The sequence below is a fragment of the Phocoena sinus genome, chromosome 4 (genome assembly GCF_008692025.1).
Source record: "Phocoena sinus isolate mPhoSin1 chromosome 4, mPhoSin1.pri, whole genome shotgun sequence".
Classification (NCBI taxonomy): domain Eukaryota; kingdom Metazoa; phylum Chordata; class Mammalia; order Artiodactyla; family Phocoenidae; genus Phocoena; species Phocoena sinus.
Genome location: NC_045766.1, coordinates 144,170,099 through 144,727,994, shown reverse-complemented (window position 1 = coordinate 144,727,994; position 557,896 = coordinate 144,170,099). Strand labels below are relative to the sequence as shown.

The window sequence follows — 557,896 nt, the reverse complement described above, 5'->3', positions numbered from 1 at the left end:
AAAGCACATAAAAGGATGCTCAGCGTCATCAGTAACACGGAAATGCAGGTTCTGGTCAAAATACTGCAAGTTTAGAGCCACCACACTGACAAAAATTTAAAAGGCTAACAGCAAATATCAAGTGTTGGAAAGGACGTGGATCACCAGAGTTTTCGACCATTGCTAGTGGGAGGATAACTTGCAACCATTTTGGAAAACACTCGTCTCATAAAATTGAATATTTGTGTACCCCACTAGCCAACGACCTGACCCCTAAGTGTGCACCGGAAAGAATCCTTCCGCGCGTGGTCAGGAGACGGGGAGCAGGCCGTGTTCACCATAGCCAACCGTCCATTTCCTGGGGAAGATGAGCTGCACGGGGGTTGATCCACATATGGAACGCACGTGGCGAAGTGGTCATACCGCCGTTCAGTGATCAGTGACAGCGGCACCCAACATGGGCGAATCTTGGAAGTTAAACGCCGGCTGAAAAGCATGCCATTCTATAGAGCCTAAAAACGAGAAAACTAAGCACCTGAGGACTTAGACATGCAAACACGTGCAACGTGTGTGTATATAGTGCTGTGTATACGTATATAGCTTATGCATACACGTGTGTGTATGTATACACACATACATGTGTACACTTGATACATTTACTGGCAAGGGATTGGTATGCGCAAAGCCTCCAGCAAGCAGGAAGACGACAGGGAATAGGTCAGGGGACGAGCACGTGGATGGGGGCTCCTGGAAGTAGGCTTGGTCTTGGGTCGCGTGGTGGATGAGAGGTCAGATACGATGCTTTGTAACTTACGTATGTGCTACATACAACCTTTTGGTCAGTCAAAGAGCATATTAAGAATATTCTAAGACATGGAAGCAACCTAAATGTCCATCGACAGATGGATGGATAAAGAAGATGTGGTATATTTATACAATGGAATATTAGCCCTAGAAAAGAATGAAATAACGCCATTTGCAGCAACATGGGTGAACCTAGAGATTATCATACTAAGTGAAGTAAGTCAGACGGAGAAAGGCAAATATATAGTATCACTTATGTGTGGAATCTAAGAAAAAGATACAAATGAATTTATTTACAAAATGGAAATAGACCCACAGACGTAGAAAACAAATTTATGGTTACCAGAGGGGAAGGGGTGGGAGGGATAAACTAGGAGTTTGGGATTAACATATACACACTATTATATATAAAAGAGATAACTGACAAGGACCTACGGTATAGCACAGGGAATTCTACTCAATACCTTGTAATAACCTATAAGGGAAAAGAATCTGAAAAAGAATCTATGTAGAAAGAGACATATATATGTGTATATAACTGAATCACTGTGCCGTACACATGAAACTAACACAACATTGTAAACCAACTCTACTTCAATTTTTTTAAAAAAATTTAAGAGTATTTTAAACTGTAAATTTTAAAAGAAGAACAGAGTGATAAAACACTTTGGAAAACAACTTGGAATTTTCATGCAAAGAGATGTAATTCCCCTAAGATTCCTCAGCCCCTCTCCTGAGCACACTCTCTAAAGAAGCTTGCACCTGTTTCCCAGGAGACATGTGGCAGCAGGCTCTGTAATATCAAAACTGTGGCAGACGTGACACGCTCTCCACGAAGGCTGGGGTTGGGTGAGAATCCCCTAGGACGGCGTGTGGGAGGATGTGGTTCTCCATGGTGAGAGCGGGGCGGTAACACCGCACGTTATTGTGAGGATTAAACGTGACAAACTACTTTGTAAATGCTCAGGGACCAGAAACGTTAGGGATCAGTATGGCCAAACACCTCAAATTCTTTGTGGAACAAACACATAATTCAAACAAAATTAGCACCTGCACCCACTTCTTTTGCATGGTAGTGGGTTATTTGGGGTTTCTGTTGTTGTTGCTGTTGTTGTTTAGAAATCAGATGCAAAAACAGTATGGCTCCTGGTACATACTATTCTAAAGTAATGGACCAGTACCAGTAAAAGGAGCTTTTCTTTTTTTTGCTTTCTTGCTGAGTTATCTCTTAATTATTATGTCAGCTGAAAGGCAGTTGAGAACTGAAGCCGGGCAAGGGGGTGAGGAGGTAGGGGGCCGTGGGAGGGACCCACGCTCCCTCCTCCCTTCCTCTGGGGCCCTTCTAGGGATGGCCGGAGGCGGAGCCTGTGCCTGAGGAAGGTTTGGTTAATGACAGCTTAGATGGCTCGTGTGGTTATTCAAAGCCTTCTCTCCGGGGGATTTCAACTACCATAGAGCCAGTTCTTGTAGTTTACAGTTTTAAACTTGAATGCTAGGGGCTGCAGCCAACTGTCACACACCTGGCCACCACCCAGACTCCCCTTCAAGCTCCCAAAGTAACGTCTGCCCTGACATGTAGCACCATAGGTTGACTCTGCCTGTTGTTTACTTGGCATGCGTGAAATCATACAGCAAGGGCCTTGCTTCTTCTACTGGATGCCACAGTTGGGAGAGCCATCACGCTGTATCTGAGCACAGGAGTCTGGAGCATTACCATTCCACGATATATTTATTCATTCAACTGTTGATGGAGTTTTGGGTTGTTTCCTATTTTTTGCTCTATGCATAATGCCCCAATGAAGAATCTCATACCTGCCTTTCAGTACACACGTGTACACGTTTCTGTTGGGTGTGTACCGGATCGTAGGGGACGCACATGTCTCACTTTAGTAGGTGACACCAGTTTTCCAAAGTGTCGAACCACTTTCCGCTCCCACCAGCAGCCGTGAGAGCTCCACCTACCCCTCGTCCTCAGCAACACTTGGTGCTGGCGGTCCTCTTCATACCAGCCATTCTGGGGCGGGTGTGTGATTCTCACCAGTGGCAGGTGGGGCTGAGCGTCTTTGCGTGTGCTGGTTATCCCTGTGCACGTCCTTTTGGTGCAGAAGCTACTCAAGTGTTTTCTTATTTACTTACAGAAACTCTTTGTATGTTCTGGACACAAACTCCTTGGTCACTCGTGTGCATTGTAGATATTTTCTCACGCTCCGCAGTGTGCCTTTCCACAAGCTTAATGGTGTCCTTTAATAAGCAGGAGTTCTTAATTTCAACGTGATCCAATTTATCAACGTTTTCCTATGGTTCGTGCTTTCTGTGCCCTGTTTAGAAAACTGTGACTACTCCCTGCTTATGAAGACATGCCCCTGTTATCTGCTCTAAGGTTTATTGTTCTGATTTTCAAATTTAGAGCAATAATCCAGCTGGAATTGGTTTTTTCTGTACAGTGTGAGGTAGGGGTCTGGATTCATTTTTTTTGTTGTTGTTTGTATTTGGTATCCAGTTGACCCAGAACCATTGATGGGGAAGATCGCCCTTTGCCCTGCTGTTCTCTAGTGCTACCTTTGTCATAAATCCAGCACCCACAGGAACATGTGTCGTGTTTATAGGGAACTCAATATTTTGTTAGGTTAACATGGCTGTCCTTACACCAACACTTACTGTCTTAATCGCTGGAGTTGATCACAGTCTTGTTATCTGGTTGTGTTCTTTCAGTTGTGTTCTTCCTCAGAATTTTCTGGCTATACTTGTTACTTTATACTTCCCTATATCTTTTTGAATTGGCTTTTCAGTTTCCCCCCAAATCCTGCCAAAATTATTAGAATTGCGGTGAAGCTATAGATCACTTTGGTGAGAATGAATGTTCTCACAACATCGATGCCCCATTAATGTTTATCCCTACCTCTATTTAAGGATTCTTCTATTTCCCTCATTAACTTACAGTCTTCTGTGTAGATATTTCACACATATTTTGTTAGGTCTGTTCCTAGGTATTTGGTGCTTTGGATGATTTTTATTTTTTTAAGATGTTGGGGGTAGACGTTTATTAATTTATTTTATTTATTTTTGGCTGCGTTGGGTCTTCGTTTCTGTGCAAGGGCTTTCTCTAGCTGTGGCAAGTGGGGGTCACTCTTCATCGCGGTGCGCGGGCCTCTCACTATCGCGGCCTCTCTTGTTGCAGAGCACAGGCTCCGGACGCGCAGGCTCAGTAGTTGTGGCTCACGGGCCTAGTGGCTCCGCGGCATGTGGGATCCTCCCAGACCAGGGCTCGAACCTGTGTCCCCTGCATTGCATTAGCAGGCAGACTCTCAACCACTGCGCCACCAGGGAAGCCCTGGATGATATTTTTAAATGTTCTTTACTTTTATTTTGTAGCCACTGGTTTCTGGTTAAAAAGAATACAGTTGATTTTTGTATATTGACCTTCTCTCCAGCCATCTTACCAGATTCACTTAATAATTTTAAGAGCTATCCGTAGGTTCTGTTGGATATTCTTTTTTTTTTTTTTTTTTGCGTTACGCGGACCTCTCACTGTTGTGGCCTCTGCCGTTGCGGAGCACAGGCTCAGTGGCCATGGCTCACAGGCCCAGCAGCTCCGCGGCACGTGGGATCTTCCTGGACCGGAGCACGAACCCGCGTCCCCCGCATCGGCAGGCGGACTCCTAACCACTGCGCCACCAGGGAAGCCCTCTGTTGGATATTCTACACACACAGTCGTGTGTGTAGACAGTCGTCCACGAACACTGACTTTTTAATTTCTTCCCTCTTTGCTTGCTGCTTTGCTCACTCCACTTTAGGTGTGTCAGTAGCAAACATCCTTACCTTATTCCTGACCTCAGAGTGAAAACATTCTGTATTTCACCTGTGAGTGTGATGCTCGTTGTAGGGACATTGTTTATATAGATGCCTTCTATCAGATTAAGGAAATTCCCCTGTATTCCTACTTTGCTAAGGGTTTCTCTTCATGAATGCACGTTGAGTTTTATCAAATGTTTTCTTCTGCGCCTGCTGAGATGATAGCATGATTTTTCTGATTCATTCTATTAACATGAGGAACTAAATTGATTGAAGCGCAAATGTTAAACCAATCTTGCATTTCTGGAATAAGCCCGATTTGGTCACAATGTGTTTGTTATCTCTTTTACATATTAGTAGATTTGATTCTCTGATGTATTGGTTAGGACTTTTGTATCTATGCTTTTGAGGGAAATAGGCTATAATTTTTCTTTCTTATAATGTCCTGAATAGGCTTTAGTATCAAAGTTTATACTAGACTTCATAAAATGCGTTAAGAAGTGTTCCCTCTTTTGCTCTTCTCTGGAAGAGTTTAATGTAAGATGGATGCTAATCCTTTCTTAACCTTTGTTGAATTCAGAAGCCTTCTAAGCCTGGAGCTTACTTTGTGAGATAGTTTATAATGATGGATTCCACTTCTTTTCTGGCCGTAGGACCATCAAGATATTCTATTTCTTCTCATTTGTGCAAGAGTCAGATTCTGGTCTTGGCAAACCCAATCTCCGCTGCCCTGGAGAGGATGGCTGAGCGGGAGGGACAGCTGAGCTGGTCGCCTTCCCGGCGTGATGTTGCCTTTGGAAGATTTGCTGCTCTCACACGCGAAAAGAATTGAAAAGTGACTGAAATCTGTATGTCAGCCGATCAGAGGGTGCCGAAGGGTGGAGGGGTTACATTCCTACACGCAGGGCAACCTACTGCAGACCTTCCTCTTGGCTGTCTCCCCTGGGAAGCCCGGCTCCCCCTAAACTCCAGAATTCACCCCTGCCCAGCCGCCTTGGCTTCTGTGGTTTTCTCTTCAGGGAGTCTCTGTCTTGCCCCTTCGTTGTGAGTCATTAAGCCCATCTCGTCTCTTCATTTCCCTGCTTGTTCCCATTTCGCAGTGGAATCCAGCCAGCAGGTGGGGATGGAAGAGGGCAGCTCTGAGTATTTTGTCCTGATGATTGATTGTGATTGGATGAGTTACGTGAGTTTTCCTCCAAGTGTGGCCTCCAGACTGGCCACCTTGCGGTCACCTGGGCTGCTCTGCCCCTCACACCCTGCATCCGGGCCTGGGAGCCCGATTCAGTGGGAGCCGTTGGGCGGGGCGGGGGGTAGAGTGTCACCGAGAGGCTGTTGTTTGCTGGTCGGCCCACGACCGGTTGACAACAGGTGGGGAGCTGGGGGACGCAGCTTATGATGGCAGGACACCCCAGGGTGAGGACACCCCAGGGTGATGGCGCCCGAGCCGCTGCCTGAGGCCTGGTGCCACCTGCTCCCTGTGCCTCACTTCCAGGGTTCCTGTGACACCCCAGCATCCCTCCAGGAGGCCCTCTGCCCTACCCCTCACCCCCAGTCTCAGGGCAAGCACCATTGTTCAAGGACGATGCCCAGGGAAGCTCGGCCCTCGGGCCTCCTGCCAGCCCTGCCAAGCCCTGCCTGCCCGGTAGCTGTGTCCTAGCCCCGGACTGTGCCTGGAGGAGAGGACGCCCTCGGATGAAGGCAGCCTGGCCGGTGGAGGACGGGCCACCCCTGCCGGTGGACAGGTCACCCCTCCGGCGGGCTGCTTGCCTCTCTGGGCCGCACCGTCCTCAGTGGGGTTGTCCTAAACCATCATCAAGGTAAGTAGGCGATATCATAACAGAGTCTGTAAAAACAAAATGTAAGCTAAACATAATAACTATTAGGTAACGCGTACATTTAAATGTAAGTCACTGTTTCTGCCTTCGCGGGGCTGTATGCAGAGACCCTCCACCACCACCAGGTGGACGTGGCTCTCAGCACTTTAAACCACCTAGAGTCCTAATGGGAAAATGTCGCTACCTGTCCAACGCCCGCCACCACGGGGACTTGTGATGGCGTGACCAGCCAGTAACGCCGGCCTGTGAGCAGTGCAGGGCCCCTGCAGCCCCACGTGGTCCCGGGCCAGGCCTTCAGAGCGGGGAGGCCGGGAGGTGAAGAAACCAGGGCCTGGAGAGGGTCCAGGGTGGCCAAGCTGGTACAACCCCAGAGCAGGTCCCAGACGCCTCCGGCTGGTCCACGGCCTGGTGGAAACACAGGCACACATTCCAGAAAGATGAGAGCATCGTCGGCTGTGCAGACTCGTTAGAACTGCATACATGGATAAGCCCACCTATTTTTGCTTTCTAGAATTCCACTTCTATTTTTGGTGGAATAGAAAAGCTTTGACTGTTTCCCAAAGTGGAAAAACACATTTTTTTTTCCTTGACTGTCTTACGGATCACAGTTGCTGTTAAGTAAGTGCCTTCAGTCTGGATGGGCTTGGCGGCCCCCCAATCCCCTGAGCAGGAGCCGGCTGTGTGCACCCCGCCTTTACTTTATTTAGCTCCGTTTTTAATGCTTCGATTTTTGTTTTGTTTTTTTTTTTTTTTTTTTGCGGTACGCGGGCCTCTCACTGCTGTGGCCTCTTCCGTTGCAGAGCACAGGCTCCGGAACGCGCAGGCTCAGCGGCCATGGTTCACGGGCCCCAGCCGCTCCGCGGCACGTTGGGATCTTCCCGGACCGGGGCACGAACCTGTGTCCCCTGCATCGGCAGGCGGACTCCCAACCACTGCGCCACCAGGGAAGCCCTATGCTTCGATTTTTAGCACGAACCCCAGGAGGTGGATTTGGATGAGGGCATTAGCCGTGCCCACCATTCTGTAACTGAGGACTGCAGAGAAGCCCCTTCACAGGGATTCCAGGCCTCAGGTCCCAGGCCTGCCCCCCACCTCCCCCGGGAAGAGAAGGGAGGAAGAGGAGGGGGAAGGGGGCAGTGAGAGAGCGGCAGTCTGCCCTCTCCTTGCCCTGCCCCAGTGATGCGCTCTCGCTAAGAACCGGCTATTTCAGGAAACCCGCAGCCCCCGTCGTGCTGGTGTGAAGAGAGCGTGCCCAGCTTGGCGCACTGCTTTCACCGTCAGCCTCCATCACGACCGGCTAATGTCAGGAGGATTTTCAGCTTCATTATCAGACATTTCCAGGAAAGTAACAGAAACTTCTTAACACATTCATTAAAACAGCAATCACTCCACTTTCCCCACCCCCACCCCTGCCCGAAAAAGAGCCTGTAGTGGGTCTACCAGAAAAAACGAGCCCCTCTGTCCCTCCCAGCGATGCCTGGCAGGGCTCCTGCCCCGGCACCAGCGCTAAGCCCCTGAACGGAGACACGGTTCGCACGGGCAAGGATCAGCCTCACAGCAGGATGAACTTTGACGGAGCCCCAGTCACATCAGAGCAACTGTCCCCGGGAAAGTCCCTTTCAAGTCAAGCCATCCTCTCCTCTCTGACCCTGAGCGGGTCTGTTTCTGGACTCTGTCCTATTCCGCAGATCTGAGTGTTGCCACCGCCACCAGCTGCCATGATTCCTGTAGCTTTGCCCCAGATGGAGCTGCATCCACCGCCCCCCAGACCCCATCAGGACTGCTGGGGCCACTCGAGTCCTCGGCATCTCCACTTGCACTGGTGGGATTCACCAGCTCATCAGTTTCTACAAAGAAGCCTGCTGGGGTTTGGTGAGGATGGTGTAGACCGGTCATTCCGGGGAGCGTGGACCTCAGTGCTGAGTCTTCCATCTGTGGTCATGGTCAGTACCCTGTTCATTTAGCTGCTCTCTCTGGGCACTGTTTTGGAGTTTTCAGGGTAAAGGTCCCACACATCTATTTGTTAAATTCATTACTAAGCTCTTTACGGTTTTTTGCTGCTTCTGTAAAAGGTATAGAAAATCCAATTGTCCTGTTCTCTCTTGCCAGCATATAGAAATGCAACTGATTTACTGTGCTACTTTGTATCCTTCAGCCTTGCTGTGTTCACTAATTCCAATCTTTTTAATAGGTTCTTTAGGATTTTCTACATCTACATCTAAGTAATGTGGCCTAGAAGTAGACACATTTACTCTATTTCTTTTTCTTGCCTTGTTGCGCTGGACAGAGCCGAGATGCCGTGATGCTGGCAGCGCTCGCTGGGCCCACAACTGAGCTACTGAGGGACACAGGCGTCTCAGGTCCCAGGAAACCACAAGAGGAGGAAACCCTGGCAGGACGGCTTATATCTGTGTGATGCCTGATAGCCGGGCCGACTATGTAATTTGCAGCGCCCAGTGAAAGATGGAAATGTGGGGCCCTTGTTCAAGAAGCAGGGAGAGAGCTTTCCTTTCTTTCAAAGTCTGTGTCTGTGTCTCTTTGTCTGTGCCTGTCGCTCTCCCTCTCCTCCCTCTCTCTCTGTTTCTCCTCTGTCTCTCTCTATCTCTGTCTGTCTCTCTGTCTCTGTCTCGCTCTGTCGCTCTCCTGGTCATGGTGTTCATTATTTGCTACTGAATGTCAGGCCCCCTCAGGCGTGGGAAGAGTTGCAGGACAAGCACAGACCATCACAGGCACCGGGGGCCTCGCCCGACAGCTCGGTACTCTGGACACATGTGCCCATCTGCACCCCTTCCCACACCAGTGCCCAGGTCCCCAACACAGCAAAGGTGGCAGTGGCACTGGGTGGGGGCGGGCAGGTGGCGGGAGGGATGCCTTCAGGTGAACCCCGGCTCCAGCCCTGCACATGCTTCATTTTCAAAACACAAATTCAACAATACAATTATTAAAAGTCAAGATGGCAGCGACAAATCTGCAAACAGGGTCCTCCTGGTGGGACACCCCAAGCATGGCCCCCCAGCATAAGTTCCCCATGGCATGGAGCACCGAGCACGGAGGCCCTGAGCTGGGTGCTGTGTGACACATCAGGCACTGAGGGCCCTTTGAGATTCACCCACTTGATGGTGGGTTCTGGGCATCACGTAAAAGGGTGCTTTTTAAATTTCTAGTGTGTTTCCCTCTTCAGTGGCAGGAATCTAGGGCTGTGAAATTCATTTTGGGGAATATTCATCGAGGGACACCATATGAGGGACACCATATAAGTCACTTCACTGGCAACAGAGATGAATACAATATCTACCCACTCCCCGCACACGGATGACACAGGCCACCGTGGCCATGTGTGTGCTCAGGGTCATAGACCCCGCCTGCTCTCCAGGGCCTGGCCTCTCACACTGATGAGCACTTGCTATGGGCCAGCCGTTCTGCCCGTGAGACAGAGCCCCAGGGAGCCCGTGTAACATGTCCTGATCACACACCTGGCGGGGAGGGGACAGCCCTGTGGTTGGAACACAGCTGTCTGAGCTAGCCCCATCTCCTCCGCCCACCCCACCCCACCCTCTCCCTAATCAGCCTCGATGGACTGGCTGCCCCTCTGCCCCCTTCTGCCCTCCCAGTGCCCCCTGCTCCCCACACTGCTCCCCTGCCTCCTGCCCTCCCTCTGCCTTCTCACACAGAGAGCAGTGCACCATACCGCTCTTCTGCACTTTGCTCTGGTCCCATCGCCTTGTCCTAGAGTCACGCAGACCAGTGACCGTCCATGGTCCTTTTGACCCTCTCTTGTGTGTGTACATTCAGGTTTTCTCCAGGGTTTTGCAATTACAAACAGGGCTGTGGTAGGACACCCTTGTGCACAGGTATTTTCGTTTTGCTGGAGGCATCTTCAGGGCAGCTCCCTAGAAGTGGAATAGGCGAGTCTGAACGTAAGTGGGTGTGTATAGTTCGGTGTCGCCAAATTTCCCTGGAAGGGCCTGCAAGTTGCACTCCCACCGGCAATGTATGAGAGGCTGCGTCCCGCGGCTGCGCTCACAGAATGTTCTCACACCCGTAAGGTTTGCCCGTCTGACACCTGAGAATCGGCATCTCCCTGCTGCTCTAATTCGTATTCGTTAATTGTGGCTGAGGGAGCAGCTTTCAGATGATGAAGGTCCATTGTAATGAATTGTCTCTTTACGTCTTAACCTATCTTTTCTATCTGGTTTTTGGTCCTTTGTCCCTCGATCTGTAAGAGATCTTTATATATTAAGGTTATTGGTCCTTCATGAGTACTTTATGGTGCAAATATTTTCTCCTAGTTTTTTAGTTGTGTTTTGATTTTGTTCATGGTGGGCTTTCTTGCTCTGCAAAAATATTATATTTTTATTCTCATACTTATCAACCTTTTCTTTGTGTCTTGGTTAGAAAGCCCTTCCCTACATCCAAGCGAGAGAGAACTTCACCACCACATCGTCGTGTGGTATTCGTGCGTCTTCCTGTTTCACACCAGGTCCCCCTCCACCAGAAGTCCATTCCTGGGTCTGGTGTGAAGAGTGGGTCCTGATTATTTTGTGGGGGAGGGTATATTTGCTATATGAGGCATGATGGGGAAAACCATTGTGTCCTTTTAATTGCTGGGTTTCTCTATCCTTATTGCTTTTCCTTTGTTTCCCCAAAGGTGTAGGGTTGGCTGCGCTTGCGTAAGTGAAACGTGCACGTGCGTTGTGCTACCTGTGTGCTGAGGGACTCCCCTGTCCCCATCTCCATGTGCTGGAGACCCCCTCGTGGGCCGATCACCCCTTCCTCATAAGCCTCTCCAGACCAAACTCCTCATTTCTCCCCATCCTTCCCTACCTCCCCCAGCCCCTGCCCTTCTCCTGTCCTGCCTGGACCGACGGTAGCTTTGTTCGACCACCCAAGCCAAATACCTGAGAAGAGTCCCCAGATCGACACTTTCCCTCAGCACCCACATTCCGTCAGTAGCCGAGTCATATTCATTCCACCTTCGTAAAACTGCTAAGACCCCTCCCCTTCTCAAGCCCCCATCCCAGTGCTATTGCCTTAGTTCACACTCTCAGCATCCTTCACTGTTCCCTAGAATCTTCACACGGGCTTGTCTTCCCTCCTCCTGCCCTGTCCCCTCCTCACTCCCACCTGCCACCCCCAACATTTTTTTTTCTAAGTACTAAGTGTTTTACCTTTTCCCCCTCTAATATGATTGGTTCTTTTCTCCCTGTGTATTGTCTCCCTAGGAGTCTGCATACAGAAATGCTATTTTAAATTAATTTATATATATATATATATACACACACATATATACATGTATGTATATATATATGTGTGTATGTATATATATATATATATATATATGTGTGTGTATTTAAGGCTCTATTTGATACTCACTTTACATCAGATGTGGTCCTGGAGCTGGAGTGTGACAAGTGACCCTTAGGTTGTCTCTAAATACCTCTTGTTACACGCTTGTCCTTGTCTTCTCTTACATGGAAGAAAATTGGACCATACAACTTCCAAAGAAGTTTCCCGAGAAAGGCTGTTCTTTCTTCTGGGAAGCTTGGCTGTATTCCTTTCTTTCTTCATTTTTTTTCCATTACCTTTTAACCTCCCTCACCTGTCTCTTCCACCACTAGCGCCCGCCCCGGGGGTGGATTTACTTTACTCTCTCCCAAAGCCTATCCCACGCTCCACACCATTTATTAAAATCTACTTTGACCCAGGGATGTGAGAGGTCTCCTTTGCCATATACTAACTCATTGATGTACATGGGCCTTTTTCCGATTTCTCCTCCATCCTAGGTCCGGCTGTCTACTCACACACCTGACAGGGGTGCTGTGTGGTAGGGAAAGCTGATCCCAACCTGGAGTCTTTTTATTTGGGGCTTTTCTGGTTCTCTTTGGAGGATCTTTCAGAGATAATCTCTTGTGAAAAAGATTCATTTAGGTGAAGCTTAGCAGTCTTCGATTTCGCTCGATTTCTCTTTCTTCTGTTAAAACCAGCGAAGGTCCTTGCGCTCTATCCCTCTGCCTATCCACCTGTGTAACCCAGCGGCCAGTCTGTTCGGTGGTCTGCACGGAACATGCTTCCCCCGACGAGAACTAGGGGTATTTCTGGCCGTGGGGCTGGCAGTGGATTTTTGTTTGTTTTTGCTCTCTCTCGACACCTTTGGAATTGTTTGACTCTTCACAATGCGCATGCATCCCTCCTATAAAAAACAACCAAGTCACTATTCTCAAAAAGAATTTTAAAAGGTCACCCAGATGACCTTGGGTGGAGGAGTGGGAAGAAGGAAGAGGCTGTCTGCAAACGAGCGCTTGGTGCACTGATATCTCCTAAAATTGTCTCTCATTTGCATCTCTGACAAGCAGATGTTTCATGGGAAACCATTTTTCTTTCAGGATTTCTGGAGCAGCTGCCGTCCCCGCTCTGCCGAGAATGCCTGCAGTCCCGCGTTTCCTTTCATTCTGCTACAGCTCAGTCCTGGCCTTCCACGAATAGAGGAAGCCAGAAGGTGCAGGAAGAGAGATAAACGTCGACAAACGGAGCCGTCTCTGCCCCACAGGTCAGCTTTGGGGTTTTGTCTTCATGTCTACAGTAAAGAAATGGGTTTTTGTTTTGTTATTCTCATGGCTCATTTGAGATTCAAGGAGCCCAGAGGTGGAAGCGGGTGACTCAAGTCTGGGTTGGAGAGGGGTTTCCGTAGCAGACCTCTCAGTACGTGGGAGCGTGGCACCAGCCTTACTGTTTGCAGGGCGGGCTTCCCGTGCTGGGTGTGCCACCCCCAGCTCAGGGCACTCGGCGGAAAGGAGTGAATGTGACTGTTCTTGTCCCAGCAGCTCTAGCGCAGTAAAACCAGCAGAGCCTTCGGCTCACAGCATCTGGCTAAGGCAGGCTGGGCGCTGCCACCGCCACGAGGTGCAGGCACTGGGCCCGTGGCACAGGACGCCGGACACGCCTCGCCTGCGCAGCGGGGCAGCAGCTGCTCCTGCCCTTGCAGCTTGTGCCCGGAAGTCGCCCTTGCACTGCCCTCTGTCCCTGGGATTCTTCTTCAATGTCGTCTCAGCTCTGCAGCCTCCTCCTTTTCCAGAGCCACAGCACTGCCACCCTGGGCTGTCTCCACACTGTGCCTCCCTGCATCTCCAGGGGGCTCAGGGCGCCCACAGAGATGAGAAGAACGCTCTGGGAAGTCCCAACAGGTGCACTTTCCTGCCCAACCTGATGGCAGACTTGGGCTCACATGTCTCGCCCTGGCCATGACCCACTGGCAGGGTGGAGGAGGAAGAGAGCAGCGTGGCCCTTCCGTTCCTGCGCCGCTGCTCTGGCCTCCCTGGCAACCCCTCCCTTTAGAGCTGGCCCTCCTCCCCGCCCCCACCCCACCCAAGGCCGCTGGCACCACGTGCAGGCTCTGGTGGCCACATCCCCTGGGCTCACCCGGAGCGGTGGTCTGCTCCTGGGAGGGGAGGACCCCTGCACAGCACACAAGGCGGGGGGGGGGGGGGTGGTGGTGGAATGAAAGGGGCTTCCAGCCCCTCCCTGAGGACCACCCTGAGCTCAAACAGTCCAGGGCCCCCACCCTGGGCTCCACATCAGCATAGCTCTCAAGGGCTCTGTTTCTGAGGATGCCGTAGGTTTTGGTCACAAAGGTTTGCAGAGACGGCTCAGGTCAACCTGTCCTTGGGCCCCTCCCCTCCCCTCACCGCAGCCCGGGGCATCGCAGGGTCTCCCGTCTCTCGGGGATGGCTGTCCTTCTTTGTCTGACCCTTGTCTGACCCCAACCTTGAGAACCATTGTTTCATGTATTTTGTCTCTCCTGGGTTTTTCAGTTGCTCCAAGCAAGAGGGCAAATTTGGTCCCTATTCCTCCATCATGGCTGGAAGTGAATTCCCTTGTTTGAATGGTCATACCTTCCCATTCTTCATTATGGAGAGATCTCAAACCCAGGAGCTCGCGAGAGCTGGGTCCGTGGGTGTCCGTGGCTCCCCCTGTGTCCACGTGGATCATGCTGGGATGTCCTTCTCTGAGTTAAAGCAGGGGTGGCCTGGCCTGGCCTGCTCCCCACGGAGCCCAACCTCTCCTGGACCATGTGAGCCGGCCTGGCCCCGCCCGCTGCCTTTCGGGCTCTGCGCCCGTGGAGCCTCAGTGCTCTGAAGATTCTGAAGATTTAACGCTCTGATGGCTTTTGCTTTTTTTTTTTAAAGATTTTTTTTGACGTGGACCGTTTTTAAAGTCTTTATTGAATTTGTTACAATATTGCTTCTGTTTTATGCTTTGATTTTTTTGTCCCCAAGGCATGTGGGATCTTAGCTCCCCGACCAGGGATCGAACCCACACCCCCTTCATTGGAAGGTGAAGTCTTAACCACTGGACCGCCAGGGAAGTCCCTCTGATGGCTTTTGGTTTAGATGGCTTGTTGCTAACAGCTTCCCCCCAGGCCAGGAGGACCCTCCCCTCTGCCCTCCCAAACCACCAGGCAGGGATGCATTGCCATCCTACCCAGGAGCTGTTCCTCCCCCGCCCCACTCACCCCCGGCTCCCTGCCTGGCACCGCCTTGGGCCTCCAGGGTGGTCCTGGTCACGATTTGCTGTGCTGAAACTTCTCACCTTGCTTTCTCGCCCAGTAATACACTCCCGAGCTCATGGGGGGCGGGGATGGGGGTGGCTGGAGGCTCGGTCCTTTCCTCAAGGAGAGACAGACACAAACACAGAGCCCACACACCGGCTATCACTGGCGAGGGTGCTGCGCAGATGCTTGAAGCAGGGAAGCAAAGCAAGGAGCTGGGGGAGGGCTTCTAACGCTTCAGGGAGGGCTTCAGGGTCAGGACTGTGAAGCTGATGCGGAGGGTGGGGGGATGGAGGGTGTGGGGACGACTGACGACCCGCTCGCTCAGGTAGCTCCGGCTGCAGTAGACACACTCGGGCTCGGACGGTGAGCGCTCCACGCAGCCATTCGGGATCCCAGGCTGCTGGGGTCTGCAGTGCCAGGACTCCCCCAGGTGCCCCCACTGTCCGATGGGGACGGATGGGCCAGGCCTGGAGTGGGCATCCCCCTGCTGCCCACTTCCCGTGGGGCCAGCGGGTGCAAGGGCGTGGCTCTCAGCGCAGGGCTCACCATCTGTGCCACGAGGCGAGGGGGCGGGGCAGGGGGACGCCAAGAAGAGGCCAGATTCTGGGTGTTTCGGGGGTAGAAACAACATGTGCCGACAGCTTGGACGCTGGGCGAGCAAGAAACAGGCGTGGAGAGTGGGTCCCAGGCTCCCGCGTGAGTGAGGGGCCAGTGGGACAGCTGCTCCCTGACGTGGGCTTGGGGAGCGGGGCAGACGCTTATCGTGGACTTGTTGGCTTGGAGGTGCCTGTTAGCATCTAGATGCAGAGGTCTCGATGGCAGGTGGGTGCTGTGATGGTTAATTTTATGTGTCAACTTGACTGGGTCATGGGGTGCCCAGGTCTTTGGTCCGACGTTATTCTGGGTGTTTCTGGATGAGATTAACATTTAAATCTGTGAACTGAGACTGTCCTCCTCGTCCCATCAGACTGACCTCCCCCGAGTTAGAAAGAATTCTCCTGCCGGACGTCCTCTGACACAGGATATCGACCCTTCTCCACCCTTGACGTGAACTAAAGCATCCGCTCTAGTGAGTCCCAGCCAGCCGACTCACCCCACAGGTCTTGGGACTTGTCAGCCTCCCTGCTCACGTGGGCCAATCCCTGTAATACCTCTCTCTCTGTGTACACAGCCTGTTGTTTCTGAGGAGCCCTGACCAACACAGGTGCGCCTCACCCCCAACAAGGTGGGTCCCCGGGAGGCACCGCAGGCAAGTGAAGAGAAGAGAGCTCAGCCGAGGCCGGCAGACCAGGGACAGGAGCGCGGCCAGCTGGGCAAGCTGTGCTGGGAGATGCTGGCCTCGCGGCGGCCACCCAGCAGCGCTGTTCCCATCCTGGTCACAGCCTGGCCATTGTTTCCCGTCCTTCCGAAGACAGCACGACAGTTGCCCAGGACCTCATGCCATTTCTTCCGTCTCGGCCCGAAGCAGGTCTGTGGGATGGAAGGACTCGCCTGTTCGTCATCCGGCGGGTGTGTGGACTCGCTCCAGCCAGCTCCGTGTGAGAGTTTAGCTCATCGTCTTAAGATGATAAACTGAGCAAAGTCTTACGACCCAGTAACTCCTAGAACCTCCCGTGTCCACCCCGGTCGATGAGCTGAGGCTGCATTAAAGTTCCTGGACGCCCGCCCGTTTGGTTACTAGGCTTTTGTCTGTTACCATCCAGGCTGCGGAGCCAAGTTGGCGTCTGAAGGATGTTTATCTGTTTAATGGACAGTCTCTGGAGGGCTCCAATCTTCCTTCTAGGTTTCCCCTCCCTGGGGCACTTTCTTTGCCAGTTGTTTTCCTGCCATGAGGTCCTTGGGGTCCCCAGGCACCTGCAGCTCAGAACATCTTGTCTTTTGTTTTGGTTTGGGTTTTTTTTTGCACAGGTGGAAAATGCTTTATACTTCCCCCGAGCTGATGAAATTCCACGTATGGAGGAAATTATTTTGGAATATGAACAAAAAATACCAAAAAACAGGACCGCCACCCAGCAGGACGGCTGCAAACTACATCCCTATGTTATTAAGAAGGGTGTCAGAACAGCCAAGTCGGATCATCTGACTGGGTTCACAGAGAAAGTGGGGGATTTCAGAGTTCGTGCAGAAGGACAGCCGTAATGTTGTTAAGCTTTGTAACGAGGAATTCAGGACACTCGTGATCCAGGACATCAGTACCAGCGGTTCATGATGACCGTGCAGTGCAGGAGGTGACAGATGGCCACAGAGTGGTCACAGGCTATCAGTGTCAGGCGAAAGATGTCCAACACTGCAAAGAATGTGAGAAAACAAATCTGTGTGACGCATTCTTCATAGCTAATAACTTTGCTCCGTGTCTGGATAAAGCATCCTCTCTTAAACGGCCCACAGCCGGGGTCCAGGGTCTCGCCCTTGGAGGAATGGAATTAATTTGAGATTGCATGTAATGAAACAGTTAGATATCTATATAAAGTTAAGGCTAAGCTCCGCAGCAACATTTCTAATACAATCCCCACTTAAGGGTCGGTGGCTTTACCTACCGAGAGGGAGGTGCAGCCCAGGGAGACACGAGAAGGCTCTGGTCCCATCACCACAGCACCAGCATGCACGCCTGCCTTGTGGGCAGGAGGGGTGGGGTCTCCCTGAAGTCTACCAGCTTCTGAGGATCCCTCATGTATTCCATGGGCAGGGAATTCACCTTGCACCGCGAACCAGAAAAGTGTCCAAGACTTAAAGAGCTGAACGTAAAAATCAAACACAGACGTAAACACAGAGTACCTTACACCCTTATGGTAACTGCTGAGGGTAAAGGCATAAATCAGGGTGGGAAGAAAAACTGACGGATTGAAACAAACAACAACAAAAACCCAAACAAAGTTAAAAGGCACATGACAAACTGGGAGAAATATTTGTGGCAGGTAGAACAAGCAAAGGGTTAATGTCTTGCTATTTAAAGGATGTCTATATATCAATTGTAAAAAGACAACCTAAGAAAAAACAGATGATAAGGCAACAGGCAATTAACAAGAAGAATAGCAATTGGTCAATCATGTGAAAATAGCTCAACGCCATAGATAAAACTGTAAATACACCGTGTTTCAGTGATCAGATTAGCAGGCGTTAAAAAGGATGTCATTCCTGGTGTGGAGGGAACATGGTGGACATTGGAGCTTTTGTCCCTTGTTTCTGTGGGATACATTGATAAAATCCACCAAAAAATCTCTATGACTTCTTAGAATTAATCCTGAGGATATAATGAGAGACGTGCCCCCAAATATATGCCCAACAGTGTTTTCACAGCATTCTTACTATAGCTAAAATCAGAACGAATAAGTGGATCGATCTACAAATTTTATTTATTCAAAACAATGTCGTTCTCTACACCGTTATGATGACCCAGTAGATCTACATTATTGGTCTTGAAAACCGCTAGTGATATAGTTATTCCATGAAGAATTGTATAGGGTAGACCACATATGGCACCCCCGGACTTCTACAGGACAGCGTGCATAGTTTTGTGTGTTCGTGCAGATACAGCTATGTCAGCCGTTTTTCTGTGTGACGGAGCTGTGTCTTTTTCTACTTTTTGTTTATTAATTGTATGTTTTTATGCAATTAATAGGTAGAGCTTGTATAGCAAAAGTGACAATGTTTCCCGTATTCCATGTCCTAGGTCTCAGTTCTCTGGAAGCGTGGTTTAGACAGCCAGCCTCTGCAGTCTGCTGTCCCACCACCTGCTCCGAGTGGAGCCTCCCGGAGGGACAGGCCTGGCAAGCTCCCTGGGCTGGAGGACCTGCAGCTGAGTAAAGGCTCCGCTCCGAGCACGTCCAACTGGAATCTGAGCACCTGCTGTGTGCTCAGACACCTCTGGGACGGAATGTTCTGGAGCGGCCGCAGCAGGTCAGAGCGGGAGCTCTGGCAGACACCCACCGTCCAGATCCCAGGATGGAGAGGGACCGAGGCGAATGTGACAGAGCCTCCGCGTAGCAGAGTTAATCCATCACTGCCAGGAAACCACCACAATGACAGGGTGTTCGGAACAAAAACTCGGTGTCCGGGAAGAACGTTTCTAAACCAGTTCCCGTTACGGAACAGAAGCTAACATCAGGAGGTGAACAGAAACCAGGGATGCTGAGCGATATTTCAGGATGAAGGTGTGAGACGAAACGTAACCACTCACTGGGTGCACTGGGGTAGGCTGACCGCAGAAACAAACAGACCCCAAACTGTTCAAAGGCACAAACACAGAGAAGTGTATTTATTGCCTGAGTATAAAGTGGAAAGAGGCTCTAGCTGATGGGGCGGGCAGGGCGCAGGGTGGATGTCTGAGTAGAGGGACAGAGGATCCCTCCTCCACGCGGGCGCTCAGGGACCAGCTACTAGAGGCTCCTCTGTCTCCCCAGGGCCACCGGGCTGCCGCAGGGAAGCGGGGCGGGAGCGGCCTCTGCAGGTGCTGCGTCCCTGCTGCTCGGCTGTCAGCTGGAACTCAGTCAGAGCCCACCGGCCACAAGGAGGCTGGGTGATGTCCCCAGACGGTGGACCAGGAGAAGGGCGGCTGGGTCTGTGAAGCAGCGCCTGCATGCATTGTTGACAGATGACTATTTATACACTTGAGAAGTTTCAGTGCTTTCTAGAATAAAAATGATTAAGACGAGTTTGGATTTGGCAATGACACAGGTACAGATTCATACAGACGCAGTGGGTCGCTTTAACTCTGCCACTGACAGCAAGAAACCAGGGAATTTCTAGACACACATTTGGCACTTACGAACTATTTTTTTTCCTTTAAATCAGCAAATACAGGTAGTATTGTTATTTCATGAGCATACAGAGAAACATAATTATTTTAGACTCAAAAATTACTGAAAGTATTATCTATGTGGTTCTTTTCAACCAAAATTAATGTAAATACCATAAAAACGTTGACCTGAAGATGGCTAACATTGCATTTCTTTGAACGGCTTGTAGTTTTTTTAAGCAAATTTTCCTGTTTTTCTTCCAACGTGCTCTCCTGGTATTTTTACTATTATTATTTTTATTTTGATCCCTGCACAGCTTTGCTCTAATCACACTTATTTTTCTAAATTCTTTTGTAATTGAACACTGCATTTTCAGTTTGTACAAAAACTATGTGAAAGTTACCTCAACCAGCGAGTCTAACTGTTCACCAGATGGGCCGATGTCTGGCGTTCTCTGCAGAGAGCGTCCGAATCCTGCCCAGATGGTCGTGATATTTCCTGACAACAGGCTGCATGGGGGCAAGGTGGGCGGATCGTCTGTCTCATAGTTGCCAACATCGAGAATTGAAGAGGATTTCAAAGCAAGGAGGAGAAACCAGCACTCTTATCTAAGTTGCTCTCAATTTGAAGGACATTCGGTGGGAAAACCTGATCAGAAGAAGATACATTTAGTTCGTAAGCGTAATAATTACCTTATTATTAATCGGTGACAATTTCCACTCAACATGCTTTTAATATGGAGAACCCAAAATAAAATTTAAAACTGCAGCCATCGAATATGGAATTTTCCTTGCAAGTTATTTCTTACCAAAGGAATATATCATCTAGTGATGGGAACTTATTTTAGGGGTTTGCTTTCTTTCCACAGTGGAATGCTTGGGGTCCACAACCAGCTTGAGAAAGCCATCTCATGGTTTTAGTGTAGCAGACAGCCAGTTCTTCAGTCTTAGGGATTTTTAGATGTTGAGATGTATTCTGCAGAAAAAGCTTGAAAGTTAACCATCCAACCTCATGTTGGCCTAAGAAACGTAATCTTTAGTGAAAAGATAAAACAACTCTGAAATCCTATTTTATCGAGCTCCTCTGATTGTAAAACTATATAATCACAAAATGGAAGTGTCTTTTTTGCTATTGCTTCTGGCTATCCAGCCTTTACCGCCATCGGGTTTGGATACGAAATAAAAAAGATCAGCCTGAAAGGGATGACACACGCAGACGATATTTCTTACTCTCATCACATTTTGGGTAAAATAAACACCTAATATTTTGAGAACAATTTTGGAGGTATTCATGTTATTTTAAAATTTTAAGTAATTAGCTTCTGCGTTTGCTGCTAGTATATTCTCCTATCTCTAAGCAATAAGTACCAAGCGCCACCGCGAGCGGAGCCCTGAGTGACGCAGCGGTTCCTTGCGCGCCCCGCCCCTCCATCACCCATCGCCTTGCTAGTGCTTACCACTCGCTGTTAAACACACCTGCGCCTCTATCGTTTGCTCTATCAATTGTAAATAATGTCTTTTAGCCCCTGGCTGTAAAGATGGGAAATCAGCACACTTTTCCTATTTCCCAGTTCCTTGCTCCTTTTCACTCCACACCATTGTTAGCGTTACAGTTTCTCTGTAAGAGAAACTTACAGTTTCTCTGTAAGTGGTCAGAAATTTATGACCTTACATTCTTACAAACTTGTCCTAGCCATATTTGGCAACGTTTTAAAGTTCTTTTCCTAGTTGGCTGCAGTTTACGTTCTAGCTTGTAGGAATAACATCTCCTGAGCTTTTGCACTGAAAAGTGGTTAGTTGGCTTTCACTTATGACAATTTAGCTGGATATAAAACTGCGTTCACACTGGCTTTCCCTGAGGATCTCAGGGGTGTCACTCTGGTATGATTTGGTGTCAGTTACTGTTGTGAAGAAGTCTGAGGGCAGACTGATTTTTTTTTCTCTTTATAACTAACTCCATATTCTTACTGGGCTGCTGAGCAAAGATTTGTTTTTTAATTATTTTAAGTCTAGTAAATTCCCAGGTATCTTAGTATTGACAGTGCCGTGGGGTGTTCATTTTTCTTGAGATCTAATGTGACTTCCTTAATCCATAAATGTAAGTCTTCTTTTACTATGAAGAGTATTCTTGAATTCTATGCCTCAACATTTGTTCTGTCCTACTGGTGTAATTTTCCTCCTCCGGGGCTCCAATAGTGCACACGTTGAATCTCTTTTGACTGTCTTCACGTTGAGCATTTTCTCTTTAATTGCTTTTTTGAAGAATACATTATGTTATGGAAGAGTTCAAACATGTTACACAGAATTATATAGTACACTTCTGTGTAGCCAACACTGCAATACTCGTTAACCTTCTCCCATTCCTGATAATCTATTCTTCCACTTATGTCTCACCCTCACTCAGTTATTAGTACTATTTTAGCCTCTTACATATGTTTATGTACATTGAAACGCACAAATCTTAGCTGTACAAATTTTAATAGACATTTTTAGAGCAGTTTTAGTTTCATAGCAAAATTGAGTGAAAAATACAGACAGTTCACATACTCCCTGCCCCCGCACATGCACAGCCTCCACCATCATCAATATCTCCCACCGGATGGTACATTTGTTATTACTGATGACCCTACATTGACACGCCATTATCACCCAAAGTCCGTAGTTTACATTAGGGTTCACTCTTGGTGTTGTACATTCTGTTGGTTTTGACAGATGCATAAAGACATGTAGCCACCACTACAATATCATACAGAGTAGTTTCTCTGCCCAAAAAATACTCTGTGCTCCACCTATACATCCCTCCCCCACCCCAGTCCCTGGCAACCACTGATCTTTTTACTGTCTTCATAGCTTTACCCTTTCTAGCTGTCCTATGGTTGGAATTACACAGTATGTAGGCTTCTCAGATTGGCTTCTTTTACTCAGTAATATGCAGTTAGGGTTCCCTCGTGTCTTTTCATGGTTTGACAGCTCATTTCTTTTTAGTGCTGAATAGTATCCCATTGTCTGGATGGACCACAGTTTATTTATCCATTAACTTACTGAAGGACATCTTGGTTGCTTCTAAGTTTGGGCGATTATGAATAAAGCTGCTATAAACATCCACATGCAGGTTTTTTAGGGACATAAGTTGTTAATTTCTTTGTGTAAATATCAAGGAGCGTGATTGCTGGATTGTACGGTAAGAGGATATTTAGTTTTATAAGAAACCACCAAACTGTCTTCCAAAGTGGCTGCTCCATTCTGCATCCCCACCAGCAGCGATGAGGGTTCCTGTCGCTGCACAGCCTCGCCAGCATTTGGTGCTGTCAGTGTTCTGGATTTTGGCCATTCTGATAGGTGTGGAGTGATATTTCGTTGTTGTTTTCATTTGCATTTCCCTTATGACATAAGATGTGGGACATCTTTAAATCTGTTTATTTACCATCTGTATATCTTATATGGTGAAGTGTCAGTTAAGGTCTGTGGCTTATTTTTAAATCAGGTTGTTCATTTTCTTATTTTTAAATCTTAAGTGTTCTTTGTATACTGTGGATAACAGTCCTTTATCAGATATGTGTTTTGCAAGTATTCTCTCCCAGTCTTTGGGTTGTCTTTCTATTCTGGACAGTGTCTTTTGCAGAGCAGAAAATTTTAATTTTAATGAAGTCCACCAATTCTTTCTTTTGTGGATCATGTCTTTGGTGTTTATCTAAAAAGTCATTGTCAAACCCTAGGCCATCCAGGTTTTCTCCTATGTTATCTTCTAGGAGTTTTATAGTTTTGCATTTTATATTTAGGTCTGTCCTCCATTGTAAGTTAATTTTTGTGAAGGATGTAAGGTCTGTGTCTAGACTCATTTTTGTGTGTGTGATATCCATTTGTTCCAGCGTCATTTGTTGAAAAGACTATCTTTGCCCCATTTCATTGCATTTGCTTCTTTATGAAAGGGGAGTTGACTGTACTTATGTGGGTCTATTTCTGGGCTCTCTATTCTGCTCCACTGATCTATTTGTCTATTCTTTCGCTGTAGCTTAGGAAGTCTTGAAGTTGGATAGTGTCAGTCCTCTGAATTTGTCCTTCTACTTCAATATTGTATTGGCTGTTCTGGGTCTTTTTTCCTCTCTTATGGAAACTTTAGAAGCAGTTTGTTGATAGTATCAAAATAACTTGCCGGGATTTTTATTGGGATTGCCCTGAGTCTATAGATCAAGTTGGGAAGAACTGATATCTTGACAATGTTGACTCTTCCTATCCATGAACATGGACTATATTGGCATTTCTTTAATTCTTTGATTTCTTTCATCAGAACTTTGTCGTTTTCTTCATCTAGGTCTTTGTATATATTCTGTTAGATTTATACCTAAATATTTTGTTTTGGGGGGTGTTAATGTAAATGGTGTTTTTAATTTCAAACTTCACTTGTTCATTGCTGGTATATAGGAAAGCAGTTGACATTTGTACATTAATCCTGTAAGCTGCAACCTTCCTATAATCACTTATTAGTTCCAGGGTGCTTTTTTTGGTCAATTCTTTTTAATTTTCTACCTAGACACTCAGGTCATCTGGTAATAGCTTTATTTCTTCTTTCCCAATCCCTATACCTTTTATTTCCTTTTCTTATCTTACACATTAGGTGAGACTTCTGGTCTGATGTTGAAAGGAGGTGAGACGTCCACCCTTGCCTTGTACCTGATCCTAGTAGGAAAGCTTCAAGTTTCCCACCATGAAGTATGATGTTGGCTGTAGGATTTTTGTAGTTGTTCTTTATCCTGTTGAGGAAGTCATCCTCTACTGACAGTTTACTGAGTGTTTATCATGAATAGATATTGGATTTTGTCAAATATTTTTTCTGCATCTATTGACATGATCCTGTGATTTTTCTTCCTGTTGGTGTGATAGATTACATTAATTGATTTTAGAATACTGAACCAGCCCACTTTGGATCACTACCTAGCACTTTCATGGACTCGCTTTCATGTATCATTCAGAGTTTATAGTTGTCATCTGTGAAAGGACAGTCTGATTAGGAGCTACCTGGCCATGACTGGAAGCAGAACAAGTTATATCTCATTCTTTTGTTCACAAGGAGAGAAATATTTTAAAATATTAAGGCAAGGGGCTTCCCTGGTGGCACAGTGGTTAAGAATCTTCCTGCCGATGCAGGGGACACGGGTTCGATTCCTGGTCTGGGAAGATCCCACATGCCGCAGAGCAACTAAGCCCGTGCACCACAACTACTGAGCCTGTGCTCTAGAGCCCGTGAGCCACAACTACTGAGCCCATGTGCTGCAACCACTGAAGCCCACGCTTCTAGAGCCTGTGCTCTGCAACAAGAGAAGCCACCACAATGAGAAGCCTGTGCACCGCAACGAAGAGTAGCCCCCGCTCGCTGCAGCTAGAGGAAGCCCGCGCGCAGCAACGAAGACCCAACGCAACCAAAAATGAAATTAATTAATTAATTTTTAAAAATATATTAAGGCAAAAACAGCAGGGGAATAATCAGACATATCCTGAAATCCCTGAGAAGAACCATATTCCCTGATCAAATTTTTATAAGTCTACATTAAAATTTCTTCAGATGCAAACAAGCAGCGCACATTTTATTTTTAATGTTGAAAACAGTTCACTGATTTATATCTAGACTGGCAACTAGATCATCTTCTTGCAAACAACAGGAAAGACCTTCCTGTAGCTGTAGTGCGGGCGTGAGCAATTTCCCTCGGGCTCTGTCACATCCACTCAGGGCTTGGCCTTCCCTGGGAGGCCGCGGCTGTGAGGGGGATGAGCATTCGGTGGTGACCTGGCTTTGTGGTCGCTGGTGGGTTGCATGGAGTTAGTTATGTTATTTCCCACTTTCCTTTGGCTGAGTGTTAAATTCACTGAAAAAAGAGAAAAGAGTCCGAAGTCGACCGTCTTCCCTTGCAATGTCGCGTGCTTTACCCCAGAGCCATGGCCGGCCCCACCACGGCAGCACCCCACTGTCTCTCCTCCGTCCTCTGCTGAGTCTCACCGCCTCTCTAAGCCAAGGAGACGGTGCCTCCTTCAGACAACCACAGCCTTACTTTGTGTCTGGGGATGCAGAGAAGGATTTTGGACCCGGCTTTGGGTTGCGAGGCGGGGTCCCTGACATCTAAACCAGGAGAGAAGCATTTAAATAGGCGATTTTACATTAACTGCTACGTCAGCTTCACACGCGTTACACAGCTGTGTGGTCACACCAACAAAGGGCCTCCCGGCTACTCACAGAGTGGTGAAACGTGAAAGGCCACGAGCCCCTAACGGTTTAGGGCCACACGGCACCGAGGCACCTTCCCACCCTCCGGCCACCCATTAAGTTGCTCAGATGGTACTTCTGGGGCTGGCAGGAGCGGAGCCTGGAGGAGGAGGTGGCACAGAAGAAGCACAGCCCTGTGGTTGTGAACGAGGGGTCCTGGCCAACCCGGATCCCGCAGTGCATTAAACTCAACGCACGCGCAGCGGGGGTGGGCGCTGGCGGGGCCAGTGGGGAGAAGTGGGTGGGGCTGCGTACGAGTGGGAGGGGGACATCTGGAGGCGGTGCTGGGCAGTGGCTGCTCGGCAGGAATCCTTGCTCTCAGAAGCAGCACTTCGGTGGGGAGTGTCACAAGGTCTGCATCTTACCTTGAAACGGTTTACCAAAAAGTAAAAACGGGTGTGTGTATGTAGAGAGAGAAAGAGAGAGCAGAATACGCAAAAATGTTTAAAATCGGTGAACCTACAGGCGCAGAGTATACAGTTGTTTATTGTATGTACTATTTTTCAACTTCTCTGTGAGTGTGAAATTTTTTGAAGTAAAAAATTGAATAAAAAGAGAGACAGTTCAACTAAATTAAACCATATTTTTACTTAAGTAATTCTAATATTTGCTAATTAAAAAAGAAAGGAAGTTTCCCGTCCCTGACTTAGGAGTCCCCGTGACCCACCCATGAGCTTCTCCACGCACGGCCAAGTGTAACCTGCTCTCGGTGGGAAGGCCCTTCTCTCACTTGGTGACGTCAGAACTGCCCTGCCTCTCGGACCCGGGACACCAAGGCAGGACAGTCCAGTGGCTTTGAGCTTCGTATTTTCCCACAGGTCACCTGCTGACTCTGGGATCAGGGACAAGTGATCCTCCTTCTTGACCTCTCATTTTTTCATCTGGTTTTTGAAAGTGGGAACGTTATTACTTGCTTTGCCTATGTCACAGGTATTTTGTAGAACCACCAAAATTATATAATATATACAATGATTTTATACACAGTGCTAAACAAATGTATGGTCAAATTTTACGATTATCAGTATCGTATGTAGTTAGCATATGTTTATTATTCTGAAGTGTCGAGCGTTAAAAAAAACGATGATTTGTTTTTCAAAGGAAATAGTCAATAATAAACACCTACTTTGTGTGTTAATGCCTAAAAATAGACGTGGTTGGCGTTTTCACTTTTATTCAGTGTTATTACGGTTTGAAAGTGTTTCTGTTCATATCATAGTGGTCTGGAGCAATACACAAATGGAGTAACCCCCCAGCCCTCCTGGGCCCTCACCATCACTCATCCCTAGGTGACAAGATGTTCCCAAGACAGTCCCTGGGGGCTGCTCGGGACGGGGGGCCAGAATCCTGGCAGGGCCCAGGGCCTGGCGGAATTCTCCTCATTTCTCTCTCCTGAAGTGGATTTGGGGAGAAAGGCAAGAGAAGGGTGTGGGGTGGAGCTGCAGGGTCATCACCCCAGGAGACCCGTCCAAATGGGTGGGGGGCCACCCAGAAGGAGAGAGACCAAGCAGCTACCCCAGAACCTCCGGGCACAAACAGCTCTGAACATTGGTGAGGTGCCGAGCTCACCAAGGCCAAGTGATTCTTCACTTACTTAAGTTTGTTAGTTTTTCTTTTTCTTCCCAGAATCGCCCAGAGACCAGGGGTTACTCTCAGAGGGCAGGCAAAGGAAACATTTCAACTCTTACGTCTCCGCTGCTTTTGATTTATCTGTGGGCGACATAACAAAAGCCTTGAAGATGCTTTTAAAGTGGCAAGGAAGGAATTCATCACTGTATGTAAATTCGAAAATGAATGAAAGTAATTCAGTTAAACTGTAAACTGTGAATTTACACAGAAGATTTCAGGCTGAAAATAAACATTTGTAGAGCCTTAAACTAACAGCCACTGTGGTGAGGGCTGATTTCCACCTTAATCACCGCTTTCACATCCATAAATAGAGAGACTTTTGTGCTGGGCGCAGAGCATGAAGCCCAGCTCCCACTCTCAGTGGCTTCGCCATAAAAACAGAAATCAAGGAGCTCTCCAGACTCCACCGCTGGTCACTTGCGCCAACTTCGTCAGCCGACCTGAGCACCTGTATGTGGGCCTTGCACATGGTGGTTTTTCACCCTTGTTACATTTAGTGGCAGAAACTTTTTCCCAAATAAAGTCTAACCCCATCATGTAAATCAGATAAAAGGGAGCTTCTTGGGCCAGCCCCCCCCCACCTGCAGGGCCCCTGGGTCACCTGTTCCCTCTGGGCACCCCCTGGTGAAGGCCGTGGGCCCCCGGTTCTCCTATTAAACAACAGTGTAGCTCAAATACTGGTCCTAAACCTCTGTTTTCTGATGAAACTTGATTTCCACTTCATTTAGTTCTCCCCATTTACTTTTTGAAATCACAAACATAAGAGCCAAAATGGCACTTTAAAACAAATGATAAACGTAATCGTAAATACTCAAACCATGAAATCAACGCACACAAGCGGGAAAGCCATCCTCCGCCTCGTCCTGCGCCCCCGGCTGCCCTTCCCAGGGAGACACACGTGGCTGGCTCTGCTCCCTTCCTCGGGGGGCGGCCACCTAACCCGAAACAAGAGCTTTACACTCTGGGTTCTTTAAAAGAAAAATAACAGTAATTCCACTTTAGCGTAGATAATACATGTACAGGGTTCAAAATAGAGGAGCATGGGTGTCCCCTCCCCACCCCCAGCCCACGTCCAGCCGGCAAAGTCAGGATCGGGGGCATCACACCCTGGTCCCTCTGCCCACGGCCTTGCCCGTGCTCTGCCTGAACCAGGAACAGGGACATCCGGGCGACCCCCTTGGACAGAAAGAGTGTCCCCCGGCTCCATGTCTGTGTACCACGCTCCGTGTGAACCACGCAGGACAGGCCCCAGCCGGTGGGTGGAGGGTGCTTTCTTTGGGTCTGAGCGATGGCGCACACACGTGCAGTGCATCTGCAAGAAAACTCCTAAGCGTGGACACGTGAGGTCCACGGGTCTGTGTGCAGAACGATGCTCGTGTGACAGGCCCCCTGTCAAGGCCACGGCACAGCGCCAGCAAACTGGGGCCCTGGCCAGTCCAGTCGGTGAAACAGGGCCCTAGGTAAGGCTAAGGGCACTTTTCTCATGGGTTTAGAAGGCTTGCTTTCTCTTTATGTGGGCCAATTCTCTGACGTTTTCTTTCTCACTTTTTGTATTGTTAGTCTTTTTCTTCTTGATTCCTAGGAGCTCTTTATATATTAGAGCCCTTTGTCTGTGGGATGAGACGAGGTACACAACCCACTGTGTCTTTCGACTTTGGTTACAACAGCTTAGGATGTGCAGAAATTTTTTTTTTTTATAGACAAATTTATCAGCTGTTCACAGTTTCTGGTTTTTGTGTCACAATTTAAAAAGCCTTTTCCCTTCTGAATTTTTAAAGAATTCTCCAATTTAAAAAAAAACACTTTTAAGATTTTATTTTTTAACTATTAAATATTTGAGCCAATTGGAATTTATCCTGCTGCACTGGGTAATGTATAAATGCAACTAACTTTTTCTCTAGGTAGCTACCAGATGTTCCCACCAACCTACTAATTTCCCTGAGGATGTGAGTTTCGGTCTCAGTGCAGACCACACCCCCGTGTGCATAGGGGTCTACTTCCTCTATTCAATTACACCCACAGGTGCTACCATACACACTGAGGCTTTATAACTTCTGTTTGTTTGTTTGTTTTTTGGCCACACCACACAGCATGAGGGATCCTAGTTCCCTAACCAGGGATTGAACCCCTGCAGTGAAAGTGCCAAGTCCTAACCACTGGGCTGCCAGGGAAGTCCCTATAACTCGTCCTAAATACTCTTCTTTGTAGAAAGTGTCCCAGCTGCTCCTGCACGTTGGTTTCTCCCAATGCTGCAGAAATGCAGCTTCTTTCCTCCTCCCTACCTTGCTCGGTGCAGGCCGTCTCCTGCACACTGGTCCTCTTTCCAGCCGCCTTCCCCTTCCAGTCTGATGCTTCAGCCTCCAGACGTGCTGTGAGGCCCCCTCGGTCTCCTCTAGCTCCTCAGTTTTCTCTCCCTCCTGCTCATCACAGGACTCTGGGAGCCCTCACTTCACCTGTCGGAAGGTCTGGGCAATCCCCTGTTCCTTGGTTTCCAGAAAACGGAGTTTGCCCATTTATTTCTCCTCTGTGTTGCTTTTGGGTGATTTCTAGGAAAAGGGACATGCCGGCTTTACCAGTCCTGTGGGACCTGGGTCTCTAGGTCTGGGTCACCCACGGACGTCCTCTCGCTCCTTGGCATGCTGCACTGCCTTCCTCCTCCCCTCCCCCTCTCCCCCACCTCTCTTCTCTCCCTCCCTGTCTCTCCCTCTTCCCTCCCCCTCCCCTCCTCCTCTCCCCCCTCCCCCTCCTCTCCTCCTCTCCCCCTTCCCCCTCCCCCTCCTCTCTCCCCTCCCCTCCTCTCTCCCCTCCCCCTCCTCTCCCCCCTCCCCTCCTTCTCTCCCCCTCCCCCTCCCCTCCCCCTCCCTCCTGTCCCCCTCCCCCCTCCCCCTCCCCCTCCTCTCCCCCTCCCCCTCCCCCTCCTCTCCCCCTCCCCCCTCCCCTCCCCCTCCTCTCCCCCTCCCCCTCCTCTCCCCCTCCCCCTCCTCTCCCCCTCCCCCCCTCTTCTCTCTCCCTCCCCCCTCTTCTCTCTCCCTCCCCTCTCCATCAGCTACAGCACTACTTTTACATTTTCAAGGTTTACACTACATACACTCCCTTTTATGCCAAGGAGCACAAACCTCTGCTTTGCATTTCAGGTTTTGGCAGCATCCTCAGTGTTCTGAGCTTGGTGCAAACATCTGCGGCACCGAGGAGACACGAAGCAGCCCCGTCCTGGGCCACAAACGTGCTGGTGCTTGATAGCAAGTGTAGCACCAAGGCCAGGAGGGAGGGCGGGCGGAAGGAGGTGCAGATGGTCCCTTCCTATCTTTCCCCCTGAGTGGCTCTGTGTGTGACCCTGCGGCCCCAGTGTCCCGCACACACGGAGGCCTCTGCAGCGGAGCGTGGGCTGGGGTGGGGTCTGACGCTGACCCCAGGGAATGAGAGCAGAGTACGCATCACATTTATTTCACACCCTGTTTAGAGCCTCACCCAGCCCGACCACCTCCCTGGACCAAAAGTGATACTTAACCTCCAGCTTTGCTCATCAGCATAGAAAAGGGACTTACAACTTAATAATGAAATAAAGTACCATCAGGCCAAATGTCCATTCAAAGTTTTTCTTTCATTTTAATTTTATTTTTTCTTCAGTTAAAGCGTCTGCCTTCTGCAAGTGGGTTTCTGGCGTCCTGTTTCCCGTGTCAGAGAGATGCCTTGCTCCACGCTTCCCGCCGGCCGTGGCCAGGAGCAGCACACTCCCTTCGTGCCATGGTTGGGTCTGCAGAGAAGGAATGGGGTCCCGTGGACAAGCGGTGCCACCAGGGCGATGGGACAGGTGGGAGGCCTCCCCCTACACGTCCTCGGCTGCCCTCGCCCCTGCCCCGTCGGCTTCCGGCACAGCCAGACGTCCGTTCTCTCGTGCACATTGTGTTTATCTGGGAGTTTCCAATTGCCTTCCTTCTTCTTGATGATGGAAATATGTGTCTTCACCCCAGCTCATCTGCTCCTTAATGATTCTGTGGCCGAAAGGACCCCACCTGCATTGGAGACCTCGCTCCAAGGGGCTCTGACCCTGCCTGACTAGGACGGTGCCATCTGGACCTGGGCCAGTTGTCAGACACTCTCTCTGTGTTCTTGGGTGGGGGGAAGCAGGGGAGCACTTTCCCTCAGTCACATGTCTTCCTCTTCCTTCCAAGCCTCGTTTCAGGTCAGATGGGAAATGAATGTTTGGAGCTCTTGCAGGCCCCAAGGTGGCTCTGCTTCTCCATCAGCCTTGATGGACTGTTTGGCTGGGTATAGAATTCCAGGTTCCAAGCCGTCATTTACCAGAAGTCCCAAGGCCCTACATGGAAATCTAACACCCGCAACGCCGATCGCACGTGATTCTGTTCCCCTGCAAGGAGCTCCATCTTCCTCTTGCTGAGCTCTTAGAGCCTTCTCTCTGCGCCAACATCCCCAAATCTCAGCAGGCACATCAGGGGCCGATGTTCTGCCCTTCCTCCTGTTCAGGACACTGTGGCCTTTAAGTCTGATTGACTTTCCGGAAACTTTTCTTCTATTAATTCTTTTAGTATTTCCTCTCACGGTTCTCTGCTTTCTCATTCTGGAAATCCTAACAGGTGGTTTTAGGAGCACCCAGATTAAACCTCCATACTTACTCTGTCCTGAACTCACCCACATCTTTGTCTACATTTCTCTACCTTGTAGAAAATTTTCTAAATTTTCATTCTTCCTCTTTCTCCTCCAGCCCTCCACTGAATTTTTATTTTGAAAATCACATTTCAAATTCTAAGAACTCTGGCTTATTCTCCAGTTGTTTCTTTTTTCGTTTTCTTCAAAGAATCCTGTTCTTGGTATGGGTGTGGTGTCACCATGGACCCTTTCCAATAGTAACTATGGTTTCCAAAGGTTCTTCCAGCTCTGAAACATTAAGTATCTATGAGAACCTGGGCCCCATTCCCAACTGCGGTGCCTGAGGGGCAATTTGGAACAGCTGAGAAGAAGGAGCTTGTTTTAACCCTGACTCTGCCAGTAAGTAACCTCAAGCACTCTCCGTGCCCAGCTCTGGGTGTCAGTTTATCCTGTAAACCTCAAGGGGCTATAATAGGTTGATTTTTAAAAACTCAGTTCCAAAGATAATGTACTGAGGCCCCTCGTGTGCCCATCTCTGTGCTGGGTGCTGGGGACACAAAAAGATGACACCTCACAGAGGAGAGGGCCCGGGGGCTGTTGTCGGGGCAGTCGCTAGAGAAGCTGAGCTCCCTGATCAGTCCATGTCTCCTCCCTGAGTCGCTTCTCCCCCGTGTTCCTGGCTCAGCTCTGGGCCGCTCGACCATTCCTGTAACTCAGGCCCAAATCCTTGGGGTCCTTCTCGGCCCCCTCTTCCCCTCACACTGCATCTAATCTCAGCAAACCTTCCCACTTCTACCTTCAAAGCACCTCCAGGACCCACGTCTGTCTCACCACCTGCTCCACGGCCACCTGGATGGGGTCGTCTCCCAGCTGGACCCCTGTGATGCCCCCCTGCCCCATGCCTCTCCCAGGGCCTGTGCTCCTCACAGCAGGAGACACGGGGCCCCATGCATTCCCCTCGGCCCACCCTCTGCAGCTGTTGGACCGCTGTCCCCTCTGTCCCCCGGGCCAGCCCTGTGATGCTGTCCTGGCCAGGCACACCTACTCACCTCCCTTGGGGTTCCGCCCGGGCCACAGCCCCCTCACGTCTCTCCTGGCTCCATCCCCGGCCAGCCTGCTTCATGTACACAATTGGCTATGTTGTCCCCTGTCCCTGACTGCGGGCCCCATGGTTTCCCTGATGTATCCCCAGCACCTAGATCTTCACCCCGCCCAGCTGAACTTCTACGGACAGTCATCAAATGGCCCAAAGGCAATGAAGGGTGCAGCCTGAGAAGCAGGGTCTGCTGGGCTGGACCACAAGGCGTGTTCACGGAGAAAATGCAAAAGCTCACCTTTTATAGATGGTGTTGGAGGGAGAGAGGCCCAGGGGGCACCAACGAGTGAGTGAACGGACAAAGGGATGGGGTGCTCTTCATCCCCCAGGAATCAGGTCACAAGTTATTAAAGAATCTCCTGAGTTGCCTGGTGTGGACGCGCCCAGCAGACCCGGTGGCTGGGAGGAGATCCAGCCTCGATGATACCCCAGTCGAGGTCACGGGCCCACCCAGGCCTGGCTCAGAGGTACCTCTTGGGTGTTCTGTCCAGTTACCAAGGCCAACCCCAGTGACCCTCCGGGTCCCTTCTGAGCCAGGGTTGGCACCCGCTTTACCTTCTGCAGCTCCAGCAGCTGCTTCGGGTCCAAGTTGATCAGACAAATTCTTTTCTCCACAGGGAGACCCTGGCTCACACATGCGTCTGGACTGGGCAGTCAGCTGAAGGCCACCTTCCCAAATAATGCAGGGGCCTTGGGCCCAGAGCAGCCACAGCCTGGGCCTCCCTGCCAAGGATGAGGATTCCTGGTGGGCTTGGAGTGTACATCAAACACTTTAAAATTGGGATAAATTTCAGAGGTTGCATGAAGTTGGGCCTGCAGACATTAGAGCCCCAACCGCTGGGAGGCAAGGTAAGTCGCTGTTCGCAGGGTCCGGGCAGCTGTGGGGCAGACCCAAAGGGCAGCAGCTCTGCACTCACAGTGGACAGCAGGAGAGACCCCGGAAACTGTTGGAAAGGAGCATAGGACCTCCCTGTGCCTAGCTGGAAGGGTCCCCAGGATGGGTTTTTATGTGGAAGGAGAGGGCCGCTACCTTTGGTGTAAGAAAAGGGCAATTCTGAAAGTTTTTTCTGCTTGCATCTTCAAAAAGAAACAATGGAAAGTAAACCAAAAGCCATCAGGTAAACGTTTGCCTGGTGGGTGAGGAAGGGGAGGGATGAAAGTGAAGCTTCTAGAATGTGCTTGGTCATAGAGTTTTGACTGGGGAACCATATGATTGTGTTTTATAACTTTTTAAAGAAAATCAATCCTTAAAAAGTATTTTAAAACTAGAAACAAATTTGTGGTTAGTAAATGACTTCAACATATATTATTTCAAGAGATTTTAAAATACAGCATTTTGACTGTGCATCCCCAGTGGGACATATTCTAAGAGCTCAGAGAATCACACAGAAGCCCTAATGTACATCTGGTACTCATAAGGTTAGTCTTAGCAGTGCTGTTATTTTGAAACTATTCAGCTAGACTGTAGGAGTGAATAAATGAGGAATTAAGTTACTGCTGGTAACAACCAAAATTTTTACGTAAGAGAAGAAGAGAGATTCTCAGAGATCCCCGTGTAAAGTCAATGGAGCAAAGTAAAAGCTCGTTAGTAATAAATCTGAATAAATAGTAGGCAGAGCTCCTGCTTTCTCTCCTCTTAAAAATATGTATATTTCCTAAATCTGTCCACTGGAAAAGCTTGGAAACAATGGCGCTGTACCAGCACTGAGCACACCTAGCACCAAACTGTGGTTTCTAAGGACCATTTCTCACTCTGAGAAGCCAGGACTTCTTGGAGAAATGGCCACTTCAGGTTTGGGACAGAAAATGCACAGGATAAGCCTGGTAGAGCGCAGGGGAAGGACTCCGGTAGGCTTGAAGGGGAGCACAGGGCCACAGTGGGACATTCATCCCACGACAGGCCGGTGGGCTGCTGCTTAGACCAAGCACATCCCACAGTGCTCCTGGGGGTGAAGGGGATGCATCGTGGACCCTTCAGGAGCGAGGCTGGAAACGAGGATACATAGAAATGCTGTTTTCAAAATTAGTGCAGACGTTTAAAAATTAGCTTTCTAAATTATGAAAATGTTGTGGAAAATGTGGGAAACTCAGGGAAGTAGGAAGAAGAAGATGGACCCTCCCAAACCCAAACCTGGTCTCACCTCCAAAAGCACCAGCTGGCTTTTGAAGCACCATGAGACTGAGATGGGCTGCTGACCCCGGAGCCGAGGGACAGACACACACACACCACCCCCCCAACCAGCGCTGGATCGACCACATTCTGTCAGTGAGGAGAAGCACGTCCGAGGCCCTCAAAACCTTCCCGTCCCGAGGCATCGGGCCCCGCTGCTCCCGCCTCCACAGCAGTCAGCCAAGGAATCGAGAATCTGAGGACCCTCGTCAGTGTGTTCAGAGCCCACGGGGCTGCGTCCTGCCTCACAGAGCACTCAGGGTCCTTAGCTCGTCGCATACTTGATGTATCAGCACTTATGAGACTGTGCCAGGCGTGGGCACCTGGGGACGAGTGAGTGACATCCTGGGGGGGGATGGTGGTCCCTGAACGAGAAGCTGGAGTCACAGAGAGGCCGTTGCCTCTGCAGGCCGGGCGGGCGGTGTCCGTGCTGCGCTCCAGGGGCTGGGCCGGGTCAGCTGCTCTCTGTGAGCCCCGCGTGACACACGTTTCACTTAATATTGGAAAAGCCTTTGCCTCCCGTTAAAAAAATCCCTGCAAAATGGAAAGAATGAAGTTGTTTTAGAGAAAAATGCTCAGCGACTCGGGGAATCGATTCAGGTTGTGAAGGAGATGCACAGGCTCCAGCTTCACGGAGGACCATCCCCCTCCCTACCCCGAGGAGGCACCCAGCCCGGCCCGAGGAAAAACGCCAGCCATCTCCAACCGCCTCTTTGTCTGGGAGACAAGAGTACCTGCATGCAGGCCTGGTCGTGTCCAGCTGTCCAGGCAGGCGTGAGGGGCGATATCGGTCGTGGGGGCAGAGCATTTCCACCATCTCATCCTCACGGGGCTATTCCTGTCTCAGAGGGGCTGGGCACCGGGCATGTGCATGGCTCGCTCAGGACAGTCGTTGGTGCGGAACCAAGACTCAAACCAAGGTCTTCACATCCAGGCCCGTGTCTCCCCGACAGGCTCTGCTCTGAAGGGCAAAGGCTGAAGTGCAGACCTCGAGGCTGGGGTGAAAGGAGACCACCTGGGCCCCTTAGACGGAGGTGTGTGGGCAGCTGAGGACAGGGGTTTGGGCGTGACTCCCTAATACCCCGATCCCAGCCTAAGGGCCATCATTACAGTGGGATGCCTGGCACAGCTATGGAAGGTACTGAGGCCAAGGCCCCCTCCAGGGCTATAATTCTGCCCTCAGGCACTCTGTACACCTGGTCATCCCGGGGAAGACCCAAGGGCTGCCAGGAGTTCGCGGGCTGTGTGCTCAGCCGGCTCAAGGGAAAGGCAGCTTCCTGGGTCTGCAACCCATCGTCCTGGGGTGGGGCGTCATCACTCACAGAGAGGCCCCCCCCATGGGGCTATCTGTCCCCTGGCCTGAGAACCCAGCTCCCACACCAGCTTGGAGAACAGTTTGCTTTCTGACCCGCCAGAGCCCAGTTCCTCCCGGCTGGTGGCGTAGACTTGGGGCACACGGGGGGAACTCGGGCAGAAGCCTCCCCAGAAACAGAACACAGGACAGCTAGCTTTCTCCAGTGTAGAAATGAGACCCTCCCTTTCAGACGGGAAGGTTCCAGGATTGGCGTGGGGTTAAGGGACATAGCTCTCATCTTAAAGTTGGCCCATCTTAAACAACCCAAATAACATCAAGTGTCACATTCCTGAAGCTAAAAATAAAAGTGCAACCCAACATTTCCTAAGACACAAATGTCCTGGCCAAGAACTTTCGTGGCTGCAAATCCCACTGCAAAGCAAGGCTCAGACAGGAAAATAAATCACTGCACTCCCAAACAGACATGCGCGAATGGCTCTCCGCCACCGGTGACCCCTGGTAAACTCTGCCTCTCCCCTTCACAAACGTTTCTGCCGGCAAACAGAGACCTCTCCGGCTCGGGCCTCAGGCGGCCCAGGTCCAGCCTGGTCTGGTCCTGAGTCCCCCCGTCGTCCACAGGGGCCTCGGCAGCCACCCTGAGCCCTAGAACACAGATGTCCCTACACACGGGGTGATGGCGTCTGCCAGCCTCATGGTGGAAGCATGAAAATAGCCGGGGCTCCCAGCTCACGGCGGGGATGCGAGCACAGCCTCCACCCCGACACCGGCTCTTATTGAAACCACCCGAAGGAGCAGACCGGGTCCCTGGAGGGAGCAGGCAGTGCCTGCCCATGGGAGAAATTACTCGGCATTTCCAGAATATACACAGAGCCCAGAGTGACGGAGGGAGCGTGCCCACCCCATAGCTTTCACACGCGGGGATGCAGAGGGGTTCGGTGGAGGCCCCCAGGTTCACCATCTGGTTAGGGGTTCCCAGGGGGAAGTCACCCCACAGAAGGGCCAGTGTCGACCCTGACCACCGCCTTCAGACACAGAATCTTCTGGGAAGCTCCCACCCTGCCCCTGGGATCGGGTTGACTGGGAGCTGGGTCCCCCCGTGCGGCGGGGCCATCTGACAACCAGGCTGAAGGATCTGATACCCCAACTCCCGAGCCAGGCACGGACTCCGCTCGAGCCAGGCCAGCCCCTCCAGAAAGGGAGGAGGGCAAGGGACACTCTGCCACCCCTTCCCCCCGTGGAAGAGCCTGAGGGGGCAGGACCCGATCCTTTGGCCCAGGGGGACTGAGCTCCGAAAGCCCACCTGTGCGCCCAACTCGTCTCAGAGGGACCTGGTGCCTATGGGCATGAGTGGGAATCGCTCTGGGAAGAGGACAGGGTCTTGAGAGAAATGTGGGCTTGTTGACTCTGAAAGCAAAGGGCAGCTCGCCCCCGCCCCCAGAAAAACAAGCCCAGGAATCCGAAGGGAAGTTCAGAAATCCTCCCAGGACTGAAAAGACAGAGGTAGAGGCGAACGTGGCCAGAGCAGCTGAGAGACAGAGCCAGGACGGGGACACACACCCGACGTGTGCAAAGGGGACAGAGGAAAAGCAGACACAGAGAAAGACCTTGCCTCTGAGTCAGACAGAGACAAATCTTCAGATACGAAGGGCTTGTGAGACAGAAAACTGATTATTGAAAAACGAGAGAGAGAGAGAGAGAAGGACAAGGATGAATCCCAATATGAACTTCTTGTGGGAGGCGGGAGTGGGAGGGCCGGCTAAGACACCCCCGCCCGCCAGCGAGACGGAGCGAGGTGCCCCGGGAGAGGAGCCTCCCCAAACCCGCCAGCAGCTCCTTAGTAGGACTGGGGTGAACCCCATCTCCCCAGCCTGACATTACATTCCAGCTGTGTTCGTTAAATCTTGCTCTAGAGAAATTTCAGATTCTTAGAAAATCAGGTCCCACTAGCTTTACAGTTTGGGCCTTGGGTCATGCTAAAATTCCTCACCGCTGCTCAACCCTCAGACCTTTATCCTAGTTTTCTAATGCTTCAGTGGTTTCAGCAGTGCATATAGACATTTAGGTATAAAGTTCACTTGGGTGACCATGAGTTGTTCTAACCTTCTGAGGGGTGTACATGAAACTGCGAGAACATTTCTCCATAGGTCAGGACCCTTTGCAGCCCCCAGGTGAGAGCTCCACGGAGGGGGCTCTCCTGAAATGCATGTGGGAGGAGGGGGCACCGCCAGGATGCAGGATCCACGGGCCAGAGTGAGTCAGCACTGGAGGGGGACAGTTGGCCCCGGGCAGGGACCGAGAGCCTGCAGCCAGGCCACCCCCGGGACTGCAGGCCAGGCACACTCAGGGGCACTGGGAGCCCCCAACGCACAAAGAGGGGTGGGCACGGGGACCCTGTGGGCGAAGGAAAGTGTCACGAGCAGGCCAGACCTGGGGCCGCCACCAGGAGGTGGGAGGCGCCCCACGAGGGGACGGGCAGTGGGGGCTCTCCCCCAGGTAAGGCCGGGGGGCCGGAGCCATCGCCAGCCTCTTGGTGGGTGCGGCCACTTCTGTGGGCCCTGGACCTGGACACGTAGCAGGACAGGCTGGCGGGGTGCTGGTGAGGCCAGGCCTGAGGTGATGTCCACTCTTCCCCCTCTCAGACCCCTTGGGCCACTGCAGGGGTCCCTGCGCCCCGAGTTCAGGCTTCTGTGTACACGTTCCCACCCAACGACGGCGGGGTGGCCTGTGTGAGTCTAGGGTCGTCTCCTGGCCTCACTAACAGCTGACCCCGACCGTGCCAAGCCACTGTCCTGAGACAGGACCCAGCTCTCTGAGCCTGGATGCAAATTCCCCAAGAACAGGGCACTTTAACCCTTTCTTTCAGACTTTAGGGTTTTTAATTCCCCCCCCACGGGACTTCCAGAGGGGGGTTCAGAGACACGTGAGAGGCATGTGGGCGGGGTCTCAGGCATCATCTCTCACCACAGCACCGCCCCCTCCCAGAGAGACCTTGCAGAGCCCGCGCAGGACGGAGGATGAGGGTGCAAGGCGGCCTCGGAGGAGTGGGCAAGGAGGGGGCCTCAGGGCCATCCCGACTGGAGGCAGGGGCCTGGCTGACCCCGGGCTTAATGGGGTGACGGCCAGCAGCTGGGGGGTTCAGCGCCTCTCCTGAAGCTCCTTCTCAGTGGTAGGACATAGGCGGGCGGGCCCTGGCCTCTCTGGAGGGGGCGCTGTGGAGGGGACACAGAGCCAAGGCCTCTGGGACAGGAAACCCTTCCTGCTCCCACCCCCACTGCCCTGTGCTACGAGGCCGGGCGGTCCTGGGACTTCCTCTCTTCTGCCGTCTCTTTGCTCCTTGTCTGCAACTGGCCAGAGCCCAGGGGTGGGGGAGAAGCTGGGGCCTCGCTGCCCCGACAGTCTGGGTGACACCGGGCACTCATGTCACCCCTGTACCTGACCCCTGGGGACACCAGCCGTTCCCTCCTCTGGCTGTTTCATTTGCAATAACCCTGCACGTTTAGGGCCCAAGCCCAGAAGAACCCTTCCCAGGGGTGCCCAGGCCAGCGCTCCCCAGGACAGGTGCAGCCTCTGTCACCAAGTCCCCCGGGCCCACTGGACACAAGGTGACTGGCACTAGAGGGGCTGCAGCTCCCGCCCCGGGGGCTCTGCAGGGGGAGCGCTGATGCAGACGTGCGGCCTCCCTGGTGTCTCCACCGCGTCCAGGCTGCCGGCGTCTGGGCACAGATCTGCCCCTTTGGGGTTGGCGTCTTCTCGCGACCGCGATGGGCAAATGTGCCGCGTCCGGAACGGGCGGCGGGAAACCGCAGTAGTTGCCCTTCATCGGTGGCCGCCGGACGCCGGGCGGCCGAGGGGGCAGACGGGCTGAGGCCTGTGCGGAGATTTAATCTCTCCGGACTCCCGTCTCAGGAGCCTGGCCTTGGAGCCTCTCTCTTCTGCTATAAATACTTATGTGAGTCAGAAGAGAGACCGCGTCCAGCCGGGCAGCCGGCCTCTCCCAGCGGTGGCTCCACGCGGCCCGATGAGGGTCCAGGCTCCCCCCACCCCCTGCCCCCGCTGGCCCGGCCGCGACCTACTTCCCAGGTCAGCACAGCACGAAGTTTGATGGAGCGTGATTAACAAAGGGAGGCTTTCTGCTTCTCGGCAGCTGCGCCCCCTGGCCGGCAGCCGTGTGTGAACCGGCGCTGCGAGCACCGTCTGGCGGGGGAGGGGCCAGGCGTCCGCCTTCCTCCAGACGCAAGTTCTTCAAGGAAAACCGACGGAGTCCTAATGTCTCTCAGAATAACATGGAAGTGCGGGACGCCCATTTCAGGGCAGGCCTGGGGCCAAGACCCCAACGGGGGCCTGGTGAGCTGGCCCTGGCCCCCACCCCCGCCCACCAGGGCGCTTCCTTCCTCCCAGCTCCAGAAAACACGGAGCACCCAGGTGTCCAGGAACAAGGATTGGGTCCAGTGAGACCCTCATGACCGACCTCTGACCCCTGACATCCGAGGCAGCTGATAAATGAGAAGTGGGTGGAGCCTGGTTTTCAGGTCCCACAACCTTCAGGGTGTCAGGGCAGCACGGACCCCAGATTCCCTATGAGCTTCTTGGAGCCTGGAGGACGCTGGAGGAGCCCCACCTGTGGGCCCGTGTCGAGCAGGTTAAGAGAAACAGCGGTTTTCCCGTCTACCCCTCTCCCGGGGTCCCCTCAGGGGACGCTCAGCCCCACCCCAGCCCCTGCAGGTGCACCAACCTAGGTGGGACCCCGACTCCTAGACGGGGTTTTAAATAAAGTGGGGATGTGTTTACAACATCATAAGTACACGCTGTGGGCTTGCCATGGGAGAAGCAGCAGACCAAAATAACGTAAAGATAAAAAAAGGCTACTGAGGGCACTCGTGACTTCTCCCGTTGAGATTTTCGTGGATTTCCCATATTTTCTACATCGAGCAGCACTATTTACAACCTGAAAAGGAGCACAGCGTCTCCCACGGTGCCCCGTCACCTCGGCCAGGTCCTCACCTCCAGATGCGGCCACACCTGCCCCTCAGGCAGCCTAGGGCGCCCCCAGCCCCCCCAGAGCCTGTGGGGGCGGAAGCTGCCCCCAGATCCCTGGACAGGGCCCCCCGCTGATCCCAGGAAGCTGCTCAGAAATGCAGCCCCCGACGCGGCTCAGACAGGACTCATGCAAATGCTCACTCACGCATGAGAACTGTTAGCAATTCAAGTCTCAAGACTCCAGAAACCGTTAACTATTTTTTACATCGCCATTGGAGCATAATTGCTCTACAATGGTGTGTTAGTTCCCGCTCCACAACAAAGTGAACCAGCTACACACATACACAAGTCCCCATATCTCCTCCCTCTTGCGTCCCCCGCCCTCCCACCCTCCCCATCCCACCCCTCCAGGTGGCCACAAAGCACCGAGTCGACCTCCCTGTGCTACGCGGCTGCCCCCCACTAGCCATCCACTCCACGTTTGGTAGTGTATATATGTCCATGCCACTCTCTCACTTTGTCACAGCTTACCCTTGCCCCTCCGCATATCCTCAAGTCCATTCTCTAGTAGGTCTGTGTCTTTATTCCCGTCTTACCCCTAGGTTCTTCATGACATTTTTTTTTTAATTCCATATATATGTGTCAGCTTACGGTATTTATCTTTCTCTTTCTGACTTACTTCCCTCTGTATGACAGACTCTAGGTCCATCCACCTCACTACAAATAACTCAATTTCGTTTCTTTTTATGGCTGAGTAATATTCCACTGTATATATGTGCCACATCTTCTTTATCCATTCATCCGATGATGGACACTTAGGTTGTTTCCATCTCCTGGATATTGTAAATAGAGCTGCAATGAACACTTTGGTACATGACTCTTTTTGAATTATGGTTTTCTCGGGGTATATGCCCAGTAGTGGGATTGCTGGGTCGTATGGTAGTTCTATTTTTAGTTTTTTAAGGAACCTCCATACTCTTCTCCATAGTGGCTGTACCAATTCACATTCCCACCAGCAGTGCAAGAGTGTTCCCTTTTCTCCACACCCTCTCCAGCATTTATTGTTTCTAGATTTTTTGATGATGGCCATTCTGACCAGTGTGAGATGATAGCTCACTGTAGTTTTGATTTGCATTTCTCTAATGATTAATGATGTTGAGCATCCTTTCATGTGTTTGTTGGCAATCTGTATATCTTCTTTGGAGAAATGTCTATTTAGGTCTTCTGCCCATTTTTGGATTGGGTAGTTTGTTTTTTTGTTATTGAGCTGCATGAGCTGCTTGTAAATTTTGGAGATTAATCCTTTGTCAGTTGCTTCATTTGCAAATATTTTCTCCCATTCTGAGGGTTGTCTTTGAGTCTTGTTTATGGTTTCCTTTGCTGTGCAAAAGCTTTGAAGTTTCATTAGGTCCCATTTGTTTATTTTTGTTTTTATTTCCATTTCTCTAGGAGGTGGGTCAAAAAGGATCTTGCTGTGATTTATGTCATAGAGTGTTCTGCCTCTGTTTTCCTCTAAGAGTTTGATAGTTTCTGGCCTTACATTTAGGTCTTTAATCCATTTTGAGCTTATTTTTGTGTATGGTGTTAGGGAGTGTTCTAATCTCAAACTTTTACATGTACCTGTCCAGTTTTCCCAGCACCACTTATTGAAGAGGCTGTCCTTTCTCCACTGTACATTCCTGCCTCCTTTATCAAACATAAGGTGACCATATGTGTGTGGGTTTATCTCTGGGCTTTCTACCCTGTTCCATTGATCTATATTTCTGTTTTTGTGCCAGTACCATACTGCCTTGATTACTGTAGCTTTGTAGTATAGTCTGAAGTCAGGGACCCTGATTCCTCCAGCTCCTTTTTCTTTCTCAAGATTGCTTTGGCTATTCAGGGTCTTTTGTGTTTCCATACAAATTGTGAAATTTTTTGTTCTCGTTCTGTGAAAAATGCCAGTGGTAGTTTGATAGGGATTGCATTGAATCTGTAGATTGCTTTGGGTAGTAGAGTCATTTTCACAATGTTGATTCTTCCTATCCAAGAACATGGTATATCTCTCCATCTACTTGTATCATCTTTAATTTCTTTCATCAGTGTCTTATAATTTTCTGCATACAGGTCTTTTGTCTCCTTAGATAGGTTTATTCCTAGGTATTTTACTCTTTTTTGTTGCCATGGTAAATGGGAGTGTTTCCTTAATTTCTCTTTCAGATTTTTCATCATTCGTGTATAGGAATGCCAGAGATTTCTGTGCATTAATTTTGTATCCTGCTACTTTACCAAATTCATTGATTAGCTCTAGTAGTTTTCTGGTAGCATCTTTAGGATTCTCTATGTATAGTATCATGTCATCTGCAAACAGTGACAGCTTTACTCTTCTTTTCCGATTTGGATTCCTTTTATTTCCTTTTCTTCTCTGATTGCTATGGCTAAAACTTCCAAAGCTATGTTGAATAAGAGTGGTGAGAGTGGGCAACCTTGTCTTGTTCCTGATCTTAGTGGAAATGCTTTCAGTTTTTCACCATTGAGGACGATGTTGGCTGTGGATTTGTCATATATGGCCTTTATTATGTTGAGGAAAGTTCCCTCTATGCCTACTTTCTGGAGAGTTTTTATCATAAATGGGTGTTGAATTTTGTCGAAAACTTTCTCTGCATCTATTGAGATGACCATATGGTTTTTCTCCTTCAATTTGTTAATATGGTGTATCACGTTGATTGATTTGCACATATTGAAGAATCCTTGCATCCCTGGGATACACCCCACTTGATCATGGTGTATGATCCTCTTAATGTGCTGTTGGATTCTGTTTGCTAGTATTTTGTTGAGGATTTTTGCATCTATGTTCATCAGTGATATTGGCCTGTAGTTTTCCTTCTACAAGACATCCTTGTCTGGTTTTGGTATCAAGGTGATGGTGGCCTCGTAGAATGAGTTTGGGAGTGTTCTTCCCTCCGCTATATTTTGGAAGAGTTTGAGAAGGATAGGTGTTAGCTCTTCTCTAAATGTTTGATAGAATTCGCCTGTGAAGCCATCTGGTTCCGGGCATTTGTTTGTTGGAAGATTTTAAATCACAGTTTCAATTTCAGTGCTTGTGATTGGTCTGTTCATATTTTCTATTTCTTCCTGGTTCAGTCTTGGCAGGTTGTGCATTTCTAAGAATTTGTCCATTTCTTCCAGGTTGTCCATTTTATTGGCATAGAGTTGCTTGTAGTAATCTCTCATGATCTTTTGTATTTCTGCAGTGTCAGTTGTTACTTCTCCTTTTTCATTTCTAATTCTATTGATTTGAGTCTTCTCCCTTTTTTTCGTGATGAGTCTGGCTAATGGTTTATCAATTTTGTTTATCTTCTCAAAGAACCAGCTTTTAGTTTTATTGATCTTTGCTATTGTTTCCTTCATTTCTTTTTCATTTATTTCTGATCTGATCTTTATGATTTCTTTCTTTCTGCTAACTCTTATAGGAAGTGGGTGGACGTTAGGGGGAAGCAGAGATGCCTTCAGTGTTTTGGGACACCCTGTGTAATTCCAAAGTAGCTTTGCTAGTTTCTGAACCTAAAGTTTTATCACGCACACTCTGGTTTACTCAAGTACTAAACTGGAAAGTGTATTTTATTTGTACACTGATTGCAATTTTACCCCCTTTCGCTCTTTGCTCATTTAAACTGTTTCAAATGGGGCCACAGCTGCCAAACCCACAGAAACCCACCATTGGTGAGTTTTTGCCAGTTTACAAGGAAGACCAGACAAAGAGGCAGAACTGCTTTCAGACAGGAAGCCCTGTGGGTGAAGTCAGGCTGGGGCTCTGGCAGCCCCACGGGAACAGGGAACTCCAGCCAAGATGGGATCTGGAGGTGGCCACACAGGGGAGCTGCTCGTTAAACTCAGGCTTGTGGGGTGGGGGGGCACCCTCAGAAAGCTGGTGATCCAGGACCGCCTGCCGCTAAAGGGCCGGGAGGGACCTGCTGTCCCAGGATGCGCTGAATGCCACCTTTGTCCCGCAGCCCCTCTCATTAGAACCATTTTCTGAGCTGTCACACGCCACACTTCCTGCCTGTCTGGGCCTCATTACACTTGTGGGGACAGGGGGAGGCTGACGGAGAGCTCCCGTCCCTGGCACACCCTCCATTCAGGGAAGAGGGGGCTGGGACAGGAAACTCATGGCTGGTGACACTTGACAACACCTGTTCTTGGGGGTGAGAACTGTGTCCCCCAGCGGGGACCAGACGCAGGCTGGCATCAGCCAGGCTGGGGGCAGGCAGGGTGTCGTGATCTTGTGCCGGTCGGTCGTGGACCCTGTTTGTGATATTAAGTCCTGATGCCTCCAGCAACCCTCGGCAGTGCCCCCGAGCTGTCCCTGGGTGATGCCAGGGCCGCTTTCTCCAGACTCTGCACTGGCCAGGGGACCAAGCTCTCTGAGGTCGAAGGTCAGAGACAAGGTCCCTCTTGGTGGGCTCTGATGGAAGGCGGGGGTGGGACGTCCAGGGGCCACAGGGCCTCCCCGAAGCAGGCAGCGTCCCGAGGGCTACAGGGGGGCAGAACGTCCTGTCCCAGGTGGCGGTGGGGCAGCCAGCCGTGGCCCCCCGTGGAAGCCCCTGCAGCCCTCCCCTCCCCTCTCCAGGATGCTCCCCACCCAACAAGGCCCCCCAGTCCACGGGGGTCTGCAGCCACTGCTCCAGGACATTCGGTGTCCAGGGGTGAACTCCACCTTGCTTAGGAGGTTCACCCGCAGAGAGGGCTGGAACGGGGCGTCCCGGGGAGAGGGTCCGGACCCAGACAGCGTGCGGAGACTGAAGGAGGCTCGACCTAGATCGTGGGAAGGAAAGCACCGGCCTTCCCCTCCCCCTCAGGGAACCCCACACTGCGGACCAAGGCAGAGACTCTGCACCAGGATGACACAATGTATTGGCCTGTCCTCAGGGACACGTTTCTTAAACGATAAGGACTCCAGGAAAGTTTGTAGACTAGGAGCTCTCATCCATGAGTAACTCTTAACCCGGGGCTTGGACAAAGCCCCACCCCTCCTCCAATATGCCCTGCTGACAGGGGCGACCCTCGGGTTGAAGAGGTGCCCAGCAAACTCGTGGCCCTTGTTGCTGCGCCATCCCGCTGATGGTACCCAGTGGACTCTGGTCTCGTTGACCAATGTGTTGGGATTGACCCGGGCCCACTGGGAGGCCGAGGGCCGGGGTACCGGGCAGACGCCAGGGACGAGGGTCCTGCTCTGGGCGGGGCCAGCCCAGCCCTCTTGCCTCCCCACAGCCTCACATGAGCCCCGAGTGGCCCGACTGCCTTTCTGCTTATCGTCGCACCCTGGGTTCAGCCTTTACGTGTGCACCCTGCTCACTGGTCAGGCTGGGGGTGCCCAGGGCCCCTTCCAGAAAGACCAGGAGGGGCAGCGTAGCCCTTGAGGGCTTCACCACCCAATTCCTCACCACTGGACCTAGGCTAGAGGAGCGTTCACACCCCCCTCAGACCCGACCTGCAGAAAAGATTTAAACCCAGTCGCTTTGAGGCCTTGCTGACGCAGCCCACCTCTCCTCTAGGGCACAGTGCCTGGTTATCACGCCGGCTCCATCTTTGACAAACGCCCTGCCCGTCCTCCCGGCTATTGCGTTCTGAGAATAACCTCGATGGGAGTTTGCAAGGCTGCACCTCTGGGCTCCCCCGTCACCTGTCACAGAAGCCCTTCCTGCTGGCCCTGCGGTGGGGACAGAGGATTCCACAACAAGGTGACGGAAGCTGGGGCCCTGCAGCTCCTAGACCCTACCCCTCCGCATGCACCGTGGGGTCCCCACTGTGCATCTAGGGTCCTCTCTGCTCGGCGGAGGCCCCCACGGCCCCCATGTACTCACTGCTAAATGCAACACTGGCACTGCAGCTGGTCCTTTGTCTGGCAGGTGTTTTACATATTCTGGAGTGTCTGACCCACAAGACCTTTGTTTTGGTCCTCCTGACAGGGCACTGTCTGGACTGGTTGGTGGGGCAGGGGGACCAGCTGCCTCTGCCCTGGCTCTGATGGGACCTTTAGGCTCTGGGGCTGCATAGTCAGGTCGCTCCAGAGTCTTTAAGATAAAAATACGCTTTGCTGAAATTATGGCAAAGGCCACCGTGCTCTGCACATTTGCTAAAAGCCCTCCTGCCAGTACGTGGACCCCGGCAGCAAGACAGCTGCTCGAAGCGTCTTCCCTCTCATGGCACTGAAACGAGCAAGGTCATGCAGTGTCTTGCCAGCCAGGCCAGAGTCCGGCCCACGTTGCTCCAGGTGCCACAGAAGACCAACGGCCATCCCACTGCCTCCTCCCCTCATCCCCCAAAGGGGCTGGAGGCTGGGTGGGCACAGCTGGACGATGTCAGTGGCATGGCACCACTCCCAGCAGGGGATGACCTCTGGTCTTGGCTTGGGCCTTCAGTCTGCCCACTGCCTGAGCTGTCCTCTCAGTTCTGACTGTTTGTCCCTGCGTCCCTGCCCCATTCTCCATTTGTTCTCCACTTGTGGCCACCCAGAATCAAGGTGACAGCTGAGTCCGATAATGTCCTCCGGCCAGTGGGGTAGAAGTAGAAGCGGTAGATAGGCCTCTCAAGTAACGTCCAAGCAGAGAGCAGTCATACTTCCTTCTCGTTTACTTTCTCCACTTGGCTGGAATACAGACACGATGGCCAGCACTTGGGCAGCCATCTTGGACTATGAGTTAACAGCCAAGTGTTGGGGATGACTGTGCAGCAGGGTAAACTGGGAATGGAGCCCCAGTCCCAGCCCTGGGCTACCTACATTTACGTGAGAAGATGGAAATTCTAACTAGTTAAGCTGGCTTCTACTTCTTCTCTTGTCTTCCCTGTGAAGCTTTCCTAGGACTTATACAGTGTTGACTAGAATGGTGACAGTGGTCACCTCTGCCTTGTTCCTGACCTTAAAGGGAACACTTTCAAGAGTTCACCACTAAGATATGATATATGACATAGACTTTTAGAAAAAGTTCCTTTTCACATGCTCTGAAATAATTTTTTTAGGTTAGAATCCTTTCTTTCTTAAATGTTGGTAAAACTTGCCGGTTAAAACTGTCTAGGCCTGCTTTGCTTTGAAAGATTTTATCCACTGGCTCAATTTTACTAATGTTTACAGGACTATTCAGGTCAGTTATCTCTTCTTGGCTTGCTTTCATTAAGTTAGATTTTCCCAGAGTTCTATCCACTTCACCCAAGAGGATAGAGTTATTCATAACAACCCCCACGTAATGGTGGAGCGTCTGTGGTTATGCCTTCTGTTCTCATCCCTAACACGAGTCATTTGTGCCTCCTCCTTCGTGGTCAGTATGGCCAGGGGTTTGTCCGTCTCACCAGCCATCTGCAAAGAACTGACTTTTGGCATTGTTGACGCCTCACCACGTTTGTCTTAACCTTGATATTTGTCTCCCTTTCCCTATGTTTCTTGTTCTCTCCTTTCTTGCTCTGCTGCCCCTTCCCCTTAAAAGTCCAGAAGCTGTGTGCTCTGCATCCGGCATCTCATCAGTCGTGTAACTGGCCTGCCTGAGCTCCCACAGCCTGAAGTTAGCCCACACTGCTCTTCGTGCTCTTGTCTATTTTACCTAGGTGGGTAGACAACGTGTGGTGTCTTAGATCATCTACTTATTACATTTAACTGTGCATACTTGCCACTTCCTTTGCTCTTAATCATGTACTCTTCACGTCTTCCGTGGTTGTGTGTCTGCCGAATTAGAGATAATTTCTTCAGCTCAATCTTCCATTTCACTAGCTCTTTCTTTAACCTCATTTAACTGCAATTAAATCAATCCCTTGACTACTGAATCTTTATTTTTAATTTTATTTATTTCTTAATCCACTGAGTTTTATCTCCATTTATTATACTTTTCATTTCTAGAAATTCTATTTGGTCATTTTCAGTTTAGCTTGCTACATTTTTGTTGGTCACGTGCCCTTTCTTCATACGTTAAGCCCCCTTTTATTGACCCAGGCACGCCTAACTCACCGGGTGTTCTGCCCTGACAGCCCCACAGTCGGAGCATCTGTGACCTGTTTTGCTGCCTCTGGTTTCTTGGCTCACCTGTGGTGGCTTCTGGCCCGTGTGCTTTGTGATTTTTTACTATGATTTCCTGTGTCTTGGACTTTTACCTGTGGGAGCTCCTTGAGGTCAGGTTGAGGTTGGGTTCTCCCAGAGGCCCTGCCAGACTGAAACCACTTCAGCTGAAATTCCGGGCCTTGGGGTCCTCAGGTGGTGTGAATTTGGTATGCCAACCTCCTGAGGGTCCGCGAGCAGTCACACATCCCAACGGAGAGGTTTCCTCCTCCTCTCAATGCCAAAATGAGGGGATGGCAGTCCCCTGGGTGGTGGGGTTGAGGAGTTATCCGGGTTCACCCTTGTGAGGCCCACGAGGGTGGGCCCCCGTGTGGGTAGGGCTTCCCCACTGGACTGCACTGGTCTGGCCGGCCCTGAACCTCCCCGACCTGGGCCTCCCCTGGGCTCCCACACGCACTCCAGCTCCAGCCTCTGTGTATTTGCTCCTTACCTGCCAGCTCCCTCGAGTGTCTGAGGACTACTGCTCATGGTTTATTCAGCACTTTTGCTTCCAGTGGGGGTGACAGGCAGGGAACCAAGTCCCTGGATCTGCCAGAACTAGAAGTCCTCTGTGTGTGTGTGAGATCCTGGTGCTGAGGGCTCCCCTGCCAGGGCCTGGGGTGTGGGTGCAGGAAGGCAGGGGACAGCCCTGGCTGCCTGCAGGTGACCTCTGCACCGATGCCCGGGGTGGAGCATCAAGGTTGCTCTGGGAGAAACACTGTTACCCCCGTTACTACTGCATGGGTCACATGGCGCGTGCGTGGCACAAAGCCGGCTTTGCTCTAAAAGGGGCACGAACTGCAACTCTACGTTTGCTGTGTGGAAAGGGTCTTGCCATTGGGACGCTTCACAGCACTGGGGTGGCCTGGATCTGGGTCCCTGCACGCCCGCTGCTAGGATCCCACATGGCCAGGACAGATGCTCACCCGGTCCTGGCCACTCTGTTCCCAAGACAGCCCAGTGAGCAATGAACTGGCCTCGTGTCATCAGCAAGGACACCGAGACCAAGGGGCCGGCCATACTGGGCCGAGGTGGGGCGAGGCCATTGTTAGCTGAGCAGTCAGTGGGTGAGCAGGGGGTCTAGTGATCCAGGGAGGGGCCTCCCTACCTGACAGGGGTGTGAAAAGTGCAGGCACGGAATGCAGAGGAGTGCAGCCAGCACAGCAGGACACGCCGCTGGCTGCTTACAGGGCACTTCCACGGGCATCGTTGGCTCACCCTTCATCACCTTCTGCAATGACGACACACATCCTGCTCCCGTTGCAGTCTCCCCACAGCCCCACTCTCCCAGGGCCGTGTACCCCGGGTAGGCAGTCCCAGAGGAGAGCCTCTTTCCTCCTGTGCTCCCAGGGGAGATGCTCCTTGGTCGGTCTGGACCCAAAGAGGTGGCATGAGTTGGGCTGCCTGCCAGGTCCAGTCCGCATTCTCAGTGTCCTGTGTGTCCCAGGTCACCATGTCCAGGGTGGTGCAGGCTGTTGGCCATGGCTTTGTAATTTTCAGACACTCTTCTGCTGCCCCCAGTGGAGCTGGCTGGGTTCAGGTGGGAGCAGGAGATCCCTGGGCTGGCTGGCCTGGGGAGGGGTGTGGGGAGTGGGGGTTCTGGGGCTCCCCTGGTACCGACCTCCCAATGTCCCCTTGGCTCTTCTCCTGTGTCGGCGGGAAATCCATCCCATCCCTGTCCCAGCGCTACCACTTGACCTTGGTGCTCCAGGGGCATCAGCCAGGCTCCTTGGGACCTGGGCCAAGGGTCCTCACCTTCCCCTCAGCCCGCTCCCCAGCCAAGCCTGGCCATGGCTGAGGGGTTCCCAGACACTTCTGCCCAGAGCCTCCCTCTCCTGCCTTTGGCCTGGCCCAGGGCCCAGGGTCCAGGCCCAGGGCCCATCACCCAGCCAGGGCTCAGCTCTGCCCCTCCTGGGTGTCACCTCCCCTCCCAGGGCTGGGAGTGGCAGCAGCCCCTCACAGTGGGCTGTGTGAGGACAAAGGATCTCTGCATACTTGGCGGGGTCAGCACGGAGCAGCGCCACCCAGCAGGGGTGGTGGGAACATCCATGCCCCTCCTGTGAGCCCCTCAGTCACCCCAGTCTCTCCTTAGGTGGTTCTCTTGGGCTACACCTGCCGCCTCCACTCCAGGGATGGGCAGGGTCTTGGCTGGCCGATCAGTGCACGCCACCGCTGGCCCCACCATCATGATTGGCTCAGGGTGAACATGTGACTCAATCCTGGCCAATGAGCGTCTTCCCTGGGACTTTAGCTGGAACTAGGAGGAAAGAGGCACTGTTGGCTGTGCCCACCTGGAAGACACAACCCAGGGGCTGGCCAAGGCCATGGACAGTGGGACCAACAGGGAGTCACCAGGGCCAAGGGGAGAAGCAGATGACCCCTCCCCAAGCTGAAGGCACAGTTATCCCTGGGGAGAGTAGCCCCCCGCATGGGTCTAGCTGGTTAGAGCAGGGCCAGCCCCAGGCGTGAGCATCTGGGGATCCCGTGCTCCTGCCTTGACAGGTCTGAGTGGTGGTGTGGAGACAACGCCTCTGGATTTGGGGCACACACCAAACATCGGCCAGCGCAGGTGCGAACAGCATTCTGTAGACTCAGAGCATTTGGCAACCCGCAACTGTTCTCTGGCAGGAGCAGGTACCAACTTTTTTCAAACCACATAACTAATGCATGTTTATTATGGAAAAGTGAGAAAACAGATAGGTAAAAACAAAATGATCTACGCCACCCACCATTCCAAAGTAACAGCAGTTGGAATGGTAGCTGCTCTCCCCTTTCCTAGACATTCTCCAGTGCAGAAATTACACCTGTCAGCGTCTGCATATAAAGTGGGCGCCACTCTACACACTGTTTCATAATCCCACCTTCTGCACCTCGTGTATCACGAGTATTTTTCTATGACGACAAATAGATAATGCAGTCCTCTTTTTTGGTGGTTACGTGGTATCTCACTGTGGAAATCAATGATACTTGCAGTAAGCTGTCCATTGTTACTGGCCATTTAAGTGTGCTGCTTTTCCTTGTCTTTGCTTTAAACATCTCGTGCATACCTGGGGCTCTTTGCACACTTATCCAATTAGTTTCTTTGAGTAAACGACAGAGTGGAATCGCGCCGTGTGTGTTTAACGATCGCGTGAATGTGGCCCAAAATACGTCTTGAAGGGTGTGGGGACGACCGGTCCCAGGCTCTGATGCTCTGGTTCTGCTTTATCACCCTCTGGAGGCTGCACGTCTCCCATTAGAATCTGTAATTCTAGATTCCTAATCATTTTCACATAGTTACTGGCTGTTTGTGTTTCCCTTTTGGTGGCCCTTTTTTCCCACTTTTAATTGGGAGAATATCTTGGTTTGATTCCCTCAGGACTAGATCCTGAGTCCGGGAGTTGCCTCTAAGCAGCTTATCTGGGAGATGGTCCCACCTCGGGAGGGGGAAGGGAGCAGGAGAGAGAAGGCAGTCAGTGAAGGGGTCCTATAAGCCACTGGGCCGGCGCCCCCTCTCAAGGGTGAGAAAGCTGAGTGATTGACCCTCGGCCCCGTCAGGCATTGTCGAGGCTGCTGGTGGAGTGGGTGCGGGGGCTAAATTCCCCAGGACTCCAGGCCAGCACCGTGCAGACCCTGAGAAGAGGTACGGGGGGGATGCGGGCGGCAAGTGGGCGGGGCCAGGCACCTGCCAGGTCAGCCAGGCACCTGCCTTGCTCTTGGCCTCTGCGTATTTCAAAGCGCTGACGACATCATCACACACTGTGCCATAAAGGCTGAAATTCCTGTCTCTTCCAAAGCCATTTGCCTTTCCATTTTGTTCCTGGGATATTTTCAGTCATGAAGAAAAGTTCAATCCTTAATTTAATTCTGAATCCTTAGAGTTTCTGCCTTTATGATATGCTTAGAGAGTACTTCTTCACTCTGCGAGAATACAAACATTGTGCTCATTTATTCCTCGTATTTTAATCACTTTGTTTTAAAAATAAGGGTTTTATCCATCTGGAACTGGATTGCTTTGAGTCTTCACTGGTATTTTGGTGAGAAGTCGGGAAGGGATGCCTGGAGGGCTGTGAGGCAGGGGGCATTTTGGACCCCGAACAGCCCAATTTTGAGTTTGTATCTGTACCAGAAAATGGCATAAATCTAGATAAAGATGAGCGAAATAAGCGAAGTCCCTTTTGCAAATAATCGTAGCAAACATTCACACCGCAGCTCGATTCCTGACGCGGTCCCTCCCCTACTGGCCACCCGCGTGGACAGGGGCAGGGGGAGGCCTCCAGGTTCAGGGGAGGGTCGGGGCCCAGCTCTGCCACCCACCCAGCCGGCCGCGGTGAGGAAGGACACGGGTACGGCTGGCGCTGCCCACGCGGTTCCGGCCCTTCTGAGGCAAGACGGGGGCGATGCCTGCAGAGGGGCCCGAAGCCGTCCCCGCCCGGAGCTGCTCTGCAAACAGCGCTGGGCTCACTCCTTCCACTCGGGCTTGGAGACTTTCTCTCTAAGAGGCAGAAAGTCAGTCTGTGAGGCTCTGTGGGCCCTGCGGCCTCTTGAAGCTTCTCAACTACACGGTTGCAGCCCAGACCGCACATAAACGATATGCAAATGAACACGCGCTGTGTGTAAACTGAGAACCCCGACATTTGAATCCCACTCAATCTACACGGGATCCTGCCCTGAGTCGGCATCTGTGGGGCCTCCCGTCCTTTCTCATGTGGGGCCTCATCCCTGCCTTTCCTCTGCTCCTTTCCAGGGACAGAGACCCCCTGAACCGGGGACCCGGGACCATCTGGAAAGGCAGAACAGCAGGAGGGCTGCCGGGCTCCAGCTGCGCAGAGAGACCCCTGGGGGCCTGTCCCGTCTCCCCCTCCCCTCTCCTGTCACCTTCCACCTTCAGGTGGAGGCTTCAGTGTCTGCAGGCTGACCTCGGGGCGGACGCCATGCACAGCCGCGTCCCCTCAGGGGCTCAAACACCTGTGTGGATTCTAGTCACTCTCCGCGTGCTGTTTCCGGAGCCCAGCCTCCCCTCTCTCCAGAGCTCAGATGGCAAAATACCAGCTCTGCCCCGTGGCAGTCACACCTGCGTACGAGAAACACGGCAAGTGTTCGCCCCGCCGGACGCAGCAGAAGCCACGGTGAAGTGGGCTTAGCTGCATGCGCTTTCCCCTGGGGCTCATCCCAGTTGCGGGGGGTCAACAGATAGGTCTCAGGGGGCCCCAAGGGCATCTGGCCTTTCTGTGCACAGGTGAGAACAGATCTTCCCACAGGAGAGGGTGGAAGCAGAGGCCTGAGTCCAGGGGGTTCTGCACAGACATGGGGGCACCAGCACAGGCCGGAAGACCCCATGACCCATTACTCCAGTTTGTCTATCTTTGCTTTCATTGCCTGTGCCTTTGGTGTCAGACCCAAGAAATCATTGCCAAGTTCAACATCGTGGAGCTTTCGCCCTAGGTTTTCTTCTAAGAGTTCGATTGCTTTAGGTCTTACGTTTAGGTCTTTGATGCATTTTGAGTCTATTCTTTATATGGTGTTAGGGAGGGTCCGACTTCATTCCCTCACACGTGGAGGTCCAGTTTTTTCAGCGCCATTTGTTGAAAAGACTGTCTTCCCCACTGAACGGTCTTAGTGCCCTTGTCAAAACCATTTGGCCACACGTGGGAGGGTTTATCTCTGGGCTCCCAGTCTGGTCAATTGGTCTACGTGTCTGGCCTTGGCCGGCACCCCACTGTTTTGGCCCCAGCGGCTTTGTAGTACGTTTTGAGATCAGTAACAGTGAGTCCTCCGTGAGCCTTCTAAGTCTGCCCCCAAAAATCTGCACCCACGTGGCACACGGCGAGGCTGTGCTGACCCAGCATGTGGGCCTGGTCCACAGGATGCCCGGCCGTTCGGGCCAGCCCCCGAGTCTGATCTCTCACCACGGGAGCCGAGCTGCACCACAGCGGCCGCCCACGTGACCCGTCACATACTGCCGTCCACCCATCCCTCCTCCCGGGACACGGCTGTGTGTCCAGTGTCCAGCCAGCCCCTCGCTGCTCCCTTTGCATACACGCGTGCCCGCGAGCCACCTGTCTGTGCGGGCTGGGCATCTGGGCGGATGTCATAGCCCGCCAGCGTCTCCTCTTGTCATCTGTCCCAACTGCGTGAGCCGCTCCAGCCAGTGCTTTGGCTCCTGGACACTCCCTCTCCGGGAGTGTTTTCCATGGCTCTTCACTCACTTGTCCGTCAGGCATTTGTCGCTTACCAGGCACCTTCCGGGTGCCAGGATGGAGCAGGGAGCCCAACTGCCAGAGACAGGGGACGAGCAGCAGACAGGCCACTGAGGGAAAGTATTTGGAGAAAGCTGGAGCGGCTGGGAGGACAGGTGATGCTGGTGGGGGGGGGCGGTGTATGGTATACATGGGGCAGGGAGAACCCCCCCTTAAGTTACATTCGGGCAGACAGCTGGAGGAAGACCGGGCCGCCGGGCCGTGACCAGGTGCTGCAGGGGTGCGGTGGGGTGGACGTGTGAGGTCAGAGTGGTGGCCAGAGCCATGGGGCTGGGTTTTCTGGGGACATGGGAGCCCCAGGAACGGGCCCTCCAGCTGTTGTATCCAGGATGAGGGTGGGGGCCAGGGCAGAGCAGGGAGCGGCTTGGCCTTGGACGGGTGCCGGGGGCAGGGTCCCGACTTGTTTCTGAAGGTAGAGCCAAGGTCTGATTGATCTGTTGTTAGGTTGTTTCCAAGGCCCTGCCAGCGCCGCTGTGGACAGCATCCTGGTCCATCTCTGGAGTGGCACCCAGAGGGGGGCTACTGGCGTGTGACGTGCAGCTCGCTGCCTCCTTGTCTCCCCAAGGCCCGTCCCCTTGCTGTGGCCTGCTGTGCTGGCCAGGCGGGGCCAAGCGTCCAGTGTGCTCTCGAGGCAGACCTTGGTTCTGGCCATCCTGTGCTACCTCCCTAACCTCCATCCCCTGATACTCACAGGGAGGTTTCCGGGCAGCACTGCCCACATCCGGCCACGCCAACCCGCTGCCCCAGACCCACACAGTCCTGGGAGACCGGGAATTACACTTGAGAAGCCCTGCTCCACACCGCTGCCCTCCTGACGCTGAGAATCACCATCGTGGTGGACCGGGACCCTGGAGACTGACCCAGGTGAGGACCCCCCCGGAGGAACAGGTGCAGCCCTGAGGACTCTTGTTAAGCCGCTCCCCTTACCTACCACCCAGGAGCCCACGGGCGAGGTCCCAGCCTCTCCTGACGGCCAGAGTCCTTTGCCAGGTCCCAAGGGAGACCCCTCCGTCCCGGTGCAGCTCCAGAGCCCCAGGGACGGTGGTCAGCAGAATAGTGGTTCCAGGGGCACCACGTCCGAAACCCTGGAGCCAATGACCCTGTCAGCCTACGTGGCGAGGGTTGCCATCCGCTGAACTTGGAAGGCGGATTCTCCTGGCTGAGGGGGGCGCCCAGCGCAACCGCCGGGGTCCTTGACACGGAGGAGGCAGCAAGGAGAGAGGCACAGAGTGGGGGGGCGAAGAGGACTGGCCCCCAGGCGGCCTGGAGGTGGAGGAGGGGCCGCACGTCAGGGAACGCTCAGCCTCTCGGAGCGGGAAAAGGCAGGACGTGGCTCTGCCCTGGAGCCGCCCACACCGTCTGGATGCCCGGCGTGGTTTGCTCATTACGGCGGCAACAGGCAACCAGAGGGTCAGGTCTGTGCTCCCCTGTGGGGAGGCCGGGGATCCCTTCTCTCCCGGGACCCCGCCCTCTGCCGGGGCCACTGTCCGCATCTCCCCGTGTCCTCCCCGTCCTGCCCGGAGCCAAGGCCCAGGGCGAAAGCAGGCTGCCCCAGCACCGGGCCTGGACTCCCTAGGTTTTCGGTCAGTGACCCACAGACGGGTCCGCAGGAACGACCTGCTCTGAAGACAGGGACTGGTGGGGACAGGGGCATCTTAAGCCGTGGGCATCCCTCCCCCAGGAACCGGCAGGCTTCAGGAAAGGCTACACCCATGCAGGACCCACTGAAAACCCTCGGTGGCCTCACGAACTACACCGCCATGTCCCTCCCACAGGGAGCCCAGCCCCAGACGTGACGGCGGACGTCCAAGACCCTCCCTCCGTGCCCCGCCAGCTCCACAGCCCCACGCAGGCGTCACAGGCCCAGTGTCCATCGCCCGGCTGGCCCGGTGGTCACCACCGGCTGTGCAGACGTGAGGCTGGAAGCTGGGGTCCCTGCCCGGAGGCCCCACAGGGAGCGCCTGCCGCTGACGCCCTGGGCTCGTCCCGTAGAGCAGGACACAGGCCCGCCCAGGGGAGTGGCCGAACTGCTCACCGCTGGGGCTAAGACTCCGGTTTGCTAAGTGTTCTCGCCCAGAGCACGTGCGTGGCCTGTTTGTTCCGACATCGTCCTGGGACCTCAGACCGCTGGTCATACGGGCACCTCAGGGCGCAGGCGGCCACTGGCCGCTACTCCACACCGGCGCCTGGAAGCCTCCGTCTTCCTCTGTGGGGTGGGGGCCTTGTGGGAACGAGTTACCACTGCAGCCCGTCTGTCCACGGCACAGTGGCTGGAACGGGCGGCCCGGGGGCGGCGTGGGAACCGAGCCCCTGGGTGTCCTGCCCACAAAAAACAGCGCGGTGACCACGGCCTCTCCAGAGCCCCAGCCGCGACAGAGCTGGCGTGTGGGAGCCGGAGCCGGGTCACTTCCCAGCGCCGCCCGCCAGGATGCCAGGGGCCCAGGGGCCCGAAGAATGTCTGGGAATGTTGGACGGCAGGCGGGGGTGAGAGTGTGCAGCCAGCGGGGTGCGGCCGGCCTCAAGGGAAGCAGTGCGGCAGATAAGGCTGCTCTCCCTTCCGGGCCGGCTGCTGACTTTGGCTCCAGCGGTACCCACAGGGGGACCCGGCGCCAGGGGACAGGAGGGGCCAGCAGGGGACGGGAGGGGACGGGCTGGGGGGCTTGAACTTTCCACATCCAGATCCGGCTTCCAGGGAGGACATGGGGCCGGCGGGGCCGGAGCAACTCCACGTCCCTCTGCCCCCCGCACCCTGTCACTGGTGCTTATCTGGCAAGAAAGGGTTTCTGAAGGGTGTCGGGCTGAGCAGTGGCAGAAGGACAGGGCCCGGGGGCTCGTCTGGACCCGGGGACCCTCGGCGGGTTTGGGCTGAGCGTGAGGTCGACCGCCTCAGCTTTTCCTTTTGTTTCATCTTTTTCTTGCCGAGCCGCACCTGCGCCAGGGGTGAAGGTCGAGCGACGCTAACAGAAAGCCCAGTCGGCCGGCCGGCCCAGCCAGGCTGCAGCCACAGCCCTCCCAGGCCATCACCATCACCCCGGTGGCCCTCGGTCCCTGCCTGTCCCCCCGGCGGTCAGCCTGATGCGGGGCCACGCGAGGGGCCCTCAGCCCAGCACCCCGGCTGTTTTCCTTCTTTTCTGTGCACTTCCTCCCCACCATGGGAAGAGCCGCCCGTGTTAACTTTCCCACGGCTGTCTTTATACCATCTCCCCATCTCTCCCCACGCCTGGCCCGAGGCTCTGGGACCATCGCAGCTCGCCACAGCACCACATTCCCTCGGTCGCATTCCCTCTACCTCTCCCTGGGCCCCTCGGCCTTCCCCTGGCTGGATCCCTGTCCCTAATCCAGGTCATTCTCGTGGCTCACACGTGGGCTGTAGGGAACATCCTTCGAGGTTTCACCTGGATCACAGGTGCGCTGACCGCGGAGGGTGGTCCCGTCCCACCACGCAAAGGAAGGTCCCCACCCAGCCATGCAGAGGCCACCACATGCAGTCCCCACTGACCTGCGCCCCTGCAGGTGGTCAGGACGGAGCAACTCAGGCCCCGTGTGAACAGCTGGGCCACGAAAACAGCGGACCAGGCAGTGCTGAGAAGGGGTCGGAAGCAGGCCCCAGGCCACAGCCTGGACAGCCCAGCCGGATGGTGGAGGAGGGCCCGTGTCCAGTCGATCTGGGTCCCCCAGCATTTCCCCTGCCTTTCCCCGGTGGGCACACGCCGGGCGGGACAGAGGAGCTGGGGGAGGTGGGAGGCGGCCGGTACCCACAGAGGGCAGGAAGGCCCAAGGCCGCCCAGGTTGGAGCAACCGTGACCTTGTCTGCAGAATCTGGGATTTCTGCGGGTTCGTTGCTTTCACTCACTTACAGGGGGTGGGATGAGGGTGCAAACAGTGTTTGACCGAGACCTGGCCTGGGGTGTCCACCTCGCAGCACCCGCCCTGAAGCCCTGCCCAGGCCAGTGGCCCAGAAGGGGGGGGGTCACATGCTGGGAGGAGGGGCCCACACCCCACTCCCCAGGCTGCCACCAGAGGACGCTCAAGACAGCAAACCGTAGGAGCGGAAGGCAGGGGTGCCAGGAGCGGGGCCTTGCAGCAGCACCGTTCTGGGCTAGGGATCCCGCCACCCCCGCCCCCAGCCTCTGTCTGGGGAAGAGCCTCCGCTCTCCCACCTCGAGGGGCACACGGCGCTCCTGCCTCCCTCCGCGGGGACCCTGCTGCACGGGGCCGACGAGCCCTCCACCCGCCCCAACCTGCGCCCGCCCGGCCCCCAGCCCCCGGCACTGCCACGTGTAACACCCAGGCCTGCTACCACTTCTGCATCTGTCCAGATGCTCTGGTTGCAAACCCAGGTCTGTCCTCTGGCGTGTCTCGCGCTCAGACAAGCAGATACACCCACGGCTGATGCGACGGACACATGTAAGGGGACCGTGATTTGGGCCCAGCTAAGCCAGGAGCCCAGATGAGTCTCCAGGCCACTGTCCCTCCCACACCTGTTTCTCTCTGCAGGGGCTCTCCCTCCAGGGTGGCCCAGAGATGACCCCCATGGCTAGCAAGCTCCAGGAGCAGAGGGGGCCCTTTCCCCAGGGATTCTGCTGGCTCAGCGCAGGCCACGCGACATCCCCGACCCAGTCTCTGGCCAGGGTGATGGGTCAAGCCTGCCTCACCCACGTCCGGAGCCGGAAGAGCGGGCAGCTCCACCCAGACCACGTGGTCCGAGAATGGGGCTTCCCGCTGGATGTTAGGCAGATAAAAGGCGTAAAGCCGACTACAGGTGTTCACCTCTGTGTTATTCTCAGAGAGAAAATCCGGAAATAACCGAGCGTCTGACCACGGGGCTGGGTTAAACCAACTCAGGTCTCCACACTTGGCGGGATGTGGAACAGCTTGTACGTGGTGAGGCTTGTAGTCTCCCGGACAGACACAGCGTGACGTGGAGAAACAGGCTGCCGGGAGACGTAAATAGTGGGGTCCCACACATATCTGAAAGGCCACACGAGGAAGTAAATACCAACGTGGATTTTACCAGAGTGGGTGGGATGCCAGCAAGTTTTACTGCCCTCCTTTTGACAATCTGCCTTTTCTCAAGTTTCTCAAAGGAACACACATTAATTTTGTAATAAAAGGAAAAGCTATTAATAGCATGTCAGAAGGTGTCCCAGCCCCTGCCCCGGCCCTAGCAGGGGCTATGGGAACGGGCTTCCTTCCTGGCGAGAAGCCCGGGTCCACTCTCGGCGGTAACTTGTGAGCTGTGCCGTGTACCCACTAACAGGTCGCCCTCCAAGAGGAAGCGGGGAGGTCTCCAACCAGCCCAGGGGTCCGCACAAAGGCCCTCCTCCCCAGCCATAGGCCCAGGGCCTCATGCAGGCGCCCCCCCCCCCACCAGCCGGGCCATCGGTCCCACTTGAGGTGAGGGCAGGTCCCCAATGATGCCCTGCCCCCGTCACCCACCAGCTGCTGAGCTGTGTCAGCAGGACCCACCACCCTGACGCTGACGCCCCCAACGGTGAGATGTCTGGCTGTGTCAGCAGAAACACACGCACCCCCTCCACCCGGGGCCCACAACTCAAGGGGCACGCCACCCCGAAACCTAGCCGGCCGTGGGCTCCCACTCAAAGCCCCTCCCCAAGACCACCTCCCAGTCTCCCTGCTGTACCCCCGCCAGCATTAAGCGATCCTTTTAGAAAACTAAAAACAGGAGTCCAAGTGTGGATCTCACGGGATGCTTGTCTGTTTCTAATGAACAATTCCCTTTGAAGCAGACCCACTGCTTACACTTAAGCTTTGAATTCCTCTGGTCAAGCATCCGTCAAGCAAATGGGCAGAATTAGTTAATTTGACAGAGAACTCGTGCTACCTGCTTGTTCTGCTTCTATCTGGACGGAGAGATTCGTGGAGGAGGGGCCTCCCCACGGAGCCGCGGGGCTGGAACGGGCTGGGGTTGAGGAGGGCTGTTGGGTGAATGAGGCCACGTCTGCGGGTGGGCGATCCGCTGAACATCTGGCCTGCCGGCCTCGAGGAGGCTGGGGCTTTGCTCAGTCTGAAAGACAGGCTGTCTCTGGCCGGCCGGCAAAGAGGAGAAGGGTGGAGGCTTGCAGCTTTGAGCACCCCAGACGAGCGCAGCATCCCTGTGCTGCAGGGGGACAGCACCCAGGGCTGGGACCCCTCGCAGGGGGGTTGCGATCTGCTCCCACGGCTTCGCAGGTGGCGGCTCCCAGCCTCCCTCTTCCTTCCCATAGAGTGGGCACAAGAGCAGTCAAATTATCGCGCTGGATCTGCCCACCCCAGCTAGAACCTTCCGGGGGCCTCTGGTCACATCCAGAGTCTGGCCCAAACCTCCCAGGGGCCCAGGGACCCAACAGCCCTCCCCTCCCCCTCCCCCTTGCACACGCAGCCCCTCAGCCTGGCCTTTAGTGGTCCCACTGCTCCCACGGGGACATCCTCCCCCCCGGACCCCAGTGGTTCTCGCCGACCAGGGCTCCACTCCTGTAGCTCCGGCCGCCATCTCTCCACCCTCCGCAGTGAGGGGGCTCAGGGGACCAGGGGCGGTGTGGCCCAGCCGAGCGGCGGGGGTGCGGGGGGGCCCGTCCTCAGAGGACAATGTGGGACGTTGGGTGGACTCTGCTTCCCCTCGGCCACCAGAGCCCAGTCACTGCTTCCCCACCTGCAGACTGAAAATTTTCAATTCCCATTTTAAGACAAGACGAGAAAAACTTTAACACAAAGCTTTTTCCTGCCGTTTGGTCTCCAGTGTGCATTGTGTGTCTGTGCTAGCCAGACCTCCCCAAGCTGAAATACCTGCTCAACACGAAGACTGAGTTTTCTCCTTCTGACACCACCATGTAACTCCTTAGGAGACAGCGTTCCTGTAAGGGGTCACAGTGACCCGCCACTCACCTTGTACGTACAGACATCTTTGGTGAACTTTACGTAAAATGCCAATATATCATTTCCCTTAAAGGTAGTGATTAGAATAGACTGCTCAGATGACCTGGGGAGATACTGGGCCGCACTTCATGGAAGTTCTTAGCTTAAATACTTATGATCTTATTAATGTTACTAGCTGTATTACTTGTGTTCTGTTTTACAAGATTTTTGTTTCTGGCATTACCAAATGTGTGACTGAGCCTCAGATAAAAATTAACGATGACTAGGTGGCCTGAAACAATTGACCAAACATATAGTTCTATAAGGTCAGTGAGTGTAATAGTGTAACTCTAGGCGTGGGAAGAAGCAGCAAGAGGGAAACGTTTCCTGGACCATAACAGACCCGTAGGACCAGAGACCCAGAGGCGCTGGGCTACGGTTAACAGGGCCTAGTCCAGTAACAGCGCATTGAGAGGCCGATCAAGGAAGTCCTCGCCTGACCTGGGAACGAGCGTTCCTAGCGCCGTGGGATAAATTGGTCCGGAAATGCCTCCCACACTTTGGTTGAAATTAAGACCGAAAGGGAGGGAATTATAAAATAAAGAACGTTGCCCACCCTCCAGTTCTACAAGAATCAAGCCCTCAGCCACTGCAGTCGCTGACCTACAAGGAATTCGGGGTGGAGATCAGGAATGAGGCCCTCTGGGCTCTGGGAAAACTGGCAGAACCGGCCCTCAGATGATACCTTCAGGAGACAATTTTTATGATGCTGGATTCTTGCCTCTTCCCGTACTTAGAAAAGCACCCAAACCATTAACTGAGATGTCTGTTCCTGGTGACCAGCGGCAGCCTTCTACCGACATGCGTGCTTGGTTGCACGTACCCCTTCCCCCAAATCACACATATGCTGACCCCCCATCTCCTCGGAACAGATCTCAGAGCCACTGAAAGAAAGACTGTTTCGCAGTTGCAGTCCTCAATTTCTCTCGAATACAATTCTCCACTTCTTCCTTAGATTGAATATTGATTAAGGTTTTTCTGGACAGGATGAGGCCGCTGAAAGCACCCCGTCCACGAAGGCGGCGTCAGGACAAACTGACCTTCCAGAGCTTGGTACCCTGTGCCCCCCGGGCCCCAGGCCTCTCCCATCCACGTGGTCCCTCAGGGAGGCTGCTTCCTGTTGAGTCACGCCCCCGGCCAACTTCAGCCCATCCAGCCCATGCATGAGCCCGGGCGGGGGGGATGGTGTTGGGAGGCCCTGGGCTCCAGGTACGTGCTTGGTTGCTACATCAATGTCCGTGTCAGGGCTGGGGCTGGGACAAAGTGTCCTTCCTGGGAGAGCCCGTGACACGCCCACCCTCGTGATCCCAGGTGTACCACGGGACCCTCCCCCGGCATCCCTGGCACCCGCCACCAGGTCCTCCCCGACAGCTGTGGGCACAGAGAGGGGCTGGCCAGGGGGCGCCGGAGCCCAAGGGAGGAGGGAGGGTGTTGCCGAGGACTGCGGCCCCCGCGACAGGAAGCGGGTGCCCACCAGCCCGCAGGGGACCAGACAACACCCGGAGTACCATCTTCGGGCCTGACAGGCTTCAGACGGCCAGAAAACTGCGTGGCCTCCGAGTTCCTGTGCCAGCACTGTTGTCTGGGTTTAAATAGTCTCTTGGTGAACGGGACCACCACCCTGCAGAGAGCTTCGGCCGGATGTCAGAGCTCGCTCTGCTCACACACCTTGACCCAGAAACTCCATTTTTGGGATCCGCTCTAAGGAAATGCCACACCAAGACCCTTCTGCACACAAGGGAAGGGGCCTAACGCCTACTCATCTGAGATTCAAGACACTGCTCCCCAGATTCTGCAGACCCAGTGGGGGAGCCATCCCAGCCTTTCTGCGGGGTTTCCCACACCGCTGGGGCCGCTTCCCAGGTGCCAAGCACCAGGGCCTGGGCAGGGCCAAGGTCTCTGACAGGTGCTGGGGACTCCGGAGCTGGAGGGGCAGTGGGCAGCGGTGGGTTGCACCTCGGCCTTACAGCCCCGGACATACCTGGCTTCTCTGAGTCCAGCACTGGCCTGGCAGTGCCAAGAGGCTGGAGGTGGGGCACCCCTCTGCTGGGGTGGGCACAGCAGACTAGGACACCCTATACCATTAAGTCAAACGTGTTAGCTGCCAGTGACATTAGCTGTGATTCCTACTTTGCTCTTCCTACATCTCTGCATTTTCTAGATTTCCTACAATAAACATATTACTTTCTTTTTTTATATATATAAATTTATTTATTTATTTATTTATTTTTGGCTGCGTTGGGTCTTCATTGCTGCGCACGGGCTTTCTCTAGTTGTGGCGAGCGGGGGCCACTCTTCATCGCGGTGCGCGGGCCTCTCACTATCGCGGCCTCTCTTGTTGCAGAGCACGGGCTGTAGGCGCACAGGCTTCAGTAGTTGTGGCTCGCAGATCCCAGAGCACAGCCTCAGTAGTTGTGGCGCACGGGCTCAGTAGTTGTGGCTCGCGGGCTCTAGAGCTCAGGCTCAGTAGTTGTGGCGCGTGGGCTCAGTTGCTCCATGGCATGTGGGAGCTTCCCGGGCCAGGGCTCGAACCCGTGTCCCTTGCACTGGCAGGCGGATTCCCAACCACTGCGCCACCAGGGAAGTTCCTTACTTTCTTCTTTTTAATTTTTTATTGGAGAATAGTTGATTTACAATGTTGTGTTACTTTCTTCTGTACAGCAAAGTGATTCAGTTATACATATACATATATCCACTCTTTTTAAGTTTCTTTTCCATATAGGTCATTACAGAGTACTAAGTAGAGTTCCCTGTGCTCTACAGTTGGTCCAAAGTATTACTTTCCGATAAAAGGAAAAAAGATGGAAAACTTCCACTTCCAGCCAAGACGGAATGAGAGGGATTGGATTACTTTCCTACCGGAAACCACCAAAACACGGACAAAACGTATGACACCAGGGTTTTCAAGGCACTGGACATCAGGCCACAGAGAGCCGCGAAGCCAGAGAGATGGAAACAGAGGAGGTGAGCCCGATGGGAACCCTGGCCAGCTGCCTGCACAGAGCTTCCAGGCCACAGTGCAGGGGTGACCCAGCAGAGCCTGGTGGCCTCCTGAATGGAGGATCTTAAGAATTCAGGGAGACCAAGGCAGTGACAGTTTGCAGCCAGGTGCCAGAGAGGAGAGAGCTGCATCCAGAGAGCCCAGGGAGAGGCAGAGTCCCGTGAGTACACAGCAGAGCACAGATTTGCAAAGTGAGTTTGTGCTCAGAAACCTTCCCACAAAGAAAAGTCCGGGCCTAGATGGTGGCCCGGAGGATTCTCTCCAATAGTTAAGGCAGAATTCACAGCAATTCTACACAAACCCTTTCAAAAAATTGAAAAGAATTATTCCCAAGTCATTCTATGAAGCCAGCAGTATCCTGACACAAAAATCAGACAAGAAGTTACCAGAAAAAAAATGCAGAAAATATCTCTCACACACATAGATGAAAAAGTCTAAACAAGTCTACTCAATTGAATCCAACAATATATAAAAAATGTAATACACCACAGTTTAGCCCAAGAATTCAGGGTTGGTTTAACATTCAAAATTTAATCAATTCAATTCACCGAACCAACAAACTAAAAGAAAAACAAATTATGATTATCTCAGTAGACACAGAAAAAACACTTGACAAAATCCAACATCCATTCTGATAAAAACTCTCAGCAAACCAGAAATAGCCGGGAACTTCCTCTACTTGATAAACAGCATTTACAAAAAAATCTACAGCTGACATCATACTTAACGGGTGAGACTGGATGCTTCCCCCGCCAGATCAGAACCAGGGGGGAGGTCTGCTCTCACACTCCGTCCCAGCCAGGGCAAGAGAAAAGAAACAGAAGGCTGAGGTCACGCCTGGAAAGGAAGAAGTGAAACTGTCTTTTTTTGGCAGATGACGAGCTCATCTATGCAGAAAACCTAATGGAATCTACAAAAAAGTGACTGGAGCTGAGGGAGTCCAGCAGGTCACAGGATCAAGGTCAACATGTATTTCTATAGTGAGCAATCAACAGCTGAAACGAAAAGAACGACCCCATTTATAGCCAAGTGGATATAAAATGCTTAAGGATAAATCTGACGAGAGACGTGAAAGACACGTACGCGTACAACAAGACGTTGCCGAGAAAAAACTGCAGAGGACCTAAAGAAATGCGAAGTTATTCTGCGTCATAGTTGGAAGATCTGAAGTTCTTAAGATATCAACCCCCAGATGGATCTATAGATTCAACAGACTCCTAACCAACATCCCAGAAGACTCTTTTTTTTTCATTAGAATTTGACAAACATACTCTAAAATCCATAAGGAAATGCAAAGAACCTATAATAGCCAGAAAGAGAAGAATGAGGTTGGAGGACTTCCACCACCTGACCTCAAGACTTTATAAAGATAGCAGCCAAGATAAGACGTTTATATAAGCCCAGACATAGATCCACACACATACGAACGAGTGATTTTTGACAAAAAATGCAAAGGCAGTTCAGTCGAGAAAGGAGAATCTTTTTAACAAATGGTCTAGGAACAATTGGCTGGCCATATGGATAGAAAATGAATGTTTATCTATGCCCTGCACCATATACAGAAATTAACTCAAAATGGATCATAGATCCAAATGTAAAACCTAAAACTATAAAACTTCTAGAAGAACACATAGGAGAAAATCTTTGTGACTTTGGCTTAAGCAAAGATTTCTTAGCTCCAACACCAAAAGCATGATCCGTAAAAGAACAAATTGATAAACTAGATTTCATCAAAATTTTAAATTTCTGCTCTTCAAAAGTCACTATTAAGAGAATGAAATGAGACAAAATGTTTGCAAACCATAGGTCTGATAAAGCTTGAATCCAGAGTACTCATTAATAAGAAAACTAATAACCCTTTTTAAAACCGGGCAAAGGATTTGAACAAATGATGATCAAAGAAGATATACAAAGAGTAAATTAATACCAAAAAACGCTCAATATCATTAGCCATCAGGGAAATTAAAACTGCAATAATGCCACAATCCACCTACTAGAAGGGCTACAAATAAAAGGCCCAGCAGCGTCAAGCACTGATGAGGTTACGGATCCATCCGCACGCTGCTGGCGGGAATGTAAAACTGCTTTTGAAAACAGTTGCACGGCTTCTTAAAAAGTTAAACATATTCCTCCCAAGTGATCCAGCCATTTTACTCCCCAAGAGTAATGAGAAGCATACGTCCCCACAAAGACTTGCACATAAGTGTCCATAGCAGTTTTATTTGTGATAGCCCCAAACAAGAAGCAACGCTCACGTCCATCAACAAGGGAAGGGATATGCAAACTGTAACGTTTCCAAGCAATGGGATTCTGTTCAGCTTTAAGTAGGAATGAAAGTCTGGTTCACAGAGCAACATAGATGAGTCTCAGAATATTGATGCGAGTGACAGAATGATTCCACTTACGTAAGACTGTAGGAAATACAAACTGATCTACAGTGACAGGAAGCAGGTCAGCGGTTGCCAGGAGACAAAGGCAGCGCAGAGCGTGGGAGGGACCCCAGAGGGCGTGAGGAGCCTGGGGGAGGTGGGTGGCTGGACTGTGGTGATGGTTCATAGGGGCACACGTAGGTCAAAACTTGTCAATCGGGCTTTAAGGCTGTGTAGTTTAATATATGTCGACTCTATAGGGATGTTTTTAAAATTCAGAGTAATGGCATTGGCAAAATGGCAGAATGAGGACATCCAGAAACCTCTGATCCATAAAAGCGACGGGAACATTGGCAAAAATGATCAGAATCAACTTTCTCAGACCTCTGGAAATTCACCAAAGACTTGCAATGAGGAATGTTTATTCAAGAAAAACAGCTGAATCTTGGAAAGAACAGTGAGCTCTGTGGCATTTTAACTTGCCCTACTCCCATCTACCCTCCCCTCCGCATCTCCCCAGTAGCCTTGAAAACCAACAGGCTGGCAGCTGACAGAGGGCGCAGAATGGAGGTGGTGCCCCCTGATGTCCTATCCCCAGAGAAGCGTCACTATCTGGAGACCAGGCTCGCAAGGCTGTCTTCATCTGACTTGACCTGGAGCTCACCCAGCAGGAACAGCCATTTCCCCGAGGGCATTTGTTTTGTTAAAAAAAAAAAGCAGAAGCAAGTGGTAAGGATTCTGGGCTTTCAGTGCCGTGGCCTGGGTTCAATCCCTGGTCAGGGAACTGAGATCCCAAAAGCCCTGCAGCACGGCCAAAAAAGAAAAAAAACACAATCAAAGGCAATCATTTAACATTGCAGCTGCTCAAAGCAGTGCATAACAGCTGGGGCCAAAAAAAAAAAGACAGACAAGCTTAAAAGGAGACGCTGGGGCACGTGATGTCTGTGGGGAGATCTGGGAAACTCCCGCATATTCCTAGGAGCCTGGAAGGCCACGCACACGCCCAGGGCTGTGCACCTGCTCGGTAAGGAGCTGAGGAGGCCCCGCACTCTCACCTCTGGCCAACCTTCAGGGAGGAAGTGAAGGCTAAAGCAGAGTTGCCAACTGCCGGGCTGAGGGTTGGAGGCACCCAGCACACACTCAGAGCCCCTCGGCAAAGACTGAGATGCACTGGCTCAGGGGTTTAAGGGGGTCTCTGTCCAGTCCTTAGCTGATCACAAAGGTAGCTGAGAAGACACTTGAGTAGCTACACAAGACAAAGAGTACAGACTCTACACAATTAACTCAGAAAATCACTAGCAACAACAACCAAACTACAAATTCCAACAACAAACCTTGGGGAGGGAAAAGACTCTGATTTTCAGAGTTATCCCGTTATGTTATTTTAAATGTCCAGTTTTTAATTTTATTTATTTATTTATTTTTGGCTGCATTGGGTCTTCGTTGCTACACACAGGCTTTCTCTAGTTGCGGCGAGCAGGAGCTACTCTTGGCTGCGGTGCGCGGGCTTCTCACTGTGGCGGCTTCTCTTGTTGTGGAGCACGGGGTCTAGGCATGTGGGCTTCAGTAGTCGTAGCCAGCTCGCCAGCTCTAGAACACGGGCTTCATTCGTTGTGGCACTTGGGCTCAGTAGTTGTGGCTCAAGGGCTCTAGAGCACAGGCTCAGTAGTTGTGGCGCACGGGCTTAGTTGCTCCGTGGCATGTGGGATCTTCCTGGACCAGGATTCCAACCCATGTCCCCTGCATTGGCAGGCAGATTCTCAACCACTGCACCACCAGGGAAGTCCCAAATGTCCAGTTTTTCAAAAAAATAGAGACATGCAAAGAAACAGGGAAGTATGTCCCATACCCAGGGGAAAAAGCAGTCAATGGAACGTGTTCCCTGGAGCAGCCCAGACACTAAATTTACCAAGACTTCAAATCAGCTGTTTTAAATATGTTTAAAGAACTGAAGGAAGCCAAGTTAAAAAAACTAAAAGGAAGCATGAGAACAATGTATACAACGTACAATAACACTCCCCCTATTCCTCACCAAATAAGGAATATCAACAAAGAGACACAAAAGAACCAAATAGGAATTCTGGAGTTGAAAATACGGTAATTGAACAAATTCACTGAGGGCTCACTAGCAGATTTGAGCAGCAGAAGAAAGAATCAGAAAACCTGAAGATAGGTCAACCCACCTAGTCTGAGGAAAAGAACAACAGAGGGAAAAGAGAGAAAAGTGAACAGAGACACAGAGACCTGTAGGACACTACTAGGCACCCAAAATGCACATAATAGGGTCCCAGAAATAGAGGAGAGAAAAGAGCAGAGAGAATATTTGGAAAAACAATGGTCTAAAACTTCTCAAATTTGATGAAAAACATTAACTTACACATTGTAGAAGCCCAACGAACTCTAACTAGGATAAACTGAAAGAAATCCACACCTGGACACATCATAATTAAACTGTAAAAGTCAGACAAAGAGAGGTTTTTTTTTTTTTCTTTTTTTGGCCATCCCGTGGCATGCGGGATCTTAGTTCTCCGACCAGGAATCGAACCCATGCTCCCTGCAGTAGAAGCACAGAGTCTTACCCACTGGACTGCCTGGGAAGTCAAAGAGAGATCTTAAAAGGAGCAATAGAGAAGCAATATGGCACATACGAGGGATCCTGGGTAAGACGGAAAGCTGATTTCTCATCAGAAACCATGGAGACCATATTCAAAGGGCTGAAAGGTAAAGACAATCAACCGAGAATTCTACGGACAGTAAAACTCCCCTGCAAGATGCAAGAGAAATTAAGACACATAAACAAAATAAATAACAAAACAAAGTGATATAAATGTTAAACATTTATAAATATAGATATATTTTTAACAAAATGAACAACAGTAAATAAAATCTGAGAGAATCCATCCCTAGTAAGCCTGCCCTCCAAGAAACACTAAAGAGAGGGCTTTGGGCGGAGAAGAAAGGGCACTAGACGGTAACTTGAACTGAAATGAAAAAGTAAAGAACATTGGGAAAGGTAAATATAAAAGACAATACAAATGTAGTTTTCCATTTGTAACCTCAAACAGCTAAACACAGAGTTTCCATGTGACCCAGAAATTCCACCTCTAGGTACATACCTGAGAGAATGGAAACATACAATAGTATTCATAATAGTCAAAAGGTGGAAACAACCCAAACGTCCATCAATGATGAAGGGGCAAATACAATGTGGTCCATCCAGACAATGGAATATTACTCAGCCATGAGAAGGAACACCCCAACATGCTACAGCTTGCGGGAGCTTTGACACTTATGCTCAGGGAAGGAAACCAGACTCAGAAGTTCCCACACTGTGTGACTCCATGTGTAGGAAACGTCCAGACCAGGGAAACCCACAGAGACAAATAGCTGAGCGGTGGCGGTGAGGCTGGCAGGAGAGGGGAGCGCGGAGGGATCGCTAGTGGGCACAGCGGTTTGTGTTTGGGGTCGTGGAAAAGTTCTGGAACTAGAGAGAGGTGACAGTGTCCTGCATAAAACAGTGTGCACGTACTAAATGGCGCTGAATGACACTTTTAAAGGATGAATGGCAGGGTATGTGAATTACATCTCAATTTTTTTTAATTCTGTAAGAGATGATTCTTCTAAAAGATGGTCACTATGGTTAAAGGGGGCCGCACGCTAGTCCATTTCCACTGTGCTCCTGGGCCTGGGTGGCGCTGTTGCCCGCCTTCGGGGGAGTACACACCCAGGGGCGCGAACGGGCCCACGGAGCCGCTCTCCCGCCGCGGGGTCTAAGGAGAAGCCTGGCCCTGTCCTGACGTGGATGCCTCTCGCACCGAGAGCGCCCTGGCATCTTGCTGAAGCAGCGGCAGCTCCTTCTGGCTTTGGCCGGCCCCAGCCCCTCCCCCTGCCTGTCACTCCGAGGCCAAATCTGGTCGCGTCTGCCCTCGATTTCTAACTCGAAGGGTGCTGTGGTTTACTGTGTGGTGAGAGGAGCGTGTTTCTGTGGCAGATTCTAGGAGCCAACCCTCGGGGCTGGGGAGGCGGCTGGCGCACCCTGGCCCTCGGCTACTGTGCCTGTGCCCGGGCAGCCTGAGCTCGGTCCCAGGGCCTGGCATCAGGGCTTGAGGAGGGACAGAGGCAGGAGGAGGGAGCCCAGCCAGGCTCCCACCACGGGGCAGAGGCGGCCTTGAACTGCCTTGCATCCAGGCTCCCAGCTGCTGCTCACGGGAAACTGGGCAAGAAGACACTGCAGATTCCCGCATTTAAAAATCATCTTTATGACTTGTAAATACTAGGGCCGCACGGCCCCCTGGGGCACCCACCCATCCAGAAGGCGTGTGGCTGGGGAGAACCAAGAGGGTTTGGGTTCTGTGACCCTTACTCTCCTCTCCCGGGAGGCGCTCGGGCAGGCTGGGGTCTGTCCGTAACCCTGCCCGGGCACACAGACATCGGGACGGACAGACACAACTCCTGCTCTCGTTCCAACATCTCCCAGGTCCCCAAGTGCAGCACCTTCCGTGCCGGGCTTGCTGAGACCCGCCAGGACTCGCTGATCTGCCTGTCAGGCTCGAAGCCAGAGACCAAGGTCTGGGTGCAGAGCAGCGGCTGTGGGTCCTGACCCCCAGCTCAGCACAGGCCAGGACTGCCAGCTCCTGCACGGGCCGCTGCTGGCTTCCGAGGCGTCTGCAGGAGGCCAGCCCTCTAGGCCCCCACCTCTAGGAGCCCCCCTCTGCTGCCAGCTGGATCTGGGGCCTCCCCCTCTGCAGAAGCTGTGGGGTGGGGGTGGGAGCTCAGGAGACCTGGGTTCCAGGCCCGGCTCGGCCACGTGCCAGCTGCATCCGGCAAGTCTTGTCCCCTCTGCCGGGCCACGTGGACAGGATGACCTTAGAGGCACGTCTGGCTCCCAGTGTCCCGGCCCTGACCCACTCGCTCTGGGCTTCCCGCTGCCATCTCCGGTGCCAGCCGCCCGGCAGAGCTACCGAATCAGGCACCACGAGGTCCCCAAGCCCCGGAGCTTGTGCCAGCTTCCCCTCCTTAAGAGGCTGACTCAGAAAGATGGCTTCTAGAAAGAAGAGCCTGGAGCTGGGATGGTGAGTCCAGGTGCGGAGCCCGCAGGGCTGGCCGCTCATGCACGAGCCCAGGACAAGGGGACGGCACCCACGGGTTGAACTCGGGCTCCGAGCTGTGGTCACGGGGTCTCTGGTCACAGAAATGTCTGCAGCTCCAGGTTCCAGCTCACTCGGGGTTGGGCTGTCACAGGACCAACCAGCAGGGGTGAGCCCCCACCGCTCCACGGGATGTCACAGAAACGGGGTCTGACAGGAAGAGGCCTCTCAGCTCCGGCTTCTCCCACTTGGAAGAACGCACTTAAGGGTCGTCTGTCTGTGTTGTGTGAAGACCAGCGTGTCCCTTCCCATCCTGCGAACGGTCCCACTGCGTGGACGTGCCTCCACCTGCGTATCCACTCACCTGCCGAACACACCCGAGTTCCGTCCAGGTTTTGGTCCTTGCAAGCAGAGGTGAGCACAAGCTCTCAGTTCACCTGGGCAGATACAGGGCCCCCTCCGGCTGGAAGGGCTGCAGGGGGGCGCAGAGGGAGGGGTAGGGGGCAGCCGTGCCAGGAGCTTCTGAACGGCCCTGAACAAAGACACCCGGCAGCTTTGAAGGGAGTGTCACCAGGACACTCCCCTTCAGCCTGCAAAGACAGCCCACCTTGGAAACCAGGCCCCTAACACACCTGCTGAACTGAGACCCAGAGGGACAGGGAGGGAGGGGACACAGCCCCCAGCACGTGGCGACAACAGTGGCGGCTCCTTGGGCCTTTCTGGTGCAACGTGGTCACCCTGCTTGTTCTCAGTCCCTGGAAGTCGGGAGATGAAGCACTGAGCCCCTCCTCTGCAGAAGGGGGCCTGGCCCCGAGTCCCCCTCCCTGACCTTCCTCCCTTTACTCCTCCTGGGATGGCCTGACCAGAGCTCCCAAGAATGGGGTGCAGGTGGAACGTCCCATCACCCAACAGAGTGCTCAGGGGAGCCTGGAAGTGTCCCTGCAGACCAGGGAGACAGGGGAGCCCTGGGAAGGGCATGGGACTTGCTCCGGGCAGAGGAGCTCCCGTTCCTGGCCTGCTGTTCCGTGATGTAAGTACAGGCAAGTACAACCAATGAAGTCAAAATCTTCATCACTAAGAAGCCTTTCCAGCAGGAGAAACCTCAGGACAGAGGCTCAGGATGTGTGAGCACAGGACGTCCCTGTGGTCACGGCAATGGACAAACTTGCTGCCTTAAAACAAAAGAAATTGGTTTCTCTCACAGTTTTGAGGCCAGAAGCCCAAAGTCGGGGTGCGGGAGGGGCCACACCATCTTCCAAGGCTCCAGGGTAGGCTCCTTCCTGCCTCCTTCAGCTCCTGGCGCCTGCCAGCACTCCAGGGCTTGTGGCCGCATCCCTCCAACCTTCAAGAGCATCATCTCCGCATCTCTGTCCATCCCGACGTCACACGGCCTCCTCCTCCATGTGTCACCAGATCCCTGCCTCTCTCACATAAGGACGCTTGTGATGGCATTTAGGGACTGCCCAGATAATCCAGGAGAGCCCCTTTATTTTAAAAGCCTTAATTCAATCACGTTTTGCCATATAAGGTAATATTCACAGATTCCAGAAATGAGAGAGTGCATATATCTCTGGGGGGGGTGCATTTTTTTAGCCTAATACACAGGCTTTTCTATTTTCTAAATGGATTACTTCTGTCCTACAGGAAAGACAGATGCTTAAAACGTCTGTGATGAGACATCTCACTGATTTGTGTATGTTATGTTTTCCGGGTAATTCTCGTGGGCAGCTGAAGGAAGCAACGGTCTGGCCTGCGGTGATGACCTGTGTGTTGTCGCTCACTCGCTGTACCGCTAGAACTCCTGGTCTTGTGTCTGACCTTGACGGGGTCACCACGGCTGTTTCACCGCTGGATGGGATGTGGGCTAATGGTTCATGGTGGATTTTCATACTACCTTGAAGGGTGTCTCTCAATGCCTGATTTTCTTTTTTGTTGTTGTTGTTGCGGTACGCGGGCCTCTCACTGCTGCGGCCTCTCCCGCTGCGGAGCACAGGCTCCGGACGCGCATGGTTCACGGGCCCAGCCGCTCCGCGGCACGTGGGATCTTCCAGGACCGGGGCACGAACCCGTGTCCCCTGCATCGGCAGACGGACTCTCAACCACTGCGCCACCAGGGAAGCCCCTCAATGCCTAATTTTCTAAGATTTTTTTTTTAAACAGGATTATATTATCAGAATAGGAAGTCTCTTCATTTGGGGAAGATCTCCAGAATGAGCCCTTCACTGGCATGAATGTGGAACTGACACCCACTGAGGGTTTCCTGGCGTCAACTGTAAACTCGCCATCGGCTCGACTGTGGATGCTCTACGCCAGTGGGGCCCAAATACCGTCTTATGTCTGGAGGACCACAAATGCGGAGGCCGGTCACCTCGTGAGGGGCAGCACCTGCCGAGGTGGATGGGGTGGGCCCTGGGGCATGAGCGTCAGCCTGGAGGAGGACCACGTGGCCACAGAGCCCACGCGGGGACAGCTGGAGGGGGCACGGAGGTAGGGGCCGGGCCAAAACGGGCGGTCCAGCAGGTCGGCCACAAGCCACCTTGACGTGACCGTCCAGGTGGACTGTACCGACGCCGTATCTGAGCTCTGGGCTCTGCCTTTCCACAAAGAACTCGGAGGCGGATGGGCACACGTCCCCAGAGCCAGGGCCCACGACTGCTGTAGCCACGCTGCACTCGGCCGCCCTCTTACCCCACTGCCCACAGGACTGGTGCCGGATGAGCAGGCAGACGGAGGGCCCCCTGTTCCCCCCGCAGCATTGAAGAAAGCAGTTAGGGCTGCTGGGGGAGGTTAGATTCCTTGGAAAACATCACAGCAGAGATCTGCTTGCTCTTGCAGAGTTTGCAAATATCACAGAATAATTGGAAATTACCCTTGCCTGGAAAAAATTTCACACAATCAACCCTCTAGCCAAGAACTTTTGGAGAAAGAGGAAGGAGGGAAAGTCCAGGTCGTGTACATCCGAAGATCCTCAGGCCCGTGACGGAGCTCTGGTTTCATCTCGGTACAGCTTTGAAAACACCGGTGCCTCTGGGCCACGGTCCCCCAAGGTGGGAGCCATGCCTGGCCACCTTCCCAGCTGCTACGTGTGTCCTGGAGTCGAAGTGGGACGGGCCACGTTGCGTCACCAGCAGGCCCCAGATCTCACATCAGCTCCCCTCTCGCACGCTCCCTGCCTGTGCACATCAGCTGCGGAGTCTCTCTAGGGCCAGAGCCGCACAGAGCAGGACCCTGGTGGGCCACACAAGGCCTGAGTGCCTCTGCGCAGAGGTGACACGCTTTCCCTCGCCGGCCAAAGCAGGCTGGTGGCCACTCCAGAGCAGACAGGAAATGCAGCCCTGGAAGGAGGGATCGCCGGGTGTCTGCGACAGCCCTAATCACTCCCTGCTGAGACCTCTGGGACCCCCTGCTGCCCCCAGAGCAGCGAGCACAGCAGGGGGTCTGGACCCTGCCCACCAGGACCAGACAGAGTACAGGGGGCCAGGGCTGGGGATGGCGTGGTCCTGGGATCAGAGCAGCTCAGTTTGAAAGAGCTGGACCACCAGCTGGAGAACTGTCCAGAGAGTCAGGGGGCCATGGCGGACCCAGGAGAGAGGTGGGGTTCGAGGCTGGGTGGCACCTGGCGGGCGGAGGTGGGGTCTCAGGGAATGCACACATCCTCCCCCCGCCAGTGGTCGCTTCCCACGCGAAGGATGCTTCTGACCGCTGAGCGGCAGGGGCCTGGTTGACTCAGGGGGAACCCACGTGGCCTGGGCCAACCCAGAACTGGAACCCGGCCCCCAGGGCTGCGCTCCCAACCCAATCCTCCCTCCTTCATGAAAGTCCTCTGTGACGACCTTCTCTGGGTGTCACATGTGGGGAGTACACGCAACCAGCATGCAGCTCTGCAGGTACCTGCCATTCACAGGGCCCGCTGCCGGCTGCAAAGTGTAACCGTGAATGAAAGAGAGAGAGAGCGTTGCCGAAACTCCAACGAGTCAGTGGGAAATTAACTTAACATGCAATTGAGCTGCAGCTTTGCAGAACACAGCTCAGAACTCATTGGACTGTTGCTTCTTCTTGGTTACGTTTCTTCAGCCACCCATAAAACTCCTCACGGCACCTCCCGGCCAGCACAGCGCCAGGCTCAGACCCCCCACCTCCAGGCTCCTGATGGGCACAAGGGCCACAGGCCAGGAGACAGGGCGTCGCCATTCGTCCCGGGGTCCCCCTCTGCCGACCACTGTCCAGGCCTCACCCCGCCCCCCGCACGGTGGGGCGTCTTGAAAGCGAGGTCAGCGTGGACCGGAGCAACGGGTCTGCCCTCTCTGCCCGTCCTTTACCTCTCACTGTCCCCAGCTTCAATTGCAAATGGAGACAAGCCCCCCATCGGGGGGGGGGGCAAGAACAGTGGCGCCTGTCAGAGGGCTTCGCCCGGGGCTGAGGTCAGCATCGCCTCTCATCGGCTGCCTCGGCACGGCCGAGCCTTGAAGCTGGCACTGGCCAGCAACCCAGAGACCCTCCCGGTCCACCAGCCTGCAGGGTCCCCCACGGTTAGTCCCCAGGATGCGAAGACAGAATCAGAACGCCACGCACAGTGAGGGTCGAGGAGACGGGGTCTCTGCCGTGCAGCTGGGGACACGCACGAGTTCCCATCACCCGCCTGGATCACGCAGGAGAAAGTGGCTGGATGCTGCAGCGTCCTCACACCCACATTCCAACACATAAGGTGACTGGTTAAAACCCGACAGCCCTGCACTTGTAACAATTTAAAGGAAAAGAGCACCTGGGGTCCTTGAAGTCAAGGGAACAACGCGGGCGTCCTCAGGGACAAAGCAACCAGCCTGATGAGAACCCAGGCAAAGCGAGGAGGTAACTAACCCGGGACCTGTGCGCCAGGGAGTCGTCTCTTCCTGGGCGGGAGGGGGCCCTGCCCAGAGGCCCCCACGTCTGCAGGAGAGAGCCAGGTGAGGCGGGAGGATGGACTGAGAAGCTCCTTCTCAGATGTTAAACAATAAGAAGAAAGTGAGGAAGAGTTAAGGTTTCGTTTTTTAAAAAATCTCTGCCCTATATTTTCTGTTGTTGGCTGTTCTGAAGCAGCATTCTCAAAATATGTTCCTAAGACACTGACCCTGTGAGAATTTCCATGAAAATTAAAACACCAATTAGTTTGAGAATCCTGCTGCCCGCCCCCCCATCCCCAGAGGGTCAGGGTTCATATTAGCCCGTTAAAGGCACTGATAAGTCCTGCTGTAGGGCCTGTTGTCAACCTTGCCTAACTCTGCATCCCCCAAACAATTTTGGCCAAAGAGCCCCGTTTTTCATGTAGTAGCTGATACCGACCCAGAACTCCTAAAACTGACCTTGGGTAAAGTTCCATTAGAGTAACAGCATAGAGGGTGAGTCAGGCAGGACCCGGCCTCCTGATGACGGCTCCCTCCTAAGCGGAAGGACTTTGAAACTGGGTGATGCCTCTCGGCTCCTCTAGGCTCCAGGATGGACGGCACCCTTTCTCCCAGTGGAGAGCAGTGAACACCGAGCCTGGAGACAGAAGCGGGAGGGACAGTCAGAGGTGGGGAGTCACCCAAACAGCACGAAGTGCAGCCGCAGAAGGGCAGGGCCGGCGGTGGACGGACAGGCGGAGGTGACAGGATGCATGGCCCTGCCCCAGGCTGAGGGGGCCTGGTGACACCACAGCACGGGGACCACGGGGACAGGCCAGCCTCCGCTGGGCTCCGTCCTGGCTGGTGAGCTCAGCCCGCCCCCCTGTGTGTGAACCCTCCCTTGCCTGGGCCGGGCTCACTGAGCTACCCGACAGTGGACATGGCTCTCCTGACAGAGGAGAGGGCTGCGGGCACCAACAGGGGTGGGGCGTGTGGACCCAGCCCAGGACAGGCCCACAGGCAGGATTCCCCCTGACCACAGCCCAGCCCCTCCTCAGATCAGATGCTCCGCCTCTGCGACCCTCAAACACCCCTGGAGCCCAGAGACGCCAGCGGCCAGATGGGTGGGTGAGCAGCCAGTGCCCCTATTATGGGTTGAGCTGTGTCTCCGAAAGCATATGTTGAAGCCCTGACCCCCAGGGCCTCAGAATGGGACTGTATTTGGAAACAGGGCCTTAAAGAGCTAATTAGGTTAAAGTGAGGTCACTAGGGTGGCACCCACTCCGATAGGGACTGGTGTCCTTGGAAGAAGTGGAGATGAGGACACAGACACACACAGAGGGACGACCACCTGGGGACACGGGGAGGAGACGGCCGTCTGCACACCCAGGAGAGAGGCCTCGGGAGGGACAGCCCTGTGACCCCTGGGCCTCAGACCTCCAGCCTCCAGGACTGGGAGAAAATAATTTCAGTTGTTTAAGCTGCCTGAGCTGACTAATACACACAGCCTTGAACCCTAACCGGCAAGAGACAAAGAGAGCCAAGGGACCTGATTTTCATCATAATAAACACGAAGGACCCCCTGAGGTGCTGTTTCTTGCACCATGTAGCCATTTGGGGTTTTTGCAGGGTGGGGAGGGGTGGGGGGCCCGCGGACTCTGGCCCCGCTATGCGCCCCCCCCCACCGCACCCTCAGCTGCTCCCCCAGCCACGTCCTAGTCGCTCCCTCATTCCGTCTTGGGCAAAGCAAACGCTTTCTCCGAGATGCACCTGACTCGGTACAAAACGGCTCACCAGCCACTCGCCCCATTCCAGGGGTGTCCCTACCCGGCAGGAGGAGAGGAGGTGGCTGTCACCTCACCAGGCCCCTCACCGTGGTGTCAGTGACAGCGTGGAGACCACAAGGCCCTCGGGAACATCGTAGCTGGGGTGGGAGTGGGGGAGGGCGCTGGGGAGGCTTCAGGGCTGTGTGGTCCAGCCCCAGCAGATCAGGGAAACTGAGGCCGAGGGGGGACATCGCCTTTGGGGGGAGCTCGCCCCTCCTGAACCCCATCCGCCCCTACAGCCCCCACCCCAGGGAAGCTGGGCAGCACTCAGCGGGGCAGCAGTGGGGCTGGCAGCCCCACATCCCAGAGCCTCAGGACCACGTCAGGCCCAGCCCTGGGTCAGCAAGTCCCTGCACCACCACCAGCCTACTGGCCTGTGCAGAGCAGCTCCGCCTGGGGGACAGGGGAAGGTGTGCATGAGGGTGGTCAGGTGTCTCCCACAGCTGCCACCACTGCCCAAAGGGACACCTTTCACGCACTGGCCACGCACGGGGCACTGTAGTAGGGGAGAGCCAGGTGCTAGCCCGGCCAGGTCTCTGGAGCTCACAGCCCTGGCTTCGGGAAAGCAGGGCCGTCGACCTCAGAGCGGCTGTGTGGGAACTGCCCAGGGGCCTGGCCTCCGTTCAAGGTGTTGGGACACAGGTGGCGGACCCATCGGGCAGACACGGACTCTGCCAGGCCAGCCGACCCTCGGGCACACGTGGGGCTGAGAGCTGGGTTCAGCTTCTGCGGCTGGGCAGCCCCACTGCCGGCCCAAGAACAAGGCAGGGTAGCCCCCCGGGGGAAAGGGGCTGTCTGCAGACCCCCAGGGGAGGGGGTCCGGGGCAGCTGCCTCTTCTGGAATCCTCCACGACAGACCAGAGTGAAGATGCACTGACGCTAAGCCAGCTAAGGGAGCCCCACAACCGTCCTTTCTGGAAACGTCCAGATTCACAGGCAAAGTCCTGCCCACGAGATGTGTGCAGGGGAAGAATGGGGTGACCCTAGAACGTGGGCCCGGGAGCAGGGGGAGCTGCCCCAAGAGCATTGGAGCGTGGGGTGGGGGACACCGCAGAGAGGTCCTGCTTGGAGTCCAGACAGCGTTACCCGCTGCCCAGGACTCACGTGGGTGGTCAGGGCTGGGCACCGCCCGGGGGGCCAGGAGGCAGACGTAGCCCCATTTGCGGGGGCTGCAGGGGAGCAGGGCCTAGCTCGGCACCCGGAGCTGTGCTTCCTTCTGACGCGCCGGCAGCACCCAGAGCGCCCGGATGCTGGGGGCTTCCAGCAGCCAGGAGAGGCCAGGGTCCTGCTGCCCACCCAGAGACGGGGCTTCTGCTGCCTTGGCCTGCCCCCCTCCCCAGCTCCTAGGGCTTGGCTGGCCTCAGCCCCTCCCCTGCAGGCTCCAGGGACCCCGGGAGGGATGTGCCCAAGGCTGGCAGAGGCCGGCAGACCCACTGCTGCAATTCCCTGGTGTCCCCGCCCCGGGGCAGGGAATGAGGGGCTCTGGTGTGTCCTGGGGAATCTCTCCACGCCCTCCAGACACAGCTGCTGAGCCAGGGGCCGCAGAACCAGGCCCGCAGGGGTTTTGCCTGTTTGTGGCCACACTGCTCACCCAGGGCTCACGGCACGTCCCTTGAGCAGATGATTCTGGGCGGGGAGACAGGTGCACAGGGAGGATGCCCCAGCTTCCCGCTCGGAGGCGAGGCGAGATGCACAGTGCACCTCGTCCTCGGCTGCCGGCAAAGCTGCAAACCCAGGCTAAGAATCAAAGGGGCCAGCGCTGAGCCTGTGACGATGCCCTCACCGCAGCGAGCTCCTGAGCTCCCTCCCGGGTCTCAGAGGGGCCGACGGAGAGAACTCACCGCCAGCCCCTCTGCACTGGAGGCTGTGAACCTCCGCCTCCGACAGCCCAGCGGCTCCTGGCCTCGCCCCACAGCCCTGAAGCCCACAGTCCAGCCTCTCCGGGAGCACCACTGGGTGGGGGGCCTTCCCTCCCCTGCATCCCAGCCAAGGGGTCTCACACCCACACGCATGTGAGAATCACCCGGGAAGAGTGGCTGGGATCTGGATTTCTGTCCCCACCCCAGCCCTGAGGAATCTAGACCTCAGGGCTGGGGCAGCCCACACGCAGCTGGGAGCCGCAGCCTTGGACAGACTCCAGGGGCCTGAAATCCCCTCCTTCCCCGTGAGTGCGGACTCCGACGCCCGGCGATTACCCGCCCCCAGGCACGGCGGCCCCTCGCTCACGCCCTCCCCTGCCAGGAGACCCTCTCAGAGACCTGGCCCTGGGAGCTCAGTGTGTGCAGAGCACCTCCGGCTTTGCAGGTCCTCCCGGCCCCTCGCTCACCCCTCCCCATCTCTGTGTGGTGGGCGGAGCCGACGGTGCCACCTGAGTCTCCACGCAGGCGCCCTCCCCTGGCTGCTTCAACCTGCCGAGGGCTGCAGCCTCAGCAGATGGCCTGGAGCTGGATGGGGGGCGGTCTGTCAGACCAGTGGCTCACATGCAAAATGCGAAAAGATCCAATTCCAATTAGCAGAGAGCGCTGCGTGGGCACGGGCCTCCTCTTGGCTCCAGCAGGACTGAGGTTTAGAAGGAAAACTGTGGTTTTCTGAAGAATGTCCTACATGAGTCCTACAGGGCTGAGGCCAGGACCCCCTGCCGCCTGCAGGACATCGTCTTCCTCCGAGAGCCCACCCGCCCTCCTCCCTGCAGGGCGGGGTCCAGGGAGGAGGCCACAGACCCACCTCTGAGGGCAAGGCCCCTCAGCCCGCATCAGGGCCTGGAGAGATGATGGAGACGGAGGCACCTCTAATGAGCTGGTCTGGGGAGCAGGTAGGTACCTGAGGCAGAGGCCGTGGCCTCTGGGCAGGGGGAGCTCCGTCCCCACCAGAGCCTCCAGGCCCCCGTGCATCAGCAGCCCCGGCCCCGCCCAGAAGGCCCCAGATCACAGAAGCAGCGCCTCGTGAAGCCCTCTCTTCCCAACTGTCCTCATGGATCCCTGCTCTTCCTTCCTCTGCTCCCAGGGGATGGGCTGGCAGAGCCCCCATCCCTGCTGCTCTGGGCCTGGCTGTGGGGTTGCGCCTCTGGCGCCCAGACAGCAGCCCCAAGTCTGCAGGCTGCCGTGTGCAGGGCCTTTGCACATGCAGAGCTGCCTCCCATGTGCCAGCTGGCAAGCCCAGGCCCTGGCCGCCGTCCCGGGTGTGGCCACCAGCAGGTTCTTGTTTTCCTTCCTCTCCTGGGAGATGGGCTATTCTTGCTGCTTCCAGAAAGTGTGTTTGTTATCTGGTTCCTGGAAACACCATCTGATTGAACAGGCTCTGTCCGGGCCTGCCAGTCAGAGGCTGTGGTGCCCATGGCCCACCGTGAGGCTGAGGGAGGGGCCGCCACGCTCTGCCCTCCAGGCTGGGACCAGGCTGTAAATGGGGAGATGGTAGAACTTGGGGGATCCCCCTCAGAGCAAATAACGGCGTGGCTTCTCGGGCATCAGGTGGCTGCAGAATCTTCCTTCACCCCTCAAGCAAATGGATGCCTGGGCCCAGGAGTTCAAGTTCAAGCACAGGCACAGGCATGCACACGTGCAAGGCGCACACATGTGAGCCCCCACACACGTGAGCACACCATGCACCCGTGTTTGGACACACACACATACAAATAAACACATGCACGTGTGCACACAGACACACACATGGAGGCCCCCGTCTCAGCACCAGGGTGCAGTTGTAGGAATATTGGCTTAACACCACATAAATAATTGAGCAGAAATGTAAATCATTAATAAAGTCTCATAAACAAAAGTCAAGTGAGAATTCTGTTTACAACATGCAGGAATGCAGAATTACTGACAAAACACCTCCTCCGTCACCCAGCCTGCCGTGACTGACAGCTGCCCCCAGTCATCGCCCTTCCTCTCCCCAGATGCCCTGAGCCTTCACACCCCAAAGCCCACAGCCTTGGCGACACGTGCCGAGACCAGGCCCCTGCGCTCGGGCAGACAGGGACACTTAGGGAGGGACCGGGTCTCCCCTGGGCCAGTCACTGGTCGGCCAAGGCTCCCGCCAGACGGTGCCTCAGGACTCCCAAGACTCTTCATCTAAGGCTGGGAAACCGCGTCCCAGCCCCGGGGTCCTCCGGAGGCATGGCGGTGGGCAGGGTCCAGTGCTCCGGCCTCACCTCTTCAAAGGACAAGACCAACAGGGGCTGCACGCTTCACTCCACTGCACCTCGGGTCCTGTCGCCCACTGGCGCCCTGTGGAGGCTGATGATTGGGTTTTGTAACCTAAGTAGTAGCTGTCAGGGGTGGGTATCTGACACACTCACAGGGGCTGGGGACACGTGTGGGGGACAGGACAGGTGTGAGGGAGGGGACACGTGTGAGGGACAAGACAGGTGTGGGGGATGGAACAGGTGTGAGGGATGGGACAGATGTGGGGATCGGAGAGGTGTGGGGATGGGACAGCTGTGAGGGATGAAACAGGCGTGAGGGATGGGACAGGTGTGAGGGATGGGACAGGTATGAGGGATGGGACAGGTGTGAGGAATGAAACAGGTGTGAGGGATGAACAGGTGTGAGAGACAGGACAGGTGGGGGACAGGACAGGTCGGGGACGGGACAGGTGGGACGGGACAGGCGTGAGGGATGGGACAGGTGTGAGGAATGAAACAGGTGTGAGGGATGAACAGGTGTGAGAGACAGGACAGGTGGGGGATGGGACAGGTGGGACGGGACAGGCGTGAGGGACGGGACAGGTGTGGGGACAGACAGGTGGGGACGGGACAAGTCTGGGGACGGGACAGAGCCCAGAGGGGTGTGCAGAGCCTGCCTGTATTCTGGACCCTCCGGGCAGGGCCGGGATCCAGGAAAACTCCCTTGGGTCCCAGGAGAGGCGCTGGAAAGGGCAGTGGAGGGGGTGGACCATGATGCTTGAGGCCTGGATGAAATCCCAGGGGACGTCAGCAAGCACAGGGGCCTAGGGTCACGTGTGAGGATGACGCCCTGAACAGGCTGGGCCCCTCAGTGGGCTTGTGGCAGGAAGGAGATGGGAGGGGGTTAGCCAGGGGCCAGAGGGCTTGGGGCCGGCAGGAGCAGGGTCCTGTGCGAACTGTCGGACGGGGCCTGGCAGGGCTGGGGCGTGCGGAGCCTGCAGGGCAGCAGACTCGGGGGCGGGGCAGGTCGGCCTCCGCTGCCTGGGGTGGAGAGTGGGCTGTGGTGGGACGGGGTGGGGGATCTGACCACCCCAGCAGAACCCCAGTGTATGAGTTACCTGTCACTGCCTCACAAATTACCCCAAACGTAGCGGCTTCACTTGGCCAGCTCGCCAGGTCTCCGCGGTTTCTGGCTGCACCGCCCCAAGGTTGGAAGCTGGAGGGTCCGTTTCCAGGAGAGACGTTGGCTGCGGCCTCACGGTGTGCCTGCCCAGGGCTGCCCATCTCCTCCCATCGTGTGGGGGCCGCGTGGCCTACCAGACCCCGGGCGTGGACAGGGCTGCGTGGCTGTCAGTCCCGAGGACTTCCGTGCTGCAGGGCCTCAGGCTCCACTCGGTGCACGAGGGGCCCCAGCCTCCCTGAGCCTCGAGGCCCTCACCCGTCACACAGGACAGCAGTGGCACCTACGTCGTGGGGTTGGCAGGGTTCCAGGAGACAATGTGTGGACGACACTCAGCCTAGAGCTGGCCGCCACTGAGGGTGGAGAATGCCCTGATGCCACTTGTATTAACACCCATCGGCCGCGGTTCCAGGGACTGGCTGTGGAAAACGCCCGACGGTAGTTCATCCCCTTTCAGCCACGGCGAGCGGGGGCGCCGCAGCGGCCTTTGGACTTGGGGCCCGCAGGGTCTTTAACGGCAGCCAAAGTGCTTGCGAGGGCTCGGAGTGTGACCGCCCGCCGGCTGAGGTCACATTTTTCAGGATGCGCACAGGGCAAACAAAACCAAAATATTCTTACAAAGCTAAGTCCTGTTTTACAGCTGCCTTTAATATGTGACGGTCTTGTTTTAGTTTCGTCCAAACAACTTTCCCTTCGCCCCGAGCAGCTGCGTGTCTTTCTGCTCGCAGCCCTGGAGCCAGGCGGAAGCAAAGGACAGAACTGTGAGAGGAGCCACAGCAGGGACGCGGGGTCCCTCGGCCAAGGTGTCACACCATGGCGCTCCAGAGCTCCAGAGAGACCCCTGCTTTCTCTTCGGTTCTGGGGATCGGGGGGGAGGAGAGTGGTGCCTGGTTTCCTTCGGGGCTGGAGGCCCTCTGTTTGGGGGCTGCTGTGTTGCCATGGACACCTGACGTCTGTGGTCGGCTGTCCTGGACAGGATGGGGAAGGGGGGCCGGGGACTCACCCTGGAGTGGCTATGGCGGGACCTCTTGGGCACCAGCCCTGGGCTCAGGCCCCCGGCCCAGCAGGCCCTGGAAAAGGTGCAAGTGGCCCTTCCCGGCCCTCAGGCCCCGCTGTGGCTCCTCAGGCCTCCAGACACCCGGACATCGGGGCTCTGGCTCTCTTCCCAAAGCGCTGGGGGATCACTTGGCCATGGGAAACGACTGACCCCTTTGGGGCCGCCAGGGCCCGTGACCCCTGCTCCATCCTGGGAGCCGGGCTCCCTGCCCCTTGGTCGAATATTTGTTCTTCATAGAAAGGGCGGGACAAGCCAAGAACCCGCACCCCACTGTCTGCCCCCCTGACCCCAGCATCTGGCAGAGCAGCGCAGAGAGCTCCCGGCCAACGCAGCGGCCCCAGGGGGAGCCGGCGGGGAGCCACTTTCCTGACAGCCGCCCGAGGGGGACCCCCAGGTCATGCAGACGCCTCCGCAAGCAACTTCCAGGGGACACTTAAGGCTTATTGATTCTATTGTTTTCTCTGTTCGCAAACCAGCCACTTCTTTTCTCTTTTTTCACGTACTCCTGCTGCTTTCTTGGGCTTCAGGCTTTGCCTTATTTTTCTTCTCCACAGTCTGGAACCGAATGCTTAGTTCATGTATTTTTTATTCTCTCTTGTGTATAATGAAAACACAGTGGAAAGTTCTCCACCGAGTGCATTTCTGGCCGCCTTCTAGAAGCTGCACTGGGGAGCGTCTTCTGTGCTAGGCTTTTCCAGACCTCCCATCGGGCCGCATGGCTTCCTCTGGGGCCCGAGTCACTCTGGAGAGCATGTGCTTCTTTTCCAGGTTGTTACACTCACCTCACTGTGACTTAGAGGTTAATTTCAGCTACACTGCGTGTGTCGGAGAACTCGTCACGTGTCCAGCAGAGTTTACTGAGTGTTCCACGTCCCAGGCAGCTCCAGAGAGGAAACGAAAAGGAACAGCTGGTACCATGTCGGTGTGAAAACCACCACGGGAGATTCTTCTTTAGTTGTTATTCCTTGGAAGCACATCTGATTTGCTGTTTCTTTCCTGCAGAAAATTCTTATTTCTCAGTATTTCTGGCCGACTTGCTGATGGCAGCCTGCCCTGACCTCAGCACAGACAGGGTGACTTGTTTCTACTCCTCGGTCTCCCGGGGGTAGGGGTGGGGGTGGGGGGGACAGGAAGGAGGCGTATCACTCACAAGGCGCCGGTTCTGCTGCTGTGACAAACACTCTCAAAAGTCAGCGGCTCCACGATCACGGTTCATCTCTCGCTGGCACAGCAAGTCCACCTGAGTCAGCGGGGCTCTGCTCCGTGTCATCCTCACGCAGGACCAGGCTGGGGGACAGGCCACCGTCCGCAGCACTGCTGGTCACCACGCAGCCCGGAGCATGGGGTGCACGGGGCCCTGACTCTGGAAGCTGCCCCCAAAGTGGTGCATGTTACATACACTCACTGTTGTGTCCAGATCAGGCTGGGGGCTGTGCCCGACCCCAGAGAATCAGAGGGCGCAGGCCCACAGCAAGCCGGGGAAGGACCAGGCTCTGTGCTCGGCCTTGGGACTGGCCATGGTGGTCTCCACCACAGAGACAAGGACAGGAAGGGGGCGGGCGCCTTACCTGCACCCCGGTCACTAGGAGCTGCTTCTGGATGGTCCGCAGAGGCAGGGTTTGAGGCCCCATCGTGCTGGGAGGAGGTGGTGATTGATTAGTAATGTCTGTCCCGGTGGGGGCGGGCCACGGGTGCCGGGTGTCTGCTTTGCACTGGACGTGGACACATTCCTTGCGAAGCAGGTTTTGTCACATGGTGACAAGGAGACACCAGCAGGCTCCAGAGGCCAGGCAGGAGGTGAGGGCCCGTCTGGTCAGGGACCTCAGGGGACCCCAGAGCAGGTGGAGGTCCCGGCCCAGCTATCTGCTCCTTCTGGGATGTTGGGACCAGGACACCAGCCGGACAACAGGACATCCGAGGGGCAGGCCAGGGTGCAGTCCTGCTGGAACCCATGTGTCCTGTGCAGGATCCCACCCCAGGAGGAGTTCAGGGTGTGGGCTGGATGGGATGAGGACCAGAACAAAGCCTCGCCTGGGATTCCAGGGGCTCCTGCAGCAGAAGGGGCCTGGGGAGCGGCCTCCTCCCTCTGGGGGGCGTGGGAGCAGGGTGGGGTCCAGCCTTGGGGTTGGAAACACCCCCTCCCCCCTCCAGCAGGAGGACGCTCACGGACACCGTGGACCTCCCTGCGGAGCTGCAGGAAAGTCTCCAGGAAAAGCTGCAGGCCCCGCATTTGTGAGCAGAGTGGACACAGCACGGCCAGGGACCCTGAGCCAGGCTGCGACCCCAGGAATGCAAAGCCGTGCAGCACATGGAAAACTAATCGCACCACCTGCCCCCGCGGCAGGAAAAGTAATAACAAAACACATGACTCTGAACAGGAGCCGAGAAGGAATTCAAGAAAACTCGGCTTCTCCCCTCAGCAGAAGCGCTCAAGGGTCAGGAACCATAGGTGCCCTTCCTATTCTGCGAGGGCCGTGCTGGAGAGCAAACACCTGCCTTGCACCTGCAGACTTTGCTCCTAAAAGCACACTCGCGTGCACACACATGTATGCATGCACACACGCAGGCAGGAGCACACGTGTACACACAGGCACGCACGCACGCACACTCACACGCACACACTCACCCCACGGTCGGCAGGTCAGCATCACAGGGCCTGACGCCCCACCCCGTCGGAGCTGGTGGTCTCTGGGTGCAGGAGTCGGGGTGGGGGCTGCCAGCCTAGCCCCACGGGAGCTGCCCTTTCCAGGGTGCTGCCTTTCTTCCCTGTTCTCCTTCGTTTAATCCCAGTCGTAATAATTACCCCCATCATTCTTGTTCGGGATTCGGGCTGCACGCCCCAGGGCTCCGGGACTCCCACTGGGCTAGTATAAGGGGATGAGGTTGTCCTGTCCTGAGCGTGGGGCCCCCAGGCACCAGGAGGGTGGGGACATGGCGCTGGACGTGGCAGGGTATCCAGACCGCATCACTCAGCCAAGTCTCACATCCACTTGTGGGCTTATTTTTTCCCGTATACACAGACCGAGGACCCAGGGCCTGAGTGACAGCTGGGACGCCCAGCCCCTGACCCCAGCCGTCCTGTCCAGTGTGAGTGTGGCCCCCAGTCTTTACGGACAAACTCAATCACCTGCTGTAGATGCAACACAGCTGCCTGCTTCTAAACACGTTCTCCACCAGCACAGGAACAACTGTCAAGCACTGTTGAAGAGGATTCAATTTTATATTGCAGACTTGACCCTTACAATGTAGCTTAAGTTCACATATTATGAAACAAAATTAAATATTTCAGAAGCAGCCCCTAAAAGTCAAAGGAAGCAGGTGAAGCTGGCTGTTCCCAGCTGACAGCAGGCAGAGCGAGCAGGTGTCCCAAGTGACCTCAGAACCCAGTGAAGCGACTCCAGCAAACCACGGAGGAAACAGGACATTCACGGGACCCGGAAGGTGGGACCCCCAAGGGATGACGGTTAATGACACTCAGACATGCGGCCCCAGAGCAGGGAGAGCTGAGGGGTGGGCAGGAATGGGCTGGGTCGAGTCTCTAAGCTTCTCTGGGACCAGGGGCAGGTGGGCCCCGAAGGGACCTCTGACCTGGCTCTGGGAAAGGGGCCCCAGAGCCCACCCAGGGGACAGGAGGAGGCCGGCCACGAGAGGGGAGGAGGACAGGTCCACCCGGGGGGCAGCGGGCAGTCTCCACGGAAGAGGTAGCCTCGCAGGGGCTCGAGAGGCCCAGCCCAGCAGGCAGACGTTCCTGTGGCCGGGCAGGAAAGCCCAATGGCACCGTCGCAGTGACCAGTGCCCAGAGGGTCCGTGAGTGAGCAGAGGCCTGGGGCACGGGCTGGGGTTGGGACAGGGCCTTCGGGAAGACAGCCGGGCTGCCGAGTGGGGCTGGGCAAGGACAGGGCAGTGCCCGGCTCTTCCCCAGGACGTGGCCCCGGCCAGCAACAGCAGAGGTGTCTGCAGGCCCCCACCAGAATGTCCCACACCCGCCCCGTGTCCAAACCTGAACTCGCCTCTCAGCGCAAAACTGAGCGGGGAGTTTGGGGCACGTGCAGTTACGGCCCCGCCCTCCCCGCCAACGTCACCCACCAGTCGGGACCTCGTCCAAGCAGGGCTGGGGGCCGTGGGGCCCAGCTGCCCACCTGGCCTGCAGCGTCCTCCGGCTGCCTCTACGCGACGTCTAAACTCAGGAGCCCCGTAGCAGCCCCCGAGAGCCTCCACCACCTCCCAAGGGCCCCCCGTCACCCCCCTGCTCTCTTCCGGAAAATGGGGACCCCGCCTACTCCCAGGGCTGGGTCTGCCCACCACAGGGGGCCCTTGCCCGGCCCCGGCGCTGGGGGTCTCCCCACTCCCGCCCGGTGTCCCGCACCCTCGCCGCACCAGGACCCATCAGCTCTGCAGGGCCGGGGCTCAGAGCACACCCTCCACCGCCTTCTCATCCCCGAGCTTCTCGCCCTTGGACATCTGACCTTCACCTGGTCCAGGGGTCAGGCTCCTAGCGGGGAGCCCTCCTGCCCCCCCAGCTGACAGCCGCCGCCCTGCTGACCACTTTCCCCAGCCGCTTCCACGCACTCAGCACAGGTACAAAGACAGCACCTGCTGCCCCTGCTGGGCCTGCGGGCGGCTCGCAGACACCCTGGCAACAAGGGCCTGGCGAGGGGACACAGGCTGCTCCCTGACGTCCAGACAGAGGCACCAGCCACCTGCCCCACGCACCCCGACAGGAAGACGTGCCCAACGGCATGGAGGACTCCGACGGGGACGGCCCTGCCTCCCCGAGGCCTCCGGGCGGGTGTGAGGCGTGCAGGGGCTGGCCTGGCCCCCAATCCACCATGTGCCCCCAGAGCAGCCTGGGCCACAGCCCTGGGACGGCCCCCTCCGGAGACCTGCTTCTTGGTGGGATGCCACCTCCGCTCTGAGGACCCCTCCCGGGCCTGGAGGGGACACCATGGGCACCCTGCCTTGTCCAGCCTGAGCTGTGGAGCGGGCACTTCCACACAAGTGCTCCCGTGCAGTCCCGTGCCAGGCCATCACCACCCCTGGGGTGGGCAACTTCCCTCCCGGACGCCGGTGACAAATCCCCCAGAGAGGCTGCAGGGTTTGGCACTGAGGCCAAAGGCAGGGGGCACGTGGTCAGGGACTGGCGGCCTCCCCAAGGGCCAGAGGGCAGGAGGCCTGCTCTCCACAGCAGAGGCCGTCCCTGCCTGCCCAGCCTCCCTGGAACCTGGGGAGGGGACGTAACCCAGCCCTGGCCAATGAGCTGGGACTGGACATCCCTGGGTGGGCCTCTGAGGAGGACTTAAAATGGGAGCAGGGCAGGTTTCCCCGTCCCTCTTGCTGTCTGCCCTCCGCCCCTCCCCCTTCCCTGGCTGGAAAGTGATGTGATGGGTGGGGCGTTGGCAATTGTTTTAGCACAAAGATGAGGAGAGACAGTGCAGCCTGGGCTGCTGATGGCACCCTGAAGATCTGGACTGCCTGCTCCCAGATCCTCGCCGTGCAAGGGACAACTCTCCCGCATTTTAAACAATCGGCCACGATGACCTGGGTTTCCTGTCACGAGCGAGCAGCCTGTGGTAGGGACTGGCAGATGACCACGGCACCCCTCTCCTCCTCCTGGGCCGCAGCCAGACAGCATCCCCAGCCTGCTCTGCAGTCATCCGGGGGCCAGTGCAAACCACAACCTGACACCTCCAGGACCCCATCCATGCAGATGCAGAGCCAGGAAGGGCCCGTCTGCCCTTGGGGTGTGAGTTCAGCTGGCATGGAGCCGACGCCCCCGTCGCTCACACCTGCCACCGTCCCCGCCTCCTCCTCCGGTGGGCCCCAGGCAAGCCCGGACTGGGCTTACGGGACAGTGTTCCTGCCCTACCTGACACAGCTCCCCGTGTGGAGGGGTCTCCTCTCCCTCTGGTGGGGTGACTCGGGCCGGCCACAGATTAGGCCGGAATGAGACGGAGCTGGAGGTGGGCCCTGCCAGGGGACGGGGACGAGGGCACATCAGGGAGGCAGAGGGAGGGCTGGCCCGCTCGTCCCCGCAGGAGCCCTGCAGCCAGAGGGCCGACCTGCGCCTGGTTCTCTAATTAAACATCGCTAGTGATTAGACTCTGCTCCCAACCCAGGAGAGACGCTGACTTGGGAATAACTACCGCTGTGCTAAAAACCAGATGCCTAGGCAGGAGGAGGACGCTGGCGGGGGGTGGCGTCCTGGGGCCCGTTCCTCCCGGGGCACCCGAGCCCTGTGCTGTGGCTCGCCTGGTGCTGACCTGAATTGAGGGCGAGGTCAAGGTGTAAGTGGGGGTCACGGGGCAGCCAGAAGCTCTGGGTTCCTGAGAGCCCAGCACCGGCTGTGGGGAGGCTCCCCATCTCCAGGCCTCAGTTTCCCTCTGGAGAGAAGGTCCCAGGACCTCCTCTTCAGGGGGCGGGACCAGGGGGACAGGAGGGACAAGGCTCCAGGCCCAGCAGGAGGCCCTACAACCCAGCAGCCTCTGTGGCACCAGAAGAAACATTTGGATTCAGAAACATCAATACAAGTAATCACAGACTTTCTCCCCAGAATCTTAAAATTAACGATTTCTCAACCTTAAGGAAGACTCAAGAAGCACAAGCCAACGTCAGGAATACGCCTGTCAATCACCCTTCAACCTACGTGCTTGTGAACAGCTTTAGAAGAGGCATCACAGGCCGCGGAAGCCGCTGCCGTGCAGCCCCGCCTGTCCCCGCTCTCCCGACCCTGGGAACCCTGAAGGGCCTCTCAGCACCACGACCTCGGCCAGGATGCGTCACCAGTGTTATCGCTGCACGAGGAAACACGCCAGGAGCAGCACGTCTGGAGTCTGGGCAAACCTGGCTGCGAGCGCCACAGGAACTGACTCCCCAGGAGCCGCGTCTGGGCCTTGCCCCCCTCCCTGCCCCACCCAGCGGATGCCCACTCAAGACAAATCTGGTGACACCAACACCAAGCACAAACAGGGTCGGGCCCGCCGACGACTCGGTGGCGGGTGGGCGGCCACGGGGAACCCCACGCGGGACCCTCTGGACAAAGCCAGGAGCAGACGCGCAGGGTCCTCCGTCGATAACCCCGACGTCCGAGGCGTGGTCCCCACGCAAGCCACCCTCCAGTCCCCGGGGCTCCTAGGCCTTCCACCTCCCACCCGCTGGGCCCTTCCTCCCTGGCCCGCCCTGAACCCCGCCCAGCATGGCGGCAGAGGAGTGACTTGCTGGGGGCCCCAGCGCGACCCCTGACCCTCTACCCAGAACACCACCACCCACACCCTCCCTCTCCCAGGGCCCTGCTGCCCCCAGCCTCAAGTCCCCTCTCCCAGCTGCTCCCATCCTGCCCCCCAGCCCTCCAGGCAAGCAGCTGGCACCCCCCTGCTGCGTGTGTACCAATGTCACCTCTTCCCTGGGGGACCCCGCCCCACCCGCTCCCCAGAGGGTGGTGCTCGACCCTCCCGCGCAGCCCCTGGCTTCCTGAGCCTGGCACCTGCTGCTCCGGCCGCCGGATGACACCCCCTGGTCCGGACACTCTGCCTCCCCCGCGGCCCCTCAGGGGGCTCCTCCTCCAGCCCCCCCACTCCCTCCCACGGGCCCGGCCCAGAGCCCCTCCAAGGCCCTGCGGGCGGGAACCACAGCCCAGGCCCACAAGCCCTGCGAGCCTTCTCCTACTGTGTGCGTTTAAAATGCACACAAAAACCATGGAACCGTTTGTCATTTAATTTTATTACCAGACAGTCCAAGTTCATTCTGCAAAGATTAAAACCACAGACAGGGCTGTGAACATGGAAGTCCCTCCAGCTCCGAGACCACAGCCAGCAAGGCTCCCAGGCTGGCGAGGTCTCTCCCACCGCCTGCCTGCTTTCACCCACCCACCTGCGCCTGCCTGATGTCGGGGAGGGCGGCGTCCCCACACGCTTGCAACTTCTCAGGCCACTTTCCGGGGCGAGGCCCGAGTCAGCCGCGGTGGACGGCGGCGCCAGTCTGGCACCGCGCCCCCGTCCTCCCTCCCCCCATCCCCCCCAGCACAGCGGAAGGGAAGCTCCTGGCGTCTGGGCAGAGGTCGGGGGCCCTGACCGAGGGCATCTGGAGAAGCGGGCAGAGCCACGCCCATCCATGGTCAGCCTGGAGCCACTGGAGCACCAGGAAGCTAGAAGGTTTTTCTCTTAAAATAATACACAACGCGCAGTCACTGTTGACAAACTCAGACAAAACAGAAAAGCGTGAAGAATGCCCGCCGAGTGGCCGCACCACCTCCTGGGTGGCCGGCACCGAGCTCCATGGACATCCTGGATTCTTCCAGCACCTTTTTTATTGCAAAAATAAATGGGTAGTCACAACACTACCACGTCAACTGCCTGTCTCACTTCGGTAGACCCGCCTGTGCCGAGGACAGCAGCCCTGTCGCTTAGGGTCTGGTGGAGCAGGGCGACAATGGCAGAGTTGGCCCCCCTGGGCACCTCCTCGTGGGCGTCCCCGGAGCTCAGGCATGCCCCGCGCTGCGTCAGGACTGCCCACTGCCCTCCAGCCGCATCTGCTGGGCCAGCTGCCGCCCGATGGCCTGCAGGGGGCTGGCTCTGTAGGCCGGGCTGGCCAGCAGCTCCCGAAACCGCGTCCTTTCCTCCTCACTGAAAGAATGGAGAGCAGAGGTCAACAAACCCCATGCCCGCAGTGGGGGGCCTGGGGATGAGCCGTCAGCACCCCCAGGACCAGCCTCGGCTCGGCCAGCCCGCAGGGACACGGCAAAGGGTGGTCCAGGACCAGGATGAGGGGTTGGGGAGTGAGGAAGGCTGTGCGCTGTGAAGTTCTGCTTGGAGCGTCTGGGGGTTGGGGCGGGCCGAGGGGGGTCTGAGGCCCGACAGGGGCTTTGGGCAGGACGGGAGTGGCTGCCCGGGGGCCTCCTCCTGGTCACAAAGGCCCCTCATCCCCGACTGTGACGGGGAGCTGCTATCAAAGGCAGCAGGTGGCAGGCGCCCTGCACACACGAGGCCTCACATAAGCGGTGCCTCCAGCAGGCACCGGGCACAGGGGCTCCGGGGCCCCACGGCGGCCATGGTGATGGGGGTGCTGCAGTGGGCCCGCCCCTCCACAGCAGAGTCCCACTGCGGGGCTGCCACTCTGCGCCTGTCCCTACAGCCAGCCGGCCCCCGTCTGGAGCTGCACGGGCCCACAGCCCAGCATGGCCACGGGGGCCTGGCCAGAATCGCAGGGCAGCAGCTCCAGCACAAGCCCACACGAGCCCGTCGCGGCACCACGGTGGGGACGGCCCTGGCCTTGGGCGGGCAAGATGGCGTGGAGGGCCCAGCCGTGCTCTGCCCCCACGGGTATGTGACCGAGGGCAAGGCCAAACCACACTGGGCCCCAGCTTTCTTTGCTGCTAACAGGGAGACTTTGGACTCCAACTGGATGACTGACCTGCCCGGCCACATGTCCACACACGCAAGATGCCTAGGATCTGGGCCCCCGAGAGCAGCCCCCCAAGAGCCAGCAGCTGCTCCCCTCACTGCCCTGGGGGAAGGGGCTTCCTGGCCCCTGGAGTCAGGCTGGGCCCAGAGCTGGCCCTGGCTGAGCTCTCCCCAGCACCCGAGGGACCGGGGTTAGGGGATGCGGCCCGACGCCTGACAGTCCCGGGGGTGGGCCGTGCGGAGGCGGGGCCATACTCACAGGAGCTGGAACCTCTGTGCCACGCTCATCCGGCTCAGCTGGGCTGCCCGGGGCCTGATGGCCGCTCTGCTGGGGACACAGAGAAGACAGTCAGGAGAGCACACGCCCACCTGGAACCTCCGCCGGAGCACCTGACTCAGGCCACGGTCCACGGTGCACACAGGGCTCTCCTCCCATGCGAGCCTGGGGGCATGTGCGGCCTCACGGTGCCACACGGCAGGAGGGCCCCGGCAGGGGCGGGAGGGCCCAGGAAACCAGAAAATCCTGGGTCGACACCTAAATTTAGCCTCCAGACCAGGAGCCCTCATCGTGTATTCAAGTTTCTTCCGTAAGTTATGAATGAAAGGCATTTCTTGTCTCAGCTCCCCGGGTCCCGGCCGCTCTGGGGGCGCTCCGTCCCACTCCAGCCAGCCTCGTCCCAGGAACACTGCGGCCCTGTTTCGTCCGACCACTGACACCCTCTGTGTCCACCACGGAAGCAGTCCCCCGCCCGACCACCCAGAGCTCCCGGGAGGCCCCACCCTTGCCGAACCGGTGGGCCCGGGCTCCCTTCCCCCAGCCAGCACCCCCAGGAGGCAGCCACGCGCTGGGGCATCAGGAGGCCTTGGGCCTCCACCCCCGTCTAGCACAAGGTAAAAAGGCTCCCCACAGCCAAGGGCACCAAGGTGTGAACACACACCCAGGAGTCCCCTCGGGGCCCAGGGTCCAGGTGGCGGCCAAGCACAGTGCACTGGGGGCACGGCTTGGGGGGCAAGGAAGGGCAGGACCCCTCGCCCGAGCCTCAGGGCACGTCCAGGGCCTGTCCAGGCCATTCACAGGGGGAGGCAGGACCCTCCCCAGTGGTGTTTTCCACTGTGGACAGACGCAGGCGGGGTGGATTCCCCGAGGCCGCAGGCTTGAAAGGAACTGACCCCCAGCACTCACCCCAGCGGCCCAGGCAAGGGCTTTCACACCCGACGCCGGCCCCGGTCCTGCCCGCCGGCTCTGAAGTCCCCCTGGGAGGGCCCCAGCTCACTCACGGCAGCCAGGCCTGGCTCTGGCCGCACGGCCGAGTTGGGTGGACAGGGGTAGAGACCTTCCTGCCAGGACCAACTGCAGCTCGGAGCACACTGCCCACCACCCAAGTGTCCACAGAGGTGCCTGGGCTGGAAGAGGACCCCAGCCCTGGCTGCCCTGGGAGGAACCTCAGGGAAGCTGCTCCACCTCGAAGCCTGTTTCCCCAACTGTAAGACAGGCCCGTGCGTTCCTGACAGGCTCTCTTCGGCCGGCACTGAGCGCCCAGGTGCGCCCAGGTGGCTCCCAGCTTTGAGGCTCTTGTGCCACTCCCTGCCCCTCCCCCTCTGACGTGAATGAGCCCATGTTATCACACCCAGCCCAAGGGGACGGGGGCCTAAAACCAAGCACCAGCGGACGAACCCCGGAGGTCCCAGGGGCCGAGTGAGCCCTGCTGACGTCAGGTCCAGGCTCCACGCGTGAGGCCCTCCACCTTCGTCCGCTACGACCTTCGGGACGCGGAGGACCGACGTCTTGGGGAGTCTAATCTTCCCTGATGAGCGCGGCCCATTGGCAGCGGCACTGCCCACTCACTGGCTCTGGCCTCGGGCCCCGCGGGCTCTCCAGGGGGCCTTGGTGCCCCGTCAGTGCTGGGCAGCGCCCACCCGGAGTGTGGGGAACACCTGGACCCCCTGGGCCCACTCAGAGCCTCGGGCTCTCCCCCCACCACCCTGCAGGGCCACCCAGGTTTGGGACAGGCTGGGAGCAGCCCAGGGCCTCAGTCAGGGTGTCCCACATGGCAACTGGGGACGGAGGCCTTGCACTCGGGATCTGGGTTCCCAGGCACAAGGCTGCCCCCCAACACATTCCACCCAACTCGGATGCCTGGGGGCACATCCTGAAGTCACCTGTCAGCTGGGCCATTCGTGTAACCTGCTGCTTGTAACAGGCACCCCTGGCGTGAGCTGCCCTGAAGGGCACCGCCTTCTCTCAGCTCCAGGAAACCCTGCCCTTGTGAAGACACAGAAGAGGCCAGACACTTTGTGCAGCAAACATCCCAGGGCTGGGTCAGCTCTAGGAGCCGGGAGACTGAGGGTTCATGACACGGGGACCCCAGCCTTGTGAATGCGGCTGGGGGCTCCCAGCCAGGCGTCACTTGGCCAGGAATGGAGTGAAGGGACCACAGGCAAACCATGCCGGCCTGCTCGCCCATGCCCCCAGGGGTGGAGACTGGTGGGGGCCCCTGCACATCCTGGGCAAGACCTCTGTGCTGCCCCCACAGCGAGGGAAGACTGGAACACTCCCGGGCCCTCCCATGGTCTCCTCCCCTGGATGATTTTAATCTGCCTTCCTTCTCCGTGATAAACTGTAACTGCGTGTAATGGCCTTTGTGAGAATCATCAAACCTAAGAGTGATCTTGGGGACCCCAGACTTGTGGTCGGCATGAGAAGTGAGGATGGACTCACAGACTGTTCCCCGAATTTCATAGGAACACACCTGGGTCAGGACACACACGCATGTCCCTGCTGTCAGCCGACAGGGCCGAGAAGCAAGCACACCGCAGCCGCGGTCGGCACACCAGCGCCCAGACCTTGGTTCCTTACACCACTTCCAACGGAAGGGACCCGGGCTCCCTGGAGAAACGCCGACTCTCGGACAGGAGCAGGAAATGCCCGGGATGAGCCTCGAGCACCTCGTGCCAGAGAGGGAGGAAAGTGCTCGGAAACGAAACACAACAGCCTCCACGGATGGGTGTGTCGGGGGAACGGCAGAGCCAACCGAAGGAGCTGCCAAGGACCAGAGCTGGAGCCGGTTCAGCAACAGAACAAAGTCGTATTGGATCATGGCCCGAAGCATAAAATAAATACCCACGGGTCCAAACGGACGTAGATGAGTGATTGATAAGGAAACGGGGGAAGAGGGAATCTGCTCTGCGGGAGAATCCACGTGGTTCTGCAGACACTCCGTCCTCGGGGAGGGGAGGGGAGCGTCCCCCGTCCTTGGGTGCGGGGTGTGCACGGCGACCTCCTTCCAGAGGACAGGGGGAAGGGGAGAGCAGCTGCACAGCGGAGAGACCTGACAGACACACCTGCGCCAGGTGACCGAGGTCAGCGTCCACGGTGCAGGTCACGTGACAGCACGCACCCTGGAGGGGACGTGATGAGAAAGGCCCTTCCCCTCTGTGGTCTTCACTGAGGGACGTCCTGAAAAATGTCTGACTGGTCCTCAAAACTGTCAAGGTCATTAAAGACAAGAAGGTTGGGACTTCCCATGTGGCACAGTGGTTAAGAATCCGCCTGCCAATGCAGGGGACACGGGTTCGAGCCCTGCTGTGGGAAGATCCCACAGGCCGCGGAGCAACTAAGCCAGTGCACCACAACTACTGAGCCCACGTGCTGCAACTACTGAAGCCCATATGCCTAGAGCCCGTGCTCCACAACAAGAGAAGCCACCGCAATAAGAAGCCCGTGCACCGCAACTAGAGAAAGCCCGCACAGCAAGACCCAACACAGCCATAAATAAATAAATAAATAAATAAATAAATAAATTTATTTATTTATTTATTTATTTAAAAAAAAAAAAAGACAAGAAGGTCTGAGAGACTGTCACAGCCCAGAGGCACTCTGAGGGGACACAACGACTACACGTCACGTGGGGTCCTGGATGCAGTCCTGGGACAGCAGAAGGACACCAAGGAAAACTGAGGAAGTATGAATAAACTGTGAGCTTTTAGTCAATTATTATTTTAAGCTTATTATTTATATATCAGTGTTGGTTCCTTAATTGTGACAAACGCACACGCTGATGTAAGACGTCACAGAGAGGAAGCCGCGTGCAAGTCGCACTGGGACTGTCGGTATTATCTCCGTCATTTTTCTATTTACATTCAAACACTGTCCTAAAATAATGTTTACTTAAACGAACAGCTCCCCAGTGCCAAGAGGCACTAGACGGGGAAACGGTGACCCCGGTCGACCAGAGGCTGGGGCTGGGAGAGCAGCTGGGCCCCCGCAGCCCCACGCGGTCCTCCTCGGGCTGCTGGCCACGGTGTTTACACAGCTCTCTCCCCTCGGGGAGCCCCAAGCACATTTTTCAGATGGGAAAACTAAAAGCAGGGAGAGAGAGGATGTTTGACCGGGTCACATTTTTGTTCAAGAACCAGGAATGGAATGTGCATTTTGGGTTCTGGTTCTGTCGCCAAATCTCAGCTCTGGTGGCCACTCCTTGTCTGGACCTGATGTTCTGGGCGCTTCCATCCTGGAACCGGCCTGGACCGACCATCTGGCTCTGCAGCCAAGGGGCCCTGGGCGTGTCCCCTGCCAACCCCGGATCCTTTCTCCTCAGAGGGGAGTTCAGTAGGAGAAAGAATTATTTCAGAAAGGCAAAATGAGAGACAACACAGTAAACGATGGCGGGCCAGCAACTGTGACAGAACAGAAAGGCCCTCCAACTGCTGCCCGTTTGTCCTAAAGCTGAGGTCGTGGTCACACCTGCGCTGGCACCTCCCAGCCAGGCCAGGCGGCCTCACCCTTGCTCGGAAACGGCAGCCCGGGCACAGCTGCGGGACGTGCTCTCCTAAAGCACACAGGACTCAAGGAGGCAGGAAGGGCCCCAGGAGGACGGCAGGTCCTGGGAGGGAGGCAGCAAAGGCAGCAGCTGCGGCTGCCGGGAGACAAGCAGGAGAGCACGGAGCCCAGCGGCGGCCCGGCTGAGCGGCTCTGGCCACGCGGCAGGAGAGCGACAGTGCTGTCCACGTGCCGCCGGGCTCCCGGCCCCGAGGAGGCCCCAGGGCCCCTGGCTCACGGCTGGGCCTGGGACAAGGGTGTCCAAGTCAAGACGGGCCTCTCCGGGGTCAGTGCCCAGCCCAGCCACCCACCTGCTCATCCTCCCGCCCTGGACAAGGCGGCGGCCCCGTGGCCAGGACACTCACCGCTGGCCACCCATCTGCAGCTCCAGCAGCTCGGGCAGGGCGTCCCGCAGGGGCTGCAAGTCCCCTACCACCACCGTGGCCCTGCGCCTCTGCTCCGCCTTGCGCTCCTGCTCCGCCAGCCTTGTGGCTTCCATCTCTGAGGAAGGGGGATAAGGGGTCAGCGAGAGGGGACCCAGGAGGACAAGCGCCCGGCCGCCGCCCTCAGCGACAGAGGGTCCTGACTCCCAGCCCACAGAGCCCCAGCTCGGCCCGGACCCCGGGGGCGGGCTGGCTGCCAGCGGTCTGCTGCCCTTAATCCCGGAGGTGGCTGTCGAATTACAGGCTGATGAGGAGACGGGCTCAGGCAGGGAGCGGCCCCTGGGAAGGCCGGCCGGCTGCGGGAGCGGGGCGGGCGGAGGGAGGGGCCGCACAGGCAGAGCAGCCGGCCCCTCCCGCTCTGCTTCCCTTGTGCCTCCTAGGGACACGCCCAGGAGGGAAAAAGAGGTCCCCACGGGAGACGTCAGCAGGCAGGAGGGTCCCCAACAAGGCAACAGGGTGCGAGTGGCCAGGTCCAAAGCGAGAGGAAACATGCACCACAGGGTCTCGAGGGGGCTCCTGCACTGGTTGGGGGGGGCCTGGGAAGAGGGGTATGGGCACTGGGACAGACCCTGGGGAGGGGGTGGCGCGGCCCGGGGGTCCAGGGTGCCGAGCAGAGGGCAGGGCATGGATGAGCCACCGGGGTGAGGCTGTGCCGGCCGGCAGGGCCTGGACAGGGGCGTGGCCTCGGGATCTTTCATTTTAAAATATATGTATTTCAAAATTGCTAATAAAACACATACTCAGATGCATGATTTCCACAGTGTGGCTCGTGGAAAACACCAGCTCACTAGCTTGTGTGCAGACCTTGCTCCAGGGAAACTGCCTGAATCTGTGACAATTGATTTGATTGTTCTGCATTAGATTCCTTAAAAAAAAAAAAAAAAAACCTTGGAAATGAAGCTCTGATGTGATAGATCTGGGACAATCAGACTGGAGCCTGAGAGGCTCTCCTGCCTCCCAACTGCACGAGGTTTATTGGGCTATAAATAACCAGGCTGCAGACTCTGAATCACATCTAAAAAGGGAACTGAGAGCACCTTCCTGACAAGCAGCCGACAGACTCACAGCCCAGCCGACAGAGGCCTGGAGATGCCAGCAGAGAAGCGTCAGCCAGTGGCCCAGGTGGCCCGACGCGGGGCGTCTCCCTCCCGAGGGGCTGGAAATCTGCAACCGGTCCTTCGGGCGCTGTGGCCACCCGGCCACCCCTCGGGGCAGGTGCAGGAGACGATGGCGGCGGGCACGGCACCCAGAAGGGCGGTGATGACACCAGGCACGGGGCAGGCCAGGAGGACGGGGACCTGGACGGGGGCCCCACGAGTGAGGACAGACTCAGGACAGCCCACCGATTATTAGTACAAAGAACATGCATGCACTCGGCTTGGCCCCGGTCCACCCAAGCCCCAGGAGGTGTATGAGAAGTGAGGGATGTGTAGCGACCCTTAACAGGCATTTCCAAAAGAGAACACTTTCTGGAAACAAGGTGCGTGGGAGGCCTGGCAGGAGCGGCTCGTCCCCAAGCTCGGAGTCCACCCTCGAAGGCCCGCGCCGCCCAGAGAAGCTTGGAAAGGCCCACCCGGACAAGCCAAGTCAGGGACACACCCACCCCAGTTGCACCCAGACTGGGAGAGTCCAGGGGACCCTCAACTCACCCCAAAGAGCTGAGCTCTTGGGACGAAGACCGCCCATCCTCCCGGGTCCTCCTGCCCTGGGCCCCAGGCCACCCCTCCATGCCAGGGATGTTAGGATGTATAGGGTGACAATTCAGTACTCTCCATGCTGACAGGATAAACAATCTACTCAGTACCTACCTCATCAAGCCGGGTGACTCTTCCCAGAGCCCTGGCTCCCAGGAGGGCCGAGGCAGTAGCGGGGGGTCGGGGGGGTTCAGGCAGGGGAAGGGACAGGGTGGCTCCCTCCCTGGCTGGCCGGCCCGGCGCCCAAGCTGGGGGACCAGGCAAAGCAGGCCCAGCTCACAGGAGGACGGAGGCGAATGCCAGCAAGTCAGAGCCAGAGCCTTTTAGGTTCAAAGCGCGCGGGGTCCACCTAGGACGCATCCAAAGCACGTGCAAGGACAGCACAACACAGGGACACGTGCCGGGTGGCCACTGCAGTCGCTGCTTCAAAGGGAGAGACTACAGTCACCACAGAAGTGCCCGAAGAGTCTGACAGAATTCACTGTCCGCTCAGGGTAAAGGTTACAGTGAAACCAAGAACAGATGGAGCTTCCTTAATTTGAGAGAGATCATCTACCAGAAAGTCCACATCTTGTGTACATCAGGCAGACTCTCTGATGAAGCAGGCCACAGAAGGGATGGCAGACACGCTCGCCAACCTGGCCAGGCGGCTCCGAGCCCAGGGAGGGCATGAGCGTGGCTCCCACACCAGCCTCAGGTCTGACGCAGCTCCAACTCCAACAGGGCCTGTAACTGAACCTGGGATCTAATTCCAAACCTTATTTTTTAAAAACACTAAATGTGTAAGAATAGCCAAAACATTTTTGAAAAAGAACAAGAAACAAGAGAGCTGGCCTACTGGATATTAGAGCAAATTATGAAACGAGGGAAATTCCGACAAGGAGGCGTCAGGGAGGTGGGAACTCGAAGAGCAGGCTTTGCGACCAGCCATCCTGGGTAAAGGGGGGGGGGGGCGGTCCCTCCCTCCCGCTATTCCTAAAAATTACCTATGCAAGAACTGAATACTACAAATGAGACAATTTCACTGGCGTGTGGGATGCTGAACGTGGGAAATTTTTACGGGCTGAAACCTGTGTTTCTACGTGCTGCCCAGGAGGGCAGGCCAGATCCCTGAAGGCCCATCCATCCTGGTCATTTTCTCCTTGCTTCCTTGCCCACATTTGCTAACCTGTAAGAAACTGAAGGGAAGTTCCTTATAAACAGGGCCCAAAACAGAGCTCGCATGAGGACCACCAGCTTAATGCACCGTCACAGCCTGGGGTTACTGACCCTGAGCAAAGCTGGCTCACAGGACACTGACCACGGCCCAGTCCTCAGCCCGTGGAGACTGGGACCAATTCTCACCCCTCTAGCAACACTGCAAAGGTTCCGGCCACTGCAGTAGGATGAGAAGACGACATAAAACAGAGTTTGAAAAGAAAGTGGTAAAACTGTCTCTATTTTAGTAGCATGAGCATTTACGCAGAAAATTCTAAGGAATCTCCAGGATAACTACCAGAACCAACACAATTTTAGCAAGGCCAGAGGATACAAGATTAATAATCATTCGTAAGTAATTAATAATATAATAAATAGCAGAAAACCGGAAAATGAAGCTTTTGTGAATTTCATTTATAACAGCCTCAAAAACTGTAAAACAGCAATAAGCTTATCCAAAAACCCCACAAACCTAAGACCTCTGTTCTGAGAACCACAAACACTGACGACAGAAACTAAGGAAAACGTAAATAAAAGGGGAGATACCACGTTCATGGATGAAGACCCAATGCTGTTAAAATGGCCATTCTCCTGAACTGACCTATAGACTCAGAGCAATCCCTGTCATTGCTGTCATAGGTTGTGTTGGTGGTGGTGACGTTCAAGACATTGACAAGCCTGTGATAAAATTCATATGGAAATGCTATGAACTTGGACCACCCAAAGCAGTCTTGAAACAGAGGACCTGGGACACAGGACTTCCCTTATCTGACGCCAAGACCTGCTTCACAGCTGCACAATTGAGACAGCCTGGTACTGAGAGGCTATTTGACTTTTCACAAAGACGCGAAACTGATGAGGAAAGAAAAGTCTTTACAACAAATTGTGCTGGAACTGGAAAAAAAAAAAAAAAAGAAGAAGAACCTGAACCAGGACTTCACACCACAGACAAACATTAATTCAAGATGGATTACAAACCTAAACGAAAAAGCCAAAACCGCAAAGTTTTTAGAAGAGTAGGATTTATCCGCCTGACTTGGGACTGGGCCATTTTCTTAAACAAGACGCACCCTGGCCCCCTAAGGAGAAAAGACAAATCAGCCTCCTCAAAATTAAACTTCTGTTCATAAAAAAAAAAAAAACTGTTAAGAAATTAAATAGGCAAGTCCCAGTCTGGGAGAAAATTATTTGCAAAACACACCTGACAAGACTGGTCTCCAGGACGGAGGAACTCCTTGAGCTCAACAATAAAGACCCCAGCAAGAGCCTCATGAAACAGACCCTGGGCCTCAGAGGGCGCCCCAATGGGCAGCAGCACGTGAAAATGCCCGTTCACCATGACAACGGGCACCTCGCGCTCAGCAGCTAGGACTGCAGGGACAGACGTGCCGGCACAGCCGTGGAGCAACCACGACTCTCCCACGTTGCTGGGGGGGCGTAAACGTGCAACCACAGTAGGGAAACGTCTGGCAGCTGCTTATAAAACTAAACATACACCTGCCCTATGACCCAGCGTTCCATTCCAAGTATTTACCCAAGAGAAATGAAAACATATGTCCACAAAAAGACTTGTAGAGAATGTGCATAGCAGCCTTATTCACAGCAGCTAAAAAGAGAAAACAGACCAGGTGTCCATCCATAGGAAAGTGGACACCAAACGGTACGTCCACATACAGAAACACTTCTCAGCAACAGCAGGGTGCAGACTACGGCTACACGAAGCACGGACGAGCCCAGTGCCAAGCTGAGCAGAAGAACCCAGACACAAGAAGAGCACATCCTACATGACTCCTTTTATACGATGTCTAGAGCAGTAAAACCTAAACTCTGACCTGAAAAAGACCAGATGGTGGCTACCTCGGGGGGAGTCGGGACTGGGAAGGGGCACGGGGCATTTCTGGGTGATGGTGATGGTCTGCACCTTGAAAGGGATTCTGGTTGTACAGGTGTAGGCATTTGTCATAAATCACTGAACAGCACACTTAAGATTTGCATTTCACTGCATGTAAATTTTACCTCAAAATAAAAACTGAAAAGAACCATAAGCAAATATTGAACTCCAGTGGAATTATTTGGGAGAAAGTGTGCTGAGGTCCGTAATTTACTCTGGAACACGTAGCTAAAACATGGGTTGGTGTTTGGATAGACAGATGTACAGACATGTGACAAAGAAGTGAGGTGCTCATTGTAAAACGTGGATGGTGGGCATGAGGACGCCCACTGTAAAATTCTTCCTACTTTTCCGTACAAAACTTTTCGTAATGAAATACTAAGGAAAATCAACTTCGGAGATGTAGCTAAAGCTATATTCAGAGGCTGACATACAGCCTTTCATTCCTAAACAGAACATACAAAAATAAATACGTCACTAAAACAAACCTAAAGAAACCAAGAATGGGGCACTAAAAAAATAGAAACTAACAATTTGGAAAACAGAAGAGTAGAAGTGACAACTAAATACAAGAACTCTTGGCATGGAAGAGACAAAATTAACCAGAAATTAGAGAAGGGGATACAAATAAAGAATGATAAACAGGATATTAAATAATGAGAAGCCAACAACTCTGCTAATAAATGTTGAAATCTGATTAGATCAGATGTTTTTATAGGAAAATGAGTGACCAAGATTAACTCAAGTAGTTAGAAAAAGACCAACCGTCATGGAAGAAAACTTAAACGTCTTCAAAAATTTGTAGCCCATGGGTTTCCCTGGTGGCACAGTGGTTGAGAGTCCACCTGCCAATACAGAGGACATGGGTTCGTGTCCTGGTCCGGGAAGATCCCACGTGCCGCGGAGCGGCTGGGCCCGTGAGCCATGGCCGCTGAGCCTGCGTGTCCGGAGCCTGTGCTCCGCAAAGGGAGAGGCCACAACAGTGAGAGGCCTGCGTACAGCAAAAAAAAAAAAAAAAAATGTAGCCCAGGAACGTTCAGGGCCCCAGTGCTCCCAGCCTATTAACTTTTCCAAATTCATTTTACAAAGAATATTTTGCACAACTCCATGCTAGGGACTGTGAAAAAGAAGATGGATGAATGAATCATTTCCTTAAGAAACATCCAAAATGTGAAAGAAAACCTAAAATTAACAATTGTGGAATAAATTGATAAATTTCTCTAAAAAAATTAAAAGCATACAGTTTCTTTAAAACCTTCAAGGAAAAAATAATGCAGAGGGCTTCCCTGGTGGCGCAGTGGTTGAGAGTCCACCTGCCGACGCAAGGGACACGGGTTCATGTCCTGGTCCGGGAAGATCCCACGTGCCGCGGAGCAGCTGGGCCCGTGAGCCATGGCCGCTGAGCCTGCGCGTCCGGAGCCTGTGCTCCGCAACGCGAGGGGCCACAGCAGTAGAGGCCCGCGTACCGCAAAAAAAAAAAAAAATGCAGATCATGTTCTAACTGTGTGAGAACATAAAGAAAAAACCATTTTAAAAGTCAGCAAAACACTAAAAAGACAACTGTAAGAAAAAAATTTCAAAACAATCTTCACAAGAAAATCTTCAGAAAAAATCAGCATCAAGAAATATAAGTATCTTTCCCAAGCAAAATTAATAAGAAGAAATCCACCCCACAGACAGGTGCTCGGAAAGGAGGGAGTCACCAACCCCCGCAGAGCGGAGGCCCGGGGTCCCCGACCCCACCAGGTGGGTGAAGAGCCGCCTCTGCTGGGGACCCTGTACTGTCACACGCCCGGAAGAGGGCCTGGAGGGACACACGCAGAACCAGAAAGTGGGAAATTTCGTAGGTATCATAAAACACCCGACCCGCACGCACTCCCTTTGCAATGCTTTCCACGGGAGAAGCAGCTTCCTGCGACGTTCCCGGGGTGGAGGAGGGAGGTCGGGGTTGAGGCAAGGCCTTGCGGACACCTGCACAGGTGACAGGGCCAGCCCCTCCCCCCGCAGGGCCGCCTACTTGTCACATCCTCCAGGGCCCCAGACCACCCAAAGCGGGCTCCGAGCCAGCCCGGGACAAGTCCCCACCAGGGACAGGGCCCCACCAGGGGTAAGGCCCCGCCAGGGACAGGGCCCCGCCAGGGACAGGGGGAGCTTACTCTGCAGCCACCTCTCGCGCCTCAGCTTCAGCTTCTCCTTCTTGGGCAAAACAGCCTTGGCCTTGGCACCTGCGGACAGAGAACACAGGGTGAGCAGGACAAAGCCAGGAGCCCAAGGTGTGCACACAGGTGTAGCTATTCAGGGTGCCCGGCCATCGCACCTGGCCCTGGCTGTGGGACACCAGGCCCCCCAGGCAGGGCCGCAGCACACCAGGCAGAGTGACTCCAGGCTGCCCCGCTCGCTGGGCCTTAGCTGGTTTCCCCAGAGGTAACGCGGCTTAAGCCCAGGCCACGTTCCACCCGGGGCGCATTCTGTACGGGATCTGACTGTCCCGCAGATTCCCGAGCTGGTGCAACACACCCACGGCGTCTAAGGAGAAACAGCGCAGAGACGAGCTCCGTCAGGGCGGCGCTCCTGGTCAGCTGGACTTGTCAGTTCAGGATCCCCTGTAAACGCCCGTAACCCGTGACCACGCTGCGGCCGTGCCTGGAGCTGGCCTGCTTTCCTCCCCACTCACCCCGACCTCTCAGCCCAGCAGGAAGGGGAGGCGCAGGGCCGTCAGTCACCCTGTGCTAGGTCGGCGGGCTGCTCGGGATGCGGGCGGGTGTGCAGGAGGGTGACGGGAGGGAGGGGCTGCATGGCAGGCGCCCTGCAGGCGTCAGCGGCCGTGGGACTGTGGGTGAGGGAGGGGATGTCCCCGGGCCGGCGCGGGGCCCAACCACCAGTGGGGTGAGGGCGGCATGTCTGGGGCAGGAGCCTTAGCAAGGGCAGCAGCGGCAGGAGGCAGCAGAGGCGCCTCACACGGGAGCCTCGCACCCGCCCTCAGAGATCCAGGGAGAAGTCTTCTCTGCCTTGCTCCTGATTCTGAAATAATTTCAAAAGAAAGAAGAGTCTACGACCCGCAGAGACTGACAGAACCGTAAGCGCATGTGGCATCTGAACGAGCGGCAGGCTGGCACGCGGGTCGGGACCCTCCCCGCGCCACCCAGGACCCCTGCCCAGCAGCCCAGGAAATGGGACCCGGCACGCTGACCCTGTGAGGCCCAGGGGACTGGGGAAGCTTCAGTCTCGCGGAGGCTGCAAGCCCGAGAACCGGGGAGCCTCCGGCCCAGGGCGGCCAACAGACGCTGCCCCCAGGGGCATGGGAGGGAACAAGCGGGAACGGGCACTGCGGGGCCAGGGCGACTCAGGTCTGCTCACCTCAGCATCCCACCAGGGACCCCGAGGGCATCTGGAGGCTCCAAAAGCCCAACAAGCCCAACCCCCAAGGGCTGGCAAAGCCCTTCAATGGGACAGTGAGGGGCCAGGTGGACCACCCTTAAGAAGAAGGCGGTATCTGGGCAGGGCCACCACGTCCCCAGGGCTGCGGTCAGGGCTGAGTGAGGGCAGCACGGCTGCCCGGGGCGGTGCTCTATCCTGTCTCTGGACATCTCCAGGGCTGTAGGAGGACATGTATGTCCAGCCAAAGGAAGAGGGCCTGGCTCCATCGCGGCTTTAACGGAAGTTTTCGAACTCACAGGAGAGAGGGCCCTGTGAAGAACCCTTGAGTGTCCCTGACCGCATCCACCCGACCCTGGTACTTCAAGCCAACCCTAGATGGGCCAGCGCCCATCGTCCGGACTCTGGGACAGCAGGCACACGTAAGTCCCCCAGGTGTGTGAGCCAGCCCTGTGAAAGGGGCCCGCCTGCGGACATGCTGCCAAGCGCCAAGGGCAGTACCCGACGCACAGTGAGGCCAAACAACTGCGACGTCAGAGCTGGAGCAGAGAAGCGCTGTGCAGGGCCAAGCAAGGAGACGGGTGGCTTGTGCTCAGAACACCCCAAACTGCCTGAAAGGCTTCAGCAAAGCATTCTGAAAGGCCCCGTGACAGAGGCGGGGGGCAGGTACGTGAGCAGCTCGTGCACAGCTCTCTGACTGGTTGATGGTGAGGTGACAGGCTGGTTAACACATGGCACCAGAAGGTCTGGGGGCTTCGTGTTCAGGGTCATCAAGCAGTTAACTTCTTCCACGTAGTGGTGGTTTCTAGCACCTGAAAAACTCAGGAAATATGCTCAAGGTACTATTACCTGGGCACTTCAGAAAGGAGCTACGGTAGAGAATGTGCGAGAGAGGTCTGCCCACGCCCCCAAGGCCCCAGTGGGTCCCGCTCGATTACAGACACACCCCGTGAGAACGGGCCATCCAGGCTGGACGGGGGACACTCAGGGGGACGCTGGCCAGCACCAAGGAGGCAGCGGCACCACCTCGAGCCTGTCCCGTCCGCTCCCTCCTGAAGCCTGCGTATCACTTCTCTCCATCCCAGCACCAAGCCCCCTCGGACTCAGCCCGGGACAGGCCAAAGACCACAGTGTCCCCCCTCAGAGGAAGGTTCTGGAATGGCAGGAGTGGAGAGGACAGAGCAGGTGCTCAGGCCACCCCACCTGGTGACGGGGGAGGAGCACCTGCCGGTGACCAGGCCTGGCCTCACCGACCTGAGAACACAGCTCCAGAAATCGCCACCCCCACGCAGGCGGCTCGGGGGGGGGGGGGCCCTGTCCCTCCTAGTGGCCAGGAGGGCCTCCTGGCCAGTGTGTGGAGCACAGGACAGAGGTACTCCATGCACCTCGTGGGAGACAACCAGGGCTAACAGCAGGCCAACGTCCCCCCAGCGGGGCCCCAGCTTCACTGAGCTGCCCACATGAGGGGGCCCGTCTAGACAAAGAGCAGCCTGCGGCCCCTTCCCAGGTGGCATCAGCCCCCCCCAGGTCAGGGAGCATCTGCGCACCGGGATGGGTCACAGACACACAGTTCATGTGGGGACACCGGAACAGCTTTCACTTGTAATGTCGCTTCTCTCTTTTCTACAACGTGCACATCCTGCCTTTTCAACTATGAAATGTTGTTTTTTACAAAAGTAATTTTAGCAGGAGGCTGGTCCCTAACTTCCAAGTTTCCGCCAGCGGCGCGCTGCGCTGCAAGGAGGGGCCCCGTGGCCATTCAGTGTGGACGACTCGGCATCCACCCAGGCACTGGCTCAGCTGCCGTGGAGCCAGGAGCTCAGACAGGAGCCCAGAGCTATCGCGGAGCACAGGCCAGTAGAGCGCCTGCCCTGCCAGCGTCGCACGCAAGCGCTCCCAGGGTCTGGACCCTGGCCCAGACCAAGATCTGGGGCCTTGGCCCACCTGAGGCCTCCTGCACCCATGACCCGGACGCCAGCAGCACAGCACAGCACGGCACAGCTGGGGCAGGGGTACACAACACACCTATCGTGTCACAGCTCCGAGGGTCAGTGTGAGCCACGGCAGGGTACAGGCCCCACCTATCATGCTGTCGCTGGCCAGTGCCCAGGGTAGACTCAGGCGGGCCAGTGTTCACTCGTGTCTGCCCTCAGAAGAATGAAGGGGGACCACCAGGGTGGGCCAGGCAGCTACTCTGCGGGACTGAGGGCCCAAGGTCCCACCTGTCAGTGGGAGGAGGACCACACCCCACTCTATAGCCGGGCCACTGGGGTGCCACAGAGGGGGGAAGGTAACACCGGGAGCAGAGGCCCAGGCAGAGGCTCCGAGAGGGAAGCACCAAGAGAGGTCCTGGAGCTGGGCAGGGAGACCCCTTGTCCGTAGGGATGCTCCAGCCACTGGCAGGGGACACAGGGGGCTTCTGGGCCACTCCCATCGCCCACCCTGAGCCCAATATCCCGGCGGGCATGGGCACTTAGCAAACGTTCACCATACTTCGTGGACTTCGCTTTTGCCCACAAAGACACCTCCTAAGGCCGCCTGGCCTCCCCCCACGCAAGAATTCAGCCACCCCAGACTTCCTGGGGGCGCAGTGGTCGGGAGCCCGCCTGCCGATGCGGGGGACGCGGGTGCGTGCCCCGGTCCGGGAGGATCCCACGTGCCGCGGAGCGGCTGCCCCCGTGGGCCATGGCCGCTGAGCCTGCGCGTCCAGGGCCTGTGCTCCGCAGCGGGAGGGGCCGCGGCGGTGAGGGGCCCACGCATCCCAAAAAAAAAAAAAGAATTCAGCCACCCCTGCACTGGCACTGGTGGGACGGGCATGGGGCTCTCACTGCTCAGCCCAGCACAGGCAAGTGGGGCAGCGGGCGGAGGGCGAGTGTTATGATGTGATTTCTTTTGTGTTATAATTCCTACTCATCCCGCGTGACGCACATGTGAGCTGTGAAGACACGTTAGATGGTTCAAAATGGAGCCACAGTGGCCAATGTGAACCTCCGCGTCAGCTGTTCTGAAACGTCCGCTGCAGGACCGCGGGTGTCTTAGTGATGAACCGAGAGCATTACCTTAGATGAGAAGTTTGATGGGGCACGTACATCACTGAAACAGAAGAAACAACTGATAAAGCCCAGACCCCCTTCCTGGGACAAACGCTGTTCCTTGAAGAGACCCCTGAGCCCAGAGACTGGAACGGACTCCACGCTGCCGAGAGCTGTTCCAGAGACGCTGCCCGAGGCCCTCCTGCTCAGCCGCGGGGACCTGCTGCCGGCTAAGATGCCGCCTCCTGCCCGAAGACTCCGGCAGTGGTCCGGCACCTCTCCGCTCTGACTACCTGTGTCCTGTGCTGTGTGCCATAAGCCGAGTGACCGTCCACCTCTACCCCCGCGACTCTGACCTGCCCTTCCTGCTGGGCCCTGCAACAAAACAGCACAATAACTGGGGTGCAGGGCATGCTGCGGGACACTGGGGTCCCTGTGCACCCAGCTCCTCGGCACCTTGGGCCCATCCACACACGCCTCCTCACAAAGCCACGCTGCGGCCAAATCCCCTGCACTTCCCACCAGCCGAGAGCCCGTCCAGAGCTGGGAAGAAGGCGCTGGGGAACACCCCGTCCTGCAAGCAGGAGGAGCGGCCCGAGGGCCCCAACCCTTCGCTCTCCAAACCCAGCAGGCAGGCTCCTCCGTGCCCTTCCCTGCTTCCGTCTGTCCAAAAGAACGGGCTCAACGCAGGCAGAGCAAGGTGAGAAGAGCCCAGCAGTGGGGCCCTTCCCGTCCCCCAGCTGCCAGCAGGCCCAGAGCAGGAGCCCATGCCTTCCATCCTCTGGTCGAGCACACAGAGCTCAGGCCCCGCTAGTCAAGGTGGCCCCGGAGACAGTGGGCACTCCTCCCAGGGCCTCCCCCCACGGCCAGGAGGCAAGCGCCCGGGCACCACGCGGGGTGCTCAGAGCCTGCGGCCACAGAGGACGGCGGACACCACGCACCACGGCCAAGACCAGGAAGGCATCCTCCAGCTCCGAGACCCGCAAATGCTGCTGCCCACCGGAGCAGCAGCTCCCTCTAGGCCTTGACCCTTCCTGTTCCTGTTACACTCGGCCCGGATGGACATGAGTAAAGCTTAGTAAAGCTCTAAGTGGATTATTCTGTCACAGCCCTGGGGTCACAGCCCTGACCTGGAAGGCCGGGCAAGTCCCTCAATGGGGAGCTGCATCAGAAGTCCGTAAAGACAGCCTCTGGGAAGCGCTCGGTCCGCCTGCACCCCAAGGTCAGCCCTCCCAAGCCTCCTCTCCTCCTCCAGGCAGGACCCGCTCCAGGTCTGGGCTCAGCCTGGAGACGCAGGGACGCAGCTCTGCTGCCCTCTGCTGAGCACCTGCCTCGGAGGAAACCGAGTTCCGGAGGAAACCGCAGCGGTTGGCCAACAGGAGGAAGCTCAGGCCGCAGGGAAAGGGAAGGTCAGGGCAGAGCTCTCTGCCTGGGTGGGGGAAGGGGGCGTCTCAGCAGCACAGCCCACAGGACACGAAGGCGGATGACCCCAAGGCCAAGTCCCTCCACTGGGGCCTCGAGGCCTGCTTGTCCACTCACCACGGTCACCTCCCCAACCTCTTCCACCCAGAGCCCCCACAGACGCGCTGCCACCGCCACGTCCTCCCTCCTGTCCTTCTGCTCCCGTGTCCCTAACCAAGCCCGTCCTCCACCCACTCACGTCCCCGTTTGAGTCCAGGGGCCAGGACTGCCCAGCCCAGGGTACAGGCGAAAGACTGGCAACAGCGCAGGTGCTTTACCTGAGTACGGAGTGGGCTTGTTTCCCGCAGCACCACAGCACAGAGAACACAGAACTGGAGGGCGGTGCTCTGTGCGGGGCAGGATGCGGGAGCCCGGGGGCCACCCCACCCTCCACCCGCCCTCCAGTCCAGATGCGGAGGAGCTGAGGCTGCTCCCTTGCAGGTGTAGATCCGTGGGCCGCGGGCCCGACCCTCAGGGCGAAGCTGAGTTCTGCTGCTGGTGGGGGGCGGGGAGGCCCATCACTGCAGAGCCCAGTGGTCCCCCCTCAGGAAACTCAGAGCCCCTGCCTGGAATCAGAAGGAAAACCGGGGGGCAGACCTGGTCCCAAAGGCTCCCGGAGGAAGCTAAAGAGATGCCAACAGCAAGCCCCACCCCCCCGCCCCCCACCCCCCACCCCCGGGGTCAACCAGGCCCCACCGCGTCCAGGCCGCAGGGGAGGGTGTGAGCGCCGGTCTGCACTGGGAGGGGAGTCCAGCAGACATGCGTCCACGCCGGGGCGGGGAGCGGGGGGGACCCACAACCAGGCTCCTCGGGGACCACATGGACCACACAGGCACAGTGGCCAGGGATGCGGGGAGCAGTGCTATTTGCGCCTCAGCCCAGGGCAAGGACGTGCTCATCCAGGCAGACAGGCGCCCTCACCGTCACGGCCCAGCAGGTCACTGAGCAGAGCTGAGTCACCGGATGCCACTTTCCACATGACCTGCCTCTGCCCCGGGCCACCGGTCCCAGCTCAAACCCGGGGGAGCCACAAGGCCCATAGCCCAAGAGATCCAGGGCACTGGCCAATCAGGAGGCAGGTCTGAGGAACCCCAAAACGCAAGAGCAGCTGGAGAGGGAGGCGTGGGTGTGGTGAAAGACACCTGCCACCGGGAACCAGGGCACCTCAGCCAGCAGAGGGCCTCGCTCAACGGGACACGTGGCCGATTACTCCTCCAGCACCACCGGGTACTTACGGAAGCCAGGCCCAGGTGCCGTTCCCCACTTTCCACGTTTACTGATTCATCTGAACCCCAAAGCAGGCGGCACTGAGGACGCAAGGACCAGTATCACCCCGTTACAGGTGAGCAGCCAGGGGCCAGAGAGCCAAGTGCCCCGCCCAAGCCCCCAGCTGCAGCTCCGGAGCACACGCCCCACAACCACCATGGCCCACCCACTTCCTCCAGTCCCCGGGGACTCCACCAGCCGCAAGGCTGCAGAGCTCACAGCAGCCAGCGCTCTGTGGCCCAGAGCCCGGGCCCTCTCCTCCTGTAAATTTTCTTTAATTTTCTGTATATTATGACACTCTGACATCCTTAATAAAAACAAAACAAAACACCTTTCTGGCTGGAGAGAGACTGCTTTCTGCGGGCTTTGATGAGCCTTTTCCCGAGCTGCTCTCTCTCCTGGCCACAGCCCATAGACCACCTCAGAAAAGGAAATAAACCCTTCCTTCCTCCTCTCCCTGTCCCCCCTCCACACCACCCAGATTTTAAGTGTCCCCTCTGATGGGAAGTGACATCTGCTCTTTCTGGTTGGCCATGCTCTCCGGGCAGCCAATGCTGTGGGAGGGCCTGGAATTTTGTAAAACCCCTCAGATTTAGTACGAAGGCTCGGGGTAACTGAGGTCTGCCTGCCGCACACTGAGACAGTCCCACAGATCAGGACCGCAAGGGCTGATCAGGAGATCTGGACGACAGCCCATCACAGCTCAGGACCGAGAGGAGATGGGGGCTTGTATGCTCCCGCAGCCGCGAGGCAGGACCCACTAGGCCCTGGGCCAGTGTCCTGAACCTGGCAGCATCGGAGACCCCTGGAGGGGGTGTGAAAACAAGGTTCCGCAGGTCTGGGATGGGACCTCAGGGATGCTGGTGCTGGCCAGAAAAGCCATCAAAACTGCCCGGTACACAAACCGTAAGAGGACCAATGAACACACAGAAAGTTGTTTGATCACGTGGGTCACCAAAGGGACCTGAGAGGCCATGGCTCCGGCCCCCCCATGCACACCTGCCCACCCAAACGAAGGCAAGTCCCTGCGGCACCCGCCAATGGAAAGCACTCAGGCAGGTCACGCAGCCAGAGCGGCAATGTGCTCTGCGGAATCATCCCAAGAAACAGCAGGAGAGCCTGAGGGCCGGGAATATGGCTCCCACACACACACCACTTTGGATGTCAGCATTACTTTGGGCTGGAGGCAAACAGAATCAGCAGGTGCAGGAAGAAGCCATCCAGAACTTCCCTACCTGACTAAAAACAGAAAATTCTGAAATGAGGACCACCATGCATCCCCTCTTCCGAGGAATTCTCATGGCCATGAGGACACCAGAGCCGGCACCACGTGGACCTGCGTGAACCTTCCTCTATGTATTCACCACCCCCCCGAAGTTTGCCCTCGGAAGCCCACAGCATCACTGCTCTTCGCTAAGATGCTACAGAGGCCCAAGTTCTCACCACCACTTGGAGTTACTCATCACTGAGGTTCCTCCCATGTGATGTGACCTGCACACAGTAGTAGTTTGTTTTTCTCTTGTTAATCTCTCTTTGTTAGTCTAACTTGCAGGGTCCTAGCCAAGAACCTAGGAGGGCAGAGGGGAGAAGGCTTCCCTCCCTACAGCTTCAACATACAAGGAATGGCAAGGAGATTCCGATAATCTCCCCAGTGAAATAAAAAAAAAAATCCAAAGCAGTGATGCAAACAACATGACCTCATGGGAGATGCCTGATGTAAGCCGTACGTGTGAGATAACTACAGCTTACAACCGCAACAGCTGTTTATAAACTGTAGATGGAAACCCTAGAAACCCTGCCCCGGAGGCCAGGGTGCTCCCCACAGGGCTACAGACGCTTCTATTCTCAATGGCTCATCTGTAAATGTGCAGCTCACGTATGCGGCATGAAGCTTCTCTCCAGGAAGTGGTGGCGGTGTGGCCACCCAGGGCAGGAGAGCCGCTCCTCTCCTCCAGGAGCAGCCCAGACGGGACGCTGGAGCTAGGAACACCACAAAGCCCCAAGTGGGGGAGGTGCAGGAGGAAAAGAGACCTCCCCCACGTGATAAGCACGTGAAGGAAAAGGGGAGCGGGGGCTGCAACGCACCCTTGTTCCCACCTGGTTCTGACTGAGGCAAGCACGAAGATGGGAGATTCTTTTACTTCGTTAATCTGAAATAAGGAATTACCACTGATCTGTTCAGGTGTGATAATGGCCTTGTAGGCGTGTTTATGTCTTTTTCTCTAAGAGCTCTTAAAAATACTTACTAAAGAATTCTTGAGGGAAATGCTGTTTGCTTCAAAATAACCCAGTACTGTGTGTGCTGAAAACAGAGGATGGGCACGTGGACTGTCTTATACCATCTTCGGCTTAGTACATCCTTAAAATTTTCCACTAATAAAACAAATCTCTTCGAAGTGCACAGGCACACCTGCAGCCTGCTCTGACCCGTGCCCGCGAGCACGTGGAAGCGGGCCTGGCGCCCACCCCTGAGGTCCGTCCTGCCCGCTCCCACCTCTCCTGACGGAGGCGCTGCTCCTCGCGTCCACGTCCAGCTTCTGCACCAAGGCGCTGGGGTCTATCGTGGTCCCGGCAAACACACTGGCATTCATGAAGGCCCACTCCTGAAATGGAAACAGAGGAGACCTAAGACCTGCTTCAGAGTGGCTTCAGAGACCCCTCGGCAAGGGACGGACCCCGGCTTTTCCAGAGCGGGAGCTGGAGAGGAGCCCGAGGCCACCCCAGCTCAGACCCCAGAGCTCTCAAGGCACATCCTTTCTGCAGCCTCAGTTCACCACCCAGGCCTGGATCCTGGTTGCGGGACCTTTTGAAACCAGATGCAGGATCAGTAATGATTATGAATTACACCCTCAACACTCAGGAGCCCTTGTGAGAGGAACCAGGTTTCCCCCCAAACCTCCCACCTTCCTACTGTCCCTCCCGTTTCACAGCCACTGTTCCATCTCAGCAGTCTCACTGTTTCCCAGCCCCATTCATCCCACATCAAGATTTCAAAATCCTCCAGGTCACCCTGCCCATCACACTGTGCTAACCCAGACCCCGTCTCCCAGGCCTGGCCAGCTCATTCGGGTCCAAGCTCCAGGACAGCGGCCTTGGAAGGGGCGTCAATAACACGGGGGCTTAGGCACAACCTCTGAGCAGACGCTGGCCGGGCAGCAAGCCGCCCTGGCCCAGGGGCAGCTTCCAGGAAGCGGCGCCATGGCAGGCTGGAGGTGGTGTGAGCTGAAGGCTGCACTGGCTCAGGAGTGGCCAGACAGAATGGCAAAGCCACTAGTCCCTGTGAAGGCGGGTCAAAACGTTAGCTCCCTGAACTATGAGAGCAGCCTCCCAGCCACACACACGTATCCAGTGGTAAAGGGCAGAGATCTCTGTGGCCACCGGGGCTTAAGCACAGTCGGACCAGTAAGAGGCTTGTGCTGACCCAGGCTGCCAGGCTGAAAGATAAAGACAAGAAGAAACAGGAGCAGGGAGATGGGAGGCCGCGCACTGGCAGAGAGCGGACCCTGAGTCACACGGCAGCCCGGAGCCAGGCCAGTGAGCAAGTAACTACCAGGTACACAGCACCAAGCCCCCGCAGCGCCACCACGCGCTGCCTAAGACATCCGGTTTTCAACAACAGAGCGGGGCCTGTGCACAGAAACTGGGGAGCAAGACCTAGGCAACAGAAGCTACTTCTGAGGGACCCCCGTGTTGGACTTGGCAACAACCTCAGAGCGGCCACTGTAAGTATGCTCAGGACTAAAAGAGACCCTGTCTAAAGAACTACAGCAAAGTATGACGACAACATCTCATCAAACAGAGAACATCAGTAAAGAGACAGAAAGCATTCAAAAACAGAAGTCTTAAATATGCTACAAGGATATACTGCACAACACAGGAAATATAGCCAATGTTTTATAGTAACTATAAATGGAATATAACCTGTAAAAATTGTGAATCACTATGTTGTACACCTGTAACTTATATAACATTGTACATCAACTATACCTCAATTTTTTAAAAACAGAAAAAAATAAATAAAATTACAGCAATCAATTCAGTGTGGCATTGGCATAAGGACATACAAACAGATCAACAGAACATATTACAGTCCATAAATAGACCCACACATATATGGTCAATTGATTTTTGACAAAAGTTCCAAGATAATTTAATGGAGAACGCCAATAAATTATGTGGAAACAAAATGATATTTATATGGGGAAAAAATGATTCTCAACTCCTACTGCATACCATAACAAAATATATATGTTTTTATAATATACTTTTTAATAATATATATATAAGTAAATAAAATTCTGGAGTAAAAAAGTACATTAATCAAAACGAAGAATTTCACTACAGAGATTCAAAAGTAAATCTAAGCTGGGAGAGGAAAACAATCAGTGAATATGAAGAAAGACCAACAGAAATTGTACCGTATGAAGAAAAGACGGAGAAAGAACAGAGCTTCACAGAAAAAAATGAATAGAAATAACCTTACACAACAGCCTTGCAGAAGAACAAATACAGCCTCAGAGCACCATTCAGCGTGCCAACCTATGTACATGTAACAGAAGCACCAGAAGAAGAGAGACAGAACAGGGCAGAAAAAGTATTCGAAGAAATTATGTCTGAACACTTGCCAAAGCTGATGGAAAACCCTAACCTATACATCCAAACTCAATGAACTTCAAGTAGGATAAACAAACTCCAAACAGAACAAGCATAGAGATCTACACCAAGACACATCATAGTCAAAACGTTTAAAGGCAAAGAGAAAATCTTGAAAGCAGCAAAAAATGACTCATCACATACAAGGGAACCCCAATAAGATTAACAGCTGACTTCTCATGAGAAGCAATGGAGGCCAGAAGGCAGTGGGATAACATAAAAGTGGTGAAAGACTATAGTCAACCAAGAATTTTATATCCAGCGAAACTATCCTTCAAAGATGAAGGTAAAATAAAGACAGTCCCAGATAAACTAAAGCTGAGAGAATCTCTTGCTAGTAGACCTGCCTTATAAGAAATACTAATAAAGTTTTTTAGGCTGAAAGCAAATGATACCAGCTTGCATACATAACAATAACAGCACAACAAGGGGATAAGAGGGAATAGAGTTAAACAGTAGTGAAGATTCCGTCTTTCACTTGAATTAAGATGTAAATACTGATGTACATCGTGAGCCCTATGTCAACCAGCAAAGGACATCCACTGACAAAAAGTCTCTCCATGACCAAACTCTGCTCAGACTCCCCTGAGCTTTTCAACTAAACCTTGACTTTTCACAACACCAAAAGCACAAGCAACAAGAGAAAACAAGATAAACTGGACCTCATCAAAATTAAAAACTTTGTGCTTCCAAGGACAATATCAAGAAAGTAAAAAGACAACCCACAGAAGTGAAAAAAACATTTGCAAACCATATATATCTGATAAGGGTTTACTATCTAGAATATATAAAGAACTCTGACAATTCAACAAAAAGACAATCATCATAATTTTTAAATGGGCAAAGGACTTGAATAGACATTTCTCCAAAGATATACAGTCAACAAGCCCATGAAAAAAATCCTCAACATTATTCATTAGCCCTTTGGGAAATGCAAATCAAAACAATGAAATATCACCTCACATCCAGCAGGATGGCTATAATCAAAAAGACAGACGATAACAAGTGTTGGTGAGGATGTGGAGAAACTGGAACCCTCATTTATTGCTGGTGGGACTCTAAGATGGTGCAGCCATTGTGGAAAGTAATCTGGCAATTCCTCAAAAAGTTCAACATAGAGTTCCATACATCCTAGCAATTCCACTACATGCATCCACAGAAAACTCTGTACACAGCAGTATTATCATGACAGCCAAAAATTTGAAACAACCTAACTATCCAACTTATGAATGGATAAATAAAATGTGACATGGTCTGGTATACCCACACAATGGAATATTTTTCAGCCATGAAAAGAATAAAGACAACAAAGAAAGGGATGCTACAAAAATAGTACTATAAGGATGAACTGCAAAAGCATGCCCAGTGAAAGAACCCTGACACAAAAGGCCACATATCGTATAACTCCATTTGTATGAAACATCCAGAAGAGGCATATATATACAGAAAGCAGAACGACTGATAATAAGTATGGGGTTTCCTTTTAGGGTGATGAAAATATTCTGAAATCTGTAGTGATGGTTGTGCAAATCTGTGAATATACTAAAAAAAAAAAAATCCCATTAAATTGTACACTTTAAATGGGTGAGTTTTATGACATGAATTCTACCCCAATAAAGTTTTTATGAAAACCAGGGCACTGATGCCAGATCCTGGGTTCAAACAGCTCCTCCATCAGCAGCTGAATGTCCTTGGTAATTTATTTAAACTCTCAGCTTTTTCCTCATTTCAGCAAAATGAGGGTTGGGGCTGTTATGAAGAAGTAAAGTGCCTGGCACACAGCAAGTGCTTAACAAACATGGCTGCTCTCTTTAGCATTACTGATCCAAAGCCACAGTCCCCACAAACCAGCAAGATTTTGTCCACTGTCCGGGTGCTAGCCCCTTGGTTACAAACACCAGTAAATGCTTCCAGGAAGCTCCCGGGTCAGCACCTGGATAAACAAAACATGGTCTAACCAAACAGTGGAACACTGTTCCACCACAAAAAGGAATGAAGCACTGATATACATCATACAACCTGCATGAGCGCTGAAAACGCTATGCTAAGTGCAAGAAGCCAAACGCAAACGCCACAGCCTACACGCAAAGGCCACGACTCCATCCATAGGAAATGTACCGAACAGAGGCAGAAAGATCAGTGGTTGCTTAGGGCTAGGTAAGATAGGGGGACGGGGGGGACTGCTACAGGTTACAGGGTCTCTTCAGTTTGCTCTTCGTTTTTTTCGTTAATCCTGGGAATTCCCTTTCCTTTCCTCGGAGCACAGCTACGATGCACAGGAATTTCTGCCATTTTCGCGCAGCATTTCTACACGTGGGGATGGGAGGTTTCTGGTCCTCCCTCGCAGAACTCCAAACGCGGAGCAAGTCAACGCCTCCCAGGCCGTCGCGCACTTGAGCAGCCGAGCCTCGAGGCCCACGGAGGCCACGACACTTCGCGGACCAGGAAGGCCCGCTGGCCGCGCGGTAAACTCCGCCGAGTCCCAGGGCGGTCCTGGGGGCGACAGAGGGGCGCCCACAAAGCACGCGGGGCTGGAGCCGGCCCGGGACCCCCGAGGCCGCAAAGTGTGGAGCCCCGACCCCGGCCCGCGGCCCCCTTCCCCCACCCGCAGCCCTTCCCCACTCCCACGGCCCGCAGTGTCCCCAGCTTACCTTCCCCCCGACTCCGCGAGCCGAGGCCTGCAGAGAGGCCGCCTCCCGGGCGGGGGGCGTGGGGCCGGGCGCGGCCTCCCCCGTGGGCCTCACGGCAGCCTTGTGCACCCGGGACCGCAGGCCCCTCACTTTCCCCATGTCCGCGGCAGAGACCCACAACCGGCCGGAAGCCGAAGAGCACACGCGGCACAGGCTGCCGGAAGCTGGTCCTTCGCTCTGGCGGCCCGGTGGAAACAAGAACCGCTGCGGCTGGAGTCCGCCACCCTGCCCGCGCCGGCCGCGAAGCGCCAGAGAGGAGTATGGCGGGGCCGCAGAGGGCCGGGGCTGCGGTGTGGGGGCGGGGTCGCGCTCCTCGTCCCGCCTTTGGCTCCGCCCCGCCTTCCGGGGCAGGTGTGGCTAATTGCTGGAATCACGCAGCCTCCCTGTGATCTGGCGAACGATGGTTACAGCGCTGGAGGAGATCAAGTTTGTTGAAATACACGAGTGCGTTTGCTTGTGCCTGTCAAAAACGCCCTGCGGGGAGGAAGAGAATCGGAGGACTGGGGAACCCCTAAAGGAAACCCCATACTTATTAAAACACCTCAGAGGCATCAGGCCAGGATTTATAGGGGCGACTTCACAGAACGGATCTGGGCTGGGGCCAGAGAGAAATGTCCCTGGAAGAAACCCCAGCAGCCAGCTCTCAGACTCGGCACCCCGACTCTGTCAGTGGCCCTGCTATCACCACTGCCTGCCCAGGGCCAGGTTGGGTGTCTGACCAGCGCCTGCCAGACCAGCTTCCTTTGGCTAGAACCTGTTTCCTGGCTGTGACCCAGACTAGTGGAACTTCTGGGGAGGCTTTCTGGAGCATGGAGAAGGCCAAGCCCACTACCCACTCGTGTCCCCACTCATCTGGTGGCACCTACAACTTCCTGAAGGGGTGTCACGAGTCATTCTCTGGTTCCGCCAGACCTAAGGAGAACACAGAGGTAATGACTGCCGGGTACACGTGCTGCCAGGGTGCATGCAGCCAAAGGCCTGCAGGGCGGCCTCCATTTCAGGGTTTGCTTTTTGCATTTTCTGTACAGCCCATGCTTTCTCGATAGAAGGAAAGGAACGTCCAACTGCTGCAAGATCGATGTTATGAGTTTTTTAAATCCTGCGGCCCGTTCCCTCTCTTTCCCTTCATCCCTCTGCGTGACCAGGCCACACCCTGCTACCCTGACACTTTCATGTACAGCCCCGACCTCCCTCTGGGTCTCCACCTGAAATTGAGGGAATCTTAAAGTGGAATTCTTGGTTCCCATCCCAACCTGCCCCCACTACCCGGGCAGTATAGTCCCCTTCAGAAGAAATGGCACGGGCACTCACACAGCCGCCCAAGCCCCAAACCGAGGCGTCACCTTGGCTAGCGTCCCCTCTCCCTGTCACATCCAACCCAAGAGCCCCTTTATCACTCCCTCCAAATTCCAGCCCCACCTGGGCTCCTGCCCTGACCTCCTCACTGGAGGCCCTTACCTCCCCAGAGGGGCCACGGCCATGATCGCCCTGGAAAGGCTACCCCTGGCTTTGGCCTCCAGGGGAGGACCCCTCCCTCAGCCGCTCTGTCCTTCCCAGCGCTCAGCCGTGTCTCCTCTGTCCCATGTGCCGTCCACCTCCCTGCGGGACCTCGCGGCCTTGGTGGTCTCTGGACAGGCCACGCCCCCCGTGCTGGAGGCGCGAGTTAATTCTTCTGTCGCGGGAGGGCGCCCGCGGCCCGCGTGGGTTTCTCTGGAGGAGCTGGGGCGCCGCGGGCGCAGGCGCGGGCGTGCTGGGGATGCCAGCGCGGGCCCTTCCCCGGACCCCGAGCGCTTTCATCCTCCGCAGGGGGCGGACCTCCTTGCGGGTCTGGTGGTCCCAGGAAGTCGTGGAAGGATGGCTTCCGGGAGAGCCTCGGGGTAAACACCCGGCCGCCCGTACCAGTCCACCCGGCCCTTCGGGGCCCTCCGCAAGGACTTCCGGATGACGCCCCCGCTCTCTGCTCTCGGGTTTCCCAAACCCCACCAGGCTGCGCGTTAGAGCGCACGGCACCTGCGAACAGCGGGGCTGCAGACCGCCGGTTCTGACCCGCTGCTCCTCCCAGCGCCCGCGGCTCCTTGCGGCGTGGGCGCCGCCCTGGCCAGTGACCGGGCTGGGACGTGGAGCCCCAGGGCCCACTGCATCCCAGCCCTGACTAACCCTGGGCCAATGCCCTGACCCCACGCATCTCCATGTGCCCACTGTCAGGACCTCCTTCCTGGGGTGGTCCTGGGGCTGCACCAGCCTCCCGCGTACAGCGCCCAGCCCGGTGAACCTGGCCCCGGATAAACCTTCCTTAGCTCTCCTCAGGCCCAGGAAGGCGTCCTATCGGCCCCCTCCCTGGCCACACTCCTCTCCCCTCAGCCCCTGCCAGGCCTGAGTCTAGGTCTCGGGAGCCCCCGGGGCCTCTCCCCGGAGAGGAGGCCCGGTTCACGCGCCCCCAGCGAGCTGGCCAGGCTTGGAGATGACTTGGGCAAGGTAGGAGCCTCAGTTACCCCATCTCTACACTGGGTTGCCGCAGGGGTTCTTTGAGGGCTGTCAGGTAAAGCACCAGGAAGCCCCTGCGGGCAGCCGGTGCTCAGATTCCAGTGGCAGCAAGTCGGTAGGGAAGCAAACCCGGCAGTCTGGCGGCTCAGGGGCGGGCCGTCGGGGTGTCAGCGTCAGCACCAGGCAGGGTGCCCCGCGGCAGGCGGAGGTTCGGCGCGCGGGCCTTGGGGCGTGTGAGCCGGGCAGGGGCAAAGAAAAGTCCTCAATGTGAGGACCTTCCTGACCCGCCCTGCTGCCCCGGGACGATGGGGGTGGAGGGGGGTCCCCACCCTCTGCGCTTCTGCGGGCGCGCCCCGAGGACCCCTAAGGAAGCGGCTCCGGGAAGGAGGCTCCAGACTCCAGGGCGTGCGGCTGGGACCTGCCCCAGCCTCGCGGTCGAGTGGACTCCGTCCACCGGCTACGGATTGGGAGAATGAGGCCGGCGTTGGGGTTAAAAATGATCGGTTTGGGTCTCTGCGGGGCCGTTTGTCGTCTGAGCATCCCCCAAACAGGAGGAATTTCTGGGAATCGGGCACGCGTGCCTCCCGCTTGGCTCTGGGACAGCGCGGCCCGGGCCCAACCTGTGCGCCTCTGCGCGCGGCGACCACGGGGTTAGCGGGTCCCGCCCGTCTGCGCCTAGCAATGCGACAGGAAGGTCTGGTGCAAACTATTTGGGGTTGTGCAGTTGCCGTACTGGGAAACTCTTGGGGTAAAATAATGCGTCCTCAGTGTGGTCGCGGGGGAGGGGGGGCGATCGGGAGGAAGTGGTGAGGGAGGGGCGAGAGGATGAGGCTGGGCAGGAGGTTACCCGGGTCGCGATTTCCACTTGACTCCGCGGGCTAAGAGACGCGGTGGCCCTGGCCCGTGGCACTCCGGGGAGCCCCGCAGCCTGGCGCCCTCCTTCCAGCTCTGTTCCTTTTCCTCCTTTTAGCCCTCCCCCATCTAGAGAGAGAGCCAGCTGATGGGGGTGGGTCCGTAGGTTTTTGGTTTGTGGTCTCATTAACTTGATTTACAGTAACACCCTTTTCTGATTACAAAATTAATACGTGGCTATCATAGACAATTTGGAAAATATAGAAATCTAGTTCTGAAGTTAAAATCCCTTTAATCCCGTTGCCCAGAGATGTCCCCGCAGTGCACAGTGTCCACACCCCTCGAGCCTCTCTTTTTTCCCTCCCTGGGCGGTGCAGCCTTTGTAACTAGGAAGTTTGATCGTTGCTAAAATGCGGAAAGGATTAGGTCTCCCTGACACCCACGCAGCACACAGTCCAGGGTCAGCCAGCTTGCAGCTCAGCTCTGACAGCTCGGCCCCACCTCCTACCCATGTGACCTTCAGTGGGTCGCTCCCTGCTGGACGGTGCCACGCCCAGATTAGGGCAATGTTCCTCCCCAGCTCCACCTCGGCTTCACCCCAAGCTTAGCCAGCCTCTGGGTGCCCTGCTCTCCACTCCTGACCCCCTGCCCTGCCCCCGCTTCGGCAGCCTTGCTGGGCTGGCCTGGCACTTGGCCCTGACCCCTGCCCCACCTCCGTGTTCCCAGGTTCTGCTGAGAGCTTCCTGTACTTCATCTCAGCATCCTGAGAGGCAGACCCCCACCCTCACTTTACAGGTAGAAGAAGGCGCCTTCCAGGAACCGGCCTAAGGCCTTGCAGCCACCTGCCTGGCTTGTGCTTGGCCTGTACCCCAGCTCTCCCGAGCTCAGCCACTGCCCGCCTGCCCTCCTCCTTTGTGTGCCAGCAGCAAGGCTGACCCATGGGGCCCCGCGCCGGAGACGAGCTGCTAGTTCTTGGAGAAAGACAACACGACCTAAGCGGGAGAAGGAAGACAGAAGACCGTCCCCCCAACCACAGGGGCTTCCCCGGTGAAGGAGGGCGAGACCTTTCTGGAGAGGCCCCTCTGGGCGGAGAGGCCCCTCCGGGCAGAGAGGCTGCCTCTGGGCTGGGACCCAGAACCAGACAGGAGGGAGGAAGAAGGGGGAGGAGAGCAGGTGTGCAGAGGGGGGCCCCTGGCCCCAGCCGGGATGCCTGCAAGAGTGCCGGGGGCCCAGGTGGGTCAGGCACTGCAACGCCTGCCTTCGGGGGTTCAGTGGGGACTGGGGAGCCAGTGAGGTGCTTCAGCGGAGGAGGAGTCTTGAAATGACAGGAAAGGCCAAGAGAGAAAGTTTCCAAGACAGAAATGACCTTTGGGGTCTGCTTCAGCGCTGGGTGGTCTTGGGCTCTGTTCCAGCCTCTGACGTCCTCCTCTCCTTCCTCCCCAGTGCCTAGTGCCTTCCCGTGCAGGCCAGTGTGGCGTGGGACGCAGGGTCCCATCTGGGCTTGTCCCCCCACTGATGACCTGCCACCAGAGTGTGTTAAACAGACACCGGGGCCCACCCCGAGCTCCGATCCAGCGGGCTGGACGTGGACCAGTGGATCTGCGCTCCCAAGAAGCGCCCAAGTGCGCTCCCTCCTCCCGCTCCCATCGCCACTGTCCTCACTCCCAGAGAGCCCCAACCCACAGGCTGGCCCTCCATCTGTGTTTAAATGCAGTTGCTCATCGAAGGCAGGATGGGCTGTGGCTGTCACAGCACAGGTCGCACAGCAGCCAAGCTGAAGACAGGTGCTATCTGCTCTTCTCAAGAAAGCTTGCCTCTCCCCGTCCCCAGCAGAGCCGTCGCACTTCCTCTGTGCCAGGCGCTGTTCTGTGTCCGTGTGACACACCTGGTGACAGAGCGCCGTGGTCGTCATTCTCATTGGTGGACGAGGGGGCTGGCTGCAAGTCTGAGGCCACACACCCAGGCCTTTGCCCTTCACCTCTGCACGACTGATGTGCCACCTTGCGTGTAAAGTGCCACCCTGGGGCCAGAGGAAGGGACAGCTCCTTACCAGTTAGGGACACAGCAGGGATGAGGGGTCCAGGGGCCAACAGCCTTTAGGTGGGACCCTTCAGGGTGGGAAATGTGTGGGTGGGCAAGGAGGGCTTCAGGGCCAAGCGTGCGGGTAGGACAACACAGGCGAACTCAGGGATGAGGCAGGTAATTAGGTTTCGCTAAAGCTTGCGGTCCCCGGTGCGGGAGGATCACAAAAGCACGTGGGCTTTTGTGGACCTTCCCAGGGATCCTGTCAGCGGGGCGGGTGAGAAGGAGTTTCTCAGACATTGCTCTGAAATCTCACCCTGCCTAAAACCCACCGTCTCCTGGGGTGGGCGGGGCCCTTGCTCCCACCCCCCACCCCCCAGGAAGGGCTCAGATGCCATGCTTTCCTCTGCATCCTTCTTACTTCATGCTCTCAACTTGCGGAAGCCAGGCTGGAATTGGCACCGCATTGCTGGGAGGGAACGGGGAGAGAATCCAATTCCTATTACGTGGAAAGAGACCAATGCAGAAAAGATAGATTGTTCCCCCAGGTTGAAAAGTTAGAAGGTAGAAGCAGAAAACTTAAAGGGAAGAATTTCTCTGTAAATCCACATATAGACCCTCCCCTACAAAAAAAAAAAAATGTCTGTAATTTTATCAAAAGCTCCATGAGCGCTGGGACCACATCTCATTTTTCTTTGTATGATTTACATCTTTGCACATACTGGGCACCTGCTGTGTGCCAGGCCCATTGCGGGATCCTTTCACGTGTCCTCATTTATCCTCCCAACTGGGCAGGGGAGCAGATTGTGGGAAACTAAGGCCCAGAGGAAAAACAAGACCAAGGGTCCTGAGTTGCCACCATTACTAGTGGGCCCAGCTGTTAGACCCCAAGTGCAAGTGCTGTCTCTAGCCTCAGACTCCACTCCCCCAGCCAGGCCCCTGGGGCATGAGGAGCTTAGACAGAGCCTCTGGGAACTGGGCCACTCAATCCGCGGTTGGAAGGTGCCAACTTGCTTTGACAAAGGCAGCCCAGACTTCCTGTGGATGTGCGTCCTCAAGTGGCGTTGGTGCAAAACACAAATTGAACAGGAAATAGCAATATGACAAGTACCAGGAAGGAGAGGAATGACCCTGGGGACTGGGTTAGGATTAGATGTCCACCCCCCCCCCCCACCCCACCACGGGTGCCCCACAGATCAGCCTGGCCTTTGTGGTGAAGGGAGGGGTCTGGGAAGGCGTTAGATCTTCCTGTTCCGGTAGAGGGAGGTGTGAGCTCCTCACACCCCCGCCGCGCCATCACGTCTCGGTAGGGCTGTTATCACAGTTTCCTTTTTAGCCTGGGCTCAGTGCTCTCCTTATTCTCACTGTGTAAACGTGTGAGCCAGGTGGACACTGTAACTGCCGCTTCTTCTTGGTACAGCTTTCTGGTTTTCCTCCAGAGTCGGTCATCGCTTAACATTCTTGCTGGCTCCGGCTCCTTTAAGCTTAGAGCCCGGTCTTCCTCCCTCTGACAGGGGCTCTGCTCAGTGTGACCGTCCACACACAGGCGTATCAGTCCATCTCTGTGCTCTGATGAGAGTCGGGCAACCCCTGCCCAGGCCCCAGCCCCCACCCCAGCCTCCCTGGTGTGCTCAGACACCTTCCTTCCAGGTATGTCAGGGAAATAGGAATGCCACCTCTTCAGCTTCCTCCCACAAACAGAGAAGGCCCCCAGGAGGAGGGCTAAGGAGTAACGGCCCTCTGCTTGACAGTGAGAAGTGGGGCTGGGTGTGCTGTGGCCAGTGTTCAGGACAGCAGGTAGCTAGAAACCGCCCCCAACCTCTCAAATCTCTTCTCTCCTTTCCGTGCTCACTTGGCTACCCCCCTGCACGTATGCGGCCTGGATTAGAGCAAGGCCCTCCACTGCCCTGGCTGGGTGGCTTTCTGCCTGTTGGTGTAGGTTTGTGGGGGGCCAGATGAGCGAGAGCTACTTGAGCCCTTGACACTGGCGAGCACTACTTCCTGCTCTGGTCCCCCAGCCCCCCTGGAGTGTGCTTGCCACCCCCTCTGCAGCTGCCTCTGCCAGCACCTCCCCCTTCCCCCCCCCCCCCCCCCCCCGTCTCCCCACCCCACCCCTTCTCCCATCCCTGCCTCCCCACCCCGCTGCCACCTCTACCCCTATCCCACCCCCGCCCACACCCCCACACCCCCACCCCGTCTCTCATCCCTGCCTCCCCACCCCGCCGCCACCTCCACCCCCTACCCCACCCCCACCCCCTACCCCACTCCCACCCCCACCCCGTCTCCCATCCCTGACTCCCCACACCGCCGCCACCCCCCCCACCTCCCACCCCCGCCTCCCCACAAAAGAGCAACAGCTGAATCAACATTGCAGGAGGAAGCTACTGGCAGGAAGAAATTAAAAAGAGAATTTCTCTTTTTAAGATGGGGGAAGGGTCTGGAGAAGACAAGGGCTGGGTTGGAGGGGGAATTTGCAGGTCAGGTGGGAGGGCGGTTGGCAGAGGGAGGTGAGATGGTGGAGGCGTGCCAGCCAGGAGCTGGGGGCTGGGAAGGAGCTGCTGGCAGCCTTGCTGCTCCCGTGAACGCCCGCACTTCACGTGGGGCGAGTTCTCAAGGGACTGCGTTCTGCCTTTTGGGTGCTGGGTGCTGGGTTGGTCTTTCTCCGGCTCTCGTGCCTCATCTGTCCCACAGACACAGCATTGTGGGCCTCATGTCTGACTGCAGCCTCCCCCCAGTGTCGGCAACAAAACTGCACCCACCGGGGAACCTCTATATGGTGAGCTTGGAACCCCTTCGCATGTTCTCCATCATTAAATATTTCTTAATCCTCACACTGCTGCAAAGAAGCCCCCTTCTTGTGCTCTCGGGGCTGTGTGTTGTGGGGACATGGCTGGGCGGGAAGGGGGCTGGGGGTGCCCAGGTCAATGTCCACGATGGCAAGGGGATGGCATCTCTTCCTCTTTTCTACACTCACCTGGCTGCCTCCTGCCCACCCCAGCCCCCAGGCCTGGCACACTTGGGTATCCCTCCTCATCCTGCTTTATATCACCATGACATGCTTGCCTCCTGAGCCAGGCCATGATGTTCCGGAGGGCATGGCCGTGCACCCTCTGGGCGTCCAGCTCAGTGTCCCGCCCAGGCCCTGGAGTCCTCAATGAACACCTGGTGAAATAAAATCAATTTTCTGGAAGGTGGAGGTGAAAGTGACTGGAAGTGGAATTTCTCGGCTGACTTAGGGGAGAAGATTATTCCCAGAATGCTGCTCCAAAAGCTGACTCATCCCTGGCTTGTTTTCTTCGAGATGCAAAGCCCTGTCCCTCTCGGTCACTCGCCACAAAGGCCTGTGATGTCCTCTGTTTCACGTTTTCATTCCCAGAAGTCCCTGTCTGCCTTCCTGCCGCCGGCGTTTCAACTACTTTGTGAATTCCCAAGAATGGACGCGCCAGGGTTTGCCGAGGCCATTTCCCTGGTACTAGTTGAGATTTAATGACATTTCATACAAATACTGCCCCATAAAGACACAGACACTTCAGAAGCCCTGGTGGGCATCGTTCCTGGTGGGTGCTGCTGAGCCGAATGGGGTGCACACTGTACACCTAAATGCAGGATGCCACCCCCCATTTCCCCCCACTCTTTAATTCGCCTTGTAGATCTTGTCCCCAGATGGCTGGGAGAAGGATTCTCACGGCAGTTCTGATGCTAATCTCCCCACAGGCTGGAGTCTCTGTCTTGCTGGCCTTCTCAGCACAATGCCTGAGAATCATTCATGTTGTTGGGTCTCTAATGTTTGCATTTAATGCTATGAATTTCCCTCTACACCTTGCTTTAGCTACATCCTACAAATACGGTATGTTGTGTTTCATTTCATTCCGTCCAAAATCTTTTCTGATTTCCCTTGAGGCTCTGTTTGATCCATGGATCATTTAGAAGTACGTTGTTTCTTAGGAGATTTCTTCTTTCTGTTGCTTATTTTCTGGTTTAATTCCATTTAATCATTCCATTATGGCTACGGAACGTATCATGCATGATTTCAATTCTCTTAAATGTGTCCGGGTTTATGTTATGGCCCAGGACTCAGTCTTCCTTGGTGACCGTGTCGTGGGCACCTCCCGCTGCTGCTGGGTGGAATGTCTTTCGGGTCCAGTTGGTCGGGTGCTTTTTAGGTCTTCTGTGTACTTGCTGATCTTGTGTCTAATTTTTTAAAAATTGATGACTGGGAAAGGAGTGTTGAAGGCTCCAGCTGTCATTGTCTGTTTCTCCTATTAGTTCTTTCAGATTTTGCTTCATGTATTTCGATGTTCTGTCCTTAGATGTATGCACATTTACAATTGTTGTATCATCTTGTTGAATAGACCCTTTCATCATTAAGTCAAGCCCCACCATACACCTGGTAATTTGCATTGTTGTGAAGTCTACTTTGCTTGATATTAACACAGTCATTCTATTTTTCTTTTTATTAGTGCTTGTATGGTGTATCTTTCCCATCCGTCTTCTTTTTACCTACCTATATTATCATATTTAAAGCGTGTTTTGTATAGGCAGCATATAGTTGGGTCATATTTTTAGAAATTCCACCTGCTAGTATCTGTCCTACAGTTGGTGTATTTAGATCATTTACACAATGTAATTATTGAAATTGTTGGATTTAGGTCTGTTGTTCAAATTTTTGTTTTGTTTGCTCCCTTTGGTTTTCACTTTTCTATTTCCATTTTCTGCTTTCTTTTGGATTGTATCAGTGTTTTTAGTATTACATTTTAATTTACCAGTTGGTTTTTAAACTATATCTTTTTTTTTTTTTATTATTGCGGTACGCAGGCCTCTCACTGTTGTGGCCTCTCCCGTTGCGGAGCACGGGCTCCGGACGCGCAGGCTCAGTGGCCATGGCTCACGGGCCCAGCTGCTCCGCGGCATGTGGGATCTTCCCGGATCAGGGCACGAACCCGCATCCCCTGCATCGGCAGACGGACTCTCAACCACTGCGCCACCAGGGAAGCCCTAAACTATATCTTTTTATATAGTTTTCTCAATGGTTGCTGGAGGAATTGCAATATATATACTAAACACCTTGTTGTCTACTTAAAATGAACATTTTACCATTTCAAGTGAAATGAAGTGGAACTTTAAAACTGTGTATGTCCCTTCACTGTTCTCCTTTCATGTTGGAGCTGCCACGTATTTTACATCTACATTCATTGAAAACCCCACCAGACAATGTTGTCATTTTTACCATCAACATATTGCAAAGACCTTAAGAGGGAAAATAGCGTAGTTACCCGCTAGTTTCCTTTTCTGTTGTTTCTTCTTCATTTCTAAGTTTCCCAGTTTTCCTCTGCTATCATTTCCCTCCTGAAATCTTAAGATACCTTTTAGAGTTGTCTGCTGGGGACTAATTTTCTTACTGTCCCTTCATCTGCGAGTGCTTTTTTCTTTTTTGACCACACTGCAAGGCCTGCGGGATCTTAGTTCCCCAGCCAGGGGTTGAACCCTCGCCTGCTGCAGTGGAAGCTCAGTCTTACCCACTGGACTGTAAGGGGAGTCCTGAGAATGTTTTCATTTCCCCTTCGTTGGTGGAAATCATTTTGTGGGAACAGAATTGAGAGCTGGCATATCTTTCCTTTGAGCACTTTATACAGGTTGTTCCACTGTCTTCTGACCTCCTGGATTCTGACGGGAAATGTGATATTTTTTCAAATGGTTCTTCCTCTATATGTGACGTGTCATTTTTCTCTGGAGGCTTTCAGGACATGTTTCTTTATCTTTGGTTTTCAGCAGTCTAAGTGTGGTGTGTATAGGCTTGATTCTCTTCAAGTTTATCCTATTTGAGATTCACTGAGATTCTTTAATCTGTAAATTTATATTTTTCATCAAATTTGGGAAGTTTTCAGCCATTATTCTTTCAAATACTTTTTCTGGGTCAACCCGTTACGCCTCTCATCCTGGGGCTCCAACGGCAACAAATGTTAGATCTCTTGACGTTATTCCACGGGTCCCCAGGCTCTGTTCATTTTATGTCAATCTTTTTTTTCTCTTTGTCTTTAATATTGGATAATTTCTATTGGTCCTCAAGTTCACTCACTCTTTCTTCTGTCTTCACCACTCTCCTATTAAGCCCACTCAGTGAATTTTTTATTTCTGTAATCATATTTTTAATTTTAATACCCATTTGGTTCTTTTCTATAGCTTTTATATCTCTGCTGAAAATTTTTACCTTTGCATTTGTTTCAAGGGTGGTTTCCTTACTTGGTGGAGCACATTTTAAGTAATTGACTTAGATGCTTTATGTGACAATGTCAACATTTGGACCATCTCAGAGTTGGCATCTATTCATTGTTTTTTTCTCTTACAAATGCTTGAGATTTTCTTTGTTGTTGTTGCTGTTTGAGTAACTTTTCAATTGTGTCTTGGACATTTTAGATATTATTTAATGAGACTCTGGATCCTATCAAAATCTTCTCCAGTGTTCTCCAATGTTCTCAACATTTCTCTCTCTCTCTCTCTTTTTTTTTTTCTGGCCATCAGCCCGGTTGGGTCAGACCACAAGTTCAGACCTGCCTCCTGCGGGCTGTGGTTCCAATGTGAGTTTAGTTTTCAAAGTCTCTGCTGTGCTACTTGGATCCATCTTGCACTTGCATCCCCCTGGTCCAGTTTTCAGCCTTGGCAGTGGTCTACACCACGACTCAATTCTCAAAGCCTTTGACATGGTATTTGGGTCATTTCCACATATGTCCAGCTCAGGGGTGAGTCTGGAACTTCATATAAAGCTTTATAGGGGACTTTCCTGGTGGCGCAGTGGTTAAGAATCCACCTTCCAATGCAGGGGATGCAGGTTCGATCCCTGGTCAGGGAACTAGATACCATATGCATGCCCCAACTAACGTTTTGCATGCCACAACTAGCGAGCCCGAGAGACGCAACTAAGGAGCGGGCCTGCCACAACTAAGACCTGGCGCAACCAAAATAAATAAATAAAATTTTTAAAAATAGGCTGTATAGGGTCTCTTTCTTAATCTCCTTCTTATTAATTTCTCTGATGCTCTCTGGCTTCCCGAGTCGTCCTTTCCGGGTCCTCTGGCCATAAAGCAGGAATTTTAACCTCCTGCACTGTCACATGCTTCCTGTGCCTAGATCCATCTCTGGGTCAAAGTGACGATTACGATACCTTCTGCCGCTATAGCTGCTGCTACCACCATCTTGGGAGTGCGGCTTTGGGACAGAAATTTGTCTCTGGGGCGAGACCAGGCAGAAGAAAATGAAATAGGGTATTTCTCTCAACTCTCTCTTTCAGGGCGTTGCTCCTCTCAGCCCACTGACCAGAAAGGAGGGGTTCTCTTGGCTGTGCTCACTGTGCTGTCCTGGGGTGCAGGCTACCTTGAATCTAATGCACAGGATGTAGGGGGACAGGACATTTGCTACCATATCAGCCTTTCATCAGGTTCCGATTTCTCACCCCAGTCTACCTAGAAGGTTGCTTTATTTTATTCTGTGTGATATTTCTGGCTCTGGTCAGTGTAAAGGTGGAGTGCAGTGTGCTTACTGTGTCTTAGCTGGGACCGGAAGATGTTGGTGCCTCTTTTTCTTATTCTTAATTTCAATTCATTTCTTACAGCTTCATTAAGAGAATTTGAATGCCAATATCCACTCATATTAAGTATACAATTTAGTGATAATGATTTTTAGCTGAATTTACAGATTTGTGCAATCATCACCACAATCTATTTTTAGAGCATTTCTGTTACCCCCAAAAGATCCTCATGCTCGCTTGCAGTCACTCCCCGTTAGTTCCTTCTTTTTTTTTTTTTTTTGAATTTTCTTTTTTATACAGCAGGTTCTTATTAGTTACCCATTTTATGCATATTAGTGTATATATGTCAATCCCAGTCTCGCAACCCATTAGTTCCTTTTCAAAAAAGAAAATAGATTATCTCAAGACTGCAGAAAAGGGTGGAGATCAGCATCCCTACACCCTTGTACCCACCATCCAACTTCATCAAATCTTAATATTTTTCTTTACTTTGCCAAGAATTTTTTCTTCTTTCTTCCTCATAAAACTACCCACCCCACCCCTAATTATTTGGAAGCAAATCTGAAACATCCTGTCATGTCCTGTGCAAATATCTTAACATGAGACTCTAAAAGGTGACGATTCTGTAACATAATCACAAAACCTTTAACACGTCCAGAAGTTTAACAGTAATCTGTTAATGTCCTGTGGTCTGTGCACTGTGACTGGTTGCTGTCCTCGCCCATCTCTTATCTCGGGCCCCACACCTCCTCTCCTCTCTTGCCACCTGCTCTTCATCCTGGGGGCTTCTCTCCAGCCTGGATTTTGCTCACTGCATCCCTGCCAGACCATTAACCCAGCCCTCTGTCCCCGTTGCTCCTATGTACTGGGAGGTGAAGTGTTGACGTGATTCGGGTTCAAGAGTAGAAGTTGTGATTTTTATGTTATTTACTTTATGATTAACTTACTTTCTGTTGCTGTTTTCTCCAAGGCCTAGGACAGCAAGCAACTTGTGTCTGTGAGTGGAGTGTGTCCTTGTGGTGTCACAGCCAGCGACAGTCACCAGGGGGCGTGATTCAGGGACATTCTCAATCTCTCCTTCCTTTTTTGCTGTATTTTCTGGAATAGTTCCATAAAGAGGAAGTTCCCCTGATAGAGAACATATCATTAGAGTTTGCTCTATTTTTAAAACTCATCGAGACTATATTTGAAGAAGGTGACCCCTTCGCAGGTGCTGTGACCCCGGAACTCTGGATTCTCCGGAACTTCTGAAATCCTCCCTGATACCTTATTGTGTGTTCTTAGTTCACAATCTTTCTTGTTTGTTCTGTTTCCCTTGCCTTAAAAAAAGGATTTGTCATATTTTCTTCTTTTTCAGATGTATACTTCCTAGTTCTATTCTTTTTTTTTTTTCGGTACGCGGGCCTCTCACCGTTGTGGCCTCTCCCGCCGCAGAGCACAGGCTCCGGACGCGCAGGCTCAGCGGCCATGGCTCACGGACCCAGCCGCTCCGTGGCATGTGGGATCTTCCCGGACCGGGGCATGAACCCGTGTCCCCTGCATCGGCAGGTGGACTCTCAACCACTGCACCACCAGGGAAGCCCTAGTTCTATTCTTTCGGAGAGTTCTAATTGTTGTCACATATAAAATTAAACATTTCCTAGCAAAGTGTCCATTGATGAGTATCAGAAGCTGCGGCGTGCCCCCCCCGCTCATCTGTTCTGCTCCTCTAGGGTTTTTGTTTCCAATTGTTAATATTTTTACCTCTATTTTAAAATCAACAATTACTTAGGCTTAACAATTTTTCCTTATTTCTTTGGTCACCTTTCCCTCAGGGACCCTTGGATTCCTCTTGGGTTCCTTCATCCGTCTGTCTTTATTTTGGGAGTGCCTCTTCCAAATAGATTTTAGGGTAGTTACGTGTCTGAGCCCTGGTTCATCTGAAGGCTCTGCTTTCTGCTTCTTTGTGGATGTAACCAGTGTCTCCTCTTCTGCTTCCCTTCCTCCCCACCCTAACCCTCCCCTTCCCTCGTTCTCTCTCTCTATGTCTGTCTCTGTCTCTCTCTGAATCTGTCCTGTTTTCTTTCTATCATTAATGTTCTGTGATAGCATCACAATTCAACCAGTTTCGGGACCTTTGTTCTTCCTCCCAAGCCACGCGGCAGCCTCTTCGTCTGGGTCCGGTCCTCTCTCTCGGACCTCCTCTTCTGTTGTCCGGGTGTCTCCCCTCTCTGTTTACTGTTCTCTCCTGGAATTGCTGCGGGCAGGGCCGGGCAGATGGACTTGCCTCTTCCCTGCCCCATCGTCCTCCCGAGCAGACGCCCTCATCCTGCTCTCCAGCTGATTTGCTCTCCAGCTTCTTATTCTGCCCTTTGGACCGTGTGATGCTTTTTAATTTCCGTGACCCAAGTTTGCGTCCCCAGTGCCTGTCTGCTTCTTCTTTGGTGGGGGCATGCTCCCCTCCCGTGTGCACAGTCTGCAGGCCGGGTCCCTTCCTGGGGTGAAAATTCCTGGGCACTGTCCTCCAGGGTTTTCTGTCACACCCTGCGGGGCACGGCCACCCCCTCGGCCCGTGGGGGCATCGCATGGTGCCGCCAGAGGCCCTGCTCCCACCCCATCCTCCCCGCACGCTGTTCCACTTCCAGCTGTGAGCGTGTGTGATGGGTGGTGTGTTCCCATTGTGTGTCGCTCCTCTGACAGCCCTCTGTCAGGGGCCCTGTAGGCAGACGGGCTGAGGTTGGAAGGGGCACATGTGGTGCAATCAGCCACACGTAACTACTTCCTCCAGTTCCTAACTTAGAACAGGAAGCATCGCGCCTTCACCAGTGGAGTCTCAGGCGGGCCGGCGTCTTCCCACACCTGCTGCAGCACCGGCCTGGTGAAGAGCGGAGCCCAAGCCCCTGCCAGCCCAGCCAGGACCAGCCCTGCTGAGACCTCCAGAGCGTCGAGCAGGTGAGTGGACAGAGGCCCCTCTGTGTCCAGGCTGGTTTCTCTGAAGGGGAGCAGCTCAGCCCTGAGGCTCTCCCCCGGCCATGGCTGCTGCCCTTCCCAAGGCAGGCAGCTCCAAGGGGCCCAGCCTGCAGAGGCCCTGGTGGCCCTGGTCCGTGTCACACGCCCTGGGATCGTCCACTCTAGGCCCCCTGAGCTGAGATCCGGCAAGGGGAAGTGCTGAGCCCACCGTGGGCAGAGCTAGTGGCGGGGTGATGGGAGGGATGTAACCAAGGAGATGGGACTGGCATGCTGGGAGGATGCACTCAGACCCCAGCCTCGGCTCCCCTGGTAAGGGTCCCTCAACAAGCCCCAGGCACTTGCTGAGCCCCTGATGCGGGGGCTGCGAGGCCGGGCAGAGCCAGGAGGAGGCTGGGGGACAGGCAAAACCCCTGTCTGGTGGGTACGGGGCCGGCACGGCCAGGCTGTGCAGGAGGGTCCCTGGGCCTCCCCAGCTGCGCCTTCCGCTTCCTCCTTGAGCGGGTCCCGTTCTGTCTTCACAGCTCTGTGGTTGCCCGGGTGGTTCTGTCCTCCAGCAGTGTGTGTGTGTGTGTGTGTGTGTGTGTGTGTGTGTCTGTGTGTGTATGTATGTGTGTCTGTGTATGTGAGTGTATGTGTGTGTGTCTGTGTGTGTGTGTATGTATGTGTCTGTATGTGAGTGTGTGTGTCTGTGTGTGTATTATGTATGTGTATATGTGTGTGTCTGTGTCTGTGTGTGTATGTGTCTGTGTGTGTGTCTGTGTGTGTGTCTGTGTCTGTGTGTGTCTGTGTGTGTGTGCCTCTGTGTGTGTATGTGTGTGTCTGTGTCTGTGTGTGTGTATGTGTGTGTGTCTGTGTGTATGTCTGTCTGTGTGTCTGTGTGTCTGTGTGTGTGTGTCTGTGTGTCTCTGTGTGTGTATGTGTCTGTGTGTGTGTCTGTGTTCTGTGTGTGTCCGTGTGTGTCTCTGTGTGTGTGTATGTGTGTACGGTACATTGTCTCGGGGGTGGGTCTGCTGCTTCTCTGGGACTCCCGAAGGTTCACCAGCTCTGGCCTAACGATGTGAACACGCTGGGTGACAGTTAAACTTTAGGGGGTGAGGCATTTGGTGGGTGACCTAAACCTCCCACAACCAGGCCCCTGGAGGCCTGTCCCCTTAGGAGTGGGGGGACTGGGGCCCGAGGACCTGGACAAGCGCCGGGAGAGGGGACTCACGGCTGCCCCAGGGCTTTGTCCCGACGGGAGTGAATGGAGACATTTCTCGAGGGGCTCGGCCCCGCAGCCAGACACCGCTCCACTGGCCTCGGGTTTCTCAGCTGAAATCTGCGTGGATTGGTCTGCCTGCAGCTGTCAGCTTGCACTGTGCTGGAGGGAAGGCCCGGGCCGGTCACCGTCACTTCCTGGAGATTTCACGAGGGAAGACACCCTAGACAGCCGGGGCCCTGAAGAAGCTCAGCAGAGGGGTCACCACTGTCCAGGGGATGGGAGAGGCCTGTCTGCACCCCGGCAAGGTGGGCAGGAGATAGGCCTGCTGCTGGGCCTCCCATCTGCGAAATGGGCCCGTATTTACACTCCAGCTGACTCTATATCAAATTGTAATTCAAAACTCACTTCCCTGGAGGGGGCGAAGGTGTGGGTCTGCGTCCACAGGGTCCCGCGGGTTCAGCCTCAGGCCGAGCTCCGCCGGTTACAGGGCTGTGGAGAGGCGTCCGCCCCACGAATGGGGCAGCACAGAGCCCGCAGTGGCCTCTCCTGACTCAGGCCCCGCCAGCTCTAGGAAGAGTCCTGGGTGGCAGGGTCCGGCGGCCTGCACACCTGGCACCGCGAGCGGCCCACGGTCCCGCCTGAGCCCACGTTGTGGGACAGCTGCCGGCAGCTAATAACTGTGCCCCCAGCTGAGAAGCCCCGTCCGGCACTCCCCGCCTGCACTAGGCAGTCTCCTGGTGACACCACGGTGACACCACCAGGCGGGCAGGGCTGGGATGCTAGTGTGGTCACTGTCCGTTTCCCTTTGCACAGACTGGACCTAAAATGGGGTGTCGGTTCTGTCGTCACCCAGACCTGCCCGAGCGGAGAGCTGATGCCCGATGGGGGCGCTGAGGCCCCCAGGGAGCACGCAGCTGGCAGGGGAAGGTGCCGAGTCCCATGGGCCCCGGGATGCCGAGACCCACCTGTCCCAGCCGTGCTGCCACGTGCCACCTGCCTGGCCGCTGGGGCCCCGTCCCCCGTCCCCCGTCCCCCGTCAGGCTGGTGGAGTCCACATTCAGCTGTAGCAGCGGGCGGGGTCCCCAGGCTGCTCAGAAAGAGCGCCTGCCTTCCCCCTCCCGGGCAGGGTAGGCCAGGTAGAGGGGAGTCCTCGGTGGGCCTGGGGGTTTCCAGTCTCTCCCACTAATGACGAGTGGGTGTCTTGGGGACATGGCAGGTGTAGTTGAGTCCCCGAGCTGCCAGCCTGTGACCCGGGCAGGCCTTCCTGCCTGGTCCAAGGCCCCCCCCCCCCACCAAAAGCCAGGGGCGTCCGGGCGGCTCACCCTCCCAGCAGTCGAGCAGCAGGGCCGGGGGTGCCTGGGAGCCAGCAGACCCTGTGGCTTCCGCGTGAGCCCTGGCACGGTCCCTGCTCAGCACGGCACCCCACGCAGCCCAGGTCTGAAACCGTGTCACGCAGGCCCAGGGGTGGGGTACCACCACCACAGGGCTCTGATGGGGGTGGAGAGAAACAGGAGCCCGGTACCCTCACTGCCTCTGAAACACACGGAGCAGGAAAGCACGGCTCTGCCCACCCACCTCGAAGTGGTGTTGAAAAACCCTGAGCCTGGGGTGCTCTTGTTGGGGTCTGTAGTAGTGCGGGCTCCCCAGAGAGACAGAACCAATAGGATGTGTGTGCGTGTGCGTGTGCGTGTGTGTGTGTGTACAGAGGCAGAGATTTATTTCGGGGCTTGTACGATTGTGCAGGCTGGCAAACCCCAAATCTGCAGGGCGGGCTGGAGACCCAGAGGAGAGGTGACGTTGCAGCTCGAGCCCAAGGCCGTCTGGAGGCAGAGGTCTCCCCTCCTTGGGGGACATCAGTCTTTCCTTTAAGGCCTTCGACTGGTTGGATGAGGCCCGCCCACATCATGGAGGGCCACGTGCTTTCCTCAGAGCCCACTTACGTAATGTTAGGCTCATCTAGAAACACCTTTGCAGCAAACAGCCACACCCAGACGAGGGTTTGAGCAAAGCTCTGGGTACCACGGCCAGCGGAGTTGGCACGTGAAATTCACCGTCACAGCACCCTTGGCTCTCTGTGACGAGGGAGGAAACTGAGGTCCGGAAGGGGGGGTCACCTGTCCACACTCACTCGGCAGCTGGGCGCAGACTTGGGCGTGTCAGCCCCGGGGTCAGGCTGACGTGGGCCCCCGTCCTGGCGTCTGTCCTGGCTGTGTGGCTGAGGGGCTGACCCTCTCAGAGCCCTCCCTAGGAACAGGGAGCAGGTTTGGTCCACCCCCAGGGCAGCTGCGGGCGAATCGTGGCTGTGAGTGCAGAGTGTAGCCAGGCCAGCAGGGTGGCTGCCGTGGGCAGTGCCCTGCCCTGGTCCTCTGGGATCTGGGGTCCTGAGTGGCTGTCCAGGCAGGGACCGCCACCCACTAGCTGAGGCTCCCTTGAGGACTGACCATGTCTGCCGTGTTTCCCAGCGCTGTGGCCCAGCCTTGCACAGCCACTGCCCAGGCGTCGTCACAGAGCAAGCCACGGCCCCTTTCCCATTGGCAGGTGTGGGGTCAGGCCCCTCGGATGCTCAGACCTGGCCAGTCTGAGGTGCAGAGGCCTCCGCACCCATGTGGCTTGATTCCGCTGTTCTGGAAGCTTCTGGAGGGAAGGTCATCTGGGTGGGTCGCACCCTGGGCTGCAGCCAGAAGTAGTTGGAAGGGTTCCCTGCTGGCTGAGGAGCTAAGGTCAGGGGCTGAGGTCAGCCTCCTTGACGGACGAGACCTCGGCGAGCCAGGGCTCCTGCCTGACGGGCCTCCGTGGGCACGGGGCATGCGTTCTCTCACAGTACTCCAGGGGCTGGGGGCGCACAGAAAGGCAGCGCCTCGGGAGCCGTGCTTCTACCAATTTATTTTTTTTGTGAACATATTTTTATTTGTATATGGTTACAAAAGACAAAACAAACGCTTTAGAATTTGTTGCAAGTGGAAGCATCCAACGGTGGTCTGGAGGCCCTTGCTGAACGCCTAGTGATGCAAACCCACCAGTTCATTGTTAAATAGTACGGGTGTGGCCATGCGCTGGTGTCTGCAGCAGTGGGGCTTTCGGGTGTGATGGGAATCTGCGGGAGGTGTGGAGGTGCCCTAAGGTCTTGGCAGAGGTCAGAATCCTAGAATCCGGGAGAGCAGTGCCCAGGGGCCAGACAGGCAGCTCTTGTTCAGTGAATGAATGAGTGAGCGAACGAGCTACGAGCAGACGTCCCAGCAGGGGGTCACTGTCCTCTGAAGTGTCCACAGTGGGAACAGAGAGGCTGCCACTTTAGGAATCTGGAGACATCTCCAAGCAATTCCTCAACCACCACGATATTCAGATTTTCTTAAATGTATGAATTTAAAAGAAAATCATTATATATGTTTATTGTAGAAGGTTTGGAAAATACAAACCAGAGTAATGAAGAAAACTGAAAATCCTTATAACGCCACCACACAGAAGAAACATGGCCTGTTTTGGTTATTTGCATGTATTGTTTTCCCGCTCAGCGACTTCTGATTGTAAAAATTGAGCTGCGAGCAGCCGTTCACACATTTTCATGCCATGTAGGTTCCACGGGGTGGGCCTCATGGATGTTAGAAACAGTGTCCAGTTTGACAGCTAGACCAGGAATCTCGATATTTTGCTTACAATGCCCAATTATCAGCCAGAGCGGCCTTTCCAAATGTTTGGTAACAGCTGCATTTCTTCTTTCCTGAATTATCTGTTCACAAGATCCTTTTCTATGGGGTATTTGCCTTTTTGTTATTATTTCTAAAATCTCCTCGGACACAAAGATTACCATTCACCTTCTGCAAGAGACAGATACTAAATATTTTCATCTATTCAATTTTTTATGTACAGATTTTTTTTTGAGCGTGTCTTCTTTTCATTTATTTAATTTAGTTAAGTGTAGTTGGTTTACCGTGTTTCAGGTGTACAGCTGAATGATTCCGTTTCATATGTATATAATCTTTTTCAGTTTCTTTTCCATTACAGGTTATTACAGATATCGAATCGAGCTCCCTGTGCTCTACAGCAGGTCCTTGTTTATCGGTTTTATACAGAATATTGTGTGCCTGTTAATCCCAAACTCCTAAGTTATCCCTCCGCCCTTTCCGCTTTTAAACCATAAATTTGTTTTCTATGTCTGTGAGTCTGTTTCTGTTTTGTAAATTAGTTCATTTGTATCAATTTTTAGATTCCACATATAAGTGATATCCTATGCTATTTGTCTTTCTCTGTCTGACTTACTTCACTTCGTGTAATAATCTCTAGGTCCATCCATGTTGCTGCAAACGGCGTTATTTCATTCTTTTCTTATGGCTGAGTAACGTTCCATCGCATATATGTACCACGTCTTCCTTATGCATTCCTCTGTTGATGGACACTTAGGTTGCTTCCATGTCCAGGCTATCGTGAATACTGCTGCTAAGAGCACTGGGGTGCATGTAGCTTTTCGAATTAGAGTTTTCATCTTAGAGTCTCTCTTCTTCTTTTTTCTGATATTTATTTATTTGGCTGTGCTGGGTCTTAGTTGCGGCACGCATGCAGGATCTAGTTCCCTGACCAGGGATCGAGCCCAGGCCCCCTCTATTGGGAGCGCAGAGTCTTAACCACTGGACCACCAGGGTGTCTGAGTCTATCCTCTTGGTATTTTCTCCCTTAGTTTTTACTCTGAGTGTCCTTACTCTGAGATACACATTCTTCTATTGCTTTTATCATTTCTATTTGCTAAACCTGGGTTCACGGGTCCCGTGGTGTGAGGGGGCACTGCCACGGCGCGTGCCTTCCCGGGAACGTGCTCTGCCTGGTGCCTTTGAGGCCGGAGGCCGCTGCTCACTTCCCTCCCCCCGGCCACCGGCCCGAGGGCCAGGGTCACACAGACTCTGTCCCCGAAGCTCTGGATGCATTTTACAGGCCAGTGCACAGCTCACTGCTGCCTTGCCTTTTCCTTTCCTAAGCTCCCTGGCGACTGCCATACATGCTGTCTTCCAGATGACCCATTTTATTGCTTTTTCCAAGGAAACGATTTTCGATGTATTTTAGCTTTTTTGTTTGTTTTCGGATTCATCGACTTTTTCTGTTGTCTATTTCCCACCTCCCTTCCCTTATTTCCTGAGCTTTGTGGCTCTTTCTCTCACGTCTGAACTTTCCATCCTGCACGTTTATCATCATTCCCTTCCATCAGGCAGAAAAGCATTTAGGGCGTCGGGCTTCTTTCTCCATCGGGGACCCGTTGAACAGAGAAAGTTGCGCTGTCTCTTTTCTGAAGTGTCTGTACATGTAAATTTGATTTGCTCTTGGACTTAAGGGATATTGAGCAGAGTGTTTTAAAGGTTCTAGTTAATAATGTGTGTGTTGGGGGGGCATCTCATTTTATTCCATTTGGTCGGAAACTGTGGCCCTAAAAATTTCTGCCATCAGCCTTCACGGGTGGTGAACGGAGCAGTGACGAACACGTGCAGTGGATTCTCCTGGGGCCGAGAATGTGTGGGTTCAGAGAATATGTGGGTGGCCTCCTCCTCAGTCCCCTCTGCCTTGTCTTCTGATCTGTCTGGAAACTCCATGACTTGGGGCGGGGGTTGGGGGGAGGGGTTCCAGCCCCCACTGGAATCTGCTTCTGTCCAGTTCTTTTTTGTCTTTACATAAAGTAGAAACGACCACGTCCTAACTTTGTCTTTTGGTTTAAAAAGGTTGATGCCTATTTTAGATCCATTGTTAACACTGGCCTTTTTCTACATGAAACAGCCTTGCACCCTCAGCTCCTGGGATGAATACCGCATCCCTGCCTTCCCCTCCTGTAACTTTTCCTGACAGCATCCCTGTTCCTTGTCACTTTCTGGCCGTGCCTCTTGGAAACCAGCACCCTGACCTTGAACGGTCAAGGGCAGGCTCTGACGCAAAGTCCTGACGCTCGGTGAGTCCTGGGGCCCCGCAGGGCCTTGTCTGAGGGTCTGAACTTCGGCAAAGCTTTCGTCTTTGACAGCAAGCCTCATCTGACAGCAGCGTACCCTGCCTCGGACATGGGGCCTCCCTCTGCCTCTTCAACTTTTCTTTCTTTTTCGATGTTTCCTCTTTCTCTTCTGTCTTTTACCAAATAGGGACTATGGGCTTTTGTGGAGTGCGTGGGATTTGGAAGGAATATATCCTATTTTTCTTCTGGTGTTCCCTGACGGACCCCGACGCTCAGAGCTTTATTCATCGTGAAGGGTTATCCTCAGGGCGCCCGGGGTCCGCGGGGATGCGCCACTTCCTGCAGGGTCAGGCTCAAGGGTAGCTCTGACGCAACGTCCTCACAGGCCCGTGGGGCCTTGGGTTTCTCAAGCCACCTCGACTTGGGGTTTTGCACCTTGAGTCCTGGGGTGGGGCTGCCCTTAGATCTGGGGAGAGTGCAGCCTCGGGGCCGTCGGGGTGGCAGGGAGGGGTGCCGCAGGTCTGGGCTCGGGTGGCCCAGCTGGAGCCCGCGCCCTCCTCCCTGCTCTCGGACCAGCTGTCCCAGCCGAGTCGGGGCCTCACATTCACGAGGGCGGCCCGAGCCTGCCCTCCCCCAGAGCGGGACCAGGCCCGCAAGCCCTTCCGGGCACGCAGAGGGAGCCGAGGCAGAGTATGCCGCTGGGGCAGCCGGGGACCCGGGCACGGGCACGGCCCTGCGCCGTCCAGGGGTCCGGGCCCCAGGACGACACCCAGAGGAGGCCTTGGTCTGTGAGGCCCCGCCAAGATGGTTGCGGCATCGGGGCCTCTGATGGCCAGTCCTGGCCGCCGGGCATGTCCACTGGCACCCCTGCCCTGGGCCGAGAGGAGGGCTGGCTGCAGGCTCCGCACTCCGAGCTCCCAGAGCCACTGCGTCTGCGGGCGTCCTGCCCCCGAGGGGCCGTGGGCACTGAGGCTGGGGCGGAGCCGGGCGCGGCGGGAGTCCCAGTGCTTAAGGGGGAAGAGAGAGCGGCGACACCCCTCCCATGGCCTGTGGGTCTTCTTGCCATAACCAAGGTGCTCTCCCCACCGCGTGGGAGGATGGATGCTCCAGCTGTGAGCGGCACCGGGTCCGCATCCTGCCGCTGCCGGGGCCCCGGTCTCCGCAGGCGAGGGCCGGGGTTTGCCTGTGGTTGCTGTGACTGTTTGGGGTCCGTGGCCACAGGAAAGGGCATCGAGCTGCTTTTGGAGGGCCTTCCCCACCCCTGGCGGGACTGGCTCCCCCCACCCCCCCCCCGCCGGCTACGTGCACAGCTGGGGCGCCTGGGGCGGGGGCTCAGCCTCTGCCTCCGAAGTGGGGTGCTATTTTGAGGCCGACTGGGCCCGGCGGCGCCCGGGTCAGCCGGGGGGGCAGTGAGCACGTGCGGGCCTCGCGGGGCGTCCGGCTGCGGAATATGTTAGGGACCCAGAGGGCTCTGGGGCAACACGGGGCTTTCACAAGTGGGTGGGCGTGGAGTAAACCGAAAGCACCTTCCCAGCTCCCGCTCTGTGACCCCGGAAGCCAGAGCAGGGCGTAAGTTCTGCTTTTGACCGGAACAGGAAAGAAAAGGGAAGAGGTCTGTTCTGTTATGACACTTCTAGCTCCTGGTTACAAGCTTGGTGGGGACCGGGGTGCGGGGTCACCCCGAAAGACCGGAGAGTGGGGCTGGGCGGGACCTCTAAGCACTGGGTCCCCCCATGGGACCCCCTGGGACCCTCCTCCACCCCAGAGCCGCTGGTACACACGCAGGGGTTATGGGAGAGCAGAGGCGAGGGCAGGACCCACCTCCAGGTGCACCCAGAGCCCACAGGCCACGGCAGAGGCCACCACGGCAGGGGCCACATGGTCTTCGCCACAAGTGGACCTTGGGTGGGAGCCTCTGCCGGCCCCGCACCAAGCAGTGTGCCGGGGAGAGGAGCTGGTGTTTGCAGGTATTCAGGGTGAGCCTGTTGATCCTGGTTGCGGATAACCCCCCCCCCCCCCCCCCCCCCCCCCCCCCCCCCCCCCCCCCCCGCTTCCTGCCTGCTGCCTCTGGTTTGCTGGCAGCTCAGCACCCTCTCCGCTCTCTTGGCGTCAGATTAAAAGGCAGCAGCCCTACAGGTTCTCACACGTGGGGGCCCGCGGCCCATGACGCGCTGCCACACCTCCCGGGAGCTGGCCTGGAGGACGTTTGCTGCTTTGGGCCCAGCCTGGGTCCCTTGGGGCACTTCCGGGGGAGGGTGCTGCTTCCACCTCCAAGACCCAGAGCCCCAGCGCCAGGCCTCCAGCCCGCCCCCACGCTCTTGCCTCTGGGAGCATCAGGGCCAGCCGGTGGTGGCCCAACACCCTGTCCACGCCTTACCCCAGGCCCAGCAGGTGCGGACGAAGAAGAGCTCAATAATGGTCACCTAGAGCTCGTGGCCTCGGGCACATTAGGTGACGGCTCTGCGGGCCCTTCTGTTGTCAAACAGCCCAAGTTCGAATGCCTGGTGCACAGTGAGGCCAAACAAACCGAAAGAGCGGAGTTTGGAGCAGAGAAAGGTTTATTGCAGGGCCGAGCAAGGAGACGGCTAGCTCAGGCCCAGAAAACCCCGAGCTCCCCAAAGGGTTTCGGCAAAGCGTTTTTAAAGGCCAGGTGAGGGAGGGGGCGTCGCAGGGTATGCGATCAGCTTGTGCGCAGTTCTTTGACTGGCGGATGGTGAGGTAACAAGGCAGGGTCCCAGAGGTTCACGTTATCAATCCTTAGGCTCCAGTAGGTCTGGGGGGCTACACGTCCATGGTCATCGTGCAATTGACTTCTTCCATTTGGTAGGGGTTTTAGCATCTGTAAAACAGCCTAGGATCTGTGCGTCAGATACCGTTTGTTCGTTATCTAGGTACGTCAAGGAGGAACCAAAGGTTCTGTGACTGCCGTATGGCTGATTCACTGTTTAAATTCTTACCAGTTCTCCTGGCCCAGCTGCTACTTTTGTCACGAGTGTTCTCATCCTTTCGATCGTTAATTCTCCAGCCAGGCTTTTGTGAGTCAGGGGAGGCCTGGGAGACTAAGCTTTTCTACAGACAAGAGGCAGGCAGAAGATGTGGGGGGAGGGGTCTGTCCCAGGCAGGCCCCAGATGTCCTGCCCGATTACACATCCTCGCCCAGCGGGCAGCTGGCACAGTCCTGGCGCCGGTGGGTGCTCAGAGTTGGCTTCTCTTCCAAGTCCTGGTTCACCCTCCTCCCGGGAGGCCCGGGCCGGCCGAGTCTCTGCTCCAAGCTCAGCTCAATTCACTGAAGGCCACGCGGGGCCCTGACCCGGAGGGCGCGGCACCTTGGGCGCGCGTGTGTGTGCACACGCGTGGTGAGTGTGTACGTGTGCGTGTGTCACTGTCAGGAGGCCCACTCCCTGCTGGTCCTTGGGGGCTGGGGGCTTAGCTGCACAGACCACACGCAGCCCCACTCAGCCCTCCTCTCCCGCTGGCCCGCACAGCCCCGTTGAGGGGGGTCGGGGAGACCGGCCCGTGCTGGCTACGCCCCAGCGCTGAGCACCCCTCGGCAGCAGGGGCGGCCCGCCCAGCGTCGCATCTCTAGGCCCAGGGTCTGGGGTCCCAGGCCCCGTCAGCGCCCCCTCTCCTCCACAGGACATGCTGCGCCGGCGCCCCCAGCTGCTGCTCCTGGGGAGCCTGCTCGCCCTCCGATCCGGTGAGTCCCGCGGGGGTAGCTCCTCATGGGAGGGATGGGACCCGCCCTGGCACCCTCCTGCCCCCAAGTCCCCTGGTGGAGGCTCAGGAAGGGCCCTGCTCTGCCGCCCTCCTCCATTCCCCCGCCCACCGTGGGGCCCACCCTCCTGGAGGCCGCTTCCCCTGGGGCCCTGGTCTCCTCCCTCCCTCCTGGTCCTGCCGCTGCCCCTTCTTCTCCACCACCCCATTCACACCCCCGGTCCCCGGAGGGCCTGCTGTCTCTGTGGGGGCCGGCCAGCGCCTGCCACAGGCCACGCCCCCCAGCCTGTCTCCTCTCCCCTAGTCCTGTCCCAGGAGTGCACCAAGTACAAGGTCAGCACCTGCCGGGACTGCGTCGAGTCAGGGCCTGGCTGCGCCTGGTGCCAGAAGCTGGTAAGAGCCTCACTGAGCGCGGTCAGCCGCCCCGAGGGTTCTCGCGCCTGGCCTGCCCTCCCCCCTTCCCTCCTCCCGGGCCGGACCTTCTTCTCTGCCTCTGGAACTGCTGCCTCCAGGAGTGTCAGCACTGCTTTCCAGTGGAGCAGAAGCAGGGACACGGTGCCGTCAGAGACAGACAGGCAGACTCAGCGTGTCCCCAGGCAGCCCGGCGGAGGCAGACCGGAGAGCGAAACGTCTGCGTCTGCACAGGTGCCGCCCCCTGGCCAGAGACAAGGCAGAGGTGCTTGCAGCTGCTGCCGTCCGCTCCCAGAGCACGCAGCACTGGGGGAGTCCCCTGCTGGAAACCTAACCCTCTGCTGTCCTTAGTTACTTCACATTTAACTTGTGAGACCCTCTGGGAGGAAAGGCAAAGGCCCAAGACGGCCAGGACGTGGGGTAGCTCCACCTCCTCCTGGGGAGGACCCCTTCCCTAGGAACCCCCAGATGCTGACCACGCCCTCCTCATGGGGGTCCCTGAGGTTCTGACACCACAGGTCTGTTTGGAAACACACACATGCACACATATTTTTTTTTTCTCAGTTGTTTGAGGGTAGGTTGCAGACACAAACCTCTTTGTCCCTTAATATTTCCAGGGACTTTGCCGAGAACAAGGTACTCACGTACAAAACCACAATGCATTTATCAAAGATTGGAAATTTAACACGGTACTTTACTCTGACCAAATTTACACACTTTGTGCAAATTTTTCCAATTGTTCCAATAATGTCTTTGATATCATCCCCCCTCCCCCCCTACTCCGCACCCACCCCACTGGTCAATATTATAATCCGGGACCACACATTGTATTCAGATGTCTCTTTATCTCCTGGAATCCGGAACATTCGTCAGCTTTCTTTGTCTTTCACATCCTTGCCATTTCTGAGGAGCTCACGACAGCAGTTTTGCAGAATGCCCCTCCTGTGGGTTTGCCTGGCCTTCCCTCTGATTCAGCCCAGGGTGTGCGTTTCGGCAGGAGCCCCATGCAGGGCTCCTGTTGTCACTTCGTCCTGATGCTAGGGGTGCAGCCTGGACCACTCAGCTGAGGTGGCGGCTGCCAGGCTCTCCACCATGACATCACTATTTCCCTTTTGCAATAGTAAGTAATTTGTGGGGAGATACTCCGAGGCCAGGAAATACTCTGCTTCCCATCAGGCTTACACCCACTAACTTGAGCATCTGTTGGTGTTGGCTGCCTGAATCAGTTCTCACTGGGATGGTTGCAAAATGGTGACATTCCTGTTCATTACTCCTTCTAATGGCTTCTAACGCAGGGAGGAACTTTTCCTTCCCCCAACCTCCCTCTCTCTGTCTCTCTCATCGGTGTAAACCCGTAGATGTTTATTTTATTCGGTAGCTTATAAGCTATCACTTTCATTTGGCCATTTTGAAGCTCGAAGTGTTCCCCGTTTGGACTTTGGGAGCCCCCAGGCTGGCCCTGTGTCCTGTTAGCACGCCCCAGGATCACTTCCTGAGCTCTCTTATTCTCTGGGATCGGCAGAGCTCCAGGCCCGTCTGCACTTTCCTCGCCCCCACTAGGGACTCAGACATTTCTCTGAGGGTTCCTGGTTCCCCTTCATGAGAAGCCAGCCTCCCAGCATCCGCAATACACTTCCCCATTTTCTTAATCCTACGATTCACAGAAAGTGGTTACAGAGTTGCTACCCGCAGCACTGCAGGGGGGAAATCGGGTGTGGTCTGTGTTGTCTCCTCTTGTTGGGGTGCGGTCATAGTGCCGGCTTAAAAAGTCCGTCCTCAGGGTGAATTCCTCCCTTCCCTTTCCTGACTTTATCATATGCATTTGAAATGCAGTCGGGTTCAATTGTTTCCCAGTGGATTCCATTTCAGGGGTTTCTTCCCTCTCCATTCCTGTTAATTTTCTTTCTCGAGTACTTAAGGCATTAATAGGGTTCCAAAAGCGAGGACAATTCAGAGGCAGCTCAGGAAGCACCGCCCCTCTGCGGGCCCCGCCCCGGCGCTGGGCACGCCCCCTGCACCTGCCTGGTCTCCTGCCGGCGGTTGCTCTTCCGAGCCTCCTTTTGTCGGAGGAAGCCGAGAGCGGGACCCTCCGAATGTGGCCGCTTCTCTCTCCCTGCCGTGTCCACATCCAGGGGCCCTTCGTGGGGGCACAGTGGTCACGAGGGAAGACCCAGGACCCCCACGCTCCCCTCCGGCCTGTTTCCTTCTGAGCTGCCTGGCCCAGAGCCCTGGCCCGTATTCCGGATCCGCGTGGTGCCTGGGGGCTAACACGTGGGCCACGAGGGGGCGCTCGCGTCCCCTTGGGAGGGAACCACTCCCTCCTTCGTCCGGTGCTGCTGACGCCGCCCAAGGGCCTGAAAACCCTGGGCCAGGTGCCCCGTGGGCCGCGGAGAGTCCCCGTGGCTCCACCTGGGGCTGGAGCCGTTGGTTCCTGAGTCGCCTCTGCCCGCTTGCGGGCTCTCCGGGGATGCGAAGCCTCGTGAACAGGCCCTCTGGAGGCCGCCCAGCCCCTGCCTCGTCCCGCTGCCACCGGGACTCCTGACCTGAATCCGGTGCAGATGAGGGGGTCAGCTTCGCACATCACCCACAGTGTGGGCTCCCATCTTTTCTCTGCCCCTGACCCCTGACCCCTGGCTCCCCCAGAACTTCACGGGGCAAGGGGAGCCTGACTCCACTCGCTGTGACACGCGGGAGCAGCTGCTGTCAAAGGGCTGCGCGACGGATGACATCATCGACCCCAGGAGCCACGCCACGACCCAGGAGGACCAGGTGGGGGGCCAGAAGCAGCTGTCCCCACAGAAAGTGACGCTCTACCTGAGACCAGGTAGGCTTGGCCTCGGCTGGGGGTGAGCCAGCCCCTGATGGCCGCGTATCCCATGTGTCCAGGTCAGACAGCCAGGTGGCCTGGGCGAGGCCCTGGGACTGCTGGGAACCAGTCTGAGCTCTTCTCTCTGCCCCGGGGAGGGTGCCCCCAAGAACCCCGTCTGCGGCTGGTGCCTAGTCTCTCTTTTTTTTTTTTTTTTTTTTGTGGTACGCGGGCCTCTCACTGTTGTGACCTCTCCCGTTGCGGAGCCCAGGCTCCGGACACGCAGGCTCAGCGGCCATGGCTCACGGGCCCAGCAGCTCTGCGGCATGTGGGATCTTCCCGGACCGGGGCACGAACCTGCGTCCCCTGCATCGGCAGGCGGACTCTCAACCACTGCGCCACCAGGGAACCCCCCAGTCTCTCTTTTAACCCTGAGTTCTGTGTCCTTTTTACAAGGGAGAACAAACCATCTGGAAAGCACTCATTTGTCACACTCTCAGAAGGCCAGGTACTCTTGGCAAAGTAAAGGCTCTGACAAGTCCTGCAGCCAAGGAACCCCAGTAACCATTTAAATCAGTGCTGCCCACCTGACTTGACCACTGACCCAGGTTCAGGACATAGCTCCCTGTTAGCACTCCGAGAAACGCCCTTCAGGAAGGCGGCGTGGTGGAGCAGCGGGGGATGTGGCGGGCGGGCCTGGGCAGGGCTGGGGCGGCCACACGTGGGAGCTGGTGCTGGAAGATGGGCCAGGCAGAGGGGACTCGGTTCGGAGCTCGAGTCCTCACGTCTTTGTCCAGCACCAGCTGTGTGCTAGGCACCGTCCTGGGAGCTGGGGACACAGGCTATTCGTACTGACAGATAGACAAGTAATTACAGGTACACGTGGTGATTAAGATGGCGAAGCGCAGAAGCCAGGGGGATGTGGTTGAGGAAGGGGGGTATCCCCAGGGTGGCCAGGGAGCCCGTGCTGGGACGGGACGGATTTGCTTGCTGGCTGGTGGTAGAGAAGGCCTTGCCGGGGAGATCGAGGGAGATCCAGGTGGACCTGAATTGCAACAATGCCAGATAAACAACGAACACTTTTCAGTATCTCTGTGCCCAAATAGTCTTCTATTTGGGAATGTGCTCTTTATCTGAAATTCGAATCTGAGTAGGCGCCCTGCATTTTACCTGCAGGCCTCACAGAGTGAGGGTCATGAGGGTCCCGAGGCCTGCAGGGGGCACCAGTGCCCCTGAGCCCCGCTAGATGAGGTGGCGTTCACTCTCCCGCGATTTCCAAATCCCACAGGTCAGGCGGCTGTGTTCAACGTGACCTTCCAGCGGGCCAAGGGCTACCCCATCGACCTCTACTACCTGATGGACCTCTCATACTCCATGCTGGACGACCTCATCAACGTCAAGAAGCTGGGGGGCGACCTGCTCCGGGCCCTCAACGAGATCACCGAGTCCGGCCGCATCGGTGAGCTGCCCGCTCCCTCCTCCCCTGAGCCCCAGCCAGCCTGCTGCCTGCACACCCCCCAGGCCCCCACCCTGGGCACCTCTGTGCCCCCACGTCCCGAGGGCAGGGCACCAGGGCTCCAGACCTAGTGTCCCTGGTGCAACCCCCCAAGGGCCACCTTGCTTCCTCCCCGCCCCCAGCGCCCCCCGCCCCGCTGCCCTCTGGCGTGAGGTGGGGAAGCCGGGGCTCACAGCCTGCCCGACCCCTAGGCTTCGGGTCTTTCGTGGACAAGACGGTGCTCCCCTTTGTCAACACGCACCCCGAGAAGCTGCGGAACCCGTGCCCCAACAAGGAGAAGGAGTGCCAGGCCCCGTTCGCCTTTCGGCATGTGCTGAAACTCACCGACAACTCCAACCAGTTCCAGACAGAGGTCGGGAAGCAGCTGATCTCGGGAAACCTGGACGCCCCCGAGGGTGGGCTGGACGCCATGATGCAAGTCGCCGCGTGCCCGGTGAGGCCCCTGCCTGCCCTGATTTCTCCAGACCTGGGGGCCTCCGTCACGACACCCACAGATTCCACTATTAGCAGCTTGTGACCCTGTGCAAACCTTCTGAAGCCTAAATACAAGGAAGTGATCCTGTTAAGGCAGACCCCTGAGCCACCTAACCCTGGCGGTTCCTGCAGTAGAATCACTCCTACTTCCAGTGCCCCTCAAGGAACAGAGGGTGTCCTGGCCAGGCTCCCCGACAGTCATGTGGCTTAAGTGTCGGTGCCGGCCGTCCCCTGCCCCCTGCTGACCCCTCGCCACGTGGTCCTGTCCTGCCGCTGTATCGCGATGTGTTGCAACACATCGACCCGTGTCTAGCCGCGCAGTCCTGCCACCTCCACAGACCGGACCCCAGTCCTCCAGCCTCTCTGCTCCCTGGGAGGACCGCCCCGCATCGCAGACACACGTTTTCATTTCTGTGTGATGTCACGGTTCACGACGCGCGTGTGCCCTGGCTCTGTCACCCCCTCATCACGGTGTCCGTGGGCTCCTCCCTCTGTGTTTGCAGTGAGATAAACATTTCTAAGTACTTTTTCTTCTTTGGGAGTGTCCCCTTAGGAGGTGGTCCCAGGTCCGAGCTGACTGGGCCACAGAGTATGCAAATGTAAACATGCATTCCTGTCCCTTCGGTGTCCCACGCATATTCACCTGGGCATCTGGGAGCTGGTCGTCCCACAGACACTTCTCGGGCCGCCCTGGGCGCTGGGCCCTGTCTCTGGTCCTCCCGCCCCCCAAGAAAACCCAGGAGTGGGGGGCACACAGCCCCGAGGCCAGCACGGCAAGCTCTGCCTTGGCGCCCCCAGTCTGGGGAAACTGAGGCAGGTCACCCTGCCCTCTCCTTGTCAGGAGGAGATCGGCTGGCGCAACGTCACCAGACTGCTGGTGTTTGCCACGGATGACGGCTTCCACTTTGCGGGAGACGGGAAGCTGGGCGCCATCCTCACTCCCAACGACGGCCGCTGCCACCTGGAGGACAACATGTATAAAAGCAGCAACGAATTCGTGAGTGCGGCAGTGTCTTGGGGGGCGGGGTAGGCTCACTGCCAGCCCGGGGTCCAGAGGGGTGGGGAGGGGCCCTCGCTCTGGGGGAAGCACTTGAATGGCACCAAGAGGTCAGAATTCTCTGGTCCAGGGCTGCTGTGAGACGATGCTCGGCACCCTGGAATCGTAAAGCCCAGGCACTGCAGAGGACTTTAGAGATGTGACCCTTGGGGTCCTCCACCTGCAGCCTGCAGACTCGAGGTGGGTGTGGGTGGCAGCTCTCAGGGGCCCACCGACTGGGACAGGACAGATGTGACATCTGAGGCTCTGCCCGAAATTGCGCACGTCGTGAGGTTGTGAGAATAGGTGCCACTGTGCTGGGGGCAGCGTCTGAGATGCCGCCTCCAGGAGAAGTCAGAGGCGTCTCGCCAGCGCCCCACAGTGCGGACACCGCAAAACGCTGCTCACCACTCCTCCGCTTTGAGTGTCTGGGAGCGGCTACTTGCCACTGGATTTCTTTTCTAGTGCATTGATCACGAAGCACTTCTCAGCTTTTACTATTTTCTTGAGTATATTTCAATATCGTCAGTTTCCCTCCTGATCCCATCACCTTATGCGTTTGCGAGCATTTGCGAACATCATTGGGAACGGGCCCCATCACAGCAGGAGGCAGGCGGAGCCTCTGCGCCCTGGGCCGTCACTTCTGCCGACAGGAGCGGACAGGCAGCTCGGATGGCTTGTCCCCAGCCTTGGGAGCCATCTGACCGGGGGTCCCCTCTCTAGGACTACCCATCGGTGGGCCAGCTGGCGCACAAACTGGCAGAAAGCAACATCCAGCCCATCTTTGCTGTGACCAAGAGAATGGTGGCAACGTACGAGGTAAGTGGGCTTGAGCAATCCGGCAGGAAGAGGCGTCGCAACTGAATGGTGACCAAATCCAGGGTGACCGCAGCCTGAGTTCTGCTTCCGTACTGGGTGCGTGGGCTGTGGCCACGCGGCGGCCCCGCGTTTCGGGGAGTGAGCGCTGCCGCTGAGGAGCTGAGACCTCTTGAGGCCGCAGGACACTGACAAGTCCTTGCGCTTCAGTAATCGTGGTTTTGCCTCAACGAAACCCTTTGGGTCTGCAGACCCCATTCTTCGTGTCAGGGAAAGTTCCTTGTTTTGCGTCCGCATACGTTTGCACGTCAGCACTGTTCACACAGTGTAAGGTGTACGCAGGAGGGCTCTGGAACCCCCAGCGCACGGCTCAGTGTTGCGAGGAAAACACCCCCATAACCAGCAGGCGCCCGGGCCCCCCAGCAGCTGTGACAGCACTTCCTTCCCGGCTCAGGAGACCTGGGTCTGTCCTGACTTTTCTGAATTGCTGTTCTTACTAAATTTTTCTGTGGCATGGAATTCTCGTGGGGAAGTTTCTTTGTCGTAGAGCGTTTCTCATCCCTCCTCCTTCTCCCAGTCACTGTTGGGCTGTTTTAGTTGCCCTGCTCTCATCTGCCGGGCTCAGCGTGGTGGCCTCTGGCTGCGATGGGCTGGGAGCGCCTCCCGGCCCCTGTCCTTCCCTAAGTCCCGGTCCCCTTCCTGCTGAGGCCTGTGGCCTGCTGTGCCTGTGTGGGGCGTTTGCCAGTGGGGCCAGCCGCGCCTGCCATCAGCGTTCCCAGGGGATCCCGAGGGAGGAGGGGCGGGTGTCCGGAAGACCCGCCGGGGGCTGGCAGTGGGCGTTGGCCAAGCCACAAGGACAGCAAGGCTGGTGGCCGGGTGCCGCTGAGAGACCACCCGCCCACATGAGCTGCCCGAGCGCTGGCAAGTCAGGGCCTCGCAGCTGCCGTGTCCCTGACCGTGTTACGGGACGTGACAGTCTCCTCCTCGCCAGGTGGTAGCAGGTCCCAGTGATTTGCTATTAGGTGCAGGGGTCGTGTCCCAGAAGGCAGTGTGGTGATGGGGTAGAAGCTGGAGACGGGAGACTCGGACCCCAGGCCCTGCTCCCCAACAGCAAGGACAAGGCCCTGGGCAGGTCACAGGCCTTTCTGAGCCTTAGCTTCCTGACCCCATTCCCGGGACTCCTAGCGCGTAGGGGTCAAGGAGGCCCAAGTCTGTATGGGCAGCTTACGCTGGACCCGCCTCAGTACGTGTTTCTGCACCGAATGGAGAGCAGGTGGCCGGGGGGGTCTCCGAGCTCTGGCGGGGTCCCGAGGCTGAGGAGGAGAGGAGAGAGCGGCAGAGGCCGGAGGTGGGGTGGCGAGGCTGTGTGTCCTTATGAGCTTTGTGGAGGAGCCTGGACTCCATTCTGGGGCGTCACAGCAGGGCTTTGTGGCAGGGACATGACCCACCCTTGGTTCTGCAAGATAAAGTGATGGTACAATTTCCCGTGAAAGATGGGCTAAGCTAAGGGTGGCGGGGGACACAGATGTTCCCTGGAGGCTGCCCCAGGCTTGTCTGCACGACCCTCGGGCTCCGGCCTGCCCCACCCCAGAGGTGCCGCTGGACCAGCGCCCCGCCTGCCAGACCCAATTGCCACAATGTTGTTTAACACACAGCCATTGTGAAAGTTAGATTATGTCAGCTCCCACGCTCAGAAACACATCGCTTCCTGGTTTTGTGCCACATTTCACGATTATCTGTGCCCTTGGGTTGTTTGTGCCTATCACATCTGCGTGATGGAGTGGCATCTTCTTTTTTTTAATAGACATTTATTTATTTATTTAATTTGGCTGTGTCAGATCTTGAGGCACGTGGGATCTTTCGTTGCAGCGTGGGCTCTCTAGTTGTGGCGCGCGGGCTTAGTTGCCCCGTGGCGTGTGGGATCTTAGTTCCCCGACAGGGAGTGAACCCGTGTGCCTCGCATGGAAGGCAGATTCTTAACCACTGGACCGCCAGGGAAGTCCCTGGGGTGGCCATCTTACCGTGGCAAGGCACACTTTCCCGGATCTGCCTTCAGTGCTGGGAAATCAACAAGGGTGGAGTATTTCTACTGAGGAAATCGGCAAACGCTGCCATTCAGGGTGTGCTTCCTGAGAGCCAGCGGTTAAAACGTTATGCCTGCACAACACTGGACCACGTGCTGTGTTACCTAAATACAGTAAGAAGTCGGGGGCAGGGTTGTCTGAGCCAGCTCACAAGCAGAAGGAAACCCTCTGGGGTGTTATTACAAAACTGGGTGGATGCTGAGGTGTCCTGGTACCAGGGTTTCTGGCCACACCCCACCTGTCTTCTTCCCTGACAGAAGCTCACGGAGATCATCCCCAAGGTCTGCAGTCGGGGAAGCTGTCAGACGACTCAGCAACGTAGTCCAGCTTATTAAGAACGCCTACAATGTAAGTGTCCCCCGGGTGGTCAGCCAAGACGCCGTTGCTGCAGGCCAGTAGGAGGATGGCCTGGAGAGGAGAGCCCCTGCGTTCTGTGGGCCATCCTCGGGCACTTCCCCAGGGCAGCTGGCCTCCTCGTTGATGGTGTGGTAGGTGCCACCCCAGGCCCTCCGTGCCTCCCCTGGGACACAGGCATCAGGCCCTCTTCCAGCCAAAGGGTCTGCTGGCCTCGCGAGCGCAGCTCGCTGGGAGCACCCAGTAAGCACTGATGACACTGCATTGAGTCAGAGCCCCACTGAGGCAGCTCCGTTTGCTGCTCGTACCCTCCTGGAGCCCTAGCCACCCCCCACCCCGAGCAGGCCCTCCCAAACTCCAGATGCTGCCCACGGGGCGGCTCTGTCTGCGCACCGACGATGCCACCTTCATAGTGAGCGGGCTCATTCATCTCTCTGTCTCTCTCTCTCTCTGTTTCTCTGTCTCTCTTCCTGTCTGACGGTCTGTCTCGCTCTCTCTCATTCACTTAGACAGTTTTTCCAGCTCCCACCCTGTGCCACGCACTGGGGTTTTCAGTGGTGGGTGGACGGTCAAGCTCCCATTCTTGCAGGGCTGTGACCTGTCTCCACGTCTGTCCCTTCCACTGGCCTGTCTCGGCGGGCGTGTATGGGTAACCCTGCCACCAGCGGACATGGGGTGCAGGACCCGGCACCCCGTGGAGCTCTCAGCGGACACACGGGTGGAGGGAGGGGGATGAGAGGCGTGCCGGCTGTCGGCTGGGTAAGGGGCGGGAAGGGCCGGGGACGGCGGGGTGAGCCTGATCGCGGTGCTCTTCGCCCACAGAAACGTCCTCCAGAGTCTTTCTGGATCACAACACACTCCCTGACACCTGAAAAGTCACCTACGACTCCTTCTGCAGTAACGGTGGTATCGAAGGTGGGACCAAGCCCAGAGGGGACTGCGACGGCGTCCAGATCAACGCTGCCGGTGAGGCTCCCCTCCCGGCCTCTGGAAGGGGCTCCCCAGGGGACAGTCGAGGGAGGGTGCACCCCGGCACACGGCTTCACAGGGACCAGCAAGAGGCGGGGTCAGTCCACCGCGGGTCCGGTTCCTTCCTTTGAAAATCCACACCACACTGTTCGCGGCCCGGTGTACACCGACCGCCGCGAGGGCGGCAGCGCCCCCTGGGGGCAGATGCCGGGTACAGCGCCACCCGCCTAAGAAAGGCGTTCCTTCTACACGGGGCATCTGCTTCTGCTTTTGATGTTCTTGATTTTCGTGTTTTTGTTCTTCTGACAAACACATTAAAGCAGGGGCCACACAAATGATTATAAACAGGCACTGAGTTATGTCCCTGATATTTTTAATTTGTCGTGACCAAGACAATCTAACTTTTCCTGTCTCCAGCTATGAATTAATATTCAGCAAATATTTGCTTTTATTTCTAAACGACATCGGAATTCTTTCAACTATGTGACTTACTAACGTGTGTGACTTTTTAGTGAAATGTATCCCCCTCATACGGGTGATCCAGACAGGAATTTATTCAATCTTGTGACTGATTGCTTACTTCCCTGATGTCTCTGCTCTGTCTTCACGTACGGGTTGGAGATTCATTCACCTTGATTTGCAGTGAGGCTTGCCGTGGCCTTGCTGGTGCCCCCTGAAGCTCAGTGCTGGCTGAGCAGCAGTGCTGTGTGAGTGGCAGGGAACTTGCCCCTGCCCGCTCGGTTCCCCTTGGCATTCGGGGTCAGATAACAACCCCACATGCAGAACCTAGGACTTCCTGTGCGATTTTGGTACCTTAGCCTCCAGGCTTCAGGACAGAATACATGGAGAAAATATACATCATTTACAGAGTCACTCTAAAATTCTTTTAAAGGGATGTGAGATTAAAAGTATTCTAGGGCTTCCCTGGTGGCGCAGCGGTTGAGAGTCCGCCTGCCGATGCAGGGGGACACGGGTTCGTGCCCCGGTCCGGGAAGATCAAACTGCCGCGGAGCGGCTGGGCCCGTGAGCCATGGCCGCTGAGCCTGCGCGTCCGGAGCCTGTGCTCCGCAACGGGAGAGGCCACAGCAGTGAGAGGCCCACGTACCGCAAAAAAAAAAAAAAAAAAAAAAAAAGTATTCTAAAGACATCCCTGCCCAAGTCCAGGCCACCAGAGGATGGTGGGTGTGTGGGAGCTGCGGGAGGGCTGGGGGACATGTTCCAGCGTCTCTGACTCTGAGCTTCCAACTCTCATCCTCTCTTCCCTCATCTCCCCTCCCAAGTGCTGGAGCCACCTGGAGTGTCCATGTCCTTCCCTCCCCCCCACCAGCATGCACTCCCCCGGGGCCCAGCAGAGGCGGTCCCCTCCGTGCTTGGGAGTCCAGGACGCTGACCCTCACCCTGCTAGGCCGTGCCCTTGTCCACGTTGCCCAGGGAGAGGTGGGAGCAGGGTTGTGTGCCCGGGGTCCAATGTTCACCTGAGCACATGCTTTCCCACTACAGATCACCTTCAGGTGAAGGTCACAGCCACAGAGTGCATCAGGAGCAGTCATTCGTCATCCGGGCGCTAGGCTTCACGGACACGGTGACTGTGCGGGTCCTCCCCCAGTGCAAGTGCCGGTGCCGGGACGCGAGCCGGGGCCACAGCCTCTGCGGCGGCAGGGGCTCCATGGAGTGCGGAGTCTGCAGGTGAGGCCGCGGCCCCACCTCCCGCGCAGGTGCACCGCGGCAGAACACGGCGCGGGATGGTCCCTGACCCCACATCCCCCGTGCAGGTGCGACGCCGGCTACATGGGGAAGAACTGCGAGTGCCAGACGCAGGGCCGGAGCAGCCAGGAGCTGGAGGGAAGCTGCCGGAAGGACAACGGCTCCATCATCTGCTCGGAGGCTGGGGGACTGCATCTGCGGGCAGTGCGTGTGCCACACGAGCGATGTGCCAACAAGAAGATCTACGGCCAGTTCTGCGAGTGTGGACAACGTCAACTGCGAGCGCTACGACGGCCAAGTCTGCGGGGGGGCGGAGAGTGAGCGCGGGGGACAGAACCAACCTGCGGAGCCTCAGCCGCCCCTGCGGCGGGTGGGGGGGGGGGGCGGATCGGGGCTCGGGCTGGGGCCACGGGCGGGGCTGAGTCTGCGGGGGCCCCTGTCTTCCAGAGCGAGGGCTCTGCTTCTGCGGCACCTGCAGGTGCCACGACGGCCACGAGGGCTCGGCGTTGCCAGTGCCTCAAGTCTACGAAGGGCTGCCTCAACCTGGATGGCGTCGAGTGCAGCGGTCGCGGCCGGTGCCGCTGCAACGTGTGCCAGTGCGACCCTGGCTACCAGCCGCCCCTGTGCCTCGAGTGCCCGGGCTGCCCCGCGCCCTGCGCCCGCTACGCGTGAGTATCCCGCCGCCCCGCCCAGCCTCGCGTCTCCGTGGCCCGGGAGAAACAGCCGTCAGGCCGGAACCCGGGGCGCGGGGCGCTGAGGACCGGCCCCGCAGCTCCGGGCGGCCCGCGCCCCCGCCCCTCCTGCCCGCGGTCACGCCGCGCCTCGCCCGCAGCAACTGGCGCCGAGTGTCTGAAGTTCGACCAGGGCCCCTTCGCCAAGAACTGCAGCGCAGCGTGTGGGGGAGACGAAGCTGCTGCCCAAGCCACTGCCCGGCCGCACGTGCAAGGAGCGCGACTCCGAGGGCTGCTGGATGACCTACACCCTGTTGCAGCGCGAGGGGCGGGACAGATACGACGTGCACGTGAACGACACGCGCGGTGAGCCCGGGCGGGTGGGGTCAGGACCGGGTCCCCGCACCGCTCAGCCCGCCCGCCGTGCGCCCTGCTCCGGGGCGGCCGGCTGTCCCGCAGAGTCGCTGCCCGGAGCGCTGGCGCTGAGCACGGCCTGGAGCGCAAGCCCCGAGAGCCGGCCCGGGGGACCATGGGGGCCGCCGGACCCCACATCCGGCCCTGGCCCTGGAGCGGCCCGCGGAGCCTGAGCCGGCTTCCCCCAGGTGCCGCCGCCCGGCTCGCCAGGGACCCAGAGTCTGACTCTGTCTTCACAGGTTCCCGGGACACGGCTGGTGGGGACCACATGAACCGGTTCCCAGGGGTAAAGACGCCGGCGGGGCGTGTCTCAGAGGTCAGAAGGTCTCTCTGAGGAGGACGCTTGCAGCTGAGACCAGGGGATGAGAGGGTCAGAGGTGCTGGGCTGGGCTCTTACTGGGCCCCCGTGAGGCCTGGGGGCGGGGGCGGGGGCGGGGGTGGAGGGGTTGGGCTTATGTCTCTTCCCAGACACACCGGAGGGCCAGCCGGTTTTCAGAGGAGTGTGCTTGTGCTCTCACAGGCCGGGCGCAGACCTGGGAAGGGCTACTGCCCAGTCCGGGCACTGAGCAGGGCTGGGTTGGGGTCCTGGGGGCGGCGTGGACAGAGCCTGCCCTTGGATGGAACTCTGGGTGGGATCAGGAGGGAGGGCAACAAGTGGGGACGGAGAGTAGGTCCAGTGTCGAGGAGGTAGGTTGAGTGGACAATGGCAAAGCGTGTGTGGGACGCGGGGACTTAGAGTAACACGCCCACGAGGGGATGGGCTTGAGGGTTACAGCGGCAGCACAGGGAGCCGTGTGGACACACCAGCTCTCCGTGCCCCCGCCCCCTTACTGCTCAGAGAGGCTGCGGGGGTGGGGCACAGGCCACGAGGCCGGCCTCTGGGGTGAGTGCAGCAGACGTGGGACAGCAGCCCACCCCGGGGACCTTGCAGGACTGAGACCTGCTCCCAGCTCCCCTCCCCACGACAGGACGCCCAGGAAGGCAGATAGGGCCCAAAGCCCTTTGTCTGTTACCAGGGCGGCAGAGCCGAGCCTGCTGGTGCAGACAGCTGTCCCCGGGTGTTTTAACAGGCACGTGTGGGTCAGGTCTGGCTTTGCGCATGCTGGCTAAGTTGTTCCACTTCTGTGAGGGAGGGAGGTTCCCTGGAGAGGCCAGGATGGTGCGGGGGGAGTGCCTGCGAACCCCAGTGCCCGCGAGCCGGGCAGACGGGCTCACGCTGAACATCGTGCCTTGGTCAGGTGCCGCAGCGGGCGCGTGCTGCAGTCCAGAGCCTCCCCTCCCCCAAGCTCAGGGGGAGGCTGGGTGCAGCCCCTCAGGCACTGGGACCCCACCCTCCTCATTCCCAAGGCTGCTGCCATTGGTTCCCCTGGGAAATGCCTTTACGAGGAGAGTGCCCACCCCCTAAACTGTGATCCAGCGTGGGTTAGGCTAGGTTCCAGTGATTGGGTCATTGGCTGTCCAGGTGGGAGGCCAGGGTCTGGCCCTGGTTACTTACTGGCCACCTCGGCCCCCTTTCCTTCTCCATGAACAAAGGGCCTCTCAATTTCATTTGGAACCACATGGCCTGGCCTTGTGCCCAACTCTGCACCCTCCCTGGCTGGGGGCCGGGGCCGGGGCCAGGGCCAGTTTGCTCACTACCTGTCGCTGAGAGCCAGCAGCGGAGCCCCGACACCGCGCAGGGGATGGGGCGGGCCTGACGCCCCGGTGTGTGTACCTCCCTGCCTTAGAGTGCGTGAAGGGCCCCAACATCGCCGCCATCGTGGGGAGCACCGTGGCGGGAGTCGTGCTCGTTGGCACCCTCCTGCTGGCCATCTGGAAGGTCCTGACGCACCTGAGTGACCTCAGGGAGTACAAGCGCTTCGAGAAGGAGAAGCTAAGTCCCAGTGGAATAACGTGAGTGGCCCCGGGGCCCCCACAAAGGCGCGCCTCCCACCCTCTGCGCCGAGGGCACGCCCACGGGAGCGCGAGCCTGCCTCCCCCCACCCTCGCAGCTCGTCCCCGGAGCCCGGCGCCTTCCTCCCCTGCGCTGACAAGTCACGCTTGCTTTTCTCACCAGGACAACCCCCTTTTCAAGAGCGCCACCACGACAGTCATGAACCCTAAGTTTGCTGAGAGTTAGGGCTGCTTGGTGAAGACGGGGCCTCCCGCACTGCCCAGGTGGGAGTACCCCACGCCACGTCCCCTCCAGCAGGCCGCCCGTGACCCCGTCGCCCGGTGGACTTGGCTGACGACACTTGACAACTTCACCACTCACTGAAAGGCCCACCGTTTTTCCTGCCCCCAGAATGACAGATGCGGCCAGATAACTCTAGGGACTCATCAGAAGGGCCAGCCTCCCCCTTCTGACATGAGTGACTTTTGATAGCAACTCGAAGAAGGAATTGCTCGCGTCCCGTAAGGTTAGACCATGTGCCGTCCTTTGTAAAAATTAGCACAGCAGTCTGATGAAAGGTGGTACAGATTTATTTATATGTGAACTTCTCAGAGTGTAAAATTACATCCCATTGATCATGCTGCCCCCAATCACGTGTACAGAAAAAATGAATAACCCTTCCGCCGGGGCTTCCCTGGGAGCCGGGCTCTGTGCCCCGCCTCCACTGCTCTTCACACACTCCGAGGGTCCGTGTAGACTTTGGGCCATGGCTCAGGGTTCTCTTTTTCCCCTTCCTCACCTGTTGGCCATGCAAACCCCTCTCCGTCCCTGTCCCGGCCCCACCTCCTAGGCAGCTTTCAGAAGACAGGGGACGGCCCCAGCAAAGGGGGTCCCCCTGCAGAGCTTGAACGGGGCCGAGGAGAGATGGGAAAGTGGGTGTCTGTCACGCTCTCGGCTGTCTACACCCGCTCTTGGGCGATGAGTGGAAGAGAGTTTAAATAAGTGTGTTTCTCACGGGCTGTTTCCCGGGGTGACCTGGAGGTCAAGGTGATCCGGTGTGATGGTAGTAGGTGGCAGGTCCCAGCGTGATCACCTAGCCGTGTGCGTGTCTGCCAACCTCTGCAGGCTCCGTGTGGGTCTGGGTGCGGGTGTGGCCCGTGAGGGCCCGTCAGGGTGGGGCGGTCCTGGGTCCCCAAGGCTCTATTCCGGTATGTTAACATTCTCTGCAGCCCTGCCAATGCCGACTCTTCCCTCATGTTACACAGACCTGAGAGACGCACATAGATGTGAGCACGGGCTGCATGTTTGTGAATATTCATTCACGTGCATAGACATAGTTTCAGATGGTATTTCCCCTTATTTTTTTCCGTAAAATGTATAATTTTTTATTAAAACCCCAGCATAACTCTTTGTTAAAAACACATCAGTTCAGGGCCTTCCCTGGCGGCTCAGTGGTTAAGAGCCTGCACTTGCGCTTACAGAGCACCGCCTATTGCCCGTCTCTTGTGCGGAGAACAGTGGGCAGAAGCAGAGACCCTCACTGCCCTCCTGGAGGTACACAGAGGGTAGCCTCACAGCCAGTGTAAAATGATAGACGATGCCCACCGAGACGGAAAAGCACGTGGTCCAGGACTGAGAGCGAGGTTTAAAAAAATAAAAGTGACCGTCCCACCCTGGACACTCCCGCAGCTGATAACTCTCACTGCCGCTTGGTCCCCTGCAGGGGGGAAGCTCTGCCTTCCTTGCTCGAGCCCACTCACTGCTGCTTGGATGTCAGCACCCTGTCCTGTCTCGTCCTGTGTCGCCTCATCCCACCTAAGGCCTCTTACGCCTCTCCATCCACGCGCCAAGCGAGGAGTGTGACTAAGGCCCACGGGCGCTCCTGCCTGTCGCCCATCACTCTAGCGCCCCTGGCATCCCTCCTTCCTGCCCTGTCCATAAACAAGCGGGTTTAAAACAGAATAACCAAAGGTTAACCTTCTACCACCTTAGTGGTGCTGCATCCCCCCACACCTAGGCGAAGAATCAGGCTCTATTTTTCCAAAATGTTAAAACCCAATTGAACAAAATGGAATCACTCGCAGACAACGTTGGGCTGCAGGTCATCCAGTCTCCCCACCTGGTAAATGTGGATGGCTGTGCACGTTCCTAGCCTTGACCCTTCCCTCCATGACCCCCAGAAGGCGAGCCCCTCCTCACACGTGGTCTGCAAGCCGCAGGTCCCCACTCCGGTCCCAAGCCCTTGCAGACGCGCCCCGCACCCCGCCCCCGCCATGTCGCACAGGCACATCCAATGGAGTCTCATACTCTCCCCCAAACGGCTCTTTCCTCTGGGGTCCCCTGCGTGCAGTCCCCGTGCCCTTCCTGAGCATCCGCGTCCACAGACACTTAATGACCATATTCCCTCTGTTACAACTGGGGTGCAATTCCCTCCCGATGCCCCTTGGTCCCCGAAACTCCAGCTGGACGAGTGCCCGTCTTCCTCCAGCAGCACAAGCCCGTGGACCGGAAAAAACGTCCTGAGCCGCACCCTCCAGCTTCGGCGGTGTCCTCATTCACCTTCTGTTTTTTGTTTTGTTTTTTTTTTTTTTTTTGCGGTACGCGGGCCTCTCACTGTTGTGGCCTCTCCCGTCGCGGAGCACAGGCTCTGGACGCGCAGGCTCAGTGGTCATGGCTCACGGGCCCAGCCGCTCCGCGGCATGTGGGATCTTCCCGGACCGGGGCACGAACCCGCGTCCCCTGCGTCGGCAGGCGGACTCTCAACCACTGCGCCACCAGGGAGGCCCTGGAATATCCCATTTTTTGTGGGTGGGGAGGGACACGCCTGTGGCTTGCAGGATCTTAGTTCCCCAACCAGGGATGAGCCCGTGGAAGCGTGGAGTCCTAACCACTGGACCGGCAGGGAATTCCCAAGGGATGTCATGGTTTTAACCCTCAAAGTCCCTTAGCCCGGGAAACCCTGAAGTCTGGGCACATCTGGACGGTGGGCCATCTCTGGTATGTGTGTTTTTCCCACACAACCAAGCAATTAACTCAGTTCTCTGAGAACACTGGCCAGACTCCCACAGATTTAACTCCATTCTGACACCATCTGCCTGGAGATCTCACAGATTAAGGGCTCAGTCCCACAAGACCACCCCCCCGTCCCTTGACCATCCCAGGCGGTCATCTGTGCTTCTGACGGAGCAGCTATAGATCAGAGATTCGGTTCATTTGCAAGAGGGGTTCACAGAACTGGAAAACAGTTTACTCACTAGATTACCAGTTTATTTTTGTAATAAATGAACAGCTAGATGAAGAGGTGCACAGGGCAGGGGATGGGGAAGGGGCACAGGGCCCCCAAGCCCTCTGAGCCCACTCTCCCCCTCCACTGGAAGCTCCCTGAACACGGTGCTTCTGAGTATCTATGGAAGTTCCATTATACAGGCGTAGGCATAGTTGATCAAAGCACTCCAGCCCCTCTCCCCTCCCTGAAGGCAGGGGATGCAGAGGAGACTGAAAGTTCCCGAGGCAACCAGACCCCATCCACAGCTGCTTTCCAAAGGTCACCACAGGAACAAACTCAGATATGCTTGAAAGGGGATTGTTAATGAATAACAAAGACACTCCTGTATCACTGATTACTTGGGAAATTCCAAGGGTTTTAGGAGCTCTGTGCCTTGAACAGATGAAGACGAAATATATATTTCTTATTAATCACAGTATCACACCACCCTCTGGGCCCCCAGCAGACCTGCGAATGGGCACATCTGGAGGGCATCTGGCTTTGAGTCCGCTACTTTTATTTTAAGTTCTAACTGCTGCGGGTCTTTTACTGTATGGGACCTGGGGCTCTCCACCTGGGCAGTTGAGGAGCTAGAATAGTGGGTGCCTTATCATTGCCCTTGCAGAGAAGCACTTCCCAGCTCAGGGTCTCAGCAGCCCGTGCCTGGGGAGCTGTAAACAACACCTCGCCCACCACGTTCTCACTGCCTTGCTGGTGTGTGCGTGCGTGCGTGCGTCTGTCTGTCTGTCTGGGAGCACTGGCATTGCCACTTTTAAATGGACTTCAGGTGATGGCAGCTGAGGTTGAGACCCCGCTGGCCCAGAACCATGCTTCTGAAAGGCTGGTTCAGACAGCAGGCTCAGCTTCACCAGGCTGGGCCTGGCCCCCGACCTGCTGAATGAGAGGCTCTGGGACAGGCTTGAGTTCCACAGTTGAGTTTTGCCAAGTCCTGCAGGTGATTCTGATCCACTCTGTAGTTTGTGTATAGTTAGGTGAAGCAAGCAGATGGAGGCCTAACTCTGGACATAAGGGTGCCTCTGTGCATGGGGGCTGCAGGTACCGTGGGTACAGGGGGTGGTGCCCCCTCAGGAGAAGGCTCAGAGGGCTCTCCCCTCCCGCCCCCCTCCCCCTCCCCCGCCCATCCACCCTGCCTCTCACTGGCTGCATGACCTTGAAAGAATTACGTTTTAAGTGCAGGTGAAGGGGTCACAAGAGCCCCCTTCCCCGTCCCTGAGAGGAAGTGCGTTGAGGGTCCCGACTGCCCGTGTGGGAGGGGGCAGGTGGCAGAGTTTTCTGTGTCTCAGTCCAGGTCAAATCCCTGGGCTCCAAGAGGTCCAACCTGGCAGGGACCAGGGAGCCCTTCCCAACTGCAGCCCCCTTGGAGCCATCCTCATACCCTGGGTGCATGCACCTCTTAACCCAACCACAGAAAATGGGCTCTGGCCTGTCGGCACAGTCCTCTGCTTCTGTCCATCCCTCCCGCTGCCCCCCCGGCCTGAGAGCACCCACAGACCTTTCCAGATCCCTCCGAGGCACCTCCACACTCTGAGGCCCTCAGGTGCACCCTTTGTCCTCGGCTGAGCTGCAAATGAGCTCTCCGCAGTGTTAATGACCACGGTGGTTAAAATGTGACCGGCCCAGGTAGACGCCTCGATCTTTTTACACAGCCTTTCTGGAAGTAATTCTCTAACTTACTAAAGAATGTACTAACGATGACAAAATCAGATGGCACACTCAACCACCAAATAAAAACAACGCAGGTGAAAGGCCCAAACTGCGTGATTCCCATATGCACAGTCCAGGGGCGGGGGCCCTGGAATTCCAGAACCAGCCGGGCTCAGGCCTCAGCCCACCGTGGCCGGTCTACCCCCGACAGCCCTGTCCATGGTGCTGCCGTTGGACACTCCTCCTGAGTTAACACCACGAACTCTATCAAATCTCATCCCTTAACCACTGTTCTGGAAAGACCATACATTCTTTTTTAATTTCAGATTGCAAACAGAATACTCACATGTTTCTCTGGAAAGTCACTGTATTTCGTATTTCTCATCCTGTGTGGTTTTGGGTCTTTCCTATCAGCTTGAAGCTCTTTGACAATCGAATGTGTCAAGTTAAATAATGCTGTCCCGTCCTCCCCCTTTTCAAACAGGGACTTGAGCTCTAGTTACTGAGTTGTTTTTATTTATTTATTTATTTATTTTTGCGGTACGCGGGCCTCTCACTGTTGGGGCCTCTCCCGTTGCGGAGCACAGGCTCCGGACGCGCAGGCTCGGCGGCCATGGCTCACGGGACCAGCCGCTCCGCGGCATGTGGGATCTTCCCGGACCGGGGCACGAACCCGTGTCCCCTGCGTTGGCAGGTGGACTCTCAACCACTGCACCACCAGGGAAGCCCCTGAGTATTTTTTGAACTTCCTCATTGTCGAATTGTCCCACAGCTCAGTTGTATTTTAAACTGCCATTGCTGATGGCACTGTTTGAGATGCAGTAGCGTTCACTGTGTCTTGGTTAATGTTTACAAATGTCCAATGTCCTTCAAATGCCAGTACATGGCTGTTGTGTGGTTGTTACGATGAAAAAATGTTGCTTTCTGGGGCCATAGTTCTAAGCCCAGGCTGGTGTTTTTGTTTTTAATTCCAAAACTTTCTTTTTTAAGAAAACTTTTTTAACTGGAGTCTAGTTGATTTACAGTGTTGTGCCAATCTCTGCTGTACAGACAAGTGACTCAGTTATACACATATAGACATTCTTTTTTTATATTATTTTTCATTATGGTTTATCACAGGATATTCAATATAGTTCCCTGTGCTCTACAGTAGGACCTTGTTGTTTATCCCGGGCTGGTGTTTACTCCAGTTCCAGTGGCAAATTAGTCTTTAAACATCTTTTTCTATAACAGAAGATCCAAACCAAAGGGAGATAAGAAGTATTTGAACTGGAGGATGTAGGGCAGACACAGCTTACTGCAGTCAAGGGCCCTTTGCTGCCTCACATGAACAGGAAGGAACTTTGTCCCTCTACAAAGAGCCAGAGGCAAGTTGAAGGCATGCTTGTTAAAACATTGGACATCCACACTGGTGTGACGTCACAGAAGTGCAGTCACTGTGTGCAGGAGCCCCAGGCTCAGGGACGCTTAACACTGGGCCCCAACCTGCGGCCCTCGGGTCCTTTCTGTGCGTGACCCCGTGACCTTGTGATGGTCAGCAGTGCTGTGAGCTGAGCTGTGCCGCTGAAGCGCACGGAAGCGGAGGTCATGGAGGTAGGAACTGGCGGGGTTGGGATGCCAGCCTCACAGTCCTGATGCGCTGTTTTCCTGGCCCTACGATCTTCCGCAGGCACCCTGCTGGACCCAGTTTTCCACATCTGGCAGCGGGGCAGGATGAGGTCACGTTGCCTTTGGTCCCTGCACATCGCAGAGGCACAAATACACTGCAACCAACTGTGTCCTCCTGGCCGAGAAAAGTCTTTCCACACTGACCCTGGGGGTTGAGGACCAGTTACATTCCAACCAGTTGGGGCCGTCTCAGGGAGAGCAAGTACGGAAGATTTTAAATGCCACACCGCTGAATCCCAGCACACTGAGAGGGAGGGATGCTCTGGTCAGTCTGCACCACACCTACCTCGCCGGGGTCAGCTAGATTCCGTACTGGACTGCAAAGCCCACTGCCCGGATTTCACCGCAGCCCTCAAGAGTTGAGGTAGGTGTGGGACAGCAGTGGAACACGACCCAGTAAGTGACGTTGGGGCCCTGGATTAGGTCAAAGATGGCAGACACCTCCCCCGTGACGGACGGCCCACCCCTGATCCCAGCACTGCTGCTACCGGGAAGGTGGTCTTACCAGGCTGGTCCAGGAAGCCACAAGCCACTGACCCCAGGAAGCTTAGGAGAAGTATCCCTGGCTTCCCTATACAATACCCAAAGCCCCGCTGTACTTTGGCTATGGAAACACAATCTTAAAAAGAAAGCAACTGGACTCCCGCAGTATATGTTTTTATCATTCCATGACGCTGTCCGGGGCCGGGGTCCAGCAGACCTCCCAGGAGTCGGCCTCCGCCCGCCCGCTCCCTCCCTCCCCGCGGCCCGAGCCCCGACTCGGGGGAGGTGACCTCCGGGTCGGAGGTCTTCCGGGCGGGGGTCAGGGCCCCAGCGTGCTGGCTCTGCGAGGCCCGCGGGACCAAGCCAGAAAGCAAGGGCTCCCGTCCACTCGCTGAGCGCTCCTCCACCCCTTTAGGGTCAAGGTCGCGTAGCACCCCTCCCAACCGCGCAAGCGCACTGAGCCTCAGCGGCCCCCCCCCCCCCGCCCCCACCGCGGCCCGCCCCCTTCCCGCCGTGCAGGCGCACTGACCGCGCGCCGGGAGGCGGGACCGCGAGCGGCGCGGGGCGGGCCCCCGTTCCGCACTGGCCCGTCCGCCGCCCCGCCCGCCTCCGGCGCGCGGCCCTTCCGGGCGGAGGCGCCTGGCCGGGGTCCGAGGTGCTGCGCGTCCGGCAGACGAGGACGACGACCGACTGGCGGGGTCGCAGGCGCCATGGCGTCCGGCAGGGTCCGCGGGCCGACTCCGCGCTGGGGACTGGCCGTCGGCGGCGCCGCGCTGTTCCTGCTGCTTCTCCCGGCGGCCGCCGCGCAGGGTGAGGGCAGCCGGCGGGCTCGGGGGCGGGGGGGGGGCGGGGGTGCGGGGCGGGGTCGCGGCGGAGGGGGAGGCCTGGGGGGAGCGCGGTGTCGGGGTCATGGGGCGCGGAGGGCCGGGGGTCGCAGCCGCTCTGGGTCGCTGCTCCGGGCCCGCGCCGTCTGCGGCCGGGGGCCACCCGAGTGTCGGTTCGCAGCCTGGGGCGGCGGGGCTCGGGGACGGCGGCGGGCCGGCCCTTTGTCCTGGCTCAGCATGCGGGGTGGTCCGGGACCGCGGCGTCGGCCTGGCCGAGCGCAGCGGCGCCACGACCCTCGGAAAGAGCCGTCTCGGGTGTGGACTCGGGGTCGAAAGCAGAGCTGGGGAGCTCGCTTGTCCCACAGCGGGTCGGCGGCCGGGGTCCAGGGGCCGGGCCCTTGTGCGGGCGCGGCTGGTGTGTTGGGGGCCCTGCTCACTTCGAGGAGGCCTGTATGTGGCCCCTACCCCCGCCACCGTGCGGAGTAGGCCCCTCCGAGGAGCTCCAGGGAGAGCGGCCGGTGCTTGGGCTGAGCCCGCCCTGCCGCTGGTTCCTGGGCTCTGCAGGCCCGCGCTGCGTGGGCAGGTGGGCGGCCTTGCTAGGCGATCCCCCCTGTCCTCAGTAACTAACTACCTGTGCCAGGTGCCGGGCCCACGGTGGTGACCGGCAAGTGGAGGCGACGAGTTCCTGGGGGGCCTGACCAGGAAACGGCAGTTAAGAGTCAGGGGGTGGTGGTGAGGGGAGTGCGTGACCTAAGGGCCCAGCAGTTCCAGAAGCGCTGGTGCTGGAGGGTGGCTTCCTGTAGGTGGTCTGCAGGCTGCTGGGGATCTTGGGAGCGTTTGATCTGGCTGCTGTGTGGCATCCCCGCGTGGTCGCTAGTGTGGGGAATCGAGCCTCGGGCCGGTGGCCTAACCGACCTGGGTCAGCCTGAGGGGCCGGGGGTTTTCTCAGCGCCAGTTGGCTGCGGCTTCCTTACCTTCTGTTTAGCACAGCAAAGCACCTTTCCTCTCTGTGACCTCATGGGGTGTCGGTTCCAGGGCAGGACTACTTGAGTTTTTTCTCATCGCCTTCTAGGCGTACTTGTGTGTACGTTTGTGATACTATTCGTTAATGCAGAGTCGAGGGACACAGAATAGGGAACTTGCGGCCCAGATGGATTGTTCAGCACAAATGTGGTGTGACTGCTTTTCTACCAAACTGGGTGGCTGAGAGCCAAGAGTCCTCAGTCGCCCGAGAACCTCTCCTTGGTGGCCCCCGGGTGTGCATTGTTAAAGTGGGTGTGTCAGGAAGCGCCCCAGGTGTGTTTGACTGCCAGCTTTTCACCCTGCCCTAGCCCTGGACTTAAGGGCAGAGACTCCTGTGGGTTGAGTGGGCCTGTCCTGTGACAGTTTGGGAGTGAAACTGGACTCTAATCCTAGTATTTCAGGAGAAAAGTGGCTCTTCTTCTAGCCACACTGAGACCGGGCTTGCTGTGAGACTTTACCACTTGTCATGCTGTAGGAATGTGACTACACTATTTAAGAGGCTTTGTTTTCCTCGCAAGGATGCTGTGTGTATTAGGAAAAATCACTCTAGAGAAACAGAACCAACAGGATATACGTAGCTATAGAGAAAGAGTTATTATGAGGGACTGGATCACGTGACCGAGGGGCCGAGGAGCCCCATGAGCTGCCGTCTGCTTTCCGGGAGAGCTGGCGTGTAGCGCAGGCCACACCTCAAGGCCAGGCAGTGGGGAGCCCGGGGGATACGGCCCAGTCTACGCCTGAAGGCCCAAGGGCAGGGGGAGGTGGGCGTCTCCGCTCTCACACAAAGAGCAGACACCTCCTTCCTTGCCTTTCTGTTCTGTTCGGGCCCTCAATTGGTTAGGTCATGGCCACCCACCTTGGAGAGGGCCGGGTGCTTTCATCCGTCCACCAACTCACGCTCGTCTCTTCTGGAAACACCCTCACGGACACTACCAGAAACAGTGTTTTGGGAATTCCCTGGCAGTCTAGTGGTTAGGACTCTGCGCTTCCATCCCTGGTTGGGGAACTAAGATCCTGCAAGCTGCACGGCAAGGCCACAAAAAAAGAAAAAAAATCTTAAAAAAAGAAAGAAAGAAACAAAGTGTTTTAGCAGCTCTCTGGGCATCCCTTAGCCCAGTCAATCTGACAGATGAAATTAACCATCACGGCGTGTGACTTCAGAGCATCATACCGGTCCAGACACAGCCATGTCTAGCGTCTGCCTTTACTGTGCGCTTGGGTGGGGGGGAGACGTTAGGAACCGACAAGGTGTTGAAGATCTTCAGAGGGAAGTTCATTGAATTAAAGAAGTTTCATGGGCTTTGGACCCCGCTCTAATTGGGTGTGGGGTCAGGCTCCACCCCAGAGTTTCACCTTTACATCTAGAGGGAAGGCAGCCCCTAAAGGAACCTCAGTCTTGTCCTAAACAGAGGGGTCCGGAGGAGCTGGTGGTGGCCGGGGTAGCTGGGGGTGGGGGCTCCTTACAGCGGTCTTGCTGCAGAGAACGGGGGCTTCCAGGCAGGTTGCGGGGCATGGGGTGTGTGCACGGGTCCGAGCCCTTGCCCTCTGCCCTCCTCACTCCCCCTTTTCTGCTGAGGCGGTGGGACAGCCAGGACTTTTTGTCTAGGTGAGCTTTCTGCCTCGTTTCTCACGTGAAATTGACAGTGCGGGCACTCTGTGCCCTGTCACCGTGCGGCATGGCCATAGTGCCCGGTTCTGGGGCTTTTCCACTGCTGAGGGCACTGCTGAGTGCAGGCCGCCCTCTGGCCTGTTGCGTTCCGCGGTAAATATACTGACTCACTTCCTTGTTTCTTTAAAACGTCCCTCTTTACACACACTAGCGTGTCCTTTTGTGCTTAAGCAGTACTCAGATGTATCGTGGGTTAGTGTGTCCTGAGAACCTTTTTTTTCTTTAACTTAGTTTCCCAAGAGCATGAGACAAGGTTCTCTAGTCATTGGTAAGGCGAGTCCAAGCTGAAGAGTCCCGGCCACGGGCCTTCCGAAGTCAGGACAGTGACATTCAGCGTTAGCCCTCGGACACTCAGGCCAGATGTGTACATGCCTCTGGCTTTCAGCACGAAGTTTTCTGTTTCTGGGATGAGATGAGATGCAGTGAGTGACTGCTGACGCCCCGTCCCTGAAGCAGCTGCAAATGGTTAATGGATTTCCCTGTCTTACTACGAAAAGCACCCTGGGGTTTTCAAGGGCGAGGAGGGAACTACCTTGTCTCGGCTCTGACCTGACTTTGGGAGGGCTGTTGAACCTTGGCGTTCCCGGCCTCTCTGTTGACTCATCTGGCGCGTGACCCAGAGAGCCCAGGGTGGACGGGTTTATGGTGTGTATCTTGGAGCCGATGTCGGTTAGGTTAGTTCACGCAAGGCCAGTTATCACACAGACCTTTAAATTGGAGAGGCGTGAGAAAAAGTTCCCATGCTTTAGCACCTGCTGCCTGGGGCCTCTCTCACAGTGCTTCGGAAGGACTGGGTGTGGTAGGCGCCTTGCGGTCCCCGCCATACCTCCCTGCCCAGCGCTTTAGCAGAAAAAGTTGAAGGAATGACTGGTACAGTGAACTCCTGAGTCCCTTTCTGTTCTTCCAGCCTTTGCCATATTTGCTTTGCTGCTCCTTGTCTGTGTCTGCTTGCTTCTGTTTCTTTTGGCCGTGCCTGGCGGCCTGTGGGATCTTCCTTCCCTGACCAGGAATTGAACCCGGGCCACTGCAGTGAAAGCGCTGAGTCTTAACCAGTGGACCACCAGGGAAGTCACTGCCTGTTACTCTTGTCACCAAACCGTTTGAGAGCAAGTTGTGATGTGGCCATTTACCCTAAATTCACCAGGGTGCATCTCCTAAGAAGGGCGTAGCCGGAACGTGACGGTCAGGGCTGCACAGTGACCATGGGTACGATCCTGGACCCTTGATTTAACACACGACTGTACACACAGATCACCAGTTACCTCAGTAGCGTCCTCGGTCCTCTGACCCCGGCTGGCGTGTTGCTTTTAGGTGTCATGTCTCTCATCCTCTGTTCCCCTGGAATAGCTCCTCAGCCTGTCCTTGTGCTCAGAGGCCCTTTGTGGTCCGGGCTGGTTTCCTCTGATTTGATTCGGGTGCATCTGGGGAGGATTCGGCCACTGGGTGCCTGTCCTTCCCGCGCCCTCAGAGGCACCTGCTGTCACTTGGTGCCGCTGTCCTGTCACAGGTTGTCTTGGTGATATCTCCGATCACTTTTCAGGTGCCATTTTCTATTCACAGGTATAATTAAACCGGGGCGGGGGGTGCTCTGACACCGTACGTAACATCTTGTCCCTCCGCAGACGGCACAGTGGTCTTGGTGTCCCTGTTTCCTGTGACGGAGACTCCTGGCTAGTTGTCCTTCCCTGTGTTTATTCTGTGTCCGTGTGAAATCATGGGCGTTCAGGAGGTGAGGGTCCATTACTGTCGTTCACTCTGATGTTAAGTTGTGCCACTTTGGCAAGGAGGACCCTCTCCACGCTGGCTTCTGGGTCCTTGTGCCACTTTCTGGCTTTGCAAGCTGTCCGAGGCCGGTGTTGTCCTTTCTCTGCCCGTTTCCTTTTAGCGGGGACAGTGGCTGGAGACCAGAGACCTGGCAACATGTGTGCCGTCCTCTCTCAGCCCCTTGGTGGACAGAACTGCGAGTCCGGCTTGTGAGTGAAACCGTCCTCAGGGCTGTTCCCTCCTGCCGGTCCACAGGGCCCCGGGGCCCCTCTCGGCAGTACTCTGAGAAGTGGAGGTATTTCAGGGGCCGCCAACTGGCTTCACCTTCCTGGGGCTGAGGGAGTAAAGCAGTTTAAGATCGGCTTGAACACGAACCAAGCAGCACGCCACTAGAGGCTCTGAGGAGGGCACTGCTCCATAATGACTGCCGTAGAATGGTGTGTTGTGACAGAAGGAGCTTTCACTTCAGATAAAAGAGGATTTTGGTTTTTAAAAATGGAGCGTAGAAGGCTGTTGAACAGAAGAGCTCTCCAGCTATTTCACAGCAGCAGCAAACACGAAGACAATTGTAAGCTAAAGCTAAAGCTCTTTCGCCCTGCATTTTATTAGTAGCAGTTACTGTGTGAGTCCTGCTTAGCAAACACGAAGACAGTTGTGACTTAAAGCTAAAGCTTTTTTCCCCTGCATTTTATTAGGAAAACCTTGGAAAGTTGGGGGGAGTTGGGAGACCTGGGCAGTGAGCGGCCCTCCGCCCACCACCAGGTCTGTCGCGTTTTGAAGTTACAGCCGCGCATGCCCCCACCTCCTCCCCGTGCACCTCATCACTAAGAGCTCAGCGTTCGTCTCCTTCTTTTGAGATCAAGTTTACATACAGTGAAGTGCAGGAATCCTACGTGTGCCATCCAGTGAGTTACACCTGTGAGACCCTGACCTCCTGCAAGCCTCAGAACAGGCCTCTCCAGGAGCTTGGGGCCCCACCCGGCCCCCGAAGATGAGTCTCACCCATCCCCGAGCCCTGCGCTGCGGGCCTTTGCGGGAGGCTTCCCCCAACACACGTGATTTGTAGAGTCATCATGTGTGACGTAGACTTCTTTTTAGGGCTGAAGAATGTCCCACTGTAGGACTGGACCAGTTTCCCTGTCCATCCTCCAACGACCTCTGTCCCCTTGCCCCTTGGGTACAGCGTGTTAGGAGGAGGTGGTCCCGGGGAGGGTTGGGTCCTCCATCCAGGTAGGAGGAGCAGGCCACGCAGAGGCCCTGGCCAGGGAGCCACCTGGCAGCTCTCAGGACCAGTGGGGAGGCCGAGGGGCATGCGGGGCACCTGGACATCTGGGCCATTCTCAGCTCTCAGCTGTTCCTATACATAAAGTTGCCATCAGCCCCCTGTGCATGTCTCCCTGTGCAGGTGTCCCTGTGCACGTGTGTTCTGGTTTGTCTTGGGTACGAGACTGAGAGTGGAATTGCCGAGTCTCGGAGGAGCACGTGTTTGTTTTTGAGCCGCTGAGCCCGCCCGCCCCGTCCTCACACCATTAGCATCGTCAGTCTTTGTAATGCAGCCGTTCTGGTGGGTGTGAAGTGGGCCCTGACTGCGATTCTCACGTGCCTTTCCTGGTGGCTGATGGGATGTGCTCAGGCCTCTTCCAAGTGTGTGCGTGTCTTAAGGGGCGGTGTGGGGTGAAGAGCAGCTGCTTGATGGTGGATTGGAATCCTTTATTTGTACACCAGCTCTTCACTTCTGCTTAGCTTGGGTTCCAGAGCTGTCAGCTGCTCGGGGTTTGAGCCCTTCCCGTAGCACCTGTGCGGTGAAGAGTGCCCGGGGGTGCAGGGGGTGCTCCGCAGGGTTGGGACCGCCGAGGGGGCCACGGCCTGGCTTGAGTCTGGCCTGGCATCGCTGTGGCCTCTGGTTCCAGGGCGTCTGCTGACTAGACAGTCAGTGGTGTGCGACCATGCAGGTGAGACGCCGGGGGCTGGCCTTGCTGGGCGGCACCGTCTTCTCTCCCAGGAGACCCCTGGGGTCAGGACCACACGTGTGCTGCTTGTGTGTCCTGCCAGGGCCCTGCTTGTAGAGGCCCAGTCTGCGTGCCTTGAAGGCTTGGCGCGGGAGGGGCCGTGTGTTCCGGGCTCTGAGCGTCACTCGCCCCCCCACCCCCCCCCCCGCGTTGACCCCACAGCATTCTCAGTGATGTTTGTTCTTTCCCCTGCAGGTTGTTCTCAGAACACAAACAGAACCTGTGAAGAGTGCCTGAAGAATGTCTCTGTAAGTAGCACAGGGTCAGCATGTGATCCAGGAGCAGACCCGCTGCCTCTGAGTCCAGGGCCGCTTGTGTGTGTTCCGGGTTCTGTGGTCTGGGGTTTGTGGAGGTATTTTTCATGACGGCTCTTAACAGCCTTTCTCAGGCATATTAAACCGTCTCGTGGGAGCTGCACGTGCCACTTGAGTGTTGCTCACATGCTACTGCCACTCCTGACATAAAGCACGTAAGTTTCACACAGCCCGGAACTTGTGTGAGCCCCTGGGGCCCGCAGGCGTGAGCAGAGTTGCCCGGCAGCAGGGTGGGGGCCGGGGAAGCGGGAGCACGTTTAGCCCCTCGTCTGCGACTGTTGACCTGTGCCCAGGGCTTTCCCACGGGGCTCACTCCACCTTGGAGGCCTCTTGTCTTACAGACGGACCCCGAGCCCTCCCGGCCCCCGCCGGGCTCTCGCAGTGCTGAGGGGGCCTCGAGCTGGAGTGTCCGTGCTCGCCCTCCTTGTGTGGGGTTGGGGGGTGCCCAGACCACAGCGGGGTGCACACCTCCTCTGAAGGCCTGACCCCCTCTGAACCCAGACAGGTGAGGTTAGAAGTGCAGATGAAAGCCAGGGCAGACCCCGCTGCGTGCGAATCCTTTATGCACACGGGCTTCTGGAAGGATCTGCTGGCACCCCTGCGTTGTTCACCACGTGCGTGTACCTCATTAATCTAAAAAACAAGAGTGACAAACAGCCACGACACCACCACAAAGAGAACTTATCCTCCTAGTGAGCTCGTATGGCTTTCGGTAAAACCGTCATGTAAAAATGGAAAATTAGGTGTTTAAAACTGGAGCTGTTTGAAAATGGTGGATTTCCCAGAAATTGTTAAGCCAGGAAAGAACCACTGAAATGGAAGGTATTCTGAAACGGCCAAAATGAAGAGGGCCTCCCTGCTCTTTGTCATTTTGAACACAAGACACCAAAGTGGACACTGTGTCAGTGGCCCTGGGACCCCAGGTTTCACTAAAACATTTTTCTGTAACAGATTTTCACCCTAACTTGGGACCAAAACATACCATGTCTTTCCATCCTGTTAAAACTTCAAAGAAAAAAAACTTAGTAAAATCTTTACCTTCAAGCTTGAAAATATCCTGAACGTCCTGACCTGGGCGGGTTGTTAGGTTGACCCAAACCTCACATCTGTGCCAGTGCCTGCCCGGCTCTGGGCCCCTCGGCTGGTGTGCTGGCCAGGTCTCTGCCGTGCATTCCAGGGGCTCGGGCACACCTGCCAGGTTTTCTCCAGCTCTGCGGTTCTGGACAGATGCCCTTGTGCTTTAGTTGAATCATCTTTAAGACAGCCAGCAATAAGACAGACCGCTTGGTTCAGTCCTAGGGATCAAATTAGCATCTTTACAGGTTGATAACTGTGGGCGGACACCACGCCAACCATGCCTGGCTCAGTCCCTCCTGCAGGCGGCTGACGCCTGGATGCTCTGGGTGTTAGAAGGTGGTGCCTCGGAAGGGAGGGCAGCATCCGGGCGAGGGGAGCAGGCCATGCAGAGGCCCCGGGCGGGGACCAGCAAGGAGGCCGCGAGGCCGGCAGGGCGCCTGGTGGAAGGGGTTTGAGTGAGGAGGGCCTTGGTGGGTTGGCGGCGTTGAGCCAGTGTTGGGAAGGGGGCCGAGGGGGGACAGCAGTGTGGCTGGCGGGGCTGGCGCAGGTCGGACCCTGGCCCGTCTGCCCTTCAGCATTTACGCGTCTGATGCCCTGTCATCGCCTCTTGCAGTGTCTTTGGTGCAACACTGACAAGGCGTGCTTGGACTACCCGGTGACCAAAATCCTGCCGCCCAGCTCTCTCTGCAAGCTGAGCTCTGCGCGCTGGGGCGTGTGCTGGGGTAAGTCGCTGTTCTCATTGGCTTCTTGCAAAACCAGTGCCATTTTGAAAATTCTGGTTGTGCTCAGGTAATGTAAGCTGCCAGGAGTGGGGAGGTGGGGGAGGCCGGTGAGAGCGGTGGCGTCTGGGAAAGTGGCCGGCCCGGGTCTGGAGGCTGCCCTGAAGGCTACGGCCTTGGCTCTGCTCTGCAGGCATCTCGCCACGCCCCGGGGCCATGCGGGTGGCGTGTCAGCACCTGTCTCAGTGTCGTACCCTAACCCGTACCCTAACCCTAATGCGTTGTCGTACCCTAACCTGCACCCTAAACCGTACCCGTTCCCTAACCCTAACCCTAACCCGAAGCCTTACCCTAGCCCGTACCCTAACCCTAACCCGTACCCTAACCCTAATGCGTTGTCGTACCCTAACCTGCACCCTAAACCGTACCCGTTCCCTAACCCTAACCCTTACCCGAAGCCTTACCCTAACCCGTACCCTAACCCTAACCCGTACCCTAACACGTACGCTCACCCTAAACCGTTGTCGTACCCTAACCTGTACCCTAAACCGTACCCATTCCCTAACCCTAACTCTAACCCTAACCCTAACCCTTACCGGAAGCCTTACCCTAACCTGTACCCTAACACGTACGCTGACCCTAAACTGTTGTCGTACCCTAACCTGTACCCTAAACCGTGCCCGTTCCCTAACCCTAACTCTAACCCTAACCCTTACCGGAAGCCTTACCCTAACCCTAACCCGTACCCTAACACGTGCCCTAACCCTAATCCGTTGTCGTACCCTAACCTGCACCCTAAACCGTCCCCGTCCCCTAACCCTAACCCTAACCCTTACCCGAAGCCTTACCCTAACCCGTACCCTAACCCTAACCCGTACCCTAACACGTACGCTCACCCTAAACCGTTGTCGTACCCTAACCTGTACCCTAAACCGTCCCCGTTCCCTAACCCTAACTCTAACCCTAACCCTTACCGGAAGCCTTACCCTAACCCTAACCCGTACCCTAACACGTGTCCTAACCCTAATCCGTTGTCGTACCCTAACCTGCACCCTAAACCGTGCCCGTTCCCTAACCCTAACCCTAACCCTTACCCGAAGCCTTACCCTAGCCCGTACCCTAACCCTAACCCGTACCCTAACACGTACGCTGACCCTAAACTGTTGTCGTACCCTAACCTGTACCCTAAACCGTGCCCGTTCCCTAACCCTAACTCTAACCCTAACCCTAACCCTTACCGGAAGCCTTACCCTAGCCCGTACCCTAACCCTAACCTGTACCCTAACACGTACGCTGACCCTAAACTGTTGTCGTACCCTAACCTGTACCCTAAACCTTGCCCGTTCCCTAACCCTAACTCTAACCCTAACCCTAACCCTGCCCCTGCTCTTTCTCCAAGGGAAGTGATCCCTAGGTGAGACCCAGGTTGTTTCCTAGGTGGCCTTTTAAGTTGGTTTGTGGTGTGTGTTGCCACATGGAGCTCATTTTTATGACCTGGGCTTATTAATCCTTCCTTTATGGCTTCAGGTTTGGGGCCATTGGGAGGCCGCCTGGCTACAGGTCATAGGAGCCAGTGTTCTGGCAGAGAATTGTGAGGATCTGTTTTATCTGTCTTTTTTCTAATTGATTTCCATCTCAGAATCTGTCAGCCTCCGTCTGAAATGACTCACTTCTGATTTCACCAGCTGAAACCCAGGGAACCCAGAAGTTTGTGTCTGTGGGAGTGTGTGTGTGTGGGTGCGTGTACATGTGCAGGCACACCCGTCACGTCCTCCCAGCTGGGCATTCCCTCTGCTGCCCTCACTCCAGAAAGGCTCCTTGGGCCACACGGCCATCTGCTTCCATGTTGGCGGCCGCCTCCTCCGTGGAACCTTCCCTCCCTGTCTGTTCCGCAGAGATGGCTCCCGCACCAGGGAACCAACCATCAGCATCTGGGACCTTAACTGTTAAAATGCTTTTAAACTGAAGCGTGACTCTAACACAGTGCACACGTGGCCCTCGCTCCCTCTCTCCGGGCCCTGGACTCCAGAGGACACGCACACGTACACACGTGCAAGTACAGACACATGCGTGCACACACGCATGTACACTTGTGCATATACAAATGCCCGTGTACTCAGTGAATTTTCACGTGAGTCTGCAGGTTATCGCCACTCAGCAAGACACACGGACCACGTCCAGCGCTCGCCTATCCCTTAGGACACCGTGGGCGACCGCTCCGGGGCACTGGTGGACACTGGGCTGTGTGCGGGCTGCCGTGTGCTGCCGCGTGGGCTGGACACAGACACCCACCCGCCCTGGGTGGGCGCTCAGGCGCACACCGCTGACTGGCACCCCTTCCACGTCTAGCCTTAGGTGGTGGGCCACACGGTTCTCAAGCGTGGCTGCCCCAGTTGATGCCGCTCCAGGCAGCATCGGGGCACACGGGCTCACGGGGGGTGAGCAGGGGCGCTTGGGGGGCAGACTTTGTAGTCACAGGAGGGTGCGGTACCCACAGTTCCTGAGAGAAGGTGCGTTGTCCTTGTCGGGTTTATTCCTCGGGCCTGCAGGGAGCTGGGGCCTCATCCACGGGAGCCGAGCGGGTGGGGCCTTGCGGTCCACCCCGTCGGGGCAGCACCTCACACTAACTCAGCCCTGAGCCACAGGTGCTTTTATTCTTACAAGTAACTGTAGAATCATCTCAACCAGTTCTAGGCAAAATTGGGGTTGTGATTGTAACGACCTTAAATATATACGTTCAGGGGACTTCCATGGTGGTTCAGTGGTTAAGACTCTGCACTTCTGCTGCAGGGGACCTGGGTTCAATCCCTGGTCGGGGAACTAAGATCCCACATGCTGCACAGCTCAGCCAAAAAACAAACAAAAACACACACACGTTCAGTTGGAGAACAGCAAGATCTTTACCGTTTGAACCCTCATCTGGGAACAGGTGTCTCTCTCTGTTCAGGTCTAGTACGTCCTAGAGTAGATTTCTCGGAAATAAGCCCATAGTTTAGTTTCCCATCATGGTGGAATTTCTGTTTCTGTTTTATGACTGGGTTTAGCTGCTAATCAGAAAAGCTCTTGTGGGGGTAGGTGTATTTTAGAGCCAGCTGTCTTATTGGTCTCACGGGTTTTTGTTTTTTCTTGGTTTCTTTTAAATTTTATTTTATTTATTTATTTTGGTGGCACTGGGTCTTAGTTGTGGCAGGCAGACTCCTTAGTTGTGGCTCACTGGCCTCTTAGTTGTGGCACGTGGGCTCCTTAGTTGTGGCTCGCAGGCTCCAGAGTTGTGGCATGCAGACTCTTAGCTGCAGCATGTGAGATCTAGTTCCCTGACCAGGAATCAAAACCACATCCCCTGCATTGGGAGGTGGATTCTTAACCACTGTGCCACCAGGAAAGTCCCTCGTCGGTTTTTAAAGTTGATTTTTCTCGGGACTTCCCTGGTGGCACAGTGGTTGAGAATCCACTTGCCAACATAGGGGACACGGGTTCAATCCCTGGTCCAGCAAGATCCTACATGCAGCGGAGCAACTAATCCTGTGCACCACAACTACTGAGCCTGTGCACCACAACTGCTGAAGCCCATGCGCCTAGATCCCGTGCTCCACAATAAAGAGAAGCCACCACAATGAGAAGCCTGCGCACCACAATGAAGAGTAGCCCCTGCTCGCCGCAACTAGAGAAAGTCCACGTGTAGCGACGAAGACCCAACGCAGCCAAAAATAAATAAAATAAATAAATTTATTTTAAAAAGTAAATAAAAATAAAGTTGATTGTTCTCGAGTTCTCTAGTCAAAAAGTTACGCCACCTGCTTGTGGCAGTCTCCTGTTACTACTGTATCTTGCAATTCTGGCACTTCCAGAACAGGTCAGAGGAGGAAAAACCACATGGTTCAAAGCTCAGAAGGCAGAGCGGGTGCTGTCACGCTGGCATCCTGAGGGGGGCTGGGGGCACCGGGGCACTGGTGTCTCCCTCCCCGACCTGAGGAAGAGCTCTCACCTTCCAGACCCCAGCCCACCCCACCTCCCCCCAACCAAGAGACCAGTGGCACCCGAGCTTATGAGCTCTGAGCTCTGTGCGGCAGGAGGCCGTCCTGTGATGGTCGCACCGCTGTCCGGGGCGGGGCGGGGCGGGGCGGTGCTAACTGGAAGGTGTCAGCCTGCCCTGTGATAAGCTCTGGCTTGAATGGAGTGGAAAAGTACCGAGTGACTGGTTTTAATTTGTAAATCCTCAAGAGAAGTTGGAAAGAATTGCAACTTGTTCTGAGTGCGTTTGGTCTGGACAGGAAATCACAGTCACCGTTTTCCAGCCCCTGGGCGTTGGCCTGGGCCGCAGCTCCAGCTGGTGCTCTGCCCGAGCGGGCAGACGTGTGTCCTGTTGGCAGCAGATGGGAGGCTCTGGTCTTTGACTTAGATAATCACGGAAGCCGCGTTGGGCTTAGCATCCGATTGCGTGAGCTTGAGTTTCAGGTGTTGTAGCAGCTGAGTGCACTGCGGAGCTTCTCTTTCTTCCTGGTTTTGTTAACTTTTCTCAGGTTGGAAACAGCCTTCCAGCATCAGGTGATGAGAAAAGCTACCTGTTGCTTCAGGTTGATGGAAATGGTGACTAAGTCACAGAAGCAGGCTGGAGGAAGGCGGGGCGTCGTCGTCAGTCCGTCCCCCCCCCCCCCTCCCCCGCCGAGGAGGGGGCGTGGCCGTGAGCGGGGCCCTGACTGCGCCTTTGCGTTGGCAGTGAACTTCGAGGCCCTGACCATCGCCCTGTCGGTGCTTGGGGGCGCCCTGCTGCTGGGCGTCGCCTGCTGCTGCTGCCTCTGCTGCTGCGGGAGGAGGCGGAGCCGGCGGCCGGACAAGAGCGACGAGAGGGCTGCTCGGGAGCGAGAGGAGCGCCGGGTCCGCCAGGAGGAGCGGTGAGGCCCCGCGACCCGGGGGCGGTTACTCGGTCCCAGCTTTCTCCACGTGGAAAAGTCAGGACCGTGTCGGGCGTCCGAGGGGGCTTCTCGGTGGTGGCGTGGAGGGCGGGAAGCCGCGTGGCAGGAACCTGGCCGGTGGCCACCAGCTGGGACTTCGGGGCTGGGCCCGGCGAGGCCTCTGAAGGCCCGTCCGGTTCTGAGCCCGCAGGGGCTCAGCAGGAGGAAGGCTTCTGCCTGGGGTCTCCTGTCTGTCCGAGGCCACACCGGGCCTTTTGTGTGACTAGTGCTCTGGTGACCGTGCGTCCCAGGTTCCGGAGCCCTTTGGCGTGTGCGCGGGGGGGCTGGGGGCTTGTCAGCCCGCAGCTGCCGGGACGAGGCTCCTGCGAGCTCCTAACCGTCCTCAGAACCAAGCGTAAGATCTTTGCTGATTGGTTCGTTTTCATACGGAAAAAAATGTCTTCAGTCACAGTACGGGGTATTGGAATTACTTTCCTTGAAATGAAGGGGTCCGTGCTCAGCTCCCTGCCTGTCCCGGTGGGAGCGTGGCTGTGGCCACATCAGAGCCGCCACCACCCGGCTCTGGCTCCCGGAGGCCACGATGGAGTGAAAGGCACAGCCGTTGGAATTACACTGTGGGGACTTCCCTGGCGGCCCAGTGGTTAGAGCTCTGCGCTTCCACTGCAGGGGCCCCAGCTTTGATCCCTGGTCGGGGAGCTAAGATCCCACAAGCCGTGCAGACACACACACACACACACACACACACACACACACACACACGAAATGTACACTGTAATTTGCTGCTGAAAGGGATTTCTGTGTTTTCTAGGAGAGCAGAGATGAAGTCGAGACATGATGAGATCAGGAGGAAATACGGTGAGAATCGCCTGGCTCTGCATTTCTGTCGGCAGGAGCTGGCCTGGCCGTCTTGGCCGCGCCCAGCGCCCGGCGGGCTCTGCTATAGGGTGTGGGCTGCACGGGGAGCAGTGCCTGTAAGACGAGGCCCGCGGGTGCTCTGCCTCTGCCAGCCTTCCTGGCACCTGCTTGCTGGTGAAGTGCTGTTGCCCTTTGCCGCCTTGTGGACTCGTTTGCCCTGCGGTGGGGTGAGTCCCTTACCTGCGGGGCTTTGCCCGCCTTCTCCCTCGTGCTGGAGTTGCTCCCGGCCCGCCTCCTGACCGAGTCAGCAGTAGCCACACTGAGGCCTTGGACCGCTTGTTTCCTGGGAGCTGTGTCCTGGTTCTGTTCTGGGCTTTTGTTCGGTGAGGTTTTCAGTGGGGGGACTATTTTTTCGGTGTTCGAGAGCACTGAGCCTGCTCCTGTGTTTAGCTGGCTCTGTACTGATTTTCAAACCACCGATATCATTGGTGTCTTCTGCTCCCTGGCACTTGGTTTCCAACGAAGTTTGGAAATCATGGAAAGCTTTCTGGCATCTGATTTTAACATGAATGTAAATAAAAGACGAGATGGTTGTGTGCTTGTGTGCATGTACACACACACACACACACACACACAACATAGCACAGGTAGTGATGGGATCCTGGACCTTTGCTCTGTTCGGCCTGCACGAGGCCTTTTCTGGAACAGTCACGGATTCCCTGTGTTCCTGTCTTGGAGCTGGTCAGTTGCCCTTTAATTGCACTGATAGAATTCTCCTGTGCCCTTTGTGTAAAGCCCTTTGAGTGGCCTGGACTTTGGAAGGAAGCCTCAGCTGTGGGGAACCTTCGAGCTACTGGTGGGAGGGGGAGGGAGGTGCTTGGCCCTATGAACGCCAAATGCACCGCAGACGAAACCGTCTCTTGACGTTAGAAGGCCTTTGGTTTCTTTGTCACAAAGCAGTTTCTGTGTGTTTTCCCTCTAAACTAGAAGTAGAGCCGGAGCTGGGCCTTGACAAGACTGCTAGTATTCGGTATCTGGCACGTGATAGCTTTTTACCCAAAACCAGCTGTGCTCCGCCCCACCCCCAGGCTGAGCGCTTCCCCCCGCAGGCTGAGCTCGCCCTGTTCCTCTGACAGAAGGGCGCTCTCCCCTCCGCCCTTAGCTTTCCCCCCTTGTCCCCCACCCCCCAGAGCCCTGTGGTAAGTAGATGTGTTGCAGGGGCTCCGGATAGCTGCGTGTGCAGTCCAGGTGTTTAAAGAGGGGAGAGGGTGTGTTTCCACGATACAGAGAGAAAACTCCGAGTCTTTGGGTACTTAGCTCCTTCACAGGTAAACTGACGGTCACCTTCTTTGTGTGGCCTTAATTCTGAAAATTAATCAGCATTTATAAGAATATCTAAAGTAAGGTGGTTTTGTTTTGTTTTCTTCTGTATAATTTAGCCAACCACTGAGGGAAGAAACGGTGGCTTTAAATTTCTTATTTCCCTTTGAGAGAATTAGCAAACAAGTCTATTTCTTAGGATCTGTGTTTCTTAGAAATATTGTTTCCAATAAATTCCACTTCGGTTTTGAAGTCGCCTGTGGTGTGACTTTCACGAAAAGGTTAAGGGTAGTGTTTGAAGCTGCTCATCAGCATACCCATCTTCCTTTTGACCTCAGCAAATCTTCACATAAGACACCATGTGTTGCTTTCTGACCCTCGTTTCCTGTTGGCTGAGTGCATTTCTAATCAGGCCCGTTTTGCTTTCAGGTTTGTTTAGAGAAGAAAACCCATATGCTAGATTCGAGAACAACTGAGATGCACTTCGTGGCACGGCAAGCGGTCTCCACGCCTTTCCTCGGGCTGTGAGTCAGCAGGGACCCGCTGCCCCGTCCGCCTCTGACCCTGGGGAGGGAAGCTGCCCTCCAGGCCCAGGCCTGGGAGCTTCTGTTCTCTCTTCTCCGATTTCTGTATTTAGTCACTTGAGACATTAAGACTGTCAGGGCTTTTCTGTTGTTCATTCGGGGAGGGAACTGCACGTCCCTGGCCTCTGCTCCGTCTGCGAGCCAGTGCAGACCATCTCCCTGCTTCCGGGCCCGCGCAGCTCCATGCGCAGGAAGTGGGGCGTCTGCAGTCCGTCTTGGAGCCACCCCCCAGCCCCTGTCATTTCCCCAGAAAAGCACAGACGACTTGCCGTTGACATCAGGGTACAGGACGCAGCTGGACGAGGGTTTGCTTTCTGACCTTGACTATACTGAATAGCACTGAGCGGTAGTTTAACTCACCTTGTGTCTTTTTTTCTTTTTTTAAGAATTCTTGGATTTTATTCTCCCACCAAAAAGCTTTACTGTCAAAGTTCAGGCCACTTATGGGATGATTTTTTAGTGTGTCTCTTTACTGGAACATCAAGATATTTTTCCAGTAAAAGTTCGAATTATAAAACCTCTCTGAAGGGCAGTAGTCGGTCAGGTGCTGGTGTGTGGCTAGCGTGTCTAAGAGGCTCCGCCTGCCTTTCCCGCCCCGCTGACCACAGGCCTCAGGCCCCAGGGGCGGAGTCTCCTGAATCAGACCTGCCCTGCCATCTGCAATGGTCACCTAGGGCTCTTGGGTGACCACAGGTCTGCCCCCGGCGGGCAGGGGCCTGCACTGGCCAGGCTCCGCGGGGCCGCTGATGGAATCTGCACACACGACAGACGCTGGTGGCTGTCCTGCTTGGCCGACAACCTGAGCTCCGGCCTCTGCTCCTTTGTCTCGGCCGTGTTCTGGGAACTTCCTTCCGTGGCCACACGTGGTGGTTCCTTTTCTTCCAGATCAAGACGCGTGACTGCAGTAAATGGTCTGAGTGCTTCCTGGCAGGGACAGCAGACCGTGGAGTCACCGTGAACAGCCTTTCTTAAATCTGAAAATAGTCCTAGTTGCCAAATTGCTTTGAATGTGAAAACCATTGAGCTTTGGGGAGGCGGGTGAGCGAGCACGTGAGGTGAGTCCGTGCGGACCCAGCGATCAAAGGACGTGTCATCAAACGGCTGCACGTGCCTTGTTAGCTACACAGATCTGTTTGATTTAACAGTTCTACCTTTAAGTTTCACAAACAACCTTTAACAAACTCTTTAGTCTTATTTCTCTGGTTTCTTGGGCATTTGATAGCAATGAAAGTATTATGAAACATTCCTAAGTATTTTATAACAGTTTGCAAATTTTTACTTTCTACTGTTTGTTCATAAAAGAAACTTTGTGATAGACTTCAGTGAACTTTGTATTAACACGGTAGTTCGTGTGGGTGTAAAGTCACTCTCTTGACCTGAGGCTGCCGAGCTGAAAGCAGAGCCGGGTTGTGAGTGCGAGTCCGCGAGTCGTTAGAGCGAGGCGTTACCGTGGGCGCCGTGCTCCCACACAGCACGGAGCCCGCCCCGGGAGCGTCAGTGCAGTCATGAGCTTCTGAAATGGCACTAAGAGCAGCCAAAATCCGTAACCTCACGGAGACCGTAAGCCTGAGTGCCTTAATCTTTAACCAGTTTCCAATCAGCAGATTAATACACGCTTTTGTTGACGATGCTTTGCGTTCCTTGTGTTTCATTTCTGGGCGGTGTGGACGTGACTGCTTGGGGAGTGAGGACAGCGGGACTGTCTGGGTAAAGATGGGCTTCTGCACCCACCGGTGTGAATGAGCAGCCCCCCTCCGAACACCCCTGCAGTGCTGGGATCAGGTGCAGAGAGCTCCAGGGGAAGCAGCTGTACCTTTGAGCTCGGAGTCCCTGGCTCTCCTGTTTGAAGCAAGCGACCAGCAGCAGACATCTCCCACCCTAAGGCCCAGGGGTTTTTTGAGCCCGAGCCACCTGTCTCCTTGCGGGGCCCTTCTCTGCGCCAAACTGCAGTGTTCTGGTTGGCTTGGCCTCACTGTGCGTTGGGCACGGGAGCTTGCCTCCAGTGACAGGGCTGCTGACGGTGACTGGAAGGGGGCGGCGGGCACTTCTGGCCCCTCTGGCTGCCCCCGGGAGGAGGTGCAACGATCCACGCCCGGGACCGAGCGGCTCAAAGCCCACCCCAGGACCCGGCTTCTAGGGGAGGGAAACCGTGGTGGGAGCGAGGCTGGGTGGCTGCTTGGGGGAGCCGGCCCATACCCAAGGGACGGAGAGGTTGTGCCAGCCCGGGAGGAGCCTGCCCGCTCGGTGACGCTGACCCCGTGGTCCTGGGCTCCAGCATGGTGGCCGTGGGTCCGGCCTCAGAGCCGGGCCAGCTCCCTCCCCTCCCCGTGCTCAGGTTACCCCAGGCCCTGGTGACCCCGACTCCACGTTCCCGCCCCTCTCCCCTCCCCGAGGGGGGCACCAGGGTCATGTGTCCTGAGCTGGGGCCGCTTCCCCCCCCCACCCTGGCCCACGCCGGTCCTAGTTGAGCGTCTGGGCTGCACCAGGCCCACCTGGGATGTCGGAGTGTGCTGCGGGTGACCGCACCAGAAGGTCGCCCGGCCGAGGTCAGCATGGAGGCACTCTGCTCTCCCAGCCCGCGCAGGCACCCGCCGGCTGGCGACCTCGGCCGGCGGGGTCGGGAGAAGAAAGCAAAGCCCGGGTGCCAGGAGCTGCGACCCCAGGGCCCTGGCTGTGACCCCCAGCCGTTCTTTAGGACCCGTGCTCCGTAACAGCCACAGAGGGGGTTCAGTGGGCCGTGGGGTATCTGCTCAGATCACCATGACAAGCCCCGCAGACTCGGGTCTTAAACAACAGACATGAATCGATCGTCTCACAGTCTGGAGGCTGGGAGTCCGAGGCCCAGGGGTCGCAGGGCTGTCCCTCCCGAGGCCTCTCTCCTGGGCATGTGGACAGCCGTCCCCTCCCCGTGTCCCCGCGCGCTCGTCCCGTGTGTGTCTGTGTCCTCGTTTCTCATAAGGACCCGGTCAGGTTGGATGAGGACCCACCCAGCGACCTCGTGTTAACTTCAGTAACTCATTAAAGGTCCTCTCTCCACATTCTGCACATTCTGAGGTGCCGGGATTAGGGCCCTGGCTTGTGAACTTGGGGGGACACAGTCCAGCTGCTCACAGGCAGGAAGCCTTGCGATCGAGCCTCGGGGGTCCCTGACCTGCAGCACTCCCTCTGGAGATGTGGCGCCTCTGGGCCACCTCCCGCAGCAGGGGGTAGGGCTCCGCGGGCTTCCACGGGGCCTTTCTGCGGTGTGGCCTCCGCTCCGGCCCCGAGCACAAGTGGGGAGACTCCATAGGGCGCTAAGCGTGCTTGTCCCCGCTACGCGTTCTGGGCCTCTGGTTCCCACGGGCCCACGGTGAGCTAGACTCGGGGTGAGACCCATTCTCATCCGGCCTCCACCAGCCCACTCTGGCCAGTGGACTTCAGTGGCTGACCGGGCCTCTTCAGAGCTGGTGTGTAGCAACCCCTGAGGGTCAGGGGCTTTCCTTTGAAAATGGTCATCGGTCCCTCTGAGGAAGCCCTGAGAGCCACTTGGTCTCACCTGTGGCTGAACTGCAGGGTCCTTCCTCACCAGTCCTGGAAGCTGCTGGGAAGAGCCAGGCATCCCCGTTACGGTGACGGGTTGGGGCTTGACCAAAAGACCTAGAATTATCCTGCCTGCTAGTTTAGCAGCTGTGTGTCGGTTTCATTCCCAGGGTCCCCACCATCGGTTCAAAAAATTCTGATGCCTCTCCTTCCATGATTATTTGCTCTGCGTCTGTCTCTAGTGTTAAGCACTGACATCCGGTACCACCATGCCAGGTCCCCTCATCCCCAGGGAGATCGGGTGACCCCGCTCCATGGCAGCCTCCCTGGTCTGCAGAGGACAGCCACGGGGGGCACTTTGCCCTTGCGTTTCTCCATGACCCTGTGCAGGGAGTGTCCTGAGCTCAGCTGGAGGGGAGGTGCGCAGGCTCACGTAATAGGCCCACCGACACCCCCGTTTCTGGGAGCCCAGGCCTTTCCTCCGCAGCAGCGGGCCTGCACCTCGGCTGTTCACTGCGCTCGCCAGTGCCAGGCCCCACTCCCAGCCACACTCATCTCATGGGTCTCATTTCACAGGTGGTTTTTTTCCCCAACATCTCCAAGCGATCCTAATGCACAGCCGAGGCTGAGAACCGCTGCCCTCGAGGCTTGCTCATGATGTGGCCCAAGTTTTAGTAGACGGGCATCACCTGGGAGCTCAGTAGGCCTGCAGAACATCCGTCCCTACCCAGGACCTGCTGCGTCAGAACCCGCGTTTTCCCCCAGATTCCCTGACGATTTGTCTACAGTGTCCCGTCTGAGCAGCAGCGCTGTCCACCAGGGGTTCTCAAGCTTGAGCTGCGTCGGAACCCCCTGGAAGGCTCATAAAACCCAGATGGCGGGGCCCCACCCCAGGATTTCCGAGCCAGCGGGTCTGGGAGGGAGGGGCCCCAGAGTGTGCACTTGTAACATGTTTCCAGCAGATGTGGATGGTGCTGGTCTAGGGACGTCAGGAAGGTTGCTCTAGAGTGCCAGGGACATTCGTTATTCTAAGCGGTCGGATGCCGGTGGTGCCCACGTTTCCATTAGCCAGACTGGTGACACCATCCCCGCCTCCTGGGGCGGCTCTCACAGAGGTACCTTCAGCCCAGTCAGGCTTGTGCATCATCTCCCTGGTCTGGCAGGTGTGAGCTCTGTTTCTACGATGTTCCCAGACCCTGCCAATATAGCTGGTGAGGACCCACAACCTTCAGGTAGATGTGTGGACCTCTGACCCTTCTTTGGGGCCCAGAGGAGGTCAGCGGAGGGGCCCCGCCTGCCTAGGGGAGGGGCCGGTGGGGTCATGTGACTGGGGCTGCCTGAGGGCCAGGCAGGGAGGGACGAGGGATAAAATGAAGGATCCCCGACGCTCTCTGGATCACAGGACCCCTTTTCCCGGTTTCTGTGACCAGAGGGATGGGTTTTCTCCTGAGGTGTGGGGTGCCTGGTCTATGGCCACAGTGCAGCTCCAGCATCGGGGTCTCTTCAGGACAGGATCCGGTGAGTAAAAAACACAAGACCAGCCAACCGACCAACCAACCAAAACCTGGGTTCACTCTCATGCTTTGGCTCGCAGGGTCTCCTTTCCTCTGGCCAGAGAGAGAGGCTTTCTCTTGGAGGTTTTGACACCTGCACTGGTATGTAATCCCACACTGGGGTCGACCTCGGTCGAAGCTGGCCGATGAAAGAGGAGGAACACTTGGAAAGTCACCCCATCAGGTCTTTAAGTTTGGGGTCTGCTCTCTAAGCTGCCTGCTATGACTGACCTTTCAGAGTCCTCGGAGGGTTGTGTCCTGTCCACACCAGAAGTCTCTCCTTGGCTTCTGAAGGCTGGTTTGCTGATGATAGAGACCCGAGCTTCCTGTGTGTAGAGGCATCATGTCTTTGTCCTCATCGTCTTCAGCTCGCATCGTTTCTGCACCCGGTGTGCTGTGATTCTGATCCTTGTTCCTGCGCATGGAATGTGTCTTTTTTCCCCTCTCTCTGCCTTCAAGGTGTTTTCCTTATCTTTGGTTTTCATCGCTTGAATACGATGTGTCTTGTTGTGCCTTTTGTATATTTATTATATATATTATTAAATGTATATCTTTAAATCCTTCTGAATTTGGATCTGTGCTGTGGTGTCTTTATTTCTAGAGAATTTGTACTCGTTATTGTTTCCAACATTTCTCCCGCCCACTCTCTCCTCTCCTCCTGTGACTCCAATTACACATGCGTTGGACCAGTGGAAGTTATTCCAGGGCTTCCATTTGCTCTGCTCTGTTGGCGGGTTGGGGTCCACCTTGCCTCTTTGTTTAGTCTGGGTCATTTCCACGGTCTTATCTTGAAGCTCATGATTCTCTCCTCATCTGTGCTGAGTCTACTCGTGAGCCTGTTGAAGGCATTCTTCATCTCTGTTACCCCGTTTTTACTTCCAACATTTCCACTGGCCTCTTCCTCAGAGTCTCCGTCTCTGTGCTCAAAGTCTCCCCGCCCATTGATCTTCTATATGCAGATCTTCTATATGCTTACTTAGTGTTTGCCATTGTGACACCTTTCAGAAAGAAGAGGGAACCTCACCTCAAATTTGATCCAGTTGTCAAGACTGGTGACAACACACACACACACACACACACACACACGCACACACCCCAAGAGGGTATGGAAATGTTCATCCCTCACATAAGGAGGCTTTCTAGGGAGAGCAGTGCAGGCCTCCCAAGCTGGCCTGAAAATGGCTTGAGAGCCAGGAAAGGAGATGCACTTGGGGCTTCTATTGTGCGAGGGCGGGGCCATGGTGAGGGTTTCTGCATGGGCAGGTGCTTGGGTGGTTTGAATTTCCCACCGGTACCAAAGGAGGCAGCGCCCGGTCTTTATCCACGTGCTAAGATGTGGGGAAGAAAGAGAAGAGGCAGGGATGAGGCTTTAAAGTTGTCAGCTGTTATCAAAAAAACAGAGTGAGACCCTATTTGCATTTTTCTACCTGCCTCTTGGTGGCATGGACCCATTACTAATGTAATATATCTCTCATTGTCCATTTAATGCTTTGCAGTTTGAAATGTATTTCATCTGATATGAAAACTGTTATAAGCTATAGCATTTTTGCCTTTTATTTTTACTCTTTCTCTACAGTAGAAGAAAACATAGTTGTATCTTTTTGACCCACGTAGGGAGCCACTGTCCTTAAATAGAACAATTTAATCCATACATATCTAGTATGATTGCTGGTCTTTACTTATTCTTTTTTTTTTTTAAAGGCAAAGTCTTTTTTTTTTTAACTTATTTATTTTTATTGATTTTTTTTTGGTTGCGTTGGGTCTTCGTTGCTGCGCATGGGCTTTCTCTAGTTGCGGCGAGCGGGGCTGCTCTTCGTTGTGGTGCGCGGGCTTCTCATTGTGGTGGCTTCTCTTGTTGCGGAGCAAGGGCTCTAGGCTCGCAGGCTTCAGTAGTTGTGGCACGTGGGCTCAGTAGTTGTGGCTCACAGGCTCTAGAGCACAGGCTCAGTAGTTGTGGCGCACGGGCTTAGTTGCTCCGCGGCATGTGGGATCTTCCCAGACCAGGGCTCGAACCCGTGTCCCCTGCATTGGCAGGCAGATTCTTAGCCACTGCGCCACCAGGGAAGCCCTACTTACTCTTACTATCTTATTTTTTGTATGCTCTATTCTACTTTCTTGCTGTAGAGCTGGTATAATTTCCTTTGCTTGAATCCTTGCTCTGCTGCTTTTAGTAACCAGGTAAACTTGGATGTGAAACTTGTGCCTCAGCTTCCATATCTGTGAAATGGTACAATAATGGTACCTACCTCATTCCATTAATGTGTATGAAGGTATGAGAGTGCAGGTCACATAAGTGCTACATAAATGTCTTCTGTTATTTCTATTGTTTCCTTTTATCTGTTTTTATGACGTTGTCAGATTGGTTGAGTTTTGTTGTTGCATTGTTCTTGCAGTGGTTTGAAAGCTATTTCTCCTATCCTTGGGACAATCCTCTCCCTCTGCTTCTGTTTTCTTCTGACCTACCTTCCATTTCATAATCTTCTCTTCCACTGTGTCTAATCTGTTGTTAAACCCATCTACTGAATTCATAGTTTCAGTGATTGTATTTGTTTTCAAATTTCCATTTCTTTATAGATTTCACTTATCTGCTGAAAATTTCCATCTCATAGTCTATTTCCTTGAACATGTTAGAGTTATTTAAAAATCTAATAATGCCAATATACTGTTCTCCTGTGGATTTATTACTAATATACACATATTTCTTCCGTTGGTTTTGGATCATTTGTTTTCTGGTTTTCTTTGTGAAGTTTTATTCTGTTCTGGATATTGTCTGTGAAGATGTTTTAGTTAACCTGAGGCCCAGGTGATGCTGCTGTCCTCCAGAGGTTTCCTTTGGCTTCAGGCTGGCAACGGGAAGGAGAGCAGATCAGCTTGGTGCGATTTGGGAGTGAGCCGTTGGGATGCTGGGTTTCAGTCTGTGAGGACTGATCTACACCTCAGCCTCACTCCTTTGTTGTAGGTTTCAGTGTTCCAGCTGAAGGTCCAGGTTATTATCAAAGCCCCCCGACCAGTTTATCTTGCAGTAGGTCCTGCCCAATCATTGTCTCCCCCATCCTATGAGACTCAAAAGCTGTGCTCAGTGTCTCAACTTCTTGTGTGCTGCACATATTAGGGACTGCATTGTGTGTCTCCCTCCCTCCCTCTCCCTCTCCCCCTCCCCTGCACACACAGAGGAAAGCCATGCGAGGACACGGGGAGATGGCGGCCATCTACAAGCCAAGGAGAGAGGCCTCAGGAGATACCCATACTGCCCACACCTTGATCTTAGACTTCCAGCCTCCAGAACTGTGCGAGAATGTTTAAGCTGCCCAGTCTGTGGTATTTTGTTACGGCTGCTGAGCTGACTAAAACATCACACTAATCGCTAAATATCTCAAAAGGAAAACCACGTCCCTTCTTTCTGGGATCTTCGCTCCTTGAGAAAGTCTTCTCTGTTTTGGCAGTTATCGGGTGTCTTCAAATAGGTTTTCAAAATATTTTATACAGATTTTCTTGTTGTTCAAAACCATAATAGTTTTATAATTTGCTTTAAAAAAAAACACATAACGTGTGAGCATCTTTTACTGTTGTCAACTACTCTTTCTTTTTACACATTTAATAGTGGCTTAGCCTTTCGCTATATGAATCAACCATAGTTTAATTCCTTCTTGTAACATATTTAGATACTGTATTTCATCAATTCTAATTGGGGTGTCTTGCATCCATAACCTGTCATAGTTTAATGTGTGTGTTAAATAAAACAGTGTTTGGGCTTCCCTGGTGGCGCAGTGGTTGAGTCCGCCTGCCGATGCAGGGGACACGGGTTCGTGCCCCGGTCCGGGAGGATCCCACGTGCCGCGGAGCGGCTGGGCCAGTGAGCCTGCACGTCCGGAGCCTGTGCTCCACAACGGGAGAGGCCACAACAGTGAGAGGCCCACGTACCGCAAAAACAAAAACAAATAAAACAATGTTTTATAACTGCTGACATCTTAGAGTCGATGATGGATGATGGGTCCAAGCTCTGCCTACCTGAAGTTACACCACAAACAATAATCTTGGGGTGGTGGTGGTGGTTCCCATTGTCCACCTCTGTCCTGGAAGGGGCCAGTTCCTGGAGACTCCCCTCTCCAGGAAGCACAGCTCGAGCTGGCCACTGTGCCTGGGGATCCCCTGGTAGAGGCACCACAGTCCAGGGTGAAAGGGACCAAACCCTTGGACCCGGCTGAGATGGAGGTCGGCTCTGACCAGAACTTTCAATGGACAGACTTCGTCAGCCTGTGACATGGCAGGTCCATTCTGGGGGGCCCCATTCCCCTCTCCTAAATGGTGCCTCTAGCCCAGGAAGTGAATTCTGAAGCGTCAAAATTGGTTTGTGAAATTAAGGCCCGTGAAAACTTGGCTCTACGGCCTTTCTGTGTTAACAGGAAACGAGCTGAACCCAGTGGGCTAGGTCGCTGTCTTCCCCAGATGCTCAGCTGCCACTGGCTGGGCTCGGAAGGCCCCAAGGGGGGCTGGACAAGGGGAGACAAAGGAGCCGCAGAGAGTCGGCCTGGCTAAGCACAGAGTGAGAAGTGGACGGAGTGGGAGACTTTCCACCTCCCTGACCCCCTCCTGGAAAAGCCCCGTTTAGGCCTCGGTCCCCTGGGAGCTCTGGGTGGAAGCAGCTGGAGCTTGTGCGGCCTCGCTGAATGAACACGTGCCGTGTGTCCTTAGTGGACGGAGCTGCCCGGTGGGTCAGCTTGGTAGGCCTTCTTCCTTCGACCCCACTTCCTCAGGACACTTGGCTCCTCTGTGAAGGTGAACCGAGCCTTTCCTAGACCTGGGGTCGTCCCCGGGGCAGCCCTCTCTCACGCACGTCCACCGGGGCCACTGGAGGTAGTTCACCCGGCTGGCTTTATTTTCCTTGTTTCCCTGTGAGACGCACTCATCACAGAGGAAGCCAGTGGATACACCCGGTCTCAGCTGGTGGAGATGCGGTAGGTGAGGGGCCAGTTCGGGGGACGGGCGGGCCGTTCTCAGGCGCCAAGATAATGTTCCAGGCCTGCCCCCGACCCCGCACCTGTAGGGCTGATGGCCTGGCTCTCCGTGCACCCTTGGGGTCCCAGCGCGCCCCACCCACACAGCTCCCCCCGTGCCCCACGACCCTAGGTGCCCTGTGTTCCCGCGGCTTCCAGCGCGCCCCCCGAAGTACGGACGCCGGACTGCGCGGGTCCAGCCGGCTGACGCATTTGAAACTGCCAGGAACCTCGGCCGGCCGGGCACGCGCCCAACGCCCGGGAGCGCGCCTCGTGCACGCGCGCCCCACCGCGTGACCCGCGCCGGCCAACCTGCGCGCGGGGATTTGGGGGCAAAGCGCGGCCCCGCGAGCAGCTGCGGCGGGAGAGCGGCGGGCGGAGAGCGTGAGTCGCCCGCTCGGCGCTGTGTACTGCCCCGCCGCCCGCCGCGTGCAGCCATGTCCGAGGAGAAGCCCAAGGTAAGGGCCGGCAGGCGCGGGCCGGGCCCCGGACTCGGCCCCCCCGCCCGCGCCGCCCCCGTGCCCCGGACCCCGCCGCCCTCCGCCGCCGGCCTCCGGGGCCCAGGCCCAGCGGCGCCGGCAGGCCTCCCCGCCTTCCTTCCCCACTCCCCTCTCCACCCCCAGCCCCTCCTCCCCGCACCGCCCGGCTCCCCCAGTCTCCCCTCCCCCGCACGTCCCGCCCTCCGCCCAGGCCCCGCCCCCGGGGCCGCCCCGCCCTTGAGCTCCGCCCCTGCCCGGGCCCCGCCCCCGGCTCCCTCCGCCCAGACTCCTCCTCCGCGGTCCGAGCTCCACCCCTCCGGTGGGCCGAGTCCCGAAGAGCGGGCGCCTCTAGCCCGGACCCTCCTGGCTGCGACCCTCTCCCTCCGCTGACATCGCACCTCCCGTCCCCAGTCCCTCTCTGGGACCGCCTCTCCCCAGGACCTCTTCCCTCGCCGGGACCCACCCCCACTACGCCTCTTACGCGGGGACCCACGGTCCGGGCCCGCCTGGGCCCTACTGTCCCGCGTGCGCGGGGCCCCCTCCTCAGTCCTCACTGCGGAGCGCCGAGAGGGCGCAGGCTGGGCAGGGGTTCTGAGAGGCCGGACTTGTCTGGACGCATTGCCGCCCCCAGGGTGTGCGCCCACCTCCCGTCGCTGTCACCCTGTGTGCGCCACGCCCTGCGCACCGGGCTCTCCGGTGCGCGCTCCGCACTCTGGTGCCCTGGACGGCAGTCCTCGCAAAGGCCCGCGGTTGTGCTAACTAGTCTTAAAAACAGGTTTCTGGAGCTCTTCGTCTGCGCTCTTGGGGTCTGTCTTTTTGAAGTGGACCATCTGCTGCACATTGAGTGCCTTGCGTGCAGGCTCCCGCCGACCCCGCTGATGCTGGAGGTTGAGCTGAAGTTGGGGCCCCTGGTCACGGAGCCCCTCCCTGGTCGGGATCACACGGTGGGGCTCCGGTGGAAGCTGCCTTCTCCTGTGAGAAAAAGCCACCCTCCAGGAGCGTACTCCCTCCAGGTGCAGTTGGAATTAACTTTGCTTTTCACACTTGGGGAGGCCAAATGTAAATGCCCTTTCTTTATGATTTCTAGGTGGCCTCCTCTTACTGTAGTTTATAGGCAACAAAATACACACAGTACCATCCCTTCAGTGTGTTTAAACTTAACTCTCCCACGTGGTCAACGTCCAAGGCCCAATTCAGCAGAATCAACTTGTTTTAACTACTCTCAAGGCAACTGGGCGGTTGTGCCTCGTGCCCCACCAGTGCCCACTGTGCCTGCCGGGCACTGCTCCCTACCTGGAGCCACTCCTTCCTCTGGGCCTGGAGAGGAGAGGGTAGGAGGTACACTCCCAGGCCATCTTGGCAGAAAGAAAACCTTGTGGATCAGTTGGGAAAGACAGTTTGCCTCCCCTTGAGAGCACAGGCAGGGGACTGACAGTGTGAACTGTGGTTCTGGTGTTTAGGCTCTCCTCCCCGCCCCTCCTCTCTTCTAAGTTCCTTTGTTTGTTAGGGATTCTCCAGGGGTCTGGGCCAGGCCGTGTGCTCTTGGTGTCTTTCTCTGCCTGGTCTGCCCTCTTTCTGTTTGTTTTGTGTTCTGGCCCCAGTGTCCCTTTGTTTTGAACACACCCATATTGTTTCATCAAAAAAGCAAATGCATCCTCTATCCACGTGCAAAAGAATGAAGTTGGACCTTTTTTAACGCCGTATGCAAAAATTAAGTCAAGATTGTTCGAGGACTTAAACGTAAGACCTAAAACAATAAAACTTTTAGGAGAAAACATGGGACAGAAGCTCCATGACATTGGACTTGGTGATGATTTCTCGGATATGACACCAAAGGCACAGGTAACATGAAAAAAATAAACTAGACTCATGAAAATTAAAAAATTTTGTACATCAAAGGACACTGAACAGAGTAAAAAGCCAACCCACAGAAGGGTAGAAGATATTTTCAAATCACTATCAACCAAAAAGAGAACTGCAGAAGGCTGCAGATAAGAAAAGAGTTTATTTGGGGTGTTAAGAATTGCAGCTTGGGAGACACAGATTTGGATAAAACCGAAAGAGCTTTCCGAGGAAGAGAAAGAATCAGGGGCTTTATAATAAAGGCGAAAGCCACGAGGCTGAGCTCTGACGCAAGAAAGGAAATATTTGTCCTTAAGGGATGGCTGTCACGAGTTGTTTTAGGGTCTGGGTCCCACAGGTGTCTTGAGTTTCTGGCAGGTGTCCCGGATGCCTTCATCAGGACAGGACGTGGTCACAGGGTCAGATTCCGTCCGGGCTGAGAGGAGCGTAAGGTCCGTCCTCAGTGGCCTCCTGGCTCTGTTCGAGAGGCTCTCTGAGCAACACTGACTCCATTTTGATTTTCCTTCCACATCGTATGTCTGATAAAGGATCAGTATCCAGAATATATAGAGAACTCCTAAAGCTCAACAACAAGAAACAATGCAGAAATGAGCAAAAAAAAACTTGGATAGACATTCCTCCGAAGAAGACATACCAATGGCCAAGAAGCCCATGCAAAGATGCTCAACATCACTGATTATCGGACAAATGCATGTCAGAACTACAGTGAGATATCACCTCACCCATTAGGATTGCTGCTTTCAGAAAACAAAAGAGAAAACAACAAGTGTTGGCGAGGGGAAGTTGGAATTGGCGGTGGGAACGTAGAATGGTGCAGCTGCTGTGGAAGAGAGTATGGGAATTCCTCAAAAAGTTAAAAGTAGAATTACCATATGATCCGGCAACTCTGCTTCTGGATATAGACCCCCAAATGATTGAACACAGGGCCTCAAAGAGATATTTGTGCACCCGTGTTCATAGCAGCATTACTGACAATAGCTAAAATTGTGGAAGAACCCAAGTGTCGGTTGGCCCATGGATGAATGGATAAGCACAACTTGGGCTGTGCATACAACGCATATTATTCAGGCCTGAGAAGGAAGGAAGTCCTTTTAGGATTTCCTAAACACATGCTGCAACAGGGATGAACCTTGAAGACATTATGCCGAGTCACGCAAGCCAGTCACAAAAGGCCAAATACTGTGGGATTCCACTCACAGGAGGTCCCTGGGGGAGTCAGATTCATAGGGGCAGAAGAGCGGTGGGGACCAGGGGCTGGAGGGGGAGGAGTTAGTGTTCAGTGGGGACAGAGTTTCGGTTTTACAAGATGAAAAGAGTTGTAGAGGTGGATGGTGGCAATGGCTGTATTTTATACTACTGAACTGTACGCTTGGAAATGGTTAAGGTGGTAAATTTTACGTGCATTTTAACGCGATGAATAAGTGGAAAAGAAATCTTATCTGTAAATGCAAGGTGGTATCCCGGATTGGATCCTGGAACAGAAAAGGGTGTTAGTGGAAAACCTGGTGAAATACAAAAGGGCTCGCGGTTCTGTTGTCAGCGGTGTGCCAGGGTCGGTTTCTTGGGTGTGATGGGCACTGCGGTACGTGAGATGTTAACAGGGGCGGGGCTGGTGTAGGAGTGCACTGTGCCTCGGTACTGCAACTTTTCTGGAAATGTAAGATTATTCCAAAATAAAACCTTTATTTGAAAAAATGGAAAAGCAGCTGCACCCTCGGTCTCTGGGGAGGGATCATGGGGCCCAGCTCCATCAGAAGAGGCTCCTTGCCGCAGTCTCGCCTCCTGGGGCCACTTCTCGGGCCAGCCCGAGCTCACCTGCCGGGGTCTCCAGGGGCCAGAGTGCTGAGTGGCCTCCTTTCCTCTCCCCCTCCGTGAGGCAGGGAGGCGGCAGGGAAACGGCGGCAGGGAGTGGGTTCCTGGGGGAGGAAGGGGAAGAAGCAGGGAAGGAGCAGAGAGCCCGCGGCAGCCGGACCTGCCGGAGCCTCGGGAGGAGGGCGAGAGCATGTGACTGGACAGCGTACAGACCCGCTTTGGTCTCCATCCGGACTCGCCTGCAGATCGACTCAGGGGTCAGCTTCATCCTTTTGTTAGAAAGTAAACAACTCCCGTCTCCCCCGGCGCTACTCTCAGGCTGAGCCTCTGCTCTGAACACGAGCTTCCTGCGTCAACTTCCAGTAGTTTCCAGGGGCCAGAGACCCCCGCTACGGGATCATGTCAGGATAGAATACGGCGGTGACCCCGTCCAGGTGGGACTGGTGGCACAGAACGGACTTGAGGGTGGCCCTCCCTGGGTGGCGAGCAGGGAAGCTGTGGGCCGTCTGCATCCCAAGCCACTCGCACCCCACTTCCCCGGCTGGAAACATCTGTCGTTGGGTCTCATTCATCCGCGTGCGTAAGTATAAATCACCTGTGCGTACGTGTGGTTCCTAGTCTCATGAGAGCGATCTTAGAGCAAAGATGGATTTTCTCTCCACTGTTTTCTGGATCTATTGAGCAGGTTTTCCCCCTTGAATCGGCAGTCTGTGGAAACACTAGATTGGCAGGGCATTTCCTGACCCAGCAAGTAGAAGTGAAAAGTAAGTTCTGTGTAGAAATCAGGCAGTCCCACGAGTGACTGAATTGCTGGGGAATTTTAAGAAGTAGCTTGGTTTTCTCATGACTTCGCAAAAGGCCAGCAGCCACGCAAACACTTTGCCTTTAAAGTGATGTTTGTGGGGCAGTGGGCTGGAGGCCGAGATTCACGTCTCTTTGCAGGAGGGAGTGAAGACGGAGAACGGCCACATCAACCTGAAGGTGGCCGGGCAGGACGGCTCCGTCGTCCAGTTCAAGATCAAGAGGCACACGCCGCTCAGCAAGTTGATGAAGGCCTACTGTGAGCGCCAGGTGTGTGGGGGGGGTCCCGGAGCACGTGCGCCTGTGTGTGTCTCTGTGTGCGCACGCCTCCCCCGGAGGCGCTCCCCTCCGCCTGGCCCCTCCAGGCTGGCCGGTCACTCCCTCTTCAGCCACCCGGTCGTCCCCGGTCAGGGGTGGATGCCTGGTGATGTCCTCGTGGCGCTGCCGGGATCGGAGTGGTGGCTTCGCCTGGGATTCCATCCCTCCACCTTTGCGTCTGTGGAGCCGCTGCCCTCGACACAGTTCAGGTTCCAGACGATGCTTGATTCTCGCCCTTGGTTTACTACATTTCAAAATCAGGAGCCCGTGCTCGTATGTCCTCCCACGGTGACCAGAGAGACTGACCGCGCGGAGTGTGGAGTGTGTGCGACGTGTGCGTGACTGTGCCCTTGGGCCCCTCGGGCCCCTTGTGCTCTCTGAGGCTCCTGCCCGGTCTCTCCCCCTGAGCCCGTCCTTTCAGGTGAGGCAGCTTTTCTCAGGATACTTCGGAAATACCGGACCTTTGTTAGTTTCCGTTCTTGGCTTTGATAAATCCTTGCCTTGGGCTTTCTGTTGTTATTATTACAAAACCCTAAAAAAGCTCCACGCCTAACTCTCCTTCTCCCCACTTTTCAGAGCTTGCTCCTCGGAGGAGATCACTTTCAACTCCAACTTTTTTTTTCACTTTTCTTTGGTAAATATGCTTGCGCTTCTATTTCTTCACGTTCTTTGATTTGGAGATTTTTTTCGCCTGTGAAAGGTGGGTCTTCAGCTCTGGCCCGCCATCCGCACATCCACCGCCCGCGCTTGCACACAGCTCCTTCCCTGGACTCCAGCCCATCGCTCTGGAATCTCCTGCTTCTGTCCTGACTGGGGCAGCGCCAGCCCTGAGCCACACAGCGGCCTGTGCAGATTTCTGGCTCTTGTCTGCGTCCTGTTTCTCCTGGTCTGGTGGTGGTTGTGTGTGTCATTTTCTGGGGGCCCCTTGTTAATTTATGCCCTGAATTTCCCGTCGTGCTGCGCCGTCCGCCACGTTCCTGGGCCTTTTGCTTTTCCATCGTCCCTCCCAGGGCCCCTCCCTCCCTGCCCCACCTGGACTGCTGCTCAGCCATCATCCCAGCGCCTCCTCCTGTGTATTTTCTGGATTAATCTTCTGCCCCTGTTTTGATGGAGCATATCTTCCAGTATCTTGCGCAGAAAGGGTATGAAAAACACTGCACGTCGGAAAGTGATTTGCTTTATAAACCTTCACGCTTGAATGTTTGAGTGCACGTAGATTGCAGTTCATTTTCTTTTCTTGGAGCTATTGCATCATTTTCGTCTAGTTTCCAACGCTGGTGTGGAAAGTTCAATGGCGTTCTCACTCTCCTCTGTTTGCGGCTTGGTTTATCTCTGATAGCTTTTGGGACCTTGTTTGCGTGCTTTGAGGCAGTGTTACCATTTACTCTTCTGGGCACATCCTGGGCCTTTTCGGTCTAGAAACTCATTTTAGTTCAGGAACTAGACCTTCTGTTAGTTCTTTGGTAATTTGTGTCCCTCTTCACTGGAATTCCCATCCGGCTTGCAGTTACCTGCTCCAGGTGTGTTCGGTTGGATTATTTCCTCCCATCATGCACTGGGTTTTGTTGCTATTGGTCTCTGTTCTGGGAGGTTTTCTCAACTTCATGTTCCCACTTTTTATGGACAGTCTTGTTTCTGTCATGATTTCTGATTTTTAAAAGTTCTTGTTCTGGGCTTCCCTGGTGGCGCAGTGGTTGAGAGTCCGCCTGCCGACGCAGGGGACGCGGGTTCGTGCCCCGGTCCGGGAGGATCCCACATGCCGCGGAGCGGCTGGGCCCGCGAGCCATGGCCGCCGAGCCTGCGCGTCCGGAGCCTGTGCTCCGCAACAGGAGAGGCCACAGCAGTGAGAGGCCCGCGTACAGCAAAAGAAAAAAAATCTTGTTCTTTCCCGTTTTCTGAGGCTCCTTTTTCCCCAGGGGAACTTTCTGTTGTTTTCTATCTCCCTAAGAGCTTCAGGTGTGTGTATGCATCTGTGTGCACGTGCGTGTGCGTGTGCGACTGTGTCTCTCTGCACATCTCTGCGTGCGTGTGTGTGCGCGCCCGTCCCGGCGTGCTCTGATCCTTCCTCCCCGTGCCCTCCTCGTCCCTTTCTTTCTTCTTTGCTTTGACTCCTCACACATTGGTCTTTCCTTAACTGTCCTCTCTCCCTGGGTGACGGCTCGTATTTAAGCACGAAGCACTAAAAAGCTGGTGGAAAGCTGCGCTGTGGACGGGGTGTGTGGTGTGTGGACGGGGCCTGCATGTTGTCGCGGGGCGGCCTGCCCAGGTGGGTGTTCTTTGGGGGTCCCAGTGTTGCAATCTGTGAGTCTTTAAGTCTCCCCGGAGTGGCCCCCAGGCTCCCGCCTGTGCCCTGGGAGCGCGGCGGCCGGGAGGAGCAGCTCGGCGGGGTGCCGGGTGTGCTGGGCATCACTCGCCTGCCTCCGCCGGCTACCTGTCACTGCCCCGTTTGTGCCTGTGTCCCCAGCCCAGGGCTCTGAGTCCACCTCTCCAGAACGGGGACCTTCTGACTGTGGGAGGGACAGTGCCCGACCTTGGGGTTGGGGGCCCTGCTTTGGGAGTCGGATATGGACTTTCCAGCAGTCACCCCAGATCAGCTGCATCGCTGCCACTTACACCTGTGTGCCCGGCCCCTGCCCCTCTCGGGGCTCTTGTTGTCCGCCCCCCTGCCCCCCAGCGCACCGCATCCTGACCTTGGGGTCTAGGGTCCACAGCCCTGTAGCTTCCAGCCCGGAGGTGACACCCTTTGTCTGCTGGCCTGGCCCCTCTCCTGTTTTCTTTGTCCTTGTTTATGCCTTTTTTTGTTTATGTCACATCAGTAGGTATCAGGAGGGAGCAGAGATGGGTGTTTTAATCCTGTCTGTCCCGATGAACTGGCTGTGCCCCCAACCACGTCCAGCTGTTCCCTCAGGAGGCAGAAGGGCCGCTTCCCAGCTTCAGGCAGACAGCTCATCACATGTCTCAGGGTCGCCTGACCTATTTCTGTGAATTGTTTAAAGGGGAGGAAGTGATGGTGCCAACGGTGTGGAAATTCTGCTCAGCGCCTGGAGGGAAGCGAGAGGGATGGGTGAGCGCGGAGCCCCAGGAGCTAGAAGGTGCTAGAACTGCTTTGTCTGAAAGGTCGTAGCCCCACTGGTGAGGCTTCGCAGTCAACTGTGTCGTAAATCTGTATATGCAGAAATCTGGTGTTTCCACATAAATGTGGGATTCTTTTTTTTTTTTTTTTTTTTTTTTGCGGTACCCGGGCCTCTCACTGTCGTGGCCTCTCCCGTTGTGGAGCACAGGCTCCGGACGCGCAGGCTCAGCGGCCATGGCTCACGGGCCCAGCCGCTCCGCGGCATGTGGGATCTTCCTGGACCAGGGCACGAACCCGTGTCCCCTGCATCGGCAGGCGGACTCTCAACCACTGCGCCACCAGGGAAGCCCCAAATGTGTGATTCTTTTTGAATTAATGTGTTAGCTGAAAATGTTTAATGATGATTGCTTTTTCTTTTCAGGGCTTGTCAATGAGACAGATTCGATTCAGGTTTGATGGACAACCAATTAATGAAACAGACACCCCAGCACAGGTAGGAAAGCCGACCCTGTCCATACTTGAGGGCTTCTTCCGATCTGCATTTCATAACTTCCATTTGGAATACTTGCATTTGAGAGGCACTGATTGCTTCTCACATAGAAAGAATTACATTTTCTTTCTTTTTTTTTTTTGACGCACCAGGTGGCTTGCGGGATCCTAGTTCCCCAAACCTGGGCCCTCGGCAGTGGAAATGCAGAGTCCTAACCACTGGACCACCAGGGAATACCCACCTTACCTTTTATTTTCTTTATTTATCAAAAAAAATTGTTTTTTTGGCTGTGCTCTGCGGCATGTGGGGTCTCAGTTCCCCGAGCAGTGATCGAACCTGTGTCCCCTGCAGTGGAAGCGTGGAGTCCTAACCACTGGACCTCCAGGGAAGTCCCTACATTTTCTTAATGGCTTTAATTATTAGATCATTTGACTTTGTAATTTTGAGGTTCAGTTTTCGAATGAGGAAGATGTCCTTTGTCAGCCTCTTCTGTGTTGGGAGAGGGACCAGGAGGGTTGGGTGCCCGGCGGAGGTGGTCCAGAGATAGGGACGAGGCCTGGGCCTGCCCATGCCCGCCGCCGTCTGCAGGCTCCAGGCGAGCCGGGCACGTGCGGTCACCACCCACTTGTAGCCTGGATACTGGGTCTGCAACGTTAGCCAGTTTGTACTTTTCAGTAAAACTTTATAGAGACTTGTTTATTTGTAACAGGACTTAGTGTTTCTATCAGGTCAAGTCCCTAATGTTGACCGTTCCTTTGTTAGGGGAAGCTTGGGGAATAAGCAGGCTTGTTGGAAATCCACAGCTCAGCCTCTGTCCCCGGGTGCCCACCGACGGCAGGCTCGGGGCTCAGGCACCTCAGGGTGGTGTCCCTGGCGTGGGCGGGGGCAGCTCCAAGACCCTGGTGCTCAGCGGGGTGGGACCCCTTCCTGTGCCGTGAGGATACTCACTGCCCCCTCTGTGCCTGCAGCTGGAGATGGAGGACGAAGACACCATCGACGTGTTCCAGCAGCAGACGGGGGGGTCCGGGGCGGCCAGCTGCCTCTGGGGTGCAGCCCCTAGAGCCACCGTCCCCTCGTGTCACTGCGCTTGTGTTCGCTATTGAACAGTGAAGGTGTGACCATGCCCGCACCCGGGAGGCTCAGACACCGAGGACATTCCCCAGAAGGACTTTGCTCTCTGATGTACTTCAGTGCGGCCGCGGGGATGTCCACGGCTTCCCCCAGCCCATCACCCCGGTACCTCTGTTTGGGTAAAATGTATGGCGAGGGGTTTTGTTTTTGTTTTTACTTTCATTTTTGTTTTTCCTCCCTCCTATGACATTTCCCCCAAACTTGTGGCCTGAGTGCCCACTTTCCATCTAGGTGGGGCTCTTACCCCAGGTACCGGCCCCTACCCATTCCAGTCATGTAGAGAACTCGCGTCACTGCTCTGGGGGTGTTTCTGTGGGGTGAGTTTTGGGGACACAGTCGGGACGGGAGACAAACTTTCACTTATTGTTTCTTGCTGGCACAGGGTTTTTTTAATGCTAAATATTACAAGTGTAAGCTTTGTCAGAATATAGTAAAGTTGAAGGGAAAATACTGGACTGTTTCTTAAAAGGTAAGAAGTTCTTCAGTAACGTGGCCCCGCGTGGGGCCTGGGGCCCAGGACCCATCGCCACTCATGGCCAGTGATGCTGTTCAGGGGCAGTGAAAGTTGGCTTTTCCCCTTTTCCTTAACAGAGAAAAAAGTAATTCCCACACGTCTCACCTGGTAATAGTGCCGGGGCCTCAGATTTCTTCCAGTGTTTGCTTCTGATGAATGACAGTCTGGACGTAAAAAAAGGAAGATAGAGTATTGCTGATTTTGCAATTAACGTTTTTGTGTAAAAGAGCTGCTTCAAAGTGTGGTTACGAGTGAAAGACGGCTCCGGGGTCTCCCCATGGACTGTGCTCTGCTCCCCAAGTTGGTATGGAGTTTACGTGTTACATGTGATTTCAGTTCTGTGAAGCATTTGGGGTCTGTCCTGGTTAAACTCCGAGAGTTGTCCTGTTGCCCTCGTGTGTGGCCCCACTGCCGCCGGATGGCCCGGCATTGCTTGTCGGGTCACCTGGGCCGCGCGACCACTGTCATCTCTTGTCTGGCTGGCATCTCGCTGAAGATGTCTGGCCCGGCATTGCTTGTCGGGTCACCTGGGCCGCGCGACCACCGTCATCTCTCGTCTGGCTGGCATCTCGCTGAAGATGTCTCTGCCTTTCCTTTGTATTTTGCTCTTCGGGCACGGGTGGGATGTCTGCTGGCTCTGTTGTGTTTACTCCCGTTTGTACATTATTTGTTGTCCTTTACTACTGTCAACAGTAAATACAGTTTGGTATTCTGTCTCTCGGCTTGTATCCAGCACTGCGTATGGAGCTTGGGCGTTGTGTCACGTTCAGTATTTGCAGCGACCCTCCAGCGAGGCCACTCAGACTTCGATCTAAAGGCCGGTTCACCGCTGCCCCCCTTCCTGCGCCCGCGCAGGCTTCCCAGGCAGGTGGCGCCTCCTGCCGAGGACACCCCCTCACCCACAGAACTCCCCTCCGTCCTCTCCTGGGTGTCCCGGGTGGAGGGTCGCCGTTACATCTGGGCTTCTCGATGTTTTTGGTGTTTGAGTATAAGACTTTTCCTTGGTGCAGTTGACAACCTACTCACTCATCTGTTGGAAACGGAAGCGAGTTGGCACTAATTTGAGAACTTCCCTGCGTGCCACGCTGTGACAGCACCAGGGTGCATCAGGCGAGGTAAGCACAAGTTGAAAGGTCAAGGGCAGCCGGGCAGGGGGGCACTTGATTCACTTACAGCGGCGGCGGGAGGTGAAGGCGCAGCACAGCGACTGGGTCGTGTGCCAGGTGCCGCGGCGGGTGGCGAAGCCCGACAGGGCAGCCCCTGCACTTGGGCCGAGAGGGACACGCCGGGGTGCCTTAGGTTAGGAGCAGCGCTGTTTCCTCGGGGGCCTTAGAACGGTGCTGCTGACCGAAGAGCAGGCAGCGTCCTGGCGGCTGTCTTTTATCTTAGAAATGTGTGCGCATTGTGCATTCGGAATAATCTGTTGATATCGATGTTTTTAAAATAATGTGACCTGAACCCAACTCCCAGAATCTGTGGGTTAAACTGATGCTTCAGCTGGAGACAGGCCCTATTGATGCTGTTGTTGGTGCCCTGGGTCCCAGCCGGCACTTTCTCAGTTCCGGTACCGCAAGTCCCATGTCCCAGGACCCCTCAGTTCCAGGCGCACGGGCGATGCCAGCCTGGCTGTGCTGCACAGCACAGGTGGGGAAGCATGTGTTAATATTGGCTCTGCCACGAGACACAGGTTCCATGGAAAGGAACTGCAAAAAGGAGATCCTTCTTGTACCTCAGAACTTCAGTTCCCAAAGAAACTCGCTGGCCTGTCCAGTGGACCAAAGCCTCTAAGTATTGATCTCACACACCTGCTACTCAGAGCCCGGGGATACCAGGACCGACTGACCGAGCAGAGAGTTGCCAGATTGAGTGAATAAAATACAGGGTGCCCAGTTACACTTGAATCTCAGAGAAGACAGGTGGAGGGGGCCTGCTTCCCTGAAGGCGAGGCCGTCCCACCAGCCACAGTGAGGTGAGAGCCTTCTGTTACGTTGAGCACCTCATGTTTTGGGTTTTTGTCACTTGAAACTAATCCTGGTACAAGCTGTGAATACACACACTGCTCTACAACAGGAAAATGATGTGACAAAGACAGCAGTGACACAGACGTGGACGCAGCTAAGAAAATACCCAGCATCTGACAGGTGCTGTTGTCTGAGCGTCATAATGTTGATGACAATGCTTTTCATCACCCACACTTCCTTTAGGTGACCAAGTGGAGTTTTCCTTTAGCCTCCATGGGAACCACACCCTCTGACCCCTGACCGGCTTGGGGGGATGGGGTGTGGTTTGATTGCAGAGAGGGCAACTACTTGAACGGGTGAAACGCATGAGTATTTGTGCAAATCCATTACTCTTTGGAACTGTCTAAAAGTACTGTGTTGTTCTTATAAATCACCATGGTCATTTGAAAAGACAGTGTCAGACTGAATTTTTGTGACACCTCTACCGCAAAATATGCACCATTGTGAGGTCTGTGCGAATTGTTTAATTTTATTCAGCTCGACAGATACCTCCTGCCACGTCCAGGTACTGAGGCTGCATCCAGGAGCACACGAGAAGAGAACACCCTGCCCTCATGGGACATGTTTCTGGTTACAGGAGACAGATGAGTTGTGTACTGTGCTAAAAAATTATACAGGACATTACATAGAAATTCTATAGAGGAGTACGTTGGATATGTGTTCTGAAGATAAAAACTTTTCTTTTTTAAAAGGTGCACATATCCTTGCCACAAAGCACTAAATGTGCTGACTTCCTCTGAAGTAAGAATGGGGTTCTAAGAGGCATAAATAAATAGACCAACAGATAGATCAGTGGGCCAGTCAGTAGAACCACCATGAATGTTACGAAAAAAAGACTCGCCAGTCTAGTTATCCGATGCATATTACTCGGTGGAGACGCCAGAGCAGCAGCGGGGGCGGGGGGAGGGCGGTGTATGGCCCCTTGCTGGCCTCCTGAAGCAGTGGCCTGGGGGACTGCCAAGGGGGCCGTGGGGAAGTCTGGACCCGCTGCCTCTGGGAGCTGCTGGTCAGCAGGCTGGCGGTTGGGAGGGGAGCCCGTCCACACCTGGGGTGGGGGAGGGGTCTGGCCGCTGCTCTGCTCCCACCTCGAGCTCCCAAAACTCCTCTCTTGGCCGAGTGGAATCCAGAACCACACCGACACGGCATAAAACCGCCACAATCGCCAATCTCACTTTTTCAAACCTAAAGCGGTGTGAGGGTAGCCACCGGGGCACCAAGTGTGTTCCGCGTGGATTCTCGCTCTGACTGCAGCTGGGCCTGAAAGTCGGCTCCTCTGAACTGCACGGGTGACAGCGAGGGAGCCCCGACACCGTCCACGGTGTACCTTCAGCAAATAGTCTGAACGACATCTGCTCATCCGGCCCGCGAGTGGCCAGCCCTGCCCACCGCCCCCCTCGTCCGCCCTCCCCGCCGTCTCCATCCTCTGTCCACGATCCTCCATCCCCGTCCCCGCCGTCGGGGCCGCCCTGAGGCCACGAGGACGGAACAGGCGGTTCACACACACCCTGCGGGCGCTCGCTGCTCCGGGATCTTCTGCAGAGTTCCCTACCGGAATCCGGATCCCTGGAAGCGGCGTTGATCCCACAAAGCGGCTTAGGGCCCCGCCCCGCGCCCGCCCCGCCCACCGCGCCCCGCCCCGCGCACGCGCCTCGCGTCCCGGAAGGGCTCCTGTGCCCCCGCGGCGACCCGGAAGCGGCCTTGGCGTCGGGCGGGAGGGAGGAGCGCTGCGGAGGCGAGGCCGACGGCGCAGCTGTTTCCCGGAAGATGGCGGGGACGGCGCTCAAGAGGCTGATGGCCGAGTACAAACGTGAGTTTAGGGCCGCGCGCCGCCCCTCGGCCCCCCGCCGGGCCCCGCGCCCCCGCCCGCACGCTTCTGGCTGCCGCCCCGACGTCTGGGTGCGGGGCGTGGACTCGGTCCGCCGCCGAGCCCGGCCCGCTTGTGCGCCGTCGGGGCGCGTTTCGTGCGGTCGCCGGCGGCCGCCCGCGACCCCGGGCGGGGAGAAGCCGGCGCGGCGCTGGTCTGGGGACCCTGGGCTCCGGCTCTGCCAGTAACCGGAGGGCTCCCCGACCCAGCCTCGCGGACGCCGGCGGGCCGGGCGGAGGGACAGCTCACCGGCCTAGTGAGAAGTTGCGGGAAGCGTCCTAGGAGGGTAATCGCGTACTCATGAGGCGGAGGCGAAAGGCCAGATGTGGGTTTTCTCTTTAACGAGGGAACAGGGTTTTTGGACAATGCCACCTGCCATTCCTCCCGGGTAGCGTTGCAAGAGCCTCCTCCGTGCTTTCTTAGCCCGCAGAATTTTCCGATGGTTTGGGGAAAGCAAAGGGAGAAGCGAGAAGCGTGTTCTCCCTTTTACAGCGGAGGCTCCCTTGGAGGAGTCGCTGTGAGAAGCCGGGGATGGATGCCGTTGTGTTTGCTGGGCGCAAGGTGGGAGGGAGCCTGCTGGGGGTTCACACCTGCCTCTGCTTGTTAGTTGTGGACCTTGACCTCGGACGTCGCCCTCTGCCTTTCCCCGTCTGTGAAGGTGGTGCTTAGCCAGGTACCTGACAGCTGGCTGTCCGCGGCGTGAGCTGTTCCTGTTGTCATTACACTGAGGACACTTTCCGAAGAAACTTGAACGTAAACTAAAATAACGAATGTCGTAAAGCTAACTGGTAAACACGCACGCAGCTGAGTTTCCTAAACCATCTTGGCGGCCCTGCGCAGGGGGAGTCAGTGTTTGGCTAGAGCAAACCACAGAGTTGCAAATGCAGGCTCGTTAAAATAAATGGTTAGATAACACTAGATAACCATCTAGTGTTCTGTAAAGTAAGAATGTATGTTTAGAGGAGACTTTGGGGGGGCAGAGTGGGGGAACAGATGGTTCCCCCTGAACAGAGGGTTGGAGATGGGGGCCGTTGCCTCTGTCTCTTCATGGGAAACCTGGCTGGGGGTCAGATGTCTGGGAACACGTGCCATTTCCTGCCATCCTGGTCTGTGTCGCTGCATCTGTTTTCGTTTATTTGGCCCTGTTTCTAGACTGCCAGCAGGTACTGTTTTCTCATTTCTGTAGAGAAGGACTCTGTTAAACCCCTGCATGGGGAATTTAGGTGGCTGCTTCAGCCCAGTCTTTGCACTGTTGAGCTTGTATTTCCTAATATTTTCCCTTTTCTGTGCTTACAAAAAGTCCCATCCAGTATCTCAACCATGTTGTCAATTTGTAGTAATAAAACGTAAATAGCAGTTGACTTCCAAAGCTGTATCGCAGAAGTGTATCGTGTGTGTTTTTATGTGTAAATATACGACATTTTGGAGTGCGTCGCAGACAGAGCTCTACAGGTGTCTCCCTAAGACTCCCGTCCCCCGGTTACTCAGTCAGACACTGACCTGGGCACTGTGTGAAGGGACTCTGGAGATGTTGTTTACAGGTAACTAACGAGCTGACATTAAGATGGGGAGAGTGTCCTGGGTTATGGAGGTGGAACCCCATTGTCACGTGAGGCCCCCAGATGGGAGAGGAGACGGGAGAGGGGAGGCAGGAGACCCAGAGCAGGAGGAGGACCCCCTGCCGTGGCTGGGCCAGGAGCTGAGGACCACCGTGGCTTCTAGAATCTGCGAATGGCCCCGGCTGACAGCGGTGAGGGCCCTGGAGCCTCGGTCCTGCTGCCGCAGGGAGCAGGGTTCTGCCAGCCCTCTGAATGAACTTGGGGTGGCAGCCTTGTGAGGCTCTCGGCAGAGGACCAAGTGGCCTGTGCGGGGCCCAGGCGCTGACACACAGAAACCGCGAGATCATCAGTGGGTGTTGTTTTCAGCCACTGAGTTCGTGGTCATCGTCACGTCAGCCGTAGAAGATGACTCCAGTGTGTTGCTGGGGACGGGGGTTGTTGATGCGGTATCTTAGGACCGTGATAAAATCCCACTTAGTGATTCTTGTCTTTTGTGTCTGAGCATCTGGTTTGCCCTCCTACCACATTTTAAGGTGGCACATCCAGTAGAAAGGTAGGCTTCACAGAAGCAGCTTCTGTACGGAATGGGTTTAGGTAGATTTGGGTGGGGTTCAGGCCCCTGTCTTGTATTTGGAATAGTCACAGAGCTGCAGGAACTCAGAAGTGGTAGGACCTTGGATACGATTCCATTCAGGCCGCTGATTTAAAAAGTTTATAGGAAATTGATACCAGACAAAATGATTTGCTCAGGTTCTCATAACCAGAAAAAAAGAAAGATGGGAAAAGGAACAAGGTGTCGTAAACCGATATCTTTTCTCCATGTTTCATCTTCGTGCATCGTCTAGCCTTTCCTAGGAGTACCAGAGATGGACTTAGGTATTAGTTTGCCAGGGCTCCCGTAACAGAGTAGCACGAGCTAGGGGCTTAACACAACAGAAGTGTATCCTCTCACAGCTCTGGAGGCCGGAAGTCCCGAATCAAGGTGTCGGCAGGGCCAAGCTCCCTGCAGAGGCTCTAGGAAGGATCCTTCCTTGCCTGTGCCAGCTTCTGGGCGTTGCTGGCAGCCCACGGTGCTCCTTGGCTAGTGGTAGCAGAACTCCCGTCTCTGCCCCTGTCTTCCCGTGGTCGTCTTCCCTCTTATAAAAACACCAGTCACTGGTTTAGCCTCATCCTAATCCAGCGTGATCTCGTTTTAACTTGATTCCATCTGCACAGCCCCCGTTTCCAAATAAGGTTACTTTCACGGGTTCTGGGGGACACTGTTCAACCCGGTACGGTGTCTAGTAGGAACCCCGAACTTACACGTGTGGCGCCGAGCCGCTGTGCTCCTGCACTGTTGTTGTCCCACAGCCTTACCTGTCTCAGTGGCGGCCTTATCCTCCCGGCTGTTTGGGCTCAAAACCTTAGATTGGTCTTTTGAGGACTCACTTTCTTCTGTATCCAGGTGAAACCTGTTGACCTGCCTTCAGACTTCATTCATTTGTCCGGAGTGCAGTGCTGGCTCAGGCCGCTCCCCTCCGGCCTGCGTAACTGCAGCCCGGTCCTGACGGCGGTCTGCTTCTCTCTTGCCCCGCTGGGCTCTGTCCTCAGCACAGCAAAGTCAGATCGGTCGCTCTGTCCAGAAGCCCTTGCAGGGACTTCTCATGCTGTGTGCTCCGGCCCTTCTCTCGCCTCTGACCTCACTGACGCCTGCGCCCCGGTGCGTCTCCCCAGCCCCACCTGGTGCTGCAGCAGTGCACTCCTCTTGGGGTGTGGGCCCTTCCTTGCCCTGCCCCCCTGGAGACGCCAGCCTGCCCTTCCCATTACTGTCATCCTTCCCAGTCATTAACCCGTTTTAGTTTTTTAAAGCGTCCTTTATTGTGAAGTATGTTACGTACGTAAAGGATATAAAAGGTGTACTTTCAGGTGAAATAGTGAAATGAACACCTGTACCTGTGACACCAGCTTAAGAAGTAGGACGTTAACAGGAACTGAGCAGTCTGCTTTGTGCTGCTTCCCACCCCCACCAGGAGTTACCACCACCGAATTTTGTGTGACTTGTTCTTTTCATTTTCTTTATCGTTCTGTCACTTAATATCCTCCTACACAACGTTTTATTTACTTTTGCCTGTGTTTGTACTTAGTGGAAATAGGATTGCACAGTATGTATTCTGCAGATTGAATCTTTGCTCCGCACTCCTTCTGCGATTCATTTACGTTGAAACATATAGCGGTGTTTATTTTCACTGCTGCATAGTATTTCGTTTTATGAATAAGCCACAATTTGTGCTTTACTGCTGGGCACGTAGGTTATTTCCAGCCTTTGCTTATCGTACAGATTGGTTGCTGTGGACATTTCTGGTGCCCGTGCAGTGTGGCGCAGCCCTGGAGCGCTCACGGGTCGGCCTTATGGGTGACGCTTCCCTGTGTGCATGTTCCGCGTGCGTCGCTGTGGGTATTCACCGACACCTTGGTGTTGTGCGGGGTCTGTTTCCTCCCACCCGGTGGGTGTGATGTGGTTCCTTGTGCTTTTAGTTTGTAGATCATGACTAATGAATGAAGGTGAGCATCCTGTCATGTTTTCCCTTTGTGAGATGTCCGTATCTTTTCCCAGATTTCCGTAGTGTGGTTTCTCTTTCTTACTGATTTGTAGGAGTCCTTTATAAATTCCCCATCCCTTTTTATATTCCTAATCCTTTGTTGGTTTTTTTTTTTTTTTTTTTTTTTTATGCGTTACGCGGGCCTCTCACCGCTGTGGCCTCTCCCGTTGCGGAGGACAGGCTCCGGACGCGCAGGCTCAGCGGCCATGGCTCACGGGCCCAGCCGCTCCGCGGCACGTGGGATCCTCCCAGACCGGGGCACGAACCCGCGTCCCCTGCACCGGCAGGCGGACCCCCAACCACTGCGCCACCAGGGAAGCCCCCTTTGTTGGTTTTATGTTACAAGTATTTTATCCCAGTTTGTGCTTTGTCTTTTCAACTTTGTGGTGTCTTTTTTTCTAGCCACCTTTTTAAAAACAGTTTTACTGAGGTATAATTGACATACAGTAAGCCGATGTGTCTAAGCGTACATTTGATGAGTTTGGACGTGCGTGCACACACCTGTGAAGCCATCGCCACAGTCAGCATGCTGAGTGACCACCGCCCCCCAGTCTCCTGCCTCTTTGTAATCTGGCTTGGCCTTCTCTCTCCTGCGCCCCCAGGTCCCAGGCAGTGACTGGTCCGCCTTTGGTCACTCCTGTAGTTGTTTTGGCCTTTCTTTGGCAGAGGTCCTTCGCTCGGCCTAATCATGTTGCAGTTCATCCAGGGTGGTGCTTGGGTCAGTAGGCCCTTCGGGACCACAGCTTGCTGCTGCATTCACCTGTTGGTGGACCTCTGGATTGTTTCCAGTTCTTGGCTGTTACAAAGAAACGTGCTGTGAACGTTTGGGTTAGGGTTAGTGTTGAACCTTTCTTTCCGTGGACATGAGCGTTTGTTTCTTTTGAGTAAATTCCTGGGTCATATGTGAGCTGTGTGTTTAATTTTTAAGAAGTAGCCAGACTCTTTTCCCAAGTGGTTGTACCATTTTACATCCCCACCAGCAGTGTGTCAAGAGTTCCACTTCCTTGCTGACACTTGGTATAGTCAGTTTTAAAGTTTTTAGTCATTTCTGTTGGGTGTGTAGTGACATGTCATTGTGGTTTTAGTTTATGTTTTTATATGCTATCCATATATCTTTTCTGATAATGTGTCTTGAATCTTTTCCTCAGTTTTTTTGTTATTTTGGTTTTTTTTTTTTTTTTGCAGTACGCGGGCCTCTCACTGTTGCGGCCTCTCCCGTTGCGGAGCACAGGCTCCGGACGCGCAGGCTCAGTGGCCATGGCTCACGGGCCCAGCCGCTCCGCCGCATGTGGGATCTTCCCGGACCGGGGCACGAACCCGTGTCCCCTGCATCGGCAGGCGGACTCTCAACCACTGTGCCACCAGGGGAGCCCTTTTCCTCAGTTTTTAATCGAGTTTATTCTTTCCTTATTAAGCTGTAAGAGTTCTTTATGTAATGAGGTAGGGATGTTTTGTTGGATATTTTGTAAATATTTTCACTTAGACTGTAGCTTGCCTTTTAGAAAACTGTGGTAAGAAGCACATACTGTTGTCCCGTTGCCATCGGAAGTGTACCGTGCAGTGTTATGAGCTGTGTGCATGTGGCTGTGTGGCAGGGCTCTGCAGCTCCTTCACTAGGCTGGACGGAAAGGCTCTGTCCCTTGAACGACAGCTCCTGTGGTTTGCCTTGTAATTTTCATAACGTTGCCTTTAAAAGAGCAAAGGTTTGAAAATTTTCAGTGACATCCAATTGATTGACTTTTAAAACATTTCTTGCTTTCTGTGTTGCCTAACATAAGATCACTAAGGTTTTTTCTCCTATGATTTCTTTATACTCTCAGCTCTTACGTTTCAGTCTGTGATCCACGTCAAGTAAAGTTTTGTATGTGGTATGAGATAAAGGTCAAGGTTTATTTGCAGATGATTTGCAGATGGCCGTCCAGTTGTTTGGGCACTGTATCGGTTTGCTTGGGCTGCTGTAACAAAGTACCACAGGCTAAGGAGCTTAAACCACAGAAATTATTTCCTTGCAGTCAGAGATCCAGTTGCAGCAGGGCTGGTCCCTCCTGAAGCCTCTCTCCTGGGCGTGTAGACAGCCACCCGCTCTGTGTGTCCTCACAGCGTCTGTCCCTCTGTCCATGTCTGTGCCCTAATCTCCTTCTTATAAGGACATCTGTTAGACTGGATTAGGGCCCACCCCGATGACCTCATTTAATTACTTCTTTTTGAAAGACCCTAGTTGTACACTCTTCTGCACTTTTTGTCATTTATTATGTCCTGGAGTTCATTCTGTACTAGGACACAGAGGTGTTCAACATTCCCTTTTACAGCCGCAAAGTGTCCCATCAGTAGACGTATCATAATTTGACTGGTCCCCTATTGATAGACATTTGGGTTGTTTCCAGTTTGTTTTTTGCTATTACAGAAAGTCCTGAAATGAATAACTTTACGCATGTGTCTTTTCTTGCCGAGGGATGGATTCTGAGAAGTAGGGCTACTGGTCAAAGTTTATATTTATGTTTTATTTTGCATGATGTCTATTTTTAAAGCCACTATTTATTTAAAGCAGTGTTTTTATTAACCAATTAACATTCTCAAGGAATCAGTGGCAAAGAATGGTCATTGGAAATTTCTCTGATATTGTTAAGATTTTGTTTCTCTTTTTGAAGTTGTTTTTATCATTAAACGTGAAACTATATGGTTGTGGGTGTGTGTTTTAAAAACAAAAAACAAAATAAGGAAACAATGTAATCCAGAAACAGTCCCTCCGTCTGGAGAACTCGGTTGCTGTAATTCTTTGCTGACCGGTAGATGCCGCTGTTGACCAAGGATGCAGGTGGGCAGGCTGCTGGAGGTGGCAGTTGTGACCCTGAAAGGAGGGTGCCGTGGAGGGGAGTTCCCAGGGGATCTCTGCAAAGGAGAAATAAGGCCAGCTCTTCTTGGTGTAAGCTCCTCCTCGAGGCTCCAGGTGCCCCGCTCCCTTTCCCACCGACATTCTGTCCTCCGCCCCTCTTTAGCACTTTGCAATTCATCCGCCCTAATCTGGCGCAGGGCTTTCTCTTACAGAAGATGAGAAGTGCTGGGGATGCCGTGTACACCATGGGACTGTAGTAAATAACTCTGTGTTGTGTGTTTGACAGTTGTTAAGAGAGTAGGTCTTAAGAGTTCTCAGCACGAGATCTGTGGTGGTGGACGTCAGCTAGACGCATTGTGCTGGTCATTTCACAACAGATGCAATTCTGGAATCGCTTTGTTGTGCACCGGAAATTAATATAATGTTCCGTGTCAGTTATACCTCAGCTAAAAAAAAGAGCCCACCTTCAGTACCACCTGCCCAGCAGGCCTTTCCTGACCACCTGGCCACATCTTGCTGTCACTTCACTGTGTGCTTCACTGCGTCATCAGTATCTGAAACACTCTGTGTTTATGTGTCTCCGTGTTCACTGCCTGTCTTCCGCCACTAGAACTGAAGCTCACTGGAGGCAGGACTTCGTCTGTCTCATTCACCACGACACCTCCACTGCCTGGAATAGCTTTGCAGAGAGGAAGCGTAATTGATATTTGTTAGTTGATATGTGATTAGTGGTTGGCTGCTTCTGGTCATATTGGCCAAGTGTGGGTGCTCAAGCCATTGCCCTGTGGCTTGTCTAGCTCCTCAGAGCTTCAGATATCACCATGAAGCAAGCGTAAAGAGAAAAATACCACCTGGAATTGAATGATTCTGTGATTAGAATTGTAACTATAACATTATATAGGGGCTTCCCCGGTGGCGCAGTGGTTAAGAATCCGCCTGCCAATGCAGGGGACATGGGTTCGAGCCCTGGTCCAGAAGATCCCACTTGCTGCGGGGCAACTAAGCCCGAGCGCCACAGCTACTGAGCCCGCGTGCCTAGAGCCCGTGCTCTGCAACGGGCGAGGCCACCGCAATGAGAAGCCCACGCACTACAACAAAGAGTAGCCCCGCTCGCTGCCCAGCACAGCCAAAAATAAATAAACAAATACAAACAAAACAAAACAAAAAAACATTATATAGCAAAACAGAGACACATGACCAACTTTTAAACCACCAGTCAGAACAATATTTTCATGACAATGGAGAAATACTTAGATTGTCCTTTGTCTTACAAGATTTAGATTCATCGAGACTCTTCAGCAGTGAAGAGTCTTAAGACTCTTCAACTCTTAAGACCTACTCTCTTAACAGCAGAGGCTAGCAGTGGCGAATTCTCCTCCTTACTCTTGCTTAAGCTACTATCCTTGGTCAGAGCCCATTCTCTGTCCGTTTTGGGAGAGTTGCCACATGTTACAATATAAAACTCCTTAATCACATCCAGTGACATTTCACCTGCTATTTCCCCATGTTTTTCCAGAAGTTGACACATACGGGGATTGTTGTAATTTGTTTTAAGTTGCTCTGCATATTGGTTGCTACCTAGATTCTGAAGCTAGTCTTCTAAGTCACGACATCATGACATCAGTAAAAAAAAAAAAAAAAATTCTTTGACATGTCTCTTGGTGCACATGTGCACATATATCTGTGAGTTTGCACTCTGGGGAGGAATTTCTAGGTCATAGGAGGTGAGAGCAACCTCCTATGACCTATGAGAGTACCAGTTCACAGTCCTTCCGGCATTCTATTTCTGTGGCTCCTTTTCTTCGTGGACACTTCATAGGGTCAGCCCTCTCAGCTGTGGCCACTGGGTGCTTCTGGTTGGGGTAGTACTCTGTGGGCTTGGTTTGCGTTTCCCCCCAATTAACGAGGTTGAACACCTTGTCTTAGGTTTATTGGCCACTTAGATGTCGTGTGTGTGTGTGTGTGTGTGTGTGTGTGTGTGTGTGTGTGTGTGTGAAGTGCCTGTTCAGGGCTTGCTTGTGCTTGATTTTCTTTTGGGTTGTTTATATATTTGTATTGATTTGTAAGGCATTCTTTCGAAGTTCAGATAGTAGCTCTTTGTTGGCTATATCTGTTACAGATGTCTTCTTCCTCTCCGGGGCTAAACTTTTCATTCTCTTAGAGGTGGATTTTATTTTGTTTTTTGTGTTTGTTTTTTTAGGATAATGAAGCTATTTTGGTATTATTTAAAATAAGAACAAGCTTTAAACCGTATGAAGTGGGCAGTAGGGGAGAAGCACGCCTTCCTGACAAGGGTCCTCCGAGAAGGGTCTCCTCGGGGGCAAAGGCAGCAAGGGTGGGTGGGCAGGAGGGAGTGCAGGCCTGGACGTCCGTGGTGCTTCCTCGGGGTGGGCTCTGCAGGTAGGAGAGGTGGCTCTGGGGCTTGGCAGCCCCTGGCTGGAGTGGAGGGAGCTGGCCTGGCGGTCAGTGCCAGTGACTCAGGCAGGGGTAGAGCAGGGGGTCAGCTGGGTTAAAAGAACTGTGCGTTCGAGTGTCAGGAGGAGGTGGTGGCCGGGCCTTGGCTCTCAGGACTCAAGGGGGACGTCAGGCTGCAGGAGGCCCAGGTCCAGGAGTGCCGATCCGCTCCCGTCTCTCCAGCAAGGCTCTGCGACTGTGCCCTGGGCGGGGGGTGGCCTTGCCTTGTCTTTTTTGAATGTTAAAAACAAAAATATCTTTTGAGGTCAGACTTTCTGTTTGTTTCTTTTTTTTTTTTTTTTTTTTTTTTTGGCTGTGCTGCTTGGCTTGCGGATTTCGGACAAGGGATGGAACCCCTGCCTGCCTCCCTCCCTCCCTCCCTCCCCTGAGGCTGCCAGGGAATTCCCAGAAGTTCTTGATTTTAGTGCTGTTAATTTTATCAGTCTTTTCCTTTATGGTTTGTGCTTTTTGTTTATTAACTTTACAGTTAGTTCTGTTTAAGAAGTCTTTACACTAAGAGCATGAAGAGATTCTTCTGCATTATTCTCTAGGAGACTTATTGTTTTATATTTCATAAAAAATATTAATTTGGGGTGGTCAGTTTTATTGAGATAAAATTTACACACTATAAAATGTGTCAATTTCAAATATACCATTTTTTTTCAATTAGTTTATTTTTGGCTGCGTTGGGTCTTTGTTGCTGCGCCCGGGCTTTCTCTAGTTGCGGCGAGCAGGGGCTACTCTTCCTTGCAGTGCGTGGGCTTCTTATTGCGGTGGCTTCTCTTATTGCGGAGCACGGGCTGTAGGCGCGCGGGCTTCAGTAGTTGTGGCACATGGGCTCAGTAGTTGTGGCTCGCGGGCTCTAGAGCACAGGCTCAGTAGTTGTGGTGCACGGGCTTAGTTGCTCCACGGCATGGGCTCTTCCCGGACCAGGGCTCAAGCCTGTGTCCCCCGCGTCGGCAGGTGGATTCTTAACCACTGCGCCACCAGGGAAGTCCCAAGAATACCATTCTTTGAGCTTTGACACGTGTATGTTGTGTATAGTCGTCAACACAATCGTGGCAGACTGTTTCCATTGCCCTGGAAAGTTCCCTTGTAACTGGCCCCTGGGGTCTGGCAATGTTGGATTTACTTTCTATTACTATAACTTGCTTCTTTTAGAATTTGGTGTAAATAGACGCAGTGTGTAGCCTCTGTGTCAGGTTCTTTCTCCCAGCCCAGTGCTTTGAGAGTCACCCTTGTTGTCACGTGTGCTGGTGGTTTGCTCCTGTCTGTTGCTGCCTAGTGTTCCTGGTGTGGATGGATCACCCCTCGTTCAGTTACCGGTGGATGGATATTTGGGTTGCTTGCCCTGTGAGGCTATTGTGAGTAAAGTTGCTGGGAACACTCACATACGAGTCTGTGGGGACGTAAGTTTTAAGTTTATTTGTTTGTATTCCATTCCTATTTTCTGGTACCATCCTGTTTCAGGACCCCTGATTTATGTGTCCAGCCTGGACTACTGTTTAGGGCTCTAGTCTCACGTCCAGTTTCCTCTTTGACCGTCTGCACTTAGATGACTTACCAGCATCTTTAACTTGATGTTTTCAGAACTAGACCGTTTTCTTCCCTCTGAAACATGTTTTCTCTGGTGGCGTTTTCCAACTCAGTAGCACGCGTTCTCCCTGTGGTTCAAGTTAGATGCGCAGCTGCATCCCTGACTCTCCTGGTCCTTAGCCGCCTACAGAGTTCAGCACGCGCTGTCTGTTATGTCTGGTTGCAGCCGTGCAGCTGGTATCAAGGCTTCAGGATTTCTTTGGGCTTCGTGCTCGCTGGCTCCGCTGTAGGAGCAGTGTGTCAGGATCTACCTTAGCAGCAGGTGTTGAACACTGGGTCTGGTGCAGCTGGGGGTCAGATCCCAGAGAGGAATGCAAGCGATCTCAGGACCCTTAATGCAGTAGTACCATTCTGATGATAAACCTATTACTTATATCATTTTTATTAACTGAACGTATACACTTTGTGTTAAGAGAAATAATATACATTTCTGTTGGGGAAGGGGAAGGAGGTGGAGGTACTTGGCCTTGTCCACAGTCTTTAATCCCTGAGAATCAAGAATAAGAAAAGATTACAGATTTACAGCACCAAAGCAAGCAAATGAAAGTACAGTGTAAACCTCTTCTATAAACAGCGTAGTCAATCAAGTATTTCCTGCACACCCACTTCGTGCCAGATGCTCTGCTAGGTGCCGTGAAGGGGCTCACTGACCACTAAGACAGGGCTCCTGTGTGTGCACAAAGCAGTCAAGAAAAGAAGTTTTCATTTCTCTCGGGTAGGCAGTCAGTAGTCGAGGTGCGGGGTCTCAGGGGGAGTACATGTTTAAGCTGTTTGCCAGGGGCAGCCAGAGCATTTTGCATTCCCGCTGGTGAAGCGTGAGAGACCCAGCTGCCGAACTTACCAGCGCTGGTATTAGCAAGTCTTTTAAATTTTGGCTCTTCTGTTCCAAGTGAAGATACTCTCACCGATAGGACTGTGTAGCAGTGTCTGTTAGTGGTCTTAATTTCGTCTCCCTCTGACTCACCGTGTTGAGCATCTTCTCGTGTGCTCGTTTGCCTCCATGCCCTCTTCGGTGATGGGTCTGTCGCATTCTCTTGCCCTGTTTAGAAAACTTCGCTTGTCCTGCATTTCTCCTTTACGCTCCTTCAACTGCCACGCTCACAGCACTTCTGACGACAGACGCGTGGGGGTTTTCCCACGCTCGGCACTTCTGTGACCCCAGCTGGGCGTCCTACGATTGCACTCAGTTCTGACACTACCTACCTGGAGTTAGTGTGTCAGATCCCACAGCCTGAGGGCCCAGTCCCGCGAGACTGCTCCCCCTCCCCCGCCCGCTGCAAATCCAGGGTATCGCCCGTGCTTCTGACTGATCGGCTATAAACTGGAGGTTTCCAAGACCCCCTCCTCGGGGTTGGTTAACCCGCCAGAGCAGCTCACAGAACCCAGAGAAGCATTTTACTTGCGTGGTTTCCAGTGTATTGTAGAAGGGTAGAACTCGGGAACGGCCGGCTGGAGGAGAAGCCGAGGGCAGGGGTGGCGAGGAGCCCAGGTTCCCGCTCTCTGGGTGCCTCTCCCTGCCAGCCCCTCCGCGTGCTCACCGACCCCGAAGCTCCCTGACCTTATGCTAGTGGGATTGTGTGGAGGCCTCCTCACGTGGGCCTGACTCACCAGTAACTCCATCTCCAGCCCCTCTCACCCTGGAGAATGGGAGGTGGGCCTGCAGCCTCCTAACCATGGCTCGGGCAGTCCTGGGGCCGGCGGCCACCTAGGGTGGGGGACGCCCCTGTGCTCTTGTCGCTTGGGGATTCACGAGGGACTTAGGAGCTTTGCTGGGAGCTGGCGCAGAGCCCATGTGTGTACTTTCTACTAGTTCTCACGTTCCTTCTCCCCTTTTCCTTACATACTTTGATTTTTGTGTGTGGTTTGAGATAGGGAAAAGGGTTTTTTTCTCTTTTCACCTCTGTTCTTTTCTTTCACCGACCTTCCTAGCAGATGGAGGACCTCTCTTTGCACGGCGTGCGCTGGGCGTGCTCACTTCTGTTCCGTCGTCTGTTGAGCTTTGTGCCAGTGTCTGCTGCCTCCTTACTGCAGCTTTGTGATGAGTTCTGCTAGCCCACGGCTGGTTCTCAGTTACCCTTTTACAGAACGCCTCGGCTCTTCTGCTTGTTCACATGTTCGCGTGTGTTCACCTAGTCCGTCAGACGAGAAAACCTGGTGGGGTTTTGGCTGAGGTTGCGCTCGATCCGTAGGTTCAGTTTGAGGAGGATTGATAACTTGATAATGTTGAATTTTTAGTCTATGAACGTGATATAATCTCCATTTATTAAGGTCTCTTAAAATTTTTTGTTAATGATTTCTATTCTGTTACAGAGGTTGCACAGCTTTGAGAAGCGAATTTCTGCATGTTTCCCATTGTAATTAGTGTCTTTTGAGACTTTTCTAAATCGCTGATCTATAGAAGCACAGTTCAGTTGTATGTGTTGACCTTGTGTTCAGCAACTTTGGCAAACTCACTTTTTATTATAACGTATCTTCTGACTCCTTTGGACTTTATGTAGGTAAGCGGAGCATCTGTGAATAATGATTATTTTTTCCTTTCCGGTGTTTACGCTTTATGTTTACTTGGCAGGGAATTGTTAGTTTTGTGTCTCTTCAGAGAACTAGCTTTTGCTTTTGTTGATCTTCTGTGTGTTTCTCACTGTTTTAGTCATGTCCCGGCCCTGCACTCGGCCCAGAGGGGGTGCCCTTGCCACCTGACCCCTTGCTCCCGTGGCCGTCCTTCTTGCCGAATCCTCCTCCATCTCCCGGTGTTCTCCTTGCCAGATTGGCCAGATTTGCCCGCGGGTGTGGTTTCATTCTGTAGCCTCCCGTGTATCATACAAAGCGAGGAGGCCAGGAGTGCAAAGGACAGCTTCCGGGTTGGCAGAGCCTTAGAACAACTATTAGCCTTAAATGCTGAGGAACGCTGCTGCCGATGGTTTCTTCTGTTCCTGCTCTCGGTCTGCTGCTCTGGGGGACCTCGCACGTGAGGTGGCTCGTGGATTTTGTAGCATGGTGTCGGAGGTCGACAGCCAGCCTATACGGTGCTGATGGACTTGATAATACCAGGCTTCTGAAACCTCGGCGCGGCCCCACAGCTCTGCTTTGTGGCCTTCAGAAAGCTTTGTGCCCCCTCTCAGAATGACAGGACATCCCTTCAGTGAGGAAACAACACACCGTGTTTGATGTGTGAGCTTTAATCAAAATAACCCGCAGGAGTATTTTGGAAAGAGAGTTAACAACACCTTTTGTTTGTTTCTTCATTGTAAGTTGAAAGTGTTGACAGTTCTAAAATTCTGCTTTTTGCTGGTGTAAAGAACTGTTGACACAGTCTTGACCAGAAATGTAACTGCAGCAAGTTGTTCACGGGGGACAAGCAGAATTTTAATTTTCATCTGCTAATATGTATGCCATATACTTTATAGCCTTGTATACGTTTTAATGTTTTTTGTTAAAATGCAACATAATATTCATTCTTTTTCATAATGGTTTTACTTTTTAACCTTATAGAATTAACACTGAATCCTCCGGAAGGAATTGTGGCAGGTAAGGCAGTGTGAAGTTCGCCTCTTATCATTTACTCCTGATCGCCAAAGTTTCCTTCAAAGTAAAGTTGTGAAATTTCTTCTTTTCCTGCAGGCCCCATGAATGAAGAGAATTTTTTTGAATGGGAGGCATTGATCATGTAAGTTAATCATATGTGTTGTTTGGTTTTAAGCCTTTGTTGGAAATTAGAGCCATGAATCACATCCTGCACTGAGTGATCAGAAGCGTCAATGGGGAAAAAAGGCCAAGCGCGCCTCTTTCATTGAGCTTTTCTGTGTCTGCCGATCTGAAAGCAGAAAACACGTACGTTCTTCCAAAAGAAATGAAAGTGCTTCCTTAGAACCAGTAAAAGGTTTAGTTGTAAGTGTTTATATTTGTAGAGTTTCAAAATAATGAAGTTTGTGTGTTGGGTTAGCCTCAAACGGAATGGGCTTTGGCTTCGAGGAGTCCCTGTGAGCCTGGGGCTCTGACGGTGCGGAGGGGTCCTCAGGGTGCGGGTGACGCCGCAGGCCTACTGGTGCAGCCTGGGCCCTGCCCACCTGTGTGCCTGGATTCTTCCCCTCCCCCTCCCGCTCCCCCTCCCCTCCCAGTTCTCCAGCTCCTCTGCTGCTGCTCCTTCTCTGTGTACCTGGTCTGGCCTTGCCTTGTCCCTGACTTAGAGATCTGGCTTAGGTCTGAGGTGAGCAGTGTGGTTCCTGACCTCATTCTAGCGAGATCCTGACGGGGTTTCACATTCCACTTACAGTGGTGTTGCTTGGAAAGAGCCAAGTGGACCCCTGATTCCAGAGTATTCTTTGGCCCTATGACCCAGGCCCCTTTTTTTCTCATCTTTCTACCTTAGATGTACAATTCTTGGCCATTCTTAGACTACTTTTAACAAAATGTGGTTAGGTAGACTTTAGGAAGTTGAAATTTATAATCCATTTCAGTAGTCTCGTTAGTAAAATGAGAAATTAGCTAGACAGTTTTCAGGTGGGGTTCCTTGGGCTGAGGCGTGCTCTAGTGGGGTGGGCCTGGAAGATGTGCGAGGGGTATGTAGTGTCAGCCTCGTCAGACTTTCTGCATTTGCCCTGTGCCTGTATCCCATTTAGTCTGAAAACGAATTGCTGCTCAGTGTTGTCTGTGGAGCTCAGGTTAATACATGAAAATTCGTGTGAAAATGAGGTTTTTTCATTAATAAACACTATCCAGAGAAAGTACAGCGCACCTAACGTTTCCTGAGCATTTGTTATACCCTAATTCCCTGGGCCTGTGATACTCATTTCTTTTCTGTGTTTAAATGTTTCTGGCATGATGATGACTTCACAGTCTGTGTTTGTATCTAATATGGTGGTGTGTCTTTCACCCCCTAAAGCACTTGCAGATTGCGTGGTGGGCCTCCTGGTCAGCGGTGTCCTTCGTTCGATGTAACAGGGCATTGCGCACTCGGGTCAGCTATAGCTTTTTATCTTTAGGGAAACAGTACGCCCCAGGGCAGCTGTCCTGGCTGGGGTGCACGGATGATTGGAAGGCCTTTGTGAGTACACAGGTCAGCGGGCCCCTGATGGTTTTTCCGTCCTTGGAAGGTGTGGCTGGTGCGCACCCACAGGAGACTACTGAGAAGCCCTTCCAGGGACACTTGAGCCTTCCAGTACGGTTTTTTTTTTAAGGGTTTATTGTTAAGAATCTGTTAGGATAAATATTACTAATTATAGATAAATAACGTAAAGTTAAGCCAGTATTTTGAAAACTTACCTTAAAAAGTAATTAGAAGTATTTTTAGGTAGAACATTTTTATGTTTGAAGAAGGCTTTTGCATTAGTATGGAATTCCCCTGCCTCAGGATGTGGTGAGTTTGTGGGTTTGGTCCTGTTCCAGATCCTTTCCCAAACGAGGCCGTTTACAAAGGTACTTACGACATCTATTAAGGAATTAACTGTCCTCCTCTTGATTTGCCTCGCTCCACTCTTCTGGCAGGCAGCTGGCTGAGTTTCACTCCTTAGCGATAGGTTTTCTCTTCTCTCATTTTATCCTTCGATTGTTTCCAGAGTTTCTTCCGTACCCCAGTGCTTCTGAAAGCCACGCTCGCCTCCGTTTCTGGGAGTCTGCTGCTGTTGCAGTAGTGCTTACCCGCGGAGCCTCAGCTATGCAATGCAGAGAACATCTTTTCAGACGTCCAGGCAACAAATGCTGAGTGCCTGTTATATTGGGGCCCTCGTCTAGGATACAGGCATGTCCTAGGTGACCCCAAATCTCCACCCTGAAAGAACAAGATTAAGGGACTAGGATGGGGAACACAACAAATTAACCAACAGGAATAAAATCAACACGGCCCGTTCTCTGATTAAAAGGAGACAGAACTCTAGTGACTCCCGGCCGAGCTTAGGGCAGGGTTTGACCTGTGACCCAGTGGGAGAGGGCTGGGGCTTCCGGTCAGTGACACTGACGGCTGCGGGCCCCTGAGCTGTGTGTGGCTGGCCTGGCTTTATGGTCTTGGGCAGTCACTCTGCCTCTCTGACCTTCGCTCATTTGGATCAGTACAGAGCCTCGACACCCTTTTAGACCAGTGGCTTCACTTCCACCTCTTCCAGCTCCAGGGTCTCTGGCCAGTGCAACCTCGTTGGCCCTTGGCTGCGGCGTGGCAGCTGTGGAGGGTCCACGCGAGCTTCTGCAGGACAGGAGGAGCCCTGCCGTGCAGGACGGCGGTTTATCCTCCGTGGCTGGAAGAGGCGTGAAGCCCTCGGCGTCTTGCTGCCCCGTTTCTGTCCTGCCCCAGGTTTCTTCAAGCAGCCGCATGGTGACCTCCCTGCCTGGTCTGTGGCCGAGCCGCTGTCCCGTCTCCAGATCAGGGTCCCGAGGCTGCGGTGAGATGAGAAGGCCCTTCCCTCCCCCAACGGTTGGGGGCCCTTGGCTGACGCCATCCCCGCATCTCTGCTGGCGCACTTGGGTCCCAGCTGGTTCACACCTGCGGCGGGGAGGATTCCCCCGGCTGCGGCTCCTCCTAGGCTGTGCTTGGCTCACGCTGGGTGCCCAGGCCACGGTCACGGCCCCGCCCTCTACACCAGGCTTTCTTCTTTACAGAAGCCTGGCTCCTGTCAGGATTGTGCCTGCTCAGATAAACCTGAGATATTACAATAGATGTTCATAATTTGCACTGTATGTTCTCTGACCCAGCGGTTCCCACCCTGGGAATGTCTTCATCAGACATTCTGTTAGGAAAACCTCTGCGTAAGGAAGTGTATTACAGCATTCACTGCAGTCATAAAAGAAAGTGGAAACATCGTTGTTCAGTGTAAGTTACGGACATCCAATCAGCAGGATGCCGGCAGCACTGCCATGGTTCACGCAGTTCACGCAGACGCTGAGCGACGGGTCTAGACCAGTGTTGTCACGAGGTGTGGCCTCGCCCCCAGGGACTTCGGGCAGTGTCTGGAGACATTGTGGCTGTCACACCGGGTAGCAGGGGGAGATCTCTACTGGCCCCGGGTGGGAGAGCGCTGAGCGCCCCGCCGTGCCCAGGACGCCCGAGGTGGCAGTGGTGCTGAGGCCCAGAGACCCTGGTGTGGCCGGGTGCATTCAATAGCTTTATTGAGATAGAAGTTAACACGCAGTTAACTTCTTGTTAATACTTGTGCACCTGTATTAAGTGCACAAGTCAATGATTTTTAGTAAACTAAACTTATAGAGTTTTGCGGTCATCACACTTCACTTTTAGAGCATTTCCAAACACGTACTCACACCCCTGTGCACTGAGTCCCCGCTCCCCCTCCGCCGCGGGCACCTCTCATCTGCTCTCCGACTCTGTTGATTTGCCTGTTCTGGACTTCTGGTGCAGGTGGGCTCACACGATGCGGCATCTTCGGTGTCTGGCTCCTTTCGCTGGGCAGCCCGGGGGAGTGGCCCCTTCCCGTCGCCACTGAGCTGTGTCCACCGTGAATGGACCCGCTCGCCCATCGACGGGCATTTGGCGGCTTCCCTCTTCGGCTGTTGTGACGGTGCGGCTGCGAGCACGGGGCCTAAGTCTGTGCGCATCCTCGGCTGGACGCGCGGGAGTGGGCCTCCTGGCGTGTAGTGTCACCGTTTTACACTCCCACCCGCAGTGCTGAGTTCTCGGCTCTCCACTTCCTCACCCTCTTGGTGGTGTCTGATGCCAGCTGTCCTGCTGGGTGTGAGGTGGGTCTCATTGTGGGTTTGCGCTGCGTTGCCCTAATAACCGATGCTGTTGAGCATCTTTTCATGGCCTTATGAGCCATTCACCTATCTTTTTTGGTGAACTTCAGAACTTTTGCCCATTTTTTAATTGGGTTGTCTTCTTATTTGGTCCTAAGAGTTCTTTATATATTTTGGATACAAAGTCCTTTATCAGATGTATCAGTATGATTTTCAGATATTTTCTCCCAGTCTGTAGCTTTCCTTTTCCTTTTCTTTTTTATGTTTTAGGCCGAGCTGTGCGGAATGTGGGATCTTAGTTCCCTGACCAGGGATCAGACCCATGCCCTCTGCATTGGGAGCGTGGAGTCTTAACCACTGGACCGCTAGGGAAGTCCCTCCTTTTCATTTTCTTAACGGGGTCTTCTGAAACGCAAAGGTTTTCATTTCCAATGAAATGCAGTTCAGCAGTTTTTCCTTGTATAGATTATGCTTTTGGTGTCATATAACCCAAGGTTGAAAAGATTTTCTCCTGTGTTTTCTTCTAGAAGTTTTGTATTTATAGCTCTTAAATTTAGGTTTTTGGCCCATTTTGGATAATTTTGGAGTATAGCATTAGGTAAGAGCCAGGTTCATTTTTTGGCATGTGGCTGTCCAGTTGTCTTGCACCATTTGTTGAAAAGAAAATCCTTCCTACATTGAATCGCCTTGGACCTTTGTCAGAATCAGTTCCCTAAGTGTGAGGGTTCATTTTGGACTCTGAATCCTGTTCCGTTGACCTGTGCTTGACCCTCCATGAGCACCACACACTCCGTCATTGCAGCTCGATAGTAAGCTTTGAAATTGGGAGGTGTTTTGTTCTCCTCTTTCAAGATGCCTTACCTATTCTGGGTCCCTTGGTCTCCATTGGAATCCGGGGATCAGCTTGTCATTTTCTGTGAAGAAACCAGCCGGGATTTGACAGGGATTGTGTTGAGCCTCTAGGTCAGCTTGAGGCATGTTGACAGCCTGATAACCTTGCGTGCTCCAGTCCATGCGCACGGAGTGTCTCCACTTATTCAATCCATGCGCATGGAGTCTCTCCACTTACTCAATCCATGCGCATGGAGTGTCTCCACTCATTCAGGCCTTTAAAAATCCCTCAGCGATGCCACGGTACATTTTTAGTAAAAAACGATCCAGTTTTTGCAGATGAAGGTATGTGAGTGGATGCAGTTGGAGGGGAAGCCTGGGAGGGTGACCAGACTCCGTAGTGGCTGCCTCAGAGCTGGTTCAGGAAGGCGGCAAGGAGGCATTTGCTTTTTACTTTATTTACTTATGTATTTGAGTATTTTCTAACATACATATTTTTTCTAGTTAGAGTCAAAGTTTATGTTGCAGAAGTCCATGTCAGAATTCGCTATGAAGTTCTTGTAATTGATGAACTTATTTAGTGAACTTTAAATATAGTTCAAATATATTTGAGTTAAAGTTTTCAGAAATTTCTGTTGCAAGCAAAAATTAGGGGATGACCGTAGGCTCATTTCAGACGGATTTAATCATGAAAATAATTACATGGAAGGAAGCCTGTATTTGTTACCACCGTGCTTTCCTGAGATGGAAGGCCCTGTCCTTTTCCTCCCTCACGGTTTAACCAGCGCTGGTTCTCTACATCAGGATCGCTAGGGTGCTTTGCACACAACAAAAGAGGAAAGCGGCTCTTGGGTCCATCCCCAGAGACTCGGTGCTGAGTCAGGGCTGGTGCCAGATGGGTGTAGACACATAGTCCGGCTGAGACCACCAGGCTCCCAAGGAGACAGGCAGCGAGGGCACTGTCTCCAGGACGACAGCTCCCTGCAGCCCTTCCTGGCTTTCCTGCAGGTGTGAAGGTCCTGTGAGTGGGAACTTCCGGTCAGTTTCTGTGCAGCCTCGCTGCTGGCGGGGTGACCCTCACGCAGCAGGCGCTCCTTCAGTGACTTGGGGGCTTAGAGGCACAGCAGGGCACCCCGGAGCTGGAGTCGTGGCTTCTAGAGCCCCTGGCCTGGGGGCTGTGCTTGCAGCCCACCTCCACTGGGGAGGTGGGGGCTTTGGCAAGAAGCTGCAGCCGAGCTGCGGAGCCAGGGGTGCAGGAAGGACGTGGCGCCCCTGCTCTGACGCCAGGCCCCCTCACGCCACCGCCGGGTGCTCCGTGTGGGTTCTGCAGCAAGAGAGAGAGGGCAGTGGCACCCTCACCTGGACTGGAGGGTGTTTGTGAAGCAGTGTGCCCTTCTTTTTTATACTTCAGGTGGTCATGGCTTTGGAGAATAATTGTCCCTTGGTAATCCAGTTCAAGTGTGCGCTAGTGGATGGGTTTACGGTCTCCATTATTTCAAGCCTCGTATGTATGTTTGAGAATTTTGTCTGTGTGCTATGACAAACTTGAAAAAGAACAGCGCAAAAACAGCTTCTTCCACACCTGCCACAGCTGGAGTGACGTGCAGGCTGCGGTCCTGGAACATGCCTGGCGGGCAGATGGCTCACTGACGCCCAGACACACCCAGCTTCCACGGTGCAGCACTCTGGCCTCCCTGCCGCCTTCAGTATGCAGGCCGTGGGCTTCTTTTGTCATCTCTGTACAGTTTTAGAGATGCAAGGCAAAGCGCGGTGCTTCACTCGAGGTTAATGCTGAGAGACTAACCAAGCGTGTCTCCAGTTTTTATTGGCTCTGCAGGTGACCGACCGCCGTGATGGCTTGTGGCTGCCGGTGTTGAGCCAGCGCTGTCCTTTGGGAGGAGCGAGCGTTGCTGGGCCCTGGTTGGGCTTAGACCGTGGGTGCAACTCTCCCACTGCTGGTTCCCTGGCCTCTCGTTCCCCTAAAGCCGGGAAGTCAGAGTGCAGTATTGCCTTTACAGAGGAGAGCAAGGGCGTTCTGCTTTACTCTTAATACTAGTCTCAGAAAATAAATAAAACACTTACCTCAGAGCTCTGAAATAATTTAGGCCGTTACTTTAATCAATTAAGATAGAAAGTAACTTGCAGGCTTTGAAGAGTTTGTATTTGCCTCAGATAAATTTGATTTTGAGGTGAGGCCTTCTTTGGTGAAAGCGGAGTGAGGCTGTCCTGAGTATGACTGGAAAGCTTGTCCAAAAATAACACGAATTATATCTCCCGTCTTGCTCCAGGAATCTACTCGATAGCATTTTCCATGAAGTCAGCGGGCAGGCCCCCGTGCACGTGGGCGCACCTGTGTGCTGGGCCAAGGCACTGGGCATTCTGGAAGAGAAAGAGGCCCCTGTTTCAAACCAGTCGCAAACCAGAGCGTTTGAAAATGGCTTTGATATTTCAGATGTGGGAGCACTTTAGGAAATGTTTGATCTTGCTTCTGAAGCTGTGGACGACCTAGTGGGGTTTTTTGTTTTGTTTTTTTTTTAAAGAAAGCTCTATTATGAGAAACAAAGACCTGAGCAAATATCAAAGTCTTGAGAAAATACCACTTGGCTCAGTCCAAAAACACTTAACTACCCAGACATTCTTTTCTGTTCTAACTTGGAGGTGCCAAGAATACCGAGGCACTGCGAGCATTCCTGGTGCGGCCGCAGCCCCGATTTGCAGGCTCCTGGGTTAGCAGGCTGAGCCACCCGGTCCGGGACCTGGCCTGAGTCAGGTGACCCTCGCTGAGGTGACAGCGCTGCTTCCTGGCACCTTCCCTCGGGAGGCCGTGTGAGGGCCAGCGCAGTGGTGTTTATCCTCTACTGTGAGTTGTAGGCTGGAAGAGGGACGGGGGGGCGCAGGCTCTCCCGTGCCGTCGGCGCTGACCCCCTCCAGAGGGGAGGGCTTGGAGGGCGGTTGTCGGGGAGCCCCGGCCCCCGAGCTCGCCTCTCCGTGTGGCCGTCCTGTCCCTGCTTCCTGCCGGGGCTCTGGGCGCCACTGTCCGGGGACGCTCATCCCTCCACGAGAGTAGTAGCTTTCCACTCTTGGTTTCCCCAGAAGTAGCGAGGACACAGTTTTCAGAATCCAGATGTGTCTTCAGTTGAAAAAAATGTGGCTCGGCCGAACACTTGCTGCCTTGTTCTTGTTTTGGCCATTTTACCAGCCCCTCCCCACCCCATGATGCAGTCCTGGCCTCCACTGCACTGGTGCCGTCGAAACCCCTAGGCGTTGTCACCAGGTGGAAGTGAAGCCGCCTGCACAGTTTCTTTGAGAATTTTTTGTCTACTTGAGCTGCTGCTGTAGCGCGGGGTCTCGGCCCCTGTGCTGGTCATCGGGGCCCGTGTGTTACGCGCTTGGGGCCTTGCCCTCTCCGTGCCCAGGAGGAGGACGGGATTCCTCTTCGTTGTTGCACTGACCGGCCCGCAGAGTGCTCGTCTGGTGTCGCTGTGTGTAGCTGTCATTCGGCAGCTCTGCCTCCTGATAAAAGTGTACAGAGGAGAGATGGTCTTAGATTTTAAACTGCTGTCGTGCATGTTTTATAAAGGACGTTTGTAAGGGGAGGAGGCGTTCCTCTCTCTGTTAACGTGCGAGCTGCTCTCCCTCTCCCTCTCCCTCTCCGGCTGGCCTTCACGTCTTGTCTGTTGGTCAAGATAGTGTTGATTTATACATATAGAGCTTTAAAAGTTGACAGGACTTTGGCCCGTTTCTGCCATTTTCCACACCAGGAGGACGCGAACTCAGGCAGGCAGGCACGTGCCTGGTGACGGTGAGGACTCAGGTGACCGCGTGGTCCCAGGAGGTGGCGCGAGCCCAGGCCTGCAGGTCAGGGCCTGCGGCGGCCGCGCGTGCGTGCGAGCGCCATCAGTGCTCCGTACGTGCTCTGTATGTTTCTCGAAGGTTACGAAACCACTTCTCAGGCACATTTAAAAGTTAAAAGTGACAGCTCTTCACCCCTCGTTCATTAGTGCAATAGAGTCCTGCTCTAACATGTACCAGGGTTTCTATCTTTATCCTAAAATGTAATTGTACCACATAGAAAGGCAGAATCCCTGCTGCCCCGCTCTCAGCCTTATTGATGTGCAAATGCCTGTGAGCCGGTCTTCGTGATTTAAACCTGACTGGAACGGAACGATGACACGTTACTTTCCAACCGTAAAAAAAATACCAGTTCAGGGCTTCCCCGGTGGCGCAGTGGTTGAGCGTCCGCCTGCCGATGCAGGGGACACGCGTTCGTGCCCCAGTTCCGGGAAGATCCCACATGCCGCGGAGCGGCTGGGCCCGTGAGCCATGGCCGCTGAGCCTGCGCGTCCGGAGCCTGTGCTCCGCAGCGAGAGGGGCACAACAGTGACAGGCCCGCGTGCCCCAAAAAAAAAAAAAAAAAAAATACCAGTTCATTGTTATCATAATATTTAGATAATCTTTTCATGCACGTGTGTAAAGCCGTAGATATTTCCTTAGCTCGTCTCTAAAGCGTGGTAGACATTGAGAAGAATCTGCCTTGAAGTTCTGTCTCTGTATTTTGTATCTTTTAGGGGCCCAGAAGACACCTGTTTTGAGTTTGGGGTTTTTCCTGCCATCCTGAGTTTCCCACTTGATTACCCATTAAGTCCTCCAAAGATGAGATTTACCTGTGAGATGTTTCATCCCAACAGTAAGTGCTTTTGAAGTACTTTCGATGGTTCCAGGAGAGGCCTAGAGATTGTGTGCATGTGGGCATGCATGGTATACTGCTGTTTTGCTCTGTGTTTGGAATTTTCCATAATACAAAGTTTAAAAATTCATTATGGTCAGAAGAGTTGATTGAGGAAGTCAACAAGTTCAAGGTGATTAACCATAAAATACAACTATGAAGAGGATTGTGGGTAATTAAAAAATAAATGATAAGGGCTTCCCTGGTGGCGCAGTGGTTAGGAATCCGCCTGCCAATGCAGGGGACACGGGTTGGAGCCCTGGTCCAGGAAGATCCCACATGCCGCGGAGCAGCTAAGCCCGTGTGCCACAACTACTGAGCCCACGTGCCACAACTACTGAAGCTCGAGCGCCTAGAGCCCGTGCTCGGCAACAAGAGAAGCCACCGCAATGAGAATCCCGCACACCGCAACGAAGAGTAGCCCCCGCTCGCAGCAACTGGAGAAAGCCCGCATGCAGCAACAAAGACCCAACGCAGCCAAAAATAAATAAATAAATAATAAGATTATATTGAAGATAAATACATTCTTTAGAACGATACCTGTGATGTGGTTTAAAGACAAATGAGGCCAATAAACTGATTGAATTATGTGTGTACTAAGAATAGCCTGATAATATTATTTTATTTATTTATTTTTTTGCGGTACGCGGGCCTCTCACTGCCGTGGCCTCTCCCGTTGTGGAGCACAGGCTCCGGACGCACAGGCTCAGCGGCTATGGCTCACGGGCCCAGCCGCTCCACGGCATGTGGAATCTTCCCGGACCGGGGCACGAACCCGTGTCCCCTGCATCGGCAGGCGGACTCTCAACCACTGCGCCACCAGGGAAGCCCCTGATAATATTATTTTTGATGTTCAGGTAATCAATGCAAATAGTTTTTAAATTTGGCCTTAGTGTAGGTGGGTATGTGTTACTTTTATTTTGTAAAAATTATTTTTGAGAAGAGCTATTCAGTAGGTCTGCTGATGTCATAAAAATTGGTCGGTCCATAAATACTTAAAAAAATAATCCAGCAGATTCACTGAGAGTTGCTGGGATGGGGTAGTGAGCAGACCGTCAGAGGTTGGGGGCTGGATGGTCAGGAGCTCCCAGTCTGAGGGCAGCGATGGACGCTGATGAAGGAATCATACAGAGAGATGTGAAACCGCATGGGAGGCCAGGGAGGGCCCTGCAGGGGTGGTGGTTGAACCCACCACCTGCAGGAGGAGCTGTAGGAGTTACCCAGGGGTCTGTTTGGGGCAGGGAGGGGGTCTAGCAGGTGCAGAGGCCCAGTGTGAGGAGGGAGGGGGAGGGGGAGGGGCCAAACCAGTTCAGGCCTTTTGGTCAACATTAAGGATTTTGATGTTTATCCGAGGAGCATTGGAGACCCGCTGAGGGGCTGGGAGTGAGCACGAGGGGCGGCATGACCAGCATGGCCTTTGAAGGGTGACTGTGGTGCAGGCTGGAGGTGGAGCGGAGCGCGTGCTGGGCCGCTGCCGTGGCCTGGAGGGGAGACCGCCAGCCTGGCACCAGCGGGAGTTGTTGGCGCTGAAGCGCTGTGACTGGGCGGGGACTCGGGAGGGTTAGGAAATGACGCTGCTGTGGTGTGGTGGCGGGGGGGTGGCAGGGACACAGCTGCTTTTTGATGTTTCTGGGGTCAGCGGTGTCATCGCATGGTGCTGTCACCTTGAGGAAGTGACACTGAAGTTGAAAACTCTGCAACACCTCCTCTCCGTCCGTGGCAGAGAGAACTGTTCAAAGCATTCTGGGCGCCCTGGTCCCATGTGGGTGGACTTCAGATGGCCATCCTGGTGCCTGAGACAGATCGCACGTGGTTTCCTAACCCTTCAGTGAGAGTTTGCGGTACAGTTTCAAAGCATAGAAACCACTAGAACAAGGGATGCATGGGGAAAACGAGGGACCAGGTGTAAAAGAAAGGCTGTTTATAACGACTCACATTTCTAAATGGTCACGAAATGCTGAGTTCATGAGTGAGGGTGAATTAAATAAATTTATTTAAAATTGTCTGGTGTTCTTATTATTATAACTTATAGCCTTACAGTTTTACAGGTGATTCCTGGATATCTGAGCATATACTAAACCATCTGAGAATTTCCCCAAGTATGTGTAAAAGAAGGATAACAGGTGCTTTTGACCTTCTTGACAGGATCAACCCCAGACTTTGAATTGAAAATTTATTTTTCTTGAATCAGATCTTGAGGGTCTCGTTAGTGATGCTGTTGATGGGAGATGCATTTAGATTCAGGCACAGCTGATGTCCAGAGAAGACAGGTGGTCGTTTCTCTGTTATAGTCAGTTAGCAAGAGAATTCCAGGCATCTGTCTTTCTCTGGGTATTTAAGTAATTCCTGTAGCGTTTTTCCCAGCTATGGCAACGTATATTTTACACAGTCCATTTCAGGGATTTAATGGCAGAACGAGGGGTATGTAAGAAACTTTTTATGAAAAGTGTTGTGGAGGGTCTAATTACATGAGGTATTTTGGTGGGATATCTGGCTGCCAGGTAGCCTTTCATTTATCCCCTTTGGATACAGTGCTTTTTAAATCCGTATGAAGGTGGAGTCACGCCATGAGACTAGAGCTGCTCAGACTGGCCCAGCACCCTGTCGGTGCGTGAGCGGCGCCCTGGGAGCCCGACCGGGCCCGCGGGGAGCGCGTGCACGTGAGCGTGGCCGTGGATGTGGCGCCGGGGCCGCGTGCAGGCAGCTCCGTCCCGCTGTCTGCGCCGCTTGCTGCCCTTTCTCTGTGGGCCTGACCGAGCGCCCTATCGCGGGCCCGTTCCCTCGGCTCACCGGCTGTGCTCTGACCCCGCAGTCTACCCTGACGGCAGAGTCTGCATCTCCATCCTGCACGCTCCCGGCGACGACCCCATGGGCTACGAGAGCAGCGCCGAGCGGTGGAGCCCCGTGCAGAGCGTGGAGAAGATCCTCCTGTCGGTGGTGAGCATGCTGGCAGGTAACGCCCGCCGCGCCGGCTCCTGGCACACTGCAGGTTCACGTCCGGAGGGGGAGACCCGACACTCGGTGCTGCCTCTCTTTCCTCGTCAGCCCTTGTCTGTAACTCCCTGTCCACCGTGAGGAGTCCATATATACTGTTTTCCTTTCTGCTTTTTCACGTAATGTCATTCATGCACACTTTGCCAAGCGTAAGCTGCTTTTCATGGTTCCAGATGTGAAGATGGTCTTGGGTGTGCCCACCGTTGGCCGTGAGTAGCCGTGGGCATTTCATTCACTCGGTGGGCACTGTGTCCTGGGGTGTAAAGCTCAGGTGACACCGACCCCAACCCTAAGGCCCCGCGTTCTAAGGGAACCTTCACAGCCACCAGCTGTTGCAGGCCGCTGTGATAAATCCTGAGATCAGGGTGCAGGGGACACTTCCCGAGGTGAGTTTAGAACACGTGGGAGTTAACAAGGTTGTGGGGGGGCACGGACCCTCTGGCGGCGTCACCAGGACTATAGGTACGGCTGGAGCCCGGCTGGGGGTGGGGCGCCCCGTGGACCTGCACTGGCCCGGAGCTGATGCCCGCTTGTGGGGCGGTTATCGCCCTTGCAGCCCATGTGCTTGAAACAGGCGGGGTGGGTCCCAGGCCAAGAGGATGGAGGAGGTTGGGGGGACCTTGGAGACTCCGGCTCTAGGGCCTCAGCATCCTGGGGGGGGCGCTCCTGCCCTCACTGTGGGGTGGAGGGGTGCGGACTTCGGGGACGGGACTCCAGACGGAGCAGGATTTGGGGGAGAGAAGAGTTCGGGGTGTTGTGTGAGTCGCCACCTTGACGGGGGCTCTTGGGGACTGGCTGTGGAGGTGAGGGTGTGTGCCCTCTCCGGGTAGACAGGGCTCGTGGCAGGAGGGAGCTGAGAGAGGAACGGCCCGGCAGCCCCGGGGGAAGAGAGCGCCCATGAAACGGAGGAGCATCGAACCGAGAGAGCTGGTGGCCAAACAGGAGGCCCGAGGGGGAGGCCCCTAGTGGCCGCTTGATCTGCTCGGCTCATGCCTCTTGAGTGAAGCCGAGTTGGCTGGTGTGGCCCTTGGGAGGCTCGGGTGGAGGAGCCCTGAGGGTGGGTCTGTCCGCCGCTGCTCCGCCCCGTCCCTCAGGGGAAGGCTCTCATGTCCACAGAACTGATGTCCTTGCCCGGAGTTCCACGTCCCTCGGCGCTTCTGGTTCATCTCTGGTTACCTCTCTGGGAAGATCAGTGATGTTCTTACAGGAGGTGGGAGGTCTTGCCAGGGCTTTCCTTCTTGAGCCCCTTCACGTGGAGGTTCACCTTCTCTTTCAGAGCCCAACGATGAAAGCGGGGCCAACGTGGATGCCTCCAAAATGTGGCGGGATGACCGGGAACAGTTTTACAAGATCGCCAAGCAGATCGTGCAGAAGTCGCTGGGGCTCTGAGCCTTGCCCACGTGTGTGCACAGCTGTGTGCCCGCGCGTGCGTGCAGTTTTTGGAGTTTCCACCGAGCAGTTTTTGGAGTTTCTCCTCCAAGACACTTAGTGACAGTGACGCTGTGCTGGTACCAAAAAAGGCAAGCTTGCAGAACCACAGCATCTATTTCTTTTCTACCTTTCCCACCCCAAACAGCCTTCTCTTCTGCAGTGATGGTTTCTGTAAGACGATGACAGCTGGGTGCAGTTGAGGGACCCACCCCTCGTTCTTGCCGAGGTGGCCCAGGGAGATGATGAGCCGTCACCACTACCTCTCCAGCTGACGTGCCTGCGGACCCAGCACTTAGTGCGGAGCGGGGAGGGGCGTACGCGCCGGCCCCCCAGGGACTAGCACCAGTGACGCTCCTTCCGAAGACGTGGGGCCTTGCAGACCAGGAGGAGGGCAGCGGCCGGATGTCTCTGGGGGCCCCTCCTGGTTCCCTTGTCCCCCGTGAGGAGGACATGACTTTGTTTCAGTACTTTGTTTTACAAGCAGATTTTTTTCTTGCAGTCTAGGCACATTTTTCATTTGTTGTATGTTACAAATAATCACATTTAGAAATACTTTCAGGAAATAAATACTTTTTTAAAATGTGGACTAATGAAAAATGGGGCACATAGAAAAGAAGTTTCCTCCTGGCCATGAAGACCGGCGTTTTCCCTGCTGGTATTGATCACAGTTTACGCTCGTGTCTCAGTTCCCAGTGCATTTACCAGAGCAGGGGCACGTGAGACCGAGATTGTAGTCAGAGTGTCTTCTGGGTGTGTTGGAGTTTTTCTTTTCCAATCTGAAAACTGGAAAGTGCTAAGCGTTTGTACGTGGTGGCTGCAGCGGGAACTTTAACTATTGGGACAAAACCGTTCTTTGCAACTTGGGAAGGGACGCTCCCGGTAGCGCAGGGCGCAGAGGTGTGCTTCCTCCCAGACCTGACCGGCGCTCGTGGGAGCGTGGCACATGGGGTCCCCGGGGTCCCCGAGTCGGTAGGGGGTGCTCAGCTGCGGCTCGTGGTTTTGAGGTGGTCTGGATTCCTCCGGCGTGGGTAGCTCAGCTGCGGGTAGCTCAGCCGTGCGGCCAGGGCTCCGTTTCAAGCAATAACAGATCTGTTGCAAGCAGTTAAATATTTGGCCTGTTTCAAACAGGTTAAATTTAAATAGGAGTTTCTATTTTTGAAATAAGGGAAAGTCTACAAGACATACAATACATTTTACTTTATGTTATCCTTTCCCTTTCATAATGTGCCCGCGGGCAGGAGTCTGTTTTACTGAAACCTCGCTAATTTCTTGGTGTTAAGTGGTACTGGCTAAAGGGCTTCTGTGGAAACCAGACTCTTTCCTTCTCAGAAGGGAATCATTTAAAAGTTGAAATGCAGTACGAGGACTTGTATTCGGAAGGGGATGGGGAAAGGAGAGGTATTGTACCTACATAGTATCTGTGGGCGTGTTGGATGAGACGTAGCCCTCTCCATAGAGAGGAAAAGGTGGAGTGTGGGCCTGTGACCACGTCAGCAGGTGGCCACGGGGGCTCAGGAAATCTGGAGAAGGAAGGGGGCAGTCTCTTTGCAAAAGAAAGTATTTTTATTCATTTGTATTTATTAAATGAAACAAAAGAGGAGTCCCATGGTGTCCTTATTCTGTGACGGAGTTTATTAATTCCTATGGTAAAATAAAGCTATATCTTCCCCCTGTCCCAAGCAGTGTTTTCTCTGTCGTGTTTTAATATAATCGTATGGGAACCCCGTGGCCGGTGGGCAGCGGGGGTGCCCCCTACAGGTGGCACGGCCGCCAGGACTCCCACTACCACCTCCTTCCCAAGACACGTGAGCTTTGGGAAGTTTCGCTCTTTCCTGTTCCTTCCGCCCGCTGGCCTCCCCTGGAATTCCCGTGTGTCCCTGTTGGGGTCGGCAGACGTTTTCACCAGCCTCGACTGACCCGCGGGCTTTCCTTGAGCTGTGAGTGTTGGCAGCAGACGGCCGTCGGGCGAGGAGAGACCAGCAGGCGCGGAGGTGGCGCTTCTGTCCTGCTCTCGAGTCTCCAGTCTCATCATGGCTGCTGACGTGAGTCTGCTTATGTCCCTCGGCCTCCTCTCGCCCAACGCCCTCTGTGCCGTGTCCGGGCCAGGGGCTCGGCCCGCCCTCCAGCAGCCTTCATTCTGCCTTTTGCCCAGGGGTTTCCAGCGTACTTCTTACTATTGAAGATCTCCGACGTGATCGTGAGTTGGGGTCCCCAGTACCACCCCCAGGTTCAGTGGTTCCCTGGGAGACCTCACGGCTGAGATCTATTACAGCCAAAGGCCCAGGGACTCGAGCGCCACAGGGAACGTGGCGTGGGGAGGGGTCGGGGGCACCAGGCACAGGCCTCCCGAGCACCCCCCAGCGGAGCCACACGGCGTGCGCTTGACTCCCCGGCAGGGAGCTCCTGGGGGACCAGCGCCCAGGGCTTTTATCGGGGGCTGGTCACGTGGGCACCCTCTGCCTGGCACCAAGACTCCAGTCCCCCGAGGGAGAGAAGGTGTGCAGCGCACGCCATACCAGGGTGCAGATCGTTTAGGCCAGTGAGGCGCTCCTGTCCCACCACGTGGGACCCCCTCCCCGAGCGCATGTCCCCAGCTGCCTGAGGACGGCCGTCCCAGGCCAGCTGTGCTCTCTCCTGCACAGGTATCCTGAACTTTTCCCCTCTGGGGATTTTAATTAGATTTAATTGAAAAGGTTGGTTTGCTCTGTTAGGTTTCTTTGTGGTTCATTTTTCATGTGTTGTGTTTAATGCCCCTTCTCCATGGCATTGGTCTTCTGCAGAGGTTTGGTTATTTGAGGCGAATGTCCACCCTTGTTTTCCTGTTTGCCAGTCTGGTTCTGGGCACAAAGAGGGGAGTTCCGGGGTTTTATCGTCTGGGTGTGGGAGCCCCACTGCGGTGTCCTGGGCGTGTCCTGGGGGGAGGGGCGCATCCCTGCCGGCTCTGTGGCCCCGGAGGACTGGAAACACGGAGCCCGCAGGGTCCACTCTGCCCTTCCCTCCCATGCGTGGGCTGTGGCTGCTTTCCGTGTGGTTTTTGTACAGGTCAGGTTGCTGATTTTTCAGAGGTCGTGCTGGTGTGATGCATTCGTCCTGTGCATCGTCAGGGCTCCTGGGTGGAGTACAGAACCCACCCTGGTTACACGGGGGCGGCTCAGGATCCCCTGCTGCCACTCCCCCCGCGCCCCCCGAGGCCTGACCGCAGGCCATGTGGCCAGAAGGCTATGCCCCGGCCCTGGAAGTCAGCTCAGAGCACAGCAGGACGCTGGACTGGCCTCTGTAGAGGGCACAGAGCCACGGTCCAGTCCCTGCAGAGGCAGAAGTCTGCCTTCCCCACCCCTGACCGAGTCCCCGGGCCCCGCTCCCGCTGCCCGGGCCCCGCGGCATCTGGCCTGTGTCCTGGGTGCGGCCTCACCCCTGGCCCACCACCTCCCTGTTCGAGCGAAGCCCAGCTCCTGAGGATGCCAGCCCGGCCGGGTCACAGAGGCCGCCCCTCCAGCCTCCCCTCAGCGCCATCTGCCTGGGCCCCCAGCCCTGTCACCCTGAGCCTCTCTCCACAGTGCCTGCCCTGCTGGGGGCCGCCGCGTGTGCACTGGGCGCAGACTCCCCGCAGCTGTCTACGCCGCCGCCAGCCTCGGGGGAGCAGTGCTGTCCCCCGCCTGCCTGCTCCCCGCCTTCCGTCCTAGGGTGGGGCCCCGGAGCCCACTGCTGCCTGCCTCCTGGCGGCCCTCATGAGCCCGGTGAGCTGGCAGGCCCTGCCGCCCCGGAGTCCTCATCTGAACGGCCGCGGCTCCCGTGGGGGCGCGGCTCCCGTGGGGGCATGTTCCGCCGTGTCCCCACGGACGCAGCGTTGCTGGGGCAAGTCAACCTGCAGCCCTTAGGACACGGCACGTGGCGTGTCCTCAGCCTCACCTCTGCTGACTACACTTGGGACAATGTGTAAAACGCACGGAGCATGGAAGGGAGAGGTACCCGGGGAGTGTCTGCTGTGACACCGAGGGGCACTCGCGGAGCCAGCAGGGGTGCAGCCGCGCCGTGGAAGTCCTCCCTCGAGTCCCAGGGCGTCTTGGTGGTGTCATCTCCTTTCAGGGGCCCAGACAAGGGTGGACGTGTTCATGGGCCCCAGGCCTGGGCATCCAGCCCTGCAAGGAGCTGAGCTCGGCCCCTGGAGGGGCGCAGGCTGCGGGGGACGGGCCGGTGGGGATGGTGGTGGGGGGTGGTGAGACCGCATCACCTCCGTCCCTCCACGCAGGTCACCGCGTTGTGGCTGTGGGCTGCCCTGTCTGAGCGGCTCCCACTGGGCCCTGGCAGCAGCACCGGGAGGGCGCCCGGGCCTGCTGAGTGGGGGCCATGGACTGGGCCTGTCCGCACCCCACGCGGCTCGGCGGAGTGTGTGTGAGCGACTGGATGTCCCTGTGACTTGTGCTCGCTCCGGGGAACGTCGCGACATGTCCCTTTAGCAGGCGTGAGCGTGTGCGCGCGTGTGGACTTACCTTCCCGGCAGAGGACCTGACGCTGGAACCGACTCGGTGGAGATGAGAGACCGAGGATATTGTCTTTTGCCGGTGGCTTTTGGAAATCCTGGGTGATGTACTAAACGAGTTGGAACCACAGGAAACACTTGCAGCTTCAGGGCAGAGCAGACTCGGGGGCTCTCACCGGGTTCTCCCTCCTGGACTAGTTCCCGCCCGTGAAGCAGCTCCCTGGGGCGACGGGTGGCAGGGAGGTCCCACCCGCAGACCTGGGCACCACCTCGCCCAGCCGGCCCTGCCTGCTTAAGGCTGGTGCCCCCACCCAACGTGTGCCCGCACTGGAGCCTCGGTATCCAGGGAGGATGAGACCACCCGAGGTCCGGCCGTGCGGGGCGGGATGGAGCTTGGCCTTCACGTCCCGCCCCTGCACCCCCTGGGCACCGCAGGGAGCCCGGCAGTCTTACAGGGACCCTGAGGCCTGGGTGAGAGGTGGAGGGCATCCTAGCCCTGCTGCGCCGGAGCTGAGGTCACCGGGTTGTGACCGGCCACCAGCCAGGGGCCAGCCCCTGCCAACCAGAGCCCAGCAGCGGGGGAGGGTGGGAGTGAATCCTCCATCTGTCCACTCTCCTCCGGGCCACGGGGACATGCTGGAGCTTCCCTCGGCCAAACCTGGCCCAAGGACCCCGAGGGCAGAGCCTGAGCCAGGGTAGCAGAGGGAGGAGGGGTGGGCCGGGCTCCGGGGCTCAGAGCACCCTGCAGGTGGGGCCTGCAGGGGGGCCTTGGGGCCGGCTTTCTTCTGGGCTGGGGCCCGTGGGTGGTCGAGAGAGTGGTCACAATGCATACTTGGGCCAGGGCCCCTGGGGGTCTTTGGAACACCTCTGGAGAGAACGGAGCCTGCCCTTCAGCGCAGATCTCTGTGTCTCCTCTTAACCGCCATCGGCCGGGGCCACCCCGTCGCATCAGCACTCCTCGCTGTGGACGTGCAATCAGGGTGGACGAGCACCGTGAGGTGCCGGCTGGGTGTTCATCACGCTGCTGCCCAGGGCCGAGGGGACCACGGAGTGGGGCTGCCAGGCGCCGCAGGGAAAGAAAAGCTCCCCCCAGATCACTCGTCTTTCAAAGCAGAAGCTGAGTCCTGCGGCCCCTGTGCTATGAAACCAGACAGCTCCCGGTCACCGGAGGACGGGTTGGCCCGGAGAGCCTGCCCCCCGACCCCCTCCCCATGCTGAGATGCAGCCCCCCCTCCGGGTAGTTTTCGGGGCACTGCTCAGACTTCACTTGCTCTGATGATGCCTGCCCCGCCCCTGCCGCCCACCTGCACCCATGAGCACCCTTTTCCTGTTAATCCGTAAAGTGAGTTGCGTTTCCGGATTTTTCTATAATTGCACCATCCTGTGTTTGTGGGGTAATCCGGTGTGTTCTTCCTGAAATCGTCTGTTCCACTTGATTGGCAGCGCTTGGCTGACGGGTTTCTGGCTACACTCACGAGGGAGTGGGTTGGCTTCTCTCTGTGTCTTGGTTTTGGCATCAGAGTCAGACTGGCCTCAGGGATGGTTTGGGGAGTCTCTGTTCTTTTTTCTTACTGGATTACCTGTTTCTTGAAAGTTTGGTAGAACTTACCTGTTAAACTATCTGGACTTACTGGTTTCTTTGGGGAATTTTTTTTTTTAACATTAAAGCCATATATAGCAATATATTTAAAGTGGATTTCTTACAGATAGCATGTATTGGGGGGGTGTTCCTATGCTTTTATTATTTCTATCCGATGTGACAGTCTCTCTTTTAATTAGCATATTTTTGTTTAGTAAAGTCATCGAGGTGCTTGGATCTGGTCTACAGCTTCATTTGCTTTGTCTGCTCCTCTGGTTGGGGTATTTGTTCCTGTTCTCCTGCCCTCTTTTAGGTTATTTGAATCTCTTTTAGTATTCTATTTAGTTTGTTAGCTTTAGCATATATTTATTTGTATTAATCTCCTAACGATTGCTCTAGGGATTACAGTAGACATACCTGGTTTTGCACAGTCTATGTTAATAATTTACCACTTTAAGTGACACCCAGAACCCATACAGCCGTGCAGGACCCCCCCATTTGTCATCCGTGTCACGTGTGCACACGTTGGGGGGAGGAGTCACCCAGACGATGTTCTGGTTTTTGCTTTCAGGATTTAGTTATTTTAAAGACTTTCAAGGAGATAAATAACGTATTATCCTTGTTGAGATGTTCACTATTTCTGTTTTCTGCACCTGCCTCTGGGGCCTCGTCCCCCTGGTGACATTTTCTGCCTCGAGAACATCCTCCTCGTTTCCTTCTTCCCAGCCTGTTGGTTTTGCCTCTGTTCCTGGAGATGCTGCACCCCATGTAGGATTCGGACTAGACTCGCCGTCCCCGCTGCCTCTTGGCCTCCATATCCGGCGAGGAACCGTCGTGGCCGAACTTGCCGTCCCTTGAGCACTCCGTCCCTCTGACGGCTTCCAGGCTCCGGCCTCCGTCTCCGGTTCTCTTAATGGGATGAGCGTGGCCCTGGGCCCCTTGGAGTTTGTCCCGTTTGGGTGTCATGGAGCTCTGCGAGTGTGTAGATTTGTGTGTCTGCAGATTTGAGCAGTTGTCAGTCATCCTTGCTCGAGGCACTCGGCTGCACCATCTTCTCGCTCACCCTGGACGCCTGGAGGTTACTTTTAAAGTGTGCTTCACGTTATTTTTTGGCTTTGACTGACCGTCCTCTGTATGAACCCACACTCTGTTTTGGGGTCTCGCACAGACCTTGGTGTCAGGCCCATCCAAAGACCCAAAGCAGCAAGAACCAGAACCCCTGACGCGGCAAGGCCACCGTGCAGGTGTGCCTGGCCCGGGGACTGTGGCGGGTGTGGTCAGCGACTAGTGCACGGAGGACGGGGCAGCCCGCCCAGGAGGTACGGGCCATGGGAGCAGAGAAGGGTTTCCCGCCACAGTGATGGAGTGGTGAGTGAGGGGGCGGTTCATGGGGCAGCTGTGGGGCAGTGGGGCTACCTTGGCTGCCAGAGGTTCTGCGTTGATGGCGGGAGGAGCCAACCGTGGCCGGTGCTCTGTCTGGCTGTGTGCAGCCTGCCAAGCTCCCCTGCAGGGTCAGCTGGGGGAGCCACACCATTCCGGAGGGATGGCTGAGCCGGCAGGTGGCCCGGAGCAGGGCTCTGACCAGGGGTGGGGGTCGGGGAGGCTGAAGTCTCAGGGGAGGAGCCAGGCGGGGGGGGGGGGGGGGGGGGGGGGGGCCCTGCATCCCACGGTTTCTAGATTGATCTAGAAAGTTCAGTTGTGCTGCTGAATGGAAGAGGGTGGGTGGGACGAAGGGGCCAGGACGGAGGAGCTGGGGTGGGGACCCCACTATGGTGACGGCACCCAGGGGCCCACTGGTGACCCAGGTCTTGGCGTCCAGGCTTATCGAGGGAGGGGCCGCAGGGCTGGGCAAGCAGACAGTGCCCGGAGCACACACTCACATCTAAGTGCCTGGACACCCAGCAAGGGGCCCTCAGTGCCCTCCCAGAGCAGGGCAGAGGCCTGGCCCCAGCGCCGCCCCCCGCCCCTGGCGCTCCCTGCCGCTGGCATCCCGTCCATCAGATAGTGCCCTGTACCTGGCAGCGCTCCACGTTCGTGGACTGGCTTCAAGTATTTTCATGTAACCCTCGAGAGAATGATTAAAAAATAATTAACCTAATTTAGCCTGATTGTCATAAAGAAATTAGCCGCATGAATCACCTGCGATTTGCCGGCCCGCGCATGCCGGGCTCCAGGTGCTCGCGCTCGCCGTGGGGAGGGGCCCGAGCCTCATCTGGAGGACCGGGACCCGCCAAAGCCCCTGCCCACCGGCTGTGTCCCTGCTGACCGTAGGTGGCAGACGAGGTCCCTGGTGCATCGGCACATGCCAGGCCCCTGCCCGGAGCCCCGTGGGCTTGCCCCTCCCTGGAGCGTCCTCTGACGCAGGAGCCTGCGGGGTCTCCAGATGTGGCCTGGGTGGCCACTCGTGCTGCGGCCAGGTGGCTGCGGGGCTCCAGGACGGCCGGGGCGGTGGGCCTGCCCCTCGCTGTCCATCCCTGTCCGGGGGGTCTGCAGGGGCTCTCAGCTAAGGGCTCCTCCCCTGCACGGGCCCCTCCAGGAAGGGAGGGGCTCAGAGCCAGCAGGGGGCGGGGACGGGGTGGGGGGTGGGGGGACGGGGGGGTGGGGCCCGCGCATGGGAAGGACGAAGGGGAGACAATAAACCGTGAAGTAAGACACGTCCGTCCCCATCCCGACCAGGAAGTGTTGACGGCAAAGTACGAAAACAGTTCAGTTGTGGCCGCTTGGGTCTGGGGCTTCTGTTGATGAGCTGGTGACGTCGGATGTGTAATCAACACAAACACGGTTTTTTCCCTCGTTGTTGTGCATTTATCCCATAAAATGTATTCTTTCCCTCATTTCAACAGAATCACTAATCACGTCATACTCAAGATTTTCACTAAATTAATATCTATTAACAGTGTTGCTCTAAAATATTCTTAAAAGCTGTGATTATATTCAGCGTGTACAAAACTTGAATACATTTCCATCAAATAAGTAAAGTTAAATAGGAAGATAAAAGGCAAAGTACTTTTCAGTATTTAAAAAGTTCTCTTCTGAGGTATTCAAGGGTACCTATTAAAAGTGAAAGTGCAAATTATAACGGATGATTTGCAAAATACAAATATAATTAATGATTATAACATGGAAATCAAAATTATTAAAATTAAGCTTTTGAAAATCTAATTCTTTTGAAAATGCAGCTAAATCTTACGGAAGGTGCTTTAAAGGAGCGACTTGCCATCTGAATATGAAGTAGAAGGAGGAGCCAGGGGTCCTTCCGGGCCTGCTTGGAGAGGCGCTGCGTCACGAGGAACGTCCCTGGGTCTCAGCAGCGAGGGCTGCAAATCCGTGAAGCCCCGAGCACGCCCGTCAGAACGAGAGGGAGCGCCGGGCAGCCAGACCCGCACTGATCTGTGGCCAGGACTGGACAGGTGAACTCACCTGGTCCTCTCACGCCCGGAGCTTCCTCCCGTCCCTCCGGGGCCCAGGCCCAGCTCTGCAGCCACACTAGCCACAGGCCAGCCCTTCCCGGGATGAGGGCCTGAGCCCGGGGCCTGGGTGTGCCGGCTGCACCGGGCGGTGCTGGGTCCCTCGCGGGTGTCCCCTCCCCGTCTTCGGTGAGTGTGACCTGCAGGTGGCTGACACGTGGGCCGGGACCACCCCCGCCGCCTCCCCTTCTGGGCTGCGGTCACCTCGCTCACAGCCCGCTGGCCAGAAGCAGTCACCCACAGGGCTCGGGACAAGGATGGGGCCTCCCGGGCCTGGAAGGATTGGGGGTGGCCGGTCTTAGGTCAGGACTCTCCTCTCACCCCCTCCCTCCCCCGGAGCCTCTCCCTGCACTTGACCGTGGGCTCACCTGGGGCTTGCGATGTCTGCTGGGGAGGAGCGGGCCAGCCAGGATTTCCTCCGCTCTATGCGTATTTTTGAACTGTTTCCGTTTACAGTTGGCAAATGCACGTGAGTAAGCGTGACTGTCCTGACTCCTGTCCCAGCGTGCCGTGCCCGCCGCTCCTCCAGGACAGGGTCCCTGGCTCTGCTGCGTTGAGGGCCACCTTCCTAGGCTCCCTGCGTTCGGGACTGTGGTCACCCAGAGAGTGTAGCCCTTTGCGGGGTGTCCTGCCTCTTCTCAGGAGCCCGGGGTCCTGCCTTCCAACGTGAGGGCTCAGCCAGGCTGGGCAGCCGACGCCCAGGTTCCCAGGTCCAGCCGAGCCTGGGTTCCCAGGTCTGGGCGCCTTCCTGGTCCCTTCCTTTCCCCCACTCCCCACACCACCCGTGGGCTCCTGCTGTCACTCGGCCCTGAATGCACTGGGGGGCGTTTTCCGTACCCCCACCACCGTCTGCCCCAGCATCCCACCCTTCCGTCTAGTCTCTTGTCTGTCTCTATGGAGACACATGGGGAAGGCATGGCACTGCCACGTGAAACGCACGGGCGGCCGCTTGAACAACAGACGTTCACTTCTCGTGGGTTGGTGCCTGGAGGCCGAGGCCAGGTGCCTGCACGGTCGGGTCCGGTGAGAAGCCTCTTCCTGGTCTGCAGCCTCCTTGCCGTGTCCTCTCAGGGCAGGAGCGGAAGCTCTGGTCTCCCCCTCTTCTCTCAAGGACATGAATCCCGCTGGGGGCCCCACCCTCATGACCTCGGTTGACCTAGCTACATCCCAAAGCTCCCACCTCCAAACACCATCACACTGGGGCTTCAGTGTGTGAATCTGGGGAACATGACGGCCTCCCGCCCCGTGCAGAGAGCGGGGCCTGGCTTGGATTCCCTGCCCCGTAAGTGTTCACGGAACGAGCGGTCCCCTTTCCCAGCACGCTGCAGTGGAGGCTCCCGCTCCCTGGCGTCTGGGCCCTGCAGTGCCCACTGGCCTGGGACCTCCTTGATGGCGTGAATGCCCCAGCTTCGGGAGCCTCCTGCACCAGCGGGCCCCAGGGAGGGGCATTCTCTGCGGCTCCTCCCCTGTCTCCCTCGGCCCGGCTTCAAGTCCAGAGCCTTTGTCCTCAAGGCGGAGCCCCGCCTGCTGCTGCAGGGCCTCCCGCGTCCCATTCCCCGAGGAGCCGCCCTGCTGGCTGTGAGGTAGTGATTGAAACTGACCCCAGGAGGACTGTCCTGAGGTCAGACCGTGGAGTCCCCATGGAGGGCCTCGCAGAGCTGCCCAGGGGTGGCCGAGAACTTGGCTCAGGGGCAGCCAGACCTGGGTTTGGGCCTGGATCCTTCTCGCTGGAGCTGGAGCCTGGCGCTCAGGGGCCCGACGTAAACAGGACCCGTGACCGTTGTTACTGTCATTTGTCACTGTCGTCACCCACTATGGCCTCCCCGGGGTCCTCGAGGGCAGGGGGCCTTGAGTAACAGGCACTTTCTACTAAGCTGCCTTCCAGGATGCCTCCACCGCCACCTCTGTCCAGAGCACCGGCATGGGGAGCCCCACCCTCACCCTCGTGTATATATGTATACACACACACACACACACACACACACACACACACACACACACACACACACACACACACACACAGGCAGGCTCACCGTGTGTCCAGACCAGTCACCAGCCCCTCATTAGCGATGACCCTCCAGGAGTCAGTCGTGCTCGGAACCTGTCCAGCTCCCTCCCTCATCTACAGCTGCCCTGCGCACCTGGTCTGCCGAGATCCTATCAAAGCTGGGCCTGCGCCCAGCGCTCATCACCTGCGGCTGGAGGAGACGCACAGGCCTCGGACTCTCGTGGGGCCCTGTCCTCACTGGTTAGACGGCCACACGCGCGTGCACAGGCACGTGCATACATACGTGCCCACACGCAAACGTGCACAGAGATGGCTGGGAACGGGGCACCCCGGTGAGGCTGCACGGAGTGGCCCGGACGTGGCCTCGTGGGCGGCGTGTCCAGCATGGCTGTCCTTCCGCAGGTGGTGGGGCCCTCGAGGTCCCAGGAGCCACCCACCCGCGTGGAGTGGCGTCTTGAAAGGCCCCTCCTGCTCGTGGGGGACGGGTGGGGCAGGGGGCACGGAAGCCGGGTCAGCTGGAGGCTGTGCTAGGGGGTTGGGGGCGGAGAAGATGGAGACTGGAGGCACTCGAGGCTGGTTTTTGGAGAATCCACGGGATTTGCCAATGGATCCGCGGAGGAGCAGAGGCAAGGGAGTAAGGCTGCTGGCTGGAGCAGCCAGGGACAGCTGGGGCAGTGTGACGTGTGAGGTGCTTGCTTGGGCCCTGGGCCCCTTCTCTCCTATTTTGGCAATGCCCCCCGCGCCAGTGCCCTTTGGGAATCGCCTTTCTCCATGGCTGCCGTCGGTGGGACGGGGAGCCTGCAATCCACGCCTCAGCCACTAGGGCCGTGCCTCGGGGGCTGGAGCCCTGAGCTGAGGGTCCCAGGACAGACACACCCCAAGCACGTGCCCCTCGGGACAGACGTCCTGTGGCCCTGTGACCCCGGAGCCCTCCATCCACTTCCGCCCCCAGGGGCAGATTTTGTTCTTTGCAACCTGAGGAACCCGTCTCCGGGGCCTCTGCAAGTTCACCACGAGAGCGTGTGACACACGTGTCCTGCCTGAGCTCAGGGGACCACGGCAGGTCAGAGGCACAAATCCCAGGGAGTGAAACCGCTCAGAGTGTTAGAAAGGGCCGGAGCTTCCACGGGGATGTTCCTGTCGGCGGTGCTCACCTGTAATTGGTCTGCGCGTTCTGGTGGATTCTGTGGGGGCACTGCCCTCGCTCCACTTGCGGGTCGTGGCCCTGGCTCGACCGTCTGGCACACGCGCGCCTGGCGTTTAATTCTGCCTATTATACGCCGATACCCGCCACTGGGAGCGAGAGGTTAACCCTGCCTAAAACCACTCAGAGTGCAAGAAAGCAGCGGGGCGTTTTGTTGATTTGTGAGTAAGAGCATCTGGGCAGAGGCTCGTCACCTGGGTGCACAGAGAGCAGAGCACAGAGGGGACACGGCTCAGCCTCTGTGTTCACAGCCCAGCGTCTGTGTCCATCACCAGAAACGCAAGAGCTTCCAGCAGGGCCCCTCCTGCCGTCCAGAGCCAGTGAGAGCCGTCTGGCGCCCCAGACCAGGGTCTGAGTCCTAGGGGGAGTGCAGGGGGGCAGCAGGGCTGCAGCCAGGCCTCGTGGGGCTTGGGGGAGCCGCAGGAGTCCGCCGTCTCCTCAGTGACGTGTCAGTGGGGCAGGACATCATTCACTCATTCATTTGGTACAAACAGTGTGTTCTCAGCCTGGTGGTGCAGGGGGGATGGACTGCGAGATCATTGCACAGATGTTGGAAAGGTCTGGCCAAGTGCTTCACAGCTTTGGGCAGGGGCTGAGTGGCCCACGTTATCTCTAGACACAGGCTCCAACGACCCAGCGCCAGGCCTCTGGACTCTTTCACTCGAGGCTCAGGTGGACTCTGGTTGGTGGAAGCGCCCTGTAAGCACGGACACTGCAGGATGCGGCCCCCAACGTGGTGCTGCCTCAGGCAGCCTTGCTTCACGTGGGGTCCCTGGCAGGTGACTGGGGGCAGGGCCAGCACGGTGCAGGCTGCCCTGGCCGGGTGGGAACTCCTGGGACCAGCCTGAGAGGAGTCAGGGGTCGGCTGGGTCAGCAGCGAACATCCTCTGTCTGGAGACGCCTGGTCAGGCTCGGCCGCGCGGGGAGAACGAGAGCCACCCACCCTGAAGGGGACCGCGATCACCCCGCTCCCCCAGACCCGGTCGACATCTGAGCCTGAGCGCTGCGCCTGCCTTTCCTGTTCCTGATGTCCCCGGTTAGGGGCTGCAGGCAGTGATCTGGGACACGGCATCGGGTGACAGCTATCGGTGGTGATGGCACCCGGCCCAGAGCCCCGGCCAAGCAGCACCGGGCGCCCTCGGCCTCGGGGCAGCCCCGTGGGGAAGCTGCACCGTTGCCATCCTGGGGAGTCCCTGGGAAGAGGCAGCCTGAACACTGGTTCCGTCCGGCCCTGGAGTGCCATCCCCCCGCCAAGGCCTTAAGAGGTTCTTCCCGTCTGGGACCCTCCTGGGGCCACGGGGCCGGGCAGAGCCCAGCAGCATCACTGACCCGCTGATCAACGAGGCCTTTGGTCTCTGGTAGTGGGGCAGCTGTGGACGGGAAAGGATCTCAGACAGCTCGTGACCTAAGTGACAATGGAAGTGTGGGCGGGTGACGGACGGACGGAATCACGCTGTGGTCCCCAGCGGGCTGTTTTTAAGAGAAAATTCATATAACATAAAAATTACCAGTTTTAAAGTGACCGTTCAGCGGCATTTAGCACGTTCACATTACCGTACAGACATCACCTCTGTCTGGTCCCCAAAGGTGAACCCCGCACCCATCAGCCGGCACTCCCCTCCCCTCTCCCAGCTGGCACCCCAGAATCCGCTCCCTGCTGCTGCAGAGCTGCTCTCTGAGCGCTTCACAGCGACAGAGTCGCACACGTGCTCCTGGGGCCTGGCTGCTTCTGCCGAGCCTGGGGTTTTGAGGTCCGGCCGCCTGGCGGCCTGGAGGGGAAATCTGTGCCTGGCGGGGCCTCCCGCTGGGGCTGTGGGGGGACGGTGCGGGGAACCGGGGCCCCGCCTCGTTTCTGACCTTCCCTCCCGGCGCCCTGGCGCCTTCTGCAGCGCAGCCCGTCCTGGCCCACGCCTCCCCGCACCTGAGGGTCTGGGTTGTCGGCCTTTCTGCCGCAGATACAAAACCCCACAGCAGCCGAGTCACCCGGAGGCCTGGGCCCCCAGCCCGGGTGGGACCTGAGAATTTGCATTTCGAAGGAGTACCCAGGTGATGCCCACCTGCAGGAGAGGTGCTGCCCCTCCTCGGACGCAGGTCTGACTCAGGTCTGGCCGGCCCGGCAGAGCGGGGGCCTGCACGTGGCACGCCGAGAGCAGGCTCGTCTAACTGACACCCAGGGGACAGCATGGAGCCCGGGGAGCTGGTTACTCAGCGAAGGGCCCCGCACTGCCCACGCTCACAGTTTAACCAGAGTCCCATTGTTTTGCTGGGAAAGGCTTTTGTGGTTCATCCTATCACAGTTCTCTGCGACGGAGGCCGGTGTGCCAATCGAAACGAGCGTTTCAAAAGTTCCGTGACCATCAGGCTCACAGCGCTCAATCATTTCTTTTGGATTTTTCTGGATTTTCCCTTAAACTAATCTTAGTACAAAATGCATAACTCTGCGTAAACAATATAATTATATATATTTTGGCTGCGTTGGGTCTTCGTTGCTGCACGCGGGCTTTCTCTAGTTGCGGTGAGCGGGGGCTGCTCTCCGTTGTGGTGCGTGGGCTTCTCACTGCGGCAGCTTCTCTTGTTGCAAAACACGGGCTCTATAGGCAAGCAGGCTCAGTAGTTGTGCCACGTGGGCTTCGTTGCTCCGCGGCATGTGGGATCTTCCCGGACCAGGGCTCGAACCCGTGTCCCCTGCATTGGCAGGCGGATTCTTAAGCAGTGTGCCACCAGGGAAGTCCTAATTATATCTTTTGATAAAATATTTAAAACCACAGTAGGCATTTTTGGGGGAAATGCACCTCTTGCTTAGATGGCCATTTGGGTTTTTCTGTGGTTCATGTATCATTGATCGATAGGATCAAACAAGCCTCAGTGGACATTAACACTGAATTGATGACCACGTCATAGGCCACTCAGAAGTCCGGGGCTCACGCGAGTACTTTGACGACTGGCTGAGTGTCTCATGTGAGTTGGGGTTGACATTGCATTGCTGTTAGTTTGATCCACATCCAATCAGTAGATGATGGGGCTGGATGGAGAAGTGAAGGTGGCAGTCAGGTGACAGGAGGAAAGGCTGTGTCTGAACAGAAGAGGGTACCTGCCTGAGTACCTGCTCTATGACATGTCACCCAAACTTAGCTACTCGAGACAGGCACAAGTTTCCTCTCTGTCTCTGAGGGTTGGGCATCCCGCGGCCACCGGGCTGGGCGGTTCTGGCTCAGACATCCCGCGAGGCTGCCGTCAGGGTGTTGGCTGGGCTCCATCGTCTGGAGGCTCCCGTGGGCTGGAGGGTCCACGGCTGCCTCGCAGGGTTAGCCTTGTCGTGCTGGTCGTCAGCTGGGGGCCTGCGTGCCCAGCCTCGTGGCCTCTCCAGAGGGGTGGCCTGGACCATTTTACGTGGCGGCTGGGCTCTGAGAGGGGGTGGGGGAGAGACAGAGAGATGAGGGTGGGAGAGAGTGGGCAGAGAGAGAGAGACCGCCACGTGGGCCGCCCCCGAAGCTCCCGGCCCGCACCCCCAGGGCCGCCCCCACCACCCTGGGGCTATATCTCTCATCTGGGATCTTCAATTCCTCCTCTGAGGGACCCTGCGTGGCACACCCCGCACCCCTCCCCTCTGCCCCGCCAACAGCTGGCAGCTGGCCCTGGGGCCCATGCCACTCGGGGCGTCGGGCTGGGCTCTGGGACGGGGCACAGTTTGGGTGCAGGTGGTCTTCCTTGCTTCACAGGGACCGGTGGGGAGGGGAGACTGGCCAGGTCTCCCGGGTCCCAGACCGGCCCCTGCGGAGGGACGTGGGGCAGTGGCCAGAGGCGGTTCACCCGCCTGGTTCCAGTGCCCGGGGTCGGTGGGGGGAGAGCAGTGAGCTGCCCTCGCCGGGCCTGCAGCTGCCTGCGCGGTGCAAGGTCTCCTGGTGTCGCCCGGCGGGGCTTGGCGCTCACCGCCCTCGGTGCCGCAGGCGGCGTGGGGAGCGCGCCGATGAGCCCCTCCTCCGGCAGCTCCTCCACGCACCTGCCGCCCCCCCCCCACCCCCCCGGCCTCGAGGCCCCTCCGGCTGACGGCCACGACGCCTCCACCCCCACCCGGTGCTGCTGACAGCCTTCTCTGTCCCTGTGCTTCTGTGGGAGTAGCCTGTGAACGTGTCCCCGGCGGCACTCGCTGGGTCAGAGGGCTGGCCGCTCTCAATGCCGAGCTCCCACCGGGAGCACGAGGCCCAGGCCTCCGCCGCAAGGACGGTGCCACTGGCCTGGCCCACCTTCCCGGCTGGGGCAGGTTGGGCCCTAATCCAGCAGCGGGCACCCTTGAGTGGAGCTGTGAGAGGACAGACCAGGGAGAAGCCAGTGATCAGGGGCAGAGGCGCAGCCAGGAGCCTGGACCCCGTGGAGGTCAGCCGCTGGCAGACCTGAGACGCGTCTCGGCCCCTCGGGCCAGGGAGCCCACGCTGGCGCCCCGCCTCCTGCCCCCGGGCACCTGCCGCTCCAGGGCCCACGCAGCCCTTCCGCTCGGGAGGTGCCGCTCCACAGACATCGGGGAGAGAGCGGGGAACATGAGGGGGCGGGTGAGGAGGGGCCTAGGGCGGGCACGAGGCTCTCCAGGGCGGGGAAGGAGCCTGCGCCCCGGGTCAGGGCACTGGGCTTTCAGAACTGCTGTCCCGAGCCTCCCTTAGCAGGTGGAGTGAATGGCCCGGGGGTGGGGGGAGGGGGGAGGGGGAGGGGCTCGGAGGGAGGGGCGCTCTCAGGAATGAGGCTGCAGCGACCAGGGACGTGGCCTCACCTGCAGGGCAAGGGGGCAGGTGTGTGGGCCTGGTCAGGGAGGAGTGAGGCAGCTCAGCTGAGGAAGAACGGGGGTTGTGCAGGGAGCCCGGGGAGGGCACACAGCCTCTGACCCCACGGTCCCCCACGCAGCAAGGAGGCCGAGGCCGGGGCGCCGTTTGTGGGAATAACGGACAGACCGCGTGCACCCTGGCATATGCCCGCCACCGCCAGGCGGGCTGGGTCCCGGCCCCCCCACCTCACTGACCGGGCAGAGTGACACCCACGCCTGCCTGTGCAAGAAGACATCGCGAGAGAAGATCTCAATGCAGGACTGAGAGTCCACAAATGCCCCAAAGTCCGGTTCTATTTAAGCCAGAAAACTATGCGTTCACCGTCACTCCCCCGGAACCCGTTTAAAACTGAGCACACGGTGCCCCAGGGCAGCATTCGCACAGCCTGTGTCTTCGGAAGACACGGTTTTAAAAATGTCTTAAGGTAACAAGGATAGGACACCAACATGGAGGCCAAAATACTCTGATCTGGGGCCAGTCTGGGGCCAGCTGGCCATCAGGCAAGTGGCCTGTGGATGGTCACCCTGGACCCCGAGCTTTCTTCTCTCTGGTAGGTCCTTCTGGAGGCCCCCCAAGCCTGGCTTCCCTCCCCAGATCCCAAGGTCCCCGTGGCAGGGAGGGCGGGGCCCCTGCTCTTCAGGTGCCCGGGACACCCAGCCCCAGGGAGGCTCTGACCTCTGCCTGCCAAGGGCAGCTGGGGTTCCGAGAGGGTGCAGGCCAGGGCACAGACCTAGCCCTGTCCCGGCAGATGCCCCCCAGGGTGGGAGGCAGACCACGCCCATCTCCATCCTGCTTTGGGGCACCTGGGCCAGCACCGATAGGGAGCCGGTGAGTCCCGTTGGTCTCCCCAAAGCCTGGCCTGTTGCATCCCTGCGTTTCCACGGACTGGGCAGAGGGAGGGCGGCTGGCGGGGTCCCCGGTGCAAGGTGCAGGGTGGAGGTACACGCCTCCCCTTCCGGACTCGGGTTGACTCACATCAAGCAGTGGGGCCTTTGTTCCTGCCGCTCTGAGCGGGAGGCAATTACACCTCTGCCTGCTCCGCCCCCATCCCCCGCCTTTGAAGTGGGTGCTGCCCCGCCAGCCTCGCACCCCTGTAATTGCAGCTTCCCTCCAGGCCCTGCTGCTGGTTTTATTGTTTTTTTCACCAGGTTGTTGGGGGAAATGACAGTGCAGCTCCGAGTAGAAGGTAAAACCTATGCTTTTATCGGGCTTAGATTAACGTGGGTTAATCTGGAAAGAATTTTAAGAACAGGCTTTGTGCCTGGAGGTGGGAACGGGGCCCCCGGCCAGCTGGAAATGACGGCCTGGTGGGCCAGGGGGAGGAAGCAGCCTGCTGGCCTTGGCACCGAGGCTGAGAGGTGCGGCCTGGCCTCCACAGGGCGGATGTGCTACGTCCCTTGTCCTGCCTTCGGGGCACAGCAGTCACAGAACTAGCACAAAGCAGAATGCCCTTCGCCTCAGCTCCCTTCTTATAACCAGCTAAGAAAACTAACTTGGGTGATTACACGAATGCAGCTTTTGGTATTTATTTACTTGCTTTAAAATTTATTTTATTTATTGATTTATTTTTGACCGCGTTGGGTCTTCGTTGCTGCACGCGGGTTTTCTCTACTTGCGGCAAGTGGGGGCTGCTCCTTGTTGCGGTGCACGGGCTTCTCATTGCAGTGGCTTCTCTTGTTTCGGAGCACGGGCTCTAGGTGCACGGGCTTCAGTAGTTGTGGCACATAGGCTCAGTAGTTGTGGCGCACGGGCTTAGTTGCTCCGTGGCATGTGGGATCTTCCTGGACCAGGGCTCGAACCCGTGTCCCCTGCATTGGCAGGCGGATTCTTTTTTTTTTTTTTTTTTTTTTTTTTTTTTTTTTTTTTTTTTATGCGTTACGCGGGCCTCTCACTGTTGTGGCCTCTCCCGTTGCGGAGGACAGGCTCCGGACGCACAGGCTCAGCGGCCATGGCTCACGGGCCCAGCCGCTCCGCGGCATGTGGGATCTTCCCAGACCGGGGCACGAACCCGTGTCCCCTGCATCGGCAGGCGGACTCTCAACCACTGCGCCACCAGGGAAGCCGGCTTTTGGTATTTAAAGTAATCCAAAAGCCTGTTAGTGGGGGAAAGGCAGGGTCATACTTCCTTCTACCCAACTCCACTCCCCCATCTCACATTTGGTCCCAACGTAATGGGCGGAGCCTTTAGAGATGACCACTCCAGCAGTAAGCATGCTTCTAGAAACAATCACGTGGGGTTGGGAGGGGGGTTGTGGTGTTGGAAATTCAGCATAGCTTCCTCCTCCAGGCAGGCTCCTGGTGACAGCGAGCTGCCTTCCCTCTTTCTGGGATGGGCTTCCCTGGGCCACATTTGCGGCAAACCTGGCTGAGCCCAGGACCTTCAAAGGAAAACTGCCAGGGCCTCCTTGAACCCTAAACGTGATGTAATGCTGAGCTCTTGGACAGGCTTCGTCTAGGTGGAGTCTATAACAAAGAGTCCCTTAGAAGCTTCTGGGGTGTCATCATAGGGCAGGATAGTGTAGAAAACAGTAAGTGCGTGCCTAAGGTGTGTGGTAACCTACTCAAGGAATAGAGGTGCCCCCACTGAGGATAGATCCAACCTTCTGGATCCACGTAAATGGATCATGTTGAACTTCCCTACCACCGTGGTTTCTAGACTTAAGTCTTAACGTAGGAGACCCTGTCCCCCTAAAGTGACAGTACATGGAACTCCAGTCTGTAAGCAGAGTAGAAGCAGAGCTCTGCTTGCAGAGGGGTCAGTGTCGAGGAGCCTCGCCTTCTCAGCGCGTCTTCCTCCTTCCCCTGCCCCTCCGCTCTCCCCTCTGCACCCTAGGGTGTGTCCTGAAGATAACTTATGAAGCACTGCCTTAGCTGTAGTCGTCAGGGTTCGCCAGAGAAACTGAAGCAATAGGAGAGAGAGAGAGACTGGTTTTGAGGAGGTGGCTCCGTAATCGCGGGGATTAGCGGGTCCCAAACGTCCAGACCTGAAGGGCAGGCTGGCAGGCTGGAGACCCAGGGAAGAGCTGATCTTGCAGCTCCAGTCTGAATACAGATTCCGGGCAGAATTCCTTCCTCCTTGAAAGAACACCAACCAGTCTTTTTCCTGAAGCTTTTAACTCGTTGGAGGAGGCCTGCTCACCTTATGGCAGGTAATCTGCTTTATTCAAAATCTACTGATTTACATGTTAATCTCATCTAGAAAACACCTTCACAGCAACAGCCGGACATGTTTGACCAAATATCTGAGTACCGTGGCCCAGCCGAGTTGACACATAAAATCAACCATCACGCCAGCAAATTTCAGAGCGTCATTCATTTCCCAAATGGTGCACCTGCTCCCAGGACATTTCCTGTGGGTTCTGAGCGGGCAGTCCCAGCCCCCCGGGAGCCTGGGGGCCTTCCTGACAGTGTGGGACTCGGCTGTCAGCCCTTTCCTTCCTGGGTGTGAGTCATGGGCGCCAGTGGGCAGTACCTCCCGTCAGTCAGCGGTAAATGGGTGTTTACGAGGAAAAGCAAAGGGTAGGGACAAACTGGGCCTCAGGCCTCATCTGATGTGAAGTTCATTAGTGAACTCTGAGCTCCTCGCGCTGGGGCTTTGTTTGATTTCAGGACGGGCTCAAATGTCTCCTTCCTGTGACTCTGTCCCCAAGTCCCCAAAGGGAGAGCCCTCCTGTAGGTTCTCCCTGTACTTTTGTTGTCAGGAAGGAGTCTGTGTGGTGAGGTCTAGTGTGTGAAAGCAGAGACCAGCGACAGGGGCGTTGAAAGCTCTGCGTGCTGGTGGAGCAGAAGGGCCCAGGCTGACACTGCCAGGAGAGCTTCAGGGACCCTGGGGGAGCTTTGAGGGACACCTGGGCTTCGCGTGTCTCTACTGATAGGAGGACCTCAAGGGCCAAAGACACCCAGGAGAACGAAAGCAGGGATTTGGGAATGAGAGGCACCTGGAGGAGGGGGAGGGAAGGGCATTTGTCTTGTTGAGAAGGAGAAATGTATTAGAGTTATTGAAATTTATGTGATATATTTTTTAATCACACTGATTCTATTTTTAGACATTTAGATTGTTCTACCTTTTCTCCACTGTAAGAAATGACCCCGTACCAGTGAAAATGTTCGAGTCAAAGGGAGCATTTTGTGCATAGATTTGAGATTTTAAAAATAATTGAAAACAATACTGGGATGTCACAGATGCCATTAATATTTAATGCCCCCCCCCCCAAAAAAAGGAGAAACAGCCAGACAGGTTCCTGGGACATCTGTGTGTGTGTGTGCGTGTGTGTGTGTGTGTGTTTCTCCATCAACCTCATCTGGCTCATGTCAAAGTAAAATCACTTGAGCCCTTCAAGAGGTTTACATCAAGAGCTCTTAAGGGCTGAGGTTTGACCCCACTTGCATATTGTCAGGTCGGCCTGACACAGTATCGGGGATTCTGGCAGAAGACGTGAGACTCCTGGGCCAGAGACAGAGGCAGTGTGTCCCTCCCATGATGGCAGCAGGCAGGTGCCAGCATCCGTACCAGTTCCACAGGGTGACGTGAAGGCCCAGGCACCATGTGCACACGCAGTGGGTTGCCTTGTAGGAACCCGAGCTTAGGGAGCATGAACGTTGTCTAAAGTGCAGTGTATTCGTTTGCTGGGGCTGCTGTAACAAAGCACCGCAAGCCCAGGGGCTTAGAAATTTACTGTTTCACTGTTTCGGAGGCCAGAGGCCTGACATCAGGGTGTCGCCACTGTCGCTTCCTTCTGAGGGTCATGAAGAGAATCTGTTCCAGGCTGTCCCTTAGCTTCCGGGGCTTTGCTGGCCACGCTTAGTGTCCCTTGGCTTGTAGGAGCATCGCCCCGATCTCTTCATCTTCACGTGGCATCTCTCTGTGTGTACGTCTGTGTCCAAATGTCCCCTTTATATAAGGGCACAGTCATATTGGATTAGGGAGCCCCTGTTCTAGAATGACTCCAGCTTAACCAATGACATCTGCAAGGACACCTCACATTCCAAGGTGCGGGGGTTGGGATTTCAACCCGTGAATTTTAGGGAGACACAACTCAGCCCATAACAGGCAGCAAGCATGAACCTTTGTCTCTGGAGGGGACACTGTCTCTAATCTACCGAACAGTAAGCATGTTGGCTAATTGCTCCCAAGACAGACACTGTCTCTGAATTTCAGGCCATTCCATCTACAAATACCCTTGAAAAGGTATTTCAGAACTAAGGATCCTTGGTGCCCATGAGGCTCACAAGATAAGCAGAAATAAGATAAGCCAGAGGAGCTTCCCTGGTGGCGCAGTGGTTGAGAGTCCGCCTGCCGATGCAGGGGACACGGGTTCGTGCCCCGGTCCGGGAAGATCCCACATGCCGCGGAGCGGCTGGGCCCGTGAGCCATGGCCGCTGAGCCTGCGTGTCTGGAGCCTGTGCTCTGCAACAGGAGAGGCCACAACAGTGAGAGGCCCGCGTACCGCAAAAAAAAAAAAAAAAAAAAAAAAAGTAAGCCAGAGACCCAGGGAGAAGTGTCTCCTGACAGTTTGTTATCAAGCATTCAATTCTAATTCCTAATTCCAGAATCTATGTACCGTTCAAGGCATATGTTTTAAAATGCCATGTGATGCAACTCTCCTTATTTAACCAGCAGGAGTGTCATCACGGAGAATCAGGGAGCAGCCGTTAGAATGACAAGACTGGTGTGTATTTATTGGGAAGTTGTTCACAGTACAATAAGTGAACAACGGAAGCAGCAGTGGCTCTGTGTCTCGTGCTCCCAGTACTTCAGGGGCTATTCTAAGCGCTTACTGTATGTACCACCTCATGTAACCCTCCCAACAAACTGGCGAGGCGGGGGCTGTCATTATGCCCATCTCACCCAGGAATTAACAGAGGCACAGAGAAGTTAAGTTATCTGCCTAGGATCTGCACAGCTAATAATTAACAGAGCCAGCATTCAAAGCCAGGAATTCTGGCTTAAGGGTCTGGGTTTGAACCACCGTTCTACGTTGCCTCTGTCTAGGCAGAGATGTGTGATGTAATATCACATTGTAAAGCGGCATCAGCTATATATTTACATAGAGGCTTATGGAAAGTTCTAGACTAAAATTTTAAAGGTGATGTCTAGAATTAGAGACACCCTTTCCCCTTGTTTGCTTAATTATATTTTTATACAATGAAAATGAGTGATGTTTTATGGGTAAGGTAGTTGTTATAGAGTGAAACTTTTAAGGGCAAAGAAAAGACGGCATTGACCCCCCTATAAACACCTTTAATCCCAAGGCAGAACGAGGATCTCTACTACACGGCTCATTCCAGTTCTTCTGTGAAGTTCCTCTTCCACAGCTGAAGGATGAGAAGAGGATTCAGGTTACTCCATCGTTTCGCACGCTTTCCAAGCCCAGAGATCTTTTCTCTGTCTCGATGCTTCTGGAGCTGCAGCAGAATTCCTTGTGCGCACTGGCCCGTACGACAGTCAGCTCTCAGGCCGCTTCGCTGATCTCTCGTCAAATAAGTCATCGATATTAACTCATGAAGAAGTATAAAGAGTAAACAACGGAACATAAAAGAAATTGTAAGTTTGTTTGAAACATACATCATTGAAAGAGTCCCAATCTGGAACTTAACTATGGTCATCATTGGATTAATGGTATTTTTCTTAGGTATGATAATCTATTGTAGAAACATTGGAGTGTGTCCTTATTTTAGGAAACACATGCAGAAATATCTGGGGTGAAGGTCATGTTAACAATTTATGTCCAAATGGTTCAACAGAAAAAAGAGTTTCTATAGGCACATACAGGCATAAGAGAGAAGCAAATATGACAAAGTGTTAACAATGGCTGCATTAAAGCACATTTTGTGTCAAATTTTCTGTAGACTTGAAAAGTTTTTTAAAATGTTGCAAGAAGAAGAAGCCTCAAACATTTTCACAAATGAGGCCCAGTTTATCACCAGAAAACAAATTCTTACCATAGTCAAAGGATTCTAGACCATGGGAAAGCACCCCCGTTAGTTTTATAAAGCTGGGAGAACCTTAGTATCACCCCACGATCAAGACAGTAAGTTCACCCATTGACTACATGTTTTCGAATGCCAGGATACAAGGCTGAGCCCTACAAGGTGTGGCCTGGGCGCCGGGGCTTCAGACATTATTCAAAGGGTCACCTGAACAAGGGAACTCCTGCAGGGAGGCTTCCCCACAGGAGTTAATCAGGCCAGGGAGGCGGAGGGTGCTGGGGAGCCGCCCCACCTGGGACAGCCCAGGGCAGGAAGAGGCACAGCCTGGACGTGGCGTGTGTGTGGACAGGTGAGACTGCAGCTGGGGGGCAGGCAGGGCCGGCCCCCAGGCCACACCCTGCATGTTGTCTTTATTCTGGGAGCCACCGAAGGGAGACCAGCCAGGCCAGGTCTGGAGTCTGCAGAGGTGGCTACTGGCAGGTGCGGGAGGCCCAGAGGGCGTGGGAGATGGCTGAGCAGAGGCAGTGTGGGACGGGGGTGGCTGGACCAGGAGTGCGGGGGGCAGGAGGCAGGAGTATTTGTGGGTAAACTCAATGGGACTTCCTGAGGGAGGTGCCAAGGATGAGTCCTGGGTTTCTGGCCTGCACCCAGGACGGGGTCTGCTCTGAGTGGGCAGCATTGGGACAGTGCCTTTGAGATGCCGGCGGGTGGGGATGTCAGGCGAGTGGCTGCAGATACGGCCCGATGCTCAGCACAGAGGTACAGGCTGTGTCCCCTGAGTCCGGCGGTAAGACTGAGCTCCAGAGGCCTGTCTGGGAAGAGAGCGAGGAGAAGAGAAGGATGTGAGTATGAAAGCAAGCATTCCAAGTGCAACGCTGGGTGGAGTCGGCAGCGTATTAGAAGAAGGATGCACCACGACCCCGTGTGCTTACCCCAGGAATGTAAGGATGGTTCAACATTAGGAAGAGATCTTGTGATTAATTCCACTGACAAATTCAATAGAAAATATGTGAAATCATATCAATCGAGGTGCAGAAGCATGTGAGAAACGGCAGCAGCCCTTCCTCCTCTAAGGAAAAGAGGAAACGAGGAAAGAGGAAACTCAGGAATGAGAAAAGCTCGTCATTGTCACCGTTTCCAACATTGTGTTTTTTTTGTTTTGTTTTGTTTTTTTTGTGGTACGCGGGCCTCTCACTGCTGTGGCCTCTCCCGTTGCGGAGCACGGGCTCCGGACGCGCAGGCTCAGCGGCCATGGCTCACGGGCCCAGCCGCTCCGCGGCATGTGGGATCCTCCCGGACCGGGGCACGAACCCGCGTGCCCTGCATCGGCAGGCGGACTCTCAACCACTGCGCCACCGGGGAAGCCCTCCAACATTGTTTTGAAGGCTCTAGTTCACGCCATAAAATAAGAAGACAGGCTGGCACACATATTAAAACAGAAGGGCCAACATTATTTTTATTTGTAGACGATGTTTGTCTAGAAAAACGAGAGATTCTAAAATCACTTAGTAAATTTAAAGTTGTTAGATACAAGATAACTGTACAAAAATGAACCAGTTTTCTTTTCTTTTTTTTAATTAATTTTTTTGGCTGTGTCCCACGCAGCTTGTGGGATCTTAGTTCCCCGACCAGGGATCAAACCTGGGCCCTCGGCAGTGAAAGCACGGAGTCCTAACCACTGGACGGCCAGGGAATTCCCCCAATTTTCTTTATACTAGCAATAACCAACGACAAGTGGATTATGTTAATGATGATGATAAAATCACAAATAAATTTATAGGATATTTACAGGAATGACTTTATAGAAAAAGTACAGGATCTCTATAGTCAAAACTATAATTTTTTTGATGAATTTAATTCAAGGTTGGAATAAACAGAGAGATACACATATCCCTGAGTGGGAAGACTTCATATCATAAAAATATCCAGTATTCTGAGATTAATCTATAAACTTATTGCCATTCCAATAGGTATTCCTGTAATGCTTTTTGCTCGTTTGTTCAAATTTCATTTGAAAGGCAGAGATGAGAACCAATCGTTTTTAAGGTCATATGGGACAATACGTGAGAATTGCTAATACATTCTTGAAAAGTGAAAACTAGTGCATATATCCTTTATCTGTCTGTATGAACACTTATTATAAATGCTGTTGTCAAAATAATATGCTGGGAAAGAAAAGAGACAGAGGTTAGTAGAACAGAGATTAGTGGAATGGATCCAAGTATACGTAGAAGCGGAATCCACCATAAATGTGACATTTCAAGGTGGTGGGAAAGGAGAGGTGTTTAATGAAATGTGCGTGTATAGCAGCTTTCTGGAAATAGAGTCCAACTCACTGCATCCCAAATATTCAAGACCACACTCCAGAAGGAATAGAGAGTTACACAAATACAACAGCAGAAAATTCGAAAGTCCTTCAAGACCCACAAGTCTTAAGGAAACTGTTGCTGATTAAATAAAAAATTTAAGAAGTACCTGGCAAAAGACAAAAGCATCGAAAAGTATCAAAAAAAGTGCATTTAAACCAAAGCGTCAAAAAAGAAGTGACATGCCAGGGCTTCCCAGGTGGCGCAGTGGTTGAGAGTCCGCCTGCCAATGCAGGGGACACGGGTTCGTGCCCCGGTCCGGGAAGATCCCACATGCCGCGGAGCGGCTGGGCCCGTGAGCCATGGCCGCTGAGCCTGCACGTCTGGAGCCTGTGCTCCGTAACGGGAGAGGCCACAGCAGTGAGAGGCCCGAGTACCGCAAAAAAAAAAAAAAGAAGTGACAGGGAGAAAATATTTGCAGTTAACCCCTTAGCAGACAAAGGGTTACTAGCCCTAGTAATCTAAAGAAGCTTCTTGTGATAAGAAAAGCAAGCTCTATCCTCTTACTCAATAACCTGATGAGACCTCCCTTATTAGATCACTCTCAAAATGGAATTCTAGCCTGCATTTCCTGGAGACAGTGGGTGTCATGTGCTCCTCGCCAGGGGAGTCAGCGATTGACGGGAGCACGGCTGGGTGCCAGGTGGGAGCCCAGCCCTGGGAGGGGGCCTGGCCCAGGAGCAGTTAGCCTGGGGTCGGCTATCCTCACTGTCCAAGCTCGCTGGGTCCTCCCAAGTCCATCGAGACTCACTGTCACGTGCCAAGTGTTCTCTTCTGTTCCCCAGAGACATTTCCAAACGTCCTTAGGACAATGGTCATTAAATACCAAATTATGGCAGATTTCAGAGGAGTGTTTGTGCCTTTAAATGACTAAAAACCACGGAGGTTCCACAGTCTGCATAAGTGACAGGTTAGTTTAATAGAAAGACCAGGGGATTAGGTGATATGTTTTTGTAACCCAAAGTTACCATTTCAAATTTCTCTTTTACCTGTCACTTCTCCCCGTTTTCCTGGAGGAAGCAGCACCTCTGGTTGGCATACAAGCCTCTCTTCCGGGCTGAACAGCTCCAGAGAAGTGGACACACAGTGGAGAGGGGCAGTCAGCACCAGTTAGGCAGCATGTGTTTGGGGACCTTCTCGGGAGGTTTCCTATGCTTTCATTCGGAGGCAGTTAGCGGACCCAGGATGGGCTGGCGTTCCGGCTTGCTCTTCCTGGGACTTCCCAAGAGGGAAATCCCATCTATGAAAAGTTCGCACAGCTTCTGAACAGCCACACAGGTAGGGGCAGGGTCGTGCTCTGTTCTTCTCACACGCATTTGTCTTAGTGGGTTCTGGGGACGCATCTCTGTGACTTTAGTGCCTGTGACGTGGGGAAAAGTGATTTCCTTGGCACATGAGCCTGGGGAAAACTGGGATAGAAAGCTGTAAGCAGCTTTCTTTGTTGCCAAAGGCTCAGAGGCTTCCACTCCTGGGCGCTTGTGTGTCCCCGGGGAGGGACGTGGAATCCCCCTACCCTGGCTGAGTCCCTCAGAGCCGTGTGACTGGGACGCGTTTGCAGAAATGCTGCTTCATGTAAACTAAACCCAGCACGTAGCTCACAGGACGTCCCTGCCGTGCAGGGCTTAAGAGGCACGTTCTACAGATGTGGAAACAATTCAGAGCATTCATGTGACTTGTCCAAGGTCACACGGGAACCAGTCTAGAGAAGGGAATTCTGAGCTTTTCTCTGCTTTCAGGCACATATTTCTGTAGCTTTAAAAACGAATAAATTTTCACTAGAGACCCTTGTTGACCGTCAGGAGTCTGACTAGTATTACTGGGTCAAATGTAATAGAAGGAAAGCTTTTTTGGAAGGGTTCCAGGTAACATAATTTTGATTTTTCAAATCTGGTTGTTAAAAAACAATACATGATTTTACTTTTATCACCCAGTTAAAGGTCAGCAAGAGACTTGGAGGTCAGAGGTTATCGGTCATGTGGCGAGGTCAGCAGGAGTCACAGGGACGCTGCCTGGGTTGGTGGCCCTGCCCGAGGGGCCACCTGCCCATCCTGTGGGAAGTCACCTGTCCTTCTGACCTGCCCTGCCCCACCCAGGGCCACCGTGACCCCGAAGTTCTCATCAATTGCGAAAGAAAAGAGAAGAGCTCAATTTGTTCAATTTAAATTCCTGTCCCTTCTCCAAAGACCAGGCCTTCCCTCTCTGGGGGGACTACGTCCTTCCTCTCATCGAATGGTGTCCGTATCTGTACCGTGTGTGAGCATCTCACAGCCCCTGGGGTCCCGCGGGGTCAGAGTCTCCTTCCCTACCCTGTGGGTCCGGCCGGACCCAGGTGGGCAGGGGCCCTGGGGCAGGGGTGAGGGAGGCCCCCCCAGGGATCCCTGGCGCTCTGAGGGGGCAGGTGTAAGTGGGGGGGTCACAGAGTTTCTTCATGTGACCCCAGAAAAAGAGACCCTCTGACTAGGATGCAAAACACCTGCGTGTGGACAGACAGACCGAGAGACAGACAGCAAGAATCTCTGGAGTCACAGCGGCTGTTTTACGGGAAGAGCCTTTCACATAGGCTTTCTGTGCCTACAGCCCCTTTCTCTCTGTTCCTGTCTCTGTCTCTCCCTCCCTCTCCCTTCCCCTCCCCCCAAGCCCTAACCCCAGGGTCTGTGTCCTCCACAAGCCCCTTCTGTGTCTGACCGGCCTCTGCCCACACCTTGGAGCTGGGGCTTCCCGGGGACAGCTTGGGGTTCACAACCATAACGCTGCCTCTGAAACGAGGAAAGGGTGCCCTTTGGGGGCCTGTGAGTTCTCTCCCTGTCCCCTCTCCCTGGTCTGTCCTTGCACACTCAGCGGAGGGGTTTTAAAAAAGAATAATCACACTTAGTAACTACCCGGCCTGGAGCAGCGTTGCCCGCGGACCGCGGTTTGGGGAGGCCAGAGCCCAGTGGCCGGTCGCCAAGGAAACGAACCACCCGCCTCGCGGCCACGCCTCTCCCCGGACGCTCCTGTCTCCTCATTAGCTGTTGCCCTGAAGGACTGACTTCCCTCCCGAGGGAAATTCCTGAAACCCAAAGGTTGACAAACCCACACGCCCTGGGGAGGGCTGGGCGCCAGATAAAAGCCCTGGGCGGCCGCGTGGGGACCACGGCCAGCTCAGGACCGCCCACCGGCTCTGCTCCCTCCTCCCGGCGGGTGGCCGGAGCTCCCGTCCTCTGCCCGCGGTGGGCGCGGGGTCTGCACCCGGGGAACACCAGCGGGAGTTTTCTGGTTTGCTCTCAGCTCTCCCGATGATCTATTTCTGTCTTTCCTTTGGGAAAAATGCGCTTTGCCAATGACTAATCTCGGCCCCGCTGAGATGTTATCAGCTGTCACCTGCAGGGCAGGACCACAGCCCAGGTGTAAATGAGATAGAGTGAGGCTGCAGCCCGACCTGCCAGCACCACCTGAGTTCCGTCCCCGCCGGGCGCCGCTGTCCCTGCGCAGGCCCCGGGGATGTGGCCACCGCAGTGACCGCCGGGGCGAGGCCGCCCTGGAAGGGCCGAGCCAGGCGTGCGAGGAGCGGGTGCCTCCCGGTGCGGGCGTGTGTGGAGCCCCTGGATGGAACTTGGGAGCCGGGGCCCCTCATGTCTGTCCTGCTGACTCTGTGCGTCGTGCTCCTGGCCCTGGCGACCCCGGGCCGAGGCGCCGGGCGATGGGAGCCCTGCACGGGTAAGTGGGGGCACGGGGCGGAGCGCGCGCGGGGGCCGGGAGGGGCGCCGGGCGTGCGGTGCCACTTTCTCAGGCCGAGTCCAGGTCACGGTGCCGAGTGGCCACGGGAGCAGCGGCAGCTGGACCAGGAGGAGGGACAGAAGGTTAAAGGGGGCAGCAGGGCGCTCAGGAGAGGAATGCCAACAGGGTGGGGACTCCTTGCAAAGGGTTACCCTCCCCCATCCCAGGCCCTTCACAGTACTTACCTGCTGGGCCTCCAGGAAGGCCTTACACCTGCCGGAGGAATGAGGCCCCAGCGGCCGGCGGGTCACTCGCCCGCCGTGGACAGAGAAGCCAGGGCTGCACTTGGCACAGTGCAGACCCGCCGCTGGGGCTGGGCAGTCCTGTCCCGCGAGAAGAGGGGCACGTGGGGCCGGCCCCAGGCACGTGGACCCCCTCCAGCGGAGAGCGGAGTGGGAGGGGAGATCCCGCCCCTTCTCCTTAGAAAGGCCGAGGTGACCTGCCAGTGACCACGACACCATGCCTCTACCAAGAGACTTTATCCCACCTAACGCTGACACAGAGTAACGGGGAAATGAGACCCGGAAGCTAGAAGCTGAGCGCCGGGATGGGAGTGAGCGAGGGGCGTGCGGGCCTCGCCGAGGGTGGTGGCGCTGAGATGGGTTTGTGCGTGGCCCCCGGTTTATTTGCAAATATCTCATTCTGGGCTCCGGGAATCCTCCCAGGTCCCCGCGTGTTATGGCTCTTTGCTCTGATGGCACTCGGTTCCCAATGATGTGATCAGGAGATGGCCCATGATGACCCAAGTTTGGAACGCTGACCTGTGTTCACACCGGAAGGGGGGGGTCCATAAAAATCCCCAGCCCCCCCAGGGAACAGCCAGGGCGTGCGGGTGGAGGGGAGCAACCCCCGGGTGTGTGCTGGGAAGGAATACCAGGGCCCCCGAGGCCCCTGCACCTGCTGCGGTCACAGCCTTGGGATGCGTGATGTGCAAGCCACACAGAAGCCAAGGCCACCGGTAGCCCTGAAACACCGCCGCCCCCCACCCGGCTTTGAGCATGGAGGACAGACCCGCACACGGGGTCTGGGGCGCAGCACCCGACCTGCGTCGTCCTGAGCACTCAGCATCTCCCAGGTGGGGTGAGTCACAGACGTGTATCTTCATGTTCCCTTCAGCACCGGGAACAGAATCACCTTGCATAGTAATAATAAAGGTTATTTATAAAGCCCGCCCCCTCTCCCCTGAAAGGATGTTGCAAATAGTTAAAAGATGACCCAGTTATAAATACCGACAACCAGGGGGAAAAGATAAAAGCCAAGTAAATAATATTGAACTAAATTTGGAAGCTCCCAAGACCCTTGATAGCGGCTAGTCAGGACTCAAATAGTTAGAGGTCACTTTGATCGCATTTGGTTTTGAAAAGCACAGGAGGTTACACCGTAGGGTTTGTGCGGGTTTGGATTTCACTTTCCCTTAGCCCCTGCTCCTGGGTCTGCGGTGCTGTGTGTGAAGTGCCTGGACCTTGGCTGTGACGACCTCGGGTTTTGAAGTCCTGTCCCCCTTCCCCAAGCCCATCTGAGTCTGTGACTATGAGACAGCAGCCCCCTACAGAAGGTGGTGGGGACAGTTTTGCCGCTGAGGAAGTTGAGGTTACATCTCTGCCCCGGGTCTGGTGCAGACCCTCTGATAAGGGCTGGGGCCTGGGGCTGGCCCTTCTGCAAAGGGGCATCTGAGGATGGGTCAAGTCTCAGAGAGCCTCAGCTGACCCTGGCAGGCTGTCAGCACGAAGAGGCTGCGGGGGGCAGGTGGGAGGCGCAGGCTGGGAAACCAGCCGCAGCTGCTGGGCCAGCCTCAGGGCGGGAGGGTGAGGAGGGTCTGCAGCAGAGAGGCTGGGGCTCCGGGGCGCAGCGGCTGTGTGGAGCGGGTTCCCCTGGGGTGACTGTGGCAGGCAGGATCCTGGGGCCTCGCTGACCCCAGAGCCAGCCTGGGTCTTCTGATACTCGGACCCCCCCGCTGCTCCAGCCAGCCGGGCCAGCTGCCCTGGGACAGAGGCTGAGCCAGGAGTGGAAGACCTTCAGCTCCCACACAAAGTCCACGACTCTGGGGGGCGTGATGTGCGTGGTGCCAGGAAAGTGGCTGGGGGTTTCCTGCCAGGGGACAGCTTGGTGGCCTGAATTCTAGACCTGGGCTCTTGGTCAGGGAGTGACGAGCCGCTGTGGCCAGAGAGCCTGCCGTCCACCCCCGACTCAGCCTGTCCCGACCCAGCATTGTCTCCACGTGGGCGGGAGGCCAAGGCGGAGGGGTTCTGTGGAAGCCGTAGCGGGGGCAGCTGGACCCCAAGGCTGGGTCACTGGCGGGGTGCAGGGGGTGGGCGCTTGGAGTGGGGTGACCTGCCGTGGGGTGTCAGAACAGTGTCCTCTGTCACCCCGGGAAAGTCAGAGGCGGCTCCTCACCCGGGGCTCAGGGCCGTGCTGAGGCGTGGGAACCTAGCGAACATAGCACCCTCGGCACCTCCTTCCTTCCTTCACCTGCTCGACGCCCCTGCAAGGAAGGCACTGCGCCTGCACTGTTACACTGCAGCCCGGTCGGTGCGTGGGCAAGGCTCTCGGCAGGTGTGGGGGATCCTGGGGCGGGTGGGTGGTCAGACCTGGGGTCTGGGGTGGGGTGCATCCCTGGAGCGAGAGGAAGTGCCCAGGAAATGAGGGGCACAGATTTGCATTACAAAAGCTAGTTGGGGTGTGAAGGCTGCAGGCAGGTGGTCCAATGAGGGGCATGGGGTTGGGCGGGGGAGGAAGCCCTTCTCCTCCCTTGCTGGCGGCTCCCAGGAATTCTTCAGCCCTGTCCTTTGGGCTCTGTTAATGGAAACGCTGCAGGAAGGGCAGTGCTGCCCAGGGAGCTGGGGAATCCTGGCCACCTGGCGAGGTCCGCACGCCAGTTCCTGGGAGTCCTGTGTGGGCACGACGCCCCCTTCTGGGCTCAAGCAGCCGCCAGCAGGGCCGTGAGCAAAGCAGAGGAGCAGTTTGCAGTTAGGAAGCTGCTGCTAGATTCCCAGTCAGCTGTCCTTTGTCCACATGCGTGTGGCTTCCCACCCCGCCCTCGGGTGCTGGGGGCCCCCGAGGCTGCGTCCCAGCCGCCCCAGCCCCAGGCCGACGCCCCATTCAACACCAGCTTCATCTGAGCTCTACACCCCAGGTGGCCCCTGGAGCCACTCTGCGTGGGCCACAGGAAGGAGAGGCCGCCAAGTGGCGGGTCACGTGGGGACCGAGGCTGAAAGGCCCACGTGGCCTGCTTGACAGTTTTGCAGGGCTGGGGTGTGGCTGGCAACTGGAGACACACTGTCAGCCTGACGCCCATTTCCTTTTAAAGAATTCTCAACCGTTAAACCAGGGCGTTGTTTGTCTGCACATTAATTAGGAAACCAAGAATATTCTTCTTTTTGTTTGTTTTTTTTGCGGTACGCGGGCCTCTCACTGTTGCGGCCTCTCCCATTGCGGAGCACAGGCTCCGGACGTGCAGGCTCAGCGGCCATGGCTCACGGGCCCAGTCGCTCAGCAGCATGTGGGATCTTCCCGGACTGGGGCACGAACCCACGCCCCCTGCATCGGCAGGTGGACTCTCAACCACTGCGCCACCAGGGAAGCCCAAGAATATTCATTTTTATAATGCAAACTCATACACTATATGCTGATTCTTTGGTTTTGATTTTTAAGAGTAAATCATAGATTTCCAGGAGGTCTTTTTCCAGGATAAAATCTAGGAAGCCACCAACGCACACTTCGGGGTCTGGGCTCTGTTTCCAGCCGGACTCCCCCATCTCTCCCTCCCCCCTCCCCCGCAATCCTCCTCTTCCCCCCCCACCCCAGGTGGATTCTGAGCTCTGGGCTTACAGGGACCTCTACGTCTGTGTGGGGTGGGGATGGGAGGGCACCCACACTTGTCTCCCCATCTTGAGAGTCTGGGGAGCGACGGGGACGTGGCCCCTGGCTGTCACCCTCGGCGTCCCAACCACACATCTCTGCCTTTAGGAGGGTCCGGGCCGGGGGCTGGGGGCTCCCCGAGCCTCTCGGAGACCCCTCATCACCCAGCAGCCATGCTCACGCTAACGCCCCCACGTGACCCCACCCCCAGCCCCGAGCAGAAAGCCTGAAAGCCGGTTCCTTCCCGCGGGTCTGGGTCCTCGGAGGGGCTGGAGCGCCCTGTGTTAGTGGCTCATTTTCATATCACCCCCAGGTCGGGGCATGGCGCTTTGGGGACTTTGTGGGAGTCTCCGGCGAATCCACTCTAGTGAGCATCTCTGGCACTGCCAGGGGGTACTTACCCGCCGCTGGGAGGTGCGAGAGGAAAAGGAGGATGTCCACCCCGCCTCCACGGTGACCCCACGGTCGGATTGCAGCCCGGAGAGCGCCCCCTCCGCCCCCGGTAGGGCCTCGGGTGATGGAAGGGGGAAGGGAGGTGACCCCGAAGGCGGGAGCTGCCCACCTCTGGGCGGGGCGGTGTTGGGGCCACAGCACGGGCCTCGCTGTCGCCCCTGCCGGCCTGGCGGGACCTAGGGGAGCGCGTGGACCGGGTGGGGTGTCTTCCTACGCCGAGGGGAAGGCGGGGTGTGCGCGCGCGCGCGTGGATATGTGAGTGTGCACGGGTGCGTGAACACGTGTATTAGTGTGAGTGCGTGTGCGCGCCCGCTCGCCGCTGGGAAGAAGCCGGAGGACATCTACCCAGGTGGTGAAATTCGGTTGTCTTTCTGGCCCCGCGCGTTTCCGCGGTTGCTGCAGCGGGTAACCGAGGGAGACGGGAAACTCTTCCAGGCCGCGGGCGCGGCGGCTCGGCAGCTCCACGTGGCGCAGGCGGGCGGTACGGTGGCTCCGGGCTGGGGCTCTCGGGGTCATCGGTGGCCGGGCTCGGGTGCCGCCGCATGGGGACGGAGCTCAAGTGGGCGCTCCGGGGACCCCTGCGCTGGTGAACAGCTCTCCCCGGGATGCCTCGCTCTGCGTGTCGCGCGTCTGGGGGCGGGTCGAGCGCTGAGCTTGGGGCGCCCCAGGGAAGGGTCACCCGTCGTTGGCGACTGGCCGCCGCCGCCGTCCGCGTACGCTCTGTCCCCGACGCAGCTGGCTCCATCCAGGGTCGGGGGCTGCAATTCAGTGGCCGTGAACTTGGGCAGGACGCGCCGCACCTTCGTCTCCATAACTAACCCCGACGCAGCAGCTCCCAGTGAGGGGCGTGCCTGCTTTTGGCCACACCCGGAACTGTCACCAGCTGCGCCACGGGCATCCTCCGGCCCCGCAAAAATATGCACAAACGTTCTGTCCCCATCCGCCCGAGGCCCGCCGCTCCTCTTGTTAATGCCTTAATAAAAAAGCCCACACCTCACTATACCATTAAAATTGTTTATTTTATTTTATTTTTGGTAATTGGTAATGCTAATGGGCTCCCCCTGAAATCTGGAGTATTGTATTTTCTGCAGTTAAACTCGTGTTTCTGAGAAGGGCTTGTGGGTTTCACTAGCTGGCAGAGGAGTCAAGGCGTACAGGAAGCCGGGGCCCCACAGTTCACTGGTCTCTGGGATGGGGTTGCTGGTGGGGTTGGCCAGAGGGAGGCTGCTAAAGGCATAGAAGAGGCCCTGGTGGGCAGAGCCCCAGTGAATTTTCTGGCCCCTGTAATAGCTGGGGGAATTGATTTCTCACACCTTTTCCTCCATACGAGGGTTCCCAGGACGCAGGGGCAGGGTCCCCTAGAGAGTGGTGGGGAGGGGCGGGGCCCCAGGGGAGGCTGGGTTCAGGACTCCCACCTCCCTCCACAACCCCAGAATGTAGGAGGAGGGCCGTAGGGTGCTAGTCTGTCTGTACCCATTTCCACCACCCAGTTCTAGTTGCAGGAGGGCCCTAGTTCCACCGACAGATTCCCTGAGGACCCCCTTTTGGGGAATAGTGGCACTGGAGAAGCCACCCAGGGAGTCTGGACCCAGCTCTCCAGGGGAGACCACCGGAGGGTCAGGTGATTGCTCAGACCTGCTCTAAGGGGCATTCACTGTTGGCCCCCCTCGTTTTGGGGAACGTCTTGCTGGATTTCATGGCCTCCTGGGAGGGAGGGAGGTGTCACGTCAATAGCAGGGTAGGGTTAAGAGCTAGAGGTGGCACTGGGGGGAGGGTGGAGGTGGAGGGAAGGCTGGTTAGGAATGAGGGTTGGCCATGTGAAGCTTGGGGCTCCGGGAAACATGGGGGCCCCATCCAGACCGGCCCCAAGGGTCGCCCTCAGGCCCCAGAGTGTGGGCCTTGGAAGTCACCTACCTGCTGGCCGCTTCCCCACCCAGCCGGGAGCCGGGGCTGGGGAGGGGGCGTCGTCACTAGTCTATGTGGCACAGACAAGGCAGGTTGGGACATTTGAAGATTGAATGAAGCTCACAGTTCGAGGGGGGCTGGAGGGACAGGCGCAGCTGGTGGTCAGCAAGAATGCTCCACTCCAGCTGCGTCCCAGGAGGCCAGGAGCCAGCGGGGCCCCGCCTTCTGCGCGTCCTCAGGCTGACCAGGGAGAGCCAGGCCGGGGGCAGGGGGCCGCTGGCCAGGTGGCGTTGGCCACCACAATCTCGGACACACAGCACAGCCACCCAGAGCTGCCCAGAGATACAGACGCAGGAGTCGAGGGCCTTGGGGCCGACTGGGTGGGCCTCCCAGCTCAACACCCTTGGAGATGCTCCCGGGGCATGGCTTGGCTCCAAGGCTGCTGAGGCCGGAGTTATTTACATCAGCCCGGAGGGCCTGAAGCGATGAAACATACAGCCAGCTGCGGGGGACTGCGAGTTTATCCACTTAGCTCGAGACCCTGTGAGGGGAGGGGAGGCCACACAGCAGCAGGAGGGGCAGAGACGGAGCAGAGCAAGGCCCCCAAAGACTAGGGGGAGAGCGGTGTCCATGGCTTTCAGGAGAAACCTGGGGACCCGCAGTAATAGGGGAGGGCTGTCTCAGGTTCATCTGGGCCTGATCTGGAGGCTACGGATGGGCTAAGCCCTGCTTGTTGGGGTCCTAGGTCAGCTCACATTCATGTAAAGGTGTAGACCACAGCTTGTGCTGGGTTAAATCCTGAGGGTGGCTGGTGGCTGGCAATGGCAGAGGTGGGGGTGGCCCACAGCACCTGGCAGGCCCTGGGGGGACGTGCCAGTCAGCTGCGGGACGTGCCCGAGGCAGGGGTGCAGCACGCGGACGGCAGAGCAGGTACGTGGAGGAGGAGGGTCTGCGGCAGGACGAGGGGCAGGGGGTGGGCTGGCAGCATGAGGGGGCTGAGCAGGGGGGGCCTCACAGCACACGGGCTCGCAGCACGCAGGTGTGTAACAGACGGGCTCGCAGCAAACAGGTGTGCGGCAGACGGGCACACGGCAGGCCTGCTGGCAGGGGGAGCAGGTGCGGCGGGGTCTGGCAGCTAGACTGCCGGCGGCACGAGGCCATGCAGGGGCCGGTGCAGGCTGGTTGGCAGCAGGGGCTGGGCACGCAGCTCACCGGGGAGCAGACGAGGGTCAGGCAGGGGGCTGGGGCGCAGCCGCTGGGGGCGCGGCAGGGGGGCTCGCAGCAGCTCTCTGGGCCGTCGTCCACCTGCCAGCAGGAGCCGGTGCAGGAGTCACAGGGACCAGGCAGGCAGAGCCGCTGCCGTAGCTCAGGGCGCTGGAGCAGACGGACAGGGTGGATGCGGCCATGGTGGGGTAGGGGGGCTGAAGGAGGGTGTGAGTGTGTGTGTGTGTGTGTGAGTGTGTGTGTGATGTGCTCGGCTGTCGGCTTCACCCCCTCCTGGGTGTGTGTGCTGTCCTGGGGAGGCTCCACACCCTCCCTTCCTGGTTGCTGTTGAGAGCAGGTCCACAGAAAGAGCGGCAGCTTTGTTGTTCCAGGAGTCATTGCTCAGCTCACAAAACTCTTGAGATTGGCTTGGGATGCCTTTACTCGTTCTTGTCCTAGAAAGAAACCCCAGGGTGGAGTGTAAGTCACCTTGCCATTTTAGGCGGTGTTGCAAGTCGGGGCCGGTGTCTGTGGGCACTGGGTCCTGGCCCCTGGTCAGGGTGAGCGCTGCTGGGGTCGCCCAGCTGGCTGAATGAGGTCATGTGCCTCTGTGGTTGGAAGGTTAGGGAGAGGTGTATTTGGCTTCTAAATAAAGATAACGTGAGTCATGCTTTGTAGGCAGCAGTAACAGCACAGCAGATGGGTCGGCTCACACGACAGAAACGTATCTCATAGTCTGGATGTCCGACGTCTGAGGTCAAGGTGCCGGAAGGGCTGTTTTCTTCCAAGGCTGTCGGGGGAGAGTCTGCCCCAGGCTGTCTCCTAGCTTCTGGGGCTTTTCCCGTAATTCTTGGAGCTTCTTGGCTTGTAGAAGCACCACCCTGATCTCTACCTTCACCTTCACAGGGCTTTTTCCGTGTGTGCCTGTCTGCGTCCAAATTTCCCCCTTTCGTAGGGACACCAATCAGGTTGGATTAGGGGCCACCCCCAAGACCTCATTTTATCTTGATTGTATCTGCAAAGACCCTATTTCCAAATAAGGTCAGATTCACAGGTGCTGGGGGCTGAGGCCGCGGCATCCCATTGCGACACAATTCAGCCCCTCGTGAGTGCTGTCCCTGCTCTGAGGCTGACACTTGGCCAGAGTCTGGGATGGAAGGAAAAGCTGAGCAGGTGTCGACTTTCTTCTTTCTCAGGGACAGTAGTGAAGGGCGGGGTGCAGGCAGCAGGTGGCCTGACAGGTTTGGAGCACACCCAAAATTTCTGTCAGTCCAGGCGTGGTTTGAGCTCATGGGTTGATTCTTTTTTTAGTTTATTTTATGGAATAATCATAAAAGGAGTACAGAGAATTCACGTATGCCCGTCTCCCAGGTTTCTCTAGTGATAGCGTCGCACAGAACTGTAGATCAATTACCAAGTCTTAGAAACCAGCATTGGGACATTACTGTTCCCTAAGGACAGACTTTTCGGATTCACCAGCTTCCCAGGAGTGTCCTCTCTCTGTTCCAGGACCCCACGGTGCATTCATCAGATCTCCTTAGTTGGCTCTAGTCTGGGACAATTGTTCACAGTTTCCTTGTCCTTGGTGACTGTGACACTTTTGAAGAGCAGTGATCAGGTGTGTTGTGGGCTGTCCCTCAAGTTGGGTTTGTCTGACATTTTCTTATGATTGGACTCGGACTGTTAGGTTTAGGGGAAGAATCCACGGAACTAATGTGTCCAGTGAAGCAGGGGTTACTTGGTGGTGTTATGTCTAATCACTGGAGATGTGACTGTTTCTCCCTTTGTAATTAATAAACGTCTGGGGCAGATTCTTTGAGACTTTGCGGTTATCCTCCTTCTGCTGAAACATTTGCCCTGTGGTTTCTGCACCCCTCTGGGGATCATGCCTACAGCATGACTACGGTGTGCTAATGGGATTTTCTACTTCTACGGCCCATCTCCAATTATTAATTAAAATTCTTCTCTAAGGAAGAGTTGTTCCCCCCCCAATATGTTTATTTGTCCAGTTATGGACTAAAGAATGTTAATTTTATTGAGTTCTACTACAATATTATCATCATTTTCTTGTTCAAATTGCTTCAGGTTTGGGACAAGGACCCATCTTTGACATTTTGACCACTGGAGCTCTTTCATTTGTCTCTTGGACCCTTCCAGCATCCCTGGAGTCAAGCACTTCTCCAAGGAGCCCAGGTCCCTTGTAGTGGATGGTGGCGTTTAGAAACCAAGGCCTGGAGCTAGGTGTGCCCACTGCCGCTGGGTGTCACTTCCCCCATGCCCCCTGGTGGAGAGAGCAAGGCGGTGCATGTATGTCAACACACACTCCTGAACTTAGGGGGAACGCCTTCCGTCTTCCACCGTGAAGGATCACGTTAACTGTAGCTTTCTGTAGATTAGCTTTCTCAGGCTAAAAGTTCTCTTCTGTTGCTGAGAGGTTTTATCACGAACGGATGTTGGGTTTCATGAAATGCTTTTTGTGCATCTGTTGAGATGATCATATTGTTTTCTTTGTAAGTCTGTTAACGTCGTGAATTACATTAACTGATTTTTAAAAACTTTTTATTTTGAAATAGTTATAGATTCACGGGAAATTGGGAAACTAGTATAGAGAGGTGCTGTGTACCCACATTGATTGATATTTGAATACTGAAGCAGTCTTGAGTTGCTAGATAAACCCCGCTTGGCTGTGATGTATCGTCTTTCTGGCGTGTTGCTGGATTTGATTAGCTAATAGCTTGTTCAGGATTTTCATATCCGTATGCATGAGGGTACTGGTCTGTAGTTCTCTTTCACTGTAACATCCTTGGCTTTGATAACGCGGTTTTCATCATGGGAGTTGGCAAGCTCCTTTTCCATTTTCTACAAGAGATGGTGTAGAGTTGGCATTTTGTCTTCTTCAAATACTTAGTAGGAATTTCTAAGAAACTGGAGTTTTCTTAATAGATATAGGAAATTCCAGTTATTTGCTTCTTCTTTAATGAGTTTCGGTAGTTTTGTTACGGAACCAAACTTGGGTCCACTCGCCCATGCACAGTAAAGCCAATCTACTGATGCCGAACTGTGGTGAAGGAAAGTGCAGTGTTTACTGCAAGCGCCAAGGAAGGAGTTTGGGTGGCTACCCGAAAGGCTTTCAGGAAAGGTTTCTAAAGACAGGGTGAGGGAAGGAGCTGTGGTGTGTGATTATCTCGTGATTGGTTGGTGGTGAGGTAATCAGGAATCAGTATCTTCAACCTGCTGGTTCCAACCAGTCTGGGGTCCACCTGCTGGTGGTCAGCATGCAGTTAACTTCCTCCACCTGGTGGGGTTTCAGTATCTGCGAAACAACTCAGTGGTGTGACTCGGGATATTACCTACAGCCCTCGAGGAGGAACTAAAGTTCTTTGACTTTGTTTAATGACTAAACTATTATTACTCTGTCTTGCTTGACTGAATTTTCTACGTTTTCTCACTTCTCCGATTCAATTTATTCTTTGGAACTCAGGGAAGGCCTAGGAGGCTAAAGTTTTTCTACCAACGAGAGGCAGGTGGAGGACATGGGGGTGCTCTGTCCCGGGAAGGCCCCACAGGGTCCTGCTTGGTTACAGTTTGTGCCTATCAAGGAGTTGGTCCATTTCATCTGAGGTTTTGAATATATAGGCCTAATGTTGTTTGTAGAGTCTCCTCATTATCCTTTTAATTTTTTTTTTAAAAATTGACTTTATTGAAGTATAGTTGATTTACAATGTTGTGTTAATCTCTGCTGTACAGCAAAGTGATTCAGTTATACATATATATACATGTTTTTAAAATTCTTTTCCATGATGGTTTATCACAGGATATTGAATCTAGTTCCCTGTGCTGTACAGTAGGACCTTGTCGTTTATCCATCCTGTATATAACAGTTTGCATCTGCTAATCCCGAACTCCCACTCCATCCCTACCCTGCCCACCCCCCTCCCCCTTGGCAGCCACAAGTCTGTTCTCTATGTCCCCGGGTCTATTTCTGCTTCCTTTTAATTTTTGAAAAATGTTTAGTGATATCTCATTTTTTGTTCTTGACACTGATACATTGTTCCTTCTTGTTTTTCCCTGTCAGTCTGGCTAGAAGTTTATCAATTTTATTGATCTTCTTGAAGAACCAGCTTTGGTTTCAATGAATTTTTCTTTTGTTTCCATCACATTGATTTCTGCCCTTCTACTCCCTTCTCCTCACTGGGGGTTCCACTTGCTCTTCTTGTGCAAGTTTCTTCAGTGGAAGCCTCGACGGTCGGTTTGGTACCTTTTTTCTTTTCTCGTGGAAGCACTTAGGACCACACGCCTTCCTCTTCTTCAGCTGCACCCACACGTCCTTTCCGTGCGGACCATCCTGGTCTATAATCTGAGGCTTTGAACGAGCTGATCTCCCGTTTCACTCTGATTCCATAACTGCTGATTCATACACAAGTTTTAAGGACAGTAGAATCGGGGGGACTCACGCGCAACAGCATTTGGGGGCAGCTGAGCCTCTGGGTGCTGAGTGTTTGGACTTCCACTTTCTGCAGCCCGAGGCCACTGCAACCGGATTCATCGCTATTCACGTTTTCACTCACCTGGAGGACGTGCGATAAGGGAACACGGAAAGCTGGCTGGATCAAAGAATGATCGTGCCCAGCGGGAGTGAGCATTGTTTCTATTGCAAAGGTCTCTGAAGTCGGGGCTGCCCCTTCATCCTCGCCTCGCCCACCTCGGCTCCTGGTAGGAGAAGACGGGGAGGAGGCTCTTCAGATCAGTGGAGATGCCTCTGTGGGCGGGACCCTGCGGGCAAATGAGCATCCCGTTCAAACCCCCTCGTCCCCGTGCCAGCCCTGCCGCCTGCGTGGCACGCGCTGTCTTCGCCTCCTGAATGTCCACGTGCCTGGTGAGGCCATGCGGCTGCTGGACCCAATGGAGAACATGTGAGGAAGGATCAGGTTTGGAGCTGGCAAGCTCGGGCCGGGAGATGGACTGGCTCTGCTCTGCGTGCGGACTTCTCTGCGTCAGCTGACTAAGGCATCCCGGACGCCCTGTTGCCTGTTTATGTGAAGTGAATTCACGTCAGCTGTTTACCAGCCGCGTGGATCTTACTCAGGAGACCTACTTGGCAGCCCTGGCAGCTGCCCTCTTGCAGGCAGACACAGATGCTCTCGCAAATTCAGGGGGGAAGTTACAAACTGACCCACAAAGTGGCCCGGTGCAGGGCTGACCGCACCATGAGGGGTGAGCAGTCCCTCTCCCAGTCCCTGTGAGGCAATCCCATTCAGGGAGCAGCTCCTGTCTGCCTGGCAATATCTCCAACCCCTCCCACAGCCCCCCAAGAAAGGGGGGACCAGCCTCCGAGAGGTCAACACAGAGGCTGCCATGGGAAACAGCGGGTTCCGGGGGAGCTGGGTGCAAAGGCAGCGGCCGTCGCTCTACACCCTGCTTGGCCCACTGGACAACGTCAGGCGTTCCCAGGGGCTAACACAGACTCTGGAGGCTGATTGAGGGAGGGGACGTGTGTGGATTTGAAAGCGTGCATATGTGTGCAGCCTGAGCCCGCCCAGGGGGCTCTGTTACGTCTAGGGCTCATTGCCGGTGTCCTGCTCTTTCGATGCCTCCCCTGTAGCTTCCATGGCCTGGTCCCTATGTGGCCTTTGGCTTTCTAGGCTCTGGATATCCCAGGGACATCTCACGCTCCAGCCTAGAGAGCCCAGGTCCCGTTCGAAGCCCAGCAGCCCTGCCTCACTCCACATTCCTTGACGTCCTTTAAAACAAGTGAAGAAAAGCAGATTTAAACACACAACAGGGACGGGCCAATTGCCCCTTTGTGCTCCATCTTTTTTTTTTTAATTGGAGTCTAGTTGATTTACAATGTGTTCATTTCTGCTGTACAGCAAAGCGAGTCGGTTATATACATATACATATTCTTCTTCATATTCTTCTCCATTACAGTTTATCCCAGGATATAGGATATAGTTCCCTGTGCTCTACAGTAGGACCTCGGTGTTTATCCATTCTATATATACTAGTTTGCATCTGCTGACCCCAAACTGCCAATCCCTCCCTCCCCCACCCCCTCCCCCTTGGCAACCACAAGTCTGTTCTCTGTGTCTGAGTCTGTTTCTGTTTTGTAGATCAGTTCATTTGTGTCATATTTTAGATTCCACATAGAAGTGATATCACATGGTATTTGTCTTTCTCTGTGTGACTGACTTCACTTAGCATGATGACCTCTAGGTCCATCCATGTCGCTGCAAATGGCATTATTTCATCCTTTTTTACGGCCGAGTAGTACTCCATTGTGTATATTTTTTCGTACCACAGCTTTTTTATCCATTCACCTGCCGATGGACATTTAGGTTGTTTCTGTGCTCCATCTTTATATTTTTTCCTGTTTCCTTTTTTAACCAGTGTAATAGGAGAAAAGTGATACCTTGTCACTGTTTAATTTACACTGACTGTATTGACTTAGCTTTCATCATATTTGAGTTGTTTCTTTCTTAGGTTGCCTGCCTTTGGGGTAAGGATTGTTCTTATGTTTTCCTTGCTGGTGTCCTGGGTGCCTTGTTCCTTCTGTGTGTTCACCCCTTGCCAGTTTTAAGGACGGCAAACCCCCTTCCTGCTCTGTCCTGTGACAACAGCATGGCCTGTGGTGTCCTTTATTGAGCGGAAATCCTTGTTTTGATGTGAGCAGACGGACCAGCTTCTTTCTGATGGTTTGTGTGCGGTGTTGAGAAATCCTCCTTAACCCCAGGTCGCAAAGAGAGCCCCCGACTTCCCCCTCTGACATGGAAGTCCCACTTTCCACCCCACCTGGAGTTGATGGCCTGTGTCCTGTTCAGGGAGGAATTGGGCCTGGCTTCTCTCCCCACCGAAGCCCAGCTTTCCCACCACCACCCACTGATCGGTCCACTCTCCACGGATCTGCGTGGAGCCCGGACTGCGTGTCATCCCCGCTTGCATGGGTCTCTGAGCCCTTGGACCTCCCTATCACTGGTCCATCTGCCTCTTCTTGGGCCCAAACTGGACTCTTCTGTCACTATGGCAGTGTCATCGGTCCCACTGTCCCGCAGGGCACACCTAATAGTAGCCTCACCTAAATTCTTGGAAATGAATTGTCCTGGTCCCTGGGGACCCACTGAACTCAACGAAATCCAGAGGAAAGAGGATCTTATTGGCCGTCTCGTTTCCCTCCCTCCCCACCCCCAGTGGAGGGGCCCATCTCAGAGACTGTCTGAAGCTGGCCGGGTGTCCACCTGGCTGCAGGCCTGTGGCTCATACCTGTGCATCCAGCATAAGGCAGTTGCCCCTCCACCAAATAACCCCGGTCTTCACGGCCCCAGCATGGGGTGCCTCCCCAGGGGACTTTTCCAGGGCACGAGGAGCCTGGCTTCTGGCCAGAGCTGCTTTGAGAGATCTCGTAGGCCAACCACAGGCCTCACAAGGACGCTGCCCACTCCCCCCAGACTTGGGGCACAGCCAGGGCACTTCCGTCCTTGGGGGAGCTGGCCTCACCGGCCACGGCCATGGCCACGGCCCACTCACATGCACATCTGCACCCCCGGCCTCCTTTCAGGCCTCCCGTGAAGACACTTTCCCCACTCTGGCCCACGCCCCAGTGCTTTCCCACTCGTGGCCCTTCCTCCCGCTCCCTCCCTGGCCCCAGGGCTCATCAGACTGCAGGTGGCTTTTGTCCTGGGCTCCCTGGCACACCCATTGGTGCCCTTCCGGGGGGTGGGGGGGTCTTGGTGACACTGTCGCAGTACAGGGTTAAAGTCTTCACTCTCTTCCCGCTTTGCCTGTTGCTGTGATCGGCTCCTACGACACCTGGTGGCTCAGCTCTTTCTCCAGCTTAGCTGAGCCCCTGACACGGACAGTCGCCACCCTCCCATTTTACAGATGAGGAAACTGAGGCTTGGAGAGGTGCAGCGAGTCAGTTGTGGGCCAGATCTTACGATGCTGAGGTCTAGGTCAGGGCCCTACTGGTAGCCAGCTTTGAGTTCATCTCTCTGTGGCCGCCACAGTCTCTCTGCTAAATTATAGGCACCACAGGGCAACGACGATTTATTCTGGAAACTGGCATTTCAAGAAGGCTTTGTGGAACAGACGAAGACCATGCAAATGAGGCCAAGCCCGGCTGTTTATCCCACCGGCTCTGACAGGGGCCCACCAGTGTCACCTGGGCTTGGCAGGGGCTCAGGCAGGCACAGCTTAGAGTGGAGAGTGGAAGGCCCGGGTGCGGCCTGATGGAGGCTGTCGGCGAGGGAAGCTGGGGCTGGACCAGCAGCTGCGCCCCATGTGCCTGGTTGGGGAGCAGATCCGGTTTTCTCCGTGGGGCCCTGAACTGGACGTGGGGACAAAAGTTAGGGAAGCTGCTGGTCACCGGCCACATTCTGGGCATTCCGGGCAGCAGCTGCCAAGGTTATAGGTCAGGTGTCTGTGGCTCGGCCATTGTCTGTCTGTCTGTCCAGCCCGTCAGCATGAGTCCAGCAGGTGCCAGTGTACATGTCCCATCGGTTAACTTGCTGGAGTCTATCGCTTAGGCATCTGGACGTCCCGAGGCGGCACTGACCTTTGTGAACTCGGTCACTCACTCGTTCCTGCAACCAGCGGGGCTTTCCTGGGAAGGCACGAACGCACTGTCTCTGTCAACCTGGAGAACCCTCGGCAGGTGTGTGGGCGTGTGGACCAGGCTCAGGTGGAGAGAGCCCGTGTGGATGAGTACCTGCCAGGCCACAGGCCGCTCGGGCCTGCATGGGTTCTGGGGGACGCGGGGGGACGAGGAGGAGGCTGTTTCAGTTAAACAGTGGAGGGAGAGACCCGCACTGAGATTAGCCGAGTTTGGGTCCCCCCAGTTGCCGGTGCCTGGGGCTCGGCCGGGCTGAGGCATGTCCTGGAAGCCGAGCGGCCTGCCTGGTGGAGGGCCCACATTTCCTGAAGGGCCGGACGCTGGTGGGGCCACGGCTAAAACCGCGACGGCGGGCCACTGCCAGACAGGGCCCACGTACCCCGTGTCTCTCAGTTTGTGGGTGACTTTAGGACACACAGTGTTTACTTAGAGCCCGTGCTCCCCAGGGACTCCAGCCAGGCACGACCACATAGGATGTGGAATCTGACCCCCGGCCTGGGTCCGTCCCCCAGGACACGGGCACCCCTCCACCCCTCTGAGATGCCAGACTCCTCCCTGGCGTCTCTCTGGGACCCCGTCCCCGACACACACAGCGGCCTCGGGGTGACCGCCGCCCTTGATGTTGGAGTACATCAGAGCGCCAAGCTGCGAGCGCCTTTGTTTACACACAGGTGCTTTCCCAGGAACGATGCTCTTTCCTCCCAGGCCGCTTCTCGCTTTCAGTGGCGTAAATGACAACAGTGCCCTGCCCTCCCGTCACAGAGCAGCTGCCGACCCTCCCTCACCACATCCCCCAGAGGGCCTCACACGCCCGTCCTCCCAGACACTGCTCAGGCCGCCACATCCCTCAGTCTCGCTGTCCGCCCCCCCCCCCCTCCCAGGGCTGGCATGAGCCTCGGGCCGGAGTCCAGGTCTGCACGCGGCCGGGCCGCCCACCGCCGTCCAGCCTGCCCTTGGTCCCCGCACCCTCGGGCGTGTCCACACCCCGTGGGTGCTTCCGGGCACTTGAGGATGCCCCTTGCAGGAGGATGTCAGCGTCCCTGGCTGTGCCCCACTTGATGGCCCCAGACTCTGTACCATGTTGGGCGCTGGGGCGGGGCAGCGAGTGTGGTCTGGGTTCAGGAGCCCCGTTCCTTGTTTGCACAGCGCGTCCTCTTTCCCGTGTTGGTAAGAATCCCCGGTGTCCTGGATATGAGTCCCCTGTCCTCTCGCCCTTTCCCCCGCAGTGTGTTGCTCTGGCCCCTCTCGTTACTGACCTCTCCTTCCAGGTTTCATGCTCTCACTTTGAATTGCTTTCTCCTCCTCTCTTCTTTGAGCTCGGTGTCTTTCCTCTGAACTGGTTCGGAGAGACCTCTTGTTTCCTAAATTCCCTGGACTTAATGGAGAAAACGAGCTCCTGTCTTCCACTTCATCTGCCCCCGTCTGTGACGCCCCCTGCTCCCCCCGCGTTCTCCCCTCAGTGCTGCGCTGGTCGCCCTCTGGCCGCTGTGAGTCCCTGGACGGGGGAAGGGGGAGCCCCGGCAAGGGTGGGGGCCAGGCCCGAGTGCGGGGGGAGTGCAGAGGGGGCGTCCTCTGCTCTCATGGCCGCAGCCCCGCTGACTTGCTGACCGATCCCCGTGGTGCACTGACCACTGGCTCCAGGGCCAGCACCCCTGTGTCAGGCTCAGACCCCTTAGCAGGACCGCCAGACCCCGAGGGAGACGGCTCTGGGGAACGGCTGTTTCATTCGCACGTGCCTGTCATTTGTCCCAGGCCACGGCCTGACACATGCTGGCCGAGTCTGGAAGGGTCCAAGGGGCAGCCATGGGCTCTGCTCTGAGCCAGCACTTCCCTCCACTGCGGGGCCGGGTGGGCCGTCTGGAACCCCACCTCTAGTCACAGGTGCTCCCTGCGCTCCCCGCTCTCCTCTCCTATCATCTGGGCTCAGGTGAGTTTTGTTTCTGATGACCTTGAACTGTGGAGCAGGAGCCTGTCTGCTCCTCTACAACGTGTGGGGAATGCAGTGCCCAGGCCAGGGCGGCGTCCAGGTCCTGTCCGGGGCCCTGCCCTCCGATGGCACCACTGGGACCGTGTCACAGACGGCTGAGCTGGGGGCTCGGGGATGCCGTGCCTGCCTTGTCTCAGACCCTGGAGGCTTCCCGTGCGCGAGCCTGTCTCCCAGGGACCACGGGCTCCCCGGGGCCGGGTGGGGGCTTCCTTGTGCCCCAGCACACCCAGCACAGCGCCTGGTGGTTGACTTGAAAATGGCAGCAAAACCCAGGGGGACGGGGTGGAAGGGTGGGAAGGAGAGGTCACGGTAGACCCGGGTGGCCGTGAACCCTCGGTGCCTCCGCTTTCTCACTGGATAGACGGGCGTCGACTGAAAAAAATGCACAACCTAAAAGTTAAGAGTTGTGGTTTATTCAGCGGACAAAACTGAGGACTTAACCAGGACACAGCATCTCAGATGGCTCTGAGGGACGGCTCCGAGGTCAGGGCGGAGCCAGGATACAGAGGAGTTTTGTAAGAAAACCAGGTAGTCAGACCATCAAAAGAATGCTGTTAATTAAAGAAAACCCGACATCTCAAGTTAAGGAATTCAGTGCGTTTCTGTGTATGGGAAGATGCAAGAGTCCGGGCTCACTGAAATCATTTCTTTGTTTTTCTTTTTCGGTACGCGGGCCTCTCACTGCTGCGGCCTCTCCCGTTGCGGAGCACAGGCTCCGGACGCGCAGGCTCAGCGGCCGTGGCTCACGGGCCCAGCCGCTCCGCGGCACGTGGGATCTTCCCGGACCGGGGCACGAACCCGTGTCCCCTGCATCGGCAGGCGGACTCTCAACCACTGCGCCACCAGGGAAGCCCGACTTACTACTTTTTACCTTTTTTTTTTTTTTTTTTTTTTTTTTTTGCGATAGGCAGGCCTCTCAGTGTTGTGGCCTCTCCTGTTGCGGAGCACAGGCTCCGGACGTGCAGGCTCAGCGGCCATGGCTCACGGGCCCAGCCGCTCCGCGGCATGTGGGATCTTCCCGGACCGGGGCACGAACCCGTGTCCCCTGCATCGGCAGGCGGGCTCTCGACCACTGCGCCACCAGGGAAGCCCTGAAATCATTCCTTTGATGTGCACCTCAGCTACCTGGGGCCAGCATCCCGTGTTTTCCCGTCCTGAGTCTCCTCAGGGTGCATGTCGGGGGCGGCTGTAATGTGATGGCTTGATGGCTGAAACATCCTTTGTTTTCTGATGTGTCAGGAGACATTCTCAGTCCACACGGGATAATCGTGGCGCCCTGCTCACAGGGCTCTTTCGAGGACCCTGTAGGACACTGAGACCAGAGCCCGGACACCCACACCTGGGCGCCCCCGTAAACGCCCTGGCATAACCCGCGTGTGATTCCTTGACACAGACCTGCGGCCCCTGGACATCCTGGCAGAGGCGGTCCCTCCTGATGGCACTGCGGTCGGGGTCACGGTGACACAGGTCCAAGGTGCGCGAGGACTTCAGCTCTCAGCTGCTGCCCCACACGACCTGAGCTTTCCTGCGTCAAGGATTTTCTTCAGATGCGACCTCTTCCCGGAAGAATTTTCCATCGTCGTAACCTTGAAAGTTCCCAGTCTCCCCGCTAAGGTCAGTGACACTTCCCACTCTTCCTGTAGAATGACCCCCCCTTCCCGTACCTTTGCACGTTCTCAATGCCAGAGCGTGTGAAGGGCACGACTGATCCGGTCAAGAGGTCAAGAGTGGCCGGCCGTGATAGGTAGTGAGGTCCCCATCACTGTGAGTATGCAGGCAGAGCCTGTGTGACCATTTGTTAGGAGTCTGTACAGCAATTATAATTTTCTGGTGTGCTAAGCTGTCAAAGGCTAGGGATAAGGCTCGGAGTTTTTAGTTTGACATCCTTTAGCAGGAAATGTAAACAAAATAACAAAAACATACTCTTTGGGGGTCTGTTTACCTGTGACTTGCAGTCCCATCCTCCGCAGATCCAGCTAACATTCCCACCGTCCCCGGCTAGGGTGGAAGCGCCCCTGGAGGTTTCCCCAGGGTCCAGCACAAGGCACTTCCTGGGCGTGTGACCAATCCTTCCCATTCCGAGTCAGCATCCCCGATTCTCTCACAGCCAAGGTTCTCCCAGCTGGTTTTCTGTCGACTGTGATTCCATCCTGATACCCCCGGGGGCTCGTCGTTCTGTACAATCTGCTCTCAAACCCACAGCTGCTGGGCTTTCAGCTGCAGCCATTGCATGTTCAGTTCTGTGATTTCCATTTTCCTCCTGTTTTTAATGTGAATTCCAGTTCTCAGGTGAAAGTCTGGCTTGTCAGCTGCTTTCTTGAACAAGCCTCCAACCTGTGGGTCCCCCGGGGGACTGGCTCGCCGTCAACTCCATCTCTTTATTTACTGTCATGCTCAGTAACTTTCTAACAGGCTCTTTGAGATATGACTCACACGTTTGAGGTGCGCGATTCGGTGGCGTACGGTGCAGTCAGCGGCTCGGTGCAGCCCTCACCACAGCACGTCGTAACTCATGCTCATCGCCTCGGAGAGAAGCCCCGAGCCCTCTGGCTCCCCGTCCCCCACGACCCCGCTCCCTACCCCCAGCACTAAGCGGCAGCTCATTGACTTTCTGGATCTGCGGGTTTGCCTGCTGTGGACATTTCATATAAACGGAATCATATACTGTAATATATGATCTTTGTAACTAGCTTACGTAGTACGTGTTCAAGGTTCACCCGTGATGTAGCGTGTATCAGCGCTTCATTCCTTTTCATGGCCACGTCATATTTTACTGTGTGTATATAGCACATTTTGATCACCCCATTCATCGTTGATGGACATTTGGCTTGTTTCTGCCTTTTGCTTATTATGAATAATGCTGCTATAAACATTCACGTACACATTTTTGTAGGGGCATGTGTTTTCATTTCTCTTGGGTATATACTTAGGAGTGGAATTGCTGAGTCTTAGGGTAACTTTATGATTAACGTTTTAGAAACTGCCAGACTGTTTCCCCGAGGTAGCTGCACCATCCGATATTCCCGCCAGCACTGGATGAGGGTTGCAACTTCTCCACAGCCTCACCAACACTTGTTATTATCTGACTTCTCGATTCTAGCGACCCATGTGGGCCTGAAGCAGTATTTCATTGTGGCTTTGATTTGCATTTCCCTGATGAATAATGATGCTGTGTATTTTTTCATTTCATGTGTGTATTGGCCACTTATGTCTCTTCTTTGGAGAAATGTTTAATCAAGTCCTCTGCCTAGTTTTTAATTGGATTATTTGCCTTTTTAATTGTTGTGTTATGAGTTCCTTATGTATTCTAGATATAAGTGCCCTATCATATATAGGATTTTCAAATATTTTCTCCCATTATATGGGTTGTCTTTTCACTTTCTTGATGGTGTCCTTTGAAGCACAAAACTTTGTAATTTTGATGAAGTCATATTTACCTATGTTTTCTTTTCTTGCTTATACTTTTAGTGCCATATCTTAGAATCCAATGCCAAATCTGAGGTCATAAAGATTTATCCCAAAGTTTTCTTCCAAGAGCTTTATAGAATTAGCTCTTATATTTAGGTCTTTGATCCATTAATTAAAGTGGAAGGTTAGGTTTGATTTGAGATCTTTCTTCTTTCTTAATATAGGTACTTACAGCTATAAATTTCCCTCTAAGAAGTGCTTTAGCTGCATCCCATAAGTTTTGGTATTTTGATCTTTGCTTTCACTCATCTTAAAGTATTTTATTATTTCCTTTTTGCTTTCTTCTTTGACCCTTTGGTTATTTAGGTGTGTATTGTTTAGTTTCCACATATTCATGAACGTCCCACTTTCTTCAATTATTAATTTCTAATTTCACTCCATTATGGTCAGAAAACATACTTTGTGTTATTTCTGTCCTTTTTAACTTATTGAGGTTTGTTGTCTGTCCTAGCATATGTTCTCCCCTAGAGAATGTTCCATGTGTGTTTCTGTAGAATGTATATTCTGCTGCTGTTGGGTAGGGCGTTCTACAGATGTCTGTTAGGACTTGTTGGCTTATTGTGCTGTTCAAGTCTGATGTTTCCATTTTGATCTTCTCTCTAGTTGTTCTATACATTGTTGAAATTGGTATTTTACAGTTTTAAACTAATATTGTTGAACTGTCTATTTTTCCCTTCATTTCTGTCAGTTTTAACTTTATGTATTTTGAAGCTCTGTTATTATTTGCATGTATGTTTATAATTGTTATATATTCCTGATGGATTGACTTTTTATTATTATAAAATGCCTGTCTGTAGTTAACAATTTTTGTTTAAAGTCTATTTTATCTGATATTAGTAAAATATTAATATTTCCTTGTGGTTTCGGTTTGTATATCTTTTTCTATCCTTTTACTGTCAATCTATTTCTGTCTTTGAATCTAAAGTATGTCTCATGCAGAGAGCATATAGTTGAATCGTGTTTGTTTATGCAGTCTAACAATCTCTGACTTTTGATTGCATTATTTGCTTTTATGTTATTACTGACATATAGTTGATCCTCATTATTCACAGACTTTGTATGTGCAAATTCACCTACTTTCTAAAATTGATTTGTAACCCCCAAATCAATACTTTTGGCACTTCCAAAGTCATTCATGGACATGCATAGAGCTGCAAAACATTTGATGTCATGGGAACAACATGCATGTTCCCAGCTGAGGATGACAAGGCAATGCTCTGCCTTCTTGCTTCAGCTCATACTGTAAACAAGTGCCCTTTTGCTGTCATTTAGAGCTACGTTCTTCACATTTTTGTGCTTTTCACTGGTGACCTTGCTGCTTGAAATGGCTCCCAAACATAGTGCTGAAGTGCTGTCTAGTGTTCCTAAGTGCAAGAAGGCTGTGATGTGCATTAGGAAGAAAATACGTGCATCAGATAAGTGCCATTCAGGCATGAATTATGCTGCTGTTGGAAGTGAGTTCAGTGCTAATGAATCAACAATAAATATTAAACATACATTGTGAAATAATACCATATCTATTATCTATCTAACCCTGGCTAATATCTGGTATTTGACCCTCATTTCTGACACAGATCTCCTAATCCCTTGGAATTTCCTGGGATAGGAGTTGTCTTTTATTCTAATAAGGCAACCCTTGGTGGGCTCCTGGATGGGAGAGGGTCACCAGAAAGACCAAGCCTTGATTAGTAGCTTGGTACTTTCAGCCCCACCTCCTATTCTCCAGAAAGGGGAGAGGGGCTAGAAATTGAGTTAATCAATGCCTACAAGATGAAGCCTCCATAAAAATCCCCAAAGTACAGGGCTTGGAGAACGCCTGGGTTGTTGAACACGTCCACATGCCAGGAGGGTGATACACCCCAACTCCATGGAAACAGAAGCTCCTGCACTCAGAACCCTTCCAGAACTCACCCTATGTATCTTCATGTGGCTGTTGGTCTGCATCCTTTAAAATATCCTTTGTAAAAAATCAGCAATAATAAGTAAACTGTTTTTCTGGGTTCTGCTCTAGCAACTTATTCAAGGAGTCATGGGAACCTCCAATCTGTAGCCAAGTCAGACAGACGTTGTGGGTCACCCGGGCGCCTGCTACTTGTAATTGGCATCTGAAGCCGGGGGCGGTATTGTACAACTGAAACCTAACCTGTGGGGTCTGTGTTGACTCTGGTTAGGGTCAGAACTGAGCTGACTTGTAGGGCACTCATATGGTGTCAGAGAACTTGTCGGGGTGGGCGAAGACCCACACATCTGGTGTCAGAAGCAGTCTTCATGAGAGTAAAGGAAAACTCAGTGCATTTTTCCAAGACACACATAACACAAGGTTATGTATTGATTAGTTGATGAAAATGAGGCTAGAGGCTCACAGGAACCTACATCTTTATTTCCCCTAGAAGCAATGGTTGAGTACTTGCTAATCCAGTGTTCGCAGTGACTTTCTATAACAATAATGAGCATCAACTGTGGTTGGATTGATGTCTGCTATTTCACTTTTTTGTTTCCTATTTCTCATGTCTTTCTTGTAATTGTGTTTCTTTAGTCCTTTTCTACTGCTTTCTTTTGCTTTTAGTAAATACTTTCCAATGTAGCAATTTTATTTCTTTAATGATTTTTTTCATCATATATTTTTAAGTTTCCCTTTGCTCTAGGGTCTATCATGTACTTATGTTAACTTATCAGAATCAACTTCCAATTTATACCAACTCAATTCCAGTTATATATAAAAACACTGCTCATTTTTATATGTAACTCTATTCCTTCCTGTCTTTTTTGTCCTTCCTGTTATAATATTTCATCTTAAAATTCCAAGAATATATTGTTATAATTATTACTTAGTATACTTTTAAGAAGCTTAGAGAAGAAAGGAACGCAAAGCTTTTGTTATCCTAGCCTTTTTATCATTTCTGGTTCTCTTCACTTTTTCCTGTGATCTGAGTTCTCATCTGCTGTAATTTCCTTAACCCAGTACAGTTTTGCTCCCATGTACCTCCTTTGGGCTGATGTTGTCAAATATATTGCATTTCTAGACTATAGGCCCCAAAATACATTGTATACATATTGTTTTATACAATATGCTTTATATATATATTGTTTTATAAATTGTGTTAACTCAAGTAAGAGAAGAAACAAGAAAAAAATATGCATTTGTATTGTCTTTTCTAATTACATAATTAACTTTACTGGCATCTTTTTTTTCCCCGTGGGTTGGAATTTCTGTCTGGGGTTACTTGCTTTTAGCCTAAAGAACTCCATTTAGTATGTCTAATAAGATGAGTCTGCTAATATCAGATCCTCTCAGTTTTTATTTATCTGAGAATATATTTTTCCTCCATTTTGAAAAATAGCTTTCTTTGCATATAGGATTCTTGATTGACAGTTTTTACTTTGAGCATTTTGAGTACATGGTCCCACTGCCTCTGGTCTCCACGGTTTCTGATGGAAAGTCAGCCGTTAATCTTACTGGGCTTCCCTTGTGAGTGACTCAGCATTTTTCTCCTGCTGCTTTTGAGATTTCCTCCTTGTCTTTGACTTTTAGCATATTTAGTATGACATGTCTGTTTGTGAATCTTTTGTGTTGAAAAGATTTTGTGTTCATCAAGCTTCCTGGATGTGTAGATTAGAGTTTTTCACTTTGACAGTTTTAAGCTATTATTTCGTTGAGGTAGTATCTCTCCATTGCAGTCTGACTGCCACGTGGTCCTCCAGCAGAGTCCCCAGCCCCACCCATCAGCCTCACCCTGAAGCCCACTGACCCCCAAGTCCCTGATGGAGCCCTGGCTACTCCTGCAGAGGCCTGCTGCCGAGCACATCACCAAGGGCCCCGCCCTTGCCCCTCAGAGACTTGGCAGACTACAGTGGCTGAAGAGTGAGGACACGAGGGACCATGGCCAGATGTCACTAGGTCCCAGGTGTAGACCGAGCACTGGGGCACGGGCTGCTACACACGGTGCAGGTGTCTGTGGACAAGGCTCCATGGGCAACAAGGCTCTGCTACTGAACGTTTATTATGACAGAGACTCCAGGAACTGACAACAGAGGGTCAGGTCACAGCCACCACATCCTTCTGCCTGTGAGGGGGAGTGCTTGAGGGAGGAGATCCTGTCCTAATTTGCACCCAGGGGCTGTAGGAACCCCTGATGTTGTCTGGAGCCCCCTGATATTGTAGGATAGTGGAAGGTGTGAGCATTAAGACTCTATCAGGGGAGGTTCTATAGACGTTCAAGCCGCAATGAAGCGAAAGGCATTTGCCCCCACGGTCATTCTCTCTGCGCTAGCCTGCGTCTGCATCCCTGCCCCTCTCTGTGAGCCAGTCTCTGCCCCAGGGGGACACCTGTCCTCACACCTGCCCCAGGGCTCACTCCTAGTGGACACAGGCCCCCTCACCTCCCCCCACCATCAGCAGCGTCTGCTCACCAAGTGCATCCCACCCTGTGGCCAGGCCAGTGGGGCGTGGCCAGACCTGTCCACACCTGAAAACACTTCCCTCGCCTCAAATCCCAGATTCTGGGATTGTTCCTGCTTGTCCCTTCCTTTGGAACAGGAGTTTTGTTTACAAGAGCAGCCCCTGCCCCCAGTGGAGCACAGGGCTGTCACTAACGAGAGTCACCTGACTGCTACTGTCCCTGCAAAAACATCAAAAAGATTCCTACCGTCTATCCTCTGGAGACAGACACAGGTCAGGACAGCCCCACCCCCACTCAGGAGCCTCACCAGCCAAAGGCATCTACAGACAGTGACCAGTGCTGCCAAAACAGAGCAGGACACTAAACAAGGAAGGAAAGACCTCACCAAGCTGCTGCCGTGCCAACCCACAACACAGGACGGCTATAGAGCTGGGCAGCCCTGAGCACCTCACACACACACACACACACACACACACACACACACACTCTCACCCTCCTCCAGCCACCGCCCCCACCACGGCCACGTCCACCCTGTCCGTCTGCTCCAGCGCCCTGAGCTACGGCAGCCGCTCTGCCTGCCTGGTCCCTGTGACTCCTGCACCGGCTCCTCCTGGCAGGTGGACGACTGCCGAGAGCTGCTGCGAGCCCCCCCGCCGCGCCCCCAGCGGCTGCACCCCGGCCCCCTGCCTGACCCTCGTCTGCGCCCCGGTGAGCTGCGTGCCCAGCCCCTGCTGCCAACCAGCCTGCACCGGCCCCTGCATGGCCTCGTGCCACCGGCAGTCTAGCTGCCAGCCCCCCGCCGCACCTGCTCCCCCTGCCAGCAGGCCTGCCGTGTGCCCGTCTGCCGCACACCTGTTTGCTGCGAGCCTGTCTGTTACACACCTGCGTGCTGCGAGCCCGTGTGCTGTGAGGCCCCCCCTGCTCAGCCCCCTCGTGCTGCCAGCCCACCCCCTGCCCCTCGTCCTGCCGCAGACCCTCCTCCTCCGCATCCCTGCTCTGCCGTCCCGCGTGCTCCCGCCCTGCCTGCTGCATCCCTGCCTCAGTCTGCTGCTGACTGGGCACATTGCCAGCTACTCCTAGGGCCAACCCTGAATTCCATCTGAAATCTCTGCAGCCTTGAGCCCAGTCTGGGATCTTCTTCTGCCCCAGAACCACCCACTTCCACAGCCTGGGCTGAGTTCTCACTGCCCAGCTGGCTCCCTGGACTGGCTCCTGGCTTCCTCTAGACCCTAAGTCTCAGCAGCGTCCTCCTCTCCATCCTTGTCAGATCGTGGATTTTCTTCTGCTCTATGTGAGGGGCCAGTCTGTTAACAAATAAAGTCATTGTCAGGCCCTCTCCAAGACCCTGAGTGCATATCTGTGCAAACCCTAGGGAAGAGCTTTGATGTGGAGTGTGGCCTTGAGCTGCGTCCAGGGCAGTAGGACCATTGGGCAGGGCCAGACAGGCCCTCCCGCGCTCTGCCTGGGCGTCCTGTGCTAGCAGTTCCCCTGCAGCCTCCAGCCCAGAGATTCCTGCTCACCTGGAGACCCCTGCAGCCTCCACCAGTGAAGGACGGCAGCGGGCAGGTAACCAGGCCCTGGGTCTCACACACTGGGGACTTGGAGCTTTACTAGAGACAAGGGACACTCCGTTTAATAAAGCATCTGCCTTGAAGGCATAAAGCCCACTCCAGAAACAGCTTCAGACAGGCTGGGGCCAGCTGCTCTCCAGTGCCCCGGGCACGAGGGTGAGTGCTTCTGTCTGTGTGAAGAGGCCAGGAGGGAGAGAGCCATGTGCGGTGACGACGGAGCCTGTGTTAGTCAGGGTTCTCCAGAGAAACAACCAATGAGACGTGTGTGTACGTATGCAGAGACGTTTATTTTGAGGAGCTGTCTCACGTGATTGTGGAGACTGGCAAGTCCAAAGTCTGCAGGGCGGGCTTCCCAGAGAAGAGCTGGTGTTGCAGCTCGAGTGTAGAGATGGTCTGCTGGTGGAGTCTCTTCCTCCTCTGGGGACCTCAGTCTTTTCTTAAGGCCTTCAACTGATTGGGTGAGGCCCACCCATGTTTTGGAGGGCAATCTGCTTTCCTCAGAGTCCACTGATTTCAATGTTGCTCTCACCTAAGAAATAAGTTTGTCATGAAATCCAGACATGTTTATCCAAACAACTGGGCACCACGACCTGGTCAAGTTGACACATGAAACTCACCATCACAGGGACCAACAGCCAAGGGGGAGGAGGGATATTTGGAAGTGGCAGGTGTTCACTGGGTGATCCCCTCAGGAATTCAAATATTAAGGCAGGTTGCCCTCTTGGGAAATACAGGGAGGAGGGAGTCACCCTGGCCCTGCAGGGACGGTGCTGGGCAGGCAATCACCTGGAGGACACGGGTGTTCCCCAGCGAGAAGGGCCTTGGCTGGGGACCTCAAATGTAAACTATTATAATAGCTACATTTAAAAGTGAAAAAAGAAACAGGTGAAATTAATTTAACATATTTTATTTAACCCAATATATCCAAAAAGTTACCATTTCAATACGTGTTACTAAAAGCTGCTTTTAAAATGCTTATAGATTCACTATTTGTTCAATATTTTTCTAAAGTGATTTTTGGAAGGAAAAGAGAGGTCTAGGCATTTTGTTCAATCTTAGTTAAAATTTAAAAGCCCACTTAACATTCCTGTTTAATGATTTAACATATTTTTTTTAAATAAATTTATTTATTTATTTTTGGCTGCTCTGAGTCTTTGTTGCTGCGCCCGGGCTTTCTCTAGTTGCAGCGAGCGGGGGCTACTCTTCTTTGCAGTGCGCGGGCTTCTCATTGCGGTGGCTTCTCTTGTTGCGGAGCAAGGGCTCTAGGTGCGTGGGCTTCAGTAGTTGTGGCTCGCGGGCTCTGGAGCGCAGGCTCAGTAGTTGTGGTGCACGGATTAGTTGATCCGCGGCATGTGGGATCTTCCTGGACCAGGGCTTGAACCCGTGTCCCCTGCATTGGCAGGTGGATTCTTAACCACTGTGCCACCGGGGAAGTCCTGATTTAACATATTTATTGAGCACCTTCTATGTACCAAGCACTGTTTCAGGCACCGGGGATAGAAGGCTGAACACAGCAGGAAAAATTCTTCTCTAACGGAGTTTACATTCTAGGTGGGGGAGGTGACAATCAATAATAAATAATGCAAAAATTTTTTAAAAGTTGGGAAAATGGGTAGGGATTGTTGAGGGGATCCTGCAGTGTTTTAGTATTAAATATTTAGTGTTTATCAGTGTTTTCAAAATACTTCCAGAGATTAATACCTTTATCTTTGTACCTTGTTGCTTTTAGTAAGTTAATGTAGCCATATTCTTATGGTATCAGTTATATTGAAAGAAGAGAATCAGTTGTGCACGTCCAGCAAGTTGAAGATCAAATTGAGAGTAATCCTGTCTCCATTTGTATACAGTCATCATTGGTTGACTCATCACTGCTGCTCCAAGTAGGAGCCAGTCCAGACTCTTGATTTTCCCATTGTTCCTTCTGTAGCCCATCCGCCGGCCTTTGTAGCATATTCCAAATGATCAAGGCATTTGTATTCAGGGATTATGACCAACTGTTCTGAAAAGTAAATTTGAAAAAAAAATGACTTAAATGAGTTTTATTTTGATTAAATGGTAAATTTTGATTAAATGAGTTTTGAGGTAAATTTTGATTGAGTTGTTTAGGACCTTGAAAAATTGTATAATAATTCATTCCTACCTGTATAGAGCAAAGTGGGAATAGAAAAATAATCTACTTTGCATTCCTTGTGCTTCCACATGTCGGGTTTTCAGCAAGTTTTACAATTTTTTTTTTTTTTTTTTGCGGTATGCGGGCCTCTCACTGTTGTGGCCTCTCCCATTGCGGAGCACAGGCTCCGGACTCGCAGGCTCAGCGGCCATGGTTCACGGGCCCAGCCACTCCGTGGCATGCGGGATCCTCCCGGACCGGGGCACGAACCGGTATCCCCTGCATCGGCAGGCGGACTCTCAACCACTGCGCCACCAGGGAAGCCCTCAGCAAGTTTTAGATCCATTTGTTTGTGGACATTTTTGTTTTACTTAGGAACATGACTTGTGGTGAGATGCTCTGTTATTCTTTCATAAAAATGGGCCCTTCTGTGTATCAATACTAAGAATTGTTCTAGGCACCAGAGATACAACAGTGAACAAAACAATTTCTTCTCTTAAAAAAACAAAAAACCGGGCTTCCCTGGTGGCGCAGTGGTTGGGAGTCCGCCTGCCGATGCAGGGGACGCGGGTTCGTGCCCCGGTCCGGGAGGATCCCACGTGCCGCTGAGCGGCTGGGCCCGTGAGCCGTGGCTGCTGAGCCTGCGCGTCCGGAGTCTGTGCTCCGCGACGGGAGAGACCACAGCAGTGAGAGGCCCGCGTACCAAAAAAAAAAAAAAAAAAAAAACAAAAAACCCCCAAAAACCGAACATGTGGTACTGGCTACTTTTCAAGGGCTCAGCAGCCAGGTGGCTCTCACACAGACAGAGCATCTGATATTAATAAAGTGTTAGGACCTCACCAGGGTCACTGCTTACGAAGGATCAGACTCTGCACACACAACCCATCTCACTGGCTATTTCGACTTGTTTCCCCTTCTTTGCACCGACGCCAGCCCAACCCCCCAGGTGCTCCTGTCTGCTTCATCACTTGGTCGTTTGTCTTATTTCTTTAAGTGTTCTTTTCAAGAGGGAAATGTGAGTGGAGTACTTTCTAAGCTCTTGCTTATATGAAAATACACCGCTGTTCTCTTTACTTGAGAAAGATGTAACAATTTGAAAAAAGATCAAATCAGCCTTAATCCCGGATGGTCCCCCAGAAGCTCTGTGTCTTTCACTGTTTGGTGGGAGAGGGGTCCGGAGTCAGCCCTGGGGGGGGGTTCATTTCCAGGCTATGTGCTGTTTCTTCCTGCACGGCGAAGGGTCTGCTATTAATTCTCTTCATTTAAAAACTGCCAACACATGTCTAGGGTGGGTGGGCTCTAAAGACCTGAGGTTCTTGAAATTCATGAAGCCCTTCCAGTCCAAACACACACACACCTTTGCGCACTCAGCTCAGAGCGGTTCATGCTGTTTTGTCTCTACTGTTTTATCCTAGCTGTGCCTCCTCCCTCCCCAGCAAATGGACTGTCATGTTTGGTGTCGGCGAAACACACGGTCCGTTTATTACATTTTCTCTCATCGTATTTGGGGTTTTATCTTTTATCTCTGTGATTTGGAGGATCCCCGCCTGGCCTAGAACAGGTGCTCAGACGGTGCTGTCTAACCCCACAGCTGTGGCCGTCGTGACCATCCCTGCTCCAGGCGTCCACCTCTTCACCAGAGTCAGCCCATGCTGACTTTCTGTTCCAGGCTCCCCAGGACCACATCTTCTTGATCCACGAGGGAAACTGACTGTTGCCTGGGCTTTAAGTTTGGGTGTTACCTGGGGTCCGCACGTCTCCACTGCTCACACGTGGGGTCTCCAGGAGACCCTCTCCCTCTCTCTGAGTCTTTCAGGGCATCACCTCTGAGGGAGGCAACCTCGGGCCAAGAAGGGCAATTTGCTCAGCCGAGGAGTGTGGGGTGCACAGCCTGTGCAGAAAGGCACTTGAGTTTGGGTGAAATGTTGATGAAAACGGCTCCCGACTTACCCTGCAGTCCTGCGTCCCTTTCACGGCCCCAGACTCACTCAGACACCTGTGAGCGCTGCTCCTTGAGAAAGTTTCATTGCAGAGTCCATGTCCGACCGTGCCCCATTAACGCTCCTCTTGGGCACGCTAGGCTGGGCTGCCAGGGCTCTGGGCATCCTTCACCTCCTGCTGGCAGAGCCTGGTTCTCACACCAGGCCCTGCTGGAACGTGACCCTAGACCCACGCTATGGTCCAATCTTCTGAACCACTTGCATTTTATAAGACGTGCCAATGTCACTTTACACTTAAGTTTCTTTTTTTTTTGGCTGCGTTGGGTCTTCGTTGCTGCGTGCGGGCTTTCTCTAGTTGCGGCGAGCAGGGGCTACTCTTCGTTGCTGCACGTGGGCTTCTCACTGCGGTGGCTTCTCTTGTTGCGGAGCACGGGCTCTAGGCGCGCGAGCTCACTAGTGGCGGCACGCAGGGTACACTTAAATTTTAAAATGCTTAAAAGTTAAACTGATATTAAAAGGACCCCAAACACAGGAGAGGTGGAACAGAATTCATCAATTTGGAGAGGTGTTCACCTCTAAACCACACTCAGCATAACCCTGCCTCAACATTTTCCATAACTTTCTGGAGCCAAACAAAGGAGCGAAGGGAAAACATCCTGCAACTCAGGATATTTACACGCACAAGTTTAACGAGGGAAAACTATTGTAGAAACTACACCAGCACTAACGAGGGGCTCCTGCAGCCAGTTCTCAACCCCAAGGAGGAAGGGCAAGTGTGGGAGCCCCCCTGCCGCACCTGCTCCCCCCGCCAGCAGGCCTGCTGTGTGCCCATCTGCTGCAAGCCTGTGTTGCACACCTGTCTGTTGCAAACCTGTCTGCTGCAAGCCCGTCTGTTACACACCTGCGTGCTGCGAGCCCGTGTGCTGTGAGGCCCCCCCTGCTCAGCCCCCACGTGCTGCCAGCCCACCCCCTGCCCCTCGTCCTGCCGCAGACCCTCCTCCTCTGTGTCCCTGCTCTGCCGCCCTGCCTGCTGCGTCCCCGCCTCGGGCACGTCCCGCTGCTGACTGGGCACGTCCCCGCCGGGCCAGCCGGGCTCAGGTCCCCCCATGACTCGGTCCTCCCAGCCTCCCTCACTCCTGACCTGGGTTGGGCGGCTGCCCCCACTCGGGACAGGGTCCCCTTCGTCCCCACTGTCCTGGCCTGACTGACTTCTGATCCTGCCCCGGGAACCCCGACCTCGCTGCTCCCCTGGCTTCTGCCTCCCAGGAGGTGCCTCCACCTGCCTCTGGGTCACCCGTCCCCCTCCCAGTTCCTCTGTCTGTGTCACTTGGCTTCGACTTCTGTCCTGTCAGCACCTCCTCAGGCACCCGGATTAATAAACTTACTTCATCACATGATCCAATTCCTGTCTCTCACCTTCACTGGGGGGAAACACAGGGTTCTGACCAGACACTGGTCTCCTCCAGCCAGGAGTATTCCTAGAGGTGAGGGACTGAACCCCAAAGGTCAGTGGCCTGACCCCTCTGGGTGGGGCCCCTGCCCTCTCCAAGAGGCAGGTCAGAGCCTGCTCAGGCTCCGGGGTCCTGGGACGTGAACGTGGGGGAGTAAAGACGTCTGTCCACCCGGAGGCCCTGGCTGTGACGTCACCGTCCTTTCCAGCCACCCGCCTCACGGGCCCAGCCACCACTGTGAGCATTTTGTCCTACTGTGTCATTTCCACCCATCCCATGCACTTCCTGAGACTTGGCTCACGGGAAGGCGCCCTTCACATGGAAGATAAGTGCAGGGGCCACACGTGTCCCCTCAGCGCCCAGAGTGGCCAGAGGCCGTGTGACCCAAGCTGTGCAAATTGATTTTGCTAAATTAGGTGTTAAATTAAACATGAGGACCATGGAGTTTTTCCACTTCTTTAGTGTAACAGTTGCGTGGAATTCACTGATAGTTTTACATGGGCAGAGACTTGCTAAAAAACTGTATTCTATATTTAATGTATCTGCTTAGCATTCAGGTTTAATCACTTTCATTTCTTTACACTTTCCATCGTGTTAGGCTAGAAATGAACAGACTCTAAACTGCAGTACGTACAGGCAAGTACATATGGTCTTTCCCTGGCCCGAGCGGGAAAATGATGCGCAGCTGGGGTTGCTGGCATTTGGAGATCGCGACAATGGCGGGTGGCGCGAGGTTTGTTAAATTGTGGTAAAATACACGTAACATGAAATTTCCCATTTTAACCCTTTTTAAGCGCACAGCTCAGCGGCATTAAGGGCAGTCAGGCTGTTGTGCAGACATCAGCACCGTCCTTTCCAGAACCTTTTCATCTTCCCCAAACGGAAACTCTACATGCATTAAACAGCAGCTCCCCATGACTGCCCCCCAGCCCCGGCCCCACCGCCCACCTTCGGCCCCTGTGCATCGGCTCCCCCAGGGACCTCACATCAGTGGATCGCACACTACCCGTCCTTTTGTGACTGGCTTACGTCACTGAGCATCAGGTCCTCAAGGTTCATCCACGCTGATGTCAGAACTTCCTTTTTAAGGCTGAGCAATACCCCATTGCATGAATGGACCGCATCTTAGTTATCCATCTCTCCATCGATGGACACTGGCTGCCTCGACATTTTAGCTATTGAGAGCGATGCTCGCGTGAACATGGGTGTGCAAATACCTCTCCAGGAGGCTGCTGCCAGTCCTTTTGGGCACACACCCAGAAGTGGAATTGCTAGGTCAGATGGTAATTCCACACTCATTTTTTGGGGAACCTCCATACTGTTTCCTATAACAGCTGCACCATTTTATTGCTGCCTTCCCCCCCAGCAGTGCACAAGGGCTCCAATTTCTCCACATCCTCAGCAATTTTCTGTTTTACTGACAGTAGCTGTCCTCATGGGTGTGAGTGGTGCATTTGGTTTCATCACAGACCCTGGTTACTGTCTCAGGCGCTGCGGCCCAGAGACCCGCCCTCACCTGCCCCCCTTCACCTGCCGCCCTCACCTGCCCCCCCTACCTGCCCTCGTTCACCTGCCGCCCTCACCTGCCCCCTTCACCTGCCCCCCCCACCTGCCCCCCTTCACCTGCCCCCTCACCTGCCCCCTTCACCTGCCCCCCCACCTGCCCCCTTCACCCGCCCCCTTCACCTGCCCCCTCACCTGCCCTTCACCTGCCACCCTCACCTGCCCCCTTCACCTGCCACCCTCACCTGCCCCCTTCACCTGCCCCCTTCACCTGCCGCCCTCACCTGCCCCCCTTCACCTGCCCCCCCTCACCTACCCCCTCCCTGCCCCGCCCCCGCTGGCCCCTCTCTTGCAGAAGAACGAGTACCTGTTCACGGTGATGGCGGAGGAGCGGGACTCGCTGCTGCTCGGCCTGCGCTACTCGCCCACCCAGCTGCACTTCCTCTTCCTCAGGGAGGACGGGGCGCGCGCCTGGCAGACCCGCGTGTCCTTCCGCGGCCCGGCTCTGACGGACGGCCAGTGGCACACGCTGGTCTTGGCCGTGTCCGAAGGCTCCTTCTCCCTCACCAGGGACTGCGGCCTCCCCGTGGACATGTAGGTAGCGCGGCGCCGGAGGGGTGGCAGGGGGCCGGGTGCTGCCGGCAGGGCTCGCAGGGCGCACGCTGGCCCGCGGGGCTCCGCCGAAGGCCGCTGGGGTCAGGCTGGAGGAGGCGCGCCAGGCTCATTGGCTGGTGGACGTGGAACGGCCCTGCCCCCCAGAGAGGCGGCGATGGGCGGGAGCGCCCGGGCTGAGAGGGGCCGCAGCCTGCCCGCTGGGGCTGGGGGATGGGACTCGACCCATCGACGGGGCTGCGGAGTCGGTAGCATCGAGGCAAGGCCCAGAGGAAGGTCAGAGTGAACTCGGGCACCAGGAGCCCAAAAGGAGCTGCCGCCCGATGAGGCCCAGGTCTTGCTTTGTGACTTTCAACCCATCACTTAACCTCTCTGACTCAGTTTCCTTTTCTGGGACGAGGGAGTAAATATTCACCAGAACATCACCTTAGTAGCTTTGACGCAACCCCGGGCACTCGAGAGCCCGAGTCCATCTCTTGTCGTGGCCGTGGCCTGGTCCCCATGGCCTGGCTCCCGGGTAAGCTGGGCCGGGACGACCCCCACCGGACCTCAGCGTCCCTCCTCGCTGGCTGGGGCTCGCCACCCTTTCTTTCTTAATCACAAATGGTCCATTTACACTGGATCTATCCTTATGACAAATATTCCTTTCAAAGGTAGAATCTCACTCTGCTTTGTCATTATGAAACTTGCTGGAATAAAAGATTCTCCTTAAAACTTACACACTGTTTAAACATGCCTTTATCACAACTCCGCCCCACCATGCCCCGAATACACTGGGGCCTTTACAGGGAGCCGGCGGTGGGGCAGTTCTGGGATGGGGGCCATGTGCAGGAGGACAAGGCTGGCGGTGCGGGCGCTGGAGCTCATTGCGGCGCCGCGGAGGGCTCACACCCGGACCCAGGAAGCCTGGGAGCTGTGCTCGGAGCGCAGACATTCTGGGACCTTGCAACGGCCAGCGGCAGCCAGACGGCAGACCCTGGACGGAGCAGGTGCTTTGACTAGAGGACGTGGCATCATGGTCCGGGAGGTGCTGGACAGTGGAGAGGAAGCACACACCTGGTTCTTCCCCCAGAGGCTCCAGCCACGCAGTCCCCTCCAGGAGGTCCCACGTCTTCCCCATCCCGAGTTGGGCCTCCACTTGCATCTCAAGACCCAACTCCAGCCACATCTTCCCACAGATCCTGGCTCACCGAGGTGAACCCCGTCTGGCCCCAATATCATCTGTCCCACGGCCCTGGGCTCAGAGGAGGGGGACGGGCTGGGGACCCCGTGCCGGGAGGAGCCACTGGAGACGCCTGTGACATGGAGAGGGGCCACTGAACACCTCCGCAGCACACGCTTTTGTAGAAGATCCTTGTCCTGGGGCAAAGAGCATCCCCCCAAATTCACATCCGCTAGAACCGGAGAATGGGACGTCGTTTGGAAACAGCATCTCTGCAGGCATAACCGAGCTAAGCTGAGGAGTAGGTTGGCCCTGACACAGTGACCTTACAAGGAGGCATGGAGGAGAAGGCCGCGTGATTCAGCCACAATCCAGGAAACTCCAGGAGCTCCCAGCAACCGGAAGAGGTGGCAGGACCTTCCCCTGGAGTCTTCAGAGGGGGCACACCCAGCCGACACCCTGATCTCAGACCTCTGGCCTCCAGCACTGTGAAAGGACACACTTCTGTGGTTTAAGGCACCCAGCCTGTGATACTCCTTATGGCCGACCCCAGACATTGATACAGCCTCAGGCGGTGCTGCCTCCATCCTTTTCTATGTAAATAGGCCATGACCCTGCTCTCCCATGGCCCTAAAACCATCCTCCAATGTTTTCAGAATGGCTGATATGCCCTTCCCGGCCACCCTATCGGTGCAAGGAGCCCGGTTCTTCATCGGCAGCCGGAGGAGGACCAAAGGCCAGTTCACGGTAAGTATGGAGGAGCTGCCTGCCTGGACCTCCCAACACCAGTGCTCCTGGGGGGCTGTCACCACTGGTCTGGCACCCCAGTTTGACACTGTTGTACGTGCAGTTGGGAATGGGGAGCATAAAGGTTCAGTTGAGTCCCATGCATGCCGGGCACACTCCCACCACAGGGCCTTTGCACCTGCTGTGCCCTCCTCCTAGAACATTTGTCCCACTCCTGCCATGGCACACTCCCTATGACTTTGGGGCCCTGCCCTGTGCCCTCATACCATGGAGGCCTTCCCCTCCACTCTGAGGAGATGACACCCACACCCAGCCCTCTCATCCCCTTCCCCAGATTGTCTTTGTAGCCCTGACCACCTTCAGACCAGCGGTGTGTTTGCTCATTGCCTGTCTTTCCCTTAGAGTGCAGGGGAGCGGGGGGAACCTTGCTCCATGAGGGTAAGGGCTTTTGTTTCTTGCCGTGTCCAGTGTAAAGAACCATGCTCTGAATATTTACCAATGGCATGCTTGGATGGATGGATGGATGGATGAATGGATGGATGGATGGATGGATAGACTAACGGACAGATAGATGAATGGTGGATGGACAGAGGGATGGACAGATAGGTGGGCAGATAGATGAACAGATGTATAGATGGATGGATGAATGAATGGGTATTTGGGTGGGTGGATGGATGGATGGATGGATGGACAAAGGGATGGATGGATGGACAGAGATGGACAAGTGGATGGATGGATGGATGGACAGATAGGTAGACAGAGAGACGAACAGATGGACATATAGATGGATGAGCATTGTACCCGGTCACTGTAGGGCAGTCCACAGGAAAGGTCCCTTCTGTGGTGTAATCACCTTCGAATGGTGCACAGCTCTCCACCACCGCTCCCAATGCCCCCCTTACCCAACGGGCTGACTCCTCTCTCCTGGCTTTAGAGCTTAGACCCGCGCCCGCATTGCCACCCCTCCCTCGGGGGCTGGGTGGGCTGAGCCCAGTGGGCGGGGCCCGCTCCAGCAGTGCAGGTCTCAGTGCGCTGTCCCTCTCTCTGCAGGGCCTGGTGAGGCAGCTGGTCCTGCTGCCCGGCTCAGACGCTACCCTGAGGCTCTGTCCCTGCAGGACTCCTGAGCTCGCCCTGCTGTCCATCCCCCCTGTCCTGCGGGGACTCACGGGGAAGCCGGAAGATAGTGAGGTGCTAAAGTATCCCTATGGTTAGTAGGCCGCAGCTACCCACTCCCCACGCCGACAGTAGACCCTGGGCGCCTTGTCACTTCCAACCTCCCCGGGCACAAGACAGCAGGGCGCTTGGCACATGGATGAAGGGAACGCCGGGGCCTGACGCAGACACCCCGCAGGGAAGGCAGATGGTGCCGCCAGACCCGTCTCCCTCCCAAGGGCGCCCCCCATGGCTGTTTAACCCCCGCCTGGACCGTGCCCTCGATTAACTGCTCGTCCTGCCTGGGACCGGGGGCTGAGCCTACAATCCTGCGTCCCTAACTCCCACCTGCTGCCTGCTTTGCCCCCAGAGCAGCGTTGGGGCCCTTTCCCCCCTTCCTTTCCAACAGACATCAAGTGTCAGCACCCCAGCCCCGCGGGGACCCCGACCTTCGTGAGGTTCATTGCTGTTTTCTGGGATCCCCCAGCCTAGAGCATCCCCAGCTTTGCCGTCTTTAGTTTGTGTTTGCACCTCCCCAAGGTAAAGTTAGTGTTGACGGTTTATTTAAGCCACATCCCCTGCCACGGAGAGTCTGAAACCCCTCCTCCCTACTAGGGAGGCGGGGAGACAGCCTGACCCTCTCTCGAGCCTCACGAGTCAGGGGAGCCCCTGAGCAAGTGGGCCCTTAGACCCAATCCTGGACCCGTGTCCCCAAATTCCCAGAGGCACACGGCCTCTGGGTTGTTTGCCAGGCCTCGGGCAGGAGTCGGGCCCCAGGCCTCTGCCAGGAGTCGGGCCCCAGGCCTCTACCAGGCAGATCAAGAGGTCGAGGACGCGCTCAGTGTCACAGACTGGCCGCCGGGGCCTCAGCGCGGACGTTGCTGTAAAGGGGCCAAGTGGCACCATCGGGGTGAGGGCTGGACCTGGGATGAAGCCGTGAGCCCTGGGGTCAGGGGTCAGGGGTCAGGGGCCTCAGAACTACGCAGAACACAAGTTGGGTGGACGCGTGCCAGCGAGTCTCAGATGGAAGCGGAGAGCCGTGCGGCGTGATGGCTCAGGGCTCTCAGCAGAGCTGAGGCCACGGGGAAGAACTAGGTGGGCGGGAGGCCGTCCTGCGTGCGGACGCCCCGGGCAGGCCATGGGCTCTCGGGTCTCCCTCCCTCCCCGAGACCCTGAGTGGTTCCTGGCAGCTCAGGGGGTGGAGCTGAAGGCGAAAGCAGGGGTCACCTGACACTCCCGCCCCTGCCCTCCTCCGGGGAGCACGTACCCACCGGACACCCGTCTTCCTGCCTCCCCGCAGAAACCGACATGAAGGTGACGCTGGGATCCCGGCCGCCGTGTACCAAAGCGGAGAATGCCCAGTTCTGGTTTGACGCCGGCCGCAAGGGGCTATACCTGTGCGTGGGCAGCGAGTGGGTCTCCGTGTTAGCAGGTGAGGTGGATGGGGCTCTGGGGACCTCGGGGTCTTCTCAGAGCCAGCGATACTTAGGGACAGGGACGACCTCCTCCCCGCCACGGAGTGGTGAGCCTGTGTGCCTCACCTGGAAATGCATGCCCTCCTGGGCCCTACTGGTAGGCTGGCAGGTTCTCAGCTCTCGAGCCGTCTAGGGGAGACCGTGAGCCTCCCTGAGGGGGCCAGCCCCGCTCCAGGAGCCCCACCTGCTCTCCTTACCCTCTCCGCCCACTCGGGTCAAGATTGGACGCGATGGTGCCGGGAGCCTGGGAGTGGTTCTGTTGGCGGGGAGGTGAGGAGAGGTTCCGTGATGCTCCCCAAGGGGTCCTCGGGAAATGGGAACTGACTCCGGGGGAAAGTCCCCGAGCCGTGGCCTCTACTCTCTAGTTCCCATCAGGGCACAGCCTTTCGTGGAAGCCGCAAGCCGTGGGAAACATCTAGTAGGGACCTGACATGTCAGTTCCACCCGACTAGTATCCCTGGGGGCTCTGCAGACCCTAAAACCTGTGCGGGGATGAGAGGCTCCTTTGCCGGGCCTCCTGGTGAGGGCAGCACGGCACTCAAGGCCACAGTGCTCCGGGTCATGGCCCAGGTCCCTGGGGTCACACCGCTGGACGTCCATCCAGGCTTCTGTTCTGGGAAGCATTAACTGGGTCTCTGTGTCTCTATCACAAGCCAAAGAAAGGCTGGAGTACGTGGAGGAGCATCAGAGCCTGTTCACGAACTCAGAGACACTGGGTATCGAGGTCTTCGTCATCCCTGGGGCCGGGCTCTTCGTGGCCACTGCCAACCGGAAAACCACGTCCGCCATCTACAAATGGGCCGACGGGAAGTTCTCCTCGTACCAGGACATTCCCACGCACCAAGCACAGTCCTGGAGACATTTCACCATTGGAAAAAAGGCAAGTCTGCATTCGGAGTCTTTCTTGATCCTTTTTACCTTGGGAAACCCCACAGAGCCCAAAGGTTGGGGCTCCTTATGTAGATTTTATGGGGAAAGGCACTTCTACTGGTTTCAAAGCCTCATGCGGTTCTAAATGCCTTTTAAAGTCAGACACGGCTGCACCTCTGTGTCCAGAACGTGACTGAGAAAGTCTGTTTGGCTTCCGCAAAATAGAGATCAGCCCATTTCTGAGATGCTCCCCAGCTCTGTGCAGACCCACCACTGCCTCCTTAAACCTTGGAGATAATCTGACCTAAACCAGTCTGCAGGGCGGACATCACGTCAGAATGAAAATAGGCCTCCATTCCCAGCCTTCCTTTACTTGCTCCATACACACCAGGGACACGTGATGTCCTAACGGAGGGGACAGGTGAGGATGGTGAGCTTGGCCCAGAGGCCTTGGGTGGGAAAGCCTCGTGGGCAGCCTCCCCTTCCTTCCACCAGGGCTGCTTGAGCAGTGGCCCATGGGTCGTGGCTAAGAGGGTCATCCCCTTGTGAGAGTTTACCCTTTACCTACCCGAGCCCGCCCCCAAGTCACTTGCTCAGTAACACGTGTGCCAGGTGCAGCCCTGCCCTCACCTGGGCCCCCCCGACGGGGGACAAAACTGAGCGAAACAGACAGACCTCTGTTCCCCGTCGCTGCCGACCCTCAGGGTCCTGCGCTCCCAGCCAGCCTGGTGAAGGAGTGACTAGCCCTCTGGTTTTATGGTTGATGACATTTTAAAGGTTCCTATTTTTTCATTATAAAAAACAACCTGATATCAAAGAAAAATCGGGAACTTTAGAAAACTAAGGAAAAGGCCTGCCCCGTCCCCTAAGCAGTGGCAGAGAGTACCCGGGGCTGCTTCAGCCACCACGAGCGTGCCCCACCCCCGGGCTTCCGGCTCCTGCCTCAATCACACGACCCACCACCTGGCCTCCAGCTCATGTCACACGTAGGGCGTTGCCGTGTTGTCCTCGACTGCGTGCGTGCCAAACGTGTGCTTCCTGAGACAGCAGGGCGTTAAGATTTTTCCTCTTCACCCGGTGCTGAAGAGCATTTCCGAGAGTAAAGCGTTTCCTGGGTTTGGGAGACAGGAACGGAGCTCGTGGGCTGGTAAATGCGGACGCCGCTGCGGGTCTTAATGTGATGAAGACCTGGAGAGTCAGTCGTGGGCTCTTGGGCCCGTCCCAGGCCGTCAGTCCCAGCTCAGCCCCTGTCCCGAGGCCGATGTTCAGAAGCCTCGAGTGCCGGACCCCTCGCGTGGATCACCAGAACGCTGTCCCGGTCCTCTCCCCAGATCTTCCTGGCTGTGGCTAACTTTGAACCGAATGAAAAGGGTCAGGAGTTCTCTGTCATTTACAAATGGAGCCAGAGAAGGCGGAGGTTCGCACCGTACCAGAGGGTCCTCACCCACGGCGCCCGAGACTGGGAGGCCTTCGAGGTGTCCGGGGAGCACTTCCTGGCCGTGGCCAACCACCGGGAAGGTAGGGGCTATGGCCTGGACTCCAGGGCCAGGGCAGGGTCACCTGCAGGGTTCAGTGTATCTCATTAAAAATGTGTAATAAACCACACGTGGCCCGTGTCCTCGGGCTTGGCAGTCTGACAGTGGCGTCTGAGGGAGGACACACCTGAGCACCCCCTCATCTGTCCTGGTAAGGGCGTCCCTGCCCTTATCTACTCTGGGCACAAACTCTGTGGGATGCAGTGGGTGCAGTGGGGGACAGTCCTGGGAGGGTCTGGGAAACCTGGCTTCTGGGCCAGGTGACTGCCCTGCGTGGCCACAGTGAGCCCTTCCCTGCCTTGTAGCTCTTGGGGGACAGGGCCCCGGGGGGCGGTCGGCCCTGCAGGGCACCTCTGGCCTCGGCAGGCTCTGCGGCTCAGCCATCACCTGAGTCTACACCTGCCGGGGAACTCTGGCGGCGGGCGGGGGGCCGGGGAGGAGACCCCACCACCGCTCATGGGCAGAGAGGACCCCAGGAGCCCGCCACCCAATACCCCCCATGGGAGTGAGTGTCCCGGGAGAGGCTGGCCCAGCCCTGGGGGTGGGTGAGGAGCTCCAGGGAGCACGTTCTGGGCAGGCCTGACCGGCGGTGGGGAGCGCAAAGGGGATGGTGGACAGCGTGAGGGGTGAGGCTGGGGAGGGCGGGGGTCCCGCCTCCAGCGTGCTGCAAGGCCTCAGGGGGGTCTGGAGCCGTCCGAAGCCGGGGCCCCCGAGGGTTCTCATCGGGGCACAGAGGCAGGAAGGTCACGTGAAGGGCGTTGCCACTGCTGGGGGCCTGGGGAGGGTGCAGGAGAGCAGGGCCTGGCTGGACTGGACGGGCTGCAGGGCCTGGGGCAGGGTCCGGGCGGGCAGGGTCTTGCCCAGGCCGCCGCGAGGCCACGGCGGCCCGTCTCCCTTCCTCCATGGCGCTCGGCTTCCAGGCAGCGACCACAACATCTACAGCGTCATCTACAAGTGGAGCCCAGGGGCCCGGCTCTTCGAGGCCAACCAGACCGTCGCCACGTCGGGCGCCTGCGACTGGGAGTTCTTCACGGTGGGGCCCTACGCCTTCCTGGCCGTGGCCAACGCCTTCAACGGCACGTCCACGCAGCTGCAGTCCCACCTGTACGTGCGGCTGGGCGGCAGCTTCCAGCTCTTCCAGTCCTTCCTGGTAAGGACCCTGTGCTCCCCGCCGGCCCCGCACCTCTGCCTGGCGCCTGGGCGACGCAGGACCCGGGCCTCTGCGCCCAGGCGCCTCCCCAGAATAAGGCTCAGGCCGAGCCCCTGGGACCCCGAATATAGCCTGGGAGCCCTAAAATGAGGCGGGAGGGCTGCCCTGGCACGGAGTTTCCGGCAGCCCGGCTGCTCAGCCGGGTCCCCTGGCCCCTGGGGGCCCTCCTGGTCTGACCCACCGTTATGTGGGCGCCAGGCTCTTGCCCTGGAGCAGCAGGCAGCTGGCCTCTGACCTGGTCAGCTGTGGCGGCAGCACTGCCCACCTTCCCTGCAGACCTTGAGTGTCCCTCAGCTGGTCCCAGCTGTCGTGGGCTGCCCGGAGGGACCTCTGACTGAGGCAGCGAGAAGCCTTTATTACGTGGTGTGGCCCCAGATGCCCGACTGAACCACACACGAGCCGCTGGGTCCCAGGCTAGCAGGCGGCATTGGCGTCCCCTCTTCACGCCCACCGTGGTCTAGGGTGACGATGTGGGGCCCCAACCCTCCTCCCACCTTCCCTCGCCCTCCTTCCTCCAAGCCGCCCAGCTTGTCCCTCTCAGTGTCAGACCCCAGGCCGAGCCCCACGGATTCTAAAATCGAGAGTCACTGTCGGCATTTGCATCGTCCTGGCTGCGTCCCAACGTCGTTCGCGCAGATCCAAGGGCGCGGCTGTGATCACTCCCTTCTCAGTGGTTTCAGTGGTGGGATGACCTGCGTGCCACCCCTGGGGACAGTCCCTGAATGCGGTTCAGACTCTCCTTTCATGCCACAAGCCCACCACACGTGGCTCACTTCATACGTGGACCCCATGAGCTGCACATGTTTCTCGACAAGCTCCTAATTGCTTTTTCTGAAGTGTTTCCCTCCCTCTCCTTTCCTTTTTGGGGAAGAAAACCCCCGTCTCTGCACATGGTAACGTCCCCCGGCTTCTTGCTGGCCATCCCCGTCCCCGAGAGCCCCTGTGAACACCGCGTCTTCAGTGCCTCCTGAGTTCCCGCCCGCGTGTTGGTGCTCCCATCGCGTCGGCAAGGTCTCTGGCCGGTGTGCGCCCGTGAAGACCCCTCCCTCTTTTCCCATAATCCCCCTCCTGGGCCCTCCTGCCTGTGCTGTCCAGGCTGACTGTCTCTAGAACTGACAATGGTCCCCTTTCTGGAACTTTCCTTTACCGCCCTCTTTGGCTGGAGCCACCGTGTCCAAATCTGATGTCCGGTGTCCTGGTTGACCTCAAGGACACCCCGCCTTCCAGGTGCTCCCCGACACTCCCCAGCGTCCCTGCAGCAGCTCAGCCAGGTTATGTGACCAGGACCAGCCAATGGGTGTTGATCAGAGTGAGCCGATGTCAATCCTGGGCTGAGGGTGAGAGCTCATCCCTCGCCCTCTGCAGCCACGTGGGCCACGTGCCCCGACAGCACAGCCACAGGCTGGGGGAGCCGTGACCTCGCCAGCTTCATCCCAGTGAGAGCCACCTTCTGTGGCGGGAAGTGTGGACACTCATGGTGGCTGCATCCTTTACCCTGCCTCATGTACCGCGTGCAGGGTTTTAGGGGGGAAGTCTCCTTGGAAACACTGAGGGCAGCCCCCTGCCTCCCCAGGTGCCTTTCCTATGACCTTCTCTGCCCTCAGTGCCCACAGGTTTCTTTGCAGTGGTTTCCTGTGCTTCCTGTCTGATTGGTCTCAGTGCCCTTTCAACCTGAAGGCGTGCGTCCCCAGGCCTGGGAGATTTTCTTCGTTTTTCTTGATCGTCTCACGCTCCCCTCTCTCTAGAACGGTTAGCCAGCTTTCGGATCTCCTGGATTGAATCTGTCTTTTCTTTTTCTACAACCTAGAAGCTTTCCTTACCTTTATTCTCTAATCCTGTTGATAAGCATCTTCTTGTAATGCTAGGAATCGTGTTTTTAATCTCCAAGAACTCTTCCCTTTAACAGCATTCTGTATTTACTCTATAAATGCAGTATCTTCTTGAATACTTCTGAAGATAATTATAATTTTATTTTTTTAAGAGTTTGTGTAATTTATTTTCTTTTTAAGTTTATTTATTTAATTTATATTTATTTTTGGCTGCATTGGGTCTTCGTGGCTGCACGCAGGCTTTCTCTAGTTGCAGCAAGTGGGGGCTGCTCTTCATTGCGGTGCACGGACTTCTTCTTGTGGTGGCTTCTCTTGTTGTGGAGCACGGGCTCTAGGCACGCGGGCTTCAGTAGCTGTGGCTCGTGGGCTCTAGAGCGCAGGCTCAGTAGTTGTGGCTCGCGGGCTCTAGAGCGCAGGCTCAGTAGTTGTGGCTCACGGCTTAGTTGCTCCATGGTATGTGGGATCTTCCTGGACCAGGGCTCGAACCCGTGTCCCCTGCATTGGCAGGTGGATTCTTAACCACTCTGCCACCAGGGAAGTCTGATAATTATAATTTTTAAAATTTCTATTTTGTTCCTAGAACCAGCTCAGTTTCTTCCAGTATGAGTGTATGTGTATGTTGTAGCCTGACTCTCATGTTCTAGGTCTTTTATAAAACATCTGGAGGACCCTTAGTTTTCTGTTGATGTTTAACGTTGAGCCTGGCAGTGGGTGGCGTTGTCACTGGCCGCTGTGCCCCGGGGAGCTGGGGACCTGGTTGAGGCCCTTGATGAAGTGCCATGATGAAGACCTTCCTAAACTGGCCTCTCGCTCAGATGTAGGTGAGGCTGGATCACAGTGCTGGCAGCTACAGGACGATAATCTCCAAGAGGCACTCCCCAAACAGCTGCAGGAACCCTCCTCATATCACATGCTTGGTGTGACAGCCCTGCTAGGGACCTGTGTGGTTGACCAGAAGGCCGCTTGCCGGGCCTCTGTGCCAGGCTGCAGGACTGTGCTCTCCGGACACCACAGGAGTCTGCTCCCCTGTGCCACCGGCTTGTCTGCTAGATATTTGGAAACAGTCACTGCAGATCTCTCAGAATAGTCTTCAGTTCCTGCCGTTGTCCCCCGTGCGGTATGTTCCAAATCCCAAGGAGATTCTGGCCAATCTCCTTGAACGCCCCCCAGTGTGCCGGCTCCAGATATGTGAGACCCTGAAACTCTGCATTTCAGGCAGCATCTGGATTCAGCTCCAGTCTGCACCCAGCCCTGCCGTAGGCCTCAGACACAGAAGGGAGGCCGGGGCCAAGGGCCAGCGACGGTGCCAGCTGAGCCAGGGCAGGGGCCATCCGGGTTACAGGACCTAAAGGAGAACCAGCTGAGGGGTGTGACGTCAGCTGGAAGAATCACCCACAAGGGCGGGCGAGAGCAGGACCACAGTGGCTGTGAGAGAGCGTGTCTCTGGCCAGCGGGCAGAGTGACTGTGGGCGCTGCGAGGGGGCACTGCTGCCACCCGAGCCCGCAGACAACTGCGGAGCCCTGCCTGAAGGCTGCCTTCTCTTATGACCCGTGTTTCTTCATACTCGATGAGTCTTCAGAACCCACAAGGTCCCACTTCCATGTTCTGCCAGCATTTTTCATACTGTGTTTTGATCCTCTTAGGTCCTGGAGATGTCTTCATGTGTTTCCACTTGATTTGGAGCTTTGCACCATCTCTCACGGCCATGGGCTTTGAAGCAGGAGAGGCCGGTGCTTTGAAAGCATGTGTGGGTGGAGAGGTGCCCACATCGCAGGGAAACCTTTCTGGAGGGACGGCCGGGCAAGGGGCGCACGCCGGTGTTTGCGAAACTATGCACACAGACGGTGCTGGGAGGGGCGCTGGGCGGGGTCCCAGGGCTGCGGGGTGAGTTCAGCTCACCAGGAGGGCCCAGGCCATGCCCACGCTAGGTCTGTGGCTCAGGTGTACGTGGGAGGCTGGCTGCCCACCCTGGACGAATTCCTCAGCCCCACCCTCCAGACCTCCCCACCTCTCCCACCAGGAATCCTGGAACCTTCCTCAGGTGGCAGAGACCACAGCTCCAACCACTTGGCCTCGCCATCTTGGACCAAAGGAGGTCCGAGCGGGGTGTGTGCAGGAAGGAATGGGCTCTGTCCACAGAAATCCAGCCTCCAGCCGCTGGGATTTCTGCTCCCTGAGCTGTCTGGCTGTGGGGCCTGTGGTCACAGTCATCACGTGTAGACCCAGAATGGAGGGGCCGAGGGAGGGGAGAGGGGAATGGTGGACCAAGATGGTGGGCTTTATTACCTGGGAGGCGGGGCTGATGGAGGTGCCACTGACAGAAAAGAGAACCGAGAGCAGTGGGAGATTCGTGGGGGGGGGGGCACGCAGCTGAGGGCTGACAGGGGTCCCAGTGGAGACGGCCAGTGAACCCCAGGAAGCCGTGCGTCGGGGCAGGTGGAGGGGACGGGCAGAGGCGCTGCCCAGAGCTATCAGTGGGTGTCTGGGGATGGGGTGAAGCTGTGGGCTTGTCAGAAACGTAGTCACCACTGGGAATGTAGATGTCCAGAAACGAAGGAAAAGAAGGAGGCACGTCTGTAAGGAGGGTGGTGTGAGAGCGCCCTCAGCAGTCAGCGCCGGGAGGGGCCGGGCTCAGGTGCTAGCAGGGGCCCTGGCGCTTCCTCCTGTGCCTCGGGTCTGCTCTGTGAGGCAGGAGCGGGCAGTGGACCAGGAGGCCTGGGGAGGAGCAAGGTTTGGAGGGGCTGCTGGGCCAGGGGAGAGCTGGGAGGGGCACCCCCCTGAAGCCTCCTAGGATGGGACCCTCACCCACCTTAGCCAGCTGCCCACAGTGGGAATGGCAGCGTCCCCCCAAGGCCCTTTGGGGGGCTGCCTGCCTTCCCCAGGCAGCGCGCCCCGTCCCTCCCTCCCCAGGCACTCCCAGACCTTGGGTCTTTGCTCCATCAGAGCCGGAACCCGAGGGCCTCCTCCCCAGGAAGTGATCCGCTGGTTACCGGGAGCCCACCCACCCTCAAGGGAGGCCGTCAGGGGTTCCAGGTGCTCCCGGCTGCCAAGTGCTGGAAGCACCATCGTCCCTCGACGTGCTCCAGAGCTTGCCAGGCCCGCAGCCAGGGGACTCCAGGGCAGAGCTCCGGGGGAATTCCGCTCAGGAGGGCGGGAAGGGCCCACCAGCCCAGCAGGTGCCTGGCCTCGTTGCTCCGGCGCCAGGCAGGGTTTGATGTGGGAACTGCTTCTTTTCTCCCTGGTGAGTCCCTAATGCGCTTAGAGTCCAGGAGCGGCCTGACCGCGGGGCCTCAGGCCCGCTCACGCCCTGCCCAGGCTGGAGCAGCCCTGGGTGGGGACGGTCCCCCATTCACTTCCGAGCGGGGGCAGCGCAGCCTCTGGCTGAGGGCGCAGGTGCTGGTCCCACCCTGCGAGGAGAGCTCATCGCTAGCCGGTGACTGTGAGCCGGTGGCCCCATGCTGGTCTCTGCCAGCCTCTGGCGGAAAAAATACCGGACACCCAGTTCAATGTGAATTCCAGATAAACAACGAATCATTGTTTAGTAAAAGCGTGTCCATACACATACACTGAAAAACCATTGTTTATCTGAAATTCAAATTGAACGAGGCGCCGCGTACTTGCTGTATCTGGCGCCTGACGCAGCCGCGCGCACAGCAGAGGTAGGGTGAGAGCACATCTCCCCCACCTGCTCTGCCCGCGCTAAGCCACGCCCACCTGGATGCTCCTCCCCACCTCGCTGCCGCTGGCCACGCCCCCGTCCTTCCTCCTGGGTTCCTGGCCCTTTTCTCCCCGTTTCCCAGGCCCTGACAGCCCCTTCACCGACCCCCATCTGCACGTCCCTCCCCCTCCGCGCTGCGGCTCAAGGCAAGTGAGCGGAGGGTGGAGTGAGTCGGAGCTGGAAGGCAGCCCTGGCAATCTGTGGGATACCCCCTCTTCAGACCAGCCCTGGCCCCCTGTCCTGTGTGGGTGTGTACACGTGCAGGAGTGTGTGTACACGTGCGTGCTTGCAAGGGTGTGCATGTATATACACAATGCATGTGTGTGCACCAGGTATAAGGGCGTACAGGTGTATACAGGTGGGTGTGTACATAAAAGCTTGTGTGCCTGCAGGTATGTGTACATGTATACACTTGTATGCATGCAGGATTGTGTGTAAAATCGTGTCCATGCAGGTGTGTGCATGCAGGTGTCTTGTGTGTCTGCACACGTGCACGTGTGTGCAGGTGTGTGTGCGGCTGTGGGCGTTTCCCACTGACGTGGTCTCATCAGCGCCGGGGTGGGAGGAGCTGGCGATCGCACCCACCGGCCTCTCCGGTGGTTTCTGCGACCTGCCAGAGCTGGCGCGCGTGTCACTGCACACTCGTGCGGGTCTTTAACGTCGGTCGTCTATGAAGCGGCCACAGAGCAGATGAGGCTGGCGGCCCCGCGGGCCCGAGTGTCCCCACCAGCTCGGAAGTTTCTGGGTGACCCCAGGGGACATAGTGCCACCTCCGGAGCCGCGGTGAGGAGAGGACGCCAATGCAGAAAGGCCTCAGCCCAGCTCCTGGCCCGGAAGGGGTTGGCAACGCCAGGTGTCCTGGCCCCTGTCCTTGTCCTCGTGTGTCACTTTTAGCTTGAGCTCCCTTGTTTCGGCCCCTCAGGACGGGCCCAGGCCTGTTTCTACGGCAGCGGCTCTGCCCGGGATCGGGGTTCCGCGAACCGGGCGGCGACGCCCTCTGCTGGGCGTGGAGAAAACACCAAGCCGGGCGACCTGGCCGGGTACCGGAGCCGCCTGGGCCAGAGGGCGCGCTGGGCGGCGCGGACCCATCTACAAGCGGGGAAGGGACCTCCGAGGAGGGGCAGACCGCCCTGCCCGGTCCGGGTAAAGAAAAACGGAGCCGCTTCCCACGTGGCGTGGGGATGCGAGTGTTCCTCCAGCATCGCTGGGCATCGGGTGACTGGCTCTGCCCCCGCCACGACCACCTGCGTCTGGGGACGCACGGTGTCCCCGGGAAGCAGCCCGGTCCCGAGCCTGTGCGCTGCGTGGCTTCCAGGCTCGGTTCCTTGTCCGTCCAACCTGAGCTGTTCCCATCTTTTCACTGTCATGAATAAATCTACTACAGGCATCTCATCAAGGCTTTCCGTGGGCAAATTGTTTTCATTTCTGAGTGGAATTCTGGGCCATAAGGTAGGCGGATGTTTAACTTTGCAGACATTGCCAAGCAGTTTTCCGAAACGATTCTACCATTTCACACGCTCCCCCACACAGCATGAGCTCCAGCCGCCCCGCGCTCTTGCCAACACCGGGTTTTGTCTGTATTTGCAGTTTTACTTGTTGGGTGTGAAGGCGCACCGCAGTGTGGTTTTTAAGTCAAAATCCCCTGGTGACTAGATGGCGGGTTTCCATCCACCTGCTGGCTTGCTAGAGCCCCCTTGCGAAATGCCTATTCAAGTCTTTTACCCATATTTTATTTTATTTTCTGCCTTTCATTATTGATATGTAGGAGTTCCTTATATATTCTGGATACAAGCCCTCTGTCACATACATAGTCTTCTATCTCCTCTTTTTTGTGTTGATTCAATGTGTTGTGCAATTGTGCGCTCCAGTAATTACGGTATATGTATTCAACTTACTACAGTCTATTTTTTATTAACCATGAGTCCCTGTTAATATGTACAATTCAAATTAAAATTTTTTATTTTATATTGGAGTATAGCTGATTAATAATGTTGTGTTAGTTTCAGGTGTACAATCTATTTTGAATTAATGTTATACCTTACATATAATGTAATAACCTTACAACAACATGATTTCATTTACCCCCACCCGTCTGTCCGGCTACTGTGAGCATGTATAGACTCACACGTCTACTTAGGTTATAAGCGCCACAATTTATCATTTTTGCTGTCGGTTGTCTTTATACCCACATGCTCACCATTCCCAACGCCCTCTGCATCCCTTCCACAGACACGACTCTCCTTGTGGTGTAATCACCCTTCAGCTTCACAGCTTCCTTCGGTACTTCTCGTAGAGCAGGTCTGCTGGCAACTCATTCTACCACTTTTATCTGAAAATGACTTTATTCTACCTTGAAGGATATTTTCACTGGTTGTAGAATTCTGGGTTCACGTCTTTTCTTTCGTTTACTTTAAAGATGGTTTTCTGTTGACGTCAAGCTTCCACTGTTTCTGATGAGACGTCGGGTACCATTGGTACCACTGTTTCCCTATATCGAATGTGTCGTCTTCCTCTGGTGGCTTTTGCAATCTTCTCCTTCTATTCTCGGATATTTAAATATGATGTGTCAAGGTGTGGGGTTTCTTTTGTCTTTATTCTGGTTGGGGTCTCTGATCTTCTTGGATCTGTGGTTTGGTGTTTTTAAGCAAATTCGGAAAAATATTAGCCATCATTTATTTAAATGTTTTTTCTGCCTCATTCTCTTTTCTTTTCCTTCTGTGACGCAATTACACTCACGGTAGACTGCATTATATTATTCCTCAGTCATGGAGGCTCTGTTCACCTTTATTGTAAACTTTTTTTTAAAAACATATTTATTTATTTATGGCTGCGTTGGGTCTTCGTTGCTGCACGCAGGCTTTCTCTAGTTGCGGTGAGCGGGGGCTACTCTTCCTTGTGGTGCACGGGCTTCTCATTGCAGTGGCTTCTCATGTAGTGGCTCACGGGCTCTAGAGCACAGGCTCAGTAGTTGTGGCACACGGGCTCAGTAGTTGTGGCTCGCGGGCTCTAGAGCACAGGCTCAGTAGTTGTGGCACACAGGCTTAGCTTCTCCGTGGCATGTGGGATCTTTCCGAACCAGGGCTCTCACCCGTGTCCCCTGCATCGGTAGGCGGATTCTTAACCACTGTGCCACCAGGGAAATCCCTATTGTAAACGTTTTCCCCCCTTTCTGTGCTTCAATTCAGGCAATGTCTATCGGTCTCTCTGCTAGTTCACTGATTCTTTCTTCTGGATGGTCCTGGTAGCTCTTGATCCCATGCAATAAATTTGTGAATACAGATATTTTCCTCTTCAGGTAGGATTTCTATTTGGCTCCTTTTAGAGTTTTCCTAGCTTTCCAAATCCGCCCATCTCATTGGTCATCACACACATATTTCCCTATAGATTGTGATCATAGCTACTGTAAAGTTTGCACTGTGTCCACCTGTTTCTACCTGCTCTTTCTTCTCTTGATTATGGGTCACGTTCGCCTGCCTGTTTCCCCAGGTGCTTACCTCTCTGGTCAGTTCCTTCAGCCTCTCAGTTGTTGTTTGCCTCTGGGTCCCTGGGATCTTGTCCCCTGTGTGTGCACCTCAGGAGATGGACAGGACTTGAAAGAAGTTACTAAGGAGACATTGGGGCTCCCCCTTCTGGGGTTCCCTCCTTCGTAGGGTAGTCCCCTTCCATTTCTAGAGACTCTGCAAGCCCCAAACTCTCACCTTGGACTCCCATGTCCAACCAGCCTGCTGCCTCCATTCGAGTGCCGTGCCCATGCGCCCCAGGATGGGGAGTGCCCTCAGAGAAAACGTCAGATAAACATGCATCCGGGGGTCGCATCCCCTCCACTTTCCACCTGCCCTCGGCCCTTGTCCAGCACCTTCAAACAACTGTGTACTTTTTTAAGCATCGCATCCAGAGTTCACGATTATTATAGCAGGAGGCTCAGTCTAGTGTAAATCTCTCCACCAGGATCAGAAACCAGAAGCCAAGAGGCAAAACATTTAAATACAATTTCATGCCAAGTGTCCCATCGGTGCTTCTGCAGCCCTCGCCAGCCCATGGGGAACAGAGTCAACCCCCTTCTGCTGACGTAGGAGCTCAGACCCCAGCGGCCTCCTCGGGCTGTGGTTTGGGGTCCCCAGGAGCTTTGGCATGCAGTTCCACCAGCCACAGGCCGCTCACTGCTGCGGGGAGCTGCCACATCTTCCCTGGCTCCACTTAAGCCCCTGCCGCTTGCTGCCTTCAGGGGTGGTCACTCCTTTTGTTTCTTCCCCACCCTCTCTCTTCAGGGCTCAGACCAGGGCCTGGATCTGGACCCCTCTGGTCCTCCCCTTCCCCATGCACCCTCATCCCAGCACCCCCGAGATGCTGGCCGTAACTTCCTCCTCCTGGGTCCCACCTGCAAATCAGCTCATGCAGCTCGAGGTCTGGGGACAAGGCTTGGCAGCCGGCTATTCACGTAAAGGTCCAGCCCTGTTGCCCCACGCACACCTCACCCTCCAGGGTGATAAGTGATTTCAGAGGGACAGCACAGGAACCCAGAGATGGGGTGGTCCCTAGAGCCAAAGGAGAGCCTCGGGCCAGGGACAGCGTGTAGTGAGAAACTCCAGAGGTCCCTAGAGTTTGCTTTGGAGTTCAGAGCCTGACTCGGGGGGAGCAGGGAGGGCTCCCTGGCAGAGATGTTGTAGCAGCTGGACCTCCTGGATGGGCACACTGGGGCGTGGGGGAGTGGGCGGCACAGGTGGTAAGAAGCACTTTGTGCAGATGGTCCCCTGACTCACGTGCAGTGAGGCTGGGAAAAAGCCGTGCTGGCGGGGGGGCCCCCACCTGGCGCCTGGAGCGCGCAGGGGCTGGAGCGGGTGGGTGGCCATTCCGAGGGTCTCCATTCACGCGTGCTCTTGGCCCCCTTCTCACCATCCCAGACGTTTGGCGCCGCAGACTGGGAGGTTTTCCACATCGGGGAGAGGGTGTTTCTTGCCGTCGCGAACAGTCACCGCTACGACGTGAAAATGCAAGTGCAAAACGACTCTTACGTCATCGACTCCGTCATCTACGAGCTGAACGTCACCGCGCAGACGTTCGTCAGGTTCCAGGAGATCCGCACCTGCAGGTACCGGGGCGCGGGGTGGGGGTGGGGCAGGGATCCAGGGGGACCCGCTTCCCGCCCGGCAGCCCACAGACGGCAGCGCGCCTGTGCCTCCCGGAAGCCGCGGGTGCCCCACCCGCTTCCCGGAGGTGTGACGTGGTCTCACTCCCCACTCCCTGCAGACCTTTCTCCAGGGCCAGCTGAATGATAGTGGCTCCTGTTGTAACCTTGACTCTGCTTTCAAACGATGTGGCTTGTGTGTGTGTTTTTCAATTAAATTCACAGGTGTGTGCAACCATCACCACAGTGACTTTAGAATATTTTCATCACCTCAAAAAAAACCCCCACCCTTTAGCTGTCTTTGCCCCTCCCCCCACCTCCCCAGCCTCTGGCACCCACCAGTCTGCTTTCCGTCCCTCTGGGTTTCCCCATTCTGGACGCTGCCTGGGAATGGAACACATAGGCTGTGGTCTGTCGTGTCTGGCTTCTTTCACTCGGCATGTGTTCAAGGCTCACCTACGTTGTACGTCAGTGCTTCACTCCTTTTAATGACTGAGTAACATTCCACCGTATTTATTTACCGCACCTTGTTCATCCCTCATCAGTCGATGGATATTTGTCCATTTCCAAATGGTGTGGTTCTGAAGGGTAAAGATATGCTTCCCGTTACTGTCAGCGGCTTACCGTCCTGCTGCTCTGGAGGGAGAGCGGGAAGTCACGCCAGACGTTTGCTTCCTCCTGGATTAAAGCCGACGCGGCTCCCGATGTGAGCTGTGGGGCAGACAGTGTAAGTCAGCACTTTGCTGTTTGTGTCTTTTCCACGGCCTCGGTTTTAGAGCCCAGCTGCGACCGGCAGGATACCGCGCGGGGGCCACACGGCTGCCCTGCTGCCCGCGGCACGAGGCGCTGCCCCTCAACGAGCACGGCCACGGCCGCGACTTTTTTTAATGACCGAATCGTGACTGGCCATGCCTGGAAGTGGCCTGAGACAGGATTCCAAACAAGAGAAGAAGGAAGCAGTGAGGAGTCCCAGGGCCCCCACTGGCCTCAGCCCCCCTGCATGTCCCCAGGGACCCCCATGGGCCCTCTCACATCCAGGGTCCTGTAGGAGCTCTAGGCTAGCGCCCTCAGTGCCCCACTGAGAAGGAGCCCAGGGGTGAGTATCGACCAAGAGAGAAGGGCCCTCTACTGCCTGAATAAGCCACAACCCTGAGGCCACTGGAAGCAGATGCACCGGCCTGACCTTTGGCATCCAAGTGACTCCCACTTGCTGCAAGGCTGTGGCCTCGGTTTCCTTATCTGTAAAGTGGACACAGGACAGTAATGCAGTAATCAGAGTGGTGACTGGGGACCGTGGCTGATGCCCAGGTTGGCCTCCTTGGATAGACAGGGCTCTGGGATGTCCTTCCTGGAAGCCCTCTGTCAGACCCCTGGGAACTGAGCCATCTCTGAGCACAGACTCACCCTTAGCAAGCTCAGAAGGCACTTCCTGAAGACAGGATGCAGCGGTCAGTTTGCAGTAAGAACCACAGCTTGCAAATGTAGGGGAAAGTCTCTGTGTCAGCAGACCCTGCTGGCACCTGAACGGCTATCAGGGAAGGAGTGGGTGAGTGGGTGAGCTCACGGCCAGTGTCCTCAAGTTCCCGCCTCCAGGGGGTGCTGCAGGCCTTCATGGAGCGACCACGGGCTTGAGACTGTTCCTCTATTTCAACCTCTTCTAAGTGAGTGACCTTTGCACCCATGTTCATAGCATCAGCGTTGACACTTGTAACCCAAGTGTCCGTCGACAGAGGAATGGATAGAATGTGGTCCGTTCTTACAATGGAATATTGTTCAGCCTCAGAAAGGAAGGACGTTCTGACAACTGTGAAAACACGGAAGAACCCTGAGGACATGGGGCTCAGTGACGTAAGCCAGTCAAAAAAGGACAAATGCTGTAGACTCCACTGATATGCGGTCCCTGGAGGAGCCAGATTCATAGGGACACACGGCAGGATGGTGGGGGCCGGGGGCTGGCGGGGGGGATGGGAGGGAGTGTTTCATGGGGGCGGAGTTTCAGTTTGGGAAGATGGAGAGTTCTGTGGACGGACGGTGGTGATGGCTCCCCAACAGTGTGAATGGACTGAATGCCACTGAGCTGTGCACTTAAGAATGGGTAAAACAGACGGTTTTGTGTATTTTAGTACAATTAAAATTTTTTTATTTAAAAAAGTGAACAATTAATTTGTATTTCCCGGGAATAGACCAACTGGCTGTGTGACTGAGAAAATCGCTCCCCTTTTCTGTGGACTTTGGAAGTGGGACCTACCGCCCTGAATTCTGAGATTAGGGGGAGAACTGGCTGAACTCCAGCCCCCCGAGTTCCATGGCAACATGTCCGATTGCCGTGTCCTAAGGTCTGCTCATTGCTTTTGCAGTGCTCTGGACTGGGAGTTCTTCTCAGTGGGAGAAGATTATTTCCTGGTGGTTGCAAACTCCTTCGACGGAAATACCTTCTCAGTAAACAGTATTATTTACAGGTAAAGGCCGTGCCCCTCCTCACCACCTCGGTTCACGTGGCGTGTGCTTGCCTTCCCCACTGGTGACCACAGGCTCAGAGCGAGTCACAGGTTATCGGACCCTGTGGGTCACCTGGCACCCAGCGCACCGGAGTGCAGGCTGAGTCTGGGTGATGCCCCTGGGTTAGCCAGGTGACCACTAGTCTCGCTGAGGCTCACGACTTTGGATTTGGCCAGAGATGCAGTGTGTGGATACACTAATTTGAGAGTTATTCGTATATTATCCTTTAAACGTTTCCATCCAGGCCTACGGTAGACCCCTCTGTTTTTCACGTGTCCTTCAATAAAATTTTACACTTCGTCATAGAGGCACTGTCGTGTTCGCAATACCTTCACTTCTGGGAGTTTTCCTAGTTGTAAGCACATGTCCATTTCCATCTGCGTATCCTGACGATTAATCGTCGTGTCTGGCCATCCAGCCACGTTATCTCTTCCAGTTCTAATGGTTTCCTGAAAAAATGTCTGTGGGAGCTCTAGAAGTATAACACCTACAAATAAAAGCAACTTTGCCTCTGTCTTCCTAATGTTTTTACTGCTTATCCAGTTTTCTCAATTAGCTAGAAATTCCAGGATGATTTAGAGTTGTAGGAGCAGTGACCGGCCATTCCGTCTGACTGATGTGATGGGAACGGTCTGGGCGTTACACAGTTTGACAGGATGTGAGCAGTCTCACCCCGCGGGCATTCTTTAGTGCCTGGCGTGCATCTTCCCGGTCAATCTGTTGACATAATGATTTATGAGAGGTGACCTTGCACTCTGGTACAAGCGTCACTTAACGAAGATGCGCAATTATTTAACATGTCACTGGCTACCAATCATTATGATTGATTTCAGGTTTTTGTATCTGTAATAGGAAATGAAATTGCTCTGTGATTTCTTCTGGACACTTGGTATGGAACCTAACTTAAGAGGCACACCACCTACACCTGTGGGCTGGGATAGTTTGAACAGTAGGACTAATCTGTTTTCTTTACGATGTGGTTAAATTCAGTTACAAAGCCGTCTGGGCCTGGTTCCTTTTCAATAGTGTTTGTGGAGCAGCTTGTCCAGTCTCCCCCGTGGCTATTGGTTTAATCAGGTTCTACATCTCTTCCTGAGACAAGTTTGCTTATCTATACTTTATTAGAAAAATCATCAATTTTCTTTAGACTTTCTAATTAATTGCTGTTTTCAACAAGAAAAAGTAATTTTAAAATTTTAAGTAATTTAAAACTTTTTAAAATCTTAAGTAATTTAAAATTTTTAAAATTTTAAGTAACTAAAAAATATTAATTTTAAGTAATTTTTAAGTTTTAATTAATTTTTAACTTTTAAGTAATTTAAAATTTTAAAAATTTAAGTAATTTAAAAATTCATGTGGAAGAAAAAATTTTCAAAGATGGTCAAGAAAATGTTGAAAAGGAGAATAGTGAAGGAGGTCCTGACAGCATGCAAATAAAGCAGTATGATTTTTGCTAAACATAAACAAATATGTAGAAGGAGTAGACTACAGTCCAGAAAAGAGCCGATCTTTCACAATCATCTAGTGTGATAATGCTATATTTCAGCTCAGTGAGAAAAAGACGAATTAATAAAATAATTTCCTGTCCATCTGGAAGAAAACACACCTATACCTCTGCTTCATATTATACACAAAGTAAATTTTATAAGGAGCAAACACCTAAATGTCAAAAATTCAACAACAGAAATATTAGAAGAAAAGCTAAGATGACTTTGTAAAACCTCAAAGTTCTGCAGAGAAGATGTGAGACCTTCCATAGGCTGGAAAGAGGCTGCCAGGCCGACCACCTACATTTAAAGTTTTTCTATGGAAAGGGCGTCCCATTCAAAATCAAAGGACAAACTGTCCACAACACATATGGCAGAACAGGAACCCCACAAATTAATAAAAGATTTGTTTTGAATTTGGAAAAATGGGCAAAAGATATAAATAGGGTCTTCAGAACTAAAAATGGACAATGTGAATAAACATGTTAGAAATTGTTGTTTCAGAGCGCGAGGATGACACACATCCCCCATCTGTTCGGACGCTGTTTAAAGACCCACAGTGCTGAGTGTGTGTGTGTGTTCGGTGGGGAGGGCTGGCCCTTCCCCACCAGGACAGGAATCACCCCAACCTTTCCAGAAAGTCATCTGGAAAAACATTTAAATTAAAACTACGACTGCTTTTGATCCCGGCGGCCCACTCTGGGGCCTCCACCCAATGGAAACAGAGCTACCTGTCGATAAATCCCTTTTGAAGGGCAAAACCTAGAAACCGCTGACTGGGGCAGGACGAAGGGCTAGGTGTGGCATCCTCATGTGGGAGCGGGGGTCACAGAGCCGTGTACCGGCAGTGGGGTTCCTGCATCCAAAGAGGGGTGCCATACCTGAGCTGTGCCAGGTGTGTGTCTGAGGGCCGTGCCTCACTGCCAACCCCAGCAGTGAGGAGGGGGCTTCAGCTCGGACCCCACTATTAACCCACCAGGAGGCCCTCCCCATCCCCCGCCCGACGGAGAAATCCGAAGGCAATCTAGGCTGGGAGCAGGACCCTGGGTGGATCAGAGCAGCCGCGGGGTCTCGGACAGGGCAGGTCCCCCCTTCCGGGCCTCAGTTTCTTCTTTGCAGGCTGAGAAGGCCCCTCCTGGCCCAGCTCCCCGTGATTGTAACCTGGGGGGATTGTGAGGCTGGGATGCTTGGCCCCTCCATGCTGTGCCTGGTGGGAGAAGCAGGTGAAGAAGGCCTGGCGAGGATCACGGCAGGGGGGATACAGTGGGAGCCCCAACGCCCAGGCACCTTCTCCTTTCGCTGAGAGCAGCCTGGCGCCGGCGTCCCTGTCCCGAGGCTGACAGTCTCTCCCCACAGGTGGCAGGGGTATGAAGGCTTCGTGGCTGTGCACAGCCTCCCGACCTTCGGCTGCAGGGACTGGGAGACCTTCCGCACTGCTGCCGGCTCCTACCTGGTCTACTCCAGCGCCAAGGAGCCGCTGTCCCGGGTGCTGAAGCTGAGGACAGGGTGATGGGCCCAGGGACCCAGGAATGGGACCCACCTCGCCGTACCCCAGAACCTCACCTGAGAAGGAACCTCCGGGGACGGGGACGAGCCTGGGAGAAGCTGTGGCTTCCAGAGCCACCACCTCGCCGCCCCTGGCTCTTGTCTAGCCAAGGATGTTTTCACTTCCACCCTGGTAACCATGGTGGCCGGACTCATGTGGCTCTGTGGGTGTCCAGGTGGAAGGCCAGAGCTGCTCCTGCAAGTCTGGTGTCCTGCAGGGATTTCGCTTTAAAGGAAAAGCTCATACAAAGTTTTACCTCAAAAACAGCGGAGCCTGGTCACCTTCCCGTGGTGCCCACCACGTGGCGAGCTGCTCGGCTCTGCTTGGGGAGCCCAGACATGGGAACCGGCTTGATGCTGTCTGACGTATTTGTACCAGCTATTTACTGTATTCTGTCTAGACTGAACTATACTTATGGTGCTCTCTACAAAAAGCACTGCTGCGTCTGTGTGTTTCTGGCGGGGACTTGACCCTCATCGAGAGCAATCACCGGGCCGTAGCACGCACTCTGCCACCACAGCCCGATGTGCCCTTGGGTCCCTGGTCACCAACACGCCTCTCCTCTGCAGGAGCTTTTCCCTCCAGCCTCAGTTTACCCATGAATGCGGTGGGGTAGGGTCAGGTCAGGAATCCCAAGGATGCATGGCACGGGTCTTGTCTCCTCCCGGAGCCACACCCGTGGGAGACCCCGGGCCGATGGGACCCTCTTGCCTCTGCACCCAGGCTGGTATCCCCGGTCATCGTGGCTGGCCTTGTGGATGCACCGGTCGGACTTGCAGGGCCAGCGCTCGCCCAGCTCCTCTCATGTCCAATGCCCTGAGCCTACACCACGCCTGGGCCTTCTGCCTCCCTGGGATGGCTACCAGGTGTGACGTGACACCACCGCAGGAGCCTAGGGGAGGTGCCATCACCACCGGGAAGCCTCCTCGGTGGAAGGGGAATTCTCCACGCCAGGAGCTTTGCTGGGAAGACCCTGTGGGGTCCACATCCAGCCAGGAGACCACGGGGCAGTAGCCAAGCCAGGCCTATTCCACTACCCAGGCCCTGCCTGCTCTAGGATGGGATATAGGAGCCAGGACCTCAGCGGCAGGAAGGCCCCATGCTTGGTCTAATGTTCTGCTCCTTCCATCTCGAAATTCTGGCTGACTTTTGCCCAGGATCACACAGCCAGGGGCACAGCAGCGGCTGCAGCCACAGTCCTGGCTCTCCGTGTCGGCTCCACGTGAGAACTGGGGAGGCCCAACTGCTCAGGAAGGAAAGCTATGTGAGCCTGCTCCCTGGCCATCCTGACCAGACTTGGGATCTCAAGAACTGTGACCAGGGCCCTCTTGAATTCCCAAAGTGGAGATTTTTCTAGAGCCTCCTTCAGGCCAGTAGCTTTGCCTCCTTCAGGCAAAGAATGGGGGGTGGGGAGGGGGGCTCTGGGGCCACCAGGCCAGGGCACCTGTGTGAGAGAGGCGGCCCGGGGCTAGGACGCCCCCGGGGCGATTCCCTGCCCTTGTACACCCTGCACACTTTGGGGAAAGAGGATGTGCCCCTCCCTCCAAGTCAGGTTCTGCTGCTGCAGTCCCGCATCCCTCCTGGACCCACATCCTTGCTGTCATCGTCCCTAGGCCTGGCTGAGTCCCTGCCCTGGGCAGCAGGGGGCCCCAGTGGGCCTGGCCCGGAGGGTTATGGATCTGCTGGTGCAGGGAGGGTGGGCCGAGGGTGCTAGAGAAAAATGCAGGATCCCTAGTTAAACTTGAAGTACAGATAAACAATTAATGCTTTTTTAAAAAAAATACATAGCCCCAGTGTTGCATAGAATATATACTAAAGGAGTTCTTGGTGTTTATCTGAGGTTCAGATTCAAGCAGGCTTCCCGTTTCGACTTTGATTTGCTCAACTGCCCACCCTCCCTGAGAGGGATGTTTGGTCGGCTGGGGGCTCTGATTTTAACCGGGATTTGAGGCAGGGCCTGAGCAGCCCGTGAGAGGGACAGAAGGAGGGTCACTGGCCAGGGGGCCTGCAGGGAGGCGCCCTCAGTCAGGGTTGGCTGGGGGCTGGGGTGCCACGTCACCTCGGGGCTCCTTGCACAGGTGGACCCCCGGAAGGGCCCCCAGAGGCAGGGCACCCACACAGGAGAGGGGCAGCCTTCCGGGCCAGGAATACAGCAGGGCCTCCGAGACCCCTGTCTCCACGCCTGGGATGGTTGCCTTTTGTGTGTCTGGACGAGATGAACACTTACATCAGTGGACTCTGGGTAGAGAGATCGCCCTCTGTGATGTGTGGGGCCTCGTGCAATTAGTGGGAGGGGTTCCCCAGCAGACCGCCCTGGGCCCGGCACCATGCGTCGGCCCCCCTGGCTCTCCCCCAGGCCCACCTCCCTGCAGGTTTGGGGCTCGCAGCCTCCACAATCCCCCGAGCCAATTCTGATAATGTCTCCTCTCCACACACTGTTTTCCTGGGGAGTCCTCCAGCCCCAGCCCCCGAGGACACAGTGCTCAAACGGGCAAAGGCGCCCGGGAGTCAGGACGGCTGCGTCTAGTCCCGTGGCCGAGCCTCAGTGCCCCCACGTACCCATGAGGGAGGGGTCAGCTGGGCGCTGTCTGTGCTCCCCAAGCACCCATCCTATGCGGCTTCTCTCTGCCTCGGGTGACCCGGTTGTCCAGCTGGTGCCCAGGGAGGTAGAAGGCAGACGACGGACACCAGTGCCGCCAGTGCAGTAGCGACAGAGGGAGCGACGGCCTCCTGTCCCTGCCCGGGGCTTCGTCCTGACCACGTGGTGCCACCGCACCCCTGCACAATGTCCGATCTCTGCTCCACTGGGTGGAAACAAAAAACCATAAATCCAGATCTGTGTAAGTTATGAATGCAAATCAGAGGGGGAACAATGCAGAAAGCATGGCGCTATTTACATCTTTCCAAGTCAGCTTTCGGGCTTCTGTCCTGTTGATAAACATTCCCAAGGCGCGTGCGGCTCCCAGAAGTTTGCACGCAGTGTGACGTGATCACATTCTTGTCCCTTTGACACCCATGTCATATTTCTTCACAGCCACGTCCTGGGAATTGCTGGGCTGGTCATCCTTTGTTAATCCACAGAGATGCAACGGCCTTTACTGTGATAAACAACACTTCAAGAACATCTTTGCACGAACTGCGTTTCTTCAGGGTCATGGTTTCCTGGAGAAATAGCGTCTGTGGCAGTGTTTGCGTTTCCTTACCTCCGGGGCTCCCCTCCCTGAAACCCGATCCAGGGGAAGGATGACCAGATGTGCGAATCGCACCTCTTCCACCAGCTATGCCCCCTACTTCCCCATCTGCCAGGTGTGTCAGTGCCGTGTTGCTGGCAAAATCATCTCATTTATAAAAAGAAACAAACTCTAAGGAAACCATAAAAATCAGACCACAGGATGGAATTCCCTGGCGGTCCAATGGTTAGAACTCCGTGCTTCCACTGCAGGGGGCAACGGTTCAGTCCCTGGTCAGGGAACTAAGATCCCGCAAGCCGCATGGCGTGGCCCACCCCCCACCCCCCCAAAAAAATCAGACTGTGGGAGATAGATGAAGATTTGGACAAATCTTCAAATTGCTATCCTAACATTGTCAAAATTTCCCAAGTTCCAATGCAGTTTTTATGTGATGCCAATCAAAATCCCAAAGCTGTCCTTTTTAATTAATGAAGCTGCACCGAACATCTCAAAGAATCAATAGGCAAAAATATTTTGAAAAAGTGAGGGAAAGCTTGGAGTCCAGTATGAATTATACTCAAATTAAACAATTCAACCTGGTCTTAGCATAATATGGAAAAGTTAAAGTTATAGATGTTGGAAATAAAAAGAGTCTGGAATAGAATTTCTTTTGCTCTTTGGAGGGAAATTTTCTAAAGGTAAAAACAATGGGAGTAAATGAAGCCAGTGAAAAGGGAAGATAGAGGTAAAGAGATACAGTTTATATCTTTGTCAAACACATAATGTCGTGTCTTTTAAAAATATAAATAAGTAGAAATGCCACCACAAACTGAGGAAACACCAGGACTGGAGTCACTCAGACGGTCAGTACTTTGAACGTGTGAGGAGGCTTTACAAACCAGTACAAACCCGACGCCCCACACGGACAAGAGCAAACATTGCCAGCAGGAGAAACCCAAACGGTGCAAAACAGACCAAATTGGTGAGCTACGCCCACAGGTCATGGAGCGAACGTCACAACCCCAGGTGCTCCGGGGCCGGCGTGGTGACCAGGACCTGCCCGGGTCCTTCTCTTGGGGCTGCTCTACAGTTGAAAACTGAGCAAAGCAGCTCTTCTGTTTGTAAGTTACTGGCTTGGAAAACCTCAGTCTTGGTGTCCCCATTACTGTGACGCCCAGACTGCCAGGCTCTGACTCCAAGGCGACTTCTCAGCCCAGGACAAGGACGGGAGGTTGGCGTCCACTCTGTGCCCTTGATCCAATGACCCCTGCGAGACCGCTAAGCCCAGGGGAGCCTGGAGGGGAACTAGGTCCTGCTGAACATAAGCTGGGCTATCCGCTGGCAACACCACTAACCCCAGTGATAACCACCCCCCAGAGAGACAGCAGGACCCGGTCCTTCTGGCCAAGCAAGGCCCGCCCTGGCTGCTGCCCTGCGGTGGGCACAGGGGAAATGCCAGGTGAGCCAAGACAGTGGGGTGCCGAGGGCTCTGGGGAGCAGGACGGCCCAAGGGGGCCGCTTCCAGCTCACCTGTGCGGGGGGAGGAGCCGCCCTGGTGGGGCCTGGCAGGGGCAGCCGCTCAGAGCTGTGCCGGGGCGCCTGGGTCAGGGCCCGGGTGCCCACTCTGCACACCGCCTCAGACAACAGGCCCCTCAGAGAATTCCAGCGTAGAGGTGACCCCGCCCAGAGAGGCCTCCAGGCCCTCATCGCCGCCCTTCCAAAGGTCTGCATGTGTGTGTGTGCGGCAGGGCAGGTGGCAGGGGGAGGAGGGTGCAGAGCCATGGTGAACGTTCCTGTGGGGTCCCTGCCCCGGGCTGGCTGGGCGCTGGGAGTCGGGTGCGACTTGATGAGATAAGGGACTTTGAACAGGTGACAGCTCAGTGTCCTGATTGCTCTGAGAGCCACACCTGCCACAGCTACAAATCCAGTGACTGTGGTCATATGTTTACATAAATGTGCTCTTTTGGGATTTTCTCCGTATCTTAACTGCCCTGATGTCACTGCCCAGCTGTGGAGGCTTCACGGGCCGCTGCCGGACGTCTCTCTGCCGCCCACCGCTGCCCGGCAGCCTGGGCACGCCCCAGCTGGGAGCGCGGCGTCTCACACGACCTTGGGCAAGTGCTCTCAGCACTCGGTGCCTCAGTTTCCCCGTTCATAAGTAAAGGTCAGCTGTCAACATGGGCTCTGGGGTCAGCGTCCTAGCCTGGTGGCCGCTCTCCATCTACTCCCAGGCTGCTTCTGTCTCTGCTGCTTCTGTAGCCCGTCCTTCAAAGGCCCCCTCCTCCCCAAGAGCAGTTGGGCGCAGAGGGAAGGTCAGCCGGTGGGCTTGTCTCTCCATCTCGCTTTGCACAGAACTCAGGCAGGTGTGTGGCTGCTTCTGACAGCTGAGTCAACCACGCGCCTGCCCTCTTTCTGGCCAGTGTTGTTGCCGTGGTTACAGATGCAGACCCTGGCACACCTGGGTCCCAGTGAGGTCATCCCCACTCCTGGCCGGCATGGCCGCATGCAGGGCGGGACCCGGGAGGCCGGGCTCTGCTCTGCCTCCAGCTCTGGCCATTCTTCAATCTGGGGCTAAGCCCGGGACTTGCCTCTTTGTTTTGACAACACTCCAGGGCCCAGATGAGGATTTCCAGGCCTGGGTGTCAGAAGGCCCGGATTCCAGCCCCACTCTGCCCACAACAAGCCAACTCCTGCATCCGCCATTTCTCCCCCTGGACCTCAGAATCTTGGGTTTCTTGTCTGAAAATAAAAACATTCCCGACCGAGCCAGGCCCCCGTGAGAGCCCGCTGAGGTGCCCTGCCCGGCGCCACATGCTGTCCACGTGCCCTCGTGGCCGCTGCTCTTTCCCAGCAGGCAGCCTGCCCTGGGCTCACCAGGGGCCTGAGCGCTCATTTCCACGTCTGCTTCCTACAAGGCCGTGCAGCTTGGCCGCCGCTGAGACCGACCTCATCCCCATCAGTCGGCACGGCCTCCGTGGGGTCCCCTGTGTGCAGCCCATCCCCCGGCCCACCCTCACCAACTCCGGGCCCGGGCACCCACCCAGAGGCCCTTCCTCCAGGCCGGGTCCAAGCTGCTGCCCCTGAAGAGCTGTCCCTCCTGACACGCGGCCTCCTCAAGATGCTGCGCCCAGCCTGGCACTCGGGGGTCCCCCAACATCTGCCCTCAGGGCCCCCGGTTAGGGGTCGGCAAGGCCTCGCATCTCTCCCTAGCCTGTGGGGGGCGAGGCTGAGCGGGGCTCCCAGACGTCCCCTGGGCAAAGGAGGAATGAGCGCGTGTGTGCGCGTGTGTGCGTGTGTGTGCGTACACACTTTGTGGGCACGTCTGCTGGCAGGGGCAAGTGGCCAGTGTATGGCCCTGTGTGAGCGTGAATGTGTGCGCCTGTGGGCTTGCCTGGTGGGTGTGCGTGCACGTGTGGTGAGCGTGGGTGTGTGTGTCTGGGTGATCACGTGCGTACATGTGTATGAGTGTGTGCGTGCATGTGTGTGCACACTGTAGGTGTGTAGTATGCGTGTGTGGGGGGACCGTGGAAGCTGGCGGGCTCGGAGTTCCGGCCCTGCTGTGGCCCCCGCACTATGGCCCTTCGCCTGGGAGGGTAGCTCCCACCTTGCAGGGAAGGGAGTAAGGCGAACAGGTGAAGTGAGCTCCCGAGGTCACTCTTGGTCATTCAGCCAAGGCATTAAACACATACTGACCCCAGAACTGGGACTCAGTGAGAACAAGCAGGGCAGCCATGGAGCTCAGATGGCCATCTGCTCCTAGCACAGCAGCCGCTCTCAAAGTGGGGAGACTCTTAGTCCCCTGAAGCTGCTGTAACAAAGGACCACACACTTAGTGGCCTAAACAATACCAATTTATTTATTTATTTTCAATTTTTTTTGCGGTACGCGGGCCTCTCACTGTTGTGGCCTCTCCCGTTGCGGAGCACTGGCTCCGGACGCGCAGGCTCGGCGGCCATGGCTCACGGGCCCAGCCGCTCCGCGGCATGTGAGATCCTCCCGGACCGGGGCACGAACCCGCGTCCCCTGCATCGGTAGGCAGATCTCAACCACTGCGCCACCAGGGAAGCCCCCAATTTATTTTCTTAAAATGCTAGAGGTCAGAAGTCCAAAACGGGTCTCACTGGGCTAAAACCAAGGTGTGCAGGGCTGATTCCTTCCAGAGGCTCCAAAGGAGAATCCATTCCCTGCCTCTTCCAGCTTCTAGGGGCTTCCTGCGTTCCTTCCTGCGTTCCTTTGCTGGTGGCCCATTTCCGATCTTCACAGCCTCCCGGGATTAGCACCTGGACATCCTGCCGGGGGGGCACTGCTCTGTCCCCAGAACTGACCTGAAGGGCGAGGTGATGTGAAAGCAGAACTGGCTCACCGGGTGCCAGGCGGTGCCCCTGAGGGACCCCAGAAGCAGTGCTAACAACCTCCAAACGGCCAACAGCCTTCTCGGGGCAGGAGAGGGCGTCTCGATTGTAGCTGCTGTCAATGGCCTTGAAGTAAAGACTCTCCCATGGACAACCTCAAGCTGTCATCACGGTGTCGACTGACTCACAAAATTCCTCAAAACCTGACAGTCGGCCATCACGAGCCTGTTGGAGCCACTCCAGGCAGGCCCAGCACCCCCTGCACCCCAGCCCTGGCCCGGCTCTTCTAGCCGTGGGTTTGCAGTGCTGGCGGCTCCACAACATGGCAGGGTAGGTAGCGAGAGCAGGTCCGGCCCGGGTCGGGTCGCAGAGTCACAGATAACAGAGCCCCTCCGCGGTGGACTTAAGCACAAACGTTTATTGAGGATTCGCAGTCGGTAGGTGGGGAGGACAGTAGAATGGGGTTTGGGGCCAAGCCTCCAGGAAAGGCGACTCCAGAAACCGCCCCAGGCTCCTGCCATGGGGTGGGGAGGAGCTGCCACGAGTCCAGAACATTCCATCTCCTCCACAGTCTGCAGTGCCTCCTCCCCAGGGGACTTAGTCCAGGACCCAAGTCTCGGGCAAACGCATCTTGGACAGCGGGCCGCAAGGGAGGTTGAGAAGCAGCCGGCACAGGGCTGTCCAGCCCCCCGCCTTTATCCCCTCCCCTCCGCCCCACCTCCTCCCTGGAGCAACTTTCCTTTAAGAAAAACGCAACCAGGTTTAACGCCAGTCCCGCGTCCAATTTAAAACTGTCGTCCACCCTCCCTGCAGGGGGACTGAGGGACTGGGTCCCCGAGGTGGGGGGCAGGCCCTGGTTCCAGTACCGGGGTCCTTCCCGGAGAGGAACCATTTCAGGCATCCTCCCAGCCCCAGCCTCGAGGCCCTCCTACAGCCTTGCAGCCGACCTTGAGGAGGGGCCTGGGGTGCTTCTGGAGCAGAGCTGGGAGCCCAGCCCACCGGGGACAGCCTCTGTGTGTCAGGATGGCTCTGCTGGGGGTTCAGCAGTATGCCTGCTCATCTCCCAATGCTGGGCCACCCAAGGGAGCAACTGTGGGTGTCTGGGGGCCCCAAAGTCCAAAGAGGAAGGGAGGTGGGGTGTCAGGAGGCTGTGAATGTGGGATGTCCACTCCTAGGGTCAGGATCGGGGGTGGGGCTCTGGTTTCCAAGGGGACTGTCCATGGTGAGGCCAGGAACCAAGAGAGCAAGCAGTCTCACGCCGGCCCAGAGCGGCTGGGCAGGGGGACCGGGCTCCCGAGTGGCCCATGAGCCCTCACTGCCCCTCCCCTCCCCTCTGGCCCCCATGGGAAGGATGAGAGGCCCAGCTGGGTGGCTGTCAGGACGGTGCACTCACTCCGCCCCTCTGCCCCATAAGGAGCCCCAAAGTCATCCCACCCTGACCCCCAGACCCTGTGAAGTGCTACCCCCACAGGCAGGAGGGGCTTTGCAGAAGCGGGGCTGTGCGCATGAAGCTCTTTGAGGCCTCTCACCTGGACTGCAATGACAGCCAGGGGCCACCCATGTCCCACAAAGGCGCCACCCACTGCCCCCCGACTGAGGCACCCCCTGTGCTGTGTCCCCACCACTGTCAACAAGGGTCCCCTCTATGGGCCCGGCTTGACCCCGGCCTCCACATAACCAGAAGACAACAGATGCCGGCTCATGCCGGCCCATCGGTGCTGAGCTGGAGGTGGAGGGTCAGCCCGAGGGCTCACGGGGCTGGGGATGGGCGTCTGCACTCCCACAGGGCAGCAAGGAACCGGGTGGGCCCAGGCAGGGCGTTGCCTTCAGCAGTCCCTTAGGGGAGGGGAGAGGAAGACAGAGAAAAGGAGGAGGGGGAAAAGGGCAAGGGGAGGGCTGGGCTCCCAGACACCAGGGCTGGGAGCTGCCATGAGCAGGAAGGAGCTTCCGGGTCCTGCTGGTCTTGGGGGGAGGTATGCTCTCCGGGGAGACCCCACGAGGGGCAAGGAGGCCAGAAAGGCCAGGGAGCCCGGCAGCGCCCTGACTCTGGACCCGGGATGAGAGGGGGTGGGCCCTCGGGTGTGCTCTGGGCTCCTGGGCCCACTTCCTCTTCCCAGCAGGGCAGAACAGGAGCCCGGCAGGCCCACACCAGAGGGAAGGCTGGCTGGGCGCTGGGTACCAGCAAAGGCTGGGGGGAAAGAAGCCCCACTCACTCCCCGTGCGCCCCCAGAAGAGCATCTGGCTGGCATCAGGCTCTGGGCTGGTTCTGTGTAAGAGCAAATGAAGAGTTCCCTGGCAGCAAGGAAAGGGTCCCCCAAAGTGCCCAGGCTGGCTGGCACCTATGGGACACGAGCCGCAACAGCAAGACCCTGACATCTGCCCCCACCTCCGTCCAGGCCTCAGTCTGCTCTCTTCCCCTGACCCAGGGACTCAGGGTCACGTCCATCGGGCAAACCCGCCAGGTGACAGCTCCTTGTGCGGCGGGACCCCTCTCCCCACTGTGTGCTCCCCGGGGTGCACGGGGAAGGGGGACCCAATTCACCCACAGAGCCCGTGTCCCGCTGGTCAGCCGGCGGCCACACGTACCTGCTCCCATGCCGTTTGTCCCATGAGTGGACCGGCACCCAGGCTGGCTGCCTGGCTTTTTTAGTTCCCACTGGAAGGGTGAGGACCCCGGCACCATTCGCAGCCTCGTCTGAGCCCTGCCCCCCACTCCTGCACCCTGGTCTGGGCGGTGGGCAGAAAAGGGCCCACCCCACACTCAGAGCACAGAGCCCCCGGTTCACACTGTGCGTGCTGTGCCCCCGGTGACCGCAGGCACGGCGCTGGGGTGTGGGAGGGTAGCGGCATCTGTCGGTTGTTTTTTAACGCACCACAACTGAAAAATCATGACGCATGGCATCAACGCGTCCCACTGCCTGTCCCATGACACTTTCCGAGTACAAACCTCCCTCGACTTTTACCCTTTCTAAGCATCTGTCCTTTACACCTTAGATCCATGAGCAATGTACCCCTAACTTGCTTCCCCCCAAAATACTTGAAGTAGTTTAAAATATAAACACTCATACAAAAAGACCGTGAAAAATAAAACTGGAAAGACAGATCAGGGTTACACAGGTGGAGGGAAAGTCTACCCTGAACATGAATTAGGTAAGAAAACTGAGGAGTAAAGTAGCACTGAGAGTCCTGTCAGCAAAGCTGAAACGGAGAGAGAGTCCCTGTCGCTGGAGGAAACGAAGCAACCAGTTGAACAGCCCTGAAACAGAGGTCGGTCCTCCCATCCATTGCAAAGGAGCTGCTTAGTGAGTAGAAAAGCAAGGCATGGAGCCACCCAAGATGACAGGCTCCCTGGGGCGGGCCACAGCCGCGGGAGCAGGAATCGGGGAACGGCCACACTTTTCTGGCTGCTAACACGCCCCCCTGAGGAGCTACTATGGACCTTCCTCAGGTTTCTCTCCATGGTTTAATTTTTTTGGTTTTGGGTTGTTATTTTTTTTTTTCCCCTTCTCACTGGACTGAAATTTTGGTACAAGTGTTACTCTTAACAAACATTCTGAGAATAAACAAAGTTGACAGAGTTGTTCAAGGGTTACATGTTCCACTTATCTCCCGAGAAAAATCCGGTCTCTACCACTTGGCTGTGGAAAGAGCCCGGTGGTTAGAGGTGTTCAGGAAATACTGGGGAAGCAAAGGCAAACCAGTTCCACGGGGCAGGACGACCTGTGCCTACAACCAACAAAATGCACCCAACATCCTCGGGGAGCCTCACTCATGGGCACGCACCCTTTCTTCTCTGAATGCTGGGGGCTCAGAGGCGGGCGCCCCGTGGGGCAGGCTCCCAGCGCGGAAGGGACGTCTCAGGACGGACGGCCTGGTTTTACATCCCAGCTGGATCTCTTCCTGTCCGCGACCTTCCATTTCTCTGAGCCCGTGTCCCCATCTGTCATTGGGTCTGATGGTAGAATTGCCTGACCTGAAGGTGTCCTGTGGAAAGTGCTCTGTCAGAGTGAAACACTGGACAGAAGTAGCCGTGTCACCCTCCCTGGGGGAACATCGAAGGCGGGACTCAGTCACCATCTACTACAAGAGTGACAGGAGACAGGTGGGCCTCGGCCTGCTCGAGCCATTGGGCACTAGGGCGCAGGGCTGATGGGGTCCTTGGACACAGGAGTGCTGGGCAGGGACTTCAGGTACTCCAGGTGCCTCCTGGCGTCCTCCTGGTTCTGGCGCACGTAGTACACGACGTAGGTGATCACCATGGCGAACCAGCCGAACATGGTGAGCAGCATGGCCACATCGGTGGTCTTGTGGTGGACGCTGCAGAAGCTGGCGCCAGAGTCGAGAGCCTGGATCAGCGGCTTCCCCACGTATTCCTCCTGCACCGAGGTGTGGCAGGCGATCTCGTCCACCGAGTCAGGGTCCAGCTTCAGCTCCCACAGGGCCTCCTGCAGGGCGCACTCGCAGTGCAGGGGGTTGTGGGACAGGCGTATCTTGGCGCTGAGCTTGCCCAGCGCGTCCTTAGGAATCCTGCGGATGTGATTGTGAGACAGGTCCAGCAGCCGCAGGCCCCCGGCCAGGCCCGAGAAGGCGGCGGGGCCGATGGTCTCGATGGCGTTCTGAGACAAGTCCAGCTCTCTCAGCTGGTTCAGGTGCTGGAAGGCTCCGTTGGGGATGCGGGCGATCTTGTTGGCATCAAGCTTCAGGAGCACAGCGTCAGTGGGGATGTCCTTGGGGATCTCCTGCAGGCCCCTCCCGCTGCAATGGACGGCCACGGCCCCGGCATGGTCAGGGCACTGGCAGCTCTGCGGGCAAGAGGCGCCCAACCGCAGGCAGAAGAGAAGCAGGAGGCAGGAGCCTCCCGTGGGGACCGGCAGGGAGGACGGGCCCTGTTTGCCCATGGGGCCCATCCTGACCACCTGCAGACAGGTGGCACGCTGCTCTCAGTGCTGCGGTCTACACCCTTCCCCGCTCCCCGGTGCCGCTGCGGAAGGGACCATCCCACACAGACAGAAACTCTGCTTCCTCGCGTGCCAGGAAGAACGGTGTTCTCTTTCGGTCCTAAAAGAGAGGAGCAGTCAGCATCGCTGGCCGTGGCCTGGCTGGGGACCCGGGGGCACACTTTGACTTTGGGGGAGATGTCACAGCCAAACGGACACACTTGACCGGGGGGGGGGGTGTCTCTGTGACTTACTCCTGGATATTCCCACTGCCACCCGGAAGAGTAAGGCTGTGCTGACTGCTGGCTGGGGGTTGTGCCCAGCAAAGCCGACCGAGAACACTGCCACCCTGCCCTGGACACACCCACTGCATACCTTGGGGGTCAGGGGCTTGGACAGCACGGGGTGATGGGAGTCCACCCCTCCTAGCTACTCAGGGCTGGAAAGCAGGAAGACTGGGCTGCAGGGTTTTCATAAGAAACTGGAATGCAAGGGCGACCGCCGGCCACCGCTGGGAACCGAGCCGGCACCCTCATCCCCGCGGGGCTAGGCTGCTGTCAGAAGCTCAGCGCTTTGCTAATTGTGACAATCCCTTTGACAATTATAACATTAAAGCTCTTCTCTGTCGGCCCTAATGGGAACAGCCACCCGCACCGGCATCGCGGTCGGCGCCTTTTATTTCAATTATGTTTGAAAAAGGGAAAACGAGAAAAGAGAAAAGCCAAGCCCTGGGCGCGCGGCCCGCGCTGGGCGTGGAGTGGCGGGGCCGCGCGGGGCCTGGGCGGGCGGGGCTCGGGCCCCGGGGGGACCCCAGACCTCGGACCTCGGGATCCCCAGGCTCCGGACCCTAAGGACCCCCGGGACTCCCGGCTGGGGGATGGACGGGGGCGGGGGTGTCCACGCTCCGGGATGAGACGGGAGCTTTACCTGCGCGGCCGCGTCCGGAGACTGCTGTGCATGAGGCTCTCTGCCGCTCGGAGTCCGAGCCGGCGCCACGCCTGGAGGGCGGCGGCGACCCGAAGGCCTACGCCCAAGTCCGCGGCCGCTGGGTACACACGCGGCTCGGCCTGCGCTCCCGGGGCGGGGCCTGGGCGGAGTCTGGGGCGGAGCTGTGGGGCGGGGCGGAGTCCGGTGCGGGACGGGGCCTGAACGACAGCAGGACCTGAGAATTAGGGGCGGGGCATGGGCGGAGCTTGTGTGGCAGGACGCGTCCAGGACATCGCGGGGCCTAAAGATGGGCGATGGGGCCAGGGCGAGGTCTGGCCGGAGTCTTGAGTGGGGCGGGGCCTGGACGATGGGGGGAGGGGGTCCTGAGGACGAAGGGTGTGGCCTTGGGCGGGGCCGTAGAGGCTACACGGGGCGGGGCCTGGGAGCCTAGCTTGTGGGAAGGCGTGGGTCGGGCCTGGGATCAGGATTTTAGACAGGAGTGTGTCTCATGGGCTGTGGGCGGGGTCGTGGGGGGGGACCCCCCAGAGCCCCGCCCCTTCCCGTGTCCAGCCCCGCCCCTGGCTCTGGCTCCAGGATGTGGGAGACGGGGGCGGGGGCGGGGGCGGGGGCGGGGAAGTTGGAGACCCTCGGGTCAGCGCGAAGCCCCAGAGCGTCTGTCTCAGGTATGGTGCCAGTGGCTGCCAAAGCGTTAATGGAGTTAGGTCTCCGCCCACCTGGGTCTCTTCCTGCCCACCCCCCATATTCCCCCCGCCACTCCTCCACCTCGCGTCTTAGGGTCCATGGACTGGCGTCCAAGGCGCGTAGGCAATGTGGGGATTGAGCCATCCTTAGGGTTTTTATAACAGCTTTACTGTGGTGTAATTGATATACAGTAAACCACATATTCAAATTTGATACATTTTGCCATTTGTATACAGCCGTGAAACCATCACCACCTCAAAGTATTGATAGTAAATACCCCAGAGTTTCCCGTTTGCAATCCATCCCCTCTGATCCCCATCACCAGGCAAGCACTCACCTGCTCTATCACTAGATCAGTTTGCATTTCCTGTAATTTATATGAATGGAATCGTGGGTGTGTACGTTTTGTCTCGTTCCTCTCACTCAGCATAATTCATTTTGGTTCACCAGGTGCTGATGCGTTTATCAATGGTTATTCCTTTTGGGGCTGAGTAATGAGACATTGCAGGAATGTTCCACCATTTGTATATCCACTCACCCGCTCATGGAGATTTGGTTGTTTCCAGTTGTTGGCTATTACAAATAGAGCTGATATGAAAATTGTGTACAATCTTTGTTTGGAGAAATACTCATTTCTCTTAGGTAAATATCTAGGAGTGGAATGACTGGATCATACAGTAGCTTATTTTTAACTTCTAAGAAACTGCCCAAGTGATTGTTCGATTTTACATTCCTGTGCTGTGTATGCTGCACATCTTCACCAGCACTTGGTATGGTCACTCTTTTTAATTTTACATATTCTAATAGGTGTGTAAGGGTATATCTCATTGTGGTTTTAATTTGTACTTCACTCATGACTTAAGTGTCTTTTCATCTGTTTATTTGCTGTCTGTCTATCTTTAAGGAAGTGTTCTGTTCAAATCTTTTACCCACTTTTAATTGAGTTGTTTTCTTATTTTGAGTTTTGAGAATTCCTTGGCATTTGTATCAGATATGTGATATGTATATATTTTCTCTGATTCTGTGGATTGTCTTTTCATTCTCTTTAAAGTTTTTCAAAGAGAAATTTTAAATTTTGATGAAGTCCAATTTATCAGTGTTTTATATTTTATGGATCATTCTTCTGGTGTCATATGTAAGAAATCTTACATATTGCACTTATATTTTGCATTTGGGTCTATTATCCATTTTGAGTTAGTTTTGGTGTACAGTGTGAGGTACGATTCTTCCAACTTTGTTTTTCTATAAAGTTCTTCTGGTCATCCAAGATTCTTTGTATTTCCTCATGAATTTTAGAATCAGCTTGACAACTTCTACCCAAAAAGCCTAGTGGGGACTTCCCCAGCAGTCCAATGTTTCAGACTATGCCTTCCAATGCAGGGTGCGTGGGTTCAATACCTGGTCGGGGAGCTAAGATCCCACATGGCTCGGGGTGCAGCCAAAAATTAAAAACAAAAACAAAAAAGCCTAGTGGGCTTTTGTGTGGGATTGCATTGAATCTACAGATCAGTTTAAGAGAATTAACATCTTGACAATATTGAGTATTCCAATCCATGAACATGGTATATCTTCTCATTTATTTAGAGCTTCTTTTATTTCCTTCATTTGTGTTTTGTAGTTTTTGGTTTACAGATCTCACACATCTTTTGTCAGATTTATCTCTGATTTTTTAATGCTATTGTAAATGGTGTTTTAAGTTCAATTTATCTTTGTTAAATGCTAATATATAGAAATAAAATAGATTTTTATATACTGATCTGAACTTTGCTAAACTCACTTATTAGTTCTAGTAACTTTTTAATAGAAGCCTTAGGATTTTCTACATATACAATCACGTTATCTGCAAATAAAAAGAGTATTACTGCTTTCTTCCAGTCTGAATGTCTTTTACTTCATTTTCATACCTAACTGTGCTGGCTAGAGCCCTAGTTCAATACCGAATAGGAGGAGTGAGAGCAGATAACCTTGTTCCTCTTGACCTTAAGGGGAAACATTCAGTCTTTCACATTAAGAATAATGTCGACTGTAGGGTTTTGTAGCTGTCCTTATCAGTATAAGAAAGCTTCCTTCGATGACTAGTTTGCTGAGAGTTTTTAACAGGAATGGATGTTGGATTTTGTCAAACTTTTTTTCTACATCTATGAAGAATATTTTTATTAGTCTATTAATATGACGGATTATACTGATTGACTTTCAAGTGTTAAATCAACCTTGTGTCCTTGAAATAAATCTCACTGGCTCATGATGTATTATTATTTTTACATCCTGTGGAATTATTTAATAGATACAGAGTTGCTGAGGTTATTTTTTTCTTTGACTGAATGTTATAGCTTGCATCTCTCAAGGAGTTGCCCATTTCATCAAATCTGTGGAATTTATCAGCATAAAATTGTTCATCCTTTCAATATAGAGTATGAAGTGATGTCACCTCTTTCATTCCTGATGTTGGTGCTTTGTGTCTTCTCTCTTTCCTTTTACTGACCAGTCAGTATGGAAGTGTGTCAATTTTATCGATAATCTCAAAGAACCAGTTCTTAGTTTCATAGATTTCTCTTTTTCCTTTTCTTTTTCCCATTGACTTCTACTCTAATCTTTTACTTACATTAATTTTCTTTCCTTTTTCTAGTATCTTAAGGAGGAAGATGAGCTCACTGATTTGAGACCTTTCTTATTCTCTAGTATAGGCATATCTTGGAGATATTGCAGGTTCAGGTCCAGACTACTGCAATAAAGTGAATATCAAGGTAAAACGACTCGCTTAAATTTTTGGTTTCCCGGTACATATAAAACTTATGTTTACACTATACTGTAGTCTATGAAGTGTGCAATAGTATTATGTCTAAAAAAATTTATATAACTTAATTTTAAAATGTTTTATTGCTAAAAAAAAGTTAACCATCATCTAGTAGTAGCACCAAAGATTACTGATCGCTGATCACCATAACAGATGTAATAGCAATGAAAAAGTTTGAAATATCAAAAGAATTACCAAAATGGTACAGAGAGATACGAAGTGAACAAATGCTGTTGGAAAAAATGGTGCCAATAGACTTGCTCGACTCAGGGTTGCCACAAACCTTCAATTTGTAAAAGACACAGTATCTGCAAAGTGCAATAAGGCAAAGCGCGATAAGACAAGATATGCCTGCGTAGGCATATAAATTTCCAAGTCTTGCTCTAGCTGTGTCCCCAAAACTCTATGCTGTATTTTCATATTCATTAATTTTGAAATATTTGCAAATACACCTTTTGATTTCTTTTTGACCCATGGGTTTGGAAGTACGTTATTTCATTTCCAGATATTTGAGGATGTTGCAGAGATTATTCTGCATTTGATTATTAATTTAGATCCATTGTTGTTAGAGAACATACACTGTATGTATCAGATCCTTTTAAACTTATTTAGACTCATTTTAAGGACCAGAATGTGGCCCATGTTAAAAATTGTTATGTGGGTACTTAAATATGTGTTCTATTGCTCAGAGGAATCTTCTATAAATATTGGTGAAGTCAAGTCTGCTGACGGTATGATTACTGATTTTCCATCTACTTGCTTCTTAATTATCGACAGAGGTGTGTTGAGGTTCCTGAGATCTGTCTGTTACTCCTTGCAGTTCTATCGTTTTTTGTTTCACGCATTTTGAAGGCTTATATTCAAATTAGTATGTCCTCTTGATTAATCAACCACTTTATCATTATGAAAAGAGCCTCCTTATCCCCAGATTCTTTGCCTTGAATTCTACTTTTCTGACACTAACAGCCACTCCAGCTCTCTGTTCTGATGGGTTAGCATATGGGATAAGATATGGGGTATCTTCCTCCATCCTTTTGCTTTTAACCTCCTATGTCTTTCTAAAAAATATTTTTATTGGAGTATAGTTGATTTACAATGTTGTGTTAGTTTCAGGTGTACAGCAAAGTGAATCAGTTATACATATACACATATCAAATCTTTTCCCATATAGGGCATTACAGAGTATTGAGTAGAGTTCCCTGTGCTACAGAGCAGGTTCTTTTGTTCTTTTTTTCTAATAATATTCTTTTTTCTTTCTTTTTCTTTTCTTTTTTTTAAACCCCACGTTTGTTTATTTATTTATTTTTGGCTGTGTTGGGTCTTCGTTTCTGTGCGAGGGATTTCTCTAGTTGTGGCAAGCGGGGGCCACTCTTCATCGCGGTGCGCGGGCCTCTCACTGTCTCGGACTCTCTTGTTGCGGAGCACAGGCTCCAGACGCGCAGGCTCAGTAGTTGTGGCTCGCGGGCCTAGTTGCTCCGTGGCATATGGGATCTTCCCAGACCAGGGCTCGAACCCGTGTCCCCTGCATTAGCAGGCAGATTCTCAACCACTGTGCCACTAGGGAAGCCCAGAGCAGGTTCTTATTAGTGATTAGTTACCTGTTTTATATATAGTAGTGTGTATATGTCAGTCTCAATCTCCCAGTTTACCCCTCCCCACTCCTGTGTCTTTATATTTAGTTTCCTTCAGGATTTCCATAGCATCAAAGTTTCATCGTCCATATATTAACTGCAAAGGGAAAAATAATAGCTTTACAGTGAAGAAACCCAGCAGAAACTACCTTACGTATGTGACCAAGGTTAATATCATCAGTAATAAGACAGACTGACATCATGTAGCCCTTGACACCACGGACTGAGAAAGACACGGCATCACTGCCATGGTATTCTTGCCAAAAACGCACAATCTCTTTCCAGTCGTGGGAACACGTCAGACATACCCACATTGAGGCACTTTTTACAAAGGGACTGATCAGTACGCTTCCAAAATGGAGAGATCATAAAAGACAAGAAATGGCAACTAAATGGGATGTGGGATCCTGGAATATCCCCGGGCACAGTGCGGAAAAGGGCGCACGATAAGGCTGGTGGTGCAGGTGATGGCTTGGTAACCCACATCCACAGGGTGACGGGAACCGTGAGCTCCTGTCTGTCCTCTGTTTCTGCCCCATTTGTCCCTCTGCTCTGTTTCCTTTTCCTCTTTTCCTGCCTTCTTCCGGACTGAGTCCTTTTTGAGCCCATTTTCTCCCTCTAGTTGACTCCTAGCTGGGACTCTTCACTGCGATGTCAGTGGCCACTTTAGGGGGTGGTGTCAGCTGTCACTTCTCATCACAGACTGCGTCGGGTCACATCAGACCACCTGCCGCGTAGGGTGGGAGCCCTGCAGGGTGTGCCCGTCCCCAGCCGTGCAGTGGACATCCACGTGGGTAGGAGCCCCTCCAGTCTTACCATCAACAGTCTTTTAAAGGGATGTAAATAAGATGAGCCGTGCAGCTGCCGCTATGTTATTGTAGAGTAGATTGAAGAGGGGAGCCCCAAATTATGGAATATTTTTAATATTTAAGTTAAACACATGAATGTGGTCAGCACCCAAAAGCACAGTGTGGATGCAGGCGCGTCCAGACATTATGCAGTGGGGGAGGGACCAGACACTCAGAGCTCACGCTGCGGCTTCCCTTTACGGAAAGTTCAAGATCAGGTGGTGGAGGCAGGGACGGGGAGGAGGTGCGAGGGGGCTTCTGGGGCCGCACGTTCTGCGTCTTGATCTGGGTGCTGGTCGTCAACATAAGTAAAAAACCCACCAAGCTGCTCACACTTCAGATGTGGGCGGGCGACTGAGGGCGTGTAACTCTTCAATAGAAGCAAACAATGGTGTGCTGGCCACGTGTGCGTTCACAGGTGGTTACGCGTGTAGGTGACGAATAGAATGACGGATGGGTCCGTTCAGGGTGCAGTGTCGCCCTCCTGCACCTCACTGGTCCGTGGCCTCACTAGGTGATGACGTCGGAGTCTCCACAGAAGGTGCTGGCAGCCGGCCGGGTCCAGGCCGCAGGGCCACGCAAGAGCCTGGCTCACTGTCTACTCCAGACCACGACCCTGCTCTCAGAAATACCAGAAACCTCCTAGTGCCATCCTGGCCACGTGGTCTGCCCACTGTAGCTGCCCTTATAGATGTGTCTGGGCTCCACGCTGATTACATCACCCATTTATCCACCTAGAATCCAGGCCTTCTGACTCCAGGGAGAAAGCACGGTGCTCCAGCTGGTTAATTGCTTCCCGTCAGGCAGGCTGTTTTGGTAGCAAGGTCTGCATGCACCTCCCTGGGGAGGGGGTGGGAGGGAGCAGAGCCTGCTGCAGCCACTGTGGTGGGATGAATAAAACATCCTGGCAAGGCCGAAACCTTGCCTGCCCACAAAGACACCTCAGAGAAGCCTGGGACCGGCCCCTCCTTGCGGCGTGGCCAGCCGTCTAGCTGTGTGCTCACCGCCCTGCTCCCCCACCTGCCCGTCCACAGTCAGCAGCGTGGCCCTCAGCCGCCCCACCTCCTGCCCTCGTGCAGCCGCGGGGACCCTCAGACAGAATCCCAGGCCGGCCAGGCTCTGCTGACCGCAGCCAGCTCGTGGGTAGGGGCTGGACCCAGAGCCCCTGACAGAGCCCGCCCGCTGCCCAGCGCCACAAAAGCAGGGCCTGAGCTCGCCAAAGAGCCTCGATGGATGGATTGCCTTGGGCAACGTCACCCTCAGCAGCTTGGGACAGACTCGGCCTCCTCCTACACTCCCTGAATCCCCGGATCTCCCGGAATTCCTGGATCAAAATGCCCTGACGTTGGTTTCCCTCAAGGGCTTCCCGAGCACTGGGCCTGAGCAGCTAGGGCCCAGCCCCCCGCGCCCTTCCCGAAGCCCCTCGGAACCAAAGGGCCTCAGGCTCTGGGCCGCCGCCAGGATTCAGTGTGGGAGCAGAGGGCGGCCCATTTCCCAGGGAAGTGGAGGCCACCTGCACCTTATCTAGTAGATCTGGGTTTTCCAGGGCAGTCTCCCTCGCGCCCCACCCCAGCACACAGCCCACCTCCCAGGTCTCTCACTCTTCCTCTTCTCCAAGTTTTGTCCACTTTGTTGCCCTTTTTCAAGAGCCGAGTTCTGAATATATTCACCACATGCCAGCTCTTACTTTTTCCCGCTCATTAAATACTGACTTGGTCCCTGCCTGAGCCCCTCGGTTGATGCTGTAGCTGTTTTTTGAGCTTCTTGAGTCATAACCTCAGATAATTTACTTTCACTCTTTTATTTTTTTTTTTTGCTGTACGGGGGCCTCTCACTGTTGTGGCCTCTCCCGTTGCGGAGCACAGGCTCCGGACGCGCAGGCTCAGCGGCCATGGCTCACGGGCCCAGCCGCTCCGCGGCATGTGGGATCTTCCCGGACTGGGGCACGAACCCGTGTTCCCTGCATCAGCAGGCGGACTCTCAACCACTGCGCCACCGGGGAAGCCCTACTTTCCCTCTTTTCATTTTCAGATAAGTGCATTTAGGGTCCTAGCTGTTCCCTCCCGAGACTTTCAGCCCCAGCCCTGGGCTGGGACCTGGGACTCTCACTGTCTGGCTCTGGCCGCTCCCCAGAAGGGTGCAGAGCTCGGGCGGGAGGTGGAGGGCGTGGAGGCACATGCAGCACCCAGCCCGCAGGCCTTACTTGCCCCAAATCCAGAGCAGCAGGGGTGACCCTGGACCTACTGCCGACCAGAGGCTCGGGGACAGCAACCGCTCTCCCCACAGAGACACTGCCGCTCCCCATCGGTCCTCCTGCCCTGAAACTAGAGGCTCCAGAGTGAGGACGGAAGCACCCCACCAGGGAGGGCAGAGGGTGGGGCGCCGCAGTGGCCCGTGCCCGATGCCGCCCCAGCTCCCTTCCAGTGGTCAGGGGACCGGTCACTCACGTCCCGTGAAGGCACCTGGAACCACGTGGAACCACTGATGTATCTTCTGTCCTCTTCTGGGGCACAGCTGCGTTCTAACATTACGCTCCGGAAGCTGTGAGCCGAGCGTGGCCTCAGTGATGGAGCTCCCTTGGAGACTTGCTGAGATCCACACGCTTGCTGGGCGTGATGCACGCCCACTTCTGTGAATGTTCTGTGTCTAAGAACCATGTGTCTCTTCCGGGCCATGTTGTTGTGGTGGTGGGTACAGAATCACACACACGCCATCGACTGTGCGTACATATATGCACACATTACACATCATTTACTCTACCAATATACATGTATGTTACACATATTGTACCTAAAGAAACATACTGCACGAGTTACACATAAACACATGTATGTGTAAGTTATGCATAATATATATGTATTTATAGAGAAATACACACACGCATAATATGTAGGTAAACATGCATACACACACCACACGGAATGACCTCAATCCTGTTGACTGCGTTATTCAAATTCTGCCCTATTTTTCTTTTGCTCCTTGATTCCTTGATTTCTGAGAGAAAAGTCTCAAACATTACTGTGAATTTGCCCTTTTCTCCATGAATTTCTATCAATTTTGCATTATATATTTAAAAAGGTATTGTTCTAGGTGGATAGCAGTTCACAAAAGTGCTACCTTCTTAAAGGACTTATACCTTTTCCCACTCAAATATTCCCCTTTGTCCTTAAAAGGACAAACTTGAGCCTTGGGTTCTGTCCTCTGCTGGACCTGTCTCCCCAGTTTTCCTTTTGAGAGTGTTTGCTAGGATGAATCCCTTGTGTTGTCACCTAGTACATGTCTCTTTGGGGTGATAGAGAAAAACATATAGAAAAGAAGAGAAATTTTTTGTTAATTTCTTTTTTATCCCAATGTGACTCACAATTTGTGTGTGCCATAATTGCTCCCTGCCATTTTATTTCATGTGAACCATCTTCTATTGATATTTTTTCTTTCCTTGATTTGGTCGTTCCTTTTGTTTCCTCCGGTGGTTTGACATTATTCCTCTCTTTCTATCCTCTGGAGGTCACCCTGGGCCTGTGATAGATACACTTACAGGTCCCACCGCCTGCGTTTCTCTCCCAGCGCTATGCCGGGTCAGCATCTATTTCTTCCTCATGAGCAAGAGGAGACCTGCGCTGCACTTGGATTCTCTGCGTTTGTTCTTCTGCCGGCTCCCAGGGAGACCAGCTGGGGTTTCAACAAGAAGCTATCATTAAATTTTCTTTTTATATTATGCCTCAACAATGGCAGGACTTGGCCCTACATTTACTGGTTCCTTTGCTTCCACAGAGCTCAGTCTGTGCACGCACATGTGTGTGTGTGTGTGTGTGTGTGTGTGTTGGACTAAATGTTTGTGTCCCTCCCCAAAATTCCTACGTTGAAGCCATAATCCCCAGTGTGACTGTATTTGGAGGGAGGACCTCTAAGGAAGTAGGGTTAAATGAGGTCATAAGGGTGGGGCCCTGACTTGATAGAATTAGTGCCCCTATAAGAGAAGAACCAGAGCTCCCCACCTCTCTCCTGCACACTCTAAGGAAAGGTCACCTGAGGACAGAGTTCAAGGTGGCTGTGGCCAAGCAGGGGAGAGCCCTCACCAGGAACCACCCTGCCCACACCTTGACCCCCCACTCCCAGCCTCCAGAACTGTGAGAAAGTGAATGTTCCATCTGTGGTGCCTCGTTCTGCAGCCCAAGCTGACTAAGACAGTGTGTTTTGCTTTTCTGTAATTCATCTTTGTGAAATTCTTTCAGAAAGGGTGCATGAGGAACATACTTTCTGGGTCCTTATGCTTCTAAAAGGTCTTTGTTTGGTGCTGCCACGTGAACACTAGTTTGGCTGGGTATGAGATTCTAGATAAAAAACCAAGGCCCCCACAGTGGCTGAGCGCCTGCAGGGTAGGGGGCCAGGGGGGAGGCGCAAGGGGCTGAGTCCCAAGCTGGGGGCCAGAGCAGGGGTCTAGGAAATGAGGAAGAGGTTGTGTGTGTGTGTGTGTGTGTGTGTGTGTGTGTGTGTGTGTGTGTGTGGGGGGGTGTTGATTGGAGGAGAAATCATGAGTTTGGACCAGAGGGGCTGCAGGCTGTCCGCAGGAGACCCCCTCAGGCCCCAGGAAGCTTGGTTGTGGGCTGGATGAGGTCTTGGTGACCCAGACACAGCCCCTTGACCACTGCTTGTGTCTATAACTTTATTTGAGGAAAGCACAGAAGAGGCGGGTGAGGCTGGTGTAGGAAAGCGGATTTAATGTGGGTTTTTCACAACATTCCATGGCTCCTGATGGCCTATGAGTCGCTGATGCTGAACTGGGTAGCCCCTCAGTCCACACCTACCGCCCGCTCCTCCCAGGCTCTCAGGGTGACGGTTGGGGGCACCATGTGCAGGAGAGCCCCCGCCCTCACGGGGCATCTGCGTCCTCCCCGCCTGGGTCCCGGGGCAGCACACAGGTAGAGACCTGTGCATTTCGGGAGGAGGCCGGAGCTTGCCTGCGCCTCCTGCCCTGCTAAGGGGCTCAGCCCTGACAGCCAAGGGAAATGGATCCCATGGTGCCCTGCCCCAGGCCAGGCAAGGGGCTGAGTTAGGTCACGGTGGAGGCCCTCTCGGGGGTGTGGGCCTGAGGAGGAGGCCACAGGGGAACCCCAACTCTCCAGGAAGTGCCAGCCTTGGGTGGAGACGCCTCTGATGGTGGACATGCTGCTCACAGGATGTGGCCAGGAGGGTGTCCACTGGCCGCCAGCAGGCTCGGGAGAAGCAGTGTTGGCTGATGGAGTCCCCGTGGCCACCTCAACCCTGAGGCCCTGCCTCGTGGCCGGAGCCCACCTGCTTCCTGCTCAGCTCTCCTCCCAGGGCACCCCGAAGCCTCCCAGTTCAACAGCTGGGCAAGAGGGGCTGCTGATCCGGGTGGGCCGTGGATGGAGCAGCTCTGCCGGCCCCTGCAGAGCTGCCCGGGCTGCGTCCCCAGGTTAGTAGTAGGCCCCGAACAAGGCGGCCACCTTCTGGAGGATGGCCTTGTGGTTGGCGTACAGCGGGATGCGCTCGTCCACCACCTGCCACCGGATGGACACCCCCGCATCGCAGGAGTATAGGTGCTGCGAGGACAGGGGTAAGATCCTGACTCCCTCCTGAGCCGGCCCTGCCCCCACCCAGACACCCCGAGACTACAGACGTCAGGGGGTGACGGGGACCCCACGACCTGGCTCCTGGCCCTGCCACAGGCCTGGCCAATGGCCGCTTGCTTTTCTCTTCTGCACAGGCGCGAGTCAGAAAATGCCCACAAAGCCTTAAAAACCCTTGAAGGAGGAGAGGGAGGAGGTGCAGCCTTGTTCTGGGGTTTCCTGTCTGCAGACACAGCCTGGGTTTTGTTCCCTGGGACTCCCTGGCCCCAGTTCTGGATTAAGGATACGTGGGACTGATCTAAGTACAGGGGACGGCAACCCCACATAAGTGCTGGAACCAGCCTCCCCTGGGTGCGAGCCTGGAGGCCCCCAGGGTTCCTGGCCAGCCCCGACTACGCCCCAGCCTCCTTCTGCTGCCCTCTGGCCTCTCCCGGATGCCCCCTTGGTACCCTCCGGGCACAACTCTGACCCACGCAGCTCCCACTCTCTGGTCCTGGCCAGCTCTGGCCCCAGGCCCCGGAACCCCTCAGACCCCTCCCTATAGACCCCGAGGCTCTCTGGAGCACTGATGCCCCCGGTCCCCCCATTCCTCAGAGCCTGAGACCCAGGCCACATACAGAGTTCAGCCTCTTCAGCTCCACGTCACTCTGGTCTGGAAAGTGGACGCTCACGGCCACCGTCTCGATCCAGGCATTGTCCGTGTTCCTTGGGTCATCCACGTACCCTTTGTACACCTGGGAGGCAGCACAGGTGTGAGCTGTTTCGCCTGATGGACCCCTGAGCCTCCCGGCTTTCTCCCAGAGGAAGGGGCCCCATGCTTTCTCTGCAACCGGTCCGGGTCTGGGATGCTCAACACAGCTGTCCACTGCACCCAAGCCCCTCCTGGCTCTCCCTCACCCCGTCCACCTGCCCCCAACACCACCTTCAGCTTGACTGACACATCGTGGGGACCCACAGCCTCACTCATCTCCCTTCTGGCCTCTGGCCTGCTACCCAGACCTGCCTCGACTGTCCTTGGGAGGATTAAAAAGAGCCAGTGGACCTCAAAACATTACGCAAAGTGAAAGAAGCCAGACACCAGAGGCCGCACGCTGTGTGATTCCACCTATAATAACCGTCCAGAGCAGACAAATCCACAGAGACCGAAAGCAGCCTCGTGGGTGCCCGGGGCTGGGGGAGGGAAGGGAGTGGCTGCCAATGGGTATGGGCTTCCTCTCGGGGTGATGGGATGTTCTGGAACCAGACAGAGGTGGTGACCACCCACGCCGTCTGTGTACTAAAATACCACTGAACTGCTCACTTCAAAGTGGTTCCTTTTATGTTGTTTGGATTTTACCTCAACAAATAAAGAAGTTTATTTTTACAAAGCAGAGAAAAAAAGTTTATTTTTATCTCCCTGTGGGCCTGCAGGGGATAAGCCGTGTGAAACTGCTTGGTTTGTAGGGCAAAACCGTAAGCACCAGCCATTGCCTATTTCATCCTGAGACGCCACAGAGACAGAACCAGCAACGACTCGGACGCCCACTTGGAGGACTGTTTAAAGAAATCATGGCACAAAATATTATGTGGTCCTGAAAAAGAGCGAGGTGGATTCGGAAATGTGGACCTAAAAATATGGCCTTTGCAAATTCACTGAAAAGCGAGTTACGTCTTTGTGCCCAGCTGTGCTCAGGGCAAGAGGGAGTGTGGGCCGGACACCAGGCGTGCCCCGGCCCCAGGGTGGCAGAGGCCGTGGCCCCCCACTTGATCTCGGGAGGAGCAAACCCAGACAGAGAAGGCGAGGGGCCCAGAGCCGCGGCCACGTGGGTCCCTCCAGGAGGCTCCCCAGCTCCACGCGGCCCGCCCTGCAGCTGTCACGACCCGCACCTTGGGGCCCCAGATGCACAGGCGTGAGCAGAGCAGAAAGATGACCTCACCTCCATGCCCTGCGCCAGCAGGCTCTCGAAGGAAGGCCAGAACTCTCTCCGGAGGACCTGCTTCAGCTTCCGGGGCAGCGTCTCTCCTGGTTCCCGGGAGCCCTGAGCAGAGAGGGAGGAAGGGGCAGGTCAGCACGGCTGTCTGGGGACCTGCTTCCTCTGGCCACCTGCCCAGCGTGGGCAGCGGGCCAGCCCCCTGGAGCCACAGGCGGACGAGTGTCTGGCAACAGCTGCCTCGGGGCTGGAGTGACATTGCCCAGAGCCCAGAGTCCACGTCAGCCCGCGGGGCAGGAGGGTGGCCCAGCCTTGAGGCGCGCAGGGCACTATGGGGAGGCAGCCCCCTGACCTCCACCACCCTGAGCACCAGCCGGGCTGTGTCCTGTCTGTGTGCATCCCTGTCCCCGTGTCCAGCCTCTGCTCTCGCACACCAGGCTCCCGGCCACTCCCGACGCCCCAGACACGGGCCTGTATCCGCACTCCCCTCTCCATCCATCTAGGGGACTCTCTCAGTCCACATCACGTCCATCCACGTAGGCCCTGGAGACGCCCTAGCCCCTCGCTGCGGGGGGGGGGGGCTGGCTCTCAGGGACACAGCTCAGAAGATGCCCGTCGGCAGGAGAGACCGAAGTGCCAGAGAGGGAGGCTGAATGGTGCCAGAGAACCCACGGGAGGAGAGGGCCGGGCCTGGGCTCAGAGCCGCGCTCCCTCAGCTAGAGGGCACAGGGGCTATGGCTGCAGGAACGAGAGCCGCCCAGGGCCCTGGAATCCTGGTTGGGGTCTGAAGACCCTCAGTGGCACCACTGCCCCCCACACACCCCTTAACTTGCTGTCACAGCAGAGCCGCTGCTGGGCCACCGGGTGGGTGGTGGGGAAACCCGACGGCCTCTTGCTGAGCTGGGCGAATCACGGACTCCCGGGTACAGGCTCAGAGGAGGGGACCCCGGACAGAGATGCACCCAGACACCAGCCGGGGGCCTGGTGGGCGACACGGTCCTCCTGCCAGGGTCAGCCTACTCCAACCCCAGAGCAGTGACAGGGTCGTGGGGGGCAGAGGGCAGATTGACAGGTCAGAATCTGAGCGGTTGGGCCCGCTTGGCTAGGACAGGCCCAGGGCCTTCCACACCCCAATTCTGTCACCACAAGGCCTCTGGGGTGCACGCCGGCCTTCAGTCCTGCAAGGAGCTGCCGCCCTTGAGCTGAGGTCCTGTGCGCTCCCGTCCCCAGCCCCAGGCTCAGCTCGGGCCCCAGGGCTAGGGGCAGGTGCGCGCCTGAGACACCCACCTGGGAGCCGCGTCTGACCCCAACCCCTGAGCTCTGCAGGGAGACCCAGTCTAGCCTCCGAGGCAGCCCCAGCCCTGGGCCTGGTGCCCCCCGGGATGCAGTACGTGCTCAGTTAGCGCTTACGCTCCGAAGAGCCCCTGAACCCGTTTTCACAACCGCAAAACAAGGTACTAGGAGGGAGAATTCCCTCTAAAAGGCAAGGACCGGCCTCTGTCGTTCAGAACCAAGGATAGAGTCTGAGCTGTGCAGGGCAGCCACCACAGGCGGGTGGTGCTCCTTCGCTGGGTGGAATGCACAAAGGCGCGCAGGGCCCCGGGACGGCGGGCGCGGGCTCACCCCGGGCAGAACCCAGTGCTCTGAGAGGGAGCGCTTCACCACCAGCACCTCCAGCACCTTCTTTATGCCCTTCCTGCAGATGGCACCGTCCTGGCTCCGCCTCCAGCTGCAGGAGGGATGGTCTGATGTCAGCCCCTCCCCCGCTGCGGGGGAGGCCAAGCCCGCCCCCCGCCCCACTCCTGAGCACCTGCTCCAGGGGCACAGAGATAGTAACCACCGCTCCCATGACTGCTGGTCTGACTAGAATGGGAGAGTATTTTTCTATCAAAAGCCTTCACGAAGCACGTGCCCTGGACCCAGCCCTTCCACCTCTGGGACTCTTTGGAAATGACGGGTAGATGGATATGGATTTTCATTTTGTCTGCGTAGTGAGCCCTGGCCCTGGCTTTGTCCCTCCCCCAAGGGGCCTCTGAGGGATGGGGACCCACAGGGAAATGAGGGTAGCCTGGGGGCAGGAAGGGCCTGGGCTTTCCTAGGGGCACAGACGCTCCTGTCCTGTGTTTTGGGGCGCACCCGCGCTTACCCAGGCCGCTACGGGGCAGGGCGTGTGGCGCACGCCATGTGCTCATCCGGGGCTACTCACCGGGTGACCACGGGCTGCAGGGTGTGGTTGGGGCCAAAGCAGCTGAGGTCCCCGCGCCCACGCAGCCCTGTGCGGCCCATGGGGTTCCTGGGAGGACAGGGGTCTGCTCAGCCTGCCGCCTGAAGCTGGAGAGCCAGGCCGGGGCAGCAGGAGGGGCCTCTGACGGGGCACGTGCTGGTTCCGCCCACACCTGCCCCGGCCCAGGATGGACGGGAGCAGGGAGGAGGCCACCGTATGGAGCCCTGGAGAGGACCCCCGACACCCACGGGCCCCTTGACCGGTCTGGCCGACTCCGCATCACCCACTGGGGCTGTCCACCCCGAATCCTGTCCCTGGGGGACTCCAAGGCTTCAGGTCACCTTGGCGTGAGTTGGAAAGGAAAGGGGTCTCCTTGGGAGCAGAAGCCCAGCCCCATTGCAGACCCCCCCCAGAGAGCGCCTGGCCGACCATCGTGCTGCGTCCGAGGGCCTCGGCCGGCCTGTGACCTGGCACCCGACGGTCCCCCCGCCCCGCCATGACACTCCGTCCTGCTCTCGTCCTGAACACCACGTCCCCCTAGTCCCCTCCCCTGTCTAGGGCTGGAGACGCTCCTGGTCACGTCTGTTCTCCTGCCCTACCCGTCTCCCACCACCTCCTTCCACAGCCTCTGATCCCTGTTCCAGAACCTTCCCCAGAGGCTCGCCGCACACCTCCTCCCCCGGTGCCCTCAACGACCACCTGCTCCATGGAGCCCACACGTCCTGGCCTCCACAGCTGCTGACTGCCCCTTCCTCGGCCTGCGCCCTGTGGTGCTGCTTCCCCAGCAGACCCCCTCGGAGGAGGCCCTCTGACCTCCAAACCCCAGGCTGGCACACAGTAGGCGTCCACTAAGTGCTTGCTGGGCCTGACGCCATGGGTCACCTGACATCTTTATGTTGATTCTTCACCTGTACAGTGGGGCTCAGTGCCCGTCCCTACAGAGAACAGACCTGGAAACATCTCCGTCCCCTACACGTAACCCCAGGGGCCCTTTAACAGCTCCCCCGCTTCATTCTCACGATCGGTGCAGCTGGCAGCCGGGCGGTCCACGTCTTACCCCATTTCCACACCACAGGAACGGAAGCCGTTAAGGTTACATCGGGGGACGAGGGCGCAGCGCCCAGGCCAGCGGGACCGGCCCACGGCCCCCGCCTCCCCACGAAGGAAATGCCTTATGTGGGTGTTTCTTTTCTTCCGTATTTTGTTTGTTTTTATCAGAAAAGCGCCCACATTGCCGGAGAGGAAACCTGACCCCAGAAGGAAACCCGACCCCAGAAGGAAACCCCCAGAGGCCGCGGAGAAGGGCCAGGCTGCACTCACAGAGGGAGCCCCTCCTGCACAGCGTAGACCCCGTGGAAGCTGCGCCGGTCCAGGCATCCATCCACCGCGTTGTAGCTGATCCTGGACAGAGGCTCCAGGGCGCTGGGAGAGAGAGGAGAGGTCGCGTGCCCAACAAAGATGGCGGGATGCAGAGCGGCCGCGGTGACCCCTCAGGGGGTCCACCACGAGGGCCCCTCCCCGGCCGCAGCCCTCCCAGCATGGCCCAGCCCCCAGGGAGGATGGGCCACCCGTCCAGGCGGGAAGCAGGGCACTCACTCCCCCACAGGGTCCACCAGGTCCTTGTTTTTCCTGTCGGCCGTGTAGAAGGGCGGGCTGTAGATAAGGAACTCCGTCTGCACGACACGGGGGCTCCCCTCAGTCGGTCACCACCCCAGGTCAGCTGGCACCCCGGACGGCTGACCTCAGAGCCCAAGACCCTGGGACGGCCCAAAGGGCCTGGGAGCCCGAGCTCAGCAGACCTGAGGACGCACACACCCGGCCCAGCCCCCAGGATGGGGGTGAGGGGCTAGGCTGGGCTCTAGAGGGGAGAAGGGGTCCCACTGGCAGACTGGGGAAGAGTAACAGCCTGGAATGTTCCAAGGAAAACTAGAGAGAAGACCGGGGGGGGTCACCCACATGCCTCAACCATCTCTCCCTCTCTCTCTCCACCTCCAGCCTCCCTGGCACTCAGAAACAGGGCAGGGACCGTTCACTGGGGACAGGGGGTCGGAAAAGCAGGGCAGTCGGCTGTGTGTGGATGGAGGCCCACCAGCATCCTGGCTCAAACCCCAGCTCCATCCCCTCTGGCCACGTGGACCGCGTGCCTCCGTTTTCTCATCTGTTGTCATGTCCCTGTGAGGCCGCAGCGGGCTCATCCAGCCCAGGGGGCTGGACTGCTCGCCCCTAGGACACCGGGCCCCTGCAGCCTGGTGGACGCGGCAGAACAGGCACTCACCTCCCAGGGCACCTTCTCGTTGGGCACTGGGAAACGCTGGACGGGGCAGTTGGGGTAGAGGAGGTGCCTGGCATCCACGTGGTAGGCGTCGCCCGGGTCCTCCACCTTCAGCCCGCCGTCCAGCTCAGGGTCCCGCCCCATCGAGGCCTTCTGGGGTGCTGGGAATGGGAACAGCCCCACGGAGCTGTGGGCAAAGCTGGGCCCGGACTTGGGTTCCAGGCACGCAGGACAGGGCCATCCTCTATGGTCCTTTCCCCCAAACTTCTGGGCTGCCTCTACCTCCCCCAGCCCGGATTGAATGCCAGCCCCAAAGAGGGTACCCTCCCCAGGGCCCCCAGCACTGCGGCCCAGGAGGACAGAGACCTGGGGTCAGGCAACCACCACCTTGGACAGCTCCCAGCAGAGCTCTCAGTAATTAGCTGGACGCACAGGCCCTTACAGAGGCTTGTCCAGCTGAGGAGAGCAACTGCTCCTTCCGGGCCAGCAACACCCCAGGACGGTTACTCATGCCCATTTCTTGGCCGACTGCACATGTAGGAAAAAAGACTTGCTTTCTGTCACCCAATCAACGTGACTGGGTCTCGGGTATCTGCTGGAGCTGCCCCCACTTTGTAGCTTGATGCACAGGAAGATGGGGCTGTGGGCCAGGCGACCTCTGGAAGTCCCCAGCCTGGTCAAGCAGGGGACTTGGCCACACTCTGCACATGTATCTGTGGGGTGGGCCATGCTCCCCGAGGCACTGGGCCTGCTGCATCTCCTCCCCACGGACCCCCAGACACAAAAGAGCACAGGTGGTAGAGACCAGCAGCTGGTACAGCCACCCACTCACCCAGGGTGGGGACGCCCTCCTCCGAGCCAAAGCCGCTGTCCCTCAGGGCTTTCACGATCCAGTGCAGCGCTCTGGCCGTCTGGGCCACCTGGAAGGCACGTCCCAAACAAGATTTGGTCAACACCTGCCCCCACACGGAATGCCCAGCTCCCACCCACCCTGTTCCACTGTGTCGCAAGGCACAGGCCCTGGGGCCAGAGCACCCAGAGTGAGGAGGGGAACCCAGGGCAGGCCCACGGGGTTGGGGGGCACAGGGTCAAGGCACAGCAGGAGGGGCACGGAGGGGCGGGGACCTGGCCTCTGCCTGTCCACCCCTCCTTGTCCTGGAGTCCCAAGGCCTCCCTGACCAAAGCCCCTGCATCCACCTCCTTCACTGTGCCTATTGAAGTACATTGTGACAACGAACCTTTATGTCTGTGCCTCCCCCTGACTGGGAATCCTCAAGGATGAGATAATGCCTGCCACCCTGACATTCTCAAGGCCAGCTTTGGACAGGCACGGAGGAGGCACACAGGAAACGTGGGATGGATGGATGGATGGATGGAGGATGGATGGATGGATAAATGATGGATGGACACACAGATGGATAGAGGGAGGGATGGATGGATGGATGGGCAGTTAAATGGATAGATGAATGGATGAATGACTAGATGGATGGATGGACGGGCAGATGGATCAATGGATGGTTGGGTGGATGGAGGGGCAGATGGATGGTTGGATGGATGGATGGATGGATGAACTAATACACATTACTGTCCCTCAGCATCACTCAGGCACCTGAGCCCAGCTGGCCTATGAGGCAATGACTCTTGGATGTGAGGCCACTCAGGGCTGCCCAGCTGATGGGGGGGTGGAGGCTGCTCTCCTGTTGCCCACCGGCCACCGCTCTCTCATGTGGAGCTGCTCTGAGACACCCACATGCTGCTTTCTGATGCTGCCCCTCAGTCCAGTTGTCCACACGGACATCCATACGCATCCTTGCTGGCCCCATGGCCTCCCTCCCTCCCAGCATAGCTGGCAGCCTGAGACAGCAGCCAAGGGCTGTTAGTAATTTCCACGGCCCCCTCCCAGGTTCCAGGTGCAGAGTCTGGAGACAGCGGCATCTCAGAGGACAGTTCCAAGGAGGCCAGGGGAAGGTCAAGAGTTTGTTCCCTCAGACCAGCCCCTGATGTGGCCACCACACAGTGCGGTATGGCAGAGCTCAGGCAGGGGAGCGTTTGGTGGAATTCTCTAGAGGATGGAGAAGGTGCCCCTGCCAGTTGGGAGCAAGGGCCCTGATGTCACCGCCCCCTTCTCCTGGGTGGTTTCCCAGTATGTGCACTCTCAAAGCCACCACACCACGGAGCGACCTTCCAGGTCCTTTGGAGCTGTGCCCAGAAACAGAGGTCCCAGCCCGGAACCCACCTGCTCCTCTAGAGAGGCCAGTCTCTGCTCCATGGAGCTCGACTGCTTCAGATGTGCCATTTCCAGCAGGTCCACCATGGTGTCCACCCTGCAAGAGGACACAGCTGAGCCCCGCAGGCCAGCTAGGGGCGGGATGTGAAGGAAGCCTGGTGCCTCTTTGCAGGTGGGTGACCTGTCAGATCCAGCGGCCCAGGCTCTGTTGGCCTTAATTTCACGCATCTTCCTCTTAATTTGAAAGTATTTATACCATACGTTTCCGTATAGAATGAGCACCGCCTAGTGGCCCAAGGGGAAGATCTCGCAGCCAACGGATGCCCCCGGCTCACAGGGCTGCCCCAACAGCCCCGGGCTTTGCGGGGAGCATGGCTGGGCGAGAGGCGTAGGTGTGCAGAGGCGTACATGCCTGGCTCCTTGCCTCGATTTGCCACGAGTTCCACAGCCGAGTCACAATGGGGAAAGCTACCGCTGGGCACCACTGGGGACTTTGGAAGGAGGAGGACGCAGCACCGTTGTCTGGGGAATAATTGTTTGGTCTCTGTCTTCTTTTGCTACAACATAGGAATTGCACCCAAGGCGGCCTCTGTTTTTATACGAAGAATACTTCCAAACGCTCTTGCCTTTTGCGCGGGGGGTTCCTGAGCTGTCTTCCCCCCCGCCCCCTGCCCGGTGCCGTGTGTGCTGTGTGACAAAGAGCAAACGTTTCAGGAACCCCGAGGGGACCGCCCTGGTCCCGTACTTGTCGCTGATGTCCTGGATCTTCTGCTCCGGCCTCTGCTTCTGCTGGATCTGCTGGTCCTGCAGGTAGTTCTCCTTCAGGTAGATCTCCCAGGACAGGAGGGCCGCCTCCTCGTTCTTCTCTAGCTTGTTCTCTGTCGGGGGAGGGGAGCCTCTGACCCACTCGGGGCCCTGCAGGGAGGGGCCGGGACCCTGAGGGGCCGGAGGAGCCAGTCCGCACCCGCCCCCAGCGGGCAGGGTGGGAAGTCGGTGGCCTGAGCGGTCTGCGCGCCCACCGAGCTTCCGGAACTCTCCAAGGAGCTGCTGCCCCCACCCCACCCCGGCTCCGCCGCAGACGCAGCTCTGGGATGAGGGAGACGGCAGCTTACTGAGCTGCTTGTGTCGCTTGGCGGGGATCTTCAGGATGGCCCTCTTGATGAAGAGATGCAGGTGGTTGAGAAGGATGAAGGGGGGCGGCGCAGGGGGCCTGCCCTGGTACTCCTCAATCAGGTCGTGGCGCTGGAACTTCCAGATCTGGTCCGTGCGCTCCTGGACCTGCTGGAACGTGTAGCTGCAGGGGCAGGAAGCACTGGTTACAGGGGAGCACGGGCCACCCAAACACGGTTACGAAAACACCCGTGTCCCTGCCCGGCGTGTCTGCCGTGACGGCCCATGAAGAGCACACACATCACCCAGGGGCGCAACTCCAGATGCAGGGGAAGGCAGCTGAACGGCCAGCCCCAGAATTCTGAGCTTCCTGGGAGCCAAGGGGAGAAGGAAGAAAGAAGACCTAGAGTTTAGGTTCTACAAACCTCGTTAGAGAGTAAAACAGAGCTGCACGTGTTGGGAGAGGGACAGTGTCCTGCACTGGACTCTAAGAGGGGCTCGTCCCTTGGATCTGACAAACAGAAGGGACGGTGTCTTCAACAGGCTGACACATTTATTCTCTGCAACGTGTGTGTCTTGTGGATGGACGTCAACTGACTCGAATCCTTGCCAGAGAGAGGCCCTCGGAGGGACGGAGGGAGGCCAGGCAGGGCCACGATGCAGCCCCTGCCCGCCGGCCTTCTGACCTCTCTGTCTCTATCACAGCCCAGCACAGGTCAGGGTCTCTCACTGTTCAGAACACGTGGTAAATCAGAAAGTGGCGACCTCATCACGCTAGCTGATGAAAGGGAAGAGAAACGGTGCCCAAACCAGGAATTAAGGGATTTTCACCAGGGTCACCACGGGTCCCAGGGGCCCTTCTGCAGAGGCCGGGAGGGGCGCTGAGGGGCTGGCGATGCCCTGAGCCATGGAAAGCAAATACAGGTCATCCTGCATCGTCCAATTTTCAATAAGTGTGACACGCACCTCCACATCTAGAGTCGGGCTCGGCCAGGTCGCTGCCCCGCACCCCCTCCCTCCAGGGTGGGAGGAGCGAGACGTCCACGTGCCCCAGCCCGCGGCCTCCAGGCACGTGGCCCGTGCACTGGTCCCGCAGCAGCAGTGCCTTGACGGACTCGGCGGTGACCAGAGAGCGTGGCCGCACACGGTCCACCTGGGCTGAGCCAGGTCCCGGGTCCCGGGCTCCGCCCCGCCCGCGCCCCAGGGGGATGGGGGGAGGGCGAGGGGCGTGCACCCGGCCAGGCTGGCACAGGGCGCTTACTTGAACATGGCGATGAGGAGGTTAAGCAGCAAGATGTTGGTGAAGAGAAGATAGAGGCACAGCAGGGTGACCGTCAGCCACTCGGGGAAGGCGGGCTCCCGCTGGGCTGCGTCGATCTCGGGGCATTTGGGCTTGTAGGGGTCGGTGCCATTGGGGCTGCACTGGTCCAAGTTGAAGTTCACGCCTGCGTCGGGAGTGAGGGGGCAGGTGAGCCAGGAAAGCCGAGTGGAAGCACAAGGGTCCTCGGGCGATGACCCCGCAGACCTGGACACCCCCACATCTGGGTGACCTCAGCTGTCAGCTCAGGCGTGAGGGCAGCCCAAAGAGGGGCATCCATCTACACCCAAGCATCCTCGTGGGCAGGAAGTGCGGCTGCCAAGGGAAGCCCAGGAGCCAGACCTGTACTCCATGTGGGCACGTGCCCCTGTCCGGATCCAGCCATCCCACCGGGGCACTTTCTGGGCCCCAGGCGGGGGCAGCACCAGGAGGGGCCGTGTCATCGTAAGACACAGGTCCCAACCCTGGGGAGCAAATTGCGGTGGGAAAGAATTCAAAGAGGAAATTAACAACCATCAAAAAGAGAAGGAAAAACGCTGCAGAGGCAGCATTCCTATATGTGGAACGAGTGATTACAAAACAAGATATAGCCACACAATTGCAGACAAGTAAAGAATAATATTTATCCTTTATTATAATATTTGTAATATAATATTACAAAACATAAATATATATTCTGTTTGTGCATTTAAAAATATCTGAGAAAATATCCTCAGTTAATAGTGGTTAGCTCTGGGAGGTGGGATTCTGAACATTCTTCTTTATACTTAACTTGAATTTAAAATTTTTTTAGCAATGAGTATGCACTGTTCTGTAATCAAATATATTTTTGACAGTGCTACGAATTTTCTAAGATAGAAACTCATTATAATAGCTAGAAATACCTATAATTTTTTAAAAAAGAGATCAAATCAAGAAAATAACCTTCCATTTTAGTAAAGTAAACCCAGAGCAAGCAGAAGGAAGGGAATAGTAAAGAGCAGAATGCAAATAAATGAAATAGAGACGAAAACAATAAAGAAAGTCAACACAACCAACATCTGGTTCTTGGAAAAGGGTAACAGAATTACAACCTTTTAGCTAGACTGACGCAGAAAAAAATAAAGACTCAAATGACTAAATCATAGCTGAAAGACAGGACATTGCAACCAACCTTACAAAAACAGAAAAAACTATAAGGAAATATTACCAAAACATTGTATGCTAACAAATTAGATAACTTATAAAAAATGGAAAAATTCCTAGAGAGACACAAACTACCAAAAGTGACTGAAAAAGAAGTAGAAAATATAAATAGACCTATAACAAGTAAAGATATTGAATGTGTAATTTTAAGACTTCACACAAAGAAAAGTCCAGGCCTAGGTGGCTTCTCTGGTGAATTCTACCAAATATTTAAAGAATAATGAAGACCAATCCTTCATAAGCTTTTCCAAAATATAAAAGAGGAGGGACTACTTTCTAAGTGATTCTATGAGGCCAGTATTACTCTCATACCAGAACCAGACAAAAACATTACAAGAAAAGAAAACTACAGACCAACACCCTTTAAGAATGTAGATGCAAAAATCCTCAACAAAATGCCAGCAAACTGAATCCTGCAACATATAAAAAGATTTACACACCGTGACTAAGTGAAATATATCCCAGGAATGCAAAGTTGGTTTAACATCTGAAGATCAATTCATATAATACACCATATTAATAATATAAAGAAAATAAACCATATGAACATTTCAATTGACGCAGGAAAAGCATCTGACAAATCTAACACCCTTTCACAATACACACACTCAAGAAACTAGGAATAGAGGGGAACTTCGTCAACCTGATGAAGGATATTTACAAAAACCCATAGCTCACATTGCACTTAGTAGTGAAGGACTGAAAGCTTTCCCCTATGATCACGGACAGGGTAAAGACATTGCTTCTTGATACGTTTCAACACGGTACCAGAGGTTCTAACCAGGACAATTAGGCGGGAAAAAGAAATAAAAGACATCCAGACTGGAAAGGAACAAGTAAAAGCATCTCTATTTGCAGATGACACGATCACAGCAAATCTCCAAAAAATGCACTTAAAAGCTATTAGAACTAATAAAGAAGTTCAGCAAGGTTTCAGGATACAAGTTCAATACACAAAATATAGTGTATTTCTATACACAAGCAGTAAACAATCCAATTAATAAAACAATTCTACTTACAGCAGCATGAAAAAGAATAAAACACTTAGGAATAAATTTAACAGAAGAAGTGCAACTTACACACTGAAAAACAAAAAAATATTATGGAAAGAAATGAAAGATTTAAATAAGTGGAAGACGTCACATGTTTACAATCAGAATCCTAGATGCTCTTTTTGGAAAAATTGATAAGATGACCCAAAAGTTCATGTGGACCCAAGGACCCAGAGGCCAAGACAATCTTGAAAAGAAGAACAAAGTTGAAAGACTCATGCTTCCTGATTTTAAAACTTACTACAAAGCTATACTAGCCAGGACTGTGGTATTGGTACAAGGGTAGACACATAGATCAACGGAATAGAACTTAAAGCCTAGAGATAAACGCTTTCATTCATGGTCAATTGATTTTTGACAAGGGTGCCCAGACAATTCAATGGGGAAAGAATAGTCTTTTCAACAAAGGGTGCTGGAACAACTGAATACTTCCTGTAAAAGAATGACTCTTAAGACCAATACCCACTTGAAAAATGGGCAAAGGATAGAAACAGATATTTTTCCAAAGAAGATGGCTCAGTAATCACATGAGGAGATGCTCGACATCATTGGCCATCAGGGAAGTGCAAATCAAACCACAGTGAGATACACTTCCCGCCCAGTAGGGTGGCTAGAATCAAAAAAGACAGATAATAACAAGTGTTGGCGAGGATGTGGAGAGATTGGAACCTCATACATTGCTGGTACAGCTGCTGTGGGAAACAGTCTGGCAGCTTCTCAAAAAGTGAAACACAGAATTACCACGTGACCCAGCCATTCCACTCCCAGGTATACATCCAAAAGAAATGACAACGTGTCCACACAAAAAGTTATAGAAAACATCGTCACATTAGTCATAAGAGCCAAAAAGTAGAAACCGCTCAAATGTTTACCAGCCTATAGATGGATAAACAGAACATGGCAAATCCAACCAATGGAATATTATTTGGCAACAAAAAGGAATTAAATGCTGATACGGATGACTCTTGAAAACATTATGCTAGGTAAAAAAAGCAAGACACAAAAAACTATGTATTACATGATCCACTTTATATGAAATGTCCAGAAAAGGCAAGTTCTATAGAGACAGAAAGTCGATTAGAGGTCACCTATGGTTGAGGGGAAGGGGGAAGGGGAGTGACTACTAACGGGCACTGGGTGTCTCTTTGGGGTGATGCAAATGTTCTAAATTAGATTCTGTAAATATACAGAAGTGCAGCGGACACTTTATGCCACTGAGCTTTACGGTAATGTGAATTAAATCTCAATGAGGCTCTTCAGGAGAACAAGCTCAGTACGCAGAGCGAGTTCTCTGCGTCCAGAGAAGGAGGACTTATCTCTGCCTGCAGTGGGAGGAACAGAAGGAATAGGACAGCACCTAATGCTGGGGGGTGGGGGTCAGCCGATGCCCCAGGGCCCCATCTCCCCGAAGCTGCGAGGTACAGCTCAGGCTCCGCCAGCTGGCGCCCTCCCTGCTCAGCTGGACCCAGCGTGCACCTGTCTCTTTCGGCCACAGGCACTGCAGGAGCCACGGCCCCCGGGCCCTCCCTGCCCCACTTCCGTGAGCTTGCAGGACCCCCGCTGGGCTGGCCCCTCCTTTCCCAAGGCTGTCAGGGCCCATTGTACCGTCGATGTAGGCCGGGATCTGCCCGAAGATGGTGAGATACGAGTGGTAGACGACCCCCCGGAAGATCCACTCCACACGCCTCTCATTGTGGATGAGGATGGCCTGCTTGGCCACCCCAAAGGACACGACCCACACGGCCAACAGGAAGAGGAAAAAGAAGACATCCTTCATCTGCGGGGACAGGGAGACACCAGGCTGCAGCCCCACACCCTCACTGCCCACAGGTGGGCTCCTGTGTGCCCTGCAGTGGAGGGGGACTCCATCGACGCCCACGGCATGGACGTCTAGAGCCAGGAGCTCCGGGGGAACAGCCCTGGGGCTTCCCCAACACCTCAAAGGTGTGCTGGGTACCCCCTGAAGTGCAGGAAGGGTCCCACGTGACCATGACCCAGGAGGGGAGTGATAGGAGCTGTAACCGGGATCAGGAATGAGCTGTGGAGATCAGGCAAGGCTGCCTGGAGGAGGCAACATACAGGCAAAGACCCGAGATGGGCGTGCCCGGGGGTGGGAGCCCAAGGGGCAAGGCTGGGACTGGGGATCTTACGGGGTGTGCCGAAGCCCTGGGGCGCCTCACTTGGAACTGGCGTCAGGGGCCCCTCGTCCCCTTACCATCCGCTTCACGATGATGATCTTGGGCCCCAGCGTCTTGCTGATGGTGAATATGTGCATCAGACGCAAGCAGAACATGATGAAGTCCAGGGAGAGGACGATGCGCCCGGGGTACAGCAGCGAGGGGATGAGCCTGGCCGGGCAGAAGCAGGGCCTCAGCCGGCCGCCCCCAGGGCCTGGCCCCGGCCTCCTGCTCACCTGCCCCAGTCCAGGGGCAACCCCGGGACCCCAAAGCACTAAAGCTGGGTGTGAGCTCAGGGGCAGCGCCTCCAGGAGGGTCTAGAAGCCCAGCCACGGGCAGGGAAGCCACAGGCCGCGTGGGCGTCCCGAGAACCAGAGGCTGCGCCGGGCAGTCTCGCCTGGTGGAGAAAGCGGGTCATGGCAGGGCAGACACGCGCAGCCTTGACGGGCAGTGGAGAGGTCAGAGCCCCAGGCTGGGATGCAGGCACACACACGTGGCAGCCACCCTCAGTGACAGAGCCCTGAGTCTCTGCCCTGGTTCCCTCACCATCCCCAGGCGGGGCAGGGCACCCTCGGGACAGATGCATCCAAAGAGGAGCTGAGCCCCGCGGGGGGCCCTGGCCTGGGACCTCATCCAGAGCCGGCCCTGTGGGGCGGCTGCCTCAGACGGGACGGACGGACCGGGCGCCACACGGGGAGGCTGCTCACCGGCAGGTCAGCCCTGCCATGAAGAGCAGGATAGCACAGATGTCCAGCTTGTTCCAGAAATCGCTGAAGTACAGGAGCGCCATCTTCATCAGCCCGCACTCGTCCGGGTTGTAGAAGAGCTGGGAGGGAACACAGCGGGCCCGGTGCCTTATCCCGCTCATGGCTCCGGCAACCAGCAAACCACGGCTTCCTGGGGAGGGGCCGCGGGCAGGACACGTGGCCTCCGCTCGCCCCAGCCTCAAGCGAAGGCGTCAGGGGCCAGCTCCCCTCCCATGGGGCGTGCTCCCCGCCCCCTGCAGCGGCCCCCAGAGGAGGGAGAGACGGCAGAGGGACCGCGGCCCTGCTTGGCCTGCCCCGCGGAAGTCCCCACCCCGGACCCCAGCAGCTGGGTGTACGGGGCAGGCGGCCCCATAGGAGCAACCGGGTCCCCTCCCCAGCACCGCTGGGCAGACTCCGGGAGAAGGGCCTGCCCTCTGTCCTGGGGCTGCCCGCGGTGAGGCCGGGGCCCAGGGACCGGGGGCTTCTGCTGCAGGAGGCCGTGCGGGACGAGGCGAGGCCCGCAGAGCCAGCGCGGCCCCAGGCCTGGCTGCCCACCCTGCACCTCCTCCCTGGGGACCCTGATGGTGCCTTAGGGTCCCCCGCAGGCGGTGGTGTTGACGCATGTGAGCTAAGCTGGCTTTATCCTGGGGCTCGTGGCTGCCAAGTTCAGAGAGCAGGGGCGAGTCTGAGCGGGCGTCTCTCAGCGGGCCGGCCCCTCCCCACACCAGCTGAGGGTCATGTTCACTGGCTGCCTCCAGGTACTGGCAGGTGGGGACAGTGTGGGAATGGGGTTGGGGGGGCGCACAAGCCGTGAGGATCAGCCTTTCCCTCTGCCCCGGGCCCCGAGGAGGCCTCCAAGCCCGGAAGGGGTCTTTGTTCACCAGGTCGTCTCACAGCGGGACTCAGGATGGGGCCTGGACCACGCAGGGCCAGCTTGGCCTCCAGGGGGGCTGGACACTGTGGTGGGCCACCCCTCAGCACCTGACCGACCCCTGGGAAACACCCTGCCCACCGAGGGGAGGGGCAACAGGAGCTCTGTGTCTAGAATCCTTGGACGGACGCTGCCGTGCACCTCGACCCTCGGCCGATGTTAAGCTGTGGCCTCGTGTGCCGGCTCAGGGCGCTGGGGGCACTTCTGGAGAATTCCCAAACCCAAGAGTAGTCTCGGGACCCCACAGTTTGCAGTGCCCTTCACAGCGCGGCCGGGGTCTCACGTGCCCCCCAAGTCCAGGAGGCCACGTGGTGAGGGCACCCCGTTCGGGGGGATCAGGGAGGGTTTCAAGCAAAAAGCAGAGCCTGGGGAGGGGCGGCCAGGTGGGGGAGGGGCGGCCAGGCGGGGGAGGGGCGGCCAGGTGGGGGAGGGTGGCCAGGTGGGGGAGGGGCGGCCAGGTGGGGGAGGGGCAAGGGCCGGCGTGGCTGCTGGACCGCAGGCCGCCCTTTCCAAGGGGCACTGCCCACTCTCAGAGGCCCCGGGAGTCTCGCCGGGGATGGCACTGGGCCAAGGGCCACCGGGAGAAAGTGCCCGAGCCCAGGGAGCTGCCCGGGAGCGGGAGGGTCAGTGGGTGGGGCTGGGGCTGGGCAGGGCCCTACCTGCCGCAGCTCCTCGCACACCAGGGAGCAGAGCCAGAGGTAGATGAGGCACTCACAGCCCGAGGGCCTGGGCTGGAAGTCCACCATGAGCACGTAGGCGAAGAGGCAGAGGAAGGCGAAGTAGGACAGGATGTTCAGGTGGAAAACGACCACGGGCGCGCTGAAGAAGGCGCGGATGCGGGCCAGGCCCCCCTCTGCCTGCAGCCGCCTGTCCCTGGGGGCAGACACGGGGTGGGGCCGCGGCCGTGAGGCGCCTGACGGCGACACAGGCCACAGCGCAGAGAAGGGAGGCCCGGGACCCGCATGCGGCTGCTGCCCGTGCACGCATGGCTTCAGCGGGGGCTCAGCCAGACGGCCCCGCGGAGGGGCTCCCAAATGGCCCTCGGGTTCCTTCCGGGCTGTAACAAAACACTCAGGCCACGGTGGATGGTGCGGGCAGGGCGGCGCTCGGCCCCCCGTGGGTACTGGGGGACAGCAGGTCTCAGCCCGGGGGGGCCCCTCCCCCAAGGGTGATTCCCCTCCGTCCTGGAATCAGTGGCAGCGGTGAGGACCCCCGAGAGAGGGTGCTTGGGATGGAAGGTCCGGACCCCCGGGCCCCCAGCCCCCGGCCCCCACCGCAGCCAGGCTGGCACCTGAAGGAGATGAGGCCCGTGTAGAGCAGCGGGAAGGCCAGCATACACAGGGCCAGCTGCCAGAGCCCGTTGTCCACGCAGAGCTGACCCCACCACACCTTGGTCAGGAAGGCCTGCAGACACGGGTGCCTGTGTCAGCGCGACGGGCGGCCCCCACCCCCGACCCCGTGCTCCCTGAGGCCGAGGAAGAGGCTCCCTGTGGGCAGGGCGGGGCCAGCTCTCCCAGACAGAAGGGGCGGAGAGCAGGGCTCAAGCCCAGGACTTCCGTCCCCCCGTCTCCCACCAGCTGGCCCCTCTGAGCTCTCTCTGGGGGTCGGGGGGTGTGGACAGGACCCCCTCCCCGCCACGTCCCTGGGATCCAGCACGGCCGGCACACGACAGTGCTGTGGACGTGGTGACAGCAGGAGGCTGCGCTCCAAGGAAGCGCCCGGGTTCCGAGGGACACCCACTGTGTGCCACGCGTCACGTCACCAAGGAAACGCCAGAGCACTCTGTACTCGGTGCTCCAGCAGGATGCCCCGCCCCCCACGTACCCCTCGCGAGGCCCCAGGTAGAGGGGGTGGGCGTCCGAGTCCCGTCCCTGGGACCTCCTGGGGGCCTGCTGGGGGCTCCCACATAGGGCCCTCCTGTGCCGTCTGTGTGAGTGGGAGGCCGCGTCTGCCCCTGCAGCGGCGCGGCAGGTGTTTCTGGAAGGTCACCTGGATGCCCCCGTGAGACACGAACTTCATGTCCTTGGCCTCCAGGGCCAGCTGCAGGCAGGTGGTCTTGCCCCAGGCCTCCGACACGCGGACCAGCAGCTTCTGAGCTCTCTCCTCATCTTTGCGGTAGCACTCGGTGAAGACCCCTGGATGGGAGGAAGCCCGCGTCACAGCAGCCGGGTCCCCAGCAGTGACAGCCGAGGACAGTGTCAGAGCAGGGCCTCTCCAGGTGACACAGCCTGAACACGGATGGCGCTGAGACTCGGGGCGAGGGCCCCAGGGGGACCCGTGAGGAGCTGAGCCCAGGCCCTATGCCGCGGCCCCAGGGACTCACCGATGGCTCTCTGCTCAAACTCGTCAGCAAGCAGCAGCATCTCCTCCAAGCTGTCCGTGTCCTCCTCCTTGGACAGCTCCTTCAGGATCTTGCTGCAGGCCAAGGCCGCAGCGATGCAGTCCTGGCTCTGGGCACCAGGGGAAGCCACCGTGAGGACCCGGACGGCCCAGCCCCGGGAGCCCCCAACACACCGCCCAGGGTGATGAGAGCAGAGGCCCCGAGACAGCACAGGCTGTGGAGCAAGTACTTGTGGCTCCTTCCATATAAACCACTGGGCTCACCCAGATCACAGGTAAGCCCTGCTGGTGGCCAGTTTCCTGCACGGGCCGGTGGGAGTGGTCCGCTTACCAGGCAGCCCGGGTGCCTCCCCAGAACGTGGACTGGACACTGGTGCTAGCACAGCCCTGCCGGCACAAGACCCACAGCTCCCCGGGGGTCCGGCTAACCTCATGCGTGGAGCACCCTGAAGGGGAGAGGCGGGGACCAGGCCCTCGCACGTCCCTGTCCAAAGCCAGGGTGCCCTGCCTCGGTGGCACTGCCAGTCCCAGGCACCGGAGTGGGGGCCAGGAAGATCTCATGGAGGGTCTCAAAGCTCAGCCCGGAGGCACTGGGTCTGAGGGCAGTGTCAGCCCAGGCGAGGGGTTGGTGTCAGAGCCTGGAAACCCGGGTTTGGCTTTTCTGCCCCCTGAGCCCCAAGGGGCACACGTGAGGCCACAGTCAGGCCCGGCTCTGTCGCCGACCGCTCCCCCAAGCACCTTGCGCGAGGGCAAACCTCCCAGAACTACGGACAAGCGGGGAGCCACCAGAGCCTCTGCTGGGACCCTGGGGGGAGCGGGCTCTTGAGAGCAGCCTGGAAATGCCAGCACCTAGAAGCGGGGCCTCTCTGAGAAAAAATGACAGAACTTTACTTTCCCGTTACGAGGAGAGTCAGCTCGAACTAAAGGAAAGCCACACAGGAAGACTTGGGCCTGCGGTGCCCTGTTTCTCAGGGAGCTCCCCGGCAAGTCCCCCGCACCGGGTGACGAGGCCACACACAGGCCCAGGGACTAGGGCTTGGCAGGCCAGCCGGCAGGCATTCCCAGACGGCCCGCCAACAGCTCAGGGCAGCGGCACCTGGGAAGCGCCCCTCTCAGTAACAGATTGTGTCTGAGACCCCCAACCATCAGTGGAAAGAGAGGCTGCCCCTCCGGGGATGGAATTTGCCTGCAGAGTCTACAGACCGGGGGGGCAAGGTGGGGGGCACAGCACGTGCGCTGACCACCGGAACGTGTGGGTCACAGAGGGCGGCCTGCTTGGTGTGTGTGCCAGGTGGGCCTTGGTCCAGACAGACCACAGGGGGAGACTGTGTGGCACTCCTTTCTAAAAATTCTCTTCTTGCCTAGGGCCTAGGGCCAAGCTCTCTGCCCTCCAACCCTGGACACCCTGAGTTCCTTCTGGTGTTGTGGACACCCACTGCCCTCCCTGCATGGCCCTGTGCTACTGACCAACCCCTTGCGGTTGGCTCTCTGGCCAGGAGCCCCAGCTAGAGCCCTGTCACTGGTCCACCCATAGCTGTGCATGCCAGGAAGCGGGTCTGGGTACCTGAGCCCAGATGATTTCTGCCAGCTCCCGGCGGTTCTGGATGATGGCCCAAATGAGAAGATCACGGACAGGGTCCACGGTGAAGGCAACGTGGCCCGATGAACGCTTGTACAGGGACCGGAGACTCACTCCCTGCACCTGGTGAGCAGCGGACAGTTAGAGCCCTCACCTAGGGCCCCACGAGCATCAGAACCCCGGGGCCTATTGAGGGTCCTGAGCTCAGCCTCACCGTCCCTGGAGGATGAGCCCTTCAAACTGCATTTCCAACAACACCCAAATCTTTCTCATGCACACTGGGGTTCTTAAAGCATCATTCTGGAGACGTGAAGACACACCCAAAAAGTGCAATACCCAGTTACCTCCCACACCAATATTTGTAGACCCTTGTTGCTAGCCAGGCACCCCAATGTTTCCTACTCTTATCTGCTGGCATCAAAGCCTTTTTCTATGAACTTAAATTCTAACACAGAGTCTGTTAATAGATTCATGCTGTGAGTTCCTCAAGGGAACCTATACCATGTCTCCTGCAGAGAAGGTCAGCAAAAAGCACCAGACAGACAAAGCTATGTGTGAGTGGAAAGGCCCTGACCCCAAGTGATAATGAGAACCCAGGCTTCCTGGCCCATCAGTAAATAAACACGTCCTCAGACAGTCTGGAAACAATTCCCAGAAGCAAACAACACACTTCCCACATCACACACAAAACTGCACTTTCCTTAAGTGATTTTAGAAATCGCCTGAAGACTCATCTTTATAAAAAAAGAAAAATCAGTTCATCTTCTTAAATGACAGTCATGGGTCTGTGTGAGCTTCCCCTTGAGGACATTCCAACTGGGCATCTTAAACACAGTGGAATCAAGAAAAGCAGAACCGTAAATATATAAAACCAAGCCACAGTCACGTCATTCTCAGGGGTCAGGAATAGCTCACACAGGACAATGGACAGATTTGCAAACCTGAAGGAAGTGGATAATTTTCTAGCAAGAAAAAAACAAAATCAAATATGATCTTAGAACAGAAAGAAAACCTAAACATCAGGACCATCAGGAAAGAAAATGAGAAAGTTATCAGTTACTACCCAAAAAGGCACCGGGCCCTGATGGACTCCTAGGGGAGTCTGCCAAGCTTGTAAGAAGCAGTGAACTCCGGCCACATAAACTGTTCCAGGGCAGAGAAAGAAGCAAGGCTTCCCAATGTTTTTACAAAGCTAACATAAAATTGATGCCAGAACCTGACAAATATAACCCCCCCGAAATAAAACTACAATTAAAGACTTAAACATTCTGATGCAAAACCCTGAAAATACTGGGAATCCAACACCACATTGAATACGTGTTACCCTGCAGTCGAGTTGAGATTCAAAACAGGAATCAAAAAACAATAACGACCTATAATTCACCAAATTCATAGGTCAAAGAAGAGCAGTTCAACTCCTCAAAAGGCATCTGACAAAGATCGGCACTGAGGCTTCGTTTGTAAAAACTTAGTAAGTTGGAAGAAGAGGCTCCCTCACATAAATACACACACAAACGCCAGCGTTGTACTTCATGTTGAGAGGCTGCGGGATTCCCATCAAATAAGGATGCAGACTAGAAAAGCCCCCGTCCTATTGTTGCAACACACATGCATCTCACACAGATACGCGTGGGACATGCTGACCTGGCTACACAGACACCGATTACACCTGTGAGCAGGGCTCGGGGTACAGGGCACAGGGGAGAGGATTTTCCCCACATAACTTTTGGTACCGTTGGAGGTCTTCAGAAAGGGAGAGTTATGGACTGAACTGTGTCCCCCAAATTTCATATGTTGAAGCCCCATCCCCTAATGTGACTGTATTTGGAGATGGGCTTTCAAGCATGTGATCAAGGTTAAATGAGGTCATGAGAGTGGGGTGCTCATCCAACAGGACCGATGTTCCTTGGAGAAGAGGCAACAATACCAGACACACTGAGGACAGGCCGTGTGAGGACAGGGTAAGAACATGGTTGGCCCCCTGCAGGCCAGGAGGAGAGACCTCACCAGAAGGCCACTGCCGACACAATGACCTTGACTCCAGGCTCCAGGGCAAGGAGAAAAAGACGCCTGCTGTGTAAGCCACCTCGTCTGTGTTACGGCAGCCCAAGCTGACTTTCCCAGTGAAAATAAAGCCCGTGTTTCAAAGGTCCGAGGACACAGCGGTGCGCGCGGCACACGGCCAGCACTCACACTGACCTTGATGTTGGGCACCGCGAGCAGGAGGCGCGGGCGGTCGCTGGAGCGGGGCCGGGGGTACAGCGGCTGCGTGGAGTCCCCCAGGAGCTCCCGCAGCACCTGGGCCACGTGGTGCAGCTGCACACGGGGCGCCGGGCGCTCGGGCTCCTCGGCCAGCACCTTTTGCAGCTTGTAGTGGAACAGGCAGGTGGGCTCCAGGTTCTCGTACAGGTAGAGCAGCGTGTCCCACGTGACGAACTCCTTCAGCCGCACCCCGTTCTCCAGGAAGAGCTTCACGAACTCGGGCTTGTTGGCAATGAGGGCGGCCGTCATCATGGGGTACAGCTCTGAGGGCTGAGAGCGGGCCGTGGGGGGCCGTGCATGTGGTCATCGCCCCGCATAACCCTTATCCCAGTGCCCCCGAGACGGGGATGCCGGCGTCTCCCGATTCGGGAGGAGGAGACGTGCCAGCCGCCCTCATTGAGGGCAGAGCTGGGGTCTGGACGAGGCCACCTCAGGGCCTGCCCTTGCTCCGAGGCCCAGCAAGCCCCTCCCCAGGGCACCCCCCGCAGCCTCACCTTCCACTGACGCTCATCTGTGAAGATCTCGCTCCGGGCGATGTCCACGCGGTTCCACGCCACTGCTAACTTCAGCTGGTGGTCCCAGTTCTCGTGTCCAAAGTGGTCGTGGCTCCGAGAGGCTGCGGGTAAAAGCACACGCATCAGGGGCTTTGATCTGGGCCTCCAAGCCACGCCCCACCTAACAAAGTCAGAGAGGGAGGGGTGTGTCACCAACCCGTCTCCATCATTTTAATTGAATAGATAAGGTCACAAAATCACTGCCATCCCCCACCCTTCCCCTGCACGCACCCTTATAAAATCCCTTTTCCTTTCAGTGGTAGAATCAGAGAATCTCTGGGTTTCTGTCACCACTCCCACTCACCCCAGCCCTCCACTCTGTCCCCAGCTCCTGGCCAAGCCCCCACCCTAAGTTTAAACTAGACGCGGGTCTCTGAAAGGCAGGCATTTCAGATCCACACTCAAAAGTTGGACCACAAAGACCATCACATTTCCTTCCTTTGCCCTGTTTGCAAAACCACCACCTCATCCAGGCTCTCAGCGCAAGTATTTTGCCCAACTAGTTTCTGCTCTTGCTGGGTTAACATTTTAAAACATGGGTTGTTATTTGGGGAAAAAGAAGAAAGAACTTTGACCCTTACCTCACACCACACAGAAAAAGTAACCTGAGGCAGATCATAAACCTAAATATAAAAGCTGTGGCTATAGAGCTTCCACAGTGAAACAGATGAAAATATGTGCAACTGGGGGAAAGGAAAAGATTTCTTGGGATGCAAAGAACATGAATCATAAAGAAAAAAATTAGTAAACTAAAATGTGTTAAAATATAAGCCTTCTGCTCTCCAAAGACACCTCAAAGGACGTATAAAAGCAGACCATGAGGGGCTTCCCTGGTGGCGCAGTGGTTAAGAATCCGCCTGCCAGTGCAGGAGACAAGGGTTCGAGCCCTGGTCCGGGAAGATCCCACATGCCGCGGAACAACTAAGACCGTGCGCCACAACTACTGAGCCTGTGCTCTAGAGCCCGAGAGCCACAACTACCGAGCCCGCATGCCGCAACTACTGAAGCCCACGTACCTAGAGCCCATGCTCCACCACAAGAGAAGCCACCACAATGAGAAGCCCGTGCACTGCAAGAAAGAGTAGTCTCCGCTCGCCTCCGCTCGCCGCAACTAGAGAAAGCCCGCACACAGCAACAAAGATCCAACGCAGCCAAAAATAATAAAATAAATAAATTTATTGAAAAAAAAAAAAAAGCAGGGCTTCCCTGGTGGCGCAGTGGTTGAGCGTCCGCCTGCTGATGCAGGGGACACGGGTTCATGCCCCGGTCTGGGAAGATCCCACATGCCGCGGAGCGGCTGAGCCTGTGAGCCATGGCCGCTGAGCCTGCACGTCTGGAGCCTGTGCTCCACAACGGGAGAGGCCACAACAGTGGCCTGCATACCACAAAAAAAAAAAAAAAAAAAAAAAAAAATCAGACCATGAACCAAGAGAAAATATACCCAACACATATATCCGACACAGGATTTGTATGAGAATATATCAAGAACTCATACACCTCAAAAATAAGAAGACAAATAACCAAATAAACACAGACAAAAGATCTGACAGGCATTTCCCCAAGATGAAATACAAATGGCCAAGAAGCCCAGGGAGACGCAAAACCAAACCACACCGAGATCTCCCTTCATGGCCACCAGGAGGGCTATAGCTTCAAAGACTGACAGTACCAAGTGTTGGCAAGGATGCAGAAGAGCCCAGCCCCGCATCCATGGCATGTGGACGGATGCACAGAAAAGTGAAAGCCGATCCTCTGCTACGACAGCCCCCTGTTCTGCCATCAGGTTGTCCCTCCAGGGTGAGGGCTGAGGGGTTGCTCAGCGCAGAGCAAAGGCTTCTGGGCACCAGGGATGTCTCAGCCATGTCAATACCGGCGGGAAGGGCAGGGTAGCACTGGCTTCCCTCCCCCACAAGAAGTGGGAGAAGAGGGAAGAGTGAAGTGTGGGCCCGGGGAGGACGGGCTGGAGGGCAGAGGTCAGACTACGGAGCAGAAGTCGGTCGAGAGCTCTATTGGTCCTGAGGACCCCTGCGTTTGGACTCTGCCCTGCGCTGGGGGCAGAGGCGTTAACCATTAGGCAGACAGTGGGGAGACAGGAGCAGACTTCCAAGGTTCTTTCTTTCTATGCTAGAATTTTATGAGAAACTGATGACCACTAAGGGGTATATCAGTGCAGGCTGCACTCAGATTTCAGGGGAGAAGGTAAGCTGAGAAAGGAGCCTGTTCCCCAACACCGGTGGTGGGCACCCACCTGCCCAGGGGGAGCACGAGGTAGGCCTGATGAGGTCCACCACCAGCTGCCCTCTGACCAGCGCATCTGCCCACGGGTGGCATTTCTGGCTCCTCTAGGCCAGGACTCAGGGTCCTGAACCCTCAGCCGGCTCCTCCCCCTTGTCCCCACTTTGCCTGCCCCTCACCCTTCAACAAGGCCTGCAGGATGGCCACATCCACGTCCTGCTGGCCATCCTTGCCTTCCCGGAACACGGTGAGCAGCTGCCGCCTCCGGACGATGTCTTGGATCTGCAAAAGACGATCCTCACGTGAGGGGCCTCCTGCCTCCCCAAAGGCACCCTCAGAACCAAGGCCCTGGACGCGGAGCCAGAGCCCCAGGCAGGAGTCCTAACTGCTTGTGTAGTCAGGGCCCCCCGCCCCCCCCACCCCAGACGGTGAAGATGAAAGATGCATGAGGACCAAACACACAGTGTTTGCAAGTGGCCTGTGGGGTGGAAAACACAGCCCAAGTGTAAAGAATCTTCACCTCACTGATTGGTCACTGATCAACACTCAGCGCCACTTAACTGAAGACTTCTCCCCGGGTCCTCCTGCCTCGGGGAGGACCTACCCACCTACCTGTCCGTCCTTGTGTCCATCCACTCGTCCATCCAATCATCTACCTACCTACCTAGCTGTCCATCAGTCTGTGTGTGTATGCATGTACGTAGGTAGGTATGTGTGTGTATGTATCTGTGTACCTATCTGTTCACCCTACCCACTTGTCTACCTACTCACCTACCCTACCTACCTACCTACCCTTCTATATATCTACCTACCCACCCTGTGTATCTATTTAGCTAGTCACCCCACCTACCTATGTATCTATCTACCTACTTATCTATACACCTAGACACCTACCCACCCTTCCAATCTATCTATCTATCTATCTATTATGTATCTATTATCTGTCTATTATCTATTATCTATCTATGTTATCTATCTACCTACCATCTATTGCCTATCACCTGTCTATCTAGCTATCACCTATCATATCTATCATCTCTCAGCTGCCGTGTCTGCCACCAGTAGCTGCCCTGCCTTGAACCCTTCACCCTGAGACCGGGGGGAGCCATCCACTCGTTCCCCACACCCCCAAAGCTTCAGGCTCTTACCCCAGCTCCCGGCCGCCCCGCCTGCCTTCCCACCTCCTTTCGCAGCCTGGCCGTGCAGCTCCCGCCTCTGTACAGACTGCTCCCACCTAGAGGGCCCCTTGCACACCCCACCTCCACCTCTAAGACCCCAACCTCCCTAACCCCTCGGGGTCCAGCTTTCATGTCAACTCCAAAATACCCCTGGTCTCTCTCCCCCAACCCCCATTCCATCTTCCAGCTGAAATCGCTCCGGGATTTAACCCTTGCTTTGATTTACAGGATGAAGTAGCTACTGTCAGTGTGTGCTGACCAACCACTTAGCACTCTCCCAGGTGACCTTGCTCCATCCTCTGAGTTTAAGTACCACTTACCCCTATTTTGCAGATAAGAAAACGGGATTGCTGAGAGAGGGCCAGCAACTCCTCCGACCCCAGCTACGTGGCGCTGGCCACGGGCTGGCAATGAGACCCCCACGGCAGATGTCCACATCCGCCAAGGGCCACACCCAAGTACCTGCCATGGAGCAGACCAGCCCTGAGGTTTGTGGAGTGCATCAGCAAACACGGCTCTGGGGGTCCTCTCCCCACTGAACGAGAACAACCACTGAGGGCAACCGCCTGGCTTGAGACTGGTGTGTATGAAACACCACTTGAAGGCCTCTACTTGGCAAGGGATTGAAAACACAGGCCCCTTTAAACCTTGGCAGGTTAGGTCCACTTCTGAGAATTGTCTGAGTAATTTACAGACTAACTGAGGAGAGCCACAGGGCCGGCCAGCCAATCCCCGCCAGGTCCACTGGCAGCCGGGCTGACGCCAACAGCAAGAACAATCTCACAGAACATCGGCTTCTGAAGAGGTCCTCTGAGGCCACACTAAGACAAGAGCAGGGTCACTGTGCCGCCCACAAAAACCGCCTGGCTCCCCTCGGAGCAGGCCCGCTGCCCTCCCCCTCCCCAGCCCCCATCCAGGGTCCCAGCCCTCCCCGTGGTCTTTGGCTGCTGGGCACAGACCGTCCACATGGCCTGAAATTGGATGCGGTGGGAGCTAAGCTGCTCCACAGACGTGCCCTGAAAAGCACGTGAATTTCCATGAGTTTTTATAGCCTGGCTTTAGCATCCACGGAGCTGGATGAAAGTCACAAACCCTGACTGCTTTGTCAGCCCCAACTTGTTGGGGAAACTGAGGGTCAGAGGGGCACTGACTGCCCCCATCCCACAAAGGATCCTGCCAGGAAACAGAGGTCAGGTGACCTCGGGACGGGTGAGCCCCTGCCCCTGGGGCCCAGAGTGTGGCCGGACAGCAGGGTCGGCAGGACCACAGGGGCCTCAGGTGCGGGGGTTCTCCGCCGGCCAAGGGCTTCGTGGGTGATCAGGGCTCAGCCAGCGCTCTCCTTCACACCTACCCCCCTTGGAGGCTGGGGCCATGGCCATGGGTTAGGGTCCCTCTGCAGAGCTCACCAGGGCCCCTGAAATCCGGACTGGGGAGATGGCCAATTCTGAGGTCCATTCCGAGTGCCCCAGGTCACCTAACTGAGCCAAACAGCCTCGGAGTATGTGAGAGAGAAATTCCTTCTTTTCAGGACCTGGAGAGACTTCCCTATGCACATTCCTGCACTATTTCTCCCCCCTGGTCCACCGAGGACCCCGTCTATAAGGGATGCTAGCCAAGCCTACACCCATCTGTAACCCGTGTTATCTCCCACTGTAGCTACAAAAGAGCAAATACCAATGCGCTTTAAAGCAGAAATACTGAAATGCAGGGCAATTATGGTCCTGGGCCGTAACAGCCATGGTCTCCCTGGGTCAGGAGAAAGGACCAAACCAGAGCTCTTGGGGGTGGTAGCACCCACGAGGCTCACGGCTCAGGAGCTGACGGGATGGGCAGAAAGCGAGGCCCCAGAGCCCCCAGCCCAGCCCACAACCAGAGCAGCCCACTTTCATCCAGTTCATGTGATGATGTTCCAGAAAATCTTTGGAATCCGGTGGGCTAGTTAGAAAATGTCACACTTACTTAAAAAAAAACAAAAGAAAGAAAGAAAGAAAAAAGACAATGAAGAGACCAAGCTAATGGTTCGGATTCCGGCCCAGCAAAAGGCCACTAGTAGATCAACATGACATCCGAACTGCCTGAGTTTGGTCAACAGGGATGAACCAGAGTTCACTTCTAGGTTCTGATAAACGCACCGGGCTTATATCGGATGTTGACAGCAGTAGAGTTGGGTGAAGGGCGGACAGAAACCCTCCACTACCTGTGCTGCTTTTCTACAAATCTAAAAGTATTACAAAACAAAGACAGAGAGAGGACAGGCCGGCACGGGAAGTAAAGCTGAGGCCGCCCTTCCGATGGTCTCTCTCTGGACTCGTCACCACAGGGTCATGTCCCCAACTCCCTGTGCTTCCACTCAGTACCTCCTGCCCACGGGGCAGAAAGGATGCCCATTTTGGGCGTAACTAGGTCCCTCCCAGGTCTCAAGTCTCCAAACCCCCTGGAGGTGGGGGGGGTCCCCCAGAACACAGGTCCCAGGATGGGTCCGGCCACCGATGCCTCTATCTAAGGGTGCACGTGAAGCAGCCCCCAGATCACCACACGGTTCCTGGAACCACGCATGGGCCCCCATCTGGCACGTCCGCCCACCTTGCCGACCCCAGAAGGTCTCCATTAATCTCCCCAGTGGCATCGAGGTCACCAGGCCTGGAGGCCGGGCCGGACCCTGCCAGCCACTGCCGTCACCTGGCAGCGCCCCTCTGCCGGAATCTGGGCTCCCCACCCCTCTGCCTCCCCCGGGGCCTCAGCACCAGCCTCCTGCCCGCCCAGTGCAGCAGGGTCCTCGTGCCCTGCGGTACCAGCCCAGGCCCGGAGTTCTGCAGGCTAGAGGCCGAGCACGTCCTCCCTTGAGGACAGCCTGCTGCCTCGGCCGAGGGCTTCCCACCTGCCCTGGGCCCACTGCCTTCCGGGCTCACAGCCCCCCACCTTCTGCAGATCACTCCCGTGCCCGCCCCAGGCCCGCTGGGGTCTCCGTGTCTGGTTTTGGCGTGCCCTGGTCCCGCTTACCGGGCTGACAGCATCTAACCTACCGGCTGCAGGTCCACGCCTGGTGACTGATGTACCCATGTGCCTCACCTTTTTGGTCCACTCTACAATCCTGCTTTCGGTGAAGGTCTCGAACATCTCCTGGAAGAACAGGCCCAGCTTCTGCTGAATTAGGGAGATGGTGATCTCGGAGATGGGCAGGCTGGCCACCTGGGCAATGACGTCAGCCACTCGTCCCGAACCCTCCACGATCACGCACGGGGTGCCGTTGGTGATGGCATTGTAGATGGTCTGCAACACAGGGGCTGACCGTGAGCCCGGGACCTGACTCCACACCCGCACGGACACCTTCTTATACAGAGATGCTCGAACAGAGTGGATGTCTGGCTACTGCGAAGTTTACAGAAGGCATTTGCTTGTAGCATCCCACGCCTCGGAGGGGAAGGGGCTGATGTATGTGGGAAACACACCCGACACACCGCCTCCTTCAGGCCTACCACTCAATACCACTGCCACGGAAGGTTTGGACGTTTCCACCCTTTGACGTGTGGACGGAAGCACCGTCTCCAGAAGGAGGGGGCACTGCCAGAGTTCCACCCCCTCGTTAACCAGGACATCGAGGGAGACCCCGGGTGAGCAACCTGAGGAAGGGGCTCTACCCCAGCGGGAAGGACGCCCTGTCTGGGCCATGCTGCAGGAGAGCCACGGTGGGAGTGGGGGCCAGACGCATCCCGTCCTCCCAGGGACCCCAGGATCCTGTGCTGACCTCCAGCGGTTACTAAACATAAACAGACACTTTCGATGATCCCATGAACAGAACGTCATGCTCTCGCCCCAAATCTGCAGGCTGTAATGTCGTGTGTTACTACAGCAGAGGTCAAGTTGGCCCGCGTTCCACAAGGGAGGCCCATCCCACGCCGGAGAGTGGGTTCTGAACAAAGGTCCACAGCAGCCTGTCAAAGCCACTGAGGATCCTGCTTTACATCTAGCTGCTGGTCCCACGGGGCTGAGGGGCAGCCGAGGGCTGTACTTTGAGAACCCCGCCCGGGAGACTGGGTGCAGAGCTGCAGAAACCCCCCATGGGCTGCCTGGGGGTCCCGGGGTGGGGCATGGGCTCCACCCTTGCCCCAGTCCCCTCTGGAGCCCCTCTTTCTTCTGTGCAGGTCAAGCCCCAGGGCCAAAGCCAGAGCACCCCTCCTGCGGCAGGGCCACTCAAGGGGCTCCGACCCCCCCCACCCAGCGGACAGGATCCCTGTCCCCTCTTGCTGATGACGCCCCTGCGGGGCTGGTGACAGCACTTGGGGCAGTCGTCCCACCCGCAGCAGGACTTGACCCCCAAGAGCACACCCCCGCCCCCCCGGGCCAGGACTCACGTGCAGTGTGCCGGGTCCCCCCTCCAGCACCACGCAGACGATGGGGATTTTGATGGCCACACCTAGGACGACGCACAGAGCCCAGTTTAGGATCGTGGGCCCCCCACCCCTGCCAGCTGCAGCCTAACCGAGTACACTCCTGTCCCTTTCTGGGGTGGAGGGAAGGCGAGGGCTGTAGACCATCCTCAGCACCCAAGGCTCCCCCAGCTGGTCTGCTCTGCCCGGCTGGCCACCGCAACCAGCCTGTTTTTCCCTGCAGCCCTTTCGTGGCGCCTCGAATCTGGGCAGGGCTGGGGACATGTCAAGCCAGCGGGCACCACGCATGGCGCGGGAGTACGGCGTCACAACTCCGTCCTCTGGCCAGCCAGCCCCACCCTCAGCCTTTCATCCAGCCTGGCAACCAGGAGGGCTTGTGAAGATTCTAGAAACATCTTTCCCTGGGAAGCAAACATTCTTTCCAAGATCCCACGTGGCCTCGCCGTCCCCACACACTCACACACCCCCAACACTCCCCACCCAGCTTCTCTTGGTCAAAACAAGTTCTCCAGGTGTGGTCCCCAGGCCAGCAGCATCCGTGTCCCCCGGGTACTGGGAGATGCAAGTCCTCACTACCCAGACCTGTGAATCAGAGACCCTGGGGGTGAACCCACACCCTGGGGACCCCTGATGTGCAAAGAAGCTTGAAAACCTCGGCTCAAAGGTGTCCAACCAACCTGCAAGTCGTGTGCAAAATCCTGTGTATTTGACCTCCCAACACCCCAGAATCCATCCCATCCCACCCACAGGGGAAGAGATGTCAAGGTCCAAGCTTTGACTACTGCACGCTCTGACTTCTGAACTGAGACGTGTTTGTGATGTAAAGTGACCGTAGGATGCTATGACCTCAATGCCTGCCCGAACTTTCCTTCTGCTGGTTAAAAGGGACGCAAGAAGATGAACCCCTGAACAAGTGTACGGACATCCAGGTGTGTTCTGACCACGCCCCCCCCAGCACCCCACCTGCCGAATGTCCTGGTCACGGCCAGCGGAGCCCCAGACACCTGGACCAGCCTGCTCCCCTCTCCCCCCGAGCACCCTGGAAAGCGTGCCTCGCTCACCTCCCCTTTCCTTGGTCTGCTCCGATATGAACTTCTCTAGCTTCGTCCTCAGGGGAATCTCGACACCGTAGCGGCCATGGGTCCCGTCGTCCACAAGGATGAAGTGGGAATGGTTGCTGTCCAGACAGGTCAAGTGCCCTTGGCCGTCCTCATCCATGATGTACTCAGCTGGGAAGCCGCCCTGGGGATGGAGAGGTGGGCACGGACAGACGGAAAGCTCTACATCCTTCCCACCAAGAACAGGAGCTCCATCAGGCTGGATAAGTGACCCCCCCACCCCCGCAAGATATCAGGCTCTAATGCCTGGAACCTGTGAATGTTCCCTCATTTGGAGAAAGGGTCTTTGCGGATGTGATGAGGCTAAGGGTCTTAGCCTGGGAAGATTAACCTGGATCATCCAGGTGGGTCCTAAATGCCATGACAGGTGTCCTTAGAAGAGGGTGCAGAGGAGGAGGAGGGGGCCATGTGACCAAGAGGCAGAGACTGGAGTGATGCGGCCACAAACCAGCAGCTGGAAGAGGCAGGGAACAGCTCCTCCCCCACAGTCTCTGGGGGAGCCTGGCCCTGCCGACATCCCGATTTTGGCCGGGTGGTACTGGTCGTGGAGTTCTGGTGTCCAGAAATGTCAGAGAGCACATTTCTGTTGCTTTCAGCCACCAGCTCTGTGGTCATTTGTCCCAGCAGCCCCAGGACCCAGATCCAGGAGGGGTGGCTGCCGGACCCGCGCACACGGCCCCTGGTGTCCACAGAGGATGGCAGGTGGTATCGCAGGAAGTCTTCTGAACTCGAAATGGGGAGACAAGTGCAGAGCGATCTGGGAAGTCAGCCCGTCTCCCGCGGCCTCAGATTTCCACTCCGTATGGCAAGCATTCAAGACAGAACCGGTCCCTTCCACTAAGCACATCTGTGACGCTGACACAAAAGGACAAGCGCCGAGGGGCAGACTGGCCTGACGACAAGCGTCTGTGACAGACACAAGGAATCACCTTCCAGAGGATGCTTTCCCCAGGAAGGGAAGGCATGCTGCCACCGGCCGGGAAGGGCAAGGGCTTGTTCATAAATCACCCCTCACCGGGCTGTTATAACAACGTCTCCTCAGCAAGTCAAGGAGACTTGTCTTTGGGGCCAGTGTTTCCCCCAAACTTTCCTGACTCCATGAATTAGGTGGACATGTGCTCATTATGTCACATCTACCGTCCTCCAAAATCTTACTGAATGAATTGAATGATCTTTTCCACTCACATCCCCACGTTTAAGCAATCGCTTCTCAGGGCTGCACCCAGGCGAACGGACGCAGGAAGGCTCTGTCTTCAGCAGGGGAACCAGAGTGTTGTCGATCTTTGGGCTAGAAGGCCAGGCCCTGGGATCTGACAACCCAGATGCTCACTGGCTGTGTGCTCCCGGCCAAGCTACCGCCTTCTGCAAAGTCCATTTCTCATCAGGGAGGCGTCGGGAGGAGCCCCCGACCAGTGGCGGCTCCAGAGACTCTTGTGTGGACCCATCCCGTGATCTCAAGGGAGGAAACCAGAATCCAACCAAGGTAGCTACTCGCCTGGGGTCACCAGGGTCCATGGCGTGGGGGCTTGAGCCTGGGTCTCCGGTGTCCCTGTCCAGCCACTCCCCTCCACACTGCGTTCACCCTGCTGCCCAGGTGGTGGCCTGTTCGCTGAGCACCCGCTGGGGTCCTACACGCCCCTCGGCCTCCCTGCTGCGCCCCGCCCCCGCCCGCCCCGGGAGCAGCCACCAGCTCACCGCAGGGTGGATAAGGCTCTCCCGCTTGTGCAAGGTGCCCCACGTGGCGATTCCGATGGTGACCACTTCCCCTTCGCTGTAGCTGCTGCTCAGGTTGAAGACCCGCACCGCCTCTCCCACCTGCTTCATCACGCCCGTGTGGGACCCCCCGGTGATAATCCAGGCCCCTGGGAAGGAGCAGAGGGCCCTGCCACGCACACATCCGACGCCTACGCCCTGTGCATCTCCGGTGCTTACTGCCCCACATCTGCAGACCCTCTACCCCAGACCAGGGCCTCAGGGAAGCCCCGCCACGATCACGTCCTCCTGTGGCAGCTGGGAGCCGCGGTTCCCCGCGTTGCTCGGGCGGGGGCGGGGACTGGACGGGACCCCCGTCGCTGACTGCAGGCCTTGCCCTCTCTCCCCACCTCCCTGCTGCGTCCCTCTGTCCTGCTCTTGGGAGCACGGCATCTCAGAACTGCCCCTGAATGTGTCTATTTCAAAGCATCACTAGTGGAGGGCCAACCGGAGCTGCGTCGGCCACCACGCAAGCCAAGCACAGCAGCGGACAGGGCGGGGTGAGTCTGACCGGACACACCCCCCGGCCCGGGCCTGGCCTCGGTGACCCCCGAGGCCCCGACTTGGCCTCCCAGGGACGCTCCCTCCCGCCCATCACTCCCAGGCCTGAGCCCCTCCTGTGGTCTGGGCCCTGGGCCCTCCAGCCCCGGTGCTACCTGTGGTCTGGGCCACCTTGACCAGGCCTCTTCGGAAGACGCTCTTCAGCCTGGGCTTCATGTTGAAGTCCTTGGCCCCGCCCGTCACGGAGATGAGAAGGTTGGGGACGTCCAGGCCCCAGTGCTGGGTCATGAGGTGGTAAATCAGGCTGGAGGGCGTGTCCTGGGACAGGCGGACGTACTGTGGGGAGGTCAGAAGACCCCAGAGGGTCAGTGAGTGGCCACCCCCGCCCCAGAGCCCAGCCGTCCTGCACCAGCAGCGTCTGGAGAGTCCCAGCTGGGCAGGTGGGTACTCACACCCGGGTCCAGACCCAGCGAGTAAAAATGGCCGCACCCGAGCAGGACACTGATTGAGGGAAGGGGGAGGCTGCCCAGAGGAGACCAGCCCCTGGCCCCTGTTTTGGGAGCACCCCCCTGAGCCCCATGCCCGAGTCCAGTCTCCCTGGAAGGCCACGCCCGCCATCACCTCCACAGGGTCTGACCGGCTGCTGCCCACCTGCCCCACCCCCATGCTGCAGAAGACCACCTCCCCCCTCCCCGCTCCCACCAATGCTCCGCAGAGGACGCCCCTCTCAGATTAAGCCAGCTGCGCCTGGGGGGGCCTGGCATTGCACCGACACTGGCTCACGAGAGGCAGGACTTGGGGCCGGTGCCCACCCCAGCCCGACCCTCTTTGTTCAGCCTCTTGGGCCAAGTGGGCAGTGTCAGCGACTCAGAGTCGTCGAGGGAAAAGGTCACACCCAGTTAACAAGAAGCTCAAGGTCCCAGAACCCCAGCACAGAAATAAGTGGCTACACCAGACCCTCCAGGACAGTGTGGCCCAAGAGCTGCCACGGAATCCTCCGGAAGGCTGCTTAAGACCAGGGTGGCTGGGCCTCCGATTCAGCAGGTCTGGGGTGGGGTCCAAAACTCTGCTTGGAGGTACTGCTGCTCCAGCGATCCCTCTGAGTCTGCAGCAGCTGGGAGCTCAGCGGGGCCTGGGCCTCCAGCTGCTGCCGCCCTCCCTGCCCTCGAGCTCCCGGGCAGGCCTGGGACCCCGCCCCCCGCTGGCAGGACTCTCGCCTCTGCTCCTGGGTCTCACCCCATCCTCGAGGTCCTCCCCACTGCCCTCCCTCCCCCCCCGCCCACTCCCTCCTGGCAGTGACAAAAGCCATCCGGGCCACCCTGCCCACACCCTGCAGAGCACCAGCAGTGGCCCTGCCTGCTCCCGGAGGGCACCGCGTGTCTCCCGTTCGCCATGCGAGCCCCACCCACTCCGCCCTCAGTGCTGGGCAGGTGGGCTCTGCCCCAGGTTTCTGCCAGCCTCCCACTCCTACCCCAGGGAGTCCCAGCCACCTCGGTCACCCACAGTGGGCTCTGGTCCACAGTAAGAGCAACGGAGTCACCATGGAAACCAACCTTTCCCACCTTCTGGCCCAAGCCCGTGAAGACGATGTCACCAAAGGCGTCTGTTGGCATCTCCTGGACGTGCTTTTTCGGGTCCCACTCCTTGCCCTGGAAGGCGTGGGGCCTGGTGGCCTCCTCCAAGTGCTGTTCACGCGTGTAGCCGCACTCACACACCACCTTCCTGCAAAGCCACTCGGTCACCAGGGGTGACCAGCGCCTGCCCCCGCCCCACTGCGGGTGTCAGAGGAGGCCCAGAGGGGTCAGGACTGGCGGCCCAGCAGGGCGAACGAGGCGCCCCAGCCGAGAGCCGGTGGAGACACACAGTCGTCAAACTTCTAAAAACTAAAGACAAAGACAAAAATCTTGAAAGTCGGAAATGACACCTTACCTATTAGGGGAAAATAATTCCAACAACCGACTTTGAATCAGAGCCAGAAACAAGTGCCAGAAAGAAATGACACGACATTTTTCAAAAGACAAAAGCTACCAACCCAGAATTCTACACCCAGCACAACTATCCTTCACCTATGAAAGGGGCGTCAGGACATTCTCAGATGAGAGGAAACCAGGGAACTACCCCAAAAAGGCTGGCTAGAGGAGGGTCTCTAAACAGAAACAAAACGTTACAAGAAGGAATTTTGGAATATTAAAAAGGAAGGAAGAGCAATGGAAAGAATAAAGGTATGGGTGAATATAGCACATTTTCCTCCTCTTGAACTTTCTGAAGTATGTGTGATGGTTGAAGAAAAATTGCTCCATGATCTAACATAATTCTCAGTGCCTGCGGACGAAGTTTTGTAAATAATTATATTATAAACGGGGAAGGGCAACGTGTTGTACAAGGTGGGACTGTTTCTACACTTCATTCACCTTGGTAAATGTCAACACCAGGACACTCTGATGAGTCTTGGATACATCAGTAGGTAAGTAGATGTCAGTAACACGCGATGAGTTGTGGATGTATAACGTAATACCTGGAACAACCACTAAAAAAAAAACCAGCTATGCAAAGAGATACGGTCAAAAACAGCATAGATAAATCAAAATGGAACTCTAAGAATGATTCAAGTAACTCACAGAAAGGCAGGAAAAGAAAAACAGAGAGAAATGTAAACAAGAAAATACAGTGGCAGACTTAAGTCCTAATATATCAACAGTCACATTAAATGTAACATTCTAAATACACTGATCAAAAAAAAACAGACTGGCAGAGCAGGTTAAAAAAAATAATAAGACCCAACATTTGCCGTCCACTAAAACCTCACTACAAATATTGTGACGGTGGCCACTTTGCTCCTCGGCAGCAGACAGGAGGCAACTATCAACACACACCACTCGAATGGATGTCAAAGGCATTCCGCCGAGTGAAAAAAGCCAATCTCAACAGATCACACTGTGTATGGCTCCATTTATATGACATTCTGGAAAGGAAGCAGTTATAGGGATGAGAGCAGATGAGTGGTTGCCAGGGGTTACAGATGGTGGGGAAGAGGAGGTGACCGTGTAACCACTGGTGGAACCATGGGATCTACCTGTAGTATCTTTGCAACTTCCTATAAATATATAGTTATTTCAAAATAAAAACGTTTAAAAAGCACACAGTGCAGGCTCCAAGCAGAAACTTCTGGACACAGGGCTAGCACGATACACGTGGTCCCCCAAAGAGAACGCCCGGCTACCCCTTTTCAACTGTCACCTCCTCTCTTGCCTTGTCTTCGTGGGTTGAAATCGTTTTATTCCTTTACAGCTATTCTTTGGGGTTGCAGGAGAGAAAGAAGACAGCAACCGTGTTCTTTACGGCTTGTTTAATCGGAAATCTACACATTTTTTTAGAGTCCTGCTTTTTGCTAGTAACAAGTGACCTAGAAGACTAGATATAGATGAGACCAAACCAAAAAAGTCCCAAAGCAGGTGAAACCTGAGCCGATGACATGGGGGAAACACAACTGGCCTCAGAGAGAGAAAACAAGTTTCCCTGCTGCTTACGGAGTGCCTGTCCGTAGGGGCTTCTGACTCTCAACTTCTCAATCGTTAAATGGGAAAAATAATACACTGTCTGATGACCTCGAGCTTGCAAAACTTGTGAGGGCCAAATGAGGTTCTAGATGGGAAATAATTTATAAAATTCGTGTAGGTTAACTAACCATGCAGAGAACCAAGGACGGGTCAAGGCGGCCATGGCCCACCCTGTACCTCAGTCTCCTGGGCTCACTTGGGTGCCCTTTCTCCACCCACAAGGCATGTCCCTGGCTACCCCTGGTCCCACTGCTTAGGCCGGGGCCCCCAGGGCTGGGAGCACAGGGCCAGCCATAAGGAACGCCCGGCACGCCCGTACACCTTCCTCTACGACCCCTAGGGACTACAAGTCACTCGCAGACTCACAGGGCTCTCTCTGAGCACCTCGTGTAAGCTCCTCCATTTACGGAGGAGAGAGCTGGGTCCGAGGCGGGAAAGAGGGTCACGACGAGGACCACTTTTATGATGATCTGGAACCAGACGTGCCTGATCACCGACGGTGACGCTGTTCCTGGGGTCCTGGGATGTGCCCAGGGTGTGATCACAAAAAGTGCCCCGTGTGGGAGTTCACGCTCCAGCTCGGCCCAAGGCTACCCAAAACTTTCTCATAGGTTCTAACAGTTAGCCTAGAACAGACCCTTTCCCTCCTCTTTTTTTTTTTTTTTTTTTTTGCGGTACGCGGGCATCTCACTGTTGCGGCCTCTCCCATTGCGGAGCACAGGCTCCGGACGCACAGGCTCAGCGGCCGTGGCTCACGGGCCCAGCCGCTCCGCGGCATGTGGGATCTTCCCGGACCGGGGCATGAACCCGTGTCCCCCGCATCGGCAGGCGGACTCTCAACCACCGCGCCACCAGGGAAGCCCGAAACCTATTTTTAAAAACTAAAACTGGAGACCTCAGTGCAAAGCACTCTCTACATTACTGTCGGGATAACCGGTGTGAACTTGAACTCTGATTACCACCAAGTACGTTAGAGGTTGCCAGCCTTGAGACCGTCATCTGGAGCACGGTGGCCACTTTCTCTGACGCGAGGGTCCTCCCCTACCAGCCCCCCGGGGAGAAAGGAGGGCTCTCGTCTGAAACAGAGCCGAGCTGGAGCGTGAACTCCCACACGGGGCACTTTTTGTGATCACACCCTGGGCACATCCCAGGACCCCAGGAACAGCGTCACCGTCGGTGATCAGGCACGTCTGGTTCCAGATCATCGTCCTCTTCTATCATCCCCGCAGAGGACACCCTTCCTCCCTGTACTGTTCACAGTCTGAGCTGGATGCTGGCCATCTGTCCAGCAGGGAAGTAACAAAGTAACTCAGACACGGTCAGAGCTCAGAGAGGACCACAAAGCCACCCGATTGCAGTGCCGTCGGCAACTGGCATAAAAGAGAAACATGGAGTGTAGTGGGGGAGAGAGGTTACATCCCAGGGTGTGGTCAGGGAGGGCTCCGTGGCAGAGGCAGCGTCACCAGGTGACAAAGGAGTGGAAGTAAGAAAGAGCGAGGCCCATTTGTGGCATAGCGCAGACGAGGGTGTGTCCGGAGGGGAAACGCAAGCACGAATCAACCCTGCTTGTGGGGTACGTGGAAACACTCCGAGCATCCCAGGCCGGTACAGACACAGGGACTGTCCCCCACTGAGGCCCCCCGGTCGGCCCTGCTCTGATCAGCCATTCCACGTGGCAACAGGGAAGGGGCCGTAAACACAGAACAAGCCACTCACCCAGCATCGGACAGTCTGGAGCTTTCCACAAAGTACATGCATTCTTTCTTCTTGATATTCTCAGGAATCCATGAACTAAGGTTTCCTTGCTGAGGGTAAAAAGGGCACTCTGAGATCCTGAGACAGTCAAATCAACGCTCTTCCGAAGACCCCATCCCACAGCTCACTCAGACCCGCCTGTGCGCCCTGGCACACTTCAGGGGTCTTTCTTCAGAGATGGGAGACCGAGTTCTCCCCATCACCTGCTGGAGGCCCTCAGGAGCAGATCAGGGAGGGAAGAGTGAGCCTGAGGAATCGCTTCCTCCTGGGCCCCAGGGAATGTGCACAGCCCTCTACAGTTTATAGGTCGATGTTGCCTATAAACTGGGAAGCACTGTGCTTCCAGGTTGTGCCCTTCCTCAGGAACAGCGTGATGTGGTGCAAAGGCGGCCAGCGAGTGTCAGGACACCTGCCTATGTGTCGTGGGACTGCGGGCTGAGACGTGAGACACCCTCCTCCCACCTGACCAGGGGCTGTGACATTCAAGTGTCTCCAACACAGGCCTGCCGGGGCTTTCCGTGAAGCCAGCCCGGGACCTTCCCTGTTGGGAGAGGACATGCAGTCACTGCACAGTGATGTGGGTGGAGGGTTTTCTGTGAGGGCGGCCCGGGACCCTGGTGCCTACCCAGCACTCTCCCAAGGAGACCAAGGACAGGAACAGTCCCCGGGCACAGACCCAGCCACCCAGCGCTCTCTCCAAGTCCCCTCCGCCAAAGGGCCTTTCTGGGCCGGAGCCCCCAGCTCAGCCGGGTCTCTGCCCTCCCTGGGTGTTCACTGTACCCCACCAGGGCCCTGGCAGACCCGGCGACCCCCAGACCTACCTTTTCACAGTTGCCGAAGGGGTACTGCGACCTCCTGCTCCTGCAGAGGCTGCTGTTGCTTTGCCGGAGGTTGGGGACCATGCCCAGGTCAGCCACCCTCCTGGGCTGCACCCCGAAGCCGTCCTCCTGCCTGGAGCCGGCTCCATCCCGACGCCTCAGCATCGCCGGCTCCATCCCGACAGCCCCACCTTGGCTCCGCACAGCAGGCTCTGTCCTGCTCCCTCAGAATGGGCTTTTCGCTAGCCTGCGAGGCTGAGGGGCCTGGAAGTGAGGTAGGAGGTAGATGGGACCCAGGCTGAGCAGCTGGAGCTTACCAGTCTGAGCCATTAGACATTTCAAGGAAAACTTAACAGCAGAAGCAGAGGGGAGCTAAGCGCTGATGCAGTAAGAAGATAAGACGACCATATTTTTCGTTCTTGAGATCAAGGAGACCTCCCCAACCGCACATGTACAGAGAAGTTCCTCAGGGGTCAGAAAGGGAGAGGGCATTAGCCCCTAATATGTCCTGTCAGCCTCCCAGAGACCCTCGCACTGGAAGCCATCTTGGCTAGAAGATACGTGCGCACACAGGGAAGGGCCCCGAGTCAGACCAGATATGGGAGCAAAGCAAGTTGATCGGCCAGAGGAAAACAAAGACCTGGAAAACGGCCCCCATGTAAGTGATGTAAGCCACCCCATTGCACGTGACTCTGCAGGCATTCTGTTCTTCATAAACTCTTTACTTGCTCACTACTTTCTGCCTGCTGATTTCCTTCTTCAAAGCAGACAGGAACCAGGGTTCTGACACCAGCCACTAGTCCCTGGTGGTCTGGCAGTTAGGATTCGGCCCACTCACCACCTTGGCCCAGGTTCAATTCCCAGTCAAGGAACTGAGATCCCACTTCAAGCTGCCACACCCCACGGCCACCCGAGGTCAGAAGCAGGCCATGGGGGCTGCTGCAGTGGATCGGGGGAAACGAGTCAGATGTGTCCTCATGCAGGGCCCCATCTGCTCGCCGGTCTGTACGTTTTCCTGGCCGCCCAAGCTCTAGCCCCATCGGGCCCTGGGCAGTCTGGAGGCACATGCGCACCCCTGGGGCCCAGCCACCCACTCATAACCTCAGGTCACTGGGAAGGGCCAGAGAAAGAGCGCCATCCCCCCGCCACCACTCCTTGTGTGCCCAGTGGTGCCCAGGAAACCCCCCAGTCATCACACGTGGTGCTCACGCTGGGGTCCCATCCTCCTGTTTCCAGACATGGGTCACTTTTTTTGTTGTTGTTTTGGTTGTGCAAGGTCTTAGTTGTGGCTCACTGGCTCGTTAGTTTCAGCATGCATGCGGGATCTAGTTCCCCGACCAGGGATCGAACCTGGGTCCCCTGCACTGGGAGTGCAGTCTTAACCACTGCACCACCAGGGAAGTCCCAGGATCCACTTCTTTTGTTTTCCAAAAAGGAAAAAAGCCCCCACTGCCCACAGAGCTGGTTTCAGGGAGTGGCACGGCTCTGCACTCCATCACACAGGTCCTCCAAAGAGAACGGATCTCATTTCCTCAAATCCTTTGCTCCAGCTCTGACCTGGTCTCCATCACTGAGACCTCCGTAAGCAGCCCGATCATTTTCCTCAGTTTACAAACAGGAAAAACAAACGTGTGTGAACCCCACAGGCCTTCCCTGGAGCCATGACGCCCATGGTGATATCCCATCATGTCACCCCCTATCACCCCAGGGTGTCGTCCAGGGAGGCACCCCCCACCCAGCTGCTCCAAGGGTGTGAACGGGGGCCATCTGGGGCAGAGAGCAGGTCACAAGGTCTCCCTCCGTCTCCTGCCCTGAAGCCCTTTCTGGCCACATCACCTTCCCCCACACATCACGGTCACTGATGGACAGGCCTTTCTCTGCCCATTGTTGGGGCCCAGTGTAGGTGGCCCCAAATATGCCTCAAAGGCATATTGATTATTTTGAATTAGAGTTTCTTAAGAAACGACCAATGCAAGAGAGACACTCTGACCCTCCTTTCTGTCTCCCTGAGAGCAGGAAATAAGTCTCTCATGTGAAAGGTGCACCCCTGCACCTGGAGGTTGAAGGACACCCTTATCATCAAAGATGGGGAATTCGGGGCCGAGAAGCCTGTCTAAAGCAACCTCATGACTTCTCTCATTGACTAACGCCCAAACTCTGCTCAAATCCTTCACTCGTTGGGCACCCAGAACCTGAGTTTCTTTGTCCTGTCAATCCTTTACAAATTTATACTAAAAAGTATAAAAGCTGCCTGCTTTGGTCACTTCTTAGGTGCCATTTCTAGGAATTAAAATTAATTTCTTTCTCTCCTGCTAATCTGTCTTGTGTAAATTTTACTGTTGGTCCAGCCACAAGAACCCTAGAGGGGCGGCGGAGGGAGTTTCCCCTCCCTGACACCCTTCATCCAGCGTCAGCATGCGGTCACTGTGCTCTGGGGAGGGGCGGTGGATTTTCGGGGAGTGAGGCACCCATCCAGCCCTCATCCGGCCCACCCTCTTCGGGGCCGCTCAAGCTCAGCACTGGGCACTTGGGGTTCAGCCACCCAGTCGCTGGCGCGCAGGGCTCAGGCCACCCTCACCTCTGCATTTCTCATTCCCTCCTCCGGGCGGCTCCCGTCCCCCTTGCTCCTGGGCCGGGGTCACCCCAGAGGCGCCCACACCCGTCTCAGAAGAAGGAGTCAAACCTCCCTCACGTGAAAGCACCGGGATAACACAGAACATTGGTACCAGGAGTAGGGGCTGCTGGTACAAACACCTGCAAATGGAAAAGCAGCTCCGGAACGGAGCAACGCGCAGAACGGAAGAGGTTCGGAGGGGCGCTAGAAAAAGCCTCCATCGCTGTGGACAGACAGAGCGTGTTTTGGCGAGGGGAGCTCAGAGGAGAGGAGAGCTGGAGAGAGGGCCTCAGCCTCCTTAGAGAAGCCTGAGTGCTCATGGGCAGGTGCTGGTAGAAACGTGGATTGGTAAAGGCCATTCCGACGAGGTCTCAGACGGAACGAGGACCACGTTGTTGGAAACTGGAGGAGAAGGGATCATGTTATAAAGAGGCAAAGAGCTTGGCTGAACCGCCTCTCTCCTGGTGTTTTGTGGAAGACAGAACTTGTAAGTGATGAAACTGGAAATTTGGCTTGAGGAAGCATCAAGGCAAAGTGTTGAAAGTACAGCTAAGGCTTCTCTTTTTTTTTTTTTTTTTTTTTCCTGCGGTACGCGGGCCTCTCACTGTTGTGGCCTCTCCCGTTGCGGAGCACAGGCTCCGGACGCGCAGACTCAGCGGCCATGGCTCACGGGCCCAGCCGCTCCGCGGCATGTGGGATCTTCCCAGACCGGGGCACGAACCCGCGTCCCCTGCATCGGCAGGCGGACTCTCAACCACTGCGCCACCAGGGAAGCCCTAAGGCTTCTCCTGAATGCTTATAGCAAATTGTGGAGGAGAGAGAAATGACCTAAAGGTGGACTTCTAATCAAAAAGGATTCAGAGTTTAGAGAGCTGGGAGATTCTCAGCTTATAGACAAGGAAAGGAATGAGGAAGCTTGATCAGGACAGAAGATGGAGGGTGTGGCCAGGTCTGATAAGGATGTAGGTGGCCTGTTTGTCTTCATCAAGCTGGGGAGACTGGTCAGCCATCTCATCAGAAGCCGGGACCCACGTCCACGACAATGGAAGATTGACCCCCAAGGCATTTTGGAGCTCACGGGGCTGCCCTCCCAGCACAGGCCCCGAGTGGGAGGGCGTGAGGGGCAGAATGATCTCAAAGGGGGGCCCAGCTGCCCTGCACCCCTCCCATCCTGGACTTCTCAGCAGGAGTGTGGCCCCAGCCAGTCTGGTGTGGCAGCGCCTGCAGGATGCTGTCTCTGCCGATGGGGAGTGCGCACGGCCCTGGGGGGCAGGGTTGGCGCGGCTACCTGCCCCCGGATTTGAAGGATGGAGGCGCCCAGAGCCCAGGGCACGCGCCCCGGCAGAGGGCTGCCTCGAGGGCAGTGTGTGGGGCAGGGCAGCCCCAGACCAGTGGAGCCCCTGGCCTGTGATTCCGGGCCAGGAAACGTGCACGGCGGACGGTGCCCAGCAAGGCAGAGGGGCAGGACCACCCCCCAGTGGGCCTCGAGGCTTTAGACCTGCTCAGGACCTGTCACCCTGCCTTTTTTTTCAACCTCTCCCTTTTGGAATGGGAATGTCCTCCCTACGCCTGTCCGTCCGCTGTGTTCTGGAAGCACACAGCTTGTTGTAAGCATGCAGGACCCTATGGCGCCTTCCGGGGGCAGGCCTCTTACCCACATCCTGTGCTGTACATTTCCTGCATTGCTTCACATCTGTGAAACCACCCGGCCCCCTCCCCAACCAAGTGGAAGATGCTAACTACTTGATGACTGTGAGCATGTAGCCCCCAGACCCACTGGAGCCCTGAGCATTGATAATGTGAGCCCCTGTGACCCCGCCCGTTACCTTATCATCAGCCAATCAGAGAGCTGTGCACAAGCTGATCACAGACCCTGTGACTCCCCCCATCACTTGGCCTTTAACAATGCTTTGCTGAAGGCCATTGGGGAGTTTGGGGTTTGGGGAGGCACAAGCCACCCATCTCCTTGCTCAGCCCTGCAATAAACCTTTCTCTGCTCCAGACTCTGACGTTTCAGTTTGTTTTGGCCTCACTGCGCGTCCGTCGGGCACACGAACTTGCACTGAGTAACACTGTTTGGTTTCCCACGTTCACAGCCGGAGAGGACTCTGCCTCGGGATGAATCTACCTCGAGTCCCCCCACACCTGACTTAGGTAGTATTTAGAGGAGACTTTGGGCTCAGACTTTGGAGTGGACGCCGGAATGAGTTAAGATTTGGGGGCTGTTGGGATGCAGTGAATGTATTTTGCATGTGGGGAAAGGACATAAATCTGGGGGGGTCAGAATGCTATGGTCTGACTGTGTTCCCCTAAAATTCCTACATTGAAACCATCCCCCGAAATGCGATGGCATTTGGAGATGGGGCATTTGAGTGGTGGTTAGGTCAGGAGGGTGGAGCCCTCGTGGATGGGATCAGGCTACTTATAAAAGAAACCCCCAAGAGCTCCCTGCAACCCAAAGGGGGCCCTCACCAACCCTGCGGGCACCTTGATCTTGCACTTCCAGCCTGCAGAGCTGTGAGGAATAAATGCCTGCCGTTTATAAACCACCGAACGTGGAATTTTGTTATAGTGGCCTGGACGGACTGAGACACGGCAGTAAGCAGCACTGGCTCTGCAGCCCCTCCAGGGGTTCCTGGCACAGCACTCACGGCGGAGGGGGCCTTATACCTGTGTGGCCCTTACAGGGCCATCTGCAGTCCTATGTGGCAGCTCACCTGGCCTCACGACCAGCTTCTCAGGGAAGCAGATGAGCAGGAAATGTTCCAGGTGACCAAAGAGGAAAACGAGGCTCTGAAAAGCGTACAGCCGGGCAGCTAGTCTGTAAGGGGACCTGGACTAGAGGCGGCCCCCGCCCCCCTCCAAGGCTCGGTCCTGGACTAGAGGCGGCCCCCGCCCCCCCTCCAAGGCTCGGTCCTGGACTAGAGGCGGCCCCCGTCCCCCTCCAAGGCTCGGTCCTGGACTAGAGGCGGTTCCCGCCCCCCTCCAAGGCTCGGTCCTGGACTAGAGGCGGCCCCCGTCCCCCCTCCAAGCCTCGGTCCTGGACTAGAGGCGGCCCCCGTCCCCCCTCCAAGGCTCGGTCCTGGACTAGAGGCGGCCCCCGTCCCCCTCTCAGGCTCGGTCCTGGACTAGAGGCGGCCCCCGTCCCCCTCCAAGGCTCGGTCCTGGACTAGAGGCGGCCCCGCCCCCCCTCCAAGGCTCGGTCCTGGACTAGAGGCGGTTCCCGCCCCCCTCCAAGGCTCGGTCCTGGACTAGAGGCGGCCCCCGCCCCCCCTCCAAGGCTCGGTCCTGGACTAGAGGCGGCCCCCGTCCCCCTCTAAGGCTCGGTCCTGGACTAGAGGCGGCCCCCGGCCCCCTCCCAGGCTCGGTCCTGGACTAGAGGCGGTTTCCCGCCCCCCCTCCAAGGCTCGGTCCTGGACTAGAGGCGGCCCCCGCCCCCCCCTCCAAGGCTCGGTCCTGGACTAGAGGCGGCCCCCGTCCCCCTCCAAGGCTCGGTCCTGGACTAGAGGCGGTTCCCGCCCCCCCCTCCAAGGCTCGGTCCTGGACTAGAGGCGGCCCCCGTCCCCCCTCCAAGCCTCGGTCCTGGACTAGAGGCGGCCCCCGCCCCCCCTCCAAGGCTCGGTCCTGGACTAGAGGCGGCCCCCGTCCCCCTCCAAGGCTCGGTCCTGGACTAGAGGCGGTTCCCGCCCCCCCTCCAAGGCTCGGTCCTGGACTAGAGGCGGCCCCCCGTCCCCCCTCCAAGCCTCGGTCCTGGACTAGAGGCGGCCCCCGCCCCCCCCTCCAAGGCTCGGTCCTGGACTAGAGGCGGCCCCCGTCCCCCTCCAAGGCTCGGTCCTGTACAGGACAAGGAGCTAAAGGATGAGCAGTAAAGGACTTGGTCTTAAGAAACTCAAGTGCGTGTGCTCAGATTCACATTTCTCAGACAGCTGCCCATCTCAGCTCACCCACAGGGGCTTGTGCGGATTTTCTCCAATCCCAGCTGCCAACAGGTCCCTGGGAAACGTGTCAAAACGCCACTCCTCCCACCCCACCACCCCATCAGACTTCACGGGACAGAGCCGGCCGTGTGTAAGCATCCCCATGCCCAGCTGCAGGGGGGATGCTGGCCTGACCCTCTCCTCCCTCCTCCCCCCGTCCCTCCCCCCAACCCAGCCCCGCCATGCCCAGTTCCCCCGTCCACCAGCCTAGGCCCTGGGAGAGTCCCGGAAACCCAGGGCTGACAGTGACCTTACAGAAGCCCCCCATCCAACCTTCTCTGGGGTTCTTCTCCCCAGAATCTTATCATGAGTTGCTTTCTTCACATATCACCTAAAAGCAAATTTGGCCACCCTGTTTTATAGCTAAAATTCTTCATAAGCAATTAGCACAGGCGTGTTGAGAAAACGCTAAAAGTAAATGACTTCCAAGAAGAGAGAGAGAGCATCTGACTGCATGGGCCTGAATATACAGCCACACAGCACGCTCACCGCAAACGTCACCTGGCACGGGACACTGACAAGAACGTGAAGCTGTTGCCGTAGAGGGGACTGAGGGGGGTGAATGTCCCACTCAAGACCGCGGGTCAAGACCACGGGGACCAAGACAGGGCTCCTGCTGGCACTCCACCCTCCCCAGCCCGGAAGACTCACCAGGAAACAGAACCGCAAGCGGGCCTGGGCACACTGGCTGCGGCCCTATGTGCACCCCCCTCTGCACTTCTCTAAACCCTGCAGCTGCTCCCAGCGGCTCCGCTCCAGCATCCTTTGAAATGCTGGCTGTGAAAGCACTTTCCAGGCTATAAATAGCCACAGGCGGGGTGAGGGGCAAAGGAAGTACCAGCCACCGAACTGGGCCGGGTGGTCTGGGGCGGGGGCGGGGGGCGCGGATGTCGGAGCAAGAGCCTGAGATGGCCAAGTCCCTGTTCTCCCCAATTTGGGACACGACGCCCCCGGACAGACCGCGCCCAGCCCTGTCGCAGCGCCTGTGTCCCGCGCCGCAGCCCAGCGGGACGCCCGCACCCGCGCTGCCTGGGTCCCTGCCTCCGTCCCCCACACGCCCGCCTTAGCCCTGCACCAGCCCTCTGCGCCCCGGCTCACTCAGACCCCAGAGCCTGCAGTCGTCCCCGAACCCCAGCCGCGCCCCAGCTCCCGCCGCCGCGCCTGCACCCAGGCGGGTGCCTGGGTCCCCGCACCCCGCGGCGCACCGCACCCAGCCTGTGCTCCGCTTCTGCCGGCCCGACCGGCGCCCCTGGACCCCTGCGCATCCTCCCCGCGACCGGCGCCTTCGCCGCACCCCAGTGTCCTCCACCCCGGCCGGCGCGCCTACCTGCTCGGGGAGGCCCGCGCCCCCCGCGTCCACTCGCCGCTGCGCAAGACTGCAGCCCATGGCCCCGCGGGGCCGCCCGCCATCTCGGGCCCCGCAGCGCGCTCTGCGTCACGGCTCCGGAGAGCGCAGCCCGCCCCGTCCGCGCCCGAGGCCAGAGCCGAAGAGGAGAGAAGAGCCGCAGGAGCGGGGTCTCCCAGACGCATGAGCTGGGAGGTCAGCCTCCCCCAGACCCCCTCCCGAGAGGCTGGCGGCACGTGTAAAACCGGAGGCAGCGATTCTGGCCAAGTCCAAAGAGCACTGGGAGGGGGGGCGCGCAGGGCTGGGTGGGGATTGTGTCCAGCCGGAGCTGGAGACCCAGGGGGCCCCGGCACCGCACCGGGTGAACCACTTCGCCTGCCGGCCTATCCCTGCCGTCACCTGTCTTCCTGGGGGGCCCCAAAGCCAGGAGACCGTTCCGGGGAAGGCAGGAACAGAGGGAGCCGGAAAGATGCAAAACCGCACAGTACCCCACCCTGCCACGTGCTGGCCGTGGGCCCTCAGGTGCCTGATTTCCACCCTGGCTGCCCTGCCCCGCTCAGTCCTCCTGGCTGGAGGGCAGAGGGGACTGGATTCTGAAAGACTGATCCCAACTTTCCCTAAAGGTCCAAACTCCCCGGCCACAAGTCTCTTACCCAACAGAGGCCCTCTGCCCTCCCCCTCCCAGCTGCCACCCCACAAGGCCCCACGGCCACTCCCGGGCCCTTGCTCAGGGTCCAGGGAAGTGAACAGGGTCCTGTGCCTCTCTGATCCCGGGGCCCGGGGTCTGCCTGCTGACCCTCATTTCCTCCCCTGGGCGTGCTGACCTAGTGTGCAGGACTCCTGCCCGGAGCACCCTCCTCTGGAAGGCCCTTCAACCCCCACCCGCCCCTGCCTCTCCACGAAGCAGCCAGCCGGCAGTGCCACGGGTCCAGCGCCAAAGGCTGGCCCCTGTCTCACTCTCCGTCATCAGGAGGTTTCTAAGCAGCTTGGGGAACGTGTCGGAACCCATGAGAGCCCTTGTACGGCACTTGATCGTTTTTTCCAGACACTTTAAAGGCAGCTGGAGCCACTCCTCCAAGGTGGTTGGCCACCACGGAGTTAAGAACAGCAACAGTGAGTGTTACCCGATGGCTCTGGCCTGCAGGACTGCACGCTGCAGGGGGCAAGCCTTCCAGACATCACTGCTGCATCCCCAGAGCCGCAAGTAGCACGCGCTTAGTGAGTTGCCGCTACGGGACGTATCCTGCTATGAGGATGGCCACAAACCCCAGACAGGCATCTCAGACCCTAGTTAACAGGCAAAGGAAGAGGAGACCCACCCGCGTCTGCAGCTGTCTGTCAGCAGCTGTGCCCACACTCTCCACCCAGGGCTCCTTCCTTGATGCCCTCTGGCCCAAGAGCCATCATGACTAAAAGCACAGTGAGGGGAAGTTAATATTTCATGAGACAGAAGTAACTGCAGGGACCATCCGATGGACAGGTGGGGACGGGCTGGCTCTCGTTTCCAGGTACCCCAGGGCCTCTGTTGGGAACATTGCTTAAGGTGAAGTATCTCATGAATCAGGCTTCTGACGAAACATATGTGCCCTCATCGTTCCCTGTGGGGCTCTTTCCCTCCTAGAGACCAGCGTGTCTCACCACGTTTTCACACTGCTGCAAGAGCAATTATGAAACGTCGTTTCCATAAAATAAAAAGCAGGAACCGCAAAGTGCAAGAGCAGCGAGTACTGATCTTGAACCGACGGTTATTTCCAGTTCAGATAAAGGAAATGCGGCGCAGAAGACTTTGTTACCACGCGGACGTCATTGCCCGAGATATGAAGCCCCCTGGTCTGGCAGGGAGAGAAAACCACAATCACTGAAAGATAGTGATCTAAGCGATTAGCATGGCGAGCCCTGCTCATGAATAATACACAGGAGCAAGGAGAGGCCAGGCTGCAGGCTCCTTGGAGAAGAGCAGAGAAGGAGGGGAGGGTCTGGGGGCTGGGAGCCAACACGGCCCAGAGCCTAGGGCAGCTGCGGCAGACTTTTTCCATACCGGGCCGGGTGGTTAATGGTTCAGGTTTTGCAGGCGATGGTCTCGGTTGGAACTACTCAACTCTGCCCTCGCAGCGAGAGAGCAGCCAATGGCAAAACATAAGCGGATGGGTCTGGCTGTGTGCCAATAAAACTTATTTACAAGAACAGGCAGTGGCTGGATCTGGCCTGTTGGCTGGGGGGTTGCTGACCCTCGTCTAGAGAGCGGACCAGAGGAGTGGGCTTCATGCTGGGGGACAACCTTGTCTTCCTACATCACTTCATTTCTGAGGTCAAAGGATGAACTGCATTCCAGAAACGTCTAATCCAAAGGGACGGCCCATGGAAGTAAGTGGGCACGGTGGTGCTGCCCAGGAGGGTAGAGACCGTGGGCACCCTCGTGGCCGTGTGCCCGCCCAGAAAGCTCTACCAGGTGGCCCATTCATTCTGCAGCGACAAGGATGAGAACGGAGATGGAAATGCCCCGGACAGTCAGGACACAGAATAAAATGAATAAACACAGGCCTCACTTCTCTTCCACAAGTCCATTCTGTGGTCTGCAGCTGAGTCTGTCCGTCCGGACTGCTCTCTGCAGCGGCCGGCATCACCGTCGGTGGATGAGGGCAGAGAGGCTTGATCGCTCGGCCGGTACCCCCACCCCCCAGCTCCCGTCCGCTTGCCAAGCACCACGCTAAGCTCCCACGTCCGTTGGCAGTCCTCACAACCCAGTGTGGAAGGAAACCTTCTCACCCCCAGTGGGTGGGGAGGGAGCGGTGACTCGGGGACCTGCCAGAGCTGGCATTCGAAGGCCCCTGCAGACCCCGCATGCACGTTGGTCAGCCAGCCTCACCATGGGCAGACCCTGTCTAGGGGCTGGGGCTCCGGGGAAAAGAGGAGCCCAGACCCGCAGTCCCGGCGAAGATGACATAAACCACCTCAGGGCGTGGAAAACATCGAGGAGTTCAGCGCGGCAGGAGCTGGAGGTCACAGGGTGTCAGGCAAGCTGGGACGGCCTTTCTCAGCAGGGTGCATTGAGGAAGTGATCCACTTTCTAAGGAAGTGTGATGGATCGAACCAGAACAATCCGATGAAAGCCATTTGGACCCAGGGAAGAGTAGGTGCAAAGGCCCCGAGGTGAACTCAAGTCGTGTGTTTGAGGACCACCAGGAAGGCCATAGTGGCCGTGATGAGGGGAGGGGCCCGGGGCCAGATCACGCAGGGTTTTCGTGCCCCTGATGTGGGTCCCCTGATCTGACGGGATGTTGTGGGACCCTGTGCTGGTGGATCAAACCACAGCGAGCCTTCAGACCACGGTGCTTGCTGCCTGAGGCCCTGCGGGTGGGAAAGCCGAGGCCAGCCCCAGAACGTGTCCATCCTGCCCAAGTGCGTCACCGTCCCGTCTCTCCGAGGGATGGTACCGTGTGTGGCCTCCGTCTGGGCCACCATGGCCTTGCCCTGTCTGACTCACCAGCCAGCACCGGGCTGGCTGAGGACAGAGGCTGATGGCCATCAACTGGCCGAGGCATTGCCCTCTCTGGCCATCCAGCGCCTCGTCCGTGGGCGGTGCCCGGTGGCCTCACTGCTGGGTATGAGGATCTCTGCACCGCGGCCCACCCCCAGTGTCTCTGCCAGACCTCCCGGTCCCCGATTCTCCCGTCTCTCTCCTTTCAGTCCCACCACCACCCAGAGGGTCAGGCCATTCCTGCCCACCTGTGAGTCCACGCGTAACCCAAAGTCAGTGTCCTTCCCACCCCAGAGTGGAGGAACAGGCGCTCCACGTGGTGGGCCTGCACTCCCGGGACCTCGTGCTCACCTACAGGTCTCGCTGGTGTGCTAAGGCTGCAAGGCCGTTTCCTTGGGTTGTTCCTACAGCTGGTAACCGTGAGACGTGAGGGATGTCGCCCCTGGACCAAGATGAGGCTTGCTCACTGGTGGCTGGAAAAGCGGTGGATCCAGAGCTCCCTGATTCCTCCTGGTACCTACCGCATGAACCCACAGCGTGGGCAGTGAGCATCCACTGAGCCCCTCACGTCGCTCCCATGGAACTCGGGTCGTGTCGCTGACGCAAACATGCCAGCGCCACGAGGAATAAACCGTCCTTTGTCTCTGACTCAGGAGCCGCAGTCTCCTGCCGGCACCCGCGAAGGAGTAAGAGGCTGACTTACCAGCCTGCAAGTGGGATCAAACCAAAGCCCAGGCTGACACCCTGCTCGAAACTCTGCCTGTTGCGGGCATCAGCCTTCACCAGTCTTTCAGGGCCACCCGAGGGTGACATCCTGCAGCTCCCTGCAGTTTCCAGCCCCACACTGAGCTGGCCATCCCTCACCGGCTGATCAGAGGAGCCCCTGTGGGGCCACAGGCACTGGGACAACGGTGGAGGTGGCCTGGGGGTCTGGGCCACCTGTGCTCCAGCTAGCTGTGCCCTCGGCCCCACGCCCCTCGCACCCGGTTCCACTCACTCAAGATTGTTTCTGGGCCCATCCACCATACGGTAGGACCCAGGCATGGATGAGGGGGCTCAGGGCAAGAACTGACTGGTAGACCCCTCACAACACGGTGTGTTCCAGCAAAACACAGCACACAGGATGAAATACAGAAAACGCACCAGTTGTTAAACTACTGTGGAGATGCTTTTCTTTTTTAGAATTCTCTGTATTGTCTTTACAATAAAAATGGTGGGCTTGGATGGGATGGGAGATCCTATAGCAAAATTCCACTCTCCCCCACTGAATTGCAACCCCTGGTCCTGCCGGGGGGTCCCTCGTACATGCAGGTCCTTCACCACTCTCCAGGGCCCTGGGCTTGGGATGTGGCTGTGACACCCTGGGAAAGCAACCTCTGACCCCTGTGAAAGAAAAAATCATTCTGACACTTGTTAAAAGAGTAAGGAAGACTTTATTCAAGAATATTGCAATTAGAGGAGAGAGATTGTGCTCAACTCCAAGTTCAACAAGGAAAAGGGGGATTTACAGCCAAGGAGCGGTGAGGGGCCAGCGGATGGAAAGTTACCAAGAGACTTCAAGGGCAGGGGATCTTGCAAACTACAGGCCAAGAAGATTAGCTACCACTTGTGAGGGAGGGATGAGGCGCTTAAGCAGATAATGAGGGCGATCAGAGATCAAGGGTGGGGGTCACCTAGCAGGATCTTTGCTGAGATTGGGCTGGACAGGCCAAAGACTGGACCAGGGCCTAATAGGAAAGAGGTCCCAGAGGAGGCTGAGCTTGGTCTTGTCAATTCTAACGGGTCTGAGATCCCCGGTACCTGTCTTAATGTACTTTGCAGCCCAAGTAACCTTTGATTTCTAAACTGTGTAAGTACTTGCGAGGTCTCTGTTAGGGCTGGCCCGTACCTTTGGCACCTGCCGCCTTTCCTTAAATGCTGAGAGGGAGAGGATCAACGCAGCCCTGGGACTGTCCTGGAGTTCTCCTCTCAACATTTTAAATCTTTCTAATTCAGGGCAGTTACGAGACCATCACTTCTAATGCACGGGACTCGGGGCGGGGACTGGGGCCCGGGGTTGGGGTTTGGGATTTGGGACTCGGGGCGGGGACTGGGGCCGGGGTTGGGGTTCGGGATTTGGGACTCGGGGCGGGGACTGGGGCCCGGGGTTAGTGTCCATGGTTCGGGAATCGGGGAGGGGGCTGGGGGTCGGGGGTTGGGATTCGGGACCCGACCCGCCTCTGGCTGCAGTCTCCAACCTTGTCGTCTCAGAATCGCGCCAGAGTCGCGCCAGAATCGCGTCAGAGCCGGGGTTGGGGGGGGTGGGGGGGTTAGAGGTATCCCCCACAATGCGCATGCGCAGAACCGGGCGCGCGGCGCCAGGGGCAGAGAGGAGCCGGCGAGGCGGAGCCAATGCGCGGCGGAGCCAATGCGCGGCGGAGCCAATGCGCGGCGGAACCAATGCGCGGCGGAACCAATGCGCGGAGCAGAAGCCCTGGCGGCCCCACTGCGCTCGCGCCGGCCCGCCCCCTCGCTGCCGGCCAATGGGCTCTCAGCACCCGCCCCTGACGACGCGGGCCCCGCCCCTTGGAGAAGCGCCGCGGCCTGGCGGACGGCCTCAGTGGTAGCTGGCGGTTTGAGAGCTGGGCCGGGTTGAGGCCTTTGGGCTGCCCGCCGTCATGAAGCTGACGCGGAAGATGGTCCTGTCCCGGGCCAAGGCCTCGGAGCTGCACAGCGTGCGGAAGCTCAACTGCTGGTGAGGCCCAGAGGCCGGGGGCCGTCCCCGCGTGTCCTGCCCGCTGCCCGGCACCCCCTTCCCGGGACCCCCTCCCTGGGACAGGGCTGGGAAGAGCCGTCTAGGAATGGAGACCCCTGCCCAGCACCTCGGCCCTGGAGCAGGGACCCCAGCCCGCCCCCTCTGCTCTGGGGCGGGACCGAGAAGGGCCTGCGGAGGATGCAGAGGGGTTCAGGATGGAGGGGGGGGCACCTCTGGCCTCACCTTCCTGGCCCCTGTCCAGGCTGGTGTGCCCGGTGCCAGGGGCTCACAGCCTCTGGGAGGTGATGCCATAAGCTCAGGGGGCCTTTGGGGAAAGGTCGTTTCAGAATTTTCACCCCTGAGCAGTGGTATTTCACACACAGCTCCAAAGCAGCCCTCCTTGCTGGAAACGGTTGGAATTACCTTGAAGACTGTTCTTGGACTTCTAGGTAGTTTTAGTGGGCAGACGTTTCCCTCTGTGGACAGGTCTCATTTCTGACATTGCCAGCAGTCCCTGGGAGCCAGGCCTGCTGATAAGGTGGGAGATCAAGGTGATTGACACCCTTGCTTGGGGAAAGAAAGGAAACTGAGACTCTAAAGTGATGCTTCGGTAAACATTTTTGTAATTGAGCTCTGGGGGGGCGGGTACAGAGAGGGGTTGTCCCCAGGGGACTTACTGTCCGGGAGGTGACAGGAAGAGATACAGGTGCAGGCTCAAAGGCAGGGCGGCCAGGCCTAGCTGAGCCGAGGAAGGATCAGAAGTACTTCTGAAACTCCGGAAAGGTCCGCACACGTTCACGGGGGGTTCAGAGCACGGCTCCCCGCGCCCTGTACACTGGACAGTTCAGGTGGCGCTCAGCCAGAAGTAGAGCGTCCTCCCACTGGTGTCGGGCAGATTGGCTGCAGTGAGCTCTGGCTGTTCATTAAAAGCCTCTCTCTTTGCGCTGCACATCTGGTATCTTGGCCACGGCATCCCTGTCGTCGTTTTCAATAATGCGTGCCTTTGTTCTGCATGGGGCGGTCATTCTTCCCCTAAGCAGGGAGGCACAACGGCCCTATTCCAGGCTTTCTGAAGTGTGTTTCATAAGTCTCATGAACTTGGCCCTTACAAAGACTCCCTTGTTATGCACATTAGTGAGGGAATTATCCCTCAGTGCAGCAGCCTTGAGAATGAGGAAATCTTGGTGTCCTTCAAATGGGGCATCGTCTGCTGTGCCGGAGTCTGCGAAGGAGGCCGCCAGTATCAAATAGTTTCGTCCAAAATCAACCAGGAGACGATTTTTGGCACCTTTGTCCGTTATCTGGGAAAGCTTTCTTTTACTTTGTCGTTAAAATCACAGACTCTTAAAGTCTGTAGACGTTTGTCATTAATTTTTGGTTTTAATGTTTTAAATTCAACTTCAACAAAATAAAAGTGCGTGTGTCTTTTTCCGTCTCCAGGGGCAGCCACCTCACTGATGTAAGTATCGTGCTGATCGTCTCCAGACAAGCCCTGGTCCCCGGGAGGCTGGTTAAATTGACAGGCGGCTCCCACGCGATCCAGGCGGCCGACCAGTACTTTGCTCCTTGAGCGGTTTTTGTAAGGCAGAACCACTCATGAAGAAAAAGTTCTACAGGACCCAAGTGCGCTGTGACGTTCCCACACACATCCTCCTGCAGGTGAAAGGCAGGCCTCACGGAGGAGCGGGCAGGTCCAAGGCACAGACCTGCTCCCACCCGGGGAAGAGCCCCAGTGGCTTGGTTGGTTGGCTTTAAAAGCAGTGCACTCAGCCGGAGGGTTCCTTGTATAGGTTCCTGGACTTCACGTCCCCGAGGAGTTTCTTCACTTCAGCTCCTCCCCTTGGTCAGATCCAGCTTCACCCTGACTCCCAGGGCAGGACGAGATGGGGCCTGGGTGGGGGCAGAGCACGGAGCTGGGCCGCTGGGCTGAGCTGTATGTCCGTGAATAGATTTCTGCCCCCGCCCGCCCGTTTCTGGAATGAACGTCTCCAGCTCGCACAGAGTGTGGGTGCTAGTCAGCGGGTTCTTACTGACTTCTGTTTCGTACCTTGAACCATACCTTTTCTGAGAAACAAAGTTGGAGATGCTGTCAGGGCTGCCCAGAAGAGCCAGTTCCGCCTCATTCTGTAGCTGAAGTGCTGTCTGCCCAGCAGCAAAAACAAACAAAGCAAGACACCACTGTCACGGAGAACAGACCCACCGCAGGTGTGAAGCATTCTGGCCAGACTGTGCGCTTGTTGACGGCAGGGACCCCGTCTGGCCCCGTGCGTGGGGTCTGGCAGGCACACAGATATTTGGGGCTTCGCCGTTCATCAGCCTTACAGGCCAGGGAGCCCGCGTGGTCCATCCTGAGCCCCGCTGCGCTCTTCCACTGACGCAGTGTTAAGATGGTCTGAGATCCAGTTTCAAGCCTGTCTCCCTATTGGCACAGCTCTGTTGGCCAGAAGCGGCTTCTGTCCTTTCCCTGGATGTCAGGGGCAGCAAGAAGAAAGGTCCTCTGTCCATTCAGCTCCCCTTACGGATGTCCTCTGAGGGCATCTAAAATGAGGAATGCTCCGTCTCGAGGGCTGGTAGCATTTGGTAGTAAAGATGCTGTTTAAAGTCGTGGAGAGGGTGCCCGTTTCTCCATCGGGTAGAGGGGACGTCTGGGCTGCAGAGGGGAGCGGGATGCAGAGCCCTGCGTGCTCCTGGGGCGAGGGCGGCTCCTCTGCTTAGGCCCTTGGCGTGGGGCGTGACGTCACAGGGCCAGTGCCCAGCAACTTTTGCAAAATCACATTCTTTTCCTTCCTAGATCTCCATATGCCGGGAAATGCCCAGCCTGGAAGTGATCACCCTCAGGTAGTACATGCCGGCCCGCTCCACTCTTAAGTCACTGGGGCTGGAAGAGGAGGAGAATGTTCAGATCCCTCCCGCAGGCCCTCAGATAACCTGAAAATTCCCAACCAAGGTGTGGGAGGGCCGCTGCTATGGGCCAGGCCCAGGCAGCAGAGGCCCTGGCTGCTCTGCAGCTCCGCCCCTTCCTGGAGGGCACCCGGGCTTCCCCCTGAGCTCGCCCTGCCCATCCTGGGGGTCCGTGGGTGCCGCCCTCCTAATGGTGAGCAGCCGCCCCAGGGTGACCACGTCTGCCCCAGCGCGCCAGCCTTTCCTGCCCTCCTGGTTCCATCACTGCCTGGAGCTCTGCCAGCTTCCCTGCATCACACAATCTGTCCTTGGTAATAGTTGACCTCTTCCAGAATCATCAGCGGTTTAACAAAGGAAACCTTGAAAGAACCAAGTACTGTCTTTGGGGCTTCAGGCGCCTGGGGAGTTTGCAGGGTCAGGCGGAGGGAGGAACGCCCTCCAGCCCTGAGCCCTGTCCTGTCTGCTCTGGGCCCGGGAGGGAGCTGACCCTGCCAGATGCCGGGGTGGGTGCTTTCTGCGGGTCCCCACACCTAAAACCTCAGGGAGATTTAAGCCCTGTAAGGAAGGCAGACTCCCTGTTTGGCAGCTCAGAGGGTTGCAGGACTCGCCCTGCATGTGGGGTCCTAGGCCCTTGGTCCTGTGCAGATCCCGTCACTCACCTTCCTCGTCACACAGCCGGCCATCCTGTTTGTCCCTCCCTAGCCCTCTGCTCGGCCTCCTTTGCGCCTTCCGAGGTCACCTGGTGGGTGCCGTGCCGCCCACCTTGTGCTCACGCACCCCCAGTCCCGACCCGACAGGCTCAGGCCAGCACCTTCTTGCGGGACGAAGGAATGAATGAAGGAGTGGGCCCAGGACCGGTCTCCCGCCCAGGGCCCAGCTCGGCCCTGTGTACCTTGGCTTCCCTGGCTGCAAGGCCTGTGGGACGGGGGTGAAGGCAGCAGCGGCCCCAGGGTGGGGTGGGGTGGAGGCAGGAGGAGCACGGCAGTGGGGCAGGTGGGGCACCAGCCGTCCACCGTCACTCACCCGGTACGATTATCAGTGAAGCTGGGATTTGAGCCCACGCCCCAGAAGGCCTTACCTGACAAGTGTTTACACTTTCGTTACCCAAAAGTAGCAGGAAACTTGCAGCGGACTTAACCCCATCGCTGCCGAGCGCTGTCTGAGGAATCTGGGGCAAGTTGCCGGGCCTCCGAGCCGAAGGCCCGCTTGTCGTGCAGCAGGGGTTCTCACCGCCGCAGCCGGGGGAGGACAGTGCCCAGGGCTGTCGCCGGGCTATCTGGCCGCTTGAACTGGTGGGACCCCCGCAGTGTGGGGACTGCTGCTTGGATGCGGGTTGGCCGTCCTGTGAGATGAGTTAGTTTGGCTTTGGTCTTGGTGCCCATGGGCAGGAAGGCTTAGTCCATTCTGGCTGCTCTAGTGGGATTTTACAGACATTGATTCCTCACAGTTCTGAGGCCACAAGCCCGAGATCAGGGTCTAGTGAGGGGCTGCCTCTTGGCTCACAGACGGCATCTTCGCCCTGTGTCCTCACCTGGCAGAAGGGCGGAGAGCTCTGTGGGGTCCCTCTTATAAGGGCACTGACCCCGCTCGTGGGGGCCCCACCTCCTAACACCACTGCCCTGGGGGTCAGGATCCCAGCATCTGGATCTGAGGTTGCGTTCGGTATGTAGCAGCGGCAGCCTTAGTGGGCGAGGAGGGGACTCCAGGCCGCCGCAGGTTGAACTTCTCGCTTCACCCCATGGCCTGCGCAGCTTCCCTGGTGGTGAGGATTCCAGAGCCTGGGTTTGCTCGTGGTGAGGTGGCGTCAGCCTCATCCCGGCTGCCGGGCGAGGTGGTGCCGAGCACACCAGCAACCACGTTGACAAGTGAGTGTCGGGTGGGGCAGCAGCGGCCCTAAGGCAGGAGTTGGGACAGCCTGCCCAGCACAAGCGCAGCGTCCAGCACAGGGTGGTCTAGACCGGTCCGGCACGTCGGGCAGGGTCCCCTGCGGCCTGGGGCTCAGGGCGTGAGGATGCTCGGCTGCCCCCCTCGAGCTCAGCTGGCTGGTCCGACTGGGTGTGCGGGGGGTGATCCCGTCCCATCAGCTCAAGCCTGTAGGTCTCTGCCGGGCGCCTGGCTGCTGTCCCGTCTCTGGGTCACTCATCATTTAAACCCGTGGCTGTTTCTTCGGTGAACCTGGGTTTGGAAGTTCAGTGCTCGGTTCTTGGCCACGTGGGTTTTCCTGGCCGCTGCCAGCTCTGGGCTTGGTGTGTCCCGGGGAGGCCGCAGTCTCTTGTCCTGTAAGGGGGCTGAGACCTCCTATCCCTAAGGTTGACTCCTCGCGGCCTCAACAGAGCCGGGGCTGCCGCTCCCACCTTCAGTTGGAGGAGCTTCCCCCGCCCCCAGGGCTTTCTCCTGGGCCCGGGCCCTCCCTCGCACTTGACTAGCCACGGCCGGGTCTGACCTACTTCTAAGGCGGGGGCAGGTGGGCACCGGCCCCGCAGTGCTCTCGTCTCCGCGGGGCGGGGGTGCCCCGGCAGGCACTGACGGCCATCTCCCTGCAGCGTCAACAGCATCTCCACCCTGGAGCCCGTGAGCCGCTGCCGGCAGCTGAGCGAGCTCTACCTGCGCAAGAACTGCATCTCCAGTCTGGCGGAGCTCTTCTACCTGAAGGGCCTCCCGTGCCTGCGTGTGCTGTGGCTGGCGGAGAACCCCTGCTGTGGCGCCTGCCCTCACCTCTACCGCATGACCGTCCTGCGCAACCTGCCTCGCCTGCAGAAGCTGGACAACCGGGGTAGGTGCCCGCGGGCAGGCTCCACCCCTCCCCTCTCGCAGGTGCCGGGGAGGCCGGCCTCCTCGGGGTGCCCCAGGTTGTGCCGTCTGCCGCCCCACGGCCCCTCGCGGAGTGTAGGATCTCGGCTGAACCCGCACCGTTGTTTCTCGGTCCTGCCGTCGAAGCACTGAGCTGCTGCTTCTCCTTTTTATCCTGCTAAGTACCCTCTGCTCCAAATGCTCACCCACCTGCCCTGGGAGCTCGTGACGGTCTGGGTGGCCGGGCAGCATCACTGCTGGTCGACAGGGTCCCAAGGTGGTGATGCCAGCAGGTGAGGGTGCTCCATCGGTCCTTGACCCCTCCCACCCCGGGTTGCCTTGCTGTTGGAGGGGTGGGGTGGGGGTTTGGGGGGCGCCTTCCTGCCGTTCCAAGCCGCCTCTCCTCCATCACGCACGAGGCGACGTGTGTGGGCCTTTCCTGCTCCCGCCTCTGGGGTTCCAGCTCGTGTCCAGGGCCAGGCCTTTTTCCTGTGAAGCCCCTGGCGTTCTCTGTGCTGGTTCCTGACCCTTATGTGCGCGATGATTTTCTCCTAGGTGAATGACTTTGATATAAATAAGCTTCAGATAAACTGTCACGTGTGAGTGAAATAGAAGAAATACGGTGTGGTCTATTCCTTTTAAAAACCTTAGTTTAGGGTTTAGTTCAGGGTTTAGTTTTAGGGTCTTAGTTTAGGGTTTTTTATGAGTATCTATCTGCTTTTGGCAAATGCTGGAATTCAGATTCACAAGCAGTCATTGGCCATCTGTCGTTTCTCCAGCACCTCCAGGGCGGGATGCAATGGTGGGGGGCCCAGCCCTGCTCCCGGGTGCTAGCCGTCGGGGTGGACAGACAGCCGCCTCATCCCCGAAGCAGACCGTGCTGAGCGCCGAGGGGACGGCGGGGCCACGGCTCGCGGGGCTCGCTTGCGGTGAGGCCACTGATGCTTTTGCCCCCTCCCCCTCCCCCTCCCAAGCTGTGACGGAGGAGGAGGTGTCCCGAGCGCTGGTGGAGGGAGAGGAGGTCACGGCCCCCAGCAGACAGCACTCAGGGAATGGCCCGCCCGAGCCGTCCTACACCCTGAGCGCCGAGGATGCCGCTGCCGAGATGCCACGGGACCCGCTGAGCCTCGGCGAGGAGACCAGGTGTGGCCCGCGGGCCTGCCCTGTCCTCCCGCGCGCGGCTGCGCCTCTGGGGCTGGATGGGGGGTGTGGGTGTTTGTTTCTGGGCTGGCTCTCAGGGGCCCCCAGCCTGGGGTCAGCCACGTGGCCAGGAGAAGACCCAGGGCAGGGAGCTCATGCGAGTGTGGGACCAGCCCTCCGCAGGGAGTGGTGGACTCAGGGCGGTGGGCTGGTGGGCGTGCAGGGCCCCCTGGCAGGAGGGAAGCCTCGTGGCCATGGCCGTGGCCGGCTGAGCCTCTGTGTGGCCTCAGGAGCCCCGGGGACGGCGGGCGTGTGGGCTGAGGGAGGGCCCTCCCCCCCTCCCTCCCTCCCCCCTCCCTCCCTCCCTCCCCCCCTCCCCCCTCCCCCCTCCCCCCCTGACCCACAGGGCACCTCAATTGAATGATTGTCACAGACGTTTGTGGGCAGAAACTGGACTTGAGGAACGTGGTGGAGACCACTGTTCACAGCGGGGCCCAGGCTGGGCGTCCGCTTACAGATGCGGCCCACGCGCCTTGCTGTCCCGCGGCGGGACGGGGAGGGCACGTGGCCGGGGCTCGTGCAGCATTTGTGCTAGTGCCCCACCCCCGGCCCCGGGGGGAGCGCCAGGAGCAGGGAGGTGACCCCAGGGGTCAGAGAAGTAGAGCTGCCCCGGCCCCTCCGTCCACTGCTCCTGTCCCCCCAGAAGCAGAGAGTCCTGCAGTGGGGCTCTCCCTGCGGACAGGGTGGGGTCCACTTTTAGGAGCCTCTTCCTCGCTGTTCCCCGAGGCGCCGGACCCACAAATGTTGTGTGAACAGTGCGGGCGGGGCTCCGTGCCCCTCGGGCCTCACGCACCGCTGTCCTCCCCCCGCCCGCCCCCGCCAGCAGCATCCAGGGGCAGCTCGGCCTGAAGCGCCCTTCCGGGACCAGTTTCCTTCCTTCTCGCAGAGGGCGGCCACAAGCAGTCGCAGGAACAGGGTGAGTGTGACGGAGGCTGCTCTGCCCGGAAGAGGCCCCGGAATGTGGAGATTGGGGCTGGGGGCGGGGGGCGGGGCTGGAGACAACACAGGGACGCGCGAAGCCAGCCCTAGAGGGTGGGAAGCCGACCGTCCTGGGTCAATGTCGGTGTCTACATCTAAGCTGGTGGGGCACGGCAGACGGGGGAGGGGTGCCTGAGTGCGCAGCGGGGGCCCCCCTCGCGCCTGGGGCTGTGCCGAGGGCGGTCTCGGGCGGGAAGGTTGCTGCCTGGGAGAGGCCTCCCACCTGCGGTTAGAAGCAGGGCCCCTCCTGGCCAGGGCGGGTGGCGGTGTCCCCGTCGGTGACCAGGCGGCAGGCCCCACGGCTCCATAGGCATCCCTGTAAGGACCACGGCTTGTTGGCTGAACGATAAGTAGGTCGTGTGGGCAGTTGAGTGACATCAGCGAGGACCCGGGTCCCTCCAAGTCCTCTCGTGTCACTCCGGCTTGTGCCTGGGCTCGTCCTGCGCTCACAGGGATGCCCTGCTCCAGGCTTGTGGCCGGCAGAAGGGTGGGGCCGTTTCTTGCCGTGTGTCCTCTTACCAGTGCAACGTCTTCCCCACATGCCCCCTGCCCCCCAGCAGGCTCGATGTCAGTTCCCTGAGCCGGTCATTGGCAGGGGAATGGGTCACCAGTCAGCTCAGCCCAGAGGGGACCTCGCCACCGGCTTACGTGGGAAGGGGAGCTGTCTGAACCAGGGTCTGTGGGGAGGCCCGTGACCCCCCAGCACCTGCTCCAGCCCCTGGCTCGGCCTGACCAGAGCTGTCAGGTGCTGTGACCTCCCTGTGGCATCATGAAGGGGGGTACCACAGTCTGAGCGGGGCTGCCCGAAGCCACGGGCTGGGCCTGTCTCATTCATGCGGTGACCACTTGAAATGCGTGCGAAGCTCACGGGAGGTACAGAAATGGATGGACTGAGGCCCCATCCTTGGAAGTGCCAGCCCCCAGGGCTGTGGACAGATGTGACCGCGGGCTGAAGGCCGATCTAGGCAGCAGTCGCTTGGCCTATGGCTAGTCTCTCCCGCCCTGCCCCACCCCGGCAGGTCACTGTCCCCTCGTGGCAACGCTCTCCTCAATGAGGTGGCCGCGTGGGGCAGCTCAGGGTCCCTGCACACACTTCCCACATGTTTTGGGAGGAGCCCGAGGCATGTTCCGTCCCCAGTGGCAGGTCTGCCCAGCAGCGGGGCTAAGGCCTGAAGCTCCCCGCACCCTCACTCCCACTCCAGGGCCTCTGCAGTGCAGGGTGGACCAGAGATTGAAGACACTGGTTCAACTCCGCACCTGCCATAAATGCAAACGAAAGACCATCAAACTGCTCAAACAGGACACCTGCTCTGAAAGCAGAGGACAGAAGGGCCCTGGCTCTGCCACCAAGGGTCCTGGCCAGGCTGGGTGTCCCTGTGGGCATCAAGCCCCCCGCAAGCCTCTGAGTGCGAGGTGCCGGTGGCCAGGAAGACCTGGGGACACGGGGGAGGGCTGGTGAGATTTGAGGGCAGCAGGAGTCTGGGGGCGTTGCAGAGCCAGGGATTGGCACCCCAAGCGTGAGCCCCTGAGCCACGTCCTCATGTGTCCACATGGGCTGCACGCTCTGGCTTGCGGCTATGCCTCAGCTCATCCAACAAGAGGGATCGGCTCAAGTAGCCGCCTGCGCAAAATCCTTCCAGAATTTTCCTGGTAGAAATGGCATTGTTTCCCTGCTCAAATGCAGATGGAAACCCGGTGTAGCTATGTGGACACGGGTGCATCACACACTAAGCACGTGTGGCATTTGAGTGCGTGTTGCCGAGAGCCTGCTGCAGGCCTCTGCTCCATTGCCGCCCAGCCTCTCTGGGCCTCAGGGCTGTGAACAGGTAAGTCAGTTCGTAGGAAGTCCCTGCCGGCGGTGAGTGCCACAACCCGTGCCACGACTGTGGCTTCCGTCTGCCAGAGTGTCCACCTGTTCCCTGCAAGGCCGCCCCTCCTGCAGGCTCTGTTCCCGCGATGTGCGCGTGTGTCGTGGTGTGGGCGGCCGCCCAGCCTCGCAGGCGTGCTGCTCACCCAGTGACTCTCTGTGCCCCCCAGAACAACGTCCTGACCGCCGTCCTCCTGCTGCTGCGGGAACTAGACAGCGAGGGGCTGGAGGCCGTCCACCAGCGCGTGGTCAGCCGGCTCCAGGCCCTGCAGAAGCAGGAGCTGCAGGAGGCCATGGAGTGACCGTCAGCGGGGACCCCGAGCTGAAGTCCGGCGTATTCCCGAACACCTGGGAGGGTGGGGGTCACAGCTGCGGCCTCTGCTCGACCCCAGGCTGAGCCTCGGCGCACAGGGCTGCGTCCTTAGGAAGCCTCGCCCACCCAGGAAAGCCGAGCTTTCGCTGTGGATGGGCACCACGCCAGGGCAGGAGGGGCTGGCTGGGCAGGCCTCCCCCTGTGCCCTCTGCTGTGAGGGGCCGTAGCCAGATGCCCTCCTGTATGGCAGGGCCACCTCGACTTGCCTCTTCCTGAAGGTGGGCTTTGCAGCTGTCCTCCCTAATAAACGTTTTTTCCAAAGTCTGACCTGGAAGCAGATGTTTCCTGAATGACAGGCTCGGCCTTGACATTCTTGTTAAAGGTAAGGGCAGTCGCTCGCGCGTGTTTTCTCAGCCAGTTGTCTGACGCTGTCGTGGGATGGATTTCTGTTGACCACAGGAGACTTCCAGAACGGTGGCTGCCTGCCGCCTCCAGGGACGTTTTGCCTGCAGTGCACTGTGTCCCTTCTCGAGAGCCCCGCACGACACAGGGTCTGTGCCGCCCGAGTGAGAAGACCTGGACAACAGGCCTGCCGCTTCTGTCCGGGGACCCGAAGCAGCGCGTGGGAAGGGACAGCCTTCTGGAAAGGCGTCTTATGTTCTCTTTCTTTGGGAAGAGTCGCAGGCCTTGCTGCGGTGGCCGGGATGCGGGCGGTGACTCCACAGCCCTGGGGTCCTTCCTGGCGCCCCCAGTGCAAGGGGAGGAGGGTGCCCTCCGAGGCCGTTAGGGGAGGTCCCTTCTTGCTGGGCTTGAAATGACAGGGACTGGTGTCCTGTTGGGGGCAGGAACATCCACGTCCTGTGGGAGCCGAGGTGTGTCAGGTTGCATGAGGGCTGCACAGACCCAAGGGGGACTGACCACAGCGTGTGCAAGACACCAGCCCGAAAGATCACCGGCTCCGGGAAGATGAAGCCGCACTCATGGTGCAACCGTCTCACACTCGCCTCATGGGGGGCCCCGGGAAAGGCGGGGGTTCACCTTGGGGCCCCCCTGTACTTCTCAGGGCAGGGGGTGAGGTCTGGCCGCGGGAAGCGAGGACTCGCCACGCGGGGCCGTCTAGGACAGGTGGCCGTGGCCTGTGCGTGTGCCTTCTCTCGTGTTACGGGACGGTGGATGTCTTCAATAAAGCCCCGTCCTGGTTAGAACAAGCCGTGTGTGCTTCTGTTGCATTAACACCCTCCCTCTCCCCACCCACGAGGCACGGCTCACACCCACTTCCCCTGCCCCACGATCTGGTTCGCCTAAGTCAGGGACCCTCGACTCAGACCCCGGTCGGGGTGAGCTGCCCGCCTCAGCCCCTTGACTCTTCAGCTCCCCCCGCATCCCACCTTCGCCACCCCCTAGTCAGAGCCTCCTGTCAGCTCACCGGCTCCCACTCCCGGCCACCTGCTCCCTCGGCGCCCGTCTGAAGCCCTCAAGCTGGACCGAGGACGAAGCGCATCCACCCCTGGCCTGGATCCCAGGCCGCCGGTCTTTATGGGCACGTCACAGTCCCAGCTCTGAACCTCGCCCCAGGTAACCGTGAAGGTGGGGTTTCGGAGCAAAGCAGGTGCTGGCATTACGGCCTGTGTGTTTGTCCTGTTGGCCCCCCTTTAAGGAGGAAAGGGCTGAGACCCAAGAGGACACATCGCTCGTCTGAAACGCTGGTCAGTGCAGCCAGAGGTGGGCCAGACGCACTGTGTGCTCCCCACGGAGCTGCTGCCCAGGAACGAGGGCGGTCACTCTGCATCTCGGACCCACCACTGGGTCACCTGCGCCAGCAGCCCCTGTGCTGCACGCAGCGTCCAGGACAGGCCGAGATCTGGGTCCTGACCTGACGTGGGGCGCTGGGCCAGGCTGCAGTGCAGCCCGAGCCTCCCACGTGGAGGCGACATCCCGTCTCCCGGCCACCGGGTGGGTGGGGACCCCGAGCGCCCCCCAGTTTGCTGAGCTGCAGACCCTCCCCCCTCAGCCCGCTCCCCCCACCCCGCAGTGGGTCAGGAGGGGGCGCCCTCTGATCGTGCCGACTGGGGGCAAGTTTCAGGAGGAGCGGGAGTGGAAAGGAGCCTTGCAGGGGCCACTTACCCGCCCTGTCCCTGAGCCCAGGGCTGCCCTGTTTGCAGGAGGACGCTGGGGCTTCCCTCTGTTGGTCATATCCTCCGGGAAGCGTTCGTGGGCCCTCTGGGATGCTTGTGGGATCCCTTGTGGGATGCTCACGGGGCCCCCGTCAAACCAGTTGGGAAATTAGACAAGAAACAAGGGGTCCTGGCTGCCAGCATCCCAAGGACAGTGGTTCTCCAGGGCGCTGTGAATGGACATGGGCTCCGGTGTCTTCCCGGGGAGCCTGCTGTCCTGAGAGGCCCCGCCAGGGTGTGGGAGCACCTGGGGACGCCGAGCGGGATGCCACCGTGGCGAGCCCCGGATCTTCTCGGGCCGAGGAAGAGCGCTAGCCCGGCTAGGAGTGGATGCGGACGGTGGCCTGGCTGAGTGAGGCCAGCAGCGCCGCCAGTATGAGCTGTGCCTGCCCTGTGCTCCTGCGGCCGCTCGGCCAGCCGGGACGGCGTGGGCACGCAGGAGCCCGAGCTGGGTCTGTGTCCTGCTGTCGCCGACCTGAGTGTCTTCATCCCTGTTCAATGCGGGGCCTGGTCCCTGGGAAGTCGGCGTCTTTCTCCTCTTGCAGGGCTGTCACTTTTTGCTATTTCTACGTAAAGGGCAAAGCTGCCCGTCACAGCCTCACATGAGGGAGGTGGGTGGCCACAGCTCGCCTGAGGAGCCCGACACCTGCCCTGCCCCCTCTGCAGGGACTGGTGGGCAGGGCAGGGTTGGAAGAGACAAACCTATGAACCTTAGCCAGAGCAGGGGTGTAGCATCTGCGTAAACCCTTCCTCAGGACCATGACAAGCAGGCAAGCCAGTACAGCGTCACTGTACCGTCCCCACGTGCCCAATGGGCGGGACTGCTCACAGGTGAGCACCCTGACAGGTGAGCGGCCCGACTCAACCATCAGACTGAGACAAACACACCGCATGTTGCCTTGACGTCCCCTGGCCGGGCTGTCCAGGGTCTGGGACGGTGTCCGAGGGCCTCCCCCACCCCCCTGCATTTAGGCCCTCAGGGGAGGCCCCTCCCACAGTCCTGTCGTGAGTGCACCTGTGCAGGAGCCTCTGGGGTGGTCTTCGATGCTCTCCAGCACCTGCCGAGCCCTGCCACCGGCAGAATTACGGAGAAGGGCGCTAGCTGAACCTGCCGCACAAGCGTCTACTTTGGTGGACGCTCTCAAAGTTCCGTCACCTCCGCAAGACTGACTCATGGGCTGTGTTCCCCGGAAAGCTCGCAGGAATTGCAGTGTTTGCCAGGGCCTAAAATTATAGTCTCCGCCTAGTGAGACAGAATGCAAGAACGCTGAGACAGAAAAACTATGCGTTTGTGGTCACCTGCGTCCCAGAGCCTGCCTGGCATCCTCCCCGGTGGGCACCAGGCTCAGGGATGGGGCCATGGCTTCGGGGGAGCTGCCCTCCAGGACCGTCCTGGGCCTCGGGGGTGCTGCTAGGGTTGACAGGGGCTCAGGTTTCAAGCCCTCCCCACCCTGCTCAGTCGGGTGGCCCTAGACCAGTGGGGCTGAGGGGGGGTTGCAGGAATCGTGGGGATCCGGCTGCTTCCCAAGGCAGGTGGGTCATCACCCCTGCTCTCCAGACCACGTGGACGCCTGCCCAGCACCCCAGTGCACAGCAGACCCCACCCGGCCCCTCCCAGAGCCCTGTCCTGGCCTCAGGGAGCCCGAGAGTGATGCCCGGTCCCCGGCTCACCCTGTTCCTGGGCCCGCAGCACCTTCCTTCCCCAGCCATGTCCCCTGAAATGCGCCCTTGGCCTCACACCCCACCCCCATACTGTTCTGAGAAACTGCTACGCGCATGCTTTCCTGCAGCTGAGGCCCACTCTTCTTGTCTGTGGCGGGAGGCAGGATTCTGAGGTGGCCCCAGGTCCCAGACCCCTGGCGTGTACACCCTACCAGATCCTCACCCCCAAATGGGGGGCCAGTCCGTGAACGTGATGGATATATGGCCGTATATGGCCAAGGTGAAGGGGCTGCACAGCTGTAGTTAAGGCCCCTAATCAGGTGACTCTGAGTTAATAGAAGGGAGTGTCCTGGTGGGCCTGCCCTAATCCGGTGACCTCGGCGCCCCACCTCACCCCCCTCCAGGCATCCCTGGATCAGGGATAAGGAGGTCGTGGGCCTTCCCTCCCTGAGCTCAGAGACTAGGGGCAGTGGACACCCTCCTGCTGCCGCTGGGATTCTACCAACAGGCAACTCAGAAGGGCCGAGGTCCAGCTGAGACCAAACCTGGCCGAACGGGGAGCCCCCTCTTGCTTGGGGATCCCAGGCGCTGGCTGAGAGGAGGAAGGGGGGCGACAGGGAGGGAGGAGCAGGGCAGGGACTGGGCCCGGACACCTCGGCCCTTCTGCAGCTGCCGCAGCCTCTGCCTGGGCCTCCCAGCTGCTGGACAGGCGGCCGGTGGCGCCGCGGACGTCCTTCCAGCCTGGCAGGCAGCCTCCTGTGTGCCCCGCGCGGGACGCCCTGGGGAGGGCTGAGTGCCCGGAAGGCAGGCGGCAGGCCTGGAGGGCGCGTCGGAGGCCAGCACGGGGCCAGGTCCCGCCAAGTGCTCGTTATACCAGCATCCACAAACAATGCACATTTAAGCCAAACCAACCCGAAAACCCTGGAAAAGTAGCCTTCCAGCGCTCCTCCCGCCTTCCCCAGGCTGGGCATTGGGCACCCAGCACCACAGGGGTCAAGCGGAGCCAGGCGAGGGCGAGGCTGGCACCGGGCAGTGCCTGGGTCAGCGTGGCATCCCAGCTAGGGCTGGCGTGTGGTGAGGACAGAGGGGACACGGCTGCCACCAGCCAGGGTCACCCCCAAGGGAGACGCCACCCCTGAGCTCCAGCCTCCCGCTCATGTGTCTAGGCGCGTGTGCACATACATGTAGGCACATAGGTGTGCACACACACAGACACGCTGACATATGCACACACACACGTGCACACACACACACTCAGGTTTCTGGGCCCTGGAAACTTGCCCCTGGTCTTTTGAGACAGAGGCTCAGACCGCTGGGGGACCGTCCCCGCCTTGGCCTGCCCCAGGGCTGGCAAAGCAGACCGGAGGGGCCCCAGCTCCAGAAATGGGCACCCAGGAGCCCCCAGGCTCTCGGCAACACAGTGAGGCTGGCGTGGGCCCCCAGCACAGGTCAGCCCAGCCAGGCCTGCGGTGCCCAGGAGTCACCAAGGCTCCCTGCCGGGGTCTGTGGGCACACGAAGGCAGCCTGAGACGCTGGGCCCCAGCCTGGGCCCGACGGGGAGACCCCCGCCCACCCGGGGACCCCCACCTTGGCCTGTGGGCCTCCCCACAAAACCTCCTGGGGCCCAGAACCCCGTCCTGACCTCTAGGCGTGCCAAAGGCAGGGTGCAGGCAGAGCGGCCCTGGATGAAGGGCCCCGGTGACTGCAGTGGGAACACACGTGGATGGGCAACCTGTGCAGGGGTGACGGGGACCTGCAAAGCACAGACCACGAGGTCGACATCCAGCTCATCCTCCCGAGGACCCTGGTGCCAGCGCCACTGCGGAGCGAGGGCCGCCTGCCCTCAGCCACCTGCCCCGGGATCCTTGGCTGTGCTTCTGAGACCCCAGGCTGAGTCGGGGGGAACGTTCCGGGTCAGACTTGGGGCCCAAGAACCAGGCTCAGAAGTCCTCCCAAGAGGGGGGGAAGCCAGGCCTGTCACCCCTTAGGATGCGGTTGGGGGGCCCAGGTCACCCCACAGGACGGAGGGGCTCAGCTCATCACATGGACAGGGGCTGCTGGTCCTGGGATGAGGGTGCGGCCCCAGAGGGCCCGTGTCCCTGAGACCGGGCTCAGCCCAGAGCCCAGAGGAGGCCCCCAGACCCATGTGTGCAGGTGGGGGGCTACCAACCACCAGCCCGCCCACCCTCCCTAGAAGGTTCCAGAGGCCCTGCTTTCCCGAGACTGACAGCACCCCACAGTCGGGGGGATTTTATTTCTAAAAAAGGTGACAAGCGCTACTCAGCCCGGCGGCCAGTGCACACAGGGAGAGGGGCACAGTGAGGCGCGCCGGGTCACGTCCCCACCCGCCGGCACGGAGACCCAGGCTGCTGCGCCCCCAGGGCTGGTGAGGGTGCAGGGCCGGCTCGAGCAGAGGCTCCGGGCCACATGGGTACCGAGGCAGAGGGGCGGCGGTGTCCAAGCGCGGACGCCCCCACATACCCTTGCGCTGGAAAGTGGGTGCCCAGGGTGCTCTGTCCTGGGGAAGAGCCGAGCGGACAGCAGGCTGAAACTGGGGCCGTGAGAGTCCCGGAGCCAGGGTGCACCCCCCGCCCGCCTGCCCGCAGGCTCCAGGCGGCAGCAGCCCAGGCTCCAAAGTGGGGGCGGGGGGGGGGGGTGCGGCGGGAGGCGGGCGCAGGCGGGGGCGGGGCAGGGACGCGGCTTCAGAAGCCTGTTTCGATGCTGAGGGTGCGGCGGGTGACGTGCTCCAGCTCCCCGGACACGTAGTCGGCCATGCTGATGCGGTAGTGCGCCAGCATCTTCAGCATGAGTCGCAGGTTCAGCCACCACTGCTCCAGGGGCATGCGGTGCCTGCGGCGGGGCCGGACAGGGTCAGGGGCGGGGGCGGGGCCTGAGGCGGGGCGGGGCCAGGGGGCGGGGCAGGCGGTGCCAGCGGTGGGGCCGGGACACGGTCGGGGCGGGGGCGGGGCCTGCGGCGGGGCGGGGTCAGGGCCAGGGGGCGGGGCAGGCGCTGCCAGCGGCGGGGCGGGGCAGCTCCCGGGCCGCCGCCCCAACCTGGGCCCCGCACGCCCCCTCGGGACACCTGGACCTCGGGACCCGGGACATGTGGAGGCTAGCTCCGGCCCCTGCGCTTCAGAGGTGCCGGGGCCCGCCCCCAGGACGGGTCGGCAGACCGCGAGCGCCCGCAGACCCGACCGTGGCTGACCCCACCCTCAACTCTGCCCCGTCGGGAGGAACAGGGACCCGGGGTCAGCCCTGGGCGTGGGGACCGGGCGGCCCTGTGGGACCAGGGGTCCAGGCAGGTCGGGGCCCGGCGGTCCAACCCTCTCTTCGGAGGGACTCACTCAAAGTCGGTGTCCTTCTTGAGCTCGGTGACGGGGCTGAAGGCCACCGCCTTCTTCTGCAGGCCGATCACGCAAGCCGAGTCGGGGGCGTTGGCGAAGACCCGCCCTGTGGACACAGGCACGTGCCGGCAGCCCCACACCCAGGGCCCTCGGCGGGGACAGGTCTTACTAGCCACCACCTCCCTCACGCACCCTTGCGGTAGACTGCCCGCAGCTTCTCCGACATCCAGAGTATAGCCTTCACCCCCAGCTTGGTGCCGTAGTTCCGGTCGAAGGGGGTGGGAGCCCCGCCCTGGAAACACAGTGGGTGAGGCCAGGTGCTGGCCCTCAGGGAGGAGCTGGGCCTCAGGCAGCCGAGCCCTGGCCCGAGCCCAGCAAGCAGGCCCTGCCGTGACCTCAGGTGAGCCCTCCCGGGCTGACACCCCGTCCCCTCGACCTGCAGCATCCGGCCCCTTTCTCCATCCCACCTCCAAAACCCCCTAAAAGCCACCTCCAGAGGCCGGGCAGTGGGCTGCCTACTCATTGACTGGGGGGCCTCCGTGGGCCCCTGCATCCGGCAGGCAGCTCCCACCACCAGTGAGCAAAGACCCCGGGGAGAAGGGAGCCCTAGGGGTGCACAGGGCCCTCAGTCTGCTTGGAACCCACAGCGCAGGGCTTCCTGCAGGGCCTCCAGGGGGCCAGAAGGGGAGGGGCTTGTCAGGGTGGAGGTGGCTCCCGGCCCCGCCCCTTCCTCAGGGGTGTGAGGACGAAGGGGCACCTACAGCCAGATGCCCCATGAGGAGGGGCACAGAGAGGGGTCCTCATCCTGCCACGGCTTCCTGGGACCTGTCGGCCCGGGCACAGTTGGGGGCCGGGGGCCAGGGAGCAGCCTTCCATGGAATCTGTGCTCCCCCACCCCGTACCTGCTGCAGGTGGCCCAGGACGTTAGTCCTGCAGTCGAAAATGCCCTTCCCCTCGGAGGAGTACAGGTTGTACAGAAACTCCGTGGTGTAGTATTCGTGGCACTTCTCGTTTCTGGGAAGAAGAAGGGGTGGGGGCGGCAGGGGAGGCCTGAGCCTCGCCTGGATGCTGAGCCCCTCCGGGCCGGGCCACAGGCTCTCAGGAAAGCCCGACCCCACCTACTCCTTCCTAAGCCCCCCAGCCTTGCTCCACCCAGCTGGACCCTGCGGGCTCGCCGGCAGCCTCACCGGAGCACCAGGCCCCTCTGGATGTCCGTCTTCATCTTCTCGGTCATGTGCTCCACGTTGGCCTGTGGGGTGAAGACCTGGGTTGAGTGGAGCGGGGGCAGCAGCCTGCACCGCACACCCCTTCCCACAGCCTGAGGCTGTCTGGGAGGGCCTATTCTGGACTAGCCAACAGGTGCGGCTGAGAAGACCCAGATCAGCCTGGGGGCCGGCGCGGGGCGGGCACCAGGTTGCAGTTGCTGGAGGGCTGTGTGGGTGGTGCAGGTGTGGGCCTGTGGCTGGACTGTGAAGCTGTGGGGGGAGGGCCGGGGGCGGCCACGGAGGCCACAGGGCGGCAGGGGCACTGCCCGGGATCGGGGACGGGGTGCAGAGGGTCACGGGCTGTGTCCCCTCGAAGGCAGCGAGCCCCCAGCCTGCTGGGCTGTGGCTGCTTGGCAGGGGCCCCGTCTCCTCTGCAGGCCTGCTCCGCTGTGTCTCAGGAGGGGCCCCTTCAGCCTGGCCGGGAGAAAGGTAGGGGCTCGGCTCACCTTTAAGTCCTGGATGTTGAAGGGGTCCTCGAAGACGTAGGCGGCATCGGCCCCCACAGCGATGCCGGTCACGGTGGCCAGGTAGCCACAGTAGCCCCCCATGGTCTCCACGATGAACACACGGCGCTTGGTCCCCGAGGCCGACTGCTTGATGCGGTCACAGCTCTGAGGGCCAGGGTGCGGGTCAGAGCCCTCCCCTCGGACCACGGGGACCCACGACGTTGCAGGGACCCGGGTCTCTCTCCCAATGCGGCTGGGACAGCCCTTGCCCCACGTGCCCAGGGCACTGGCAGCCCTCAGCACACGCCCTCCACGCAGCCACACGGAACTGGGTCCTCAGCCCGGGCGTTGGTGCCCCCAGGACAAGGTGGGCGTCACTAGCGTCTAGTGGGTAGGGGCCAGGGACGCTCTAGGAGGCTCTCCCTGACCTTGGACCAGGGACACACTGGGCCTTAATCTGCTCATCTGCCAACGGGGGAAGACACTCTGCCACGGCAGGGTCTTCGTAAACAGGGGCCCTGAGGACACGTGAAGTAAGTGCTCTGCAGACGCTAGTGATAACACGACAAGTGACGACGATCCTAACTGAACAGTTCAACGAAATTCAGTTCAACGAAATCCAAGCATTAAATAAAGAACTGAGGAGAGAGAGATCAAACAGATACGTAGGTTACTCGCGTCTGAACTATGAGGATAGACCCCAGATAACAGATGAAGAGCAAAGTGGAGGAAACGGCTGCAATGTTTGGCAAAGGGTCTATAGCCTACATATGTAAAGAACGTTTACAAATAAAAAAGAAAACATGCCCAGAGAAAAATAGGCAAATGATGGAAAAAGAAAATTTAAAAAAAAAACCCTGACAAATGGGCAATAAACATATAGGAAAATATTCAACCAGAAATCAGAGCTGCAAATGAAAACCGAACCCTGTCCTCCCTCATCTGATAAGGGGCAGGGGCACCAGAAGATTCAGAGGGGCCGTGGGCGACCCACAGCCAGTTCAGATAGGAGATAAATTCAAAGAAAACCCCTGAGGATCATGGGACTCTGGGTCAGGAGATGGGGGTGGGGTGGGATCTCCTTTAGCCTCTTGTTTCACTTGTATTTTCTCCTCCATCTAAAAACACGCAGCACTTGATTGAGCAACACGCCCCCTTCCAGCTTCAGATCCCCCCAAAACGGAGATAATGAACCCCTGGGGAAGCTGGGCTCATGTGGGGTCACAGTCAAAGGTGGGAAAGATCTAGAGAGTGGGGACAGCGGTGGGGATGCCCCCAGAGAGCCCCTGGTGGCGCCAGCCTGCTGGGACCCCTCCAGAAACCGGGCTCCCACCTCCCACCCTCCCATGTCCCAGCTGGGTTTCCCCCAGAGCCACGTGTGGCTGCTTCACCGGACAGAACCGTGGCCCGACGTCCACACCAGTACAGTAGCTCAGTTAGGTCAGCGGCAGCCTTGACCACCGTCACCATCACACCCTGGTGACCCCAGACTCACAACCTCCCTGCCATCCTTGAGACCTCGGGGGCAGCCAGGTCCTGCCCACTCCCCATGCAGGCCGCCAGCCTCGGTGGGGGCCCCGCACCCCATCCCACCCCACCCCTCGGCAGCGCCTCTGGGCGCTCTCCCCTCCCAGGCGCCCCGTCCGCCCGCTGCCGGCCTAAGTGGGGGCAGCGGCCCCAGGCCCCACCTCCATGGCGGCGTTGACGGCGGTGTCCGAGCCCAGGCTGAAGTCGGTGCCCGGCACGTTGTTGCTGATGGTGGCGGGGATGACACACATGACAATGCATAGCTCCTCGTAGCGCTCGCGGGCCTCCACCAGCTGCAGCACCCCCTCGTAGGCCTGCAGGAATCGGGGGCGGGGGCTCAAGGCCGGCCCCGGAGAGGCCGGGCTGCCGGACGAGGCAGGAGGAGGGGCCCCTGGGTCCTGCTCCCGGCTGTGTGCCTGGCAATGGGCCTCTGGGCCCACCTGCCACACCCCAGGACCAAGACCAGGCGGGCCCCATCCTGGAGCCGCCTTCACTGGGAAAACTGGACTCCAAGGAGGACAGGAAGGAGGCCCGCCCACCCTGCCTTGACCCCAGCCCACTCCATGCAGTCTGCGGGGGCTTGGGCTCCTTCAGGAAAGGGCAAGAGTGGGTATCTGTCATTTACGGGGGCTGACCAAGCCCCAGCATCACACCGACGTGCCCCCCACCACCCAGAACTCCGCCGAGAGACGCTCTGGACCACCGCCTCAGCAGCGGGAGGTTGAGGCCACTCGACCTTCCTGCCTGGGCCGTCCCACCCCCACTGTCCCTCCTCTGCCGTCAGAGCTGTCCCTGCCCCTCCCCCTCCTTCTCCTCCCCCCTCCCCCCTCCCGCCCCCCCTCCCCCTCCTCCCCAGCCCCGCCACACTCACCCTGGTGGCCCCATCAGTCCAGCTGGCTCAAGGTAACCTGCACATGGGGCTTCCGGAAGGGCCACCTCGGCGGCCCACACCCTGGGGTCTCCTCCACCCCCGCTTGCTCCCCGGCAGCTGCCCCCTCACCTCGAAGCCTCCGATGACCAGCAGGGCGTGGATGTTGTGAATGCGGACGTTTTCCACAATTTTCTCCATGTAGCCCTTGGGCAGCGTCCTGCAGTGGGAGATAAATCAGATGGACGTGCTGCATCTGTACAGAACGCTGGGCTGGGAGGACCCACGTCCACACCGTGGCTGAGCTCGGGAGAAGGCAGGCCTGGGGCGTGGTGGTGGGATTCCCGATTAGAGGTGGGAGCAAAGGTGAGGCACCCGGGGGCGGCGGGGCACCCATTCAATGCCCTTGCTGGGCACTGGCCACTGCCCTCCCGACAACCTGGCTGTGAGCCTCACTTCCCGCCTGAGGGGATCCCTTCTGTAGGTGTGGAGCGGCCCGAGCAGCCTTCCTCTACACAGGTGACTTCAAGTGAGCTCTCGGCCAGGAAGCCCCAGGCAGGAGGGTCTGTGTCCCGCTCTGGACAGGCCACCAGCCAGAGGAGACCTAGCCCGGGGCCACAGGGCTGGTTTCCCTAGCATCCCACCCCCCTGCTGCCCTCGGTAGCCAGGTGCTCACCTCTTGGTCCCCAGCATGGAGCCACCGCGCCCCAGCCAGCCAGCCACATCATGCCAGCCCACTTCTTGCACCTGCAGGGGGGAGCCATGGCTTCAGGGGGGGCAGGCCCTCCTCAGGTGATGGACCTGTCCTCGGGGAGCGCACGTCCTCGGGGGAGGGGGGACAGAGGCCGTGCCTGGCACTGACCGTCCTACCACAGGTCAGAGCGGGGTCTCGGGGCCTGGGCCGGGCTAAAGTGGACCCAGGTGCTCCACCCCAAGGAGAGGACCTGGCCTGGCCCTTATACCCACATGGCGAGCCCGCTGGTCCTTGTTTGCTCATAAGCAAGCCGGGGACACGTCCTAAACTGACCAAAGACACACAGGCCCACCACCGCAGGCCCCGTCCCCCGCCCGGCCTCAGGCACGGCTACACCTACCTGCCCCTTGGCCAGGCCTTCAAAGCCGTCGTGCACGACGTACACCGTGTGGCCCTGGGAGATGCCGGTACGCACCGCCGAGCGCACAGCCGCGTTCATGCCAGCCGCTGGGGCCCCCACGTTCAGGACGGCCAGGGAGAAGCTGGTCTTCAGAGAAGGTGGGGAGACAAGAGCATGAGCCCCGAGTCGGGGCGGGGGACCACCGACCCGGACAGAAGTCAGCAGAGAGCCGCTTCCGGAGAAGAGGCCCCAGTCCTCGTGGCAGCCTGGACACGGTCCAGAGATGGGACTCCCCCGGGCATGACAAAGGCCTGTCCTCCTGACACCGCAAGGCTCTGCCCGAGACCACATGAGCTACGGTGCAGGCCCCGCTCGCTACCGCAAAGTCCTCAGCCGAAGGTAGGAGCGGGACTCGGGCCGCTGTCGGCCAAGCGCGGCTCACGGGGCAGCAGTGGCTCAGGCCAGAGTCAGCGCCTGCCTGGAGGCCCTGGGCAACCACTCCACGCTCAGGGCTCAGGGCAGAAGCACCCCAGAAAGTCCCTGGCGAGCAGCACGGGTGCGTGGCGGGAAGGGGGCCACCGCAGCCGCGGTAAGAAGGTGCAAAGAAGCAGACGATGCTCTTTCAATCCTAGGGTTGCTGGAACCTGATAGAACCAACACGTCATCACCTCAACCCGGAATCAATGTAAGACATTTTGCTATCGGGCACTTCCACAGCCGTTTCCCTCGCTGCTCCGCAGAAGCTGTGCCCGCGTGGCATGCAGGGACACCTCACTAGGACAGCCATGTTGCCAGCACTCCGCAGCCGCGTGTGGCCACCGGCTCTGCTGGGCAGCCTGGCTCTAGTGGGTCCCGGTAATACGAGCCTGACGCGCCCGAGGTGGTCATGCCCCAGGCGGTTCTGGAAGGGGATGTGGGGACCACCCTGCCTTGCCAGAAGACGCTGCCCAGCCCTGACCAGCTCCCGGGATGAACGGGGGGCCAGGACCCCACCGTCCAAGACTGTCTCGGTGGGACCCTTTCCTTGCCCTTGTGGTTTCAGAAACGAAGCCTGCTGTCATCTTTATTTTGAAGAGAGTCCATTTCCTGAGGGTTTTACCTATTTTGGAATGTGTCATAACACTGTATATCCCTCGTCTCCTGAGTTAAACCTCCTCTCCTGACTTAAAGTCCTCCAGCTGTTTGCTAAGCAACAGGCCAGCGTAATCCCCAGGCCTGTCTGGGACCTGCTGGTCAAGCAGAGGCCAGGTCTGGTCCTCTCAGCTCACAGCTCAGACCCCAGACAGGAGGGCGGGTCCTGGCTCAGTGGGGCCAGCTCCCCGCTCCCTGGGCGGGGTGGCAGGGCAGGCGGGAGGAGGCCGAGGGCACAGCCAGGTGTGGGCTCTGCGGCTCGCCCCTCACCTTCTCCTTGGAGATCTTCTGGTGCGCAAGCAGCTTGTAAATGTTCCAGTTGTTCTCAAAGCTCCTGGAAAGAAAGCGGGTCATGCATGGCGCAGCTCACAGCCAAATAGCTCAGCACAGCACGGCGTCAGCAGCACAGCCTCAAAGGAACTGGACACGGGTGCGGCCCACCTCCCCACTCTTGTCGCCACGGACCCTGGCTGGGTGCCATCGCCGGGCGGCAGAGGCCCCCATGGACAGGCGATCCCAACGCCCCTCTCTGCAAAGCGAGCGCCTGCTTTCAGCCTGCGTGGTCTCAGCAGCTCCGCAGGGGGGCAGGAAGCGTGGCCACGGGAACCACAGGAAGCAGACCTGCAGGGCCAGTTGACCTGGCCCCCCCGGGCCTGCCTCACTGCTGCTTTCTGTAGTTCCCCCCTCCCCCTTCCCAGGTGCCCTCCCTGTGCTGTGTCCCCCCCATCCCCCCAGCGCCCTGCAGGCCCCGCCAGCCCCGGAGGGCACATCCACACAGCCTGCCTACTTCTCTGACACTGTCGGGCCCTGTCCCTCCCACATGATGCATGCCCTAGGAGGAGGGTCTCAGAGCGCCACCTCTGCAGGTGGGCACGCCCCGTGTCGGGGGGTGGCCGTGTGCGAGCCACTCGGAGTCTGCTGTGGCCCCACTGAGCAGACAGCTGCCCAACACCAGGCCCTCCAGGCCCTCACCTGCCTCGGAGCTGGATGGCCTCTTCAAACCTCTTCTCATCCATGGCCTTCTGCACCTCCTTGGTCTTAAAGAAAACAAGATGCACAGGCTGGAGGTGGAGGCCTGGCACATGCGTCTGAGCCCAACGCGGGGGGCCTGTCCCAGACCCGCCGGGCAGCTGTCACTGCCGGAATCGAGAGGGCTGAGGGGCGAGGGGACCCCACCTGGTCTGCCAGGTCTTCGCCTCCCTGGAAGGGGCACACGGGCCTCGCTCCCCCTCAGCCCTGGGAAGGGGGTGGGGGGCAGCTGGGGCCTAGGAACGAAGGGTGAGGCTGCTCTGGCCCCCAGACCCACCACCCACTGGCGACCAGCCTGCCCGAAAGCGGGGCCCAGGGGAGGTCGCCGCAGAAGGATCTTCCAGGAGGAGCGCCAGGGAGGCCCCCCTCCCGCGCCAGCCCACCTCCCCTGGGCAGGCCTCGCTCTGCCCCCAGCTGCAGGGCCCCCCAAACCTACCGAGCCCCGTACCCCAGTGTCCCGACAGCCAGCCTCTCTCTGCTCCCCACTCCCCGCTCCCGTGGTCCCTGCTCCGACCACGTGAGACATCCCGGGGGCTCTGGCCACCCACTCCCCCTCCCCCTCCCACCCTAGCCCCAGGGCCCCACCCTGCCCAGTTTGCAAAGCCAGTCTGTCCCACTGGCTCTGGGAAGCTAAGTGTCCTGGGCTCCCCCCAGCTACCCCCACAGGCCCCCCATGGGCTCCCCAGCTCCCTGCAGCTCCCACACCTGTCTCGGGCTTGTCTTACCTTGGGGGCACCTTGGGGATGTGCTCACACCTCCCCCCCCCACCTGGAGGACTGCAGGCCTTGGATACCCTGAGGCCCGCTGGGGGGCGCAGCAACACACTCGGAAGGGGGGCCACAACAGAAGGCGCGATGCACCTGCCGCTGGCTCCATGTAATACGCGCGGAGCAGCAGCCGGGCGCCCAGGGGGACAGGGGCGGGGGGCTTGCAGCCGGCCTGCTGGCTGGGCCCTGAGGGGCCTGGAAGGACAGGCAGCGCCGGGGCTGTGGTGGGGAGGGGGCAGGAGAGCCCCAGGCACCTCCCTGGGAAGCCCCCGTGCCGGCGCCCAGGCAGGCGGGTGCTCACCATCTGCACGCACTCCATGAGGGGCAGCCGCACGGACTGGTTCCCGGAGAGGCTGACCACGCAGGCCGGCGTGTCGGGCGTGGCCTCCAGCAGGGCCATCACCGCCTCCATGCCCATCTTGCTGCTCTGAGCGGAGAGAGGGGCAGGCAGGGCTCAGGCAGGCGCAGCCGGCACGGAGCCGGCCCCACGCCACGCACACCCTCGGCTCTCAGAGCCACACGCACACGCACACCCTAGAAGCTTCTGGAGTAAGCGACGCTGTTTATTCTAGAAATGGTGACTTAGCATGACCACGTTTCACAGCAGCCCCCCAGCACCATTTCACCGGGTCTCAGCCGGCCCTGCTAGGAGGGCGTGGCCCCTGCACCCCGGAGTTGCAGTGGCAGGGCCGGGGCTGGACTGGGGTTTCCGGAGTTCTCTCCACTATGACGAGGTTTCTCTCTTGGGGCTCCTTTGTCACGGCTGTCCTGGTGTGTGTGCAAACTTGGGCATGGGCTGGCGGGCCGGACCAGCTAAAACTGGTCAGGTAAGGACCGCCCGCCATGGAGACAAATCACAAACAGGGGTCCTGCCACAGCCAACAGGAACAGACAGGCGCGCCAGAGACCAAGGCCCGCGGCTCAGCTCGGTGAGACTCTGGCGTCCCCCGCCTCCGCCGTGCCCCCAGACTGCGCCCCTGGCCTCCCACACTGGTCAGGTGGGTGTCGGGAGCAGCTCGGGAGAACGCTCCTGTGTCCCTCGGGAACCGTGTGACGGCCGCTCTCCCGTAACCCACTGTGTGCAGGTGTCGCCCTGCAGGGCCTGGGCTCGGGGACCAGCAGTAAGCTGTGCCTCTGGAGCCCCTCTGCCGCCGACCCAGGCCTCCGGTGTCTCCACCATCTGCAAAAGCAGCAGGTGAGCCCATTCTCCTGCCACCAGGTGAGACCCCGGGCCCACGCTGGCACTCGACAGCCCCTGCTGTGCGCCAGGCCTGGTGGAGGGCCAGTGCTTGACCCCCCGTCCCGAGTGCACCCCTGGGGCCAGACCCCCTCTGAGGCCAGTGTCCCCACTGCTCTGTGTGGGATGGGGACGCACTGAGGCCTCCTGGGAGAGGTTCAGTCCAGCGGCTCCCCCAGGCCCACGCTGGCCACCTGGCCTCACCCAGCACGGTGGCCCAGGCACAGCTCCGGCCAGCCCTGCAGTCTCCAGCCCCCAGCCCCGGTGACCAGCGCCTCGCAGGTGGGCGCTTCACCACCTCGGGGCCTCCCTGGCCCTGGGCCCTGGCCCTGTGGGGCTGCAGCATGACTCCCACCCTGTAGAGGGTGGGGTGGGACCAGCAGTAATCAGGATTCGGCACCCAGGCCCCGGAGCTGGGCACCCAGGCCCTGGGCCAGACTGAGAACAACCAGACGTCGACCTGCCGCTCACCCCGCCCTCCTTTCCCAAGGTCCTGCCAAAGCCATCGCCAAGAGGGTGTGGCCCAGGCTGCCAGGCCGTGGTCTCACCCACAAGCACCAGCAGCAGTGAAAAAATGCTCACACACACCCATGCATGCACACCCAGCATCAGGGTGACGCCCCACCTACCAGGATGCGGTCGAACGCCGAGGGGGTCCCTCCCCTCTGCACGTGGCCCAGCACGGTCACACGTGTGTCGAAGCCCAGCCTCTGGACCACTAGCTGCTCGTGGGGACAGAGAGGGGGTTCCTGAGTTTGCCACTCTACCCCACTGTCCCACCGCCCCGTGGCCCCCAGCCCTCTCCCCTCCCCCTCCCACCCTGCCTCAGGGATTTCAGGGTGTCAGCTCCCCAGGGGCCCCACAGAGCCAGCCCAGGGTTCACGCCTATAGCCTGAGCGTGTGCACGTGTGCTCCTGTGTGTGTGGGTGTGTGTTTCCATGTGAGTGTGTGGGCGTGTGCTCCCACACGTGCCGGCTGCAGGAGCTCATCATGGTCTCCAGCCCCTGTGAGTCAGGCCTTGCCAGGAACTGTGGCAGGAAGCAGGGCGCACGGGGTCGGCGGAGGGGCTGGCTCCGGGCAGAACCTGGTTGGGAACTCAAGGACAGGGTGGGCGGCCAAAGTGAGGAGCATGGAGGCTCCCAGGGGCTGTGCCCCACTGGGGGACGGGGGCCCAGGGCCCTGGGCAGAACCCGGCAGATGGGTGCCGCTCACAGGGACGAAGGATTCCCCCCAAAGTTGTTCTGTTATGAATCTGGCGCTGGATGGGCAGTGGGCTCCCCTGTCAACGGGGGGCTGGCAGGGGCTGGACCCTGTCACTGGGACACTGTTGGGGGGCTGGACAGGGCTCCTAGGATGGGGGATGATCTGAATGAAGACTGGAAACCAGAGGGTTGGGGGTTCCCAGCAGGCGGGAGCCACACCTCAGCCTCAGAGGGGCCAGGGCTTCTCAGGGGTCCCGGCTGCACCCACCCCACATCTGGCAATCGTTAGGGACAAGAAAGCTCCCTCCAGGAGCTGGGGCTGGGGCCCCAGCAAGAGCATTTGGGGACTGGAGATAAAGGGGAGCCCCCTCCCCAAAGCCCCGCCCACCCCACGTGACCCAGGGGCCCCCACTCACGTCCTTCACGTAGCGGGATGAGATGGGCTTCCCGTTGCGGTCGATGGCGCCCTCGGCGATGATGATGATGTTGAGTCGGGACCCTCGGCTCCGAGTCTGGGTCAGAGACACGGCAGGGCTCAGCCGCCAGCCCGCAGACACCGCCCCAGACGCGGCCGTGAGCCGCGAGCCCTCCCCGGGGTCCACGCCGCGGGGCTCATGTGGGCGACGGGTGGACTGAGGTGGGTGAACCAGGACCCCGCTGCCCCTCCTGGGGGTAGAGACTGGGGGACTGGAGGATTCCTCCTCCCCCTCCCCCTCCCCAGACTGTGGGAAGATTTCCTCCATCAGCTGGTGATGGACGAATTAGCCTCACTTAACTGTTGCAAAGGCAAAGCTCTTTGGGGATTTGAAAGTACTTTTTGTTTATTTATTTCCTCAACAAATGTTTGTGGGATTCACTCTGATCCACCAGCCTCAGATGTTGGCCCCACAGCACCCGGAGAGACTTAGAGAGAAAGATAGGGTCGGAGCAGCTCCTGCAAGACCCGGGTACAGAGGGGCAGGGGAGCCAGGAGCAGAGGGCTGCCTGGAGGAGGTGGGGGCGGTGCAGTGAAGGGAGACAGCCAGAAGAGCCCACACCTCCCTCAGCCTCACTCATTGCAGCCCAGGAGGTGGGCAGGGCAGAGGGTGACACCTGCACGTAACAGGTGGGGAAACTGAAGCTCAGGGAACCCCGGGGCGGGGTGGGGTGAGGGCCTTACACAGAGCAGCAAAGAACCAGGATATAAGGCCAGGCCTGAGGCCAGGCCACTTCCAGGAAGACCCAGCCCCAAGTTCTCAGCGAGTAGGCCAAGGCCGAGGTCAGCCAGAGACCATCACCACCAGAGCCCCCTCTACCCAGGTGAGGTCACAAGGCCACCCGGGGGTGCAAGGACTCCCCCCAAGGAGAGGACAGAGACCTCTGGCCAGCTTTGCTGCCAGGCTCAGCTCGGCCCTACCCTTGTCTTCACTGGGGAAGGTTCCAGAAGTCAGTCATGGCCCTCAGCCCCTCCTACTGCCCTGGGCAGGGGTACAAAACCCTGGGGTGTGAGTGGGAGGTGGGGAGAGCAGCCTCCGGCAGCGGACGGGAGTGATGCCACCGCCGCAGTCACACGGGGACAGGGACGTTCCAGAGCCAGCCTCGGGCCGCCCGCCTCTCCCTCAGGAAACACAGGGCCTGGCACTGACCTCCCAGGACAACAGAACAAACAAAAGGCCCGGCCCCGGGCAGCCTCCACACTCGTCCTGCCCTTGGGCCAGGATGCAGAGGACACTGGGGTTTGACACAGCCCGTTAGGGCCCCAGACTGGGCCCGAGTGTGAACTTGGGTGTACAGCCTCAGGGGCTCCCCTGCCTTGAATCCAGACCACAGCCCTCGAGTGCCCCCCGACCCCTGATCTGAAGGCGCCTCTCCCCCCGCGTCACAGCCCTCCCGTCCACCACTGGCCTAGGCAAGGGGCCAGCCTATCCTTGTTGGGGGGCCTCGGGGATGCCCAGGGCAGAGTATCTGCCTGTTCTGTGCCAGATCCCCCCAGCTCCATCTTGAAGGGCCTGGAGAGCCGCGTTCCAGGCCCCCCGTCTCAGGCACCCCTGCTCATCTCTCCTGGATGAGGCCTCAGACCCCCATCTGCTCCTGCCTCCACAGCCTCTTCTGCTGCAGCCCCTGCCCCAGGTTCCCGTCCACCCATCTTCACAAAGCCACCTCCCCTTGCCCAGGCTCAGCGGTCAGGGCCCGAGGGAGCCAGCTTGACCGTGTCCCCGCTCCTGCCCCCCGACCATGTCAGCACTGACCACGCAGAGCCGAGCCTGGGACAGTGGGGAGTGTGCCCCTCAGGCCCCTCTGCGGCAGCCCCCGCGTGTGTCCATGGGCGTTGGCGCCCTCGCGGGGGATACTTGCAGATGCTTGCTGAACCAGAGGGAAGTGAATCTGCCAAAGCTGGCCACGTGACCCCAGGGACACTCTCGTGGGGGACACGGGCCACGCAGCTCACGGCAGACACCCTGGGAGAAGACCCCCTGGCCCTCACCTCACCCAGCCGCTCACACATGAAGTTCTCCCAGCCGTCCTCGGGCGGCGCCTCAGGGATGAACAGCCAGTCGGCCCCCGAGGCCAGGGCGGACACCAGGGCCAGGTATCTGGAGGGGCAGGAGGGGGAGGGGCTGCAGTAGGTGGGCCCCGACCCGACACCACGGGCCCCGGTCCCTGGGTCACAGGGGAGGTACAGCTCTGAGAGCGGCACCCAGCCTCACAGTCAGGACTCCCCACACCCCGGCTCTCACACCCACAGTGTCAAGTGAGCACCTGCCACGTGCCCGGAGCCCTGGAGGCGCTGCACCCTGGTCCCACTGCCCCGAAGCCCCGGGCCCCCCGGCTGACCCAGGCAGCCCTCTCACCCGCAGTGCCGCCCCATCACCTCCAGCACGAAGGTCCTCTGGTGGCTGTGGACGTGGAAAGGGCAGATGGCATCAGTGCAAAGTCCCCCTGAGCGGAGCTGAGCCACGAAGCCTGGCCTCTCGTGCCACACCACCCACGGCCCCAGCGCCGCCAAGGGCGTGCCCAGGAGAGACAGAGGACGTGGGAGCAACAGACAGCCCTTGTCATTCCCAGGGCGGCCAAGGCCCTGGGCAAAGGGCCACCTCTGTCTCGGGCTCACGGCCAGCTTCACGCTGGTTTTCACCGATCTTTGCTCCTAAGGCTGAAGGCCATTCACCCTGCTGGGGCCTGGCCGTCACTAGCCAGCAGCCTGAGGAACCCCTGTGGGGGCACACCATTGCCCCAGGGCCAGAGGAGACCTGTCAGAGCCACTGCCCACCTAGGGCTCGGGACAACCTGGCAGGGTGGGGACCAGACCCCCAAGCCCCTCTGCTCACCCCGCTGTAAGTCTCCCCCAACACGGGGGCTGGGGGCAGCCAGTACAGGCTCCTAGGGATGGAATTACGCTGACATTGACCCTGCAGAAGGGCAGCCTCAGCCCCTCGCCGGGAGACGGGATCCCAAGCTTTCTTGCCTGGTGGTCTGGCTGGGCGGGGGGCTGCGGGCCTCACTCACCTCTGGGCGGTGGTAGTGATGGCGTCGATGACCTCCATGATGCGGTGCAGGGCCGAGTCCGTGCCGATGGTCATGTCGGTGCCGCAGAAGTCGTTGTCAATGGAACCCACCAGCCCGGCGATGCTCAGGTGCGAATAGGTCTGAGCCGTGCTCTGTGAGATCTTGCCTGGGAAGGAGGAGGCCAGCCCAGGTGCAGCCGCAGCAGCCCCACCCGGCCCCCTTGGCCACAACATGGGGCCCGGACCCCGATCCCCACCCCCTCCCCCTGCCCACCCGGCAGTGCAGCCTGGTCAGGTCCCCAGGTCCTGCAGCAGGGGTCCTGGGGCCGGGCGGCAGTGGCTGAACCACTGATTACAGACTTGTCACCCTCTGGGAGACGTCCAGGGGAGCCCTGGAGAGTGCACGCCTCACTTCCAGGTCCCCCACGAGCAGCACAGAACCAACGAAGCTCCAACAGGTCACTTTCCGACTGGTGACCCCCCCAGGACTCTGTGTCTTATGTTACCAAATTTTAACTATCACACTTCTGCAAACTGTGACAAGTCCGTAACCCGCGTTGGGGAATGAATCACTCCCGGCGCAGGTGAGTCAGCCTGGGAGCTGCCATCCAGCACCAGGAGGACAGCCCTGCCTGGGGGCCCCTGACGTTGGGTCCCCACAGGCCTCACTACCAGCCAGACCCGGGCCCGTGGCTCCTGGAGCCACCGAGGGTCCGCCTGATCTCGGGCCAGGCCCCCACCCCCCGGCCAGCAGCCACGCAGCAGCTCGCTTCCTCTGGTCCTGCCTGTTCCCGGCCGCAGCTGCTCCACCGCCGACCCACCTTCGCTCACCAGCTCCGCCAGCAGGCGGCCCCACTCGCCGCGGAAGACGTTGGCGCCCGTGAGGCTGCCGTCCCCTCCGATGACGCACAGGTTGCTGATGCCGCGCTGGACCAGGTTGTAGGCGGCCGCCCGGCGCCCCTCCCGCGTGGTGAAGGCCTTGCAGCGGGCGCTGCCAATCACGGTGCCGCCCTGCACGGAGGAGGGGCAGCCTGGGCCAACGGGGCGCGCCAGAGGGACCCGGGTACTGGGCCGGGGCGGCCTGGGAGACCCCAAGGAACGGAGGGCCAAGTCCAGGGGCCCCTCAGAAGCCTGGGCAGGTGTCCGCCTCCCCCTGCCCCAACCCCCTGGACTTTCTCCTCATGTGTGCAAGGAGGAGACTGTCCACCGTCAGGCTCGGGGAGCTCGACAGGTAAGGGATGAGCAGCTCTGAGGTCTGTAAGGCGTGCACACACGCACACACGCCCGTACTCTGGCCCACAAGGCCGGGCACCAACGCAGGGACGTGCCTGGGCAGCTCATGCCGTCGTCCGCGTGGCCCCCCTCCCCTGCCACCGGCTCAGCCTCAACCCAGGCTCCCCAGGCCCTGCCCACAGGCAGAACTGCCGGCCCCTGCGCTCGGCCAGCTGGTGGGGACAGTGTACTGCTCCCCAGACCACCGAGAGCACCGGGCTGGGCCCCGGGCCCCAGGCTTCACGGAAAACGCAAATCAGAGCTGGCCCTGGCCCAGCCCAGCCTCCCCCTGCGCCCCTCCCCGCTGCCCCCATGCTCTACGCTCCCCACCCGTCTCTACACACCAGCCCGCATCCTCACCTGCCCACCTTTCATTCAGCTTCACACCCCAGCTAACACTTGGCCTAAGGCTCCTTCCCAGGGTGGTCTCAGGACAGAGGCCACAGCCACCCTCAGACACAGGCCCAGAGCAGAGCAACGGCTGGATCCAGGCCTGAGGCGTGATGGCTGCCCTCCCTGGACCCCTGGGGTGGAGGACACGGCACCCAGGCTGCAGCCCCACCCATGACGGGGGTCAGGGAGCACCGCACCAGAGCAGAAGGACACGGGGTGGGGGGCTCTGATGAAGAACAGGGCTTGTCCGTGCCTCACTGGACCGTCGAGGGCTCAGCAAATGGGCCGCTCCCACGAGCGCCTGGAGCGCGCGGTCCCTTGGGGACGTCCACCCTGGGCAGGAGTGGGGGTGACACAGCAGGGTTGGCTGTGCCTGGATGACCCAGGGTCCAGGCCCGTCACCCACTGCTCCGCTGACCCATACATAGCGTGTGATGACGACAGGCCTCTTAAATAAGCAGGTATCATCTGGTGGTCTAGGATACACAGGTGACAGGTGCCCCACAGCGGGCCCTGCTCTGTGGGAGGACTCGGGTCTCCCTACAGCGACCTGGTTCAAAGACTCCCGCTCCTAGGAACCCCTGGCCCCAGCGAGGCGCGAGGCACCCCACCCTCAGTAAGTAGGATGACGAAGGGGAAGGCGGGGGAGGCGCAGAGAGGCCGCTGAGGCCAAGCATGCTTCTTCCAGGGTGTCCTCCCCTCCCAGAGCCCGCAGCTGGAAGCTGAGACATTCCGGGGCCATCGCACCCCCAGGACTTCCCACTCCCGCATCTCCAAGGCGGTCGGACGCCAGTTAGCCGGGAGCCAAGCCCCTGAGGGATGGTGTGTACGCCTGCGTGCCTGTGTGTGTGTCTCTGTGTGTGTCTGATGTGTGCACCTGTGTATCCCTCTGTGTGTCCCTCTGTGTGCCTACGTGTCTTCTGTGTGTGTGTCTCTGTGTGTGTCTGAGGTGTGCACTTGTGTATCCCTCTGTGTGTCTGGTGTATGCACCTGTGTATCCCTCTGTGTGTCCCTCTGTGTGCCTGTGTGTCTCTATGTGTGTGTCTCTGTGTCCTCTGTGTGTCTGTGTGTTCTATGTGTCTCTGTGTCCTCTGTGTGTCCCTGTGTGTCTGTGCATGTGGTGTCTGCGCCTGCATATCCCTCCGTGCGTCCCTCCATGTGCCTGTGTGCATGTCCCCGGTGCACACGCGTGCTCATGGCGGGAAGGGCCGCGGGCCTCACCAGCTGGATGATGTTGGAGACGCTGAGCCAGTTGGCTGGCCTGATGTTCTCGCCCCCTTCCACGAGGCCCTCGTAGCCCTGAAAGTGAGGGGACAGGCGTGAGAAGGGCGCCCACAGCAGCAGGACACGTGGAACCTCGGCCAAAAGCCCATCTGGCAGGAAGTGGGCCCAGGGGTCCTGAGCACAGAGGCCCCTCCACCCCCAGGGCCTTGGGGGACGAAGCCAGGGTCTGCTGGGGTCAGGGGTGTCAGGGGAGAGGCCGGGGTGCCCAGATGCCTCCCCGGGCACGATCTGTGGGGCCTGCAGGGTAGCGCGTTACAGACAGAGCACGACTAGCTCGGCAGCGCTCCTGTCGCAGGCAGCCCCGGGATGTATGCCCACGAGCCGCAGCTGGGTCACCGCGCCCGGGTCAGAACCAGATCCAGCCCAGCACCCAGCAGCCCCTCTGCCTTCCGGGACCCTCCCTGCCAGAGACACCCACTGCCCTGCCTCCCAAGGGTGCCGATTAGATGAGGAAATGACAGCACAGCGTCCCCTCTGCGTCTGGCCTCTTTCGCTCGGCCGGGCATCTGCGAGGCCCCACGAGGTCACGTGCGACTGTGTCTGCGCTCGCTGCCATGCGGGAGTCCCCTGCGCACTCCCACAGTTTATGACCTGTCCACCGCTGATGGCTTCTGGAGGGATCCGGTTTGGGGCTATTGGAAATAACGCTCCATATCTCCCGGGAAAGGACTCCCGGGTCACTGGGTGTGCAAGCAGCCACCAACAGTGCTGCCATACAGTGCCCATAGGCGCCCGTGGCCACCTCGCCCATCAGCAACACGGCCGGGGGCTCAGAGCGCCCCGCCCCCAGCGCCGGGCCATGCTCGTCCCCATCCCGGAGGCTGTATGTGGTCCCTGCAGGGCTTCTCCCCTGCGTTTCCCTGATGACACATGCTGTTTCGGGTATGACGTAAGCCACAGGCCACCTGGACAGCCTCTGCAAGGGTGGACCGTTCCAGTGTCTTGCCTGTTTCTGTTCTCGTGTGGCCAACCCCTTCTTGCTAGCAGGAGCTCTTTATAGAGTCTGCAGAGAGGACACGTGCTTTCACAAATGGTGAAAAGACGAGGCACCGCCGAGCTGCAATGAGCAGGGCCACCTCCTCTGTGCAGCCCTCCCAGCACCTCCAACGAAGCAGCCATGAGCCACCGCCCCTGCCTGGGGTTTGGCTCTGCGGTCCGCCTCCTCCGTTCCCACACTTGTCATTAGATCAGCTGGGGCCTGCAGGGTCCTGGGCAGCGGGGCCTGGGGGCGGGCGAGGCAAATGCTCCCACCCCTGGGAAGAGAGGGGGAAGCAGCTGGAAGAAGGGCCTCAGGACGAGACCCCCGTCTAAGGGATCGTCAAGCTACCTTCCCCAGCTCAGGCCAGGCCTGGCCCCCTCTCGCCCCCTCTCGGTCCGGTCAGGAATTTGGCCACTAGGACACCCCCCCCACGCCCACCCCCTCCCCACAGAGAAGCAGGAAAGTAACCTGAAAACCCACAGCCACTGTCCAGAGCAAGCGACAAAAGAGGCCGCCGAGTCCGCAAAACCCCAGCCCCACGGTGCTCCCGGCTGGAGTCAAAGTCTCACAGACGGTCCTCCTTTCCTGGCCTGGGAACCTTCTGGAATGTCTTTGCACACCTCCAGCCACTTTGTGTCACCTCTCCCCTCCCCACTCCTCTGCCTTCTCCACTCCCACCTGGCTGGGCACCCAGGCAGCCTCAGAACTGGCCGCAGGCCCAGGGCACTTCCAGCAGCCAGCCTTGTGGCAGCTCTGAGCCCACAGGTGCAGTTTGGGCTGTAACGTGAATAAAGTAGCCCCGTTCACTGAGCCCTTCTCGGCGCCAGGGGCTGTGAAAAGTGCCTTAACTCTCAGTGTTGCATTAGCTTTTCGCCCTAACATCCCTACTTCATAGAAGAAACCAAGGGTCAGGGAGGTGAAGGAACGCCCCTGTCACATGTGTACAACCTCCAGGAGCCGCGCCCTGGACCCACCCTGCCCTGATTAGAGACCACTTGTTCACAAAACTAGGCGACTCCCTGAAGAATCTCACCCTGTCCTTCAGAAGGTTCTAGACCATTATCAGGGCATCGGTTCCACCTGCCCAGCTCCTGAGGCCACAGGTCCCTGAGACTCTGAGATGTGTTCCCGAAACATGACCTAAGGCTTTGCAGGGTCCTGGTAATCCAAGCCTGGTCTGAGGGTCTGGACTCTGCAGGAGGGAGGGGTCTGCAGAACTGCCCGCCCATCTGTTCACTCAATAGCCCCGTACAGACAAGGCTGGGGAGGAAGGGCCTGACCTGGACCAGAGTGAAGGGACGGGACGTGGACACACCCAAGGTGGGAGGAGGGAAGCTCTGGGGAGAGCAGAGCAGGTTGGGATTCGCTACACTTTAGCAAAGAGTGAAAACAAAGTAACACAGTGGGAGAGAACTCCAGGGCTTGTGTGTGTGTGTGTGTGTGTGTGTGTGTGTGTGTGTGTGTGTGTGAGAGAGAGAGAGAGAGAGAGAGGGTCTGCCCCAAATCTGAAATAGGGAGAGAACTCCAGGACTTGTGTGTGTGTGTGTGTGTGTGTGTGTGTGTGTGAGAGAGAGAGAGAGGGAGAGAGGAGAGAGAGAGGTGTGTGTGTGTGTGTGTGTGTGAGAGAGAGAGAGAGAGAGGGAGAGAGAGGTGTGTGTGTGTGTGTGTGTGTGTGTGTGTGTGTGTGTGAGAGAGAGAGAGACAGAGAGAGAACTCCAGGACTTGTGTGTGTGTGAGAGAGAGAGAGAGAACTCCAGGACTTGTGTGTGTGTGTGTGTGTGTGTGTGAGAGAGAGAGAGACAGAGAGAGAACACCAGGACTTGTGTGTGTGTGAGAGAGAGAGAGAACTCCAGGACGTGTGTGTGTGTGTGTGTGTGTGTGTGTGATCTGGGGGCACAGGAACTGGGGCTAAGGCAAAGGGCGCACCAGCTTTAGCCAGAGCGAAGTAGCACCGTGATTCTGTGCTGCTTTGCGTAAGGAGGCCATTGGCTGCTGTCACTAGGGTAGCTCGAGCTCGGGTTAGGTGATGAGGGTACAGGAGGGCTGGGCGTCGGAGGACGGGTGGGGCTGAGGTCCCGGCCTCTGAGGAGAACAGCAGCTTCACGCCCTCCTCTCTCTCAGGGGACGCGCCCACCCGTGAGCGCCCAGGCTAAGGGCGGACTCCCCATCCACACCCCAGAGCCTGGCAGCCCTGCCCCAACTGCCATCCTCACTCCTCTCCCCGCACTGCTCCCTGCCAGAGCGTGGGGCGAGGACCGCCCTGCCCGCACCTTACCTCGTAGATGAGGAAGACTTTGGCTCCCACGTAAATGCCCATGCGCGTCACGGCTCGGACGGCAGCATTCATGCCTGCGAAGGGGTCCGGGAGACACCCGTCAGTGGAGACGCGGAGTGTGGGCGCCCTGGACCGTCCCTCCCACATCTCGGGGGGCGCCGAGCCAGCACGGGTGAGCCCCCCCCGCATTGTATCGGCTTCACACTCGGAAATAAGCCGCCCCAGAGTTAAACCGGGAAGGTCCCCGCCAGGGCCTGACTCCCAGAGGCACCTGCAGACGTGCGACATCGCTTCCGGCCGCATCCCCGCCGCCCACGCTCACCTGCGGCCTGTGCTGCCCAGCACAGCCCCCCTCCCCGGCCCCCAGGGCCCTGACCTGGGGGAATCGCAGCAGGTCGGGCACATGGCCCCAAGATGCAAAACGGGGCAGGTGGGACGCAGGGGCAGCCGCCTGCCAAATGCGCCCGCAGCCACTGCTAGAGCCTTGGGCCACCACCCTGGGGGGCAGCTTGGGGAGCACCCTGAGGTCGGTGCCTGTGGCCCTGGGGCCATGAGCCCCCTGCCCCTTGGCCTGCAAGGTGGGCTCCGCGAGACAGGAGAGGAGGACAGCACCCCCTAGGGCCAAGCTCAGGCTCCTGGGGGTCGCACGGCCCCAGTGCAGCTGAGTGGGCCGGCGCCCCTGCTCCCCAGCTTGCAAACATACTCCGGGGCCACCAGGCTCAGCGGGTCACCTCTTCCCGTCCCCCAGCCCCGGACCCCCACGGCCCCCAGCCCCCGTCTACAGCAGCCACCTTGCAGTATAGGCTTCCTGGAAAGACGGACACTCACGGGGCAGGATGAGGGGGCAGGAAATGCTCAGAAGAGCCCAGAGGAACCTCAGTCCCCTTCCCTCGTGGTCAGTTCTGAGACTGAGACCCAGAGAAGGCAAAGGTGTCCCTGAGGTCCCTGCACGGGGTCGGAGGCACCCCACTGCATTCCTGAGGTCCCTCCACGGGGGGCCGTCCCGCTGCGTCCCCGGGGTCTCGCACACAGTCAGGCTCACGAGGCACAGCGTGAAGAAGACCCCGTGGGCAGCCCCACGAGAGACTCGAGCACCAGCAGTGGCCCATGCCGTGGCCCTGCCCTGTCTGTGGGTGGGACGCGGCCCTGCCCAGGGCTGCAGCTGCTGCGGGCCTGGACAGTGCCAGGTCAGGGGCCCTGTGCGGGCACCTGGGGCAGGCCCAGCCTCCACACTGACTGCCACCTGGCTGGGGCCCAGGGATGGGCGAAGGGCAAAGGGTTGAGGGGGCAGGAGCCTGGAATCAGTGGCTGTAGGCAATTTGCCTCAAACCTTCTTGCCCGTCACAAAAGATGTCAGTGGTTCGATACAAAGGGGCGGGCAGGGCGGCCCCCACGTACTCAGAGAGGAAGACAGTTGGCCAGTCACCTGCCCTGGGCTCCAGCCTCTGACCCTGGGTCTGGAAGCTGGATCGTGGACATGACCTGCACGTGGTCTGGCCCAGGACCACCCCTGCTCCCCCGGCTTCCTCTTGGTGATCCTGGCCCAGAGCACATGCACGTCCTGTGGTCTGTCCCTAAGCTGTGAAAGCCTTTCCCTGGAGGCGGCGGGGCACCAGCCAAGGGTGGCCAAGGCCCCAGGAGCCCTGCCCCACCCCCGGGCGCTCTGAGCTGGTGGACGGGCAGTGTCCATCAGCTTGGGTGTCCTGCGGGAGTGCCATCACCCCCAGGGTCCCTCGTAGCTTGTGTGGTCCACAGGGTGACCCTGACGTAAAGACTCTCGACCTTTACCGTACTTACACTAGTCTTACCCCGTCTCCAGCCTGGAAGGCGGGCCCAGGGGGAGCAGGTAGCTCCCAGAGGACCGTGGAGGGCTACATAGCATATGGCACCTCAGGAAGAGCCCAGCGGGCAGAGCCTACCCCAGTGCAGGCTCACGGCACCGGGCTCCCAGGAAATCAGCCCACTGTCACTGCCCTCATTTTGCAGATGAGAAACCGAGGTCCCAGAGGGAAGGCAGGGGAGCTGCTGGAACCCCGGCAGGTGAGGGCAGCGCCAGGATGTACCCTGGACCCTCCTTGGGCTCGGCAAGCTGCCCTGTCCCCAGCCATCAGCCGAGGCTCCTGCTCTCTGACGTCCAGAGCCAGGGATTCCCGGGGCCGAGGTGCCCAGATGTCACGGCTGGCAGAGCACAGGGGTCAGAGGGCCCTGAGCTGGCCACACTCACAGCTGACACACCTGCCTTTAGCAAAAGAACCCCATTTCTAAAGAAATCATAAAAGTCTCACAGCCCCAAAACGAATGGAAGTGGGATTTCAGTGACTGCAGTTAGGGGTAGGAGCCCAGAGAGTGTACCCCACCCCCACCCCCAGACAGCCGGGCTGCCCCAGGAACCGGATCCGAAGGGCTGACAGTCCTGCTGCCTGAGGTCAGCGGCCTCGAGCTGCAAGCTCCCCGCCCTGCCTGCCCTCGCTGGCCTGCCTGCCTTCGCTGGCGGGGGGCAGGGCAGGGGCAAGGAGGGACATGAGACAGCTGCAAAGCTGCCCCCCGGGCCCCCAGCAGGCCCTGGGTCCTGCAGAAGCATTCGGCCGCCTCTGGGGCCTTGGGCAGCCCAGGCTTTCCACCCTCAGGTATCTGCTTCCCCGGCTGCCCTCGCTGGGGTGAGGCCACTTTGGGCTCACTGCAGGCTCCGGTCCAAGCCCCACCCCCTGGCAACTGGAGGGAGGCCAGCAGTTCCGGATGGGGTGGTGGGAGGGGTGGGGGCAGTGGCGGAAGACCCAGGGACTGCAAAGGGCCCCAGGCTTAGGGTAGTGTGCTCAGTCTTGTAGAGGAGAACAAATGACCATATTACAGGAAAACTCTTCAATCTTAGAATGGAATTGTGCCAGCTACCATGGATACGGAGGCCTGAGGGCGTGGGTTTCCCTGTAAACCTCACTGCAAACTGCCTTCCTGAAAGGGCCTTTTTTATTGCCCTTTCATCTGCTTTTCTTTCTCAAAATAAACCCAGGGTGGCAGCCACGAGCCCCACAGGGCCAGAGGAGCAGGGAGGAGAGCAGCTGCATCTCCCGCTGACGGAGCAGCCCTGGACCCCTCCATTCCACCCTCCAGCCTCCAATGGGCCAGGGACACTGCAACAGATGACTTCCTGTTGGAGGAAAGCGACACCACCGCCAAACTGATGTCATAAGGTGACTTCTCTTCACAATTAGCTTCCGGGAAAACAAAATGTACAAGAAAGAGGTGATCCTGGCGGGACACGGGGCCCCGCAGAGTCACACTTAGCATCAGTCGATGTGAAGACTTGGAGCCAGGCTGGGACATAACGAGATGGGGGCGGTCCTCACCCGCAAATACAGGACATCCACGTCCACACGGATCCACCCAGAAAAGGCCGGTCCTGCGCGTTACTGAGGGACAGGGTGGGGTCCGCCCCAGGGGCAAGACCGAGGTGTGGAACCAGTGGGCGGCGGGGCTGTGTTATAGTCTTCTAGTCACTTTTGCACAAAGTAACATCCGTAACGACCACCTTCCCTCGACGCACGGACACCTACTCCCCGCCAACGGGAAGGGGAGAGGACGCGACTTTCAGGCTGGCTGGAAGGAACCCACCAGGTGGCTTGTCTTGTTTACAGAAGGGGAAACTGAGGCCCGAGGGATGCGCTCGGGTCAAGTCAGAGAGCTGGTGGAGGCCGGCCCCACCGGGACAGGGTCTGCCCGCTCCCCCGCCGCCCACTGCCGCGAGGCTGGCTGGTTTCCACTCACTCCAACGAATGCAGACTTGAGCCTCGGGGAGGCAAGTGCAGGTCGGGGTGGGTGCCCGTTCTCCACGGCGGCTGTCAGCCCCGCGCCCACCCGGGGGGGCCCGCGGGAAGGGCCCGCCCGGCACCATCAGGTCCCTAGAGGTCGGCCTCTATTTGGAAGGCAGCGGGGGCCCCTGAGGGCAAACCGAGAACCCACCGTCTGGAGCCAGCTCCCCGGAGCAGTGCCGGCGAGAGGGCGCAGGCCCGGAGCGGACACCCACAGGCTGGCCTTCAGAACTTACAATACAGAAAGGCTCCCTGCCCCCCAGAGAGCCAGCTGGCCCTGGCATCTTCCCCCAGGCATCAGCCCGAGCCCTAAACTGTAGAAGCTTGCGGAGCCCCCCTCTCTCGCAGCCCCGATCAGAAAACCACGTTACAGCCAGGGGTCTAGGGAAGCGAGGACACAGCGCGAGGTGAGGTGGCCGGCCCAGCCGGCAGTGCGCTGACGGCCACACTCCTGGGTGTCCAGGAAGCACTGCTCGTTCCATGTGGGGCATTAGGGCCGGGCTGGCCAAGGGGAGACCTACAGGTCATACAGGCTTTGCCCTCCACTGGCCCACCGGCCCAGGCCGGCAGCCTCTTCCTCCCTGGCCCTTCAGCTGCCCCCACTGATCCCTCGTCCTGTTTAGTCTGTGCCACCCACCGGCTCAGCTCCCCTGCCTAAACGTGCATTTATCTTTCCCAGCCCTCCCTCCAGTGCTGTTGTCTCCATGGTGCAGACAGGAGCCTGGGTGGAGACCCCTGTGCCTGCTCGAGCCGGGGAGCTGGGGCCTCGCAGAGGAAGGGCCTCTCTGGAGAGGTGGGCCCAGCCCCTCAGGAAGTGTCTGTCCCCCATATACCAGGCCCTTCCCGTGGTCCAATCTCACAGGGCAATGCTTCCCCAAGACCACCCTCCTCCCACCTGGCCCCGGCCCACTGGCCATGCCCTATGAGGGAGCCGCCACTGCCCAGCACCCGGCAAGCGCTCTGGCCACGCGGGGCCGCGGACGCGCAGCGGAACACACTGTCCGCCCGCCAGACTCGGCCCGGAGGGCTCAGCCCGAACCCTCACAGGCCGGGACACAGACAGTGGCTGATGTCTCTGCCTTCCTGGGCTTACTCCTTGTGAAAGCTCCTTGTAGCTCTTCCCTGCTTCTGAGCGGGGAGCGGGGAGCGGGGAGTCGGGGGCCTGAGGCAGGGAGAGGAATTCTGCGTCTGGACTTTCTGATCTGGAAGGAGGCAGATCAGGCCCGGCTGTGCAGCCTGAGAGCGCCGGCTAGGCTCCTTCCAGGCCTGCTTCCTGGGCTAATTAAGGTGTCTCCTGAGGTTCAAGGTGTGTGGTGTGGCCATGCGGCCAAGCCCGACAGGTGTGACACTGGCCATCCCAGGCCAGAGGCGCTGAGGAGAGCAGCAGTCAGGACAAGTCCAGGGCACCAGGACAGACCCCAGGAGGGGCACTCGGCTAGCTCTGCCAGGTCCCAGCTGCAGGACCCTGGGCAGGTCAGCAGGAAGGCCACCACCTTTGGCCTCCCCTGTACAAGGGGGGTGAGAACAGCTCTGCACTAAAGAAAATGCCCCAGAGCCGCCCTGGAGGCAGTGATTTGGGGGAAGCACGGTGCCCCCAAGCCGTGTTTCATAACGACCTGGTTAGAGTCGGGGCTCTGTGGGCCTGCGGGGACCTGCCCATCCTTCACTGGCCTCCGCTCAGCTTGGCATCCAGGAAATGGGGCTTCTGAGACGCGCCACCGGGAAGGGGTGCGGGGAGGGCCTGGGGTCGGCAGGAGCGGCGGCCGGCGAGAGAACCCTGTCCCGGCCACGGCCGGCCGCGCGGACACACCCCCGGCGGGCCTGACGCAGAGGCCGTTGGGGGCGGCACGTACGAGGGCCCCCGGCGCGCGGGGGCGGGTCCAGGAAGCGGACCGGGAAGGGGACCGGGGCTGGGAGGGGGAGGAGGAGGCGGGAGGCGCAGGCCGGGAGGAGGACCTGCTGACCGCGTGCCCCAGGTGCCGCCTAGGGTGCGGGAGCGCCCCAGGGACCCGGGGACAGCAGCACCCCCGCCCGCCGGCGACCGGCCCCCGCGTGCCCGCACCCACCTTGCGCATCGCCGCCGCTGGTCAGCACGCCGATGGCCTTGCCGGCCCCGGACATCCGCAGCTTCTCCAGATCCACGGTGGCCATGGTGGCGACTCGGCCGCACTCGCTCTCCCGCCGCGCGCCGCCGCTGTCGCTGGTCCCGCCCCGCGCCCTGCGCTCCGCCCCGCGCCGTGTGATGTCACCGCTGTCCACGCCGGGGCGGGGCCGACGTGCACCCGGCACCTGGGCGGCGGAACTGGGGCTCGACCCGGCAGCGCCGGCCTTTTTGTTCAAGTTTCTAAACCTGTTCGGTCTAACAAGGGGCGCGTTTACTGAGGGGGCGGATCGCGGCCGTCTGGGTCTGTTAGGCACACCCTGCGGCGAAGCTGGTCAAGCACGGTGACCAGACCTGAGGGAAGGCCAGCCAAGGGAGGCCAGACGAGTCCCATTGCCAATCGCTGCCTGCCCGGCTTCCCGCGGGAATTTCTTATTCCAGCCGCCGGTCTGTTTCAACTTCGTTCATTGCAGGAGCCACAGAAGCTCTACCCCGACTCGGGACACCCCTGGTGACGGCCCTCCCACCCGGAGGGGTGCATGATTAAGATGCGAAAAGAGTTAAGAGGAAAACCAGCCAGCATCCATCCATTCATTTATCCCTTACTTCAGTAAATGTTTGCTGGACCCTTGGAAAACCTGCACACCAGGCATCGTGTGGGGTGGGCACCTGGGTCAGGACAGGGGGCTCTACCTTGGGTGGTCAGTGGGTCAGTCACTCGGAGCCACGAAGCCCCTCCCCGGATCCAGGTCCCCCGAAAGGTGGGAATCCAGCCCAGTCACCAGACAGACTGGACCCTTGCCCTCAGGAAGACTGATCGCTGGTGGGAGAGTCCCCATGAAACAAATCGGGGGCTTTGAGGAAAGGCATCCATCGTGACAGGGCCCAAGACACCCAGTGGGGTGGGGGGCTGGGGGTGGGGGTGGGTAACATTCTGTTTCTTTCTTTTAATTAATTAATCTGGCTGTGCTGGGTCTTAGTTGTGGCACACGGGATCTTCACTGTGGTGTGCAGGGTCTTTTTTTTTTTTAGTAACGGCATGCGGACTCTTAGTTGCGGCATGCGGGATCTATTTCTCTGACCAGGGATCGAACCCAGGCCCGCTGCCTTGGGAGTGCGGAGTCCTAACAGCCGGACGGCCAGGGCAGTCCTGGTAGCATTCTGTTTCTTGAGCTGAGTGGTGACAAAGGCGTGTTTGCTTTATGAAAATTCAACAAGCTGATCACCTATGATTTGTCCCTTTATCTTTATATATGTTATGTTCTAATACAGAGTTTACGTAAAAATATTCCATTGTCGGGGCAGGGGGAGGTATGAGTCAAAGGGAGAGAGTTTCAGTTCTACAAGACGAGTGTGTCCCAGAGCTCACTGTCCAGCCTGGTGCTGGAACTTAATCATTCTGTAGTGGACACTTAAAACGTGGCTAAGAGGGTACATGTATGTTAAGTGTTCTTATCACGAGTAACAGCAAATATTTCTTCAATTATCACAGAGGGGAAAGAGGGACCTCATTAGTCACAGCTGTGCCAAGTCAGGCACGGATAAGAATCTGGGCCACTTGACTGACCTTCTGGCCTCAGGTTAAGAAGATGGAAGAATGGCAGGACTCACAGGCAGCCCTCAAACTCTCTGTGCCCTGAGGCCCCCCGCCCTTGTGTGGATGGTGGCCTCACCACTGGGCACACAGCTGTCGTCCTGGGGTCTCTTGTCACCATCAGTTTCCCTTGTGGACTTCGTGGTCACCAGCTCCCAAATCGTCCTCCTTCGTTTGGGTAGAGCGCACATCCTCCAGGAGGTTCCTGAGAAAGGGCTCAGGGCGTTTTGAGATTCTGCCTGTGTGAAATTGGCCTTTCTCGACCCTGTTACTTGATTGAAGACTTGGCTGTGTGTAGAATCTTGGGTGAGAAATCATCGTCCTACAGAACTTTGAAGGTGGCTTCCATCATTCCTTGATTCCAGTGTTGCAACTGGGAAGTCAAAGCCACCTGACTCCTCTGTGTGTGCACAGGACCCAGTATTTCCTCCCTAGAAGCGTGCAGGACCTTCCTTTCTGGGGGGCTGTGAGATTCCACAGGAAATGCCTTGTGTGGGTCTGCTTCCCAGTGTGGGGCCGGGCACGTTCTGGGTCCTTCCAAGGCAGCAGTGCGTGTGTTCTATCCGGGACAAGTTCCTGCACCATTTCCCTGACAACTCTTTCCTCTCTGCGTTTCCCTTTACTCTTTCTGGAACTCCTGGTATTTACATTTTGATATCCTATATAGCTTTACTTTCCATTTTTAGAAAGTCTTAGCTTGACTTTCCTATTTTATAACTCATTTCTGCTGTACGTTCAGAGAGCTTTCTTCAGCTTGCCATGCCAACCTCTTGTAAAGTTCTCTGTTTCTGCCGTCATGGTTTTGATTTCCAAGAGCTGTTCCTTTTAACAGAGTCTTGTTCTTGTTTCATGAATACAGGGCCTATCTCTCTAAGAATCTTACAGTTTTATTTGGATTTTTTAACATTCATTCCTCCCTTCTGAGTCTCTCTTTTCATCTGTGCTGCTTTCTTTCTTTCCTTTTGTCTTGGCCTCTGCCATCCTAGGGACCTTCTCTAATGTCTGGGAATCCTTGGCTATCTGTGATTAAGAGGCAGAACCTCTGAATGTGACAGGTGACTTTTGGTTGTTGAGTCTTGCTGTAGGGTGAGCTTTCTGGGCCATTTTTTGGGTAACCCCCAGAACTGTTGTCCCTTTAGGTTGGTCAGATTCAAGAAAAGAATCTTCCAGCCTCTTGTCTGGAGGGAAGATCGCGTCAGGAGCTGGAAGAGGGGGTGGAGCCCCTCGTGCAGCCTTCTGCCTGGTGATCCGGCCACGCACTTTCCATGTGGACCCCTTGCCTCAGTTGTTTATGGCATTCCCAAGTCCAGACACTCTGCCCGACCTCCAGAGTAGAGCTCCTGACCTCTGCTGGGGAGAGGGACGGATGGGGGCTCCATTTTTCAGCCAGCCTGACCCCTCCTCTCCCACCAGGCTCGTCGGCAGAGGCCTCAGGACCACTCAACGCTTGGCCGGGGGGCCCGTGTTTATGCCTGGGGTTCTTCTGGAAGACTGTGAGGGGTACATCGGCTTGCATACTGGGGGACCCCGACCTTGTACTGGCCCAGCCTGGTTGTTCGCACCGGCTGCAGAAGCACTTCAGATCCCAGCCCGTCAACCACAGGGACGACCCTTTCCTGGGCTCCAACCACAAGCCTTGTCTGCCTGCTCCAGGCTTATAGTCTGTGAGCCCAGGAGACACAGGTGCTGCACATGGGGTGCAAAGTTGGACAGAGACGCGGGGAGGGGACCCTGCCCAGGGAGGTGGGGGACGGGGGGACCATGAGTGCCCAGGATGGCCCCTCCGGGAGAGAGGCAGGGCAGACCTGGCTGAAAGCACAATAGGGGTTTTGATCATCCCCCTGCAACTCGGGAGAGCCTTGAAGGCCTGTGGTCTGGGGTTTGTTGGCTTGCTTTTCCATTTTGCCGTGGAGGATTCAAGCGTGCATGTAGGCAGAGAGAGCAGTAAGATGGCCCCATGCCCCCCTCTCCAGCCCCCCGAATGTTCCGTTCAGGACAGGGTAGGAATTTCAGGAAGACGTCTCTGAGTGGAGGATGGAGGGAGGGGAGGCGCATCTGGGGGCCATGAGCAGTGATGGCTGTTCTGGGGCAGTGATGGTGGAGAGGGGACGGATCTGTGAAGTGTCTGAGAGGCCCAGCAGGAGGGTCTGGGCGTGCAGGTGGGGAACGAGGGAGGGGGGCTCCTGCACCCCGTGGGAGATTGGGGGGCAGTTGCGGCTGGAGATCCTCTTCCCCCTGACACCCTCCCGGGCGCCCCTTTAGCTCTGGAAGCACTGCTGCTGCACCTGTCCCACCCCCATCCCCAGGGCTGCCCATGATCGCCCCCGAAAGTAACGTCCACCCCCCTTGGAATGACGGGAGCCATTTACAGAGAACAGGGTGCCGGGAGTTCAGCCTCCTTGGGATGGAACGCTGCCCTTCAACACACGGGAGGAGGACGCCCTCGGCTTTCCCACATCCGCTCGTGCAGGGATCCGTGAGGCCAGGCAGCCGGGGCTCGGGGCAGAAGGGGGGCGACTGCCCAGCCACGGAGAGCACAGCCTGGCCACCTGCTGCACCAGCCCGCCTCGGCCAGGACTCAGGGACACGGTGGCAAGCGGCTGTGCCTTTTGAAAATCATACTTTTTAAGTTATTTAAAAATCAACCAGAGTGACAGAACAGTTTACAAAGGAAAAATCCTCTATAATCCTTGTTTCAACACAACTGTCTTCATCTTTTCAGTGTTTTCTTCCAGTATTCTCCTCTATACACACATACACGCATATACATACACATGTACATGTGCGCGTATATACGCCTGTACACACACATATTCATACATACGTCCATGTACATATGCTCTCTTTTTATATATATTCTGTCTCTCTATATAAATATACACTTTCTAAATGTATATGTATATACAGGGGACCCTTGAAAACATGGGTTTGAACTGTGGGTCCATTTATATGCAGACTTTCTTCAATAAATATATTGGAAAAACTTTTGGAAATTTGTGATCATTTAAAACAACTTGCAGACGGGCCACATAACCTAGAATTATCCAAAAAGTTAAGAAAAAGTTAAGTACGTCATGAATGCATAAAATATATATATATAACATACAAAATACACGTTAATCAACCGTCTATGTTATCGGTAAGACTTCTGACCGACAGTAGACTATTAGTAATTAAGTTTCAAGGGAGTCAAAAGTTATGGTCAGATTTTCAACTGTACAGGGGTAACTCCTGAGTTGTTCAAGGGTCAACTGTACATACTCTGTCATAGACAGGTAGATAGATAGGAAGATAGATAGACGCTTTCTAAGTACACACATACACGCTCTATATATAAAGAGATAAGGAGATGCATGGACAGAGTGTATGTACATACGTATGCACTCTGTGTGTATACATAGATTTTACATACCTATAAATATAATTCAATAAGTATCTTGTTCACCCACCGGGCTTGTGTTTATCATTATTATTGTCTGTCTGGATAACATCCCAACCTCTGGGATTATTTCTCCTTGGATACTGAACGTTTAGTTCATTTTCAGAGTCAGATTCACTAATTATGCGGCGCTGGCCGGCCTGGGCTCTGTGCAAACCTGCCCCAGGCACGCACCGTCTGGAGGGGACGGTCAGAGAGCAAGTGACCAGGCAAAGGGGACTGTGCCCTGAAGGGATGGAGAGGAGGCCGTGGCGAGAACGAGGGGCTTCCCTGAGACTGGGGTGTGTTATGTTTGGGATGGGCGTCCTCTGGTGGGTGGTCTCTGTCGGAGGGCTGGGGAGCTTCAGCGGGGCTGCGTGGAGCTCACCATTGCGGTCATCAGTTACCCGGCAGCTTAGAGCCAGGCTGCAGGAAAAGCCGCAGGTGGAACAGAGCGGCCGTCAGAGCCCCCCCAGGGGCCTGGTCCCCCCGTGAGCGCCTGTCCCCGGGACCCCTGCCTGCGGTGCTGCCACCAACCTCCCAGAGGGACTGCACGTCCCGAGAGAATTAACAGAGGTGAGGCGACCATCCTGGAAGCCTCAGGTTGACAGATGACCGGAGCTCGGGTGACAGGGCGAATGAGGCTGCGTCCAGTCCAGTTCAGACCACCAGCCAAGGGCTCAGCCCCGCTCGGTCATCTCGACTCTGACCGTGTCCAGAGCGCTGTCTGCTCCCAAGCCCACCAAGCCCCCGACACACCCGCCTGCGCCGGGCTCTTCACCGCTTGTTAGCGATGACCCCGATCCCGTCCAGGGGTCCAGCACGATCGGGTATGAAATTCACACCCCTTGTTCACAGATTGTTATAACAATTTCAGAACACTGACAGCTAAGCCTCCAACCAAGTGTGGGAAAATAAGACCTTTGCCAGCCCCGTGCAGATGAGAAGAGCGACGCTGGTGTCATGGCCAAATCCTGTCCCTGTTAAAGAAACAGGTACTCGTGACCCTTGCTAAGGTGGTAAGGAACTTTATTCTAGGGGGACCCCTGCACTGGGGTTTGCAGGAGGGGAGAGAGGTCCAGCTCAACTCTGAATGCAACGTGGAAAGTGGGGATTTATGGCCAAGGAGCAAAGGTGAGGCCAGTGGATGGAAATTACAAAGAGCAAACACTGAGGTTAGGGGATGCGGCTAAGCCCCTCGACGGGGCCCTTCCTGAGGGCGGGCCAGGTGACCAGCTATTGAGGGTGGGGATGAGAAATGCAGCAGATATCGAGAGACATCAGAGTCCAAGGGTGGGGATCTCCCCGAAACTGACTTGGCAAGATTCTTGCCAAAACTAAGGACCAAGGACAGAGGCCAAGTCTGAGCCAGCTCAGAGGAGCCGGAGTGGAGTCTGGTCAAGGACAGCGTCTGTGCCCCCACCCAGCTCACATGCTGAAGCCTCAGCCTGTAGCACCTCAGAACGTGGCTGTACTTGGAAGCAGGATCTCATGGAGGTGGCCAAGATAAACGGGGTTGTTAGGATGGGCCCCGGTGTCCCCCTGAGAAGAGATCAGGACACTGACCTGCACAGAGGGACAAACCTGTGAGGACCCAGGGAAGAGACAGTGGTCCACACGCCCAGGAGGGGGGCTTTGTGAGGGACCAGCCCTGCCGCACCTGGATGTGGGAATTCAGCCTCCAGGACTGGGAGAGAATAAACGTCTGTCATTTGAGCCCCCCGGCCTGTGGCACTTTGCCGCAGCAGCCCAAGAAACAAGCCCGGGGACGGGCTGTACACATGAAACCGCTGGCTGGTGCCCCCTCACCCACTGGGCAGACACGCTTCAGGGTGCCACGTAGCCGGCAGTCGTTCGGTGCTGGATGTGCAAACCAGCTTCCGGCCCCACAGAAAGACAGACGGGAGCAGTGGATGGACGGTCGGCCCCTGAGGAGCAAGCAAAGCGCAGGGGCTGCAGAAGGGCAGGGCCTGCTCTGGACAGTCGTTGTCTCGTCCTTGTGTCCACTTTGCTTAAAATGCAGGACGAACACAGCATCAGCAAACTCAGGCTGCTGACGGCAGGGAAGGATGCAGCTCACGGCCCCTGCATGCCTCCTGCTTCCCACACTTCCTTCCACGCACACCACAGACGGACAGACAGATGGGACTCGGGACTGCCGCGAGCTCCACCCCCCCCCGCCCCCGTGCTCAGCTCCCAAAAGTGACATTTCCTGAACTTGTGGAAAGTGACACGGGTGCAGTGGAGGCCACCAAAGGGAGCACTGAGCCCCCGGTGGAGGGTCTCCATGGACCCATCCATAGAAGGATTCTGACGAGGCCGGGTCTCCAGAGCCTGGCGTGAGACCCAGTGGTGCCGCGGCTGTGCTTAGCAGCGGTGGGGGTCCTGGGAGGGTGTGACAACGATGGGCTGGGTGTCTGTGACACCTGTGTTCACCCTGGTCAGCTCCCCGATATACTCCTCCACCACTGCCATGGTACCCACACCACGTCGTCCCCACCGGCCTCTGCAAACTTCACCCAGCCCTGCTTCGTCCTGTGGGTGGGTGGTGGCCGGGGGCAGAGACAGCAGCTGGGCTCTGTGGGGAAGAGCAGCTCTCAGGTAAGCAGGGCTCCCCCCCACCCCCGCCGCGTCGGGAAGGGCCTCCGCTCCATTTCCCCACCCCCCAGCCTGGAGGACCCTGCTCGGGGCATCCCCCCACCCCCACCAAGCCTCAACTCTGGTTTCCTCCCCCCTCTGGCTCTTCCCTTGTCCACAGATGTGATCTGGCCTCCAAGCTGGGACGCTCCACATGCGGCCACGGCTGCTGTGTCCCTTCTGCCGTCACTGCCCGCTTCCCCCGCCCCACTGCTGCCCACCTAGCCTGGCCCGGCCTGGAACAGCTGCCTACCCATTCATATGACGCTAGTGTCCTCACCAGTGCGTCCCTGTTTGAATAAACGGCTCAACCTTGTGGACTGGGGCAGTTACCCCCTCCGCTGGAGGGCATCGGCCAGCCCCTCCCCAGTACTGTCCTGGGTGGGCCGACATGCCCTGTCCCACCCCCGCAGAGGCTACCTAATGTGTGCCCGGCACAGAGGGGCTCCAGAGGGTCTGAGTGAGCCACGAGACCCCCAGAAGTCCAAGGGCTGTGTGTCCTGAGCTGGGACCCCCATTCCTGCTGCTACTCCCTGCCGGCCCCCCATCCGGGGTGGGGACAAAAGCCACAGGTGCCGAACCAGCACACATCCCACCTCTGCCCCCAACGCACATGAGGCCTGCAGCTACCCCTCCCTCCGCAGGGCTCTGACCCCCATCAGGGCTTCTATCACGGGGGGCTCTGCAGGTGGGGCTGTGACAGCCCTGACATCTCCTTCAAGCAACACCGCCCCAGCATCTGTGCCAGGTCCTGGGGACATGGCTGAGAGTCAGACAGGGTCCCAGGTCCCACAGTGGCCTCTTTAAGGGCAGACAGACACCACTAGGAAAGGACTCAGTTCTGACGGGCTGTCTCCCGGTGGTGGGTGCCACGAGCAAAATAAACACAGCGCTGTCCACGGCGGCCCACGGTGCCCCCATCACCTGACCTCATGTCTGTCCCGGACACACCACTCTAGCTTCCAGCCCCTCCCCTGGCACACTCCAGCCCCCTGACCCCTGTCCTCTTTCCTGCTTCTGTGTGAGGTCACCCCCTCTTGTGAGTAGTCTGTCACCGGAATGTCCCTCTAGGACCCCTAATGCTCAGCATATAGAAGAGCCACAGTAAAGGTTTCCCGAATAAATGACTCTGAATGAACGAGGAGCTGAGATCTCACAGGTGAGGAAACAGACATGCGAAGCACCAAGGCAGAGGGACTCTGAGCAGAGGGAGAAGCCCGTGCAAAGGCCCTGGGGTGGGGATGAGCTTGGCCCTTTGAGGAGCACAGGAGCTAGGAGCATGTGGTGGGTGGGGCCAGGCCACGTGGGGCAGGGGCTGTGCTGGGGGCAGGGCAAGCCCCTGGGGGCTCCAGCAGAGGGTGGAGCAGAGGGACTCCTGCTCCGGGCATTCTCTTCCTGTTACAGCCAGCTCAGCCTACACGGCGGGCACCAGAAACACAGGGGAACAGACCGCCCCCCGCCGCCCCAAAACAAGCACACTGTACTGGAGAGCATGTCGAACCCACTGAGGTGACTTTAATTTCAGCGCACACGACGGCTTTGTGCCGCCATAGGCACGGCTACTGACAAGCTGGCTGTTGACGGCACTCGGAACGTCTCAGTGCCTGGTCCTAACCTCCCCCTCGGTCCCTTTCCAAGCCAGTGGCCGTGCGTATGAGGTCTGCTTCGGCGCTGGCAGCGTCCTCAGGTGCCTGCCCGCCTCCTCCCACACTGCCTGAAGGCAGGGGTCCTGGATTAGCAGGGGAAGGTGGGCGCCTCGGCCACCGGGCGGGACATGCTCTGGATGGCCCACTGCAGGATGCCGTCGAAGGAGTGCTGCACGACAGAGCAGAGAGCGGGGCTTGGGCCAGAACCTCGGGGCACAGGTGTGCCTGCCCGGCCCACATCCGGCCTGCCCTGGCCTCCAGGGCCACCTGAGTCATAAACATCGTGGTGGGAAGGTGCCATCCAACCCAGCCCTCCTATACAGAGATGCGGAAACAGGCCCCAGGCCCCACCAGACTTCGGCCGGGGGCACGCCTCATCCCACACTCCTCTGAGCTTCCCGTAAACCCAGGCACAGCCACCACAGCTGTTCTGTCAACTGGTGGCCTCTTCCCGGATGTCTCGGCAGGGCCAGCTCCTTCCCTCACTCTGCCCAGCTCTGCGCAGAGCCTGACGCTCCAGCGGGACTGGAGGCGCCGTGGGAATGCCTGATATTCCAACAGAACGGGGGTGACCTGCTCCACAGGGGCTTGTGAATCTGCCCCACTCTGCCCACCTATATTGGCACTCGGGTCACCCCTGGCCCTCTCGGGGCCTCTAAAGACAGCCTCAGTGTCTGGGACCTGCCCGTGCTTGGCCCACCACCCAAGGCAGGGCCCCCGTGGTCAGCTGGGATCCCCAAGGTGCCACGCCAGGCCCCTGAGGACACGTACTAGCCACCTGGGGTCTGGGGGTGGCTGGAGGACTTTAACCTTTTCTAAAAGCCACCTTTTCTTCCCAGTGATTCTAGCTGTTCATCGTCGGGTGGAGGGGCCTGGGTTGAGGAGGGGGAGGGAGGGATGTGCAAGGGGGCGTGGTCCCAGAGTGCCTAGCCCCAGGGAAAGTCACGGCCTCTACATCAGGCTTCAGTGGCCCCAGCGCTGGTTCCTGCAGCCACCAGCTCTCCAGGGTCCAGGCCCCGGGACCTCCAGGGCAGCTAGAAAGGGGAGCAGCTTGGGGCCCGCTCTGGCTCGTTTGTGCGTGGAGGGGCCAGCGCCATCTGGGGTGACGTGGGCCTGTGGTGTCCAGCGTTCCCAGAACGGGGGCCTCCAGCTGCTCCCGTGGCCTGGGAGCTGGCTGCTTCAGAGGCCGCGGAGGCGGAGGCAGAGGGGGACGGGTGTGGCCCCAGCCAGGTGACGTGTTACCTCACTCAGGAGGGACTCCAGGTCATCCCTGTGCAGAACTGGCTCATGAACAGCAGAATCGTCCCCCGCCTGGAACCCAGAACAGGGAGGAGGTCAAGCCACCTTCTGCACCCCTGCCGGGCTCACCCCCACAGCAGCAGGACTCCCTACAGAGGCAGCAGCAGTGTCCGCGCCAGGGCAGTGGGGTGCTGCGCGCTTCTCCAGGCGGGACCCCGGGAACTGAATTCTAACACCCGGCTCTGGAGGCAGAGTGGGCGCGGGCGAGCTCGGGGCTGCCTGGCCAGGTCCCTGCCACCCCTCTGGGGCAAGGACCAGCTGGAAGGGACCCTGTCACCGATGGGAAACGTGAGGCCCAGACAGGAAAGAGCCTGGTCCCACAGCCACCCTTCAGCCACCCAACAAGCCTGCGGGGCCAACCGTGCCCCTGAGGGGCGAGGGCCAGAGCTGGGGACGTGGCACACTCCCCCTGGCTCGCAGGCTAGGCGGAGCGAGGCCATGCTAAGTGGAACCACATGCAATCGTCCAGTTTGTAGCTCAGATCAGCCAAATCTCGGGACCTTCTCCAGCCCTTGATGCCACCAGCCCTGGGTGAGGGCTTGGCACACACAGTGCAGCGTGCTGGGGATCCGGAGAGAGGCTTCCAGAAGGAGCGGAACGCCAGTAGGTGTGAGCCCTCTTGTGCCCAGCACCTGGGGTGCCCTGTCACCCACCGTGCGTGCAGGGGATTACGAGGCGGGACTGGGAGGTAGGATGGACCATGGACGGGGGTAGAACATCACCACCCCGGGCCCCCGAGGATTCCTCAGGGGCAGGGGTGTGGTCAGGAAGGCCCCTGCTGCGGGCAGTCGGGGCAGATGCGCCACCTTCTGCAGGCCTCTGGGCAGGAGACACACAGGGCTCCCTGGCTCTGAGGGAGCCCTGGGAAGTGAAGGTTCAGTGAGGCTAGTCCCTCCTCCCCAAGGTCCCAGGGCCCAAGGCTGCTGGAGGATTGGAGGCGAGATGACACGGGTGGAGTCACACGGGTGGAGTCACACGTCTCTCCTTCCGCTCTCCCCTGCCCCGCCCCACCGCGAGGACGAGGATGGCGCTCCCTGCACGGGGCACTCCGGGGGGTGCGGAAGGGGCCAGAGCAGCTGCGGGGTTAGCGGAGCTCTGGGCCTGCAACCAACCCCAACCGGCGGCTGCATAGCCACTGTGGCTTGGGAGGGTTGCCTTTCTCTGCAGATTTAAGTTATCAGACGGGAGTCGATTTAAACAAATATATCGTATGTACAGAATAAACACATGGTCAGGTTTGGTGCACACCCGCGAAGCTGGCGCCCGGGCCGGGGCCTCCCCTGGAGATGCGGGATCCCCCCTCACCTGCGCCCCAGGGCCGGCGGCGGCGGCTTTGGCGATGAGCTTGAGGGTCGCGGGAGCCGGGCGGGCGGGGCTCAGGGCGGGACTCGCGGCGGGCGCCCCCTCCCCGGGGGCCGGGGCGGGGTCTCCGGAGCAGGATTTGCAGCGCACGGCGGCCCTGGCGAGCGGAGGAGAGGCTGCAGGCTGCCGGGGCTGGGGCAGGGCTGGGAGTGCCCTCTGCGCCCCGGAATCTTAAAGCCGTTGGGGGTCGCCGGCCCTCCCCCTCCCCCTCCCGGTGCCGGCCCCGCACTCACCCGGGCCGGGCAGCGCCGGCGGGGAAGTGGCAGCGCCAGTGGAAGGCCGCGGAGCAGTGTGAGCACCGAAGCGCGTCCGCGCCGTCCCCGCACACCCCGCACCTCGCGCCTGGCGCCGGGCCCTGCAGACGGACCACGGCGGGGTGACCGGGGGCCGGGGAGGGGCGCACGGGGTGGGGGGCGAGTCCGAGGTTTCGGGATCCAGGCCTAGAGAGGTCAAGGGCGCCCCAGCACCTTTGGGCTGCAGCTTGGCGAAACTAGGTGTCCCGTCTCGGTCCCCCTTGGTGGGCCCGGACCCCCTGCGGGGCTAGTCAAGGGAACCCAGAAGGGCATCCGTTCCAGAGGAGGCAGGAGGGCCTGCGAGACCTGGGGCTGCGAACTCTACCCGCTTTATCGTCCTGCCCTTGTGAGGGGGCTTTCGAGAGTGCGGAGAGAGGTCGCGTCCTCTGGAATCCCTCCAGCAGCCCCCTTCCCTTCACCCTCCCCCGCAGAGCCCGCACCTCGTTCTGGGTAATCTAGCAACCCCAAGAGCCCCTGGGCCTCCCTCCAGCCTCCTCCGCCCGCCCTCCCCGCAGCCCCCACCCCAACCTCCATCTGAATCCTACCTCCTTACCCCCGCCTGTCACTGTCCTGTTTCAGGCTCACCTGGCTGCCCCTGTAGACCCTGAGCTCCCTGAAGACAGCCACCCTGACCCCAGCACCCTGCTCACCTGCTGCCCCTCAGGGCCCACACACAACAGGGGGTGCAGGGCCGAGGGGTCCAGCACAAGCGGGGGGGCTGCAGGAGGTGAGGCCAGCAGGTGCTTGTAGGTGACCGCAACATCCATTCCAGCGGGGCGCTCGCTGGGCGGTCCCCTGGCCTCCTCTCCCGCTGACCTCAGTGCCAGGAGGACCTGGAACCGGAGGGTCAGTTCTCAGAGGTGTTGCAGGGGACTTGCCCAGCACCATCCAGGAGTTAGTGACCGCTGGGGCCCTGGGAACCGGGGGCTGGCGTCGTGGGGAAGAGCGCCACATTGGGTGGGAAAGGCCCGGGTGCCGTTCCCGGCTCTGTGGTCCCGGCAAGTTCCCTGACCCTTTCCCCATCTAAAGGCGGGGCCCCGTGGCCCTCACGGGCTGTCGGACTACACACTCGGCATATGCTGGGGCACGCATCGTATCCGTTGTGACTTTGCGGTAACAGAACACTTAAAACATTTTTGGAGAATGTTATTGGTGGTCGAAGTGCGTCCCCTGTGTTGGGCTGATAGAGCTGAAGGCCCCCAAAGCAGAGGACTGAGAAGCGGCGCCGTTGTAAGGGCCGCTTCCCGGTGGCCTGTGCGCCCGGTCCCACAGGAGAAAGTGGAATTGATGGGGCCAGGCCAGGGTGGGAGGCACGTGGCTCTCTGGCTGGGGCAGGCCCGACCCACAGGAGTGGCCAGGAGGCAGCCGGCGGACAGAGGGCCTGGGAGTGGGCCTATGTGTACCGGGGTCTCTGCAGGCGGCTCCTGGTGCCGGGGCTCCTCAGCCTGGGGCAGGTCCCGCTGGGCTCTTCCCTGGAGGCAGCTGGAGCACCTCCAGGTCCCACTGGTCGCGTTGTCACCGGCCAGAGACATGCAGGGCGAGGCAGAGGGGACAGTGAACTCCCAAGCCCGCAACACAGGGGAGACCTGAGGGCTTCTCCAGGTCACCCTTTCCATTCCCCAATGGGGAAACTAAGGGGAACAGGCAGAGCCACGGGGGAAGGGCCTGCCCGGCCGGTGAGCGGGAGAGCCCGGGATGCTGGGGTAGCTAAGCCTGCTGAGGCGGCCCTCGCCAGCCTGGCACGTCCCCCGAGTGCTTCTCGGATGAGCACCAAGAATTCCCAACACCCGCGAACCTGCAGCGGCCTGGGCCTGTGCCTGGCTCTCACGGGCCCTGCCTTGCAGGCGGGGCCTCCCTAGGCTGGCCTCCCTCGATTCCACGGGGGGACGGTGCCCAGTAGAACAGGGGCCGGTCAAGGGCAGGAAGGAAGAGAATGGAAGGCGGGCAGCATTGAGCAGAGCTGAGGGATGACCCGGCCAGAGATGTGACCTGGTCAAGGTCGTGTGGTGAGCGGGGCAGGGTCGGGGCGAGAATGCCCACCCAGCGCTCCGCCCTGCACCCAGGCCGCCCTGACCTGCGGAAGCTGCTGGTAGCGGACAGCGCTGTCCCAGGGGGCCAGGGCAGGGGGCCTTGCGCTGGACCTAGCCTGTGCCCCCACCGGCCCTTGGGGGGCAGCTCTGTGGCCTCTGTGCCCCCCAGCCCGACTTGGAGTCAGACCCTGCTTAGTGCCGCTGGTCAGCTGCTTGTGGCGCTCTGGGCTGGGGGAGATGGGACGAGATGGGACGGGACGGCCGTCCCTTGCCTTGGGCCTCAGGGGCCTGCTGGCCAGGCTGCGGGGGACAGCGCGGCCACGCGGGGACGTGGGTGGGAGGATCCCGGGCCCCAGCCCCACCGCCCGGTGACCTGAGCCAAGGCCCCCTCCCAGGCTGGCCTCACTGCCCATCCCTGGAGTGGAGACACTGCTGGGCGGCCTCCCACTCAGGGCTGGCCAGTGAGGAGGCTGGGCGGGGCCGGGCCCACCTGGGGATCTGGTGGAGCGGGGGCGTCAGGCAGGCCAGGTGGAAGGCGCGGGGGCAGCCGTCGCAGCAGAGGAGCTCCCCGCCATCCCTGCACGCCGCACATTCATCCTCGTTCTTCTGGCACAGGTGAGAGACACGCAGCGTCGGGAGGACCCGGGATGGGGCAGCGCCCTCCCCGAGAGATGCCCCTCGCCGGCTCCCTGCTGGAATCCCGCCCTGACTGCCTGCTCCCCAGGGCTCCCCAAGGCCCCCCCACCTCTGAGACTCTAGCCCCGAACACCTGCTGGCCCAGGAGCTCCTGGGGGCAGGCTTGAGTCCTTCTCATTTCCTCGTTCCCCGGGGGCCAGCACAGCGCCTGGCGGGGGTGTCGGGATCCCTGGCAGAAACGGTGCTGGGAGCCCAAGGGCGTACGTGATGCTTGGGTTCCTGGCTCCTAGCAGGGGACACAGCCATACCAAGGGCCCAACTGTGAGGCGTGGGACAGCTGGCAGCCGGACCAAACGCTGTGCTTTTAAGAGCCTGGGAGGACTCACGTGCTCTAACTTATGTGAATTTTTACAATTGCATATTATCAGAAAAAAATGCTATTAAAAATAAAGTGCTCCACCCTGTGAACAGAAGCTTAGACCTCTGTCCTCCAGTCCCTGGAGTGACTGCCCTGGACAAGCGGCAAATCGGCAGGAGGCCCCGCCCTCAGGATCCTGGGGGTGCTCTGAGCGTTACCTGGTGCAGCTGGGGCTCACTGGGGAGGGCAGGGGGGCCCGGGGCCCTGTCCTGCTGGCCTGCCCTCGAATCGCCTCCACCCTGCCAGGGAGAAGAGAGAGGGTCACCAGCAGGGGAGGCATTCGGGCGGGAGGGGCAGTCCCCAGCCACAGCAGAGCTCCCCACCAGAGGTGACATGATGCTGCTGCCCCGGGTGCTGGGGGAGGGGGCCGAGGGCCAGGCCTCCCCAGGGGCGGTCCCAGCAGCGCTTACAGGGACAGGAGCCTGGGTCCCCTTGGCTCGGACCAGCGTCTTCAGGCTGCTGCCGCTTCGGGTCTTGTTCTTTGCCCCACTGGGGTCTTCAAACTTGCTGGGAGTGTAAAACTCCCCCCCAACCTGGATGCACTTCTTGGAGCCACCTGGGAGGAGACGGGTCGGGGGGCGGGGCCTGGCAGGGAGGCTCTACAGCTGGCTGTTCCTCCCCCACAAACCCCACTCCAGTCAGCTCTGGGCCCAGGGTCCTGAACACAGCAGGGATTCTCTGCTGGGGGGAAGCACGTCTCCCAAATTCTCGTCCACTCGGAGTCTCGGAATGCAGCCTTATTCGCAAGTAGGGTCTTTGTAGATGTTAAGATGGGCTTGCACTGGACCGAAGTCCAAGGACAGCATCCTTATGAGAAGACAAGAGGACGCAGAGAGACACAGGGAGGAGGCTCTGTGGCGAGGAGCTGGAGTGATGTGACTACAAGCCGGGGCATGGGGGTTGCCATGAGCTGGAGGAAGCAGAGAAGCCTCTGCCCTAGAGACTCTGAGGGAGCAAGCCCGGCCCCACCCACACCTTGATTTTGGTGTTTCTGTTGCTTTAAGCCACCCCTTTTGTGGCAACTCATCATAACAGCCCTAGGAAACTACTGTAGGGATCCTTGGGACCATCCCTGGTGGGTGAGACTGGAGCCCGCAGCAGCTCCCAGGGTCCTCGGCATCCCCAGAGGGTGTGCAGCACAGGGAGTGGAGGAAGGAGGAGCTGCAAGGATGGGGCGGGCGGGGCTGGGGCCGCAGGTTGTCCAGCTTAGAGTCCAGGAGTTCCCCAAGCCCTGCCCAGAGCATCCGCTCCAGAGACGGCAGACCCACTGCAGGGAGTAGGGGCTGCCTCGTCCATGCTCTGGAGCCACCGGGGAGCTGAGCGGGGACGTGGATCCCCTGGCAGCCCCTTCCCAGCGCCGTCTACCTGCCTCAAACACCTGCTGGATGAGGATCCCCTCCACGGCCCCGCGGGCTCCTGGGACATCCCCAGATGACACGGCCATGGCTCTCTGGACTGAAGCGGACACGGTCTGAATTCCTGGGGAAAGGAGCACCAAATGGGGGGTCACCTGTTGGGACGACGGCTCCTGAGCATGGGCAGTGGGGAGTGCGGGGCGTCTGGGCAGCAGAATCCTTCCTTCTTTCCACACAGGGCAGGCCGGGGAGGGGGTCCAGCCCCTCCACAGACAGACAGACAGCTCACATGTAAGTGCAGAGACGGGCCATGGAGTGCGTGTGTGTGTGCGTGTACACGTATGTGGTGTGGTCTGGTGTGTGGTGTACAAGCCGTCTGAACCCAGCTGGCGGGACTGAACAGAGACGCTGGGATGTGGCCCTGGGCTGGGCTGGGAGGGAGGCAGGGTCCCCAGAGCCTGCCCTCAGGCCGGCACCAGGGGCCCATGGGAGGTCTCCAGGTCCCAGGTTGCATCTGGCCAAGGGCCAGGGGCTATTCTCTGGAGGAAGCAGGGTCGGAGCTGGCCCTGAAGGATGGGGCACTCAGAGGGGCATAGGTGGGGTGACCCCAGGCCAGCATGGTCCCAGCTCCCAAGACAGACCCCTGACCCCCAGACCTGGGGCCTGGCTCACCGTTGCCCAGCGGGAGGCGCTGTGGCTCTGCGTTGCTCTCTGACTTCTTGGAGGGCTTGGCCTTGACTTGGGAGCCTGTCGGGGAGCAGGGACAGCCTGGCCCTCCTCCTGCTGCTGGGCCAAGGCCAGGGCGCAGGTGGGAGAGTGCCAGGTGGGGTCTCCTGGACTCTGGTGTGTCCCCTTGCTTTACCGGGCTCTGGTGTCCACATCAGGAGACAGGAAGTACACCCACCTGCCTACTCACAGGGCCCGGGGATCAACAAGGGCTGCGGGGCTCATACAGGGTGTCCGTCCAAGTCCCCAGAGGGACCTCTGCCAGGCTGACTCTGGGCCAAGCAGGAGGGACAGATGTTCCCGGACCAGGTCGGGGAGGGGGCGTGGTCAGGGGGTGTAGGGCTCCGTGAGGGGATCTGTGAGCCCACCGGCTCCTCAAGCTGGGTACCTGGGCTGGAGGTGCCCCTCGGGGACAGAGCTGCCAGCGGGGTGGCCCTCGGTTCCTCCAGGGCCTTCCTCTTGGTGGGAGGCCTGGGCAGCAGCACGGTGGCCTTGGGGCCAGCTGGGGGCCTCCTCCCCTTCCGGGGCTGGCTGAGGTCCACATCTGCGGGCGTGTGCAGGGCCGGAGGCTGAGCTTCAAGCCCAGAACTGACGCCCCGTTCAGGCAGGTGAGGCCTCAGCTCTTTGCTCTTAGAAGCCAAGATGGTCTAGGTGATGTCTGGGGCTCCCTAAACAGCCCCACGCCTCCCCTCTCACAGTCCAACTGGGGCTCAGAGGATGACTCCTGCTGCCAGCCCCAGTGAGGGAGGCTGAGCCGGCCGGGACCCCAGCCCCCAGTGCCCCCCACCTTTGGGGAAGCTGTCTAGGATGGGCTGCAGCCGGGTGTATCTCTCCAGGTTGTAGTCCTTGAAGAGGACCCTCCAGAAGTCCAGGATGATGGCTGTGTCCTGGGTCAGGAGCCACGAGAGGAGCGCGTGGAAGGCCTGTGGGCAGCCCTCCTTCTCCTTCAGACGCAGCGTCTCCTGAAGCAAAGCGGGAATGGGGGCCCTGCCCTTCCCGGGTACCCCCCTTCCTGCCACCTCCACTGCAGGACCAGAGGGCAAATGCTGACCCCGAGGAGGCCGCTGGAGACTTGGGCACCTGTGTCCATCCCCTTGGCTTGGGGCAGGTATGGGGATGGCAGGGGGGTGCTGGGGTGAGGTGGGGGGCCACCTGGAATTCATCTTAGGAGACTGGGCTCAACTTGGAGGGAGGCTTGGGGAGGGCTGGGAGGGGGCTTTGGGGATCTGGGGGGGGCACCGGAACTTGCCTTGGAGACCATTCGCTCTGCTGGCGGGTGGCGCGTGGGGCAGGCTGTGGGTTAGCGGCAGGGACCTTACCCTGGTGCTGGGGCTTGGGGGCGGGGAGGGGCTTGGGGGCGGGGAGGGGCTTGGGGGCGGGAGAGTGGGGAGGGGCTGGGGCTGGGGAGGGTCCCTCTGGAACGGGTCTTCCGCGACCTTGCCAGCTCCTGGGCGCGGGCGTGGTGAAGGCTGGGGCGTGTTGCTGGGTCGCTGGTCTGGATAGGGGCCCACCTGGAATTTGTCCTCGGGGACCACGTCGTGGTCGACCAGCGCGTGCAGCAGCGGGAAGGCGCTGTCCACGGCCATGGCTATCTCCGTGCGGTTCAGCCTCAGGAGGCGGCGCAGCGCCGGGTCCCCACCGGCCCGGGCCTCGCCCATCATTGCAGGGTCGGGGACACGGGACTGGGGGCCCGCTCTCCCCGCCTGGGTTCCCGCGGCCTCGGGGTGCCGCTGGACTTGTTGGGTGTCTGGACCGTGTCAGCCTCCTGGCCCTGGCGCGCCCCCTGCGCCGACGGGCACCTGGGTGGTCACGCCTGGCCCGGGAAGAGGGAGCCCCAGGCGCTTCCTCCGGCCTCCGCGGGTCTGAGCTCACGGCCCTGGTCTCTATTATACCGGGCTCTCCTTGGAGAGAGCAAAAGCCGCTCAGCCCGAGCCAATCAGGGCCCAGGGAGCTTCCTCAGGGGCAGGAACGGAAACTTCCCTGTAACCCGAGTGCTAGATAGTCCCAGCCACCTGCCAGCCCCCTTGTGCACCCGTCAGCAGGCTGCTGGCTTTTCTTTCCTTTTTAAAGAAGCCTCTGGACTCAATTCCCAAAATGCGGTTCCAGCCAGCATCCCACAGGGCCCTCTTCAAATGGGGAAAAGCAGGACAGGTGTCTTCACCTCACCTGGGGTGCAGTGTCAGACACGAGCAGGGGCTGCCCAGGTGCCCCAGCAGCTGGGAGAGGCAGCGCGGGAAGCCTCCACGGGGCTGCTCGGGGAGTGGGCACCGCTGCCACCGTCGCAGCAGCTGCTCAGGGTCCCAAGCCTGGGGCTGTAGGAGGTACCCACCTGACGGAGGACCTGGGGTATGACGAGTGCATGTCAGTGGGTTCAGAGCTGGGCATTGCCTGGAGGCTGGCGATGCTGGGCGAGTGGCTTTCCTTCCTTGGCCTTCAGTCCTCTCATTTTTTGTCTGTTTGTTCATTTTTTAATTATTGGGCTATAGTTGTTTTACAGTGTCGTGTTAGTTTCTACCGTACAGCGAAGTGGAGTTCCCTGTGCTATACAGCGGGTTCTCATTAGTTATCTATTTTATACATAGTAGTATATATATGTCAATCCCAATCTCCCAATTCATCCCACCCTCCCTTTCCCCCCTTGGTGCCCATACGTTTATTCTCTACGTCTGTGTCTCTATTTCCACTTTGCAAACACAGGTTCATCTGTACCATTTTTCTAGATTCCACATATATGAGTTAATACACGATATTTGTTTTTCTCTTTCTGACCTACTTCACTCTGTATGACAGTCTCTAGGTCGGTCCACATCTCTGCAAATGACCCAGTTCCGTTCCTTTCCATGGTTGAGTAACATTCCACTGTGTATATGCGCCACGTCTCCTTTATCCATTCACCTGCCAGTGGGCATTTAGGTTGCGTCCAGTCCTCTCATTTTTAAAATGAACACACTCCACTGGGAGTCCCCAGCTGATACCCACCTTCTACTTCCTCCAGGTGTGTTAGAAAGTAAGGCTTCTAGAAGGCAGCTGGCCCCATGGACAGACATGCCTGTGTATGGGCCATGGGAACCTCTGTCTTTGTGTGGCTCAGAGCCCAGGAAGGGGCGCCCCAGGAGTCTTCCTAGGTGGGGGACAGAGGCTGGGGGACAGAAGCTTCCGGAGGGAAGTAGGGAAGGCTTCCTGGAGGGTCGCAGCAGGGGTCCCTAAGTCCACAAGATGGGAACAGCATCCCAGGCAACTCGTGGGCAGGGGCAGTGGACTGGGGCGTCCAGGGATGCTGAGCTCTCGGGGGCCCAGACAGCATGGTCTGGTTAGGGGGCAGGGATACAAGACACAGTGGGAAGGACCATCCCTGTGGTCAGCCTGTAGAGTTGGGAGGACTTTTGGAGGAAGCTGTCTGGCCAGGTTGTGTTAGGGAGAGAAGCTGGGCGCCTGGGGACGGGGCTGGAGGGTGGGTGGGGGCTCCAGGAAGCCTGGGGTCAGGGCCAGCACGGGGCTGGGACCGGCCACACGGGGCAGGGGGAAGGACTCGTGACCGATGAGACGGGGCTGTCACCGAGACTTCTTGCATGCGTCGGCCCTCATGTTTTACACTGAGGTGGGAGTCCGGGGTGGGGCACTGTGAGTCCTCTCCTGACCTGGGAGCCCAGCCTTTGTGTCCCCACCTCCAGGCCCGGGCCCCTGACGGCTCAGTTCTGGGCCTCGGGCTGCTCCAAGCCTGGGGCAGCGGTGTTGGAGGTGGAGACGTGAGCTCCATCAGCCTGGGGCCGGCACAGGGGGCGGTGGTGAGGGCTGAGGGCACTGTCATCTCCAGGGCCAGGACCTGAGCATGGAGCTCTTGGGCTAGCTCTCCTGTAGAATGTTCTGGGGACTGAGTCAGGAGCAGGGCCCTGGCACTGCCCACCTCCAGGGCGCCGAGCCCACAGGCTCCAGTGCCGTGGGTGCAGCTGTGGAGATGTGGGGCTTGGGGGTCTTTCCTGCCTGTCCTGCGTGACCCCAAATTTCACACACAGAAGCACCCAGATGCCAGGGAGCGGTGTTTGTGGCCTTGAGGTGACTGGCCCACAGCATCGTGCTCCTCCAGCGCCACTCTGCACCCAGTGCATTTTCTCCCTGGGGGGGGCTGGGTGGTCCCTAGGGAACGCTTTAGTCACAGGCCAACGGTTCAAGGGAAATTAAAAACTGCCAAGAAGAGCAAAGTCTTCACTTCACTGTTTAAAGCCCTGATACCCTTGCAGGTGCCTCTGTCGTGAGGCTGGCCTGACTGCTTCGGGTGTCACCCAGGCTCTGGCTTGGAGATTAGCAAACAGGCTCCTGTAGAGTTTCGGACTTTCCACTACGCCGGGGGTTTCCATAGCAGCCCCTTACCTGGAGCGGCCCAGGGTGTGTGGAGGCGAGAGGGGCCCCTCGAGGGCCGGCACTGCCTTCAGCCAGGTCACTGCCTTCGGGGCTGAGCCTCAGCTCCTTCTCCAGACAGCGAGCAGCCCAGCAACTTGCCCACCCGTCAGTAGTGAGTCTCTGAGCCTCTGTCCTCACCTGCAAGGGAGCGAGCACAGGAGCTTCTCCTGCAGTGCAGTGATGCTACGTATGAGACACACCAGCCCCACTGCACACTAGGCACTGTTCTGAGTACTTTGCAATTGCCCTTACTTAATCCCAGAACCACCCTGTTCGTTCAACATTATTATCATCCCCATTCTACAGATAGGGAGATTGAGGCACAGAGAGGTTAAGGAACTTGACCAAAGTCACACAGCTAGTAAATGGCCTTGGATGGATGGTGTCCAGGTGCATGCTCTCAGCATATAGGACACTCCTTTGCTGCCCAGGTCATGTCAGGCACTCCCAGCTTGCCAGGAGGAGGAAATGCTCCCTGAGAGATATGCCCAGATGTCAGGAAGGAGGAGGGCCCAGTGGCAGGGTGGGAACAGGAGGGGGTCCTGTCCCTCGGCTGCTGGCCTTGGCCCCTCAAGGAAGCCTGGACACTACAGTCTTCTCCTTTTGCCCCAGATGGGGGCTTCAGTCTCTGTGGCTCCCCAAAAAGGGCTGGGGTCCCAGGGGTCAGAAATCCTGAGTTAGAATGCCCTCAGGGTCCTCAGAATGCCAGCCCAGGCCTCAGCTGGAGGAGCAGAGCAGGAGAGGCCCTTGGCCTGCCCCCTGGGGACTTCCTGGGTGGTGGGCACCAGGGGCGGCTCAGTCTCCTGGTGACTCTCTGCCAGGACTTTAGCACCCTCTTGTCCTCCAGCTAGCTGTGTGACGCTCTCTGCACCTGTTTCCCCAAGAAGAGCTTCTCAACGTCATTACTCACTACGAAAATGCAAATTAAAACCAAATGAGATACCACCTCACACCCACTAGGGTGGCTATTATCAAAAAACAGACAATAACAAGTGTTAGAGAAGATGCAGAGAAATCGGAACCCTCACACGTTGATGGTGGGAATGTAAAATGGTGCAGCCATTCTGGAAGAATGTTTGGTGTCTCCTCAATGAGTTAAACATAACATTACCGTATGACCCAGCAATTCCACTCCTAGGTGTACACCCAAAAGAATCGAAAACAGATACTCCAGCAAAAGCTTGCACACAAATGTTTACAGCAGCATTACTCACAACAGCCAAAGGATGGAAACAACCCAGCTGTCCATCTACAGAAGAATGGATGAAGTGTGGTCCATCCTACAATAAAGTATCACTCAGTTACAACATGCATAAACCTCAGAATTGCTAGACTGAGTGTAATAAGTCAGACATAAGACCCCACCTATTGAGCCTCCCTGGTGGCACAGTGCTTGGGAGTCCGCCTGCCGATGCAGTGGGACGCGGGTTCATGCCCCGGTCCGGGAAGATTCCGCATGCCGTGGAACGGCTGGGCCCGTGAGCCATGGCCGCTGAGCCTGCGCGTCCGGAGCCTGTGCTCCACAACGGGAGAGACCACAACAGTGAGAGGCCCGCGTACCGCAAAAAAAAAAAAAAAAAAAAAAAAAAAAAAAAGACGCCACCTATTGTGTGACTTCATGTATGTGAAATACCCAGAATAGGCAAATCGAAAAAAGCCGACTTCCAGGAGGTGGGGGCAGGGGCAGGAGTCACTGCTTAATAAGTATGGGGTTCCCGTTTGGGATGATGAAAAAGTTCTGGGAATAGACAGTGGTGACGATTAATGCAACCTTTTGATGTACTAATTGCTCCTGAATTTTAAACTTCCAAATGGTTAAAATGGTAACTTTTATGTTATGTATATTTTACCACAATAAAAATTAATTAATTAATTTTTTTTTTTTTTTAGCGGTACGCGGGCCTCTCACTGTTGTGGCCCCTCCCGCTGCGGAGCACAGGTTCCGGACATGCAGGCTCAGCGGCCATGGCTCACGGGCCCAGCCGCTCCGTGGCATGCGGGATCTTCCCGGACTGGGGCACGAACCCGTGTCCCCTGCATCGGCAGGCAGACTCTCAACCACTGCGCCACCAGGGAAGCCCAAAGTTAATTAATTTTTTAAAAATCAATTGGGCATATTTGTGTGGATCTATTTCTGTGTTCTCCATTCTGTTCCATTAATCTCTGTGTATGTCCATCCATCCATACCACAAATATTTGACTACTGTAATTATATGATAAATCTTGAAGCCCAGTAGACCAATTCCTCCCATTTTATTTTTTTTCAAAATTGTTTTAGCTACTGTTGTTTCTTTGATTTTCCATATAAATTTTAGAATAATCTTGTCTCTATCTACAAAATTATTGTTAGGATGTTGATAGAAGTTACAATTTGGGGAAAATTGGCATCTTTATTACGTTAAGTCTTCTAATCCATGTGTGTATGTTTCTCCATTTATTTAGAACTTAATTGATTTCTTTTATCAATATTTTGTAGTTTTCAGCACACAAGTTCTATACCTGTTTTGTTATACTTACACTTAAGATTTAAATTTTTGAGCAAGCGTAAGTAGCTTTGTGCTTTTAATTTTAATTTTTGTGTGTCTATTCATTGTTAGTATTTAGAAATACAGATGATTTTTCACATGTTCATCTTACATCCTACAACCTTGCTGAATTCATTTTATTTGTTCTAGGAGTGTTTTTATTTTGTTTTGAGGTTTTCTACAAAGACAATTTTATCATCTGTAAATAGAAACCGTTTGATTTCTTCCCTCCCAATCTGTATGCCTTTTATTCCCTTTTCTTGCCTTATTGCACAGGTTAGAGCTCCCAGCACTATGTTGAATAAAAGCGATGAGAGTGGACGTCCTTGCCTTGTTCCTGATCCTGGAAGAAAAGCTGTAGGTTTTTTGTAGATGGCCTTTATCAAGTTTACGACGTCCCATCTATTCCTATGTTTATGAGAGTTTTTATGATGAATGGGTATTAAATTTTGTTATATGCTTTTTTGGCATTGATTGATATGATCATATCATTTTTCTTCATTAGGCTGTTAATATGGCAAATTACATGGATTGATTTTTTTGAATATTGAACCAAACTTGCCTCCCTGGAATAAACTCCACTTGGTCATAGTATATCTTGTTGAATCTGATTTTCTAATATTTTTTTAAGGATTTTTGCATTTACATTCACAAGGTATTTTGGCTTATAGTTTTCTTTTTGTGACTGTCTGTTTGGTTTTGGCATTAGAGTGATATTAGCTTCATACAATGAATCAGGCCATATTCATCCTCTTTTATTTTCTGGAAGAGATTGTGTAGAATTAGTGTTAATTCTTTTTTAAATGTTTGGTAGAAACCCCAGTGAAACCATCTGGGCCTGGAGATTTTTTTTTTTTTTTTTGAGGGGAGTTAAATTAGGAATTTAATTTCCTTAATAGTTACAGGCTATTTTCTAATTATTTTATATCAGGTTAGTTGTGGCAGTTTGTGGTTTTTAAAGAATTGGTTCATTTCATGTAAGTTGTCAAATTTATGAGTGTAGAGTTGTTCATAATCTCCTCTCATTTTCCTTTTGATGTCCTTAGGGTCCACAGTGACACCACCTGTGTCAGTTTTAAAATTGGAAATTTGTGTTTTCTCTGCCTCTTTTTTTTTTGCGGTACGCGGGCCTCTCACTGTTGTGGCCTCTACCATTGTGGAGGACAGGTTCCCGAAGCGCAGGCTCAGGGGCCATGGCTCACGGGCCCAGCCGCTCTGCAGCATGTGGGATCTTCCCGGACCAGGGCACGAACCTGTGTCCCCTGCATCAGCAGGCAGACTCTCAACCACTGCACCACCAGGGAAGCCCATGCCTTTTTTTTTTTTTTTTTTTTGGTCAGTCTTTCTGGATGTTTGTTGATTTTTAAAAAAATTTTCTCAAAGAACCAGCTCTTTGTTTCACTGATTTTCCCTGTTGTTTTTCTATTTTTAATGTTATTGATTTCTGCTCTTTACTATTCTTTTCCTTCTGCTTGCTTTGGGTTTATTTTGCTCTTATTCTTGTAGGTTCTTAAAGTGAGTGCATAATTATAACCCTCTCTTCTAAAGTCTGCAATTAGTGCTATAAACTTCTCTCTCTCAGTACCGATTGAGCCACATCCCGCAACCTATGATATGTAGTGGTTTCATTTTTCATTCAGTGTATTTTTTGAGACTTTCTCTTTCATCCATGGATTATTTAGAAGTGTAATGTTTAGTTTCCAAGTGTCTGGAGACTTTTCTGTTCTCTTTCTGCAACTAATTTCTAGTTTGATTCCAAGAGAACACAAACTGTGATCAGAGAGCACACACTGTGTGGTTCCAATTCTTCTAAGTGTGTTGAGGTTTGTTTTAGGTCCTAAGAGATGGTCTATCTTGGTTTATGTCTGTGGACACTTGAAGAGAATGTGTATTCTGTAATTTGGGGGGCATGTTCTATAAATGTTGATTAGATCCTGCTGGCCAATGGTGATGTTGAGCTTCTCTGTTTTTTTTGTCTCATGGTTCCATCAATTGCTCAGAGAAGGATTTGAAGTCTCCAATTACACTGGATTTATCTATTTCTTCTTTAGGTTCTATTAGTTTTGCTTCATGTATTTTCTGCTCTGTTGTTTGTTGCACACACATTTAGGCTTGCATGTCTTTTTGGTAGATTGACTGTTTCATCACATGATGATAAAGGGTCAATTTTCATTGTTCTGGTCATTTTCTTTGCTTTAAAGTCTACTTTATCTGGTATTAATGGAGCCATGCCTGCGTTATTTTGATCAGTGCTTGCGTGATATACCTTTTTGTCCATCCTGTTATTTCTGATCTACTTTTTTTTTTTTTTTTTGCAGTATGCGGGCCTCTCACTGTTGTGGCCTCTCCCTCTCCCGTTATGGAGCACAGGCTCCGGACGTGCAGGCTCAGCGGCCACGGGTCACGGGCCCAGCCGCTCCATGGCATGTGGGCTCTTCCAGGACTGGGGCATGAACCCATGTCCCCTGCATTGGCAGGTGGACTCTCAACCACTGCGCCACCGGGGAAGCCCTCTGATCTACTTTTATGGTTATGTATGAAGTGAATTTCTTGGGCACAGCATATAGTTGGGTCATATTTTTAAAACTACTCTGCCAAATTCTTTTAGTTTGTGTGTTTATAACATTTACGTTTAATGTAATTATTGATATGTTGGGCTTAAATCTGCCATTTTACTTTTGTTTTCTGTTTGTTTTCTCTGATTACTTTTTCCTGCCCTGTGGGTTACCTGAACATCTTGCAGAATTCTCTTTTGATTTATCTGTAGTGTCTTTGAGTGTATCTCTTTGCAGAACTTATTTATTTATTTATTTTGAAGTGTGGCTAATTTACAATGTTGTGTTAGCCTCTGCTGCTGTACAACAAAGTGGTTCAGCTTTATATATATATATTATTTTTCATAGTCTTTTCCATGATAGTTTATTACAAGATTTTGAGTATAGTTCCCTGTGCTATACAGTAGGACCTTGTTGTTTATCTATTTTATATTCTTTGCATAAATTTTTAGTAGTTGCTCTAGGTATTACACTACCCATTCATAACTTATCACTGTCTGCTGGTCAAGATTTTACCAGTTTCAGTAAAGTGTAGAAAGCTTACCTCTCTTTACATCCTTTTAGCTTCCTCATTTATAATATAATTTTCTTAAATATTTATTCTAAATACTTTTAGAACTATATCAGTGTTATAATTTTTGCTTCCACTGTCAAATATAAATGTATAAAACTCAAGAGAAGAAAGAAAATGTTTTGACTCACATTTTTAGTCTTCTCATTGTCCTTTCTTGCTTTCTGATGTTCCAGAATTCCTGCTTTATCATCTTCTTTCTGTTTAGAGAACACTCTTTAGCCACTCTTTTAGGGTTGGTCTGCTGGTGCCAAATTTTTTCAGTTTCCTTTATCTGAGAATGACCTGATTTCTCTTCATCCCTGAAGAAGGTTTTCACTGGATGTAGAATCCTGGTTGGGAGGGCTCTTCTTTCAGCACTTGAGAAATATTGTGCCCCTTGTTTCTGGCCTCCATAATTTATTTCTTTTTAAAAAAAAATAAATTTATTATTATTTTTGGCTGTGTTGGGTCTTTGTGGCTGCACATGGGCTTTCTCTAGTTGTGGCGAATGAGGGCTACTCTTCGTTGTGGTATGTGGGTTTCTAATTGCAGTGGCTTCTCTTTTTGCGGAGCACAGGCTCTGGGCACGGGGGCTTCAGTAGTTGTGACACATGGGCTCAGTTGTTGTGGCTCGCGGGCTCTAGAGCGCGGGCTCAGTAGTTGTGGCACGTGGGCTTAGTTGCTCTGTGACACGTGGGATCTTCCTGGACCAGGGCTTGAACCTGTGTCCCCTGCATTGGCAGGCGGATTCTTAACCACTGTGCCACCAGGGAAGTCCCTGGCCTCCGTAATTTCTGAAATTGGTACCATTCAGATTTTTTTAAAATAAATCTTTATTACTTTTTATCAAATTGTTTTTTTTTCTATTATAGGCAAGATGTCAGATCTCTCTCATTGCTTTCAAGAGTTTTCCATATTTTCAGTTTTTAGAATCTTTGCTCTGATACGTCTGGGGGTGTATTTCTTTGGTTCTATCCTATATGTTCAGCTTCCTGAATGTATAGGGGTTTATGACTTTTGCCAAACTTTGGGAACTTTTCAGTCATTGTTTCTTCAAGTAGTGTGTAGCCCCATCTTCTTTCTCCTCTTCTTCTGGGACTCTAAGGACAGAAATCTTTTGTGTAGCCCTACAGGTCCCTTGGGCTCTGTTCACTTTTTTCAGTCTGTTTTCTCAGTGTTGTTTGAATTGGGTAATTTCTATTGTCCTACCTTCCAGTCCACTTATCCTTTCATCTGATCGCTCCATGGTGGTTTAAAAATTTTAGTTATTTAGTTATGTTCATTTGGCCCTTCTTTATATCACGTATATGTATATATATTCATATATATATTTTTTTCTTTTGCTGAGACTTTCTTTTTTTTTTTTTTTGACCCTGTGGCATGTGGGATCTTAGTTCCCCAAACAGGGATCAAACCCGTGCCCCCCGCAGTGGAAGCACAGACTCTTAACTGTTGGACCATCAGGGAAGTCCCCCAGAGACTTTCTTAACTGAGAGTTGCTAACTTTCCATTTGTTTCTAATGGGTTTTAATTGCTCACTGAAACACTTTAAATAAGGCTTCATTAGTCAGAGCTCTCTGAAGACACAGAACCAATAGGAGATTATATAAATAATATGTATTTGTTATAAGGAATTGGCTCACATGGTTATGGAGGATGAGAAGTTCCAAGATTTGCAGTCAGCGAGCTGGAGACCCCAGAGGAGACAAGGTTTCAGTTCAAATCCAAAGGCCAGAAAAGACGTCCCAGCTCAAGGCAGTCAGGCAGGGGGACTTCCTCTCACCTGTGGGAGGGTCAGCCTTTTTATTCTATTCGGGCCTTCGACAGATTGGATGGCTCTTTTTGGCTGTGCCTGTTGGTGTTTCTGCGTTGCTGGCATCTCCAATAGCAGGTCTTGGGTATGAAAGGCAAAAATTACAAACAGAACAAAACAGGGGACTCATCACCAAGTTTTTCTGAGGGCCCTGGCCGGTCTGCCTCCTCTCTCTGCCTTTCAGAGTTTTCTTATATTAGTTTTGTATATAATGTCCAGGGGTTTGAGTTAGACTTAGCAAGAGGAATAGAGAAAACCACATCTATCATTTTCCCAGACTAACGCTGCTGCTTTCGGGCATGAGTTAAACGTACGCGTGTCCAGCCTGGGCACAGCTGCTCAGGTGGTTTTGCCATGACAGAAGGATCTAGGGTTTCTTCACTTCCTCCTTTGAGTAAAAGGTGTCAGCGAGAGGACAGCAGGCCTGCTCCCTTCCCTGGATCCCAGCTGTGCCAGGTGTGGACAAGGGCCGAGGAGCCCCACCCAGCTCAGCCCATAGCCCATGGCAGTGAGAGTACGAAGGAGGCTGGTAAGTGATGTGTGGATGTGTGACTCCATGACCCACAGGAAGCATTTATTTGGCACCTACTGCATGCCTGCCAGTGTTCCAGGAGAACAAAACAGACCAAGCTCCCTGCCCAAGAAGCTCCTACTCTAGTGGGAGGGGATTGACAGTGCACAGAACAGGTAAGAGGCCCATACATACTAGAGGCATAAGTGCAGGTGAGGAAACAGGGCGGTGGGGAGGAGGGGAGGTGGGTGTGGAGTGTGGCGTCAGGTTTTACAGCAGTGGGAGGGGAGGCAGCCTGAGAGGAGGACTCTGAACCAAGCCCTTAAAGATGTGCTCTCTGGGGAGCAGGTGTTCCAGGTGCGGGGGTGGGGGGGCGGCAGCAGGTGCAAAGGCCCTGTGGAGACATCTGCCTGGCAAGGAGGCCAGTGTGTCCTGAGCAACAGTGTGGGCAGGAGGGAGCAGCGGGGAGCAGGCAGGTGATAAGAGCTGCATCCTGGGAGTCTGACCCTTCTCAGAGTGAAACCAGACAGGGAGACTCAACAGGAATCCACCCCAGTGACCAGAGAGCCGATGGTGGCCTGGACCAGGTGGGAGGGTGGGGCACAGTCCAACACTGGGTGTGTCTGGGGAGGGATTTGCTTAATGTAGAAAACATTATGGTGACCATAATCTTATGGCTTAATGTAAAAAAATCTTACGGTGACCAAGGAGGGAGAGGGGGAAGGGATAAACTGGGAGGTTGAGATTGACATATACACACTACTATATATAAAACAGATAACTAATAAGGACCTGCTGTAGAGCACAGGGAACCCTGCTCAATACTCTGTAATGGCCTATATGGGAAAAGAATCTAAGCAAGGGTGGATAGATGTATCTGTGTAACTGATTCACTTTGCTGTACAGCAGAAACTAACACAACACTGTAGATAACTACACTCCAACACAAAATTTAAAAACTAAAATAAAATACTAAGAGAGAGAGGAAAAGAAAAGGGTGGCCGTGGGTGTGAGAAGCAGGGAGGAGCCCTGGTAACGGGAGGGATGGGGTCGTCGTCAGCTGAGATGGGAAAGCCTTGGGAGGGTCAGACCGGCAGGTGGACCACGTGACGTGGGACTGAGGGCTGGCCTGTGGACCGAGCCAGTCACAGGTCACCAATGAGCTTGCCGACCCCAGAGCCATTTGAGGAGTGGGGTGCAGCCCAGGAGAGGGGAGCGGGGGGGGCAGGACTGCGAGGTGCACACCCCCTGCGAAGGGCAGCGGCGTAGGGGGAAACCCAGCGCGTGTGCACCTGGGGAGGGACCCAGCCCAGGCGGGGATCACGTGGTGCAGGTGGGGGGGAGGCCTGCAGCCACCTATGGTCTCGCGTGGCCCCCAGAACGTGTGGCCGGGAGCGCGGCCAGTTCACGGCCCGCCCCTCTGTCTGGCTCGGGCTTCCGGCTCAAAATGTGGCTCCTGGGGCATCCACAGTGCCTGGGAGCTGGGAATGCAGAGTCCCAGGTCTGCAGAGTCAGATGCTCTGGGGAGGGTCCAGCAACCTATGTTTCCACAAGGCCTGTGGGGTGGGGTGGGGCAAGGCTGGGAGTCTCTTGTTCTGCTCTTTGACCACTGGTTCTATAAAATCGACCTTTATTTTCGGTAGAAATTCTAGAGCACTACAGCCATGACAAGCTCCTCTCCTTGCTGAGTCCCCGTTTTGCCTTTACTGAGCTATGCTTTCCCTGCCGTGCCGTGCACGGATCTGTGTGCCCGTCTGCGTCTGGCACATGGGCCCACCCGTGTAACTCACACCCCTATCAGCATACAGATCATTTCCATCTCTCCAGAAAGTTCCTTGGTGCCACCTCCTGGAAGGGACCTCTGATCTACTTTGGGTCACTGTGGATTCCTCTTGCCTGTTCTGGAAATTTCTATAAAGGGAACAGTCTGGTATGAAACTTTACCCATTTGACTTCTTTCACTCTGAGTACGTCTGGCTTCTTCCATGTGGCTGTGAGCACTGGTTCTTCATTCCTTCCGCTGTCCGGACCTCCCAAGCTTGTTCATCCACTCACCTGTTGAGGACATCTGGGCTGTTGTGGACAAAACTAATGTGAACCTTCTTGTCCAAGTCCTTGTTGGACCAAGGTTTTTATTTCTCTTGGGTAAGTAGATAGCTAGGGGTGGAATTCCTGGGCCATAGGGTAGATATGAATTTAGGGAGTGCAGAGTTTTCCAAAACAACTGTGCCGTTTTGCGTTCCCACCAGCACCACGTGAGGGTTCCAGTTGCTCCACATCTTCGCAACTCCTGGTGACGTCTGATTATGGCTAGTCTGCAGGGTATGTGGTGGTGTCTCACTGTGGCTTTGATTTGCATTTCCCTGATGACTAATGTTCTTGTGCTATCGGCCACTGGTGTATCTTCTTGTGCAGAATGTCTGTTCAAGTCTTTTGCCTGTTTTAAAAAAGGCTTGTTTGTATCATTGATTTGTCAGAGTTCTTTACATATTCTAGACACAGATTTTTGTCAGATATCGTGAAAAGGTTTTGAGTATTTTCTCTGAGTCTGGGAGTTGCCATTTCATCTTCTTAGGTTTTGGTATCTCCTGGCCACAGCCTGCAGCCCTGCCCAGCCCCTGCCAGGCCCATCCTCTGCAGGATCAGGACATGTTAAGTGGACAAGAGGATGAGCCCTCGCCCAGCTGGGGAGCCAGCCTGGGAAGTGCCGACGGCCTGGCGCTGGGAAAAGCATGACCTTGGAGTGACAGGACGGGGACCCAGCCAACACTGTACAGGAGCAGAAAGCGTGGAGGGAGTTTCCAGGTCAGAGAGCCTCTGGCTGGCATAGCCACAGCAGTGTCTTCAGCCTCCGCCTGTGGTTCTGAATCCCCCGTGCAGATGCTGGTCACCCACTGGCCCCACTGGGAGGCTGGCAGGCTGGGACATGGGCCACGGTGGGCTGTGGAAATGCACACTGACACCAGTGTTCTCTGGGGACATCCCTTCCAGCAGGTCCCCACCAGCTCCCGTCCCGCTGAGTGTGCAGGGAATGAAGCAGAAAAGTGACCTGCTCCGGGGTCAGAGGGGAGTCCCCTGCGGATTACGTGTGAGGGTGAAGGAAGGGAAACCCCCGAAATGTCCCTCAGCGGAGACAGGTTAGCATCGAGGCCAAGCCTCCAGACAATGGCCGAGCCAGGGGGAAGGCGGGGCGGCTGCGGGGCCCTCCACGGTGTTTACTATGTGCTGCAAATTGCCGTGCGGTGTGTACAGGGTGACTCGATCATTGCGATGAAAACAAGAGAAGGAAAAATAAAACCTCTCAGTCTGGAAGGGGACAAAGCAGGTGTGAGCCCTGGGGCAGGCGGGAGATGGTGAGATGGGGCTTCACTAGTTCATCTGTACACTTAAATATGGTTTGAATTTAATAACACGCACAGATTAGTTTTTACATGAAAAGTAGGAAATAAATTATAATGGAAACTATTCCTAGCACCCAGGAAAATATAAAGATAGGAAGAGATCTGCTTCACCCACGTTTTACGTTTTATGTATTTTTATTATTTATTTATTTATTTGCTGGTATCTCTTTTTATTAAGGTATAATTAACATATACAATTGTTTAAAAAGAAGAAACAGGAAGATACACCATGCTTCTGGATTTCATTTCTTAATTGCATTTTAAAAGGCAGTTCTTCATATCTACGGAACAGAAACAGACCCACAGACATAGAGAACAGACTTGTTGTTGCCAGTGGAGCTGGGGGTGGGGGAAGGATGGAGTGGGAGTTTGGGGCCAGCAGATGCAAACGAGTGTGTATAGAATGGATAAACAGCAAGGGCCTACTGTAGAGCACAGGGAACTATATTCTGTATTCTCCGATAAACCATAATGGAAAAGAATATGAAAAAGAAAAAATATATGTATAACAAATCACTTTGCTGTGTAGCAGAAATTAATGCAACATTGTAAATCAACTCTACTTCAATAAAATTTTTTTAAAAGCCAGTTCTTCCTTAATTATTCTCTAAAGTTAATGTAATTCCAATTGAATTACTAAAGGGGGTTTAGAAGTTGAGTCTCATGTTCTTTTGGAAGATGAATGAACAAGAGACAGGACACCTTCGAAGAGGATCAAAGCTACCCCAGATAAAGTATTAAAAAGCTACAGTGAGAGGCTTCCCTGGTGGCGCAGTGCTTGAGAGTCCGCCTGCCGATGCAGGGAACGTGGGTTTGTGCCCCGGTCCGGGAAGATCCCACATGCCGCGGAGCGGCTGGGCCCGTGAGCCATGGCCGCTGAGCCTGCGCGTCCGGAGCCTGTGCTCCGCAGCGGGAGAGGCCACAACAGTGAGAGGCCCGCGTACCGCAAAAAAAAAAAAAAAAAAAAGCTTCAGTGAGGAGGGCGGTGGGGACTGGTGCAGAGAGACACAGATTGCTGATGTGAAATGCAAAGCTTAGCACGGTATCCAAACACAACTGTGGATTGTTAGGTAATAAATGCCTTGCATGGAATATGTTGGAGGGGGGAGTAGATGGACCCGTTGACAAACTAATCAGTGCAAAAAGCCAAACACCAAAAAAGATCCTGACTAGAATAAAGATATGTTTACAAAATGAAATAAAATGCTAAAATAAAGATGAATGCTGGTATCATTTTGTGGTGGAGAGGAAATTTTTAAGTATGATAGGAGAAGCCAAAACCATGACAGAAAAGACAAATGCAAGATACTTGTGTATAAAAATATTTCAAAAATTAAAATCGATAGAACAAGCTGAAGAAAATATTTGTGACACGTATATGAGGATTAGGTAAAATCTTTAATACAGAGAATTCTCAAATCAATAAGAAAAAGACAAACACTCAAGAGTTTAAAAAGAAAAAGAAACAGAGAAGAGAGACTTGATTTTCCTAAGTTTTATTCCACAGCCCAACAGCAACAGGGGCTGGAATCCAGCCTCATTTCACCACCTACTTTGGGACTTTTTGAATATCAGTCTATAAATACGTATAACCTGTGCACAGATAATAAAAATGGTGTTTTCCACTGAGTGTTTATAAATGTACTATAAGGGGACTCCCTTGGCATATGTGGGCTTGGAGGAAGGGCAGGTTAAATCCAGTAAGCTGGTGCGTCATCGCCATGTTCTCAGGGACATCAGTGCAATGACATCACCATGAACGGGGGTCCCAGACTGCAGCCCTGCACCCAAGGCTCCCCCACGGCAGCTCTGGATGGGGTGCTGTTGGGAAGGGGAGGTGCAGGGACCTGGCGCCCTAAGGCCTCTCGTCAGGCCGTTGGGAAGATGTGCAGTCACCGTCTTAGCCAGGAGAGGGGGATGTCTGGTCGCTTTTGTGGGTGGCGGAGGCCCTGGCTTTTGTGCTCAGACAGACTGGGAAGGGGTCTTGTCTTTTCCACTCCCCTCATCACTGCACAGAGTGGCCTGTCTGAGGCTGTGCCCTGTGAGGTCGCTGGCATCCACTGGGACCACCCGGACACCTGGCTGCGAGGCCAGGCCCTTCTGAGCTGTCAGTGGCTGCTTTCTCTCTCTCTGCATATGTAAAGCATCGTTAGTGGTCAAGACGGCGGCAGGCTGGGCGGAGGGTCAGACCAGAGCTTGAGGGCCAGTGGGTCACCTTGTGGTCAGGCCAACACAAGGGCGAATTCCTCTTTTACCCCCACTGCACTTTGTCTTGGGGAGAAGAATGAATGTTCACTCATCCATCCATCCATTCCCCCAAGAGCATCACAAAACACCACCACTCGCTTCCCACTAGCGTGAGGTGGGTCATGTGACCTGCTTTGGTAACTGAAACGTGGGCGGGTCCCTGTGTTCCCTTCCCCTGCCCTGGCTGCACATTCTAGATAGAAAAGGGCACTGGCCATCAGTCTGCCCCACGGGGGCCGGAACCATGAGGGTCAGGACGAGGGGACAGGACACCAGCCTCTGCTGCTGCAGCCCTGGGCCCTGGGTCGTCAGTGCTGAGGCCTAACCAGCCCACCTGCCGATGTGCCCAGCCTTGGGCCGACAGCCGGCAGCTTCTCCCACCCTCCAGCAGCATGGTCATGGGCAGCCTTGGGAACAGGATGCCCTGGTCAGATCGGTCGGGGCCAGGCTGTATACCATCCCCTGCTTGGAGGTTCACAACTTCCATCACTGAGCCTTCCATCATAAAGGCTCTGATAAGTCCCGCAGGAAACGCACCCACTTAACATTCCACTTCCCCCAGCCCTATTTCAACAGAGACTCTTCCCTTTATGGAACATTTATAGACACTGCATGTGGAGTTGTATGCCTGAAGCACCAGTGTGGGAATCAGCTCGAGACACGCAGGATGACTGAGCCCAGCCGGTCTCCCCAGGATCCTGTCTCCCTGGGAGCTTACCGTGCAGTGAAAGCATGAAGGTCTGGAGTCGCGAGCCCGCTTAGTGGGGGCGCTGGGCTTTGCACCCCCCACTTCATCCCACGCCCTGGCCCACAGCCCAGGAGATGGGGGGTCTCTGCAGCGCCTCCGCCTGAATGACCTACAAGCAGGCAGGAGCCGAGGCCTGACACCTGCAGGCAAAGGAAAAGGTCTGAACCCCAGTCCCTGATGGCCCTCATGCTCCTGTGGCTTCCCTCATGCAGCTTCTGGACAGTGGTCCCATCGCCCCCCCCACCAGTGTACGCTCCCAGAGAGGCACGGCTCCACCCGCTGCCAGGCCCCCCGTCTGCTTCATGTGCCCCCAGATGCCTCTCCAGATGCCTGCGAGACCCCCTGCTACTCTGGGGCTGTGCAGCAACGCAGAAGGACGGCATGAGGACCAAGCAGTGTAGGAGGGGAGCGGCCGCTGGTCGGTGCCCCGGCACCAGGACAGGCTCCTCCTAGGCCGTACAGCCTCGGGTGAGGGGCCGAGCCCGACAGGAGTCAGGGGCCGCTCAGGATGCCTTTGGGCCCAAAAGCCTCTGAACTGAGCTGAGATCAAGCCGTGGGTCACCCTGTCAGTCCAGCACCCAGAGGGTGACCGCCAGGCCAGGCGGAACCTAACCACAGGCCCACCGAGGCTCACGCAGGGGTGTCAGCAGGTCCTCACTGGGCCCGCGCCAGCCCTGCCGAAGTCCCGGCCAGGGAAAGCAGGGCTCTCAGGCAGACTGGGCTGGGCTGGGAGGGACTGGGGTTCACCCAGCAAGCTTCAGAACTGCCCCTCGCAGAGCGTGACCACTGCTGGGTGCGGGGCCATAGGGGGAGGTGGAGCTGGCGGGTGGTCCCCGTGGAGATGGAGGCCTGCTTTGTGTCCCGCCCTTTGCTCCCATGCATGTGATTTTCGGGTTTCCTGGGGTGTCCATGAATGAGGACAGGGGTACCCTTGGCCGGCAGAGGGTCCTGACATGTCAGACTCTGATGCTGGTGGTGGCCTCAGAGACTGAGCTGGTCACCAAGAGGCCAGCTCCTCTGAGGCCTGTTTCCAAACCACTAGGGCCCCCCCACCCCCCCCAGACAGTGCTGGTCTCTGCCAAGCTGCAGCAGGGCATACGGTGACCCGAGACCCTGACAGGAAGGCACCTGCCCGGGAGTGTCCTGGGTTCCCCCCACTCCCGTACTTGTCCATGTACCCTAGGTGGAACCTTCCAGGATCCTCTGCTCCACGTCACCAGGCCAGGTGATCTTGCCCCCAGGACTCCTTCCCTGCTGTTCAGGTCCAACAACGAGAAGACAGTCCCTTCCATGGAGCTGGAATGGGCCCCTGGAATCCCCACATTCCCCTTCCGTTACAGGAACAACATGGACAGGGCAGAGTGGGGAGCAGGGGTGTGACATGGGAGTTGGGTGGTGTGGTCAGGTGACAGAGAGGCCTGCACCCCCGTCACTCCTGGTCCTTATAATAATTTTTAATCTGGTGTCCTAGTTAAAAAACAAAGCTAAACTAAGTAAAAGGAGGAGAAGGCAATCAAGACAACGTACTCAAACATGGGGAAAATGATTTCATTGTCGTCATCAGTACTGTCTTCCCTCCACTAAAAAAAGTTTTAATAAACTCTTGTAAATAAATATTCTAAAATATTTAGAAAGATATGCTCATGGATTGAAAGAATTAATATTGTTAAAATAACCGTATTAGCCAAGGCAATCTACAGATTTGATGAAACCCCTATCAAAATTCCAATGGCAGGTTTCACAGGAATAGGAAAAACAATCCAAAAATTTGTGTGGAACCACAAAGACCATGAATTGCCAAAGCAATCTTGAGAAAGAAGAACAAAGCTAGAGGTGTCACACACCCTGATTTCAAACTATGTTACAGAGCTACTGTAATGAAAACAGTATGGTACTGGCACAAAAACAGACACATAGATCAATGGAACAGAATAGAAAGCACAGAAGTAAACCCATGTATATATGGATAATTAATTTATGACAAAGGAGCCAATATACAATGGGGAAAGGACAGTCTCTTTGATTAATGGTGTTGGGGAACACTGGACAGCTACATGCCAAAGAATGAAACTGGACCACTGTCTTACACCACACACAAAAATTAACTCAAAATGGATTTGAGACTTGAACATAAGACCTGAAACCACAAACTCCTAGAAGAGAACATAGGTGGTAAACTCCTTGACGTTGGTCTTGGCAATGGTTTTTTGGATTTGACACCAAAAGCGAAGGCAACAAAAGCAAAAATAAACAAATGAGACTACAATCATACTAAAAATTCTTCTGCACTACTAAGGAAGCCATCAACAAAATGAAAATGCAATGTACTGAATGGGAGAAAATATTTGAAAATCATATATCTAATAAGGGGTTAATATCCAAAATATATAAAGAGTTCATATAGCTCAATAGCAAAACAACAAACAATTTGATATAAAATCTAGGCAAGGAATCTGGATAGATGTTTTTCCAAAGAAGACATACAGATGGCCACCAGGTACATGAAAATGTTCTCAATATCACTAATCATTAGGGAACTGCAAATCAAGACCACAGTGAGTTACCACCTCACACCTGTTAGAGTGGCTAGTATCAGAAAGACAAGAAATAACAAGTGCTGGGGAGGGTGTGGAGAAAAGGGGACCCTCGTGCACGGTTGTGAGAATGTAAACTGGTGCAGCCACCACGGGAAACAGTATGGAGGTTCCTCAAAAAAGAAAAAAATAGAACTACCATACGATCCAGCAATTCTATTTCTGGAGATTCATCCTAAAACAAGGAAACACTAATTTGAGAAGATATCTGCACCCCCACGTTCGGCATTATTGACAGTATTCAAGACACGGAAACACCCTAAGTGCCCATGAATGGATGAATGGATAAAGAAAATATGGTGTATGTATACAATGGAATATTACTCAGCCGTAAAAAAGAATGAAATTTTGCCATTTGTGACAACATGGATCGACCTTGAGGGCATTATGCTAAGTGAAACAAGTCAGACAGAGAAAGACAAATACCCTATGATCTCACTTACATGTGGAATTAAAAAAAAAAAAAAAACACCTGGGACTTCCCTAGTGGTCCAGTGGTTACAACTCTGCGCTCCCAATGCAGGGGGCCCAGGTTCGATTCCTGGTCAGGGAACTAGATCCCACTGCAACTAAAGATCCCGCATGCCACAACTAAGACCCGGTGCAGCCAAATAAATAAATAAATATTTTTTAAAAATCATAGAAACAGAGAAGGTGGCTGCCAGAGGTGAGGACTGAGGGATGGGCGAATGGGTGAAGAGGGTCAAAAGATACAAATTTCCAGTTATAAATAAATTCCCATAGATAGGGATGTAGTATACCGGCATGGTGACTATAGTCAATAATACTGTGTTGTTAAAAACAGAAACTATTTTAGAATAGTTTGTATCTACGGAACATTTGTGAAGCTAGGACAGAACTCCCCCAAACCCCAGCCAGTCTCCCCTATCATTAACATCTTGCATTAGTGTGATACAATTAACGAACCAACACTGATACAACATTCACTACACCGATAAGCCACAGTCTACTAGATGCCCTTGGTTTTCCCCTAATGTCCTTTCTCTGTCCCATTTAGTCATCACGTCTCCTTATGCTCTTCTTGGCTGTGACGGTTTTTCAGATTTTCTCTGCTTTTGTTGAGCGTGACAGTTTTGAAGAGTCCTGGGCAGGTATTTTGTACGCTGTTCCTCCCCTGGAATTTTCTGGTATTTTTCTCACGCGTGGAGGCAGGGTCATGCGTGGGGAGGGAGCCCACAGAGGTGATGGGCCATCCTCACCTCAGTGCCTCCAGGGCAGTACTGTCCACTACACTCTTGACGTCGACCTTGACCACCTGGCAGAGCTGTGTTTGTCAGGTTTCTCACTGCAAAGTTACCCCCCCCCCCCCCGCCTCGTGCTCAGCTTTTTCTGGGAAAGTCAGGAGGCCCAGCCCACACCCCAGCAGAGGTGGGGGAGTTATGCCCCCTCCAGGCCCCAGCTGAGCCCCTCCCCCACACTGCCCCTGGGCCCCTCCCACCGCAGTAAACTCCCCCCCAACCCTCACCCAGCACCTTCACCCCCACCCTTGATCTCCCTAAGCCCACTGACCTCCCTCTGCCCACACCTGCCCTCCTGCCCCTCCCCCAAGACCACAGCCCCGCCCCTAAGCCCCCCACCCCCCATCCCACACTCAGCGCCCCATTACTGAGCCCCCCTCACCCTCCCCACCTCCCCAGACGCCCTAACCCCACCCAACAGGGGCGAGCCCCCCCACCCTTCCAGCCAACACCCAGTGGCACTGAGGGCTCCCCCGCCCCTCCCCACTCCCCCGCCCCCGCACGTCACGTCACCCTTCGCACCCCCTTCGCCCAGCGGGCCCAGCACCCCCGGTTCCTGCTGGTTTCTGGAAGGCCCCTTCCCAGGTTCCATGGCCCTCTCCTCCCCGGGAACCCTGAGCCTGGAAACCCTGGATGGCTCGGACCCTGACCCAGTCCCGCTGCTGGAAGGGGAGCCGTGTCCCCAGCCCTGTGAAATCAGTGAGGCCCTTTCTCCTTCTCCATAGACCCCTTGCCTTTGAGGGTCGGGTGGGAGAGACCACAGGCTGGGGGACAGTGGGGCGGCAGGAGCATGGGGGTGGCTGAGGGGTGCACAGCTAGGGAGGACACAGAAGGAGGGAGGGACCGTGGTGGACCCTGGGCCCTTCCAGGCCCCCTGCCCTCCCATTTGTGGGGAGAAGCTGCCCACCTGACTGCGCCCACCGAGCCCCCTCTCGAGGTTGGCACTCCCCACTGGTCTTCCTACCCTTTGACCCTGGGGGTCAAGAGGGGTGAGTGTCATGGTGGGAGGTGGGTAGGGGCCGGGCTGGGTGGTCTGCTCAGTCCCCGTGCTGGGGGTCTGGGGCTCCAAGACGGAGGCTGATGGGACACTTTCTCCCTGTCTGGTGCGCGTCCTGTCTCCTGGTTTGGTGTCCCCACGGCCACTGCTGCAGTCCTGGACCCGGAAGCAGAGCACAGCACGGACATCGTCCCGGTGGGCTCCAGCGAACAGTCATCCCCACCGTCACCCAGGCTCCACAGAGGTGAGGGCTCATTCGGGTACTGGCTCCATCACTTGGGATGCTGACCCCGGGCCTGGGCAGAGTTTAGAGTTCCCGGCTTCTGGAATACTCCCACGTCACTCAGGAGCAGAAGGGCCCCACTCAAAGCCTCCCCCACCCCACCCCACCAGCTGAGATGTTTAACATGTCGCCATGAAAGGCGGAGGGGACAGGGCGTGGCGGGGGGGCTGATCCTCTGGTTCCTGTGACGTCAGAAGTCCTTCACCAAGGACTTGTGAGGCTCATCTCTTGAGGTGTCTAAATTAGGAGACAGGCAGAGGAAGGGGCTACTTATTTTCTTTTCCAGATCTTATTGCATATGAAGTCAAGGTTAACCAGCGAGACATAGAAGGTGAGCATCGCACACCTGCCCAGGTGAAGGGACGTCAGCCAGCTGAGGAAAGACTTGCCACCTCACTCATTGTCCGTCCATGGCAGAGGGCAGTGTATGGTGCCCAGCTCGTGTCCCCTCCACCTGCCCCAAGGACCCTGACACTTCATTTGAAGCGTACACTTCATTGTATTTTAGCGTAATCACAGATATGTGTACCCATCGCTACAATCTAATTTTAGGGCATTTTCGTCATCCGCAAAAGAAACTGGTACCCATCAACAGTCCGTCCTCATTCCTCATCCCTCTGCCTCCCCTCTTTCAACCCTAGGCAACCACGAATCTACTTTCTTTCTCTTTGGGTTTGCCCATTCTGGATCCCCTGCATTTACATATGAATTTTAGGATCATCTTAGCAATTTCTAAAAAAAAGGAAAGAAAGAAAGGAAAAGACCAGCTGGGATTTTGAGCAGGATCTGGTTTCTCAAAACCAGATTTGGGGAGGCTCTCCATTTTAACACTGTTTAGTCTTCTGATCTATGAACATGGGATGCCCTCCCATCTGTTTGATCATTGATTGCTTTGAGGACTAGTTTGTGGTTTTCAGTGTACAGGACTTGTTCCTAAGTCTGTTGCTGTGCCTGCCGGCATCGTGACACGTTGCCCTGTGGGTTTTCGCCTCAGACATGTGTATCTGCTGCGGAAGTTTCCAGGTGCACACGCGGCACCCTTTGTTTGAGGGAGGGATGTGCACTCCGTGCAAGGTAAGCAGGGAGGCGTGCGGCGGCTCCGTGGAGGCCTTGGAACAGAGGAGGCAGCCTGGCTTTGCCCTCACCAAGGACAAGTTCCTGGAGTGCCTCTTCTTGTACGACGAGGACGGGTACCTGTCCCACTGCTCCATATGTTGTGCAGGAGAGACGCTGCTTATCTGCGAGAACCCCGACTGCACGCGGTGAGGCCAGGGGCCCCGGGGGTCCGGGCAAGGGGTGAAGGACCTCTGCCCACAAGCCTGGGAAACTCCCATCCTTCTCAGCTCCGCATCCCAGAGTCCAAAGGGGTTCACCTCCCGAAAGTATGACCTTCTCCAAAGCTTTCCATTTCCATCTCAGATGTTTCATTTGGTGTATAGCCGTGACCTAGGGGAAGGGTGTGTCAGAAGATCTGTGCTTGTGATTTTTCTTTCTGTTTTTAGCGCCAAGACATAGCTGCTCCCTCCGTGGTTAAGTAGGGCAGCGACAGGAAACCCACGCGGCTGGGATCAGGCGAGGCGTATTCATTCCCTGCTACATACCAGCCTAAGCGTTACCCGTGGTCCCCTCCCCTCAGTCGTTCCGGGCGTCCCGGTATTTACTGCTGCGTCGCCCCAAGTCTGCAGCCCTGCCCCGACCCCGCGGTGGGCGCTCCTGCAGAGATCTTGCCTGGTTTCTCAGGATCTGGAGTTTGGAGGAGGGAGCCAGCTGGCTTAGGGGACTCTGTGAAATCTGTCACTACCCACAGACCCGCTGCTGTCTTCTGCAGATGGCTGGGTTCCCGTCGCTCTGGGTCCCCAAGAGGGACCCGTCCCCCTTCCCCGGGCCGCAGCCCCACCTCCCGCCCCTGCCAGCTCCGTCTTCTCACCTGAGCCCCCGTGTGGCCTCCACCCCTCTCTCCGGAGCAAGGAGCAGGCTCGCCTCTGCCTGCGGGACCACCGGGGTTTCACCTGGCGGCCAAGGCAGTGGCAGGCCTGTCGCTGTGGTTCTCTGTTTGACTCCAGGTGCTACTGTTTCGAGTGCATCGACAGCCTGGTGGGCCCCGGGACCTCGGCGAAAGTGCAGGCCATGAGTAACTGGGTCTGCTTCCTGTGCCTGCCCTTCCCCCGCAGTGGGCTGCTGCAGAGGAGGAAGAAGTGGCGGGGGTGGCTGAAGGCCTTCTGCGACCGGGAGGCGGTGAGGACACAGCGGGTGCGGGTGCTCGGCGGCCCTAACTTGGTTCCTTTCCTCTGGTGACGGGCTGCAAAATGCCCGTCCGCTCCCTCTTACACAATGATGTTAAGGGCTTTTAAGCAAATGCGCTTTTCTCATCCCCTCTTTGTCCGCTAGATGCTCTGTCTTCTACAAGTCACTTTATTATTTTTAACTTTTTTCTTTTTTTAAAATTAATTTATTGATTTTTGGCTGCGTTGGGTCTTCGTTGCGGTGCGTGGGCTTCTCATTGTGGTGGCTTCCCTTGTTGCGGAGCACGGGCTCTAGGCGCACGGGCTTCAGTAGTTGTGGCACATGGACTTCAGTAGTTGTGACTCGCGGGCTCTAGAGCGCAGGCTCAGTAGTTGTGGCGCACGGGCTTATTTGCTCTGCAGCACGTGGGATCTTCCCAGACCAGGGCTCGAACCCGTGCTCCCTGCATTGGCAGGCAGATTCCTAACCACTGTGCCAGCAGGGAAGTCCCTCTACAAATCACTTTTGCATGGAAGTTTTGTTTCTTCCAAGCCTGGGAATGAGGCATTTGTAGGACGTAGGAGAGGGGCCCAGCAGAGGTGTGCCTCTAAGTCCAGCAAGTGGGAGTAAACGCCCGGGCAGGCTCTCCTGGTCCAGCCCGGACAGCTGGCACAGACATGGGTCCTCTCCAGGATCAAGGTCGGGATCTGGGAGCTAGGCCGGAGTTTGGGCTCATCATGGTGGGTTGAGCTCTGTCCCCCAAAGACACATCCACGTCCTAACCCCTGTTGCCTGTGAACATGGCCTATTTTGGAAATGGGGTCTCTGCAGACGTAATTTAGTTAAGAATCTCAAGGTAAGGTCATCCTGGATTAGGGTGACATGAAATGCAATGATTGGTGTCATCTAACAGGAAGGAAGGGGACAGAGACGCACAGAGGGAGGGTGGCCACGTGATGGGGAGGGCTGGGGTCTCGGGCTCTCTCTGCTGTGGCGCATGGCCAGGCTGGTTCTGGAGAGTCGCCACACACGGCATTGCATGGTAGCCCCACCACCCAGTGCTCCCTGAAGCCAGATGGGAGCAGGTGGGTGCCTTTATGGTGCTTTTCGGAGCAAGGTGCCTGCACTCCCCGTAGAGCCTTCTCGCGGTCCGGTGAGCGGCAGAAACGCTCCCTCTCAGTGCAGAAGGGCCCCGTGCTGGCAGACTGCAGGACGAGCTTCTCATTGAAGGGAGAAGGGGCTGATGCTCACAGCTGGTATTACTGCCACTACAGCCAGAACAGAGCGGGAAGGAGGCACTGCTCCTGCGGCGGCCGCGGGGGACCAGGACGTGTGTCCGCAAGTGTCCCTCAGGGCTGTGCCTGCGCGGGATCCGCCCCGCCCTTCTCACCTCCCCACGCCTCCTCCTCCTCCAGGCAGCCTGCCCTCCCTTACACTCGCCCGCCGCTTCACTGGCTGCCTGCGTTGGGTGCCCACCTGCTCCAGCCCTGGGCAGACCCTCCCCCCTGGGGCTCAGGGTCTCCTGGGAGCCCCCTCCCCCCCCCAGGCAGTGCCCCTGCCTAGGCCTGGAATCCCATCCGCAGTTCGTGGGAGGCCAGGCACTCCCAAGTGCAACCTCCTGGGGGTCAGGTGGCGCTGGGGTGCTTGTTTCATGAATAGATCCATCGGGTCTCTGCCACCGGGTGCCCCGCGGGGTGGGCGGGTGTTACCCTAGGCCTTCCTGGCTCCTTCATGGCAGGACTCAGGGGCTGGCTCAGGCCTGGCCTGGGAGATGCCTGACACTGGTAGCCTTCAGGGGTGCTGTGTGGCTTGAGGCCCACGTTCAGAGCCCGCAGAGGGGACGGAGAGGGGTCGGGTGAATCCCATGGCCGTGGGTATTCAGAATCCCCCAGGTTTGAGACTCTTCCCAAGAAACACAAGGGAAGTGGTTTCTCTCGGGATAGAATTATCTTCCTTCACAGCCAGGATAATGCCCTCGCACCTGCCTTTCCTTTGCTAGAGGCGGCCCAGGCTGGGGGATGGTGTGGAGGACAGAAGCCCTCGTCCTGGGCAATGGGTGGGGTCTCACGGAGGCCCGGGGGTCAGTGCAGTCAGGGTGGGGCCAGCCGCCTCGGCAGGTGTGTCCTCATTCATCAGGGGAAAAGCTTCTGCAGAGCCAGAAAGAATTTTTCTTGTCACTCATGGGCTGTACAACCAAGCAGTCATCAGAACATCCTTTTTTTAAAAAAAAATAAATAGGAGAGTCCCCTTGAGATGTACAAAACTGTGCCCATGTGGAAGAGAGAGCCCATCCGGGTGCTGTCCCTTTTTGGGGACATCAAGAAAGGTGGGTGCAGTGATGTCTGAGGACTGACAATGGAAGATGGGTCTGCCTGGAGCAAGACCCATGGGGGACCGGGGGAGTGGGCGACGGGCGGGGTCGAAATGTCCCCTATGATGCGCTTGCTACATGTTTGAGGCTGGGGACCTGAGGGTCGTTTTCAGGAGGGGAGGGTCGCAAGAGCACCTGGGGCTCCTTCCTTCAGCAGGGACGCCTCGGAAAGAAAATTCACGTAGCAAGACGGTGGGTGTGAGACGCTGTAGTGAGGGCCATGGGGCCCAGGCTCTCTGCCTAGGACAGCCCTGCCCACGGCCACCAAACCTCAGACACCTCCACATACCTGGCCACCTTATAGGGCTGCCCCACCCCTCGCAGGGCTCCCTGTACCCTCCGTCTCTACCCAAATCTCCCAGGCTGCGCAGGCTGGTCACGTGCTGCATCCCAGCCTTGCCTGGGTGTCCTGCCCCTCTGTACCCTGAGCAGACCCCACCTGCTGGTCCCTTTGGAAATCCTATGGATTCTCCTGGGCCCGGCAGATGTAAGAAGAATCCATGAAAATACTCCTTGTCTCTGGCCAAATGGAATGGGGGGGGGCGTCCACCCCACTTCTGGCACTACGCCCTGTGTCTTGTGTAGTGTGGTCACAGCGGCCTCATGCACACCCGTGTTAGGGACCTGGGGGCTGAGACGCACAGAGTGGGCACAGCTTTCCCCTGAAGGAAGCCTGTGGCCACCCAGCCTTCAAGTCCCTGCCCGGACGATGCATCCTTAGTTCAATTTGTTAAGATTCTTTCTGGGCTAGTTGTCCATGCCGTGTCACACAGCCTGACCAGGTGACATTAGCGTGGACGGCCACCACCCAGTGGATTCCTAACCCAGAGAGTGACCCTGCAGCCAGGAGGGCCTGGCTTTGCGACAAACTGCTTGACTCTCTGAAATCAGTTCTCAGTGGAGTTTGCTGGCTCCCCCCGTCATGCGGTTGAAAAGATAAAGTCTGCTCGCTAACGGCAGCCCTTTAGTTCCACATGGGGTCAAAACCAGCGTCAGCCCTGTGTGTCCCCTTTGCTCCCCACCCAGAGCTGATGAGTTTGGGCTTTTTGGAACGTGGTTCTGAGCCGGGGAAACTGAAGCATTTGGATGATGTCACCAACGTAGTGAGGAGGGACGTAAGTACTGCTGTGCTCCTCCAGGCACCAAGGGGTGAGAGCAGACCGGGGGGAGGGGGTGCGTCGGGGAAGGGGGACTGGACGGGGTGGGGGAGGCGCAGCCCGGATGCTCTGTCCCCAGCAGGGCCCACCTGGGGGGGTGTCGGCCCCCCACGGTGGGAGAGCTGAGAGAGTCATGTCCGTAGCCACCCGCTGCCCACCACCCAGAGGAGAACCGTTGGCCAAAGCTCCCGCCTGGTTTGTTGAAACCCAAGGGGCCTATCCCACCACCTGTGATGGTGCCGCCTAGGGCGGGGCTCCTAAGATAGAGTGCTGAGTCTTGAACACAACCACCACTGACTGCTTGAAAACATTCTCCGAGCGCTGTCATGAAACGTCTGGCTCCCTCGAAGGCTATTTCCTGCTGTCCTGGACGGCGGCCTTGGAGGAAGGGCCTAAAAATGACTCAGCAGCTGGGCCGCGAGCCGCCGCGGATGGGAAAGGGCCGGGCCGCCACCTGTGTGGCCTCAGGGAAGGAAGACCTGGTCCGTCAGCCGCTCGCCCACACAGCCTCTCACAGGAGAATTAAAGCCCGTCATCCCCAGAGCCCGACAACCACGGGCACGGGGTCAGAGGGGCCGGAACACTGGCCACAGAAGGTGGCAGCAAGGAAGCAGCCAATGTGGGGGGACCCAGTTCACCCCCCGGGTGCCGGCAGGGCCTCTCAGCTCTGCTCCCCGTCTGGCCGGGGGGCCGTGTCCCAGGGGCCAGCCCTCCTCCCTGGCTGAGACTGGAGACGCCCCCCTCCTCCGTCCCCCTGGGGTCTGCCCTGCCCCGAAGCCCAGGACAGCTCTCTTCTTGCCCCTCCGGCCCCTTCGGACGTCCCACCAGGAAGCATTTCTGGAGCCTGCGCCCACCCGCACACTCGTCCCAGGCCCCCCAGGGCGGGGTCCTCCCTGCCAGGGCAGGACGGTCAAGGCGGGGCTGGAGAGTGACACGAGCCCTCCCCAAGTAGCAGAGCTGCAAGAACAGATGAGACATGGAGGGGCTCTCGCTGGCGCAGACAAGGGTCTAGACAGCCCCTCCCGTAATGAGCTTTTGCGTCTCAGGGGTGACAGTGGCTCACATGTGTCATCATCACTCGGTTCCCCAGCGACCAGTCCTGGCTTCACTCCTTTTTCACGAGGCCTGTAAAATGGGCTTTCCCACCGTGCAGCCCACCCTAGAGGTGGGGGTGTCCGGCTTCCACGTCTGCACAGCCACACCTGGCCGCGGGTTTCGGGGGATTTCAAGTGCACACTGGCGGGTTCTCGGGGACAGCAGGGTGTGCCCTCTAGGACCTTGCTTCCTTCACAGCCTTTCCTGGGGTCATTTCAGCAGCCACCTTCGTGTAGAGTGTTGGGATGCGGGTCCCGGGCCCCCAGCCCACGCTCCCCTCCTCTAGCCCACTTGCCCCTTCCCTGTCCACACTCCCTGCTGTACTTGCGCTGGTCAGCAGGCTTCACTGGAGCTGGAGCCACCAGGAGCGCGCCTGGGTCAAGGTCAGAGCTGACTGCGACAAGGCACGTGGGGTCAGGGGCACGTGAGGCCGGAGGCTAACATCGGGTGTCGGCTTCTGTTAAGTGACTTGGGGAGGGTCCAGGGAAGCCACGTCTGCTCTGGACGGGCTGCTGTCAGAAAGCCAGGGATCCAGTATTTGGGTCTTTCAATTGTTTTTCAAGAAGAGTGACACGGGCTAGAGTCTCTAACTGGGCCCCTCATTCACCTGGGCCCCTGATGGGGGAAGGGAATCCTCAGCGTCTCAGCTCAGGTGGGATTGTAGGGGCCTGGACGGGGCTGGGGGGCGGGGGAGGTGCAGCAGGGGCGGCTCGCGCTCGCCAGGGAAGGCTACCTGCTACCCGGTGACCCATCAGGGCTTCCACCTGTATTTCCCAGCAACACACAGAATCCGCATGAATCCTTGGGGGCCCCGTGTCGCTCTCCCTGGAGGGTCTGTAAGGGCCATGCCCGGCACAAAAGAATCACCGCGCTCGGGTTCCCAGGGCTCTGCTGAGGGCCGGCCTCCCTGAGATGATAGAGAAAGCAGGGCTCCTTGCACCCCCTGAATCAAGGGGAGGGTCTGACCTGGTGGGTTTCACCGCCCCCCGACCCCTTCCATGAGGGTCAGCCTGAATCACAGGGTCAGAGAGGAGAGGTGCCCGGCCCCGGGGGAGCTCTCTGCCCTCCTGAGCCACGCGCTCTCCTGCAGGTGGAAGCATGGGGCCCCTTCGACCTCGCCTACGGCTCTACGCCCCCGCTGGGCCACGCCTGCAGCCAGCCCCCAGGTAAGAGGCCTGGCCATCTGCTCAGACTCCGGAGCCTCTTGTCCGCCACGCCCTCCTACGCACCCCAGCTCTCCTCAGGGAGGGCAGGAATTGCAAACCGTCTGCATTCTTAAACAATCAGCTTTATTGGGGGATCAGAGACATAGGTCAATTGTCCGTATTCAGTGAGTACAGCGTGGTGGGTTTTGAAGTGAGTACCCTGTGAGCCATCACCGCAACCGAGTGGGTCCGTCACCCCAGGGCGGCCTGGCGCCCCTCCCACCCTGTCCGCAGGGCTGTGTGTCCCTGTGGGGCGTGGCCCAGCCTCCCGCACCTGTGCCCTGGAGGCTGCAGCTGCGGGAGCAGGACTGCCCTGGGGAGCAGGCGACCCGCCCCACCAGAGCCCCGCCCTTGCGTCCCGGGTCCCTCCAGGCAGAGCCCAGACCCCCCTGATCGCTCCCCACCCCAGCGTGGTACCTGTTCCAGTTCCACCGCATCCTGCGGTACGCGAGGCCCCGGCCAGGCAGCCCCCAGCCCTTCTTCTGGATGTTCATGGACAACCTGGTGCTGACCCAGGACGACCGCGTCGTGGCCACTCGCTTTCTGGAGGTGGGTGTGGGCCGCGGCCTCCCCGAGGGACACTTGGGGCCCCTGGGGGGCACCGCTTAGGTCCCAGTCCTGAGGTCTGGGTTTTCAGAGTTCACAGGGCCCACGAGGGCCGTCTCACCACTGAGGTCCCAACAGTGCCTTTGCACTGCCCTGGATTTAGGATCCCGCCACCTCGGGTCATGTCCTTCTCCTCCCCGCCACCCCACCTGGGCGCACACACACTCACACTCGCACACCGCAATGCACAGTGCACTGGTCAGTTACACACACACACACACTCAAACCCATCCTGGGGCACCGACAGACTTGCTGTTTCTGTCCTCAGGCCCAAGTCCTGACCATTAGAGCAGCCACTTTTGGACTCAGTGACCGGTTTGTCCAGGGCTGACCTGGCCCGTCCCTCCCAGCAGACCCACACACAGGGCAGCTCCCCCCGCAGTGAAAGTCTCCTGGCTTCTCCACCCCTGCTGTCCCCACTGTACTTGTCTTCGGGTCCTTGGCCACCTCCAGGACATCTTCACAAACCTACACATCTGCCCGCCCCGCTGCCCTGCGTCGGGCTTTTTTCACTTAACCGTGACCTTGGAAATCGTTCTGTTGGAAAAGTACCTTTCTCACTCTTTGTTTTGACGTACGTGTTTTGTTTTGTGCAGTTTTATTTTGTATGGATGTGAAAAATGCCTTTAACCCGTTCCCGGGGACAGAGAGTTGGGCTGTTTCCAATCTCTTGCTCTTACAAACAATGCTATGAGGAGGGGGCGTGAGTGGGGACATCTGCGGGGTGGATTCCGGAAGTGAGACCGCGGGGTCCATGTGCCGTTTTCAGGGATGCTGCCACTGCCCCGGGAGGGTGTCCGCGCAGACCACCCCCGCCGGCGGCCGAGCTGCCGCTCCCCTCACCTGCCCACGGGGTGTCCCCAGCTCTCTGCGTTCTCTCGCCTTGGCTCCCAAATGTCCTGTCTTCTTCCCTCCTACGCAGTTGGGATTTTCCATTTTGTATCTTACTGGTTTTGTATCTTTCTTACTGGTTTGATTCAAGATACTATTGATCTCGTCTCTACATTAATTTAGCTTCTGCTGCCTTCTTGGATTACTTTGTGGATGAAAGTGGTTTATAGTTGGTTCACTTAGACTTTCTGGGTATTTGAGCAGATTATCTGCAGGTCATGATAGTTTTTTCTTTCTAATTTTGTACCTCAGACACGTCTCTCTTGTCTCACGTTGAACCACAGTAGTGATGGGACATGCCTGCCTGGGTCCTGAGTTGAACGTACATGTGTCCAGTGTTTCTCTACTAAGCTGATGCTGGCTTTGAGGTTGAGGTTGATAAATTTCACTATGTTAAGGAAATTTCCAGAAGTTTCCCTTGATTTCTATTTTTTGAGCCATTCTATCAAGAATAATTGTTGGATTCTGTCAAATGTTCTTTTTTACGTCTATGGAGAGAATTAAGTTCCTTCTTTAGATCTATTAATAGGATATAATATACTAATAGGTTTCATAATAGTGATCCGTCTTTGCATTCCTGGAAAATACCCAATTAGTCGTGGGGTGTGGCTATATTGACAGATTGCTGAAATCTAGTGAACTGCATTTCCCGTAGGATTTGTTGCTTTGACAAGCACGAGAGAGGTGGGTGTGTGAGGTTGTCTTGTTTTGTGCTATTTTTATTGGGTTGGGATGTCAGTGTTAAGTTTGCTTCATAAAAATATTTTAAAATTCGACAGACTTTTCCTGTGCAATTGCTGGGATTGGTTCTTGTTGCCATTGTTTTAAAATGGGAGCAACTCTTCTGTGGGAACTCATCTGTTAAGATTTTCAATCTTTTCTGAGATCTATTTGGTAAGCTATGTTTTCCCGGAATGTCACCCATTTAATTAGAGTTTAAAAATCATTTTCATAGGGTTGAGCAAGGTGGCCTCACAATTCTCTGACTTTCTTCCGCATCCGTGGTTATTTCTCCTTTTTGGGAAGCCCGGAATTTTTAAATACTGACATGTCACCACATATCAGCAGTCCTGATGAGGCTTGTAAGGGGACCTGTTTACTGAAAAATCTATGAAGAGTAACCACGAGTCCAGACAAGAAACACAGTCTCCCAACCTGGGTGCCAGCCGTCAGCAGACTTGGAGGACAGCAAGGATACTGACTCTCAATCGTTCTGTGAGCACATTGGGTAGATCGGAATTGGTCCCAAATCAGAAGTAGGCAAAGAAGAGACCTTCCCACATGTCCTGTCACTGCTCCCATCTTGCTGTGGAACCACGTTCCTGCTGATGGCATGCAGTAGCTAGACGTGCCCAATACAGGACCGTCTCTTTCTGCCCGGCGCCGGATGGTACATCCAGGTGTGAGCTCTCCTCCCGGCCAGGTGTCTGGACACGGGGGGAGACTGATGTGTCCAGGGATGGTCAGACTTGGGAACGGTCCACGTGGGCCTTTCTGCACGCCTCACCACTCCAAGTCCGGAGAGGTGAAGTTCAGACCACCTGGTTGGGTGTCGGGGACTGGATGACCTCCCTCCTGCCACGACTCCCCCCCAGCCCCTCCTTCCCTGACCTTCCGGTGCTTTCTACGGAGACTGCGGCCCCAGGATCCGGCCACGCCCTTGGCTCCTGTGGGCCTCGTGAAGCATCGGCCCTTGAGGAAACACTGCTGTCTGCCCGCAGAGCCTCTTATCTGCCTGACGTGACCTATCTCGTGGCTCAAAGAGCAAGGACTTCTTCGACCTTCACGGGAATCTGTCTCTGCCACGCAGCAGGTGGGGAGTCCCTGGGCCAGGTGACCTGTGGGAGTGAAAATCACCTACCAGTCACAAGGTCTAAAATAATATCTCGGCTTTTTTCCTTACAAGGTGATTTATGAGAAAAAAGATGTGACATGTAAGCAGTGTCGACTGGGAGACATAATCGGTCTAGGAGGCCCGGGACGCTGTTCTGGGCTCAGGTGTGGTGCCCACTGTGGGTGCCCCAGTTCATAGTTGACGTTTTTATCCCTCAGACTGACCCGGTGACCATCCAGGACGTCCATGGCTGTACCGTCCGGAACGCCGTGCATGTGTGGAGCAACATCCCCGCCGTGAAGAGGTATTTCCTGTGCATTTGCGTCCCTGGAAACTTGGAGGGACACAGGCTGCTTCGGGTTCTCCAGGGAAACAAGTCTGAGAGTGCAAGAGAGCGGAGGGTTTTCTACACAGAGCCGTGCTCGGGGCAGCCTCTGTGCCCAGGTCAGGGGCCGCCCCACAAGTTCTGGACAAGCTCAAGGTCAGCGGTGCCCCCTTTCCACTTTGGGGACCTTCTCCCCACTTCTGCACTGGTGCCTCTGAGCGTCTCACCTCCGGACGAACCCCCGGACGGGAGCCATGCGGCACATGTGCCCCGGTCCCAGTTCCCACTCCCCAGGCTCCAGGCACTTGCCTCACCCTGCACAGCCCCACGCTCACAAGCACACACCCGCTGTCTCACAGGTTCACAATCGTCACACACAGAGCACACACTCACACAAGCCCACATCCTCACGGGCACCCCACTGTGTGCGTTTGGGCCACACTGAGCTTCTTTCAGCCCCTCAAACAGGCCTGCCTTGGGCTTTCACACACACACATACACGCACACACAGACGGGCACACACACGGACACACGGCCTTCGGTGCTCCTGGAACATTCTCAGGACTGGCGATTCTCACGCACGTCCCCTCGCCAGCCCTGCACGCCCACAGCCCCGGCCCCTCGCCAGCCCTGCACGCCCACAGCCCTGGTCCGGCCACCCCGCTGCTTCCGGCAGCCTTTCTGCTGCCAGGACCCTGCCCTCCTCCACTGTACCCGCCACACACAGCCCCCCGAGCCCTGAGGAGAAGGCCGTCTCCTCCCCCAAGCCCCGTGCGTCTGGCCTTCGTCCTTGTGTTGGACCAACGTTGCCTGCACCTTCCAGGACAGTAAGTCATGGGTCCTCCCCCGGCAGTGCCTGGAAACTTCTTTTCACCACCTCCCAGTGCCAGCCTTCGCCCCACTCACGCTGTGGTACCCACCAGGCCCCCAGCCAGGACTGTAGCGGGGACGTGGGGAGCCAGGTGGAGCAGGTTCCGAAACATTATCTCTTCGGAAGACCTGAGGGTCACCCCACCTCCTCCACGGTGTCTCCCCACTTCTCTCCCCCAGAGGTGGGTGACGGCGTCTGGGCCCCAGGAGCGCAGCAGGTGCTTCCCTTCAGGCTCACACTGTCTCAGTCGTGAGGGAGACCCCCCTCACTGGAAGTAGGGACCATTTTGCTGGGATGATGGGCAGCTGCCTTCAGACAGCACCGGCCTCCCTTGGACAGTGGAGCTGCCCCAAGGAGGTGGGCAGGGAGGGCACCAAGAGGGGCGCTGTGTGTTTCTGGCACCTTGTCCGTGGCCTTCACCCCCCCGCGAAAACTGAGCCGAGAAACGTTCCCCGAGTCCAGCGAGGTGCCAGGCGCCACGTCCGCGAGACTTGAGTCCCCAGGGTTGCATCACATGACGAGCGGGGTCCCTGCTGCGTGGCCCTCCGGCACAGGCAGCCCGGGGCCCACAGGCAGCCGTGCTCATCTCGGGTGCAGCAGAACCCTTGGAAGGGCCATGGAACACCGCTTGAGCAGACTTGCCCACGAGTCCCGCCCTCCCTTCTCTGTGGGTCTGCTCCGTGGTGGCCTCTCCACCCTGAAAGTGAGACCTGCTGAGCTGCGCCAGTGGTCTGCCCTTGGGGACCCTCTGTGCACCCGTCTCGGGTGACAGGCCCCTCCCCGGGAGGGGTGTGGGAGCCATCATCCCCTACTGCCCCCGACATGCTTGTCATCCCACCACGCGGTGAAAACCTCACAGAAGGCGGGTGGGGTCTTTCTCTCAGAGACCTCGGGTAATCTAGCGAGACGGGCACCCCCCAGCTTTCTCCCAGGAGCCCTTGGGTGGGTACTGAGCCCCCACTCTCCTTCACAGCAGGCATTCAGCTCTGGATCCCCAGGAGGAATTATCCCTGCTGGCTCAGGACAGGCAGAGAGCAAAGCCCCCCACCCAGGGCCCAGCCATGCTGGTGAAGAATTGTTTTCTCCCCCTGAGAGAATATTTCAAGTATTTTTCAACAGAACTCACTTCCTCTTTATAAATGAGTCATTATACCATGAAAAGAAAAGAGACTTTTCCTAGAACAAAGACAACTTTCCTTACATTGTTTCTTTTTTCCTTTTCAAATAATTATTTTATTTGCTTAACTTTGGATTTCCCGAGATTGCTACAGGCCCATCATCCCTTTGGGTCTGGAGATACAGGGCCCCGCTCCCACCATGACCTTTGGTGGGAGGGGGCGAAGCCTCGGGTCTAACGGTGGACGAGACCCTGACATTACCGTGCACGTTGGGCTGCTGGAAATGTTTCTTTGTGCCAGTTGGGAAGTTAAAATATATTTATTATGATCGTGGTGGGTCATTTTTTGGTGTTTTTGTGTATAAGCACCGCCTTTATTTTATTCTGTAGGACATGGGAAAGTATGTGAGAAAGATGAGCAGGACACGTGGTTATAACCGCGCACTGCACCTGTGCCATTTGTACACGTAGCCGATGCCGTCACGGCTGCCACGTGCCTTGATGGTTAAAATCACCCACCCTGATTAGAGCCACAGAAAACATCCCAAACCTTTGCAAAGTGTACATATCCACTCGGTCAGCCAAGTAGGACAGGCTGAACAGAGGGCACGGAGGCCAAGGCCAGGTCCACTCGTGAAGCATGCAACCTTTGGTCCTCCTTAACCCAGACGGACTTGCTTGCAGAAGGCGGGGTCCCAGTTTGCCCCGGGCCCTGGTGAGGACAGGACCATTGGAGCATTGACAGAGCCAGCTTCAAATCACGTGTGATGAATCCCAAAGGGGCCTTTCCAGGTTAACCAGAAAACTCCCCAAAGGGACCCAGACTCAGACAGGCACATAGATTCTGCTTGTCCTGGGCGTTACACTGTGACCTGGGGAAGCTTGGGACCACTGCTGGTGCCGACAGTGGTTTGTGGAAGAAAGGTGGGGCTACAATTGGACTTTCTGAAGGGTGTTTTTTTTTGTTTTTGCGGTACGCGGGCCTCTCACTGCTGTGGCCTCTCCCGTTCTGGAGCACAGGCTCCGGACGCACAGGCTCAGCGGCCACGGCTCACGGGCCCAGCCGCTCCGCGGCACGTGGGATCTTCCCGGACCAGGGCACGAACCCGCGTCCCCTGCATCGGCAGGCGGACTCTCAACCACTGCGCCACCAGGGAAGCCCTGAAGGGTGTTTTAAAAGTATCTTGAAATAGAATAGAAGTTGTGATGGTTAATTTTATGTGTTGACTTGGCTGGGCCACGGTGCCCAGACATTTGTTCAGACATTATCCTGGAGGTTTCTGTGAAGGCCTTTTTGGATTACATCGATACTTACATCAGTGGGCTTTCGGTAAAGCAGGTTACCCTCCACAGTGTGGGTGGTGCTGTGGTCTGAACTCATCGGTTGGTCCTAACCTAAGCTAAGCTCCAAGGTGATCGTATTAGGAGGTTGGGCCTTTGAGAGGTGACTCCAAACTGGGATTAGTGCCCTTACAAAAGAGGCCCCAGCGAGCTCCCTCACCCCTGCCCACGTGTGGACACACGAGAAGCGTGTGACCGTGCAAGGGGCCCTCACCCGACCCTGCCAGTACCTGACCTGCCACTTCCAGCCTCCGGAACTTCGAGCAGGACGTTTCTGTTGTTTATAAGCTGCCTAGTGTGTGGAATTTCATTATAGTGGCCGTGTCGGACTGAGACAGTCCCAAGCCATCAAAGGCCTAATCTCCCCTGAGCGAGAAGGAATTCTCTCCGAGCGCGACTCTTCCCGGGCCTCCAGCTGGCCAGCTCACCCTGCAGGCCTCCATAATTACATGAGCCAATTCCATGAATAAACTGTCTCTCTTCCTGTCTCTCTCTCTCTCCCTCTCTCACACACACACACACCCACGCCCCACCCACCCCCCCCCCCACACACACACACAGAGAGCCCTGGCCGATAGAAACATCTTCATCTTCATGAAGACCTTCTCTCCAGGCTAGCAGGGGGACAATACTGGGCTGTGATGTCACGGGTCTCCTGTCCAAGGGCTAAAGGTCTGTAATGAAAGCAAGGTCGCGGCAGCCCCAGAAAACACGGAGGGCCAGTGGGGACAGGAGCATCTGAGCACAGATGAGACCCTCCAGGGAGGCCAAGCCCTGGGACCAAACCGACCACAGAGACGGGCACTCGTGTCGGGACAGGGCTGGGAACAGCTGCTTCCACCCAAGGCAGCCGGGGCCGAGGGGCCCGGTCTGCCGGCGTCAGCTCTATGCCAGCCTGCTCCCAGGCGGGGCCCAGAGCCCCTCAAAGCCGCTTTATAACACCTTGAGAGTCTGCCTCTAAGTATTTAATCCCACCCACAGAGGCCCCTTGTGACCCCCTGTGGTCATCTGAATAATGACCCCAGAAAGATGTTCCTGTCCTAAATCCCAGAACCTGTGAATGTCACCTTATAGGCAAAAGAGGGCTTGGCTGCTGTGATGAGATGGAAACGGGGAACTGTGCTGGATCACGTGTGACCCCCAAGGCCCTCGCCAGGGGTGGCAGACGAGACCTGACCCCGTATAGAGAAGGCCATTGCCGTGGGGGCAGAGACGCAGCTGCAAGGCAGCGGGCGCCTGGGGCACCCGGGGCGGAAGAGTCGGGAAGGACCCTCACCTCCAGCCCCCCGGAGAAGCGCTGGTGCAGGCATCCCGCCTCCAGAACTTGAGACGGTGCATTTCTGTTGTTCTGAGCCCCGAGTTTGAGGTAATGGGGTCTTGCTCCTGTGTCTGCACCCAGAGCCTTGGACCTTCAGCATGGCAGCAACTCCGGCTTGGTTCCCAGGCTGGCCTAGATAGCCTTCCGGGTGGGCTTCTCTCTCCGGCACCCCCAACACACACCCCCGCCCCGCTGCCTGAGAAACAGTCACGGGTGAGGGCAAGAGAGGAAAACCTAAGCTCACCCGCAGGAAGTCTCCCGAGGGCCGTCCTCTGTGCTCACTCGTCTTGAAATCCTCTGTCCGTAAGCCACGTGCCAGTATCGGCACTCACAGGAACCACGAACCTACTTAGCTGCGTTACGAGGCAGACGTTGTAGCTACCGCCACTTCGCAAATGCGGAAACACAGCACAGAGGGGTTACCGGTCTGAGGGGCCTGGGGCTGGTCTTCTGCCCACTCCCGGGGTGTCCCTCCCCCGTCCCCGCCCCGTCCTGCTCGGACGTCCCCTTCCAGCCCCGCTGCACTCCCTACCGCTTGCCTGCCCGCCCAGCAGGCAGCGCGCTCCTTGGGCCCGGGGTGCCCACTCTTGGGTGGGCCTGGCAGCAGCACTTGGTCCTCCGGGGTCCGGGGAGGAGGGCTGCCCCGGAAGCCAAGCCTACCCCTTCCCCACAGCAGCCGGCCGCTCCGCGGCGTTCGCCCCTGGAAGCCCACCGCGCTCCCTGCCCCGCTGCCCTGGGGCTGCGGCCCGGGACGCGGACTGGGCACCTTTCCTTCCCCGCTCCACGTGAGCCGACACTGCGAGGGAGGCTTTAACCGAGGGGGCCTCTCCGTCCCCCAGGACCCGAGGTTGCGTGTGGGGTCCACCCCTTCCACTCCCCATCACTGCGGGTAGGGTGGGGGGGGGTCTTGGTGGGGGCGGGACTGGACCCAGGAAGGCGGGAGGTGTCGGACCCAGCCGGTCCCTTGTCCCTTTCTCCTCACCCACGGGTGATGCTGGGTCGGCCCTCCCCAAACGCGGTCCTCCTCTGCCAGGTGCTGCCAACCCCGCGGGAGGGGATCTAAGGCCACCGATATCGTGCCCCCTCCGGCCCTGCTGGTCCTGATACAGTGACCACCCCACCACCAAGTGTCCCCGCTGCATCTGTTCTAGATGCGGCATTGGTTTTCTGGCTCTGGGGATGGGCAGCGTCCTGAGACCCCATCTCTGATCTGATTTATACCCACGCCCGGTTCTCCTGGCCAGATCTTACTTTTCCTCCTGGCCCCCATCTTTCAATCCCTTCCTGATGGCCCCCACCCAAGTTCAGGTTGTCTGTGCCCTCACTGGACACTTGAATGGGAGTCCTGGCCGGGACCCCTGTCCCTTCTCCTCCCCCTGCCCCCAAAGGGAGGATAGACCCTGCTTGGCCTCTGTAAATCCCCCGCCCCAACCTGCAGCCTGACCTGGGAGGGGTGAAGTCCCTGCGCTTTAGGACCGCAGGCCCACCTCCCTCCCTGGCCACCTGCAGCCCCCATCCCCCTCCTCGGCAGCATCCCCATCTCCCAGCCCAGCTCTTTTGCTTCCTTGTCTTTTTTTTTTTTTTTTTTTTGCGGTACACGGGCCTCTCAGTGTTGTGGCCTCTCCCACCATGGAGCACAGGCTCCGGACGCGCAGGCTCAGCGGCCATGGCTCACGGGCTCAGCCGCTCCGCGGCGTGTGGGATCCTCCCGGACCGGGGCACGAAGCCGCGTCCCCTGCATCAGCAGGCGGGCTCCCAACCACTGCGCCACCAGGGAAGCCCTGCTTCCTCGTCTTGTTTGCTCTTGTCGCCACAGGAATGTTAACTTCCACCAGGCAGAGATTCTCTTATTTTAAGCTTTTCTCTTTAGCACTCACATAGGCCGCGTGTGGTAGGTGGGCACTAAATCTTTGTTATAAGAATGACAGCATGCAGGTGGCTGGGGCCAGGGGAGCCCCGTGGGCTCTGCCCTCACTTTACACCCTGCCTGTCGTGCGCCCCAAAGGCTGGCCTCAGCATCCCCACCAGCCTGGGCCGCAGGACACAGCCCTCGCGCCTCCACCCAACAGGAGCCTCCAGACCTGAGGTGGGGTGCCTGGGGGCCCAGGCCCTTCCGGGGGCTGGACGTCCTCTTGCCTCGTGGCTCCACCCACTCGCCTGGCCGGCACCCACCTGGCCGGTGCGGGAGGAGGACGCAGCTGGGCCTGCAGAGAGGAGGCCTTGTGGACTGGGTGGGCTGGGCAAGAAGGAAACGGGGCGTTTGCCCCCAGCTCCGGGGCTCCGCACCGCCTTTCCCAGACCGGAAAAAAATAAATAAACTCTTTTTTGAGTGAGAAGTCCCACACGCTTGGAGGAGCAAAGACGAACTGGTTTCCACGCGGTGGGCTTTTCAGAGCCTTTAATAGGCAAATATGCTGCGGCAGGTGGCCCAGGACTGACAAAGGACGCGGCAGCAAGGCTGGCTCGGGGGAGACTAGGGCTGGACTGGAAGGTGGAGCCCGCCGGCCTGCCTTCCCTCCCTCCTTCCTGCCACTCATTCATTCGTCCCTGAACGGTCCTGGAGCTCTGACTTCACCAAGCGCTGGAGGTCCTGGCTGCGTCCCGAGAGCGGGAGGGAGGGCGGGAGCCTGACTCTCAGCCCGCCGCGCCCCGCCGGCTCTCAGGTCGCTGGGGCGGGGGACAAGCGCAGGCGGAGCCGGGGCGCTTGGGGGCGCGGACGTTCTGCGCGACTCCGGGGCACCACTGAGCCTCCCACGGCCCCTCCAGCTGGGCAAGCCCTCCAGCAGCGCGCTCGGCCGCCCTCCTCCACCGGACCTTCCCTGCCGCTGACTTGCCGGGGTACCTACTGCGCCCAGGCTCAAGGCCCGGTGGACCTGGAGCCCCATCCTGCAACCCGTGGGGGCCGACTTACGCCCTCTCCTGGGAAGGGCTGAAGTTTCGGGAGTCACTGTCCAAGCTTCCGTTCCCTCGCGCCTGCCCGTGGCCAAGGCCGTGGGAGGGACCGGGCCGGGGGTGGGACCAGGGGCGGGGCCGGATCGGGAGGGCGCTGAGCCGCCGACCAGCTCAGCGCCCAGAGCCTCCGAGGCGCGGCGGGAGCGCAGCGAGTGCTGGCCGCTCCGAGGGCTCCCGCGGCCCGAGGTCGCTCGTGCTCGTGCTCGGAGCTCTCCCGCGGCCCGACGGCTTACGCGGCCCGAGGTCTCTAGTGCTCCGAGATCTCCCGCCGTCCGAGTTCCCCCGTGCCCCGGGGTCTCCGCCCCCACCATGCCCACCATGCGGCCGAGGAGGTGAGCGTGTGCGCGGACGCGCCCTCTGGGCGCGGGGAACCGAGCCTGGCGGCGCAGCGGGGGCCTCGGGCTCCGGGAGCGGGGCGGCACCGCGCGGGGCCGCGGGAGGCGTGGTTACCTGCCGGCGTTGTCCTCCCGGCGGCGCGGGACAATGGCAGTACGCGGGTGTGCCCGGGGCGGGGTCCCTGCCGAGGGAGGGAAAGAGGAAAAGCTGGGAGAGAAGACATAGCGACCCACTCTCACTTCCCCCCCTCCCCTCCCCGCCCCCGGCGGTGGCCCAGAGGAAAGAAGGGTGTGACTTTGCTGTGCCAAGGTCGCTCTTATTAACCTCGAATGCCGTCTGGTGCCCACCAACTGGTGACGTGCCCCCCGCACGCCTGGGTTTTCCCCCTCCTGCATCAGCAAAGGCAAACTGGGGAAGGTGCCGGCCAGCTGGTCACTCCTGGTCTCTTGCCAGCTGAGGGGGAGGCAACAGCTTTCTGCCAAAAATGCCCCCTTCAGGGCAGTCTTAGCATCGGCAGCATGTGTTTCCCTTGATGAGCTGGTGAGGTACCCCATCGCCAGGTGTCCCACACGCACAGCCCAGAAACCCACCCACCCCAGGGTCCCACCACCCAGTCTCCCCAGTTGGAAATACAGGGAAAGACTATTCCCTCAAGAACGGAAAATAAAAATGCTGCCATGTCACAGCCACCAGCAACCCACACCCCTGAGCAGGGGGCCTCGTCTGTGCTTTCTCCTATCTGACCCAACGAGGACTGGGCTGGGGCACGGGCAGAGTGGTGACAGGTGAGGCAGGGGCCACCGCTGAGGCATGCAGGGTACAGAGGCTCCCAGGCTGAACGTGCCAGGAGCCTGGGAGTCATGAGAGGGATCTGCCGGCCCCCAGGGCTGAGCTGTCCACCAGTTCCGGTGGAGCCACCAGATCCGGTTTCAGATTGATCACGTTCCTTCAGAAGGTTGTCCTGGGGCTCACCCGACCCTGGCGGGGAGAGGGGCATCTTACATCTTCTCTGTCTCTCAAACTTCAAATACCCTGAAAGTGGTTCTCTATCCGATTTTATACAATTTCTTAGACTCCATCCGTGCAAAGCCAGGCCACCAGGGGGCTGATGGTTCCTCTCGATACCCTTTATCACACCCTCATAACTGCTTTGAGGGGCGTTTTATTAACGTGGGAGCTGGTCCCTTGCAGGGGCTGCCCGCCCCTTGGGGCTTGCCTGCTGGGCAGGGAGGAGTCGGTGCTGTGTCCGCTCCTTGAATCCCTGGCTGCCCCCGGTGGCCTGGGCTGATGGCCTGGCTGCGGGTGTATTCCCACTGGGATGGTGGGTGTGACCGGCTCCTGACCCCACTGGGGAGGGGCAGGACTCACCCTTTTCTGGTTGTTTTTTCCCAGCCCTGGACTACTGCTGCTGCTACTCTGTGGCCTGCGAGCTGGTAAGTGCAGACGGTGCTCTTGCTGGAGCCTTCCAAGCCCTTCAGTTCTGAGCAGTGAGGACCGCGGGGTACAGGTGTCAGTGGGGTCCTCCCCGCAGCCCTGCTTGCTTTTCCAGGGGCCCTTGTGAGAAAGCGGGGCCCCCAAGCCCAGGGTGATGTGTGGCATTGAGAGCCGCGAAGGGGGGGGGGGGTCGGCCAGGCCCCGTGGTTCTCCTTTGTGTTGTGTTTGGGATGGGCAGAGTGTAGTTCCCCCTAAGTGTTTCAGAACCCCCGCTTTCCAGAGGAGCTGGGAGCTGGGCTTCCTGTTTCCCGTGACCCCTTTGCTCCGCAAAGCCACCAGCTTCCAGAAGAGTGCAGAACGGGGATATGGCACCACAGCGGAGACTGAGACCTTACCTGGCCTTCCAGCCCACAGGGCGGCGGGTCAGGGCACACGGCCACTTCCCCTGCTGGCATCTGAGCGGTTGTAACAGACCACAAAAGCTCGCCGGGCCTTCTCTGATGGAGTTGCAAACGCTACTATAATGTTGTTGAGAAGCTGATGTTTTCTTTTCAAACGTCTGAGTTTTTTTAAAAACATCTTTCTATTCTGAATTCATTGTAAACTCCCAAGAAGTAGTAAAAACAGGGAGGAGTCCTGGCTGGCTCCCGGCATGGTGACTGGAAACCAACCCTGGTGACACATCAGAGCAGCTTACCACCAGTGTCCGAAGTTTTAAACTATTGTTGCTTTCCTATGTGCGTCTTATTACTAATACATTCCTTTCCTACTGAAATGAGTCAGAATTGGGGTTTGAGTCTTACAACCCAGAAGCTCCCCCGTCCCTCCAAAGGGTGAGTTCCAAGTTACGAGTCAAGCGCGGAAGATGAATTCTGTTCTTTTTGGATGCTTGCAGAGATTCAAGAAGAAGAGATCAGAGCGATGGTGGGCAGTGATGTCTTGCTCAGCTGCATTTACCCTGAAGGAAACACCTTCGATTTAAATGACCTTTATGTTTACTGGCAAATCAATGTGCCGGGCAAACGGAACACCAGCTCTGTGGTGACTTACTACCTCTCGGGAAACAGCTCTGCCGGCCACGGTAACAACCACTACAAAGACCGGGCCCGGCTGTCCCTGGACGGCATGAAGCAGGGCGACTTCTCTCTGCACCTGCGTAATGTCACTCCCCAGGACGAGCAGAAGTTCAACTGCCTGGTGTTTCGGAAATCCTTAGAATTAGAAAAGATTTTGGAAGTCACGGTCACGCTAAACGTGGCAGGTAAGACGGCGGAGCTGCCGAGTTGATCCCAGCCCAGCCTTACGGCCTGGAAGAAGTGTCAGTCAGACCTGTTCTCTGCGGCTCATTCACCCGTGTCTTCCCTTAAAGGAAATCCAGATCCCTCTAGCGGGCTTCTGTTTAAACCAGGTGTGCGGCTTAGGTGGTGGAAATATCGTTCGGCTCCTAAGAAAGTTTTCCAGTAGCCGAGGTGACTCCCTCCTCACAGGAGCTCCTAAGCTTGCTGTCCTTGCCTCGAAACTCTCCAATTCAACCCAAACTAGATGTTTTCATGAAATTAGGAGGGAGTGGTCTAAGGCACTAAATGAGATCAGAGTTTAGGAAGAAAATTAAAGCCCCTCCACCAAGTTGCTCGGGGCACCGTTCAGTGGAGAGACGGGTGAATTGTCAGCTGACTGTGTCACTAGACTCAAAGGAGGCCAACCTCCTTGGGGTGGGACGTGGGTGCCGGTCACTGCCCGCCCGGCTCATAGCGCCCCTGTTGGTGGGTTGGGGGGCGTGACTCTGGCAGAACAGGGCCCGTGCTGCTGCCCAGACCACAGCCTTGGTCCCGGCCCTGCTCCGGCGTCCGGGGCACGACGGCTGCCTCCCCGCTACCCTGGCCCTTGGCACTGTGTCCCCCACCCTTCTCTGACCTTCGGAACCTGGCACCCCTCAGCCCGTTTCCCTCCCCCGCAGCAAACTACAGCATGCCAGTGGTCAGCGGCCCATCCCAGGATGAGGAGTTGGTCTTCACGTGCACGTCCACGGATGGCTACCCGCGGCCCAACGTGTACTGGATCAACAAGACGGACAACAGCCTGCTGGACGACGCCCTGCAGAACAGCACCGTGTCCCTAAACGCGAGGGGCCTGTACAACGTGGTCAGCGTCCTGCGGATCGGGCGGACCCCCACCATCGACGTGGGCTGCTGCATCGAGAATGTGCTTCTTCACCAGAACCTGACCAGCGGCCAGACAGGTAAGGTCCCGGGATCTGCACACTGACCCCAGTCCAAGGCTGGGGGCCAGGGGTGACTTGGGGGATCCTCTCAGGTGGAAGACAAAGCCCCTATGAGGTGACTCAGCAGCGGCTTCAGAGGTGGTGACAGGGAGAGGAGGTGACAGACATCACCGTGAGACGGAGGGCAGGGGCCGGCCAGGTGCTCGGGGCGCTTAATCCTCATGCACCTGGGGGGGGGGGGGGGGCGTCAGTTCTGGTGACCCATTTCACAGATGAGGGACTGAGGCTCCGAAAGGTGATGTAACACTTCAGAAGCTGCGGGCTGAGGCGGCGGCAGCATCAGGATTGAAGCCCCTCCTGCACAGCCACCACCCCAGCTCTTCGGACGTGTGCCCCCTGGGAAACCAGAACCCCTCCTCCACCAGGACGCCCGGCTGGGCCCTGTGGAAGGGTGCAGGCGGGTGCCTCCTTCGTAGAAGCCACAGGCTCTCTCAGCCTGTGTGTCCCTGTCAGCAGCGTTGAGACGCCAGGGAAGGAGGGGCAGGAGAGCTGGGGGATGGGGGTGTCGGGGGCCTGCCTGCCTGCCGCCGAGAAGCCGCCCAGCTGCCGGGAGCCCCCGTGCCCGGGCACTCGCCTTCCTGGAATGCAGGCGCAGCCCTGGGACTCAGCGGTCACGGTCTTCTGGCCGCACCAGAGGCCTCCGCTGGCCTCTGCGTCCCAGCAGGGCAGCCGGGTGCAGGGGAAGGGGAATGGGAGGGTCTCCTGGGGCCGTAGTCTCGGCCCAGCTGCTCTGGGGGACAACTGGGAAGTCTGTCAACCCCCATCACCCCGCCCTGTGCCCAGACCCTCTGAATCAGCACCTCTGGGCTGTCCAGGCAACAGGACATGTTGAAAAGCTTCCAGATGGTTCTAAGGTGCGTGGGAGGCCTAGCCACTGTCTGGCTCATGGCTCCTTCGGGTTTCGGCAAACACGGGACACTTGTAACAAGCTGCCCGGGGAGGGGCACAATGGTTGGACACTGGGACAGGAGGATTGGCCCCCTCGTGCACTGCCAGTGGGACGGGAAATGGTGCAGCCGCCGTGAAGAGCAATCTGCTAGTTCCTTAAAACTTAGCCTGTGGGGCTTCCCTGGTGGCGCAGTGGTTGAGAGTCCGCCTGCCGATCAGGGGACGCGGGTTCGTGCCCCGGTCTGGGAGGATCCCACATGTTGCGGAGCGGCTGGGCCCGTGAGCCATGGCCGCTGAGCCTGCATGTCCGTAGCCTAAAAAAAACTTAGCCTGTGACCCAGCAATTCCGCCCCTAGGTGTGTGCCCCAGAGCGCTGGAAACGAGCATCAAACAAATACTTGTACGTAAATGTTCACAGCAGCTCATTCACAATAGCCAAAAGGTGGGAGCAACCCAAGTGTCCACGGATGGACGAAGGGATGCGTCCATCCACACAGTGGAGCATTACTCAGCCACGAAAAGGAATGAGGCACTGACCATGCTGCAGTGTGGATGAACCGTGCCGGTGGTGCTCAGTGAGAGAAGCCAGACACAGAAGGCCACACAGTGTATGATTCCATTTGTACGAAATGGCCCGTATAGGTAAATCCGAACAGACAGAAAGTAGGTTAGAGTTCGCCAGGGGCTGGGAGGGAGGATGGGAAGTGACCACTGATGGGAAGGGGGTTTCCCTTTGTGGTGGCGGAAAGTTCTGGAATTAGATCATGGTTTTGGCTGCGTGACCTTGTGAATGTACTAAATGCCGCTGAATTGTTCGTTTTGAAATGGTTAATTTTATGTTGTGTGAATTTCACCATCATTTTTTTTAAAGCCAGCAATTAAGCTAGAAAGAATTAATTAAATCAAGTTTAGTTTAAAAAGCCAGGAAGGGCTTCCCTGGAGGCGCAGTGGTTGAGAGTCCGCCTGCCGATGCAGGGGACGCGGGTTCGTGCCCCGGTCCGAGAAGATCCCACGTGCCGCGGAGCGGCTGGGCCCGTGAGCCATGGCCGCTGAGCCTGCGCGTCCGGAGCCTGTGCTCCACCAAGGGAGACGCCACAGCAGTGAGAGGCCCGCGTACCACAAAAAAAAAAAAAAAAGCCAGGAAGACTGTGCTTCCCACCATGCCCCATTCCCAGGTGTGGACCTTTAGGAAGGGCTGGGATTACAGGTCACACGGGTAGGGTGAGGAGGAATGACAGCCCAGGAAGAGATGAAGGTTCACCTGGAGGGGGAAACGCTTCTCTCCGTCAGCTTTGTAGCTTAAAAATCACAAAACACCTCTGGGAAAGTTTGGTGGATCAATACTTCCCTTAGCGCTCTCTCCTTCAGGATGAAGAAACCCCCTTTTCCTCCTGACCCTGTAAGTCCTGGGTTACTTTCCTTTCCTGCAGAAATGTCCACGGGAAGCAAGGACAGCATCACAGAGGACCCAGTGGACGACACCCAAGAGGCGGCGAACCAGCCGGTTCTCAGCATCCTTGCTGTGCTAGTCGTGGCCGTGGCCGTGGCCGTGGCCACGGGCTGGCTGTGCAGGCGGAGATGTCCCTACAGAAGCTACGCAGGTATCGGAGAAGCCCGCGCTGCAGACAGCGCGCACTTACTTTGTCGGGGTGAGGGCTGGCCTTTCCCAGGATGTTTCCAAGCCCTGCGTGGTGCCGCTCTCACGGGAAGCATGCCTTAATCGTGCTCACGCGCGAGGATAGCAGCCCCAGTGCCCCTGGTGTGACCTCCGCCTCCGAGATCCTGACACAGCTGTGCCCCAGAAGGGAAGTCCGGTCTCTGGGTCTGGGGGGGATGGCGGACTCCGAGTGTGGACGTGGTGTGTCTGTGGGAGCCGAGTTGCCTTCAGTCCCTCAAGGCCGTCTGTCCAGTTCTGGCCAAGCTCGAAGACAGATCCAGAAAGTCTGGGTTTTGACTGTGTAAAATGAAGAAGCAGAACTCACGGTGGGGAGCAGAAGAGCCTAGAATGTGGACCCTGGGACCACCCAGGTGTCACAAGGGGGCCTGAGGGCTGGGGCCTCGGGGGAACCCCTCGGGTGGGGCCGGCACAGTCTCCCCAGGTCGGCCTGGTGGTGGAGGTCAGCGGGCGTCCCCAAAGGTCTTATTAACCAGGTCGGGCTCCTCCTGGACTCCTGGGAGGGTGTGGAAAGGGAGCGCGGCTGGATTGTGGAGCCCACGCACGGTGGGAGCTCTGCCCGACGGGAGGGGTTTCTACATGCCACCTGGAGCTTCCACTCGGTTGCCAATGCCATCTGCCCAGAAATACTGTCCACGGCCCCACTGCCGACCCAGCCAGGCCGCTGAAGGCCCTTGAGCGTCTTGAAGCGTTTCCCACCCTGACCTCTTACAGAGTCTCGTCCTGGAAATGAGGGCGGCCTGAGGAGCCCTCACCCGAGCAGGAAGCTGGAGGAGCGTGGAGTGGGGCGCTGCTGAGTGCGGGGCCCCTGGGGTCTTCAGAGAGGCCCCCTCACGGCCCGCCCTGAGTGTTTCTGGTTTGTCCCAACAGGCGCCCAGGCTGCGAGGCCGGAGCTGGAGCTCACGGGTCAGTTTGCCAGGAGGGAAGGAGACCCGTGGAGGAAGCGTGGGTCCACGGGCTCGGGCGAGCTGGGTGCTCCACTCTCTCTGTGCCCGCCTTTCAGCACGGGTGCTACTCGATGACCAGGAAATAGGCGTTTCCAGTTTCAGAGACGGTGAAATCCCGAGCGAAGGCCTGTCCCCCTGGCCTTCCTTGGCGTGTAAGCCCGTCCTCTCGCTGACACTGCGCTATGGGATTTTCCAAATGTACAGCTACACGTACATGTCAGCAGAGAGCCTGGGACCACAGCCCCGCTGCCCCTCCCCAGCTGCCCGGCTCATCCTCCTGTCCTCCCTCCGTCTCAGCCCCACCCCTCGGGGGCGGGGGCTCTCCAGCGAGTCCAGACCCTTTGTGCGGGCACCTCGCAGTCCCAGAGCAAAGGTCAGAGTGATTCCCGCCCCAGTTTGGGAAAGTAGCCACACGCAGGGCCTTCAGTTTCCGTTTCCTACTGGCAGGTGCCTCGGGCTGCCAGGCCTTTGTGGTCAGGCCAGCGGGCTCCACGCCTGAGGCCAACGACCATACCTCTGAGCCCCGTTTCTCCACCTGTGAGAAGGGTCGTCAGGGGAGGGCGGGCCCGAGGTGAGCACGACCCACACGGCAGCGCCCGCCCACCTGTTCACCCAGGTGATTCCGGGGCACGCGGCTGCCGGGTCCTGCAGCAGATTCCCTCCCGAGGCCACTTTCAGACGATGCGGGACACAGCTTGCTAAAGAATCCGGGCCTGCTGACCCGAGAGTCCGATGCGGCGCCCGTCTGCAGGTGTTCTCACCCCTGCTTTCACCGTCCTGGTTCCTGAGAAGATGAATGCGCCAGCTCTGTGCTCACGCCCCTCTCCTCTTTCCTTCCAAGAGCATGTGTGATGAGAGCTCCCCAGGACGTGCCACCAGCGGGGACGTCGGGTGGCAGCTCGAGAATTGACCCGGGCAGGCTGGGCAGAGGACACCATCTGCGCCCGTACTGGGGGCTGCACGGACACTGGGCCACCTGGCCTTGTGGGGACACGCGGGCGCCCCCGGAAGGGCCACGCTGACCCCAGGGAGCGCGTGGCGGGCACTGACCCGATCCTGGCAGCCCTTTCGGAAGGTCGGCAACTCCTCAGGGATACACGTGCCCCCAAGTAGGTGGGCTGCCCACCTTCGCTGCCAATCACAGGGCAAGAAAAGGGTTGTGACGGCTCCTTTCCACCACCAGCCTCCGAGAGCCTGCAGCGCTTCTCAGCATCCTGGACCGGACGGGCTTCTGAGGCCACTCTCTTCCGGGATGACCTGTGCTAGGCCGTGTTCGCTCCGGGTGCAGGGGCCACGTGCTGGCTCTGCTGGTCAGTCTCCTGCCCCACCTCCGCCCCGAGGACCCGGCGTCTGTGCAGACGTGTCCTGAAGCACTGAGCGGGCGACACCAGAAAAACCCCTGGAACTCATGTCGCTCCAGAACGCTCCCTGGGAGGAAAACCCGACCTCATTTGTTTTGGTCAAAAGCTAGGTTTCCCTCCTCAAAAACACAATGAAAAAACAGAAACAGTGGAATTTTGGGAGAAGGTCTGTGCTGGGCAGTGCAGCTGGGTGTGGTGGCCCGGGGTTCCGCTGCAGGGGACAGGCAGTCAGGGCTGGGACACACGTCTCCAGAAGACACCAGCATGGACAGGTGACCGTCACAGTCCTTCAAACTGGGGCCGTGAGTGGACGGTGGGCGGCCTTCCGGCCGCATGGCCGCCTTTCTTCAAACGCAGAAGCAATTCCCTCGAATCTTGCTGGGCAGCCCCTGCCGGCCCCGCACTGTCACCCAGGGCCCCTCGCGGGCCTCCGCTGGGGACCTGCACAGTCGTGACGGAGACTTCACCTCACGTGCCGGGTTCCTCGGAGCCCGCTGGGCCCCCTGGCTGACCGGAGTGGGGCAGTGGCCAAGTCCACGGAGGCGGCAGCCCGTTTCCATGTTGATTCCTGCATTGCATCTAGCAGTTCAGTTTCCAGAAGGCTCTGCAAAGGTGGCTGCCAGGTAACCCTGGTGGGCACGCCCCCAGGAAACGGGCCTGTTGCCCCTGCCCGTGTGGCCGTTCAGCACCGACGGGCACGTGCAGCCTGCGCTCCCCAGGTCCAGACTTACAGCAAACTCAGCGAGGCCGGCTCAGCGCAGAGCCTCAGCCAACAGTGTTCCAAGAGACTGTGCGTGTGTGTGTCTGTTTTTGTACCAAAGAGCCCTCACATGGCTTTTAAATAGGTGTGGTGAGGGGTCCACACAGACTTTAGCATGAAAGCATTAGAAGACAAGTGTGGTTCCTCAAAGAATGACAGAAGGTGACTCATGGCACCACGAGCAAGAAGCCTGAGGGGCCCTTGAGTGCAGCAGGTGGGGTGCTGTCCCCAGTGACTGTGATGTGACACCAGGACAGGTGCACCTAGGGCCCTCTCCGCCGTCCTGCCCGGGGTCCAGCCTGCAGACCCTGAGAGGCCCCTGGAGCTGGTCGGGGCGGCGTTCTCCGCCCGGCAGGACGGGGCAGCCGCAGGGGGCCTGAGTGTGCTTCCAGCTTTCCTATCAGAAGGGATTTCCTTCTTGGGGAAGCGGCTAGGCCGGCCTCCCGCTCAGGCCCCGGGACGCGGCCGCCCGGGGCTCTCCCCGCATGTGCTTGCGGGCTCTGCCTGGGCCCTGGGCTCCAGGCTCCGGACCCTGAGTCATCATCTCCCCGCTGGGCCCCAACGGACCGTCGCCGCTCCCTCCGGCCTCCGGGGCCACGGTCCGCTCTGCCCACTCGCACGGGCCACCCTTGGCCTGGCCACCCTGGGGCCGCGGCTTGCACCTCACGCTGTGTCGTGGACGTGTGTGAGCGCCACATTTTGACGTTTCTGGAAGCCTGGTTTTGGAGAATACAGGCTGTCGGCGTGGCTGTGTCTGGCAGCTTTGGTCTGTGCGCGCGGGCACGGTGCACTCAGCCCGTCCTGAATGCCGTCGGGGACCCTGCCCCTGCCCCGTCCGTCCTCACCTGGGTGGCCCCGTCCCCCAGGGGACGTTGGTTAGCGTGGAGGCATTTTGGTTGTCACTCTTGGGGGTTCCTACTGGCTTCTAACGGGTGGTGAGCGGGACACTGCTCGATGTCCCACCATGGATGGGGACCCAGAGGTCAGTGACCCGAGGGTGAGGATCCCGTGTCACCTTCCTGGGGAAGGCAGGGCAGTGAGCCGCTGTCCCGGTCCCCTCGCACGGGGCACAGGAGAGGCGACTCATGGTTCAGGGTCAGGCCCAGGGAACGTTCCAGGTCAGGGGCCGGCCGGGGGCAAGAGTCCGAGGTGCTGGCACTGCCGTGGGGGCAGAGGCCACCTGGCCGTCCCAGCAGCCGGAGTCCTGGTCTCTGGGGCCCCGTGGCCCCTGCCCCCAGCGCCCTGCTCACAGTAGCTGCGCGGTGAACACCCACCAGGGAGGCGGAGCCAGGCCGGCAGATGGAGGCTCCTCTCCAGGGCAGGGGGCAGAGGGAAGTAGCAGCTGCGTGACGAGAGCGCCTCACCCTCCCGCCAGGTGAGAAGGCCGGAGCCAGCTTCTGCCTGCAGCTCGGCCCCGCCCCATGACCGCAGCCCTCACCCTGGGGAGGGCAGCCGAGGCTTTGGAGAACCTCAGGAGAAGGCCACCCTGCACTGCCACTGCCCGGCGCGGCCCCAGTGCTGTGACGCTGGCCGCTGGTCAGCGGCGGGGCCCGCCGGCGGCTCCGGGCAGTGCCGGTGCCGGACAGGCACATCCTGTGTGCATCTCCCTCCAGGCCTGACTTTTCAGAAACAGGATGCTTCCACCGAGAAGGCAGCTTACGTGATCCGGGGTGATTCTGTCCTTGGTGACGGACGCCCCGCCCCGCAGCCCAAAGATCATCTGGGGCTGAAGGGGGCAGTCTTGCCCCCCTAGGGTGGCCTTCCTGGCCCAAAGCCATCCTGCGTGCCCCAACGTGTCCGTTCTCCAGCCCTGACGCAGCCCCGCCCCCTGGATCCCCAGCTTCCCGGTACCCCTTCCAGACTCTGGAGTCCCAAGGGGAGAGCCTCTGTAGTTACTAGTAAACATGGCACGGTTTCCTTGAATCCGTGTTGGTCCTGCCGTCATCAGGGAGAAGCAAGAGGCTGGGGTCTTCAGTGTCAGGAATTCAGGGGCTTGTCCCAGTGACCAGAGGTGCGGCCCACCCTGAGCTCTGGGGAGGGGCTTCTGGGACACCCCTGTCGGGAGGGTACAGGGCACATTTCCTGGGGTGGGGGGGGGATGGGCCCCGCATGACCGACATTGACAAGCTGCAAGGCCCGGGAGCTGCACAGGCCCCTGGTCAGCCAGCCTGTGTCAGGGCCAGACGCAGGGCCACACCAGGATCCAAGGCTCCGAAGACCCCGATCTGGGTGTTGGGGGAGCCTTGGTCACCAAGGGGTGTGCAGGCCAGGAACTGACCGAGATCCTCCCGCCCTCCCCCGCTCCCCTCCCTCCTCCCCTCGCTGGCCCTTCTCTACCCCCTTACACTGTCCTGTGGCCTGAGCCCGGCCCTCCCCGCCCCCCGGCCCCGGAACCAGAGAGTGACTCATCGCTCATCCCTGCTCTGTGGGCCTCCTGACCCCCAGGTCGCAGGTGCCCGAGGCTGCTGGGAGGGGGCCGACCGGGGCGGGGGGGGGGGGGGGGGGGGGGGGGTGGGGTGGGGGCACCTTCACACCAGAGTGGGGTTTCCTGGGCCGGGACCGGGAAGGGGGGAGGGGTAGTCCCCCACAAAGGCACGGGCTGTGCTCTGAGAGGCAGCTGGAGGGGGGACTCGGGAAGCTGCTGGCCTGGAGGAAGGAGAGTTTCTCACAGCTGTGCACCTGTGATTCACGATGTCCCAAATGCACTGCCCCATGGGCTCTCAGCAGATCCAGGGCCGGTCCGCCTCACCTGAACCCAGAAAAGGACACTGTGATTTGGCTAAAATGCAGCCTGGGAGGGCTGCTGGGCCCAGAGCCAGGGACCCCGACAGGCAGGGCCTTTGTGCGGGGTCTGCCTGCCATGGGGGGGTGGCGGCGGGACTCACCCAGGCTGTGAGGCTGTGTGCTCCTGGGAGGGGCTGGGCGGTTTAAACAACAGAACCCCACTCCTCCGTCTGGAGGGCCAGAGTCCAAGATGAAGTTGTCGGCTGGGCTGCTTCCCTGACCTTTCCGTGTCTCGTCCAGCTTCTGGTGGCTGTAGGTGGCCCCTGGTGCAGCACACAGCCCTCAGTCTCTGGCGCTCGGCTTCCCTTACAAGGACGCCAGTCACTGCATTGAGGGCCACCCGACCCAGGGTGACCCCATCTTCACTAGTGACATCGGCAGAGACCCTGTTTCCAAGTGAGGTTCCGGGACGTGAGTTTGGGGGACCCTGTGCAACTCACTACAGCTCCCAAGAGGAGAGAGAGAAGGATGGGGAGATGGGGAGGGTTAGGAAACGGCAGAGATGGTGGGCGGGGGGGGCGAGAGGGAGGGTGGGGACCTGGGCACCAGCCTGCAGCCGGACTGAGGTCCAGACCCAAAGGCGTGGCCCAGCGGCCGCCGCTCCTTTGTCCCGTGTGACAGCCGCGCATGGTTACGGCCCTCTTCATGCCTCCACTGCAAGGGGTGCCCACCACGAGCTGGGCCCGGTGGGCTAACCCCAGCCCTCGCCCCCGAGCGGGTCGGGTCCTGCCCCTGCCCCTGCAGGAGCGTCCTCGTGGGGCATCACATCGGGGACCACGATTCCCTTTGCACGGGCACTGGCCCTGGCACCCCAGGTCGTCCTCACCGTGATCCCCACTCCTGGCCAGTCTCCTGCAGTCGGCACGGAGCCCACAAGGGTGGCTAAGGAGGCTGGCACAGCCTAGGGAGAGGCAGGCCTGCACCTTGCTCTGGGCCTTCCCTGGGACCTGTGCCCCCGGCCCGCTGGGTCGGAGCCCTTCAGGTGGGTGGGCAGCCCCCCAGGACGTGCACTTGGACGTGGCCCCGCTGCAAAGGATGCTGGGAAACGGAGTCTTTGATCTCAGGAGGCTGCAGGGACCAGGCTGAGGCTGGAGGAAGCTGAGGGTGAGAACAGGCAGGGCGGGGGGTCCTTCGAAAGACAAGTGGCTGACCTTGAAGGAGTGACGGGGGAGATGCAGCCGTGGCCACAGCGGCTGACGAGGGACCGTGAGCGTGACGGGGCTCAGGCTCAGGAGGACCTCGGTCCAGCAAATCCTCTTTAACCCCAAATGCCAGGCACTGTGTCCTCAGTGGCTCCCGCCCCTCCCACCTCGGCCAGGGCCAGGGTCGCTGCAGACCCCCTGCCCTACAAGGCCTGGTGCCTGTGGAGGCCAGCCTCTACCCCAACCCAGACAGAAATGTCACCATCGGGATTCCACCCCAGACTCCAAAATCAAGAAGCTTCGGAGCCACTCTTTAGTTTTTTAGGGGAAAAAGTTACTTAAAAAACAAAAACCAAACCACTTCCTAAAAAACAGGGGTGGGGTATGAATTGCCTGGACTCCAACCAAGTTTTCACTTAATTGTGAGTGAAGCACTGCACGGGAGGAGAGGGCAGCACGGCCAGCATCCCAGGGAGCAGACCCCGCCGTGCAGAGCACACTCGGGTCTGGTGTGTCCGGACCTGGAAGACGCAGCAATTCCTGCCCTGAGAGTGTTGCTGTCTGCGGGAGGTGCCCCCGGCCTCAGCAACAGCTTGAGGGCCGCTCCTGTGGGGACTGGGTCAGGCAGCGTGACGCACAAGATGGGGGGCGGCTGTAGCCAGAGCATAGGAAGGCACGGGTCCCTGACGTCTCAGCCCGCCCGGGAGCCTCGCACCTGAGTTGCCGGGGACTTTCCACCTCTGCCCCCAACCGCTGGACATGTCGGGTCTGTGTGCACAGAAGCGTGTAGCCCCTGAGACATCTTCCGTTTATACCCACGTCTGCGATCGTAACCTTGGAACCTTCTACTTTTGTTAACTGATTGGGGTCTCTGATCATCTTCCAATCAAACCTCCAAATCTGAAAAAGAAACTCACTTCCTGGGTGTCTAAGCAGACCCCTTCGGGAAGGAAAAGCGTTCACGTCACTGTGTGGATTTAGTGTGTCCTTTCTGGGGGGCCGGATGGGAATGGGTAGGTGAAGGGGGAAGGGGGAAGAGCTGGCCAGGGTCAGGGGATGTTAATGGGAGAACCTGCACTTTGTGCTTTGGAGGGCCTCGAAATCTCCCCAACTTGGGAGGGGTTATTTATAAACCATTACTTAATGATGGGATAAACCCGGGAATCCCTCACCCTCTATAATAAAATAAAGCGTCAAGCAGAAAGTAGTGGTAACAGGGCTTCCCTGGTGGCGCAGTGGTTGAGCGTCCGCCTGCCAGTGCAGGGGATGCGGGTTCGTGCCCTGGTCTGGGAGGATCCCACGTGCCGTGGAGCAAATAAGCCCGTGTGTGCCACAACTACTGAGCCTGTGCTCTAGAGCCCGCGAGCCACAACTACTGAGCCTGCGTGTCACAACTACTGAGGCCTGCCTGCCTAGAGCCTGTGCTCCGCAATAAGAGAGGCCACCACGATGAGAAGCCCGCGCACCGCAACCAAGAGTGACCTCCGCTGGCCGCAACTAGAGAAAGACCACGCACAGCAGCGAAGACCCAGCACAGCCAAAAATAAATAAATACATATATTAAAAAAAAAAAAAAAAAGTAGTGGTAACGTATTGTGACAAAGGGCACTGAAAAAGCTGTAAATTACAAGGTTCCAGGTCTGGGAAAGGCTACTGGCTGTAGATGAGAGGCCCACAGTTCAGGGTGGGGCATCCCACGGCCAGAGGGAAACCTCATACTCAGAGGGAGACCCCCGCATCAGGAGAGCCACAGCCAGAGGGAGACCTGCCATGTACTGAAGGAATGACCCTGCATTCTTTTTCACTGGGAAGAGTCACGACACAGAATCAGACTTAATGACTTTGACTTTAGCAAGACGTTCCTGGAAGGACTTTGTGGAGGGGACTGCTGGCTGGCGTCCTGGCCCTGGCGGTGGATTTGGTGCCATCCTTCTCGGGGGCAGTGGCCCCGTCCCTGGGGCGAGTGGGTGCCACGTGGGCATCTGCTCCAGGTGGTGTCTGGGCTTTGGGGTTGACGGATGGGGGGTCACGGGAGCGGGTCCGCACCTGGCTGTAACCATTGTGCACACCTGCCTGGGCCCGAGGCGTCCCTGACAATCGCCGGCCCGCAGGCTGGGAGAATCGCAATAGAGCTCAGCCCAGGTAGAGGCAAAGCAACAGACTCGGTTGAAATTACTTCCCAAACTTCCTGTCTGCCTTTAGCACCTAAAAAAGGAAGTGACACTTCGCAGTCAAGAAGCCAAGTCAGAAAGGACCCTCTTACGTGTGCAGCGCTCCCAAAGCTAGCTGGCACTCCTTCCATAACCGGGAGAACGGCGGGCAGTCCCTGGTTCCCAGAAGGTGTGAGGGTGGCTCTGCGGCCACAGCTAGGGGCCTGGGTCTGGGATGGACCAGCAGGGCCCCTCCACTGGGGGCAGGGCTGCACTCTGACCGCCCGCCCACCCAGGGCTCTGTGAGGACCAATGAGAAAGGGCTTGTGATGCTCAGGAAAGCGACAGGATGCTGTTACGATGTTAGTTATACGGTCCTCCTCCTCCAGGGAGACGGGGTGGGGGGCTGCAGTCTATGGGGGGGCAGCACGTCAGATACTGGGGGGATGGGGAGAGCGGGAGCCTGTCTGCCCCAGTGTCCAGCTGTCCTCAGGCTGGGCTGTGACAGCTCCACCCTGGGGGAGGGACCACCAGGCCCGGGCACCGGGGCAGACCGTCTGGTCAGAGCTGGGGCAGCCTTTCTGCCAGGTGGGCGCAACTCCACACACGCAGCTCAGCGCTGCCCGAATCCCGTGCCCAGATCTGCCAGGTCCAGCCCTAAGCCGTCCGGCTCCCCCTTGGCCTTGCTCCAGGGGCTTCCCAGGGAGGCTGCAAGGTGTCGATGAGAAGGTGGGCCGTGAGGTTGGGGGAAGGGCGGCTCGTCCCTCCCAGACCTCCGTTGGAGTCCTTCAGAGGAAGTGGGTCTGGCCCAAGGACAATCCGTCAGGATGTGCAGCCTGGACGCTCCAGGGTGCATCCCTCAGGCCGCAGGGTCCCTGGAGCCCTGGGCATGTCAGCAGGTGCAGATCACCGATTACCTGCAGGTGTGCATCCCTAGGCAAGTAGGTCAGGGAGCAAAATGCAGGCATGAAGCAGACACGGAGATTAAGGTGTAGATGGGAAACCACGGTGGATGGAAAGGCGTGATTAGATACATACACAAACTAGTTTTAAGTTGTATCAGATTCCAAAACGCCTGCAACTTTTTTCTGAAACAATTCCAGGCTACTCGGACTCCACCAGACTCTCGGGCTGACCTGGTTTCACTCCGTAAAGAAGAGATCAGCCTCCTTTGTTCAGACAAGAGCACCTAGGGGGGACCTCGGACCACAGGACCACGCCTGGCTCTTCCCTCCCCTTTGGGTTCGGCCAGTGGGAGTGGGGGCAGGAGAGCAGAAGGAAGGGCATCTCCCGCAGCTCCCCCGCAAGGGGTCAGGCTGTGCCCTGGTCCAGGCCTCCATCAGGCTGGCGGCCACTCTGCAGGCGCTCGTCCAGAGGGCAGAGCCCGTCACGCTGTCACCTGTGTGCATGACCCCCAGCCTGTGTCTAAAGCCACGCCGTGACTAGCGAGCATTTGCGTGGCACGGGAGTCACAGCTTCCTAATAACTGTCAGGCCAGTGGGACACGCGTGACTGCTGCTTCCCGGGGGGAGGCCGAGCGCGACCCACCGCCCGTCACAGTGCTGGAGGCGGACTCTTCCGATGCCACAGTCTAGCCTCTTCCTGCTGTGCCCAGACGCCCCTGCTGCGCCATCTGGGCTGCTGGGTGTCCCCCAGAGGGTCAGATTTCGGGTACACACCCCAGTCCCGTTAAGGCTGCCTGGGAGCTTTCAGCAAAGCTGCAAACCAGGCCAATTACGGCGGAAGGCCTGGGCTGGGCCGCAGGCTAAGAACCGCTGCTGCTGCTGCCCCAGGAAACCTGGCTCCCGGGATTGGGCAACGCAGCTAACCATGGCTCCCGCCTCCTAATTTTACAGAAAGAAGACAAGGCCCAGGGGGCTTGCGAGCAAGCCAGTGACTGAGCTGGCCCGAGAACAGGGCCAGCCCCGGCCAAGACAAGCAAGACACCCGGGGCGCAAAAGGTCCGAGGTGGGCTCACCCACGGACCCGAGGCTGCGCACTGGAACCTGCGTGCGCCTTCCTTCTGCAGCTGGGCTCTCCGGGCACCACAGACCGCAGGCGGTGGGAAACAGCCTTAAACATTCAGTTAGTTTGCAGCCGGTTGTGACAGGGCTGGTAGCTTGCAAATAACTGCAGGGAGAAGCCAGGCCCACACATGCGGGCTGGGGTAGCGCAGGCTCCCGGGTCTCTGATGCCCGCTCTTAGCGCAGGACCCTCCCCCAAATTATTCATCTGGGTCCTTGCATTTCCTGTCCTATCGTCCTACCCGGTGAAGTGCTGTTCCGTCTCCCAAAATCCCCAGTACAAACTGGCCGAGGGCACTTTCCCTAAATAGCACCCCTCCGCACAGGGCCCGTCATTTATTTGCCAAATCCAGGAGCATATTGTCGGCGTCCTTTCTTTTTCAAAGACTGCTGAGCGCCTGCAGACCTCCGCTCACAGCCTCTCCCCTGGGAAGTCCCCAGAGATGGCATTCTTTGCTCAAGAAACGGTCCTCAGCTCCTGGACATCACTTCTGGGGCTTGATTTGCAGCAGCTCCTCTCGATTAAGGGAATTTCCATCCGTTGGTTAAAAACACTTTTTTCACGGCCTCTATTTTTAACACTGAGGTTTCTCAGCCTAGGCCCCCTGTTTGTCTGGTGAGGTTCACGCTCCCAGAGATTTCTCTTCTCGTGCAGCTGGTCCCCTGCAGCACTCTGGGTGCCGGGCAGGCGCCAGTTCTGTTCATTTACTCATCTATCCAGGGTGACTCATTCAGCACCACCCCAACCCCCGGGAGGGGACGTGCTCACGGAGAGCCGTGGGGGGGGGGGGGGGGCAGGAACCGTTCCAGGCATCAGGTCATAGGTGAGCCGCACAGAAGTCAGGTAAACACGACGACACGGAGGGATCAGAGCCCTAGAGGGAATAAAAGAGGAGACAGGGGTGAGGGGCTGTTCTTAGAGTTCTACAGGGGTTTCTTTTGTTTAAAATTGTATTTATTTATTTATTTTTATTTTTGGCTGCGTTGGGCCTTCATTGCTGCGCACGGGCTTTCTCTAGTTGTGGCTGGTGGGAGGAGGGAGCTCTGAGGATTTCCCAGGCTGGTCAGGAGCTTGGGGAACATTCTTCCAGAACCTGCTTCCAGGCGATGACTCATCACGTGTTCTGACACAGCTGACACCCCTGTGCTTCAGCCGGAGAAAGGCCTGGAAATGACCCGTCAGTGCCCTTGGCTTTCAGAGGTCCCGGTGGCCACGTCAGGTGTCCACGTGCAAGTGTTGGGGTCCTCTTCTGTGGTTCTGACCCCCAGGGACCATCTCTGAGGCTTTGACACCCCTGGGACTCTGCTCTGTGGTCCTAAGCCCCCCAGTGCCCTTCTCTGTGGTCCTGAACACCCCCCAGGGCCCTGCTCTGTGGTCCTGACCCCCCAGGGCCCATCTCTGTGGTCCTGAACACCCCCCAGGGCCCTGCTCTGTGGTCCTGACCCCCCAGGGCCCATCTCTGTGGTCCTAAACCCCCCAGGGCCCTGCTCTGTGGTGATGGAACAAGCCAGACATTTATCTTCTGACCTGGAGGCACGTGAGAAAGCAAGATTTAGAATAAGGAGCCCAGAATAACCCCGTAAGAACAGCCCTGCCTGCTTGCACCTGTGCAAGCAGACGGACATGGGAGGGACATGCGGGACAACACCTGCATGGGGACATCGTCCAGGTCAACCTCCGGAGGCTGGGCCCTTCATCCCCTCCTCCCTGGTCAGCTTCACACACCTTCCAGCCACGCAGCTGTGTTAGGGGCCCCCGTCCCAGACCTGCAGTGCTCTGTGCCCCCTGCTCCCTTCACGCCCCCTCCAGGGGCTCAGGCCGTCCCTGGCTGCAAAGAGGCCCTGATCTCACCCACCACGGGCTTCCCCCCAGAGCGTCCCTCCCCTGTCCGGCCTCTGCTCCCCTCCTGTGCCCAGCAGCTCCAAGGCCCCATGTCCCTGTGGAGCCTTCCCCGCAGCTCCAGTGGGGACTGACGTGACAGGAGCCCAGCTCCTCAACAGGAGGCAGAAAGGCCATGTGGGCCCCGTGGGCCCCCAGACCTGGCACCCCACGGGGCTCTGATGCACCGGGCTGGCACCTTCGTCCTCTGTGGTCCACTCGGAGGCCGTGCACCCCAGGAAGGAGGGCGGGACGCCCCCCAGAGGGCCCGGGAGCAACATCTCCAAGGGAGGGAGAAGGAGGCGGACGCAGGGCGGGCCCATGGTGCAGGGCTGGAGAGAGAGAAAAGTGGGCTTGCGGGTGTGCTGCAGGGGCCGGTCTCGGACAGGGTGCAACCACCGCACAGACTGGGCAGCAGACGCGAGACAACCCAGTATGAGGAAGTCAGCGCATCTCTAGTCCGGAGCAGGGCCCCCACTCAGCGCCCTGGACGTTTGGGGTCACGTCACTCTGTCCCGGGCCCTGCGGCTGCTGAGCAGTGCCCTGGCACCACCCACCGCCCAGCAGTGACAACCCAAAATGTCTCCAGACGTTGCAGGTCAAAGTCATGCCAGGTGAGGACTGTGGCGTCCACCGAGCCGCATCCCCAGACGACGGCCGTGTCTGAGCCAGCTGCCCCCGGGGTCCGAGTGAGCGGTCCAGCCGCTGGTGGGGGCGATGCTGGCTGCACGCCGCACACAGCAGACGCACCCGCCTCCCCGACCCCAAGCCAGCGTTGGGGACAGACATGCTGGTGAATGAACCAGTGAAAGAAGAATGGAAGAGAGAGCAGAGGAGATGCTATGTCACCCAGCCCTGGCCTCCCTGCCCCGGAGGTGAGGTCACCGTCCCACTTTGGAAAACCCCTCCAGAAAAGTTGAGGGCAAGAGCAGGTGTGCGTTTATGCTCGGGAGGGACCAGAGACAAGGGTGACGCATCAACGCTTGGGCGGCCACCTGCAGCGGGCTGAGAGGACCCCTCTCTGCACAGATGGAGGGCTCAGAGCCCAGCTGGTCCCCTTGCGCCCAGGGTGCCTTGCTGGGCTGCTGAGTCTCTGGGCCAGCAGCTGGGGAGTGAGTGGGGTGGGCGCGGGACAGAGCCAGCCTCGGGAGAGGGCAGAAGACACCACAGTGTCCCCGTCGCCCACAGAGCCATCCTTAGCCCAGCCTCCACCGACTCCCGCTAGGGTTACTATTACTGCCTTCGTCGTCATCTGTGCCTCTCTTGATTTCAACAGCCTGGGCTGGGGAGCTGGCATTCGGGTGGGGGGACGTGGAGGGAGGGGAGGGGAGGCGGCAGGGCTGTGGGACGGTGTGCAGGTGGAAGTGGCTGAAGACGGCAGCTGCCTGCTCGGCCTGGGCTGAGCCGGGGCAGCGGCCTGCGGTTCGCAGCCCGGGGCCCCAGCTGCGACGTGCCCGCACTGCCATCGAGGCGGCCCCGGGGACACAGAGCCTCAGGGTTCTGGCGGGGACGCAGACCTGCCCTCGGCCCTCAGCGTGGCAAGGAGCCTCAACGCCAACCTCACCCGCCAGGCCGCCTCATTAGGAAGCCAGCCGGTCCCGCCAAGCTGGCACCCGACGCCCGTCCCAGCCGTTTCCTGAGGCTCCCGTGTGTGTCTCCCCCTCAAGGCCCCGCAGCCAGGGCCTCACCAGGCCCGAGCAGACCTGCTTGGGGATCATTTTCTTCTGGTGCCAAAGCTGATGTGCCCTGTGGGGTTAAAGCCACTTTGACTTAGTTTTTTATTTTCCTCAATCACGCGTAAATGACGGGGCAGGTGCTCAGATCCGCAGATCGTTTCACATCCAGAAGCTTCTGTTTTGCCGTCCCTGTATCATTCGTGTACAAGGTAACCTTCCAAAAGAGGCAAAATCGTGACTCTCAAGCGGGTTTAAAATGAACGCACGTTAAAGGTTTTAATTAACTCAATTTAGCCAAGGAACTGGTAAGATGGTCCAGCCAGTTCAGAGGAGAGTGAAAAAGCATCACTTTGCAGGGAGAAAAGGAATGGACGGAGCCGGCTGGTCCACGGATGGGGTGGAGGGAAGTCAACCGGCTCCGAACTCATCTACATGCCGATTGGTCTCCGGGGCACAGACTGACAGCTTCGAACAGCAGAGATTTGCTCTCTCACAGCTCCCGAGGCCAGAGTCCTACCAAGGTGTCACGGGTTGATTCCTTCTGGAGGCTCTGGGGCGATCCTTCCGTACCTCTTAGAGCATCTGATGGCTACCAGTAATCCCTGGTGTTCCCGGTCCTGTAAATACAGCGCTGCAGTCACGCCTCCATCTTCCCATGGCTTCTCCCTCTGTGTTTACGTGCCTCAAATCTCCTTTTCCTTTCTCTTGCGAAGACCACAGTCATGGCATTTAGGGTCCACCCTAAACCAGGATGATCTGATGCCAAGATCCTTACCTGATTACATCTGCAAAGACTATTCCCAAATCAGGTCACATGCGTGGGTACCAGGGTTTAGGGTGTGAATATATCTCTTTGGGGGCACCATGCAACCCACTGTCTATAAATAAGACTTACCTGTATTGCTATCAGTTATCTAATGTTTACAGAGGTAATAAGAGACTAGACTCAGAAACCCCAGAAGGAGTCGTTGCCCCTCGTCTCTGAATCTCCGTTGCTTTTCCAAATTTCCTTACGCTTGGCCCTCAGAAATCGTTTCCAGGCTCCCAGAATGACAGACATGATTTTTATGCCCTTTGGTCATCAGGGGCTGCAGGCACAGGACCTGGGGGACCTGGTAGGCTGTGTTGTGAACAGGGGGTCTGAGGGTCCGAGGGACCCACCTTGAAAACCCAAACCACCACCACGCAACCCCGACCTTCTGCCCTCTCCTCCTCCCCTTGCTGCAGTTCCTTCAGCTGGCCGAGGGCACGCCTGCCTCAGGGCCTTTGCACTTGCTGCTTCCTCTCCTAAGGGGTCAGCAGGCACACCCCGCTCACTTCAGTTGTTTCCGCTCAGAGAGACCCACTCTCCCCCTGCACCGCACTCATGGCCGCTCTGCTCTGCACTTGCCTCAGGCCCGAGCTCCGGGACTCTGGCCTCTCCACCCCGTGTCCCCAGCGCCTAGGACAGTGCCTGTCCCATAGCCGTCACCATCAACACCTGTCAAAGGATGAGGGGCCACCCTCGCTCTGGGCCTGGGAGAGGGGAAGTGGCTCCCTCCTCGCCTCCCCCTCCCCCCTCCGGGGTCATCTGAGTTGCAGACCCGCCCGGCCTCAGGCCCCGTCGGGGCCAGCCCACTCACCCTGGTGAGCAGACGCGTCTCTGAGGCTGCTCCCCGCTGGCCTGGGGACCAGGAAGCAGACAGGACGAAGTCCCAGCCCTCCCGGGGCCTGGGTGGAGAGGTTGGGAGGGAGAGGGGATGGACAGCCCAGCAGGGACACACAGGACGCAGCCCCTGGCTGGCGGGGGCAGCAGGTGTATTTCCAGCCCAAGGGGTGAGGCCAGCACAGGTAGAGGAGGAGGTGAGAGAGGACCCGCCCACACTTAGAAGTGGAGAGGACGGTCAGCCAGGCTCAGTGTAGGGCAGCGCCAGCCGAGAGGGCCACCCTTCTTCACCCTGCTCAGCGTGTATTTATGGGCAGCCTGCCTGGCTCCCCGGGGAGAGGGGCCTGCTTGGGCGTTCCTCAGCTGTGGACACATCCCCAAAGCATCTGCTCTTTCTTCTTCCTTGACATCCTAGAGTTTTGAAAATCCTCAGTGGTTTTGACCTCCTGTGCCGTGGGGAGAAGCTTTGACCAAAGTGTTAAAGGGGACCCAGGCAGAGCCCCAAGGGACAGGAGACGCTCGGTGGATGCCGGCATGACACCCCCGCCCCCAACAGGGATCTTCACTCCCAGACCCCTGCTTTGCCAGGCTCCCAAGGTGGGCTGGGCAGGGGTGGCAGGGGGCGACAGTCCTGGCCTGGGTGGCTGTCTCAGGAGCAAAATGAATCCCTGACACAGCACGAGGTCAGTACATCCCCCTGGGTCCTTATCGTCTCGTTCTTGGAGACAGCAGACAACCAAGGGTCATCTGGTGACATGAAAGAGAGACCAAGACACAGAGGAAAATAAAGATGCTGAGGGAAACAGGTGAGTCAAGGAAGGAGGAGAACTTACCACAATCGAGCACCCTGTAGCTAATGTCCTCAGAGAAGGCGTTGCCTCCATAAACCAGGGCTGAGTACGAGGAAACGCTTCTAAGAATGAAAATAAAAGCACTACTGAAAATTCAAGGGGTTGGAGAGAAAGATGAAGTCTCTCTGAAAGCAGAAAAGGAAGACAGGAAATAAGAAAGAAAGGACAGGAGACAGAGAGGATCCATAGAAGAGGTCAGATGCATAATGACCCAGAATTCTGGCAAAAGGGAGACCAGAGCAAACGGGGCTGAGGAGGCTGCCAGAGATATAACAGAAGAGAGTTTCTCCAGCTGAAGGGACGTGAGCTGTCAGGCTGCAAGGGTCCACTTGAGTGTCCAAAAAAATGAATGATAATAACAAGAAAGCCCCCATCAGATGCACCATCGTGAATTTCAGAATACCAAGGGGGAAAAGGAGATCCTGAAAGACTTCTGAGAAACAGAGTACACGTCACCCACAGAGAGCGAGGATGGACTGCCTGCAGCTCGAGAGGCTGGAAGGCAGCAGGGCAGCTCCTCTGGATGCTGGCAGGAGTTATTTTTGCTGAGAATTCATTCACTGACCAAACTATCCATCAAGCGTGAGAGTGGATAAGGCCGTTTTTAGGCATGTAAACACCCAGAAAACGTACTGCCCACACACCCTTTCGTAGGACACTCCTTGAGGACACACTTCAGCAAAATGAGGAGATAAACCAAGAAAGGAAAAGACATGGGTCCCTAAAACAGTCTCTCCAACTCACAGGGACAGTGTCGGGAAATCCAAGCAAATCCTTTCAGCAGGTCTGGAGAGCAGCCCATCCAGGGTGGTGCAGTAGGATGGGGGCTCTGGAAGGAAATCCCGGGGGGGTGTGACAGGACACGTGAGGTTATGGGTTGAGTTGCGTCCCCCAGAAAGATATGTGTAAGTCCTAATCCCTGATACCTGGGACTGTGACTTTATTTGGAAGTTAGGGTCTTTGCAGATATAATCAAATTAAGGTGAGGGGATACAGGGTCAGAGTGGGCCCTAATCCAGTACGCCTGGGGTCCTTACAAGAAGAGGAGAGACAGACACAGAGAGAATGCCATGTGACCACTAAGTCAGAGATTGAGGTGATATGGCTTCAAGCCAGGGAACTCCAAGGATTGTCAGCAACTGTCAGAAGCTGCAAGAGACAAGGAAGGATCCTCCCCCCGAGGCTTCGCAGAGAGAGCACGGCCCTGCCGACCCCTTGACTTTGGACTTCTGGCCTCCTTAACTGTGAGAGAATAAACTTCTGTTGTGTTAAGGCAACAAGTGTGTGTACTTTGTTTCAGCAGCCACAGGAAACTAACACGCCTGACATGATGGGGAGTTGAAAGAAAATGAGGATGTGATTAAAACAGTGTAAAAGGAAAAAAACAAAGGCACGTAGAAAGGCCAGGAAAAACATACAGCAGTATCAGAAAAGATGTGTAATCATAGTATACCACTGGCCTTTGCTATGAGCACTGTTTCCAATCAAAATAACATAAACACGATTTATTGATTAAAAATCATGACATTGAGAGGATAAGGAGGAGAAATTAGGCGGCAGAAGGGCTAAAACATGATCGCTTACAGCAAGAAGCCAACAAATCAGTCTAAAAATTGTAAGCCAAGAAGTAGCAGTATGGACCTGGGTTTCCCTCTCTGCTGTGACAACCCCTTCCCCACCGCCCTCCCCTCCGCATCCTACTGACCGGCAGAATGGGCTATGCCATGGCTGACCCTCTGGGGTCCCTATAGTCAAAGAGTCATACCATGAGAGAAAATGACGTTGACTATCTCAGGCCACAAATAAGGCGTTCACACTACTTCTCCAGTGCATTGACCAGGGGCATGGGACAAAGTTTCATTTCTATTTGGCCGGGAAGCGAACCAGTTCCATACAAGCTTGTACGTGGATTCTTCTTGACAGAGATGTTTTAGGGAAAAGAAAAAAGATGGTTGGATGATTGCCGTTAGACTAAGTTTTAAATAAATATATACGTAAAAGCATCCCACAAAGCTCAGGGTCCTTCGGTTCCCGGGCAGACCAATGATTCGGGTGGAGTAAACCTAACTTCCCAGAGACGGGTCTCCAGCCCATCGAAATCACTCGGGAACGTGCTCAAGCACTGTGTCAGGAGTGCCAGTCTCTCCCTAGAAGGGGTCCAGAGGGCATCACACAAAATAACACCCGCCGCAGACCTGGTCTGGGAACATCTTCTTTCTATGTGGGATTTTAATATTTGTTTTAGAAACTCACATTGTTCAGTCTATGTGGGATTTTAATATTTGTTTTAGAAACTCACATAGATTAATTTTATTTTCTTGGAAGAAGCAGCAGGAATGGTAACAATTAAACCCAGTCTTACCGCAAAGAACAGCATTCCAAAGGAATTTCACATTCCAAAAAAAGAAAAAAAACTCAACAAAGTAAAACTTTTGTTTACTTTGTTCCATCTCATAAACAGCCTCAGCCCTTGGTGCTGATCAAATCACTCCCAGCTGTGAGTGGGATGCTGGCCCGTCCTGAGGAGCCCCTCAATGATGGGGGTCCTGCGAAGTTTAGAGAGAATGACAATGTGACAGATCCAGGTGCCTCTTCAAGGTGTCGACCCCAGTGGTTCAGAGGCAGAGTGCAAAGCAGACTGCATCGTGCTGGTTTCATTTTAGGCGCTCCCCAAACCCCAGTGGCGTGGGGGCAGATGGGAGGGAAAGTGGGGCTGGTCCCCCTTCCAACTCTCCCACCCCCACTGGGCCTCAGTTTGTTCCTGGAGAGACCAGGCTTCCACAGCAGAAAGCAGCTGGAGCCTGTTTTCCTTGGACACTTGGAAGCCAGCGTCGGAGTCTGGATAGACGTGTTGTGCTGTGGCCGCCAGCAAGAACGCATTGCTGAAACTTCCCTAATAATGCAACTAAGATGAAAGTCATCTGACTCTTTGAAGTGGCAAAATAAACATCAGTATCAAGCTTCTGGACCGAGGCCACTGCATTTGTTAAGATGTACTTGCCCCTGTTTATTATTATTAAACAATTATGTCTCATTTTTAATTTGGCTTTTCTTAAATGCAGCCTTGTCATGCCAGTTTCTGTAAACACTACACAAATGTCTTCAATCATGTTGCTTAAGGATGTTCTATGGGTATTTTGATAACAAGAGTGTATCAGTTTCCTCATAAATTACCACCATTGAGTGGCTTAAGACAACACGATTTACTATCTTGCAGATACAGAGGTCAGGAGTCAACCTCAGTGGGCTGGATCGACGTGTGGAGGCTGCATTCCTTCGGGGGAGGTGGGGAGGGCACAGGGTAGGGTCATTTCCTGCCTTTTCCAGCTCCCGGAGGCATCTGCCTATCCTCGGCTTGTGGCTTCCTTCTCCATCTTGAAAGATGCAGCGTCGCGCTTTCTGCCCTCTCTGGTCTGTTTCCAACATCACTTCTCTCTCTAACCTTTCCGCCTCCTCATAAGGGTAATCTCCCATCTCAAGAACCTTAATTTAATCCCATCTGCGAAGCCCCTTTTACCCTGCTAGGTGACATAGTCACAGGTTCTGGAGATTAAGATGTGAACCCCTCTGGGGGACCACGATTCAGGGCACCTCAACTAGATTTTGTGCAAGTTTGCAGCAAAGCTTTCCAGTTAAATAGGAAAGTATTTGACAGTGAGAAAAATACAAAGAACAGCAGAGATGACCTTCAGAGAAGAGTTAGACGTGGTCATCTCAGTGGACCAGCCCCAGAGGGGGAGGGGTGGGAACAGAGAGCGTCTTGTACATTCCAGATTTGTTTGTTTGTTTTACTGAGTGCAGTTATTATAAAATAATATTTCTTCAATTACACGCAAAAAAAATGAATGCTGGGGCCTCCCTGGTGGTGCAGTGGTTGAGAGTCCGCCTGCCGATGCGGGGACACGGGTTCGTGCCCCGGTCCGGGAAGATCCCACATGCTGCGGAGCGGCTGGGCCCGTGAGCCATGGCCGCTGAGCCTGCGCGTCCGGAGCCTGTGCTCCGCAACGGGAGAGGCCACAACAGTGAGAGGCCCACATACTGCAAAAAAAAAAAAAAAAAAAAAAAGAATGCTATGTCCCCCTTTTCCCAGGACGCTGGCAGTCGGGGGAGATGCGCCTACATGTGATGCACTGAGATACACGTGACCGTGCAGTGGAGGAGCTGGTACCCAGGGCCAGGTGAGCCCCGGGGGACGAGGGGCCAGGACAGAGGGGGCTCTCTAGGTCGGTGGCCTTCAAACTGGGAGCACAGAAGTGCCTCACTCTTTCCCGGGGACACAAGGAGGGGACCAGGTGCCAGAGCTTCAACATCCCCGTGTTCCCTTCTGGAGTCAGCTCACAGGGGGCCCTTCCCTGGCATCCCTGGTGGCCTGCACACGTCCCCAGGGGTTCTGGAGCGACCCCGAGTGAGGGAGCAGGAGGGGAGGTGATGCTCTGGGCCCCCCAACTGTGGTCAGAGAGCCAGCCCCTGGGGGACCCTAACACTGACTCTTCAAGCTCAGGGGTGCCCAGCACCCCTCCGAGGGTGTGACACGGGGGGAGGAAAAGCACCCAGACACCGACGGTTCAGGCAAGGCTCTGCCCTGTGAGCGGGTGGGACAGCTTCCTGCACGGCCGCGTCTCCACACCGCCCTGGGCAGAAGTGGCGTTTCCTTGTCCGGAAGAAGCAAGCTGCTTCCCAGCCGGGTCCCCACCCACAGGATGTGCCACCTGCCCCCTCGTCTGCTGAAGACATGGGAAAGCTGACCTCTGGGCCGATGGGGTCAGTCATGCTACCTGATTCGCACCGGATTCTTGTTTGATAACTGACGAGCACGGAGTCCAGTTCAGCCCCAGCACACACACGTGCACGCACACGCACGCTCGTTCACGGGCTCACACGCGAGCTCTCACACACACACGCCCCTCACCAGCAGCACCATGCCTGGGGCAGCCCCCCGCTTCACAAAGAGCCCACCTTTAGCCACGCGTGATATTGTGTTGCTGAAACACGGTGACAGGACAAAGCACGTTGACTCTCCGTGTTCACGATTCATTGAGGAAGTTTATCCCGAGTGACCCTCATCTTGGCCCATACAACACACGCCGGCACGCGGTTAAGAGAAGGACCTCAGGGTTACTGTCTCAGTGTTGGTTTCTCCAATATGTCAGACGCTACCACTTAAACTTAGGAGGAGAAATTTTAGTTGTCAGAGGCTGAATTTACCCATGGACCGTGGCCAGACAACATAAAAGATGAAACTCTGACCCACAGCCTGCAGCCACCTGCCGGGGGGCCAAACCGCCATCTCCAGGACCAGCTGGGACGGGCCTGTGGGTCACAGCGGCTCAAGGCCAGACCGCGGTCGTCTGCGAGTCCAGGAAGCCAGACGACGACCAGTAGAAATCAGCTGAGAACGGATAAGACGCGGCCTGTGACCGCCAGCTGCCCTAATCGCTCTCCTGCTTCCAGCTCAGGACCAGCGGGAGGGAGACGGCTGTGCTCCGCAACAGCCACGCAGCTCCTGGACGTGCCCTGCCCCCCACGCCCTCGGCCTCCCTGGGCTCCGCGACTCCCCCTTCCCAGCAGCAGGCCGCCCTGCACTGCCTGCCCGCGAGGCCCTGCCCGGCACACTGAATAAAGAGCCTTCTATTTGGTCGGTCTTTGTCTGTTTCCTCAGTTGTTAACTTAAAAATGTACCGGGGGCCACAGAATTTCTCAAGACTCCTTTAGGGGCCTGTGAAGGACACTGGTCTGGGAAGGGGGGGAGGGGCAGTGCCGGCTGAGGAGGGGTCTGGGGGCCTCCTGAGACCACGTCGGTGGGGGCATGGGGGGGGCAGCCCCGTGGACAGCCGGGTCAGCCTCAGCACCCAATTGTCATCCCATGGGCCATCGGGGGCCGAGGGGCTCACAGAAGGTGAGAGGTGGGTGCGTGCTAGCTGCAGGCGGGGCCCAAGTGGACCTGCAGACACAGGAGGCGGCCACCCGCTGGGGCAGGGTGGGGGGTTGCACCTCACTCTGCCCCACCCCCCCAGGCTCATCCTACGGCCAAGGCAGGTCTCCCGTCCCCGGGGAAGCGGGTGCCTGTGGTTTAACTCAAGGCAAGTTTGCATCTTACCTGGTCAGAGTCCAGTCCAGGACGTCTGCTCCACGCAGCCCCCGGGGGTCCCAGGCTCCTCCCCTCTCATGGCTCCGCCCTCCTCCCACCCAGACCGGCCTAGGAGCAGTTGGGGGCTCAGGCCGGGGAGGGCTTTAGGGCCAGGCCTGGGGGTGACATGTCACTTCGGCCTGACCGTGAGGGAGGCTGGGGCATGGATCAGTCCCGTTCCCAGAAGGAGGAGGAGCGGCCTCATACCCATGAAGGCCATCAGGGTCACGGCGTCACAGAGGACATTTCTCCGTCTCCAGCCCTGGCCAGGAGCAGATGATATGTCATCCCCAGAACCACCTCTCGTGTGTTTTCACTGGTCACTTGAGTTTGGATTCTGGGTCCTCCCTGCTCACCACCCCCTGCCATGCCACTAAGTACTGTGTCCTCCTCACTTATTTCATGGCCTCTGTCATGTGACATATTGGTATCCTCTCTCAAAATAAATTTGGCATCTTAAATTCTACTGTTAGCTATTCTTTCCTTTGGGTTGTTGTAGTAGTCAGCGTTTGCTGCAGTAACAAACAGCCCCAGCAGCCCAGAGGCTTACATTACGTTATGTGAGGACTGAGTCCACTGTAGCAGAGGGCTTGGCTGGCTCCAAGTGACTGCTTGCTCCAGGATCTCCTGGGACCTCTGTTGTCACCGTGGGAGAGAGAGCAAGAGGAGAAGAACCGAACACGTGGACTCTTTTGGCTCAGACACGCCTACATCCACTGGCCAAAGCAAGTCGTGTGGTCAGGCTCAACGCCTGTGGGGTCAGGGAGACACCGACCACTGTGGGCGAGCATGCACTGGCCACACTCCCCCGTCCATCTTGCTTCAAGCCACATCCATGTATCCCACGGCAGGGGGTGGATTAGGGTGTTGGTCACTCCTCCCTGCCTGCTCCCCAGCAGAAAAGCATAAATGGGATGCATGGAAACGGGTCAGGGAGCAGGACGGAACAGGAAGGGGCAGGGGAGGGGAGGGGAGGCCCCGAGCCAGGACAGCCAACAGCTTCTGTCATCACCGACCTGGTCAGTCTCTCCTGGAGGGACCCTGAGAAGAGCTGCCTCCCAAGGTGGTCAGGTCCTCAGATCCAGATGTGCCTGGGGTGGGACGTTCTCCTGCAGGCCCAAGGGGCCCCCTAAGACATCAATCCCGGGTGCTGGGGGCCTGGGGGAGGGAGGGAGGCCAAGAATCAGTCCGGGGCTGCTCGCAGGTCCATCTGGGGCGGCGCCCTTCCTCTTGGGTTTCCTGGGACTCCGCGGGGACAGAAAAGGAAGACTCTCTGCTGCTTCGGGAACTCTCAGCAGGCCTTTCTGGACACCAAGCCTGGCGACTCCTGGGCCCTGGCTTGTGATGTCCGAGCTTGTGCATCTGGGGAGACCCGTGGGAGCCACATCCACGCCTGCAGCTGCTGGACAGTTCCGAGACGGAAGCTGGGTGGGCGGAGGGTGGTGTGCCAGGCAGCCCCATCCAGGTAGCGGGAACAGAACCTGGGTTTTCTGAGGCTGTGTGAAAGCACCTGTCGCCTTCCTGGGTGTGGCCCTACATCTGGTCGCCACCACGTGCCGTGGGATTGACCTGAACAGGGGCGGAGGAGGACCACACCTGGAAGGACCCGGCTGCAGATGTACACCTGGGCCTGCCCCGTGGCCCAAGAAGTGAGTCCTCACGCCGCCCCCCACCCCCGTGTGGAGCAGGCCACCTGTCCAGCTGTGTTGCCAAGCCCCTGGGACACAGAGGAGGGACACAAGCCCCTCCCATGGGGGAGGAGGGGGACCCCTTGCCCCAGGGAAGTCCAGTCCCCAGGCCTGACCCCCAAGAGGGCACCCATCTTGGTTGGAACCCTTGAGCTGTGGAACCAGAGCTGGGACACCTGCGTACGCGGGAGCCCAGAGAGGGTGCCCTGGTCTCTTGGCCATGAGGCTGGTGTGAGACGGGCCTGGTAAGGGTGAGGGTGAGGATGCAGAGGCCCTGCCACTTCCCTCTCTGTTTCTATGTTCTTCCTCTAAAAAATGAGCTTACGACAGGTGCCCTGGGGGCTCAGTGTGCCGTCACCATGGTGCCATGCACACAGGGTCAAAGCACAGCCAGCCGGGGTCGGCGCCCCACTGCAGCCACCCACCCGGATGACCCGGGGTGCCCCTCCCAGGCCCACTCACAGCAGCCTGGTGCCCGGGGCCCCTGCTCTGCATCCATTCGTGTGACATCATAGCAATGGATGAGGGAAATGCCTTTTCAGCCCTGTGTCCAGGGAGGGAGGGGCTTCTCCCTCTACACAGGCTCCCTCCCTGGCCCCTCCCCGGTCCCCAGACCACAGAAGGTGCCGCCTCCCCAGAGACCCCAGATAGCGCCCGGGCCCAGAGCACACAGGCCCAGAGATGCGAACCGTGCATCGTGCAGCCGTTCCGGGTGTCAGACGAGACCAAGAATGACCTGCCGTCAAGGGCAAGTTCAGTGACCAGACTGCACAGCCCAGCAGGGACCAGCCCAGGCCTATGGCCAAGCGAGGAGGGGCGGGCCGGCAGGCCCAGGGGACTGGCTGGTGTGTCTCGTGGTGAAGGGGACCCAAGTCCTTGCAGAGGAAGAGGAACGAGAGACGTCATTCAGAAGCCACTGTTGGGCTCTCTGTCTCATCAAACTCGGCCATCGTACCCGGCCAGTGAGCTGTGCGCAGCTCTCAGCCTTTCTCAGCATCCCATTTCCCTTGCCTGTCTGCTGCCGGCTTGGGAGGAGGCCGGGCAGGAGGGGCCCGCGGGGCGGCCTCTGGATAGTGGGGACCGGGGCTACCACAGTGTGAACAGCCAGAACCCACGCCTCATCCAGCCTTCCCACTGCCAGTAGGCAAGCAAGGAACTGGTGCAGTGGCAGGACGTTGTCAGGTTTCCACCCGTATGTGGATTGGTACTGCTTTTAGCTGAGACTCATCTAGTGGTTTAGGATGTCTAGGACTGTCTCTGTGTTTACTTGCAAATCCAAGTCAAGATTAAACAAATGGTCTTAGTCAAACATTGACTCTGTCCCAGGCCCACACCGTGCCGGAAGCACAGCTGGAGGCAAGCAAAGCTAGAACGCAGGAAAGTCTCCAGTGAAAAAGCACAGTTACCTCTTCCTGAAGAAGCCCACCAGCGTATTCACAAGCAAAAGAATGAAGCTGGGCCCTCACCTCACGCGTGGAACATACAAAACTTTTCTCAAACCAGACCAAAGACCTAAGCGTAGGATTAAAACTGTAAAACTCTCAAATGAAAACAGAGGAAAGGCTTCACGACATTGGATTGGGCAATGGTTTCTGGGATCTGACACCAGAAGTACAAACCAACAAAAGAAAAAAACTAGAGAAATTAGATCACATCAAAATTAAAAACGACTGTGCGTCAAAGGACACGATCAACAGGGTGAAAAGGCAAACCACAGAACGAGGGACATATTTACAAATCACGTATCTGATAAGGGGCTAAGATACAAACTAGACAAAGAACTTCTAAAACAACAACAACAGAAAACAACGAACGGTGATTTAAAAATGGGCAAAGGACTTGAAGAGGAATTTCTCCAAAGAAGATATAAAAATTGACACTAAGCACGTGAAAAGATGCTCAGTATCACAGATCACTGGGGAAATGCAAATCAAAACCACACAAGGACTATCACTTCGTATCCAACAGCATGGCTATTATTAAAACAACAACAAACAAAACAAAACAAAAACAAAGTGTAGGCAAAGATGTAAAGAAAGGGGAACCCTTGTGCACTACCGGTGAGAATGGCAAATGGCGCAGCCGCTGTGGGAAATGGCGTAGTGATTCCTCAGAACATTAAACACAGAATTACCGTATCATCCAGCAACTCCACTCCGGGTGTGTACTCCAAAGGAATGAAAGCAGGGACTTGAATAGATACTGGCACACCCATGTTCATAGCAGCGCATTCACAAAAGCAAAAGATGGAGTGTAAACAACCCACACACCCATCAGTGATGACGGGTAAACAAAATGTGGTCCTTCCACACAGTGGAATATTATTCAGCCTTAAAAAGGAAGGACACTGTGACACCTGCTACAACATGGGTGGACCTTGAGGACATCATGCTCGGTGACATAAGCCAGACACAGAAGGACCAATCATCTATGATCCACTTACCTGAGGTCCCTGGAGGAGCCAGACTCACGGAGCCAGAACAGTGGTTGCCAGGGGCTGGGAATTGCTCAACAGGTGTAGAGTTTCGGTTTTGCAACAGGAAGAAGTCCCGGAGATGGACAGCAATGATGGCTACACAACAAACTGAATGTACCGAATGCCACTGTAAATTTCATGTTGTATACATTCTACCACAATTAAAAAATATAAAGAGGCTAAACGTAACTACATATATATTTTATAATAGAATGTTAAGCTTTACAGAGCAAGTTCTTTACAGACATATCACAGTTAGCATTAAGCTATAATGTAGTGAAACAACAAAAAAATTTAATAGAAATAATACCCTGTATCAATGTTCTTGTATTAGTTCTCCTTAAAATTAAGTTTAGGAATGACCTATTATTTCTATTAGAGGTGTGACTTTAAGCTGAGAGATGTTAAATAATTTAAGTGTGTAAAACAGTATTAGAATGTACATGTGGACTTGGTTTGTTATAAGCTTAATTTATGACATAAATAAGAGTAATTTAAGTGTTTGAGAGGTTTGGTGTGTTTGTGGTGTAAATGCTTCTTGTCAGGTATTTGAAATGCTTCAAAAGAAAAAAGAATATATTAAATTATAATAGAACTGAAGACATTAAAGGGAATTGAACCTTAATAAAAAGACACGAGCTGCGCATTAGGAAGAGGCCGGAAATTACCCAAGCGTGCTGGCCCTGAACTTGATTAACCGGTTTTCAAATAAGGTGATATCTGGTGGAGACTATTGCAAAGTGGTGGGGTAGGAATGGCATTTGCTGATTAAGACGGCAATGCTAGAGACAACGCCCTTCTCACCTGTCCCTACAAATGTCTGTTATGTCCTGCCCTGAAAACACACCCCATTGTTTTCTTCCAAAGTGAGAGTGTCCTATCAGTAAGCACAGCCACGCGACAATCTGACATAATCCAAAGGGGGACCTCGGGCGCAAGCTGGACCCATGGCCCCTGCTCGGCCCCTGCCCAGAGCTGTGGTAGAGAGGTGGGCAGGGAAGCGGGGCTGGGCAGAAGAGGGAGTCAAGCCCATCCCCGTGAAAATACGGAGGAAATGGTTGCTCTCCTGGCAAAACAGAAATGACCAAGATCAATCCCAGAAGAAACGGGACATTTATAAAGTCCAACTTGCACAGAAGGCATTAGAAAGGCGACCAAAGATCCATCTTTGGAAAAATTCCAGTCCTGAATTTCAAATTCAACTGAATTTTATTTACTTTTTAAATAGATATTTCAAACTTGTGTGAACTTTTCTAGGCCACAGAAAAAAGAGGGAAAGCCTCCTTTAATTTGTGAAAACGTAACTTTCACAAAGATAGATGTGAAGACGATGCTATTTCACGTCTACCGATGCAAGCACTCTAGATCGAGTAGTTGCCAAGAGACCCTACCAGTGTACTGAACATTGTGCCAAAGTATCCAGTCATCACACACCATCACCAAGAAGCGTTTCTGTTAGCAACGCAAGGATGGTTCAAGAGCAGGAGAACCGTCATCATTAAGACGAAAAGTTAGCGATGGAAGAAGATGCAGAGAACCCAGGCTAAGCGTCAGAGAACAAAAGCCCCCCGGGAGGCCTGAGGGAATACAGAGAGTGTCTGTGGCCTGAGCCAGGGGTGGGTGAGTGACAGGAGCACAGGACCTCCACCAAGGGCCTTACCAGGGGGCTCAGCGAAGGCAGGGCGAGGTGAAAAAGCAGTCCTGTGTCCAGATAGGCTGGGAAACTTCTGGGAGATGGAGAACATCGTGTCGTTGGAGGGACCAAAGGATAGGAGAAGGGTTCGCTCTTGGTTGTGACAGTTTGGCTGCAGGTCACGGAACACAGCTCAGTCTTGCAGATGCAGGCAGGGGATACACGAGAAGGGTGGCTGGGGTGTCCCGGCCCTGGCCGGAAGCAGTAGATGGCAGGCATGCCCAACACGTGGACTCTGGTCTCAGCCCTTCTCTCTGCTCCTCTCTGGGGCAGGACACCCCCTCCCATCGCCCTCTCCTGCTCTAGTCTGCAGGGTGAGAACTTGGGCCACCCCCAATCTGAGAACGTTTCGCCCTCAGTCCAGGCATCGTGGGCGGGCGGCTGTAGCCACAGCTCCACGTTCCTGAGGAAGGGGTCTGATGGGCCTCTGGGCCCTGTGCCCACCCTGGTCAGAGGTCAGGGCCAGGCTGTCCATGGCCAGGAGTTTAGGCAGAGGACGGGCAGGTCAGAGACCACCTCTCTCCCCCGTACCCGCATCCCCTCCTGGCCCCTCCGAGGAGGCCAGCAAACGGCACGCCAGGCTAGCTGGGCTGAGAGCCCATCAGCCAAGGTTACGCTGGGGCCTCGGAGGAGATGGAGTGGTTTGCGTCTTTATTTGGTGCTCACGATGATAGTAAAAATAAGCAAAATAGCTTTTACCCTTCCTGCTCGCCTGCTGGAGGGCACGATGACTGCCTCTAAGTTACACATGGGGAAATCAAGGCAGCGAATGGTTAGAGAGCTCGCCCACGGCCGGACAACTAGCCACCCAGGTGACCAGGCTCCCCTTTGGGCTCCTGACCTCTCACCTGCCTGCTTAAGTGTGACGGGTAAGGACAGCACAGTGCATTTGGGGAGAAGCACCCCCGTCCCTGGGCCCAGGCTCATTGACACACCTTCACCTGTGCAACTGTGCGAGCCGGGCTCTCCTGGGCCCATGGGGCATGGAGGAGGGGGTGGGGGTGCTGGGTCCCGGAGCTGGGTGTGCAAGGGCTTGTGTCTACAGGCTGCCCTCCCCCTCCTAAGTCTCCGGGTCCCAAAGTTCTGGGACAAGTGGCTGTACACGGGAGCAAACTTGGGCCAGTAGTTTAGGGACACTCGGGGGACCACTGACAGCAACAAGGGCCCTGCTCCTGTCCCACCCAGGCTCACCTGCTTGGGTGGAAAGCTCCCCAAAGTGCAGACAGACCACACGGCCCGTGGAGCCAGGGCACCCCGAGCACACCATTGACTGAAGCCCAGGCGTGGTGGGCCTGCGGGTGGAGGCCTCACCCAGGGCCTCCTGGACGCTGGTACCAGCTGATTGTTTCAAAGGAAGATGACAGTAACTGAGGGAGAGGCGTCTGGGACCCCAGAGCCCCCGGCGTGGAGGCTGAGCTATGAGGGCAGCCAGGGCCCAGGCAGGGGACCTCAGCACCTTGGGTACAGGTGGCTGAGCAGGAAGCTCACGGTAGGGCCGAGCAGCAAAGTGCTTCCCCGAGCCACCAGTGACAGCGCCTGTCGGAGCCGGGTCTGTGCCTGTTGGGCTGGAAGTCTGGGCACAAGCTCCCTGATGGAGCAGGCCTCAGGCGGTACAGAGGAGTTTCTGGCCCAAGTGGAGGGCAGAGGGTGGACCCAGCCTGCAGTGGACCCGGCCCACACTGGGCTTCAGTCCACAGGACACAGAACCATGGAATTTCCCGGTGCCCCTCCTCCACCCCGTCCCCGGAGCAGCTGCAAACACTGGCCACAGAGTGACAGCAGGAACCAGGAACGTAGCCACCAAATGTAAGCGGAGGAGAGTCAGGAAGACCTGCCCCCCCCTGTGTCGGGGGAAACACCAGCCTCCGTAAGTTCTGGTTGTCCAGGGAGCAGAGTATAAAGAAAAGTAAAACCAGCACGGTACCATTCATTATTCTGTTTCCTAAACCCAGGAAAACACAGCACCTACTCATGAAAAAAAATTCTGAAGGAAGAATAATACATCCAGGCTGTTATTTTCAGTCAATAAAATTTAAGAAATCCTTTAATGTAGGAAATAAGGGCTGAGATGCAGATGAAATCGACTGAAATTGAGCGCAAGTTGGTGGACAGACAGATGTCCATTGATACGAGAGCAGATGAACTAGGGAAATAGTGTGGAATAAAGACACAGTCGTGAGTTGGAAGGACATTTGAAGACAAAAGCTAGACACTCACCAGGTACAGAATTGCTTTTCCAGAGGAAGAAACATGAACAGAAAGAGCAGAGGCAGTAAAATCAAAGATACAGTAGAAGAAACTTTCTTGAAATGAAGACCAATCTCAGTCCGTTTAACAAACAGTCTCACTGGGTACCAGGGAAAGTGAATGACAGTCTGGTGCAGATCTCAAGTATACAACATCAGGCAAGCACACACAGAGAAACAGCGTGGCCCAAGCGAGTTCTGCACAGGCAGCAGGAGACAACGGAGGACGGCCACGGCGCCACGGCTGCAAGCCCCAACTTCTGTACCCAGCCAGGTCACTGTGGGGTGACCTTCTGCACGTGTGCAGGCAACAGCAAAAACGGTTCTCAGGCACCAGGGGCTCAGAAATTGTGCTAAGAACATTCCCTTCCTGAAAAAACCAACTCAAAAAATTACCCAGGCAAACGAGAGGTGACTCAAAATAAAGACCCGCAAACAGGTTAGGGCAAAAAGCAGGAAATGGTGAATGGGGGAATCGAGGCGATTGAAGCTCGAGTGAAGTTCAAGTAGAATTTGTGAATAAAATCCAAAAATTACAAAAGAACTATTGCTAAAGCTAAAACCTTCACCTTTCAAGGAGCGACGGCTCTTGGAGGTCTCACTTCCTAGCAGACGGGCATAATCTGGTAGGTAGAACCTGGGAGTGGTGGGGATGCTGTCATGGTCACAGCTAGCACCAGAGTCTCAGGGTCCCCTGCCCACCCCAGTGTCCTTTGACACAGGTCATATGAGAAGGAACACCGGTCCCCATCCCACTCCCGTGACCTGCACCCTTAGCTCAGCCGCCTCCCTCCTGCCGGGTCCCTCCATACTTTCTTGCGGATTTGCAGCTTCTTGTAACATTCAGTCTACCCATTCCTCTTGTGTATGAGACAGGGTTCTGCAGAGAAACAGAACCAATAGGGGATATGTCCATGTCTAGGTCCCTATCCATACCTATAACTATATTGCTATATAGCTATGCGGAGAGAGGAAGAGAGGGATTTATTTTAAGGAGTCAGCTCATGTGCTTGTGGAGGCTGGCAAGTCCAAAATCTGCAGGGTGGTCAGAGCCCCAGGAAGAGTTGGTGCTGCAGCTCGAGTCTGAAGGCCATCTGGAGGCAGAGCTCCTTCCTCCTCAGGGGACCTCAGTGTGTTTTCTCTTACGACCTTCAACTGATTAGATGAGGCCCACCCACATTTTGGCGAGCAATCTTCTCCACTCAAAGCACTGACTTAATGTTAATCTCATCTAAAAAAAAATCTTCACGGCAAGATCCAGATGTGTTTGGCCAACTATCTGAGTACCGTGGCCCAGCCAAATTGACACATAAAATTAACCATCATGCCTTATCAATCCTTGAAAAATTACGTTGTTGAAGAAATTATAAGGAGAGGCAAATATCCTCTTTTCTGAAGAGTGAATCACCTAATCTTACCTCACATAACGTGAGTTATTTCTACCATTTGTGTGTGTGTTTATTATTACATTTCAAAAAAACAACGTTTCATTCTGAATTACATAGTTGGAGCAGGGGTAAGGGGACCCCCAAAGGCATTAATCTCACCCTAAATACTGGCAGATTTTCTTTCTACTTAATTAATGCTGAAGAATTTGACAGCACACCACAGACATCGTGCCATTCCTCCCTGAAGTACTTCCGTTTGCATCTCTAAAATAATACAAATATTTCTCCCGTAAACAAAGAATATCACCACCTTAACAAAATCAGGACAAATTCTTTCATAATTGTCTAATCCCCAGTTCGTGTCCTGATTTCCCAGACTGCCCAAGAATATCTTCCACAGCTGGTCTCTCTCGAAGAGGACTTGATCCCGACCGCACACGGATCGTGACAGCCCCAGGCATGGTGTTCCCAGACCACATGCCATTTCCATGACACTGATGTGCGGAGCGAGCGCCGGTGTCCGGGAAAAGCCCCCTGCCTGGGCTTGCCTGGTCGCTGGTTGTCCTGTCCCTTGTCATTCCTGCAGCTGGAAGTTCGCTCTGAAGGCCTGTTAGACTCAAGTTAAATAGTTTTGGCAAGAGGGCCCCGTAGCTGATATCTGTGGACTTGTACCACAGTAAGAGACACGAAATCCAGTCGTCACCTTGTGGGGTGAAGGCCGACTTCAGGCTCGAGCTTCAGCCGGTGATGCCAGCTCACCGCACGTGACAGTGACAGCCCCTGGCCCGCCAGCCACCTGTCCAAAGACCACTCACAGCCACTGGTGAAGAGTCCACGGGGCAGCAGCACGCCGGCAGGGCAGGTGTGCGCGAAGCTGGGGGCCGTGCCGCCACCCTCCCTGTCACCGGCTCCGTCGTTGTGGCCTTGCAGCTCCGGAGTGGCTGGCCTGACTCCTGCATGGCTCTGCGGCCGCTGGGCCTCAGTCCCCGCGTGGGTGAGCAGCGCGATGGCCGGACGGGGTGGGACCCTGGCCAGGGGCCACTTTAGCTGATGAACTCCACTGAGGCCCCCAGCACCTCACGGGTCCCCCACTCCCACACCCCGAGGTGGTGTGGGCCCAATAGAAGCTTCCTTCATTGAATCATGTTTCGGAAACGACCGAGCAGGGACGGCGGACTTGCCACCAACACACGGTTTCTCCAAGCGTGGCTCACGCCCCTTGCTTTCCCCAAACGGCTCCCTCCACACGACTGCACCCGTCCCTCCCTGGGTCACAGAGCAGCAGCTCCAAACTCGGCCCCCGAGGCCAGCACAGCACGTCCGCAAGCACCAGCCTAGGGGAGAGGTGGACAGAAAGCCACCCGTGTCCCTGGAGGGGGGCCAGCGAGGACCGCCAGGCTCTGCTGCTCAGGGACCACACTGCCTCTCCTGGGAGAAAAGCCTTGATTTTTAGCATCTGCCCCTTTCCACGGTGTAAACACTCCAGTGGGCAGGGGTGGGGTGAGGGCCAGGTCCGGCCAGCGTGTGGGGGGCCGGGGCCCCAGAAGACCTGGCAGGTTGAAAGCAGAGACCAGATCCAATAAGACGTCAGCACACGGCCCCTGAAGGCAGCCTCCCATGTTCACAAATGTGATTGTTGGCTGTGTTCTGCAACAGATACCCCCAAACCCAGCGGCTGCCACAATGGGGGGTGGAACGTGGCAGGGCTCCACGTGGCCAGACTGCCCCTGCTCCGTGGGCATCAGTGGGTGACTCCGAGCAGGGCGAGGGCTGGAATCCCCTGCAGGCTAAGCTCAAACCCGTGGAGATGGGGCACAAGCTGCAGGGTTCGCCCAGGAGGCACCAAGGTAAGACCAGGGCTGCTCAGACTGGGGCGGGGGGTTACATTTCTCCTGCGCCAGGAAGTGGGGCGGGCACCACAGCTGGCACAGAGTCCACGGGGCCATCAGGGACCCGAGGTCCTTAGTCTTTCTGTCCACGTCGCATGGGCCACGCCGACCGCACCATGTAACTGGGACGTGCGGTTGTGCAGACGGACAGGCTGCTGCCCACAGCTAAGCTGCTGGCATCCTGCAGACGCGGGCTCGAGGCCGCGGAAAGGCCCAGTGCGCCCCGCCTGGGGCCTGAGTTTGGCCACCGGACATCCCTGTGCCCGGGGGGTCTGGGGCATGTGCTCCAGAAGCAGGCCTTCTGGGCAGCGCTTGGTGGGCGGCCCAGGCCCGGGCCCCTCCGGCCTCCCCGCTGGCCCCAGAGCCCTGTGAGGCCGAGTGGGCCTCCACTACCTGCAGCTGAGAGCCCTGATGGGTGTCAACTTCTCCTCAATAAAATAGCGGGGGAAATGAACCCTGAGGGGTACAGCAGATACGGTTAAAAGGGGCAAAAAGTCAGAAAGACGCTCACGCAACCAGGCTCTACCGCGGAGGCGTGGTGGCACAGAGGCTCCGAGCCAGGAGCAGCGCCACAGCGGGAGCTGGGGGCCTTCTGCTCTCCTGGGACCACCCCACCCACGGGCCTCGGCCTGCAGGCCTGCACGGACCCACCCTGCGTGCAGCCCGGGCTCCTGGAAGCCGCTCTCCCTAAAGGCCAGGGGGCAGATCTCGGGGATCGTGGGCTCCATGTGGGCTGATTACCAGCTAATTCCTGCTCTGCCCCGCCCAGCGGTGTCGTCGGGGCCGGAACGTGCCACCAGCAATATTCTGCAGCCGTACACA

At 56.7% G+C, this 557,896-nt stretch overlaps 15 protein-coding genes, 1 long non-coding RNA gene and 2 other non-coding genes across 44 annotated transcripts; 9 read left to right on the top strand and 9 right to left on the bottom strand.

Moving 5' to 3' along the window:
* Window positions 1-94,154: 94,154 nt before the first annotated feature.
* Window positions 94,155-124,847, bottom strand: FAM207A (family with sequence similarity 207 member A). 11 transcript variants are annotated; one of them, XM_032630986.1, is made up of 7 exons: window positions 123,834-124,847; window positions 122,337-123,442; window positions 117,527-117,635; window positions 108,055-108,123; window positions 101,039-101,174; window positions 96,114-96,182; window positions 94,155-95,077 (listed from the first exon to the last, which is right to left on the bottom strand). In XM_032630986.1, the coding sequence occupies exons 2-7, from the start codon at window positions 122,472-122,474 to the stop codon at window positions 94,954-94,956; spliced, it is 645 nt and encodes a 214-aa protein (XP_032486877.1). In that variant the 5' UTR covers window positions 122,475-123,442; window positions 123,834-124,847; the 3' UTR covers window positions 94,155-94,953. The 11 variants fall into 11 exon arrangements, with proteins under 11 accessions (XP_032486877.1, XP_032486876.1, XP_032486874.1 ...); XM_032630985.1 differs by having other exon boundaries at window positions 122,337-122,849; XM_032630983.1 differs by having other exon boundaries at window positions 122,337-124,847.
* Window positions 124,848-138,029: 13,182 nt separating this feature from the next.
* On the top strand, window positions 138,030-164,817 carry ITGB2 (integrin subunit beta 2). The gene is given in 24 exon segments (XM_032630989.1): window positions 138,030-138,186; window positions 148,962-149,022; window positions 149,344-149,432; window positions 152,094-152,274; window positions 153,545-153,715; window positions 153,964-154,205; window positions 155,088-155,243; window positions 156,006-156,101; window positions 158,440-158,463; window positions 158,465-158,534; window positions 159,359-159,502; window positions 161,006-161,038; window positions 161,041-161,191; window positions 161,278-161,386; window positions 161,388-161,439; window positions 161,442-161,473; window positions 161,475-161,526; window positions 161,657-161,715; window positions 161,717-161,914; window positions 162,056-162,106; window positions 162,108-162,246; window positions 164,022-164,165; window positions 164,168-164,187; window positions 164,351-164,817. Coding segments are annotated over 23 exon segments (2,334 nt in total). The 5' UTR covers window positions 138,030-138,186; window positions 148,962-148,964; the 3' UTR covers window positions 164,414-164,817.
* A 6,176-nt stretch (window positions 164,818-170,993) lies between these two features.
* On the top strand, window positions 170,994-189,949 carry PTTG1IP (PTTG1 interacting protein). Of its 3 annotated transcripts, XM_032630132.1 has the most exons (7): window positions 171,836-172,058; window positions 178,733-178,785; window positions 180,542-180,650; window positions 185,365-185,539; window positions 186,369-186,415; window positions 188,165-188,259; window positions 189,205-189,949. In XM_032630132.1, the coding sequence occupies exons 1-6, from the start codon at window positions 171,959-171,961 to the stop codon at window positions 188,209-188,211; spliced, it is 531 nt and encodes a 176-aa protein (XP_032486023.1). In that variant the 5' UTR covers window positions 171,836-171,958; the 3' UTR covers window positions 188,212-188,259; window positions 189,205-189,949. The 3 variants fall into 3 exon arrangements, 2 of the variants coding, with proteins under 2 accessions (XP_032486023.1, XP_032486022.1); XR_004349647.1 differs by lacking the exon at window positions 171,836-172,058 and adding an exon at window positions 170,994-171,129 and having other exon boundaries at window positions 188,165-189,949; XM_032630131.1 differs by having other exon boundaries at window positions 171,840-172,058; window positions 188,165-189,949.
* An 8,772-nt stretch (window positions 189,950-198,721) lies between these two features.
* On the top strand, window positions 198,722-211,271 carry SUMO3 (small ubiquitin like modifier 3). 2 transcript variants are annotated; one of them, XR_004349759.1, is made up of 6 exons: window positions 198,722-198,843; window positions 203,482-203,610; window positions 207,153-207,224; window positions 208,190-209,170; window positions 209,600-209,730; window positions 209,877-211,271. XR_004349759.1 is itself a non-coding variant. In XM_032631296.1 (4 exons), exons 1-4 carry the CDS (start codon window positions 198,823-198,825, stop codon window positions 208,322-208,324), a joined length of 357 nt encoding a protein of 118 aa, XP_032487187.1. In that variant the 5' UTR covers window positions 198,722-198,822; the 3' UTR covers window positions 208,325-209,582. The 2 variants fall into 2 exon arrangements, 1 of the variants encoding a protein (XP_032487187.1); XM_032631296.1 differs by lacking the exons at window positions 209,600-209,730; window positions 209,877-211,271 and having other exon boundaries at window positions 208,190-209,582.
* A 1,313-nt stretch (window positions 211,272-212,584) lies between these two features.
* On the top strand, window positions 212,585-243,107 carry UBE2G2 (ubiquitin conjugating enzyme E2 G2). 4 transcript variants are annotated; one of them, XM_032630625.1, is made up of 6 exons: window positions 212,588-212,694; window positions 227,262-227,297; window positions 227,391-227,436; window positions 236,846-236,964; window positions 239,816-239,956; window positions 241,274-243,107. In XM_032630625.1, exons 1-6 carry the CDS (start codon window positions 212,652-212,654, stop codon window positions 241,384-241,386), a joined length of 498 nt encoding a protein of 165 aa, XP_032486516.1. In that variant the 5' UTR covers window positions 212,588-212,651; the 3' UTR covers window positions 241,387-243,107. The 4 variants fall into 4 exon arrangements, with proteins under 4 accessions (XP_032486517.1, XP_032486516.1, XP_032486515.1 ...); XM_032630623.1 differs by having other exon boundaries at window positions 212,602-212,694; window positions 239,816-239,940; XM_032630624.1 differs by having other exon boundaries at window positions 212,589-212,694; window positions 239,816-243,107.
* Window positions 243,108-264,364: 21,257 nt separating this feature from the next.
* Window positions 264,365-277,149, bottom strand: LOC116753414. The gene is made up of 3 exons (XR_004349750.1): window positions 276,292-277,149; window positions 269,266-269,636; window positions 264,365-266,722 (listed from the first exon to the last, which is right to left on the bottom strand). It is a non-coding gene; the product is annotated as an uncharacterized LOC116753414 (long non-coding RNA).
* TSPEAR (thrombospondin type laminin G domain and EAR repeats) lies at window positions 269,633-331,888 on the top strand. Its single transcript, XM_032631162.1, has 12 exons — window positions 269,633-271,972; window positions 291,437-291,657; window positions 306,842-307,080; window positions 308,917-309,007; window positions 310,058-310,214; window positions 311,460-311,591; window positions 312,288-312,514; window positions 313,836-314,022; window positions 314,960-315,189; window positions 325,699-325,886; window positions 328,280-328,381; window positions 331,265-331,888. The coding sequence occupies exons 1-12, from the start codon at window positions 271,888-271,890 to the stop codon at window positions 331,416-331,418; spliced, it is 2,013 nt and encodes a 670-aa protein (XP_032487053.1). The 5' UTR covers window positions 269,633-271,887; the 3' UTR covers window positions 331,419-331,888.
* On the bottom strand, window positions 278,990-279,654 carry LOC116753132 (keratin-associated protein 10-12-like). Its single transcript, XM_032630628.1, is given in 4 exon segments — window positions 278,990-279,256; window positions 279,259-279,370; window positions 279,372-279,606; window positions 279,609-279,654. Coding segments are annotated over 4 exon segments (660 nt in total).
* On the top strand, window positions 297,737-304,596 carry LOC116753131 (keratin-associated protein 10-2-like). The gene is given in 10 exon segments (XM_032630627.1): window positions 297,737-297,809; window positions 298,414-298,467; window positions 298,515-298,539; window positions 298,541-298,710; window positions 298,713-298,822; window positions 298,825-298,953; window positions 299,406-299,477; window positions 304,276-304,386; window positions 304,388-304,424; window positions 304,463-304,596. Coding segments are annotated over 10 exon segments (915 nt in total).
* A 7,493-nt stretch (window positions 331,889-339,381) lies between the features above and the next one.
* Window positions 339,382-344,995, bottom strand: LRRC3 (leucine rich repeat containing 3). Its single transcript, XM_032629294.1, has 2 exons — window positions 344,841-344,995; window positions 339,382-344,034 (listed from the first exon to the last, which is right to left on the bottom strand). The coding sequence occupies exon 2, from the start codon at window positions 343,881-343,883 to the stop codon at window positions 343,110-343,112; it is 774 nt and encodes a 257-aa protein (XP_032485185.1). The 5' UTR covers window positions 343,884-344,034; window positions 344,841-344,995; the 3' UTR covers window positions 339,382-343,109.
* A 10,523-nt stretch (window positions 344,996-355,518) lies between these two features.
* Window positions 355,519-405,929, bottom strand: TRPM2 (transient receptor potential cation channel subfamily M member 2). 6 transcript variants are annotated; one of them, XM_032629733.1, is made up of 33 exons: window positions 405,511-405,928; window positions 397,596-397,856; window positions 396,736-396,824; window positions 393,016-393,184; window positions 391,618-391,798; window positions 390,905-391,071; window positions 389,153-389,333; window positions 388,056-388,117; window positions 386,773-386,973; window positions 382,705-382,807; window positions 380,231-380,352; window positions 379,674-380,006; window positions 377,460-377,597; window positions 375,879-376,005; window positions 375,545-375,690; window positions 374,847-374,959; window positions 374,215-374,428; window positions 372,586-372,704; window positions 371,917-372,049; window positions 371,307-371,478; window positions 367,408-367,591; window positions 366,149-366,330; window positions 365,782-365,914; window positions 365,046-365,133; window positions 363,642-363,729; window positions 362,813-362,970; window positions 362,134-362,210; window positions 361,858-361,959; window positions 360,520-360,606; window positions 359,937-360,042; window positions 358,320-358,421; window positions 357,021-357,137; window positions 355,519-356,376 (listed from the first exon to the last, which is right to left on the bottom strand). In XM_032629733.1, the coding sequence occupies exons 2-33, from the start codon at window positions 397,767-397,769 to the stop codon at window positions 356,251-356,253; spliced, it is 4,494 nt and encodes a 1,497-aa protein (XP_032485624.1). In that variant the 5' UTR covers window positions 397,770-397,856; window positions 405,511-405,928; the 3' UTR covers window positions 355,519-356,250. The 6 variants fall into 6 exon arrangements, with proteins under 6 accessions (XP_032485624.1, XP_032485626.1, XP_032485625.1 ...); XM_032629735.1 differs by having other exon boundaries at window positions 393,025-393,184; XM_032629734.1 differs by lacking the exon at window positions 405,511-405,928 and adding an exon at window positions 404,835-404,969.
* On the bottom strand, window positions 358,378-358,454 carry LOC116753706. The gene has a single exon (XR_004349809.1). It is a non-coding gene; the product is annotated as a Z6 small nucleolar RNA (small nucleolar RNA).
* On the bottom strand, window positions 359,872-359,983 carry LOC116753707. The gene has a single exon (XR_004349810.1). It is a non-coding gene; the product is annotated as a Z6 small nucleolar RNA (small nucleolar RNA).
* Window positions 405,930-411,551: 5,622 nt separating the features above from the next.
* CFAP410 (cilia and flagella associated protein 410) lies at window positions 411,552-422,116 on the top strand. Its single transcript, XM_032630537.1, is given in 8 exon segments — window positions 411,552-411,740; window positions 413,181-413,199; window positions 414,532-414,578; window positions 417,185-417,414; window positions 418,406-418,574; window positions 419,455-419,480; window positions 419,483-419,547; window positions 421,647-422,116. Coding segments are annotated over 8 exon segments (765 nt in total). The 5' UTR covers window positions 411,552-411,663; the 3' UTR covers window positions 421,779-422,116.
* Window positions 422,117-427,838: 5,722 nt separating this feature from the next.
* Window positions 427,839-455,243, bottom strand: PFKL (phosphofructokinase, liver type). Of its 2 annotated transcripts, none has more exons than XM_032631085.1 (22): window positions 455,096-455,243; window positions 449,224-449,297; window positions 445,907-445,984; window positions 443,842-444,031; window positions 443,022-443,187; window positions 442,367-442,411; window positions 442,000-442,108; window positions 439,952-440,047; window positions 438,963-439,055; window positions 437,398-437,523; window positions 436,273-436,337; window positions 435,571-435,634; window positions 434,170-434,316; window positions 433,752-433,822; window positions 433,208-433,295; window positions 432,369-432,521; window positions 430,681-430,845; window positions 430,157-430,218; window positions 429,872-429,983; window positions 429,162-429,261; window positions 428,970-429,075; window positions 427,839-428,475 (listed from the first exon to the last, which is right to left on the bottom strand). In XM_032631085.1, the coding sequence occupies exons 1-22, from the start codon at window positions 455,178-455,180 to the stop codon at window positions 428,328-428,330; spliced, it is 2,343 nt and encodes a 780-aa protein (XP_032486976.1). In that variant the 5' UTR covers window positions 455,181-455,243; the 3' UTR covers window positions 427,839-428,327. The 2 variants fall into 2 exon arrangements, with proteins under 2 accessions (XP_032486976.1, XP_032486977.1); XM_032631086.1 differs by having other exon boundaries at window positions 443,852-444,031; window positions 455,096-455,240.
* A 9,270-nt stretch (window positions 455,244-464,513) lies between these two features.
* AIRE (autoimmune regulator) lies at window positions 464,514-474,202 on the bottom strand. The gene is made up of 14 exons (XM_032629463.1): window positions 474,056-474,202; window positions 473,332-473,506; window positions 472,933-473,088; window positions 472,491-472,565; window positions 471,829-471,942; window positions 470,874-471,019; window positions 470,622-470,702; window positions 469,900-470,015; window positions 468,783-468,882; window positions 468,030-468,212; window positions 467,320-467,441; window positions 467,087-467,183; window positions 465,668-465,736; window positions 464,514-464,594 (listed from the first exon to the last, which is right to left on the bottom strand). Exons 1-14 carry the CDS (start codon window positions 474,200-474,202, stop codon window positions 464,514-464,516), a joined length of 1,662 nt encoding a protein of 553 aa, XP_032485354.1.
* An 18,002-nt stretch (window positions 474,203-492,204) lies between these two features.
* Window positions 492,205-510,433, top strand: DNMT3L (DNA methyltransferase 3 like). The gene is made up of 14 exons (XM_032629462.1): window positions 492,205-492,395; window positions 492,558-492,656; window positions 495,684-495,847; window positions 496,300-496,389; window positions 496,715-496,759; window positions 497,423-497,502; window positions 497,578-497,690; window positions 498,492-498,663; window positions 500,890-500,977; window positions 502,049-502,137; window positions 504,365-504,440; window positions 504,889-505,028; window positions 508,029-508,114; window positions 509,980-510,433. The coding sequence occupies exons 1-14, from the start codon at window positions 492,205-492,207 to the stop codon at window positions 510,143-510,145; spliced, it is 1,599 nt and encodes a 532-aa protein (XP_032485353.1). The 3' UTR covers window positions 510,146-510,433.
* Window positions 510,434-515,795: 5,362 nt separating this feature from the next.
* ICOSLG (inducible T cell costimulator ligand) lies at window positions 515,796-526,169 on the top strand. 5 transcript variants are annotated; one of them, XR_004349754.1, is made up of 8 exons: window positions 515,796-515,920; window positions 515,978-516,066; window positions 517,463-517,503; window positions 518,400-518,765; window positions 519,462-519,743; window positions 522,104-522,274; window positions 523,219-523,447; window positions 523,912-523,973. XR_004349754.1 is itself a non-coding variant. In XM_032631205.1 (8 exons), exons 2-8 carry the CDS (start codon window positions 516,044-516,046, stop codon window positions 524,145-524,147), a joined length of 930 nt encoding a protein of 309 aa, XP_032487096.1. In that variant the 5' UTR covers window positions 515,796-515,920; window positions 515,978-516,043; the 3' UTR covers window positions 524,148-526,169. The 5 variants fall into 5 exon arrangements, 4 of the variants coding, with proteins under 4 accessions (XP_032487096.1, XP_032487095.1, XP_032487097.1 ...); XM_032631205.1 differs by lacking the exon at window positions 523,912-523,973 and adding an exon at window positions 524,137-526,169 and having other exon boundaries at window positions 523,219-523,254; XM_032631204.1 differs by having other exon boundaries at window positions 523,219-523,254; window positions 523,912-526,169.
* Window positions 526,170-557,896: the final 31,727 nt, after the last annotated feature.

Coding starts and splice junctions, on each gene's coding strand:
- FAM207A (XM_032630977.1), bottom strand. CDS start 101,814: ATGAAAGATCCCGAGGCCACGCCCCTGTCCAGGCCCTGCCGGCCGGCA. Junction 96,180..101,038: donor CTGCAGATGGGTGGCCAGCG/GTGAGTGTCCTG, acceptor TGTCCCCAGCAG/AGCGGCCATCAGGCCCCGGG. Junction 95,078..96,113: donor GCACAGAGGTTCCAGCTCCT/GTGAGTATGGCC, acceptor CCATTCTTTCAG/TGAGGAGGAAAGGACGCGGT.
- PTTG1IP (XM_032630132.1), top strand. CDS start 171,959: ATGGCGTCCGGCAGGGTCCGCGGGCCGACTCCGCGCTGGGGACTGGCC. Junction 172,059..178,732: donor CCCGGCGGCCGCCGCGCAGG/GTGAGGGCAGCC, acceptor TTTCCCCTGCAG/GTTGTTCTCAGAACACAAAC. Junction 186,416..188,164: donor TGAGATCAGGAGGAAATACG/GTGAGAATCGCC, acceptor TTTTGCTTTCAG/GTTTGTTTAGAGAAGAAAAC.
- SUMO3 (XM_032631296.1), top strand. CDS start 198,823: ATGTCCGAGGAGAAGCCCAAG. Junction 203,611..207,152: donor AGGCCTACTGTGAGCGCCAG/GTGTGTGGGGGG, acceptor TTTTCTTTTCAG/GGCTTGTCAATGAGACAGAT. Junction 207,225..208,189: donor AAACAGACACCCCAGCACAG/GTAGGAAAGCCG, acceptor CTGTGCCTGCAG/CTGGAGATGGAGGACGAAGA.
- UBE2G2 (XM_032630623.1), top strand. CDS start 212,652: ATGGCGGGGACGGCGCTCAAGAGGCTGATGGCCGAGTACAAAC. Junction 212,695..227,261: donor GCTGATGGCCGAGTACAAAC/GTGAGTTTAGGG, acceptor TTAACCTTATAG/AATTAACACTGAATCCTCCG. Junction 236,965..239,815: donor TGAGATGTTTCATCCCAACA/GTAAGTGCTTTT, acceptor CTGACCCCGCAG/TCTACCCTGACGGCAGAGTC.
- TSPEAR (XM_032631162.1), top strand. CDS start 271,888: ATGTCTGTCCTGCTGACTCTGTGCGTCGTGCTCCTGGCCCTGGCGACC. Junction 291,658..306,841: donor TTCCCAGTCTCCCCGCTAAG/GTCAGTGACACT, acceptor CCTCTCTTGCAG/AAGAACGAGTACCTGTTCAC. Junction 314,023..314,959: donor CGTGGCCAACCACCGGGAAG/GTAGGGGCTATG, acceptor CTCGGCTTCCAG/GCAGCGACCACAACATCTAC.
- LRRC3 (XM_032629294.1), bottom strand. CDS start 343,883: ATGGGCCCCATGGGCAAACAGGGCCCGTCCTCCCTGCCGGTCCCCACG.
- TRPM2 (XM_032629733.1), bottom strand. CDS start 397,769: ATGGAGCCGGCGATGCTGAGGCGTCGGGATGGAGCCGGCTCCAGGCAG. Junction 371,479..371,916: donor TCATCATCGTGAAGCGGATG/GTAAGGGGACGA, acceptor CTGTCCCCGCAG/ATGAAGGATGTCTTCTTTTT. Junction 366,331..367,407: donor CTCCTCATCGCCATGTTCAA/GTAAGCGCCCTG, acceptor CTGCCCCTGCAG/CTACACGTTCCAGCAGGTCC.
- PFKL (XM_032631085.1), bottom strand. CDS start 455,180: ATGGCCACCGTGGATCTGGAGAAGCTGCGGATGTCCGGGGCCGGCAAG. Junction 440,048..441,999: donor TGTGTGAGCGGCTGGGTGAG/GTGAGGGCCAGG, acceptor TCTCTGACCCAG/ACTCGGAGCCGAGGGTCCCG. Junction 432,522..433,207: donor TGGTCATCGGAGGCTTCGAG/GTGAGGGGGCAG, acceptor CGATTCCTGCAG/GCCTACGAGGGGGTGCTGCA.
- AIRE (XM_032629463.1), bottom strand. CDS start 474,202: ATGGGCGAGGCCCGGGCCGGTGGGGACCCGGCGCTGCGCCGCCTCCTG. Junction 473,089..473,331: donor CCTAGACAGCTTCCCCAAAG/GTGGGGGGCACT, acceptor ACACGCCCGCAG/ATGTGGACCTCAGCCAGCCC. Junction 464,595..465,667: donor TGGAGTCCCTCCTGAGTGAG/GTAACACGTCAC, acceptor TCTGTCGTGCAG/CACTCCTTCGACGGCATCCT.
- DNMT3L (XM_032629462.1), top strand. CDS start 492,205: ATGAATGAGGACAGGGGTACCCTTGGCCGGCAGAGGGTCCTGACATGT. Junction 497,503..497,577: donor GGATGTGCACTCCGTGCAAG/GTAAGCAGGGAG, acceptor GCCCTCACCAAG/GACAAGTTCCTGGAGTGCCT. Junction 505,029..508,028: donor TGGCCACTCGCTTTCTGGAG/GTGGGTGTGGGC, acceptor TTTATCCCTCAG/ACTGACCCGGTGACCATCCA.
- ICOSLG (XM_032631202.1), top strand. CDS start 516,044: ATGCCCACCATGCGGCCGAGGAG. Junction 518,766..519,461: donor GGTCACGCTAAACGTGGCAG/GTAAGACGGCGG, acceptor CCTCCCCCGCAG/CAAACTACAGCATGCCAGTG. Junction 519,744..522,103: donor CCTGACCAGCGGCCAGACAG/GTAAGGTCCCGG, acceptor CCTTTCCTGCAG/AAATGTCCACGGGAAGCAAG.